At 42.6% G+C, this 576,716-nt stretch overlaps 3 protein-coding genes and 1 long non-coding RNA gene across 4 annotated transcripts; 2 read left to right on the top strand and 2 right to left on the bottom strand.

Moving 5' to 3' along the window:
• Window positions 1–200,875: 200,875 nt before the first annotated feature.
• On the bottom strand, window positions 200,876–559,983 carry IPO11 (importin 11). The gene is made up of 30 exons (XM_069962715.1): window positions 559,959–559,983; window positions 552,449–552,593; window positions 540,290–540,390; window positions 516,230–516,302; window positions 513,532–513,735; window positions 485,226–485,358; window positions 481,659–481,717; window positions 476,323–476,371; window positions 472,307–472,377; window positions 466,343–466,535; window positions 465,258–465,410; window positions 459,112–459,155; window positions 453,970–454,060; window positions 449,319–449,366; window positions 448,443–448,548; window positions 447,915–448,041; window positions 435,229–435,262; window positions 434,345–434,385; window positions 429,149–429,265; window positions 424,126–424,239; window positions 421,666–421,781; window positions 414,215–414,291; window positions 392,398–392,477; window positions 388,454–388,534; window positions 369,815–369,910; window positions 368,007–368,120; window positions 366,074–366,195; window positions 308,160–308,255; window positions 279,218–279,308; window positions 200,876–201,113 (listed from the first exon to the last, which is right to left on the bottom strand). The coding sequence occupies exons 2-30, from the start codon at window positions 552,584–552,586 to the stop codon at window positions 200,949–200,951; spliced, it is 2,934 nt and encodes a 977-aa protein (XP_069818816.1). The 5' UTR covers window positions 552,587–552,593; window positions 559,959–559,983; the 3' UTR covers window positions 200,876–200,948.
• LRRC70 (leucine rich repeat containing 70) lies at window positions 332,891–337,552 on the bottom strand. Its single transcript, XM_069962716.1, has 2 exons — window positions 337,471–337,552; window positions 332,891–334,963 (listed from the first exon to the last, which is right to left on the bottom strand). Exon 2 carries the CDS (start codon window positions 334,950–334,952, stop codon window positions 333,090–333,092), a length of 1,863 nt encoding a protein of 620 aa, XP_069818817.1. The 5' UTR covers window positions 334,953–334,963; window positions 337,471–337,552; the 3' UTR covers window positions 332,891–333,089.
• Window positions 462,617–478,940, top strand: LOC138786058 (uncharacterized). Its single transcript, XR_011362183.1, has 4 exons — window positions 462,617–463,015; window positions 467,142–467,250; window positions 478,557–478,773; window positions 478,861–478,940. It is a non-coding gene; the product is annotated as an uncharacterized lncRNA (long non-coding RNA).
• A 222-nt stretch (window positions 559,984–560,205) lies between the features above and the next one.
• On the top strand, window positions 560,206–575,377 carry DIMT1 (DIM1 rRNA methyltransferase and ribosome maturation factor). Its single transcript, XM_069964595.1, has 12 exons — window positions 560,206–560,357; window positions 563,510–563,583; window positions 563,708–563,794; window positions 566,549–566,610; window positions 568,158–568,251; window positions 568,870–568,919; window positions 569,837–569,960; window positions 570,341–570,433; window positions 571,364–571,428; window positions 571,982–572,045; window positions 574,914–575,020; window positions 575,121–575,377. Exons 1-12 carry the CDS (start codon window positions 560,300–560,302, stop codon window positions 575,161–575,163), a joined length of 921 nt encoding a protein of 306 aa, XP_069820696.1. The 5' UTR covers window positions 560,206–560,299; the 3' UTR covers window positions 575,164–575,377.
• The last annotated feature ends 1,339 nt before the right edge of the window (window positions 575,378–576,716 follow it).

Raw genomic sequence — 576,716 nt, 5'->3', positions numbered from 1 at the left:
TCTTGGATGATAACTTCTAGAGAGGGGCAGGAACATGTTGCATGCTTTGCAGGGGGGTGAACCATGCCTGCACGCAATGTCCATGTCACAATAAGATCAGTAACATCAGACAGCTATTGAAAATCAGCCATCTGTTTCTCTTATGGCTATACTAGGCATTGCTCCCACCTAGCCAGAATACTGCTCCACACTGATGAGGGGCAACACCCTGAAACAGCTGTCTGTGGATGGATACCTAACCTTGGTTTTTCCCTTGTCATTACATTGACTTATAGGGCCACTTAATATGGTGGTTTTGGTGGTTTCCCTACAGGAACCACCCCTCGGCTGGGTCCTTCCTAGAGGGATATCTGGCTAGTCCTGTGTTTTAAATGAGGCTCCACAGACTCCCTTTTTTGCATATTTGTATTTTTTCTGGGAGCAATGCACCTAGGATTTCACTGTACCAGAAGCCGACAGTGTTATCTTCTGCTGGTCTCCTTGAGATCAGTGATCTGTTTCCTGTATGGAAAATTTTCCTCTGTTCAAAATTGCCTACAACATAAATCAACCCCCCTCTTGTCTTGAAAGTTATCATCAAAGCGCAGCCCTGGAGAACAGAACAGGTAGGATTTTTTCTGCTCTCATAATAACCCCTAAAAAGTTTTTATAATTTCAAAAAAGTTTCTTCCTCACAAGTTACTGATCTCACTGCTGAGATAATTATATGACAATGCTCTCCACTCAATGGACATTCACCTTGCTTGCGCCTAAGGGTCGGAATACACAGAAAGATTATATGACAGATTATCTGCCAAAGATTTGAAGCCAAAGCCAGAAATGGATTTGAAAAGAGGAGAATTCTCAGTCTATTTTCGTGTCTGCCATAGCAACTTGCTCTTGCCTAGTGTGAATAGTGTTCTAGGAGAGCTGACCAAATTTGTCTTTTTTTTTTTTTTTCTGTGTTCCAGATGGGGGAGTGGCTGCTTCTACTTGGTCGTGCACTCAACCTATCCCACCCAGGTGGTGTAATTACTTTTGCTGGTATTAGACAGATCTTGCATGCCCAGAGCATAGGCGGATTTCATGCCATGGAGAGGCCATAGTACAGTGTAGGACTGCCCCGGTTCGAGGCCACCATAACATGGTGGGTTAGTTTACACCATTTTCAAACGGTAACCAAGAGCCTCATTATTTTTGTGGAGTTTTTTTTGGCAGTTGGGGGGGGGGGATGCTTTTAACTATTTTCATGTCTGTAGTGGGTCTGTATCTTGCCATTGTGGTGAGCTGTTGCATTTTTCTGTGTTTTTGTGAGTTTGCTTTATGACCTGTTCTCTGTTCCATTCCTGGCTTTGGCTTCAAATCTTTGGCAGATAAAATTGGTCAACAAATTTTCAAAAGTTGTTTGGTTCAGAAATAAAATTAGCCATTTCTTAATGATTTTTATGTGCTGAATTTAAATATCACAAGGAAAAATGTTAATTGGCTCTAGTTTCTATGATATTAAAGAGTTCTCATGTTACTGTTTTGTGAATTGTATAGAATACAGTATAATAGCCTACATATTTATTACTTCTGCAATCATAAGAAACTCTTTATAAACTTTTAGAATATATTCATAGGAAACTTAGTTCTATCTGAAATCAACTACAATTTACAGGTATATCTAAGAATTTTTACAAATTAATTATGTTTATTGAACTCTGGCAAGTATGGCATCTAGTGGAAATCCTTAAACATTGATGACCATTTTGTTTTCCATCTAAAGCCCCCAGTAACCATCCCAGTGTAATCATGTGCAGAGCTGCTTTACCCCCATGCAGAATCACATCTCAGACAGCCAGGCTCCCAAAAACAATTACATGGATAGTTGCTTCATCCTTCTAGTACAGTACAATCACAGGCAGAGCCTGATCACCCCCACAATATAATCATATACAGAGCTGAATCACCCCCACAGTATAATCATATACAAAGCTGAATCACGCCCACAATATATTATACAGAGCCAAATCACCCCCACAATATAATCATATACTAAGCTGAATCACGCCCACAATATAATCATATACAGAGCCGAATCACGCCCAAAATATATTATACAGAGCCAAATCACCCCCACGATATAATCATATACAGAGCTGAATCACCCCCACAATATAATCAAATACAGAGCTGAATCACCCCCACAATATAATCAAATACAGAGCTGAATCACCCCCACAATATAATCATATACAGAGCCGAATCACGCCCAAAATATATTATACAGAGCCAAATCACCCCCACGATATAATCATATACAGAGCTGAATCACCCCCACAATATAATCATATACAGAGCTGAATTACCCCCACAATATAATCACATACAGAGCCAAATCACCCCCACAATATAATCATATACAGAGCTTAATCACCCACACAATATAATGAAATACAGAGCCGAATCATCCCCACAATATAATCATATACAGAGCCGAATCACCCCCACAATATAATTATATACAGAGCCGAATTACCCCCACAATATAATCATATACAGAGCTGAATCACCCCCACAATATAATCATATATAGAGCTGAATCACCCCCACAATATAATCATATACAGAGCTGAGTCACCCCCACAGTATAGTCATAAACAGAGCTGAATCACCCCCACAATATAATCATATACAGAGCTGAATCACCCCCACAGTATAGTCATATACAGAGCCGAATCACCCCCACAGTATAGTCATATACAGAGCCGAATCACCCCCACAGTATAGTCATAACAGAGCTGAATCACCCCCATAATATAATCATATACAGAGCTGAATCACCCCCACAGTATAGTCATATACAGAGCCAAATCAAACTTTTCCCAGTATTGTATCACAGGCTGTGAAAAATATAGAAAGTACTTCTATATCTTGAAAATTAGAGCCAATTTCAAAATTTTAATATCATTTTCAATCTCAGCATCCCAAAATTAGTTAAGTTTAACAGTTTTCATGTCGGAATCTTTTTGGCTGTTGACCAGTGAATTATGTCAGATAATCTTTCTGTGTAAATGGACCCATAGATTTTAATTGAATGAGTGAATATGAGTTGGATATGATTGACAGCCAGCTAGTGAAGCACTCTGCCGTGATCACAACAGGTCTGTCTCAGGGGATCTAATGTTATCAGTAACTTTTAACATGTCTAAGGATATTTGTCTAATTGCAGAAGACTGCAGTAATGTGAAAAGAAAACTTAGGATGGGTTCACACTACGATTTTTTTTTTCATGTTTTTTCATCCATTTTTGTAAATAGCGGTTGAAAAAAACAGATGGAAAAATGGATGCACTTGTGTGCATCCGTTTTGATCCATTGATCCATTCTATTGACTTCTATCATTAAAAAAAAAAAACAGATCAAAACGCATCTGTTTTTTTTTTAACATATACAAAAACGTGGCCCCAATGCCAGCCGGAGTGTGGACTGAAAATGTATATTCTGCTGTGGGTTAAAGGGAGGGGGCAGCGTTTACATACTCGTAATGGGATAAAAATTCTGCTGGAAGTACGTAATCCTATTTAGAATAACAGTAACGAGTTTACAGCTGATTTTACTGAGAACTCGCAGCATTAAATCGGCTGCGGATCCGCTACGTGTGAACCCACCCTTACTCTTATTTTTACACTGTTTGGATATGTTCACACTGAGTAAAAGCGACGTTATTCCAGAATCCCGCCTGCCTTAGTGTCCCACAGTGCCTCTATGGGTCGCTTCGCGCACTTCCGCTCCCATCGCTCTCTGCACAGAGAATTGACATGCTGCTTTTACTCAGTGTGAACATACCCTTATATTTAAATGTCAAGAACCAGAATTCCGTTTGTTACAACAATACTAACATTTGTGTTTGCTACAACATTTTTTTTTAAATAATTGCTCAGAACTTTCCATCAACCATATCACGTTATATAGTGGTACGATGACCATATAGTTTGCTGCTTTAAAAGCATTTTTTATTTACTGCTCATTTTATGACCTTTTTTTTCATCTGTTGAAAATGGAGTCTTGAACAACATAGTCCTTTTCTATTTTTTTTGCATTTCTGTCTGAGAAAAACACCCTGCCACTATTCAGCAGTTTGATTGTCCAGAGTTTTACTCATTTTGGGCTGATGAAATGTAATTTACCTTGTCACTTGTTGAAATATTTTGATATATGATGGTGATTTTTCCACTTCCTTAGGTTCCCGAAATACCTACCAGTAGTGTAATTTTACAACTATCCCCTACATTACTCAATGTCAGAAATCCCATCCATTACAATTATTGTGGTTACCCAAAACACAAACAAAAACAGAATGTTGATTCACCCTGACTACGTAAGCGACATCTAATTGTCTTTTCCATTTAAGAATCCCTTTCATGGCCACAGAGAACACAAAGTGAGTAATTTGGTTTAAATGAAAATGTATTTTCTCATTTATTGAAAAAAGAGACTGGCACTGTGCTGGGGGGTGATATACACAGTACACCACTATAGATAGCATGGGGGGGGGGGGGGAGAAGAGATTGCTGATGCACCTGCTCTTCTAGGTGCTATGTAAGCAGAGCTTGAAGAAAAGAGCAATAGCACAGCAAGCGCTGACCCACCGTTGCTGCTACCGATAATGATGATGATAGACTAAAGGGTGAGGGGATCACACTGCAGCACTGTGGACATACAACAAGAGGAACGCTGGTATTTATACAAGGGACAGCGGCCTTGAACTTCATAGTTGGTAAGAGATAATCCGGAAGCCTTGATTTACCTTTCAGGAATATTGCAGACTGACTTAGCTTGCAGGTAAAACACAACAATTACTGAGCTCAAGTTGATCAGCAAAAAAATTTAATGGAGTACTCAGTCAAGATTCTCCATTGATACATTGCCCCCTAAAAAACTTGAATATGCAAAAAAGGAGTCCATGCAGCCTCGGTCACGAGTGTCAAAACAGCCAGATATCCCTCTTGGGAAGTAAACCTATTGCTAAGGCGTGCCAGTGGGGAGATAACTAAACCACCCTGATATGTAGCCTCTTAAGTCCCACACGGTTGCGAGTATCAGGACACAAATCGGGAAATACCAGGGTGGCCCCATTTGCATCGAAGTCTAACCCAGTGTGGTACAGAGACATAACAAGGGTTTACCAAAGCCAGGCATCAATGCACAGACAGCTGTTTTGGGGTATTAAACCTCATTAGTGAAGAGTTGTATTCTGGTTAACATGGGCAATGAACAATAGAGCAGCAAAACACAGCAATCACTCATCTCAGGAACGTCAAGAAAAAAATTCTATAGAGTACTGATTCAAGAGTCTCCATTGATACATTGGAGACTCTATTAGAATATGCATATTCAGCTTCCAGGTACATGGCCGAGGCTTGCTTTTTTTTTTAACCTTTTTCTCCTGCCCAGTGGTGTAGCTACCATGAAGGCAGGGAAGGTGACTGCTATGGGGCCCCTGCAGGAAGGGGGCCCGAGGAAGCATGCTCTGCCTTCATGGTAGGTACTGTATGCCACTGACAGCCAACCACTGTACCCCGCTCTCCCACGGGTCCAGAGAGGAAGAGGGACCCGCCACTGCACTGTTCAGCCCCCTCACTGTAGTGCCGGGTGAGCGGGCTGAACATGAAAAGGAGAGGAACAGAGGGACAGGAGAGGGATGAAGGACCTTATGATCACATGACCCAAAGGTCCTCAATACTTCTATGTGAAGATCAGCCCGGACTACAGGAGGAGGAGGGGGGAAGCCTGGGAGCTGTAAGTGCTGTGTATGTGTGTCAGTGAGTGTATCTATGGGTATATATGTATATATTAGTATGTGTATGTATCTGTGTGTATATATATATATATACAAAAAAGGGGTCCGTGGAGCCTCAGTTACGAGTCTTAAAACACGGGAATAGCCAGATATCCCTCTCTCCAGAGAAGGAAGCCCATTGCCAAGGGGTGCCTCCCAGTGGGGAGAGCACCAAACCACCCTGATACGTAGTCCCTCAGGTCCTCACTCTGTTGCGAGCTTTGGGACCTAAATAGGGAAACACCAGGGTGGCCCCTGTGAGTCAAAGTCTAACTCTGTGGCGAGTATAACGACATAAGACAAGGGTTACCAAGGCTAGGCATCCATCCACAGACTGCAGTTTCGGGGTATTTGCCCCTCGTCAGTGTGGAGCAGGATTCTGGCTACTGGGGCAATGTTAAATAGACCAACAAAACCCAATATATATATAGTCTGTAACACTGGTGTATATGTGTGAGTGTATGTCAGTAGTGTCTGTAACACAGGTGTATATGTGTGTGTATGTGTATGTCAGTAGTGTCGCAAGTGATTGACAGGTTTGCTCCCAAAGATGTTCTGCAACAGCTTCTATTAATGCTGGGCTCTAATAAAAGAACCCACCATTAACCCCTTAGTGACCGCCATGCTGCCTTTTTTTACGGCGGTCACTAATGGGCTTTATTCCGATGCGTACGCCTTTTAACGGCGTAAGCATCGGAACAAATAGCCACGCGGCTGCAGAGCGGGTGATCAGCGGTCAGTGTGACCGCTGACATCCTCCTGTAACTGCCCGGAGCAGAGGATTCTCCACTCCGGGCAGTTTAACCTGTTAAATGCCGCTGTCAAACCATGACAGCGGCATCTAACGGGTCCCGGTGGATCCTGGATGGCGCCGTGGGTCACTTACGTGATCGCGATGTCCCGACGCACCGTCCGGTCCTCCGATGTCTCCATGGTGATCCCAGGGTCCTAATGAAGGTCCCCGGGGTCACCATGGAGATGCCTCATGCTGACAGGGGTGGCTGTGGCTATTGCCTGTCAGCATGAGGCATGATACAATACATTGCAGTACATCAGGTACTGCAATGTATTGTATCAGTGATCTAAGTATTTTACACTAGTGTACAGTAATGTACACTAGTGTAAAAGTAAAAAAAAAGTGAAAAAAGTGTGCACCAAACACAACACAGCCCCCCCCAGCCCCCCCCCCAATAATAAAGATGCATTACATTCCCTATACCCAATAAAACGTGACATAAAAGTGATCAAAAACACAAAACCTATACATATTTGGTATTGTTACGTCCGTAACGACCCAATCTATAAAACGATATCAATAATTATACCGCACGACACACGCTGTAAAAAAAATAATTAAAAAAAACTGTACCAGAATAGCTGTATTTTATCAATCCACTTTAGAAAATACATCATAAAAGAGATCAAAAAGTCATATACATATACATTTTTATATATATAAAACTTGGTATCAATAGAAACTACAGATCTTCCCGCAAAAAATAAGCCCAAAAGCAGCTCTGTCGCGCAAAAGATGAGAACGCTATGGATCTTGCAATGCGGCGACAGTTTTTGTGGGTTTTTGCTAGGAAGATAGTTTCTATTGCGCCAAAGTGATAATAGTTAAAAAAAAACCTATACAAATGTGGTATCACCGTTACCGTAGTGACCCAGAGAATACATGTATTATGTTATTAGTGACCGCCGATACGGATTTTTACGGCGATCACTGATGGGCTCTATTCTGCTGCCATCAGCTCTTTATGGCGATGGTGCAGAATAGTGCGGCAGCGTCGGTAATGCCCAAAGCCCCCTCCTCTCAGTTACCGGAGGTAGCTGAGGGGTTGGGGCAGAGTGTGGGGTCAGTCCCGGCAAGTCCCCTCACCAGCGATCGCCGTTATTATCAGTATAACGGCAGCCACCGGTAACAGACATTGCCAGTGTAGCTGAACGCTTTCATCTCTTCTCACCGTGAATCCACAGTGAGAGGAGATGAGAACATGTCCCCCCCTCCCTGTCCCCAGAATTAACCCTAGTGACCTGGTCACTGACCCTTCCCTCCCAGGGCGGCCATCTGATCCAAGATGGCCGCCGCCATCTCTGTGAACAGACTCTCTTCACAGTGATGGATTCCTAAAAATGATCAAAGCTTCATTCTCTCCACCACCGGAGGTGGCGGAGAGCATGGGGCAATGATCAGTGACCACCCGGTGTGGTCCCAGTACAAGTGATCAGCGGTATATACTATATACCACTGATCGCTTGTTCCAAATGGTGCCCGCACTTTTTTACGCCAGTCACCAAAGTCAAGTGCCCTGGATTACCCGTAACCACCCTGGATTACTTGTAACCACCCCGGATTACTTGTAACCACCCCAGATTACCTGTAACCACCCCAGATTGTCCGTCACCACCCTAGATTGCCTGTAATCTCCCCAGATTGCCCTTCACCACCCCAGATTGCCCGTAACCACCCTAGATTGCCTGTAATCTCCCCAGATTGTCCGTAATCTCCGCAGATTGCCCGTATCCACCCCAGATTGCCCATATCCACCCCAGACAGCCCATAACCATCCCAGACAGCCCATAACCACCCCAGATTGCCCGTCACCCCCCAGATTGCCCGTCACCACCCCAGATTGCCCGTAATCTCCCCAGATTGCCCGTATCCCCCCCAGATAGCCCAAAGCCATTCCAGAAAGCTCGTAACCACCACAGATTGCCCGTAACCACCCCAGATTGCCACAGACTGCCTGTAACTACGCCAAATTGCCTGTAACCACCCCAGATTGCCCGTCACCACTCCAGATTTCCCGTCACCACCCCAGATTGCCCGTTGCACCCCCAGATAGTCAGTGAACACCACCAGATTGCCCATCACCACCCCAGATAGCCAGTGGACACCCCCAGATTGCCCATCACCACCCCAGATAGCCAATAAACACCCCAAGATTGCCCATAACCACCCCATATAGCCAGTAAACACCCCAAGATTGCCCATAACCACCCCATACAGCCAGTAAACACCCCCAGATTGCCCGTAACTTTACTGTCTTCTTTTGAATACTTTCCTCTAATATCTGTGGGGTCAAAATGGTCACCACACCTCAAAATGTATTCTTTGAGGGGTGCACTTTCCTAAAAGGGGTGACTTTTGGAGGGGGGTTATTCTGCTGACACTACAGGGGCACTGCAAACGCACCTGGCGCTCAGAAACTTCTTCAGCAAAATCTTAACTGGAAATGCTAATTGGCGCTCCTTCCCTTCTGAGCCCTGCTGTGTGCCCACACAGTTGTTCACGCCCACATATGGGGTACCATTCTACTCAGGAGAACCTGCGTTACATATATTGGGGTCAGTTTTCTCCCCTGTTCCTCGTGAAATTGAGAAATTTCAAACTAAACAAACATATTATTGGAAAAAAATCTATTTTTATATTTTTACTGTCTTCTTTTGAATACTTTCCTCTAATACCTGTGGGGTCAAAATGGTCACCACACCCCAAGATGTATTCTTTGAGGGGTGTACTTTCCAAAATGGGGTGAGTTTTGGGGGGGTTCTATTCTGCTGACACTACAGAGGCTCTGCAAACGCACCTGGCGCTCAGAAACTTCTTCAGCAAAATCTGAACTGGAAATGCTAATAGGCACTCCCTTCCTTCTGAGCCCCGCTGTGTGCCTATACAGTGGTTTATGCCCACATATGGGGTACCGTTCTACTCAGGAGAATCTGCATTACAAAATTTGGGGTGCATTTTCTCTCATGTTTATTATGAAAATAAGATACTTTAATCTTAACAAATATATTATCGGAAAATTTCTATTTTCCATTTTTTTCCGGCCTAATTGTGAATACTTTCCTCCAGCCCCTGTAGTGTTAAAATGCTCATTATACCCCTAGATTAATTCTTTAAGGTGTCTAGTTTCCAAAATGGGGTCACTTATGGGGGTTTCCAGTATACAAGCCTCCTAAATCAACTTAAAAAAAGAACTGGTCCCTAAAAAAATCAGTTTTGGAAATTTCATGAAAATTTCATAATTTGCTGATACACTTCTAAGCCCCGTAACACCCTAAAAAAGTGAAATATGTTTACGAAATGAAGTCAGAATAAAGAGGACATATTGATAATGTGACTTACTAACTAATTTTTGTCATGTGACTTTATTTTTTTAGAAGCAAAGAATTTCAAAGTTCGTAAAGTGCAAAATTTTCAAATTTTTCATTATATTTTGATGTTTTTCACAAAAAACACACAAGACAGTGACCAAATTTTGCCACTAACATAAAGTACTATATGTTACGAAAAAACAATCTCAGAATCGCTAGCATATGTTAAAGCATCACTGAGCTATAAGCGCATAAAGTGAGACAGGTCAGATTTTGAAAAATGAGCCTGGTCATTAAGGCCCAAACAGGCTTGGTCCCTAAGGGGTTAATATCTGCTGCATTTTCTTTTATTTCTGGTTGAGTATTTCTTATTACACTGAGATGATTTCCCTGTGTACAGTCTACTCATGGTGTACACATCAGCACTAGTGTAATCCCATTACGGTGTATACATGTGTGTATTTCAGTGGCGTGTCTGTATATTTGTTAATGGTGCCTCTGTGTGTGTATATATGTGCGTCATTGTGTGTGTTTGGCAGTGGGGGGGGGGGGGTTAGGGGACCGTACAGGATTCATGGGGCCTTGTACAGTTTTCTGCTATGGGGCCCCATGAATCCTAGCTACACGCTTGCTCCTGCCTATAGCACATACTAAGCTTCATCCCCAGTTTTTGTGAGAGATGGAATTCCCCTAAAAACGGGCAGTGAACTGCAGATTTCTGAAAAAATATAGCCACTTAGTGGCCAAGATTTAAGAGCTGTTTTACTCTAGGTTATGGGGGCATCTTTAGTAAAGGAAGTAATATACAAATAAGTTATAGGTCACATAGGCTCACACAGAACACAGCCCACTGGAGGTAACCACTGATCCCTGTACCTAAAAACACTACCCTATATGCTTACACAATAGGATACATCAAAATAGTTCAATCTTACTTAATATTTATTAATTCATCTATATAAAAAGTGCATAAAACATTAGGGTTATGTTCAAAACAAGGCAGTTTTTATTGCGCACTGGCAGAGTTTTCCTTTTTTTGGCATTCAGTTACTCATGTAAACTTTTAGTACCTTTTTTTAGCACTCAGTACCCCCACCTTCTTTCTGTCTTGTGAATTTTTAATGAGATCACGTAGGATCAAATGTGAGAGGTGTTTAAAGACGGGGAGATTTATCAATATGGTGTAAAGTGAAACTGGCTCAGTTGCCCCTAGCAACCAATCAGATTCCACCTTTCATTTTTTAAACAATCTGTGAGGAATGGAAGTTGGAATCTGATTGGTTGCTAGGGGCAACTGAGCCAGTTTCACTTTCCACCATGTTTGATAAATCTATAGTGACTTTATTAAATAGATAATTAGCTGTCTAAACCTCTAACTTAAATAGCAACTTGGTACAGATAAGTTCTATGTAATTGCAAATTAAAAATGTAGAGCACAAAGGGTTAAAAATGTCATCCTATTGGCAACTAATATTACTAGCTGTGTCCACCTGCACCATTTACCATTTGCGGCATGTGTACTGTCTTAGACTATTGTTTCCTCTATCTTACCACTAAAAATCATGCAGCGATCCCTCGATATAACTACTGTTTATAAATGCTGGTAAAAGAATGTCAGGAAAAAACATAAGCTAAGTTCCGATATGGTACAGTGTTCTTGTAGCATTGTTATGCAGTGGGTGATGAGTTTTAGTTCTGAATAAATCCATTCTGGTGGAAATGTAATACTAGGACATTGTGTTTTTACGTTACTCTTTAGTAATAGGACAAATAGATTATGGATTTGTTTAAGAGGACTGCAAGTTTCTAGCCATACTTCCTCAATTCCTCTTTCGTTCTAGTTGTGATAAATGTGTAGCAGCAAACGCTGTTAGGGCTATCTCAGTGGCATACTGATACTTCAAACCCCTGAACTAAATCTCCCTCCCATCACGTCTAATTGAGACTATAGTCACACACTGTCAAAATGATGTCCGTTTTTATTAGACAGTGTGAACTCTGTTACTGTAGACTTGCCAAATATCAGTAATTGGGGTGCTCCTCCCAAATAGCAGAAGATACAATCATAATGCAAAATAAGAAAGAAGATGATCGGAGGGCACTCACCATTAAAACTTGACTTTATTTCCAATATCTTAAAATCATTAAATTTTTTCCGGCGATGCAGATGCCAGCACCATGCAGTATAGCGTACGTGACAGCTGTTTCGCGTAAGCACGCTTCTCCAGACATAGGACACTCCCCCACATCCCAGGTTAAATCACCCATCGTGGGCATGCGTGGTGTGTCCCATAGCCAAACATAAACCAGTTATATCAACCAGTTATATCAAAACTTAAAAACAAGGCGTTATACCTAATATAGGGCAATAAATTATTACATTAGTGTATAAGTACCAGCTTAATTAAACATGTTAAGTTCAATACGGTCATTGTGACCTAATGGTCCTTGTGCGTTCGTAGCCAGTATAATGCGGGCTTCATTTTGTAACAGGCATTTATTGCTGTCCATTTCTGAAGTCACCTTTATCTTTTTAAGTCCCTGAAAGCACAGCACATTTATGTCTCCTCCATGTACCCTATTCACATGATCGATTAGTCTAGAGGCGCCTGTTCTAAGGGATCTTATATGTTCATAAAATCACCTATGAAGGGGGCGTGTTGTTTTGCCTACATAAAAGGCTCTGCATTCACAAGTGATGGCATACGAAACATTAGATGATCAACAACATATCAGTTCTTTTATATTGTAGGTTACTCCACCGATACATACGGATTTTCCAGGAACAAAAAAACGGCACAATGAACAGTTGGAAATTCCCTTTAGGGGCTGGGTTTTCTAACCAGGTAAGTTGCTTCTTTTTGTTAGTATATTTACTCCTTACTAGCTTGTCCTTTATATTGCAGCATCTCTTAAATGTTACCAGCGGTTTTCCCTTGTAGTGTGTTAGGGTGGTCTTCAGGTAAGACCTTCAGGTATATTGGATGGTAGCCAGATTGAAGGGGCATCTTGGCCAAGAAGGATGCAGACAACTCGAGATGGTTCTGAGTAGCAGCATGTTTATTGCAACAAAGTCATCTTCTTTTATACCCCTTGCGGGGTGTACACTTCATTAAACATTAACACAGAATCTTTAGGTATTTTCCATAGATGAAGTCATGTGATTATATCCGGTCATGCGCAGTGTGATCAATATGAGTAAACATCCTACTTGCAGAGTAAGGGAAATTTGTAAGAATAACATCCAATGTGGTTGGTTAAAGGTTGGTATCGATCGATTCCCCGCTAATCAGTTTATTACTGCTTATTTAGCTAAGTTATCTCCAATTATTATGTCTCTGTAGCTCTCTATCAATGTTCTGTAGACCAGAACATAGATAAGTGTCCTGAGGATGGGTCAGAGTGACCCAACCTGATAAGCAACATCAGCATTTTGTCATTCATGTGTTATTGAGAATCATATTAACACTATCCTCTCTGTGTCCTAGAATTATATTAAAGCCCCTCATCCCTGACAAGTGTTTTCACAATGTTTCTGTCAGGATGGTATCTTTGCGGAGCGTTATGCGTCCCTCTGCTCGTGCTGTGCGGCCGAGAAGGCGCTGATATTCTCTTATTCTGTTCGGTGTTTTGTTTTGCTGTGTCTAAACACTGGTTTATTTGCTGTCTTTGGGAGACACAACCGAGTTCACCTGCTGAGTTCTGTCTGGCCATGTCAGGGTTAATCTGTGTTCTGGTTCTGCTGTGACTGACAGGTCATCCTGCCAGTGGATCTGTTTTGTTCTCAGCTGTCTGTGCTTGAAGATCAGGGGGATGGTCCAATTACGTTCTGGACCAGAGCCCTGGTCTCCTATATAACAAACCTCAGTCTGTGCAATTATTGACTTAGTCTCTGCCTGCTTGTGGATTCTGTTTCTTTGCATCTCCTGACTACTGCTTTGTATCTCTGACCTCCCTTGCTTGCTGCCTGCCCCTGATCATATTGCCTGTTTTCTGATTACGCCTTTGGATCCTGATTTTGTACTTTTTCTGGCCGACTGTTGTGACCCGGATTGTGGACTATTCTTCATTGTGTTTGTCTGTCTGTTTTGTATTTGTGTTCCACCTAGCCAGTGCAGGGACTGCTGCCCAGTTGCTCGCCGCCATCTTAGGGCGGACAGTGGCAAGTAGGTAGAGGACAGTGGGCGGGGCTGAGCTTAGGGCTCACTGTCTTGTATTGTCCTGCTGTCCGGTTCCTGCTGTCCGGTTCCTAACAGAATAACCAGCCCTACTTTTTTTTTTTTTTCTTCTCTCTCCCCACCTGGCTATGGACCCCATGAAAGCTCTTGTGGAGCAAATGCAAAGTCTCAACCAGCTTGTTCTGGACCTTACGCAACGGGTGCAGCAGGTAGAGTCTTTCCTGGGCCAAAATGCTATGCTATCTGCTGCTGTTCCCCCAGAACCTCCAGTGCAGCTTCCTGATAGGTTCAAAGGTGAGAGAAAGGCCTTTCGAATCTTCAGAGAGGGATGTAAGTTGTTTTTCAGACTTTGTCCCCAGTCCTCTGGGGATGAGAGCCAGAGAGTGGGCATAGTTATGTCACTCTTACAAGGACCTCCGCAGGAGTGGGCCTTTTCTTTGCCTCCAGATGCAACTGAATTATCTTCTGTGGATCAGTTTTTCTCTGCATTGGAGTTACTCTATGATGACCCTGACAGGGCAGCAGCAGCTGAGAGGCAGTTGACTAATTTAAGACAGGGCAAGCGACCGGTGGAGGAGTATTGTGCAGAGTTCCGCCAGTGGTGCGTTCCATCCGGATGGAATGATCCTGCGCTTAGGTGCAAGTTTAAGCAGGGGTTGTCTGATGGCATTAAGGATGCCTGGACAGGACACCCAGATCCTTCCACCCTTAAGCAGGCCATGAATTTGGCTATTCGCATAGACCGCAGGCTCCGTGACAGACATAGGGAGAAAGTAGGCTCTGACTCTTCTAAACAATCTGTCTCCTATTCTGTCAAAAACCCTCTTGTTACCCCTACTATTCCTGAGGACGAGCCCATGCAGCTGGGACTATTGGACGCCAGGACCAGGCGAGAACACCGGAGACACAACGGTCTATGTCACTACTGTGGTGACAGTGGCCATTACATCAGTTTCTGCCACAAGAGTCCCAAGCGGCAGGAAAACCTGCACCCAGATCATCAGCGTTCAGGTGACTCCCAGGAAGGTCACTTGGGCGCACAGGTACCCTCCAGCGAAATTAATATTTCTAGTTCTGTTGTACCTGATTTGCCCATATCTGATGTGAATTTAACATGTTGTTCTGCTCGTCCTGTCAGTAAGCCTGTTCTCCATGCCATGGACTCTTCTTCTGATGAATGGGAGTCAGATGGCAATCTTCTAAGTGAAGTTGAGTCCTGTGAGGGTCCTGAGGCCCCTCATAAAAGGGGGGGTACTGTCAGGATGGTATCTTTGCGGAGCGTTATGCGCCCCTCTGCTCGTGCTGTGCGGCCGAGAAGGCGCTGATATTCTCTTATTCTGTTCGGTGTTTTGTTTTGCTGTGTCTGAACACTGGTTTATTTGCTGTCTTTGGGAGACACACCCGACTTCACCTGCTGAGTTCTGTCTGGCCATGTCAGGGTTAATCTGTGTTCTGGTTCTGCTGTGACTGACAGGTCATCCTGCCAGTGGATCTGTTTTGTTCTCAGCTGTCTGTGCTTGGAGATCAGGGGGATGGTCCAATTACGTTCTGGACCAGAGCCCTGGTCTCCTATATAACAAACCTCAGTCTGTGCACTTATTGCTGGTTATTGACTTAGTCTCTGCCTGCTTGTGGATTCTGTTTCTTTGCATCTCCTGACTACTGCTTTGTATCTCTGACCTCCCTTGCTTGCTGCCTGCCCCTGATCATATTGCCTGTTTTCTGATTACGCCTTTGGATCCTGATTTTGTACTTTTTCTGACCGACTGTTGTGACCCGGATTGTGGACTATTCTTCATTGTGTTTGTCTGTCTGTTTTGTATTTGTGTTCCACCTAGCCAGTGCAGGGACTGCCGCCCAGTTGCTCGCCGCCATCTTAGGGCGGACAGTGGCAAGTAGGTAGAGGACAGTGGGCGGGGCTGAGCTTAGGGCTCACTGTCTTGTCTTGTCCTGCTGTCCGGTTCCTAACAGTTTCATAATAGTCCGCTTGATTCTATCAGCTATTGGGCTATACTTAAATGAAAATTCAAAACGTTTTGTGTCAGAATCCTCACTAAATGGTGTTTTCTTTTTCTTTTGTACGTTTTTATATAGTAAATCGTGTCGTACCTGTCTGAAGGCTCTCTCATTAGCACGCTCCAGTGCATCCAACGGGTAACCCCGGCTGAGGAGTCTCGTGGTAAGTTCTTTGACTTGTAGCCTGTAATTCTCATCTGAACTGTTTATGCAACGTAGACGAAGATATTGACCATAAGGCACAGCTGCTTTCGTGTGTTCTGGATGATAACTTGAAAAATGAAGAAGGGCATTAGTAGCTGTCGGTTTGCGATATGTTTTAGTTTCTAAATTACTATTTTCTACTGTAACCAAAACATCTAAGAATTCCATCTGATTTTTATTAGTTTTACTAGTGAACCTCATATTCTTGTCGTTATTGTTTAGGTACTCTGCAAAATCGGTAAACTCAAACTTGCTACTGTCCCATAAAATAAAAATGTCATCCACAAATCGCAGATATAGTTGGTTAGCAGACATGAATGGATTTGGTAAAAGCTAGTTCACTTTTTAATACCCCAAGATATAGGTTTGCAAAAGTGCATGCAATAGGCGTACCCATCGCAGTGCCTTCGCATTGGATGTACCATTGGTCATCAAAAATAAAAGCATTGTTTTGAAAAATAAAAAACAATGCATCACTTACAGTTGGTAAAGTCCTGGCTGTGATCTGTCTTCAGTAGTACAGTAGATAGCTGATCGCTTCCACACCCTTGGAATGGGGAATATGGGATTAAAGGCTCTCCACATCTATAGTACAAAGAAAAGTATTTTCATTGCAACCAAAATTAGCCAATACCCTTAAAAACTCATTCATATCCTTGACTATAGCAGGAACTTGCTGTAATAGTGGCCGAAGTAGCCAGTCAAGATACTTGGACAATGGCTCTAAAATAGAGCCTATTGTAGACACAATGGGTCGTCCTGGAGGGGGTATTAACCCTTTATGGAGTTTTGGAATGTGATACCACGTCGTTTTTTTTTTACAAAATTAGGAAGTAGTTTATCTGCCCTGTTTTTAGACATCACTCTCGTTTCTACAGCATGCTTTAAAGGGGTGACCAGTTTGTATCTGATTTTGGGGGTGGGGTTAGTACTAACTTTTAGGTATGTTCTTTTATCGCTGAATTGTTTCATAGCTTCATTATAATACTGTAATTTTGAAAAAAGAGGACTATTTCCCCCCTTATCAGCTTTCTTAATTATTATGTCATAATTTGTTGTAACCATACTAGAGCATTGCATTCTTTTTCAGTGAGATTTAGGCTGATGGTGGGATAGATTAATGCCTTGATATCTTCCATTACCTTATTTCTGAACACATCTAAATTACTTCCTTTACGTATGGGAGGAGAAAAATTTGTTTTAACCCCACCTGTGAAAGCTGAAAACTTGTCATCCACGTTCTCTGTATACTGCTCCGTTTCTCCAGTCGCCTGGTCCATGAGTGTGGATAGTGTTGTAACATCCGTGTCGGACTCCGCAACTGCCAGGAAAAAACCTAATCAACCAGGATGTAGGTACATCCCCCTCTGGGAGCTCCGCTAGTGGCTTAGAGGGTAGAGTAAAAAAATAAAAAAACTTTTTCAGTTGTAGTTTCCTTAACCCCTTAAAAAAGTCTATCTCAAAGTCCACAGCATCAAATTGTTCCGGTATGCAAAAATTTTATATATATATATATATATATATATATATATATATATATATACATAAAACAGTATTCTTGCCATCAAAAATGTGATAAAAGAATGATTCAATTAATTTAATAATTTTAGAAAAAGAAGTGTGTTCAGTTCTCCTGCAATTGCACTACAGGAGAAATAAAGCATTACGCTATAACATTTAAAATCAATGGCTATCTGTGTAATGCACAGACACTTCAGGTCCTCCAAAGTAAGAAAGACTCTACTCAAAAAAAAATAGATGATGGTCCAAATAGTATGGAGATAGGCTTTGTAATTCAGACAACCCTATTAATGATATTACAAAATACTTGAAAAAGTTTGAGTTTCAGTCAGATCATCTAGTACTGTACAACTGTACAAATACTAAATGAGTTGAAGTCTGATGTCTGACACCCTTACAGATTAGCCATTTGTAGGGGCTGTGACACTCCAGTGGGCACTTAGGGCTGTATTATACAGCCTGATTAGTGATGTAAATGAGAGCCGATCTGCTAGATCGGTACTTGTTTACTAAGCCTATTGCACGACTCCATAATTATGCAGCAAGGGCTGCACAGGGATCATTAATGATGTCCATGCAGCCCTTACTTTAAAAGTGTAAAATAATAAAGTATATATGTTACTTCTCCCCATGTCTTTGGCGGTCCCTATCCAGCCAGTGATTCGCTGAGCAGCCTGTCACTTTAGAGACAAGCTCTGAAGTTGTACCAGTGGTTGCGGGGAGTGAGGAGAAGCCAAGAGGACACGGGAAGCGTGGAGAGGTAACATATACACTTTATTACACAGTGTTTATGTTACACAGTCATCAGCCCCACAGCACTATAACACACAGCAATGCATGGTACGCAGTCAATGGTTTTAGGTCAGGACCTAAAGTCATGATCAGCCGATGATCATTGTCATTAGTCAGCTGATGTTGTTGGCTGATCATTATGTTTATTACACGGATTTGATTGTGTTTATTACACGGATATGTAATAGGGCCCTTAGTCCTATTTGGTGTTCACCAGGCACAACTCTGTACTGTCTCTGATAAAACAGCTCAGTCCTATTTACACGAATAGGATAAAGCTGTAGAGAATTGCAATACCAGGCACAGCCACTATTTTAATATTCATTGCAAAAAAAACGTTATCCTGTGTAAACAGTCCTTAACATGCAGAGCACATTGGGACTCTAAGGATAATGACTGATGGCTTAGAGTATACATATGTATTCAAAAACTTTTCAGGGACATGTTAAAAGGTGACTGCATTGTTACAGATTCAATTGCCTGAAGAGAAATGTTTGTGTTAAGATTTCACCTAATGTTTTATCCATGAGAAATGGCAACATTTCTCCAGTGATCAAAGAACATCTCTGCTCACATTGATGTACGGGACAGAGGATACGTCGGCTTTTCATGACATAAGTCAATTATATTACAAAGAAGCAAACTTGTGAAATGTCATAGAATCGGTTGATTAAAGCTTGGGCTCGTTCTCTTGGGAATTTATAAGTAAGAATAATTAATCACAGATAACAGAGGATCTTACTGTATAGATATTCAAAACAACCAGAGACGACAACAAAGCCTTAGAAATGTCATTATTCTAAGCTGCTCAATAATACAAATGATTACTGTAACTGTCAGTATAGAGTATTGTTATAAGGAAGACAATTACAGTCTCTATTAAGAAAGCAGCTTTATCTAGATGTTTATTTCCCAAGGCTATAGTGTCTTAGGCCGTATTACACAGCACGATTTTCCGGGGGATGGAACGCCAACTTTTAGTCCTAATAGCCAGAATATACTTTAAAGTAATTCTGGAATCTTGCAGTTATAAGACAATCAAATGCAAATTTAAAAAAAATTACAACATTTAAAAAAAAATAATTTAACACAAAAATCTAAATTTAAATAAATCATTTGGTATTAACAGCTATGAAGCTCATTAAATGAGTACTCTGGGTATTCATATTTTTTTATATTGCTGGAAAAAAAATAATAAACAACCTATTTTCACCGACCATGCAACCTCAGGGGGTGCATCTGGTCCCCCACAAAATGCTATGGACTTGGCGGTCACTGCCAATACATAGAACATTCAGTGGGGGACTTGAAGACATGAAAGGAGGACCCTGGGAGAGCATCATTGGTGAGAATAGGCTGTTTATTATTATTTTTTTCTGCAACCCCAGCAATATATAAAAAATTATATGAATGCCTAGAGTACCTTGTTAAGCATTACTGTAAAGTGTTGGGTTCTGAGAGCCCCATCAATTATTAGAACAAATAGAGAGAAGCACTCAGCTATGAGTTTCTCTCTCGATCATTTTATCAGTTGGTGGGGGTCTCAGCACAAAGACCCAGAACAATGAAAACTTTAGACATGTCTCAATGTTTATAGTCCACGTTTTATATGTTATCGCACTTGGGGAGCCACGCTCAGGAACTGTTTATACTGTAGCAAATGTTTAATTTTGTTTTGCACAGAACTAAAGGACTCCAACTCAATACACATCATATAATAATAATAATAATAATAATAATATCCAATGTCTTTGACATGCCGAGTATTTTTAAGGTGGTGTTAATTGGTGGTGTTGATAACCTTCAATGTATGGGTTTTGCTTGGAGATCAAATGCACTTGCCCAGGAAAGGTGTGGGGATGATGTCCAAAATAAAGATGTAAAAAGGCAAGATAAAGTAATTCTGCCCACTGTAGATAAATGGAAAAGATAAAGATGGTGTTATACTAAGATAAAAAGTCGGAAAACTCTTCCTACTGTGCGTTATTTGTTTTTTACTATTCATCCAAAATTGTTTCTAAAATAATTCCCTCTAAACCTGTTACTCACTGTCTCAGATATTTTGTGTCTACATTTTCAAGGTTTTCTTTTGCTCACTGAATTTATATTGCAGTATTAAAGTGTGCCTGTCTTACAGAATAAAAAACACCAGCAAATGTATAGTTAATGCTTGCATTATGCATGCTATACATTTTTATTTTTATTTAGCCACCCAGCAGCCTGTTTAGTGGCCCCTTGTGCTCTATATACATCTACATTTTACCTTAACCTGGTGAGTGGGCATTTTTTATCAGTTGGTTGCTGGCCAAACAGCATTCATCTTCACTGGGAAAACTGACATCACTTCCTGCATTTGGTCTCTTTTTTGGCTGTTACTAAACACCAAATGCTCTTAAAGTTCGAGCCTCAACTGCAGTTTTCCAGTAAGCGAGACCCCTAATGGTCCAATGTATAGCATGGTATTTCATAGAAAACAGCCAAAAAAATAAATGAAGGAAATTGCAAAGATGTGGTATATCATCTCACACTGCCCATTTAAGGAGAAGTACAGTAACAACCTCTATTCTCTTCTTGTATTTTCATAGGATGAAAAGGTCAGGGCATCCTAACCTGGAGATGAACCTAAGAAAGGATTTTACATGGAGGTTCCTGGTACCCTTAATGTGGCATATCAATGCACCATTTTAAAGGGGTTGTCCAGCGAAAATCTTTTTCTTTCAAATCCACTGATGTCATAAAGTTATACAGAGTTTACTTCTATTGAAAAAGCCCATGTCTTCTCATACTTAGCAGCTGCTGTATGTCCTGCACGAAATGTGGTTTTCTTTTCAGTCTGACACAATGCTCTCTGCTGACATCTCTGTCCGAGACAGGAACTGTTCAAAGTGGCAGCAAATCCTCATAGAAAACCCCTCCTGCTCTGGACAGTTCTTGTCTCGGACAGAGCTGACAGCACTGTGTCAGACTGAAAAGAGAACATTTCCTGCATTACATACAGCAGCTGACAAGTGTGGGAAGGCTTGAGATTTTTAAACAGAAGTAAACTACAAATCTGTATAACTTTCTGAAACCAGTAGATCTGAAAGAAAAAGATTTTCGCTCGATAACCCCTTTAGTGTTTTAAACATTAATGTTTGTTTTATTAATATGCTAATGAGGTTACTTGGTGCACTGTGGTGGTACATTACCCCTCTATGCACTTATATGGTTGCGCTTACGCCATTTACTGTGCGAGATCAGGAATATGATAAATTAAAAGTATCGGCGATTATGCACGCGGCGATACCAAACATGTTTAAGTACACTGATCTCTCATTGAGATCTATGCTGCATAGATATGCAGCATAGATCGATGAGATAGGCACATTGATTGCTTTCAGCTGCTGCAGCCGGAAGCAATCAAGTGCCGAGCCAGGATCAGCGCCATAATGGAAGGAGTAAGATGTGTGGATCGCTCCTCCGTGACGTCCCGAAGGAGCGATCTACCCCACTAGACACCAGGGATGGCTGCATTCAAGTAATCGGATGCAGCTGTCAACTTTGACAGCTGCATCCGATTACTTTATTAGCGGGCACGGCGATCGGACCATGCCCGCTAATAGCCGCAGTCCCGGGCTATGAGCAGCACCCGGGACCGCTTCGGCTCAGAGCCCGGCTGCCGCGCGGCCCCGCTCTGAACACATGGAGGCGGCCTTGGACGTACGGGTACGTCCAGGGTCGCTTAAGGGTTAAGTCTTAAATGTTAGATACACCTTTCAATGCAAGAATCTTTATAGTATTATAATGCTTATTTTGGGCTAAGACCTTTTTTGATGTTACAAGACATCTGATCTGCTGAACTGCAAGAGAAGAAGCTTTAAACCAACATTGTACATTTACAAGGGCACAGTTACAAAGCCCTGGACCAGACAACATGCCCATATGGTCATAAGGGGTTAATAACATAAGTACAATGCCATGGTGCCCTACTAAATAATGATGCAGAGAATTTGCCAACATACAATATAATGAACAGGAAAAGAGTTCATGTATATTGCAATGACACACGTTAAAGATTACAATGTAATGTATGCATAATGTATAGTTGCAAATATATAATATATGCAGCTATTATAGCGCAAGATACTGCAGGTTGCCTAAGGGACACTACTGATCTACATGGAATCCATGCCTTCAGCATGATACATGCAAATAGTAGAACTCCTATTCAGAAGTGATATTATAAGCAGGGCCGTATTTACCATTAGGCACCCGTGGTCCGGTGCCTAGGGCAGCAGCAACTGTTAATACAGCCCTAATTATAAGCAGCTTATTATTATGATAGAAGTAGTAAGACCCAGTAAACATCATAGACATTCAGGGCAGCGGCTGCTCTCAGGTATTAGTCCTCTAACCTGTTTCTTCTTTTTATCTACCACATTTGAGATTATGGATTGTAGGACATGTCGATGTGGTCTTGCAACCTGATTTATGCTTATTATCACAAGGGGTCTGGTCTGATAGATATTAATAGAAGGGATCTGAACCCACTTAAAACATTAGTTTCACCTTTGACATGTTAAGCAGACAACTTTCGCTGGTTGGGGTCTCAGCTTTTAGCATGGGAGTGAAGCATACAGCTGAGTTTTTCTCCTGGCCATATCTAATGTTCAGTGGATGTCTGAACACCCTGTCACTTGCTCCTGCCGCAGGAGACAGAAATCATGTGACAACTGTCTTACATTCAGTTTGCTGAGCACAGACTGAGCATTCAGATGTGACAGCAGATAGGGGTAGGTTGTAGGTGGAGAGGGGGTGGGTTGTGGGTGGAGAAAGGGTGGAGCGTGGGTAAAGAGGGGGTGGGGCATGAGCAGGAAGAAAGGTAGGGGTCAGGCCATAGACAGGAGGGGGACGGTTACAGAGGTAAGAGAAACAGGAGCGTGCACTGCAGGGACTATTCATGCTGATAGCAGTGCACGAGAAGAGGATCAGCAAAAGAGAGACAGAGCAAAATTGCAGGAGCAGGACTACTGTAAAACTAGAAGAAGGGTGTCAGAGGGGAACATAGGTAAGGAACCTTGCATTGTTTGGAAGTTTTCTTTTTTTTTTACAAGGCTGCCCAGAGTTCCCCTTTAAATCTGACCATGACCCTCAGAAATGGCACTCCTATTTTTGACATTTGTCTGTGAAGAGCTCTACCAAGCTGACATCCCTGTAAGCATTAGCAGTGCAGTTGCATGTAGGAGTTATAGGAGTAGCAGAGGATGGGGATACCTTAACTAGAAACTAATCTGAGAGGATACACACTATGAAATATAAAAGGGGGCGCTCTTTGGCAGTCAGGGGACTGTATAGGATGAAGTTTTAGTGTCATAGTAATGTTCTATTGTAATAGTAGCAACCACATAGCCTTAATTCTAATTGCCTGTCTAAATACAGGAATACCACTAAGATTTCTTATGAAAGCACTAAACTCCCCCAATTGCCCATTACCACACCCCAACCATGACCTTCCACTTATACTTGTCAAGTGATTGGATTATCCAGAAATTTTGATAATGCAAAGCTTTGTGGATTTGAATGGATGTGTGAGGTTTTTAAAATGTTTGTAATCCCAGTATGCCAAATTGCTGAAAACAGCTAATTTAAATGTGCACTCTAATGTGCACTCCTATTCCAGAGGAACGATAATCGGTCAAATCGGCCCCATTTGGCCCGATTCGGGCGATTATCGCTCGGTGGAACAGAGGGAACGATCAGCTGATGATCGTGTCATCGGCTGATCGTTCATTTAGGGCCAGACCTAAAATCATCGTTCTCCCCACCGCGCATCGCTACGGTGGAATAGCAGTGCGGGGCGGGTGACCAACGATTTGAGAAGCGCAGCATACATTACCTGCAGGGCTTCTCCTCCGCTCTGTCTTCCTCCCCGGGTCCCGGGCGCTCTAGCTTCTAGCTCTAGCTTGACGAAGCGCTCAGCCAATCATAGACCGGGACCGCCGTGGCCTGTGATTGGCTGAGCGGCCTGTCAGCCGACAGGCCATTCTGACGCCAGAGCGCACGGGACCCGGGGAGGAAGACAGAGCGGAGGAGAAGACCTGACAGGTAATGTATGCTGCAAGGGCTGCTCCGATCACCGCCGCCGCCGCTCCGATCGCCACCCCCATCCGCCGCCGCTCCGATCGCCACCCCCATCCGCCGCCGCTCTGATTGGCTGAAGAGATGAGACGGGAATTTCAATCGGCTCCTCTTCAGCCAATCAGTGCTCCTCTTCAGCACTGATCGGCTGATGGGGAGCCGTTTGAAATTCCCAGCTCATCTCTTCAGCCAATCAATACACGGCAGCATTGATGAAGAGATGAGCCGGGAATTTCAAACGGCTCCCCTTCAGCCAATCAGTGCTGAAGAGGAGCACTGATTGGCTGAAGAGGAGCCGTTTGAAATTCCCGGCTCATCTCTTCAGCCAATCAGTGCGCTGAAGAGGGGAGCCGGGGATGTCCGAAGACCTGCTGCGTGGAGCAGGTAACGTATGTTCTTGGCCGCGGCAGTGGGGGCGATCGGAGCGGCGGCGGGGGTGACGATCGGAGCAGCGGCGGGGGAGGCGGGGGTGTCGATCAGAGCAGCGGGGGTGGCGATCGAGTCGGCGCAGGGGGCTGCGGATGAGCGGGGGACCGGGCTGCGAGCGGGGGGCCGGGCGGCCGGACTATCGTGCGACGACTGTTTACACGGAACAATCGGCGAATTTTTTGTGATCGGCGAACGACGATTTATGAACCTGTTAAAAGATCAAAATGAACGATTTTTTGATAGTTCGCCGCGTTTACACGTATGAATCGTACAAATTATCGTTCGAATTCGATCGTTATCGCGAAAATTCGCCCGATAATCGCTCCGTGTAAACCCAGCATTAGAATGCACCAGATTTATCATATTGGCTCAGGCCGCTTGAGAAATGTAGCTCATCTGTAGATCGCCTAATCTAATGCTACGTTTACACGAAACGATAATTCGCCCGATCGTACAATTAACGATGTTGGAGTAACGATTTTTTTTCATAGCGATCAGCGTTTAGATGGTACGCTATATCGTATGGAAAATTCGTTTTTGCGATCGCTTAAGCCTATCTCACACATTGGATAAATCGCCAAATGACTGTTCACATGGAACGATCTGCAAATTTTTTGCGAACGATCAACGACGATTTGAGAAGTTGTTAAAAGATCAAAATGAACGATTTCTCGCTCGTCGTTTGATCGTTCACTGCGTTTACACGTATGATTAAAAGCGTTATGGCTCTTAGAAGGCCTGTCATGAACCGTTTTGGGCTCTTTCTCCTGACTTACCCCCTCTCAAAACAAAAAAGAAGATAAATACAAAAAAGAAGATAAATGGAGTCCTTTCCATCTTGTGCCTTCCTTCTGGCCCCCACCTTCCGAGACGTGTATCACATGTCCTCTGTCTCTTCAAAAAGCTTGGTTAGCCATTATAATGCTGCCTACTGAAGAGACGGCGGACATGTGACCCACTGACATCACCTTAAGTGGGCCATACCTTATCCTTCCCCTGCTGTCATCCCCCCCCCACACATTATACCCAAAGATGTAGCAGAGCTGATAAGGGTCAGAATAAACAGAGAGATAGAGATAGTAACAGAGGCAGAAGCAGGCTGAGAGAAGCTCAATAACGGGCACTAGAATGAGCCTCAGCCAAACACATATAGGGAACAAGGAGAAACTCCCAGCCCCTATTGGACAAGGCTACTGGTTCCAAACAAAATCACCAGTGCACAGAACTGGCAGCAGTGTAACTCCTTAATAGCCAGAGCACAAAGCAAATGGGTGGGGCTAAACATCATGATAGAAACAGGCCAGTGTTCAGACAGGGTTCAGGTTACAGCACTAGACATACAAAACACTAAATAGCAGCGCCATCTCAGCCGCGCAGCACGAGCCGAGGGGGGTGCGGAGTTCGGCAAAGGCACATTTATGACAGATAGGTTTTGAGAAACATTCATAAGTCAGGAACGGCTGGAGCTAGAAAAATGGGAAATGGCTCAAAATACTCAGTGGGACTTGGTAAGACCAGTAAGGTTTAGGGACATTTTATTTTTTTTGCTCTTGGGTGGAATACCCCTTAAAGGAGTGAAAAGTAAGGATATGGGTGTTAAAAAAAATTGTAAATAATGAAGGGGTACAGAAACAGAGAAGTTCCCCAAATTCTTATTGAAGTATGAATGACCTATAAGTCTACACAATACTTAAAGGGAATGTGTCACCTACATTTTCTTTTACTTATTAGAATCAGATAGTAAAATTTGTTGTTTTATTCTAATTTGTTTCTATTTTCTCACGGTCATTTTTTGTACTTGGGGGCTGTCATTTTGAGCTGTTTTTAACAGCATTTAGTGACATGCTTTAAAGCAAGACTCATGGACATAGACAACAATAGACAGAGTCTGACTCCTTGAGATCAATGTTAAACATTGGGAAAATCCCTGCTGTCATCTCATCCAAGTTATGATATGTTCTATTATTTCACGGAACGGATTGCGGATCTGTGAAAAACATGGAACATGTGAATAACTCAATAGAAAGCAATGGCCTATAAAATTGTCCACAATCACGGATCCATGATCATGGACAACTTCACTGAACATGTGAATAAGGCCTTACTGAGAATACTCTGTGAACTTTGAAAAGGTCATTCCACAGGGAGCTGCTACTGACTTATACTGATGCTGGTGTCACCTGTAACTGTAATGCTGTACAGACCACTTTATAGCAGCCTCCCCTTTTCACCACAGACAAAACAGGAAGTCTTGGGTTAGTTTTAGCCCAGTGGTGAGAATGAAAACTGTAAGATTTCAGGATTTTTTTTTTATAATATAGATAGTAAAATGGAAAATTAGAAAAAATGTCCCCAAAAATTCTTACAAAATATGTTTAACATAAGAAAATTGTTTAAAAAGTAGTAAATTTTCTGATTACATATCCCCTTTAAGGAGAAACAATACTTATTCAGTCCCAAGACACACGCCCCTTTGCCGCCAACCTACTGTATTGCCCTGCTCCATATTGATGTGGCGCAAGAAGCCAGAAGCTACTTTTGATGGATAACTTCTCCTTCTGGGTAAATTGTGGTTTTTCTTATTCTTGGATTTTTGGACATGTACTTCAAGGGACTGTGTCCCCTCCAAACCACCCCCATATACCCCTAAACCAAAGTTATCTGTAAGAAGAATAAAAGGTGCTGATTCCAATTCTTAAATTTTTAGCTTTCCATGCTTTACATGTTGATGCATAGAGAGGACTACTTAAGACTACATTGTTTGTGAGCTTATAGCAAAGCAATGCAAGAACATATAAAGATAAAACTTGCAGAATCATTGTTTAGTCTATCTGCTAACTCACGTTTAGTTTTTTTTTTTTTTTTTTTTTAAGAAGTTCCTTTAACCCTTTGAGGACCAGGCCCAAAATGACCCAGTGGACCGCGCAAATTTTGATCTTAGTGTTTTGGTTTTTCCCTCGCCCCTTTCTAAGAGCTCCAGCACTTTCAGTTTTCTATCTACAAGCCATGTAAGTGCTTGTTTTTTACAGGAATAGTTGTACTTTGTAATGGCGTCATTCATTTTACCATAACATGTATGATGGAATTCCAAATATATTATTTATGAAGATATAAATAGGTGAAATTGTAAAAAAGAATGCAATATGGTAACGTTTGGGGGGTTCCTGTGTCTACGTAATACAATATATGGTAACAGCGACATGATACTATTATTCTATAAGTCAGCCCGAACACAACCATATGCAGGTTACACAGATTCTCTAATGTTATATATGTATTTTTTTTATTAAATCCTTTTTTTTGGCAATTAAATATTAATAAAATGGGCTTATTGTGACGCTTATAACGGTTTTATTTTTTCACCTACGGGGCTGTATGGGGTGTCATTTTTTCCGCCATGATCTCTAGTTTTTGCTTATACCATATTTGTGAAGATCGGACGTTTTGATCACTTTTTATTGATTTTTTTTTAACCCCTTCAAGACTAAGCCTATTTGGGCCTTAATGACCAGGCTCATTTTTCAAAATCTGACCTGTCTCACTTTATGCGCTCATAGCTCAGTGATGCTTTAACGTATGCTAGCGATTCTGAGATTGTTTTTTCGTCACATATGCCACTTTATATTAGTGGCAAAATTTGGTCACTACTTTGTGTGTTTTTTGTGAAAAACATCAAAATATCCTGAAAAATTTAAAAAATTTGCATTTTATGAACTTTGAAATTCTCTGCTTCTAAAAAAAGAAAGTCGTAGCACATAAATTAGTTACTAAGTCACATTATCAATATGTCCTCTTTATTCTGGCTTCATTTCATAAACATATTTTACTTTTTTAGGGTGTTACAGGGCTTAGAAATTTATCAGCAAATTACCACATTTTCGTGAAAGTTTCCAAAACCGTTTTTTTTTTAGGACCAGTTCTTTTTTTAAGTTGATTTAGGAGGCTTGTATACTGGAAACCCCCATAAGTGACCCCATTTTGGAAACTACACACCTTAAAGAATTAATCTAGGGGTATAATGAGCATTTTAACCCTACAGGGGCTGGAGCAAAGTATTCACCATTAGGCCGTAAAAAAATGGAAAATTAAAATTTTCCAATAATATATACATTTAGATTAAAGTTTCTCATTTTAAAAAGGAGCATGATAGAAAAAGCACCCCAAAATTTGTAACGCAGGTTCTCATGAGTACAACGGTACCCCATATGTGGGCATAAACCACTGCATGGGCACACAGCAGGGCTCAGAAGGAAGGGAGCGCCAATTAGCTTTTTTTTAATGCAGATTTTGCTGTAGAAGTTTCTGAGCGCCAGGTGCGTTTGCAGAGCCCCTGTAGTGTCAGCGGAGTAAAATCTATCCATAAGTCACCCCATTTTGGAAAGAAAACCCCTCAGAGAATTCATCTTGGGGTAAGATGAGCATTTTGACCCCACAGGTATTAGAGGAAAGTATTCAAAATTAGACAGTAAAAATGAAAAACTCGAATTTTTCCAATAATATGTTCGTTTAGTTTGAAATTTCTCAATTTCACAAGGAACAAGAAAAAAAAAGTACCCCAAAATCTGTAACGCAGGTTCTCATGAGTAGAACGGTACCCCATATGTGGGCATAAACCACTGTATGGGCACACAGCCGGGCTCAGAAGGAAGGGAGCGCCAATTAGCCTTTTCAATGCAGATTTTGCTAAAAAAGTTTCTGAGTGCCAGGTGCGTTTGCAGAGCCCCTGTAGTGTCCGCGGAGTAAAATCTCCCCATAAGTCATCCCATTTTGGAAAGTGCACCCCTCAGAGAATTTATCTTGGGGTGTAATGACCATTTTGACCCCATAGGTATTAGAGGAAAGTATTTAAAAGTAGACAGTAAAAATGAAAAACTCGAATTTTTCCAATAATATGTTCGTTTAGTTTGAAATTTCTCAATTTTACGAGAAACAAGAGAAAAATATTACCCCAATATTTATAACGCAGGTTCTCCTGAGTAGAACGGTACCCCATATGTGGGCATAAACCACTGTATGGGCACACAGCAGGGCTCAGAAGGGAAGGAGCGCCAATTAGCTTTTTCAATGCAGATTTTGCTGTAGAAGTTTCTGAGCGCCAGGTGCGTTTGCAGAGCCCCTGTAGTGCCAGCGGAGTAAAATCTCCCCATAAGTCACCCCATTTTGGAAAGTGCACCCCTCAGAGAATTCATTTTGGGGTGCGGTGACCATTTTGACCCCACAGCTATTAGAGGAAAGTATTCAAAAGTAGACAGTAAAAATAAAAAACACAATTTTTTTCAATAATATATTCCTTTAGTTTGAAATTTCTCAATTTATTGAGGAGCAGGAGAGAAAGTTCACCCCAAAATCTGTATCACAGGTTCTCCTGAGTACAACGGTACCCCATATGTGGGCATAAACCCCTGTATGGGCACACAGCCGGGCTCAGAAGGAAAGGAGCGCCAATTAGCATTTTCAGTGCAGATTTTTCTGAAGAGGTTTCTGAGAGCCAGGTGCGTTTGCAGAGCCCCTGTAGTGCCAGCGGAGTGAACCCCCCCCATAAGACACCCCATTTTGGAAAGTGCACCCCTCAAAGAATTCATCTTGGGGTAGGATGAGCATTTTGACCCCACAGGTATTGGAGGAAAGTATTCAAAACTGGCCAGTAAAAATGAAAAACTCGAATTTTTCCAATAATATGTTCATTTAGTTTGAAATTTCAAAATTTCACAAGGAACAGGAGAAAAAATGTACCCCGAAATCTGTAACGCAGGTTCTCCTGAGTAGAACAGTACCCCATATGTGGGCATAAACCACTGTATGGGCACACAGCGGGGCTCAGAAGGGAAGGAGCGCCAATTTGCTGGAGCAAAACCGCAGCTAGTAATAGTTATTAGAATAGCGCAGTTACTAAAATACAATAAAGAAAATGAGATTACAGGTAACGTGGGGTGGTTACGGACAGTCTGGGGTGGTTCCGGGTAATCTGGAGGTGGTTACGGGCAACCTGGGGTGGTTACGGGTAATCTGGGGTGGTTACGGTGAACATGGGGTGGTTACGGGTAATCTGGGGTGGATACGGACAACCTGGGGTGGTTACGGTGAACATGGGGTGGTCACAGGCAACCTGGGATGGTTACGGGCAACGTGGCTTGCATACGGACAACCTGCTGTGGTTACAGACAACCTGCTGTGTTTACAGACAACCTGCTGTGGTTACAGAAAATCTGGGGTGGATATGGTCAACATAGGGTGGTCACAGGCAACCTGGGGTGGTTACGGGCAACATGGGGTGGATACGGACAACCTGCTGTGGTTACAGACAACCTGGGGTGGTTACAGGCAACGTGGCATGGATACGGACAACCTGCTGTGGTTACAGACAACCTGGGGTGGTTACAGGCAACCTGGGGTGGTTACAGGCAACCTGACGTGGATACGGACAACCTGGGGTGGTTACAGGCAACCTGGGGTGGTTACAGGCAACCTGACAAGGATACGGACAACCGGCTGTGGTTACAGACAACCTGGGGTGGTTACAGACAACCTGCTGTGGTTACAGACAACCTGGGGTGGTTACAGGCAACCTGACGTGGATACGGACAACCTGGGGTGGTTACAGGCAACCTGGGGTGGTTACAGGCAACGTGGCGTGGATACGGACAACCTGCTATGGTTACAGGCAACCTGGGGTGGTTACAGGCAACCTGACGTGGATACGGACAACCTGGGGTGGTTACAGGCAACCTGGGGTGGTTACAGGCAACCTGACAAGGATACAGACAACCGGCTGTGGTTACAGACAACCTGCTGTGGTTACAGGCAATCTAGGGTGGTTACAGGCAACCTGCTGTAGTTATGGTAAACATGAGGTGGTTACGGGCAAAGTGGGGTGGTTACGGACAATCTGGGGTGGTTACGGGCAATCTGGGGTGGTTACGGATAAACTGAAATGCTCATAGGTAATCTGAGGTGGGTACCTGTAATCTGGCGTGGTTACGGGCAATCTGGAGGGGGTCATTGGCAATTTGGGGTGGTCAGTGGCAAGGTGCGGTGGTCAGAGGCAAGGTGCGGTGGTCAGAGGCAACCTGCGGTGGTTGCGTGCAATCTGGGGGGGTTACATGTAATCTGGCATGATTACGGCAACCTGCGGTGGTTACGGCAACCTAAGGGGGGGGTTACAGACAATCTAGATTTGTAACGGATAAACTGAAGTGTTTATAGGTAATCTGGGGTGGGTACATGTAATTTGGGGTGATTACGGACAATCTGGAGGGAGTCACGGGCAACGTGCGGTGGTTACGGGCAATGTGCCGTGGTTACGGGCAACGTGCGGTGGTTACGTGTAATCTGGGGGGTTACGTGCAATCTGACGTGATTACGGACAACCTGGGGGGGTTACGGGCAACCTGCGGTAGTTACGGGTAATCTGGGGGGGGTTAGGGGTAATTTAGGAGTAAACTGCAATTATTACTATAATAAAAAGTGTGTGTTTTATTTTTTTGTATGTTTGTCACTTTTTGTACTTTACACATTCATTTTCACTGTATTACTATGATTACTGTGATATTTTCTATCACAGTAATCATAGTTCAGTGACAGAGACCAAATTGGTCTCTGTCACTTTAAATTTTCAGAGTTGGCTGGTTATGTAGCGCATGCGCACTTCATAACCAGCCAGGACGTTGAGGAGGAAGGAGCTCCAGGATCAGGTAACGCATAAGGGGTAGGGGGGTGACTGGGGGACGGGGGGTTACTGGGGGGGTGGGGGGCGACTTGGGGGATGGACCCTGACACTTTTTATCCCCTGTCACCAATCATTGATGGTGACAGGGGATAAAAAGTGCATCCCTGCACTGTGAACAGGCGATCGGCGGTATATAGTATATACCGCCGATCGCCTGTTCCGGGACCCCACAGGGGGGTCCCCGATCACTGCCCCATGCTCTCCGCTACCTCCGGTGGCGGAGAGCATGAGGTTTTAATTCATTTTTACATTTCCATCGCTGTGAACAGATATACTCATGTTCACAGCGATGGCGGCGGCCATCTTGGATCCGATGGCCGCCGGGGGAGGGGGGTTAGTGACTGGCTACTAGGGGGGGGGGCTGATCTGGGGTCTGATTCACTTATTTCATCTCCCCCCACCGTGGATTCACGGTGGGGGGAGATGAAAAGCACTGCAGCGCCGGCCCATTAGTGACCGCCGTATCGTCGGTCACTAAGGGGTTAACTGTCGGGATCCGGGCTCGGCGCGGATCTCAGCAGTTGCGGCGGGTGCCCGGCTATCACTGACAGCCGGGCCCCGCCGGGGATTACAGGAGTGCAGCTCCTGCGCCCCTGTCATCCCGTGGACGTACCGGCACGTCCATCTGCAGGAACTGTATGTAGATTTGGACATGCCGGTACGTCCATATGCGGCAAGGAGTTAAATATATAATGTAACATAAAATCGGTAATCCGCGCACTTTTTTCCCTCTTTTCGTGTACACCGTTCACCGATCACAATGACGCTTGTTATATTTTAATAGATAGGACAATTACGTACGCTACAGTATATTATATGTTTATCTATTTATTTATTTTTATATGTTTTATTTATATAATAGGATAGGGGGGTTACTTCAACTTTTATTGGGGGAGGGGTTTTGGGGTAGTGTAATAGTGTTTTGAACTTTTTTTTTTTTTTACACATTTGAAGTCCCTTTGGGGGACTTGTACATACACTAGTTTGATTTCTACACTGACCATTGCTTTGCCATAGGCATAGCATTGATCAGTGTTATCGGCGATCTGCTCATTGAGCCTGCCTGTGCAGGCTCAGTGTAGCAGATCGCCAATCGGACCGCATGGAGGCAGGTGAGAGACCTCCGGCGGTCCGTTTCAACGATCGGGACCCCCCCAGTCACACTGCGGGGGTCCCGATCGGTAAGTGACAGGGGACTCCCCCTGTCACTTACACTTAAACGCCGCGGTCGCGCCGCGATTGCGGCGTTTAAGGGGTGTCATTACCGGTGAGGTCCCGGCTGCTCACTGCAGCCGGCCCCCACCTCCTATGTGGCGTGCTCCGGAGCGGGAGAAACACCCAGGACGTAGAGTTATGTCATGGGTTGTCTGGCGACAGACTTCCATGACGTAACCCTACGTCCGGGGTCGTCTAGGGGTTAAGCTTCTTAGAGGAAAATAAACAATGGGAAAGTTACCTCTCAAAGGTTTCACCAAGGAGCTGCTTTACATATCCATCTTCCCAAAAAAGGAAGTTTCATCATTCAGAATGAAGGGCAAATGGGCTTCTGTTTTTTTGTTTTAAAGAAGACCCTGGCTTCTTACAACCCAAAGACGTCCACATGCTGAAAAATGTATCTGAAGTGTCACACTACACTAGTATATAATCGTGGCTGACATCTTGGCTGACATAATTTTTATGTAAAATAACCATAACAATGTACAATAACAAAAGAAAAAAGAAGAAATGATAAAGGTTATCCAAAAGAATGGTAAATAACTAATATAGTTACAACATGAATAGATGATATTGAAATATATGAGCTGACCTTTACAATTAAATATCACTCTGAATAGTCTTCTACTTAATCCAGTATGCGCATGATATCGATTGATGAATGTATTATAAATGTTTGTCTTAACTTTTCTCAAGAAGGCTAAAAATACCTTACGGGTTTAGAGAGTAAAGTATTTCATTGTATATAACCTGAAAATGTGCAAATATAAAGCCAGAAAATTCACCAGGAGATATGGAAATAAAAGCTAAAATATGTATCCTAACATTCTCATTTTCCTTAGCAAAATAAAATATAGTCTGCCGTCTATAACAAACATAAAGTGTGCATAACCAAGTCTGGTAGGTGCAAGCAGACATCATCCGTGACCTGAGGCAGCTAAATAAGGAGATATGTTGGTGCCATCTCTTTCTAGACATTTAAAGGGGTACCATGGAGAAAAAAATTTTTTAAAATTAACTGGTGTCAGAAAGTTATACAGATTTGTAAGAGGTCCCAGGGTGCTGATCACCTGGCAACGCGCTCCTCTCTAAGAGATGATGGGAGGTGTAGTAATACTTAAAATGACAGGTTTTATTGTGGATAACACATTTCAAGGTCACCCTCTTCGTCAGAGAGTTAGCTACCTCATTCATTCTGTTGGCCTAAACTAAGACTAGACAGATTTTCCAAGATCAGAAAAGTTTAAGGGTACCCTACTAGTTTAGGAGTTTAAGGGTACCCTACTAGTGCATAAGGGTCTATTGGGACTCCACTTCAAGAGCTAGAATAGAGAGGCAACCAATGGTCAGTCAGTCATTTGACTAGCCACCATGTAATTCTTCATTTCCCCAGTGACCACTATACACCTAGACATGTTTTTTCCAGCTGTTTGCTAATGCATGGAGATGCTGGACCCACAGGGTCAAGCTGATGGCCCTGCCAGCCTCTATCTAAACAGTGATTGTTTAACTTCATTATGTTGTAATTTAGATTTTTACCGCAATGAGCAAAAAGCATCACTTTGCATTAGTAAGAACAATCTTTTTTTTGCTATGTATAGTGATTAATCTAGTATAATTATCTTAGTAATTCCCGGCTTATTTATTATCATTTCCAGCTTTGATTACCCAGCATGACTGCTTAACGTAGCGGAAATGAAAAGGCTGTGAGTTTTATGAATGTCTTCATAAATTATTAAGAAATTCCAACAATCTTTAATTAGTGATGGTGTTAAGAATTAGCTTTTAAAATGACTTCTAACATAATCTTCCCCAATCACACTCACTCTTTCATAGTCAGTGCGTCTTATTATGACTTCTAATTATAGCATCAAATAAAAGATAACAAGACATAGATGAACTTCAAACCTTAAGTCCAGAAGACTTGTATACATTATAAAATGTTTCTTAATGGTGCGTTCACACCTACAGGATCTGCAGCTGATTTTCTGCAGCAGATTTCATTTAAATAACTGAACACAGCATCAAATCTGCTGCAGATCTGCTGCAGATCCTGTAAATGTGAACGCACCCTTATGGTGCGTTCACACCTACAGGATCTGCAGCTGATTTTCTGCAGCAGATTTCACTTAAATAACTGAACACAGCATCAAATCTGCTGCTGATCTGCTGCAGATCCTTTAGGTGTGAACGCACCTACAGGATCTGCAGCAGATTTGATGCTGTGTTCAGTTATTTAAATGAAATCTGCTGCAGAAAATCAGCTGCAGATCCTGTAGGTGTGAACGCACCATAAAGGAGTTATCCAGGATTAGAAAAAAAAAATGCAGATACAATCCCACCCCTATCCTCAGGTTGTGTGTGGTATAACAATTCAGCTCTATTTACTTCAATGGATCTGAGCTGCAAAACCAGACCCAAACTAAGGACAAGATTGATGCTGTTTCTGTTACAAAAGCAGCCAAATGTTTTCAAGGGTTTATTCACATCTCAGTATATTTCACTCCACTATTTTTCAATCCACAAATTTCAAACCGTATTGCATCCATATTTTTTGCTGATGGTTATTATTATTCTATTCATTATTTGTGGATTTTGGATCCGCATATTTGTGGATCGCATTTTCAAAAATATGGATTCCATAGGGTTCCATTGGTGTGTCCGTGGTGGAATTTCGGTCTGCACTAGGGTCTGTTCTTTTAATTTTTTTTTTCATTTTGCAGTGTGGATCACAGCCCTGTACACATGGATGTGTAAATAGGGACTTTGAAATATATTGACCCTATTTTCTGTCCGCAATTGTGAAAATGTGAATAAGGCCTAAGTCTGAACAACCCCTTCAATGTTTCTTTCTGGTCTATAGTTGAAGAGATGATTGGTATTTCTAAAGAAAACTTCTCTGTTATTTTCAGTAGCTTAACTTCCTGTCTAGAGCACATCCTGTAACAAAATTCCTTTTTCTGCTGTACACTCTAGCTGGGAATTCATCCAACCCCATCTCCCCCTTATTACACCTTTTTGACTGTACCTCTGCCCACTACACCCACAGTAGTGTCCAACAAAGGCTAGAGTGCCCAGCAGAAGCAGGAAATTTGTCACAGGATCAGTACCATAGTGGGGCATTGAAGACAATAATTTCCATTAAACAATAAATAATAAAGAAGGAAAGCATGAAAGACCCCAGAAATAGTAAAATAACTTTGCTTACCAATATATGTTTAGTGGAAAATAGGTTTCACCATTGAAAAACTATTTTTATCTTAATCTTGACAAGACAAATGCACTAATTGCCAACAATTGTAATATATATATGTATTTCAAAATTACATATGTGTCTACATATACGTCTAAGGTCCCCATACTTAATACTTTCATTGGCTATACCTGATGCCACCATTTCTACAATGTGTCTGCCGACTGGTCACTGACAGATGAAGTAGATAGAGATAGGAGTCAAGTGATGAAAAATAACTGCCCAACTACATTGCTCACAGAGAGGTAAGCCGCATGTGGCTTGTCCGTCCCCACCCCCTAGAGAACATAGGAATGCTCTGCCATGCCAACCATTCCTGTGTATGGGGAGGATAGGGAGAGGACAGAAGAGATAGCTGCCAATTGCTATTGAAGGTGTATGGGGACCTTTGAGGTTGGATGCAAGTTTCATATATAGTTTTGCACGTATATAGGCATGATCTCCTAAGGCCTTATTCACACAACCCGTAATCTACAGATCTGTATTTCCGTATTCGAGTTAGTGCACATTGCTGTCTATTGGGCCATTCACACGATCATTTGATTACAAGGACGCAAACCAATGCTAAAAAGAAAAGTCTGTGAGGAATGAAAGGTGGAATCTGATTGGTTGCTAGGGGCAACTGAGCCAGTTTCACTTTACACCATGTTTGATAAATCTAACCCCTAGATTTTTTTCAGATCCTCTCATAAAAATCAATGGGATCTGATATTCTTTTACGGATTGTGACCTGTTTGGCATTTGTATTACCGTAAAAAAAAAATATGGGTGAGTTATAATTAAAATGTTGGGGAAAAAAAGGATTTACAGAGATACAGATGCACTACAGACAAACTACATATGCCTAATCCGTAATTTTTACCGGATTGTACGGTTGGATAGCGGGAGCAATCTACAGGCTTGAATAAAAAACTGAACGTGTGCATAAAGTGTAACAGGGAGCACATGAGAAATGTAGAGCTAATTCTTTGCATTCTACTCCTCTACATTGATGATCTTTATATCAAATATACATATCAAATATACATATATATCCCTCATCGACAGAACCTGACAGAGTAGGGTTTTACATTAATCCTGTAAATTTCAATGGATATGTAACCATAACCATGCATGAGCAGTAATCTGTCCAATAAAATCAGAGTCATGACCCTTATATTCACAACCCTGGCGAGGGTCCTGGCATCAGCACCCTATTGATGTCCGACCCTTTTATGACTCTGTAAAAACATTAAAAAAAAAAAAAAGATTTTTAAAAATTCCAATACGTTTGAAGACACAACAAAGTAATAGTAAGAAATCCGCACAGCAACGAGGCCATTATATTCCTTGAAAACAACGTATTATTTCATTTGCAAACAATAGTTTATGACCTGATGGATAAAAATCACGGAGCACGCACTCAAGGTCTACAATGTAGTTCAGAAGGATTCCCCGTTGTGGAACAAGTTTGCATGCATCCAGTCACATCGTGTCCACTGAAGCAGATAAATGTGGAGGAGCTGAAAGTAATACTAGCAGATGGTTTCAGGCAAAAGAAAATTTCCACCCCATGCTGACAAAATTAAATGTATCACATCTCCTTTCACATGACCACCCGTAAACAAGCCGCATAAAAAGGAGTCCCTTAATAACACACAAAATATATGTATCTGCCAAAGCTGTCAAGGCTGCCATGTGCGTCTCACTGTCACTGCAGGTACAATAAGAATTATTAGAGCTCTGCGGATACATAGAATAATGATAAGGAGAAATGTAGCAGGGCTCAGTTGGCTCACTTAGAGTGTTTGTTATTTGGCAGATCTAATTGTAGTTTCATGTTGTTGTATCTAGACAGGTTATCCAAAGTCTACTGAGTTACCATAACTGAAAAGAATGAATGTGCAAAAAATATTACTGTGACTCTGTTACTAAGAAGGTCAACTCTGCTACATCTGCACCAGCCCCTGGTTAATACATCAGTCAATATGTATCACCGCAAGAACACTACAGTCTTCATTCATTCACTATTCTTGCCATAAAAATATTGGAAAACAAACAAAAAAAGCCTAATGGATCACATTGTAGCTATTGAGATGGGTTTGTGATCTGTTAGAAAACGAATTCTTCATGCCTACAGCATCATGGTTGTGGTGTAAATGGAAACTTTGATGCTAGTGTAAATAATATTTCAATATAATAAAAGTTGATGTTAAAGAAAACATGTTTTAAATCAGCTGGTGTCAAAAAGTTATACAGATTTGTAAATTACTTACATGAAAAATGTTACGTTTTCCAGTACTTATTAACTGCTGCATGTTCTGCAGGAAGTGGTGTATTCTTTCCGGTCTGACACAGTGGTCTGCTGCCATCCCTGTCTGTGTTAGGAACTGTCCAGAGCAATAGCAAATCCCCATAGAAAACATTTCCTGCTTTGGAAAGGCCCTTTGATGGACAGTGGGGACAGCAAAGAGCACGGTGTCAGATTGAATAGAATGTTCAGTGTGACAATGTGATTTTAGTGCTCTCACTGCTGTTATTGAGCCTCTGAGAGGTGTCTCCCATACTACTTGGCTATTTCTCAATCACTCAATTTCATGGTGCGGGATCAGATCGGGGTTGTTTGCCAGGCAACATTAATACCTAGACTCCTTTTCCCTGACTTTTTTGGCCAATCACAGGTCAACATCTGCCCCTTTTTGTTATGCAATGGCATAGCACTGTCAAAAGTGCACTGTATTGTCTAGTAATTGCTGGAGGATGAGTTATACAGTACACTAGTATATATGATATATTGGTCTATTGACTTTGTAAGGTGCTATGTGAGCAGAAAGCCACAGGATCACAATGAGGAAGGAGTTACATCAAAAGCTGACCTGGTCTAAGCAGTGGAGCACTGCTGCTGCCAATGATGACACAAAATGGAGAGGGAAGAGGGTATAACATTAGGGAGGAAGTTCTTTGTGATTAGTAAGAACACAAATGTTTACACAAGGCACAGCTGCTCTGAACATTAGTGGTGTCAGAGAAAAGGGAAGCCTTGATTTACCTTTAGGTACAGAATGGAACCTCTTGAGAAAAAAAGACAGGCTCAGATTGCATTCCACAGTCTTGGGTTTCTCCCCTGTACAAGACTGTCTAAGCCCTGTAATCACCTTCTGTTTTTTTACAGCATTTTATTCTGAATCTCCTAAATTCTAAATGATACATTTTGAGGGTACAGATATTTTTTGGGGTGAGCATTTTATTCTGTCATAGAGTTATTATAAGAGGCTGCATCCATTTTCTCTGGCCACCAGGAATCAAGCTGCAATCATTTGAGGTTTGCGAAACTGAACTCACTGTTTCACTTCTACCTAGTTTTATTAAATGGATTTATGGTATGGGAAAAGTCCTATAGTGCATTCTGTCTAAATAACGGTACTGTGCTAAATGTATTAATTCCATGAGTTGTGCTTTGTGAAACATCTATTTTATTTCATATTTGTGGCTGTGTAAATGTAATGTTCTCATATGCTAATTGTGCCTTGAAAGAAGCCGAAAGCAACTGAAACCCAGGGTCAAACCAATTTCAGCATGCCATGTAGTTTTATACTTATGATAATAAGAATGTATAAATTTCCTTTAATTGAGAAACAGAAGCTATCTGCATCACATTCCCCTTTGTTTAAGGCAGCATAATGGTGGAAGCAGAGTAACTATGGGTTATAGGCTAGAGATGAGCGAAACGGGTTCGAATCCATCCGAACCCGAACGATCAGCATTTGATTAGTGGCGGCTGCTGAACTTGGATAAAGCTCTATGGTTGTCTGGAAAACATGGATACAGCCAATGACTATATCCATGTTTTCCACATAGCCTTAGGGCTTTATACAACTTCAGCAGCCACCGCTAATCAAATGCCCAAAGTTCGGGTTCGGATGGACTCGAGCATGCTTGAGGTTCGCTCATCTCTAGTTGTAGGATTTCTGGAAGAGATGGGTTTCAGGTTGCTTTAGAAGGACAGTTCCCGCTCTCACTAGGAGCCCAATGGCACACATGTGAATGATCTTTAAATAATAATCACAGTTAGGATCCTATTAAAATATAACCTTTATTAATAAATAAGGATAATAAATAAGGTTCTTGGTAAGGATCCAACTATAGCCTTCTTGAAAGAACTTAAGGGATTGGTGGATAGAGCTTTTGAGAAGGGGCTAGTAGGGGAAGAGGAGAGATCCTTTCTGATCCCTAAATTTCCAGTAAAAGCAACTTTTTATGCCATGCCTAAACTGCATAAAGGTACCCATCCTCTTAAGGGTCGCCCCATTGTGTCGGGCATCAACAGTATATCCCAGAATGCCGGCATATACATTGACAAAGTGTTGCGGTCTTTTGTAACTGGTTTAGCCTCATATACTCGTGACTCTATGGATTTATTACTAAAAATAGAGGACATTACATTGGACGAACATGCATGGTTGGCATCCATTGACGTTGAGGCACTGTATTCGTCCATACCACACGGACCAGGTCTATGAGCCGTTGAATTTTTTCTTAGATCACGTGGGTGCCAGTTTCAGGCACACAACCAATTTATTTTGGAGTTAACCGAATATGTCCTTGCCCATAATTTCTTCCTCTTTGATCACAAGATGTACCACCAGCTCAGGGGGGTGGCGATGGGGAGCCCATGCGCCCCCACTTTCGCTAACCTCTACCTGGGCTGGTGGGAGGAAGAGCTTGTCTTTGGTGAACTACAATCCCATCTTGTACAGTACGTGGGATTATGGGCAAGGTACATAGACGACATATTTCTGATATGGAATGGTCGTCGAGAGGAATTTGTACAGTTTGTGGATCTACTTAATAGTAATGCAATTGGACTAAAGTTTACTTTTGAAATCGAGAAAACACAGCTACCATTTCTAGACCTACTCATACAGAGGGGAGGAAATGGAAAGATTGAAACCACCATATTTAGGAAACCTACTGCCACCAATGCATTGCTTACTTGGGATAGTCATCATCCCAAACCTCTGAAACTAGGGATACCACGGGGACAATACTTAAGAGTTAAACGTAATTGTTCCAACCCCATTGAATATCAGAGACAGGCAACGGCCCTAAGGGAAAGATTTAAGGAAAGAGGATACCCGGATCAAGTTCTTAGAAAAGCGTATCGGGAGGCTGATAACTCTAGGAGGGAAGAACTACTGATACCTAAGAAAAAGCAAGAATCTAAAGGTATCACCAGAGTTATTGGCACATTTGATGCTGCATCCAGTGAGGTCCGTAAGGTGCGGAGTCTACGTGACAGACTGGTTAAAAGTCATTATATTCCCCCCAAATCCCAAGGTACTTGGTTAGAAAGGAAAATAGTGGGTACTTTCAAATGCAGTGGATGTGTAGCCTGCACTCACATAGAGGTTAGTAAAGTGGTAAAGAGCAATGTGACTGGTAAAGAATATCTAATGCGGGATTAGATTAACTGCAGAACCAAAGGGATTGTTTATAAGGCCACATGTGTTTGCGGTCTGGAATATATCGGCAAAACAACCCGGGAGTTTCGTCGACGCATTGGTGAGCATATATGTGACATCAGAAACCAGGCTGATAAACCCATTGCGCGACATGTAAATATGGTTCATGCAGGATACACTGACTGTATCAAGTTTCAAGGTTTGGAACTGGTGAAACCCCCAGTTCGTGGTGGCAACTGGGACAGACTTATACTTCAACGCGAAACGGAGTGGATATTCCGGATGCGTACAGTCTGTCCCGGTGGTCTAAATGAGCAACTCACCTATGCTTGTTTTTTATAATAAGCTAATTGGCTGATGTGTATATATAATATATATTGTTTATCTCTGATCAAATATTCCGGACTTTTGTGGGACTGTTTGCTGTTTGATATACTGTGCCCCCTCTCTCCTCCCCGTTTGGTTTCCTTTTTTGGTTTCCTTTATTTTTTGTTACCTCTGTAAATATGTAAATATCACCTGAGACTATGTAGTACGCTGTGGAGTTGTAAATATTAGTTACTGTATATAGTTTAGCTCAGAAGTTAGTCGGTGTCTGCAACACGCGGTGGGTTACTCTTCCGTTAAATCTCCAGATGTTATATCTTTAGAACGACTGTTTGTATGGTCGCCTAGTTACAGCGGTCACATGACTATTGAGCTGACGGCATTCCGGAAGTGACGGCTTGGAGCGCATTTTGCGTTCCACAGGACCGGAAGTAGGAAGTGACGCAGTGGATGCATGTAGGACCGCAAGGTATTTGAATCTCCATACTGTTGTAAGGTGGACAGGAGCCGCACATTCATCGCCGCCCGTTACCTGAGGCCATTGGGCCACGTGAGTGCAGTGATCCTAACTTATTTGGATCAACTGCGTTAGCCACATTACGTTGTTTTTCGTTATATTGCCCACCCTATCCGTATAATGAATGACCCCCCTGATGAGTATCATTACGAAACACTGGTGTCGGGAGTGTATCTAGGAAGGGATACTATAGGGTAAGTGGCGTTAGGGGTAGTACGGGGCAGGGGCCGCCCTTTCTAGGGCGATCACCCTGCTACACCCTGAGCGAGCAGGGATAGTGTGGTGCACCTATAGGGAGCTATAGGGACTGTCACTCCCACCACCTATCCATATACAAGGATCTGCTCCTGCTGTTAGATAGCCTATGTATGGACGCATGCACTCTAGTAAGATGGTTCACATGACATTTTTTTTAGATTTATTTATATAGTGTCTAGGAACTGTATTTGATGTGTTGACCGACGTCTATATAGGCTACTACTTATTATTTATAGGCGTGTGGACTTCGGGTCCGTTAATATTATGGTGGAGGTTGTCGTTATGCACATTTTGGTGTGAGTATTTTTTATATCTATTTATTAATAAAGGTTATATTTTAATAGGATCCTAACTGTGATTAGTATTTATCTCTGAGGGTTCCTGATATAGTCAGATCATATTGTCTGAACTACTCTGTGATTATATGATCTTTAAATAAGTCAAGTAAAAAATTTATTAAAATTAGACTTGATCGAACAGCGGAAAAAGCTAGGTTTGATTGAACTCGAACCTAGCCGGAGAAGACATCCAGGGGACTGCTTGCAATTCCGGGATATAGGCGGTCCCCAGGATGTCTCCTCCTTCCGCACGGACAGGCAATCAAATGCGGAAGGTCCGGCTAGGTTCGAGTTCGATCAAACCTAGCTTTTTCCGCTGTTCGATCAAGCCTAATTAAAATCAATTTGGTTGACCCACTTTATTTACAATGACTATAGCTAAAAGGCTTGCAATGTAGGTAGAAAAGGGAACAGTACATATAAAAAAAAGTCCCTACTGATATAATTCTGCTTTTCTTTCTCTCCAGGGTCTGTGACAAGCAATTCCATGAAACACCTACTTAGTGCATGAATACCTCCTGGAAATTAGATTGGACTAAAATTACTCCATGGAGATATAGACACTATATCTAGGAAGTTTTTATAGGAAGCATTTATTACTGCAAAGGCTATGTTCACACACAATCAAATGAGCCATCTTTTGTAAAACGAACATAAAATTGAAGATTAGCCAAATACATGCCATTTTTTTTCTCCTAAAGGCTATGTTTCCATATACTGTAGTATTTTTGTCAGTCTTTTTTTCAGTCTTTTTTCAACAAAAACAGTAGTGGAACTGACAGGGCAAAATTCTAATAGAAAGATTTGCACAGCTTCTGAGTGTTCAATCTACTCCTGGTTTTAGTTTAAAAATTATATATGCGTGCGCGTGTGTGTGTGTGTGTGTGTGTGTGTGTGTGTGTGCGTGTTAAAGATGAGCGAACTTTTCAAAAGTTCGGTCCGACCGGACTTTCGGATTTTTGCGGAAAGTTCGGTCCGACCAAATTTCGGATTTCTTCGGATTTCATAGTTTAAAGCATCTATATGATATGGGGGTAGTGTATTTGGTTTAATTTAGGGCTCTACATGTCAGTAACATCATTATCTTTTCTATATCTCAAAGTCAATTTTTTTTTTTTAAGACTTCAATATTCACCTTTACAGGGTCTATGCAGGAAAGTCACCATTACAGGGTCTATGCAGGAAATTCACCATTACAGGGTCTATGCAGGTAAAAGGTCACAAATGCAGTGAAGGAGCAACAGTAGTCATTGGAGGCCAGTGGAGGTCCAGCAATAGTCATTTGAGGCCAGTATAGGAGCAGCAATAGTCAACATGGAGGCCAGACAGGAGCAACAGTAGCCAACATGGAGGACAGGCAGGAGCAGCAGAAGCCAACATGGAGGCCAGGCAGGATCAGCAGTAGCCAACATGGAGGCCAGGCAGGAGCAACAGTAGTCAACATGGAGGGCAGGCAGGATCAGCAGTAGCCAACATGGAGGCCAGGCAGGATCAGCAGTAGCCAACATGGAGGACAGGCAGGAGCAACAGTAGTCAACATGGAGGGCAGGCAGGATCAGCAGTAGCCAACATGGAGTCCAGGCAGGATCAGCAGTAGCCAACATGGAGGCCAGACAGGAGCAGCAGTAGCCAACATGGAGGTCAGGCAAGAGCAGCAGTAGTCAGCAAGGAGGCAAAGGCAGGCACACCAGTAGTCAACCTAGATGCCAGTTAAGGCCCATCAGTAGCCAACATTGAGGCAAGGGCAGGCACAGCAGTAGTCAACCTAGATGCCAGTCAAGGCCCAGCAGTAGCTAACATTGAGGCAAGGGCAGGCACAGCAGTAGTCAACCTAGATGCCAGTTAAGGCCCAGCAGTAGCCAATATTGAGGCAAGGGCAGGCACAGCAGTAGTCAACTTAGATGCCAGTCAAGGCACAGCAGTAGCCAACATTGAGGCAAGGGAGGCACAGCAGTAGTCAACCTAGATGCCAGTCAAGGCCCAGCAGTAGCCAACATTGAGGCAAGGGCAGGCACAGCAGTAGTCAACCTAGATGCCAGTTAAGGCCCAGCAGTAGCCAACATTGAGGCAAGGGCAGGCACAGCAGTAGTCAGCCAAGATGCCAGTCAAGGCCCAGCAGTAGCCAACATTGAGGCAAGGGCAGGCACAGCAGTAGTCAGATGCCAGTCAAGGCCCAGCAGTAGCCAACATTGAAGCAAGGGCAGGCACAGCAGTAGTCAACCTTGATGCCAGTTAAGGCCCAGCAGTAGCCAACATGGAGCCAAGGGCAGGAGCAACAGTAGCCAACATGGAGGCCAGGCAGGAGCAGCAGTAGCCAACAAGGAGGCCAGTACAGGAGCAGCAGTAGCCAACATGGAGGCCAGGCAGGAGCAACAGTAGCCAACAGGTAGACCAGGGCAGGAGCAGCAGTAGCCAACATGGAGGCCAGTGAAGGCCCAGCAGTAGTCTACATGGAGGCCAGGGCAGGAGCAGAAGTAGCCAACATGGAGGCCAGCCAGGAGCAACAAAAGCCAACATGGAGGCCAGGCAGGAGCAACAAAAGCCAACAGGGAGGCCAGGGCAGGAGCGGCAGTAGCCAACATGTAGGCCAGGGCAGGAGCAGAAGTAGTCAACATGGAGGCCAGTGAAGGCCCAGCAGTAGCCTATATGGGGGCCGGGGCAGGAGTGGCAGTAGCCAACATGGAGGCCAGGGCAGGAGTAGCAGTTGTAATGGGGTGACATGAGCAGCGGAAGCAGAATAAAGAGGTCCATGGACAGGTGAGGGTAGCAGGGCGGCAGTAGCAGCAGCAGGAATGGTGGAATGACCAGTACGGTCTAGTTCACATATTGTTAGGACTCGGGCTATGCGTTTGGCTCGGCGTTCATAGCAGCCAGACTGTATGTCAGGTTTTCTCTGCTCTGCTATTCATGGTTGTAGTAGTGGTCAGTATTCACTCCCTGACAGATCAGCATAGGTGTAGTGAGTTCACTAATCATGGACTGAAGGCTGACACACTAGTCAGCTGTCAGTATCTGGGCAGGACCTGACGCCTCAACCCCAATCACGCCTGGGGGGCTGTGACTACAGGTCTCATAAGTATAATCCCCTGTCTCAGTATCTTGCCTGCGATAGAGCCTCAGTAGTGAGTGTTGTCTTGACCTAGCATTTGTTCTGACTGTTTCTCTTGGCAAACTGATTTCTGGCTTGAATTTTGACTATTCTCTGGATTATGTTTCTGTACTTCGGTGACTGGCTGTTTTGTGACTTGGACCTCTGACCACCCCCTTATTGTGTTGTTTGTTTGTTTGTTTGTCTAGTCTTTGTTTTGTGTCACACTTTGATTAAGTTAGGGAACGCCGCCCAGTTGTCCGCTGCTGCCTAGGGCAGTCAGGGCAAGTAGGTAGGGGCAGCTGGGGTGGGTGCCAGTATCAGGACTGCACTTGTCTGGCGTCTTCCATTCCTCACCTTACAGTCTTTTTTTAATATACCGATTCACCCAAGGAGCGCCTATTTGTGTTTTCAGCTTCCCCTTTCTCACCTTACAGTCCGTGACACATACTGTATAGGTTATAATAGAAGCAGAAAAGGTCCTACATCTTGTTGACAACACGACCAAATCCTACTGTGTGGTATCAGGAGCAGGTGTCAAAAAGTCCTTATCTAACCATGTGGCCTTCATTTTGATGAAAGTCAGACGCTCCACACTACCACAGGACAATCTGGTTCTCCTGGGACTGACCATATGACCTGCTGCGCTGAAAACGCGTTAGAATGACACACTGCTGGCCGGACAGGAGAGTATGTCCAAAGCAAATTCAGCTAGTTGTGGCCAGACATCTAATTTTCCCACCCAGTAGTCCAGGGGTTCAGGGATGTTAGGTGGCAAAGTAGAGTCCAAAAAACACCTGCACTTGCTGTTTGAGGTGTGCCGCCATGTCCTGCTGCTGTGCGGGTGCCCTTGTTACCCCGGCCTGTGGCTGCATAAAAGCGTTCATCATGGACATCAGGCTTAGACTTGTGCCGCTGCTCATGCCACCCAAGCTGCTAGAGCAGGATGTGGAGGAGGAAGCGCTGCTGGTGTGGCCCTGGGGGGAATGGCGTGAATGAGAGCGTCGTGTTCCAAATGCTGCCACTAACTGTGCACCCAGCTCCTCTCTATAATACTTAATTTTTTCCTCCCATTGGGAAGGGTGAATGAATTTACACAGCTTGTTGCGATACCGTGGGTCCAGTAGAGTGGCCAGCCAGAACTCGTCCCATTGACGAATCCTTTGCAAGCGCGGGTCGGCCCGAAAGCATATCAACATGCGCTTAGCCATTTCCACCAGGGAGGGGGAAGGATTCCTCGTCTCCGTCTCCACAGCATACTGCCAATGGGTACTGCCTCCATCCTCCTTATAGCCCTGCATATCCTCATCTGGCCCCCCTCTGGTCTGGCAGGAAGGCTCATCTCCTTCTCCTCCACCCATCTCCCCTAAGAGTTCCTGTGCGTTCAGGTCCTCCTCCTCCTTCTCAACTTCCTCTCCCTCCTCTTCCGCCAAGCCTTCCTCTAGCGACCCAGGCTGTGACAGTGGCAAGACCTTTTCACCCTTGCCACTAAGTTGCATCAGCATCAGCTCCAGTACATGAAGCATGGGTATGATGGCGCTTAGACCTGTGTCTTGCCCACTGACCAGAAAGGTAGCCTCCTCAAAGGGTCGTAGTAAGCGGCAGGTGTCACGCATAAGCTGCCACTGGCCGAGCTCCAGGTTACACAGGGGAGTCGCTGTGTCCGCCTGCATCAAGAGGAAATCAGTCAAGGCCTTCCTCTGCTCATAGAGCCGATCCAGCATGTGGAGGGTGGAGTTCCACCGCGTGGCTACATCGCAAATGAGACGATAGTTGGGAAGACCATTCCTCCGCTGCGGGTCGAGGAGGATGTGGTGAGAGTGACTTGAATGGCTGAAATGGTTACAGAGCTTTTGAGCCATTGACAGCACAGTCTGTAAATGGGATGAAGACTTTAGAAAGTGTGTAACTATTAGGTTTAAAACATGTGCCATACAAGGGCGTGCCTCATACCTCCTCGATGCAGCGTGGAGAGAATGTTGCTCCCATTGTCACTCACCACCGTCCTAGCTTTAAGATGGCCTGGAGTCAGCCACGAGAGGATTTCCGTCTCGAGCAGGCGGTGCAGCTCTTCCTCTGTGTGTCTCCTTTCACCCAGGCAGGCTAGGTGCAGCACAGCGTGACACCTCCGTGCTACACCCAAGTGGTACAAGGGAGGAACACTTGCGGTTGAAGAGGTTTTGGACCTACTGGAGGAGGTGGAGGAGGACCGCGACACAGGAACCCTGCTGTGACAATGGGTTGGTGTCATCGCCCTTCCCTGGCCAAGTTGCTGGGGGTCCGCTGGCCATATTACATTTACCAACTGAAAACACAGAAAAATGCAACAGCTCACCCCAACAGCAAGATACAGACCCACCATAGACATGAAAATAGTAACCAAGAGACTCATTATTTTTGTGGGAATTTTTTGGGCAGTTGGGGGGGCTGCTTTTAATTATTTTCATGTCTATGGTGGGTCTGTATCTTGCTGTTGCGGTGAGCTGTTGCATTTTTCTGTGTTTTTGTGTGTTTGCAATTTCAGCCATGGCAACGTGCTCCTGCCTAGTGTGAACAGTGTTCTAGGAGAGCTGACCAATTTTTTCCTTTTTTTTCTGTATTCCAGTTGGGGGAGTGGCTGCCTCTATTTGGTCGTGCACTCCACCTGTCTCACCCAGGTGATGCAATTATTTTTGCAGGTATTAGACGGATCTTGCATGCCCAGAGCATAGGCGTATTATACGCCATGGAGAGGCCATAGTGTACATACAGTGTAGGGTCTGCCTCGATATGAGTCCACCTTATCGTGGGGAGGCAGTTTACGCTGTTTGCAAATAGTAACCAAGAGACTCATTATTTTTGTGGGAATTTTTTGGGCAGTTGGGGGGGCTGCTTTTAATTATTTTCATGTCTATGGTGGGTCTGTATCTTGCTGTTGCGGTGAGCTGTTGCATTTTTCTGTGTTTTTGTGTGTTTGCAATTTCAGCCATGGCAACGTGCTCCTGCCTAGTGTGAACAGTGTTCTAGGAGAGCTGACCAATTTTTCCCTTTTTTCCTTTTTTTTTTCTATTTACCCACTGAGCAGTAATGGACATATACTGCCTTTGCCTGTAATTACAGCTCTAGATGTCTGTGGTTAAATGTACATGTCTGCTCAACTGAATGGCTCAGCGAGCATAGCTATACATGGCCGGGATAGCTGTGTTGGAAAAGTAGTGTCGACAACTTTAAACGGCAGAGCCTCGAGCACCAGCAACTTGGCCAGGTGGGCGTTCAGCTTGACTGCTGCGGGATTGCTGGGTGCATATGTCTGCCTCCGGTATAGGAACTCCATGATGACAGGCTGCCTACTGCTAGCAACACAGGGGCCACCAGCCGAAGAAAGGAGTGAAGCCACACTCCCTTCCACAGAGGAGGTTTGACTCTGTGAAAGGCCCCCCTGACTACTGCTGCTTCCTGTTGCTGTTGACCGCGGCTCTGCCTGGGCCTGCTGTGACCCACTATCACGCCGTTTCTTCCAGGTGGAAAGGTGGTGGCGCTTCATATGGGCAGCCATGGCGCTGGTGCCAGGATGGCAACTCTTGCCTCTTTTAATGCGCCTGTCGCACAGGCAACAGATGACCACATAAGTATCCTGCTATGCCCTGCACTTGATTGTCCCCTGTCTCTTCCTCCACGTGCTCATCATCATCATCAAAAAGCAGTTCGATGCTCATAGACGCCAACAGTTCCCTTGCAGGCGGCGGGTCAAAAGTTATCGGGATGTTGCTGAGGATGTCAGATGGAGGACGTTAGGGAATTGCTGCGTGCCCGTGCCAAGTCAGGGTCGTGTCAGAGGTACCCACAGATACCTGGCTAGCTGTCTCACTACTCATCCTTGTGGAAGTCGAAGTGTGAGCCACTCCCGGACTGTGGATATATATATATATATATCTATATATATATATATATATATATATATATATATATATATATAGGACTTGTAATATATAGGACAACTATAGAAATTGTCTATATATAGCAATTTTTTAAGATATAATGCTGTACACCTGAACCAGGTATTTTAGTCTGTCAGTATAAGACGGATGTGATATACACAGTTTCAATCAGAAGGGTCCAAGTATAGAAATTGGGTATATAGCACTTTTTTTAAGATACAATGCTATACACCTGAACCAGGTATTTTAGTCTCTCAGGATAAGACAGATGTGATATACACAGTTTCAATCAGAAGGGTCCAAGTATGGAAATTGGGTATATATATATATATATTTATATCATAAAAATGAAAGTCTGTCTGTCTGTCCTTCTGTCTGTCTGTCTGTTTGTCTGTCGTTCTGTCCCATATAGACTTCCAAACGCCTGAACTGTTTGTCCCCAAATTTGGCACACAGATACATTGGGTGCCCGGGAAGGTTTTAGCGAAGGTCCCGTCCCTGCCAGATGTACAGGAGAGGAGGGGGAATAGCGGCGCCCCATAGAGATGAAATGGAAAATCTCCACACTGCACATACAGGTGATATAATAAGCTGCAGCTGCCCAGAGAAAACGGCAGTTGGGAGCCTTAGCAACCAATAGGATTACTGCTTTCATTTTCACAGGGAGTTGTGGTTGCTAGGGAATATCCTCACAATATCCAAAGAAATAACTGGTAGACCCCCTACTCCATCTATACAGTACATGTATACAGGACCCCCTACTCCATCTATACAGTACATGTATACAGGACCCCCTAATCCATCTATACAGTACATGTATACAGCACCCCCTACTCCTACTATACAGTACATGTATACAGGGCAGTATTACCAGATGCTGCTGCCCTAAGCACTAAACCTGAGGATGCCCCATCCTTACTCACCAATTAGCATCAGGACTGGTAGGTAATAGCTCCAGACATCACATTTAAGACCGCCACACCAGGCCTGAACAATACCGTAACACTGTGACTGGATAACACCGCCATACCAGACCTGACCAATACCGCCACACTGTGACTGGATAACACTGCCACACCAGACCTGACCAATACCGCCATACTGTGACAGAATAACACCGATATACCAGACCTGACCAATACCGCCATACTGTGACTGGATAACACTGCCATACCAGACCTGACCAATACCGCCACACTGTGACTGGATAACACCGCCACACCAGACCTGACCAATACCACCATACTGTGACTGGATTATACTGCCACACCAGACCTGACCAATACCACCACACTGTGACTGGATAACACCGCCACACCAGACCTGACCAATACCGGCTTACTGTGACTGGATAACACCTCCATACCAGACCTGACCAATACCGCCATACTGTGACTGGATAACACTGCCACACCAGACCTGACCAATACCGCCACACTCTGACTGGATAACACCTCCATACCAGACCTGACCAATACCACCATACTCTGACTGGATAACACCGTCATACCACACCAAATAACACCGTTACACCAGACCTGACCAATACCGCCACATTGTGACTGGATAACACTGCCATACCAGAACTGACCAATACCGCCACACTGTGACTGGATAACACCGCCATACCAGACCTCACCAATAGCGCCATACTGTGACTGGATAAAACTGCCATACCACACCTGACCAATACGGCCACACTGTGACTGGATAACACTGCTATACCAGACCTGACCAATACCGCCATACTGTGACTGGATAACACCACCACACCAGACCTGATCAATACCACCATACTATGACTGGATAACACCGCCATACCAGACCTGACCAATACCGACACACTGTGACTGGATAACACGACCATACCAGACCTGACCAATACCGCCATACTGTGACTGGATAACACTGCTATAGCAGACCTTACCAATACCGCCATACTGTGACTGGATGAATCTGCCATACCAGACCTTACCAATACCGCCATACTGTGACTGGATAACACCGCCATACCAGACCTGACCAATACCACCACACTGTGACTGGATAACACCGCCACACCAGACCTGACCAATACCGCCTTACTGTGACTGGATAACACCTCCATACCAGACCTGACCAATACCGCCCTACTGTTACTGGATAACACTGCCACACCAGACCTGACCAATACCGCCTTACTGTGACTGGATAACACTGTCATATCAGACCTGACCAATACCGCCATATTGTGACTGGATAACACTGCCACACCAGACTTGACCAATACCACCATACTGTGATTGGATAACACTGCCATCCCAGACCTGACCAATACCGCCATACTCTGACTGGATAACACTGTCATACCACACCAAATAACACCGTTACACCAGACCTGACCAATACCGCCACATTGTGACTGGATAACACTGCCATACTAGAACTGACCAATACCGCCACACTGTGACTGGATAACACCACCATACCAGACCTCACCAATACCGCCATACTGTGACTGGATAAAACTGTCATACCACACCTGACCAATACGGCCACACTGTGACTGGATAACACTGCTATACCAGATCTGACCAATACCGCCATACTGTGACTGGATAACACCACCACACCAGACCTGATCAATACCACCATACTGTGACTGGATAACACTGCCATACCAGACCTGACCAATACCGACACACTGTGACTGGATAACACCGCCATACCAGACCTGACCAATACCGCCATACTGTGACTGGATAACACTGCTATAGCAGACCTTACTAATACCGCCATACTGTGACTGGATAAATCTGCCATACCAGACCTTACCAAAACCGCCATACTCTGACTGGATAACACCGCTATGCCAGACCTTACCAATACCGCCATACTGTGACTGGATGAATCTGCCATAACACACCTGACCAATACCACCATACTGTGACTGGATAACACTGCCATACCAGACCTGACCAATACCGTCATACTGTGACTGGATAACACTGCCATACCAGACCAGACCAATACCACCATACTGTGACTGGATAACACTGCCACAGCACCTCCACCAACTCTATACTACAGTTATACAGAACCCCAAACTATACACTACAGGTATACAGGACCTCCACCAACTATATACTACAGGTATACAGGACCCTCAAACTTTACACTACAGGTATACAGGACCCCCGAACTATATACTTCAGGTATACAAGACCTCGACCAACTCTATACTACAGGTATACAGCACCTCCACCAACTCTATACAACAGGAATACAGGACCCCCTATACACATTGACACTTTATACCTGGGCAGCACCGGGTATGTGATATGCACACTTTCAATCAGAAGGGTCCAAGTATGTAAATTGTGTATATATATATATATATATATATATATATATATATATATATATATACACACACACATATGTAGCACTTTTTTTAAGATACAATGCTATACACCTGAACCAGGTATTTTTGTCTCTCAGGATAAGACAGATGTGATATACACACTATCAGAAGTATAGGACTTGTATATCTGTACTGCACATTTTGGTTCCGTGCACCCTTTACCAATGCCTAATCTATCTATTTTTCGTCCTCTCTATATTTCTCTCTCAATCACTAGATGTTTCTCCTCTCCGCTTTCCTAATCTTTCCTTTCCTTTCCCACAATATCTTCTCAGTAGTCTGTAGTACACCACAACAACATTTTCCTGCTGCCATTTTAGAAAGCAAGAAAAAAAAATCGGAGTGGATTTCCAAAAATCGGAATCCGATCGGACTCGGATTTTTGGGAAAATCCGAACCGGATCCCATACCGGGCGAACATCTCTCTTGTGTGTGTGTGTGTGTGTGTGCGTGCATGCGTGCGTGCGTGTACTTAGCCATAATGTCAAAAGTTTTAATCACTCAGGGACTAAAAGCTAAGACCTCCTCCCACATTCAGTTTGAGATGGTGCAATAAAAATGTCTGAAAGAGGTGGAAATTTTTTGTTGCTGTATTATTTAATTTTTTTAACATGTTTTTATTATTTTCTCACAGAAGAAAGAAACAGTGTGTGATGAGGAAGCGAGTATACAAGGGTTTTCACAATGTTCACATAAGACACTTCACAATTTATCTCATAGTTCAACAAGAAGTGTCCTTGATGGGTCAAGCACCATGAACATCATAAGAAGTTCGTATCTTGACCCCGATTCCATAGTATGGCTGAGAATCATTAACAGAGGAGTCCCATCCCTTAATCACAGAAATAGTGTACGCCTTCCAAGATTCTATATCTCGTTGTCTCAGAAAAGGAAAAAGAGTAACTGAAACAAACCTCCCCTGAACACCCGAACCCCCCTACCCCCCTACCCTCCCCCCTTTTTAGGTTAAAAATGCAGCTTGTGGGGTTGTTCAGGATTCTTTATATTAAATATATAAATTCAAATAATTTAGTGTCATAAAGTTTTACAGATTTTTACGTTATTTCAATTTTTTTTTAATAAGTCTTCCAGTACTTTTCAGCTTCAGTAAGTGGTTTATTCTTTCTAGTCTGACACAGTGCTCTCTGCTGCCACCTCTGTCTGTGATAGAGCTAATACTACTGTTTTGGACAGTTCCTGTTACGGATAGAGGTGGCAGCAGAGAACACTGTGTCAGGTTATGTTCACACTATGTAAAACTACAGCCGTAGTTCTCGCTGCAGAACTACGGCCGTAGTTCTGAAGGGTGGAACGATGCCTTTTTTTCAATGGCATCCCAGCCGGAGCATAATCCCGGCCGGGATCCCATGCGGCGCCGGAAAAAACTGACATGTCAGTTTTCTGCGTCCGGAATTCAGTGAATTCCGGCCGCAGAAAGACCTGTCAGTTCACACAGTGAAGCAAGCTGCTCCGGGGCTATGGGAAGCTCTGATGCGAGGGCGCGCTGATGCACCCGCATGAGAGCTCCGCGGCCGGAAAGATCACCCGGCCGGGGTCGCGGAACAGCCGGATGTTCACAGCGCGTGAACATAGCCTCAGACTGGAAAGAATATGCCACATTCTGCAGGACATGCAGTAGCTGATAAGTATTGAAAGACTTGATTTTTCTTTAAATAGAAGTAACTTACAAATCTGACTTTCTGACACTAATTAATTTTTTTTTTTAAATCTCCGGAGGAAGCCTTTGAGTGTTACAATTTGCTAAAATTTTTAAATATAAAAATTGCGTCACAAAAGCTGATACTAAACTGTCAGAATGGGAAGAGTAAATCTGGTCTACTGTGATAGCATTTTAATTTACATCTAATTTTCCTGCATTCATTACAGAATAAACTTGCAAAGTTTTGTAAACTTTTCCAGACTGTAAATAAAAGCTCATCCCAATCTTCTGTTGACTTGTTATTATAATTTTATATGTTGAGTCATTTAATTTGCTTTCATTTATATCTGCCACTCCACAGTTAAAAGATGTTCATTCAACTTTATCAGCCTAACTGGCACAAGACTCCTGTGACATCTTTCATATTCCTTCTCAGAGAGACCCTCAAGGGAAATCTTCTCCCAGAAGGCCTGCCTTGGTTTTCTATGAAGAAAATACTTCTTAAAGTTGATAAAAAAAAATGTACAAAAATGAATTATCCGCCAAGGAATCCTGTCTTATAATTTTTGAAACCACTCTGAAACTCACATAACATTATGGTTTTCAGTATTAAAGGACAAGTGCCATGAAAAACTTTTTCCCAGTAATTGAAGCACATTACAAAGTTATATAACTCTGTAATATGCTTCAATCACCTATCTGCCTCCCTTCCCTGTCTTTTCCCCCCTCCACCCCTCACCAGGAAGTGTAAGAAACTCACACAGACCTAATTACTGTCGTCACCGTCACCAAGCTCTTCTCTCAGCTCCTTCTCCTGTTAAAGCAGCCCCCCCCCCCCTCCCCTGCCTTGTCAGGTGACTCGGCTTGCTCAGCTCCCATTGGCTGAACAACTGCAAGCCATCACTTGGACTGGGGAGGGGGGGCTGCTGTAACAGGACATACGACAGTAATTAGGTCTGTGTGCGTTAGGACACTTCCTGGTGGGGGGTGGAGGGGGGAAAAGACAGGGAAGGGAGGCAGATAGGTATTTGAATCATATTACAGAGTTATATAACTTTGTAATGTGCTTCAATTACTGGGAAAAAGTTTTTCATGGCACTTGTCCTTTAACCCCTAAGCGACCCATGACGTATCTGATACGTCATGGCGCCGCGGGGGGTGTTCAGAGCGGGGTCCCGCCGGGACCCCGCTCTGAACGGCGCTGATCCCGGCTGACAGCCGGGCAGTGCCTCTGTTAGCCGGCGCGGGGCCCATTGCCGCGCCGGCTAATTAAGCACTTCAATGCAGCTGTCAAACCTGACAGCTGCATTGAAGTGCTTTATGCACAACATCCCTGGTGTCTAGTGGGTCGGATCTCCCCCCCGCGATGCGATCGCGGGGGGGAGATCCGTTCTTCTGCCCGTGCCGGGCCTCAGCGTCGGAATGATGCTGATCCCGGCTCGGCAGTAGATTGCTATGGCCTGCAGCAGGCCATAGCAATCTATGACCGATCTCATGGATCTTTGCTGTGTATATACACAGCATTGATCTCTATGAGAGATCAGTGCTATGTATATACAAGCCCCCCAGGGGGGCTTCTAGTCCATGTAAAAAAAAAAAGTAAAAAAGTGTTTTTATTAATAAAAAAATCCCCTCCCCTAATAAAAGTCCAAATCACCCTCCTTTTCCCATTTTATAAATATAAATTAACCCCTTAAGGACAGAGCCTGAAATGGCCTTAATGACAGAGACAAATTTTATGAATATGACCAGTGTCACTTTAGTCATTAATAACTTCGGGATGCTTTTACCTATCCGGCTGATTCTGAGATTGTTTTCTCGTGACATATTGTACTTTACATTTCTGGTAAATTGGAGTCGATAATCATAACAAATCTTTATGAAAAAAACCCAAATAATGTGAAAAAATGTGAAAAACTGCATTTTTCCAACTTTGAAACTTTTTTGCGTATACAGAAAGCGGTTATACCACATAAATTATATATTAAATAGCATTAGCAACATGTCTACTTTATGTTGGCGGCATTTATTAAACGATCTTTAATTTTTTTTAGACAATAGGAAGCTTAAAACATTAGCAGCAAATTTCCAAATTTTCAGTAAAATTTCAAAATCAGATATTTTTAGGGACCTGTTCAGGTTTAAAGTGTATTTGAGGGGCCTGTATGTTAGAAAGCCCCACAAAGCACCCCATTTCAGAAACTGCACCCCCCACACTCTGCAAAAGCATATCCATAAAGTGTTTTAACCCTTTAGGGGAGTCACAGAAATAAAAGCTAAGTGTGTAAGAAATTTGAAAATTTTAATTTTCTGTGCAGAGATTTTATTGTAATCCAATATTTTTCATAATTATAAACCTATTACCAGAGAAATGCACCCAAATAATTATTGCCCCGTTTCTGCAGTTTATAGAAATACCCCATATGTGGCCCTATTGCGCTATTTGACGCAACCACAAGCCTCAGATATAAGGGAGCGCCTAGTGAATTTCAACGCCTCCGTTATATTTGGTCATTTCTGACTGTACCACTTCAGGTTGGCAGAGGCTCTGGGGTGCCAAAACCTAAAAAACACCCCTAAAGGGACACCATTTAGAAAACTACACCCCTCAAGGAATGTAACAAGGGGTGCGGTGAGCATTTGGACCCCACAGGTGCTTCACAGATTTTCCGAACAATATGGCGTGAAAAAAGAAAAATTTATTTTTTACACTAAAACGTTGTTCTAGCCTTCAATTTTTCATTTTCTTAAAGGGATAAGAGGAAAAAAAAGACACAAAATGTGTAGCGCAGTTTCTCCCGAGTACGGAAATACCCCACATGTGGCGATAAAGTGCCAAGGGGGCGCAGGACGAGCCTCCAAAGGGAAGGAGCGCCAATTGGCTTTTGGAAGCTGAATTTCACTGGAAAGGATTTCAAGGGCCATGTCGCATTTACAGAGCCCTCGTGCTGCCAAGACACTGGAAACCCCCCACAAGTGACCCCATTCTGGAAACTACACCCCTCAAGGAATCTAACAAGGGGCACAGTGAGCATATGGACCCCACTGGTGACGGGCACAAATGTGGAACAATGTGACGTAAAAGTAAAAAATTTCATTTTTTCACTTTCATGGCACAAATGTGCCCGTCATCAAGGGGTCCATATCCTCACTGCACCCCTTGTTAGATTCCTTGAGGGGTGCAGTTTCCAGAATGGGGTCACTTGTGGGGGGTTTCCAGTGTTTTGGCAGCACGAGGGCTCTGTAAATGCGACATGGCGTTCATCATCCATTCTAGCCAAATCCAACCTCCAAAATCCAAATGGCGCTCCTTCCCTTTGGAGGCTTGCCCTGCGCCCACATGGCGCTTTATGTCCACATGTGGGGTATTTACGGACTCGGGGGAAATTGCTCTACACATATTGTGTGTTTTTTTCTCTTTTAACCCCTTGTGAAAATGATAAATTCAAGGCTAAACCAACATTATAGTGTAAAAAATGTAATATTTCATTTTCACGCCACATTGTTCCACATTTGTGCCCGTCACCAGTGGGGTCCATATGCTCACTACACCCCTTGTTACATTCCTTGAGGGGTGTAATTTCCATAATGGGGTCACTTGTGGGGGGGTTCAACTGTCTTGGCAACACAGAGGCCTTTTGAATGCAACATGGCCCCTTAAAATCCATTCCATCCAAATCCAGCCTTCAAAAACGAAATGGCGCTCCTTCCCTTCGGAGGCTTACCCTGCACCCGAATGGCGCTTTATGTACACAAGTGGGGTATTTCCGTACTCAGGGGAAATTGCTCTACACATTTAGTGTTTTTTTTTATCTTTTAGCCCCTTGTGAAAATGAAAAAATCATGACAAGATTAATGATTTAGAGTAAAAATTTTACAAAAATTACACTAAATGTTGGTCTAGCCTTGATTTTTTCCATTTCCACAAGGGGTTAAAAAAGAAAACTAACACAAAACGTGTAGGGTAGTTTCCCCTGATTACGAAAATACCCCATATGTGGGCATAATGTGCCATATGGGCACAGGGCAAGCCACCAAAGGGACAGAGCGCCATTTAGAGGCTGGAATGGAGGATGGAGGCCATGTCGCAATTACAAAGCTCCTGTGCTGCCAGGTCAGTAGATACCCCCGACAAGTGACCCCATTCTGGAAACTACACCCCATAAGGAATCTAACAAGGGGTGCAGTGAGCATATGGACCCCACTGGTGACAGGCACTTACGTAGAACATGTGCCGAGAAAATAAAAAATACCATTTTTTTCATTTTCACGTCCCAAATGTGGCCGTCACTTGGGGGCCATATCCCCGCTGCCCCCCTTGTTAGATTCCTTATCGGGTGTAGTTTTCAGAATGGGGTCACTTGTGGGGGGTTTCTACTGTCCTGGCCGCACAGAGGCTTTGTAATTGCATCATGGCATCCTCTAATGGGAATGGCGGCCATACTTATTTAGCTGGGAAAAAGGGACAATTCTAATTTATTTGGGGGTATTAGGCCAATTATTAGTTTATAAGGTTGGAAATGACAGGTGTCCATCAAACTCAACCTGTGTTGATCCAGAGGAAGGCAAAAACCCCTCGTGAGGCACACGACAGTAGCCTCATCAATGGGAAAAATTCCTTCCCGACTCCATAATGGCGATCAGAATAATCCCCGGACCAACGTGACCCCTGAAATAGGAATAAGGGACAGAATTTAGATAATGTAGAACCCCAGTGACGTGTGGTGCGCCTTGAAGCGATCCAGTATGCAGAGGCCGGGGTGATCAGGACAGGTGTCACACTGGAAAATGGTGTCCTTCCTGATCCCCCTGTTACGCCACACTCTGCACTTCTTCTGGGGTCTCCCGTTCTCCTGTGTGGGGGACGTCACCTGGAAAATGTTGCCCTGGTGCGATACGGGGTCCTTCATATCCAGAAGCGCTGGGTCCGCTCCATGGCTGCTAAATATTAGGGCGCTATTACTACTTCTGATATGTTCGGATCGTGCCGCAAGCTACAGTAGCTCGGGTAGCGACGGACCGGAAGAGGGGGTGCTGGTATAAAAGTTATCCCGTACAGGTGGTGGTAACCTTTATCCAGCAGTGGGTAGATCAGTTCCCGGACGATCTTCCCACTTGTTCCGAGGATGGGAGGGGAGGGGGCATCTGGGGCTGGATTCGGGTGTTCCTTCCTACATACACTCTAAGGGTACATGCACACTGCGGAATCGCGACAGATAATCCTTCGTGCATTCCGCAGTTGGCACCCGCCGGCGGACTGATGCAGGCGCACGTCTCCACACGTGTCATAGACTCCATTCTATGCACGGGCGGATTCCGCTCTCCGTCCAACGTGTTCATTCTTTGGATGGACGACGGAATCCGCCCGTGCATAACATGGAGTCTATGACACGGATGGAGACGCGTGCCTCCATCAGTCCGCCGGCGGGTGCCAGCTGCGGAATGCACAAAGGGTTATCTGTCGCGATTCCGCAGTGTGCACGTACCCTAAATCTGTAAGTGTACCCAGAGGTACTCTCACAGAGTTTGTAGAATTTCACACCATACCGTCATCTCTTATTGGGACGGTACTGGCGGAAAAGACGTGTCTGGGGGGCAGCGTACGCTACGCTACCCCCAGACACGTCACTGGATGATGAGGATGAATGGAGGAAAGAAGGATCCCCCCCATTCATCCTCACTGGCTGTTTCGGTGTCGGAGGCAATAATAACGTATTCCTCTGACACCGAAAACACCCTGGGGGCCATCTTTATATGGGGACTAGTATATGGGGTATGTAGTGGTGTAGTGTCAAACTTTATTCAATGTAGTGTGGTGTAATGTAGTGTTTTTTACGTGTTTTTTTTACAGTAAGTATAAAAAAAATCTACGCCAACAAAGGAGTTGCTGATAAATGCCGCACTTATGTGCGGCACTTATAAGCAGACCGTGGCAGTAGAATATAGAAAAAAAACACCCTACGCCAAAAAGGAGGAGTTGCTGATTAGCAGCGCACTTTCGTGCGATGCTGATCAACACTCAGCGGCGATAGGGTGCGGAAAATAGAAAAAAAAAATTGGGGGAAAAAAAAAACACTTTTTCTATATTCTGAATATCCCTGTAGCTGCTGCTAAGTGTATTACACATATCAGCCGCTAGGGGGCAGCAGAGCGCAAAATCCGGAAAATGACGAGGCTGGAGCCGAAAATAGCCGAAAGAAGACGACGAGGACCGCCGGAAAGACCCGAAGACCGAACGGAATGACGGAGGACGCCGCGAACCCGGAAGCCGCCGATCAGGAGCCCGGGACAGGTGAGTAATGTACAAATACCTGCTCTGGACCCCTCGGCTACCTAGCTGAGGGGTCCAGGGCAGGTATTTACTATTTTGTGGGACTCTGATCACCGTGCCACCGGCCCGATCGCCGTGAACGGCCGGCCGGCCGTTCACGGCGATCGGGCCGGTGGCACGGCGATCAACATTACTTTATACAGTAATGGCGGTCGGTGCCGTCCTCGGACAGCACCGACCGCCATTTTTTTCCGGGTCATCGGGTCACCGATGACCCGGAAAGGTTCCGATCGCCGCTATTGGCTGATCTGAATTGATCAGCCTATAGCAGCGATCGTAAGCACGGGGGGTGTTAACCACCCCCCGTGCCGAGAAGCTATGATGGCCTGCTATGATTTATAGCAGGCCATCTTCCCCGACCGCTGTGTGTGAACACGCAGCGATCGGGGAAACATCGGGCGTAAATTTACGCCCTGATGCGCTAAGTACCAGGGCGCCAGGGCGTAAGTTTACGCCCGATGTCGTTAAGGGGTTAATAAATAAATAAATAAATAAACATATTTAGTATCGCCGCGCGCGTAATCGCCCGAACTATTAATTAATCACATTCCTGATCTCGCACGGTAAACGGCGTCAGCGCAAAAAAATTCCAAAGTGCAAAATTGCGCATTTTTGGTCGCATCAAATCCAGAAAAAATGTAATAAAAAACGATCAAAAAGTCGTATATGCGCAATCAAGGTACCGATAGAAAGAAAACATCATGGCGCAAAAACTGACACCTGACACAGCCCCATAGACCAAAGGATAAAAGCGCTATAAGCCTGGGAATGGAGCGATTTTAAGGAACGTATATTTGTTAACAACGGTTTGAATTTTTTACAGGCCATCAGATACAATATAAGTTATACATGTTACATATCATAGTAATCGTAACAACTTGAGGAACATGCATAACAAGTCAGTTTTACCATACCATACCGTAAATGCAAAACTCCCCGAAATCAAAACAAATTCGTTTTTTTTTTCAATTTGACAGCGCAAATGATTTTTTTCCAGTTTCGCAGCATATGTTATGGAAAAATAATGCCGGTCATTGCAAAGTACAATTGGTTTAGCAAAAAATAAGCGCTCATATACGTCTCTAGTTGAAAAAATGCAAGCGCTATGGACTTTTAAACTTAAAATGGAATAAGCAAAAGCGCAAAAACGAAAATAGGCTTTGACCTTAAGGGGTTAAGGATGAGTGTACACATTAGAATATCAATTATTAGTAAAAAGGGGGTCATTTTTGTAAAGATTATTTTCTCTGTATCATTGACCTGGTGTATTTTTACTAAATTAGGAATTACATTCTGCACATAAGCAGTCAATACAACAAAATCAGAGACCTGTGATTAAGTTCTCTTTAACCCCTTAACACATATTCACGGACATGTACGTCTGTAGTTTATGCCGTCAAGATATGTTCACTGAGTAAATGTGGCGGATGTGTCAATTGTTTGCATGGAGAGCGGCAGGAGTGGAGGCGCACCAGCTCTCCCATAGACAAACTATAGAAGAAAAGGGAAAAAAAGGGCGAGAGGCGGCGCCTCGTGTGATACCGTTGATGATAGTGATAAGGGTGAGGACAAGTGATTCAAGGCTCACCTTTTAGCCACTTGGGCTTGATGCATATCGCCCCTTGTATGGGGTACTCGATGGTTTCCAATGGTGATGCTGTATTGTATGCTGGAGCTGCAGGCTAGTCCTAGGGTAGGCTCTCCGGGATGCTCCCAAATTGGGGCCCGTGGGAAGAATGCATAGAGGAAAAACAAAAGAGGTGCCAAGAAGTCCTTCTGGGGACCAGCGCTGCTCCAGAGAATTCACAGCCACGAAGTAGATGAAAGAAATATTTGAGTTTATTGTAAAGGCACAGGTATAAATGTGCACAATTTCTGATGAAGGAAGCTGCTGCTTCTGAAACGCGTTATACCTGTGCCTTTACAATAAACTCAAACGTTTCTTTCATCTACTTCGTGGCTGTGAATTCTCTGGAGCAGCGCTGGTTCCCAGAAGGACTTCTTGGCACCTCTTTTGTTTTTCCTTTATGCATAGACAAACTATGGGACACTGAGGCAGGCGGGATTCTGAGGTGGAGAGTTCCACCGCAGAATTCCACCAAATGTACTCAGTGTGAACATATCCTTATTGCAACCCTGCATACATGTATGTGTATGTGAGTTAAACTGTTGCTGTGCAAAATTAAGTGGCAACAGTTTAACTTGAAGTGACATCAAAGTGATGACAGGTAGTGTTGATCAAGCACACACGGTAGAGTATAGTGCTAGATCGAGCATTTGGGCGCTCAATCGAGCTTAATGCTTGACTGAGTAGCTTGTGATGCTTGGATAAAGGTGGCCACCTGGCCATGCACCTTCAAGAACTGAAAGCCCAACGATCATGCAGCTGTCAGTTACCGTATATATCCCCCTCAGAAACCTGTTATATTTTTTCATGCTAAGTTTTGTATATTTGAAGGGATGTTTAAATGAAATATACAAAAATGAGAGGAAAAAAATTTAATGGGTTTCTGCAAAGCACATTATGGTGCGTTTAGACGAAGCGATCATCGTTGAAAGATTCATGATAACAATCGCATTTGAGCGATAATCGGCTTATGTAAACAGAGCAAATGATCAAGCGACGAGCGAGAAATCATTCATTCTGATCTTTCAACATGTTCTCAAATCATTTGGTCGCTCACTGATAATTCGCCAGTTGCTTTGTCTAAACAGTCTCACAGAATCACCCTATGTGTGAGATGAGCCTGAGCGATCTTAAAGTGATCGCAATAACGATTTTGTTAATCGACTTATCTCTCTGTCATAACGCTGATCGTTATAAAAACCAATCGTTGCCTCAAAATCGTTAAATGATCGATTGGGCGAATTATCGCTCCGTGTAAAAGGACTATTAGAAAACTGATGAAAAAATATGGTGTTAAAGGGTTAAAGGGTAAGTATGCTAAATTCTTGAAACAAGTAAAATTAAACATATTATGATTCCCTATGTGATTCTCCACTTTGGGTATTCACTGAGATGGTCAAGCATGCTTAGTTCAACTTCATGGTGCTTGTTAGTCTGTGTGCAAGGAGGGTTGTGGGTTCTCTTAAACCAAAGAGAGGGCCCCCCCCCACCCCCCCCACCCCCCCCACACACACACACACAAAAAAAAATGCAAGACCGGATATAATCAATTGTTGTTCTTTATTAGATATATATTAAATGTCTAAAAACATTGCACATGATAGTAACATACACATAATAGAGGCTGGAGCATATACAAATCCCCAACAAAAAGGTGGATGGAAGTAAATTATGCTACTTAGTAAAACCATACATATTGGAAAAACAAAGTATATCCAGATTACAAAAGGTAATGGTAAAAGGTATCAGGTGCAATGTTTTTAGACATTTGATATATATCTAATAAAGATCAACAATTGATTATATCCGGTCTTGCATTTGTTTTTGTTTGTTTTTTTTGGGGGGGAGGGGGGTCCTTTTCCCCCCTTTCTTTGGTTTATTTTTGTGAAATAGGTGTGCATATGGAGCAAGCATATTAGAGCCCTTTATAGGAGTATGACAGGAGCAGGTTCAGAAAGGAAATCAGAAAGTTATCGGATACATAGATGAGAAGAACAATACAGTGATGTAGGTCATTTTACTTGAAAAACTGCACCTTTACACCCATGTATGTGATATATGTCTGATATTATTAACCTTACTTTGTGGAAACCCCCTTTATAGACAAAAATAGTAAAATAATTTCTTTCTACTAAAGCTCAACAAAGAGGAAACATTTCTTGTCCAGAAGCCCTTTGAGTTGGTAGGTGAAATTGGGACGGTTCTTTATTTGTGATCAAAGGGGTAGCGGGGTTATTCTGGTGGTTATGATCCTACAAGGGTCATTTTCAGAGGATATTAATAACATTAAACAATACCTTTCAGTTTGTATAAATCCATTCTCTGAACACAATGATGCTATTGATTCTTTACTGGACATGATCCCATTTTACTTTAACTATCTTCATTTCAAAGAGAATTTTAGAACGCTGTGGTTAAGTCTACGGAGGGCAATTGTGCAAGAGTCATTGATATCTGAGCCTTTCCCATTTGAAAAAATAAAAAAGCAAGAAAATGTTAGATGTACAGTGGCAGATAGATAGATAGATAGATAGATAGATAGATAACCACAGCTTTTAGTTTGTCACATAGCCAGAATTTCTAAACCCGACCACTTGTGGGTTTATCAGCAGACAGCTTGCTCCATATATCTGTACCCGACATTTAACATAAATTTTAAGTCCTGTAGTGTCCCACTGCAATCCCAAGATACAGCCAGGGTAAAGCATGGTTCCACGTTTCACTGCCCTGTTGTCAATTAAATGCCACTTGTTTGTTCCATTGAAGTTTATGCACTTTCCCCAGGATCTCAGGATTGCAGTGGCTTTCAGGAGTGAGACCTGGTGCTATCAGTAACGCTTTAACGCTATATTCACATTGTCTTTTTTTGGCTGGTTTACGGCCATCTTTTAGTACTATCACCATTTTGAGCTTAAGTAACAACTGCCAAAACAAAGCATAGTCTATTAGTTTTTAATCAATGAATTTAGAAATGCCTTTATTTTAGTTTTTTCCTCCTTGTGTTTAAAAGGCCATAGCACTTACATTTTTCTACCTAGAAACGCACATGAGCCCTTATATTTTGCGTCACTAATTGTACTTTGCAATGACAGGCTGAATATATGACTTATATATATATATATATATATATAGCATATATGACTTTTTGATTACTTTTTATTACATTTTTTCTCGATTTGATGTGACCAAAAATGCTCAATTTTGCACTTTGGGATTTTATTGCACTTACGCAGTTTACGCTTTTTACTAATAATAACACTTTTTTTTTTACACTCATACTAGAAGCCCCCATGGGGGACTTCTAGTATAAGTATACTGATCTCTCATTGAGATCTTTGCTGTATAGTTATACAGCAAAGATCAATGAGATTGGCACTCGGATGCTTTCGGCTGCTGCAGCTGAAAGCATCCGAGTGCCGAGCCGGGATCAGCGCCATTTTGGCGGACACCCCGGCCGGCACTAGTCACGGAGATCGCTCCTCCGGGACGTTGTCCACCACTAGACACCAGGGAAGTGCTGCGTCCGGTAATCAGATGCAGCTGTCATCCTTGACCGTGCCCGCTTATACCCGTGGTCCCGGGCTACAAGCGGCACCCGGGACCGCGGCGGTTCAGAGCGGGATCGCCGCGCGGCCCCACTCTGAACACCTCTTGCGGGCGCATGACGTACGGGTTCGTCATGCGTCCTTAAGAGGTTAAAGGGATATTCCGCTCAAAAATAACTTCATATGTTGCTGGCCATGGAGAGACTAACAATTCATTCCATACTTGTTATTAGCTATTCAGTCTCCTTCCCTCAGTTCTGAGCTGCTGCTTTCTGCTGAAGACAAAAAAAAACTGTGTTTGAGCTTTTCTTTCTGTCTCCCCCTCCCCCCCCACCCCCACCCCTTCCTTTATGAAACGGCCCTATTGGCAAATATGCAGCAACTTTGTAATGCTGGGAGGGATAATCACAGTGACTTCATTAGCAACTTGACCTCAGTTTAACCCTGCCAGCATTACAAAGGGCTACAAAGTTCGGCATTATTCACACGATCCGTGCCACAATCCGGCCCTTTTCCATGCCCCAATAATTATTTTACAAGCAAAGAACAAAAGAAACTAAATAAATAGGCAATAATTAAAGCTCTTAGTAACCTCATCGATAATAACCATTGGAGCTCATTAGGCTCTGTTTATGGAAAAATAACTGTTCTGACTTTAAGAACCCAAGAAGGAATTAACAAAGACATTAAAAATAAATTCCTTCTTGAAGAAGTTTAACCTGCAGGTAGTGTAAAGTGTAAGTTTAAAATATGTTTGTTTGTTTGTTTGTGTAAGTGATTCACTTATATTAGCAATTATTTAGCAATTTTAACAATCATGTATGCATGCTAAATCCAGCCATAACAATCAGTGGCCAAGCACTCAGTGCAGCTATATGCAGGCTATGTTCACACTCCAAAATATGAGCATATTTTGGTATAATAATTTGCTCCATTGAAGTCAATGAAGTCAAAGAAAACCTGTCAGTGCACACAATGGAGCATGCCGCTCCGGCCACACGTTCCATTGTGTGCAGCGGGGAACTCGGATGTGGGCACACACTGTTGCGCCCACATCCGAATTCTGCGGCAGTGAAGATCATCTGGCCACTACTGCAGTACCAGCCAGGATGATCTTTTCTGACACCAGCCATTCCATGACCAGGCCGGGTCACGTAATGGCCGGTGTCTTACGCAGTGAGAACATGGCCTAAGACCGTCCAAATAATGAACATGCTCATGATCATTTACCACCTGCTTTGGCAAAAAAAAAAAGTTTTTGTCTACCTGTTCACACATTGTTCTATTTTCATTCAAAATCACAGCCATTTATTGGTATTATTTTACTCTGTGTGAATATAGCCTTATAGTAAAAATTACTCTCTTGATTGTTAGAAACACAGAAGTTCAGAAACATCAAAAACTACAAGTTATGTATGAACCATCATTTCCACCTGCACTCCTTTTATACTGCTAACAAGTATCCATCTCACTTTACTCCACCACACAGACTATGCAAGGTATGAATTCAGCTACCTGAGATGTCAAGCAGATCACTGATAAAGAAAAGTGCAGGTTCACTATCTGAGAATCCTGTGACATTCATTCCCTCCTCACATACATTAGCCTTTACTCTATACAATGTTGACTTTAATGAGATAGATTCTTTTGTTTGCCCACAGCCATATGTGCACGTTCTACATTGTTTCTAAGGATTGCAAATGATTGATTTTTTGACATGTAGGCAGGTGGGTAAGAGAGCAATTAAACTGGATGTCGAATCGCTTTTGTGTCCTTTGTCATCACTGGGAAAAGAATCTTTATACAACTGCAGTATTCTACAAGAGTCTTACACAGAAAGCAGCAAGAGATTTTTCCTGCAGAGCAGATCTTCAGGATAATTTCCTTCAAGATGTAATAATCAGAACTTTAGAAGAGGGTGTGTTTATTTGTTCAGGTTTTTGAAGTCAGGTCAGTATGAGAGGTCTATGGCAAGCTTCACATTGACATCAAATTAACAGGACATGTACACATGTAGACATTAACAATGTATTCAGTAGGGTCAAGAGCTAAACCTTCTCCATACCACCAGGCAGTTAGAAAAATGTTCGAGAATGTTCGTAACCAGATGTCTGAAATTACTGACAGCAGCAGAGAGCGGGTAGCCAGGACGCTGGAAGAGCGCTGTACTTGGCTCTTTCCGTCAACTCCACAGGATTGAATAGAGACGCGGGTCACGGGCCATACCCGAAACTCTATTCATTACTAGTGATGAGCGAAAATGCTCGGGTGCTCGTTACTTAAGACGAATATCTCCCGATACTCGAGTGCTCGTGTCGAGTAATGAACCCCATTGAAGTCAATAAGAAACTCAAGCATTTTTGCAGGGGACCCAAGTTCAGTAGAGGGAAGGTCGTGTGAAAACCTCAGAAAATGATGGAAACACCACGGAAATGGACAGACAACAGCAGGGGAAGCATGTATGGATGCTTCTGAGGCTGCCTAATCGCACCATTATGCCAAATTCTGGGCAACAACCTGGTTAAAACAGAGGTAGGCATATGAACCACCCAAAAACTCAGCCTGACACAGCATGGCAGTGAGAACACAGGGAACCATTAAAACAGAGGTAGCATATGATGAACCACCCAAAAACTTTGCCTGAGACAGCATGGCAGTGAGGACACAGAGAACCATTAAAAACAGAGGTAGCATAGGAACCACCCCAAAATTTAGCCTGACATAGCTTGGCGGTGAGGACACAGAGAACCATTAAAAACAGAGGTAGCATATGAACCACCCCAAAATTTAGCCTGACACAGCTTGGTCGTGAGGACAGAGTGACCAAGGTAGCCAGTGAGCCTCCAAAAAATTAGGCATTTTTAGGCAGAAACAGCATGGCAGTGTGCACACAGAGAGCCATTAAAAGCGAGGAAGCAAGTGAGCCTCCCAAAAAATTGGAGTGAGGCCAGGGGCTGGGATTTATAGTGAACACGAACCTAGGTGCTGACAGCTAACTGGCTAGGCCAGCTTTCAGTCACCAACAAGGGTACACCTGATGCCGATCGACAGGGTGGTGGTGAGGCCATGGCCACGGCTACACAAAAAAAAGATAACACAGCTTGCTGGTTGCCGGGGATGCAATCGGCGGGCTCCCGGCAACCAGCCCCGCTCCTCCGCAGACGGAATGACATCAGAGCATGGAAGTGAGCACACAGAGAACCATTAAAAATGAGTGAGGTAGCAAGTGAGCCTCCCAAGAATTAGGCCAGACACAGCATGGCAGTGAGGACAAAGAGAACCATTAAAAGTGAGTGAGGAAGCAGGTGAGCCTCCCAAAAACTAGGTCAGACACAGCATGGCAGTGAGCACACAGAGAACTATTAAAAGTGAGTGAGGAAGCAAGTGAGCCCCCCCAAAAGATTGGAGTGATGCCAGGGGCTGGGATTTATAGTGGACACGAACCTAGGTGCTGACAACTAACTGGCTAGGTCAGCTGTCAGTCACCATCAAGGGTACACCTGAGGCTGATCGACCTGGGGTGGTGAGGCCCTGGCTGCGGCTACACAAAAAAAAAGATAACACAGCTGGCTGGTTGCCGGGGACGCGATCGGCGGGCCCCCGGCAACCAGCCCCGCTCCTTTGTAGATGTAGTGACGTCAGAGCATGGCAGTGAGGACACATAGAACCATCAAAATTGAGTGAGGTAGCAAGTGAGCCTCCCAAAAATTAGGCCAGACACAGCATGGCGGAAGAAGACTTGGCTGTTGGCTGAGAATTGGAGGACGAGGAGGAGGAGAAGAGGGGATACCAAGAATCTTCATGTTGAGCTGCTTTCAATTGAATTCAGATGAATTCAGGTGAAATCCAGGCTTTGTTCATTTTTATAAACGTCAGACCGTCAGCGCTGTCAGTTGACAGGCGGGTGCGCTTATCAGTGATGATGGCACCAGCTGCACTGAATACCCACTCTTACAACACGCTAGCGGCAGCCCAGCACTTCCAAGGCTTAAAGCGCCAGTTTGGGCCACGTAACCAGTTTTGCAACCCAGTAGTTGTATGTAGCAGAGTGATCAGGAAGGACGTTGGTATGGTCAGCAAGGTACTCCCTCACCATCTTTCTGAAGCCTCCCCCCTACTCTGTCTAGACTGGGGACGGTTTACATAGTCTTGCTGGGGTGCCCTGAAACTGTCAAAGGCCTTGGAGAGTGTTCCTCAGCACCTTGCCTGCTCCACCCCTCCTCTCCCCCGCTCTTTGGACCACAGAACTATGTCCCCTGGCGCTAGTGGTGTCAGATGGGAAGTACATTTTCAGCTTCTGCACCAGGGCCTGTTGATATTGATTCACTCTCATACTGCGTTCCTTGGCAGGAATGAGAGTGGAAAAGTTCTGTTTGTACCGAGGGTCCAGGAGGGTAAACACCCAGTAATTGCTGTTGCCTAAAAAAAATTTTAACCTGAGGGTCACGGGAAAGACAGCCTAACATAAAGTCAGCCTTGTGCGCCAGGGTCCCAACACGCAAGAACTCCTTCTCCTGACTAGCCTTTATTTGGACAAAATTAGTAAGTTAGGGAATGCAGGGAGGCTATATGGATTAGGGATTCAGAAAGTTGGTGATATTGTAGGGGGGATGAAGTTAAAAGCTGGGTAAGGGTAAAGAAGGAATTTAATATTGACCCTGGGCTATGGTTAAAGTATGAGGGTTTGAGAACAGCATTGAAGGCAGATCTAAAACAGAAGTCGCTGCAAGTGGTGGAGCAAGACTGGATGGTGGGGAAATTAATTGGAACATATTGGAATATAAATTAAACATATTAGGAAGAAAGAAATATCGTTTTTGTATAAACACTTGAGTAATGAAGTAATAGACTCCTCTCTTCGACTTAGAACTGGTCATAAATGGCAAACAGAAATTGAAGAAGAGGTTAACTGGAATTGGTCCCTAATTTTTAAGAACATAAAAAGGGTCTCCAGGTCAGGTAATCACCAGCTTGTACAGTTTAACCTGGTTCATCGTCTTTATTATACTCCGGTTTTTCTGTGCAAAATTGGGTGTAAACCCCACGATAAGTGTCCTAGATGTGAAGTGAGGGTCTTCTGAGAGTTGAGAATGAGTTAGGTGTTAAAATACCGAGGAAGGTTCAGTTTGTTCTTTTGGATGATACTGGCGGCATAAAAATGCAAAGGGAAAATAGGAGAACCATAGTGAGATAATTTTTTTACGCCAGGCTGGTGTTAGTGCGGAACTGGTTATCAAAGGAAGCGCCAAATCTGAGAGACTGGGAAAGATGTGTTACTATGTATGAAAAATATTATTGTTGAAGGTTTTTTTTTGTTTTGTTTTGTTTGTTTTTTTTGTTTTTGTTTTCGTTTTTCTTCTTCCCTCTTTTCTCAGCGGACAGGGGTTGGGGGTGGGTTTGAGAAGATTTAGATATATAGGTGTTTTGTTTTGTTTTGTTTTCCTTTTTTCAATTGGTATGATTTGTACTTATGTATTTGAAGTCTGTTTACGTTTCTTCTTTGTTATTTATTTATTTATTGTTGGAAAGAAAAAAAAAGTTAAAAAGGTAAAATAAAGTTTAATAAAAAAAAAGGATTGAGCATGGGTACCTCCTTCAGTTGCGGCAGAAGTCTGCTTCTCTTCCTCCTCTTCTTCATTCTCCTCATCCTCTACTCCGTAGTGAGAAACTGACGTCAGGGTGGTCTGGTTATCTAGCGGCGGATGTTCTTCACCCGTCTCCTGGGTGAAGAACAGGGAGATTTGAAGCAGAAACAGCAGCGGGATGGTGAGGTTGATGATGGCGGCATCGCCGCTGACCATCTGTGTTGATTCCTCAAAGGGGCCCAGTACCTGACAGATAGCAGACATCCACGTCCACTCCTCATTGTAGGGGTGACATCTGGCATTCCACAATGGCTCTGTGTTGCTACTAAACCCTGGCTACCATCTGGAAGATGGAACGCCACCGTGTGAGCACGTCGCACAGCAGTCTGTGAGACAGCAGTTGCAAGCGCTTTTGCATTGCCCTAAGGGTGGCAGAATCCGTGGTTGACTTGCCGAAATGCGCACAGATGCGCCGCCACCCTGGTGAGAAAGTCAGCCAAATTGGGGTAGGTTCTTAAGGAACCGCTGCACCACTAGGTTGAACACGTGGGCCATTCATGGTACATGTGTGAGGTTGCCAAGTTGCAGACCCACTACCAGGTTCCGCCCGTTGTCACACACATTCCTGGTTTGAGGCTTCTGGGCCGTGTGCCTCTTGTCACCTAAGCTAAGCAGTTTCAACACTGCCTGTTGGTGCTTACCCACCGCAGTGCTGATGCGGCTAGCGTTAAGAAATGGAGGCGACGTGCTCGTGGAGGGTAATAGAAAGGAGGAGGAAGAAGAGGAGGAGAAAGAGGTATACAAATCATGAGAGACTAGCGACCGAGGTAGGCCCCGCAATCCTCGGTGTGGGCAGCACATGAGCGGAACCAGGGTCAGACTCTGTCTAAGCCTCCACCAAGTTGACCCAATGTGCCGTCAGGGAGATATAGTGTCCCTCCCCGCCAGCACTTGTCCACGTGTCTGTGGTTAGGTGGACCTTGTCACTGACCACGTTGGTCAGGGCACGGATGATGTTATCTGACACATGCTGGTGTAGGGCTGGGACGGCACACAATATAAAGTAGTGGTGGCTGGGGACAGAGTACAGAGGGACAGCCACCACCATGAGGTTCCTAAAAGCCTCTGTTTCTACCAGCCGATAGGGCTGCATCTCCAGGCTCAGCAGTTTGCATATGTGCACATTTAAGGCTTGTGCATGCGGGTGAGTGGCAGTGTATTTGCGCTTCCATTCAAAGGTCTGCTGCAGGGACAGTTGAATGCTGCACTTGGACACCTTGCTGGAGGGTGTGGAGCAGAGTGGAGGTGAAAGGGTATGTGTAGGGCGGGAGGCACTTGTGCCCGGGGCCTGGGCAGGGGGACTGACAGAGCCAGCACTTGACACAGGAGAAGGAGCAGGGGTGCGACTTGCACTGACTGAACAGCCTTGGTTTCACTAAGTGGGGTGTTTAGCACTCATATGCCTGCGCATGCTGGTAGTGGTTAGGCAGGTAGTGGTGGCTCCCCTGTTGATCCTGGCGTGGCACACGTTGCACACTACAGTCCGTCGGTCATCCATACTTTCTTTAAAAAAAAAAACAGACTTGGGAACATCTAGGCCTGGCCACGGAAGTTTGACTCCATGAAACAGTTACTGATCTACTCACTTTGCCCCTGCTTCTCCCTCTGCCCACCCCTCTTTCTCTTCCAATCGGTCCTGCGGGTGAACTTGCCTCCCCCTTAAAAGCAATGTCTTCACTAGCCTTATTCACCCAGCTCGGGTCAGTCACCTCGTCCTCATGCACCAGCTCTTCCTCCAATTCCTCACTCTGCTCCCTACTTTGAGTTACATCCATGACAACAACCTCACTGTCTGACAACCGGGTCTCATCGTCATCATCAGACATCTTTTCAAACCCCGCTTGCAAGTCCCCACTCTCATCACCCACTGACTGCATGAGCTGCATAGTTTGGGCATCGGGACTGATCGACTGCTCAGGTTGCTCAGACTCAGCGAAGGGTCCAGAAAAGAGTTTCTGGGAGCATGGTGGTGGTGGTGGGTCTGAATCCCTTCTCTCCCTGGATTGGCCAGGCTAAGGGGAAGAAGGCTGAGCTGCTGGAGCAAGGATTCCACTCCCTTGGGTAGCGTGGGTGGACTGCATGGAACACTGCGTGGTGGATAAGTTACTGGACACATTATCCGCTATCCACGTGATCACCTGTTCACGCTGCTGCAGTTTCAATATTGGTGTACCCTGAGACCCCGTAAGTTGCAAGAAGAAGCTAGGGAGTGAACATCTGCAGTGTGCCACTGCTCCCTCCTCAACGGGTGTGGCTGTGTCACCCTGCCCTGAACCACGGCCTGTGCCAACTGCATCGCTTGGAACCCCACGCCCTCGTCCTTGACCCTTACCCCTGGGGTACACCATTTTATGGACACTGCACAGTATAGAGCTTAGATATGCCTTGAGTAAGAAATACAGAAATCATAAAATATACTAGTGGTCCCACTAGTTTTTGGGGGGCTGTGGGATACAATCTGTTGGTGGCTCTACCTATACACTCTGTGACACCCCCTTTATACTGTGCAAGCAGTAGTGAACTTAGATATGCTTTGCATAAGAAATACAGAAATCAGAAAATATAGTAGAGGGCCCACTAGTTTTTAGGGGGCTGTGGGATACAATCTGTTGGTGGCTGCACCTATACACACTCTGTGATACCCCCTTTACACTGAACAAGCAGTAGTGAACTTAGATATGCCTTGTGTAAGAAATACAGAAATCAGGAAATATAGTAGCGGGCCCACTAGTTTTTAGGGGGCTGTGGGATACAATCTGTTGGTGGCTGCACCTATATACACTCTGTGATACCCCCTTTACATCGTGGAAGCAGTAGTGAACTTAGATATGCCTTGTATAAGAAATACAAAAATCAGAAAATATAGTATAGGTCCCAATAAAATAGTACTGAGCACTTCTTAGGGCTCTGTATGCAACACCTAATGTCCCTTTCTGCCAGCAGATGATCACCACAGTGTGCTGCTGAAATCGTGGTAGCTGCACTGCAAGTCCCAGCCAGCAGTCTGTAGCAATACAATTTAAGGCTGCGTTCACACTACGTATATTTCAGTCAGTATATGTATATTTCAGTCGGTATATTTCAGTCAGTATTGCAACCAAAACCAGGAGTGGATTAAAAACACAGAAAGGATCTGTTCACACAATGTTGAAATTGAGTGGATGGCCGCCATTTAATGGCAAATATTTGCTGTTATTTTAGAACAACGGCTGTTGTATTGAAATAATGGCCATTATTTACTGTTATATGGCAGCGATCCACTCAATTTCAACATTGTGTGAACAGATCCTTTCTGTGTTTTTAATACACTCCTGGTTTTGGTTGCAATACTTACAAGGGCTGTTTGGTTGTTTTGCTAGTATTCCCTGCCTACTGGAACGCTAATTCCCTCCCTAAAGCTCTCCCTGACCAGCAGAAGCTCTATCTCTAATCTCAAAGAGATTCCTGCAAAGAGTGTCCTGCATGTTTATTGGCTGAGAAAAAGCCAAACTTACAGGAAACGGATGATGAGATTTTCTCGAGTATCGCGAGATGCTCGTCTGAGTAACGAGTACCATCAAGTACCCTAATATTCGAACGAGTACCAAGCTCGGACGAGCATGCTCGCTCATCACTAATCATTACACATTAGCTGGGGCTGATACAGGGATCACCGGGGGTTACAGAGGACGGAACCCCTGTGATCCTGTGGATAGGGAAAATGTTGTTTTTTCCTGGAATGTCCCTTTAGGGTGGGTTCAGCCATACAGGATCCGCAGCAGATCTGCAGCAGATTCGATGATGCAGACTTGATGCTGTGTTCAGTTTTTTTAGTTACATTGATATCAAATGTGCTGCAGATCCCGTACATGTGAATGCACTCTTAATCTCTTAACTGACTCAAAAAATTACATTTACTCCAATGTTTTTGGTACAGTTAAAGAAAATCAGATTTTTACAGTCATTATTTTATTTTTATTTTTTTAAATACAGTATTTTCAAAGAGCCCACCAGCTTTCCGTATCATGGCTACTTCTTGAGATGTATCATTCTCTACCATTATGGGAATACCCCTTTAACTGAATACATTGCTCACTGAACATTTCAGCCATTTATCAGCAAGCATCTCTTTCAGTTATTCCAATATTATTTAATTATTTCATTAGTTTTAATTATTTAGAACAACTTCCCTTAGCGGTTTTCTTGTCACTTGCGATCTCAACAATGAGACATAATGAACCCGCCATTGAACGGCATTTCATTAGCAATGGTACAATATCGCTGTGATAGAAAAAAAGTGAAGAAAAGAGACATTAACATTTTTCTAATAGCACTAAAAAGGCATGTGCGCTGTTTGCTGGTTCATCAGAGCTGTTCCTCTGCTTTGGTAAATGTCATTTATCTCTTCCATCAAGAAGATAGAATAATTGATCACAGTAAACACATGCTTATGAAATATACATATGGCAGAGTGCGCCTTGTGCCTCCGTATAACATTGTAGACTATGTGAATGCGTCATTTCTTCTTTTATTAGTTCATATTGTGGATTGATATTGTAGTTACATGTTCAGCTATTAGCAGCTATTGTAATTCGGTAACTGATTACATTCCAGATTGGACGGTATAAAAATCTCAATACATGAATCATGCAATTATTTCTATTGTAGTGGCAATTTTTTAGCCGAGAATGATAGCAGATTGCAGAGGATTTTTACAAAAATGGCTGAAATCAAGTCTTATTTCTGTTTCCTATAAAGACCTTGCAGGTACTTGTTTGGACTGTAAAGGTTTTCCATCTAGAAGTTCACACAACTTAATATTTCTATTAATCACAGCTGTTGTTGCTGATTTGCAACAATGGCCGTGATTAATAGAAAATTTATGTTGCACTGCAGTCAATGGAATCCCGGCTGGAGTGTATACACATAGGGAGGCATTTATTAAGTCCGGCGTTTTTTACGCCGGACGTAAAAATGCCCCCGCAGCTCCGGCGCTACGGAGATTTATGTAGAGGCGGACTGCCTCTACATAAATCCCGTGCGCGCCTTTGCGCACCGCCGAAAACCTACGCCAGCTGAGGACTGGAGTAGGTTTTCGGCGTACATTTTGGTGGAACGGATGATAAATGGCGCGGACTCTGAGTCCGCGCCCTCCGTTCCGCCCACTCTCCGCCCCTTTTCCGCCCCCTTTCCGCCCCCTGGCGTACTCGGCGGAAAGTGCCGATTTGCGAATATTTTATTCGCAAATCCGCCATTTTTGCTTAAAAAAAGACGCAAATCGGCACTTTCCGCCGAAAATCATCCATTCGCCGGATGATACATGTGGCTCATAGTATAGACTCCGGCCAGAATTCCTAGCAGCCGCACGAAAAACTGACATGTCCGGTTTTTGCGGCCGCTATTCATTGAATATCGGCCGCACAACGCTGACAGCTCACATAATGGAAAGTGCGGCTCTGGGCGCAGTTTCCATTGTGTGCTATGGTGAGTTGTGCACCCGTTGTGCGCCGGAATCCCAATTCAGTACAAATAAAGTTCATCCGGCCAGAACTGCAGTACCGACCAGGATGATCTTCACTGACACAGGCCGTTCTGTGATCCGGACGGGTCACAGAATGGCCAGTGTCATACAGCAAGTGAACCCGGCCTAACTTTGTGACACCTAAACTTATGCAAATGATTTAGGCATTGTTTACTCGTGACAAAAGGTACATCATGTTAGCGGTAAATCCTGGTCAAAACATCACCCTTTCTTTGTGAAAAACTCTAAAATGTCATAAAAATTTGCATTTCTCTAAGTTTAAATTCAGCGGACAGGAACAAATATCAACTACAGTAACGGGCGACTATGGGTACAGTAATGGAGGAAAATGGGGACTTGAACAGAATAGCAAAAGGGGACAGGGTGGGGCAAGAGATAAAGCAGCCACAGCAAGAGACACTATTAGTACTGCAACAGGAGACAGGGATGACTGTTAAGTAAAGCAAAGGGGGCAGGGGGAAGATACTGTCACAGGGGTCAGAGGGCAATTTTAAGATACAGCTGGGGCAAGGGCAACTATCTGAGCTGGAAAGGTTTAATCTATGTGTAATACTTCAAATGACTATACCTCTGCTGCTTTTCTCTTCCAGCTCTGAATTCCTCCCACATACAGAGGAGATCAGGGCTCGGTGAGCTGTTGGATGCCAATCCCTTCTGTCATTCTTGCTGTGAATGGTCCGCCTGTAAAGACGAATCAATGGCAGTAAGACTTCGGTTAGATGTCAGGAGTCAGGACCTACTATCAAGAGTTAAACAGTTTTAAGTACATGTACATGGGGTTGTGCTAATGGACACCAATTGCAGATGTACATGTATGTGAATATCCGTTGAGGGGTTAAAGGAGCTATCCAGCGCTACAAAAACATGGCCACTTTTGCACCACTCTTGTCTTCAGTTCAGGAGTGGTTTGCAATTAAGCTCAGTTTACTTCAATGGAACCCCAACCCCAGTTTCAAACCCCACCCAATCTGGAGATAAGAGTGGGGTAAAAGTGGCCATGTTTTTAACCCCTTTAAAGAGGACCTGTCACCCCGGCTGCCGGGGCAGAGCCTGTCCGACCCACCGGTGTAGCCCCGAATACTTACTCCTTCCTGGAAGTCCCGGTCCTGGCCAGGAGAAATCTCAGCCCCAAGCTGTGCATGTGCGTTATGAAAATCACTAGAGATGAGTCCAACGTCCGTAGAAAATGACTGGCCGGGGGACAGCGAAACATGGCAAACCATAGAATGAAGCCTATGGGAGCAGCGGAGATGCATACGGCCTCCAGCTGATTCCTTTGTACCCCCCATAGCTATGTCCTTGAAATCAGCTATGGAACATTGATGGTCCCAAAAGTGCTTTATTGTAATGTTAAACTCTTTTTTTCTTTCACTTTCAAAAGCATAATTGATCATGGAAAACTGAGGTACTGCTCCTCCAAGTTTATTAACATGTACAAAAGGTCACATGTACTATATCAAAATTTTATTAAAATATGTTTAGTTTATGAGTCCCAATGAAGACACAAGTGTATATTTGCTAATATATATATATATATATATATATATTTTTTTTTTTTTTTTTTAATGATCCCAGGACAACCAATTAAATCAATACTCTAAATTACTTCAGTATCTCTTATGAAATATTGTATAATATATTGCCTGACGCAAACAACCCCCTATACTATAACAATGCCAATCTTTCTAGTTACTAGTAGAATACCAAAAGTTTATACTGTTGGGTATTCTCTTGTTTATTAAACCATTTGCACTATAGATGCACTGCAGACAAGGGCAAATAGTTTATACAGAGATAAAACTGATGAATTCCTGTCTAACAGCAAAGTTACAAAATTATGTTTTCCTTCCAAGCTTAAAGGGAATCTGGCACTAGGTTTATGCTGCCTTAAATGAGAGCAGCATAAACTAGTGACAGAAATGCTAAACAGATCGGTGTATTACTTACATCATTCTGTTCAGCCGTTCTCCTAATATGCAGGATAATAGGATTTTTGCCACACCCCTCCCCCCACCCTCCAGCTTCTGGTTGACAGTTGACTGCCTATACACAGCATATGTAACTGCCAATCAGCAAATGGTGGATGGAGTTTTCTGCTTCTCATGAATACTGAGGACTGCTGGGCCCATGCACATAATGGAGAGGACTACTTATTGTCCATGTTATTCAGGAGGATATCTCTGGATCAGCTGCACAGAACAATGTAAGTGATACAACATTTTGTTCAGCTTCTTTGTCACTAGTTTATGCTACCCTTAGATAGGACAGCAAAACCTACTTACAGAGTCTCTTTAAGTGTCATTGTTAGGACTCGGGCCTTGCGTTCGGCTCGGCGGCCATAATAACCAGAATGTTTACGTTTTTCACATACTCTGCTCTGCTGCTCCTGGTTGCAGTAATTTTCAGTGTTGCACTCCACTTGCTGATCAGCACTAGGTGTGTGCAGTCACAGTGATTTGACTGACAGCTGACTTGCCCAGTTAGCTGTGAGTACTATAAGTTTCAGCCCCTGGTGTTCATTTCTTGTGATAGTGCCTTGTGCCTTGACCTAGCGTTTCTCTGACTGTGTATTATAGTGACTCTGACCTATTGGATTTCGTGACCCCGGCTTTGCTTCCTTAATTCTGATTTTGTACCTTCTCTGCCTGTGTGGTGCCGACTCTGTTATCTTACCATTCCTCTGTTTTGTGAGTTTGTCTTGTCTTGTTTTGTGTTGCACCTATATCAGTATAGGGATCGACGACCAGTAGTCCGCAGTAACCCTTAGTACTGTGTGTGGCAAGTAGGAAGGGACAGCTGGGGCGGGTGCCAGTCTAAGGCTGCACTCGTCTACTCGTCTTTCCAGAAACCTACCTGACAGTCATTGACTTACAGCTGAGCTTCAACAAGCACGTATTGAGCCTCCATGGTCTTATGACGCTCCAGTGCTTTATGATACATAGTAAGAACTACAGAATTTATTACTCACAAGACAACTAGAGAGAGACAGTGAGTGACGTTTTTGGCAGTCATGGATTGGTTAGCTGCACATCTTACTGGTTGCACACAGTCCAACCATGTCTCTGACTTTGCCACAGTGTTGCCACCATGATGCAGCTGTGGCCAAGACACAAACATCTGGGCCTATTAGTGAAGAGATCACTAATACTCACAGAGTATCAATGCAAGGATGATTGATTCTTTGGTACAATGTAGAATACAACACTCACAGGCTGTTACATTTTCCCAAACATCCAACTAAGCTGTTGTCCTACGACCAAGGTACAGATGTATGACGTGTATATTAACACTATTTCTAACCACACCTTATTGTACCGATGATTGCCTAGTTGGATAAAGTGGAAATCCATTTGTGTGGGGTACTTGTAAAAGTATTAAGTGCAGCCTTGATACTGAAGTTTTTGGCTTAAGTCTTAACATGTTAGCAGTTTTTTGGAGCAAAATTTGTTGATGGCTTATAGCTGAACAACAGAAGGATGAACCCAGATTTTAACACTTTTTTTTAATACCCAGTGAAGAACAATAGAGGAGGCACAGAGAGGCCAAGCAATATATAGGGGAGCTGATACTATACAGGTGGGAGAGGGAACCAAATACTTAATAGGTGGCAAAGGGGGCTAATACTATACAGAAGGCACAGAGGAGGCCTAATACAATGAAGGGTCATAGAGGGTGGTCTAATACTATACAGGGGGCACAGAAGGGGTCTAATGCCATACAGCTGACACAGAGAGGGTCAAATTTTATATAGGGAACGCAGATACGGCCAAATATACAGTGGGCACAGAAAGAATAATTTTCTCTGGTGGGCTCAAGGTACTTCAGTCCAACACTGTATACACCTGAAATTTTTGGAACAGCCAGCACACAATGTTTGAAGCCAAGGCTTTTGGCTCCATTCAGTGTGTTTACATCAAGGTGCTGCTGTTCACCTAAAAAGCTCATTGGTAGGGGTGCTGGTTATCAGCACCTCACCAATCAACTATTGATGGGCCATCAATCAGTACTGCCAGGAGAACTCTTTTAAATAAGAAGTAATAGAAAATACAGGAAATGTTATTCAATACACAATGTCAGGTGTTGACTACAAAGTCCTGTTATTTCAATCAAGCTACAGTGAAAGGGTTAATATTTACATTAATCTTTCTAAAATCTCAGATACAGTCAGCCATATCATATTATTCAAAGAGAACTCTTCCTGCCTGAACTAGGTGTACTATTAAGGAAGTGTAATTTTCGCCACCCCAGGGATGACTTTGAAAATATGTACGAAGCCATTACAGTTACACAAATGTAATCAGTTTTAATGAGTTAATTACAGAAATTATTTGCAGTTCCAGAGATCTTTCAGTTACCTTCTAGAAGTTATCATTCCAAGTAATTATTTAGATATTGAAGGTAATTAAATGTAATTTATTTTTTGAAATATTCATTTAGTGGGAAAAACCCATGCAATTTTATAGGTGCTAACAGAATCAAAATGCATGATATGATAGTAAAGAGGAAGCGACATATTTTACACCAATGAATAAATATCTCTTTTTTTTATTTTATTTTTTATTTTCAATCATGCACATAATTATAGGTATGTTTGCAATGTTTTAATATTTAATGTACAAACTGATTCTGAAGGTTTTCCAAATCCTATTTATAATGTAAAAGGTAATGTGAATATATACACATCCACATAGTTAAATTTGTAGAGAGAATAAAACCCTTTCAACTGGTTAAGGGCTCTTGTTGCATGTTAGACCATGAGGGTAGCCAGAAACAGATTTTATTGGGGTATCTTTTGGAGATTAAATCCAGCTCCAGAGGATAGGAAGATGGACAGCCAAACTGAACATTCCCATATCCAATAGTGAGAAGAATAAAAAGACCAATTTATTATTCTTGGTACTCCACTTTGACCCACTGTCAAGTCAGAAACCCCACATTTGCCTAAAAAACTGAGCACTTCTAGACACATGAATCAGAGAATTTAAATATAAAATATGGCCTATGTCATAGAAAAAGGAAAGAAAAGGAGCAATGGAGTGGACAAGATGGCACTAAATGATTTGATGTATTGGGTTTGCAGGGTGCTATGTGAGCTGAGTAATGTGAATTACAGCAAGGATCGAGTTACATCACAAAGACAGCCCTGGTCCAAACAGTGAATTGCTGATAAGGATGACGATAAGTTGCCAGACTAAAATAGGGTTGATCGAACCTTGGAAAATCCTAGGTTCGATCTAATTTGAACATTCACGAAGCTGCCGCATTTGATTGCTGATGCCTTCCCGATCCGTGGGAAAGGAGGAGAGTGCTCGGGCACCACCTGGAATTCCGGGATTGAGCCTAGGTAATAGGCTAAATCCTGGAATTCCAGGCGGTACCCGGGCAGTCTTTTCCTTCCCCACGGACTGGGAAGGCTTCAGCAATCAAATGCGGCAGCTTCGTGAATGTTCGAGTTCAATCGAACCTAGGATTTCCCAAGGTTCGATCAACTGTAGGCTAAAGCCCCTATTACACAGGGCGATACAGAGGAGCAAACGAGCACTGTCAGCGCTCGTTTGCTCCTTGTTCCTCTTTCACTTCCGGTTGTATAACATATATGGTAAGGATTTGGGGTAAATGAAGTGATTTTCAAATGTGCTAGAAACCTCATAGGCTATCAAATAGAAGGAACTTGTTTGAAAAAAAAACAGTGTTTTGGCTAGGCTGCCACTGAGCGACCAGAAATGGAACTGGGAAGAGACAAACAGTGAACCCTGTGCCTGGCTCCACCCAGCTATCCCTGCCTTCTTGCCTCAAGAAAACCTCTCCTGCTCTGGACAGTTCCCGTCTCAGACAGAGATGTCAGCAGAGAGCGCCACTTCCTGCAGGACATACAGCAGGTGATAAGTATGGGACGATTTTTAAATAAAAGTAAATTACAAATCTATATAACTTTCTGAAACCAGTTGATTTGAAGAAGAAGAAGAAAAAGAAGATTGTTGCTGGATAAACCCTTTAAGGAGTCCAGTGGACAGTGTCACTTTTTAGCATGGAAACTTCTGATTTTTTTAATCAATAAATTACAAGTTAAACTAAATCTTTTCCCATAAAGTTATATATCAATTCACTCAGCTCCTTCTGCTCTATAAAATGTTGCCAATAGCATTTTAGATAGCATTTTCATTGTGATGGGTTCCTTTTAAACCCAGTATATAAAGAAACTCAATACGATCTACAGCGCAACAAGAAATAATTACAATATTGGGGTGAGCATAGTTATTATTTTTCTAAAAATATAAAGATAGATAGAGTAACAATAACACGTTGCGGCTCTCCAACAATGAATATTCAATTTATGTGTTTGTTTAACCCATAAGTTTTTGTCCACCTGTGGTTCAATAAAAGCCTTGTAAGCAACTGCCATGCTGCTCCTCTTCATTACGGGCGACACAGATTATTCTGTATACTTCTATTGTGAACATAGATTGATTCTGCATTGGGCTAGTTGGTTGAATTCTGGTTAACGCCTTTCCTTTTCTGGAGTGATTTCTACCAGCACCTAAATGGTTAACTCCTTGCCTTGCAGTGATTGACAGCCCTATCCTCCTTTCTTATGCCTGCTATAGCGTATACTTAGTTTGCCTATACTCGCTTCCTACCCTGTGATTAGCTTTCCTGATTTATTGGTTTCCTGACTTTGGCTTGTGTCCCTGACTACATGTTTGCCTCCTGGCTTGGTCTGTATTTTTGTCCTCTGTTTTTTTGGCTGAGGTTTACCTCACTGGCTCTGTTTATAGTCTAGCGACTTTGTACTAGTATCTGGCTCTCCTGGTTTTAACATAGCTTGCTGACCACCCACCATTGTGTATATTTTTCCTTGTCTCATATTTTTTCTCAAGTTTGTCTTGTATTTGTCTCGTGTCCTGTTGCACCTATATTACAGTAGGTAACAGCTCCAAGTTGTCCTGTGTTGTTTAAGACACGCTGAGGCAAGGACTGTGGGCATGGGACAGCGTCAGGGTTGCACTTGTCTCTGCATCACCTGTATAGACTGTTTACAGTCATCCAGACAGTTCGCTATGAATACCGATCTATCGGTTACTGACCGCCTGGATGACATGGCTAACAGTTTTAAGAGTATGGCTGGCCTCATAGACCAAATATACCCAGCCTACTGACACAGCTACTACTTTAGCTGCCTTCACGACACCTTTTTTCCCCATCTACACATGCTTTTGGTGGATCGCTTTGAACGGAATCCTGACCATTTTCACACCTTTAGCGAATGCTGTTACCTGTTTCTTTAAGTCGGAGTGATAGTGTCCCTTCCTAGGGGATATCCGCAGGATTGGGAACTATCATTCTCACCAGAATCTTGTTTCTTGAATTTTGTTTTCAGTGGACAGATTTTTTTTGGCCTTAGGCCATGTCTATGGTTATCTGAACAGTGTATGTCTTGCGGAAGCACACAACCTCTCTATACAGCAGGGCTGTGGCTTCTGGCAAGTTCCACCAGTGGTGCACGATTACTGGATGGGATAATCAACCCATGTTCACACTAGAAATATATAGAATCATCCCAACTGTGTTGCCCGTAACAAAGGACGCCGCTGGGGTGCTTCCCAAAGAGTAGCAGTGCGGCACCAGCTTACACACCTGAATTACATTTTCATTGTTGGAGGGCAGCATCCTGTTTTTGTGATTTTAGCTGTCTACACCTCTGTCCATGGCCGTGGAGCAGCTGCTGGCATCTGCCTTCATAGTCTGTGTGTTGTGACTTTGTTACTTACAAAGATAGATAGATAGATAGATAGATAGATAGATAGATAGATAGATAGATCTTATTGACAATATCTTTTTTTGTCATGTTTAAGGAACTTCAAAAAAATATTTTAAATTGAAACCACATCTTACTTTTTGAAAATTGAAGGTAATTTTTCTCCACCTACATAGCTCCTGACATGCTATTGCTTGCTGGTGACAGTGACAGTGATTTCTCTCTGATTCATAGGTGTCTAAGGCATTTCTGAGAACTATTATTTGTAATGTGAATCAGAGAGATTTATTTTTATTAATTCAGCAATTTATCCCATTTCAGCTGTGCTCTGCACTTACAGCGGCAAAGGGTTACTTGCTGCGAATCTTATATTTCCAATGCAAATATTTTATTATACCCAAATGAAAAAAAAATGAAATTAGCAAACCTTGAAAGACCTTTTAATTTAGTTCCTTATTGGTGGTACTTTTTTTTAAATTATATATTCTTTCTAGACAATATACAGCATTTAAAATATCATACTATAATGATGTGAATAACATTGGTCTGAAAGCCAAAAAGTATTCAACCCAAGTGGAACACTAGAATAAAAAATGCCTAGCTGGGTATATAATCTTAAAACCTTGTTCTGGAGTTAGTGTTACAGATTATGACAGTGCCTGCTTTGGAAACTAGAAAATATTGCTTAAAACAGGCTGAATTAAGTAAGTTATACATTGCACTAGGTGACTAGTGCAGTGTATTACATTAGTAATCTGGTGATCACTGAAAAAGTCCCATTGAAAAATAAATGTACAGTATAAATAAATGTAAATATATATATATATATATATATATATATATATATATATATATGTATACACACACACATGTATACATACACACACGAACCCATGACCATGGCCATTCCCACTCCCCTCCTGCTTTGGCTGGAGCGGACGTTGATGCCAGGATGAGGGTCCACCTGCACTCCCCCCCACCCCCCACCCCCGGTGTTCCCTTATCCCCCCACACTCCTGCACGTCGCTGTGCATGTGCCTGCATTCTACGGTGCACCCATCGGCTCAGTAAAAATTAGAGGGCCAGTATGCCTCTAATTGGCTGCTTGCTAACGTTAGCATTGTGGTCCCAACTCTCCTGCCTGTGACTCCTGCCCATGACAGCTACCGCTAGCAAGCCAAATCAGGGGTAGCAACCTAGGGGGTGCCTGCCACAGCAAGTTCACCCTGCCTTACAGTGGTTCCCTGTGCAGCTTACATTATTGCTAGCAGCAGCTTAGTGGATCCACAACTCCAGTCGTTACATTAGGCTCCAACCATGGATCCCAGGAAGGTGCCTGATATCTTCAAGAAAGGTATTTTCAGTCTAGTGAAGGATGTGCTTTCCAGCCAAGACCTTCCCTACTCCTTGAGTGACTAGATCCCTCTGGCTACTCGGATTGCTGTTCATTTCTCTGAGAGCAACAGTCTGCTGCTTGAGAAAGGCTGTTACGCTATCTGAAACGTTGCATTTGCCAGGTGCAATAAAGTACCCACGTGTGGATTGATAACTTGAAGCTGTCTCTACACCTGTATTTTTGGATTACTAATAGGGATGGTCCGAACCGAGTTCAGTTCAGGTTCATACGAACCCGAACCCTCGGTAATCATTTCCCGCTGTCTGCCCGCTCCGTGCAGCGGGCGGATCCAGAGGGAGGACCGCCTGGAAAACTGGGATACAGCCATAGCCAAAGGCTGTATCCCAGTTTTCCAGGCGGTCCTCCCGCTGTATCCGCCCGCTGCACGGAGCAGGCAGACAGCGGGAATCCGATGCCGAGCATTCGGGTTCATCCAAACCCGAACCTCGGCGGGTTCGGACCATCCCTAATTACTAACAGACGGGGATCCAGTCTGGTGAGGTGTGCATCGTTTGTTTCATGTGAACATTAGTTTGGTGCTTTTGGTTACTGTAATTAAAGGTACATTATGACCGACTGGGGTCTACAAATAGATCCAGCAAAGCTGTTGGTGACTCTTCAGTGGCCATGCCAGTTGGCCTTCAAACTATACAGCATTTTCCAGGTTTTGCCAACTATTATTGACAGTTAATCCAACACTTTTTCACCCTGGTCTTGCCAGTCGTGGCTCTTACTCTTAACTCAAACCCCAAGCAGTGTCCAAAGCTGAGCAAGCCTTCTCCAGATTGAAGTCTGGCTTCACTTCTGCACCTCTTTTATGTCTCATTCAGACTCTTCCAAGCCCTTCTCCATGTAGGTGGATGCCTTTTCAGTGGGAACCCCATTGGTTCTCACCCACAAGGATTTTTGGGAAAGACTAGAACCTGTGGTTTCTTATTAGTATATTATACTATAGAAGATCATGAGCTACAGACAATCAAGTTAGCTCTGGAAGAGAGGCACCATCTCTTGCAAGGGGTTGAATCATCTCATTAACATCTTTACGGACCATAAAGACCTTCTTTATCTTCAGACAGCTCAACGCTTAATCCCAGGCAAGCCAGTCTCTCTTTTTCTCCAGATTTAACTTCTTCACATCACACTTTTGACCAGCAGAGAAAAACTGGCTGATGCTCTCTCACATGCCTCTCATGTTATTGGTTAAAAGGACACCCCTCGCCACATCACTCTTCCTGAACGCTTAACTCCTGCGGCCACCTTGGTTCTACAGGATATCCCTCCTGGCAAGACCTATGTGCGCCCAGTGCTTAGAGAATTCTCATATTTGGTTATGCTTCCTTGGTTGCTAGGCCTCCTGATCTCACATTACTGGTGGCCTAGCCTTTTCAAGGACGTCAAGGTCTATGTGTCCTTCTGCACCACCTGTGCCCAAAACAAGGCTTCCCGATTATAACCAGCTGGCCTGCTCCAGCCTTTGCCTATTCCAGATCGCCCAGATAGACTCTGCTCCCTGGTCTGGCCTACAGTACATAATCGCTAGCGATGGTTCAGTGAATCTACGACTCCCGTCTTTACAGTAGGCTATGGTAGTGAGGTAGTGCCAACTCGAGCAGTGCAGAAATTCACTATAACATCTCAAAATGTTTTTTCATGTTTGGTTATTTTTTTTATATTTTGTCCATTTATTCTAAAACCTTTCTAGAAATTTACAATTAACATGTATATATACAGCACAGATTATTTTATTATTAAACAACAATTGAACTGAGAGATCTTCTTTCCTTGGATACTTCCTCTACCTATGTTTTCAGATTCCTCTTTCCCTTGTTGCTTTTTGTATGAGGCAAGAACCAAACTGCTCTTAACATCAACTTAACACAGTTTATCACATTTTAGCCAGATCCTTACCCTTAGGGAGTGTAAGGCCACATTCACATTATGTTTTGTTTGCTGTGTCGGGATGTATGTTTGCATCCTGTCAAAAAAGCAATGTCTCACATGTTGTAAGGCCCACAAATTTTAACCCCTCAACGCTGCAGCAAATTTTTATTTTTGGACTTTTGTTTTCTCCTGGTTACCCTTCAAAAGTATTGCCTTTTGCAGAAACACCTGAGGGCTTATTTTTCGCAGGACCAGTACTAACCAATACTTTGTAATTACTTTTTTTACATATTCAGCAAAAAAATATACATATTTATCTGTGAGGTAGGGGGTTCACACGGTTCAATTTGTGGTAAAACTGCTGTTTTAATATTTGAACTATATTCTTCAGGTCAGTACTAGAAATGACTGAGTATCAAAACAATTTTATTTTTCTGCTTTTTAGAAAATCCTATTGCTGTTGCAACTCCTATAACTTTTGTATCTTTCAATCTGCAGGGCTGTGAGTGTTCATTTTTGCACCATAATCTGTAGCTTTTATCAGTATTGCTTTTGCATATATGTGGCTTTTTTTTTTTTTTTTTACTTTTTGTTGTATTTTTTTCTGGGATGTAACAAGTAACTTTTTTTTTCCCCGCTTATGTTGTTTACCATAAGAATGTGATCATTTAATAGCCCAAGCAAGTCCACAAGCGGTGATACCAAATAGCTAAAGCTTTGGCTGTCCAGGCATGATGGAAGTTGTAGTTCTGCAACAGCAGGAGAGCCAAGGTTCCCTACCCCTGCCCTAGGGGAAGTCTATGAGCAATAACCTGGTTGCTCATAGAGTTCAGTGCAGTAACTATGCACAACATAGATCCAATATCTCTGGGCTCTATTGGTTCAACCTGCTGTAGTCTGCTGTTCATTCATTAAGTCAGACAGCCACGAGAGGCCATGGGCTGCACTGGACAATGAAACAGCTGTTTTGATCCGAACCACTGCATCACCAATGATGCGCAGCAATGCCATTTACTATATTTTTATAACTATTTTTTTTATGAAAGAAGAAAAAGAAGAAGAACATACAGATAGTGTACAATGTAATAATTAATGTCAGAGCTTCTCTACTATAGAGGGGGGGGGGGGGCTCTAACAATATAACATGATGATCATTGAACTAGATTCAATTAAGGCCCATAACTTACAAAGGTTTTATAGAAAAGAAAAAGGAAATGAGACAGACAGGCAGTGACATTTAAATTCTACTGTCATTTGCTCAGTGCTGGCCATTTGGGGTGGCCTTGAGCTACTCGTAGCAGCCAGGAGTTGTCGTGTATGAATTTGCCTCGAGTCCAGGGGAACCAGTGTGGACTTTATTTCCTAATCTACCTAAAACTTCTGAATCTTATATCAACACAGCTGGAGCAACAAATTGATATAAACATTATACTGTATATGCTGATTTAAAAAATCTTTACTTTGGGCAGCAACAAGCTGAAATGCCCACTTTAAGGCTATGTTCACACTGCGTACGATTCCGGCCGCAGTTCGTACGCCGCCGTACATGTGCGGCTGAAACTGTTATGCTTCCCTAGCTTTTTTTGAAGCGATCTGAAACAGGTCATTTACTTGGAAATCTTCGCCCAGCCCAATAAAACTCACAGAACCTTTTGGATCGAAAAATCAAGATCAATTTGGCTGAAATAAGCACTCCGTACAGGACCGCATGGAAATCCATGGCCGTGAGTTCGAACATTTCCGCCCTCAAACGATGGTCTTGTTCATTTTTGACGGCGCCGTATACGATCCGGTCGTAAGTTCATACGTAGTGTGCATTGTGCGGCCGTATATCGTATACTTTCAAGCGAACGCATCAACCTCAAAACTACGTGCATATATTCGCGGTTCGCACTACGGACGGATTCATACACAGTGTGAACATAGCCTAAATCTGACAGTCAGAGAATATATATATCTGACTGGCAAAGAAGTTGAGAAGATAAAAGTTTGTCTACATCTCTCCATTTGCAATTGCGCAGGGAGCTTCCAGCAGCAGATCTCGATGATTTGCATGCCCAAGTGCAGAACGTTCCTTAAACAATCATTAATAACCTGATAGCACAACAAGGCATGTGTATTTCTGTGCATTGGGCCCATGCTTGATACTGAATAAATATTTTGTTTCCATTTTTTTCATCATTTGCATGTCATTAAAGGGTTTTTCAAGGCAAAATAGACTGATGCGCTATCCCAGGGTAGTTTATCAGTTACTGATCAACAGGGTGCCGACAACAGTGCATGGAGACAACTGCTTCCAGCATTAGCTCAATTCTATTTATCATTGTGGTTAAATTCATTTATGCTGTACCTATAATTATCATGTTAATTTTTTACACACCACTGTTCATTAGACAAAATTTTTACTAAAATGTTTTATTAATATTATTATTATTATTATTATTATTATTATTATTATTATTATTATTATTATTATTATTATTATCTTAAATATATACAAACTATTATGGGGTGAACAATTCCAAATCACTCAAAATCATGACTGCCTACTCATCATTAAACTGGCTTTTCAGTCTATTGTATAGCAGCATTTAAAAGCCAGCATTAATCTTTATGATCTCACCCATAAAGTATTTAAACTTATTGGGGAGATTTATCAAACGGTGTAAAATTTTGACTGGTGCAAGCTGCCCACAGCAACCAATTACAGTTCCTATTTCATTTTACCAGAGCTGAAAGCTGAGCTGTGATTGGTTGCTGTGGCCAGTTTGCACCAGTCTAAATTTTACACCCTTTGATAAATCTCCCCCATTATGTGTAACCACTACAGACTGTACTCCATTGACTGTGAAAGGGTTAAAGAGGATGTCTTATTAAGAAACTCCATTTTAACATACCTTAATAAAGTACCTTGTGTCAGTGTAGAAAAGTGCTCTGTTCAGGGTCTGCATTAATTGGCCATCTTTTTGCAGTTTGCACAACTTCTATAAGTTATTCAATAAGAATGTGGTATAAAATGGAATGGCTCCCCATAAAAAATACAGTATACAGCAATCTGCAATGAAACTTGCCAGCAAGAGTTTAGTTCCCATTTACTACAACCACAGGTGAAATAAAGCATTACAATTTCCATTAAAAGTGCACAGGAAGCTGTATCCTATAGAGGGAGGCCAAGCTGATGGAGGTCCTAAATACGGAAAATACTTCTATCAAACCAGAATACACAAAAAAGTAATAATGTTTCATCTTACTAAACACTTTCACATGCTTTTTTCGGATTATGACTACCATCACGGTCTCCCATACAGTTATACAGAAATGCCAGGTTGCCACAGTCACTGGCATCCTAGGGCCTTTGCCTAGTTATTTGTGTTCATTCCAACCCTTGCTCAAGTTCCTATGTGTTCCTGTATACTGAGTTTTGATGCTGATCTTGACCTTAGCTGTGTCCCTGACTATCCTGTCTTGTCCTTTGGTTTGTTTGTCAGATGCCTGTTGTCTGACCCTGGGTTCTGCTTTCTGACTTTCGCCTAGTTTATCCTCCTGAAGCTGGAAACACACATGGCAGCCTTTTGGAAAACTGCCACTGCAAATTTTGTTGCAAAGTCAAGCTGGGTTCACACACTGTATACTTCAGGCAGTATTTGGTCCTCAAGTCAGGTCCTCATAGCAACCAAAACCAGGAGTGGATTGAAAACACAGAAAGGCTCTGTTCACACAATGTTGAAATTGAGTGGATGGCCGTCATATAACGGTAAATAACTGCCATTATTTCAATATAACAGCCGTTGTTTTAAAATAACAGCAAAAATTTGCCATTAAATGACGGCCATCCCCTCAATTACAACATTATGTGAACAGATCCTTTCTGTGTTTTCAATCCACTCCTGGTTTTGGTTGCTATACAGCCTCACAAATACAGCCTCAAATATACATAGTGTGAACCCAGTGAGTCAAAGTGGATTCAATAGGGGTGTAAAATATAAAGGGAGGACTTGTACTTCTCTTCCCTGTTGGATCCACTTCTGGTTTTGGCACAAAAATTGCAGTGGCAGACACCCCCCCCCCCCCCCCCCCCCCCCCCACACACACACACACACACACACAACAAAAAAAACCTGCTATGTGTAAACCCAGCATAACTGTTAATTTCTTGATAAACTTTCTGTGACTATCCGTAGCTCTGTTTATGACCATGCCAGAGCTGCACCAGCACTACTCCTGGAACCTTAGGACCTTCACAAGTCAATAAAACCAGGGTTCACTCAAATTCCCATTTGTTCATTCCCAGCCCCAACATTTTCTATATACATTGGTGGAGAGGTGGCTGCATTTGAATGTGTCCCACTTCACTGAAGTCTGTAAATGTGTTGGCGAGAGTTGAGCACTGTATTAAGACTTCCATCTATAAGGCTTTTACATATGCTGGTCAAAGGGGAATGTGCTTTCGATCATACAAAGCCATTACTTTGGCTAATTATGTAATGAAATTTATTAGAAACCACTAACCATATTGGACCCTAAAAATCCTGGGGGAAAAACAATATTTAGGCATCCTGGATGCCAGTGAGTGTAAAGGATTGTGGGAAGAATTGTGGGTTAACTACATTATAACTTGCTTTGAGTGACATTTAGCTTTCCAGAATGATCCTCTTGTAATATGTGCTCCGAATGAATATTTACAATTTAACATGATGCAACATTAGAAATAAAATATTCCACATATTCTCTACCCGATTATCTGAGCCTGGAACATAGAAATCCTTGACTGCTTTTGACGTCAGCTTCCTATTCGATAATTCCTCCATTCTTCTTCACATCGATAACTATTCCTAGTTAAATGAGGGTATATAAAATATGAATACTCCATAAAATAAATGGTAAATTATAACATGTAATAACATAGCCATTATTTTACAAAGTTCTAATAATAATAAATATACATACAAAATACATTTCTGGTAAGTCTTAAGCATCATGAATATTCAATGGCTGATATTGGCTGATGGTTCTATGCAGTTGAAAGCAATACAATCTGCAAAGTGGTAAAATATTCATTGGATTTATAAATAGGGTTCCTGACAGACAGCTACAAGAAGCACTTCACAGATCAGTCCTTGATATTGCTAGCAAAAAAGAAAATGTGTTCGAAAACTTATGAAGTCTCAAAGACCCTTAACATGCATTGCTTTGTGCCGAGCTGGTCAGTGACTCACTGGGTCAAAATCTTTTGTTCTATGCTGATTATCAGGAATCTGAGCACAACATGTCAATTTGATATGTCCCAGGGTATGCATAAAGCTGCTGCATTAGTTCTTGGAAACATTAAATTCATTTCCATGAAGGAGGAGCCTGCACCCAGCTCGCAGGGAAGAAAATGTTTGAAGAGTAACTTGTTCAAACACTTTAGCAAATCCATCAACCAGGTCAGCATGGCTTTTACGTGCAAAACAAGGTGGTTGAGCATCATCACTACAGTAAGCTGTGGATCACTGCTTACTATATGGCCGAAGAAGTGGCAAAGCTACACATCTGCGCCTAAAGGGGAACTATCAGCAGATTCTTGCAAACAAACCTGTTGATATCCCCCTGCAGCTGCGTACCTCTTGTTTATGGCGCGTGTCTTCTTTTTCCTATAGGTCCCGTCATTTTTGAGAAGTTTGAGAGCAAATAGACAAATCAGCTAGTTAGGAGCACTGGAGGCATTTCTTGGCCTCATAGAGCATCCTCTTGGCCTGCCTTTGCGCCTCCTCAGTGACACCTCATGTGAGGTAATCAGGCCATTTTTTGACATGTATGTGCAGGAAAAGCAGCCCGTCTCCGTACAGACTCTCTTCCTGCACATGCGCGCCAGCGACTGGCCTGATTATGCATACAGTGTCGGACTGTATGCATAATCAGCCAGAAACAGACTATAAATAGAGAACAGGTCATAAAGGAAAGACTGAGATTTCTCCTATTTTCAAATGTATTCCTGGTAGGGATGGTCCGAACCTGGTTCGGTTCGGGTTCGTACGAACCCGGACTCTCGGAAATGTTTCCCGCTGTCTGCCCGCTCCGTGGAGAGGGTGGATACAGCGGGAAGACCGCCTGGAAAACTGGGATACAGCCATAGCCATAGGCTGTATCCCAGTTTTCCAGGCGGTCCTCCCGCTGTATCCACCCTCTGCACGGAGCGGGCAGAAAGCGGGAATCTGATGCCGAGTGTTCAGGTTCATACGAACCCGAACCTCGGCAAGTTCGGACCATCCCTAATTCCTGGCTTTGGCTTAAAAAAAATCTGTCAGATAAATCTGTCTGTGTAGACACACCCTTACTGCTCGGTGAAGATTTGTAACAGTGTTTTAGAATTGTTTCGGGGAACGTTTTGGGGGAGATTTATTGAAGGGTGTAAAATATACACTGGTATAAACTGCCCACACCAACCAATCACAGCTCAGCTTTCAGCTCCTGTAAAATAAAAGAGAAGCTATGATTGGTTGCTGTGGGCACACCAGGGTATATTTTAACCTGGCTGGACGTACCGGTACGCCATGGGTTCCTGTCCCCAGATGACCCTGGGCTTACCAGTACGTCCTGTGCTATGAAGCGTGCTCCGGAGCAGAGCGCACTTCATAGGATGTGGGGGTCGGCTGCATTGAGCAGTCTGGCCCTCACCGTTAATGACAGGCTGCAGTGATCACAATGCAGCCTGTCTTTAACCCCCTGCATGACTGCGGCGTTTAAGTGTAAGTGACAGGGGCAGTCCCCTGTCACTTGTCACTTACGATCATTTAAACGGACTACCGGAGGTCTCTCACCTTCCTCCGTGCGATGATCAGTGTGTATAATCTAATAAATATATGTAAAAGTCCCCCAAGGGGACTTAAAATGTGTTAAAAAAAAAAAAAAAGTAAAAATGTCTTTATAAATACCCCAAAGCCCCTACCCCAATAAAAGTTAAAATCAACCCCCTTTCCCATTATATAAATAAAACATATAAATATAAATAAATAAATAAACATATAATATACCGTAACATGCGTAATTGTTGGATCTATTAACCCTTTGAGGACCAGGCCCAAAATGACCCAGTGGACCGTGCAAATTTTGATCTTAGTGTTTTCGTTTTTCCCTCCTCCCCTTCTAAGAGCTCTAGCACTTTCAGTTTTCTATCTACAAGCCATGTAAGTGCTTGTTTTTTTACAGTAATAGTTGTACTTTGTAATGGCGTCATTCATTTTACCATAACATGTATGATGGAATTCCAAATATATTATTTATGAAGATATAAATAGGTGAAATCGTAAATAAGAATGCAATATGGTAACGTTTGGGGGGTTCCTGTGTCTACGTAATGCACTATATGGTAAAAGCGACATGATACAATTATTCTATAGGTCGGTCCGAACACTACCATATGCAGGTTTACACAGATTCTCTAATGTTATATATTTTTTTTTAAATGAAATCCTTTTTTTTGGCAATTAATTATAAATAAAATAGCCCTATTGTGACGCTTATAACAGTTTTATTTTTTCACCTATGGGGCTGTATGGAGTGTCATTTTTTCCGCCATGATCTCTAGTTTTTATTAATATCATATTTGTGAAGATCGCATGTTTTGATCACTTTTTATAAAAAAAATTTATATATAATGTAACATTAAATCGGTAATCCGCGCACTTTTTTCCCTCTTTTAGTCTACGCCGTTTACCGTTCGCAATGACGCTTGTTATATTTAAATAGATCGGACAATTACGCACGCTACGGTATATTATATGTTTATTTGTTTATTTATTTTTATATGTTTTATTTATATAATGGGAAAGGGGGGTGATTTCAACTTTTATTGGGGGAGGGGTTTTGGGCTAGTGTAATAGTGTTTTTAACTTTTTTTTTTTTTTTTTACACATTTGATCAGTGTTATCGGCAATCTGCTCATTGAGCCTTAGTGCTGCAGATCGCCGATCGGACCGCACGGAGGAAGGTGAGAGACCTCCGGCGGTTCGTTTTACTGATCGGGACCCGATCGGTAAGTGACAGGGGACTCCCCCTGTCACACTTAAACGCCGCAGTCGCGCCTTCGGCGTTTAAGGAGTTATTGGCACGCGGCAGCGCGATCGCTGCAGCGTGTCATTACCGGTGAGGTCCCGGCTGCTGATTGCAGCCGGCCCCCACCTGCTATGAAGTGCGCTCCGCTGCAGAGCATGCTTCATAGCTGGAGAAACACCCAGGACGTACAGTTACGCCCTAGGTCGTCTGGGGACAGACTTCCATGGCGTAACTATACGCCCTGGGTCGTCTAAGGGTTAAAATATAAAAATTGTCATCACGAACGGCGAATGGCGTAGACGAAAAGAGGAAAAAAAGTGCCAGGATTACCGATTTTTGTTACATTATATATAAAAAGAAATTAATAAAAAGTGATCAAAACGTCCAATCTTCACAAATATGGTATTAATAAAAATTAGAGATCATGATGGAAAAAATGACACCCCATACAGCCCCATAGGTGAAAAAATAAAACCGTTATAAGTGTCACAATAGGCCCATTTTATTAATAATTAATTGCAAAAAAAGGATTTCATTAAAAAATATGTATAACATTAGAGAATCTGTGTAAACCTGCATATGGTTGTGTTTGGACTAACCTATAGAATAATGGTATTATATCACTTTTACCATATAGTGCAAATACTAGACACAGGAACCCCCAAAAGTTACCATATTGCTTTTTTTTTTTTACGATTTCACCAATTTATATCTTCATAAATAATAATTTTGGAGTTCCATTATACATGTTATGGTAGAATAAAAGATGCAATTACAAAGTAAAAAAACAAGCCCTTCCATGGCCCTGTAGATAGAAAAATGAAAGTGCTAGAGCTCTTAGAAGGGGAGGAGGAAAAAACAAAAACACAAAAATGAAAATTTGTGCGGTCCACTGGGTCATTTTGGGCTTGGTCCTCTAAGCGGTGAAACCTTTTCATTAATCTGGGCCATAACAGCTAGGCCCAGAAGAGGTTATAGAGCTAAATCCATAATGAGCCATAATGATGTATGGGACAAATCAGTGAACCATACCCGATGGCAGCATATTTTCTCTCTTATTCTCTCAGTCTTGAAACTCTTGGATTCTTGTAGGGGTGCGCAAGTGCCACTTTTATGTCATTTGAAAGTCTACAACTTAACAATCTCTAGGACTAGCCTCAAAAATGTAAAATTTACATGTGGAACCTCCAGTTTGTTTTGAAACATCAAAAAATATTATAGATTACGAAAAGATCTTTTAAAACTTTTGTCCAGTAGTCTGCTTATAAAAGACCAGATTTTGCATTCACCTTTATACTCTCTACTGTGAGGGTGACTACATCTGCCAGCTCTCTACTCTTTCTACCACTAATAGCAAGTAATGTTCAATGACAAATCAAAGACAGTAATCAAGAAATGATAGATCCATCAATGATCCTCTCAGAAGAGACTGAGGATTACAGTAATCCCTCTGGGCAAAAAATGCTAAAACACAAAACTTCTTTTAAAATTACTGTATGTTAATAAGAGCCACAATTTCAAATGAATGCTTTGAAAGGCAGTGCCGGGCATCTGGGAATATCTATCGGGACAAAAATAGCTGGAGGGTAGCATAAAATGCAAATTTGTACATTAGAGCAGAAATTGTTGTTTTTATGTATGTTTGGCCTTCTCAAACTTGAACTTCATGTTTACAAACACATTCCACTCAGCCGCTAACTTCAAACCTTCTTTTGAATATCTGCCCCCAAACAAAAACTTAATTATTCCTTTTTGGAGATGTTATTCTACGGTGAAGGCATGGGGATTCCATATGTTTACATTGTGTTTACTCATCTAATCAGAAGTTTAGAACTAACTTAATTGACTGAAATATTTTTGCTCGAAAAAGAGAATCAGCTATGGGCTATAAATCTCATATGAACCCTCATATCTTGTAATTTCTGCTGAATTAACACAACTTGTCAAATTTGTCATTTTGGCATGTAATACAGATTAATTCTCTTAAGAAAAACTAAGCTAAAACTGATATATTTGCCCTGGATGGAGGGAATTAAAGTACCTTGAAATATTGGGTACTAGAAAATGTACCCGGCGTTGCCCAGGTATAAAGTGTCAGTGTGTTAATTAGATTTGTTCCAAGGTCGCCCAGGAGGCAAATCTATGCCCTTGTGTTTTTAAGGGGAAATTGCCAGGAGCCCTACAGTATATACCCCTACATACAATATATACCCCGACAGTTCTGCACTGTTTATGTAAATTGTAGGTTAGAAATAAACTAAAAACTTTAAACATCCTAAATACCTAATAGCCAAACTGAGATGTCATCATGTGATCAGACTGTATACAGAGCCTGGTTATATACAACATTGTCAGTTTTATATACAGAGCCTGGTTATATACAACATTGTCAGTTTTATATACAGAGCCTGGTTATATACAACATTGTCAGTGTTGTATACAGCTTGGTTATATGCAACATTGTCCGTGTAATAGCCTGGTTATATGCAACATTGGCAGTGTTATACAGTATACAGCCTAGTATACAACATTAACAGTGTTATACTGAGCCTGGTTATATACAACATTGGCAGTGTTATATACAGCCTGGTTATATACAACATTGGCAGTCTTATATACAGCCTTGTTATGTACAATATCAGCAGTGTTATATACAACATTGGTAGTGTTATGCTGAGCCTGGTTATATACAACATTGACAGTGTTAGTAGAGGTCCTGTATACCTGTAGTATATAGTTGGTGGAGGTCCTGTATATCTGTAGTGTATAGTTGGTGGAGGTCCTGCATACCTGTAGTGTGTAGTTTAGGGTCCCCCACCACCACCACCGACTGAAGACCATAAGTAAGGTGTGTGTGCAGAAAACCTGCAGCTTATAATAATAAGTGCATACACAATCCTGCATCATCATAATCTGGCCCTCTTCAGCCCCACCTTTCATCCTTGGTGAGGACAACACAGAAGAGGTTTCAAAGTTTCTTATACTGTATACACTCCCCCCCCCCTTGCAGGTAGCCCCCGTACTGTATACACTCCCTCCCTGTAGGTAGCCACCATGTTGTATACACTCCCCCCGAAGGTAGCCCCTATACTGTATACACCCCCACCTCTGTGGGGGGCCCCCATACTCTATACATTCCCCCATTTGCAGGTAGCCCCATACTCAATATACCTCCTCCTTGCAGGTAGTCCCCATACTGTATACACTCCACCCTGGCAGGTAGCCCCCATACTGTATACACTCCCCCCCTTGCAGGTAGTCCCCATACTGTATACACTCCCCCCCTTACAGGTAGCCCCCATACTGTATACACTTCCCCCTTCTTGCAGGTTGCCCCCATACTGTATACACTCCCCCCCTACAGGTAGCCCCCGTACTGTATAAACTCCCCCCTGCAGGTATCCCCCATACTGTATACACTGCCCCCCTTGAAGATATAACCCATACTGTATACACTTCCCCCTTCAGGTAGCCCCCATGCTGTACAAACTCCCCTCTGCATGTAGCCCCCATGCTGTATACACTCACCCCTGCAGGTAGCCCTCATGCTGTATACATTCCCCTCTGCAGGTAGCCACCATGCTGTATACACTTCCCCCTTCAGGTAGCCCCCCATGCTGTATACACTCCCCCCTTCAAGTAGCCCCCATGCTGTATACCCCCCCCCAGGTAGCCCCCATGCTGTATACATTCCCTAACACCCCCTTACTGTATACACACTGTACACTGTTAGGGTGCCTTCACACCTACCGGATCCACAGCGGATTTCACGCTGCGAATTCGTAGCGAAATCCACTGTGGATCCAGTGTCATTCAACCCTATTACACTACATACTCGCAGTGGGTTTGACATCTCGCTGTGAGTATGTAAATTAACCCCCTTGGCGGCCGGAGTGTAACTTACACTAACAGAGGCCCCCATCATCCCGCCCACACAGACCGCTGTTAGATGATGCAGGCTCCCCTCCAGTGTTATCAGTGCTGTGCTGCTGCTGCCAGGCACGGCTCTCTCCTTACGGCTCTGGACATCCCCCCCAAAGCAAGCTGGAGCGGTGTGTGCAGCGTCCAGAGCCGTGAGGAGAGAGCTGTGCCCGGCAGCAGCAGCACACCGCTGAACACACTGGAGGGGAACCTGCACCACCTAACAGCGGTCTGTGCGGACGGGATGATGGGGGCCTCTGTCAGTGTAAGTTACGGCCGCCGAGGGGGTTAATTTACAAACTTGCAGCGGGATGTCAATCCCCCTGTGAGTATGTAGTGTCATAAGGTTGAACGACACTGGATCCGCAGTTGATTTTGCTGTAAATGATAAGGTGAATTTTACCTTTTCATCCACCTTATTCCCAAGTGACTATCCCTGTCCAAATTGAATAAAGCTGAGTGCTAGCGACGAGGAGAAAACACCAGACACAAATAGTCGGTATTGCCTTCTCTCTCAGCGGAGATAGAAGTATACTCTTCCCCTTTATTTAGTTTCACATTGATTATATCCTCCTTCATTATAGGCGGAGTTTCAAGTCACAAAGAGTATACATGTAATACTTTGATTGGTTATTCCATAAATGGTTAGCTATATCCTGTTCGGCGCAGTGAGCTGGTTAGTGGTTATTTATTAGACATCATCTTCTTCTTTTGTGAGTTCAAGGTGGTGTCCTCTCGGGAGGGCTGCCAACATTTCAACATGTCTCGTAGACCAGTCTTGTCCAGCTAGAAGTGGTTCCAAAGCTGAAGGCATTTCAAGGAATACAATGTTTTTTCCAAAAAGTATTAACCCTTCATGGTCACCTTCACAGGCCCCCCTAAAAACATTGTAATCTAACTATCCCTAAAGGTTTCCTAAGGACCTATGAATATCTGAGGCCTCTGAGCGGGAAGGGAGTATAGGAGACTTCACCAGTTTGAGACAAGTTCCTCCTAATGAGTAACCCCCCTTTGTACCTGGACTTCTCAGTACCCTCAGATATTCTTACTAATTGTCCCTATGCCCTTAATTTGAGCCTTGGTAGTGCACTGTAGTCTTCAAGAGCAAGTGCTCTTCTTTGTTCGTTGGCTTCTTTGGAATCTTCTTAGACTGGAACTCGGCATACATAGTTGGAGTTACTACTTTAACATCCAGATGTTCCTCGAAGGCGCATGGTTCTTTCTCCTGGAAAAATATCTATAGCCATCAAGTTAGTTTCATCCCCTGATTTACCTCCAGCCTTTGATACAGCTCTTACAATAAATAGTTTACAGAGAAGTTAGTAAGAATTGGACCCAATATCCGGTTGGTGTTAGTGGTTGGCTCATGGATGTCTATCAAAGGGTTGTTGTGCCTGGAAGTGTCTGTGACATGGAGAACTTTACTAGATAGGTGTCCAAACAATGTGTCATCTCGGCAGTTCTGTGTCTGAAAAGTAAAGGATCTGACAGTCTCTGACAATCTTAGAATGGGTCATCACTGTAACCAGGTGGTAGATAAAGCTAATTGTACGTATAACCAGTAGAAAGAGGGAAAGCGTGTTAATAAAAACTGAACACGAACAAGGGAGGTAAGTTGGAGAAAGGCCAGAAACAACACAAGGAAATACTTTTTATTAAAGGAGAAGCAGATGCTTGAAACAACAGTTTTTCTATGTTTCTACCTTTTAAAAGGAATAGAACATGTAAGACTAAAAGAAGTGGATATGTGCACATTGGGTGTACAGTATACATTAATATACAGCTTAATTACACCAAAACAAATCAAAGCTATTATCAATACCCAAACTAACATATATATGTATATATATATATAACAAACACCTCTCCGGATTTTATGAAAATAACGAAACCTTATTGTCTCATCACTCCTGTCCCTAAGACTTGTCCCTAATCTTGACTACAGATGTAGCCCCCTTCTCTAGGTCCCTTTACAGTGGGAAGGCTTTAAAGGCAGGAACACCCTCCGTCCCGAAGCTAACCTAGTCTCCTGTCACTCCTACGTCTGCCTGTGACACTGAGTGATCGGACAATAAGCTATCCACTGCATATAACAGACGTGACTCTATCACAAGGACTCTACCACTTCGGCATCATGTGAGTGTTGGAAAGTCACAAGAACTAACTTTAAAAAGTTTTTTAAAAAGGGAAAGTTTAGATGTGAGCAAATCTTATCTCATGGCAAAAGCAAAATAAAAAGTTGATTGATACATAAACTAAAAACAGCACAACAGATAAATGCAATAAAATCTCTACAATGTGACCTACTATGTAACCATTAGATTCACTTATAATAACCAATCAGTGAAGCTTCATAATCTTTAGTATTGGATTCCCTTATAGTCATTACATATGTCCCATTATAAGTTACTGTACAATTTAGAAATCAGCATGTGAAGTATAATGTATAGTAAATGCATAAACCTGAAAACAGCAGCAGTTTGTAGATACCAGTAAGTGAGAATCACAGAGCTGTGCAGGAGGACAGTGAGAGAAACTTTTCTATACAGCAGTGTGAATGGCTGAGTGTAAGTGCAGGCAGATTATAGCAGGAATAGAGAGGATGGGAAAAAGGGCTGACAGACAGGGAGCATGAAGGAATGAGAAGATGTGGGCACAGATTGAATGGATATGAATTAACTGGGCGCTTACTACCAATATAATATTTGGATCTTACTGAATTGTTTCTTGTATCACTGAGATCATCACATATTATACATAAAATAACCAGGAATAAAACCTAAGTATAAACTATACATCATTCAAGGTTCTAAAAAAGTTTCTTATAATGAAAATAATATATCACATGATCCTTTTTTGTAATGGTTAATAACATTGGTATGGAACCTTAAACCTATCTTTTGACTGACAGGCCTCTTTACAGACGCTTGGACTCTTGGCCTCAGTTATAGAGCTTCTTTTAAGGCCACTAGTATCACCTCAGACATTGGCTTTGTTCTCTCCCATAGCTTTAGCTGACCTGTAAAGAAGACACCAGTACAGACAAGGACATACCTATATAGGCCACCTGTGGCAGATGGATGACGTCCACTTACATTCCCTGAAACAGGCAGGAAGATGACAGACTATGCAGACAGGCACTTTACGGTGTTACTTACAGTTAGTTATGACAGGTGTAGATAATACAGCCGTACACAACCCTCTCTGCTATATTTGTTGACCCCTGGACCGCCCAATGTGAGGATACTATACATCACATTACACATGGCTTCCTTCTGCTGGTTTTGTCAGATAACTTACAGTGAGATACAAGGCAGGCGGCAAACACAGTTACTTACTGTCTGATGCCATCTTCACCCTGTACCTCCTCTCCATCCGCTGGTCTCACGGCTTCTCACTGCTCTTCTCTGGAAAAGACTTAAAAACAAACGAATCCATATCTCCCCCTCCACCTGTACACTATGTACGGCTACCTCAGGAAGAGACTGGAAACATCTCCCCCTACACCTGTACACTATATGTACGGTTACCTCAGGAAGAGACCGGAAACATCTCCCCATCCACCTGTACACTATGTACGGTTATCTCAGGAAGAGAACGGACACCACAGCATCGCCAGCATCGTTCGTCATCCATCACCCTTTTTGGCCTCAGGGTTTGTCTGCGTGAATGTTGCATCAGCCCCTCTATGGCAGCTTTTCTTCTTTGAACAGGGTTTTTTTATTGGTAAGCCCAGGGACCAAACAAATCTCTCACTTGCCAATTAACCCATAATTGTGGGCTTCATATAGACATCTGCACAGTTACCTCCAACATCTTACATGTCTCAGTGATTGTCCTCACCTCCAGCTTATGGCAGGAGCGGTTTCTGCAGTGGAACGTCACGCTGCATGGCGGTCACCATATATCCTTGCGTCTTGTGTCATCCATCTTTGTAAAGTCTGAGATTATCTATAAAGAAAGCTTTTAAACTCTCATTAATATTTGGGCTTTCAATTACATTTTCATTTTTCACAATAAATAACAAAAACACAATAAACATATTTAGTCCACAATAAAGTTTGTGCAGTTTTTTTTTTTTCCATTCATTACTTCCTCCTTGCCCCCTTCTCTATACTTGGCCTATAGGCATATAATAGCATAGCCAAGTATAAAACTATACACCTTTAGTAACAACATTGGGAAACAGTAATAAAACCACTTCACAATATGAAGGTGTTTTTGGTAGACTATTTTATAAACTCTGTTTCTAAACGTAAAAGTTTCCTTTAGCAAGTAATAACTTTTTCCTCATGGGCTTAGTGTATTATAATAGTTTGTTATAATCATCACAAAACTGTCATCCTTAAAAAAATAAAAATAATAAAACATGTTACACTCGGCTAGTCTCATATTAACCCTTTCCCCAGTGAAGTAACCTTGAAGTTTTGAAAAAGATAACAAATGCTGTGCTCTTCTCGTACCAGAGTGTAACCCGTGCAGGGTCGCTCCCCCCGCAGTCTCCCTACCAGCTAACTGATAAGAATGAAGGCTTCATAGCAGAATTAAAGAAAGGGAAAAAGAAAAAGCAGAAACTGGGAAAATACTTATAACTCAGTAGGGAAAAAACAAACCAATGTGCTTAGAACTTATTAGGATCGATATCTCTGGAAATAAACTTCTGCGCTTGATCTTTACCAATTATCACTTTCCTCTTGACATTCCTAGTAAAACTTGCTATGTCTCTCTGACTTCTACTGACACTTCAGTACAACAATCTCATAAACTAATAGGCCTAAAAGACCCTGCTCTTACAGACAGTGCATAAACCTTTGTCTAACTTTCCTAACCATCACGTAATAACATTCATTAGCCGAAGTAAAAAACAGTTGTTACTCTCTATCGGAGAGTCCTGTGCTCGCCCCCTCAGTGACACTAAGCAGTATGGGCATGGGGGTTGGTAGGTGGATGAAAGAAATGCCAGGAGTTAAAATGGCCACCGGACCAGAAGCAATAGCCGGATATGGGGGGTGTTGGCTTAGGGCGTGGTAATAGGTGGTGTCATCTTAGGGGCTGTTTCTAAAGACACCTTTGTTCTCTAGAGGCGGGGGAACAGGGGTAATGGAATGTGATCTACAATTGTAACAGACATGATGGGAGTTAGAATCCTTTTTTTTTTCCCCACCACAAGTCCAGTAATCGACGCCATCTTAGGGTGGTGGCCCCCCACCTGCTAGCATTGTCTTATACACATACATTATATACTTATTATAAACACTTTTCCCCCCTCTGCTTGTGTGTAGCAGCTTTTATAGTCCCCTGAGTGTCATGCATCTATACACTAAGGATGACCAACACTCCAGCAAGGCCCTTAGCCCCCCCTGTACTTTGGGCAAGTGTAGATCAGCATCATGTTCTCATTGGGGGAGAATGTGAAGAGTCTCACAAATACAGTTATAAAACATCCAGCTGACAGGCAGCTCAGATTAGGAGTCTCCATAAACACTAGGCCAAGAACAATGGTGAATTGAAGGAATTCACACTTAATCCATGATGACTGTCTCAAGTTCCTATATACTACACTATTTACTACACTATACATAGAGATTCACTGTGCTAATCATTTAACTGATAAAACCACACACAGATAGTACACAATCCACCCCTGGTTTTATCCATTGAACTATCTTTTATCTAACACACCATGTATAGTACAGTATAGTGTTCAGCATACCCCTATATACCTGCAGTTATCTTCTCAATGTATTAACATTACTACCACAAACACTACAACTTCTATTCTCTTCTAACTTGCAACAAGTGTTTTCCTTCTCTCCAGGCTTACCAGCTCGACTGGGCTTCCATTCCTTTTCAGACCAACTTTTGGCTTGAACAAGGACCGTAGGCTTTCCATTACACTATGGGTTTCTGCTTCCCGTCTGGGGCGAATGCAACCGGGTTCCCTATCTGCGTTTGTGAAATCAGAAACGCTAAGCCGTTCCAGGCGTCAGACTTCTCCTACGTGATTCAACTAGAGCTAACCTGTGAGCGGTTTATCAACCCAGAGGGTCCCGCAGACTGTACAGGAAGCTTCCGACATCCAGGAAAAATACGGCAAAAATAAAAATCAACAGTGTTTAAAATCCGGTCACAATCGTCCCATCAGAGATTGGAGTACAGTAAGCTCCCTCAGAAGCTGAGCGACTGCAAAAAAGACCCCCCCCCTACTTCCGCATCACAACACCTGACGCTCGGTCATCCCTGCGTCAATCTTTTCCTCGTGACGTGATCGTAGCTAATCTAGCGATCGCACTCAGGAGGCGGATACCCTGTGCAGTCCGACTAGCGAACTTTTCACAGTAAAGGGCCCATACAGAGCCCAAATATCGAACACAGCAAAAAAAACCTTACGACAACCGTAAAACCGAGCTCAATACACAACACCAAAAAGAAAAATGGAAAACAGTCGCACAACTTCAGAGGAAGAAAACTGCAAGCAGTCACAGGCGATAGTCAGTCGGTTACGGCTGTGTATATATATATATATATATATATATATATATATATATATATATATATATACTAAAGGTTCTTAGGACAGTACAGCGGAGACACCCACTGGCCGTTCAGTGAGCTCCAGAGATCAACACATACACCCCCAGCCTCAATCAGAACAGTCTGACACACGGATAAGCCACAGATTCAAAGAATCAGTAGACTTACCATGTTTCAATGGAGGTGATCAGTCTCCTTCGTCAGACGGTCCTGTTTCCTCTGGTGAGTGGCAGGCGGTTGGTCTCTAGAGCTCAGTGTCCCCTGGAGTACTTATCTCAGCAGTGCCTCCAACTGATAAGGTGAATTTTACCTTTTCATCCACCTTATTCCCAAGTGACTATCCCTGTCCAAATTGAATAAAGCTGAGTGCTAGCGACGAGGAGAAAACACCAGACACAAATAGTCGGTATTGCCTTCTCTCTCAGCGGAGATAGAAGTATACTCTTCCCCTTTATTTAGTTTCACATTAATTATATCCTCCTTCATTATGGCCGCTCTTACCCCGCCCCCCCCCCCCCCCTGTACATCTGGCGGGGACGGGACCTTTGCTCTAACCTTCCGGGCACCCAATGTATCTGTGTGCCAAATTTGGGGCCAAACGGTTCAGGCGTTTGGAAGTCTATAGGGAACAGACAGACAGACTTTCATTTTTATGATATAGATTGACTTGCTAAAAAAAAAAATTGTAGATGAATGCTTTCCAGCAATAATGGGAACTTGTGCAAGGTTCTCTAGGTAAATCCCGGAAATCTGAGGCTGCCGTAAAGTTTATTACTGTTAAAGTATTCCTGTCATTTAAAATATTTTTGCAGAAATCAATAGTACGAGCGATTTAAAGAAACTCTACATTAGGTTTTATTAGGCAAAGAAGCCTTTTTCTGAACTCAAAAAGCTGTTTTGCAGCCTCCCCCCTCACTTCTTATCTGCTTATTATCAGGCAAAGTCATCTTCATTACAGAGGAGCAAAGTGAAGATGGGTTCTGATGAGTCCATTATAACCTATGGAGAGGGGAGGGGCTGAGGGTAGATGGGTGATCAGGAAGAGGAGACAAGCAGCTGTGTAGTTTGCAGACTGTCTGGGCACATAAAATTCTGGATTCACAGGTCAGAAACATCAGTGCAGGTCTGGGAACTCGTTGAGAGAAGATTGCAGGATGATATGCTGTGCAAGGTTGCCTTTTCACTTTTCCATGTTCACTCATCCCCCTTGGCCCCTCCATAGAGCATTATGGACACAAGGAAACTGCTTCTTCTGAAGTGAGGGGGGAGGCTGCAAAACAGCATTTTGAGTACACAAAGAGGCTCTTTTACTTAATAAAACCTATTACAGAGTTTGTTTAAATAGCTTGTACTGTTGTTATTTATTGATTTCTGAATAGTTACATTTAAAGGTAGCTTCACAAGTACCGTATCGCTGCGTTTTTATTGCTGCGTTTTTGGTGCGATTTTTACATGCGAGTTTTGATTTTCATGTGAAAATCAAAACTCGCATGTAAAAATCGCACCAAAAACGCAGTGATAAAAACGCAGTGATACGGTACGTGTGAAGCTACCCTAAATGACAGTTACGCTTTAAGGTGACAAGACACATATTTATATTAGCCAAACACAATGATTTCTGCAAGATTGATTAGCCAATGTGTATGGAGGTGTCTCACTTTTCCCCAATTACAGATGTCAGAGGAAAACAGAGCAGGTTGTTGGAGTTTATCATGCCTGATCCTTTTAGAGAAGATAAGATACCTCTAAGGTTGTTTAATAGCTGTTTACTTTCCTCCCCCCTTTCAGATCACAAACACACTCAAACACACTCAAACAATTTCTAGTATGTGTTTTCTGTTTTATCCTGTCAGTTATGTACCGTATTTTTCGCTTTATAAGACGCACTTTTTTTCCTCCCAAAGTAGGAGGAAAAACCAAGTGCGTCCTATAAAGCGAAGACGGCTCCCAAGCAGTGCTGAGCACCGCAAGGAAGCCGTCCCGCCCGCCCCCTGTATTGCCGCTCACTATGCATATGCATAGTGAGCGGCCCTGAGTGATCCTCTCCGCCCGCCCAGCCCGCCCCTTCTATCGCCGCTCAGCTGAGCCGATCAGAAGCCCGGGAAAGTGCAATGAGCAGCACTTTCCTGGGCTCCTGATCGGCTAAGCGGCGATAGAAGGGGCGGGCTGGGCGAGCGGAGGGGATCGCTGTCCTACTCACCTGTCCGCCAGCACCAGCAGCTCCTCTCCCGACACGCGGGTCTCCCGTCATCCTCCGGCACAGGCAGCGGGGTACAGAGATGCTGCCTGTGTCCCGGAAGTGTTCTGCAGCGGCTGCAGGACACTTCTGGCACAGGCAGTCTCTCTGTACCCCACTGCCTGTGCCGGAGGATGACGGGAGACCCGAGTGTCGGGAGAGGAGCTGCTGGTGTCGGCGGACAGGTGAGTAACCTGTTTGTTGTTTTTCTGGTCGCAGGGGGCATTGGCTACTGTATGGCGGCATTGGCTACTATGGGGGCACTGTATGGGGGCATTGGCTACTATGGGGGCACTGTATGGGGACATTGGCTACTGTATGGGGGCATTTGCTACTATGGGGGGCACTGGCTACAATGGGGGCACTGTATGGGGGCATTGGCTACTATGGGGGCACTGTATGGGGGCATTGGCTATTATGGGGGCACTGTATGGGGGCATTGGCTACTGTATGGGGGCATTGGCTACTATGGGGGGCACTGGCTACAATGGGGGCACTGTATGGGGGCATTGGCTACTATGTGGGGCATTGGCTACTATATAGGGGCATTGGCTACTATATGAGGGCATTGGCTACTATGGGGGGCACTATATGGGGGCATTGGCTACTATGTGGGCACTATATGGGGGCATTGGCTACTATGTGGGGCACTATATGGGGGCATTGGCTACTATGTGAGGCACTATATGGGGGGATTGGCACCAATCACACTGCTGCTATCTCCAAACTGTGACAATGAGCAAAATATTTTTTTTTCTATTTTTCCCCCCTAAAATCAGGGGTGCGTCTTATCAAAAGGCGCGTCCTATAAAGCGAAAAATACGGTAACTGGCAGACACATTGTTTATAATTTTTAGTTTTTTAACCCCTTAACGACTGCGGGCGTACATTTACGCCCCCGAAGTCCGTGCCTTAACGCAAATGGACGTAAATGTACGCCCGCGGTTTCCCCAATCTCTGTGTGTACACACACAGCGATCGGGGAAGATGGCCTGCTATAATGTATAGCAGGCCATCCTAGCTTATCGGCACGGGGGGTGGTTAACCCCCCCCCCCCCCCCCCCGTGCTGACGTTTGCCGCTATTGGCTGATCAATTCAGATCAGGCAATAGCGGCGATCTGCAGCTTTCCGGGTCATCGGTTACCCGATGACCCGGAATAAAATGGCGGTCGTGCTGTCCGAGGACGGCACCGACCGCCATTACTGATAAAAGTAATGGTGGCCCGCTGCCACGGTCCCGATCGCTGTGATCCGCCGGCCGGGACCGACCGGCCAATCACGGCGATATAAGTGCCCCCAAAGTGTAAAATACCTGCTCTGGACCCCTCAGGGGTCCAGAGCAGGTATTTGGGCCATACTCACCGGATCTGGGGTCCCGATCGGCGTCTTCCGGGTCCACGGCGTCCTCTTCTCGCGTCGTCCTCTTCGGCTATTTCCAGCGGTCCCCTTCGGCTTTTTCCTGGTCCCTCGTCGTCTAACTTCGGCTTTTTCCGGAATACTGCCCCCTAGCCACTAATATGTGTATACACTTATCAGTAGCTACAGGGATGTTCAGCATGTAGAAAATGTTTTGTTTTTTTTCTCCCAATTTTTTTTTTTTTATTATTTTCCGCACCCTACCGCCGCTGAGTGCTGATCAGCATCGCACGTAAGTGCGCTGCTAACCAGCGACTCCTCCTTTTTGGCGTAGGGTGTTTTTTTCCATATCCTACCGCCACGGTCTGCTGATAAGTACCGCACATATGTGCGGCATTTATCAGCAACACCTTTTTTGGCATAGGTTTTTTTTTATATTTAATGTTAAAAAAAACGTAAAAAAACACTACATTACACAAAATAAAGTTTTACACTACACCACTACACATTTACATACCCCATATACCAATCCCCGTATAAAAATGGCCCCCAGGGTGTTTTCAGCGTCAGACGCATACCTTATTGTTGCCTCCGACACCGAAACAGCCAGTGAGGATGAATGGGGGGATCATTTTTCCTCCATTCATCCTCATCATCCAGTGACGTGTCTGGGGCTAGGGTAGCGTACGCTGCCCCCCAGACACGTCTTTTCCGCCAGTACCGTCCCAATAAGAGATGACGGTATGGCGTGAAATTCTACAAACTCTGTGAGAGTACCTCAGGGTACACTTACAGATTTAGGGTACGTGCACACTGCGGAATGGCGAAGGATAACCATTTGTGCATTCCGCAGATGGCACCCGCCGGAGGACTGATGCGGGCGCACGGGTCTCCACCCGTGTCATAGACTCCATCCTATGCACGGGCGGATTCCGTCATCTGTATAAAGTTTTTTAGTCCTCAAAACCACAACAGACCTATCTTACCAGTTGAACTGGTTACATGTGCAGGTCGTAGTCATATACTAATCTGGCCAAGATTTGGACAGTAATAAATTAATTTAATATAATCATAAAGAGCGCATGATATAAATATTCATCAACAGAAGATAAAAACATATATACGCATTCCTATAGTTATAAAAAAAATGGGAATGCACAAAGGGTTATCCTTCATTCCGCAGTGTACATGTACCATTACAGTGTATGAAGGAAGGGACACCCAAATCCACCCCCAGATGCCCCCAGATGAACCCCCCCGTTCTCAGAGTTAGTGGGAAGATCGTCCAGGAACTGATCTTCCCACTGCTGGATAAAGGTTACCACCTGTAAGGGAATAACTTTTATACCAGCACCCCCTCTCCCGGCCCCTCGCTGCCCGAGCTACTGTAGCTTGCGGCACGATCCGGACATATCAGAAGCAGTAATAAAGCCCTAATATTTAGCAGCCATGGAGCGGACCCAGCGCTTCTGGATATGAGGGACCCCGTATCGCACCAGGGCCACATTTTCCAGGTGACGTCCCCCACATTGGAAAACAGGAGACCCCAGAAGAAGTGCAGAGTGTGGCGTAACAGGGGGATCAGGAAGGACACCATTTTCCAGTGTGACACCTGTCCTGATCCCCCCGGCCTCTGCATACTAAATCATTTCAAGGCGTACCACACGTCATTGGAGATCTACATTTTCTTAATTCTGTCTCCCTATTTCAGGGGTCACGTTGATTCGGGGATTATTCTGATTGCCATTATGGAGTCGGGAAGGAATTTTTTCCCTATGATGAGGCTACTGTCGTCTGCCTTATGAGGGTTTTTTTTTGCCTTCCTCTGAATCAACACAGGTTGAATTTGATAGACACCTGTCATTTTCAACCTTATAAACTAATAATTGGCTTAATACCCCCAAATAAATTAATAATTGTCCCTTTTCCCCAGCTAAGTAGGTATGGCCGCCATTCCCATTAGAGGATGCCATGATGCAATTACAAAGCCTCTGTGCTGCCAGGACAGTAGAAACCCCCCACAAGTGACCCCATTCTGGAAACTACACCCCATAAGGAATCTAACAAGGGGGGCAGCGGGGATATGGGCCCCTGGTGACCGGCACATTTGTGCTGTGAAAATAAAAAAAAAAATTATTTTTTATTTTCACAGCACATGTTCTACACATGTGCCCATCACCAGTGGGGTCCATATGCTCACTGCACCCCTTGTTAGATTCCTTATGGGGTGTAGTTTCCATAATGAGGTCACTTGTGGGGGGTTTCTACTGTCCTGGCAGCACAGGAGCTTTGAAATTGCAACATGGCCTCCATCCTCCATTCCAACCTCTAAATGGCGCTCTGTCCCTTTCATGGCTTGCCCTGTGCCCATATGGCACATTATGTCCACATGTGGGGTATTTTCGTACTCAGGGGAAATTACCCTACACGTTTTGCATTAATTTTTTTTAACCCCTTGTGGAAATGGAAAATATCAAGCCTAGACCAACATTTAGTGTATTTTTTTTAACATTTTTACACTAAATCATTGATCTTGTCTTCATTTTTTCATTCTCACAAGGGGTTAAAAGATACAAAACGCGTAGAGCAATTTCTCCTGAGTACACAAATACCCCACATGTGGACATAAAGCGCCATGCGGGTGCAGGGTAAGCCTCCAAAGGGAAGGAGCGCCATTTCGTTTGGAATAGATTTCGAAGGCCATGTTGCATTTAAAAGGCCTCTGTGTTGCCAAAACAGTTGCAACCCCCCACAAGTGACCCCATTATGGAAACTACACCCCTCAGGGAATGTAACAAGGGTGTAGTGAGCATATAGACCCCACTGGTGACGGGCACAAATGTGGAACAATGTGGCGTGAAAATAAAATATTAAATTTTTTACACTATAATGTTGGTTTAGCCTTGAATTTTTCATTTTCACAAGGGGTTAAAAGAGAAAAAAACACACAAAATGTGTAGAGCAATTTCCCCCGAGTCCATAAATACCCCACATGTGGACATAAAGCGCCATGTGGGTGCAGGGCAAGCCTCCGAAGGGAAGGAGCGCCATTTGGATTTTGGAGGCTGGATTTGGCCAGAATGGATTATGAACGCCATGTCGCATTTACAGAGCCCTCGTACTGCCAAAACACTGGAAACCCCCCACAAGTGACCACATTCTGGAAACTACACCCCACAAGGAATCTATCAAGCGGTGCAATGAGGATATGGACCCCTTGATGATGGGCACATTTGTGCCGTGAAAGTGAAAAAAATGAAAATTTTCACTTTCACGTCACATTGTTCGACATTTGTGCCCGTTACCAGTGGGGTCCATATGCTCACTGCACCCCTTGTTAGATTCCTTGAGGGGTGAAGTTTCCAGAATGGGGTCACTTGTTGGGGGTTTCCAGTGTCTTGGCAGCACGAGGGCTCTGTAAATGCGAAATGGCCCTTGAAATCCATTCCAGTGAAATTCAGCTTCAAAAAGCCAATTGCCGCTCCTTCCCTTTGGAGGCTCGTCCTGCGCCCACTTGGCTCTTTATGTCCACATGTGGGGTATTTCCGTACTCGGAAGAAACTGCACTACACTCTTTGTGTTTTTTTTTCCTTTTATCTCTTTAAGAAAATGAAAAAAAGGCTAGAACAACATTTTAGTGTAAAAAATATTTTTTTCTTTTTCACGCCACATTGTTCTGAAAATCTGTGAAGCACCTGTGGGGTCCAAGTGCTCACTGCACCCCTTGTTACATTCCTTGAGGGGTGTAGTTTTCTAAATGGTGTCCCTTTAGGGGTGTTTTTTAGGTTTTGGCACCCCAGAGCCTCTGCCAACCTGAAGTGGTACAGTCAAAAATGACCAAATATGACAGAGGCGTTTAAATTCACTAGGCGCTCCTATATATCTGAGGCTTGTGGTTGCGTCAAATAGAGCATTAGGGCCACATATGGGGTATTTCTATAAACTGCAGAAACGGGGCAATCAATATTGGGGTGCATTTCTCTGGTAATAGGTTTATAATTATGAAAAATATTGGATTACAATAAAATCTCTGCACAGAAAATGTAAATTTTCAAATTTCTTACACACTTAGCTTTTATTTCTGTGCCTTCCCTAAAGGGTTAAAAAACTTTCTGGGTATGCTTTTGCAGAGTTTGGGGGGTGCAGTTTCTGAAATGGGGTGCTTTCTGGGGCTTTCTAACACAAAGTCCCCTCAAATACACTTTGAACCTGAACAGGTCCCTAAAAATATCTAATTTTGAAATTTTACTGAAAATTTGGAAATTTGCTGCTAATGTTTTAAGCTTTCAATTGTCTAAAAAAAATGAAAGATAGTTTAATAAATGCCGCCACCATAAAGTAAACATGTTGCTAATGCTATTTAATATATAATTTATGTGGCATAACCATTTTCTGTATAAGCAGAAAAGTTTCAATTTTTCACATTATTTTGGATTTTTTTCATAAAGATTCGTTATAAGTATCCACTCCAATTTACCAGAAATGTAAAGTACAATATGTCACGAGAAAACAATCTCAGAATCAGCCGGATAGGTAAAAGCATCCCGAAGTTATTAATGACTAAAGTGACACAGGTCATATTCATAAAATTTGCCTCGGTCCTTAAGGCCATTTTAGGCCCGGCCCTTAAGGGGTTAAAATGGAAAAATATTTTAATAAAAATGTTAAAAAAAAATGTTTTAAAAAAATTATTTGGCTAACAGATACCTACAGTGTAAAGCCATCTTTATAATATGACTAGAGTGAAGAGAAAACACCAAGGGCGCACATTGTGCATTACCACAAGCTAGACATAAACATGAAACTTGTGGCTAAGAAGCCGCTCACCTGGTGTGGTCATGCTACGAGCGCGACACCGCCAATAGCTTGATCAATAAAAATGCCACTTGCAGCCAGTCCACGGAGTAGTATCCGAAGCAGATGATGCAAACTGGAGGCACAGTATTGCAGAGGTCCAGGAATTTTTAGGCGCTGTACGGCATCAGTGAAGATACACTACTTGGACCGATGAGAGTCGTAGTGGAAATCTATATCTTTATTGCAGTGATTACGCGTTTCGAGGCTCCGCCTCTTCATCAGATCAATATAACAAACAGTACTGACCACAGGATATTTATGCAGTAAAAAAAAACGGGAACTCAGTGTTTGAATTGCCCAGGGGGTGTTCTGATTGGTCCATTTATTTATTTTTTCAATTGAAACACCATTATATGGATAAACATAATAAAAATACAAATACAATAAAAGATAATAAAAAACAATTAAAATCATCAGCTTTAGTAAAACTGACTATATCTCGAGGTAAACATTGATGCATATTGGTAAAACTGTGCAGTACAAAGAAATGGGCGTTTCAGAATGTATTAAAAGGGATGCTGGATAGTGTTTTTAGTAGTTGACAGCAATTATGATTAAAAATATGAATGAATGACTTCTCTTAGTATAGTTGTTTAGTAGGGATATCCACAACATTAAGTACCGGCAATACTTTGGAACAAGTGAAGGTTATGGAGCAGAGGTAGACGTCCAGGCTGCAAGGCCAAGGGGGCTGGGCTCAAACCCCACACATGTCAGATGAGAAGGAAAAACAGACTAATTAGAACTCTCTTATGTTATAGTACACTTATGTTAATGCTGACAACTTGAATCAAAGAAGAAACTGAATAATGTTTTTTTTTTTTTTTTTTTTTTTTTTTTATGTGATCATTTCCGTGGCTTCATTTAGGCCATTGGGTTGTAAAGTGTCTAAACAATAGATCCAGAACATTTCTTTCCGGACTAGATTACCAAAATGATTCACTGTGTTCTCGGGAACATGGTCTATGGGGTACATCTGAAGTTCTTTGTAGTTGCACTTATGTTTTTCAAAAAAATGCTTGGAAAGGCTGTGTTTGAGAAAACCTCTTCTGATGTTAGCACGATGGTTATTCAACCTCAGATGCAATGGTTGTGTACTTCTTCCAACATATTTTAGTTTGCATGGGCACTCAATGACATAAATGACATATTTGGATGCACATGTTAGTCGATGTTTTATTTTATAGCTTTTGCCTTTATTGTCAGTTAAGTTGGTCATTCCAGTTCTCAAAGATTCACAGCAAAGACATCTTTTTGCATTACATTTGAATATCCCTTTTTCATAGCCTGTGGCATTTTCATGGTTAGTATTGTGTTTTTGCAGGCGACTAGGCGCTAATATGCCTTTCAAAGTTGGAGCACGTCTGTAAGTTATTCTTGGTTTTTTGGGTAATGTTTTTTCGAGGAAAGGATCTAGTTTTAGGATATGCTAGTGTTTTTGAAGTATGTTCTGTAGATGGTTATGATCCGTGGAATATGTTGTGATGAAGTTGGAGGAGAAATCTGTTTTCTTTGTTCCCTCTATTGCATTTGCTCCTTTGTTGGATTTTCCCTGGAGGCATTGTTCCTGTGTCAAACTAGCAGCTTTTTCGGCTGCATTATTAACTAATTCTTTAGGGTAGCCCTTAGCTAGAAATCGGTTCTTAATTGTTACTGCTTGTTCATGATATTTCCTGGTTGTAGTGCAGTTTTTCCGAATTCGCCTGAACTGCCCAAATGGGATGTTAAGTTTCCATTTTTTTGAGTGATTGCTATTGAAGGGCAAATAACAGTTTGAATCCACGGGTTTAAAGTATGTTGCTGTTACTCATCTCCCATGAAGACCAGGAAATAGTAAGTCCAAAAATTCTACTTTTTCTTTGGAGTAGTGTGGTACTAGGGTAATAACCCAGTCATTTTTATTAATATCCTTTAGGAATGTATGTATTTCTTCTATGTCTCCATGTTCTATGTTATCCATATAATGGTGTTTCAATTGGGAAAAAAAAAGGAAAAAAAATAAATAAAATGGACCAATCAGAACACCCCCTGGGCAATTCAAACACTGAGTTCCCGTTTTTTTTTACTGCATAAATATCCTGTGGTCAGTACTGTTTGTTATATTGATCTGATGAAGAGGCGGAGCCTCGAAACGCGTAATCACTGCAATAAAGATATAGATTTCCACTACGACTCTCATCGGTCCAAGTAGTGTATCTTCACTGATGCCGTACAGCGCCTAAAAAGTCCTGGACCTCTGCAATACTGTGCCTCCAGTTTGCATCATCTGCTGCACATCTTTAGAATATAACACATTAAAGAGATATACATCTACCATGGTGATTACTGTAAATGATTTTTCCATTACTTACAATTTAACAACACAACTGGTATAAGACTATAACCACAAAGAAGATTTGAATTGCTTAAATAACTGATTTCCAGCTTGCAAGTATCCTAAAATTACCTTGGAAGTTATATGTATAGACGGCATTGTAGAAAGCACCCTATGCAATTCTAACTACAATGCAACAAAGGTTATCTGTCTATTAATTAGTTGTAATAGCACCACTGCTATCTATTTGTTCATGACACTGGCTAACAATTTCTTCAAGGCAATGTTCACAGTAAGTAAAAAAAAAAAAAGAGAGAAAAGGTGTTCGCTTTTTCCTTTTAAAATAACACCAAATGATTATTGGCCATACTTGGTCAATTACCAGACATTCCAGCCAATAATTCTTCTACTGCCCATCGCTCTGTGCAACAGGAGTGGCAGCAGCAGACCGTCGCGCTATTCAATCGGCCAGTCCCTCCCACAGATCCTCCTGTTCATAATAGCACAGACAGCGAGTAGGGAACGAGGATGAAGCAAGCGCTGAATTGACAGGTTGGTGCTCGCTTCTTACTCACATCATGCCGCATAATATGGCCTTAAAGCGACTCTGTACCCACAGTCTGACTTCCCACCCCACCCCCACCCCCAAACCACTTGTACCTTTGGATAGCTGCTTTTAATCCAAAATCTGTCCTGGGGTCTGTTCGCCAGGTGGTGCAATCCTAGAGCACACACTTTAGACCACACTGATTTGACACAGGGCAGCATGTTTAAAAGTTGTCTTTTAAATAACTGGATCACTTGCCGAACGAACCCCAAGACAGATCTTGGATTAAAAGCAGATTTCTGAAGGTACAAGCAGTTTGGGGGGTCAGATTGTGGGTATAGAGTTGCTTTACTGTTCTTTATTACCACATTTTAATTGACACCAATGGAATGCATTGAAGGTAATGCAATGACGGCCGCCCAATGCCCATAGTGTATTAAATAATGGACATTGTTACAACAGATGTTTTTAGCAAACGAAAGATATTCCTTTTAGTTGTTCAGAAACATTTTCTTCTCACCGTCCTTTCACTGTTGTTATTATAAATTCAATGGACCTTCAAAAAAGAACCACACCTAAAAGGGCCTGAACTATGTACCAATTGCCATCATTGTAATGATGCCCAAAACGCAAAATGACGGACATCATTTGGAACTCAAAATAACAAACGCTATTTTAAAAAATAAAAAAAAAATGGAAAGAAAAACGTTGTGAACACAGTCCAGAACATATACTAGTCTTCAAAGTTTTCCTCAGTGCAGTACCATCAAAGATTTATTTCCTCATGTCTGTATATTTACCTACACGTGCCCAAAGCTTAATTCCTTCTAATATTTCCACTATAGTAACCTGACAATTTTGGACTTTATTGACCAAGTAATTCTTTAAAAAAAAATTACAGTTGCATTCCAGGAGTCATAACTTTTTATTTTTCTATTATCCTACATAATTACATTTAGGGGGGACATTTATTAAAGGCTTTGTGCCTATTTTTCAGTTAATATCTTTTGGTTGCACCCATTTTTTTGGTCTAAACGATATTTTTGAATCAGTATTTGATGAGAGAATTGTCAGGATGGGGAGGTAGAGAGAAGACAAGACAGTGGACCCTAAGGCTGAACCCACCCATTGTCCCTACCTACTTGCCTCAGTCGGCCCTAGGTGGCCGCAGACAACCACAAAGACGTGCCCTATGCTTAATAAGTGTAACAAGAAAAACAGACAAACACAACAAAGGAGAGTCGACAAGCCAAGTCAGAACCAAACGGACAATGCAGTACAAAATCAGGGATCAAACGGATGGTCAAAAAGGTCTAGCGGGTGGTCAGGTAACAAGGCAAGCAAACCAAGGAATTAGGAACGGGAAACGCAGGAGTAGACAGGGGGAGCTGAGATCAGGGTATGAACTTTAATTGCCAGCAGGGAATAACTGGCTCTGCTTTTATTCATGAGGATCAAGAGCCAGGTCCGGATCCCCATTGGACCTGCGCTCTGATCCTCAAGGTTCCGGACAGGTAGAGGCATCTGTTAATCAAAAACACTACTAAGCTGCAGCAATCAAGGCTAGCAGTGAGCAGTGCAACTCCTGCATTGCCAGGAGGCTGAAAGAAAAGCGGGGTTGTCAGACAAAAAGTAAAAAGAGGCCAAGTTCCCGCCAGGCTCACTGCACATTCCTAACAAGAATAATAATAAAAAATTATAAACGGACAAGAAAAGAACGTTGTGGAAAAATAGCCTTAGGGTACAAACCCACTTGCCGGATCCTGTAAACAACCACCTTTTTTTCTATACATTACAGGTAATGCCGAGGTGCTTGTATAAACCATGTAAGCAGTTTAAATGCTGACGAAATGATTAAAAAGAGTTTCCAACTTAAAGTCTTGATTTATTCTACAGTTGTTAAACTAATGAGCTGAACTGAAAATATGCCCCAGCGCACCTGATGCAGCTCTGAATGACACAACCTGTTATCTACATAATTTACATGGCTAAATATAAAACTTAATAGAGGCAAATTCTGTGATTACGTTGCATGATTCTCTGTGAAATTTCAGGAAGGAAGTGCAAGCCATTTACTTGTAAATTTCATTCCTTTTGGCATTAAGAAGTTTATTATAAACAACAATTTTTGTAGTGACTCTTTTAGAGAATGTAGAAGAAATAAAAAAAACTTTTGGTACAATTGCCTAGAATCCATTATTATAGCAAAGGCAGGGGCAAAGCTACCTTAGAGGCAGGGTAGGCAGCTGTTATGGGGCCCGTGCAGCAGGGGAGCCCAGGGGGAGAAGGTAAGAGCCATCCTGTGTCCTTCTGCCTAACCCCTTATGTACTGCAGTGTGTAAGTGACCTAATGTTTACTTACATGCTGCAACACAAAAAAGGGTAAACAAGATTAACAGAAGAAAAAGAGATCTCTGCTTCACTGCACTGATAACCCATGACCTCTGTTCTCCGCTGCCTGCCACAATCAAGTAGGAAAATGTGCAGAGCTCTGCGCAGAGGTCAGGGGTTATCAGTGCACCAGCAGTAAAGCAGATATCTCCTTGTCTTTTGAACTTTTGGTGACTGCAGTACATAAGGGGTTAAGCAAAAGTTAGTCTGCTCCTGCACCTACATATTTAACCATAAGGGCTCCTAATGAGCCCTTATATTTAAAAGCAGTGGACTAACAGAGCAAAAAGCTATTGTCTCTCTGCTCTGTCAGTCACTCTTGTGGCTGCAGGCATGGTTCGGCCTCTGGCCACAAGAGATAACATTTTTTTGCCACATCACAGAGCCTTGTGCACATATGCACAGTGCTTTCTGTCATGCGTAGGGGAGGGGGGGCCCTTACAGTTTTTTGCTATGGGGCCCTGTGAATCCTAGCTACGCCCCTGAGCAAAGGTTATAAATATAGTGTTAACCAAATATTTCAGTATCACCAGAGGCACAACATAAAGCCCCTGAGCTTCAAAATCTGTAGTACATGCCCTCATCCAATACATCTTATTTACTATATTGGTTTCTTTGACGTCTTTGTGGTGTCCCAGCACTGGTGGGTTTTTTTCTCTTTTCTGCACAAGTCAAAAAGTTCTCCGGTGGATGTGGTGGATGAAGTATTTTACAGTTTCCCCACTAGGTGTAAGTGTATCTTATGTATGTATATGTCTTTCTATGCACAGCTGAGAGGAGCAATGGGTTAATGTTTATGTGTACCATGTGTTGTGTGTTGACCACTAGGAGGTGCTCTTTTCTACTATCCTATCCTCTTCTTCCTTTCTTCTGCACACATTCATCCCCACCACACACAGACAGGCACACAAAGGCCCCTGTATGAGAAGTTACTGGTGGAGGAAGTGCGGTTCAGTCCTACTATGATTCTCAGTGAGAGAGGAAACAAAACAAAACCGTTCTTGCAGAAGCTAAGCCAGGGCCTGGCTTAGGCCAAGACTGAGTCTAGCTACCAGAGTGAGCAGATGCAGCTAAAGTCAATGACTCTGTCTATCTCTACCTGCGCCTGCACTTATACACACACCACCGCACACCTTGGGTTATTTTTCCCCATTCTGTGGGTGGCAGTACCAACAATCCGCGTGGTAAGTTGCCCCTCCAGGTTGCCATGACAAGAGCTCAAGGGACCCACAACAACCCAGAAGGTTACCAACCATTTTGGGGAATACAGGCGGCCATACAAAAAGCAGGTACCAACATCACACCTGTGTGCTGGACTAGTACTGGCGTCATGACAACTAACATCACGGGCTATATCAACTACTGGTCGAGTACCACATCTCTCATTAGTTTTATTTTTTTTGAGCAACTTGGTAGTGCTCAAGGTAGGATTAAAAAAAAAAAACAACTCTGTACTTACCAATCCTTTGAACTGTACCGGTCCCTACTGTTAAGCAGTTCCAGCGCTCTCCTTGACACTTATTAAAGGCCAATTTAGCCAATTGCTGGCCACAGTTGTGACCCATCTAAGCCAGCGATTGGTTGCAGGGTTATTCCCTATGTGTTGAAACAAGTACAAGAAGCATTTGTGCATCAGGGACCAACACCATTGCAATGGCACAGGCAGGGGTTCAGGTGGAGATGAATACAGGTTGAATCATTGGCAGGTCAGGATACACAAACAATCGCTAAATCATTTGTGAAAGCCTTTTCATCAAACATTCTAGTTCATTGGCTAATCGCTAGCCTTTGCACAGGCTAATTATGGACACTAAGCATTCCCACAAAAGCTAATTTGACAAGGCCCTTGGACTTTGAGTGTCATAAAGTGAGATGACACCCAGCAATGGCAATGTTGAGGAATTGCAGCTTAATAACTGGGCCACAGAGCTACCAATCTGTAATTATGAACCACGGCATCAGCACTTATTGTATGTCTGTAATGTTCCTAAAAGGCAGCAATCAACATCCAAGAATTTGCAAAGGGGAATAAAACATTTACGAAAATAGTTAATGATTAGAATTGTAACTTGAAATTAATTTAAAAAGGTGACATGAACTGTGCCCCCGATCTCATAAGCATTTGTTATGTTGGCGGAGGAAGTGCGCTGTAAGTAGCGGTACCTGACCCTTAGAATATTGATGCTGACAGAAGTATTCTCTAACAAATGTTGGGCACAATAATGTCTTCATTCTGTGCAGTAATGATGCTGATAAGCTTTCTGCTCTAGAAAGTTAATATGTGTTAATCAAGTCACTGAATCTAAAGTAGCTGTCAACTTTGTGTCTGTTGATATAGAGTTGCTCTAGTTATTAGCTAAAAGGTTGACAGTGACTTTTGGGAAAGGACGATATTGCAAAGCATCTGTTATTACTGCCTAAAGCTACACATACACATTTAACTAATATCTGCCAAATCTGTCGATTTTGGTGAGAGCGGATGATCTAACGTACTAGGTGCTTTGCTGAGATTTTTGTGTCAGAGGTCAGGGGAAAAGGATTGGGTATGTTATGTGCAAATTGAATGGAACAGCTGTCGGTCAAGCACTCATTTAGCTGACATCTGTTAATGGGTTAGTCCAATGTCAATATTTATGGCATATCCACAGGATAGATGCATATAATATTTGGGATTTTACCTCTGTCCTAACTGCTTGTGGCAACCAGAGGAGGCTGGGGTGCCATAATCAGCCAAGTAGGCTCTTTTCTGCAGTTTGTATAATTGATGGGATCTGGGTAACAGCATAGCACCACTATAATTCCTGAATTACAGACACAGCTTAATTTAAGGTGTGTTATAAAGTAGAGAACTAGTATAGGAAAATTTAAGATAAACTCCCCAAGATCTCCTAACCCAGCCCACACTGTAAAAGAGATCTACTTCTTTCCATGCCACCTGTAACTTACTTTTTAGTAACGTAATTCTGCCCAGGGGCATTCCAAATGGCAAGAAGGGGAGGAAGAACGGAGAGGCCTAACGGACCCCAGGACAGACCTTGGATTAAAGGTGGCCATCTGACGATACCAGCGGTTTGGGGAAGATGGATTGTGGGTAAAGATTCACTTTAAGGTCAAGTATATCCCAAATCATCAGTATACCAGTGTTTCTAATCTCCAGTCCTCCAGTACACCCAACAGGTCATGTTTTCCTTAGGTGTTTTCAAGATTTCCTTAGTATCAGATATCACCACAGGTATGGTGTTTTAATGGGGTGTCCTCGAATCATAATCTGTTGGGGGTACTTGAGGACTGAAGTTATGAAATATTGGTGTGTATTACATATCTGATTGGAATTTGTGTCCCTGACATTACTGTGAGTCATCAATCTCTATTTTCCACTATGAAGCCTTAAATACTTTTAAAAGTTTTCCCGTTTTCTGCACATTTCAGGCACTAGATATATCCGTGAACATCTTGTCCTTCCATTTAGTCTCAGGTTTTTTTTTTTAATATTAGGTTTGTTTTTAATAAAATCCTTAGATATGACTTTCAGCTATAATATTTCGTTTTTGCCAGCAATGTGTTGTTTCATAATTTATCAATGTGGTGATCGCACTGAAGTGATATATTACTTACTTTTAATGCAGTCCTGTCTTGAAGGCTTTTTAGGTCAAGTAATAACTCCAGGTGTCACTTTTAAAAGGTATTTCAAAAGATTCTAAGGAAGGCATGAAGTAATGGCATTTGATGGTTTGTTGAATAATATTAGCCAAAAAAAAACAACTTCATACACTGTATAATAAAATATAACTCACACAATTTAGTTATTTTATGACCCAGGTTGAGCACAATCTTCTAAGTTACAGTATATTTGTGCGTGTCTAAGAAGTTATCTATGCCAAAATTTGTGTGATCCTTCCACGGAAAAAATAATTGTTTTTTTGTGATTATCATGTAATCTGTTTTTGTTATTCTGAAAGTGAACAATATACTGTACAATATTCCCCTGACTTCTTTTGTTTCTCTTCTTGTGACAGATACACACAGACATATGGTGCTGGGATGAGGGGTAGGCATAAGTAGACAGCTTCCAAGACACAACCTCGCAACTGCAGGGGCCTCTTCTTTAACACAGTAATGATGGTCACAAATAATAATCGTGATTATCATTATTTTCAGCCATCATTATCAAAAGATATCCGCCCTTCCCTGCTAAATGACGGCACATTCCCATAGCGGGAACATAGACTTACACTTTGTATGCTGTATCATCATATCATCAAAAGTTGCAATGTCTGACTGCTATAAAGGGCACTATACAAAGGTGTTATTGAGCACATTGGTGTTTGTGTAGTATTAGCATACACCTGTACCTGACTGAAAGAGAGAGGAGCACATTTCCTAAAGATGCGCCCCTGGTTTACGCCACAAAGAAGGTGGTGATTGTTACATTCTCCCTGGTGTATGCCTACCATAACCCTGCTCACCTGATGAGCGGGCAAGGGCAGAGCAGCAAGGTGGCACCTCATTTTTAAAGGTTTATACCTGAAAACACTTCAAAGCAGGTGTAAATCTTTGCACAATTTCTACGCCAAATGCAGGTCCCACCAGAATTACTAAGAAACGTGGACCTTAAAGTGAACCCGGCAGGATAACTGGGGGTGAGGCCTAATTTAAGACCGGTGTACAAGAACGCCAGTCTTAATAAATTTCCCCCACAGTGTGCACCTGTCCAGACTGAGGGAATTATTTAGAAGTAAGGAAGTTTGAATTGATTGAAAGTAGGGGGAAACACTAATCTAATTACATAAAAGTGTAGTGTCCTAGTCCAGGAGTGCCACTACGTTTGTATTCTACCGAGGATCTTCTAGCATTCTGTTAGTTGGAGTTGTAGGGAGAAGATATTGTGAGAGAAAGTATGTAGTGCTAAACCCAGAGGTGGGGTAACTGTCTCCTAGGAACACCTTAGCGGAGATTTCTGAAAGGGTGTAGATAAACGCCTTGTATAAACTGCCCACAGCAACCACTCACAGCTCAGCTTTTAGCTCTGGTAAAATATAAGAGGGGCTGTGATCGGTTGCTGTGGGCAGTTTACACCAGGTGTATATTTACACCCTTTCATAAATCCCCACCCCCTCTTGTCTATGCCAGGGGTAACCATCCTATACCCAGTCAGGATAATCCAGGAAAAGGATTTGTTGCAGTGGAGCAAAGTGCCTGTAAAATGACGAATGCCATTGATTCTCGCTCATCCTACTTAGGGAACCTTGAGGGGTTAGCTACACCCAGTCATTCAACTCTGGGACTCGTACTACCAGACCTAACATTGCGTGGGCTCTTCGGGCATAAGATTCTTTAGGAGATTCTTTAATAAATCAAACATAGTACAATTGGCCCTGCCCCAAGACAGCCCACTAACTTTACTTAACATAAGTAACACCTACTACCAACACTACCAGTACCCAGCCCTCTGACATTTTCAATTTTTTTTTTACTATCTTTTGCACATTTCAATCTGTAGGCCAGGTTCACACTATGTAAAACAACGGCCATATTTCATTACAACGCCCGTAGTTGTGAAAACAACGACCGTTATTTTACACAACAAAAGACGTTAGTTTACACAACTACAGCCAGTGTTTTGTAATACAGCCGTTGTTGTTACATAGTGTGAACCTGGTCTTAAGCTGTATTGCACTGAAGATTTGCACATCCACATGCTATACCAGTGATGGCTAACCTTGACACTCCTACTACAATTCCCATCATACCTGGGCAGCCAAATCCATATCTTTGGTTGTTCAGGCATGATGGGAATTGTAGTTTTCCCACAGCTGGAATGTCAAGGTTAGCCATCACTGTGATATACACTGATTTACTGCTTCTCAGCACAAGTCTAACATCAGGAGTTAGTATATATTTTGATCAAAGAGTATAAACCCACACACCACTTCAAGGTTTCTGATTCAACCAGGTCTCTAACCTAAATGGCATAAAGGTTGGTGGCGGCTACCATCGCCAGTACACCAGCGCCTATGGAGGGAGTGACCGAGGGGTCCAACAATACCACTTCTTGCAGACCTGGGCTACCCTACACCACAGAAACTGCATTGCAGCAACAATGGTCGTCACACAGCACCACACCAGTGTGACCAGATGGAAACTGAGGCCCATTACCTGTATCCATGGTTTCCAGGACTCCCTAGGGTTGCATCCAACTTCTTTAGCCTAATCTTCTTTAGACAAAAAAATCTGACTCAAGTTGCATTCATCTCTAGCAAATGACTAGCTTCCAAATACTCCATGTTAGAGCAAGAATATAGGGAGAAAGCACACTTTGTTTCAAAATGTCTGACTTCTACTGTATGTGTCTACTATTAGAAACGATGGTATAAGTTATTTATTACAGCACCTGCTACAACCCCCAATGATCTTCAGAATGAAAAGATGCAGAGTTTTAATAGCCTTACAATTTTACCCCATACAGTGCTGCTCCCATCTAAACCCTGTGAATGGAAATGCGGCAAAATTCTATTCACAGAAACAGTGGGTGGACACGAGCACCACTGTGCAGAGAAAAAGCTCCAGTGACCTTGGCTCCTTTGTTCTCAGGAGCAGTGGGGGGCCTAAAAGGCAGACCCCCCCCCCCCCCAATCATAATGTTATGTGATATCCTAGTAATATGTGATTAATATTTTTAGTTTCAATAGTTTTTATTGGAGAAAGGTATTTGTTTTAAACAGTTTGAAAAACATGTAGGCCGTAAACAGTTTGGCCATAAACAGGTGAGGAACATTTACATAGATATGTTATTACAATATACAGATATGATTTATATATCTATTCATGAGAGGAAGGTTAGATATGTAAAGATATGAATAGAGAATATATGTAACATAACTATAAATCTACGGAGTTCTAATTAGGAAAGAAGAAACAGAGGCTATATAGCCAACAAAGGTATGCAAACAGACAACTGTTGGTGTTTGTCAATGTGATCTAGGATCTATATTAGAGTATTTGTAAGGTTATCATATCGCATCTAAAAGCGGCTAATTTCTGATATATTTATACATTTGTCTATGTAGGGGGTTTGTACAATGAGTGGAGCTCATCCATATGTACCATTCTTCTTCAAATTTGGAGTAGCGCATTGAACCCAGGGCAATAATATGCTCATACACAAAGGTGTTGTTGATAGATTCGATAACTTCAGTTATTTTAGGGGGTTCTGGGGATTTCCAGTATCTAACCAGAACAATTTTTGATATGATTAAATATTTGCAGCAAAAGGACCTGAAACGATATGGTAACCTCTCCATACCTATAAACAGTAGTACAAATTGGGGAGACCAGTTGAGTGGAAAGGGTATCACAAATTGTAGAAGGTCTCTACACTTTTGCCAATATGAAGAAATAATTGGACATGACCATAGAGTATGTAGGAGGGAACCTTTGCCTGAGCATAGTCTCCAGCAACGATCATCTGTATTGGGATGTATAGTTGCTAATCTGGCTGGGGTGAAATACCAGGGGAGGATTGTTTTAATTGCTGATTCTACGTGTGAGCTACATTTAAGATGTTTATGGATAGAGCGAAAAGAATTATTCCATTCGGAGTCTAAGAAGGTTATGTTTAATTCACGTTCCCATGACTTCAGTGGATGCGTTTTATTGAATTGGCCTGTTGAGTCTAGTTTAGCGTATATATGTTTCAGGCCTTTTCCGTCTGAGGAATAATATGAAAGGATTCCCGAGTCGAAGTGTAGGCCAGAGGGAGACAAATTCGTTATTGTGTGGCGAATTTGTAAGAACTTAAAGAAATCTGTTCTTGGGAGTTCATATTCTTCTATTAGTTGTGTGAATAGTTTAATATGTTCATCTACGTATAGATAGGTTACTTGTGTTATTCCCTTCTTACACCAATTTTTTAGATCTATATCTGGATTAAGTTTTGAATGAATTGCATGGGGAGGTCAGTTTTTGCTAGAGGTGAGGAATTGTTGCTTGATTTATGAAACAAGCGCCAAGCATTTATGGAGGCTTTTACTACTGGAGATCTGAGGGTGGGTGGGGTAACAGACCAGAAGGGTGTTAACAGAAGGGATTTCAGTGAGAAGGGTTGGCCATAATAGGTTTCTATAGCAACCCATGGAAAAGTAGTGTCACGTGTCCACCACTTTCGTAGCATGGAAACCAGCGTGGAGATATAATAGTTTTTCAGGTTGGGAACTCCTAGGCCTCCCACGAATCTAAAGGGCTTTAGGTAAGATAAACATTTTAAAGCCAGCTATTCTACCTACCCACGAGAGATCGTGTTTGAGGAGAGCTGGTGATTCGGTGGTGATTTGCCGGAGCAATGGTTCATAGTTAGCTCTATATAAGGTTTTAGAAGAAGGTGTAATAGATAAGCCAAGGTATGTTATGTTTTTTGGGCACCACTCTAAATTGAAACGAGACTGTATTTGTGTTTCAGAGGAGGAGTGGATGTTCAGGGGGAGAAGTTGGGATTTTTGTGTGTTTAGGTGGTAGTAAGAAATAAAGCTGAAACGTTCTATGACTTCCATTGTTCTAGTCAGGGAAGGGATCGGGTTGGTTAGTGTTAGGATGATATCATCCGCATAGAGTGAGATTGTGTGAGATGATGAACCAATGGGAACTCCAGAGATGGTTGGGTCGCTGCGTAGTGCTTGGGCTAGAGGTTCTATTGAGAGAACAAATATTAGTGGGGAAAGGGGACATCCCTGACGTGTTCCATAGGTTATTTTAAAGGATTCAGAGAGAGAACCGTTTGTATAAACCCGTGCAGATGGGGATAAATATATAGGGCCGAGATAGCCAAGAAAATTGGGCCTATGAAACCGAACCCTTTTAGAGCCGAGAAGGCGTAAGACCAGTTAATGCGGTCAAACGCCTTCTCGGCATCGAGGGAAACTGTGACAGCCGGGGTTTTGGAATTCTCTATATGGGAAATTATATTTAGAATTCTTCTGGAGTTATCATATGCCTGTCTACCTTGAATGAAACCTACTTCATCAGGATTTATTAATGTTGGGAGGATAGGGGCTAGACGGGAGGCTATTAGTTTTGCGTATATCTTAAGATCTGAATTCAGAAGGGAGATGGGTCTAAAATTTTGTGGGACATCTGGGGATTTTCCTGCTTTTGGGATGGTTACTATTAAGGCATTTAGATTTTCTTCTGGGAATGTCCCTAGTTGTATTATCTGTTGGAAAAAATTATTTAGATAGGGGGTTAGGAAGATACTGAATTTTTTGTAATAATTGTTGCTAAACCCGTCAGGGCCTGGTGCTTTGTCCTGGGGGAGGGAATGTATGATTTTTAGGATTTCTGAGGAGGTGATAGGAGCGTTTAAGATTTGAAGTTGTTGTTTGTTAAGTGAGGGAAGATGTAGGTTAGTAAGGAATTGTTGTATTGTTGATTCAGTAGGAAGGGGTAAAGTGGGATCTTGTTTAAGATTATATAGTGAAGAGTAGTAATCTTTAAAGCTGTTCGCAATATCTAGGGGTGAGTAGAGAAGAGCATTGGAGTGTGGGTGTTTGATATATGGGATGCGTGATTTGATATGGCGAGCCTTAACTCTTGCCGCCATAAGTTTGCCGGATTTATCACTTTGTGAGTAATAAGTAGCTTTTAGTTTTCGTAGTCGTTTTTCATATGATAACAACATGGTATTTCTAAGTTCTGTTCTTAATGTTCTAATTTTTACAGCTAGTTCTAGGGTGGGTAGGGATTTGTTCTCATTCTCTAATATTTCTATATCTTGTAAAAGTTTAGTGATTGCAGCTTCTCTCGCTTTTTTGCTTGTGCTCCATACTTAATAAATGATCCTCTAATGTACGCTTTGTGGGTGTTCCACAATAAAGCTGGATCATTTGTAGAGGGACAGTTAGTTTTGAAAAATTCTTCTAAATCCTTCTGCAGTACAGAATGATAACGGGGATGAGAGAGTAGAAATGGACTGCAACGTCAAAGAAATGTTTGGTCATTAGTAGGGGTTTCAGCTATAGTAAGTGAGATAGGGGCGTGATCTGACCATTTTATCACTTCTATAGAGGTAGCTTTGGAAAGCGAGAGGAGCCGCCTATCAACTATGAACATATCAACTCTAGAATAAGAGTTATGAACCACTGAGTGATTGGAGAAATCTTTTTCGGTTGAGTGGTGTATTCTCCATACATCGAAGAGTTCTTCTTTGTGCCATATTTCACCTAAAGAAGGGATATGAGATCGTGCTGAGGAGGTGGTATCCACCTCGGGGTTAGAGGTCAGGTTGAAATCTCCACACATAAGCAGGCTACCATATGTTAATTTCTTGGCTTTCTTAATGATTTTATTTACGAAGCAGGTTTGTCTTTGGTTTGGAGCGTATAGTGTTACTAGTGTAAATTTAATTTCATTTAATAAACAAAGTAGAATAATATAGCGGCCATTGGGGTCTGTAATTACTCTATGTTGTTCAAATGTGATAGATTTTTTTATTGCAATCAACACTCCTCTAGTTTTATTAGTGTTAATGGAGTGAAAGATATTAGGGTATGAGTGGTGGTGTATTCTGGAAGTGTCTCTTTCTAGTAGATGTGTTTCCTGTGCACACAATATATCGCATGCCAATTGTTTGGCTTCGTCCCACAGATATGTCCTTTTGTGTGGACTATTGAGGCCTCTTACATTAATGCTAACAAGCTTAATAACCATTACGTTTTGGGGGTGTAGATGAGAGAGCATAGTAGATTATTTGAATTATTGTAATTGGTTGGGAATGCCTCCCAGCAAGGGCCTACCAACCTTCTTTGGCACCATAACTTGTTGCAAACATAGCTTTGTGCATACCTGTCAAACAAAAAATATAATAACCAAAAAACAAAGGTTAACACAAATGTGTTAGTCAGTGGAAATTAGAAGGAAAGATACGTTGGCGAGATACATCAGATGCCAACTAAGTGAGGTGGGGGGAATGTTCATGCCCAAAACCTGTTAGAGGAATTGGTAGGTGAGTCAGGGCTAACACCGTGTTATTCATGGTTTCTTGGAGACTCTCTCCCATTCTGTGAGACTGGAGTTGGGCGGGGAGAAGAAGATGTTGCTGAAGCTGTCGGTGGGAGTTGAATGTTCTACTTTTGCAGCAGGCGATATCCGTCTTCCAGATTTGCAATCAGGTGGGTAGAGTTGTTACGTCATTTTACAGGGAAACCCCATCTGTATAGAATTTTATTTTGTCTCAGAGCTGCAGTAATAGGCGTTAGTTGTCTGCGTAGTTGCAGAGTTGCTGCAGAAAGGTCTGTGAAGAGTTAAATTTTGTGAAATGGGGATGGCAGAGTAGCATTTTTTCTTGAGAAGTCCATGAGACGTTCTTTGATAGAATAGAAATGTATTCTGACTAATACATCCCTTGGTATTTCTTCTCCCAGATTTGGTGGCTTTGGCACATGATGTGCTCTGTCTATTTCCATGTCTCTAGTGGAGCAACTAGGAAGGACAGCCTTTATCAGGGACTGAACATATGTAGTTAACTCGGCAGGGGGGACTTATTCGGGTATTCCCCGTATTTTAACATTGTTCCTTGTATTGTGGTCTTCCATGTCCGCCATCTTGGAACGGAGGGTTTTAACTTCATTCTCAAGTTCATAGTGTGCATCTATGAGGGAGTTGTGAGACTTAGAGAGAGTGTCCATTTTAGTCTCGCAATGATCCATTTTTTCACCCAGATCATCTACTGCAGCTTGCACTGGGGCTATATAGGAAGCCATGTCAGCGTGCCAGGATTGGCGTAAGGCCAATAACATTTCTTTCATAGTGGCCTCAGATAGTGATTTCTGTGTAGTGGGCAGTGCTGCAAATATATCTGGTTGCGGAAAGTTAGCAGTATTATTTGATTTTTCCCCCTGCTCTTCATTATCCCCTGTGTGAGAGGAGAGCTTTTGCTTCTGTTTAAGTGGGCTATTTGAGGGAGAAGAGGAGCTGGGTGATGATGACCGCATATGTAAAATGGCCGCCTTTTGATTGCAGCGTGTGGCTGCAGACAGAAGGGAGAAGGAAGACATACCTCCGGTAAGCTCTGTAGCTACCGGTGTGACTCTGTGTAGCGCCGGATCGGAGCAGGAGCGGCGCAGCAAGCCGGGTGAGAGTGGGGAGAGGGAGCTGTGCGGAGGAGACAGTGAGGTCTCCTTCATTAGATCAGCGTCGGCGCCATCTTGCAAGACCGGCGCCTCTCCGGGGAAATGCAGCTCTACCAGCTTCTCTGTTTTTTCGGTGTGTCTCCTTCTCCTCGTCCTCATTAAAGTGCTTTTGGGTCCCGGTGGAGTGCGGGAGAGGGTCCAGAAGTTGCTCTAATTGCCTCTATAACGGTGTTCAGGCGGGAGCTCCGAGATTATGCGACCATACCAGCAGGCAGCCAGGCCACGCCCGTGATTAATATTTTAATATTGTAACGTGGGAATATGGTGACTATATGATCCTATGGAGTCCATTAGAGCTCTGATGTTTATAACGGTATATTATTGATATTATATGCTGTTTGTATCCTATTCTAACTATGCATGGCTCCATCAATTCTTAGCCTGTTTTCCTATTAATAATAATGTGAAAACCATTAAGTTTTTATAGTGCATTTTATTAATAAAAATGAAATAGAGATGAGCGAACCTCGAGCATGCTCGAGTCCATCCGAACCTGACCGTTCTGCATTTGATTAGCGGTCGCTGCTGAAGTTGGATATGAAGTTGCATATGTTTTCTACATAGCCCTAGGGCTTTATCCAACTTCAGCAGCCACCGCTAATCATATGCCGAACAGTCGGGTTCGGATGGACTCGAGCATGCTCGATATTCGCCCATCTCTAATAAGAAACTATTTATTATTTTTGCATTCATTCCTCATTTTACATTGAACACAGGCCACTGAGTGTTATCATTACCAGATGGATAGATACTGTATATATTGACTATTTCAGTATAATCGATAAGAAAATGCATGGTATCTACAGGACAATGTACACGTATATGCAAAGGCATAGATAGCAGGGGGGAAGAGGAGGCGATGGGGGGTCCATTTGCTTGCACAAGGGTTAAATGGGTTACATGGTCAAAACTGCTCTCTTAAAGCGACTCTGTATCCACCAACCCACCCCATCAAATCGCTAGTACCATCTGTTTGATAAGAGTAAATCCTTAGGGGATGTGTCTTTTAAAATGTGCCCGGGGCCTTGGTTAGAGCAAAAAATTATCTTTCAAACTTGCATCACTGTGTCATACTGGTGTGGCCTAGAGTGTCTGTGCCTCAAGTCCGAGACGCCTCTCCTTTCTTCCTTATCATTAGGAACATTCCCAGGCAGGATTTCTATTCATCACTTTTCTAAACAGTGCACATGTGCTGTTTAGATGAGTTACACAGGTGTACTGTTTATATGAGAGACTAGAAAATGTACCCGGCGCTGCCCGGGTATAAAGTGTCAGTGTCCTGTATACCTGCAGGGTCGTATTTACCATTAGGCACCCATGGTCTGGTGTGTAGGGTAGCACCTTGCAGAGGGGCAGTACCCTCCTGTTCAGACTTGCCAGAAAATCTGGTGTCTTTTCTAGGGGGGTATGGCGGTATTGGTCTGGTATAGCGGTGTTTTCCAGTCACAGTATGGCGGTATTGGTCAGGTCTGGTGTGGCTGTGTTATCCAGTCACAGTATGGCGGTATTGGTCAGGTCTGGTATGGCAGTGTTATTCAGTAAAGTGTGTCGGTATTGGTCAGGTCTGGTATGACCGTGTTATCCAGCACAGTATGGCGGTATTGGTCAGGTCTGGTGTGGCAGTGTTACCCAGTCACAGTATGGCGGTATTGGTCAGGTCTGGTATGGCAGTGTTATCCAGTCACAGTGTGGCGGTATTGGTCAGGTCTAGTATGGCAGTGTTCTCCAGTCACAGTGTGGTGGTATTGGTCAGGTCTGGTATGGCAGTGTTATCCAGTCACAGTATGGCGGTATTGATCAGGTCTGGTATGGAGGTGTTACCCAGTCACAGTGTGGCAATATTGGTCAGGTGTGTTATGACAGTGTTATCCAGCACAGTATGGCGGTATTGGTCAGGTCTGGTATGGCAGTGTTATCCAGTCACAGTATGGTTGTATTGGTCAGGTCTGGTATGGCAGTGTTATCCAGTCACAGTATGGTTGTATTGGTCAGGTCTGGTATGGCAGTGTTATCCAGTCACAGTGTGGCGGTATTGGTCAGGTCTGGTATGGCAGTGTTATCCAGTCACAGTGTGGCGGTATTGGTCAGGTCTGGTGTGGCGGTGTTACCCAGTCACAGTTTGGTATACCTCTCCTGTAGTGCCCTGTATATACATGTACTGTATAGATGGAGTAGGGGGTCCTGTATACATGTACAGTATTGATGGAGTAGGAGGTCCTGTATATACATGTACAGTATAGATGGAGTAGGGGGTCCTGTATATACATGTACTGTAAAGATGCAGTAGGGGGTCCTGTATATACATGTACTGTATAGATGGAGTAGGGGGTCCTGTATATACATGTACTGTATAGATGGAGTAGGGGGCCCTGTATATACATGTACTGTATAGATGGAGTAGGGGGTCCTGTATATACATGTAATGTATAGATGGAGTAGGGGGTCCTGTATATACATGTACTGTATAGATGGAGTAGGGGGCCCTGTATATACATGTACTGTATAGATGGAGTAGGGGGTCCTGTATATACATGTACTGTATAGATGGAGTAGGGGGTCCTGTATATACATGTACTGTATAGATGGAGTAGGGGGTCCTGTATATACATGTACTGTATAGATGGAGTAGGGGGTCCTGTATATATATGTACTGTATAGATGGAGTAGGGGGTCCTGTATATACATGTACTGTATAGATGGAGTAGGGGGCCCTGTATATACATGTACTGTATAGATGGAGTAGGGGGTCCTGTATATACATGTACTGTATAGATGGAGTAGGGGGTCTACCAGTTATTACTGTGGATGTTGTGAGGCAGCTGCCCTAGCAACCATTGCTCCCTGTGAAAATGAAAGCAGTAATCCTATTGGTTGCTAAGGCTCCAACTGCCGTGTCTGCTGCAGCTAATTATATCACCTGTGTTTGCAGTGAGGAGATTTTCCCATTCATCTCTATGGGGCGCCTCTCTTTCCCCCCCCCCCCCCTCCCCTCCTGTACATCTGGCGGGGACGGGACCTTCGCAATAACCTTCCCGGGCACCCAATGTATCTGTGTGCCAAATTTGGGGTCAAACGGTTCAGGCGTTTGGAAGTCTATAGAGGACAGACAGACAGACAGAAGGACAGACAGACTTTGATTTTTATGATATAGATGATGACAACAAAGAGCATGTTATTGGCTATGTTCACACAACGGTTTTTCAGCTCCGTTTATTTTGAGTGTAAAATAACTGACGTGATTTATCTGTCTGGCTTTCCCTTAGAGCAATGACTGGTGTTTGCACATTATTTTAGTTTGGGGTTACTAATGGGCCTTTGGGTGTGGCTTAATTGAAAAGTGCATCGAGTTTAAGGCTATGTTCACGCTACGTAAAACAACGGCCGTAGTCCTCGCCGCAAAACTACGGCCGTTGTTTTGAGGTTCCTTATTATGAATGCAATGCAATGTAACTACGGCCGTTGAATGCACACCACGTATCAGATATCGGCCGTTGTACATACATCCCCGTGAAAAATGAACATGTCAATTATTTCCGGACGGTAATACTGCAACAACGGCTGTGGATTTCAATGCGGCCGCGAACGTAAAACATATATCTGCCGAATTGAACTTGATTTTGATATAAAAAATTTTCGGAGTGGTTTCTCGGGCTGGGCGCAATATTTAAAGTAAATGACCCGTTTCAGCCCGCTTAAAAACATGCTAGGAAGCAAAATAAAACAACGGCCATAGTTTCACGACTAGCCCGTACGCTCGTAATTCCACGGCCTAATAGTAAAAAGGAGAAAAAACGGTGGAAAATGAAAAACTGTGTGTGAACTACTAACAAAAACTTCCGCTGTTTGCAGAAGACGTCCGTAAATAATGATCATGTTCATTATTTTGACGCCCGCGGCACAAAACGTCCGTTATTCAATGCATTGTGTGCATTGGACGTCTGTCTTCCCATTGACTTCAATGCATTGACATTGCAGTCAGTTAAATCGCGGCAAAAACTGATGTTTTTTTAAATATCAAAATTAGCCGCCTTTTCATTAATTTTGACATTGTGTGAACATAGCCTTTTAGTGATGTCCCTGCATTATGCCACATACAGTGCAAGCCGAAGGCCAAAAGTGGCCTATGGCCTGAACTGCTCTGTTTATTGTAAGGGGGGGGGGGATTTTTCTCTGGGTGGGAGTGCGTTTTTTTTGTGTGTGGGTGCTAAAGTGTCTCTATTACTTTGAGGAAGACACTGAGGAATTATTAATCTGACATAGTGATCCAAATTTATTAATGTAAGATAAAAATGGGTTTTATTTCTCCATAGCAACTAATCACAGTTTAGCTTTCACACCTTAGCATGCTCTAGTAGAATAAAAGCTGAGCTGTGATTGGTATGCTATGGGCCCTGACTATTTTTCACAAGAAAATTGTATGGATATCGGCCAAAATTTACTACTAACTTAAAGTACGATATGTCATGAAAAATAATCTCAAAATTGCATGGATAAGTTAAAGCATCACAGAGATATAACAAAATAAAGTGAAACAGGTAAGATTTGATAAATGGGCTCTGGTCTTTGAGACCTAAATAAGCCCGCTCCTTAAAGGGTTAAAGGGGTACTCTGGAGACAAAAGAAAATTTAAATCAGTTGGAGTCAGAACATTTTACAGATTCCTAAATAAAATAAAAAAACACTCAAGCCATTTAGTACTTATCAGCTGCTGTATGTCCTACAGGAAGTGGTGTATTCTTTCCAGTTTGTCAAAGTACTCTCTGTTGACACCTCTGTTCATGACAGGAACTTTCCAGAGCAGTAATAAATCCCCATAGATAAACATGGACAGAGGTGGCAGCAGAGAGCACCTTGTCAGATTGGAAAGAATACACCACTTCCTGCAGGACATAAAGGAGCTCATAAGTACTGGAAGGCTTTTTAAATAAAAGTAATTTACAAATTTGTATAACATGGGCAACAATGGCAGATGGTTTTGTTTACAAAAGATCATAATAATGTAGCATATGTCAGGCAAGGATAATAAATTACATATAAAAGTGTAATATGTCATATATTATGTTTATAAGATGATAGCCTTCCCACAATGTCCGACCATATTTTGGACGGTTAAAGTCAATATAGTAGAAGCTAAGATGCTCTTTTCCACAGAATCCTATGCACAGGGGCGTAGCTAATGTCCCTTGGGCCCTGGTGCAAGAGTTCAACTTGGGCCCCCCCCAATTCCTTGACCACGCTATATAGATAGATAGATAGATAGATAGATAGATAGATAGATAGATAGATAGATCAAGACTGATATTACCAATAATACCAGTATATAGGAAGGAAATATAATCACTAAACATATTACCGCTATACTGTTACTGACCAAATCCTGTATACTGAGACCAATATTACCAAGGCGCAAATATTACCGCCACACCACCACCACTACCATCACCACCATATTGTTACTGACCAAATCCAGTATACTAAATCCAATACTGACTAATACCACCACATACTACCACCACTGCTGCTACTGACTAACACCACCACATACTGACTAATACCACCACCACTGCTACTGACTAACACCACCACATACTGACTAATACCACCGCTGGTACTGAATAACATCCACTGTACACAGATCACGATCACCTCATCCAGAAGAGGCAGACCCAGCTCTACACAGGTTGTATACACCATATACATTACAGTGCTGTTACATCAGGTGACTCACAGGGGACATCTTCTTTGATCGGAGTTCTTCCCTTTTCATCATCTTCTCCATCTGGGCCATTATGAGAGCTTCTCCGAGCCACGAATCCACAGAATCTGCCAGACAGACATATTAGGCTCCTCACTCTGGCACCATCCTCATCTCTTAACAAACTGCAAATCTGTATTGTCCCCTTTACACCCTCAGTTAGTGGGTAGGCTAACTCTATATAACCCCCTTATAGTATATGCCCCCCTCTGTGTAGAGATGGCCCCTTGTTCAGTCTTCCATATATATGGCCCCATGTGCATCTCCTTGACAGCCCCTCTCAGTGTAGTCCCCCCTTTTAGATGGTCCCCTCTGTGTTGTCCCCCTTATCTTTTCCCCCATATAGATACCTCCCTTATGTTTCCCCCCTTGTAGATGCCCCCACTGTGTTGTCTTCCTATACATTCCCCCCATGTATATGCCCCCACTGTGTTGTCTTCTTATACATTCCCCCCTATGTTACCCTCCATGTATATGCCCCCCACTGTGTTGTCTTCTTATACATACCCCCCATGTTGTCTTCTTATACATCCCCCCATGTATATGCCCCCACTGTGTTGTCTTCTTATACATACCCCCCTATGTTACCCCCCATGTATATGCCCCCACTGTGTTGTCTTCTTATACATTCCCCCCATGTATATGCCCCCACTGTGTTGTCTTCTTATACATTCCCCCCATGTATATGCCCCACTGTGTTGTCTTCTTATACATTCCCTCCCATGTATATGCCCCCACTGTGTTGTCTTCTTATAAATACCCCCCATGTTACCCCCCATGTATATGCCCCCACTGTGTTGTCTTCTTATACATACCCGCCCTATGTTACCCCCCATGTATATGCCCCCACTGTGTTGTCTTCTTATACATCCCCCCTATGTTACCCCCCCATGTATATGCCCCCACTATGTTGCCCCCCATGCATATGCCCCCACTGTGTTGTCTTCGTATACATCCCCCCCATGTTACCCCCCCATGTAGATGCCCCCACCATGTTGCCCCCATGTATATGCCCCCACTGTATTGTCTTCTTATACATAGCCGCCACCCCATGTTGCCTACCCTTGTAAATTGCCCCATGTTGTCCTCTTATCTTGTCCCCCTTGTCAAGTAGATAAAAACAAAAGGGGAGAAAAAACAACAACAACAACTCACCTTTAACCTCGTTCCCCCGTCGCAGCTCCCTTCTCATCTGCGGTGTTGGATGGCCCCCGGCTGACGCTGGCTCCCTCCTTTCATCCCCTGTGCCCGCCGCTCCGCACTCCCGAACCCCCGGCCGATGCTCCACTACCTGGCGGTGTCCCCGGGATTCCCCTGCAGCACACGCACCAGGAAGGTCAGTGTGCGCGGGGGCTTTTACTTCCGGGTCAGGGAGCGCTCCCTGACCCGGAAGTAACAGCCCCGGCGTACACAGCTCCCTGGTGCGTGTGCTGCAGGGGAATCCCGGGGACACCGCCAGGTAGTGGAGCATCGGCCGGGGGTTCGGGAGTGCGGAGCGGCGGGCACAGGGGATGAAAGGAGGGAGCCAGCATCAGCCGGGGGCCCGTCCGGGAGAGCGGAGCAGCGGCCGCAGAGGATACAGGGAGAGGGGCCGCGGGCCCCTCTCCGTGGTGGGCCGGGTCGCAGCAGCGACCGCTGCGACCACGGTCGCTACGCCACTGCCTATGCATATACCATGGTTGCTTATACATGGAACTCTTACTGCTTACAAATAAAAGCAAGAATTGTATATAATTTTTTTTTTTCCGTTTCTCAAGTCAACATCCCAATAATACACGTTTTGTAATTAAGCAAAATACATATTGGCACAGTAGAAAAGTAAAATTGCCTATCGCTGAAATTCAATTACAGTAAATCCCTTTGTAGTATGGCATCTCTATACTGTGTCTTTCCACATGGAGTAACTAAATAAGGCTGAGACAAAACCTGTATACTGAAGCAATAAAATTATTACCGAGACATTTTCCAAGGGAATATAAAATCCCATAAAATCCTCATCTTTTGATCTAACAATAGTATAACTAAGTTACGGCTCCGAAACACATCAAAATCCCTTGATAGGCAGGAAAGCAGAAAAGGTAAACATAATAAGATGATATTTATTTATAATACATATACATGTGTTTAACGCATAAAGATTAATTACATTTAGTATTACAGAATCCCCAGAGGCACTTCTGTATATTATATATGACTGATGTGAGATCTGGGTAAAGGCTCTTGGATGCAAATAAAACGAAACCCTTTCTTATATAATATACAATAATATAATGAAATAAATAGGTCTTAGTGTTAAGACCCCCTTATCATTCGTGGGGGAGAAGCTCTTGGCCAAGTGCTCACTCCCAGTTCACTGTGATTTTTATTTGACTACCATACAGTGGTATCTAACAGTCAGTGGAGGTCTAAATATTAAGACCCGGATTGAACTTGTACTTTAGTACATGTCAAAGGTTATTTAAAGTGACAGTGACCATTAATTTCGTACCCACAATCCGTCCCCCCCCCCAACCGCTTTTACTGTTGGATAACTGCTTTTAATCCAAGATCTTGTACTAAAAAGCAACTTTTAACTTGCAGCCCTGTATCAAATTAGCATGAACTAGAGTACTCATGCCCTAGGATTGTGAAACCACTCCGTCCCTTGCATTGCGTTGCAATCCTAGGGCACACACACTCTAGGCCACACCAATTTGACACAGGGCTGCAAGTTTAAAAGTTGCTTTTTAGGACAATAACTGCATAACCTGCTGAATGGACCCCAGGACAGATCTTGGATTAAAAGCAGCTATCCGAAGGTACAAGTGGTTTGGGGGGGGAGTGTCAGAATGTGGGTACAGAGTTGCTTTAAATATTTTAACAAATACATTTATTTAGCAAACTTGCCTCCTTCAGCTGGTGTGTCACTCTTTCCCTCCTATTATTGACAGCTCCTTGTCTAGCTTACAGACCATTACTCTGCTCTAAAAGCAGTGGTCTGGCTGGTATATACATAGCTATGGTCGGTAACCAAGACAATAAGCTCTAAACCGTGGGAGGATACAAGCAGCATATCAGGAGAAGGCGATAAGTTGGACAAATAAACTTAACTTGATGATCCCTACTCGTTTAACTTTGTTAGCTGAAATGGGAATACCTCTTTAAGAGTCCATTGGTAAATCCTAATCAATGATTGACAGTTACCTCTGTTTTTATGCTCACATAGGAAAAGCTGTCAATAACTGACTTGGACTTCCCACTGGACACCTAAGGCCAGAAAGAGCAGCCATTTCATTATTATATTATGTATATTATTGCAAGTTATACTGAATCTGTTCCCACAAAACAATCAACAAATAAATGTATTATCCGTTCTTGCCTATAATGTCAGGTATACTAGAGAAACACTGGAATTTTGCATCCTATTCAAATGTAGTGTTTATTTGTTTGTTTGTTTTTCTATTGGGCCAAATGACTATGAAAACAGGGTCTAAAACAATAAATATGCAACAAGTCAACAGTAACAGAATAGACATCGGGGGAGATTTATCAAACATGGTGTAAAATAAAACTGGCTCAGTTGCCCCTAGAAACCAATCAGATTCCACCTTTCATTCCTAACAGACTCTTTGGAAAATGAAAGGTGGAATATGATTGGTTGCTAGGGGCAACTGAGCCAGTTTCACTTTATACCAGGTTTGATAAATCCCCCCCAATTGTGTATTAAAGGTACCCTTTTAAATCTTGAAAAAATACAGTGAAGCAAAAACATCATGTAAATGGGGCCTAATAGACCAAAAAAAGGGGTTGTGTTTTTAAGCCAACTCTTTCTCATATGCCTGTAGGGCAGGGTCATGTGTATGTTCCTCTATAGGAAATCATATATGGGTGGTGGAGCTGTCTGCTGTGACACAAGGAAGAGGGATCAGTGGGTCCAACGCCGGCCCAAAAGAATTTTCTGGCTGGGAGTGGGGGGAACATGAAAAAGAAATCATATTCACCTGTTCCGGTGCCCGCACAGCACTGCCTCCCAGTCATGGACTCCACCATTTTTCTTCTTAGCTCCCCTCCGGCCGCATCACTGCTCGGTTGATGAATGCCCCACTGCAGTCAGTGACTGGGGCAGGACACTGCTGCAGTCACTGATTGGCTGAGTGAGCTAAATCCCACTCGTTTGTGACGTTGAATGCAAGTCGTGACGTACCCAGAACCCGGGAGAAGATGACAGCCGGCAGCTCTGTGATGTAGCACAGCGATATTAGCTTTTTTATTTTCCCTCCACCCCCGCCTGTAGTAATATTTTCTAGTCTACAAATTTGTAAAGGTGGCCAACCCCTTTAAATTAACTATAAAATGGCTTGCCACAGCTTTATCGAGTGACAGCTGATGACCAGTAGATCTATTACTGTCAATAAGCAAATACAAAAAAGTTTTGTTGCACCTTATTCATGCCATCACATTCATCTCCAACATTTACCTTGGTTTTAGTTAAACTGAAGTGTAGGCAACACCCACGAACTTGCTGAGCTTCACGACCAATACATGCAATGCAATGCATTTTGACTATACATCTTTTTCTTACATGGTTTTTAAATACTTTGTGGACAGACACAGCAGGTGCCACAATGCCATCCGGTTCCCAATTGTGATGCGCATGCTCCAGTGTTAGTTCGTATTCTCTATCATCATGACAGACTCACTGGAGCAGGTAACGGCATCTAGTGGTTAGGATATAAATGACATGGCAGAGTTTATAATGTGGAATACAAAGGTACATCCGAATTTTATCTATCTACATATATATATATATATATATATATATATATATATATATATATACTGTATATTTGTTCTGAAATTCAGACTGCAGGGAAATCTGACATCCAGATTCAATATTAAAAAGCATCACGATTGTGCAGTTTATTTTCCCAATTGCCACCTCTAGGATTCTTTTGAACCTTTTATATTACATAAAAAGTAAAGTGATTTAAATCTCCCCAATGACAGTCTATAAGGTGTCTCACCGCACCGGACACATTAGTTCCTTTGCGATTAATGTTGTATATGTGTTCCGCTATCCTGTTTCTTTAGCTTCCTAGAGGTAAATCTGACTTATGTTTTATTACAAGCAGTACACTGAATACAGTAAACCGCATGGCTGCTGTCACAATTCATAAAGGTATTAATCTTATATACTTTATCCCCTTCTGCATTCACAAACTCTGTTTGCTTTTTTATAAGCTTACATACTGTGCATCTGGTACCCCCAGAGCAGAAAAACACATTTATGACATCTATACCTTTTCTCTAGAACATTTTTAGGGACTGTTGGAGATATAATATTACCAATCCTGATGCCCCTTTTAGCAACCACATTTACACCTTCCTAAAGCAGAGTGCTCAATTTGTCGCCCTGATATAAAACGGACAATTTTTTATTGAATATCTTCTTTATCTCATTGAATTGTCTGCTGAACAAGGTAAAAAAAAAACAATCTAATTTTTAGAATCATTCTCCCTTGTTCCCATCTTCTCTCTTGTTCATAGATGAAAATAATAAAGAAGTGTATGTCTATCTCTATTCCCTGTGGCTTTCCTAGCTTGATCAAGAAGCCATGGGGTATCATTACGTTGTTTCAACCTTTTGTCCATTTTTGCCACCTCTCTAATAGTCCTCTTCTCTAGAACAGGCCTTCTTTGCTTTGTTTTCAAATATTTCCCCCTAGGTAATGCCATTACGGTATGTCTTTGGTGACAACTTGTAGTTTCTAAAATATTATTGACCACTATTGATTTTCTATATAGTGAAGTAATGACTCTGCTCTGTTCTATGTCACCCATTAGCTTCAGATCTAGGAAAGTCAATAGCTATGTTAGACCTTGTGTTGGTAAATTGTAGATTGAAGCCATTGTTGTTAATATATATATATTAGAAAATCTTGTGTGAACAGCACATTGAGACCACAAATAAAAAGGAGGTCATCAATATTCTGACCATACTAGATAATATCATGTCGAAATGGGTTGTCCTCAGTTAAGAGAAAAAGATCTTCCCACCAGGACTTGTTTAATTTGTTGAGAGTAAATAAAAAGTAAGAACCCATAGGGTCACCCATAGCTTGAAGGTATTCTTCTCCTTCAATCATGAAATGATTGTGCCTTAAGAATTAATCAACCCCCAAGTAAAATAAATTAATTATCAGAATAGAGAATGGATTTTTAAGAGAATATTTAAGCGCGCGCAACAATTGCCAAGCCATTTGGGATATTGGCGTATAAACTGACAACATCACAAGAAAGTTACTCATATCCTACACACCACTTGAAGTCTGATAGAGATTTTAGCACTCCTTGCTATCTTTAAAATAGGATGAACAGCCTGTCACAACAACTTGTAGCAAACTAACACTAGAGCTTGCCCATTCCGATTAGTTGGAAACCGGATCTCGAAGCAGGTAAGCGGCACAAATTGGAAAGTGGAACTCAGAGCAGGTAAGCGGCACATGTGGTGTCTGTCCACAAAGTATTTATAAAACAGCAGTACTGTATTGTTTTTATGCTTTGTCTAAATATGTTGCATTGTGTGTGTTCACATGTGAACAGGTTTTTTACCTATAAACATGGAATAAAGTATGTGTTTTATGGCTTAATGTGCTGCAACGAACTTGTTTGGTATAGGGTCCATTACCGTACCCATTGTGATCAAAGGCTGTATTCGCAATACACTATATATTTGACATCCATAATCCTATTAGTTGAAGATTATGGTCAAAATATGTCCTCCTTATATCAATGCGTTTACTTTTCAACTTTACTGAAGTCTGAGGTATCCCTTCTGCTGTTCTATATTATTCTGATCTCTCTACCATAAGTAACAGCTTTTATAAAATATATCCAGGTAACTTTAGTCTTGTAGAAAATTTTAACATCATCTTGTAGTGCTGGAAAATGCTTATTGTAATTCACTCAGTGGTCTGTCTGGAAATACATGATTCATACAAATTATATAAGGCTTTCAATAAAACATCACCAATGAAAGATAACTGATGAAGAGTCTATTAAGTGATATGAATTCACATTGGTTTCCACATCCTATAAAATAAATGGCTTTGCATGTAAAAAGTCTTGCAGTTTAAAAGAGACATCAAGTCCATTTGATTTTCATGTAAAAAGTTGGTGCTAGACTAAAAATATTCACTTATAGGGCACAAACTAAAAGGGAAACTTTGCTTACAGGGAAATATATGAAATGGAATATTCCATAGGAATTAAGGTTGTCTCCAGATCTTCTTGCCCTTCACAACACTTGTATATATTCTATCACCAACTAAGCAGTAATGACCTGCTTCACTGAGAGCTGAAAAAACTTATGAAAGTCACTTCTTATGGTAATATCAAGGGCAAGCTGGCAATGTCAAGACAATAGCAGTAATGTAGTGCTATGGAATGCCTAGCCATGTAGTAATAGCATAAATAAGATCTTAAAGAAAAGCATACCTCCAGCATCAAGCAGCAGACAACCTTTTTATTTTAAAGGTATGGGATAGATAGATAGATAGATAGATAGATAGATAGATAGATATGATAGACATTTGGTCTGTACCATTCAGGGGTTTGTAATCCTTTATGTCTTCCTGAATCGTTCAGATTGTTAACATTAGTTATATATTTTTTAGCATAACGCAGTATTTTTTCCTATTGGTGATCTATTATTATTATTAGAGGCGTGTATTTGGCTGCTATGTGTAACAGCGGTCGGGCATCCATTCACTCACCGTTGTGGCTATTGTCCCCATTCTCTGCCGCCATCCTGCTCTCCAAGACAAGTAATTCAGGCCTTCAGGCCTAACTGCATGAAACAGCATATGTCCTCTCTTCATGCAGTTTAGATCCGGCCACTAGAGGGGGTCCAAGCGCACACAGATTTAAAGGCTCAGTGCCCAAAGGTTTTCTGCACATGTGCCCTGCCTGAGTGTCAAGGTCCTTTGGTCCTGCTAAGGTCTGTTATTGCTGTTTTTGCAAGAGCCTCCTGTATCTGTATTACCCAGCTACAGCGTTCCTGTACTCTCCGTTCTGATTCCGGTGTTCCCGCTGTGGTGTTTCCATATCCTGGATTTCCTGCTGTCTGGCCCTGCACTCCCACTTGGTTCCTGTATTCCTGTGTGTTCCCATCCTAAGTGTGAATCTGACCCAACCTGTGTTTGTACCAGCTACCTTCATTGTGACCTGCATTGTGAAAGCCGCACCATGTGACCTGCACCTGTGCTTTTGTCTCCTGCATCTGGTGTGTCCAGTGTCTATATATTTGCCTGTACTTTTTGTATGGCAACTTAGGTGGTTACCAATCTTGCCATCTGGTCTGCCTGGACCAACTGCCATGTGTTTGTCTCAAGCGGTAGTGTGTCCTCCAGGAAAGCCTATCTTCACCATCAGGAGTATCTTGTAAAGAACAGAGGATACACTTAGACAACACCCTTAGGGGTAGACAGACACATGGCACAGTGGGCTCACATCTGCTGATCCTGGTGCTATGTATTTGTTATATGTTTACAGAGGTACTCCCCATCCCCATGTTTTATGGATTTTTGCGTACATTTGTGCCATTAATAAAGATTACATTATATCAATATATGCTATTTAGTGTGTATTTTTTGGGTGGCGATATATTGGTGTTCTCTTTTTCACTTATTTATTCCATATGCAACATACTAGGAGTTGTGATTAACTAAGCACTTGTAGATAAAGACAATTACATGTAGGTCACATTCTATTACAGTATACTGATGGTAAATGTAGATAAAGTATTTTGTTGTCCATGTAGAAGCTTATTAAGTATGTGGCTGTCTACGCCCTAACTGACTGGTTGAATACTTCCAGCTAATTACCTGTCAGATCTAATGGCCAGAAATAAACTAACACAGAAATACTATTATCTGACTTGTAAAATATTAAAATAATGATTCAAGTCAAGACAGTACAAATGATGCTTGACGGATGGATGTAGACTCTGTACTTGTCTAATTTTCTGATAAATACATATTCCTGCTTTTATCTGACACTGTAATATGAATACTTTGTACTTAATGGCCATTGTCATTAAGTGGTCTTACCATTGATTGTTCACTTAAAGAAAAAAGTAGTTTGCATGAGATAGATGAATCAATCTAGAACAACTCCGATTTGACTTTCTAATCCTGCATAACCCCTTTAATACAGAGGTTTACTTACTATTTCTCTCTGCACTGTGGATGTTTACTCATAACCACCAGACTACATGTAATTAGTAATCAGTGCAGAACAAGGTAATTCCACATGGTTTACTTCATTTTCCTTACAAATGTATACAGTAAATCTGTCTTACATGCATATAGCAACTAAACACATTATATTCAATTCTTTTACAATATGTCAGGCACAGAAACATCCCTTACAGATAAATACATAATATATAATCAGAAAGCTGCAGGGTAAGAAATGCAATTCAAATAGAGTTTAGCTCCCCAGGCAAAAAATAAAAAAGGTTGTAATATATGTGAAAATATAGTGAAAAGGTATATAAACCTTATAAGACATGATGCAAAATGCAGATAAGTTCACTTCCCCAGAAATAGAAATTTACTGGTAAATCTATTCATGAAGTGAAAAAGGATGTACACTAATGACAATTTTTTTTTAAGGTTGTCCTGACAATTTTATCACAGGTTGTCCTATGCCTGGACTATCATCTAAGCCCAGCAGAAAGTGTTCCTATCAAATTCATTTATCATACTATGGAGTAATAAGTGACACTAATATCTTAAAACCTCTGGAAATACAGGTTTTATGTGTAAAACTTCACCATGAACACTGTCATTTTACTTAGTGTTCTTACTTTTCCATGTAGTTACTGTCTTTGTCATTATCCTAAAGCTTACATTCAAAGAGATGTACAGTGGGTGAATTTATATTGTCTTTTCTTGTTTATGCGCCATTATACCAGGACTTAGGGGAGTAACTACTACTGTAGCAGCCATAGCAGCCGCTATGGGGCCCACCACATCAGGGGGCCCATCCCTGCAATACACTGGGCCTTCTGAGCTTCATGATACCAGCAAGGGAGATGCCTACCAAGGGAGACACTATGTATTTGGAGGGGTAGGATAATAGGGGAGATGTCTATTTTGGGGCACACTATGTATGGGGGAGACATAAGGTGACATGCCTACCACGGGGGAGGAGATGCCAACTAAGGGGGGCCACTATCTACTGGGGGGATACCGTGGGAGTTGCCTAACATATGCTATCTTCTAAGTGGAGGGCTAACATACAGGGGTATTAACTACAGTGAAAAGGGTAGAGGAGGGGGGTCCAATCAAAAGTTTGCTATTGGGCCCAGCCCTTTCTAGTTACGCCCCTGCCAGGAATGGGGAACCCTGTCCCTCCAACTGTTGCAAAACTACAATTCCCATCATGCGTAAACTAGTTTCTGTTTTACAGATTGCTAAATCAGGGCGAAAATCTTTTTACTTAGATGTTGAGATACAGTGGCCTACCAGCATACTGCGGTTTACTAAAATTATCACTGACCACAAAAACATCATAAACCTAAATGGGGTTTATGCAGAAATGTTGCTATTTGATACAGAGCCCCCCAAAAAATCTGGTGCAGTGTCAGGGGTTGAAGTGGTCCCAATGCTAGGCACCCAGACACTGTCTCTTCACCTCTTTGGTCGTTGCTGATCATTGCAGATCGTTGCTGTACGAGTCGTTTATCTTTCAACATCTTGAAAGACAAAAGACTGCAGCGATCAGCCAACATTGTTCATATCGGCTGATCGTTGCATTCTATTACACAAAACGATTATCAGCCGATAATTGTTCCGTGTAATAGGGCCTTAACTCTTCCTTTTATACTGTTTGTGAGAAGACTAGAACCTTCTAGTGGATAGAGTGGAGTGGAAAAGCACAGCCTTAACAGATATAATGTTTTAACTTTAGTCTCCCATAGATTTGTATTGAGTTTCTATACAAGTCTATGGGAATGACACAGCACTTTTTTTCCAGACATAAACAACATTTAAAAGGTCAACATGTCTGGGGGGGGGGGGGGGGGGTTCCCTCCAAAAACTTTGCTCTGCACACTATCTCACAACAACAGTGGAAAACTGCCAGCTTCCAAGCTTCTTGTGTCATAGCTTGGCTTTGTATTAACTCCTTCAGAGTATGGTGCAGGTAGAGTGCAATTACAGTGAATGGAACAAAGACACATTACATACAAAACAAAGTTCAATACTACAAAACAGTGCAGGTGTGCATAACAGAACAACACAGTTAACCCTTAAAAGTACTGTAAAGTGAGATGGCATTGGCCTTCCATTATACTGAATGCACGCAAATGTCTTTGATCAAAGGTTCCTATTCAAGGGCACTGCATATGCACTGCAAAATGCATATCAGAACAGTTTTATTAAAAGGGTTATCCAGACAATAAAAACAAGTCCGCATTTTTCCTGAAAGAGCACCTCTCCTGTCTTCAGTTTGGGTGGGGTTTTGCAGCTCAGTTCCATTAAAGTGAATGGAGCAAAATTGTAATACCATACACACCCAGAGGACAGGGGTGGTGCTGTCTTTGCAAGAAAGTAGCTAGTAGAAAGTTTTTCCTAACCCTGGATAACCCCTTTAACTATATTCTCCTGTTATTAATTTCTCATGTTTTACTAGAAATTAAAAAAAAAAAAAAATCAGACATGTATATCCAAATGTTTGCTTAATAAAATGAAGACAAGCAAAGATGATTACTTTAAAAAATTCTTCACTTTATTGCTCTATAGCAGGTAAGATGACAGAAGAGATAAAGAGAAAATTATCATGCCCCTTGTGTGATACCCTAGGAGATGAGAATGACTTAGCAAATGATGTAGAACTGCTCACCTATTGACACTTGAGCTTGATGCATATCACCGCTCACAAACTGTGGGGGACAGCAGCCAGTGTGGTTTGCAGGATGTAAACCAGATCAGAGGACTGCTAAAGCTGGTAGTACCTGTGGATGGGATACTTCCAGCAGGGGCTTAAAGTGACACTGTCACCTCCTTTGTGCATTTTGACATTTAGCGCTTTTTATACCTTATTTTATATCATACGTCATGGTGCTTGTTCAAGTAAAAAGTCATCTTTTATCAACTGCCCCCAATGCCACAGTTGGCCCCGCCCCCCTTGCCGGCCATTGGAACAGGCTGGCCGAAAGGTCTAGACTCCACTCCCTTTACAGTGGCCAACCAATGGGTGTCAAGGGGTGGGGCCAACGGTGCCGTTGTGGGCAGGGCTAAGTGGCGCTAATGCGGGTCACGAGGTCACGCACACCTAATACAATCTGCAGTTCATAAAAGGACACTTTTTACTTGAACAAACACCATGACGTATGATATGAAAAACACTAAATTTACCCTTTACACCTGTGTAGAGATGTCAGAATGCACAAAGGGGGTGACAGTGTCACTTAAAGACAAAATATGAAAGTTTAATATAGTACTTGTATAAACCAACGCTGTCCAAAGGATATCCACAATAGCCAAAGTATATGGCTTTGGGCCACACCAGAGAGTGAATACTAAGAGCCCTCTACGTATTCGCCCTTTTTTCCACTCCAGGATGCAGAAGCTGGACTTCTGTGGCTAGAGGACACCAGGCCGCTCCACAAGTGCGGTGTTGACCAGACAGAGTTGGTGAAAGGCACCAGGGAGAAGGCCAAGTATACAAGGCCTGCAAGCCTGGTTGTCAGAGAGGAGAGTCAGTGCAGTACCAGAGATGAGGTGAGTATCGTAGTCAGACAAGACATAGGTCAGGCTTGGTCAGGACTGGCGGCTTCAGAGTAAGGCAAAGTAATCTGTGTCAGCAACTGGAGAGGCAAACAGTACAGACAGTGGTGAGGCAGAAACCGTAATCTGAAGAAAAGTCACAGGTCAGGATACAAAGGACAGACACCTTTGCTACATATGAAGAAATGTAACAATGCTCAGACAGGGAAGGACAGACAGAGCTATTTTAAATGGGTGCAGGTGGCTCTGGAATGGCAGGTGGAGACAATTGCCCCTATAAATCCAGGGCAGTTGACCAAATGCTTACCCTAGTGGAAGAAGACACGAGCAGCACTAGAACAAACATAGAGCACAGGAGAGGAGCAGACAGAAGTCAATGAGTCTTACCCGGCAGCTACACTCATTTTATGGATCAGTGAGGGTCTGCGTAATAAGTCAAGTACAATTCATCTCTGTGTGTGCAGATTCAATTTAACCACTAATTTTAGGTGCCATTGACCTAAGGGTTTGTTCAGTTTTGAGTTTGGCCCCTGAACATGGAAATTTTGTACAACTCAATTACTGGTAATATTTTTTGTTGCCTGAATTAAAGATTATTGTTGACTACACATTAAAAGGTTTTCGTTTATTCTATATTCCTTTCAATAAGCTCTTTGTACAGAATAAAATTCTGGAAAATGTATGGAAAATTAACTTGAATATGTCATAAAGAGTTTATGATTTAACTAAAATCCATGGAGGGCTATGAAATTTCTCTATGATGCCATATCACATTATGCATCGGGGCCGATGCAGACATGGAAGGGTGAAAACATAGGGCAGCTGAGTGTTCTGGAAGAAACAAAAAGGGCTTTCAATATGACAGTATCATTAAGAGACATTTTAGAGCGGAAACCGGGCATTTCATTTTATCCTCTTAGAATTAGGAAGAAATATTATAAAAGTTGCTTTGTAGCCTCCTGGACAGAATATATCACATTTACAATTTAACATTAAGTCCAACTTTATCTTGGTTTTTGTCATCTTAGATTATGGAGATGATTCCCCACTGACAAGTAATACAAATGCAACAAATGTGAAGATATGCTGCGCTCCCTACTGATGTCATTTTCTTGCTTGCTGTAATCACATTAATAATAATTGAAAACTTTAAGACTACCTGTAATCCAAATGCAAGTACTAATGCCATGGGGCATGAAAAGGATTATGGAAAGCACTTGCCGTTTACTAGAAATAACAGGCCCAATAAATATTTACATATTCACGTTGGCGCCTGGCTTATGATAATACATGTCAGATTCATTTTAATTAGTTCTACGGGTTCATAAGAAGCATGCAGAAAACGGGCCATGTAAGAGCTGACAAATTTCTATATGGTTCATTGCTCCTAGAAAAAGTTAATTGAGGAATGTATATTGTTAAAGTAAATGCGGGCTTCAATTAAAGTGAAAGAGACTATGTGTTATAGGAGTGAAGAAACATTTTTAAGTTAGCAAACCTTACACAGGGTAAACATTCACCTGATAGAAATACAGTGGTGCCTTGGATTACGAGCATAATTCGTTCCAGGACCCTGCTTGTATTCCAAATCACTGTTAGGCTACAAACACACTTGCCGAATCCGCAGCGAGTTATCTCGCTGCGTATTTGCAGCGAGACTCGCTGCGGATCCCAGCCCTATTCTTTCAATGGCAGACAAAATCGCAGCAGAGATGTACATCCCTGCTGAGATTTTGTCTGCAGCCCGCCCCATTAACCCCCCGGCCACCGGAGATTATACATTACCAGGTCCCTGCTCCTGCTTGCTTTGTATTTATGTATGACGTAGCAGCACGTAGCATTAGATGAACACACGTACTACTCTTTTTTTAGATCTAGTAGTCTAGCACGTATCAGGAGCACAAAGCACTTGGTGAGCAGAGTGCTTGCACCACCATTTGTATTTATGTATGATGTAGCAGCACGTAGCACTGGATGAACACAGGTATATATGTTATTGGGTCATGTGACTATGCCATCCAGATAAAAGTAGGATACAAGCTGGGTCAGGAATAGCATGAACAGGTCTGATAAGCAGTTTTGAAAAAAACAGAAACCTTATTGCTCTGGTAAGAGTCAGTAGGAGACAGATCTTTAATTAGTTTGGGGTAAAAGGCATTGGGCGAGGTAGAAAAGCTTCAGAGCGCATTAACCATTTAATATGTAAGAAATGAGCAGTCATGCTCAATGGAACAAATGGGGAACCCAGAGGGGGTCAATGCCAAGGGCACGGACAAGGATCACATACAAGCTGCAATGCCACTTTAACCAGTTCACCTTTAATACGTGCCTTGAAAGTCCTGCACTAAAATGTATGACCATAATGAGAGGTATTGACATGCAAGGTATGCTCCTGATCTATTCACAGGGTGAATAACCTTTCCAATATAAATTACCCAGTTTACCAATATGCATTTTCATTTCCTGAAAATTATGCTCCCATATTCCTACACTATAAATAGGAAATTCTTATTTGGAATCAGGCAGACATCGCTGTTTTCACAACACGTCTTATGCATGAGTTAAAGATGTAGTGACTTCCCTTGGGACCATGATTGGAAGACACAGATGCTAACAATTCCTATCCCCTGCTTGCTTCTAGTGTGCCCACTAGAGCAACACATCTCCTGAGAGCTGAATCAGCCCAAGTACAAGCAATGTGAGTCGTTTTTAGCAGGGCTGCACACAGAGAGGATTGTTAAGAATGTAAGTGGATTTTGCTGAAGCATGCAATGCTTGATGGGAACTTGGACATCTCTATTACTCAGCTTCAATGACTGCTTTGGCAAAACTCATGGGATGAATAAGCCATAGCTTTGTGTTCTATGGGGATGCAGCAGCTTTCATAGTGATAAAGGGGGGCTATTGGCGAATGACTCATTAAGCTGCTATGGGACCAATCAGATCTCTGCTGGACATGTATGTTGATGCACTATTAGCAGTGTAATGAGCAATTGCTTATGCCATTGTGAAATGGTGCTCCTCTTATGGGCCCTATATATTTCCATTTCTGTATAAGCATCACATATTTAAAAATTTTCTGAATTTTACTACAGTAAAACATATACTAAATATAAGAAAACATATAATACATACTTCTGATACATAAATAAGCATGATAGCTCACCTTTCTCACCCAATCTCAACAAAGACTTAAAGGGGTATTTCCCCAAGTGCTAAAGAAAAAAACAAAATTCTCCCAAACCTAGCTAGTTGTAATCACCAAATTCCCCTGAGTATTTTGAGCCATCTTCCATGTTTGTAGCTGCTTCCGTTTTATAGTTACAAGTTTTTTAAAAAGCCAATCTAAATCCAACATGGCGGCGGACAGAAAACTACATCTTCCATCATGCAATGCTTATGCCTGATTGGTCCAAGATGTAGCGGAGCCGATATCCACAAGATATAGCAGAGTTGAGATGAGGAACTGACAAAGCAGAGTTGAGTTGAGGTAGTGACATAGCAGAGTGGAGGCAGTGATATAGCAGAGCTGAGGTAGTGACATAGCAGAGTTGAGGTAGGTACATAGCTGAATTGAGTCAGTGATATAGCAGAGCTCAGGTTGTTGCAGGGAGTCGCCGTGGAGGGGCCTTGGGGGGCCATTGGTGAGCCGCAGGGGGGCGCAGGTAAGCCGCAGGGGGACACAGGTGAGCTGGGGGGTGCGGGTGAGCACGGGGGCCCACGGATGACACAATGTGGGGGGGCTGCAGGTGAGCTCAGGGGCAGAGGGGGGCACACAGTGCTGGTGACCTGGCGGGAGGGAGACAGTGGTCAGCAGCAGCTGTCACTGTCTCAGTGTCCTCCCTCACTTCATTGGGCTGGGTTAGAAGTGCTAACTCTGGGGCTGGGACTTCAGCCTCCATATGTATCCTACCTTGTGTGTCATTCCTTGCCTGCGATAGAGCCTCAGTACCTGAATGTCCCTTGACCTAGCTTTTATCCTGATTGAATTCCTGGTTTCTTGATTCTGTTTTTTTGCTTCCAACTTTCCCTTTTGACTCACGACTTTATACCACACTGATCGTCTGTTACCAACCTTGTTTCCTGACCCCGATTTATTGCATTTGCTAGTCACGTTCTGTGTTTACACCTGTTCAAGCTAGGGACCATCGCTCAGTTATCCGTTGCCACTTAGGGCAGTTGCAGTAAGCAGACAGGGACAGCAAGGCGGGTGTCAGTGCTAGACCCTACCTGTCTCGTGACCTCCAATTCTGTATCTGACCACAACTTAATGAAGCCTGAAAAACCTGAAATGAAGCAGAAGAAAAATTAGGAGGAGACGGCACCCTAAAAGGATATGGGCTTAAATGGCCAAGAGTTGTTTGCAGCCTTAATTGTGTCAATGATTATGTGACTGGTCAGGTGATAACGAGTCCTAAGAATGTCATGCTAGATTTAAAGAGGTTTTTGGATGATAAAACCTTTTCTCACTACCTTCTGTGGTCATTCATGCTTTCCATTGCCCAACTTCTTGGCTGGTGTACTCAGAACTCTATTGCCTGGTCAGCTTCTATTCTGAAAGGAGCAAAGCTCGCCAGTTGTGAATTCTTCAGGCTTGCCATAAAACCCAGGGAGATATTCTGCTAGAAGCTTCTGGAGTGACAGGTATACAATCATTCTGGGCGGGTGTAACATGGCCAATAGGATGGTAAGGAGGCCGCAACAATCAGCCAGCACTCTATTTAACCCCTTAAAGACAGTGGGCGTATATTTACGTCCTGCGGTTGTTAAGGGTGTTCAGAGCCTTCAGGTGTTCTGAACCACCACGGTCCCGGGTGCTGCATGTAGCCCGGGACCGCGGCTATTAGCGGGCACGGTCCGATAGCCGGGACCGCTAATAAGGTAATCAGATGCAGCTGTCAAAGATGACAGCTGCATCTGATTACCTGATGCAGCCGTTCCCTGGTGTCTAGTGGTGGAGATCGCCCCCCTGGGACGTTGTCCCGGAGGAGCGATCCCCGTCTCTGCTGCCGGCCGGGGTCTGCGCCGTAATGGCGCTGATCCAGACTCGGCATTCGGTTGCTTCCGGCTGCAGCAGCCGGAAGCAATCGAGTGCCTATCTCATCGATCTATGCTGTATAACTATATACAGCATAGATCAATGAGAGATCAGAGTGCTTATACCAGAAGTCCCCTATGGGGGCTTCTAGTAGAAGTGTAAAAAAAAAAAAAAAAAAAGTGTTGTTATTAATAAAAAAGCCCCCTCCCCTAATAAAAGTTTGAATCACCCCCCTTTTTTGATGTTATAAATAAAAATAAATAAACAAACATGTTTGGTATTTCCGTGTGTGTAATCGCCCGAACTATTAATTTATCACATTGCTGATCTCGCACGGTAAACGGCGTAAGCGAAAAAAAAATTCCAAAGTGCAAAATTGCGCATTTTCGGTCGCATCGAATCCAGAAAAATTGTAATAAATAGCGATCAAAAAGTTGCATATGCGCAATCAAGGTACCGATAAAAAGAACACATCATAGAGCAATAGCCTGGGAATAGGGCATAAGCCTGGGAATGGAGCCATTTTAAGAAACATATTTTTGTTAACAATGGTTTGAATTTTTTACAAGCCATCACATACATGAAAACTTATACATGTTACATATCATTTTATTTGTAACGACTTGAAGGACATATATATACATATATAAGTCAGTTTTACCCCAGGGCGAATGGCATAAAAACAAATACCCCCCCAAATAAACAAAATGCTTTTTTTTTTTCAATTTCACCACACTGTACACCACAGTGTACTTTATGAAAAAAAATCAGCCTGTCATTGCAAAGTACAATTAGTGGCGCAAAAAAAAAAGGGCTCATGTGGGTTTCTAGGTGAAAAATTGCAAGTGCTATGGCCTTTTAAGCACAAGGAGGAAAAAACGAAAATGCAAAAAAGAAAATTGGCCCCGTCCTTAAGGGGTTTAACACCCTTGGATCATTTAACTATGCCTTTGATAGTTTTTTATTTTCTGCCCAGCTACACTAGCATTCTTTATTGGTTCCTTAGTTTTACCTGTGTTTCCCTGACCTCGGCTTTGTTTTGTGATTTTGTACTTCGTTACTGTCTGTGTTACTGACCTTGGCTCGGCTTATGGTATTCCCTCTGTTTACTAATTCTGTACTGTGCTGCTATCTCTGTATTGACCCGTGGCTTGTTTTCTGGTTTTCCTATCATATTATGATTTCTAGCCTGACATATCTGTTCTGTGTTTGACCCAGACCCACCATCCAGTTGTCGATGGCAGCCTAGCGCAAGACCTGCAAGTAGGCAGAGACAGAGGTTGTGATTCTGATAAGGACTAACTCCTTCACCTTAACGTGACATGAACATCCTGCAACAGACTTCCTGTTAATGCTGTACACTTTAGCTAGTATTCCAGCCAACTATATCTCCTTTCAACTATGTATGGGGCTCCTGTGGAGCAGTGGGTGGGATTATAGTCAAGAAGATTTAGTGGAAAGAAAATCATGTGCAGCAGAAACAGGAAGTTCATCACAGGATGTACATCAGACAGAATGTGGGGCAATTAAGAGAACAGCAAAAATGCATTAAAGACCACAGAAAGGTAGTAAAATAACTGTATTTATTATTATATGCTCATGTATTAGACAGTCCTTCTAGACTACAACAATTCTAGCTCTTATACAGGCCTGTATTTACAGCTCATGCTGCCCTAGGCACTCAGACTGAATACATCCTATTAGGGTGATTCCACAAGCCCCAGAATGTTTTGTCACAAATATGCAGCAAAAGTTACATTCACTAAGTCACAACACAATGAGTGGCTGCAAAGCAGCACGGAAATTTAACATCACTGCTGACCCATGTGAATTTAAAGAGGTAGTGCGGCGTTTAACATTTATTCAGTAAATAACACACAGTACAAAGTTATACAACTTTGTAATGTGTGTTATTTAAATGAATGGCCCTCTTCCCCGTGTCCCCCCCACCCCGAAAGTGTGGTGCATTATACTCAACGAGACAGCAATTCAGTAAGTATAATGCACCACACTTTTGGGGTGGGGGGAACACGGGGTAGGGGGGCCATTACCTTACATAACACACATTACAAAGTTGTATAACTTTGTAATGTGTGTTATTTAGTGAATAAATGTTAAAGTGTTTTTTGTGTTTTTTTGCAGAGATCAATAGTCCAGGCGATTTTAAGAAACTTTGTCATTGGGTTTATTAGCCGAAAAATGCATTTTTAACATGAAAAAGCAGTTTGAAGCTCTCCCCCCTGTCTTCATTGTTCTTCTATGGAGAGAGCTAAATAAGAGACCAAAACAGGACAACAAAGAGTTAATCTACAAATACCTCACCCTTTATCTCCTCTGACAGTCACCACTGACCTCTCTGAGCTCTGATTACAGCTGTCACTCAGCTCCTTGCCTGTAATCCTCTGTTATCTGCTTTCTGCTGTCGGCTAACTCCCTCCTCCCCCTTCCTATTTCTATAGAACAGACTGGGTACATCTGATGCAACAAGTCACAATTTCCTGATTTTTTGCAGTGGATGGAAAAGAGGAGGGAGGGGCGGACCTGGGAAAAGGCTTTTTAAATGCAGATATTGGCATATTTGTCTAATAACCCCAATTACAAAGTTTCTTAAAATCGCGTGGGCTATTGATTTCTGTAAAAGCCCCCACTGTAACAGCAGCGTTCACACCAAAAATATTCATCTTTTTTATTTTTTTTTTTAACTCACTGAAGTTCTGCCCCCTCAATACTGCTGCCCTAGACACAGGACCACGGGTGCCTAATGGCAAATACAGCTCTGCTCTTATAGGGTCAAATGCAATCTGTATAAGGGTCCATTTACACAGAAAGATTATCTGACAGATTATCTGCCAAAGATTTGAAGCCAAAGCCAGGAACAGACTATAAACAGAGATCAAGTCATAAAGGAAAGTCTGAGAGTTTTCCTCTTTCCAAATCCATTCCTGGCTTTGGCTTCAAATCTTTTGCAGATAATCTGTCAGATAATCTTTCTGTGTAAATGGACCCTTAGTGCTTTACATACAGTACAATACATATAACAAACAGACTGATCTGATCTGCAAAGCATTTATTGTCCCTCTGATTTGACGCCTAGTGATAGACTGATACTAAAAATAAGATGGATGAGAAAAAGAATAATAATACATCAAAAAGCTTACTCAGAACAGAGAATAGAGCCAGATAAAAGATACAAGCCTTTATCTGTCAAATTACAACCTCCTGCATCCAATCTCCACACTCCATGATGGCTTCTCTTTGGACTCCTTGTTGGTTTGATCTTAGTAGTGTTTTTCTACGTATAGATCCAATTTAGATGATTTATAGATGATTGCCTATTTTCTTTTAAAAACATTGACTCCTCCTTTTTCCCATTGCTTTCTCATTCGTTTTGTTGTGCATTTTTTATTTTTTAAGGCATATTGCTTTGAGTTTTGGATCGTGGCTATGTGGCATCTTCCTTATTCTACTCTTTCTAACCTATCCTATTTTGTTTACACTTGCCCCAAAGTTTACAAACAGCTGACCGAGAACAACCAGCATCTTATGGCTAGTTAGGGCTATGCTTTCCTTCAACTTACAAAGTAGTCATATGCCAGGTAGCCAAGTAATTGCTACAGTCAGCATACCATGCACTTCTTAGTGGCCATTGTTGTGTAAACGGGCCCTGTACTATTACAGCCAGCACAAAGGATAGGGGACAAGTAAGAGATTGTGTGTGGTCCGACCTCTATGCCCCACAGCAATCTACAGATAGGCCCCCAGATCCTTTGCTTTGAATAGAGCAGTGGGTTAGTAGTGATCCACAGCTCTATCTATTCTCTATGGAGCCGCGAGAGAGAGAGCAGAGTACAGCACTAGGCTCTTTCCGGCAGCTTCGTAGAGAATAAATAGATATGACCCATGGCTCTAATCAAAAGAAGGAGCAAGGGGGATACAAAGGTCAGACCCCTTACAATTTCTTATATATTCCCTATCTTGTGGATGAAATGTGTTGTAGGTATGTTTTTGGTGTGAATATGGCCTTGGGTAAGGGATAACATGGGGTAGGTGTTGTCCTTAAAAGGGTTGCTGGATGCCATATGTGTAATAGGGACTAGATAATCCCAACTGAGAGATAATTGATCCCCAAACCTTTAGAGGGAGCAAACATGTATGGTAAGGCTGTTTTATATAATTCTAGTTGACCACTATGAATACAGCCACAGCTCCCTGAGAAATTGGTTGGCTATGACATTGCTATGACATTGGAGGACACATGCACCACTATGTGAGTAGACATGTCATAGCTAGGCTTTATTTCATGTGAGACAAAAAAAAAAAAAATTGATATTTCATATGCTATATCTAAATAAAGTTATTGTACCTGGCATGAGTCATGTGACATTTTAGTGTAACTATTACTCACCACTTCGTGTGTATGCAACTATTTTTTTTATCTGTTATTATTAGAGATGAGTAAACTTCAAGTATGTTCGGATTTGTCCAGCCCTAAACTCTTTGCATTTGATTACCGATGCCTGAAGACATTAGATGCGGCCCTAGGAAGTTCTGGAAAACATGGTACAACCTATGGCTGTATCCATGATTTCCAGTCAGCTTTAGTTAGTTGCATCTAACTTTTTCAGGCAATAGTATTCAAATGCTGAGAGTTTGGATTCTGACGAACCTTAAAGTACTTGAAGTGTGTTCATCTCTAGTTATTATACATAACATATACTGAATGTGCTAATATTGTTACAAATTATGGTCATGAAAAAAATTCAATCTTTATATATCAGGGTCAAAGAAACCAATAATGAATTTATGGATCAAGAGAGAACTGTTTCACTGGCATATATATATATGAGTACATCGACATCGTTCAAGCAAAACATGCCAGTTTCTTATTAAAATTCTCAGTTCTGCATCTATGGAAAGAAGAATATTTTTAAAGCACTTGTGCTACTAAAATGTCAAGAGATGGTAAAAGATAAAGTAACAAGGTATGGTCTGCTGTGTATGGTCTTCAGCTAGAGGCACTGCAGGAAATGCTTGTGAGTGTATGACATCCAGCTGAGGCTAGGCCTGAAGTATTTATACACTTGACTCTCTCCAGTATAACCTTCCTGTTCTGCTATTGCATTGAACATAGTGCTCTGTACTGCACATTTGTCACTTGGGTAACCTCACTGGCACATATTAATTTAATAACTTACAAGGGCCCAAATTATTAAGTTATGTTACCCTTTTCTGGTTTAGAAAACTCATTTTCACACACTTGCTATAGAGAGTGAATAAAGAGGAGTTTAGGACCTTAATGTGATTCATTGCTACAAACATGTGATTCATGGCTCCAATCTGAGAGTATGTGCGGATTCCGTCGCTCACTTGACATGTCAGTTCTTTGGACAGTGGAATCTAACTGAGCATAGAATGGAGCCTATGGGACGGGTGGGACTTTAAGCGGGAGTGCACACAGAATCAGCTGGAAGTTATCCTCGCGAATTCCATAGTGTGCACATACCCTGATACAGTGCTTTCTGCTGCCAGCTCTGTCCCTGACATAGATAGAGGTGGCAAGAGGGAGCTCCATGTAAGATTGTGAAAAAAAAAAAGATCGTTATTGGAAGGCAAGAAATGTTTAAATAGAAGTAAATTAGAAATGTGCATAGTTTTCTGGCACTGGATGATATAATCATTTATTTTCCAGAATGCCAAATTAGTTTCACCATCTGGCCATTTGCCCATGTCTCTAGCTGAAAATTTGTGCAAGCAAAAAAGATTTAGAGAGAAAAAAATATCACATATAAATGGGGTTATCAGGTTTATGTAATTATGTCTGTTATAATTTTCTAACATCAGAAAAAGCTTATATAGAAGAAACAATGACATAAATGGTCATTGATCTCACCAGATGATGGCTTGTGTTCACTGATTAAAAGAAGTCTTCATGACTGGTATGCCACAAGTGGTCATACGTAACCTAATCAGCTCCTCTAGATATAGACCAAACCTATGAAAATGTGTGGGGTTTTATATAATTTAATGAGACTATTTTCAATTGGTGATACAGGTTACCACTAGGCAATATAAGAAATTAATATGCCTCTCTAATATAACACATTTATATTATATACTCCCTGCAATGTTCCCCCACCCTGAAATGCGTTGGCATGCTGGTGTTTTATAGAGGTCAATATAATTTTATTATGAACCAATAAAGAGTTATCCATTTCAGCCTGTCTAATTGTAAGAAAGCTAAAGTTTTGAACAGTTGGGATCCAAATGTTCAGAAGCAGTCAGTAAAGAATCCATTAACTACAGCGTGGTGCACCATCCTATCGTCAGCCCTGAGAGAATTCATGGTTAATGGGAGGAAGATGTGGAATTCAGTACTCCTTTGCCAGAAAGGAAGGGTATGGTAGGGTGATCATTAGCAAAAAGGGGACTCATTTTAATCTTTGCTTATCTTCTATGTATGACGCTGAAGCAAAGGGGGGGGGGGGCGGTATGGGGGTTTTGCCATTAGCAAAGAGCTTTTTTTATGTTTGTTTTGTACGAGAGCTGAACAATTTTTTTTTTTATGTTTGCTGTGTTGCAGATGGGGGAGTGTCTTCCTCTACTTAGTTGTGAACTCCACCTCTTCCACCTGGGGGAGTTATTTTGCCCCTGGACCCTGCACACCCCAAAATATAGGCTTATTATTAGCCCAGGAGAGGCCATAGTTAGTGTAGATTAAATCCTGTGTATGAGTCCATCATTCTTTTTATGACAATTTTCTTTAGCAGTTGCATATTTCTATGTTGGTCTGTATGAGCTGTTGCATATTTCTATGTTGGTCTGTATGAGCTGTTGCATATTTCTATGTTGGTCTGTATGAGCTGTTGCATATTTCTATGTTGGTCTGTATGAGCTGTTGCATATTTCTATGTTGGTCTATATCTTTTTTAAATAATTTTCATATCTGTATTAGGTTTATGTTATGCTATTAGCAGCGAGCTGTTGTAATTTTTTATTCTGGGATGTATTGTCAATGTATTGGCTATGTAATAGCCAATATCACTCAGCTTCCAGGGAAGGAGCATGTGAGGCAGGAACTCGAGCCGACTTCTGATTGTAAGAACTGCCACTGAAGAAATGGTAGCCTCCAGCTCCAAACGATTTAATGAAGAAATCTTTATTGAATTGTATTAAAATGATGTCAACATCCATAAATGCCATAAATTCCAACACGTTTAAGGGTGGTGACAATGATTAAGGAGTTATCCCCCCTGAAATGCATTGGTATACTGGTACATTATGGATGTCAATATAATTTTATTATGATCAATAAAGAATTCTTTGTTTAATCATTTGGAGTTGGAGGCTATCCTTTGTTCACTGGCATAATCTCCTGACACTCTGTTACAAGGTGTATATACTGTGTTCCTCTATTGATTGTGGTGTAAATGAAGCCTTCTGGGTGTTCCCAAAGCATGAGATGAAAAAGGTGATTGTGATGATGATGAATACAAGCTATAAGCATATTCCAGTACACATCTAAATATCTATAGTAAAATAAATCCTAAAATTTCTTGTTTTGTTAAAAGCCAAAATGTGGTATTTTTTAATGTTCATATACTCATATCTAATTAAATCATTAGGAGACTTTCAAAAAGTTATTACTACAGTCGTGGGGCAACCAAAGATGCTTAAATATTATAAAGCTCAAGAGAGGTATAGAGTATAATTTCTACCCTTTCTATCCTCAACTACTCATCTCTATGATTAGAACAGTGACACACATACCAATACCTTATTTTCTTAAATATTACGCCATACACTGGAGATAATGCCTAAATCCACTGGGGGCCTATGATACACATTATTGTATCATTATATTCTCACACTATAATAGCCTGTCAGAAAGCTGAGCCCTGGAGGACCTGTTGCCTTCTAAATAATTAACATCGACTTATAGGAATGAAAGCTGCGGGAAGGATTATCCTCATGTATACTGAGCAGATAAAGAAGCATGAAGGATAAACAATGTGCCTTCCTCCATTGTTGATATAAGGTAGATTTAATGAGAATTCTGACGTATTTACTTTTAATCTACATAATTCGATTTTAAAGAGAAATAACTTTTAATTTGTGTAGCCATTTACAGTATTTTATATTTTTAGAAACTTTTCTGGTGACAGCCATATTGGAGAAAGACTTCCTTCCTGTGTTGTCTGTATAGAAAGTGCAGCAGGGTGGGTATGCTTCATTCATTGCGAAATGAATCGGACTAGATTAACAAAGAAATGTCATGGATTATTCAAAGGGGTTAGCGTAAGAGTAAGCACAGCTATTTTCTTGCAGAAAAGGTGCCACCCAGGTCCTCTAGGTTGTATGTGGTATTACAGTTTAGCTTCATTCACTTTAAAGAGGTTATCCAGCAATACAAAAACATGGCCACTTTCCCCCCTACTGTTGTCTCCAGTTCAGGTGTGGTTTGCAATTAAGCTCCATTTACTTCAACCCCACCCAAACTGGAGACAACAGTAGGGGGAAAGTGGCCATGTTTTTGTAGCGCTGGATAACCCCTTTAATGGAGCTGAGCTGCAACACCATGCCACAACTGAGGATAATAGAGGTGCTGCTTTTATACCTCTTGAGGAGCAATACAGAGTCTTATCTGTGCACATATTGTACCATACTGTATGCAAACAAAACTAGCAGGGTATTATATATGCCAGTGTAGTGATACAATTCACATATATATGAATGGTGGTTAAAGGGTTTATTCATGATTAGAAAACATGGCAGCTTTCTACCAGACACAGCACCTCTCTTGTCCTCAGTATGGGAGTGGATTTTACAGCTCAGTTCCATGGAAGTAGATGGGACAGTATTGCAATATCACAAACAACCTAAGGACAGGGGGTGGTGCTGTTTGTGCAAGAAAGTATCTGTGCATTTTCTTATCCTGGAAAACCCCGTTAAAAGATGACAGTGTAAAGAATATGGAACCATATAGCAACAAGTGATATTGTCACCCCTCCTTACTCTATGTGCAGTTCTTCACACAATACACAAGCTTTGATGCGACACATTTGATATATACCTGTATACAGTAAAATGTCTCTGCGTCTTCTTTCTGCTCTAAAAGCAATTCTTTTTATTGGTGGACAGTGTCACCTTGGCAGGTGACAGTATCACTTTAAAATAAACGTCTAAATGCTTTAAAGTGCTCATGTCATTTTAAATATTTTTGCAGAAACCAATAGTACAAGTGATTATAAGAAACTCTGTAATAGGTTTTATTAGGCAAAAGAGTTTCCTTCTGTACTCAAAAAGCTGTTTTGCAGCCTTCCCCCCTCACTTTATTATCTGTTCATTATCAAAGCAAACTCATCTACATTATGGAGGTTCTCAGTGAAAGCAAAAAGACAGCGCTCCATTGCATGGGTCATCATAAGCAGGGTGAGGTGCAAATAACAAGGGAACTCTCACATGAGAGAGTTTTGTAAATGGGTGAGGCACAACTCTCAATAGCACATAGAACAGACTGGAGCCACTGCTGAAAATTCACTGGGGATTACAATATAAACAAAAACCTTCTTCCAATATCAGGGCGCAGGTCAAGAGGAGTATGTGAAGGACATTAATGCTGTTAAGATTTTACTGTAGGGCTTTTGTTTTTTTATCTTTATGTTTTTATTCTGTTTATTATTATTATTATTATTAATATATATTGATATTGGGAGGTGTTGGGAAATACAGGGTTACCAGTGCTCTTACTTTTGGTCCTGCCCGACGTTCTGAGACACTTAAGAAAGAAGCCAGTCTGGCTTTGAAATGAAAAATTTTAACAATATCCTGCACCAACCATCTCCTTTTTTTTTTTTTTTCCCCAATATAGTAACCCCTTTAAATGTTAACTGGTTCAACTCACTGGCTGTACCTTCAAGTTCCTCTATGTGCAATGACAAGTAGAGAAGACATAGTGGGACATTTATTAAGTCCGGCGTTTTCTGCACCAAGGGTAAAAATGTCCCCGCAGCGCAGACAGTACGTAGATTTATGTAGAGGCACACTGCCTCTACATAAATCCTGCGCGCACCAGTGTGTGCGCCAGGAAGCCTACGCTCAGAGCTGGCGTGGGTTTCCTTATCATTTTTCGGTGAAAAAAATGATAAATGAAGCGGACCCCGTTCCGCCCCTCCACACGCCCTCACTGCCCCCCTGGTGAAGCTGGCATAAAATAGCCAGCTGCAAATATTTATTCACATCTGGCTATTTTACGCCAAAAGATACAACTTTTTTCTATAATAAATTTCCCCCATAGAGTATATCATGAAAATTATGTTCCCACTTCAAAAAAATATCAAGGAAGGCGGCCGTCTTGTAACATTGACGGCCATTAATAATGATCATGATCATTATTTGCCGCCATCTATTTAACAAGACAGCCGCCTTCTGCCAATATTATTATGCAGTGGGATCATATCATACTGAGAAAATCTTTATGTGACAGGACTAACTAGCGAACCTGTTAAAATATTTGGGTTTGGCAAACGTTAGCCGAACTCAAACGCTCTGAATTATATTGCCTGCGGCTGCATAACTTGGTTATAGCCCTAAGAAGTCCTGGAAAACTTGGATACAGTCACAGACTGAATCTATGTTTTCCTGGCAGCCCCAGGCAGGGGTGATTCTAGCCTCTCTGCTGCCCGAGGCGAACTATAGAATGACGCCCCCCCCCCCCCCCCCCGTCAATCCGCCCACATTATAATCCACTACTGCCCCCCCACCCCCCACTGCTGTCCCCAATAAACATAATGTTTGGTCCCTTGCTGCACAGAGGATGTCAGGAGAGGAAGCGGCTGATCTTATAGGAGAGGTCCCAGCAGCACAGAGGATGTCAGGAGAGGAGGGAGCTAATCCTATAGGAGAGGTCCCAGCAGCACAGAGGATGTCAGGAGAGGAGGGGGCTAATCCTATAGGAAAAGTCCCAGCAGCACAGAGGATGTCAGGAGAGGAGGGTGCTGATCTTTTAGGAGAGGTCACAGCAGCACAGAGGATGTCAGGAGAGGAGGGTGCTGATCTTTTAGGAGATGGTCCCCCTCTTCCCCCCTTATAGATGGTCCCCTCTCCCTTATAGATGGTCCTCCTCTCCCCCCTCCCTTTATAGATGGTTCACCTCTCCCCCCTCCCTTATAGATGGTCCCCCTCTTTCCCCTTCCTTATAGATGGTCCCCCTCTCCCCCCTCCCTTATAGATGGTCCCCATCTCCCCCCTCCCTTATAGATGGTCCCCCTCTTCCCCCTCCCTTATAGATGGTCCCCCTCTTTCCTCTCCCTTATAGATGGTCCCCCTCTCCCCCCTCCCTTATCGATTGTCCCCCTCTCCCCCCTCCCTTATAGATGGTCCCTCTCTCCCCCCTCCCTTATAGATGGTCCCCCTCTTTCCCCCTTATAGATGGCCCCCCTCTTCCCCCCCCCCTTATAGATGGTCCCCCTCTTCCCTCTCCCCCCTCCCTTATAGATGGTCCCCCTCTCCCCCCTTATAGATGGTCCCCCTCTCCCCCCCCCTTATAGATGGTCCCCCTCTCCCCCCCCCTTATAGATGGTCCCCTCTCCCTTATAGATGGTCCCCCTCTTTCCCCCTTATAGATGGTCCCCCTATTTCCTCTCCCTTATAGATGGTCCCCCTCTCCCCCCTCCCTTATAGATTCCCCCTCCTTATAGATGGTCCCCCTCTCCCCCCTCCCTTATAGATGGTCCCCCTCTCCCCCCTCCCTTATAGATGGTCCCCCTCCCTTATAGATGGCCCCCCTCTTTCCCCCCCCCCTTATAGATGGTCCCCCTCTTCCCTCTCCCCCCTCCCTTATAGATGGTCCCCCTCTCCCCCCTTATAGATGGTCCCCCTCTTTCCCCCCCCCTTATAGATGGTCCCCCTCTTCCCCCCCTTATAGATGGTCCCCTCTCCCTTATAGATGGTCCCCCTCTCCCCCTCCCTTATAGATGGTTCCCCTCTTTCCCCCCTCCCTTATAGATAGTCCCACTCTACCCCCCCTTATAGATGGTCCCCCTCTCCCCCCCCTATAGATGGTCCCCCTCTCCCCCCTCCCTTATAGATGGTCCCCCCCTTTCCCCCCTCCCTTATAGATGGTCCCCTTCCCCCCCCCTTTATAGATGGTCCCCCTCTTTCCTCCACCCCCCCTGCACAGCAGACAAAACAAAAACAGCACATAACTCACCTACCCTCCGTTCCCCCATCGAGCCTCTCTGGTCTGGTCCCCGGCTGATGTGCGGCTGCCCGGGGTGTCCCATACGGCGCACGGGGAGCTCTCTGATGCGCGCGCTGCCGGGGACAGAACGGGACACCCCCGGCAGCCGCACATCACCCGGGGGACTAAGGCTGGAGCCCAATGTACTGGAGCCCCCCCGCACCCGGACAGCATCTGTAATTAGATGCTGGGAGCGGGGGAGACTGTATTCATAAGCGCCACGCTGTAGTAACAGCACCGCGCGGCTGATTCATTACAGCGCAGCGCTTATGAATACAGTCTCTTCCGCTCCCAGCATCTAATTACAGATGCTGTCCGGGCGCGAGGGTCTCCGGTACATGGTACAATCAGTGGCGGATTATAATGTGGGCGGCCGCCCGAACCGCCCATATTATAATCTGCCACTGAATGCCGCCCCCATGAAGACAGCTGGTGGCGCCGCCTGAGGCAGACGACTCAGGTCCCCTCATCATTGCGGCGCCACTGGCCCCAGGGCAGCATCCAAATTATGCAACTGTGGGGATTTAAAGGCAGAACCTTTGGGTTCGGCTAACGTTTGCCAAACCCAAATACTTTAACAAATTCGCTCAACACTAGACATAATAAGGGTTTAAGGGATGCTCAGTAGCAATATAAATTATTTTTCTGTGTGTGAAATTTTATTAGTTTTGGAAGAAAATAACAGTTATGTGGATACAGGATCTCATGACTTACATCTTTTGTAGCAATACAGAATATGGACGAGAAAACAAAGACACTAAATTGCGTTCACCGTGACATCATAAAAGTTCATCCTTAGTTTCTCAGCTTCATCACGCACTGATTAAAGTAGAAAGTGTGTTTTGTTCTCCTTCAGTGACAGCTGACATTCTCATTGTCAAGGAACAGGCGAAGGAGTGGGAGATGGGTGCCAAGTTACTTATTTCCTGTTAGGTTAAAACATCTCAGTAATAAAAGCATTACAGTTGGTGACAGGAATACAAATTGAGGGTCATTGATGCCTTGTCCAGCTACTAGGTAGGATAAAGTAACATTTAATAAGTGACTATCAGAAAAATAATGAAAATACTTAAACTTAAAATAAGGGACATATGCATGGGAGTCTTCCTCTTAGGCTAGACACCATCATTTTACTGGATGAACTTTAAAACTCCATAGATACTACATTGATCTAAGTTCAGCATAACCATAATATGATTGCATGAAACTGGTTTTGTAATATAAAATTATAAGGGTCACCATAAAGGGGATATACAACAGACAACTTCTTAAGGCCCTATTCCACGGGCCGACTTTGAGCTGTCAGCACTTGTTTGCTCCTTGTTCCCCGCTCACTGACGCTGCTATTCCACATGTCGGCAGTGAGCAGGTGAGCTGGGGTGGCACGAGGAGCTGTGGGGGGGGGCAGCCCATAGCATATAGCGGCAGTCTGCTTCAGCAGCTCCTATTCAACGAAGTGACGGCAGCAGATCGCTGCTATATGAGTCGTTTGTTTTTCAACATGTTTAAAAACAAACGACTGCAACGATCAGCCGACATGAATGATGTCAGCTGATCATTGCCTGCTATTCCACGGGGGCGATTATCGGCCGTAACGGTCGATATCGGCCGAATAGGACCAATAATCATTCCGTGGAATAGGGCCTTTAGATAGAAGCTCAACAGCCATAGTTCGGAATCTTGCTGACATGACAACTAGAGATATTACTACTTTAATCCCATTATAAAAAGCCTTTCTGAAGCCAGTCCCCACCCTGCTATGTACTGATAAAGAACAACACAGCAAATCAGCATTCAGCTCTTTGTTATCAGTGGCAGGATTACAATGAAGAGTGACTCTGATGGAGGATAATATCATGTTTTCTTCTGCTAAGCATCTGGCAATGATCTAAGCAGGGGAGTATAATAGGGTCATGTTCACATGCTGTATTAGTTAGTAAAACACCGGCCATTGTTGCACCAGGTGACAGAACAGCCGGAACCTGGCCTTAAACTGTTTAAGCTGGTGTTTTTTGTTAATCAAGGATTTCCTAATAGTCAAAATGTTATCCTATTCTTCCGCTACAATGGGCCCTGTCTTCCTCCTAAGTCACCTTTTCTCTATAACTCAAATTAAATTCCATGTAAATATCTATTTACACTGTGCATAATTTTTTAAAATTCCCCTTTCTTATTTACTTCCGTCTTATTACGTGTTTGAATTAGTTCAAATTGTTGAAGGAGGAAATACCCACAATAACAATTGAGAAAAAAAGAAAAAAATATTTTTTTTTTCCTGCTATTTTTTGTATTTCTTATATTTGGTTATTTGGTGTGCCCATCGTTTTTTTCTTTTCTTAATTGTTAGCGTCAGTATGACATATAGGGAATGAGCACCAAGTACTTTACTTTCTTGGGCTGTGCATATTATTCTTTGTTGCTTTTTTGAAGGTGGAAATACTGTACATCCATAATACTTTATATTGCATGTGATACCTGTCTATATAAAAGCCAATGTGCTGCATCAAGTGAAGTTCCCTAAGTTGGCTTTTTATTTTATTCAATTGCTCCTAGTGAAGAATCCCCCACAGAGGTGAATAATTAGAGACATTTGTGATACCCAACATTCCCTTTGTTTCATATCTTTTATCACATGATAGCTGTAATATAGGATCCATACTGAGCCATTGACAACCTAGCTGATTCCAGGAATTTACACTGGGAGTTGTACTTAAGACCTTTTTATCTGAAAAACTGCCTAAGTCCCTGAAATTGTTTTTAAGGACCCGCCACCTACCTCTAACCTTATCATTGGTGCCAATGTGCACCATGACTGCTGGGTCATCACCAGCTACTCCCATTAATCTGTCAACCCGACCCACAAAGTGACGAACTTGAGCATCATGTAGGCAAGACACTGTTTGACAATCCCGCTCTTTGTGACAGATTGCCTTGTCTGTCCCCCTAATAATTGAGTCCCCAACTACCAGTACCTGCCTGGCCTGTCCTGCTCTCCTATTCCCCACCTTACCGGAGCAGACACCCCCTGGCTTTCAGAGGCAGTGTCCTGCTGCAGCGATGCCACTCCTGAACTAACATACCCCTCATCTGCCAACTTGGCAAACTGTTGGGGTGTGCCAGATCAAGAATAACCTCCCTTCCGTCTACCTTGCTTTCTGTCACCCAACTACTGTAGCTGCCTCATTATCCTTCACCTCCATACTATAACTCTCTCCCCCATCTTCACCTGCGAGTGTTTACTCAGAGAGTAGCAGACTCCTTTCCAGTTTGCCAATGTATCTCTCAATCTTAGCAGTAGCTCATTTAGATCCAGAATCTGGGCGTCCAAACCAGCAACATGCACACATCTCATACAATGGTATGCATCCTTAATCGGGTGATCAGAAATTGCATACATCCCAAGATGAAGTCCCACACTAAAGACAAAAACACACTTCAGATCAAAAACTTGAATGCTTCAAAACACGCTTACCAGTTAGCAACATAGAGAACTTGCTCTTATTGCTGCAAAAGGACATACTGTGTTGTCTTGTAAAAAGCTCTGTCACAGATTGAGGATCCTAAATCCAATGCTGTCATTAAAAATGGTAGAGCTTACAACATCTAGGCTCCCCTGACACTTTATTTTTGCCATAGCAATCTCACCAGGGCATCTGGTGACCACAGTATCACATGTCTGCTTACCCCCTCCAGCGGCTCACATTACCTAGCTGGTAGACAAGTGACCGCATCCACGTGGGATGACGTCACCTTTTTGACTGTCCTGCATACCTGCAAATAGCACCAGATCTTAAATCTGTAGTTGCATAGATCTCTTCATGGTTGGAAGGCCCCACAGCTCCCTGCAAGTAGTCCCAGACTGGCCTGCACCATCTGCCCGAGGGCACCCCCGAGTCCTTGCATACCTTTCTATACAACATTTGGTCTGCCATGCTGACTCCAGTCTTGGTCTCCCCATCCGGTATCCTGCTCACCTGCAGGCAGGTATAGAACAAGTCAGCCACTCAAAGAACAAGCAGGGATCCAGCCGCCCAGGTTTGGAAACTCTGACTCCTCTCCTCCAGGGGAGAGTCAAGAAATCCCAACTTGGTAAAGGCCAATGGGTCACGCATGCGGTTAGGTCCCAAAGAGGGAAGGGAAAGCACAGGCCCGCCTACTAGCTCCTGCCACCCTGTGGCCACACACATCATATTTGAATATTTACAGTTACTAATGTCTTTCCAAGAGTAATAAAATGCAGTTGAATGGATTCAATTTTTTTAGCTTGTGTTAAGAATTCCCCAGCAGAATTGCCTCCATCTAAGAGCTTGTGACATGTGCTTCTATGCACTGTGTTCTTATAACCATAATTGCTTGTATAACCGAAATTCAGAATGACATATATGTTGCACAATCAATATCACTCAATGCTTTCCTTAGAAAATCTGTCTAAGTTCTTTACTTAACCAATGACACAATTCTGAAAATGAGCCTGTCTATCAGGAAGGTAGTGTATGATAAATAGGGTTTTCTCACCTTATTATGTTGCTGCAGTATACTGGATTAAAAAAAACGTGTGTGTGTGTGTGTGTGTGTGCCCCCCCAGGGAGGGAGGTTACACATTGTAAACCTCAGGCTGTGAACTTGCTGCATTTATATACATTGTTTAATACTTGTCACCATTAAGCTTTGACCTTGTTAAGATGCTATTCCCGTATAGAGAGATTTGTCAGATGTAAGTAACTGCAAGATGTACAGAGTTTTCTCCTAATTACACCAATAGTGTCTTCCTTCTCTGGTTTACCTTCAGTCCCATCATCTCTAATCAGTTTCAGGCAGACGGATGCAGGAAACCTTATAAGAGGAGGGAAAAAGAAGCACTAGGAAAGTGTGTGGTGTATAATAGACCGTTACTCACCCAGCATGCAATGCTTATCACTCGGTTATAATAACTCTTGATAAATATCCACCCTCGATACTTTATTCACACAACATTTTACCCACATAAGGTCACCCTGAGTCCAGAAGAATAGTTACCTGATTGCCTAGAAAATTTAGAAAGTTTATCTATTGCTCCAACCAAATAATTACATGTACCGTAGCATATGTACAAGTAGTGCATACACTGGCTAAAATGGCACCTATTGCCTAATATTCACTTTATTTTAAGTAGTCCGTCTAGACCAAAACCAGGCTGGCTGAGTACAATAGCCAACCAATTACATACAATTCACTGTATTAAAATGCATTCATATATTTTTTTGTTCAGTTATATATCATCTCAGTTATAGTGCCCACACATACTGTCAGCAAACGGGCAAAAGGTTCTAGAGTAGTATTGAGCAGTATCAGCTGTAACACAAGCACTGGGGTGAAATTAACATTTACTAGAGCTATTAGCAGCTTCTCATTGTGAATATTTCTCTTTTCTTCTTCTGCTTTGTCATCCTTTCTCCCTGGACTGGTAAGGACAGCATGTAATCTGATCCCTAGTCAACTGCTGGTTTTCGTGATGGGCTTTTAACCCTTAAACGACCAAGGACGTACCGGTACATCCTTGAAGTCTGTGCCCAGACGACCCTGCGTGTACCGGTATGTCCTGAGCTATGAAGTTTCATAGCAGGTGGGGGCCGGCTGCAGTGAGCAGCCGGCGCCTCACCATTATTGACAGGCTGCAGTGATCGTGCTGCAGCATGTCATTAACTCCTTAAACGCAGTGGCATTTAAGTGTAAGTGACAGGGGGATTCCCCTGTCACTTACCGATCGGGACCACCCCAGTGTGACTGCGGGGGTCCCGATCGTTAACGGACCATCGGAGGTCTCTCATCTGCCTCCGTGTGGTCCAAACGGCGATCTACTCACTGAGCCTGCACAGGCAGGCTCAATGAGCAAATCGCCTATCACACTGATCAATGCTATGCCTATGGCATAGCAGTGATCAGTGTGTACAATCAAACAAATGTATGTAAAAGTCCCCCAAAGGGACTTAAAATATGTTAAAAAAAAACTAAAAAACATCAATACACTACCCCAAAGCCCCTTCCCCAATAAATATACCCCCTCCCCCAATATAATATACCGTAGCGTGTGTAACTGTCCGATCTATTATAATTAGAGATGAGCGAACCGGGTTCGGGTTCGAGTCGATCCGAACCCGAATGTTCGGTATTTGATTAGCTGGGGCTGCTGAACTTGGATAAAGCTCTAAGGTTGTCTGGAAAACATGGATACAGCCAATGACTATATACTTGATTTCCACATAGCCTTAGAGCTTTATCCAACTTCAGCAGCCACTTCAGCAGCCACCAAATGCCGAAAGTTCGGCTTCGGATTGACTCAAGCATGCTCGAGGTTCGCTCCTCTCTAATTATAATATAACAAGCGTCATTGTGAACGGTGTAGACGAAAAGAGGAAAAAAAAAGTGTCAAGATTACCGATTTTATGTTACATTATATATTTTAAAAAAATTAATAAGTGATCAAAACGTCCGATCTTCACAAATATGGTATTAATAAAAACTAGAGATCATGGGGGAAAAAATGACATCTCATACAGCCCCGTAGGTGAAAAAATAAAACGGTTATAAGCGTCACAATAGGCCAATTTTATTTTATTTTTTTTCCAAACAAATTTTTATTGTGGAAAAGAGAATAGCAGGAATGTCATTAATCGATTACAGTGAACTTAAGCACATCAATCTCCAAAATATAAACAGAGAAAAAGAGGACATTCTATCTGATTACAACAATTTACAGATTATAACAATTTCCACATTTTTTAACATTTATGTGATGAAGACTTAATAATGACAAGAGTCATGCCATAAACAGAGATCCAGGACCGAATTAGAAGTTGTAAGTTCAATAATACTTATACACTCACCGGCCACTTTATTAGGTACACCATGCTAGTAACGGGTGGTCTTCTACTGCTGTAGCCCATCTGCCTCAAAGTTCGACGTACTGTGCGTTCAGAGATGCTCTTCTGCCTACCTTAGTTGTAACGGTTGGCTATTTGAGTCACTGTTGCCTTTCTATCAGCTCGAACCAGTCTGCCCATTCTCCTCTGACCTCTGGCATCAACAAGGCATTTCCGCCCACAGAACTGCAGCTCACTGGATGTTTTTTCTTTTTCGGACCATTCTCTGTAAACCCTAGAGATGGTTGTGCGTGAAAATCCCAGTAGATCAGCAGTTTCTGAAATACTCAGACCAGCCCTTCTGGCACCAACAACCATGCCACGTTCAAAGGCACTCAAATCACCTTTCTTCCCCATACTGATGCTCGGTTTGAACTGCAGGAGATTGTCTTGATCATGTCTACATGCCTAAATGCACTAAAAGCCATGTGATTGGCTGATTAGAAATTAAGTGGTAACGTGCAGTTGGACAGGTGTACCTAATAAAGTGGCCGGTGAGTGTAAATCCTTGGATAAAACTTAAACTTAACTAGTAACAATAATAAGAATATGGTGCCAATTTTATTAATAATTAATTGCGAGTTTGCCTTCCGCCGAGGTTGCTTAAGGCCATTGGCTCAAAGGCACCATATTGTACCACCTGCATCACCATATTGACACCGGGGCCTATGACCCCACCATTCCACAGGGCTACCAAACCACACCAAAGGGGGTCCGGAACCCCTCTTTCCAATGGTGTTCACAATCTGATTTCGCCTTTTGTCATAAACACATACATTAAATAGTTTGAGAATGTACCATATTGTACCATCTGCATCACCATATTCACACCAGGGCCTACGACCCCACCTTTCCACAGGGCTACCATACCCCGCCAGTACCTTAATTAACCACACCAAAGGGGGTCCAGAAACTATTCCATTAGCCCCCCTTCTCTATTTTTAGCACTAATACAATTTCCGTCTTACTTCATGGACACCCCCCACCACCACAACGTGAATGCTTGAGCCCCATAAGCATTTGTGCTCTGCCAAACTCGCAGCGCAACATCCATGCATCCTTTAGTGCCAAACTCCATGCCCAAACCCACAATAAATCTAATTGGATATCCTTAATCAGGCCTGACCCCCAAATCATTACCCCCTCCAATGATAACTAATAACTAATCAGTCTCTCTGTCCAAACAAAAAAACCTTGTAAACATGTAAAAAATTGATCCCAACCAGTGCACCACTGCCTCCTCTAGCTGAAATCCCAGCTGCTTTCTATCTGGCCCAAATGCAGCCCTAAGCGCTCGCCAAGCCACAAAGGAGTGCCCAATGATACATATGACACTAGGCACTCACACATTCAGTGACAAACACAACAGAACCAGCCGCTGCAACAACTGAGCTACGCACCCACGCACACCACCTGTCACCTGAGCTAGCCTCCGACAAAAGATCCTCCCCATTGGCATGATGCGACAGGTGAAGTTCAATTTTCCGAAAAGGGATTGCAAATCCCTCAGGGAAATTTTTTTAGCTAAACTCACCACCCCCCTCTCCCTCACACCCCCTGTGCGAAGATCCATCAATTTGTCTTCTGTGTCCAAGACACTAATGGACGTCGCCGGCCTCTCTGTCTTGCCCCCAGTCAACGGAACCCCAAAATGCTCAGCCACGCTCTCTAACATATGCAACAAAACCATCCCTCACCACCCATTCCAAGAAATGATTAAATGTTTCGAAGTAGGCAAAAGAAATAGAGCAGCCCATAGGCAAACTTCTCTCAACAAAATAATTCCCCTCCTAAAAAAAACAACACCCCAACAGATGCATACAATAAGGAAGCAACAGAGATAACCAAAAAGCTGACTCCATATCTGTCTTAGCCATAAGGGGTGAATCTGCTAACTCCCGGAATGACCCATCTTCCAATACAAACCCCAATAAAACACAGACAACATTCTTGCCAGAAAATTTGGCAGCATAAGCTGCCTTTTATTAACTGAAAGGATACAACACAAGGCCTGACACAAATCACGACTCTTCATCCAAAAACTAGAAAGTGAGTTCTAACTAAAAAGTCCATTCTCAGGGGTGTCTGCCTAGACATGCCCTCCCCCTTGACAGCGGGCTGCCGCCTAGTAGAACCATCCCTGTCAAGGGGCCCCTAACCCTAACGCCGTATCCCTGGATGAAGGATCATGATTTCTGCCTCACAAAGTGATTGAACATTAAAAACATTTCAAACAACATTACAAACAAGAGCACACATTATAAATATTATATACATTATAAGTCCATACATTATAAACATACATTATAAGTACATGCATCACAAAAACATACATTATACAAACATTGCCAACAAAAACCCACTTTACAAAAACACACGGTGGGTGGGTGTAATCTGGAAACCTTTTGTGTCTGACCAGGCTGTCCCCTTTTATACCTATGAGCCCTGTCCCCTCTGGTCCCCTTATACCTCCCCCAGGTATTCCCTCCGCATAGCTAATCCCTTTGTTCCAATGCAAAGCCCCCAGCTACATTCCCTCCCCCTGTCTACCCTCTGGCGGCCATCTTAAACCATAAGACAGTGTCTCTGTATATCACATTGCTGGACCCATTTCCTACCCTCCCGCAGCCATTTTAATCATAGCTCATTAACTCATATCACCATGCTGGACCCATTTCCTACCCTAGTAATCCCCTAAGAATGCAGAGACACCCTGTGAGGCCCCTTCACCCCAACTCGTCGCTCTTAAGGGCACCCAACCATACCGCCAGACCTAACCCACAGCCACATCAAATGACATGTAGACCACCAAACAAAATTCAGTCATATACTGTCATTAACTGAAGCCCACCTTCGGGAATCACAGGTGGTGAAAAAGCTAAAATTTATTTGGCTCCTTCTTGGTTAGGACTCCCAGAGGAGAAACCCGCAAATTCGCCACAGGTGGCTCAACACGCCCCAGCAGCACCTGCTTGCCCAGTTTATCCCTAACATCAACTGGATGCAACACAGGCTGTAGTCCCCTCAGTGGATGTTACTACTGCTACAGCTGAGCTCAACAACTCTGAGAAATCCTATGCCAACTGCCACATAAGGGGAACTCATTACAATAGCTCCACCCTCTTTCTGGACCTTTCTCCTAGCTAATGTAGTACACTAAAGAGACAGTTGGTGTTGCTATGGTAACTCCCAGAGAGTGATGTGTGTGAATAACAACGATGACCCCAGGGCTGCTTCTGCCATGAGGCGGAATGAGGATTCCGCCTCAGGCGACAGATTCTGGGGTCCCTTTAGGGGCGACAACTTCTGCCCTGTCATCTGACTCACTGCACAGGGGCCCGCTGCCGGCTCAGTTGCCCCCCTTTCCGCATCCCTAGAAGCTGCGGTACTGCAGCTTCTAGGGGTGCACTGCCGTCAGACTCGGGGCCCTCGGTGACAGGAGAAGACGCCCCCACTCACACTGTAATCCTCTCCCCTGTACTGTACGGCATTCGCTGGGTTGACAGGCCCCGCCCTCAGGCCAGGTCACAATGCTGTACAACAGAGAGCGTGTACGGCGCTGAGACCTGGCCTGGGGAAGGGGCCTGTTATCCAGCGGATGCCGTACAGTACAGGGGAGAGGATTACAGTGTGGCGTCTTCTCCTGTCACCGAGGGAAAGGAGAAGCGGTGGATCCCGGTCCGGATGGTAAGGAAGGGAGCAGGTGGGGGCCCTCAGGTTTTGCCGGGACTGTCCTGATTCTGACGAGACAGCCCCGGCAAAACAATATCCCGGAGGCTCCGCCCCTCCCGTGGAAAGCCCCGCCCCCTGTCGAGTGCGAGTTATGTCACCCATGCAGAGCAGGGAGAGAAGTCCCTGGAAGACTAGAGGGTCCATACTGGTGAGGTGAGTATGGCTTTTTTTGTTTTAAATACAAATGAAGGGGCTAGTGGTATGATGATGAAGGGACAGGAGGAGGATGAAGGGAGAAGTAGTATGATGATGGAAGCAGGGCCGTCTTACCCATTGGGCATGGTAGGCCGCTGCCCAGGGGCCCTTGCATCCTAGGGGCCCCTGCCCTCTGGGACATACCTGTATTTTTTGCTTTATAAGATGCACTTATAAAACTAAGTGCCTCCTATAAAGCGGAGATGGCTTCCAAGCAGTGCTGAGCACCGCAAGGAAGCCGTCCCGCTCCCTGTATTGCCGCTCACTATGCATATGCATAGTGAGTGGCCCTGAGCGACCCCTTCTGCCCAGCCCGCCCCTTCTATCGCTTCTCAGCTGAGCCGATCAGAAGTCCAGGAAAGTGCAATGAGCAGCACTTTCCTGGGCTTATGATCGGCTTAGCTAAGTGGCGATAGAAGGGGCGGGCAGTGCAGGAACTCACCCGTCCGCCGGCCCCAGCAGCTGATGTCTCCCGGCAGTGCGCTCCCATCATCCTCCAGGAACAGGCAGCGGGGTACAGAGACGCTGTCTGTGTCCTGGATGTGTCATGCAGCCGAACACTTCCGGCACAGGCAGTCTCTCTGTACCCCGCTGCCTGTGCCGGAGGATGTCGGGAGTGGCGTGCTGATGGGAGTGGAGCTGCTGGGGCCGGCGGACAGGTGAGTAACTGGTTTGTTGTTTTGGGGGACACTGGCTATTATAGGGGTACTGGCTACTATGGGGGGCACTGGCTACTATGGGGGCACTGGCTACTATGGGGGGAACTGGCTACTATGGGGGCACTGGCTACTATGGGGGCCACTGGCTACTATGGGGGCACTGGCTACTATGGAGGCCACTAGCTACTATGGGGCACTGGCTACTATGGGGGCACTGGCTACTATGGGGGGCACTGGCTACTATGGGTGGCACTGGCTACTATGTGGGCACTGGCTACTATGGGGCACTGGCTACTATGGGGGCACTGGCTACTATGGGGCACTGGCTATTATGGGGAGCACTGGCTACTATGGGGGCACTGGCTACTATTGAGGGCACTGGCTACTATTGGGGCACTGGCTACTATGGGGGGCACTGGCTACTATGGGGGATTGGCTACTATGGGGGTACTGGCTACTATGGGGGGCACTGGCTACTATGGGGGACACTATATGGGGGGCACTATATGGGGGGATTGGCTACTATGGGGGGCACTATATGCAAAGATGTGGGGGATTTGATGGCGGCGGTTGGGGGGGCCCAATTCGCACCTCTGCCCAGGGGCCCATAATGCTGTTAAGACGGCCCTGGATGGAAGGGCAGAAGGATGAGAGGGGTAGTAGTTGGATGATGGAGGGACAGGAGGATGAGAGGGGTTGTCCTATGATGATGGAAGGGCAGAAGGATGAGAGGGGTAGTACTATGATGATGGAGGGACAGGAGGATGAGAGGGATTGTCCTATGATAATGGAGGGACAGGAGGATGAGAGGGGTTGTACTATGATGATGGAAGGGCAGGAGGATGATGAAGTGGGTCGTAGTATGATGATGGAGGGTCTGGAGGATCAAGGTGGGGTAGTAGTATGATGATAGGGCAGGAGGCTGAAGGGGGGAGTAGTATGATGATGGAGGGGGAAGGAGGATGAAGGGGGGAGTAGTATGATGATGAAGGGGGAAGGAGGATGAAGAGGGGAGTAGTATGATGATGGAGAGGGAAGGAGGATGAAGGGGGGAGTGGTATGATGATGGAGAGGGAAGGAGGATGAAGGGGGGAGTAGTATGATGATGGAGAGGGAAGGAGGATGAAGGGGGGAGTAGTATGATGATGGAGAGGGAAGGAGGATGAAGGGGGGAGTAGTATGATGATGGAGGGGGAAGGAGGATGAAGGGGGGAGTAGTATGATGATGGAGAGGAAAGGAGGATGAAGGGGGGAGTAGTATGATGATGGAGAGGGAAGGAGGATGGAGGGGGGAGTAGTATGATGATGGAGAGGGAAGGAGGATGAAGGGGGCAATAGTTTGATGGTGGAGGGGGAAGGAGGATGAAGGGGGGAGTAGTATGATGATGTGGGTAAGGTGGTCTCTGAGGTTAACAGTATTATTGAGTGTCTGAAGCTGGCAGTATTAGGCAGTCTGAGACCTATACTATTAGGGGGTCTCTAACACTTGGCTCCCCATATGTTCACACTGAGTAAAATAGATGGAATTCAGCGGTGGAACTATCCGCCGCAGATTCCCGCCTGTCTCACTGTCCCATAGCCCGTCTATGGGAGAGCGCGCAATCCTCCGCAGTCGCCGCTCTCCGCTCAAAGAAGTGACGTTACTTCTTCAAGCGGAGAGCCTTGGCTGCAAAGGAGCGCGCGCTCTCCCATAGACGGGCTATGGGACAGTGAGACAGGCGGGATTCTGCGGCGGAGAGTTCCACCGCGGAATTCCGCCTGTTTTACTCAGTGTGAACATACCCTTAGTGTATGCACTTCTGTTATATAGTTCTGTATGCACTGTTGGTATGTAGTCATATATGCAATGTTTACTGCTGGTATATAGTTGTATTTGCGGGGGAAGGGGAGCAGTTTCAATTTTCGCCTCAGGCAGCATAGAACCCAGAATCGGCCCTGGATGACCCATCTCCAGCATGGCTCCTCTCTCTAACACAATAAAGAATAACCAATATATTAATAAATCTGTGTCAATATAATACCTGTCCACCCTTATGGTGCCTTCACACACACCGGATCCGCTCAGTGTTCAGTTATTTAGATCAAATCTGCTGATCCGCAGCAGAAAATCCGCTGTGATGCGGTGTGTGGGAAGCTACCCTCAGGGAAATCCTCAACTCCTGCATACAAACATATACACATATATCTACTGCTGTGCTGCTTAGCAATACATAAAACTACACCAACATATTCATAAATAGCACTGCTACACCTATGTACAGTAAGCTTTTTTTTCATAATTGAAGTCAATGGAAAACAGATCCGGATGACACACAACGGACGGATGACACATAATTGCATCTATTTTTACATCAGTTTTTTTTCCATAAAATGTATATTGGATGGATTGCAAAAACGCAGTGTGAACCCAGCCTAACACACACACACACAATGATTTTATTATTGTTTATTTAGATGGAAGTCGCTCTGTAAATTGATCACATGTCATCATGGACCTTTATCTCCCATTGAGAGTAAGCTGCTTCTTGGCAGGGCCGTCTTACCCATTGGGCATGGTAGGCGGCTGCCCGGGGGCCCTTGTGTCCTAGGGGGCCCCTACCCGCTGTCACAGCGGGCAGGGGCCCCCTAGGACACAAGGGTCCCCGGGCAGCCGCCTCCCATGCCCAATGGGTAAGACAGCCCTGCGCGCCCCCCCTTCCCCTTCTCTTGCGACCGCAAGCACTTTCTTGCTTGCGGTCGCAAGAGGAAATCCGGCCCCAGCTGATGCGTCGCTCCCCGGGGATTCTCCGGGAGCGCACGCATCAGGAACCTCAGTGCGCGTCGCTGGGGCTTCCTGTACCGGAAGTCCCGGCCTGGGCGCACACTGAGCTTCCGGATGTGTGCGCTCCCGGAGAATCCCCAGGGAGCGACGCATCAGCCGGGGGCAGAAGAGGAGAGAAAGCAGCGACTGGGGAGCGCTGGTAGGTGAGTTGGGTGTTTGTTTTTTTATCTGCTGTGCAGGGGGGAACCATCTATAAGGGGGGAATACGGGGGAGCCATCTATAAGGGGGAATACGGGGGAGCCATCTATAGGGGGGGATACAGGGGGGAGCCATCTATAGGGGGGGATACAGGGGGGAGCCATCTATAGGGGGGGGATACAGGGGGAGCCATCTATAGGGGGGATACAGGGGGAGCCATCTATAGGGGGGATACAGGGGGGAGCCATCTATAGGGGGGGGGGGATACAGGGGGGAGCCATCTATAGGGGGGATACAGGGGGGAGCCATCTATAGGGGGGATACAGGGGGAAGCCATCTATAGGGGGGATACAGGGGGGAGCCATCTATAGGGGGGATACAGGGGGAGCCATCTATAGGGGGGATACAGGGGGAGCCATCTATAGGGGGGGATACAGGGGGGAGCCATCTATAGGGGGGGATACAGGGGGGAGCCATCTATACGAGAGGGTGGGGTACAGGGGGGAGCCATCTATAGGGAGGGATACAGGGGGGAGCCATCTATACGAGGGGGGGGATACAGGGGGGAGCCATCTATACGAGAGGGGGGGATACAGGGGGGATACAGGGGGGGAGACATCTATGGGGGGGGATACAGGGGGGAGACATCTATATGAGAGGGGGGGTACAGGGGAAGCCATCTATAGGGGGTAATACAGGGGGGAGCCGTCTATAAGGGGGTAATACAGGGGGGAGCCATCTATACGGGGGGGATACAGGGGGAGCCATCTATAAGGGGCGGATACAGGGGGGAGCCATCTATAAGGGGGGGGATACAGGGGGGAGCCATCTATAAGGGGGTAATACAGGGGGAGCTATCTATAAGGGGCCAATACAGATGTGCAGTGTGTAGAGAGATGAGGATGGTGACAGAGTGTGGAGCCTAATATGTCTGTCTGGCAGATTCTGTGGATTCGTAGCTCGGAGAAGTTCTCATAACGGCACAGGGCAAATGGAAAAGAAGATGAAAAGGGAAGAACTCCGATCAGAGAAGACGTCCCATGTGAGTCACTTGATGTATCTGCACTGTAATGTATATGGTGCACAGAACCTGTGTAGAGCTGGGTACCTCTATATGACTGGATGAGGTGATAGTGATCTGTGTACAGTGGATTAGTCAGTAGCACAGCGGTGGTGTAAGTCAGTATGCGGTGGTAATATTTGTTGCTTGTTATCTGGCATATATATAGAGAAGGGCAAAACAACATGTCTCATATAGACAGAGGAGCAACAACATGACTATTATATTATATATGAACCATGTTGTTTCCCTGTATTCTGTATACAGGGAAACAACATGGTTCATATATAATATAATAGTCATGTTGTTGCCCCTCTGTATATATGAGACATGTTGTTTTGCCCTTCTCTATATATAAGCCATGTTGTTTCCCTGTATATTGTATTATACAGTATACATACAGGGAGACAACAGGGTTCTCATATATAATAGTCATGTTGTTGCCCCTCTGTATATATGAGACATGTTGCACTGGTGTGACAATAAACCCTGCAGATTGCTGTTGGAAGTGCTGTCTCCATTGCGTTTTTTGGATACTTTGAAGCCAACCTGGTCTGGTTTGGTGCGGCACGCACGGTTATTTTTTGTTTTTGCGCTGCTGAAAGCCTGTGTTGTGAATTAAAGTTTATGTTAACAATAATTTGTATTTTTTATTGTACGTAATTGTACTGGCTAGGGGCGGGGTTGCAAAGATGGGGGGTTTTGATGGCGGCGGCCGCGGGGGGTGGGGCCCAATTCGCACCTCTGCCCAGGGGCCCATAATGCTGTTAAGACGGCCCTGCTTCTTGGGACCTTGTTATAGGTAGCTGAGTGTGATTTGGATACTGAATCCAGGCAAGCAGATACTAAGTGCTGGACAGGAGGGAGAAGAAGACTCTGCAGATATAAATGCCCAGCTCTGAGTTACTGAGCACAGAGCTGTACCAGCAAGCTGCCCCGTCATTGTGAAATCAATATGGGACTGCTGGGCACTCTGATTGTGGACTATAAGATGCAGGAGTAAGATGCTTTCTTGCTCAAAATATCATCTTATAGCCCAAACAATTCTATAATATATTGACTTTTATGTAGAAGCAGACCTATAACCAAAATGAGAGTCTCTTATATGAAGACATCTCACTGATCCTATATGAGAAATTCTGTATAGGTTTAGAAATAGTAATACTGCTTACAATATTCTCACGGTTCCTAGATATATGTTGGCTTAGCTCTTCACAGCTTAGACAATTATTTATATTGTTATATACTGTACTCCGCATTGTCCTAAATGTATTTGCATCTATTTTTTCACATAATAATTTCACCAGATATTTGTGAGTGGAAGAAGACTGTATCACTGCAGACTTATTAGTATCAATCATATGAATAATGATATGGCTTCAATATTAATCATGTTAGCTTATATAGTGTCAACATTATCCACAGGTCTTTAGAATGCAGAGGATTCATATACAAACATAAGCAGATGTTACAAAGTGACAAGTGAATAACAATTCCAGTGAATACTGACAGCTATGAATGCAAAAACTTACAATCTAGGAGGAAATTATGGTGATGTGCTAATTTATGATGCACATATAGCATCAACATGCAGTATCTTGCAGTGCTGTATAGGTTGCTGCTATTCACATCAGTCTAGTTTGTTACCATGTAGTTTGTGTTTTTGTCCGTATATGTACCATAAAGGTTGAACTTGAAAACTTTTTTTTAACCTTATTAACTATGTTACTCTTTGTATTCTAAAGTGATGCAGGATAGGTTGCCGCTGTATTAAGGTTATCATCATCAAGAAATCAGAATACCTTGAGGAAACCCACACAAACCTGCCGCTGACCAAAGCATACTGTACCTGGTCCGCCCTCTGGCTGCATCTGAGGCTCCCGATCCCCATAGGTCCCGCTCAGCTAATCGGTGCACAGTACACGGCCCCACGGCTGCGAATCCGTTGTGTGTGAATTTAGCCTTACGCTATGTTTATACAGCAATTTTTAATGTCCTTTATTTGATACTCAAAATAACAGCCACTGTTTATAGTACCAAGCAACGGCTGTGGCTTAGCATGTTCCAAAGTCCGTCACTGTAATAACAGTCGTTGGAACATTTATTCTAGTTCAAAGTCAAAGATGGCCCTTTTGGGTGTGTCTTTAGTTAAAAGGTCCATTAATTTTAAGGCACAGTATGCAGAAAGGACATAAAAAAAGTACTATGGGGGAGATTTATAAAAGGGTGTAAAATTTAGACTGGTGCAAACAGGCCACAGCAACCAATCACAGCTCAGCTTCCAGCTCTGGTGGAAGGAAATAGGAGCTGTGATTGGTTGCTGGGGGAAGTTTGCACCAGTCTGAATTTTACACCCTTTGATAAATCTCCCCCTATGTGTGAACAACTTAAAATAACAGTCAACATTATTTATACATTGTGTGGACAATTGTGCAGTGATTTCGAAGCAATTTTTAATTCAACAACGAGTGTTCAACAAAACAGCTGTTGTTTTTGAGTGCCAAACAATAACCTTTGTCTGTACACTGTGTGAACATAGGCTTACAAAAAATAATAATAATATATATATATATATATATATATATATTGGCAGCACCTCTATGCCTCTGTTCACACTGCAGGTTGCACGCTCCATGTGGCTTGACTACAGACAAAAGAACAGAAAGTGCAACAGCAACTAGGGATGAGCGAACCAGCTGAGGTTCGGGTTCTTATGAACCTGAACTATCGGCTTCTGATTGCTGCTGTCTGCCCGCTCCGTGGAGAGTGAGGATACAACCTTGAGGACCACCTGGAAAACTGGGATACAGCCATAGCCATAGGCTGTATCCCAGTTTTCTAGGCGGTCCTCAGGCTGTATCTACCCTCCCTAACAGCAACAAACAGTTGCAAGTGCTTACCGTATATATATTCCCCCATCCACCCGTGTACACACGATAAAAACCTGCTCTGTAGATATTAAAAAATGAGGATCTTAGCAAACTATTTGATCAAATAGTGTCAGTAATTAACCAAACTAAAATGCCACACTATCTGTTATAGTAACAGAAAAAATAATCCTATTATTGTTTTTTGGTCTTCTTTCTGCCCTGTTTCTTCACAGTCATGATGTGTCCCTTCTCTGTCTGGCACTGTCAGCATTCTTTGGACAGTGTCGAACTCAAAACAGACACTACTTTGACAGAAGGAATGGTAACACCCATTTGTCAATTTATCCTAAATTTCCAGGAGGAACAAGAGGAATGGGCCGATATGGTTCTAAGAAGAGATGCTCCAGAATTGTGACCTTTTGAGTACTCAAACATTGAGTAAATCAGACGTATCCAGAGAGCTGTTGGGTCCTCTTTCACTTAAACTTCTAGGACATAATTGTACAGACACTGTACAAGATCCCATGTAACAAGATAGGGCTATGTTCACACAATTTTTCTGACGGACGTTATTTTGAGGCTACAATAACGGAAGTTATTTAGCAGCCTGGCCTCCCCTTAGTGCAATGACTGGTGTTTGCACAATATTTTAGTTTGGGATTACTAACTGAACTTTGGGTGTGTCTTAATTGAAAAGTCCATTGAATTTAATAGTAAAGGAGAAAGAATGGTGGAAAAAGGAAAACTGTGTGTGAACTACTAATGAAAAACGTCCGCTGTTTGCAAAAGACATCCAAAAATAGTGATCATGTTCATTATTTTGACGTCCGCAGCAATTAAATACGTCCGTTATTCAATACACTGTGTGCATTGGACGTCCGTCTTCCCATTGACTTCAATGCATTGCCATTGCAGTCAGTTAAATCGCGGCAAAAACGGACGTTATTTTAAATATACCCGATAGTGTGTAAGCTCATGCATGCAAGCAGGGACCTCACTCCTCTTGTATAGATAACTATATGTATATCTCTTTAATGTCTGATTTCTGTCTATGTATGTACCCCCAGAATTGTAAAGTGCTGCGGAATCTGTTGGCGCTATATAAATAAAATTTTTTTTCAAAATTATTAGATTATTATATGAAAATCGGCCTCTTTTTCTCTATTTTTGACGTTGTGTGAACATAGCCTAACACTGATAAAAGACCATTTGCTATGTGAATTGTGGTTTATGCTGTTTCTTGTATAGTAGGTTATGTTGACTAAGTGAGAAGTTTTTATAGGAGCAATGATGGCTGTGTAGACAGCTCAGCAAGGGCAGCCATCATTCCACCTTTACCAGGTCACCTACTGGTTGCATTATTTCTTTTCAAATTGTTGGTTTTGAGATTATTTCAGTACAGAGCAAGAATTACATTATATGAAATATTGATTGGGTTCACATTTGACCAGAAATCCATTATTGTGATTTGTCCTGTAACACTTGGGTCACCCGGGCCGCTGCCATGTTCAGCTTTAAATTAAATATCATCTTTGTTTCAGACACTAAGAATTAAGATTTTTCGATTAGAGGTTGGTTGCAAATAGTTCAATCAGTAATTCCAGCAGTCATGTCAAATGTTTTCATTTCACCCACCATACAAGTGCCTTTAATTCTCCTCTTTCCTCTTGGCTTTGTTTTCTTGTTTCATCCAAATTGATTTTTCCAGTTAGAGGAAATTCTCCTTGTATAAGTGTTTCGGTCATATGGCTATTAGACATGTTGCTTATTTCTACAAGTTTTACAATTACTTCTATGTTATAAGGTTAGGTTTACACTGCCACCTCTCTCCATGACTCTCCAAACTGTCCAGAGTAGTAGCAAATCCCCATAGAAAACCTCTACTGCTAAAAACAGTTCCTGACATGGACAGAGGTAGTAGCAAAGAGCACTTTGTCAGACTAGAAAGAATACACCACTTCCTGCAGTGCATAAAGTAGTGTCACGGCTGCAACTGTCACGGCTGTAACTCCTCCTCCCCGCGGGCAGCCGCTGGGGTCCCAGTACCGGGACTCGGCGCTGCTGCTAGTTCGGCGCCTGGGGGCGTCTCACCTTCCTCCGCTCCTGTCTCTCGCTGTGCCGGCCGGCGCTTACGTCCCCGCCTCCTAGGGCGCGCGTGCGCCGGATGTCTCCGATTTAAAGGGCCAGTCTGCCCCTAATTGGAAGTTACACTAAATCACTCCCTATAAATCCCAGCATGCCCTGTTCCTCGTGTTGGAGCCTCTACATGCTTCCCATAGCGTTTGGCCCAGCTCCCTGTTGCTCCTGACCTCAGTCCTTGTTCCTTGTTCCTGTTCGCTACCCGGTCCCCAGTCCATGTCCGCTGCCTTCCTATTGTTCCTGAGTAGCCAGCCGCAACAAGTCCATCCCGCCTTGCGGCAGGCTCTGGTGAAAACCAGCGGCCCCTTAGACTCCGCTCCCTGGTAAGGGGCCAACGCTAGTGACGGCTCCAGGCGTTACAGTAGGCTCCAACCATGGATCCCGGCGAGGTGCCTGATATCCGTGACGTAGCCCGAGAGGTCGCCCAACAGGCGCAACAGATCCAACAACTGACTGCCGCCTTACAGCAACATACTACAGCCCAGCGCTCACCACCTCATGCAGCCTCTTCGCGACTTTGACTGGCTCTCCCGAGTAAATTCGGAGGCGATCCCAAGTTGTGCAGAGGATTCCTGACTCAATGCACCATGCATATTAAACTCTTGAGTAGTCAGTTTCCCACCAAGCGCTCTAAAGTGGCTTTCATCATCAGCTTATTGGAGGGTAGAGCTCTGGCTTGGGCCACGCCGCTGTGGGACCGAGATGACCCTGCTGCTGCCAATCTTCGAACCTCCCTGGCCGAGTTTCGCTCCGTCTTTGAGGAACCTGCCCGTGCGTCTTCGGCTGAGACTGCTCTCCTCAATCTCTCTCAAGGGAGTTCTTCTGTTGGCGACTACGCCATCCAGTTCCGCACCCTGGCAGCAGAATTAGACTGGAATGAGGCCGCTCTAATAGTTACCTTCAAGAAGGGTCTGTCCAGTCGGGTGAAAGACGTGCTCTCCACCCGAAACCTTCCTACCTCCTTGAGTCGACAACCGGTTTTCCGAGAGGAGGAGGAGGTCCGGCAAGAACGGCGACTGTTTGCCCCGATGCCATCACCAACTGGCACCGGTTTTCCAGAATCCAGTCACGCCAGTACCCCACTCAACTCCTGAAGTTCCCATGCAGGTAGAACGAGCTTGCCTGACCTCAGATGAGAGAGCTCGTCGATTGGAGCTGAATCTCTGTCTCTATTGCGGTGGCTCTGATCACTTCCGGCAGAGATGTCCCCAACATCCTCAGCGTCTGGGAATTGCTCGCACCTAGGCCCGGTGGGAGAGGCCTCCCTAGGTGTGAATGCCACCTCTACAAGATTATCTATGCCAGTTTCCATCCAGACACCCTCAGGACAAACTCACCAGACTACTGCTTTCATCGACTCTGGGTCTGCAGGCAGTTTCATTGCAGCTACATTGGTCCAAAGATGGCAGGTACCCGTGACCCAGCTAGCCCGATCCCTTTCTATCTCCTTGGTCACGGGCGAGACTCTTACCGAAGCTGTGCACTACCAGATGGCACCTCTAGTCCTCCAGGTGGGCGCTTTACATCAGGAGAAGATCTCCTTCTACGTCTTGCGCCATTCCTCTTCCGACATCCTGCTGGGTCTCCCTTGGCTGCAATTACATACCCCTAAGCTAGACTGGAGAACCGGGGAGATTATCCGTTGGGGCCTGAACTGTCCAAACTGGTGTCTGAAGTCTCCTCAGCCCAAGTGCTCTATGACATCACCTGACTCCGTCAAGCCTACCGGCCTACCGGCGGAATATCAAGAGTTGGCTGATGTCTTTTCTGCCAAAGAGGCGGACTCTCTACCTCCACACCGGACGTACGATTGTCCCTTAGACCTCCTTCCTGGAACTTCTCCTCCACAAGGTCGTGTGTACCCTCTCTCCGTAGCCGAGACTGAGGCCATGTCCTCCTACATTCAGGAGAACTTACAGAAGGGTTTCATCCGCAAATCCACGTCCCCTGCTGGCGCAGGATTCTTCTTTGTGCAGAAGGACGGTTTTCTCCGCCCATGCATAGACTACCGGGGCCTAAATAAGGTGACTGTCAAGAACCGATATCTTCTTCCGCTCATCCCTGAACTATTCGACAGTCTCCGTGGAGCCAGGATCTTCTCCAAGCTGGATCTCAGGGGAGCGTACAATTTGATCTGTATTCGTGAAGGAGACAAATGGAAGACCGCCTTTAACACCAGAGATGGGCACTACGAATACCTGGTCATGCCATTCGGCCTATGCAATGCCCCAGCGGTCTTTTCTAGGAATTCGTCAACAACATTTTCCGTGACCTCCTCTATGTCTGCGTCATCGTGTATCTTGACGACATTCTGGTCTTCTCCCCTGACCAGCAGAATCACGTGACACAAGTACGTCAGGTCCTACGAAGACTACGGTCCAATCATTTGTACGCCAAGCTGGAGAAGTGCGTTTTCCATCAGCGCAGCTTTCCGTTTCTTGGGTATATTGTTTCCAATCGGGGTCTACAAATGGATCCAGCCAAACTCTCAGCTGTTCTCCAGTGTCCACGTCCTGTGCTATCCAACGCCTCCTAGGATTTGCCAACTACTATCGGCAATTCATCCCACATTTCTCTACCCTGGTCGCACCCATCGTGGCTCTCACTAAAAAGAAGGCGGATCCCAGGCATTGGCCGAGCAAGCCTTCACTAGCCTAAAGTCTGCCTTTGCCTCTGCTCCTGCTCTAGTCTGCCCGGATGCTACCAAGCCGTTTTCACTTGAGGTCAACGCATCTTCTGTGGGCACTGGAGCCGTCCTCTCGCAAAGGGACGCATTAGGCAAGACCAGAACCTGTGGGTTCTTCTCAAAGACTTTCTCCCCTGCCGAGAGGAACTATACTACTGGTGACCGAGAAGTCTTGGCGATTAAGTTGGCACTGGAGGAGTGGCGTCATCTCCTAGAAGGGGCTAGGCATCTGCCTGCACTATCTCCTGCCTACTGCTCCTGCCACGCCTCGCCTGCCGTCACTAGCAACCAAGCCAGGGGTAGCAACCTGGGGGTCGCCTGCCGCAGCAAGCCCATCCCGCCTTGCGGCGGGCTCTGGTGAAAACCAGCGGCCCCTTAGACTCCGCTCCCTGGTGAGGTTTGTGCCATCGCAAGTAACGATTCAGTGGATCCACGACTCCAGGCGTTACAAGTAGCTGATAAGTACCGGAAGACTTTAGTTTTTTAAAACATAAATAATTTACAACCTATCACTTTTATACTGCCCGAACCATCAGCTATTGGCCTTTCCCCATACCATCTGCCTTGGCTCATTGGTTTCTCCTGTTGAACAATAAATTTAAAGATAGAAATGTTGTATCCTCATAAAATAGGGCAGGATAAGCATAGTGTATGAGAATTATAATGTAGGACATGCAATTATATAGTAGACGTGACCTCTTTTTGTTTTCTGACTTAAAATGTGTGCCTTCAAAGTGACGCCAAGTAGAAACTGCCAAGTGTGCACAGGTCATTAGAATACAGGAGCCGGAAATAATTAGCACATTAACCAAATGGTTAGTTAGGAGATAATTTAAAAAAAAAAATCTACATCCAGTACTGTAGAGGAGAATAAAGGGATCTCATCAGCATCAAAACAGACCAGAATCAGCGGGAAGACGACGGAAGTGGCTTTTTTCTAAACCAGCGTAGACGATCCAACCCAACACCCATCACTGGATGAAATCTTGGCATCTGATATAAATTAATTTGCATTTCTTTTATACCCATGTCAAAATCTCTTTTATAATGTAATTTATCATCACATCTTACACATTCAAGAAACTTAAGTGAAGAAGCACAAAAGACTCCCATTGCTTTATAAAGAGGACCTTTGACATGACATTGATCAATGCTCAGGATGTGCAGATATCAGGTGTCATGAAAGATTTACTTAGAACCTTTTGTAAAAGTTTTCTAAATGCTTTGCTCTATACTGCACTACATACACCAGTTATTGGCTACCCCGGTTTTTTTAACGACTGGACCTCCCATGAAAGGAAACTAGTGAAGTGACCCCAGGGTGCAATATGAAATTAAGTTTTCTGTGCATCAGTTTCAGTGCAAATCCACATTAGAATGGGAAAATCTTAGCAATGTCTAATGCAGCCTTGCCAATGATACTAGATTAGCCAGAGGAAGTATCTCAAAATGTTTTGGGTCTATCTGTCGACTAACCTGACCTTCTAACAGTCTATCTTTATGAACTTCACCTGACCTGACCTCAGCCTGTCTGACTATACCTCTCATCCTTTCTTCTGTACCTTGCTTTGAAATTTTCAATCATCAGCTACTGCGGAGACTACTACTGAGGACAGTGACCCTCGGATTTCCTGCACCAAAGCCTGTATCCCTGTAAGGGTACAAACACACACACCATATATGCAGCAGATAAGCAGCAGATTTGATGGTGAAGACTTGATGCTGTGTTCAGTTATTTAGATCTAATCTGCTGCTTATCGCAGCAGTAAATATGCTGTGTATACGGTGTGTGTGTTTGTACCCTAAAGAGGATAAACATTGAATAGTTAAAGGACAACTCTGGCCAAAATCAATTTTAATATGTTATTTCATAAAATTCCTAATATCCACTAATTATGGGAAATACACATATAATGCTATTTCCCACAATTTGGTAGATCAGGCAGGCTTTAATTTCTCTAAAATGTCACGTCACAACTCCCCCTCTATACCTGCAGGGTTCAGCAGGGGGTGCAGTATATGTAGGCATTACATGTAAAAAATAACAAGGCCATTCCTGTGCTTTCTGCACAAAATTCAGCTACCCAACCCCCCTCTGCCCTGACAGAAACTTGTAGTGCAATCATCCCCAAAGCCCCCCAAACACCGCCCATCCTGGCCGCCAAATCCTTTTAGAAAACCTGTGCAATGTATTGATCACCCCCCCCCCCCCCGCCCTGACAGGAGCCAATAGTGCTATGTACTAGCCCCCCCCCCCCCTCCCATCCCAATTGCTATTGCACTACAGGCTTCTGTCAGGGCGGGGAGGGGGGGAATAGCTGAATTCTGTGAAGAAAGCACAGGAGTGGCCCTGTTATTTTTTTACATGTAATGTCTACATATACTGAGCCCCCTGCTGGACCCTGCAGGTATAGATTGGGAGTCGTTACGTCATTTTGTTATTTTTTTTTATAGAAATTGAAGCCTGTCAATTGAGGGAAATACCACTGTATGTGCATTTCCCATAATTAGTGTATATTAGGAATCTGTCTAACTTTGCTTATGAACTAACATATTAAAAAATAGATTTTGGCTTCATTTCTCCTTTAAGTTAAGCCCCTAACCAGATTTTTTGCAACCCATGGAAATTCAGATATGTCGAGGTAGGCATTTTCTCAGGACCCCTTATAAAGGTCTTCATAAATGATCATAGGTTGAAAGCTTCACCTCCTATTTGCATTTTGACTGCTCTCCACAGGGTAAATGTTACAGCTTTTATTACTTATTTTATATCACACCTCATGGTGCTTGTTCTGGTAAAAAGTAGTTTTTATCACCTGTGGATTTGTATATGTGGGCGGGGCCTCGCGGCCTATGTGGCACATCACTCTGCCCCTAGCGCCACCTAGCCCCGCCCCCATCAGTGATGTCACCGCCGCATAGGCCCCACCCCCTCAGCAGCCATTGGAAGGCCCAGTCTAAAGCTCCAGGCCCCACCCCCTAGATTGTCCCACACCAATGGCGCTGAGAGGGCGGGGCCTATGTGACGGTGACATCACAGATGGGGCGTGGCTAAGTTGCGCTAGGGGCGGAGCGACGTGGCACAAAGGCCACAAGGCCCCGCCCATATATACCAATCCACAGGTGATAAAAACGACTTTTTAAAAGAACAAGCACCATGAGGTGTGATATAAAATAAGTAATGAAAGCTGTAACATTTACCCTTTACACCTGTGGAGAGCAGTCAAAATGCAAATAGGGGGTGACAGTGTTACTTTAAATGAAAGACATTTTCTTTGGTTATTAAAGGGAAACTAAAAGCAGGTTAGAAGACTTGAGCACAGAATGCTGAGAATGAAGGTCATCCTCTTACCTTCATTCTCAGCTGCATTTTTTGGAAATCTTTACTTTATTCAATATGGAAATGAGGCAGTTTGGTGCACTGGTTACAGGACTACAATCCTCACTGCACCTGTCCACCCTGCCCCTTCTCTTGAACATCACCTGGCATTCTGCAGTGGTGAGTGCTGGAGTGATGTCACAGCAGGGCTCTGCCTCTATATTTATGAAGAGGAACTAAGGGCGATAGTACCCCCCCCCCCCCCAAACTGCCTCATTCTCATATTAAATTAGGTAAAGATTTCCCAACAATGGCGCTGAGGATGAAGATAAGAAAATCCTCTGGGACATACCAGAAGGTTTGAGTCTTCCAATTGCTGTTAGTAATACATCTCTGTAGAGTGTAAATGACATATAAAGATAAATATATATGATCAATATATGACGCTGCTGGTAAGTGGTTTTTGCCAGCTGACATGAAACAAATCAATAGCATGTAGCTTCATTATATTAAACTCTATGAGGGCCCAGTGTGATTTGTAAGTTACTGATGTATGTAATAATATTAATAGGAGAAGCACATTAGCCTCTAATAGTGAGTCATGTTAGTTGGTTAGAAATCCTTCTGGAAGAGTCTTGTGAATAAGGATAAAAAGCAACACAGTAATAACCTGCTTGACATTTCTGTGAAAATTACACAGTAGGCAACAAAAAAGCAATTTACCAACGCGAATGTACACTTTATTTTTATTGGTTCAGTGCATATAAAAAAAAAATAAAAAATTAAGCTAACCATTTTGATGACGATCTCCTGCCATTCTGTATATATATATAGCACCTTATGAAAACATAGTAGCCTGACTCCTATGGAGCCTTATAGCTTTTAATTTCCTTACCTATACAGCTTCAGGCTATGTTCACACTGCGTATGAGTCCGGACGCATTTCGTACGCCGCCGTACATGTGCGGCTAAAACTAAGGGGCGTGGGAAAAATCGACATGCGGCCGGATGCGTACGAATAGCGAACATACGCCCATAGTACAGTTATGCTTCCTTAGCTTGTTTCGAAGCGATCTGAAACAGGTCATTTATCCGGCCGTAAGCTCATACGTAGTGTGCACTGTGCGGGCGTATATCGTATACTTTCAAGCGATATACGTGCGTATATCCTTTCAACCTCAAAACTACGTGCGTATATTCGTGGTTCGCACTACGGCCGGACTCATACACAGAGTGAACATAGCCTCAACCAGTGGCACCTAAGGCTGCATTCCCACGTTCCGTGATCCGACGTGGAATGCATGTACCGGAGTCCCCCCGCGCCTGGACAGCATCTGTAATTAGATGCTGGGAGCGGGGGAGACTGTATTCATAAGCGCTGCGCTGTAGTAACAGCACCGCGCGGCTGATTCATTACAGTGCGGCGCTTATGAATACAGTCTCCCCCTCTCCCAGCATCTAATTACAGATGCTGTCCGGGCGCGGGGGGACTCCGGTACATGCATTCCAAGTCCGTGATCCGTCAGGATCACGAAACGTGGAAATGCAGCCTTAGGCTGTCACGAGAGAGAATTTCCCATTTTCAGTAATTGTTTCTTTATGCTACACAATTCCTTCCAGTCTTATAATCATTTTCATCTTAAAGAGTCACTATCGTTAGAAAAAAACCTTTGACATCTCACAGAGACATGTCAAAAGTTTTGATCGGTCTTTTTCTGAATGGTCAATCGAAAGAAAAGGATCGGTCAGGGTCTATACATTCAAACCTTAACCAATATAAATTTTTGAAATGTCTCTCTGACATGTCAACAGGTTTTTTTTTTCGTGACAAGTACATTTTAAGGCTACTTTTCGTGACAAGTACATTTTAAGGCTGCAAATAATGACCATGAATATTATTTACGGCCCTCAATATTACAAGACGGCTGTCTTTGCCTGCTATGATCCCATGGTGGGAACATAGCATTAATCTGAACCTGTGGATTCTTTGATGGTCAAAGTTTTTGTGCTCTACTACTTGGCCAAACATTTATTAGACCAACTGGTATTCCTCCTGACCCCCCGCCCCCCCATACATGTGCCCGCTTGGCTCAGAACACCACCATTCACAATAACCATTTCTGGCAGTAGCCTATTTCCCATTAGTAAATATACTAAACCCACAGGCCCACAGGATGTTAGCAAGGCTCAGTCCGTGCTGTGGACTTGTTTCGGGAGGAGCTATTACGTATTTATTGATAGAAACATATAAAAGTCGGCCAAGAGAGAGGGTCAGTGATTGCCCGTATCTCCTGATGAAGCTGCTTAGACAGTGAAACGTGTAGAGTGGGGCTTTATCAATGTTATATTATTAGCAATACATTCAGTGTGATAATAACATACCCACTAGGGGAATTACCTTACACTAGCAGTCAGCACTGGATGTGTTGTGGTTTTAACCATTTTGCATCCATTGATTTGTTATTTTAAAGATCAAATATAAAAGTTATGTTTTAATAATATAAGGTAGGGTTTTTGTTCAAAGGGGCATTGTACACCAGGCCTTTTATGGCATGTGGGTTTAGTATATTTATATAGTTGTGGAACCCCGTATCCACCGGTGAGAGGGGTGTGTGGTGTTCTAATGTATATGGGAACCTCGAAGGGGTTGTGCGAAGAAGCAAAGTAGGTAAAATCAAATGTGTATCACATACATATACATAAATCAGTACAAATGTGCTACTTTTAGTAGAGTACCCTATATTACAGTACTGTTTTTCTTCACCATGGATCTAATAACTTTTTCCTATTTTCCCTCTGAAATGTGACTGTAAGCATACTTTCTCACAACCCCCTTTAGTGCAGGCTTAGTACTTCATGGAGATTGTAGTTGAATTGAGACTGCGTGGCCTTTGGATCATAACCAAGGGTAACAGGTTATCAAAACAATGCAGGCACATGGGGGATTAGTAAGTCCATATTCCTCCAACAGGAATATTTCAAAAATACTTGTACATTTAAAAATTTATTTCATTTGACATAATGCCTCCATCTAGCCCTAGTTATTTTTAATGATACAACCCTTTACATGGGGTTTCCTGGGAAGCAAAGTTGGTAACAAATAATGTAATGAAGAGACAGCAGCATTCACCCATTAGAGTGTCGCTGTCTCGCCATTACATTATGGGACTATCTGTACCACATCTGGCCACCCCTGGGATTTCCACTTATAACCTGTATAAGCTGTTGTAGACTCTCTATAGTGAAAGTTGGTAGGAAAGTTGGTCATATTATGTGAATCATATGCGTGAATAACTACAAGTGTGCTGATGTGTTGATATTTAGGTAAGGTGACCTACATCACTGTACTGTTGTTCTCCCTCATTGAACCTGGCTTCCTCTCTAAAGTAAGACCCTGCAGTTGCCATGTAACAGTGTACACACATTCCTGTAATCCTCCTACTTGCATATACAGTAGAGACTAATGAGCAATATGCAGCTGAACTAAGCATGCTTGACCATCTCAGTGTATGCCCCAAGGTGGTCATAACCAAGGACAAAATAATGAACGCACATGGGGATTGGTAAATCTACCTATCTATCTATCTATCTATCTATCTATCTATCTATCTATCTATCTAATTTCACTGTAGATTTTCAGAATTGCTTATACATTTCAAATATGGTATGTCAAACTTCACATAATACATCAGTTCAGTCCCATTTATCTTCTTGGTATAACCCCTTTACATAAGATTTTTATTAGCAAAGGAGATATACAGTACACACACATACGCCAGTGATATCGCATCAAATGTACAGTAGTTCCAATGTATGCTCACCATATCTATGTTCTACAGTGAGGTTCATATATGACAAATATATGCATAGTGGGTACACTAAACATGGTAGGATGTTTCCTTGACTGAAACAAGAACCCTCTTTCTTTCTTTCTTTTATAAGCTGTCAATCAAATCTTTAAAGTTAAAAGTGTGGAGGATCCTTATATCCCATTCTCAGCTGGAGAACAAGACCAGCATGTGCTGTACCTCTCCAAAGACATAAATGGGGCTGTGAAATAGTAGTGATCATGCCCAGTTTTCTCTTTCTGATGACCTCATTACAGTGAACAGTCCTGGTAAATGTATCATTGTTTTCCCTAAATGAATGCAATGAAAAAAAAAACAACAACTTTGCAAAATGTTGTCTTTATTAAACTGATCCGCTGTCATTGGAATTTTATAACAAATTCTTTTGGTATATTTTTAGAATCCCTGTAAAAACTCCTGCAGCTGCTTCACTATTTCGGTATCTACGGTTTCCATCAGTGACCGGAATCCTTCGGCTCCCAGTAATTCCTGCTGTGCCTTCAGTTTCTCATAGACAAACTGCTGGAGAGATACAGCATGGACAGGGTCTCTCAAAGCAATCTAGGAATGGACAAAAGAGAGAAAGCTACATTATTATAGAGTGATGGCAAAATATTTACACATATTTTTCTTCTTCGCTGATAAATGCTTGAAACACTATAGGAAAACCAATCAATGGATTTAGCTGTTAGCAAGCATAGAAGAGCTTAAGAGAAAAAATATACATAAATACAGAACATGCCCTTCAAATGGGTTTTCTGGGTAAAAGAAAAAAAAGTACTTAAAATAACAAAGTTTGCAATTTAGTTAATGAATTTGCCCTTTCCCCTGCCGCCAGTGTAACCATCTGTGTTGTCCATCGTATACACTGACAATAGGTCATGTATTATGATGACAATCCTTCAATGCTATAGCCTGACATATCATCACTAGGAACACTATTTAGTTCATGAAGATTGACGCCTGCAGCTAAACTCTCTCAGGGACAAAAGGAGGACAAGGTGGAATCAGTACGTTGACTGTAAAAATGGTTATTTAAAAAAATTGAGCTCATAATAAATCCCCTTCCCGAATAAAGCAGTGGTCACAAGTGTGCCTTGCCACACCTTTCACTGTCTATGGGTCTAGCTTAGAAGGCCAAGTGCTGTGTTTGGCTCTCTGTATGTCCTATAGATATGGAATGGAGTGGCATTGTGCATGTGTGGCCACTGCTACAGTCCACAAAACCCCTTTACTTGAGGACACACATGCTTAATGCTATCTATCACACTTTTCTTTTTAACTAAGGTAACAAGATACGGCCACATGGGCATTCTCAATCTTTAGTGACCATGGTACATAGCTCTACCGACTGACTAACGTGATAGAAAATCACCCTATGTTCTGGGAGACAAAAGGCGTGCCAAAAGCGCTCTGACTGTGGCTTAACACTCAGTCGTGCTGAATGTTCCTGTGTATGGGGAGGATGGGGCGAGGATAGAAGAGATAACTGATGTCTGAATGATAGTTCGCTCCTCAGTTATTAAAGGGGTATATATTGCATTGTGCTTTAAATGCACATTAATGCTCTTTCATTTTCTGAAAAATAAGTAAAGCCAGAACTAGTAAACTCCACCCATGAGGAACTAGGAAGGTATGGTTTTGTAGCCATTTATAAGTTCTTTAAAGGGAGTATGATAGCAGTTTTGGGCTAACAAACTTTTAGTAATTCCCCCCCAGCCTGGATGTTTTGTAGAATTTTTGGGTCCCTTTGTTTTAAAATGCAGCATGTTCTAGGTATGGTGTATTATTCTGCAGTTTTTTTCCCATAGGCTTCTCTATTGAACTTCAAAAAGGGGCCAGAAAAAAAAACACCTAAAATGTCCTAAAAAAACTTATGCCTTTTAAATGGCCAGAAAAAAACCCCCAAATGTTTAAAAGGGGCCTTGAAAACTAAGGGGGAAAAATACATTTTAGTTTCCTGTTACAAAGCCAAAATCCAATGGACATCAAGAAATACAGGCAATGCAATTCATGGTCTTACAAAAAGACACTATGGTGGACCCTTCTCTCTACAACCTGATACTGACCAAGGGGTAATTTGTGCTACACATAAATCTGTTTCCTTCAACCCTGCCTTTATGTCACTGCAGAGAAAAAAAGATGAATAGGGTCCCTCAGCCCTTGAAGTGCACTTGGATGTGACAATGAGGCTTTAATGCTTTGAAGTTATATGTGAAGCCCCTGTACAGAACCACATATACTGCATTTCAATGTCCATAACATTCATAGCTATAACATAAAAATAAGAAGTCTATTATGTATGTCTGAACTTTACTGTTATGCAGCAATATCCAATGGTAGTAAATCTTATTAAAAATAGTATTGATATTTTACAACCTTGGCCTGCTTCTACAAGACAGGTAAGGGTTTACCATGGTTGCGGGTCATAAGTTTCAGGAAGATGGAAATATTTTCTTCATTTCTAATAACAACATACTTTTCTTAAATCTACTTTCTCAAATCAACCTAATATAAATATTAATTGACACATGCTGTAGTTGGAAAAAATGTTTCCACCTATAAGACAGGTAAATTGTGGTAACGACATTATAAGGTGCTCATAAATTAGGTATCGCTGTAATTCTGCACATACATATGAATGTTTGGCTCAGATTAACATCTGTGTTCTCAACAGGCAGAGATGGTAAACTACTGCCTGACTCCTCAGATGTTGGCTGATCTCTCTGAAAAAAAAAAAAGTGTTGGGCAGATAAAATCCAACATACCCCGACATCATCTGTACAAATTAGACTGCTGGTTAGTCCTGCCTTTAGTCAAAAGTTTAGATGGGACAAACGAACTCATGAAACTTCCACAGATCACCGCATAGCCCATAATTATATGCCACAAATATGGCTATTAGCAAGACCTCGTGTAAAACCTTCTGCTGGGTCCTACTCCAGTCAAGACAAATAGTCATTTACCAACCAATAACATAAAATAATACAGGGAAGATATCAATGGACATCAATGGAACACAGAGATGGTCAAATGCTGTTATCAAGGCTCCGTGACGAAATGCGTCTAGAATGGATGGGCAACCATCATGTTTGTCATTTCACAGGATTTTTGCTAAATAAAGGAAGGCTTTTATGGACATGGAGTTAGATCAACTTTTTCTTTTACTCCATTTGGCTCCTGCTGGTGCTCGGACGGATCCTTTGCACCTATACTTATAGCCACCAACCAAGCAGCTCAGGTACAGATTCACTCAGCACTTTAGGGTACAATTATGGTCACAGCGGTAAAACTTCTTTTTTGCACTATAATAGAAAGGGGTTTAAGATGGCAGTTTTACTTGTAGTCCTATATATACTGTATTTTCCTGTGTATAAGAGTACTTTTTAACTTAGGAAAATCATCTTAAAATTTTCTTCGTCTAATAGGGCAGGTGCTTTAAAAACTTAGGAACCGGGCTGCAGAAGCTGCGGTCACCGCATACAGTGGGGAGCTAAAAAGTGGGGGTAAGCCACTTACCTCCATCCTGTCAGATGGGCAATCTGTGCATAGAGTCTGCTCTCAGGCAGACTCTATGTTCAGATTGCCAATAGTACTGATCTATGCTATGGCATAGCATAGATTAGTATATGAAATCCAATGATTGCATGTTTAACAGTAAAATAAAAGTGTAAAAAAAGTAATTTAAAAAAAAATTTTTTTAAAAGTATTAAAACCCCCCAAAATCTAATAATATTGTTCCCAAACTGTAAACGGTGTAAAAGAAAATGTAAAAAAAAAAAACAACTAAAAACAAATAAGGATTACTATTTTTTAATATATTTGTATATTATGAACTATATATCAGAAAATAAAAAATAAAAAAAATTCTTTTACACCAATATAATACTAATAAAAATGAGAGATTATAGTGCAAAAAAATGACACCCCAACCAGCTCTGTAGGTGGAAAAATTAAAAAGCCCTAGGGCTCTTAGAAGACGAGGAACATTGCATTAATTTGACCTGGACATGTAATCACACTTCAATAGGGTCTGTTGAGTTTTTGGATTTCAGGGGACAAAAAATTAAGCAGAACTTGTGGCGGAGTTTCCCCAAACAGAAGTGTAAAGCTAGCCTAATACTATTACGTGATGATGATGATGTGATTGTATTTCTTTTATTACAAGAGTATGTGCATCTGATAATTACAGCACATCAACATGTTTTAGTTTATTTTTTTTCCAAATTACCAAGATTCCTTAAAAAATAAACATTTAGGAAAACCATTTCCACATGAGATAGTATATTATTGTGATTGTCAACAAAATGAAAAATGTAAAAAAAAAAAGAAGTTAAATGTAAAAAAAAAGCTGTAGTAAAATTTGTGTATGCAGCATGAATAACAATCATAAAATTTGTATTTAAGCCTGGGAATTTGCTTCATGACCCATATTTTACTTTTTTAATTAATAATGCATTTTAATGATTTCAGCATTGTCTTCTGGATAAGTGTTTACAAAGTTGTTAAACCTCTGAATAATTTCCAATTAGACATAAAATCAGGAAAACACAAAGCATCAAATGATGGGTACCATATGGTAGTAAATTATGCCAAAGTATGGAAAAATCCAGGAAGAAAAAAAGAGGGGAATGCCTTTGGCAAAAAAAAAAAAATGCTTTCTCTGAAGTTCCACATTACACTTTTTTTGTAAAGCTCTGGAATTATGAAATGTTGCCTTTGGTGCAAAGAAAAACTGGAAGGGTTGCACGTTTCAACCAGATTGTGTTTGATCTACATTTTTATTTATAGTAGTTCATCTACAGTTACATGAGCTCTGGTAACCATATTTTGTTACAAAGTATCTAAAAGATACATAATAGATGAGGAAAAGAATCCTACTGTTTTGGGCATAAAACTCCTGTACAAACTTGTTTGTCTCCATAGTTACAGACTACAAACAAACCTTGCATGTAGTCTGACCCTGTAGTCCTGTGCTTTTATCTGACATCCATAAGACATACTCCAAAAATAAGGCATAGTGGAAGATTTACAGGATAGCTTAAAATAAGGCATCTCCCAGAAATTAAGGCATCCACTGAACATAAGACCCCCCACCACCACCACCACCAGGGCTATGTCTGGTTATGCAGGTTTGTGATGACAACTACTGTACAGTATACAACTACTGTACAGTATATAATAAATGTTCATTTTTTTTTTGTTCAACAATTAGGGTCAATTCTTCATGGAAAAATAACTTAAAAGGGGTACTCCGGCCCAGGGGGTATTTTTGAGGAAAATTGAAAGCCTACCTACCCCGTTCCAGCGCCGATGCCTGGATCGCGCCGCCAGGTACTCCCGTCCCGTGGCCGCTTCCTGGTCAAAGCTGCCGCATGAGATGTGATGTTTTAAGGCAGCTCTGCCATTCAGCAGCCAAGGCGGGACCCCGCTATGGCTGCTGATTGGCAGAGCTGCCTTGAGACATCACATCTCAAGCGGCAGCTCTGACCAGGAAATGGCCGCGGGATGGGAGTACCGTGCAGCGTGATCCAGGCATCGGCGCTGGAACGGGGGAGTTACTGTACAGTCAGAGGTCTGTGTGGTCACATGACAGTAAATGGGGAAGGGTTGTGTATTCAGCATGGACCAATCAGGATGAGAGAATCACAGAGCTGTGCAGGAGGACTGAGACAGAGACTTTAAATACGGTAGTGTCAATGGCTGAGTTTAAGTGCAGGCACATTTTAGTAGTAGTGTGTATAGTTGAGTGTGAGTGCAGGCACATTATAGCAGGAAGAGGATGAAGGGGTTAACTTAAAATTTTGATTTAAACAATAGGTCATATTCTGATGAAACATTCCCTGTAAGTAAAGTAAAAATTTTAACCTATTCTTTGCTTCTTTTCTAATGCACCTAGACCCAATGCTGTCTTGAACTATACCGTGTTTCTTTTTTTTACTGATGTTTCCCTTATGACTGCAATGGTCTCTATACCAAAGAGGACTTGACGTCTGCTTTATTTTTATTCTATATGCACCAAATACTAATAGAAAGAGAGTTTGCAAAAAACACATGGTTGGTGCCCCTTTTCAGAATATGTTTGCTTGTTTTGACTTTTGTACAAGGCAACCAAACAAGGCCTCCCAGGTGGCCGGGGGGCACCCTGTTTTTTACCAATGAGGAAGACAGAACCCAGCAACAGCTTTTACAGATGGGTTACTCTTCCAAATGCCATTTTATTAGCTTCCTCAAGAAGAAGCTTTACCCCTTTAGTTCTACCCCCTACAAATCTTAGATCTTTTAAGGAATATATTGACAGACAGCCTTCCACCAGCTTAGTCCAGAATTAGCTGATTAGTATAATAAAAAGTTGTTTAATCATATAATGAGCAGGACACAATCCTGACCTTAGGTGAGGTTAGCAGATTTACTACTGCATACAGCCCCGCAGTCATGCAGCTTTCTCATTACTTTAAGTCATTGTCTCATGGCAATTAGTCCAATCAATGTTATCGATCGCTGGCAGTCTACTGAAGGCTCATTGCTCCAATCTACACACGACAGATCAACACCTCTGCTCACTATTTAATGCGGGGTCATGTCAAACATCTTTAGTATTTGGCAGAGCATATGGCTGTATTCCCTTAGGTAATACAGGTCACTAATATACTGCATAGTCTACAATTAATGTACAGTAAGTCTCTATAAAACAGAGCAATGTGTACCCTTTAAACTATATGTAATAATACAGCAGTAGATCTTAGCACCCTACACCTGAAGTAAGGTCAGACAATGTCACCTACATGGCAAGTATTTGTTGATCAATTGCATAGTCATAAAAACCTATGTCAGGAACCTCCTGATGGAATACAGTATCTGCACATTCATATAAGTACTGAAGCTCTGGGGACTATGATTGATGGCAATGAGGACCTTTGATTTTCTACCCCATTTGTTTTTTACTTGCAGGTGGAATTGCTGTACAACCTTCAACAATCCACATAATTTATAGATTTATCAATTTATTGTTTAACAATAACAGCAAGGTCTGCTTATGCTGAATAATCCCATAAAACGTGTGCATTCAAAAAGAATATTTCTTAATTTGTTTTGTTATCTTTATTTTGTTTACCGTAACTGCTATTGTTTAAAGTGTACCTGTCGTTGTAACTTTAAATATCTAAATCAGCAGGGGATGTAATATAAAGCAAGTTTACAATTTTCTTTTTTTTTTTTTTTTTTTGTAATCCTACTTTAAAACGAAGCTATACTTACCTGTATCCAGATCCAGTAACCTAAAGACAGCTTTTTAGTCTTGTGTTGGTTTGAAAAAAAAAAAAAAAAGACCAAATGCAGGAAGGCCCAGCCATCTGCGCTCACAGAGAAGGCAGTCATTTGATTGATGAACACATTGAGCCGTGACACTCTGTACTGGCCGGGACTTCCTGCGTTTAGGCATTTAACCTCAGTAGTTGATATCTACTAAGGTCGAATGAACTCTCTGCCTGTGTGAGGTATATGGCTGCTTCCTGACTCTCCACCCACAGATGATGTTGGTGAAGAAAAGTGCTAGGTGTGTTAGATTTTTGCCAGCTACCCATTTGATCTCGAAGGAATAAGCCACGGTAACAGTTGTGTGCCTGTGGCTTACCCCTCATCATAGAGAACAAATGAATGGTCAACTGTGCCAAACTTTTATGGGGAAGCTGGGACAATGTTCGGACAATAATAATTGAAGGTGATTGGCCAGATTTAGACTCCACTCAATTGTATTCCAACAATTTAGACTGGCAAGAGATCAGAAACATGTCGGCTTCATTTTTTGACATTTTGTAAACATACTCCCAAAAGAAGCCCTGAAATATAGAGATGAGCGAACCTAAAGCACCAATATACTACCAGTAATGCTCTGGGCATAAGAGTTATAATCTATTAGTAAAAACTTGGCAGCAAAAGGAAGAGGTAAAAGATGGCCCTAGGGAAAGGTAACTTCATGCGATTAGACGTAGGAAAGCATCAGCACTAAGGCTCACTTTGGCCAAGGCAATGTAATTTTAAGGGTATGTTCACACTGAGTAAATCAGCCGGAATTAAGCGGCGGTACTCTCAACGGTGGAATCCCGTCTTACTCAGTGTGCCATAGCCTGTCCATGGGAGAGCCTGTGCGCCTCTGCTCTTTGCTCAAAGAATTGACATGACAAATCTGTGTACGCAGAGCGGCGGCAAGCGAGATCTCCTATAGACAGGCTATGGCACACTGAGGCAGGCGGGATTCCACGGTGGAGAGTTCCGCCGCTTAATTCCGTCTGATTTACTCAGTGTGAACATACCCTTAGAAAGAGAAGATGCTACTCTCCAGCAATGATCCTTTTATTAGATTCCTATTGACAACCGCTAACTAGTGACTATGGTAAAAATAAATGAATAAATGAGACACTTGTCCTCACATTCTAATTTATATGGCTCATTTCCTTCCCTCTCTTCACACAAGGAAAGCCATTTATAAGCTTCTGTAATTGGAATTAATAAAACACTCCACTCACATTATCATGAGAGGATTGAATTTAATTAAAATAATTAAGCGCCGTTTAATCAATTGTTTTTTGTCAACTTAATAATTCCTCAAAAGAATGGCAAGAGCAAGACGACATTGCATGTGACATGCAGATTATCCCCTAGAAAGTGCAAAGAGGCATCTGCATTCGGCACACACCTATAATAGGCACACAGGGCTCACTCATGAGATACACCATCCTCAGGCCATGAATGACCTTCAGCTTCCTGTTGCTAATAAAATTAAAAGTCATACAAGTTTTACTGATGCGTCTTTGTTTACCTGTGTCATGATTCAGTAACAAGACTGCAGTATTGGCGGCTGGTCTTCACTATATTCTCCCTGCACCCATCTATCCTCAATGCAGCAGCCAGGCTCATCTTTTTGCCCAGCCACTCAGGGGCGGATTAACTTTACCATAGGCCCCGGGCTGTTCACCAAGCCTGGGCCCCCCCACCCCACTGTAACTATGGCAGCACTAGCCTGGCGTTCACAGTACAGAACAGATAATGTCCTGATTTGTGCAAAATTGCCATTAAAAAAACAGTGATTTTTTGCAAATCATGGCGGAAGAGTAGCCAGGAGACAGTACACCACTGAAAGTATAAGTCTTTTTGGGTGGTCATGGGCCCCCCAGGAGCTCAGGGCCCCGGGCTACCGCCCGAAACGCCCCTATTATGATCCACTACTGCAGCCACTACACCAATGCCTCTACCTTGCACCAGTCACTGCGCTCTAAATTACAGAATACAATTTAGGGTTATTGCTCTCTACCAGAAAGCTCTCCCCATTGCTGCATTTCCCTATACACCCCCTCACCTTTGTCAATATCCGTACCTTGTTTTAGCCTTCTGCAAGCTAACAATATAATCCCCCATAATCGGAACCTTCTATTTCTATGGGTAGCTTCACACACATATCGCAGAGGATTTTCTGCTATGGATCCACAGCAGATTTGATCTAAATAACTGAACACAGCATCAAATCTCACCATCAAATCTGCTGCGGATCCTGTACGTGTGAACGCACCCTAAATAGAAGTCCTCTTTTGTGCTGCACCCTCTCTCAGGTATTAACCCCTTGAGGACCAAACCCAAAATGACCCAGTGGACCGTGCAAAATTTCATTTTTGTGTTTTCGTGTTTCTCTCCTCCCCTTCTAAGAGCTCTAGCACTTTCAGTTTTCTATCTACAGGCCATGTAAGGGCTTGTTGTTTACAGGAGTAGTTGCGTCTTTCATTTTACCATAACATGTATGATGGAATTCCAAAATTATTATTTATGAAGATATAAATTGGTGAAATTGTAAAAAAGAATGCAATATGGTAACTTTTGGGGGGTTCCTGTGTCTACGTAATGCAATATATGGTAAAAGCGACATGATACCATTATTCTATAGGTCAGTCCGAACACAACCACATGCAGGTTTACACAGATTCTGTAATGTTATATTTTTTTATGAAATCCTTTTTTTTTTTAATTAATTATTAATAAAGTGGCCCTATTGTGACACTTATAATGGTTTTAGTTTTTTAATAGAGGTGAGCAAACCTGGAGCATGCTCGAGTCGATCCGAACCCGAACTATCTGCATTTGATTATCGGTGGCTGCTGAACTTGGATAAAGCCCTAAGGCTGTGTGGAAAACATGGATATAGTCATTGGCTGTATCCATGTTTTCCAGACAACCTTAGAGCTTTATCTAAGTTCAGCAGCCACCGCTAATCAAATACCGAACGTTCGGGTGGACTCGAGCATGCTCGAGGTTTGCTCACCTCTATTTTTTTAACTAAAGGGCTGTATGGGATGTCATTTTTTGCGCCATGATCTCTAGTTTTTACTAATACCATATTTGTGTAGGTCGGACATTTTGATCACTTTTTATTTTTTTTATATAATGTAACAAAAAAATCGGTAATCCTGTCGCTTTTTTCCCTTTTTTCGTTTAAAGCATTTGCGATGACAATTGTTATATTTTAATAGATCGGACAATTACGCACGCTTCGGTATATAATATGTTTATTTATTCATTTTTATATGTTTCATTTATATAATGGGAAAGGGGGGTGATCTTAACTTTTATTGAGGGAGGGGCTTTGGGGTATTTATAAAAACATTTTTACTTTTTTTTTTACACATTTTAAGTCCCATAGGCATAGCATTGATCAGTGTTCTAGGCGCTCTGCTGGTGGCAGACTCAAGCAACAGAGTGCCTATCGGACCGCACGGAAGAAGGTAAGAGACTTCCGACGGTCCGGTAAACGGATCGGTAAGTGACAGGGGACGGCCCCTGTCACTTACACTTAAACGCAGCGACCACACGGGGTTAATGACACGCAAGGGGTTAATGACACGCTGCATCACGATCGCTGCAGCCTGTCATTAACGCTGAGGGCCCGGCTGCTCCTATGAAGCGCACTACGCTCCAGAGCGCGCTTCATAACACAGGGCGTACAGGTACGCTCAGGGTTGTCTAGGGGTTAAAGAGGTATTCCAGGAAAAATCAACCTCCCCCGATGACCTACTGCTGTTCTAAAGGCTTACAGCACTTCCTGTTCTTGGCTAGAACAATGACCTGTCTCAGCCACTTAATTAATAAATATTCACTTCATTGTGCGGAGACTGAGACCAGGAAGTGCTGTAAGTTTGGACTATGATCTGAATGGGGGTCTGGGTACTGTACATATTTTTATTGATTCTGTTCCAGTCAGGACCCCATTTAACTTTAACACTTAACCTAACTAAAAATTTCCCTGGACAACCCTTCACTGTATTGTACAAGTTACTGGCTAGAAGCCTCAATTACTTTCTACTATGAATTAATCATGCTCTGCGTAAAGCAAAACACAGAAGAATACTGTAACTGGCAGATAGCTTTCAATGTATAGACCGAACAGTAAAATGCTGTTTTTTGTCTTATCCTTGCTTATACTTTCAATGGAGTTAAAATTCCCATGTTCAAGGTAGGTACTGTATGAAAGTCAATCTCTTGTAAGCAACAAAAGTGTGCTGTGAGCCTTTGGTTAGAGATCACAGTTGTTTTATACAGACCACATCAGAGTTAAATGTCTTGCAAGCAAGAATAAAACTCCTGTTCTACTTCCCTAAACACATGGGGAAAACACACTGAAATGCAGTACCCAACTACTTTGGTTGGCATAGTGGTATGCTAAGCTGTATCCTATTAAAGAACACAAGTAGAAAAAGTATGGTGGGCTATGGTGTATAGCTAGAATTCTTCTCTTGTAATTTACTTCTCTTAAATAATCTCAAGTCTTCTAGTACTTATCAGCTGCTGTGTGTCCTGCAGGAAGTGGTGTATTCTCTCCAGTCTGATACAGGGCTTTATGCTGCCACCTCTGTCCATGTCAGGAACTGCCCAGAGTAGTAGAAAATCATCATAGAAAACATCTCCTGCTCTTTAGACTGGAAAGAATATATCACTTCCTGCAGGACATACAGCAGCTGATAAGTAATAGAACTCTTGAGATTTTATTTAATAGAAGTAAATTACAAATCTCTGGCACTTTCTGGCACCAGTTCATTAAAAAGCCTTTAATATAACGAGTAAAACTTATGTCATAGTTCTGATTTATACTAACCCCAACTTAAAGTGATCATGTTAAAGAGGAGGAATGCTTTCTCTAGTGATGACAGTCAATCCTTGGGAGTTCTAGAAGTCCAACCCGTAGTGATCAGTTGATTTAAAAATCTCTATGAGGCAGGCCTTTTAGAGATGTCACACCATCAGCGTCATCTGTCTGGTATCACAGCTCTTCCATGTTAAGCTGCTATGCTATACCAGACATTGGTAATGGATAAATAAAAGCTGCAGGGGAAATGGGAAGAATTGTTTTCTAATCCTGGACAACCCCTTGAAGGAGACACATTCAACCGCTTTATAATCTATACTGATGTCCTAACACAGTTCTATATGTGGCCACTACTTTTATCAAACTCCAACTCTAGATTCAAGGTCCATTGAAAGCTCAGATTAGCCAATGTCCACGGGTAAGGAAACATTCCTGGGACTGAAATAATAATAATGATAAAAAAAAAAAATTAAAAGAACTGCCCTATCAGTTTAATACCACTACAAAGTACAAATTTGCCTCTTCCATCATGGCTGTATCTGGTAAAACCTTCGGTGTATGACCTATGTAGTAGATCGCTTCTAGGGGAACATGGAAATGGCAACTTCCAAAGAAATAATATGCCTGTGTGGATAACCTGATCAACCAAGTTTAGGTTGGACCAATGTACGATACCTATTGGGCAAACCCTCATTCAACAGCTTTACATCTTCAAGTACATATTCAACATAAGCGATATAAAAGATAATATTCCCAGCTCATTTTCTATGACTCACAGCAGCAAAAAGCATTTTTCCTAGTATTAAACGATTTCATAACTAGACAATGGTTTGAGGTTCTTGAGAGCGATGAGATTTGGTTTTGTAATTAATGTAAAAAAAATGTCATGTAGGAGCAGACCAAAGAGAGATGAAGTAATTAAGATGAGTACAACGTGAAAATTGGATTACAGACAGATGGGTGGATGGTGCTGAAGAGTACGAAGATGGGATGGGAGGAAGAAAAAAAACTGAGAATTAAGAGATGGGAGTTGAAGCAAGATGCCATGGAACAAAGTTACCGAAACTGTCAATGAAGAAAAGAGAACAGTACAACAAAGAGACGGGAGATGGAGGTGATAATTGAGAAGGTTTTTAAGGAAAATAAATTATCATAAATCTGATAATGTAAGAGGATGAGTAATGTAATAAAAAAAAACCTGTCCTGCCAAGTTCAAGCTTAAAGTCACTCTGTACCCACAATCTGCCCTCCTCCCAAACCACTGTCGGATAGCTTAATTAAATCCAAGATTTGTTCTGGGGTCCATTCGGCAGGTGATGCAGTTATTATCCTAAAAAACAACTTTTAAACTTGCAGCCCTTGTGTCAAATTGGTGTCGCCTAGAGTACCCATTCCCTAGGCCTCCACCGCTTCTCTGTCCCTCCTCATCATTAGGAATGGCCCAGGCAGGATTTCTCCTATTCATCACTTGTCTGAACACTGCACAGGTGCTGGTTTGTTAAGGCACATGTGAAGTGTTCAGACAAGTGATGAATAGAAGAAATTCTGCCCCGGGCATTCCTAATGATGAGGAGGGCAGGGAGAAGGGACAGAGAGGCGGTGCAAGCCTAGGGCACAGACACTCTAGGCCACACCAATTTGACACAGGGCTGCAAGTTTAAAAGTTGTTTTCTAGGACAATAACTGCAACACTTGCCGAATGGACCTCGCGACAAATTTTGGATTAAACAAAGCTATCCTACGGTACAAGTGGTTTGGGGTGGGAGATTGTGGGTACAGAATTGCTTAAACTAAAGCATTTAAAGGATACCCACTATTAGGCTATGTTCACACAACATACATTTTGTATTATTAACGTCCGTTGTTGCAGATTTGCAACAATGGCTGTGATTAATAGAAAATTTACATTGTGCTTCAGTCTATGGAATCACAGCTGAAGTGTATACACATAGAATACGCTCCGGCAGTGATCCCTAGCAGCGGCCCCAACATAAACTGACATATCAGTTTTGTGCGGCTGCTATTCATTAAATAGCGGCCGCACAACCCTGACAGTGCACACTAATGGAGAGAGCGGTTCCGGCCACACTTTCCATTCATACTGTACGTTGTGTGAACGTGGCCTTAGCTGAAAAGGGGGCAGACTCACTTATACAAATAGCATGTACTTGTCTACACGGGCACATGTTATCATCAGTATTTCTCAGCTGGGCAGCCTCAGGCTTCAGGCCTGTAACCTCCAGCAATTTTAGCATAGATGTAAGAAATCAAACGTTTTTCAAATATTAATGTATACTAAAAGGCCTTATGTAACACTCCTCACGGAGGTCTCTCATTCTCATATAACGTCAGCAGCAATTTTGCTTGTGGCGTGTACACATTGAACACGTGTGCACTTTCATTATTCAGCGTATTTTAATATTCTCACATGCCGTGACATCCAATTTGTTAAGAGGATGCATATACTATACTCTGGATCTCGGAAGAGTTTTTATTTATTTCACCCATCTGCCCTAGTTATTTTGATAGTAAAGGTCTGGTCAGACTTGTTACAGAAAAAATTAATGTTGTAATGCATTAACCTAGAGAATGAAACAGGCAAATTTATTAATAGGAATGGAAAGTATGCACAACACTATTAATCATCTAACGTAAAGAGGAGGAAATGGTAAATTGTACATGTTTCTAAAGATAAAAGTATATAAAAAACCATGGTAATAAAGTAAATGCTCCACAGACTGCTGAATTCCAAAATGAGGAAATAGAGATGGGGCCTACATTTAGTGAAAAGAATAAGAAACTGCATTATGTTTGTTCTGCTCAATGACCAATGGCTCCAAATCATATTCTCTTACCAAATTATTACAAAGAGATACCAGAATAAGAATGAAAGACTATACTGTTTCACAGTATGGGTCCAAGATTTTTGTACTGTCCATTTTGACTGCATTACTTTACAGGGAATCTGCACCAGGTACAGAGCTGCAGACACGGGCAGACATGTTATATGGAGATAAAAAATAAAATTATGCTTTGTTTATAATCATTTATAATTTTAAAATAGCATCTGAAGTGCCACAGAAGTGATGCTGAACCCAGGGGCGGATTAACTTTACCATAGACCCCGGGCTGTTCACCAAGCCTGGGCCCCCCCACCCTACTGTAACTATGGCAGCACTAGCCTGGCGTTCATAGTACAGTATAGATAATGTCATGATGTCCTGATTTGTGCAAAATTGTCATAAAAAAAACAGTGATTTTTTGCAAATCATGGCGGAAGTGTAGCCAGGAGACAGTATACCACTGAAAGTATAAGTCTTTTTGGGTGGTCATGGGCCCCCCAGGAGCTTAGGGCCCCGGGCTGCCGCCCGAAACGCCCCTATTGTAATCCACTACTGGCTGAACCACAGCATGCACGCCTTGTTCTCCACCTCTCCCTTCCTTGACTAATTGACATATGGCTGGAGGCAGTCAAGACAGTAAGGGCGGGAGAGGACGTGTTGTGGCTCAGCATCACTTCTGTGCACTTAAGCTTCCAAGGAAAAATGCTATTTTATAACTCAGACAAAGACATCATTTGTTTTAACACATATCTTTCTGTGTCTGCTGTTCTGTACCTGTTACAGACCTGACAAATTCTCTTTAAAGGGGTTATCGAGCGCTACAAAAACATGTCCGCTTTCCCCCTACTGTTGTCTCCAGTTTGGGTGGGGTTTTGAAACTCAATTCCATTAAAGTAAATGAAGCTTAATTGCAAACCACACCTGAACTGGAGACAACAGTAGCGGGAAAAGTGGCCATGTTTTTGTAGCGCTCGATAACCCCTTTAATTCCTTATCCCTTTTATCATCAGAAAATTACCTATTGTGTAAAAAGTTCTTGTGTTCAACATATATTAAATATGTGTGGGTCCATGGCTCCCCCAATGCCCTACTCTCCCAATATGTGTATAAGATCTGCTGTTCCCTCTGGGCATTGAGGGCACTTGGCCGCATCTCTAGGCTATGGTTACACTACGTATATTTGAGGCTGTATGTTTGAGGCTGTATAGCAACCAAAACAAGGAGTGGATTGAAAACACAGAAAGGCTATGTTCACATAATGTTGTAATTGAGTGGATGGCCGTCATTTAATGGCAAATATTTGCTGTTATTTTCAAACAACGGCTGTTGTATTGAAATAATGGAAGTTATTTACTGTTATATGGCGGCCATCCACTCAATTTCAACATTGTGTGGACAGAGCCTTTCTGTGTTTTCAATCCACTCCTGGTTTTGGTTGCTATGAGCACCTGACATGAGGACCAAATACAGCCTCAAATATACATAGTGTGAACCCAGCCATAAAATGCATGCTCCGCAACACCTTGGGCATGGATGAGGAATAGTTGAGACTGCCTATGAGCGATATTAAGCGATAAGACGTGTATAGAAATGAGCATTTCCCGCAATTCCTCCTTAGCGATAGGCCCCACATCTGCCTCCCCCATTGGATCTCCCAATCAGAAAAGGATTAGCAACAAAGAATATGTTTTAGTATCTGGTTGTATTCGTAAAAAAAATATATTTAGCCGACATATTCCCTTTAAGAGCCACCAGCTGTATGCTGTATACAGAGAAGATGACACTTTTTGGCCAGTTTCTAATATGGCCTTTTCAATTGCAGTTACAATACAATTGTCCATAAAGCTGCATAGTGACTGACCTATCATTTGCACCTTTAGGGTATAAACCCACACACCGTATATGCAGCGTATTTACTGCTGCGATACGCAGCAAACTCGCAGCAAACTCGCAGCAAAATCGCAGCAGATTAGATCTAAATAACTGAACACAGCATCAAATCTGTACCAACAAATCTGCTGCGTATTTGTTGCATATCTGCTGCATATACGGTGTGTGGGTTTATACCCTTAGGGTATAAACCCACACGCCGTATATGCAGCAGATATGCAACAAATACGCAGCAGATTTGTTGGTACAGATTTGATGCTGTGTTCAGTTATTTAGATCTAATCTGCTGCGATTTTGCTGCGAGTTTGCTGCGTATCGCAGCAGTAAATACGCTGCATATATGGTGTGTGGGTTTATACCCTTAAAGACTCGAAAGGGCTCCACCGTTCCATTTTATTGACATGATGAACACTAATTTAAATAGATTTTTTTTTAAGTTATAAGAATGTTATTATTAGAGATGAGCAAATCTACAGCAGGAACGAAATGAATTGCTTCACTGTTATCTGCATTCTGCTCATCAGGCTGTGGGCTTTGAAGTCTGCTCTGCTCCATGCCGCTCCTTCCTGGGTGCTGGAAAAAGATGGATCCAGTCCTGGGAAACAGGGAGAAGTTTCCCAGGACTGGATCCATGTTTTCCCTGAGCGGCATAGAGCTCAGCAGACTTCACAGCCTGATGAGCAGAATCTCACAAACTGCTTTGCTTCGTTCTTACTATGGATTCGCTGATCTCTAGTTATTATGTAACAATGAGAATAGCTGTAACTATTATAATATACCATGTCTGGTGTACGCTCTTATCACAATATACTTGATGGAATACAAAGGAAAATCACCATAAATGCACAAAAACCTAACAGAAGCCTTATAAATAGGAGAAATATATCAATTATTGTATATGTGTTGTTCATTTTAAATTCTCAAGACTCATACAAAGACAAAGCCAATAAACTGCCTGAAATAATTGAAATTTCCTCCTGACAAAAGCGCCAATATGATCCCAACACTCCAGCTGTTCAGAATGTACCTGAGCTGATACCCTCTCCCACTGTAATTGGTTTTCCTCTTCACACACTGCTTCGTCTTCCAACACAGTAATACTCATTTCGTCATTCGACAACATTGATCCCAATATTCTTGAGATTAAAGTGCCCTTACCATCAGCTTTTCATTTAAGACTCCAATCTTAGCCGCCATCTTCAGCTTTATCACGGTAAATATCAACAATTATCCAACGCTCTGGTTTCTGCAAATGGAATTCTCCTTTTATAGCTAGCCTTCCAGGTTCCCAAATGCTCCATGTGAAAATGCCCACATTAGTTAATACCATGTCAATCTTCATCCGACACTCCAGCTATTCACTATATGCCAAGCAGACGCTCAATCTAACTTTCCCAGTAGCATAAAGTGTCTTGTAGCCTTAAATAAAAGCCCAGTAGTGTGAACAACTAATGCCCAATGCTTTCACTGAACACATTCTAGAAATTAGGTTTATTGTATTCCTATGAAATTGATCCTTTGTGTATATGTGTGTATTAGAACAGAAATGTAATCATGAGTAGGATGACTAGCTTTGTACAGCACTGCAGATTAGGTTGCCACTATACACCATAGGTAAATAAAAATAATCAAATTAGTGTGTCCCTGTCACATAGACATATCCTTTAAGTGCTTACTCAACTTTGGACAAGTCTGGCCAAAATGTTTATTAAAGTATTGTCTTAACCGCCAAAAGTTATACAAATCACCAATATACACTTATTACTGGAAATGCACATAAAATGCACTTACTACTGCCCAAACTACAAGTATTGTAGTCTTGTAGTGTGGTCTGTGCATTGATTGATTGGTCCCGGAACGAATTCTGCTCGTAATCCAAGGCACCACTGTACATTATTTCAATCAATTTTTAAGGGACAAATATACAAGAATTAGAACGGAAAACTGTAATAAGAGTCTTCCACAGCTGTGAGATATAACTGATGGCCAAACGTATGTTAAGCCGTCAGTTATTGAAGGTGTATGGCCACCTTTACTCAAGCACCATGCTCGCTCAACACTAGTGCATAGTTATGATTAGTTGGACCTGGGTGTTTAGACCCCCATCGATCATTGGAATAAGCTGGAAGAAGCTCATGGCTGTTTGCTTCACTCCCTGGCTAAACTGCAAGAGTCTTCTGTACCAATAATAGGTGTCACTTTCCTCACACTGCCTAAATAACCTGCATAGGCTATTATATATACAATGTTTGCTACATGGCATCTGAAGACCCTCCCCCAGTTGTTACTATGCCTCTTGAGTGACAAGGATATGTGTAGGACTCCGCCCCCCAGATGAACTGCACTACTAGTAAACAAAGGGTAGAGGAACTGGCCTAATGGACAATGGAAGAACCTGGAGCATTACGCAGCCCTTAACAGAGAGCATTTTGGTGTCCAGTTTATTTCACGGCCCATTACTTTCTAAATACTTTAGGCCACTTTTTTCTTCCATTTATGTAAGCACCTTCTCTATGAAGGTTATTTTTTTCACATGAGACTTAGTACTTCATTTCATCTTCATTATAATAGACTGACAGGGTCTCACAGTAGGCAAGCCCGACACATGGGGCACCTGTCTCCCTAAACAAAACACATTACTGCAAGATAAGTAGCCAGCAAGTGGTCAGACATCTTCTATTATAGAGGCATTCTGAAGAGAAATATTTCTACATACAAGTCCTCATGATGGTGGAGGGGATAAAGAATCCTGTACTTACCTAATGTCCGCCCCCACTGTAAGCTCTTAGATACACATGCAAAAAAAAACATGCTGAGAACTTGCCACAAATATTTGAATGTGTAACATGTTTTTTTACCTACACTAAAATACTAAAGGTGAAATCCACAGGGAAAATCCACATTAGAAATTGACATTTTCAGAAGAAAATCTTAAGCATGCAAATAAATCTGAATCTGTAAAATCTCATCCACGTGCATGCTACTTTACGCCGCTGCTTAGTGTCCATGGGGAAATCCACTAAGTGTGATCAGAGAAATGTCTGATCTCCTTCATTTAACCCCTTGCTGCTGTGAAAGCTTACTGGGGCATGCAGGGAGAAATACAAATTTAGGATCCACCTCTGATGACATCATAAGGATGTCTAGGTAGAAAGAAAGGATTGCACCATGTACTGTACAACAAAGTTTTTACCACCTCCCTGCTCAGTGATTTCTGCACATTTCACTTAGCATGTCCACAATAGTTTCCAACAAAAGTGAACTTGATATCATGGCAACAAATCATAGCGGTTTATTATGTTCACATGGTTTCTGTTAAAGGGAATGTGTCATCAGAAAATAATGTATTCCGCTATGTGTAAGGAGGGGGTCAGCGGCGGCTCTGCTAGCTTGAGCAGCTAGAGTCGACCCGCTCCGCACCTTACCGCCCACCCTGCACTTCATCGCGTCCGTCCTCCACCTCGCCGTGCTGTCCGCCCTCAGTGATTTTTTGAGAAAATTGAATTTTACGATTTTCACAAGAAAATCAAAACGATTCTCAAATTCTGGGTGAATTAATCGAATCGCTAGCTAGCTCAGCGTCTGCCTGCCTGTAGAATGAGCTTTTCAAAATTCACACAATATGCCCAGAAATGTTTCCGATTCATGTCAATGGGTCAGGTCCTGCCCATCGTTGTTTATGTCCATGGGGCTTGCTGTAAAGTATATCTCTATGTTTTGCATAAGAGAGAGATAAGCGTCAGTTAGAACGGTATATCAGAGCACCATGAAACCATCTCTGACTACATATCCCCATACCTATACTGTAACTTGTGGATGTTGTTCATTGTGTGAACTCCCAATGTTACAGAAAGTGACTTTAATAATCATGTTGTTTACCAAGAATCATTCCCTTGTTAATCTAGAAGGAAATTTAAAAGAGAAGACGGGAGCTGTAAATATTGTGAGACGGTTAAACAGTATTCATTTCCTGGTTTTCATATCAAAGTAATAAACTCTCGAGCTGACACCTGCATCTCAAGCACCAATATACTGTAACAACATACGGCAAGTAAAACTGAGGAAGAAGAAACAAATCAACAGGAATAGAAACGCTATCATCGTGAAGGGTTTAATTTCAGCTTTGTATAATATACTGCCGATAATTACTCAGGTTTATCTTCAATGCCTGAAGCTGACAACAATTTTCCTTGGAGATCTTAAGGCATTACTGTCATTTGTCAAATTTTGAAATGTTATTAGACACCTCAAAAATCTCTCCAATGAGACCCAATGAGATCCTGAAATACAGTAAGGGGGAGAGTGCGGCAGGGCGAGTCTCTCTCTGGCTGTCAATCGAATTAGACACTTTGGCTTTATAAGGGTATGTGCACACTGAGGAATTCTCGAGGAAGTGTAGAGGAAAGTTTTCTGCTTGAAATTCCTCGCTTAGGGCGGGTTCACACTACGGAATTCTCGTGGACAATGTTCGCAGAATTCCGTCAGCTGTCCGCCCGCACATCTGGGCGCCTTTCCGCCGGCCCCATAGACACCATTCTATGGGCCGGCGTATTCCGCTATACGCTGAAAGAAGTGTCATGTCACTTCTTTCAGCGGATCGCGGAGCCGGCGGAAAAGCACGTGCCCGTGCGGGCGGACAGCTGACGGTATTCCGCGGACATTGCCTGCGAGAATTCCGTAGTGTGAACCCGCCCTTAATCAGCTCTGGCAGAATAGGAGCAGAATTTGAGTAGAATTTAAGCGGAATTCAAGCAGAATTTAAGTTTCCCTTGACTTCCATAGGATTCCTCTGGCAGAATCCGCCCAAACAATTGACATGCCATTTCTTTGGCCCCATTAACACTGAGCAAGAACTCCACTCCGCCACTCTCCGCTCAAGGAAGTGACATGTCATTTCTTTGGCCCGATTCACACTGAGCAAGAAGTCCACTCCGCCACTCTCCGCTCAAGGAAGTGACATGTCATTTCTTTGAGTGACGAGCGGCAGCAGCAGAGGAGCGCGCGCCCTCTCATTCACTCATAGCCACTGAGCACGGCGGGATTCCATGGCGCAGAGCCATTCTTGCTCAGTGTGATAGGGGCCTTTGGGCGGAAAGCAGTTCTGCGGCAGAAAATTCTGCTCTAAAATTCTGCAGTGTGAACAATAGATTGGTAATCCCATTGAACACAATGGGACATTGCTCTGTTCATATTTTACAGGAGGAATTTCAAGCTGAAATAAGAGTGGATTCCTCTTCAACTCCTCACCTAATTCCTCACCTTTTCCTCAGTGTGTACATACCCTTAAAGAGTTGGATGTTCGTCTGGCCAGGGGCTAAAGTGCACTGCCACACTTTCCCCCAGCTGTATGTCAGGAGCAAAGTGGGTCTTAGTAGTGAGAACGGCTGCAATCAATAACTTGACATGTCAGATGACATGTCAAAAGTTATTACAATTAAAAGTAACATTTTGGGGGGCGTGGTTTGCCGCTGAAGAGAGCAGTCGCATGCCGCCGGAGCTCCTGCACAATGGGCCACTAATTAGCTTTTCCACAGCTATTTCGGACTGAGAATAAGCATCGGGGAACTCCTGCTTTCTTTGGCTACCTTCCTGCACCGATGGCCACCTCTAAGAAAGCCTCAGCAGCTGCAAGAAGGAAGATTCTTTCTTACATGCCATCGGCTCGAGATCGACAAGATGGCGCCGGCACGCACATGAACAGGCAAGGAGACCGGCCCTCTTCAGGTGACATGACAGCGTGGTGGGCTCCTCCAGCACCAGATTCAGCGGCCTGCCGACAGACAGCTCAGTCGGGTGAGCAACTAATCCCTACTCATCCAAAAAAGAAAAAACGGAGGAGGAAAAGAGCTGGCTCTGGCGTCAACCAGAAAGATGCACATCCAGTGCCACAAAGACAGCGGCAGCAGCAGCCGCATGCATTATCACCATATGCAGCTCCCTTCCCGATGCCACCCTTTTCACCTGTTGGAGATGATAGCTGTCAAAGATCCCTCTCAGACTTATGTTTGCCTGCTCTATTCTCTGAGGATTTGGCTGGTTCTTCAGATCTTGCATCAGCTTTTCCATCCGCTGCTAGCTCACAGGAAGCTAATGCAGGGACCACCATCTGTCAATCACCTTCGCCACCAGGGGTGAAGCCAACAATACTACGGGATCCTTTAGATGATATGCTCAATGACCCGGACCCTTCCATAGCGCCCTTAATGATGCAGTTATTGCTGGCTCTTCGAAACTCTATAAGATTCGATCTGGACCGTGCGATGTCAGCAATGGCAGACTCTGTCCGGGTAGCCACTAAAAGGATTCAATGCTTGGAGGATACGCTATCCTCAGTTATAACTGAGCATAATTCACTGCTCGCTTCCCATCAGATGCTGGAATCTGAACTGTTGGCTGTCAAACAAACGTTAGCTAATGTAGATAATCGCACTAGAGACCACAATGTGAAATTGAGAGGGGTCCCTGAATCGATCCCAACTTCTGATTTATCTGACTTTACCCGTGGATTTATTGGACATATGATACCTTCCCTTAAGAAGGACGAAATGTATGTTGAATGGGCACACCGTGTACCCAAGCCGGAACACATTCCGCCGGAGGCTCCACGAGACGTCATTGTAAAACTGCGCCATCTTTATGTTAAACACCAGTTTCTAGCGATCACCAGGAAACAAGCAGCGACGTCTCCTAAGTTTGCCCACATTTCAGTCTTCCCGGACTTATCCGCTTTTACCTTGGCCACACGAAGGAAATTTACCCCGGTTACTACTGCTTTGCGGAAGCATGGAATAGTGTACAGATGGGGGAAGTCTGGTGGACTGGTGATCCAACGTGAAACGGGCTCATCTCTGCTACCCGATGTGGACGCCGGTATTCGATTTCTAAAAGATTATCATATCCCTTGCTGACTGTAGTGGTCGCAGCGACATCTCCCCGTGGAACTATTGCAACTCACTAAGAACTTATTCAACGAATGGACCTGAGCCTTGTCCCGTCCCTTGTGCAGGACCCACTATGGCGAATTTTTGTAATAACTTTTAGCATGTGTCTCTTTAGTTTAAACCGGACTACTTGCCCTTCCAGGTTTATTGCTGCGGAACCCCATTCCGTCGGATTAGCCGCAGCATTATGTTCTTTTTGTGCTCTGCTCACTTGCATGGTTATTGCCTATTACTGCATTGAATTTGTTGATTGTTTGCAAAGTTGTATTGGTTTACTAGCTACACATTTGCTTATAACGACTGAGGGTTCAGCAGACACATCTTGAATAAGCACCTTCACCTGCACGAACTCTAGGCAATGAAGCATATTGTTAGGTAATATTCTCAACTTAGCTACACTATATGTTAAATTTAGCAAATCAACATTGCACTTCATTCCTCATCCTTTTAAGCATTTTCACTCTGGACTACAACGCATTGCACCTTTCACGCTAGTTGCATCAACTCGCGTTGCTCATCGTTTATCTTGCAACCTTGATATTTGTATGTCTTTGCAACTGTGCTTATGCTATTTCTTTAAATTGTCGCAACTTATCTGCATGTGTTAAAAATTTATGTGTAAAAAACCTTAATAAAAAAGTATTGAAACATTAAAAAAAAAAAAAAAAAAAAAAAAAAAAAGTAACATTTTAACATTCAACAGCAGCATACAGGTTTATGGGAAAAGGGGGGTGATTAAAATTTTTATTAGGGGAGGGGATTTTTTATTAATAAACACAGAAACAGTCCCCCTGAGGGGGGGCACATTGCAGCTGGTAGCGGCGGGATTCAGAGCTGAGTTGTGGAGCGACTCCTCTCTGAATCCTGGGAGCGGACACATGCCATACAGGCACGGCATGTGCCCTTAAGGGGTTAAAGGTTTCGATCATATCCCCCCTTTCCTCCAGACTATACAGGTTAGATCCTTAAGTCTTTCCTGATATGTTTTATGCTTCCTCTCTCCACCATTTTTGTAGCCCGTCTTTGGACCCATTCTATTTTATCAATACATTTTTGTAGGCGAGGTCTCCAGAACTGGACACAGTATTCTAGATGTGGTCTCACTAGAGCTCTATACAGCGGGATCATAATCTTAGGCTGCAATCCCACGTTTCGTGATCCTGACGGATCACGGACGTGAAATGCATGTACCGGAGTCCCCCCGCGCCCGGACAGCATCTGTAATTAGATGCTGGGAGCGGGGAAGACTGTATTCATAAGCGCCGCACTGTAATGAATCAGCCGCGCGGTGCTGTTACTACAGCGCAGCGCTTATGAATACAGTCTCCCCCGCTCCCAGCATCTAATTACAGATGCTGTCCGGGTGCGGGGGGAGTCCGGTACATGCATTCCACATCACGGAACGTGGGAATGCAGCCTTATACTCAGTGAGATTAGTGCTCTTCTAGTATGGTCTGCAGTATCTGAGTATGGCCACTATACAATGTATGGAGCTGTCTGCTTCTGTGTTTCTCATCTACGCTTAGGCTGCGTTCACACTACGTATATTTCAGTTTTGCATATGTATATTTCTGTCAGTATTGCAACCAAAACCAGGAGTGGATTAAAAACACAGAAAGGATCTGTTCACACAAGGATGAAATTGAGTGGATGGCCGCCATATAACAGTAAATAACTGCCATTATTTCAATATAACAGCCGTTGTTCTAAAATAACAGCAAATATTTGCTATTAAATGGCGGCCATCCACTCAATTTCATCATTGTGTGAACAGATCCTTTCTGTGTTTTCAATCCACTCCTGGTTTTGGTTGCAATACTGACTGAAATATACATATACTGACTGAAATATACGTAGTATGAACGCAGCCACAAAGTGTATATGTGGTGCCACAGCTGGTTGTGAGGTTACTGTGTGTCAGATCTGTTTTAACGACCCATTCTATGTATAGGCTATGCCTGTTGTTTTCCTCAATGGGAAAAAAAAGTCATAATAGACAGGGGCAAATCATCATTAACTAACCATAATATAAGCACAAATTTTGAGTGTAGTGTTTTGCCCTAAAATTTTTATTATAAAAATGTTATTTTCATTTAATTTTAGTTTTTTTATTCAGTCACAAGTAACTAGACGTTACTATATTTTGCCTCCTTGAAGATTAAACAATTACTCTGCAGAATAATGGTTTACGACGGTGGAGACCTACGCCATCATCACATAGTATGGCTATGTTCACACTACGTATATTTGAGGCTGTATTTGGTCCTCAAGTCAGATCCTCATAGCAACCAAAACCAGGAGTGGATTGAAAACACAGAAAGGCTCTGTTCACATAATGTGGAAATTGAGTGGATGGCCGTCATTTAATGGCAAATATTTGCTGTTATTTTAAAACAACGGCTGTTATATTGAAATAATGGCAGTTATTTACCGTTATATGACGGCCATCCACTCAGTTTCAACATTGTGTGAACAGATCCTTTCTGTGTTTTCAATCCACTCCTGGTTTTGGTTGCTATGAGGCCTGAAATATACAGCCTCAAATATACGTAGTGTGAACCCAGCCTATAGGTGTATAACCCTTTGCACTTCAAGTCCAAAGCTATATTCATAGTCCCAGTGTTGCCAGCTATACCGGCTGTGGGAATTGACTACCTGACTACAAAGTAGGTTTTAGTCTATATATATTTCCAGAGCTAACATCACATCCTGAATCTAAGCTTAAAGAAAAAAAGCCCTAATTCTCAGTTTCAGTCTTTGGACAGAGATGCTTATCATACAGTTCTGTGTTTCATTTATATGATATTAGGAACCTGACCTAAAGGTCACACAGAACAAAGGATCAGTGAGTAGAAATGCTCAGCATTTAGCATTCGTTACTATTACTGATATAGAGCAGTGCATATCAGGTACACACCATGATAGTATTGCACATATTCCACCAGTTTTGTCAAATGTGGTTTATGTTCATACACCTCGGCTGAGAGCGATAGAGAACGTGTTCAGACGTCACTTGTGAATCTTTACTGGCAGGAACAGCAGCTGAGGTTTTAATACTATATATTAAGGGCAGGGAGATCAAAAGAGCAACAAATACTCCCAGAAGCCTAATCCTTTTGTGTGTTTAGGTTACAGAGCTAAACATATAGTAGCAGAACTGGTTTCTATATGAGAAAAATAAGAGTGGCTTTTTCCCCTCGCTATTATTGGAGTGTGAGATTTATATATTTAAAGCGGCACTCTCCCCAATGAACCTGCTGATATGCCGCAGATGTTCTTTACCTGATGACTGCAGTGGGGTTAACCATTCTTCTCTTCTCCTCCGCATTATCTTCATATTCCTTAATTATCCCTATGCTATGCTAATGAGGGGCTTAGTAGCATTTGGGGCGTCACCCAACGGCCCCGAGCACCAGCTTGGCCTGCCCGGTCTGCCCCCTTCTGTGCCGCACATGCATATATGAATATGTACAATAGGCGGCCCGGAGCAACCCCCTTTGCCCATCCACGTTGCTCTGGGCCGCCAACTATGCATATTCATATGCAGAAGGGGGCGGACCGGGCGGGCCAAGCTGGTGCTCGGGGCCGTTGGGTGGCGCCCCAAATGCTACTAAGCCCCTCATTAGCATAGCATAGGGATAATTAAGGAATATCAAGGTAATGCGGAGAAGAGAAGAATGGTTAACCGCACTGCAGTCATCAGGTAAAGAACATGTGCGGCATATCAGTAGGTTCATTGGGCCGCTTTAAGATGTATTCGGTAAAACTGTCAAAAAAATTTAATTGTCACCTTACTAATAAAGACAGTGTGTGAACATTGTCTATGGAGCCATCGGAGTGACAAGTACAGCACTCAGCTCTTTCTGGTGGCAACACAGGAACGAATAAAACCATGGGTCACATGACGTACCTGCTGCTTTATTCATAACCAGAATAGAGCCAGGGGCTCATCTGGAGATCAGTGGTGGGTGGACCTCTTTAAGTAATAGAAGATTGGGGATCTGAAAGTTGGTCAGTTGGTCTGAAATTATTATTTTTTTTTTTGCTGGAGTACCCCTGTAAGCAATATTAGCCTATTACTACATTAGGTGTGACGCACACTCTCATTGTCTTACTTGCCAGCCTTTGTATTCTGAGGACAGAGGTGGAAATTCTTACCTCTGCCTTCCCCTTGTACATTAAAGCAACTCTGTACTCACAATCTGTCCCCCCCCCAAACCACTTGTACCTTCGGATAGTTGCTTTTAATCCAAGATCTGTCCTGGGGTCCGTTCGGCAGGGGATGCAGTTATTGTCATAAAAACAACTTTTAATCCTGCAGCGCTGTGTCTAACAGCCGGGGTTTACATTTGTATATGCATTAGACTGGCACCACCTCTCCGTCCTTCCTCCCCACCCTCCTCATCATTAGGAATGATCCAGGAACATTTACTGCTGTTTGAGCTTTGCACAGGTGTATTAACGATCCAGCCCATGTTCATTATACACACAGGTGGGGAATAGGAAGCAATCTGCCTGGAGCATTCCTAATAATGAGGAGGGTGGGGAGAAAGGACGGAGAGGTGGTGCCAGTCTAATGCATATACAAATGTAAGCCCCGGCCGTTAGACACAGCGCTGCAGGATTAAAAGTTGTTTTTATGACAATAACTGCATCACCTGCCAAACGGACCCCAGGACAGATCTTGGATTAAAAGCAGCTATCCGAAGGTACAAGTGGTTTGGGGGGGGTCAGATTGTGGGTACGGAGTCGCTTTAATCCCCTCCAGCAAGGGGTAGTAAGGAAAAGGAAGTTCCCCTAGGTAATGACTCAAACTGTAATTCTGTAAGACTGGAATATATCATATGAGATGGCTCCAAAGCTGGAACTTCATGTTATTAATATTGACTCTAAATTGCTTTTCAAGGTTAGTGGTTCAAATAATATGTTTAAGCAACATAAAACTGCTCCCATTATACCTCGCCGACTTGTGTGGCAGATAACACTGGAGTACAGTAATGCACTTGTAACTGTGCTTTATTAGGATTTAAGTGGTTCTGTATACAAGCCTCCCAGAGCATCATTATTGTAACATTTACATGGCATATTAGGACTTTTATTAGGCTCTTTATTCCTATGGAAACTCATAACTAAAATCAAAATTATAATAGTTGCAAAAACATGTGGAAAAGGTTTCATGGTACTTTGCTTTCATGGAGGGAGCACAAAGTAACCACTGCAAGAAATGTCAACTGGAGCGAATGAAAGGCAACAGGCAAAAGATTAAAAAAAGTGATCAGAAAGCTACGTAATATACAGTACACACGACTGTACCTAAGGTTATTGGAAAACGTTTATTTTTTTCATACAATGAGTATTATCCTCTCAGTAAAACCAGACTTCTCATTATTCACTAGCGAATTATAAAGCCCATTATTACTTGGAAACAGAGTAAAGTTATGAGCAAAGACTAATAAAACATAACATGGCAACTAGTAAAAATTATATAGGAAAGCTGAACTGGTGATGTTAACCACTGTGTTACAGAGAGGGGTGGCATGTAAGAGTCTTGTAAGATTCCAAGGAGAGGTCAGATGTCCGGGACTTTCTATTCTTATGTTTTGCTTTCATTGAAGGGGAAATCCACCTTAAGAAAATCTTCTGATATGTCATTCTGACATGTCAGGTAATAAAAGTGCTGTGCGCCTGTGATCTAGGAATCCCACTGACTATTAAAGGTATTTTGGAGTCAAAGCTTTAGTTTTCATCCCTATCGTACAAGCCTTTTTAAATATAGCTTTTATAAGGATCTTTTTTTTTCTTTTTGCTATTTAAAGGGCCACATAAAGAGGTGTCAGAAAGGTACACAGATTTGTAAATTACTTCTATTATCTCAAGCCTCAAGTACTTATCAACTGCAGTATGCCCTACAGGATGTGCTGTATTCTACCTATGACATAGCTGTGTCAGTACAGTAGTGTGGAGATATAGATTTTTTGGAGCTTACGGCATCATAATGAATGATGATGCCAGGAGTTCCAAGGTTCTGTCTGTAGCATACAGTGTGTGCACCGGCCGTATCTTTGGAACATATGAATCTGGTCTAATTTACCAGCAGGTCTTCATGCAAGTAGAGTTTAGCGATCCAAACCTGCTTGTTTTATACTTTCCTGATCCTAAGCCCTAGACTCACAACCCTGCCCTATGGTACAACTGCATTGTGCTGCTTGAGACAAGAAAAATACACCTTTATTTCTATACGAGTGATACAAGCAGTTTTGAAACACTAAACTCTGACTGCCTGAAAATGTAGTGGTGTTTTAGGGTGCCTCCACATGTAACGACTCACAGCGGAAATCTTGCTGCGAGCCGCTACGAGGTAAGGTCCTGGCAGGCCCCTGTGACTACATACTGAAAGACCGCTGCCAGTATGTAATTCAGCTGCCCCCTTAACTGCATCATCAGCTTCCGCGCTGTCTGTATACATTACCTGTCTCCTCGCTGCGCAGGGTCCCGGGTTCCTGCTCTCCTGCCCAGCCAATCAGTGGCTGCGGCTGGGCGGCAACACACTGATTGGCTGGGCGGCTGAGCAGGAAGCCTGGACACCGTGCAGCGAGGAGACAGGTAATGTATACACAAAGAGCAAAAGCAGATGAAGGGGTTAAATGGGCGGCCTAATTACATACTCGCAGCAGTCTGAAAGAGTATGTAGTCACAAGGGCCTGCAAGGACCTTACCTCATAGCGGATCTCGCTGCAAAACTCGCTGCAAGATTTCCGCTGCAAGTTGTTACGTGCGAAGGCACCCTTAGGGTTCTAAAACCAGGTGACCATGTGATGCGCTCCAGCCAATGGAAAGGCTGCCAGTGCGCAAGCGCACCAGCAGCCTTTAATCTACCATGGACCCGGAAGTAAGGGAGATCGCAGGACGGCGGCTGGTGGCAATCGTCACAGGAGGGATAGTGAGTATGGTGTGTGTGTCTGTGTTTTTTTTTTGCAGGTCACGCGGGAGTTGACCTTTAAGAAGTCACAATATTTTAGGCAAATAAGGAATTGCTCAAAAAAGTCAGTCAATTTAACACTAAAACTTACAAAGAAACGATCCCCCCATGTTTTGGGGTGTAACAGTACAAACCACACTATTTCCCAGTTTGTTCATAAATAAAATCAAATAAGAAAGATACAAACTATCACATCACAAAGTAATTATATTCATCATTTTGGAGGACAGGTGTTCACTGGAGAACATCTGTGAAGCACAGAAACCATGAAATAGGTCTAATTAAGAAGCAAAACATATACAAAAGACAAATGAGGGTATTCTAAACTCTGAATTGTATGAAAAATATGATTTTTAGCACTTATTTCAGAGTCACAAAAAACCTGAGATGTTTTCACCTCAACCAATGATAATTTACAGCGATTAAGGCTGCATTACATTACTGTGGTGGAGATATGGATAACACGTTACAGCTTCAAAACATGCCTGTCTTCTTTTCTGTGCTTTAAATGAACAAGAAGAATAAAAGGATTTAAGTATTGATTTAAAGGGGTTGATTAGAACCAAATCTAAGGATCTGTTTGTTTTCCTGAGAAACAGCACCACTCCTGGAAGTGTCTGGTACTGCAGCTAATGCTCATTGAAATTGTTGGAGATGACCTGCAATAGCAGTCCTTGAACAAGATTAGTCCCACAAGTCACATTAGCATTGCCGAAGCAATAAGGGAATAAGAAACAGGGACACATCCAGGGAAGACAATGGCATAGCCAATGTCAAGCCCTACTCAATCTATGGCATACCGTAATATATGGTGCTGCTGTGCCCACTGTTTTCTTCCTTACCCAGTAGAATGTATAGTTTCAGTTTCAGAATTTCAGTTCAGGAAGAGATCACAGAGTCTCCTGAAGTGAATGTCTCTCACTTTTGAGTATATGGTGCATTTCAGCTAGAATTGGGCCTCCTTGTCACATTATTGGCTTAAAGAGGCTCTGAACCCACAATCTGCCCACCCCAAATCGCTTGTACCTTCTTATAGCTGCATTTAATCCAAGATCTGTCCTGGGGTCCGTTCAGCAGTGATGCAGTTATTGTCCTAAAAAACTACTTTTAAACTTGAAGCCCTGTGTCAAACTGGCGTGGCCTAGAGTGTGTATGCATTAGGCCTGCAACACCCCTCCTTCCCGCCCTCCCGCTGGCTGTCTCTGGGATTTGCTCATTCTTCCAGATATGGGGCCACTTTGGACTCTCTGTAGAGAACTATTTCTAGTTTCTGTGAAGTTCTTTGAGAATCTCTCAGCTCTATATCATGCTCAACACTTAACTGTCAAGAGCCAAGCTGTATGATGTGTTCTTCTCTTTCCTCCAATCCTCCCTACCTGATTGACTTACAGGACTGGAATCCAAACCCTTTATGTCAATCAGTCAATGGGGGGAGGGTGCATTTTGTAGCTTGGCATCACCTACAAAGCATTTGCATTCTGAGCTAACAGATTCCCTTCAAGACATTCCTGCACACACAGAAATATTCTTCTTGGCTCTTATTTACTGTCTTTTATTTTTTGTCTTTTTACTTTTTCAGTAGGTTTTGATGGGACTGTTCCAGGATCCTTAGTATGTCTGGGGCTTTATAATGTTAGGTACCTTGACTGCTATTATATAGGTAGGCCACAAATGATAGCACCCTCTTCTGGGTTGTAGTGTATAATAGAAAGCTGTCCAGGTCAGCTTTTTGACCAGCTCCCTTAAAGAAGGTGCTGATTCCAGGTGGAACCTGGCAATGAGTGACATTAGTGAGGAGCAAGCTTACCAAATGACCGAACATGAACACTTGGCATTAGTTGAAAAAGTTGGATGCAGCCCTAGGGAGAACTCCAGACTACAATGCTATATAGGATGCCTGGGACAATTACGGAAAATATTTCAAGCCAGGTCATCACTACGGCTTGAGATGGTACTGTTTTCTGATGGCACTAAAGATGTCTTGTAATTCATTTCTGGTATAAAACGCCTGTCTCTCCTTCTGTTTATAAAAATCTTTTACAATGATAGAACGTTCAAGACTGCTAGACAATTAATTTTACTAAAAAAAAAAAAAAAATACAGCACGCAAAGATTTGTCATAGAAGTCTTTGGAACAACATCAAGGACCCCCTGGACAGCATACAATGCAGTAAGAGAACAATTAATGTATGTTGAATCACAATATAGAAATAGACACGAAAACATGAGGTAAGTAAAAGAATAAAAGGCCAATGTTAATTGGCAGTGCACAGTTATGTGGAGAAGCTTCTTACATAAACGATAACAAGTGACAAACATTTTTTAGGCTGTATCTTGTGCATTGAATGCTACCAACTGGCTGCAAAGAGGAACTGCACAAATAGAGAAATCCATGATTGTCTGGAAACTTAGAAGAGACTTTCTCTGAAGAGTAACTGGGGAACACAAGCACATGTATTGACTCACCCAGACCTTGGAATAAAGGTTTACATACTTCTGTGCATGCATCTCTCTGGTGAGAGACGGAAGTCTTTAATGACCTAGAAATGGAAGCACGCAGCATTTGGGCAGAAGCAATATGTTTTCTCACAGACAGAGAATCCGACTTCTCACAGGACTAAGCATTAGTTATACCTGTGAATTTTTCAACTAAAGCCAGAGACAGATTCATAGCTCAGAATATGATCATAACAGCGAAAGGGATTGAAAATAGAAGAAAGGATGAACTCCTTCTATTGTTTTAGTAAATCTATGATCAGCAGAGAAAAAATAAGGGAGAATCACACTGCACTCCTTTTAGGTTTCTTGCCATCGCTACATATAATACACTGTGTTTGCAGTATGTTGAAATACATACAAACACAAAATGCAAATCTATGACCTGTGGGGACATCAGAGGACCATTCAGAGAAAGAACTGCCTCTAAGACCATCCTTGTCAGCCAATAAATTCAGTTTCTATCAGGAATTGTACAGGGTTATGGTGCATTTACACAGAGATTTATCTGAAAGATTTTTGAAGCCAAAGCCAGGAATGGAAAAGAGGAGAAATCCCAGTCTTTCCTTTATGACCTGTTCCCTGTTTAAAGTCTGTTCCTGGCTTTGGCTTCAAAAATCTTTAAGATAAATCTCTCTGTGTAAACGTACCCAAAGAGTGACTGGTGATGAACAATGTTAACCATGATTCCAAGCACCTGTACGATGGAAACAGGACAGCCTAATGCTGCGTTTACACGTAACGATTATCGTGCGAATTTGCGCGATAATGGTCGAATTGGAACGATAATCGTACGTGTAAACGCAGCGAACGATCGAACGACGCACGATAAATCGTACATCATGATCTTTCATCGGGTCAGCAAATCGTCGTTCATCGTACGCAAAAAATTCGCAAATCGTTCCGTGTGAACAGTCGTTCGACGATTTAACTAATGTGTGAGATAGGCAAAACGATCGCAGTGTGAATTTTCGTACGATATATCGTACCGTCTAAACGCTGATCGTTAGAAAAAAAAATCGTATATCCGACATCGCTAATCGTACGATCGGGCCAATAATCGTTACGTGTAAACGCAGCATAACTATCCCCTCATCTAGTTGTTTATCTAATGACTCTTGCTACCACTCCAAATATTCTGTGTAGCTGCCAAAGCTGTAAAAAGTAGCCGAACATTGTACTCAGTTATCTCCAGCAACTCTATAGACAATGAATGGAAATGTCCTGATCCACCACTGTATGCAGGACAAAGGAGTTGAGGCTCTTTGAGGTCTGACCCCAATGGGATTTCACATTTTTACCCTATCCCGTGGTTAAGGGATAAGTTAAAGGGGTTATTAAATCAACTAGTGCCAGACATTTATACAGATTTGTAAACTACTTATCAGCTGCTGTATGACCTGCAGGAAGTGGTGTATTATTTCAAGTCTGAAATGGAGATCTCTGCTGCCACCTCTGTCCATGACAGGAATTGTCAAGAGTAGTAGCAAATCCCCACAGAAGGCCTCTCCTACTTTACACCACTTCCTGCAGGGCATACAGCAACTGATAAGTGATTTGTATACAAATCTGTATAACTTTCTGGCACCAGTTAGTTTAAATGTTTTTTCCCCCTCTGAGTACGCCTTTAATTTATTTAAATTAGGATACTCCTATTATATTACACATTATGTTGCCTAAAATCATTTATTACATACCTTCTCTAATAAATATAATACAGTGCATCCTGAAATTGATTGTTATACATACCAAACCACTGAAATGCATAATAATACACTGCGTGCCCCATGAAATGAATGACATTACACACCATGCTCCTGAAATAAATTACAGTACATGCTGTGCTTCTAATCTGCATTACAGTACACTCCGTACTCCCATAAACATAAAACACATCGTAGCCCTGAAATTAATTACAAAGTTAACCCCGCACTGGACTGTGGAAAAAAATTGCAGCGTATCTACACAAAAAACTGTGCACATCTTGGTGCCATTTCCTGCGGAAATGTTGCAGATTTGGTGCAGATTTTAACTTTTTCCCTGATTTCAATGAGGAAATTTACGACAAATCAGCAACATAAATTGACATGCTGCGGATGTTAGAAATTTAAGTCAGCAAAATGTATACTGTGTAGATTTCAAAAGTCACATCTACTATACTGGAACTGTAATCTGGTAAGGATGTGCCCTGCTAATTTATGTCTTGTGTGCATCTACCCTATTACAGATTGTGCCACCTGAAAAAATCAGGCTCATGCATGCGAGCAGGGACCTCACTCCTCATGTATGGATAATTATATTTATCTCTGTAATGTCTATTTTATGTCTATGTATGTACCCCAAAATTGTAAAGTGCTGCGGAATCTGTTGGCGCTATATAAATAAAAATTATTATTATTATTATTATCAGGCACTTAATGAGGCGATGATCCTATTAAAACTTCTGTCATTTGGGGGTTTTTTTCAAGGGAAATTTTCAATACAATTCTTGCACTACCATCTTATATAATGATGGATGCCTCTGTTGAAAATAAGACCTTCCCCAAAAATAAGACCTAGTGTCATTTTTTTTCAGGCTTTTTGGAGTAGGCTTAAAGTGTTTCTTTTGTTATAAAAACTTTTGACATGTCAAAAGTTTTGATTAGTTTGCATCTGAGTGCTCAGATCCTCATCGATTGGGAGATAATAGAGGGGGGAGAAGACTCCACTTTCCGCACTGAATAAAAAAAAGAGGCAAGTCTTATAATGGGCTATAGAGCAGGTAAAGAATGTGATGCAGCTGTGGTCCTCTCTCCGCTCTATCTCCTGATCGGTACAGGTCTGAACACTGTGGCATGTCAAAAGTTTTTTAGAACGGCGGGTACAATTTACTCCAAAAATAAGTGTTATAGTCAGCTGCCCAGATTCCTGACACTGGGTGGCTGAGCATCAGCCAATCAGTGGCAAACATGTTATGCTCCGCCCCCACCTGCTCAATACAAGCTGCAGGGGAGGCAGGAGGGGTAAGAAGATGCCCCGTAGGGGACATTAAATATGGAGGGATGGAGGGTACAAGGGTCAACTATGAGGGGGGTTATAAAGTCTACAAAGCGGGATGTACACAGTATGGGGGAAAAACTAAAGAGTGACGGGGGAGGTATACAGTATGGAGGCCTAACTACAGTAGGAGGTGTATACAGTATGGAGGAATAACTACAGAGGGTGTAGGGAGCGATACAGTATGGGGGGCCTTACTGCAGAGGGGGTGTATACAGCATGAAGGAATAATTACAGAGGAGAGAGGAAGTGATACAGTATGGGGGGCCTTACTGCACAGGGGGGATGTATACAGTATAGGGGAACAACTAAGGAGGGGGTAGAGAGGTATACAGTATGGGAGGCCTTACTGCAGAGGGGGTGTATACAGTATGGAGGAAGAACTGAAGTATGGGGACTACCTGCAGAGGGGGGAGAGAGGTATACAGTATGGCGGCCTAACTACAGGGGAACTGTCTTATAAGAGCCTAACAACAGTGGGACATACAGTATCGAGACTAGCTACTATATAGAGTGGGGTTATAGTGTAGGGGCATACTGTGTTTCTCCTAAAATAAGCCCTAGCCCTTTTTTCAAAGACCCGGTAGTATTCTCAGGGAAACACGGTAACACATCTCATATCAGACTCCCGTATTTCTGCCAGATCATGATAGACGTACATAGAAAACAGCTTTTCATTCATAGAAGATTTATAGATTTGCAGGCAACGTTTTTCTTTTTTTACCCAAATGCACTCAGTTCTCTACTCCTCTCAATAGAGACATTAATTAAGGATACATTGTGCGGACGGCCCTTACAAATCCAAAATAATTCACCCAAATGCTGCCCGGCATACCTGGGGACCTCTACATTGGCTAATTGTACACTGAGTCATTATCCATTCCACGGAGCGTCTCTTTCGGCATAGATGTATATACCATTCCAGCTATATTAATTTGAAACAAGAAGCATCTAGGAAAATAGCCTATTGCAAAAAAACATAATGATCATTTATGTTAAATTGCAAGACTTATAATGTGCTGTACCTACGGGACATGAGTGATAATGCGGCACCAAGCTTAGCAATTCCATAACAAGATACCAGACGGGGCCATAAATCCTGCAGATGATCTGCTCATTATATTTCTAGAAAATGAATAAGCTAAGGTGTCACTCTGGAATAACTAAAATCATAGCACATTAAAATAATAAGTGGCTATAACTAATACTACAAAAGGTCCATTAAAGTGCATGATCACAACTGAGAAACCAGTTAACATTTGATATACAGATAAAACATTGTGTGATTTGTATATACTATGGGACATTACTGCAAAGAGCAGAAAAGTTAGTCATCCAACACATCACTAACAGTGTCTGGTATAAAGATGGCAAATCTGCGCAGACACTGAGCCAGCGGGGAAGTCCATGTGTGATTGTGCGTGATTGTGAATGCAACTCAAAGCAATGGCACAGGTGTAGGGGTCTCAAAGGTCAAAATTGTGACTGGGCCTCTAACCACATTAGCATGGGCTTTGAATAATCAGGCAAAGCAGTCCTGAATCGCACTGCACAATCAGTACTATGTGACCGAACTGTTACAGTATTGGTACTGCACAGTTCTCTCTATTCCCTCCCTGCATTCATCTCTATAATCAGTGCACACAAAAAACATAAAATTACATCCAGGGTCTTGAGAGGAGTCACCATTGGAGCCAATATCAGGGATACTTTTAATAAAACATAACTGTCACCACGTCCGCTGACCAGATCGGCGGTGAATTCTACACGGTGGCCAGAAGTTTGTGTATCCATGAAGATGACCATACCTTAACAGTAATGTGCGCGACCCTAATTGGATCAGAATAATAGTCTTGCGTAGAGATGAGCGCACCTGGAGCATGCTTGAGTTCATCCGAACCCGAGCGTTCGGCATTTGTTTAGCGGGGACTGCTGAAGTTGGATAAAGCCCTAAGGCTATGTGGAAATCATGGATATAGTCATTGGCTGTATGCATGTTTTCCAGACAACCTTAGAGCTTTATCCAACTTCAGCAGCCACCGCTAATCAAATGCCGAACGCTCTAGTCATGCGCATTACCGTCATGGTATGGTAGTCTCCATGTGTAACTGAAGTTCTGGGCACCAAGTGAAATTCACAGATTGGGTCAGTGGACATAGTGACAATTATGCTTTAAACATTTCACTGCCTAGACAACCATGGATCATCAATCAATCCCTAAACCAGTCAGTTATACACCTTTCCCTGTGATATCACTCCTCTACCCCAACAAAACACCAGCAAGGCTGTTTCAAACATTCTACCTATACATACCTGATATTTTAATCTTTGAGGCACTACCTTATCTTCAAAGTTTTAGATAAATATTATACTTAGATCTAATAAAGAGGGCCTGTGGTGAGTCCCCCAAAAATATTTTCTATCAATTTGTAGCCTCTTATGCCCTGATTTCAACTGTTTTTTTTACATTTAGATTACACCACCATGTCTCCAGTTCCCAAGGTCTCAGTGACAGTCTCTCTCCTCGACCAAGATGGACCTGAACTGTTTTTCATATTGAACAATGAATTTAGGAGGGGGCAGCAAAACTAAGGAATAAGAGGTGAAATAGACATTTTCTCTGATAAGATATGTTGTAATACAAAGTTTCTTATTCACTTGTATTATTGATTTATACAAACTCTGTTGAAACAAGAGTGACTATTCAAGCATCTTTATCTTTACTTTCGTCTATATTTCCAATTCACAATGGAATAAAAACAGAAACATATATAAAATGAAAAGATGCTGTTATGCATGACATTATCTATCTTTACTCCTCCACATTGCACTTCAGTTTACTTCTGCGATAATTGTCACCCGACACTTTCACCTTTATGCACGGATCCGCCTTTGGTCATGCATTATATAGTCCACAGAAGAAAGAGAAATGCAATCCAGCAAAATAGATAAAACTTTTCTGTAATTTTATTCCAATGAAGTAAAAACAGGACAATTCACACCAATGTGCAGCACACCTTTAGGCTCTGATGACGCATTTTGGACGCATTCACCCTTTCTCACAGAGCAAGGGCACATGCGCCCGGAACGTGTCATCAGAGTCTAGAGGTGTGCTGCACGTTGGTGTGAATTGTCCTGTTTTTACTTCATTGGAATAAAATTACAGACAGGTTTTACCGATTTTGCTGGATCGATTTGCTGGATGGATTCTTCTGTATACTTCTGCGATAAAGGGGGTTGGTTCCATATTCCTATCGTGAATGAGGTAAAACTATGCTCACATGTGGTGTTAAACAGCCGCATGATGTTGCTTCAGCATTGGGCGCTGGTCCAAGTGGGCCTGGTTTTGTCCACATGTATCGATCACAAAATAGCACTTGTTCCCCTCATCTTGGAAGTATACCTTCCCAGACAACAGGTAGGTTGCAGGGGGGACACTGCAGGGGAACAAGGATAAAATATATTTCTCCAGCCTCCTGAAAAACCCAGTCAAATGACCAAAGCAGGAAATATTTAACAGCTGTGATTACTATGGGGTTAATGTCTTTCATCTTCGCTATTAATTAGCAAAGTTTCAGCTGCCATGGTAGAGGAGGAGAACAGGAAATTCACGTCTAGTAAAATCGCAGACGAATCCTCTCTAGCGTCACTCTCACACTTCACTCTAATGTCATGACAACTTGTTCCTTCCTACTTGTTAATGGAATCTGCAGAACACAGAAAGCTTCTTGAGGAACAGAATGAGGGACATGTGTATGGCCCAGGGTAGTGAAGGAGTTCCAGCCTTTAACTTGTAGCACAACTGAAGAGTAAATAATGCACATCTCTAATACATTTACATAAGAATGCATAATTTGAGAAGGGTGACTTCTCTTAATAAGCTTCTAGCAACCAATTCTACACAGCTATACCGGGACAAAAATCCTACACACTAATTTATTCTCTTCACCAGTACCCAATTACAAAATCTCATTGAATATCTAGTACACCCTTGGATTCAACTGTTTTCCACTCTGTATGCTTCATCCCTAATTTTCAGATGTCTATGAGCTAGAGGATGTAGCCTAGGTTTAATGTCTCTCGTACACTGCAAGCAAACAGAAGAGGCATCCTGCTCCCCTATCTCTCTATAGCCCACCCTTAGAAGCAGCAGCAAAATGGAGGACAATAGAGCAGTACCAGTTTATGTGATCTGTGAATCAGCTCTATGACTTTCTAAAGCTTTTAGAAGTGTCTCTTTCTCTGCCTCTGTCTTTCTCCAGCCACTTAACTCTCCCCTTCCCATGAATTTTAATTGGAAGCTCAAAGTTTAAGACTTCATATTAGGATCTTAAGTAATTTTCCACCAGGGCAAGAATGCACAGGATTTACCAGGAGCACCTCCTGATAAATTAAGGTGCTTATGAAAATGGTGCACCAGAATTTACTGAAATTTACACCAGTTTGGAGCTGACATAGATTTCCGCTGCAAAATATACCCGCTGGGAGGTGTAAATTTTAATAAGATTAGCACAGGGTGTTTACGCATCATTCATATGTAATCATGCCCCCTTCATTGCAAGCCAATCTTCTCCCCTCTGCATACCTTAAAAAAATAATATACTGTATATATATATATATATATATATATATATATATATATATATATACACACACACACACATATATATTTTATGTATACTGTGGTGCCTTGGATTACAAGCATAATTCGTTTCGGGACCGTGCTTGGAATCCAAATTCACTCTTAAACCAAAGCAGAACTTCCCATAAGAAATCACTGAAATAGAGACAATTGGTTCCACACCCGAAAAATAATGATTTTTTATTCTGAACAACACGTAAAACAAATTAAACAAAGATTTAGAAACAGCTGGATATGTTATATTATAGGTTACTGTAGAGTACAGCAATCAGCATGTGGTGTATAATGTATACTACGTGCATAAACCTGAAAAACATCAGTAATGCTGGATAACCCCTTCAATAAACTCCAACCTGCCCACTGCAAGTGCATCATGATATACTTTGGCATACCTTCTTACCTATATTCTTATATACTTTAGTCATTCTTCAATAACATAATGTAAACATGGGTTAGATGAAACATGGCACATTTTTTCCTCTTAAAGGGAAACAATCAGCCAGTTAATCTGATATGTCCCTGTAGCACACAGGTGCTGAGGATGGAGGTCAGTTTCAGAGTAGTTTGTAGTGGATCAGTGCACTGAGGGCGGTAGTCCCACCTCCAGAGCACCAAACCACCGTATTAGTAAAAAGATTTAACTACAAACTGCACTGAAGTGGTGCAGAAGATAATGACAATTAACTTACCTTCATCCTCAGCGCCCTATGTGCTATAGGGACATATCAGCAGGTCAGATATCTTTAATTTGTTATTCCTTATAAAATCAAAAGAGTAAAGGTTTACAGTAGGCCCCCATACCTTACTTGTGATGGTGTATTATAACAATCTGGAGCATGTACACACATTGCTGTGTGCGTGAAGTCTTAAACACTTCCTAAACACCTATAAAAATCACACAGTGTATTTAAGAAGAAAATGAAGGGAAAATAATTCAGCCTAGCAAAAAGCTTCAGATTCTCTCCTTGAAAGGTAAGTTCACATTCTTGGAAAATTACCAATTTTCCAAAACCGGAAACAGGTAGTTTTTTAATTTCCAAAATGCAATTATTAAATGAAATTTCAGAGCGTAACAAAATCACCTGTCTGCGTTTTCCTGCAGACCTAAGAAACATTTATCCCAGTGCCGGTGATTTTCTTATAATTGCAATCAAAGAAAGTACACGCATCACCTACGAGACATCGGGTCCTGTATCATTATGGAGATTAATTAACATAAAATTTTCATAGCATTACATGAAGGTAGGACCACAGGGGGAAAAACTGCTTAGACATTACTTCAGGTAATTAATGTTATTACTCAGTTCAGTGGCACACGAGGAGACGGCTGTCACTGGATTAGTACATGTAGGAGGACCAAGGCATGTTATTAAAAGTCCAAGTAAAAAGGTTTGCAAGTCTTAATGTGAAGTTCTACATAAACAAGTCAGAGATATAAATTGTGTTTAATAAAACAATTTAACAACGGAACATTTTCTTTAGATATTTCACTTACACTGACACTACTAAACTATAAATTATGGCCCCAAAAAGGTGGTCTACAGAGCACATAATGACCCTACAGTGTCACTGTCGTTATAACTTTCAAAATTTAAATCAACAGTAGATATAAAGCAAGTTGGCAATTTACATTAATTGTTGTTTTTTTTTTAGTTATCATGGAAAACACGGCACTTACTGTTTGACTTTTTTTTTTCTAAAAAAAAAATAAATCAATCAGAGAACAGGAAGTCCTGTGAATCCCAGGTCATCGGAGCATTCACAGAGAGAAGGCAGTCATGTGACTGATGGATACATTGAGCCGTTACTCTCTGTACTGGCCGGAATTCCTGGGTTTCGTCTGTTTTCTACAACCAGAAAATCTGCCTTCAGGAGACTGGACCTGGATTTCTGGTAAGTTCAGCTTTGTTTTATGATAACATGATAACAATAACAATATGATAGCATGATAACAAAAAAATAATGACTGTATATGGAAAACTTGCTGAAGTCTACTATTGATTTAGATTTTGAAAGTTATAATGACAGTGACACTTTAATGTATTAGTGAACCCAGTAATCAAATATACTCTATTAGTAGACCATGCTGGACACCCCTTGTACACTTTCAAGAGATACACTCTATCTCCAATGCTCTCATGCCCATGGGTCTTTGCTAAATGCTAAGCAGATGAGACCTCTAAGTGGATGATGGTGTATACTCAGAAATCAAATCAGCAGCTAATAAAGTTAAAGGGGTTGAGCTGCAATATCCCACTGTGAACAGGAGTGTCACTATGTTTAGCAGGAACCTGCCATTTTCTTAATATTCTATATACATCTTTAAATTGGGTTAATGTGAAGATTGAAAATGAATCTGCATTCACAAAATATGTGACAATTAGCTGATCGAAGAAACTCTGACTACTGGGATCCCCTCTTATGAGAATAAATGGCGCAGCAGGGCATATGCTTAGCCATCACTCTATTCACTCTCTATGGGACTCCCAAACATAGCCATTCATCTATCAAGATACTGTAGTTAGACTAGGATAGAGGATAACTAACCGATCTGTGGCAGTCTGAACACTGAGACCAACAAATCATGATATTGAAAGTCAAATACAGTGGTACCTCGGTTCTCGAACTTAATTGGTTCCAGAAGGTAGTTTGAGAACTGAGCAGTGTCTTCCCATAGAAAATAATGTAACTGTGTTTAATTGGTACCAGCACCCACCAATAATTACCTACAGTACCCATATATTACACTGTATAGTGCCCAGTGTGATCTCTACAGTTCAGAAGAGAACAGCACTATACTGTACAGGACATTATACACAAGAAACATTCAACAAAACCAGCAATTATAGTACAGTAGTCACTAACTTCTCACTCAAACTTTACTGTATAGAGTCTCCCCCACCCCAGCACTGTAACGGATGGAAGATGGTGGTGCACTGACTGTACTATTGCTGTACTGTATATGCACTCCAACAGTCTTATATAATACTGTACTGTATGTGAAACCTCACTAGTGCTAAACTCACCACGTACAGTACAACCCACCATTGACACTTCAAGACTGGGGGCCCGAAAAGTGTTTGAGAACCGAGCAGAGTTTGAGAACCAAAGCAAACTTTTCTTGAATACAGTTTGAGTTCCAAGCAGTTTGAGAACCGAGCAGTTCAAGAACCAAGGTACCACTGTATCCCTTGAGTAGATGTAGCCTCAACGTGTATACTTGGCCACCACTGCATTACTCTTTATGGGCCCTGCATTTAACAAGATATTGTAATTTGATGGGGTCTGTTCTGCTCAATCATTTTCCTTAACACTTTGTATCTAGTCAACAGGTAGAATCTAAGTAGAGATAAGCGAACCTCCAGCATGCTCGAGTCCATCTGAACCCGAACTTTCGGCATTTGATTAGCGGTGGCTGCTGAAGTTGGATAAAGCCCTAAGGCTATGTGGAAAACATGGATATAGTCATTGGCTGTATCCATGTTTTCCAGACAACCTTAGAGCTTTATCCAAGTTCAGCAGCCACAGCTAATCAAATGCCGAACGATCGGGTTCGGATCGACTCGAACCTGAACCTGGTTCGCTCATCTCTAAATCTAAGAGGCCCGGTTCTTTCTGCTTATGGCTATGTTCCGAATACAGGATTGGCCCCCCGTCATTTAGCAGGAAAAGGCAGCAGTCAATTAATAATGACGATCGCAAAAAATGATCATTACTTGCGGCCATTATTAATAGAAGCCCGCCCTTTCCTGCTAAAATCCCATAGTGGAAACATAGCCTATACCTGTATTCTTGTGCTAAGAATGTGCACAGTTAACCCACCAAACCCTGTATTGGAGGTAGATTTCCAATAGTATGACATAGATTTTTTTGGAGTTGCTCCCCAGTTCTCTCTAAGGCATCTCTTATATGACAATTGGGGGGTGCAGTTGTTGAGAATTCAAATTCAATAGGTTTTAAATAGTTTTCTCATATAAATCTAAAAAAGTGCAAAAATTGAAAATTGGAAAAAACAAGCAGAGTGAAAGAAACTTCTCAATAGACCAAATAAATCACTTGTGACCAGAAATCCCAATATACTGTACAAGTTTCTGATCTTCAAATAAAACCTCTAAGAAGAGGCCCATAACAAGGAAAGGAGAGACAATTTAATGATAATATAGACAAATAGAAAATGTCAGAGCAACCTCCAATTCCTGCAATGAAAGTTTTACATGCTACAGTAAGTGCCCTCTGGGAAGAAATGCTGTGGGGTTATTGGTCTCACAAGAACTGACACCAAAATCATGTGTGAAGTGATCAGATGTACAGGCGGCACGACAATTATTCATGACATCATTAAGAAGCACTGTGGTGATGCCAGCAAGGGAATACACAGCCGGAGAAGAAATTGGAAACTCCTAAAGAAAAGAGAGGACTTCTTAGTGAAACACTGGGTGGGAATATGATGAAATGCTTTATCATCTGTTCCTATGAGACCTGCCGCACACTCCCTTATGGGAAAAACTGAAGAAAAAGAGAAAATTATAACAAGTCACAGAGGAAAAGCATTGTGAAGAAATGGAAGGAAGCCGAACAGAAGTATAAGAAGTAGACTGGTAAGAAGGTAATGGGCATCAAGTGATACAGTAAATACTGCATAAAAGCATTTTCTACTGCTGGTGCTACTACTGTACCAATATGGGCAAAGGTTTTCGATAACAGAAATAATAATAGTAAAAGTGTATTCGACATCTGTTTTCAGGTCCAAACTATGCGGAAATGTCCAAATTATTAAAATCTAATGTTAATGATCCCACAAGGTAAAAACTATATATGAAAAAAGGAAAAAAAAAAAAACAATTGTTTTTTTTTGTAACATAAAATCAGAAAATGTAACATAAAATGTTAAATAAAAGTGATCAAAAAGTTCTGTCTACCTCAAAATGGTGCCAAAGTACATCTTACACAGCTCAAAAGATGGGGAAAAAAAACTGTTGTAGGGTTTATAAAACGTCCATGCACAATTCTTTTTGGCTCAAATTTTTAATAGTAAAAAAGAAAAAACATATGACACTGTAATTATACAGAATAAAGCTATCATGTTAACTTAACAGCTTCCCCAGCAAAAAAAAAAAAAAAAGGTTTCAGAGGGTTTTTTATTTTAATTTTAACTGGCAACTTTTGAAGGCCCTAGTACACAAAAAGATTATTATGCGAAAAATCTAATTGTGCGAGGGCAATGATAAAATAAAACATTGTTCATATGTCATTGAATGTTTCTTTTCAGCTGACCATAAAATCATAGTTAATTATTCGCTAATCGTTCATTCGTTAACTAGAGTATATGAGTGTTCCGTGTATTATAATAAATGATTTCAGGTTGTCCGCCAAATTGCTCATTTGCAATAGTTTATCGTTAATCAGAGAAAACAATAGTCTAATAGTGCATTTAGACAGAGAGATTTATCTGACAGATTTTTTTAAGGCAAAGCCAGGAATGGATTTGAGAGGATGAGAAATCTCAGTCTTTCCTTTATGACCTGTTCTCTGTTTATAGTCTATTCCTGGCTTTGGCTTCAAAGATCTGTCAGATAAATCTCTCTGTGTAAACACACCATAATAGTGCCCTACCCTACCATGTTGACAGCTCATTTTCTAGGTTACTGACCTCCACTTTGCTCTAAAAGCCGTGATCTGGCTGGAATATTATTATTGTATAGTATAGGAGATTTATTAAACATGGTGTAAAGTGACACTGGCTCAGTTGCCCCTAGCAACCAATCAGATTCCACTTTCTATTCCTCACAGACTCTTTGGAAAATGAAAGGTGGAATCTGATTGGTTGCTAGGGGCAACTGAGCCAGTGTCACTTTACACCAATTTTTTTTATAAATCTCCCCCATATATGGCTATGTTTACACTTCGGGATCTTACGGCTGTCATTCCCAATTGCCGTCAATAATGACAGCAATTAATGATCATGATCGCTATTTGCGGCCGTCATGGACAATGCACATATTATATATATATATATATATATATATATATATATATATATATATATATATCTTTAATCATGGTTATTGTATTTTGCAATGGTAGAAAGATGTTATTTCTCTTGAATTAAAGTTGCAGATTTTTATCTACTTAGCTGGAGCCATCTTTTTTTTTTCACATACAGCATGTCCATACACTAGGATGAACTGTTGCAGTGTGTGAAATTTTTGGTGGTTTTTATAGTAACTTAAAAACGTTTTTGTCGCCCTGCATTTCCATAATACAGATTAATGGCTTAATACATAAATTAAAGTACAGACTATAGTCATTCTGTACACATGGACTTTAACTGCTTGGTTTTTTTTAGATGAAAATCGTTGTAATTTTACAACAGGATTGATGTTTATGGGAACTATGACAATTTTCTCAAATACATTCTTCAGTTTATGAAGCTCCTTAGTAACTTTTGTACAGGTGTTATTTTAAGTCATAGCACTTCTCTGCCATAAGTCCTACTGTCACTGCAAGTGATTCCAACACTAGTGCCTTATGGTTCTCAGCATAGTCCCATATGTGACTGGCAAGGTGGAACTGCATGGATGCCAGATGCTATTACCTTTCAGAAACTACTGGCCAAACACAACATTTCTACTAAAGAACAGTGTACAGGGTTTATTGCCTGCTGTTATTCTCTGTTGTTTGTAATTTAAAAGGAAATCATCCTTAAAAAAAAAATTATATATATATATATATATATATATATATATTTCTTGTCTTTCTAAGCACCCCCCCCATCCTCTAGTACCCAGTTCCATGTGAGAGGTTGAGGCTAAGCTTGGCTTTCTCTAGGGCAAACATTTATTTTTCGAGTCTTTCTAAGTACCCCTTCCCCTATCACCCAGATTACTCCAGCTACACCCCTGAGAATTGAGTCCTGAATAGAGATGAGCGAACCTCGAGCATGCTCGAGTCCATCCGAACCCGAGCGTTCGGCATTTGATTAGCGGTGGCTACTGAAGTTGGATAAAGCCCTAAGGCTATGTGGAAAACATGGATATAGTCCTTGGCTGTATCCATGATTTCCAGACAACCTTAGAGCTTTATCCAACTTCAGCAGCCACCGCTAATCAAATGCCGAACAATCGGGTTCGGATGGACTCGAGCATGCTCGAGTATTATGCATACAGCATTATGTGACAGATCTTTATAACCAGTAGTATGGCTTTCCTCTGAGCTGCCCTAGTTCTAAATCTATCCCCAACAGTCAGAGCTTTTCAAAGAATTGAGGACTATGGCTGAGAAATGTAAGGCAGAATTTTGGCTACATGTATACTGTATGCACAACTTGAGCATGCTCAAGTCTGATTGTTTGCCCTTTGAATACTGGTGGCTGAAGAAGTTGGATGCAGACCTAGGCAGTCTAGGCCTATGGCTGTATTCATGTTTTCCAGGGCTCCCTAGGGCTGCATTCAACTTCTTTAGCCACTGGTATTCAAATGCCAAACGACTGGACTCAAGTTGTGTTCATCTCTAGTTTTGGCCCTACATGGTCCACTTTGAAGGAGGTATGAATGAGAGGCTGACTTAAGGGCAACTGCCAAAAACTCAAATACTTTGCACAGTTACAGTGCTTCTGTTCCTTGATATATTGTCTAGCTTACACTTGTTCCTAGTTCACAGGACTATGTTTAGCATGCCCCCCTTAGTTTTTAAGGGGTTATCAAGAAATAGAAAAGCATGGCCACTTTGCAATTAAAGGGGTAGTGCAGCGCTAAGAAATTATTCACAGAATAACACACATTACAAAATTATTCAACTTTGTAATGTATGTTATGTCTGTGAATCGCCCCCTTCCCTGTGTCTCCCCACCCCCGCACATGTACCCGGAAGTGTGGTGCATTATACATACCTGTCACGTGCCGACCCCCTTCCCTGATCTTCCGTGCCACGACGTCATCTTCGGCCGGCCGGCCGAAGCTCTCCGATCGTCCCGAGTGCCAACCGCCCTCTGCTGCGTCATCAGATGCTCAGCCGCGATTGCTGAGCGGCTGATGACACGGGTACACGTACAGGGGTGGGGGGACACAGGGAAGGGGGCGATTCACAGACATAACATACATTACAAAGTTGTATAACTTTGTAATGTGTGTTATTCTGTAAATAATTTCTTAGCGCCGCACTACCCCTTTAAGCACTATTCACTTTAATGGAACGGAGTAGCAAATCCCCACCCAACTGGACAAAAAAGTGGTACTGCTTCTGTAATAGAACGGACATATTTTTCTAAGCCTGGATAACCCCTTTAAACATGACAGTAAGGGGTAGTGCGGCGCTAAAAAATTATTCACAAAATAACACACATTACAAAGTTATACAACTTTGTAATGTATGTTATATATGTGAATGGCCCCCTTCCACGTGTTTCCCGACCCCCGCCCGTGGACCCGAAAGTGTAGTGCATTATACATACCTAATTCGTGTCGACCCCCGTCCGCATATCTTCTGACAGTGATGTAATCTTCGGGAGGTCGGCCGACCCACTCCTGCCGTCCCTCATGCCGGCCCCCCTCTGCTGCGTCATAACAATGCTCAGCCGCGATTGGATGAGCACAGTTATGCTCAGCCAACCGCGGCTGAGCAGCTGATGATGCGACACACGTCATCAGCTGCTCAGCCGCGATTGGCTGAGCACAGTTATGACGCAGCAGAGGGGGGCCGGCAGGAGCGGGTCAGCCGGCCTCCTGAAGATTACATCACTGTCAGAAGAAATGCGGACGGGGGTCGACACAAATCAGGTATGTATAATGCACTACACTTCCGGGTCCACGGGCGGGGGTCGGGGAACACGGGGAAGGGGGCCATTCACAAACATAACATACATTACAAAGTTATGTTCACACGTCGTATGAGACCGGCCGTTCCGTGACTCTGGCCGGATCATCCCGGCCGGTATTTAAGTACCGGCCGGGTGATCTTTCCGGCCTTGGAGCTCTGATGCGGGCGAATCCGCGCGCCCGCATCAGAGCTTCCCATAGCCCACAGTGAAGCGAGCGGCCGGAGACGCTGGCTTGACTGTGTGCACTGACAGGTCTTTCTGCGGCCGGAATTCACTGAATTCCGGCTGCAGAAAACTGACATGTCAGTATTTTCTGGCGCCGCACGGGATCCCGGCCGGAGCGCATACGATGTGTGTACGCTCCGGCCAGGATCACATTAAAAATAAAGCTATGTTCCACCCCGCAAAACTACGGCCATAGTTCTGCGGCGAGAACTACGGCCATAGTTTTACATAGTGTGAACATAGCCCAAAGTTGTATAACTCTGTAATGTGTGTTATTTTGTGAATAATTTCTTAGCGCCGGACTACCCCTTCAAATACACAAAACAAATGAATGGATTATGGAAATATAATCATTTATAACCTGCTCCTAAACCATGATCTGATAATATTATATCTCTATGGTCAATCTAGCTTGTAACTGAACGCCACCCTGAGACAATATGAGAAAGATTAGATAAATATCACACTTCTAGAGATGCCTATGGGAAATGTTCATCGCATGTGAAGTGAAGATGTTCTAATGCATGGGGGAAAACAAACTAAATTGTGGCAATCCATCCTCAAGGTGGCCTAAGGCAGGATTAATATATTGACGTTAATGGATAAGAAGGATAATGCTCTGCTTGCCACCATTGGTATTCCTAATGCTCATGGCAAAACACCCCCCCACACACACCACCACAAATATGAATCACAACAGGATTGAACACTAAATCTGATTTTATGCTTTGCTTAGGTCCTTTTCTATTGTTTTTCTGCATATTTCTGTTAATGGAACCTTTGTATCTATCTAGCATGATAGATTACAGTGTGAGCTTCCAGTAAGCTAGAACATGTGCCCCTTTCAAATGGGTGAAAAAAAGTGTAAGAGCCATGGGCCATGGCAGCGGGAGCCTCTGAACCATTCATCTTAGCATGCTGTTTGTGTGACTTCCACGTTAAGTGTTTGCTGCTATTTTCTATGAACATAAATCTACTCGCCCTGCTCCATTTTCATAGCTTATTTTCCGAGAATGAAACTTGAATCAGCTTGGAGAGGCTGTGCGCTAGGAAACGCTATTAGAAGATGTGTCCATCTAACAAAGCATTTGAGTGCAGAGCGGGGTTGGTAAAGACAGGGCTTCAATGCAAATATCCACTGCACTACCATGAGTTTCATTCATTACTCGGATTATGCATGCATTTTATATCAGAATGGGTACTCGAGATTAGCAAATCGATTCTCCTGCTTCGTTCCTATAATACAATGGGAGAATTGATTTGCCTATTATTTTCATAAATATGCAACAAGAGAATATTTAAACTGGTGAATTGATGCTTCATTGTGTCCTAGAGGTCGGCAAATCAGGCGGAAAAATGTAATCTCTAATGAGTATGTTCTGAAGGAAAGTATAGGTCAGAAGAGATTATGAAAAAGGCCTCCCCCCAAAAAACAGTGTTAGTCCAGCACATGGGCTATGCCTGGTAATGCAACTCTAGAATCCTTAAAAGGGGTTGGCTACTTTATAGTAAAATTGTTCAGTGTTCAGAATTAGTACTCATAGAGCTAAAATCAGACTCCCCTCCTCCAGACTGTGCTGCCCCTAGCAACCAATCAGATTCAACCTTTCATTTTACAGAGAGTCTGTGAGGAATGAAAGGTGGAATATGATTGGTTGCTAGGGGCAACTGAGCCAGTTTCACTTTACACAAGTGGGGTGATTTATCAAACATGGTGTAAAGTGAAACTGGCTCAGTTGCCCCTAGCAACCAATCAGATCCCTCCTTTCATTTTCCAAAGAGTCTGTGAGAAATGAAAAGTGGAATCTGATTGGTTGCCAATTTCACTTTACACCATGTTTGAAAAATCTCCCCCCCTGTTCCTACTAAGTAGAGGTCAGAATAAGTAAATCTTCTCCATTATATATAACCCAATATGATGGCATTAAAAAATACAATCAATTCTTCAAACAACAAGTTCTCATATGGGCATATCAGAACTGAAAAATGGAAAAAAGAAAATGGCTTTCAGAACCTGTAGATAAAAACTGCCTGCATACAAGCATTGAAAATATATTATGCATGGCGTAATAAATAGAGAAGTGCTGAAACCCCATAGTGAGCCATCATACAGATATGTATGCTGAGCAATGTACAATAGCTCAGTGAGGCTATTAATGGTGCAGGTAGCCATAGGGAAAGGGTGGAAAAAAGATAAAATACAACTTTTACCAACTTTCTTTTGTAGCCTTTGTGGCACATACCTAGATTTTTTTTGTCTACATCAGTGGATTTGCGCCTTCAGTCATTACTTTCATTGATTTGGGTTTTATTTTAGTATTCCTTTGCCGTCGGGGCTTCTTTTATTTGGTACAGTGCAGTAAGATAAGGTCACAGTAATCACCATCAGGAACTGTCATCATGCCTGCATTTCACAGTGTCCACAAAATATATATCACAAAGACTTGACCTTTGAGAGCAAGTAAAGAAACCTGTCTGTTTTCTAAAGAGTAGACCAAAGTCCTCTGGGAATAAAGCAATTTCATTGCTACTCGCTAAGTACTTTAATTCAACATGAACCTGATGCAGGCTCTTCTGATTATTTATTTCCCCTGCTCCATCATGACCTCTAAAGCGGGAAAGAAAAGCTATAATTAGCCAATTCGGAATTTTACTAAAGGGCTGCTAAATGAAAAAATTGTATTTATGACTACTGGAAAATGTTCTTGCAGCTTGTATTTCTCCTCTTAATTGGCTTGCAAAACTTTTACAGAATACTTTTCTAGTTTCACTCTTACCTGCTGTGTTGGTCATAGGCTACAGACAAGGTTGACCTTGGATATGGCACGGAATTGTGTATTTTGTTAAAGTATCAAAGCCCAACAAATATAAACAGCTTTGAGTGGAAGGCTAGATTAGTTGAGCTGTCAGGAAGCAGATTAGTAAGTGCGGGATTCACAAGGAGAGGAAAATAAAACATTTTTACCAGTCGAGAAGCTTCTCCAGCAGGCTGAGCATCATATAAATCTATCTTTTGATCACAATTTCCAAGTGTCGGTGCACATAATACACACCTGTCCCTCGTTCCACTTGTCGGACAATTCCTTTGTTCTTTTATCAGCTACACTCTGCTGCTGGGTCCTAGTGTGCATGCTCTGACTTATGGTTATTCGGTTATTCTTCTGTCTGCCCTGACATGTGTATCTGTATCTGCACAAACTCTGCCAGTCCTTACCTATTACCTGATGGACTTTGTCTCTGCTACAGCCTCCAGTAGCTATAGTAGTTATATCCATAACAGCAGTTGCCAACAGTGAACACGCAGGGGGTAGTGACCTGAGGGTTTCTTGTTGCAAATGTCCTCACCCCCTAGCGGGTGTTAAGGGTTGAGAACCAAGGTTTCCTTAGGCTCTGTGCCCTGAAGTGATTCCAAACTACATGACAGCAGGTAGGCCTGTTACACTAGGTATCTAATAGTGGTCTCTTTTTCATACCTCTATCTATCTACCAGCTTTTATACCATGTATTCAGAAAGTCTTCAGAAGCTTATACCTTTATAACATTTTGTTATGTTGTGGTCTCATGCTTAAAGTGTACCTGTCGTTATAACTTTCAAAATCTAAACCAAAAGTAGATGTGATATAAAGCAAGTTTGCAATTTACATTCATCATTTTTTGTTTAGTTATCATAGAGAACATGGCACTTCCTGTGTGCTGGGTCTTTTTTTCTCAAAGAGTCCGAAAACAGGAAGTCCAGTGTTTCCCTGGCCATCTGAGCGCTCACAGAGAGAAGGCAGTCATGTGATTGATGGACACATTGAGCCGTCACTCTCTGTTCTGGCCGGAATTCCTGTGTTTAGTTTGTTTTTTACAACTAGCACAAGTCAGAAAATCTGCCTTCAGGAGACTGGACCTGGGTTTCTGGTAAGTTCAGCTTAGTTTACAGCATGATAACTAAAAAAATAATGCATATATATTGCAAACTTGCTTTATTTTACATCTACTGTTGATTTAGAATTTTAAAGTTATAACAACAGTGACACTTCAAGGAAAAAAATCATTTTGCACTTAATCCCTTCTAATAACAAAGGCAGAACAGAATTTTGAAACCTTAGCTAACTTATTGAAAAAGAAAAACTACAATCTTGCACTGACATGAGTGTTTAGATCCTATACTCAGTACTTAAAAGGGTTATCCAGCGCTACAAAAACATAGCCACTTTTCCCCCTCTCTTTTCTCCAGTTCAGGAGTGGTTTGCAATTAAGCTCCATTTACTTCAATGTAACTGAGTTTGAAACCCCACCTAATCTGGAGACAAGAGATGGGGAAAAGTGGCCATGTTTTTGTAGCACTGGATAACCCCTTTAACTGAGGCACTTGTATCGGTGATTCCAGCCTACAGACTTCTAAGGTTTGCACACCTGCATTTGGGGAATTTTTTTTTACCATTCCTTTATGCAGATCTGCAGTGAAAAGGTATACAGGCTTTACAAATAATATATAACAACTATTCACCACACTAAACAGAGAGAAGTTGCAACACTCCAATTAGTATAAATTAACCCTTTGTTTTATTCATTCATTCATTTATTCATGTGCAAGCCAGACAATGTTTCAGCTCAGTCCAGATCTTCTTTTCACTTGAAATCATCTGTTATACTGAGTGCTGCTGTCTCTTTATCTATCATAGGGAAATGAAAGCAGCAGTATATAGCAGGTTATCATGCGCTGCCAGCAGACCAACGTCTCAACCTCAGACCGCAGTATATCATGTAGAAAATCCATGTCACTCCAAGTTGTTGCAAATTCAAACATGAAATATATTCAATGTAACATGGTGCAGCAATTATAAAGACGCAACGTTTCAGCGGCTTCTCACCACCATTTTCATGCTTTAAAATGGCAGTGTCAAGCCGCTAATACGTTGCGTCTTTTTAATTGCTGCACCATGTTACATTGAATATATTTCATGTTTGAATTGCGAACTACTACTACTGTAAAACTCTTAAAGTCTAGGATACAACTTATCAATTTAAGAGAAAGCCATGATATGATATAGTGTCACTTCTAGAGAGTTGAGAAGCTAATTACAGATTTAAAGGGGTACTCCAGCAAAAAAACAAAAACAACTGGTGCCCGAAATCTCAAGTTTTCCAGTACTTATCAGTTGCTGTATGTCCTTCAGGAAGTGGTGTTTGGACTGCAGGAAGTCCAAAAAGAAGGGATAAGTGCTAAACACAGTTCCCAGTATTCACAGCAGGCCCCCACTTAGCATATACAGTACACTCTTTACCTCTAACCTGCCCCTTTTATTTTAGTCACTATAGGACATTCTACTTTCCCAGTAATCACAGCAGCCTACTCTATGCATTCCGTGCTGGCTGACATGCATGAATTGCACACATGAAAATCAGTCCAGCCCCGATTTAGTGTATGATTTTTATCTACACCCTCACAGTAACTCATCTAGATGGTGTCAATTCCAGACTTGCAAAGTCTATTGATATCATTTCTAAATCTCAACACGAGTGTAGCAAACCGTAATTCATAAAACAAAGTATCCTGATCAATTTCAGCTGATAAACAATATGATGTGACAGCTGAATCACAGAATAGAGAATGGGGCTTGTGCAGTCCTGTGCTGCAAGGGAAGCTGCTTACAAAATTTCCTTACAAGAGAAAAAAAAATCTCTGATGAACGATTCTTATTGAGTTGGCAAAGCCTGGGAGAAAATGGAGCTGTGAAAAAGAAAGTTACATGCTTGTATTTTGCATGACTTGCGTCTTACACAGCAGTCAAAAATATTTACGCTATTGTGCCTCTGTTAGATGGCGTCGAAGAAGATGTCAGTCTGGGCAAAGAATGGAGCACAATTCTTCCATGGGTCATGGACTGCCGAGAACACAGTTTATTTTGGGAGGTTATGCGGAGCTGCGAGGCAGAGTTTACACCTTCCAGCTTGTGCTACGTTTAGAAGAGAATTAAAAGCATGGACGACTGTTGTGCTTAATTAACTCTAAAACTGGGTCGTTGCTCTTACTAATGCTCAGCGCAGAAAGACTTCCTATAAAATACAATGTGAACGGCGCTTAGGGGCACACAGTCTTATGATGGGTAATTCAACCACTGCATTGGATCTATAACATATATATATATTATACATAGTGGAGCTCATTTTGTCAATTTGCACAATGCACTGTAATAGTACAATGTGTCATCTGTCAGAAAAGTCACATTGTAGGAAAACATAACCATTGCAGAGGGTAACAAGGTAAGCCCGGATACATCTTCCCCGGCAATAACAACTGTACTCTCTTTTAATGGGATTATATTGTGAGACAAAGTCTTTTAAGGGTGCGTTCACACGTACCGGATCTGCAGCAGATTTGATGGTGCAGATGTAAAGTGGCAGATTCAGATCAAATCTGGGCCAACAAATCTGCTGCAGATCCTGTACATGTGAACACACCCTAAGAAAGATACAGAGCTTCATCACCCATTGCTCCATTTAACATTAACACATTGGTATGCAATCCTCTTATTAACAGATCATCCCTCCTTACCTTTTCATCTATATATGTAGCATAGGATGACTAGCAGAGAAAAAAACAAGATACTGTAAATTCTACAATACTCTGTTCAGAGATATGTATGTATCTAGGCGTGGCCACCTACTGGTTGTGAAGTGAATTGCAGCCTGTCAAGGGTCTTGCTAGCAAGTTGAAATACTGTATTCAGTGGCGGATTATAATATGGGTGGTTTGGGCGGCCACCCGGGGCCCGAGGCTCCAGGGGGGACCACGCCATGCCGCCCACATTATAATCCGCCACTGTTAACTGTCCCCCGGCTGATGCGCGGCTGCCGAGGGTGTCCCGTCCTATCCCCAACAGCACGCGCATCAGAGAGCTCCCCGTGCCCCTGTGGCTGTGACTTCCAGCGCACGGGGAGCTCTCTGATGCGCGCGCTGCCGGGGATAGGACGGGACACCCCCGGCAGCCGCACATCAGCCGGAGGCTGCAAAAGGAGAGAGGCTTGACGGGGGAAAGGACGGCAGGTGAGTTGTGTTGTTTTTTGGGTTTTTTTGTGTTATCTGCTGGGGGGGAAGGGGGACCATCTATAAGGGGGGGAAGAGGGGGGGGACCATCTATAAGGGGGGGAAGAGGGGGGGGACCATCTATAAGGGGGGGGAGAGGGGGGGACCAGCTATAAGGGGGGGGAAGGGGGGCCATCTATAAGGGGGGAAAGGGGGACCATCTATAAGGGGGGGGGGAGGGGGACCAGCTATAAAGGGGGGGGGGAAAGGGGGACCAGCTATAAGGGGGGGAAGGGGGACCAGCTATAAAGGGGGGGGAAGGGGGACCAGCTATAAGGGGGGGGGGAAGGGGGACCAGCTATAAGGGGGGGAAGGGGGACCAGCTATAAGGAGGGGGGGGAAGGGGGACCAGCTATAAGGGGGGGAAAGGGGGACCATCTATAGGGGGGGGGAAGGGGGACCAGCTATAAAAGGGGGGGAAAGGGGGACCAGTTATAAGGGGGGGGAGGGGGACCAGTTATAAGGGGGGGGAGGGGGACCAGCTATAAGGGGGAAAGAGGGGGACCAGCTATAAGGGGGAAAGAGGGGGACCATCTTTAAGGGGGGAAGAGGGAAAAGGGGGACCATCTATAAGGGGGGAAGAGGGGGACCATCTCCTTTGGGATTAGCACCCTCCTCTCCTGACATCCTCTGTGCTGCTGTGACCTCCCCTATAAGATCAGCACCCTCCTCTCCTGACATCCTCTGTGCTGCTGTGACCTCCCCTATAAGATCAGCACCCTCCTCTCCTGACATCCTCTGTGCTGCTGGGACGCTGGGACCTCCCCTATAAGATCAGCACCCTCCTCTCCTGACATCCTCTGTGCAGCAAGGGACCAAACATTATCTTTATTGGGGCCAGCAGGGAGGGGAGGCAGGCAGTGTTTATTGGGGATAGCATTGGCAGGGGCAGTAGTGGATTATAATGTGGGCGGATTGACCGGGGGGGGGGGGCAGGTTGGGTGGACAGCCCGGGGCCCAGGGTACATTTAATTCGCCACTGACTGTATTACATTTGTATGACAAGAAATTGGTATACTTAAGTAAATTGAGAGAAAGAGAAGGATGGACACACCCATATAATAAAATATACTTTTTTTAAATGTTTATGCTTATATTCTGAACCCTGTGGTGATATTTTTACCATCATCATCTTCAGGAATCAGAGTGGCATACAGTGCTTAGAGCTGAAAAGGTAAAAGGAAGCATAGAGCAAGTGCTATTTGTAACTATATCGTTATGCTAACAGAGAGATACTGCTCCACTACCCAGGTGACTACCACACTGCCCCTGCCACATAAGCTGACTATGTCACCCAGCTTTAGTAAGAACATACTGTAGAATAAGCTGCACTATGCATCTGTATTGGTCTTACGGCTTCTACAGGTACTGCCATGTCAATATGGTATATATTCCTATTTTTGACTACTGGTTTACTCCTCATTTTATAATTTCACTCAATTCTGGTTGTAAAATTACCATGTAACTCTGTATACAAGCCAGTACGGTATCTTCAAACATTCTTCATAATAGAATATTTGTCAGATTGTACCTGCACCTGTTAATAACAGTCTATTCATGCAGAGACATTATGATGTGTACGATCTACTGCAGTAAATGACAGACCCTCAGGGGTGTTTCCTAGAATTGTATACCTACATTCATGTAAACTCCCTCCCTGCTGCAGAGGATCTTTACCCAGGGCCGTATTTCCACTAAGCACCCATGGTCTGGGTCCTAGGGCAGCACTTTTTTTTTTTTTTCTAGTCTTCCACCTCCCATTCAGACTTGCCTGTAAATGTGTTGTCTTTTATTGGGGGGAGGTGTTATTAGTTAGGTCTAGTGTGGTGGTGTTATCCAGTCACAGTATGGCGGCAGTGGCGGATTAAATGTACCCTGGGCCCCGGGCTGTCCGCCCTACCTGGGCCCCCCTCCTTCCGCTTCGTACATAACCGACCCCAACTAGAAAAAAAATACACTAATTTCTTTATAGTAAACTATAAACTTTTATTGTATGTATAATGCACCTAGGACCCAAGTACAACAGCTGCAGGCACTACAACTCCCAGCATGTACTGACAGTCTGCAGCCCTCAGGATATGCTGGGAGTTGTAGTGCCTGCAGCTGTTGTAGTTGGGTTCTAGTTTAAAAGTTTGTGCTAGTGTACTGTGACCGCGGGGCTGTGTCAGCACACTTCCGCAAACAATACACTGACCCATTTAGACACCAATGGTACACAGGCTCTGCACACTATAGAAGTGATTACAGTGCAGTTACTAATGAATCACAGGTGACGTCTTCTCAAATTGCCGTCACTCACTTTTTGCTTTCTTCTCCATCTGGCGCAGCATCATGAAGACTTCTCCGTGCAGGGGGAGAAGCTGGGGGGTGCACGGAGAGAAGCTGGGGGGTGCAGGGGGAGAGGATGGGGGGTGCAGGGGGAGAGGATGGGGGGTGCAGGGGAAGTAGGGGGCAGGGGAAGTAGGGTAGCAAGGGGAGCAGCAGGGGGTCAGGGGTGAAGCTGGGGGGCAGGGGGAGCAGCAGGGGGGCAGGGGTGAAGCTGGGGGGCAGGGGGAGCAGCAGGGGAGAAGTTGGGGGTGCAGGGGGAGACGCTGGGGGGCAGGGGAAGTAGGGTGGCAGGGGGAGAAGCTGGGGGTGCAGGGGGAGAGGCTGGGGGGCAGGGGGAGCAGCAGGGGGAGACGCTGGGGGGCAGGGGGAGACGCTGGGTGGCAGGGGAAGTAGGGGGGCAGGGGAGAAGCTGGGGGTGCAGGGGGAGAAGCTGGGGGGCAGGGGGAGCATCAGGGGAGAAGCTGGGGGTGCAGGGGGAGATGCTGGGGGGCAGGGGAAGTAGGGTGGCAGGGGGAGAGGTTGGGGGGCAGGGGAGAAGCTGGAGGTGCAGGGAGAGAGGCTGGGGGCAGGGGGAGCAGCAGGGGAGAAGCTGGGGGTTCAGGGGGAGACGCTGGAGGGCAGGGGAAGTAGGGTGGCAGGGGGAGAAGTTGAGGGGCAGGGGAGAAGCTGGGGGTGCAGGGGGAGAGGCTGGGGGGCAGGGGGAGCAGCAGGGGAGAAGCTGGGGGTGCAGGGGGAGACGCTGGAGGGCAGGGGAAGTAGGGTGGCAGGTCTTCAGACAATATGCAGACGGCTCTAATCATTAATTAATCATTAATTCAATGTGGAAATTTGTTTATGTTTTAAGCAGTTAAAAACCATGAAATACGTGATTCAGACAATGTTTCTACATGTAGAGAAATGCATATGGCCAAAACTATGCTCCTATTTCTTCCTCAATTGTCATGTGCTGTTACCAGGATTATTGGCCATAGGCCTATTGGTTACCGCATGAGGATCTGGTTTCCGCTGCATGTGGTGACGTACAGTAAATGTGGGAACGCGGTCTAAGACTGATCAGATATTAATATGATGTTCAGAAACTAGAAAATCCTGATGCTAATAGGTGAGTGAAGATGGGGCATCTACAGGTTTAGTGCCTAGGGCAGCAGCGGCTGGTAATACGGCCCTGTCTTTACCCACATATTGTACTTTATTTTTTATTTGTATAGCGCACACAGATTACACAGCACTTTACATAATTTTGCCAATTATTGCTCCCTGTCCCCAATAGGGCTCACAATCTAAATTTACCTATCCATATATTTTGGGTCTGGTAAGAAACCGGAGTACCCGGAGCACCCGCATCGCTACGTGTAAAAGCGGTGCGCGGCCGGCGAATGACGATATACATTACCTATCCACGCTCTGGGGCTGCTCCTGCTGTCCGCTTCTCCTCGGGTCCCGCACGCTCTAGCTTCAGAGTGGCCTGTCAGCTGACAGGCCGCTCTGAAGCTAGAACGCGCGGGACTCAGGGAGAAGCGGACCGCAGGAGCAGCCCTGGAGCGTGAATCGGCAAAGTATATAGTTAAAGCAAGGGCTGCAAGGCCATCGATAAGATCGGCGATTCTTTACAGGTATTATCGGGCCCCTATAGGCCTGTGTAATACCACCCTTAGATAGCCCTGAAGTTCCCTACAAACATAAGTGGCAGCATGTCACCCCTTTCTGCTGCCAGTAAATGGAAGTGAATATGTCAATAAAAAAAACAATACATTTTCTACAGTTATATTACAAAGTTATAAAACTTTAAAAAAGTAAAATTTTTAGTCTCTGGCATACCCCTTTAAATTTTATCTGTCCTTAAAAACCAGTTTGCTAAACCTTAATAGTCGTCTGGCCCAACAAAATCCCCTGAATAGACAGAGCTAAATGATGGCTCACTAGTTCCATGCAGCCTCCGCTAGAGGAGCTAGTGATCTGAATGCAGTGTGTTTCATGTATAACAGTATACAGTAAGCTCCTAAACTCTGGCACCAGTGGCGACTGTGACAGCCATCCTGTTGTGCTGTGTGACTGTAATAGTAACCAAGTGCTGCCTGTGCAAGACAGTGACAGTAAGCAAGTGTGACGGAGGCTGCTTCTCATTATCCACTTAGACTTACATCCTGAAAATTACACATTAGCTGTGCATTATATGTGGAGTCCCCTTCAGACAGAATCGTGTATTTCATGCTTTGTTAGCAATGATAAAGTTTGAGATGTCTGCAGATTAAAAATAATTTCTATATGACAGATCGGAGGAAAGAGAGGATAGTCGTTATGTAAACAGATTTATGGATGTTGCATTAAGTCAACGTCACATTAATTTCAGAAAATAGATTAATAGGAATAGGAACAGACAAATAGGAATAATGTCCTACTAGGACAGTAGGGCTAAGATGGAAGTGTGTGCAGAGCTACCTGGTATAGGACCCCTAACAATGGCTAAGGGGCTCTATGCTCCCTCTGTGCATCTGTGAAGTCTCATGTTAAAAAAAATGTTGAACGCCATAGTTAGCATAGCTGTCCCTCAGGGATTAGGCCGATTCTGGATGACACTATCAGTTAATAAGCTAGTTACCAAGTAACAAACCCGTCCTAGTCAGTGACTGGCTGAACGGGCTACAGATCACCTGGGCATGTAACATTGCCATTGGAAGAGCTGCAGGAGGCCAGTGGCTGTCACCAGGACCCAAGAGAGGCACTACAGGATGCAAGGATAGGTAAGTTTACTTTGTTTTCTTTCAGTTTCTTGAGACTTCTCCTTTAGGGTGCCTTCACACATACCGACTCGCCGCAAAAAACTCGCTGTGAGTTTCTGCTATGAGCCGAGGTCCTGGAAGGCCCCTATCACTACATACAAGCAGTGGTCTGAAAGATCGCTGCATGTATGTAATGCAGCCGCCCCCTTCGGCTCCCGCACTGCTGTCTCCCGAGTTCCTGCTCTGCCGCCCAGCCAACCAGTGGCTGCGGCTGGGCAACACACTGATTGGCTGGGCGGCAGAGCAAGACGCCGGGACCCCGTGCAGCCAGAGCCAGGTAATGTATGGAGACAGCGGTGTGGGACCGATGCGTGAGCCAAAGGGGTTAAGGGGGCGGCTGCATTACATACACGCAGCGGTCTTTCAGACCACTGCTTGTATGTAGTGATAGGGGCCTTTCAGGACCTCAGCTCATAGCAGAAACTCGGTATGTCGGTATGTGTGAAGGCACCCTTAAGGTTAGTTTCTTACCTTCATCCTTGACACCAATTTCGTGTACTTTGTAGTTTGCAGAGCACCCGGCCCACAGAGTGCAAAAACACTCCACATCCCCCGCAACAGTGAGAGGCAGGAGCGGGCGGCTATTTAAACTTGCCACCGTGCTCCTGCTCCAATCAGCTGCGGGGGACACCCTGTAAAGAAGTGGGGAATCCCATCATTATGATGGGATTCCCCACTTCTTTACAGGGTGTCCCCGGCAGCTGAGAGGAGCAGGAGCACAGCGGCAAGTTTAAATAGCCGCTCACTCCTGCCTCTCACTGCGGGGACAGGCTGTAAAGAAGCCGGCTCCCAGCGCTGTCCTCCTGTCTCTCCCCACCAGCCCCCGTCGGCCCGGAGCGCTTCTGATAAACTTACCCAGCCTGTACATCCCTATAGACTGCGGCGCGCCCGTGCTGTTGCGCCCGCAGCCCCGACACCAGCTTCTTGCTCCCGCTGCTCCCCGCTACCTCTGCAGACTCTCCCTTACCCTGCAGAGGCGGCGGGGAGCAGCGGGAGCAAGAAGCTGGTGAGCGGGGCTGCGGGCGCAACAGCACGGGCGCGCCGCAGTCTATAGGGATGTACAGGCTGGGTAAGTTTATCAGAAGCGCTCCTGGCCGGCGGGGGCTGGTGGGGAGACACAGGAGGACAGCGCTGGGAGCCGGCTTCTTTACAGCCTGTGCCCGCAGTGAAAGGCAGGAGCGGGCGGCTATTTAAACTTGCCGCCGTGCTCCTGCTCCTCTCAGCTGCGGGGGACACCCTGTAAAGAAGTGGGGAATCCCATCATTATGATGGGATTCCCCACTTCTTTACAGGGTGTCCCCCGCAGCTGATTGGAACAGGAGCACGGCGGCAAGTTTATATAGCCGCCCGCTCCTGCCTCTTACTGTTCCCGAACACCTCTAACTGTCAGCTGAACATCAGTTCAGCTGACAGTTATCACCCTGGTTTTGTTCGGATACTGAGCAAAAGTTCAGGGGGAAATTTAGTTCGAAAACCGAATTGTTCGAACTCCAAGGAGTTCGGGAACCGAGGTTTTACTGTATGTTGATTTGGTGCACTGGGGGCGAAGCTATCAACAAAAACAGGCCAACCCTTCTAATAAATATTCATCCGGGGCTCTGCAGTGCAGGGGGTGTATGTGGAGGAATTACAGGCAGAGTGTAACAAATATAGAAGGTGCTAGATACTCTAGTAACTCACCACAATGCTGGATTAACATTTTACACTGCTCAGTACTACTCTATAATGTTCTCCCTTTTGCTGTTTCTGAAGCTGTGCTATGGGGATACAGAGGATCAGGATCCCTCATCTATGTGTGTGGTTAGACATTATGGTGGTTAGGCTCCACTTACTAACTGAACTGAAAGTTATAAACATGTAGAGGGTAAATCTGATTAAAAATGACATATAAACATTATCCCCTTAAGGACAGAGCCCAAAATGGTCTTAAGGACCTCCTTGCCTTCTAAAAACTATAACTCTTTTAATTTTCTATCTACAGAGCCATGTGAGGTCTTTTTTTTTTTTTTAGGAACAAGTGTACTTTGTAATGCAACCTTTCAATGTACCATAAAATTAAGAACGGAACTTCCAAAATATCATTTATGAGGTAAATTAGGGACAAATAATGCAAAGTTTGTGGGGGGGGGGGGTCGTGTTTACATAATGCACTTTAAGGTAAAACTGACATGCTATCTTTATTCTATAGGTCAATCTGAATACAGCAATAATCATGTTTATATAGCTTTTCTAGTGTTTTACTGTTGTTTTTAACAGTAAAACTTTTTTTTTTGCTAAGGTATATTTAAAATGGCCCTATTGTAACTCCTATAGCGCATTTATTTTTTACAGCTTTTTGTTCACAGCCGTTTACTAAGCAGTAATAATATTATTTTATTTTAAAAGCGCAGACGATTACGCACGTTATGACATATAATATGTTTATTTATTACTTTTATGTTTTTTATTTATAAAATGGGAAGGGGTGATTTAGACTTTTATTGGGGAAGGGGATTTGGGGCATAGCAGGGATCAGTGTAATCTGCCATTTTCTGATAGAGCCTGCCTGTGGCAGACTCTATCAGAAGATCAGACTGCACGGAGGTAAGCAGTATACCTCTGGCAGTCAGGCAGAGCGATCGGGACCCCCACAGCGTGTCCCAATTGGTAAGTGACAGGAGATGCTCCTATCACAGACACTTAAGCGCTGTGGTCGCAGCATTTAAGGGGTTAATGGCGGGAGGGAGGGAGGGCGCGCGATCACGGCGGCCTGCAATAGAGAGTGTGAGGGCCTTGGTGCTGGTCGCAGCCGATCCTCACCCGCTATGAAGCAAACTCAGCTCCTGAGCTCGCACCACAGTGAAGCCCCCCCCCCCCCCCGGCAAGGTGTACACCCTTGGTTGTTAAGGGGTTATATAATGGCCAGAAGTAGTGCTTCTCCCTATATACACACACTGTAGCTAAAACAGTTTTAACATAAAAACAGTGGAAAGTAATAGAAATATAACTGAATATTAGGCAAGGGGTTTTGGCAGCCACTTATAGTTTAGCCTAGTTGTGGCTATGCTGCTTATTCTATTATCTAATGTTTGTTTCTACTGTATTGGGGACTGCTTGTCCTTTTTGGTTTACTCATTTTTTACCTTGTTTTTCTTTACCCTCCTTTAATATATTTAGAAAATAGACTAAAGATAAAAATATAATTGACAGGCTGCATTCTCAGCACTGGTTGTAAGGTATCCGACCCATCTGTAGGTAATTGAGGCCTATGAATGCTCTTTAGAAGCTGAACTAGTTGGCACAAGTGTGGAAATTGAAATGTCAGTAAGGGAGTATGTGTCGGGTAACATATTCCGGATTTCTTAAATAGCCCAAAGTCTTATGTGGTCAGCACTATGAAATGCCACTTTATTACAGAGTGAATATAAAAACCAGGGGTGCCAATTCTGACTACTCATTGTCATCCAAATGCATACGCACAGATTTTCTGAAAATCGTTTACTAGTTGAAACCAAACATTAAATGAATTAATTTTTTTTTTTTCTTGCCCCATTGTCATTACTTTATTGTTCTCTGCTATGCATGGTGCAGTTATGTCACTAACCATACACTGGTCATAAGACACTGCAGCTAATCATTGGCGATGTTCTTATGCCACACATCCAGTGATTGGCTGTCACAGTATCACATAATTACATTACAATACATGTAATCTCACATAATAGACTTTGTACACCAGTGCTTAGCTCTCCAAGGAAAACTGATATGAAACAAGGGAGGAATTCACACAGATGAGCGTCTCTGCCCCTTTGTTTTAGTGATCAGTGGGATCTCTAGTGATCAAAACTTCTGATGGGTCACGATGCAATGTCAGAAGTTTTTAAACATGCTAGATATTCTTTAATGTTGGCCAAACATGCCACCATCAGCTGGACCAGCTGTCAAACTTAATGTGTATGGAGGATGATCTTTGCAGAGACCGGCCGTTCCGTGACCTGGCCCAGTCACGGAACGGACGGTCTCTGACGTAGTGGGAACATAGCCTCAGACTGAAAAGAATACATCACTTCCTGCAGGACATACAGCAGCTGATAAGTACTGGAAGACTTGAGATTTTTAAATAGAAGTAAATACATCTTTATAACTTTCTGACACCAGTTGATTTAAAAGAAAAAAAAAAAGAATTTAGCTGCAGTATCCCTTTAAGCTTTATACATAGGACACATTATATTCTTGATCAAATTTTAAAAGATACATGTAATAACTCATTCCTTCATTTTTTCATACATGATAATTATATTAATTGTAAAGAAATTTACATTTTCCGTCACATCTTTAGGGTTTTTAAATAAACCTAATAAAAACGGTTTGGCCTTGAGCGACCACAGAATAACGCCAGAGGTCTGCATCAGAGCAAGGTACATTTTGCTCTTTTCTTTGTGCCGTTCCACTGATGCTCGGCAGTAGCGGAAATCAAAATACAGGGGGAAATAAATGCAGATCCCATATCAAACAATCATTGAGAAAGCTACTGCAAGGTTCTCATTAAACTTCACAAGTCAAAACGTCACTTAGGGATTGACAGGAACCATTATTAGGAAGAAGCTGGTTGACATATTTTACAATGATCACCCTAACTTATGATTTAATTGCAATTTACTTTAATTAAAGAACCACCTCAGCGGGGAAGACACAAAACCCTTCCAAGTCTTTCTCTCTCTCAATGTGAGCGCTCGTAGAGGATTTAATTACAAGGTAAACTCTTTATGACAAATTCATTTAATTACCTGCCTATATGTAAGAAACCCAAAACAGCAAGGATTGCATTACAAAGCTTAGATGGGAGTAAAACCACTGCTAATATTGATGCCAATAGTTGTTACTGGCAAGCTGCAAGTAAAGATTAACCCATTACCGACTCATCAGCTTAGATTTACAGTATGTATTGGAAGGCAAATGGAAAAAACAAAGAACTTGTCTCCGCTGAACACACAGTTTTAAGGACACGCTTCAGCCAGGATCTTATTTTGCCCAGAGTTGCAGCATGGGGGCTGCGTTCACACTACGTATATTTCAGTCAGTATATGTATATTTCAGTCAGTATATTTCAGTCAGTATTGCAACCAAAACCAGGAGTGGATTAAAAACACAGAAAGGCTCTGTTCACACAATGTTGAAATTGAGTGGATGGCCGCCATTTAATGGCAAATATGTGCTGTTATTTTAGAACAACGGCTGTTATATTGAAATAATGGCAGTTATTTACTGTTATATGGCGGCCATCCACTCAATTTCACCATTGTGTGAACAGATCCTTTCTGTGTTTTTAATCCACTCCTGGTTTTGGTTGCAATACTGACTGAAATATACGGACTGAAATATACGTAGTGTGAACCCAGCCTAGAACTGCACATGGTATTTTACACCAGGGGGTTGTCTGGAATACTTCTAATAAATCTTTTTTTTTTATAGTATTCAACAAAAAGAAGGTGGAGAGGGCATGGTGTGCTTCTGGTCCTTGTGCTTTTGGAATTTCATTGGTTATTGTTATTGCAGGATATACTATAGTTTTATTTGTTAAGGGTATATTCACACAAACGGGCTCGCAGCGAGATTCTCGCTGCGAGCCCGGCAGGTCCTGGCAGTTCCCATACACTACATACTTGCTGCGGTCTAAACGACCGCAGCGAGTATGTATTTATACCGCCCTTAACCCCTTCTGCCCCCGCCGGCTCCCCCGCTGTATGCATACATTACCTGTCCTTGCTGCACGGGTCCGGCGTCCTGCTCTCCTGTCCGGCCAATTAGTGTGTTGCCCAGCCGCAGCCACTGATTGGCCGGACGGGAGAGCAGGACGCCGGACCCGTGCAGCAAGGACAGGTAAAGCATGTTTACAGCGGGGGAGCCGGGCGGGAGCAGAAGGGGTTAAGGGCGGTATAAGTACATACTCGCTGCGGTCGTTTAGACCGCAGCAAGTATGTAGTGTATGGGAACTGCCAGAATCTCGCTGCGAGCCCGTCCGTGTGAATATACCCTAAAGGCGTTAGCCAGCGAAAATCTTTCAAGTCAACTGGTTTCAGAAAGTTACATTTGTAATTTAATTCTATTTAAAAATCTCACGTTTTCCCATATTTATCAGCTGTTGTATGTCCTGCAGGAAATGTTTTCTTTTCTCCAGTCTGACACAGTGCTCTCTGCTGCCATCTCTATCCAAGACAGGAACTGTCCAGAGCAAGAGAGGTTTTCTATAGGGATTCATAGAAAACTGAGACAGCGTTCCTGTCTCGGCCAGAGATGTCAGCAGAGAGCACTGTGTCATACTGAAAATAATACGCCACTTCCTTCAGGACATAAAGCAGGTGATAAGTATGGGAAGACTTGAGATTAATAAATTAAAGTAAATTACAAATCTAAATAACTTTCTAACACCTTCTGGAAAAAAAAAGATTTTTGCTGGATAACTCCTTTAAGGGAGAGGATAAAATTTCCTCCCTAAAGGAAGCAGCTTCCCTAGATGTGGCCATATGCCTTAGATCAGGGGTGGGGAACCTCCGGCCCGCGGGCCGCATCCGGCCCCTGAGACCTCCCGATGCGGCCCGCGGCTCCCCTGTGACACGCGCTGCTCTGGAGGAAGGAAAGAGCCGGCGCACACAGCATCCTCTGTGACAGCTGCCGTGCTGTCTGTGTCGGCTCCTTCCTCCTCCAAAGCGGCGCGTGTCTTCAGTCTCCTGCGGGCCGCGCGCGATGACGTCATTTCATCGCGCGCCGCCTGCAGGAGAAGACCGGCACAGAGGACCTGGGAGAGAAGAGGACCTGGACAGCGTGGGAACGGAGGAAAGGTGAGAGGGATGTTTATTTTTTTTTATTTGGGGGTTAAATAGGCTACCAGGGACATGCCTGATGGGGGGGGGGGGGATAACTAGGCTACCAGGGACATGACTGATGGGGGGGGATAACTAGGCTACCAGGGACATGACTGATGGGGGGGGGGGGATAACTAGGCTACCAGGGACATGACTGATGGGGGTTAACTAGTCCACCAGGGACATGAGTGATGGGGGGGGGGGGGGGGGGGGGATAACTAGGCTACTAGGGACAAGACTGTTGGGGGTTAACTGGTCCACCAGGGACATGACTGTTGGGTGTTTACTGGTCCACCAGGCATATGACTGTTGGGGGTTAACTGGTCCACCAGGGACATGACTGTTGGGGGGGGGGGATAACTAGGCCACCAGGGACAAGACTGTTGGGGGTTAACTGGTCCACCAGGGACATGACTGTTGGGGGTTAACTGGTCCACCAGGGACATGACTGTTGGGTGTTTACTGGTCCACCAGGCATATGACTGTTGGGGGTTAACTGGTCCACCAGGGACATGACTGTTGGGGGTTAACTAGGCTACCAGGGACATGACTGTTGGGGGTTAACTAGGCCACCAGGGACATGACTAATGGGGGTTAACTAGGCTACCAGGGACAGGCCTGATGGGGGGTTAACTAGGCTACCAGGGACATGACTGATGTGGGTTAATTAGGCTACCAGGGACATGCCTGATGGGGGTTAACTAGGCCACCAGGGACATGCCTGATGGGGGTTAACTAGGCTACCAGGGACATGCCTGATGGGGGGTAACTAGGCTACCAGGGACAAGACTGATGGGAGTTAACTAGGCTACCAGGGACATGCCTGATGGGGGTTAACTAGGCTACCAGGGACATGCCTGATGGGGGTTAACTAGTCCACCAGGGACAAGACTGATGCGGGTTAACTAGGCTACCAGGGACATGACTGATGTGGGTTAACTAGGCTACCAGGGACATGCCTGATGGGGGTTAACTGGTCCACCAGGGACAGGCCTGATGGGGGTTAGCTAGGCCACCAGGGACATGACTGTTGGGGGTTAACTAGGCCACCAGGGACATGACTAATGGGGGTTAACTAGGCTACCAGGGACAGGCCTGATGGGGGGTTAACTAGGCTACCAGGGACATGACTGATGTGGGTTAATTAGGCTACCAGGGACATGCCTGATGGGGGTTAACTAGGCCACCAGGGACATGGCTGGGGGGGTTAACTAGGCTACCAGGGACATGGCTGGGGGTTAACTACAATAGCAGGGGCACTAGGCGAACAATACCTTGCCTTGCCCTGGGTGCTGCAAACCCCCGCTACTAACTGCCACGCACGGTATGCGGCCCTCGAATGATTTTATTAATGCCCGACCGGCCCTCGACATGGAAAAGGTTCCCCACCCCTGCCTTAGATGATGTAGCTATCAACTGAACCATGTTTGCCCGACAGTATTTTCTTCCTATTATTGGTGATCGTTTTTTAATGAAGCCTCAACTTAAGATAAACAGAACACCTTCAATATTGTGTTGTTTTTGTTTAAAGCGTAACTGTCATGTTTTTTTTTTATTGCAGAAATCAGTAGTATAAGCGATTTTAAGAAACTCTGTAATAGGTTTCATCAGCCAAAAAAGCCTCCTTCTGTACTCAAGAAGCAATCTCCCAGCCTCCCCCCCTGACTTCTTATCTGTGCATTATCAGGCAAACACGTCTTCATTACAGAGAAGCCAGTGAAGAAGGGCTCTGCTCTCTCCATTGTAAGCCTATGAAGGGGGGAGGGGCTGAGGGAGATGAGGGAGCAGGAAGAGGTGACATGAAGGTCAGCTGCTTGTAGACTCTCTGGGCACCTAAAACGCTAAATTCAGGTGTCAGAAAGGTCAGTGCTTATCTATGAACTTACTGAGAGAAGATTGCAGGGTGTTGTGCTGTGTAGGACTGCTCCGTGCTCAGTCACTCCTAACAGCCCCTCCCCTCTCCATAGCCACATAATGGAGACAGAAATCCTGCTTCATTTGATGTGAGGGGGGAGGCTGGGAGATTGCTTTTTCAGTCCAGAAGGAAACTCTTTTAGTACATAAAACCTATTACAGAGTTTCTTAAAATCGCTTGAACTGTTGATATTTCATGTTTTCAGAAAAATGACCCTGAAATGACAGTTACGCTTTAAGCCTTGAATATAATGCCTTATTTTATATAGAAAGCACTAACCTTGAATGTGGTCATTAGAAATGAGTGTAAGTTGAGCATGCTCAAAGCTAATTGTTTAGCATTTAAATACAACCATCAGTATTCAAATGCCGATTGATAAGACTTGAGCATGCTTGAGTAGTCATACAAAGTTGTTGTCAACTGAACCCTTGTATAGCAATTCCTCCCGATAGCCCCATACATATGTTCAGCTCAATGTGCAAATAATGTCAATAGGGAGAGTGGTGGAGAAAGCTGCTGCCAGACTTCTTTTCCAGTGGCTTCTATTTTTCAATCATCATTTTGCCTAACATCTGCCAGAATACCTCCAATACACACGAGACTGTCCCCTAATGGTACAACCAAATGGGAAGAAACAGCTCATTTATTCCAGGGCTGCTGCTCCCTCCCCTGTAGACATGTACACTCGGTTGAGCGGAATAAGCTGCCAGACTATTAGGTATGGACAACACACACAGGCCCATACTGTAGAATGTAGAGGCAGTATGAAGCCTTCCTGTGCATGTTTCCTATGAGGAAGTTTGCATCGATATTATATATTTAGATCTGCTAGATTACTAGCAAAATGTATATTATACTGATCCAGAATATATCATACAGTATATAACTCAATTCAGAAAAGCAAAAGGAGACTGGAACATTTTTCTGAAAGTCAGAAACTGAAAAAAAACACATCAGACAAAGTGCAACATGTCCTAAAAATCCTGCAGCATATTGACTGTTTTCCATGCACAAGATGCAGTTACTACCAACAAGAAAGTCATGATCATGCCTTATGGGACTATCGATTCCCCTGTGACACTGATGCATGCCTCTGCATGGCTATATTGATTTCCCATCCAGTCCTTCTGAACTAAGGCAGTTTCCTGCCACAAATATGGTCAAAAATGACAATATCATAATATGCTCACATTAAAGTACGTATATGACCTGGTCATATTGGTGATAAGATTTTCTGGATTACCAAATAACCATATAAAATCAATATGTAATAAAATAATAATAATAATAATAATAATAATAATAATAATAATAATAATAATAATTGGCCAATGCACTGCCATGCTATCCAGGTGAAGTGGTGTACACTTGAACTTTTGAAAATGTATAATATAAAACGCTAACGTGGATCAGATGTACATGAAGTAACAGCGGCACGGATGAAGGAATCTTGCTTTAATTCTTTTAATAACAGTAGTGTTATTCTTGCCAAGTATACATAAGAGAAAAAAAAAGCTGAAATCCCCAGGACAAGACAACTGTCCACCTTACGAAACAAACAGCGGATTAGCACTGGGCAAATTCAGTGCAGCCAATATGGGGCAAGGTATTATATCTAAGACCCTTGCGCCCAAAAGCAGCACAATAATGGGGTATTCCTGTCCCTGTCTACTAGATAACAGATGGAGTTCTTAATTAATTCAATTAACTAGGGCCCCCTGGCCCTATGAGAAGACATTATCCCCTTCCTGTAAGTGTTTTTTACTGTCCTTTATGGATAAGCACAGATGGTTTGCTAAGCATGTTTGCCTACTGTTATGCTCTATATCATTTTCTGGACATCCGGAATTGAACTAAGGAGTTACATGAGTGTTTCTTTAACTCTCAATCTGTAAAGCTGCTTTTTTACTGTCTGTCATTATGTATTTTGGCTTGTTGTTGAACCAATGCACTTTACTTTGTCCCATGTAGGCAATCCAAGTCAGATTCCTTGGGGATTTTCCATGTGACAGGGTGGAGATTTTGACTTATTTCTCGAGCAAGCGTTTTCCCTCAGAAAATGAATAATTCCAAGAAAGGGAAGTGTACTTCTGGTTACATCTTCACTGGTATAAATACTTGTTAGGAGGTAGACTTGCCTATTTCAGGTAGATGTTCTCTATAACCTAATACCTGGGCATCGTAATGCTTACAAGTACAAGCTCTAAGGATTAGGGGTCATTCACAAATCCATAGATTTGTGTGTGCGGTCTTCTGCGGACTGGACTTGGGAGCTTCATGATTGATGGCGCGAGCTAGTTCGAGCTACTGTACTGACACAGACACGCAGCTCATAGACCATAAATCTGTTAACGTGATGTGAATACAATTTGCCTAATGCAAGTTTCAAACTGGTAAAATGTCACTTTTGTCCACAAAAAAATTCACAAAATGTTGGATTGGTTGGGATCTGGTTGTCAAGATCCCCACCGATCATTAGAATGAGCATTCCTGTCTCTCTCTGCAGGAGATAAAGTAAGTCTATGGAACCCCTCTTTTTGAGATGGGTAAAGCAGCAAGCCGGAAAGAGAAGCGAGAGAGCCTCTAAAACATGTCTCTTTAACGTGTCAAAAGTATCATACTGTGCCACTGATGAAGGAGTGAACCTGACACTCTGAAACGCGTATGACTAAACATTATGCTCCCACGCATGTGTAAGAGCAAGTCCCGTACACCATTTTAACTATTGGGGCCCCATTCAACATATGCCATTTTCTCCAAACAAACTGCTGGTCATACCTGAATATTGCTGCATCAGAAACTGACAAAAAGAGGACGGTGAGAACATCCAGAGCGCGGCCGCGCAGAGTGTGTGAACTGCTCCTGCCACTACACAAGGACGCATTGCCACAGGCTGGCCCTGATCGCTTCTGCTGCTGTATCTCCATCGGGACGGGTGAGAGGTGTCACAGACACCAGACGCTTTCTTTACTACTACACAACCTCCACCCTAGACAAATAAGCATGTGTCTGTAGAATGTACTTGGACTGGCACTGTAGTACTACAGATCCCAGCAATCCCAGTCATTCCAGTACTGGTATACTGACAAACACACTACAGATCCCAGCAATCCCAGCCATTTCAGTACCAGTATACTGACATACCACAGATACTCACCAACTCATGTCTCCAGAGCAGTTTTTGGCAACAGCATATGACTAAGAATCCTGCTAAAAATCTACAGTTTGTGATTTTCTACTGTTGGACATCACCCATTACAGACTTAACCCGCAGTGCTGGTATCCAAATATTCATTTATTTATTTTCCCGCCAGAGCCCAACGGCATTTTTACTAGTATCTTTTATTGTACTTTATTGTTTCCATGATCATTATATGTGATTTTATATATTCTAATTAAATCAGCATTTTATATTGTTATTTTATTATGTTTCAATACTATATCACATAGGGCTGCTGTGACTTAGAGGACTATATAATTTTTGTTTACACTTCTTGGCACTCATATGCCACTATAGGTAGGGGCAGACTATATATTTTAACCTCAGTCATTTGCACTTAGACCTGTGAGCTGCACCACTTCTCCCCTTTCGTTTTAGATTGTAAAAGTTAATGACTACATGACGTTTAGAATTTAGGTTGCGAAATCCCACAATCAGCAAGTTATCTATCTAATTCACGGTGTTCGAGGTACCCACGCAACCTAACGCCCTAGGATGGTGTATTTCCCAGCAGCAGCTGACTGTCACATCTTATTTAGGGGGCTCTGGCATTAATAACACTATATGGTTTGCAGCAATGCTTACGTCAGATAAATTTACAGCCTTGGTAGCTTAGGAAAACAGCTCAAAGCTACAAGTTACATTGCTCTTATCTACGAATGCTTTTCCAGTATTAAACTCATTAAAAACTATTCATTTTCACATTTGCCCTAATTAAACGGTTCGCTAGCAGCCTTGACGTCTTCCTACACAAACACCCCACAGGTCGGGGGGTGCCTCCTGCAAACAGAGCACAAGAATGGCGCGGCTGCCGCTTGCAGTACAAGCCTCTCAGCAGTGCATTACTTACGGCCCCCCAAATGGTTTTCTTGGAAATCATTCTAATTAACATAAAGAAGATGGAGTCAGAAAGTAACGATTAACAAACTTCAGCTTGTGAGTGTAATTGCAGTGGTGTTCGATATACAGCTGGATTCTTTAGCGCAGGAATTATAAGAACCGCGTGCAGTTATTCGACTGAAGAAGATGATTGACGATAGAAAATTAGAACGCAGGTTAAAGACGCTATTAAGGCACAGACGTGAGTGGAAAATTACTTGCTCTGGGGGTTTCCTGCTGCTCCTTCGGGGGAGTGAAGAAATGTTTAGTAGGTTAAATGTTCTGCATCTGAACATTGAAGCTGCTAGTGTTATCAATTTTAGATCAATGATAGGCAACCTATAATAATCTACTGAAGCATCTTCTGAAGCCTGTGGTGTTCAGCCAGACAGCAGGAAGGCCAAGAGGTAGAGAACATTAGAAAATCACATTACAGAAATCTCTAGGAGTCGGTGTGGTCAGGAAACACGTTCAACTAATAAACTAAAAAGAAAATCGAATGGTAGATGTAAGCAATAAAAGAGTAGTAAGGTTTTTAATTCTACCAACCCACCCTTTTCTATATATTCCTTATGCTAAGTTGTGTATTCTCCATGAAGTCATCACTTCAGCCATGATATACCCAAGAAAAAAACAATGCCATGGCTGGCACAGATAAGCCAAGGTCATGTAACGTCATCATGGACAACATGTCTGTATGCACAGATAGAAAACCCAGAGACATCAGTGGGGGATACTTTATAGCAGTGTAATCCACATACCCTTACCCCCTTTAGGGTTCAAACCCACTTGCCGAATCTGCAGCGAGTCAACATGCTGCGTTTTTGCAGCGAGACTCGCTGCAGATCCCAGCCCTATACTTTCATTAGCAGAGAAACTCGCAGCAGGGATGTACATCCCTGCTGCAATATTGTCTGCAACCCTCCCCATTAACCCCCTAGCCGCCGGACATTATACATTACCGGGTCCCCGTTCCTGCTTGCTTCGGGGCTCGGGTCTTCACGGCCCGCCCGGCCAATCAGTGCGCTGCGGCAGGGCAGCGCACTGATTGGCCGGGCAGAACGTGTCGGGAGCCGCCGAAGCAAGCAGGAGCGGGGACCTGGTAATGTATATCCTGCCCGCCTCCCCTGCAGCCCCGATCGCCCCCCGGCCGCATGATCGCCCCCTGCACCCTCCGGCCACATGATCGCCAAAATATGCAAATATGCAAAAAGAGTCTGTGGAGCCTTATGCTGCGTTTACACGGAACAATTATAGCTCGAATTTTCGCAATAACGATCGCATTTGAGCGATAATCGTTCCGTGTAAACACAGCAAACGATCAAGCGATGAGCGAAAAATCGTTCATTTTGATCTTTCAACATGTTTTCAAATCGTCGTTCGTCGTTCGCTAAAAATTAATCGTTCGATTGGACGAATTATCGTTCCGTGTAAACCCAGCATTAATTTACAAGTCTATGGGTATGACAAGGGAAACTATTCATTTCAATGGCAACATTTTCCTAACCAATTTCTCCGTAAAAGTTACTCATCTAATTACTCAGTGTGAACATACACTTTTGGTCACCCTTACCGAATTCATTCAACATTAAGCTAAAACTGCACTAATGCCTGTAAACTAATAATACAAAAGAATAGAAACAACAAAGTTGCAACACACATTTTTTTTTGTATGTAAACACTTAGCCTGGTGAGTACTTTACTATTCTGCGCTCCGGCTTGCTTCTGGGGCTCCTGGCTCCCTGACATACCACTCAGCCAATCAGTGGCTGCGAGGGACAGGGCACTGATTGGCTGAGAGGGACGTCAGAGAGTTGGAAGCCACAGAAGCAGCCGGGGCGCATACCGGTAAAGTATTCACCAGGCCGCAGCGGATTGAGGGGGCAAGATTTACATACTCGCAGCAGGACGAAAATTCTGCTGCAAATATGTAAACCGATTGAAACTGACAGTACGGGAATCTCAGTGTAAACCCACTCTTAAAGAGGAAAAACCCCTGTAACAAATTTGTCTTTACTAAAATACACAGGTTTGCCAGCACAATAGAAAAGTGTTAATGCACCAAAACATGCCGAGGGATAATAAAGGCAAATCATTTCCTGGGAATTATTTGTCTACAAACAGAACATCACGTACGTTTGATCTACTGAATACAGACAGGAAATAGGCTGCTCTATTGAGATTAAAAAAAATGTATTCTTGGTCTAAAAGAGAAAAATTCTTTACATTTATAACAAATGTGCCATTAATACAGCAAGACAATATGTTGCCAGTGAACATTAATGAACCAAACAAGCATTGCTGAAAATATTATAAGCAAGTTATTATCAGGGAATTATCCATGCACTGACAGAACATTATCAACATTTTGTTTACTGAATACAGAGAAGAAACTCTGGTTTATGCACATACAATCTGTTCTCACCCTGGGATCCCTTGGGCCCTCCACAGGAAATGGTTCTGAGGGCCACTATATTGTGCTCTTTGTTACCAATGTATACACAGGACAGAACATCAGTAAGATATTATAGGCTATGTGTAAATCAACCCATAAGAACAAGATCCTAATGGCAAGTGATTGGCTACTAAGTCAGCTTCAAATGCAGGGGTCTTCTGCTGGATCCTCAGGGCCCTGTTACTGTGCCAGAGGCCACCATAGGATCCTTTGGCAGGCCGGTCTGATACTCGTGGAGACACTGCATTGCAACACAGGTCAATCACACATGTCATTGTTACTTTTAATTGTGTCCATGTAAACATAAAAAGTGTATAACACTCATCCCCTATCCAAAGGGTACGTGTGGGGAACACAACTGCTGGAACCCATTGCGTTCTCGCAATCTGGCTCCCCAGTTTCCTGGAGAAATCGGTGTTAGTTGTGTGTTGACTATGAATCTGCTGAATTCATAGTCTAAGGGAGATAATAGCGCCTTTAAGACTTTACCCAAGCTGCAACTTTTCTATGGAACGCACTACCTAAGAATGTCAGACTCATCTCCAATACCCAAAGCTTCAAATGTGCCCTCAAAACTCATTTTTCCAAGCAGGCTAATCATTCTCTCTAATTTGGTCCTCCCCCTCTCTACTCCAAGCAAGTAGACCTTGACACGTAGGAATTGTTTGGTGACTGGGTAATTGCATCTGCATCTTATCTATAAAAGATGGCCGGATCATTTCAGCAATGTAAGCAGACTGTAGAATGCAGAATGCAGACTGTAAGCTCTTGCGAGCAGGGCACCCTCTCCTCAAGTACTAACTGTACTTACTGTTGAATTACATGTGTAGCGCTGTAATGTCTAATTTTGCCCATATATATACTGTATATATATATATATAGGCGCTAAAAATTATTATTACTACTACTACTACTACATGACTCTCTCTCCAGCAATCTTAAAGACAATGAATAGCACTTTTCTATACAGCAAAAAAAAAAAAAAAAAAAAAAAAAAAACAACCCTGATGTATGCTAACCAAACAGACATTTGACATTTGACAAAGTGACATTTTTCTGGCTTTTGTGGGGCGTGAGAGACCTAGACACACATTAAATGTATACAACGACCACACAATGAATACACACTGTAAAATGTTGTATGAAATAAGTCTTTTTTTTTTTTTAAATGACATACCATTCTTTTCCTCTTGTCCTGCTCAGTTGGAGGTTCCTTCTCTTCATTCACCTGAATGTCTTGGGGTTCATTATGTGACATTAATAGACAACTGAAAACAAAATAGCAAAGATTAGATCACTGTAACCATATGCTGACAACAATAACATACATAATATATTACTAATACAAAACAATGTATTAATATCATTTCTAGCCACCTATTACCTAAGTATCCACCCTCGGAAGTTAACTTATTGCGAAAGAACAGAGGAATTACAGATGTAACAGAGTTAATGTCACAGTTTCAGGGTTATATTTTCAGAAAATCAGGCAGCTTCAGTTGCATGGTACGTCATATCATCAGGATTTCACCCCATGACTGTTGTTATTACCTTTGCTGTATCTGTATATTGAATATTTTGCAGATTTTTTTTTTATTTTCCCCCCTACTTCCTAAGCAGAAAATGAATGGAATTAACGAAACACCCTCTGTCACTGTTTGAACGTACTGCCCAAGTGTATAGACCCTGTCTTCTGCAATGAAATGGGTATCCCAGAAAACCAGGGAATGAAGCGCTCAGCTGCATGCTTCTTCTGGCTCTATCTGAACATCTGACATTGAACTTTGAAAACTTTTGGCATGTTTTTGTGACATGTCAAATTTTTTTCCACACGACAGGGACACTTTAAAACAGAACTCGTCATACTATGCTGCCCTCTCCGATGCACCATATACCCACATGGCACAAATAAAAAAAAAGTGTTTTGGTTAAAGTGAATTTACCTCTAGTACATCGCTTTGTTGCTTTTTTGTTGTTTACATGAACAGACCAGCACCTGCGTGGGGGGATGCCAGTGGCGAAGTTCTTTTTTTGAACCACTGCCCGGTTCCTGCACACAGTGCTGGTCTGTTACCGAGCACCAGCCAGGCATGAAGGGCTGGAGGTGGGCCCACCGGCCCGCAGTGTGACGATCTCTGCTCCTGTGCCAATCCATTCATGTATAAAACAAAAAAACAGTGTACTAGTGGTACATTCGCTTTATTACATTGGGCATATACTTATGGGTCCACTGTACACATGAGGTGAGCACTACCCGTGACTCCTTTTCCCCTCACTCACCAGTGATTGTTACTGTGTATACATACAGAAACTTTATAAGCCAGTCCACAACAGGATTTTTATAATGGTTTTAAATTTTCAATTGCACTTGTAATGGAGACAAAGAAAATCCATTGAGGACTGACATGTTGCTTCAAAGATTTATTACAGTCCATAGAACCACGTGTTTTTATAACTACACATTTTATCTGTGGCTGTCTTTCATGTGAATAAGGTATTTTTTGTATTTCCTGTTATATTATCACATGAGGTGCAGGTTATTAATTGCATGACATTTTTTTTTTTATTTGGTGTAGTGTCTAAGACTATGTATAGACAAAACCTGTGATCGTGTGTAATGCTGCAATGAGGCTCTCTCTAAACCGTGGTCAGTACTGGGAAGATCCCATTGATTCAGAGCATAACACATCGTCGACTGAAGACATCAGCGACATTTATCAAGACTAGGGTACTCGTATGCAAGTGTTGAGGCCCTGCCCCCTTTTCCCCAGCTGGATTTAGTACGCTGTTCACACCTCTCAATAAAGTCGGCCGGCGCAGCCATCGCGTAAAAATCTACACCTGCTCAGATAGATGTAGATGTTTTGCCTCGTTTATGTCTGTTTCCAGACGTAACCTAAATAAATCATGCCTCCTCCTTGCCGCACCCCTCTGCCTGCCTATCAGGTAAAAGAGGGATACAGCTGGCGTACACCATGGGGAAAGGGGCGAATATGCTCCGTTTCTGTGCCATACACCAGGGGCGCATGTTAGTAAACAAGCTCCTGAAGTGCAGCTAGATGTAACACCTCCTTACTCCCCATACCTGACCCTGCTTGGGGCTCAGCTTCCAGGTATCAATCAAGCAGGAAGGGGGGAGGGGAGGAAGTTCTAAGTTGCAGCAGATGAATAGCTTGGAAAAATCATCTTTGACCCTTTGTACCAGAGAATAAAAGCATGTATATACATTCTGGAAGCACAGGTAGATATATGAAAGGTACCTTGTGTCTCCTTGATCTAACAGCTATCTAACAGTGTCAGCAGTTTGAAGCATTACTTACAGCTTACAGATTCCCTTGAAGGGCAGACAGTCTTAAAAGCGACTCTATACCCACAATCCGCTTGTACCTTCAGATAGCTGCTTTTAATCCAAGATCTGTCCTGGGGTCCGTTCGGCAGGTGATGCAGTTATTGTCCTAAAAAAAACACTTTTAAACTTGCAGCCCCGTGCCCAACGGGCGTGGCCTAGATTGTGTATGCATTAGGCTGGCACACCCTCTCTGTCCCTCCTCCCCACCCTCCTTATCATTAGGAATAGGGATGAGCGAACTTTTGAAAAGTTCGGTTTGGTTCGATCCGGCGATATTTCGTGAATTTCGGATCGGTCCGAACCGAACCAAATATGAACCTTGCTCTAACGGCTGAATAATTGCAGCTACAATAGTGGGAGTGTGACAGGGTATAGTTTCGTTTAGTTGCAGTTGCTATTACAATGAAAAAAGTGGGGGAAAAAATTTCCAAAAATAATGAGAAAAAAAGAATAATAATAATAGGAATAAAATTAATAAAATATAGTGAATAAAAGTGCCAAAATAGTGAAAAAAAATATTGGAAAAAAAGTTAACAAGGAGGATGCGGCAGCACTTGATTGCACCCAGGCCAGTATTGTTGAGAAGAGACAAGTTGAGCAGCAGGAGGAGGCAGCAGTTGATTGATTCCAGTCCAGTATTATTGAGGAGAGGCTACTTGAGGAGGAGGCAGCAGTTGATCGATTACAGGCCAGTATAATTAAAAACAGACTACTAGTGTGATGATTATATTTCTATTTTTGTTCCTCGGCTTACAAAGTTCTGACAAACTAAATCTACTTACTCCTACGAAGCAGGTTCACTGGCCATGATACAATTGCATCTAGGGGGTCACGTGATTGTTTTGAGAAACAAAATAACAAATGTATAATTTTTCTGTTCCTGTGTGTATATGCCAAGGTTATTTCGCCATTTTCTGTATTTTCACATCTGAAGAGTGAAAGCAATTCACTCAATTAGCTTATTTAGAACTGTGAAGGCAAATCGATGGAGGCAGATATGGTTATCGATAAATCACTCATCGACGTTTATGGACTAATCTTACAAGTAAGTATTTGATAACGCCTTGCCATTAATGAGTTAATAAATGTTGACATAGGTGGAGTTCTAACAGCTTACCGCTTTTTTGGCTTATCATTGTGAGTCTGAGAAGCGATGTGTGTGACAGTCACTTGATGTATTTTTTAGAGTTAGTGTCAAAAATAAATGTACAGGTCTGGTCTTCGAATATATCTGTTCTCAATAATGCTTACATTCTGTCCCGGTACTTTACATTGCTTCATTTTATATATATGTTGTTAAAGGCTCTTTCCTTCCTAATTTCTCAATTACAAGTTAGTCTTGAATGATCTTTATTTATGACGAAGCTAAATGTTTATTATGGATTTTTGCCCCCACCTATTGCCCTGTGTGACTACTTTGGTCACCATACATTGCTGATAGTAGTTCACGTCCCTACGAATGTGTGTAATTCCTATGGCTTGCCCATAAGGGTTAGCTCTAAATCGCACTATACATTTATATTTGTTAGGGTACAAACACACACACAGTATACACAGCAAATACGCAGCAGATCTGCAGCAGATCTGCAGCAGATTTGGTGGTGCAGATTTGATGCTGTGTTCAGTTATTTAGATCTAATCTGCTGCGTATTTTCTGTGTATTTCTTGCGTATTTGCTGCGTATCGCAGCAGTAAATAGGCTGTGTATACGGTGTGTGTGTTTGTACCCTTAGGCTATGTGTCTGTGTGAAACATAATGCAATGTATTTCCAATTGTAGCCAATGTGCCGCTAATTATGTTTGATTCGCTATGTTTGTGTAATATCTCTTCCAGGAATTTTCTTTGTTTGATCACATGTTGCTGAGAAACGAGGGTGTGACTTATGGTTTGTGTTAGCGAGCTGCCCATGCAGCTAACTCACCCCCCCCCTCCGGATTGTGGTGTCGAATTCACTATTACGTTATGTTTGAAATATTTGAGGCTTACACTATGACCACATGATGGGAGTAGTTGTGTACTGTGTATAAGATATGGGCCGGCAGCAGACATCATGGAAGGAGAGGGAGGAGGGAGGGAGTTAGCAGCACGGGAAGCTCCATAACCCACCCACATAAGTGACGTCATATTTAGTCAGCAACATTGCCGCTAACAAGGAAAAAACCGCGACTAGCTATTACCTTACCAAGCGAGCATTGTTTGCAAGAGGTTTATATTATTTATCTTTTTATTAAGGTCCATGCTCGGCCACTGCTATGGGACGGCCCTGCGCCTGGGTACACAAGCCGGCTAAGGTGGAGTGCCGCATGGAGGGAGGTTGCCCGGATTGTGTACCCAGGTTGGGACAAGCATATTGACAAGTTATTTACCCACTATGTCAAACAAGAAACTCTACTGTTATGGTCACCTGACGCTCATAAATTACTAATGTCTGTACGTTTTTTGCTTTCAGCCAAACATGTGGAGACCAGGTGGTCCAGTGTGAGGGACAGATTCATCAGGGAGCGACGGCAGCTGATGAGGCGTGGGGCCTCACAAGAAGAACTCGGCTCTTTGCGTTTTGCCCCAATGCTGCGTTTCATTTTGAATGCCAGCAGACCGCGCCAGTAAGTGTGTGTCTTAATTGCATCTGTCCATGCTAGGATCAGATGATGTCAGTATTAGTTCAGTCTGCTATGTGTGCAGACATATAGACATGTGTTACGTAGACAGAGATTATATACATCAAGCTTCCTGCAGGGGGACCTATATATTTCTGGAACTGGATAATAATAAAGTTACTAACAATAATGCTCCCCCTGCTGTACACTCAATATTCTTTATAAATGCAGCATGCCCTAACTGGATACTAAAAATTGTTTAATAAGTCGATGATGTAAGACCTAACTTGAGTTCGATTTAGCTACAAAGCACGGACAGGATAAATGGCGACAAATGTGCCCCAATGATTACATATGACCTAAAAATGTCCCACTCATTTCTCAAGTGAGATTTTTAGGGAGCCAAGGGCTGATTAGCGCAAGATGTGAGAATAAATTACTATTTCTTTGCAGACATATTATTTTCCCTGAGCAACATTTTTGGGGAGCAGTGTGAGAATGTTGATCAATAGTCTAGATTAGGCACAAAGGTAAGGCTAACACCAGGGGCGTAACTAGAAATGGCTGGGCCCCATAGCAAACTTTTGCCCCTCCGACTGACCACTAAACGGTGAAGTGAAGTCATAACTACATAACTGCTAGCTCTGGTCAGGAGTGCTTGCAGTTAAAGGGACATTTGCAAAACCCAGGAGACCAGCAGGGCCACCCGATGCTGCAAATGATGACGGCTCAGGGGGCCTAGTGTATTGAAGGTAAAATCCTGCATTGGATGCATATTGGTTCTTGAGAATTGTTACAATGTTGCTAACATGTTTGTAATAACAGATTTTGTCCACTGTTCATTTGTCAGCAGAGATGAAGAAGCTCAACAAACAGCAGAGGCCTCATCGGATGAAGAGAATAAAGAACCTCATCTGACGGAGGCATGCACCATGACTCCACCACCAAGAGGCCAAGAGGGCCCTGTTGAGCCTGGGCAGGGAGACGAACATCTGGCTTGACGTTAAAGAATAAATTGTGGACGTCCTGCCTGCACTCCCTCTTATACTAAGGTTGTTGTTGGCATAAATGATTGTGATTAGTGGTCACACAGCCTCTGCCCCCCCCCCCCCCAACCACTATCCTGTGCTTTATACTATTTCGAGCATGTAATAAAGATATTTTGTGATATATCAGTGTTTGACTATTTTCTGGATATCACAAGTTTTTTACTTCCTATCTCTGCCTATCTCTCCCTCTCTCTACCTCCCTGTAAATATCTACTTGTTTGCCTATCTATCTATGTGCTTTCCCTCCCTAACTAGCACAGAGCTCCTCTCTCTCTGCAGTCTAGACACATAATGAGAAAGAGCATGGACGCTCATGCACTTCGTGTTCCTGTAGTGACGTCACACACCTTAATATTCACATAATAAAAGGACAAAAGGGATTATAGAATGTAGGGATCTTCCCGGGGGATGGTGTGTTTGGACACAGTTCAGGCAGCAAACTTGGGCTCATAAAACAGCTTTGGGTGTTTATTTGTAGCATAAACAGTCCAGTAACATAAATACAGCAACACTGTGCAGTGAGAATAAACAAAACAAAAAGTCCTGCCCGTCTGGGCGCTTACTAATACAGCAGGTTACCTCTCTGGCACTTCAGTGATCAGTATTGCGGGGTGTGAACAGGCCCCAGCAGCGGCTGTCTTCCCAGCTCTCACCAAACAGCATGCAGGCTGTTCACTCCTGGCTGAGAGAGAGACCTGTACACTGAGCACAGCTTTTGCCTTCTCAGGCTGATTGGGATCAGAGCTCACCTGATCCCAAAACCCACACTGGATCGAGGGGGAGGGAATGGCAAGTCCCACTACCAAAACCTACCTGCCATTCCATGTAAGTCCAGGCCCGGCAATAATAAATAATAGCTCAGCAGCATAACACTGCTGAGCACAGATGCCTCCTGGACTCACCATCTCACACTGTGTATCAACCTGGGTGAGATGTACATCCCCTCGAGCACTTTACCAGTGACATGTCCACATATCCCCCCCCTCTTCTTCAGACCGGAGGGCTGAGCGTATTGTCCCCACAGGCAGTGTACCCTTGATAGGGCGTCAGCATTTGCCTGTAATTTCCCTGGCCGGTGTTCCACAGTGAAATTAAAGTTTTGTAGGGACAGAAACCACCTAGTCACCCTTGCATTCTTCTCCTTGTTTATTTTCATCCATGTTAGGGGGGCATGGTCTGTCACTAACTTAAACCTCCTGCCTAGTAGGTAGTACCTCAGGGATTCTAGGGCCCACTTCACTGCCAGACATTCTCGCTCAACTATGGCGTAGTTTTTCTCGGCCGGGGATAGTTTCCTGCTTAAGTACATCACCGGGTGCTCCTCGCCATTCACGACCTGTGAGAGGACGGCACCTAACCCTGTGTTAGAGGCGTCTGTCTGTACCAAAAACTCTCGCCTAAAGTCAGGGGTAACTAGCACAGGCTGTTGGCACAGGGCAGACTTGAGGCTTTGAAAAGCCTTCTCGGCCTCTGGAGTCCATGTCACCATTGCGGACTTCGCACCCTTTGTCAGGTCAGTTAGCGGGGCTGCAACTGAGGCAAAATTTTGCACAAACCTACGGTAATAGCCCGTAATACCCAGGAAAGCTCTGACCTGTTTCTTTGTGAGGGGTTGAGGCCAATTCTGTATTGCCTCGATTTTATTTAGTTGTGGTTTCACTAACCCCCTCCCAATAATGTAGCCCAAGTATTTGGCCTCCTCTAAGGCTAGTGCACACTTCTCTGCATTGATGGTTAAACCCGCATCACTTATGGCATCTAACACCGCCTGGACCTTACAGAGGTGACTTTCCCAATCCGTGCTAAAAATGACCACATCATCGAGGTAGGCAGCGGAGTAATCACGATGTGGTCGCAGAATCAAGTCCATCAACCTCTGAAAAGTGGCAGGGGCTCCATGTAACCCGAATGGCATCACTACATATTGGAAGAGCCCATCAGGGGTGGAGAATGCAGTCTTCTCTCTAGCCTTAGGAGTGAGTGGGATCTGCCAGTAGCCCTTAGTGAGATCGAGGGTAGTTATGTACCTGGCATTACCCATCCTTTCTATCAACTCATCTACCCTGGGCATGGGGTAGGCATCGAACTTGGAGATCTCATTTAACTTTCTAAAATCATTACAGAACCTCCAAGTTCCATTGGGCTTTGGGATTAACACAATCGGGCTGGACCACTCGCTCTGGGACACCTCAATGACTCCTAGGTCAAGCATACGTTTTACCTCGGATGATACCGCCTCCCTCCGGGCTTCTGGTATCCTATAGGGCTTCAGGTTTACTCTGCTTCTAGGCTCAGTTTCAATATGATGACTAATGAGATGCGTACGCCCTGGAAGGTCAGAAAACTTGTTTTTATTTTTCTGCAGGAACTCCTTAGCTTCCTGCTTCTGGGATACTGATAGGGTGTCACCAATCCTGACCGGAGGGATTGGTGGTGACAGATGACCAACAGGCTTTGTCGCCACCAAGGATTCCCTGTCTTTCCAGGGCTTGATCAAGTTTATGTGATAAACTTGGAAAGGCTTCCTTCTACCTGGTTGGTGTACCTTGTAGTTGACCTCACTGATCTTCTCTACAATTTCATAGGGACCCTGCCACTTTGCTAAGAATTTGCTTTCTACCGTGGGAACAAGTATGAGTACCCGGTCACCTGGGCTAAATGTCCTGATTCTTGCAGAACGATTGTAAATTCTGCTTTGGCCCTCTTGCGCCCTCTGGAGGTGTTCCCTTACTAGGGGCATTACAGTGGCTATACGGTCCTGCATTTGTGCTACATGCTCTATAACACTCTTGTATGGGGTGGACTCACTTTCCCATGTCTCTTTCGCTATATCCAATAAACCCCTAGGGTGACGACCATAGACTAATTCGAAGGGAGAGAACCCTGTGGACGCTTGGGGTACTTCCCTAATAGAAAACATCAGATAAGGTAGTAAGTGATCCCAATCACGACCATCCTTTTCCACCACTTTTTTTAACATATGTTTCAGGGTTTTATTAAACCTCTCCACTAACCCGTCTGTCTGTGGGTGATATACAGAGGTACGTAGGTGTGAGATTTTAAACAGTTTGCATAGCTCTTTCATCACCTTTGACACAAATGGTGTACCTTGGTCAGTCAAGATTTCCTTGGGGATCCCCACCCTGGAAAACATATAAAACAATTCCCGTGCAATTGTTTTAGAGGTAGTGTTTCTTAGGGGTACAGCCTCAGGATAGCGGGTCGCGTAGTCCAACACCACTAGAATGTACTGGTGTCCCCTAGCCGACTTTACAATGGGACCCACCAAGTCCATTGCGATCCGGTCAAAAGGTACCTCTATGATGGGGAGTGGGACCAAAGGACTGCGAAAATGCGACACTGGAGCGCTAAGCTGACATGTGGGGCACGACTCACAGTATTTTTTTATGTCAGCATAAATCGCAGGCCAATAAAACCTCTGGAGGACTCTCTCCTGTGTTTTATCTGTCCCCAAGTGTCCCCCAAGGACATGATTATGGGCCATGTCGAGTACCTGACGCCGGTACGACTTAGGCACCAGAAGCTGTTCCACCACCTCATCATTAATTTTAGTGACTCTGTAGTAGAGATCATTAGTCATAGAAAAATGTGGAAATTTTTTCTCAGCTTCTGGTTCCTGAGGTACCCCATTCATAACAGTGACCTGCTCTCTCGCATTTTTGAGAGTGGGGTCCTGTAATTGTGCAGTACCAAAATTATCCCTAGACACCTCTAAGTCTGGAACATTTTGCGCAGTGGGAGGAGCCTCTTCCTCACCAGCCAGGACCTGCAAAGGAAAAGCATCATATTCCTCCTGTACATTTTTATCATTTACCGTGGGTAATGCAATAGGCTTAGGGGTCTCCTCACTCCTTTCAGGGGATTGTTGTTTTCCCCATAGAGCCCAGAACAAAGGAAAATCACGCCCCAATATAACATTATGCATAAGGTTTTTAACCACACCCACTTCATATTGTACAGCACCTAGTTCAGTCCCGACATTAGCCCGTACTATAGGGTAAACCTTTGTATCGCCATGTATGCATACCACACTCATATGTCTTGCTGGCACAAAGTCCCCAGTCACCAGGCTGGCATGCACCAGGGTGACAAGGCTTCCTGAGTCCAGCAACGCCTTAACAGGAAAGTCATTTACAGTAATGTTGCAGACTTGTGGTTCAGTCTCTAGTCCAGTGACTGCAACAAAAGACGGCTCCGCAAATAGCGACTGACGCCGGCTAGCGTCACACTCCATGGGCTCAGAGGTAAGAGGGCAATGGGCAGACATATGTCCCGTCTCGTGGCATCTCCAGCACTGGATAGGGCCTGGTCTCCTTGGCAGGGAGTCCTTTTTAGGGCCACTTAGCCACCGGGGTCCCCCACCAGTCTTTTGCCCCTGAGACACCTCCTGAGCGCTCTTCCCTCTATCAGCACCCCTCCACACTCCCCCAATAGATGGAAGTCTCTTACCAGATGATGGCACAGATCTGGCACTCCGGGGAGGTGACGGTGCTGCAGGAACATCACGGAGGTAGTCCTCGGTCGCCTGGAACCTCTCCACAAGGCTGACGAGTTCGTCGGCACTCCTAGGGTCGCCTTGTCCCACCCAGCGTTGTAGATCAGCAGGAAGGGCACGGAGGTAGCGATCCATCACGACCCTCTCTAGGATCTGGGCAGGAGTAGAGGTGTCTGGCTCCAACCATTTTCTTGCCAGATGAATCAGGTCGTACATCTGGGACCTCGCTGACTTGTCCAGACTGTAGCTCCAGTTGCGGACCCTCCGGGCACGGACAGCAGCAGTAACTCCTAGTCGGGCGAGTATCTCTGCTCTTAGCCGAGGATAGTCCTTGACCTCTTGCTCACTGAGGTCATAATAGGCCTTTTGAGGTTCGCCTGTTAAATAGGGAGCAATGACCTCTGCCCACTCAGTGGAGGGTAACTTTTCTCGCTCAGCCACACGCTCAAAGACAGTTAAGTAGGCCTCAACATCGTCATCAGCAGTCATCTTTTGCAGCGCACGCTGCACAGCTCTTCTCACAGACAAAGTCTCTGGCGCGGCTGCTGCCACCAGCTGGGGATTAGCACCTGCAGACGCCTCTTGCTTTGCTATCAGGTGCTCAATAAGTCTCTGTTGTTGAGCCATTGCTTGCTGATGTGCAGCCATTGTCTGTTCATGGCGCAGATTAGCGGCTGCCTGATCCTGTTTAGCGGCTGCCTGAGCCTGTTGTTGTGCGGCCAATGCCTGTTGTTGTGCGGCCAATGCTTGCTCATGGCGTAGGTTAGCGTCTGTCAGAGCCTGTTGTTGCTGCATATTCACTTGTATTAACTGCTTCATCATCTCCTCCATGTTGCTCGACTGTTTTTGGAGTGAAGCCGCAGCCTTCACCCAGGACATAAGCAGCTGTAGCCAAGTTGATGCACACCGTTGCCCCTAGCAACCGTTTTGCCCGCTCCGCAGCACCAATTGTAGGGATCTTCCCGGGGGATGGTGTGTTTGGACACAGTTCAGGCAGCAAACTTGGGCTCATAAAACAGCTTTGGGTGTTTATTTGTAGCATAAACAGTCCAGTAACATAAATACAGCAACACTGTGCAGTGAGAATAAACAAAACAAAAAGTCCTGCCCGTCTGGGCGCTTACTAATACAGCAGGTTACCTCTCTGGCACTTCAGTGATCAGTATTGCGGGGTGTGAACAGGCCCCAGCAGCGGCTGTCTTCCCAGCTCTCACCAAACAGCATGCAGGCTGTTCACTCCTGGCTGAGAGAGAGACCTGTACACTGAGCACAGCTTTTGCCTTCTCAGGCTGATTGGGATCAGAGCTCACCTGATCCCAAAACCCACACTGGATCGAGGGGGAGGGAATGGCAAGTCCCACTACCAAAACCTACCTGCCATTCCATGTAAGTCCAGGCCCGGCAATAATAAATAATAGCTCAGCAGCATAACACTGCTGAGCACAGATGCCTCCTGGACTCACCATCTCACACTGTGTATCAACCTGGGTGAGATGTACATCCCCTCGAGCACTTTACCAGTGACATGTCCACAAGAAGTAATAATTCCTTATATCCTCTTCCATTCTGTGAAAACAATACAGTTTTGCGACGCCGTTGCGGTTTTAACGAACTTCGTCACAAACCTTTTGAAAGTTCGGTTCGGTACCGAACCGAACCTTTTGCAAAGTTCTTAACAAATCTGGTTCGTAACAGTTTGGTTCGCTCATCCCTAATTAGGAATGCTCCAGGTAGATAGTCTCCTATTCCTCACCTGTGTCAGGCCAGCACATGGGCTGGATCGTTAAGACACCCGTGCAATGTTCAGACAGGAGAAAATGTTTCAGTGGCATTCCTAATGATGAAGAGGGTGGGGAGGAGGGACAGAAGGGTGGTACAAAGTTAGGGCACAGATACTTCCGTTGGGCACGGGGCTGCAAGTTTAAAAGTTGTTTTTTAGGACAATAACTGCATCACCTGCCGAACGGACAGGACAGATCTTGGATTAAAAGCAGCTATCCGAAGGTACAAGTGGTTTGGGGAGGGACAGACTGTGGGTACAGAGTCGCTTTAAAGAAAGAAACTGCATGGATAGACACAACTGATAAATCTGTGTGTTGCATCTGTGACTTGTATGCAGCACAAACACTGGATAAACATGTTTTAAGTGTGGTGCTTCCCTATTTCGCCAGGGGTTGTACATGGTCAGCCACTAATTTAGTGCCTGGTGTATAATACTGCAAAATCCTCTGCAAAATAAATGTATGACTGCAGTTTTTTTTAATTGTATTTAGCAAATAGATAATTCCCATCTTATAATTATAATTCCACAGTCCCCTGTCAATGAATCTGGGGTAAAGCCCATTAAAATCCTATCTGAACAGTCAAACGTTAGAGTTTGGAAGTAATAAATATAAAGGAAAAAGACTAGTCAGGACTGGCACATGGTATTACATTCATTGTCAATTTGCTGAACTGAATAACATCTCCCTAATCAGCTTTATGTATAATTGGCTAGTAAAGAAAAATAATGTAAAGCAGCCTCTATAAATATACGGCAGACATGACATCCATTCCGGACGCTATAATGAAGTCTTCAGGGATAAATGAGAACACTGAGCAAAATCCATCTGCAGTGAAACATCTCCTAATACACTGACAGGGCCATAGCGGAAGACGCTTCTATGCACTTAACACTTTGCATCACTTGATTTGTAGAGCGAAGGTTGGAGGCACAACTCGTATTAACCCTTAATACCCAGAGAAATAAAGTCTGCTTCTCAGATCAAAAAATCCTTCAAATGTAGCCAGGTGCACAAACACTACTGCAGACATTGAGAAGTCAAACCAGAATAAATGGAAGCGTCCCTTGTGGGGAAAGAACAATTCATCTTTATTCAGTAACAATGAAAAACAAAGGTGTCTAAAACACCATTCACATGATGCAATTTAAAGGGGTTATCTAGGATTAGAAATTAGATTATTTGACAGATTATCTGCCAAGGATTTGAAGCCAAAGCAAGAAACAGACTATAAACAGAGATCAGGTCATAAAGGAAAGCCTGAGATTTCTCCTCTTTTCAAATCCATTCCTGGCTTTGGCTTCAAATCTTTGGCAGATAATCTGTCAGATAATCTTTCTGTGTAAATGGACCCTTATTCACGTCAATTAAACTGAGTTCGAAAACCCCACCAAAACTTGAGACGAGTGGTGCTGTCTCTGGAAGAAAGTGTCAATGTTTTCTAAAGGCAGCAGACTGTCATTGACATGGTCAGGATTTTTTAGCATGTTGAAAGAACACGATCAGTCGACATTGTGCATGTCAGCTGATCGTGGTCTTTTAACATGTCCTATTACACTAAACGATTATCGCCCGCAATTTAGCCAAGTATGGCCAATAATAGTTTTCTGTTATAAGACCTTAAGCCTGAATAACCCATTTTGAATATAATCCTTAATCATATCATGACAACTACAATAAGGCTATGTTCACACTACGTATGAGACCGGCCGTTCCATGACCCAGCCGGGTCACGGAATGGCCGGTCTCTGAAAATATCATCACGGCCGGTTGCAGTATCGGCCTGATGATCTTTAGTGCTGCTAAGTTCTGATGCGGGCGCATCCGTGCGTGCCCACATCAGAACTCCCCACTGCACACAATGGAGCAAGCAGCCGGAGCCGCTCGCTCCACTGTGTGCACTGACAGTGTTTTCTGCCTAAAAGTAGGTGTTTGTTTTTTCGCTTGACTTTTTTTTCTTACTTTTTGAACAGTAATTTTTTTTGAATGTATAGATAAATGTAGTAGATATTTGGAAGAAACTTCGAGCAGATGTGGTTGATGAACTCACAGTAACACAAGGTAAAAGTGCGTGGGATAAACATATATCTATCATTAGGCTGCATTCACACGTCCGCAAATTTTGCAGACTTACAGACGGTGAATGCCTATCCTGGATGGTTTCCCTGCCCGGCATAATGTATCAATATCATGCTGGCAGCATGGAAACCGTTTGAATCTTCGCCAGCTTTTTTTAATTATTTGAAACGCTACCCAGTTCCTGTGGTTGGTGCCGTTCTTTTTCCATGTGCACCAGTCCAGCTCGGAGCACCTGGAGCAGAATCGCCAACCCCCACCCCCCCCAAGTGTGACCGTATCCGCTTCCCTCTTTGACACGGCTTCATTGATTGTAATACAGCTGTGTCACAGAGGGAAGGCGATATAGTTTCACCAGGGGGTGGCGGGCCTGCCCCAAGTGCTCCGAGCCAGTGCATGGGAAAAGAACTTGGCCAGTATTTCAGAAAAAGGACTGCGCCGTTGTGATCCCCACGCCAGCACTGATCAGCTAATGTAAGGGAGAGAAAAAAAACAAACTATCTGCGTGATGGTACATTCACTTTAAAGCTTGCCAGACATACTAGATACAACCAACTAATGTGCAGGGGGATATTGCAACCACCATCAGCAGATGTTGGGAGGACACAAATATAGATCAACCTGCATTTCAGCTACACAATTGGTTTGTCTCAGGGGTAGAAGCCACTGCCAGATATGTTATGCAGAGGCTTAAAGGGGTATTTCCATCTCAACTAACACAGTTAAACTTGTAAAGCTCATCATGTTTGAAAATAGATTAATTTTTAATTCTTCCACCGTGATATTCCCACTGCTTTGCTACCATTGTTGACAGCTCATTGTCTAAGTTACAGCTTAGATAGAGATATACAAAAGAATAGTTAATGCAGCACTCTGTTCTAGTGTGAATGGTGCCCAGCGGTATACACCTCCATGACCACAGATGCAGTCAGCTATCCAAATGAAGAAAATCTCTGCAGCGGACCAAAAAGTCTGAAAAAGTTTGGTTTATTTCACCCAAACAATAAGTCAACTTAACTCCTCTATAGTCTTTTGCAGGCAGTGCAATACATTTGTCTCTCAGTGAGATTAAAGTGAGAGACACATATATTGCACTGCTTGCAAAAGACTCCATAGAGGAGTTATGTTGAGTTGCTTGGGTAAAATAAACACCAACTTTTTCAGACTTTTTGAAATGCTGCAGAGATTTTCTTCATTTGGATAGATAAATAAATGTAGAGGTATAGAGATGTGGGGGAAATTTGTACACCTGTTCTACGTAAATTACATCCCCCCATCCTTCCCCCATGCTGGATTTACTAAGAGGCGCACACTTCTCTGTAAAACCAGGCAATCTGTGGTCAGGGCCATATTTACCACTAGGCACCGGTGGTCCGGTGTCTAGGCAGCACCTTGCCGGGGGGCAGCACCAGGGAGCAGGGGGGGGAAGAAACTACTTATTTTTTTCTTCTTTTTTTAGTCTCCCACCTCCCGGTCAGACTTGCCAGTAAATCTGGTGACTTTTTTAGAGGGGTGGGGAGGTAGGTATGATCAGGTCTGAATATGATCAGGATATTGGTCAGGTCTGTTATGGTTGTGATGCCTGGAGCTATTACCTACCAATAATGCTATTATCTACCAATCCTGTAGGTGAGAATTCCTTCAGACAATATGCAGACAGCTCTAATCATTCATTTAATGTGGAAATTTATGTTTTAAGCAGTTTAAAACCACTAAAATTCCATTCACACAATATTTCTACATGTAGAGAAATGCATGTGGCCTTTCTCAATGGCTGCAGATCGGGAGTGACGGCTGACGTCAAACTATAATGGCCATCTTTCAACCTGTTCACACCACATTTCTCTGTTTTGTATGCATTTTTATGCATACAAGTTCCACAGGTGAATGTACTGTATGTACTGTATATGGATTCCAAAGTACTGTACTGTATATTATACATTTTATCTGTGTTGGTTTGTGCATTCTAGCTTTGGATATGCATGGATACAAGTATATATATATATATATATATATATATATATATATACATACAATCACTGAACTCAGGGAGAACAGTGAAAAATTCCCGTGTTTTGAGACTCGTAACTGAGGCTCCACGGACCCCTTTTTTGCATATTTAAATTTTGTATGGGACAATCAATGGAGACTCGTAAATGAGTACTCCATTGGAATTTTTCACTGTTCTCCCTGAGTTCAGTGATTGTTGTGTTTTGTTGGTCTATTTATCATTGCCCCAGTAGCCAGAATCCTGCTCCACACTGACGAGGGGCAAATACCCCGAAACTGCAGTCTGTGGATGGATGCCTAGCCTTGGTAACCCTTGTCTTATGTCGTTATACTCGCCACAGAGTTAGACTTTGACTCACAGGGGCCACCCTGGTGTTTCCCTATTTAGGTCCTAAAGCTCGCAACAGAGTGAGGACCTGAGGGACTACGTATCAGGGTGGTTTGGTGCTCTTTCCACACTAGGAGGCACCCCTTGGCAATGGGCTTCCTTCTCTGGAGAGAGGGATATCTGGCTATTCCCGTGTTTTGAGACTCGTAACTGAGGCTCCACGGACCCCTTTTTTGCATATTTAAATTTTGTATGGGACAATCAATGGAGACTCGTAAATGAGTACTCCATTGGAATTTTTCACTGTTCTCCCTGAGTTCAGTGATTGTTGTGTTTTGTTGGTCTATTTATCATTGCCCCAGTAGCCAGAATCCTGCTCCACACTGACGAGGGGCAAATACCCCGAAACTGCAGTCTGTGGATGGATGCCTAGCCTTGGTAACCCTTGTCTTATGTCGTTATACTCGCCACAGAGTTAGACTTTGACTCACAGGGGCCACCCTGGTGTTTCCCTATTTAGGTCCTAAAGCTCGCAACAGAGTGAGGACCTGAGGGACTACGTATCAGGGTGGTTTGGTGCTCTCCCCACTAGGAGGCACCCCTTGGCAATGGGCTTCCTTCTCTGGAGAGAGGGATATCTGGCTATTCCCGTGTTTTGAGACTCGTAACTGAGGCTCCACGGACCCCTTTTTTGCATATATATATATATATGTATACTACACATATAATTTAAAAACACTAAAAGAAAAAAAAACAGGTTTCTTACAATATATAGTCAGAAATGCACTCTGTAATACAGATACAGATGTTCTTGCAAATGGGGTGTGAAGCTGATGGATGAACCCTACATCAACCTAAACCAGCAGCATTAGCAGCACTCCATATGGTCCCTTCACCTGGCAGACTTCGAGAAATTGCTTGTTTTACAAGATTTGTAACTACTAACCTTCCGCCAGCATCTTACAAGAAAAGACAAGATATGTGTAACAGCAAAAAATATTATAGAGGATTACAAACCACTAATTATGTATATACAATCACTGACATGTTTCTATTCCCCAGACGTCAGATTAAGAGATCCATGTGGAATTAGAAAAAGCTTCATTATGGAAAAGCAAACTATGTAAAATATATCAGTACGGATAAGTGCCATTTCTGCCTATAGTAAAGGACATAAGCCTTGTACACATGGCACAGCATCTCTGCTCCATACTACAAAGCTGTAGGCAATCTGTATGCCACCTTTTGGCATGCTGTACAGGTTTGTAGTCCCGTATGGAAATGTTTTCTGCTAGAAGCAACACTTCCATGGAAGAATACAGCCATACTATAGTAACTGATGAAACATGCCATGATTATTTTTATTGTTGGAGTAAATTAATGTACAAGTAAATTAAACTAATGTACAAAAGTGGAAATATATGAAGGTGCAGAATTTTCTCTGTATGTTGCAGTACAGCCAGTAAGCGCATGTAAAGCATTCATTTTAAAAGGGGTAACAACTTAGAACACTGCTGTAAAGTTTACCTGTCACAACGACCCACTTCCGGATTACAAGTGGGATCCTCTGTTAATCCAGAACTTTGGGTCTCCGTTGATATGGAGATGTAATGAGACCATAAAGCACTATCCCCATTGGATTCAATGGGGGTCACTTTCTGGAATAACAGACAATCTCATTGTTGATGCAGAAGTGGGCCATCATGACATGTACACTTTTAGTGTAACTTTTAAAAAAATGAAGTTCCTATAAATACAAATGTGCTATAACGAAAAATTCAAGGGTCTCATCCAGTGGGGAATCTTTCCGCAAAGATATGGAATACTTTTGGTTTGTAGACCCTTATAGAAGAACTCCGCGAATAATGTAAAAATCCTGATAAAGGCAGGGGGTGGAGGGAATGTAATAAAGAAGCTATACTTACCTATCCCTCATCCCCACAGTGCAGCGTCACCCCTCAGGGACCCCTCCCTGCTGGTCTCCTGCAGCTTGTCACATCCCATCTGAGAAATGCCCACTCCGCCAGTCAGTGACTGGGGTGGGACACCAGCTGCAGTCACTGACTGGCTGAGCAGGTATTTCCTGCTGGGATGTGACAATGCAGGAAGCTGGGAGAAACAGGAGAACAGCATCTGCCAGTGAGATAGTGACACTGTGCTTGCAGGGGCATGGGGCTGGGTAAGTATAGATTCTTTATAAAGTAAGCCCATACCCTGCCTGCTCTGGATTTTTACAGTTCCACAGAGTTCTCCTTTAAAAAGAAAATAAATGCAACGGCACCCCCCTAGTGGGGCACTGTACCTAATAAGGATGATCCCAATGCCTGCAGCTTGGTTGACGACAGAGCCCTTTAGATATCTTCCACAGGAACTGCGTCCCACCATATTGGCACAGGCATGGTGAGAGAGAGGACTTTGGCTGCAATTTTAAAGCCTTTGCTATGGGATACCATACTCTGGGACGTGACTCCTATTCAAGAAGTGTAAAAGGCTCACTGATTTTAGACTTGGGCATTGCTGGGAGTGAAAAGGGCAGGGGTAAAGTAAAGGGAGGCATAGCTGGCCTTGGGCACAGGAACCCTAGGCCCACCTCTTTGACCCTGTAACAGAAGAATATAAAAGCATTTTTTTTTTACTAAATAAAATGTACAAATGCATAATTCTTAGTTATAGAAGCACCGCTTTTAACACCACCAAAACAACCCTACCACTTGCTTGACATGCCTTGGGGGGGGGGGGGGGGGTCTGATTTTGTAATACATCTGTGCACAGAACATAGTGTTAGTCCCTATATCCCAGGTTGATCCCTGCTGTGCTAACTTCTAGTTTCTCTGTATTTAATTTTCCACATGTTTCCTCCAACCTAATTAGCTTTTAGTTTATACTTCACTATCACGGATGAACAAATCAACTTTCTACGTATTGTAGTCCTTGGCTTAATTTCAGTACAAAACTAAGGAGGCCAAAGTTTGAAAAAATCAATTTAATCCCACAATGCACCTGAATTTGTATGCATTAAGCAGAAAACTGCCTGCAGTCAAACAGCTGTGTGACATATGATAGAGAAAAACTTATACCAAGCATACAAATAACATTGATATCTCCCTGAACTGCACCTTTCTAGACTTTATCATTAGATTACATATGGTAATGTGCATACATGCATATTTCTTGTCACACATTGTTCGGCAATTACCAGTACAACAAAACAGAGGGGTAACGTTAAGATGACAGTGACGATCAAGGTGCCTTGAGAGGAACATATGGCAGGAAAGCTCATTAAAAGTTGTACCCATCACCCAGATAAAAGAGGATTTATTGGATGTCTTAGCTGGAGCAGTGACTGGTATCAAAGAGCGTCTCTTTCCTAGGAAGACCCTGATGTCAACTGGCAACATATTGTATATTGCTTCATTTGTCCTGTGATGTCATTGTAGGGGAACTGAACTGTTCGGATCCCAGCAGTAAGCTCGTAGACGCTGATAAGCAGTATATTTTTGGAGGGAGCTTTCTAACAGCAAGAGATTCTTAAAGGTGGACAACACTTAAAGGCTATGAGCACTTATGAAAAGCAATCTTGTTCATTCCTTTTTTTATACTTATTATACAAGAAACATTTTCTCCATAAGTTTTATGAGATATTTTGTTTATTTTTACCTCTCTAGCCTCTGTATTGTGCTGTATAAGCTCTATTTTATCTCTATACTTGTACACAGCCTATATAATTGTCCCTTGCAGGCTCCTTTGTGTTTTCTCACCTTTCTCCAGCATGTGTGAGCTGCCCTCCAAGGTATCTCTCCCCCCTTCCACGATTTGAGTCAATGTGTAACTCACTGCCCCTCCATGCCGCTCTCCCTAACAGTGAGAAAGCAGAAAGTCTGTTTGATTGACTTATCTTATTTCAGGTTAGAAGTAGAGATGAGCGAACCCGCCGGATTTCTGGTTCGTAAGAACCATAACTCTCGGCGTCTGATTCCTGCTGTCTGCAGGCTCTGTGCAGTGGGTGGATACAGCCTAAGGACTGCCTGGAAAACTGGGATACAGTCTATCTCATAGGCTGTATCCCAGTTTTCCAGACGGCCCTCCGGCTGTATTCACCTGCTGCACGGAGCCTGCAGACAGCGGGAATCAGACGCCGAGAGTTCTGGTTCATACGAAACCAGAAATACGGCGGGTTCGCTCATCTCTAGTTAGAAGCTAAATGTTAGGCGATGTTTAATAAAGACTATTTTGGCATTGCTTCATTTTGCATTTAGGGAACAAACAATAAAAAGACTCTATATTGTTTATTAATTGATAATAATTGTTACCACATAATATTGTGAAAATAGTGAGATAAGTGTTTTCTTTATTTAATCGCCTCCTTTTTGATTAATTAGGGGATGTAAACAGTTGTGAATTAGTCCACTGATTTTTCAATAATGTGTATAGGGGCCTTTAGTTTAAACTAGAAAGCCATCAAAATGCTGACATGGAAATAGTAAAATCTACTTAAAAAAAACCTATTGGTAAGCTAATCTCATTTATTTCGCTTTTCTACTGTAAAATAAATATTCCTGGTTCCTGCTGCCATGGAGAGTGACTTTCAATCCTGTTGATTTCACTGACAGACCTGTCGACATGAGTCAGCGATACAGAACTCTCAGAGTTATGACAAAGGGTCATAGAGATCACCAGAGTGCCAAGGCCCATTCCTTGGTGTCAGGCAGTGAGCCAAGACAGATGTCTGAGAGCCATGACATCTTTTGACATGTCCCAAAGACATGTCATAAGATGTTTAAAGATGACCCTTCACTTGAGTACTTCTATTGTTTATCAGTTAGTCCACCAATTGTATTATGACTCCATTAAGGACAAACTCTAGCCAGGAATAACTGGACAACATTTTATTTTTTTTAATTTTTTTTTTTATCACAATTTCTTTTGTAGTCTTTAAAATCCTATAATCCCAATTCCTTGCCTTTAGTGGATTTGGATTTCTGCATTTTCAGTTTCTTAATTTTACATTTCTATTGAGATGTAGATAAGCTATATTATTCCACTCAGAGATTCAAATGGCACTAACGTTCTAGAGAACATCTGCAACTCAGCAACAATGTATATATCTTTATAGAAGGGGATGTGGAAAGCATGGAAATACTAAAATGCTGTCAAATTTATATTTTGCAAATGCCACCCCTGGTACAGCACTTCAGGGGTAAAAAACTGAAATTCTCAGCAGAATTCAATAAAGAGGGCACTGTATTAGGACATCTATCATTCACTGCATAGGAACATAAATTCTGCCTTAAAGGGATTTTCCAAGCTAACAGAAATTAGAGGAAAATCCCTATATGTGAATGCTGACCAGATGATGCCTACATCGCTCAAGTGAGCCTTTTTCAGTTTCAATATCTTAACCAGCTTTGTGCAGCTCAGTTGTGTTCATGCTGCTGGGGCTGCCTGTGGACAGCATTACCAATGTAAATGACAATAGTCTTATGATCTCTCTCCCTTCTCGCACGTTGCTTCTACATACTATGTAGCAGCCTGCATGCCCCTCCAAGAATGTAAAATAACACTGTAATTACTCATGGTCAACAAAAACGACAAATATACTACTGATCAACACTGCACAAAATTACCCACTATTTAACACTACTATCAACACACATCCAGATTCTCTTCTACCTGCACTTTAATGTACTATGCTTCAAGCTGCCTCTCTTATGTATGGTGTATGTGCCGGGATGAACACAGTTCTTAAACATGATGTAAGCAATGCTATATTAGCTGTAAACTAATACTGGCTGACTTTCTGAATACACCAAAGCATTTCTATCTTTTCTTCCCTGTACCATATATACTTGCTCTTTTCTCATCCCTGTGTTATACTGCTTGGTTGGCTAATTTCCCTGTACTCTCTTCTGGCTCTCTTCTCTTGAATGTTTTGTAATGCTTGGCTCCCTTCCCTGTGCTCTATAGTCTGTCTCTCTTCCCTTCCCTCCATAGCCTTGCTCTCTTCTCTTCCTTTTGCTCTACAGCCTGGCTCTTGACCCTGTGCTCTATTATAAAGCTCTCTTTGTTCCCTCTACTCAATCGCTTAACTTTCCCCCTTTACCCCATCCTTTACACCTTGTCCATCTTCCCTCTTCCCAATGCTTTATAGTCACACTACGTTCCTTGTTTTTCTTCCTGCTATTCTACAGCTTGGCTTTCTTCCTTTCCCTATCCTTTACAACCAGGTTCCCCTCTCTTTCCTATGCTATAATATATTGTATTGTGTAAGCATCCATGGGATGGTAAATACTTTTGTGTCAAAAAGGACCAGAGTATTTCCGGAGTGATACTTTCATTGGCTTCCCTTTGCACTATAGTCCGGGCTTCTTTCTTTCCCCCTCCCTGTGCCTTCTTCCCTTTCTTATTTTCTAGTTGGTCTCTCTTCCTTTCCCAGTGATTTTTAGCCTGTCTCTCTTCTCCTACAGCCTGATGCTCTTCCCTTCCCTAAGCTCCCTAAGCAGGCACTCTTTCAAATCTTTTCTTTTCTATAGGCTGGGTCTCTTCGGTACCCCAACTTCTATTACTTTAGGTCTCTTCCATGTTATTCAATTATATTTCTTGTCCTTTCCACTAATATTCTTAATGCTCCATGCTTTATATAGAAGAAGCTTACATGGTAACAAATGTGAAATACTATTTAAGTCCTGTAAGGCAAATGCAATAATAATAAAAATAATAATAGTAAAAATAACACCAATAAATTTAAAAATGTCTTCTATTCATTGCTGCTAACTCAACACTATAAGACATATCAAGCTGAGCAGCAGCGGCCCTTAAAATAAACCTTCTGAAACCATGTAAGGCATGTTGTGACATTAATGATTTAACGCGCCGTTGACGTAAAAGGTGCACTTATGATACTGTAATTGTGTGTTTCCACTATCATTTTTTATTATAAATATGATCCAGCGCTCATCAAGTCCCACACTTTTACTCCTGGAAGCATTATAAATGAAGCATTCCTTAAAGCCATCATTGCTCCTCACAGGAAATTCTTGATGATGAAGTGATGGCTATTTTTATACCCTGGAAAACACAGATTGATATTCCTGTCCATTCAGTGTGCAAAGGACTGCATTGCTAAAACCGCAGCAATATTCCTGACATGGAGTCTCACATCAAAGCAGTGTGTGTTTATGTTTCATAGTTATAGATTGGAACATTTCTGGACATTTTTCAAATGAAGGAGACATTTTCTGCACCCACAACAAGAGAAAAGACCTCTTGTGCAGAAAACATAGCAGTAAGCTAGTCCGAATATTGAGAAAGTCAGGAGGATGTCCATCTTCTAATACTGGCAAAACAAGTTATTTTTGCATTAAGTTGTGCCTGCTATTGCTGCTGGAGAGGATGATGGCAGAGGGATGCTTAGTGTCCCTCCAGTGCCCTGTGTCCCTCAGTTTCCCCCTGCCATCATCCTCTCCAGCAGCCACAGCCCGCACAGCTCTGGGAGTCGGGTCGTGACCTCACCATTTTATCCACGAAGTGAATTCTTGATGCAGTAGTAAGTGCAGGGAAAAAGCCCTTTATAAGCATTTCCTGTAATAATTGTATATTGGTGATTTGTATAACTTTAGAGGGGCAATACAATACTTAAATAAAAAATTTTGCCAGACTTCTCCTTTAAATCAAATAAAAAGTATTAATCCTTAAACCATGTATTTTTTAAATACCTTTATTTTTTACACTACTTAAATATTGTGATAGAAAATATATCTTTACCATCTGTTTTACTTTCTGTCATTCTGTACGTAGCTAAGTTCCATCTGTTCATGATCAGTTTTTTTTCCTCGTAATACAATTACTAACTCACTACAATGTTCACTAAACTATAGGAACTATATCTAGAATTTCTTACCATGAGTCTCTGTTAGTCTAATCTACTTCTTCCCAGTTAAACCTCAAAAGATCAAGAGTTCAGCTTTACAGCCTAGTGCACATGTTTTATACATGAACTACATTCTTATATAGGAAACCATTCTATCATCTCACACATCATCGACCGCAAAAAATAGTCACCAAAATGTTTATTTCACGTTGCTGCACACATCAGTAGCAGCCTGGCATTCTGTTAACGTTGTGTAAAATTAAATGTTAGAAAAGGCTGTTTGGGTTTCAGCAAATAAAGGTTATTCTTTCCATACTGAAAAGTTATACTTTCTGCATTGATTGTTCGCAGTCTAAAAAGATCTCTGTTAGTTAATAGGAATTAATAGTTAATAGGAATTCTTACTCATTGTTCCCTGGAGACACAAACCTGCCCTGGTCATGTGATGGACGCGCAGATATACAGCTTATTAGCGCCGCCTGTGTGGTGGTGGTCTCTGTCTCCCCCTACCTCCCATTCCGCCCCCTGTCCACCCCCACAGTGTTAGATGTCAGTGCGCAGGCCCTGTTCTTTTAACCCCCCAGCGCTGCTGCAGTGACGTTGTCGGGTCCTCTCCACCTCTGTGGTGTGTCACTGAACTTGCGCGGGATCGGCGCGCAACGGCGCATATGCAAAGAATTGAAGATGACGACTCAGGCAGCGGGCGGCACCATGGTATGCGGGGAGGTGGGGGGGTGGTCAGTGACAGGCAGGAGAGGCCATGCAGGCCCAGGCTCATCACTACCATAGGGTGGGCATGACGAGAAGAGGACACACCACAGAGGCGCCAGGGGGTTAAAACAACGGCGCATGCGCACTGACATCTAACACAGTGTTTTGGGTGCTATGTGTGCACTTAAGTCAGTTTCCTATAGACTTCAATGGAGCATAATATTACAACGAAAATCGTGCTGTATTTTTTGCTCAAAATTACAGCTGTATTATTATGTGTGTAAACAAAGCCTCGTACCTTTTCACAGTATTCTTTAAGAGTCTTTATTCTAGGCCACTGGCTTTTTATGCCAGGCCTAGAATAACGCACTGTAGGTCCTCAGAACCTTAGCAGAAGCTTAGTTTGTATAACAAATTTGTGCATTATTTTCAATCAACTTTTTTTTTGTGGTTTTCACCCATAAACTTCAACATAAAACAAAAAGAAATATATCCTATGTGGCTTAAATTACAGTTTAAGGGTGCCTTCACACCTACCGGATCCACAGCAGATCTCACTTCTGCGGATTCCAAGCGAGAACCGCTGCGGATCCGGTATCAATTCACCCCTATGATAGCACATATTCGCAGCGGGATTGACATCCAGCTGTGAATATGTGCTTTAACTCCCTGGTGCCCGCAGCCCCGCCGTCGCATCCCCCATTCCCGGCGGCGGCACATCCCCCCCCATCCCGGCCACATCCCCCCATCAGCCCATCTCCGGCCCGCCGACGCGAGCATACATTACCTGCTCTGCGGCGCGGCTGCAGTGAGCCGGCAGCCTCACTGCAGCCGCCGAGCAGGTACTGTATGCTCTCGGCGGCAGGAATGCGGGTGGCGGCGGGATGGGGGGGATGTGGCGGCGGCGGGCTGGGCTGATGGGGGGATGTGGCCAGGATGGGGGGATGCGGCGGTGGGCTGATGGGGGGATGTGCCGGGATGGGGGGATGCGACGGCGGGGCTGCGGGCACCAGGGAGTTAAAGCACATATTCACAGCGGGATGTTAAAGGGGTTGTCCGCCGATAAAAAATTATTCACAGAATAACACACATTACAAAGTTATACAACTTTGTAATGTATGTTATGTCTGTGAATGGCCCCCTTCCCCGTGTCCCACCACCCCCACCCGTGTACCCGGAAGTGTGGTGCGCTATACATTACCTGTCACGTGCCGACCACGGTCTCCGATCCTCAGCAGTGACGTCTTCTTCGGGAGGCCGGCGGATCTTCGGATGACGCTGCAGAGGGCGGCCGGCACTCGGGAAGATCCGCTGGCCTCCCGAAGAAGACGTCACTGCTGACGATCGGAGACCGTGGACGACACGAGATGCGGTGAGTATAATGCACCACACTTCCGGGTCTAGCGTGGGTGGGGGGAAACACGGGGAAGGGGGCCATTCACAGACATAACATACATTACAAAGTTGTATAACTTTGTAATGTGTGTTATTCTGTGAATAATTTTTTATCGCCGGACAACCCCTTTAATCCCGCTGCGAATATGTGCTGTCATAGGGGTGAATTGATACCGGATCCGCAGCGGTTCTCGCTTCGAATCCGCAGAAGTGAGATCCGCTGTGGATCCGGTAGGTGTGAAGGCACCCTTACCCTTAGGGTACGTTCACACATACCGGATCCGCAGCGGATTTTCTGCTGCGGATCCGCAGCAGATTTCATTTAAATAACTGAACACAGCATCAAATCTGTACGTGTGAACGCACCCTAAGGGCTATTATCACACAGAGTTTTTGGGGCTAATATATGGCCGTATTTTAATAATTACAATAATTAATAATAATTACAGCCATAAATAATGATCATGATTATTATTTATGGCTTTATTTTCACCCCAAAAAACATTGTGTGAACATACACTTTAAGTGTTAAGCTTTAAGATGGGAATAATTTAAAGGGATAACCTAGAGATTTATTTATTTTTTTCATTCAAATCAACTGTTGTCAGAAAGTAATAAAGATTTGAAATTTACTTCTATTTAAAAATCTTAAGTCTTTCAGTACTGTATGTACAGCTGCTGCATACCCTGCAGGAAGCGTTCTCAAGCCAGTCTGACACAGTACTCTCTGCTGACATCTCTGTCCATGACAGGAACTGTCCAAAGCAGGAGAGGTTTTCTAGGAGGATTTGCTCTGGACAGTTTCTGACATGGACAGAGGTGGCAGCAGAGGGCACCGAGCCAGACTGGAAAGAATACACCACTTGACAAACAGCAGCTGTTAAGTACTGCCCCTTTAATGTATTTGCTTGTGTTTCTCTTTAAGTAGTAATGCACTTTTTAAACCTTTATTGTTATTCCAGTAAAATAAAATAAAAAGTAGTGCTTTAAGTAAAGCCATACTATCACATAAATAGAAAGTCAAGTATATTTCACAAGAGGTAAGCCTTATTTTCTAAGGCATGATCTTTACTTGTTAGGTTAGCTAGGTAACATTGTCAGATAAAAGAGAAGATATATAAGCCTCTGATTACATGGTTCACAGATCTCTGTATTAAATCTACATGGGTGACTGAATCACGGAAACTATATTAGACACCAGGTCACGATTTAGAATACATATTCTTCCTTGCAATGTTATACTTCTACATTTCCACTCACAGCAATTCCTTTATATTTTATCTGTTATCCACTTAACCCTATAGATAATAGTCTTATTTCTTGCTTTTCATGACACAGGTGGCAAATTAAATGTAATTTAACCCTTCACGTCAGCAATCTGTATATATACGTTCCGGACTGTGATTGGTTTGATGGGTGCGGGACCACTGCCTGTCATTAACCCCTTAAATGCTGTGATCTATAGCTATCGCAGCGTTTAAAGTACTCAGTGACAGGACATGCTCCTGTTGCTGAGTGATCGGGACCCCCGCAGCCATGCTCCTGATAGCCTATACCGATGTGCAGGGGTAAGGCACCTACCTCTATCCTGTCGTATCGGCGTTCTATGCATAGAGTCTGCTCAGATGCTATGCTCAGATCAGTATATGCAATCTATGGATTGCATGGTTTAAAGTGAAAAAAAGTTTTTAAAAAAATGTAACATTTTTTTCAAAGTATTTAAAAAAAAACTCCTTATAAAAGTTTAATATACCTCTTTGCCCATTATAAAAATAAATAAAAAATAAACATATTGTACTGTGCGGAATTGTCCGATCTATTAAAATATAACATTATTGTTCCCGCACGGTGAACCGAGTAAGCGAGAAAAAAAAAACACCAGGATTGCTGATTTTTTACAATTACATAGCAGAAAAAAAATAATAAAAAGCAATCAAAATTTTTCTGTTACACCAATATGAAACTAATAAAAACTAGAGATAATGGCGCAAAAAATGAAACCCCAACCTACCCTTAAGGTGGAAAAATAGGAGGAGGAACATTGCATTAATTTGACCCAGACATACGTGCATCAATGGGCTTGGTCTGAAAGGGGTTAATAACAACTGTCAGGCACCTAAAGTTAACAAGATCCAGGGACACATCAAACGATACACATGATCAGGACATAGTAACACTTTTATAGAAATAAGTGGCGTTGCACAAGAAATATTGTGTACAGTTTTAGGCCCCCAAACTCAACAAAGTAGAATTTAAGACATAAGTATTGTTATAGTTCAGTCCAACAATGGATCTTCATCAGGCCCTCTAAAATTCAATTTTTTTTACACTATTAAGCAAATGGTGTAATAAATGTCCATATAATTATGGCCATACACCTTATCAGAGGGTCCTTCCACAATTCCTATGACTAACAATTCTAGTCAGTGTAACACTTACTCCTTGTATGAATTTGTTTCCGGATCTTCAGTCATGACATCATGAAGACTTTCCACGCAGATATTAATAATCCCACAGAACTTATCCTGAATAATACTGTAAGGAAAAAAAAACACAACATTAAGTGTCAGGCATCAGCAGGATACTAGTAAAAAATGAAAGAATACAGTAAAACAGTATGTTTAACGTACAAATGTCTTGACTATGAATTTTACTTATTCCTGGTATAGATGAACAGGAGAATGTAAAACACTCAACCCTGAGTAAACAAGGGCAATGCGTCCTATACATTTATAGATACAGAAAATGACGATAAGAGAGATCATAAGAGACTGTACAATAAACTACAGAGATTACTCCATAGCATAATCTGTCAATCAGATCTAAGGCTTTCTGCCAGGATCAGAAATTAAGGTAGAAAACATACTGCCCAGAGCTATATGTAGTACTGCATGTAGACATATGAGGAGATGACTGCTGAGGTTCATGAGGAATGGATGTCTGTGAGCGACAATATATTATGAAGGACACAATGAATAGGATTGTGGTAGCACAGGTACAGGGCCTACATAAAGCATGTATGGTAAAGTAAGGCAAGTCATATATTCTGTGAGTGTTTATAAATGTCCCTGCTCTCTTACACTAGAACGACTGGAAAAAAACATCCATGAACGATGTGCAATAGGAATAAAATAGAACCTTTTTGTGTTACGATTCTATAAATATATTAAAAAAAAACACAGATAATTTATACTACTATTAAATTACTTCAACTATTTTCCCCTGCCTATATCTAGTTCTGGAGTTGGTATTTCATCAAGAGCCTGGAGTAGGCAGTGAAAGGGCAGAACCGATTAGTCAAGAGAAGTTGTCGGACAGCAGCAGTACACTAAAGAATAAAGATGTGTAGAATATATTACCCTGGAAAGCATGGAGAAGGCTGTTCATAAGGTAGTGAAAAGAAAAGGGACCAACTGGGCTGAAGACTTTTTGGAGGACATGGCCTGTCATTGAGTAAGAGCAAAAGTTCTTGCAGGAAAGTGGAACTGCTTTCAGCCTCTCCTCTTCGTCCTCAATCAGAAGAACTGATTTAATTATCATGACAGACACTGGGGCTCTACAACTGGTTGTGTCGAAAATGTTCATATGTTAAGGATGTTATGATTATATTTTATATATTTTGTGAAGCCATTACAATATGGTGACTCATTTTAAGGCTGTCACAAATCACTACCCCTAAATCCTTCTCTTCTGAAGTCTTTGCGCACACAAAACTTCTGATATAAAATAGAGGTTTTTAGTAAAAAAACTAAACTTAAGAACAAAAGGATTCAGTGAAAAATTAGTTGTGGGAAAGATCTGTGCGAAGCGGTAGTCAGGTCAGTCAGCTACCTCAAATCTACAATGAGGAGTGGACGTGGATGTCTGCTATCTGTACTGGGCAGGTACTGGGCGCCTTTGAGGAGTCAACACAGATGGTCAGCGGCGATGCCGCCATCATCAGCCTCACCATCCTGCTGCTGAGTCTGCTTAAATCCTCCCTGCTCAGCCTTAAGTCTGACACTTTGCCTTCGTCTCAGGAGACAGGTGAAGAACAGCCGCTGCTAGATGGCCAGACCACCCTGTCCCTGACGTCAGTTTCTCACCACGGAGTAGAGGATGAGGAGGATGAAGAAGAGGAGGAAGAGGAGCAGACTGCTGCCGCCACTGAAGAGGGTACCCTTGCTCAATCCTTAGTTGTTGAGCGTGTATGGCCTGAAGAGGAGCATTTGGTGGAGGAGGAGGAAATTGAGGCTAGTGAGGAGAGGGAGTTCTTGCGTTTTTGGGACCCTGGCGCATATGGCTGACTTTATGTTAGGCTATCTTTCCCGTGACCCTCGGGTTAAAAAATTTTTTGACAACACAGATTACTGGGTGTTCACCCTTCTGAACCCTCGGTACAAACAGAACTTTTCCACTCTCATTCCTTCCGAGGAACGCAGTATGAGAGTGAATCAATATCAACAGGCCCTGGTGCAGAAGCTGAAAATGACTGGTGACTGGTGCAGAAGCTGAATCTGATACCACTAGCGCCATAGGACGTAGTTCTGTGGAGCAGGCAGCTTGTCAAGGGGCAGGGGAACACCCTCCAAGGCCTTTGACAGTTTCATGGCACCCCAGCAAGACTATGTCAACCGTCCCCAGTCTAGACAGAGTAGGGGGGAAGCCTTTAGGAAGATGGTGAGGGAGTACCTTGCTGACCATACCACCAGCCTTCCCAATCACTCTTCTACCTACAACTACTGGGTTTCAAAGCTGGATACGTGGCCTGACCTGGTGCTTTACGCCTTGGAGGTGCTGGCCTGCCCTGCCCTGCCTTGCCGCTAGCGTATTGTCAGAGCTGGTCTTCAGTGCAGCTGGTGCCATCATCACTGATAAGCTTACCCGCCTGTCAACTGACAGTACTGACAGGCTGACGTTTATAAAAATGAACAAAGCCTGGATTTCACCTGAATTCAACTGTCCACCCGCGGAAAGCAACTCAACATTAATTCTTGGTATCTCCTCTCCTCCTCTTCCTTCAATTCTCAGCCTTCTTCCGCCATGCAGGGTCTGGCCCAATTATTGGGAGGCTCAATTGCTTTTTCACTCAATTCTAATGGTTCCCTGTGCGCTCACTGCCATGCTCTGACGTCACACTACGTCTGCAGAGGAGCGGGACTGGTTGCCGTGGGCCCGTCGATCGCGCCCCCGCCAACCAGCCAGCTGTTTTATTTTATTTTTTTGGGGTCTAGCCGTGGCCTCACCACCGCCGGTTGAGAGGCATCAGGTGTACCCTTGATGGTGACTGACAGTTGGCCTAGCCAGTTAGCTGTCAGCACCCGGGTTCGTGTCCACTAAATATCCCAACCCCTCACTCACTCCAACTTTTGGGTGGGCTCACTTGCTTCCTCACTCACTTTCAATGGTTCTCTGTGTGCTCACTGCCATGCTAGGTCTGGTATAATTTTTGGAAGGATGACTGGCTACCGCTTCTACCTTGTTCACTCTCGCCCTCACCGCCATGCTGTGTCAGGCTGAATTATTGGCTGGTTCATGATATGCTACCTCTGTTTTAATGGTTCCCTGTGTTCTCACTGCCATGCTGTATCAGGCTGAGTTTTTGGGTGGTCCATATGCCTACCTCTGTTTTAACCAGGCTGTTGCACAGAATCAGCCATAATGGTGCCATTAGGCAGCCTCAGATGCATGCATACATGCTGCCCCTGCTGTTTCCTGTCCATTTCTGTTGTGTTTCCATCAATTTCTGAGGTTGACAGGACCTTCCCTCTACCAAACTTGAGTCTCCTGCAAAAATGCTCGAGTCTCGAGCACTCGAGTATCGGAAGATATTCGTCTCGAGTAACAAGCACCCGAGCATTTTAGTACTCGCTCATCAAGAATCAGAAGCAATGTGAGTAAATATTACTTTACTGAATGAGTAGTAGATGCTTGGAATAAACTTCCAGGGGATGGAGTTGGTAAATCTACAGAATCTACAGAAATAACTGAATTTAAACATGTCTAGAATATATATCTATGCTAAGACAATAAGAACCAAAATACTAAAAGGTCAGACTAGATGGACCCAGTGGTCTTTTTCTGCCAACAACCTTAAATGTTTCTATATGACACTCAGATAGAGGATTCGTCCTCCACAAGTGCATTACTTTACCTTGTTTGGACCAAGTATATAGCAAAGCTAAGGCCTTTTTGATATAACTGACAACTCCAAGAATATCAACCTTATTGCACACTTTTGTGTCATCAGCAAACAGACAAACCTTCCCCATATGTAACTTAGAGCTATGCTACATAGATCTCAATAAGAGATCAGATTAGTAATACTAGAAGTCCCCCGGGGGGACTTCTAGTATGTGTGTAAAAAAAATAAATAAATATATATATATATATATATATATATATATCCCCTCGCCTAACAAAAGTCCAAATGACCCCCCTTTCCCTATTTATAAATAAAATAAATAAATAATAAACATATTTGGTATGGCTGCGTGCGTAATTGCCCGAACTTTTAATTTATTTCATTCACTCACGGTAAATTGTGCATTTTTGGTTGCATCAAATCCAGACAAATTGTAATAAAAAGTGATCAAAAAGTGGTATATGTGCAATCAAGGTACTGATAGAAAGTACAGATCATGGCGCAAAAAATTACACCTCACACAGCCCCATAGACCAAAAGATAAAAGCCCTATAAGCATGGTAAAAAAGCGATTTCAAGGAACATTTTTTTTTTTTAAGTTTTAATTTTTTAAAAGCCATCAAATAAAATAAAAGTTGCACAAGTTACATATCGTTGTAATCGTAACAACTTGAGAAACATGCGTAATAAGTCAGTTTTACCCTAGGGCAAACGGCGTAACCACGAAACCTCCTCAAATAAGAAAAAATGTGTTGTTGTTTTTTTTATTTTACCACACATTAAATTTTTTTTCTGGTTTTGCAGTGTACTTTATGCCTGTCATTGCAAAATTAAGCCTGTCATTGCAAAGTACAATTAGTGGCACAAAAATAAGGGCTCATGTGGGTCTCTAGGTGAAAAAAAAAGCAAAGTGCCATGGCTTTTTAAGCACAAGGAGGAAAAAAACGAAAGCACAAAACTAAAAATTGGCCTGGTGCTCTAAGGGGATATACAGTGGGGAAAATAGGTATGTGATACACTGCCCATTTTGCAAGTTTTCCCACCTTGGATTAAGAGCGTTTTGCAAGAAGAGCTCACGTTTTTATTAAAATTGTAACTTGGTTTAAGAGCATTGCATTGCCTGTACTGGGTGAGAGGGGGCGAGGGGTTGATGCATGGTCTGCATAGCGTGGTCTACAGTACTGTACTCCCTGTTTTGTTTTGTTTTTACATACTTTATTAAATTTTATAAAAACAGCCAACAATGTTAGAGGAATGAATGATAGGAAGAAGAGACTGGCAGTGATGAATTATGTGAAGAGTTACCTACCTGAAGTGGTGTGTTTGTGTGAAACGCACCTAGTAAGGGAAAGTTTACACAAATTAAATAAACTGTGGTGGTCAGAGCAATATCACTCCTGCTACTCGAATTACTCCCGAGGCATCTCGGTTTTTGGTTCACAAGAAATTTAATTGGGCAGTTTTACATGATAGGATTGATCAGGGGGGCCGTTATGTGTTCTTGCATTGTAAAATTGAAGCCATTATTTGTATCCTGGCTTTTGTTTATGTCCCTCCTCCTTTTGATCCCACAGTGTTGGAGTCCTTGTTTAGGTTTGCTAAGGATTTTTAAGACTGCCCAGTTTTAGTGGCTGGGGACTTCAACGCTGTGGTTGATGAAGGGCTGGACAGACTTAGGTTAAGGGTTCCTACGAAAGTGCCCTCTGGGTCTCCTTTGCCTCGTTTGATGGGGGAAATGGGCCTGTATGATTACTGGAGAGAGAAGAACCCAGAGAAAAAAAAGAATTTTCATGCTGGAATAAGTCCAATAGTGTAATGTCCAGAATTGATTTATGTTTAGTTAATGAACACATGGCACACAAGATTAAGTTGGTTAAGTATTTGAGTCGTAGTTTTTCAGATCATTCACCTTTATTAATTAAGATAAGCACATGGAAAGTTCAGCAAGCACGTTTAATCAAAATTAACCCGCACTGGTTAAACCTTATTCAAAATAAAGAGAAGATAAGAGAAGAGATTAAAGAGGTATGGGAGATTAATAGGGGCACTTCTAGTCCACAAGTGGTGTGGGATAGTTTAAAAGCATATATAAGGGGGGTTTATTTTGGGGCCATATCGAGCACAAAAAAAGAGTTGAGACAGAAAGAATTAGAATTAAGGAAGAAGGTGGGGGAATTAGAGGAAGAGTATATTAGATCTCCTTCACTACATGCACAGGAAAAATTAAATAAGGGACAGGATTTGCTGGACAGATATTTGTTGGAAAAGGTTAAGAACCAAGCAGCCTTTCTGGGGGAGAATAAATATAAGGGTTCTGGTGCTCCAAATAAAGGGTTAATGGCTATATTGAAACATCAAGTAAGTAAAAGGGCGATTGAGGCCATTAGATCAGAGAAAGGACAGATTATAAATTGTGAGGCAGAGATTGGGAGGGAATTTAGGAATTTCTTTGTCGGGATATATAAGTCAGAAGTGGATCAGGATATAGAGAAACTTTATAAATTCTTTGAGGGAGTTAGTATGCCAAAAATTAGTGACGGCCAGAGGGAGATGTTGGAGGGCCCCATCACTTTGGTGGAACTGTCTGACGCTTTGGATGTCTCGAGGGGGAGCTCCTCACCCGGGAGTGATGGGATCCCGTTCGGGATTTATAAAGCGCATAGAGAGACTTTATTGCCTGCACTACACGGGGTGTTGGAGCACTCTATTGAGGAGGGAATTCTCCCTACTTCAATGGGAGAAGCCTCGATAGTATTAATTCCTAAACCAGGTAAGGACAATGTGGAATTTGACGCGTACAGGCCCATCTCTATCATAAATACAGACGCAAAATTGTTTGCGAAAATTTTAGCAGGGAGGCTCAGCGAAACACAACTTGAGAAGGCTCTGGGAGAATATTGATTTGACTGGGGAGCCCTGCTCCCACTCCATCCTGTCGTTGGATGCCACCAAGGCGTTTGACAGGGTGGAGTGGGAGTATTTGTGGGAGGTGTTGAGACGATTTGGTTTTGTGGAAAATTTTGTGGGTATGATCAAGTTGTTGTATAGGCAGGCGAGGACCTCCCTGTGTATAAACGGCAGTAGTACTGAGGCGTTTCCCCTTGGTAGGGGTACGCGTCAAGGGTGCCCCCTTTCCCCTTTACTCTTCGCCCTCAGCATCGAACCATTAGCTATAAAACTTAGAGAGGATCCAGAAGTGGTGGGTTTTGGGGCGGAGGGTGAAGGGGACAGGGTGTCACTATACGCAGATGACATCTTGCTGTTTTTAAAGGACCCAAAAGTTTCCATCCCAAAAATAATGGAATTGATGACGGATATGGGGGAAGTGTCCGGATTGGCCATTAACTGGGCGAAGTCTATACTGATGCCCTTAGATCCCAGTGTTAATTTTGCTTTCCCTCCCTTGCAACAACTAGGACCGATGGAAAGCTTTAGGTATCTGGGAATAAAGGTTTCAAGGAAGATCAGGGATTTTGGCCGTCTTAATGCTGGTTCTATTATAGAGGAGTTGTTTGGGAAGGCCAAAATATGGCTTAAACTCCCATTATCTAGGGTTGATAGGGTAGTATTAATAAAATCTATCATTCTTCCCAAATTACTGTTTCTGTTGGGTGCTGCACCGGTTTTCTGGAAGAGAGTTATTTTAAAAGGATTAAAACGTTGTTTAATTTCTTGATATGGGGGAAAAGGAGGGTGCGAATGAAACTTGAACTCCTCTGTGCTCCAAGGGAGAAGGGAGGTCTGGGACTACCGGATATGACAGGCTTAATTTTATAAAAACAGCCAACAATTACAATATTCCATTAGCATCAAATCTTCCAAAAAAAGAAGAAAATCATCCCATTTCCCCAATAGTCTTCTTACCCACTAAAACCATGGATCAGTATAAAAGACCTGTTGTTCCCATGGAGTCATCTCCGCGGGGCACCCGCTAACCCCGGTAACAATCTCGGGAGAACTCACCACTACCTCCACACCACGTCCCTCTTACTACTAATAGCTACAGTCACTAGCCCCGCGTAGGGGAACACCCCGCCCGCCCGCGCGAGAACCACCCCCCGGCCCGGGACCCGCCGGACCTTCGTCCATCCAATATAAGTACATATCATCCAAAATTATATAAAGTAACTTAGTGATACGGATCTCAGCTCCCTTCCCGGCGACACAGAAACAGATCCAGCCCCAGCATCCCTACACAGCCACTCAACAACCTGTGATGGTCACACACCTTCACCAGATGAGAATTCAGTCACAGGTCTGCACACCGAGTCCATTAATAGTCTAGCACGAAACCTCTCCAGACTCACAGGAGAAGTCTCGTACCGGCTCAATCTCAACTTTGTATTTATTTATTTATTTTTTCTTTCTTTTTTTTTTTTCTTTCCTCTCTTGTAGTTATATATGCACTGTACTCCCTTACCTTCCAAATAAGCAGATCCACTTCAGGCTGGGGCCTACATGAGGGGACAGCACTGTGGAGGTAATCTCTTTATAGCTGTAACCCCTCTCCCCGGTCAGAGAGCAGTGCATTTATGTGCCTACATCTGCCCTGCTCATTCCTTCATGCTCCCTGCAGTCTCTGTCAGCCCTTGTGTTTCCCATCTTGTCCATTCCTGCTATAATGTGCCTGCACTTACACTCAGCCATACACACTGCTATTATAATGTGCGTGCACTTACACTAAGCTATACACACTGCTGCTATAATGTGCCTGCACTCACACTCAGTCACTCACATTGCTGTATAGAGAAGTTCCTGTCTCTGTCCTCCTGCACAGCTCTGTGATATTCACTTCCGGATTGGTCCATGCTGAACACACCCCTTCCCCATTACTGTCATGTGATCACACAGACCTCACAGCAGCCCTGCTTCTCTGTTTTAGCCTGTTGTACTATACTACTGCATTGTAGGGATCTGAATCTCCGTCTGCTGTTGTTTTTTTTTTAGGTTTATACACTTACTATACATTATACTCCAAATGCTGTACAATAACTTATAATATGACATATTCTTCTGTTTCTTATAGTTTGTTTCATCTGTTCTACATGTTATTCAGAATAGACATACCAGTGATTTCTTATAGGAAAATTTGCTTTGGTTTAAGAGTGGATTTGGATTACAAGCAGGGTCGCGGAACGAATTATGCTCGTAATCCAAGGCACCACTGTATTTGGTACAGAAACCTTTATCTACAGTTACTGAGGTCAGATGTTCCTTAAATTTGCAGGAATTTTGTCCCTATCCTCCCTACAGACCTTCTCAAGATCTTTCAGGGTTTGGGGCTGTCACTGGGCAACAGTGAGCTTCAACCCCATCCCTCCTCCCTTTAAAGAGATGCAGCCATCCTATGCTCTTTGCGAAAAAGAAGCCCCAAAGTATGATGTTTCCACCCCCATGCTTCACAGTTGGGACAGAGTTCTTGAGGTTGTACTCATCCTTCTTCCTCCAAACACACAAAAGTGGAATTGATACCAAAAAGTTTTATTTTGATCTCATCTGAGCACATTACCTTCTCCTATGTATCCTTTGGATCATCCAGATGGTCACTTAAAATGGGCCTGGCCATGTCATGGCGTGAGCAGGGGACCTTGCGTGTCCTGTAGGATTCTAATCCATTATGGCGTAGTGTACTACTAATGTTAAACTTTGAGATTCAGGTCCCCTCAGGTCATTGACCATGTCTTCCTGTGTAGTTCTCAGCTGATTTCTGGCATCTTTCAGAATCATTGTTACTCCCAGACCCGAGACCAAGAATGGCTGATAGTAAGCTTATGTTTCTTTCATTTTCTAATAACTGTGCCAACGGTTGTTGCCTTCTCACCAAGCTGTTTGTCTATTCTCCTGTCACCCATCCCAGCCTTGTGGAGGTCTACAATTTTGCCCTGATGCCAGTCTTAGGCCATGGCAGAGAGGTTGGAGTGTGATTGATTGTATGGACAGATGTTTTTTATACAGTTCAAACAGGTGCAATCAATACAGGTAATGAGTGCAGTGTAGGAGGAGATTCTTAATGTTGTCTGTTTTGCATAAATGATGTGATTTTGACGCAAATTGCAGTTAAAGTGCAACAAAAAGGAATTCTTAATGCAAAATAAATGCCATGTGTGAACAAAGCCTAAAGAAAAACAAACAAGTCTGTGAGAGAGAGAATTCTTGCTGGCTGGTATGTGATCAAATATTTATTTATTGTAATAAAATGCTAATTAGTCATTTAAAAATCATACATGTGATTTTCTTTCCATTTTTTAATAGATTTTGTCTCTCACGGGTGAAGTGTACCTACAATAAAAAAGACAGACCTCCCCATTCTTTGTAGGTGGGAAAACTTTTAAAATTGTGTCATATAGCTTTAACCCCTTAGTGCCTTTTCACGGTGGCCACTAATGGGCTTTATTCGGATGCGTACGCTTTTTAATGGCGGGCGTACCGGAATAAATTACCGCCCGGCGGCGGCTGCAGGACAGGTGATCAGCGGTCAGTGTGACCGCTGACACCCTGCTGTAACTGCCTGGAGCGGAGGATTCTCCGCTCCGGGCAGTTTAACCCGTTAAATGCCGCTGTCAAACCATGACAGCGGCATCTAACGGGTCCCGGTGGATCCCGGACGGCGCCGTGGGTCACTTACGTGATTGCGATGTCCCGCTGCGCCGTCCGGTCCTCCGATGTCTCCATGGTGATCCCGGGGTCCTAATGAAGGTCCCCGGGGTCTTCATGGAAATGCCTCATGCTGACAGGGGTGGCTGTGGCTATTGCCTGTCAGCCTGAGGCATGATAAAATACATTGCAGTACATTAGGTACTGCAATGTATTGTATCAGTGATCAAAGAATTTTACACTAGTGTACAGTATCGTAAAAAAAAAAAACTTGGTATCAATAGAAACTACAGATCTTCCCGCAAAAAATAACCCCAAAACCAGCTCTGTCGCGCAAAAGATGAGAACGCTATGGATCTTGCAATGCGGCGACAGTTTTTGTGGGTTTTTGCTAGGAACCTACACAAATGTGGTATCGCCGTAACCGTAATGACCCAGAGAATACATGTATTTTGTTATTAGTGACCGCCGATACGGATTTTTACGGCGATCACTAATGGGCTCTATTCTGCTGCCATCAGCTCTTTATGGTAATGCCCGCAGCCCCCTCCTCTCTGCTACCGGAGGTAGCTGAGTGGTTGGGGCAGAGTGTGGGGTCAGTCCCGGCAAGTCCCCTCACCGGCGATCGCCGTTATTATCAGTATAACGGCGGCCACCGGTAACAGACATTGCCAGCACAGCTGAACGCTTTCATCTCTTCTCACCGTGAACCCACAGTGAGAGGAGATGAGAACATGTCCCCCCCTGTCCCCAGAATTAACCCTAGTGACCCGGTCACTGACCCTCCCCTCCCAGGACGGCCATCTGATCCAAGATGGCCGCCGCCATCTCTGTGAACAGACTCTGTTCACAGTGATGGATTCCTAAAAATGATCAAAGCTTTATTCTTTCCACCATCGGAGGTGGCGGAGAGCATGGGACAATGATCGGTGACCACCCAGTGTGGTCCCAGTACAAGTGATCAGCGGTATATACTATATACCACTGATCGCTTGTTCCAAATGGTGCTGGCACTTTTTTACGCCTGTCACCAAATTCAAGTGCCCTGGATTACCCGTAACCACCCTGAATTACTTGTAACCATCCCAGATTACCTGTAACCACCCCAGATTGCCCGTCACCACCCCAGATTGCCCGTAACCACCCCAGATTGCCCGTAACCACCCCAGATTGCCCGTAACCACCCCAGATTGCCAGTAACCACCCCAAATTTCCTGTAATCACCCCAGATTGCCTGTAATCTCCCCAGATTGACCGTATCCACCCCAGATTGCCCGTATCTACCCTAGATAGCCCATAACCATCCCAGACAGCCCATAACCACCCCAGATTGCCTGTCACCACCCCCGATTGCCTGTCACCACCCCAGATTGCCCGTCACCACCCCAGATTGCCCGTCACCACCCCAGATTGCCAGTCACCACCCCAGATTGCCTGTCACTACCCCAGATTGCCCGTAATCTCCCCAGATTGCCCGTAATCTCCCCAAATTGCCGTATCCCCCCCAGATAGCCCATAACCCTTCCAGACAGCCCGTAACCACCACAGATTGCCCGTAACCACCCCAGATTGCCAGACTGCCTGTAACTACCCCAAATTGCTTGTAACCACCCCAGATTGCTCGCAACCACCCCAGATTGCTCGCAACCACCCCAGATTGCCCGTCACCACCCCAGATTTCCCATCACCACCCCAGATTGCCCGTTGCAACCCCAGATCGTCAGTGAACACCACCAGATTGCCCGTCACCACCCCTAGATAGCCAGTAAACACCCCAAGATTGGCCATAACCACCCCATATAGCCCATAACCATCCCAGACAGCCCATAACCATCCCAGACAGCCCATAACCACCCCAGATTGCTCGTCACTACCCCAGATTGCCTGTCACTACCCAAGATTGCCTGTCACTACCCCAGATTGCCCGTAATCTCCCCAGATTGCCCGTATCCCCCCCAGATAGCCCATAACCATTCCAGACAGCCCGTATCCACCACAGATTGCCCGTAACCACCACAGATTGTAACCACCCCCTGACTGTAACTAAAATGACACTCCTCTTCTGAGCCCTGCTGTGTGCCCATACAGTGGTTTATGCCCACATATGGGGTACCATTGTACTCAGGAGAACCTCCGTTACAAATTTTGGGGTGCTTTTTCTCCCCTGTTCCTAGTGAAATTGAGAAATTTCAAACCAAACAAACATGTTATTGGAAAAATTCAATTTTTTTCATTTTTACGGTCTAGTTTTGAATACTTTCCTCCAATACCTGTGGGGTCAAAATGGTCACCAAACCCCAAGATGAATTCTTTAAGGGGTGCACTTTTCAAAATGGGGTGACTTTTGGGGGGTTCTATTCTGCTGACACTACAAGGGCTCTGCAAACGCACCTGGCGCTCAGAAACTTCTTCAGAAAAATCATGTACTGAAAATGCTAATTGTCGCTCCCTTGTTTCCGAGGCCCGCTATGTGCCCACACAGTGGTTTATACCCATGTATGGGGTACCGTTCTACTCAGGAGAACCTGCGTTACATATATTGAGGTGAGTTTTCTCCCCTGTTCCTCGTGAAATTGAGAAATTTCAAACTAAACAAACATGGTATTGGAAAAATTCTATTTTTTCCTTTTTACTGTCTTCTTTTGAATACTTTCCTCTAATACCTGTGGGGTCAAAATGGTCACCACACCCCAAGATGTATTCTTTGAGGGGTTCACTTTCCTAAATGGGGTGAATTTTGGAGGGGGGTTATTCTGCTGACACTACAGGGGCACTGCAAACGCACCTGGCGCTCAGAAACTTCTTCAGCAAAATCTGAACTGGAAATGCTAATTGGCGCTCCTTCCCTTCTGAGCCCCGCTGTGTGCCCACACAGTGGTTTATGCCCACATATGGGGTACCGTTCTACTCAGGAGAACCTGCGTTACATATATTGGGGTGAATTTTCTCCCCTGTTCCTCGTGAAATTGAGAAATTTCAAACTAAACAAACATATTATTGGAAAAATTAAATTTTTTTCGTTTTTACTGTCTTCTTTTGAATACTTTCCTCTAATACCTGTGGGGTCAAAATGGTCACCACACCCCAAGATGTATTCTTTGAGGGGTGTACTTTCCAAAATGGGGTGACTTTGGGGGGGGGTTCTATTCTGCTGACACTACAGGGGCTCTGCAAACGCACCTGGCGCTCAGAAACTTCTTCAGCAAAATCTGAACTGGAAATGCTAATAGGCGCTCCTTCCCTTCTGAGCCCCGCTGTGTGCCCATACAGTGGTTTACGCCCACATATGGGGTACCATTGTACTCAGGAGAACATGCGTTACAAAATTTGGGGTGCATTTTCTCTCATGTTTATTATGAAAATGAGATACTTTAATCTTAACAAATATATTATTGGAAAATTTCTATTTTCCATTTTTTTCCGGCCTAATTGTGAATACTTTCCTCCAGCCCCTGTAGGGTTAAAATGCTCATTATACCCCTAGATTAATTCTTTCAGGTGTCTAGTTTCCAGAATGGGGTCACTTTTGGGGGTTTCCAGTATACAAGCCTCCTAAATCAACTTAAAAAAAGAACTGGTCCCTAAAAAAAAAAATCAGTTTTGGAAATTTCATGAAAATTTGATAATTTGCTGATACATTTCTAAGCCCAGTAACACCCTAAAAAAGTGAAATATGTTTACGAAATTAAGCCAGAATAAAGAGAACATATTGATAATGTGACTTACTAACTAATTTTTGTCATGTGCCTTTTTTTTTTTAGAAGCAAAGAATTTCAAAGTTCGTAAAGTGCAAAATTTTCAAATTTTTCATTATATTTTGATGTTTTTCACAAAAAACACGCAAGACAGTGACCAAATTTTGCCGCTAACATAAAGTACCATATGTTACGAAAAAACAATCTCAGAATCGCTAGCATACGTTAAAGCATCACTGAGCTATAAGCGCATAAAGTGAGACAGGTCAGATTTTGAAAAATGAGCCTGGTCATTAAGGCCCAAACAGGCTTGGTCCCTAAGGGGTTAAAAATAATACTACTGTGTCATAGAATCCACCCAATCATGGTCTTCTTACACCTAAGTATCAAGCAGTCTTTAAGCGTCCATTCACACAGAAAGATTATCTGACAGATTATCTGCCAAAGATTTTAAGCCAAAGCCAGAAACAGACTATAAGCAGAGATCAGGTCATAAAGGAAAGCCTGAGATTTCTCCTCTTTTCAAATCCATTCCTGACTTTAGCTTCAAATCTTTGGCAGATAATCTGTCAGATAATCTTTCTGTGTAAAGGGAGCAATGTTACAGAAGATTCCCATCTCAATAAAGATGCTATCCCTTATACATCCCAGCCTTTTAATGGCTTTTACATTTACTGTATAAAATATGATTTCCCCCCTATTGCTTCCTTCTTTAGGCTCTGTGGTACATGGCTAATGACTCAGCAGGTTATAACAAAAAGCATATCTATAACTGAGTAGAAAGGGCACAGTTCACTACTTCCAGGCCTCATTACAGTCCATGTCATATTTTATGGTTATCCTTTTTAACACCTTCTACAATAAACTGAAATTAACAATATGATATCAAAATGTAAGTTAAATAAAATGTATAAGTTAGGTGGGCAGATTAATGTTAGTTTTGGTAAATTCTCATAGGTTTTCCCTGCATGAGCTCATTCTGGAAATACAGCTCAGCCAAATTCTCTCAAATGCAGTACAAGGTACAACCTATATACCTAGAATGACGCTGGAAAAAAACAGGCCTTTTTTCTTTATTTTTTTTTTTATTTATTTACTATTCCTATTCACAGTTACTTTGAAGTCTATGGACACCCTTTCTGATTTTTTTTTTCTTTTGTACTGATGACTTTCTTTTGTCCTGAATGTAAAATAAGGTAACTGTCTAAATAATCTACACAAAAAGGGGGAGATTTATGAAAGGGTGTAAACATACACCTGGTATAAACTGCCCATAGCAACCAATTACAGCTCAAATTTTATGTTACGAGTTGAAAGCTGAGCTGTGATTGGCTGCTGTGGGCAGTTTACACCAGGTGTATATTTACACCGTTTCATAAATCTCCCCCAAAATGTCCAAAAATTTTGCTGCTACTCATGTAATGGCAAAATTAATTTTTAAGGAGGACTTTCTGCTCTATCATCAGGAAGGGTGAGGGGGTAAACACCAGCTTAAAAAGTGGACAGGGGGAAGAGAAACCTTGGAGGGCAGCTCACACATACTGGAGATAGGTAAGAGTCCCACAAAGGGCCAAACAACAATATTCCACAGCATTTACAGAAGGATTTCTTTGGCTGATAATCACTTTCTGTATCATGCTCAAAGCTGCAGATATGGACATAGCTGATATGAAGATAAAAAAAATGTCTGTAATACTCGCCAACCTGGTGATCTCCTCAGGGAGAAACATTACCTCCTTAGTCCAAAAGTAGTTATTTTTTATAGGAAAATGTTTACTACAGCTACAACTCTTCTTTTACTCTGTAAAAACATTGAATTACAGTGGATTTAGTAAGGCTTATTTATACTGACCAACAGAAAATGGCTTACACTAAAGCACCAGCTCACTGTCACCCTCCAGACCCTTGAATCAACCAGGTTCCTGTATCATCACAACACCACAGGAACTAACTGCTCAGCTAGTCAGTGACTGCAGAGGAGTCCTGACTTCTTCGCTCTAGATTTTTACCTTTGTCTGGAGTTCCCTTTTAAAGTGCTCTATACTATGAAGACACATAAATATAATGCATTATTACTTAGCTACTAAAACTTATTATTTGAACAGGAACTTTTTATTCAATCTCCATATGATTTTCCAGGTAAATATTCCAGGTAAAAATTTGCCCCACTGTTCTTTTGAAATTTTTTTTTCTAAGTTTAGCAACAGCTTAACTTAAGATTTTAGATCTGACCTCTCCAGGGCTCTGTAATTTTCCAGCTATTTTTGCTTCTGTTTGACTTGCGTAAGGCTATGGAGCTGTAATATGCCATCGTATTCATATTGCTCTGTCTTATATAACATAACATAAAAAGAAATTAGGGAATGCTCCAACGGGCCTCGTATGACGGTACTGTATAAAGCATCCATTTGTAGGCAAAGCATATGGAGCCATAGGGATCCCATATGCTATTATTGTCTTACAGGCCTCGCTTGGTCACTCAGTTATGCATCTTTACCCCATTATCCTTTAAGGTTTTAATGACAATAATATTATCCAAATTGTTCAGTGACCAGAAATTTTCTTGCACTCTTCCACTGACTATATTGCCACCTATATATCCAAACATGAAGTGAATAGAGCCCAAGGGTATATTCACATATTGCCATTGTGGCTTTACAGCAACTATTGCAGCAAACACTGAGGTTTTGCAAAAATAAAACCATAATTCAACTGTCTTACAGTAACGGTGGTGAACAGCTGTGGTTTCATTCTTTTCTTTTTAATTCTTATGAGGAATATATATTCAGTGCCCCAACGGGGAATAGCACTCACCATTGTGATCCAGACAGAGTTGCTGTTTCTTATAGGGACATGTCTATTTAGAGGTAGAGATTCTATTCAGGCTATGTTCACACAGCATAGTATTTTTCAAAAGAAAGGTTGCTGTTCTCAATAAAAAAACAGCAGCTGTACTTTTCAGCCCGGGCGGCATTGCATTAAAATCAGTGCAATGCCACTTGTTCCATGCACACGCCGCACTGACAGAAGCCGTTGTTCGGTATGGCCATGTAAAAAATGTCAATTAATAACAGCCAATGTTCAACAAACAGAGGCCATTATGTCTGTTCTATGCACACAAGGATGCACTCTATTCATTCGAGGTGTCTATGAAAAACCATGCTTAATTGATAACCATACACACCCCGAATGGGCCATATGGAAATAAATGTTCCTGCGGTAGTGATTTCCTCTGGACACCGGACTCATCTTACTCATTAGTATAATGAGTGCGAAAACAGGCGGCTGTGATTTCACGGCAATGGAACCGGCATCCAGAGTCTCATCGGGAGGAGAGGGTAAGTATCCAAAGCTTTATTAAGATATCGGTTGGGTTCTGCCACCCTCTCCTGAGTGACAGGTTCCCTTTAATTCTTAAGGCCATATTACACAGGCCACAATTACCCCATATAATAAGGCCAGCAGCCAGTGAATGGGCTCACTATATGTGTGCTAATCAATGAGATCAGCACTTATTTGCTACACAGTTTGAGTCATCTAATACACCTTTAGGCTATGTTCACACAACGTGAACACCCGGCCGTTCCGTGACCCTGGCCGGGTCATGGAACGGCCGGTCTCAGCCCGGATCATCCCGGCCGATACTTAAGTACCGGCCAGGTGATCTTCACTGTGTGAACTGACAGGGCCGCAGAAAACTGACGTCATTTTTTTCCGGCGCCGCATGGGATCCCGGCTGGAGCGCATACGATGTGTGTACGCTCCGGCCGGGATCCCATTGAAAATAAGGCTATGTTCCACCCCTCAAAACTACGGCCGTAGTTCTGCGGCGAGAACAACGGCCGTAGTTTTACGTAGTGTGAACGTAGCCTTAAACAGTGTAAACTGCACCAGCTTTAGCAATGAGACGCATACAGTTTGGCAAATCTGACACGTATGTGTCCACACCTACTATAAAGGTGGCCTTTTTTAAGTCAAAATAATCAGAATTATGACACAATTGTAGCAAACAATGTCAAATTTAGGCTGTGCCCCCTTCTCAGCAAATCCTTTTTAGATTAGAGGAAAGGTGTAAGAGTGTCTAAAACACATAATAAACATAGCACAAGTCATGTAAGGCATTTTCATTCTGTATTCAAAGCTAATAGCTGAGAGAAACCATTATTTTAAGTTTTAACCTTCCAGTCCACCCAGTGTGTTTTTGTTTGCTGTGGGTGGCAAAAGGCAAAGAAAAAAGTTTATTTAATCAAAAAGTATGATGGCGAATTTCTGTTCAGGACTGCAGGAAGCAAATCATGAAATTATGTTCATAGAAAGCTGTAGGGTAAAACACACAAAGAAAGACAAAAGAAGAATGAAATGTAATACAATGAAGAAAATAACGACAGAGCACATCAGAAAAAAAACCAACAAATTTATTTGTAAAAGTTTATGCCAATATTACACAACAGAGACGTACACAGGCATATTGGGCTCCGCTGCTGTATAAGAAAAAAAGATACCCGACAAAATATATACGGTATTTAGTGTTATTCTCTGCAGCATGTACAGTATTGGGTCCATACCTACACCCGTCATCATGCTCAGATACTGTGCATGCACAGACATTCACTCACTACTGTGTGGGAAGTAAAGACAAACACTGATCACTGCTACCATGAATGAACCTTGGGTAATAAAAGGGGAAGTCTATCCATGAAAAGTTGACCCTTTTTCTGGGTGTCCAATACATTATGGAAGTTAATTATTATTTAACTCAAGCATCAAATCAACCTTCTCTTAAAGGCATTAACAATGATTAGAAAAGATTGCAAAAACAGCACTATGCATGTTATGTATGAAAGTACAATTCATCTCTATTCAGTTCTATGGAAACTTAAAACAAGAGTTGTGCAGTTTTTAGAAGAAAACAGCCATGATTCTTTTAAGCATGGACAACCCCTTCAACTCTTATAAACAGCTCATTGTATGCATCTTACTATGACTAGTATATCCCTGCATATGTTAAAGGGAACCAATCACCTCAAAAATGCATATATAGCTTTTTAAATGTGCTGTTAGAGCCCACAGCACACTTTCCATACATGTTTCTATATACTCCCTGCCTCCCCCATGTAATCCATAAAGTAACTTTATAAAATTGGCGCCCGTTATGCAAATTACATCAGGTAGTCACCTGGGCGGTGTTCGGCTAGATGGTAGTCACAGTCAGTCCGGGTCCCCTGGGCGTTCTTCGGCGGTAATCACGCCCCTTTGGGCGTGATTCAAATCACCCAGTAGCTCCGACGTCACTCGGGAGCGCGCCGTGCACAACGTCGGCACACCTATGTTCTTAAGCCGCCGCACATGCGCAGTACAGCCGCTCCCATTCAGGCTGTACTGCGCCTGTGCAGAATAGCCTCAAACTCAGTGCGCTCCCAAGTGATGTCAGAGCTACTGGGTGATTTGAATTATGCCCAAAGGGGCGTGATTACCGCCAAGGAACGCCCAGGGGACCCGGACTGACTGTGACTACCATCTAGCCGAACACCGCCCAGGTGACTACCTGATGTAATTTGCATACCGGGCGCCAGTTTTATAAAGTTACTTTATGGATTACACGGGGGAGGCAGGGAGTATATAGAAACATGTATGGAAAGTGTGCTGTGTGCTCTAACAGCACATTTAAAAAGCTATATATGCATTTTTGAGGTGATTGGTTCCCTTTAAGTACAGTGTCATGAAGCAAAAATAGTAAGAACAGATGTGCAGCACTAATAATTTGTATATATATATATATATATATATATATATTAGTGTAAAGGAGCACAAATGTGCTGTTTTTAGTACGGAAGCTTACATCACTGTGCCATATTTCTTCCCTATTTATCTGATGTCTTCCTGGTTTCCTATCTGAACTGCGACACTGCTGTTGCCATGCAACAGAGTAGACACTTTCCCACACTCACCCTTGCCGCATGTTAGGGACAGTTCATACAGAGTAAAACTGGCGGAATTCCATGGCCAATCACAATCACATGATCTGTCTGATTAGTACTGGCAATTGGTTTTCACTTTAGGGCCAGTTCACATGGAGTAAAACTGCCAGAACTCCACAACGGAACTCTCCACCGCAGAATTCCACCACATTCAGTGTAATATTAACTGGCTGTCGATGAGAGGGCTTGCGGGCCTCCACTCTCCGCTTGGAAGAATTGACATGTCAACTCTTGCGAGCAGAGAGAGGAGTCGCACGAGCACTCCTATAGAAAGCCAGTATTAGGCTATGTTCACACTACGTAAAAGTACGGCCGATGTTACCATCAGCAACAAAGGCCGTACTTTGTGCGGTGTGTAACATAGCCTATTTTCTATTGGATCCCGGCCGAAGCATACACACATCGTATACGCTCCGGACGGGATCCTGTAAGGGGCTGCAAATAACTGACATGCCAGTTTTCTGCGCCCGCAATTCACTGAATTGTGGCCGCAGAAAGACCTGTCAGTTCACACAATGAAGCTGTGGGAGGTTCTGATGCGGGCGCACGCTGATGCGCCCGCATCAGAACCCTGCAGCCAAAAGATCATCCGGCCGATACTGCAGTACCGGCCATTCCGTGACCCGGCCGGTCTCTTCACGTAGTGTGAACATAGCCTTACACTGAGTTTGTCAGGATTCTCAGTGAGAAAGTTCCATTGCAGAACTCTGCCAGTTTTACTCCGTGTGAACTGGCCCTTAAGTAAAAACCAATTGCCAGTACTAATTAGACAGATCATGTGATTGTGATTGAACTGAGCATTAGTGTCCAATGAAGGTGGATGCCTGGCGGACCGTTACCAAGGGCAACAGGTTATGAAACTAAGCAACACATGGGGGATTAGTGAGTCTATAGCTCTCAAACAATACCGTACATTTAAAAAAATGCTTGTAAATGTGGAATATGTAACATAATGCATCACTACAGACCTAGTTTTTTTTGTGACACAACCCCTTTAAGAACTCACTGCATAGGTCTAGAAACTTCAGGAGCCTCACAGTGCTCATCCACTAATTGTGCTTTGCAATAAAAAGTTCCCACGCTTGTCACTGTCTGACTGAGCACAGCATCACCTACAGATAAAGTATTTTTGTACTCGAATCTGAAGAGCCTCGTAAACCTTTCAAGCTGTACTGAGCAGGTCTTTGGCTTTTCCAGTTTCACTTTTAAGCTAAATGTCAATCTTGTGACAGCTGCCACTTTAATGCATCTCAATTTCTATTATAGTTTGACGTAAAAGAGATTTTCCTGGAAAGGCATGCCATTCAGACTGATGCCAAGCAAGTAAAACATGAATTGAATAAAGCAATGCTTCAAGGGTACAGATTCTGTGGTCAACACTACTGGCACCCCTGAATATTATATACACCATGGGGGAGATTTATGAAACATGGTGTAAAGTAAACTGGCTCAGTTGCCCCTAGCAACCAATCAGATTCCACCTTTAATTTTCCAAAGAGTCTGTGAGGAATGAAAGGTGGAATCTGAATGGTTGCTAGGGGCAACTGAGCCAGTTTCACTTTACATCATGTTGGATAAATCTCTCCCATATATCTAGTATTGAGTGAACTTGACAAACAATCGGCATCTGGAGGAGTTAGATGAAGCCCTAGGGACTCTCTGGAAAACATTGATAAAGCCACAAGCAGGTTTACTTATCTCTTGTGTCAGCCTAGTAGGTGGATGTGGATCTGAACACTAACTGGTGAAGGAAAAAAAAATCTTTTAATGCTCAAGGGGGTACTTTGTGGAAAAAAATTTAATCAACTTGTGACAGAAAGTTATATAGAAACATAGAAGATTGTCGGCAGAAAAAGACCACTGGGTCCATCTAGTCTGCCCTTTTAGTATTTTCTTTCTTATTATCTTAGGATAGATGTATGTCTATCCCAGGCGTGTTTAAATTCTGTTATTGTAGATTTACCAACCACCTCTGCTGGAAGTTTGTTCCAGGTATCTACTACTCTTTCAGTAAAATAATATTTTCTCACATTGCTTCTGATCTTTCCCCCAACTAACCTCTCACTGTGTCCTCTTGTTCTTGAGCTCAGTTTTTTACTAAAAACACTTCCCTCCTGAACCTTATTTAGTCCTTTAACATACTTAAAGGTTTCAATCATGTCCCCCCTTTCTCTTCTTTCCTCCAGACTATACAGATTCAAATCTTTAAAGCGTAACTGTCATTTCAGGGCCATTTTTCTGAAAACATTAAATATCAGTAGTACAAGCGATTTTAAGAAACTCTGTAATAGGTTTTATGTACTAAAAGAGTTTCCTTCTGTACTGAAAAAGCAATCTCCCAGCCTCCCCCCTCACATCAAATGAAGCAGGATTTCTGTCTCCATTATGTGGCTATGGAGAGGGGAGGGGCTGTTAGGAGTGACTGAGCACGGAGCAGTCCTACACAGCACAATACCCTGCAATCTTCTCTCAGTAAGTTCATAGATAAGCACTGACCTTTCTGACACCTGAATTTAGCGTTTTAGGTGTCCAGAGAGTCTACAAACAGCTGACCTTCATGTCACCTCTTCCTGCTCCCTCATCTCCCTCGGCCCCTCCCCCCTTCATAGGCTTACAATGGAGAGAGCAGAGCCCGTCTTCACTGGCTTCTCTGTAATGAAGACGTGTTTGCCTAATAATGCACAGATAAGAAGTCAGGGGGGGGAGGCTGGGAGATTGCTTCTTGAGTACAGAAGGAGGCTTTTTTGGCTGATGAAACCTACTACAGAGTTTCTTAAAATCGCTTATACTACTGATTTCTGCAATAAAAAAAACATGACAGTTACGCTTTAAGTCTTTCCTGATATGGTTTATGCCTTACACCCTCCACCATTTTTGTAGCCCGTCTTTGGACCCGTTCAATTTTATCAATGTCCTTTTTTAGGTGAGGTCTCCAGAACTGGACACAGTATTCCAGATGTGGCCTCACCAGAGCTCTATACAGCAGGATCCCAATCTCTCTTCCTACTGGTTATACCTCTAGCTATACACCCCAGCATACGATTAGCTTTCCCCACCGCCTGGTTGCACTGGTGATTTTAAGGCTGTCTGATATCACTACCCCTAAATCCTTCTCTTCTGAAGTCTTTTCCAACACAGTACTGCCGATGTGATACACTCGGATAGAGGATTCCTCTTCCCCAAGTGCATTATTTTACATTTGGAAACGTTGGACTTCAATTTCCACTGTTTGGACCACTTATCTAGCAAAGCTAAATCGTTTTCCATATTACTGACACCTCCAGGAATATCAACCCTATTGCACACTTTTGTGTTGTCAGCAAACAGACAAACTTTACCTACCAACCCTTCTCCTATGTCACTTACAAACATATTAAAAAGAATAGGACCCAGAAGGCTTGTATATTAATTCTATTTAAAAAATCTTGTCTTCCAGTACTTACCAGCTGCTGTATGTCCTGCATAAAGTGGTGTATTCCTTCCACTCTGAGTGCTCTCTGTTGCCACTGCTGTCCGTGGCAGGAAGTGTCAAGTGCAGTAGCAAATCCCCATAAAAAAACTCTACTGTTTTGGACAATTCCTGTCAGCAAAGAGCACTGCGTCAGACTGAAAAGAATATATCACTTCCTGCAGGACATACAGCAGCTGATAAGTACTGGAAGACTTAAGATTATTAAATAGAAGTAAGAACTCACCAGAGTTCCCCTTTAACACAAAGAATATAATATTTAATGGTGGGACAAACTCTTCTGTTGAAATGGAACAAACACAACCCTTTCATTAAGTGTTAAAGGGAATTTATGAGTAGGTTAGGCCACCCTTAAAGAGGACCTTGCAGAGAAGCACATGGTGACTTTAATATGGCACTCCTGTGCACCATTTTCTAATAACAAAGCAATTTAATTTATTATTATGCTAATTAGCACATTCAGTGTACCAGATGTTGGACTTTACCACTTATACAGCTACCAATTTGTCTTACACACCAGGTAGCCTATAAGTACGCTGAAGGGTAAAGTACCTTCCCTGGTACACCAACTGGCCTTATATGTGAAACAATAAAACGCTTAGTTAAGGAAAATGGCGCACCAGAGTGTCATAGTAAATACACTGTGTGCTTCTATGTAAGGTCCTCTATACGGATCTATCAGCAGGTTGGGATGACCTAACCTGCTCATAGATTCCCTTTAATAACAGATGTTGCAGCCACAGTGCAGCAGCATATACAATGAGCTCCTGCTTTGCAGGTAAAATTGCTGTCTGGCTGCTAGAAATGCCCATACACCTTATATTAAAGTAGCTATTAAAGTTGACTGAATCCACCACCAATGGTAGGTTCAGCGGACAGTCTAAGGTATTCTGTATGGGGACCTCCCGACTCTCTACCACCACAATGTCTGTGGACAGAAGGGTTGATCATAGGTTGGATAAAGGTTTGTTTGTGCAGAACTTGTATGTATGGAGAGGATGGGAAAGATTCAAACATTTCAAGCAGTTATTGAAGGTGTATGTTCCCCTTACAGCTGTACCCTTGAACTACTTGATAAATGTTGGTTAATATCATGTGGTGAAATGTACTCATTAAGGTTTTCACCGCACAAGTGTTCAGTTCAGATGTCTAATGTCTAACCTGATGAAGAATCGTTCCATGTATGACTAGTTTCTACATGTGATTACACCAATCAATCAAAAGTCAAACCTGTAAAATAACTGAATAGAAGGGAAATACAAAAAAGGTAATGATCAAAAAAAAATACATTAATAGAATTTTCGTCTTTCCTTTCTAAACAAACAACAAACTATTGGAACTTAAAACCACATTGATTATTACTGGAAGATGGAAGTGTCAGGCATCGCACACGTGTCAGAGCCCGTAGCCCCTAGGGAGGCACATACAATCCCTGTGCATGTTAACGATATTATATAACAACATGCTTGCATTGTTTTGCAGTAAATGTTCCTGTTCTGAGGAGATCTGTTAGAGAGCAGAATGCTCAAACAAGATGACCTGTGTCTGGGAATCTGAGGGAGTGCGCTTCAAAGGTCTTATTAAGTCAATATCAGGACTTGGCAAAGGATTCGGTGGTGGGATGTGCACAGGATCTGTCGTCTGGTACCTGCCAGTCTGATAGCAGCTATAATACTCCAGCACACTGTCACCTTGGTGTTCTGGAGTCCTAAATTTCTTTTTCAATTGAATAACTTTGTATACTAAAAAACACGTGACAATACAAGACAGTAGAAAAAATGAGAGCAAAATGTAGAAAGACTGGTTTAAGTCTTCTGCCGTCGACTGGCAAATGACAACCGGTTTAAGGGACACTGTAATAATGTCTAGGGGTGTCTGGCTTACACCATTACTGGTTAAATTCACAGGTGGAAAATCAACTGCTATCTCTTCATACAACAGGCCACTAGTATTCCTTCCTGAACTGCTCCTCACAATGTTAATGGAGTCTGTAGACAGTGAATGCGCAGATGATGTTTTATGGGTACTCGGAGAGCTTAGAAGAGGTTTGTAGGTGACACTTTTCATGTTGCTGTGCATTATTTGAGTAGTTGTTGGTAACACTTGAGATGACACTTGTGTTGTATTATCAATACAGTTCCTAAATTCAGCCAATTTTACATTACGGAGTGGCCTGTTCTGGAGCTGTGGTGGACTGTGACAATGCAAACTGGATTTAGAGGATGAAGATAGAAGGAAGTTTCTAAGTGGCAACAAATTGCATCCACAATGCCAAGGATTATAACTCGCCTGGAAATGACTTAAAGAGACAAGGGGTTCAAGTACTCGTGGCTGCAGAGATGTCATGTTATTAAATGATAAGTTGAGCACTTTTAGTGATGGCCCCATTTCTTCAAAGGTGTCATCTGATATGGTCACTATTCCATTCCTGTCCAACTGTAGGTAAACTAATTGATTCAGGGAGGTAAAAGTCTTTGAATCAAGAATATGCAGCTCATTCCGGCTCAGGATCAACTGCTTGAGATTACTCAGTCCATTAAAAGACTTGTCCCTGATTGCCTGAATATTTGCATTTTCTAAAAACAGATACTGCAAAGAGTTAAGTCCTAGGAAGGCAAAACTGTGTATTGATTTAATCTGGTTATTTGACAGGGAAAGTCTTTTGAGACCTTTTAGTAATCCCAGAGCATTGGATGGGACTTGCATTAAATGGTTACCTTCGAGGTATAGATTTTCCAAGTTTTCTAGATGACGCCATGCAGAGTCAGATATCCATGATATATTGTTGTTGGCTAAATTTAGAGTATGAAGGTTAAACATTCCAAAAAATAGATTGCTGTCGAGAACACTGATTTTATTCTTCTGAAGGTCTAAACGTCGGACGGATTTAAGGTGGCCAAACAACCCTTGAGGAAGGAGATCAATTTGATTTTGTTGAAGGTACAAATAATGAAGGTTGTAAAGTCCATCAAATATTGATGTATCTAAACGCTGGATGTCATTGTCATTGAGGAACAGAGAGTAAAGTTTCTTTAAGGAGGCAAAAGCTTTGGGATGTATGTAGGAAATTTTTGAATTGTCCAAAAAGAGCACAGCTAGATTCTTCAGGTCCGACAGCTCATTGGGGCTTATATTGGTAATATTATTGCCGCTCAGATATATGAGAGTAGTGGTTTTAGGAAAGTTCCTTGGAATAGTGGTTAGACCCAGTCTTTGGCAATTGACCTGTTTTTCTAAACAGATGTGGCAAGTGGCTGGGCAGCAAAGGACCCTTTCTTGGAGAAGCAATATAAAGATGAAGCCATACAAACACAAGCGGAGTGGGATGAGAACGCTCTCACATCTGTGCACGTCCCTTTGTTTGCTGCTCATAATTGTTCTGGCTAGCAAAACGAAAACAAACAGTCAGGAATCAAGAATACATTTTGCTGAACAAGGTCCATAATTTACTAAAACAAAACAAACTGTCATGCTCCACTGCCTTAGAAAATGAATATTCTGCCACTGCTTGATACGTTACACTCCTGGTTAATTGACTTTAGTGTTTAATGAAATACTAGCCAAGGACATATATTGGATAAACAGGTGTAGTAACAGAAATTACATGTTAAGTGATGTACGGTATGCCATGTATCATGATGTACTTTGTTCTGAAATTGACACTGGGTATTCCAAGGTAAAATATTTTTTTCTAAGAAAAGTTGCAATAATGTAGTATTAAATTAATCTACAGACATGCACGTATAAGAGTAGATATGTTATGTTTATTGGAGATATCTAGTTGATCACTGGTTGGCAATGTTCTCCGAAGCCTATGGCTGTATCCATGTTTTCCAGAACTCCCTAGGGATACCCAATCCTTCTTTTTCCAGACATCTGCAAACATGGGACAATCATAAGGTCCCCATATACATTAGATGGTATTTGACCTATTTAACTTGTTTTCCTGACTCTCACCTGGTGCCCACTGATATCAACTTCCTGGTCCCTTCCTCATACACAAAAAATGTCTTGTAATTCCTGCCCAATCACTAGCTGAAGTGGTCACTGCTGTGGCCAATGATTGGCTAAGCAAGCATCTCCTGTGTGTTGATAGAGTACCAGGAGTTGAACCCTTTTTAAAACCTTAAACTTGAATATACAATATATATGTTTCTTTAATTTATCTGCATATCACTACAAAGAAAGGAAAGGGAAGGAAAGAAAGAAAGAGCGAGAGAAAGAAAGAAAGAAAGAAAGAAAGAAAGAAAGAAAGAAAGAAAGAAAGAAAGAAAGAAAGAAAGAAAGAAATGGCAGTTATCCAATACTAAAGGATATGGGATAACTGTCATCAAAAATGGTCCATCCTCTAGGCCCCTCGACGAACTCAAGAATGGGGACATAAGACTTCTGTCAGAACAGAGAAGCAGTGGATAGAGATCATTTTAATCATGGAATTCATTCCCAATGCCACAGGTGTATTAAAAAAGCACTATTAATGGGTTCTTCTAATGGCCTTTAGAAGTACTGTAATAGGACGCCGATGTTGCAAGTCATTAAAGGGGTTGGCCAATCTATAGTAAAATTGTTCAGTATACAGTATTCGTAACTGTAATCACTGCACTTACAGACAGCAGCTCCCTGTGTATCTCATAGAGATAAAATCAGGCTCCTCTCCACCAGGCTGTGCTGTCCTGCTCTGTGATGAGTCTGTCCATAATACGGCTGAAATGGAGGAGCATGTGACCATGCCCCACCTTTAAGTGTCCAACACTGAGCCTGTATATGGCTATGCTTTCAGTAAATGCTGTGAGTACACTTAGTAATACTGTACACTGGGCAATTTTACCATAAAGTGGCCAACACCTTGAACTATGAGTGGTATTATTGAAAATTGAATTAGAGAAATAGTTCACTAGTTCACTAAGTAATGAGGTGAATTGTGCATAAAGGTTACTACTGTTCTGCTGACTCAATAACTACTTAATATCTTGCAATTAAATCAGCACCAATACTGTGCCCAGCTGGGAGACCTATGGCTGCAACTGTATACAAGCTGTACACTTAGTCATGTCAATCATTAGATGGAGTGGTATAAAGCACATCACTACTGGACTTGGAGCATTGAAATGTGTCCTGTGGCGTGATAAATCAAACTTCTCAATCTGGAAGTGTAAGTTTGTCTAGGAAAACAGTACCTCTCTTAATTCACTGTGTAAATTGCATGGTATGGTGGTTCAGCATAAAAAGATATCGAGGACAGTTACTGTATATGCTTTCAACTTTGTGGAAACAGTTTGGTTCTAGCATGCCTGTGCCCCAGAGCACCCATCAAGGTCCATAAAGGCATAGAGGGTAAGTCTGATGTGAATAAACATACAGTATCTGGCTGCACAGATCCCTGACCTCAACCTCATGCAACACCTTTGGGATAAATTAGAGTGCAAAGGTTGTCTAACTCTATATTAATGCCATATAATGGATATGAAATAGGATGACCTAACTCCTGTGGGTGAAATAGTTTTGTCAGGATAGATAGATAGATAGATAGATAGATAGATAGATAGATAGATAGATAGATAGATAGATAGAGAACCCAGATGGACAAAGAGGAAGACCATATCTACTTTCTTGGCTATCCCTCTATATTGTAAACATTTCTATGTGCTCTATAAAGCATAAGATTAATACCTAACATAAAACATAAGATTTATCAGAGTCCATATAAAAGACTAATTTTCACAGGAGTCAATCACAGAAAAGGTACGTTTAGTGAACTAAGTCCAAAGAGGTGTAACTATTCCAAGCTGCATACTACAACATAGGAACAACTGCTACTAAGTCAGAATTACATCTGCAGACTCCTTCTCATACTATATATATAATATTCCGCAAAAAATTATTTTCTTACCCCGAGAATGTTTTTCATTTTAGAAATAATCTTCATTGTTTTATAGATGCATTCTACTAGCCAGATGACTCTCCAACAAAAGTGTGTTACTTGTGATTTTTTTTTAAGACTGAACAGGAAATGTTTTCCTCCCTATTGGATCACAGATCCCCGACAGGATACAAAGAGTTACTATGGAAACAGGAAACTGTATGCAGGAAGTCATTTCATCCTTGCAAGTGAACTATTGTCCAGACCAAAAAAAAAAAAAAAAAACACTTAAGTCTAATATAGGAGTTATATATTTCTACAATGTTACTGTCAAACTATGGAGTATCTAGTTGTCTAGTATTGGAAGATATGATATACAATGTAATATGCAAGATTACAGAAGGCAAAAGTAAAAAGGATAACTAAAGAACTATAATTAATTAAAAATACAGTCCTAAAAGATAGTCCCACATAGTCCTTAACCCCTTCAAGACCAAGCCTATTTGCACCTAAAAGACCAGGCTCATTTTTCAAAATCTGACCTGTCTCACTTTATGCGCTTATAGCTCAGTGATGCTTTAACGTATGCTAGCGATTCTGAGATTGTTTTTTCGTCACATATGGCACTTTATATTAGTGGCAAAATTTGGTCACTACTTTGTGTGTTTTTTGTGAAAAACATCAAAATATCATGAAAAACTTGGAAAAATTAGCATTTTATGAACTTTGAAATTCTCTGCTTCTAAAAAAAGAAAGTCGTATCACATAAATTAGTTACTAAGTCACATTACCGATATGTCCTCTTTATTCTGGCTTCATTTCATAAACATATTTTACTTTTTTAGGGTGTTACGGGGCTTAAAAATTTATCAGCAAATTACCACATTTTCGTGAAAGTTTCCAAAACTGATTTTTTTTTAGGGACCAGTTCTTTTTTTAAGTTGATTTAGGAGGTTTGTATACTGGAAACCCCCATAAAAGACCCCATTTTGGAAACTAGACACCTTAAAGAATTAATCTAGGGGTATAATGAGCATTTTAACCCTACAGGGGCTGGAGGAAAGTATTCACCATTAGGCCGTAAAAATTGAAAAATTAAAATTTTCCAATAATATATACACTCACCGGACACTTTATTAGGTACACCTGTCCAACTGCACGTTACCACTTAATTTCTAATCAGCCAATCACATGGCGGCAACTCAGTGCATTTAGGCATGTAGACATGGTCAAGACAATCTCCTGCAGTTCAAACCGAGCATCAGTATGGGGAAGAAAGGTGATTTGAGTGCCTTTGAACGTGGCATGGTTGTTGGTGCCAGAAGGGCTGGTCTGAGTATTTCAGAAACTGCTGATCTACTGGGATTTTCACGCACAACCATCTCTAGGGTTTACAGAGAATGGTCCGAAAAAGAAAAAACATCCAGTGAGCTGCAGTTCTGTGGGCGGAAATGCCTTGTTGATGCCAGAGGTCAGAGGAGAATGGGCAGACTGGTTCGAGCTGATAGAAAGGCAACAGTGACTCAAATAGCCAACCGTTACAACCAAGGTAGGCAGAAGAGCATCTCTGAACGCACAGTACGTCGAACTTTGAGGCAGATGGGCTACAGCAGCAGAAGACCACACCGGGTGCCACTCCTTTCAGCTAAAAACAGGAAACTGAGGCTACAATTTGCACAAGCTCATCGAAATTGGACAGTAGAAGATTGGAAAAACGTTGCCTGGTCTGATGAGTCTCGATTTCTGCAGCGACATTCGGATGGTAGGGTCAGAATTTGGCGTCAACAACATGAAATCATGGATCTATCCTGCCTTGTATCAACGGTTCAGGCTGGTGGTGGTGGTGTCATGGTGTGGGGAATATTTTCTTGGCACTCTTTGGGCCCCTTGGTACCAATTGAGCATCGTTGCATCGCCACAGCCTACCTAATTGTTGCTGACCATGTCCATCCCTTTATGACCACAATGTACCCAACATCTGATGGCTACTTTCAGCCATGTCATAAAGCTAGAATCATCTCAGACTGGTTTCTTGAACATGACAATGAGTTCACTGTACTCAAATGGCCTCCACAGTCACCAGATATCAATCCAATAGAGCATCTTTGGGATGTGGTGGAATGGGAGATTCGCATGGATGTGCAGCCGACAAATCTGCGGCAACCATCATGTCAATATGGACCAAAATCTCTGAGAAATGCTTCCAGCACCTTGTTGAATCTATGCCACGAAGAATTGAGGCAGTTCTGAAGGCAAAAGGGGGTCCAACCCGTTACTAGCATGGTGTGCCTAATAAAGTGGCCAGTGAGTGTACGTTTAGATTAAAGTTTCTCATTTTCAAAAGGAACATGAGAGAAAAAGCACCCCAAAATTTGTAACACAGGTTCTCTTGAGTACTACAATACCCCATATGTGGGCGTAAACCACTGTATGGGCATACAGCGGGCCTCGGAAGGGAGCGCCAATTAGCTTTTCCATTGCAGATTTTGCTGAAGAAGTTTCCGAGCGCCAGGTGCATTTGCAGAGCCCCTGTAGTGTCAGCAGAGAGAAAAACCCCCATAAGTCACCCCATTTTCTTGGCACTCTTTTGGAAAGTACACCCCTCAAAGAATTCATCTTGGGGTAGGATGAGCATTTTGACCCCACAGGTGTTAGAGGAAAGTATTCAAAATTAGACAGTAAAAATGAAAAACTCTAATTTTTCCAATAATATGTTCGTTTAGTTTAAAATTATTCAATTTCACGAGGAACAAAAGAAAAAAAGTACCCCAAAATTTGTAACGCAGGTTCTCCTGAGTAAAAAGGTACCTCATATGTAGGTATAAACCACTGTATGGGCACACAGCCGGGCTCAGAAGGGAAGGAGCGCCAATTAGCTTTTTCAATGCAGATTTTGCTGAAGAAGTTTCTGAGCGCCAGGAGCGTTTGCAGTGCCCCTATAGTGCCAGCGGAGTAAAATCTCGCCATAAGTCACCCCATTTTGGAAAGTGCACCCCTCAAAGAATTCATCTTGGTGTGTGGTGAGCATTTTGACCCCACAGGTATTAGAGGAAAGTATTCAAAAGTAGACAGTAAAAATGAAAAACTCGAATTTTTCCAATAATATGTTCCTTTAGTTTGAAATTTCTCAATTTCACGAGGAACAAGAGAAAAAAGTACCCCAAAATTTGTAACGCAGGTTCTCCTGAGTAAAAAGGTACCTCATATGTCGGTATAAACCACTGTATGGGCACACAGCCGGGCTCAGAAGGGAAGGAGGGCCAATTAGCATTTTCTGTGCAGATTTTTCCGAAGAAGTTTCTGAGCACCAGGTGCGTTTGCAGAGCCCCTGTAATGTCTACAGAATAGAAACCCCCAAAGGTCACCCCATTTCGGAAAGTACACCCCTCAAAGAATTCATCTTGGGGTAGGATGAGCATTTTGGCCCCACAGGTATTAGAGGAAAGTATTCAAAATTGGCCAGTAAAAATGAAAAACTTGAATTTTTCCAATAATATGTTGGTTTAGTTTGAAATTTCTAAATTTCACAAGGAACAGGAGAAAAAATGTACCCCAAAATCTGTAACGCAGGTTCTCCTGAGTACAACGGTTTTCCATATGTGGGCATAAACCACTGTATGGGCACACAGCAGGGCTCAGAAGGGAAGGAGCGCCAATTTGCTGGAGCAAAACCGCAGCTAGTAATAGTTATTAAAATAGTGCAGTTACTAAAATAAAATAAAAAAAATTAGATTACAGGTAATGTGGGGTGGTTATGGACAGTCTGGGGTGTTTACGGACAGTCTGGGGTGGTTCCGGGTAATCTAGAGGTGGTTACAGGCAGTCTAAGGTGGTTACGGGCAATCTGGGAAGGTTACGGGTAATCTGGGGTGGATACGGTCAACGTGGGGTGGTCACGGGCAACCTGCTGTGGTTACGGCAACCTGGGGTGGTTACGGGCAACGTGGGGTGGATACGGACAACATGCTGTGGTTACAGACAATCTGGTGTGGTTACAGGCAACCTGCTGTGGTTAGAGGCAACGTGGGGTGGTTACGGGCAACGTGGGGTGGTTACGGACAATCTGGGGTGGTTACGGACAATCTGGGGTGGTTACAGACAATCTGGGGTGGTTACAGACAATCTGGGGTGGTTACAGGCAACCTGGGGTTGTTACAGGCAACCTGGGGTGGTTACAGGCAACGTGGGCTGAATACGGACAACCTGCTGTGGTTACAGACAATCTAGGGTGGTTACAGGCAACCTGCTGTGGTTACGGGCAACGTGGGGTGGTTACGGGCAACGTGGGGTGGTTACGGGCAACGTGGGGTGGTTACGGACAATCTGGGGTGGTTACGGACAATCTGGGGTGGTTGCGGACAATCTGGGGTGGTTGCGGACAATCTGGGGTGGTTGCGGACAATCTGGGGTGGTTACGGACAATTTGGGGTGGTTACAGACAATCTGGGGTGGTTAAAGACAATCTGGGGTGGTTACAGACAATCTGGGGTGGTTACAGACAATCTGGGGTGGTTACAGACAATCTGGTAACCTGCTGTGGTTACGGATAAACTGAAGTGCTAATAGGTAATCTGAGGTGGGTACCTGTAATCTGGCGTGGTTACGGGCAATTTGGGGGGGTCACTGGCAATTTGGGGTGGTTAGAGGCAAGGTGCAGTGGTCAGAGGCAAGGTGCAGTGGTCAGAGGCGACGTGCGGTGGTCAGAGGCAACCTGCGGTGGTTGCGTGCAACCTGGGGGGTTACGTGTAATCTGGCATGATTACGGGCAACCTGGGGTGGTTATGAGCAACCTGCGGTGGTTATGGGCAACCTGGGGGGGGGTTACAGACAACCTAGAATTATTACGGATAGACTGAAGTGCTTATAGGTAATCTGGGGTGGGTACATGTAATTTGGGGTGGTTACAGGCAATCTGGGGTGATTACGGACAATCTGGAGGGGGTCACTGGCAACGCGCGGTGGTTACGGGCAACGTGCGGCGGTTACGGGCAACCTGCGGTGGTTACGGGTAATCTGGGGGGGGGGGTAATTTGGGAGTAAACTGCAATTATTACTATGATAAAAAGTGTGTGTTTTATTTTTTTGTGTGTTTGTCACTTTTTGTACTTTATACATTCATTTTCACTGTATTACTATGATTACTGTGATATTTTCTATCACAGTAATCATAGTTCAGTGACAGAGACCAAAAAAAAGCGATCAGCGGAATATAGTATATACGGGGCATGTGCAATAGGAACGTATATATACAGATTGCTGACGTGAAGGGGTTAAAGATGCCCGTCAAACAGCCAGGAAAGACAATGTACAACAAAAACCTAAAAGTCATCACATTTGTCTTATTGTTAAAGTGACTCTGTCCCCACAATCTGCCCCCCCAAACCGCTTGTATTATGAGATAGCTACTTCTAGTCCAAGATCCGTCCTGGGGTTTGTTCGGCAGGTGATACAGTTGTTGTCCTAAAAAACAACTTACAGTTAAAATTGGTGTGGCCTAGAATACCCATGCCCTAGGCCACCACCGCCTCTCCTTCCCTCCTCCCCGCCCTCCTCACCATTAGGAATGCCCAAGGCAGGATTTCTCCTGTTCATTACTTATCTGAACACTGCACATGGGTCTTAACAATCAAGCACCTGTCCAGTGTTCAGACAAGTGATGAATATGAGAAATCCTGCCGGGGGCATTCCTCATGGTAAAGAAAGCGAGGAGGAGGGACCCAGGACAGATCTTGGAAAGTGTAGGTACAGAGTCGCTTTAAAAGGGTTTTCCAAGATAAGGAAACAAAAAAGCTACTTTCCTGCAAAAACAGCACCAACCCTGTCCTCAGGGTGTGTGTTATACTACAATTTAGCACAATTCACATAAATGGAACTGATCTGCAAAATTACACCCACACTGAGGACAGTAGTTGTGTTGTTTCTGGTGGAAAATTTACATGTTTTTCCTTGTCATGCAAACCACTTGGAGGGGGGGGGGGGGGGGTTTATCGAAGCAATACAATCAAGTTTCTTGATTGCGCAAAACATTGTGATTTTTGGCATCAATACAGCTTGACAGCTGTCTGCCTATACACAAAATATATACACAGTAAAGATAACAACTGCAAACAGCGGCTGGTGGGCAGAGGGAGCTGATGCCAGTGAATATTGAGGACCCCTTAGCACATGCAGATAATAGAGAGGACTACAGTCCTTAATATTCAGGAGGATATCTGTAGGATTTAATTGAAACATCTAAGCAAGATTTATTTGCTACATTTCTACACACACATTTTTGTGCAAGCTGACTGCAGCCTGAAGCAAAAGTATCCACTAAAAAGTTTCTGTTTTAGATGGATATATATGTGACAAATTTATTAAACAACAAACAACAATCTAATCTTAATCAAAGCAGCTACAAAAGAGCCACTTTAAGATATTAAAAATGTGCTGTAAATGTTGCAAATGCTAATCCCTACTAATAGCAAACAATGGGGTCTAAGGAGGAGGATACAATCCTAGGGCCTTAAAGGACAACTCCGGCAGTAAGGAAAAAACACTGAGAAACACAGATCTTATACTCACCATCCCTCGATCGGCATTCTAAATTCTGTCTAGTTGCGGTCCCCGTCAGCCCCATCCACGTCTTAGGTTCTTCTGCACTTCGGGGGTTCCTCTGGCATGAATGGGAGAGATCGCATCACATGGCTTCCAGCTTGCTTAGCCAATCAGAGCTGAGCAAGCTGAAAGCCGTGTGATGCATTTCACCAATGAAAATGCTGCAGGGGCGCACGCGTACCAGTAGCCTTTTCTCTCTTATTCATTTCAGAGGAAGAAGCAAAATGACACAAAATGGCAGCGGGAGAAGAGGAAGTGGTCAACAATGAATGTGTAAGTACAGTTTTTTTTTGTTTTTTTTACTTCCGAGGGGGAGGCGGTGAAGAGGCGGAACGGCTCCAGGCAGCTGATTAACACACATTACAAATTTATATAACTCTGTAATGTGTGTTAATTAAGAGAGGGAAAGCGCCAAAGATGTCCTTTAATCACTTGCCCTGATAATCCTAATGACCCAAAAACAAATCAACAACTTTTTTGGAGTACAGTCATTTCATCCACAAAAAAAAATCAAACATGCAACCATGCATATCTTATAAGTTTCCATGAAAGAACTTGAATGTCCTGTTTGATGTCAACCCAAGCAAAGATCAATGGGTTGAATTTGAATGCTGGGCACAATTTGCTGTGGTAGGCCTTAGAAACCCCAGTCTTACACTGCTGATTTTACAATTTATGTTAGGTGCAACTGAATAGACTAGAGACCCTCAAAGTCTCAGATGAAATACGAGCAATACAGAATTAGATTTAGCCCAGTACAAAGATTGTTAAGAGAAATACTAGTTTGGAGTAACTTTCGTGAGAATATTTATGAATTGTTTGAATATAAAACCAGCAATATAAAGTTATTACTAACATTGCTCTTATTGACTTCACTTTCTAATGCATCTAGTTTTATGAGCCTTTCCCTTTAAGGCTATGTTAAATATTAATTTGCTTTGATTTACTCTTTGGGCTTGTTTGATGAAGATAGCGTTGAGGTGATTTGCTTAGAGATATTGTTATATAAAACACATTCTGTAGAATGCTGTAAGTACTTATTGACTGAGCCCCACGGAGAATAAATCAGTAAATTACTGAGCAAGATGCAAGCTAAGTAAATGAATTTCTTATTATGCTACATTATGCTAGGATTTAAGAATACATTTTTGCCAAACTCAACAATGAGCAAAGAATACTCTGTAACAAGAGCTCATCAAATATTTGTCTCTGCTACGGTAACAATTGCCGAGGGAGCATATAAAATAATGCAAATTACATTATGGAAGCGGCAGCTTAATGCAAAAAGACGAATAACTACAATCAATGAGCTTGAGAAATTCTGCACCAATGTCTACACTGAACAGTAGAACCACAAAAAACTTTGAGGACCGTTTCCTTTGCTGAAATTCACCTTCATGTTCACATAAATACAGATCCCTGTTCTCTAGCTATCAGTGCCGTTAGTTTCAGCATTTAACATGCCTAGATAATCAGTAGGGTGATCGCCACTGCACCATTTTTGCACATACTTTTTCGTATTTCTACGGCCACATCAGAAAGCTGCGGGCCGAAAGATCATCTGGCTGGTACTACAGTACCGGCCGGGATGATCTTTTAAGAGACCGGCTGCTCTGTGAACATGGGCTAAAACAGAAGCAGATTGAGAAAGTGATGGGCAGATACTACAAGATGAGGCAGATACTTGGCAGTTAGCTCTGAGGTGAAATGCATGCTGGAAAATGTAGTTTCCTGGATGGCAGCATCTTGGATATAGACCAGTTTTTAGAAAAACTTGTAGCTCAGGAATGGAGGCAGCTAGAAAGAAGAGAGATGGCTCAAAATACTCTGAGGGACTTGATCAGTAAGCTAGGTTTGGGAGCATTTCATTTTTTAGCTCTTGGGTGGAATGCCCCTTTAATTCAGTGGTGAGTGTCGCCAGGGCCGGTCTTTGGGGTGTGCGATGTGTGCAATTGCACAGGGTGCATCACTCCTCGCCAGTTAGGGGGCGCTCTGGCAGAGAGCTGCACATATAACTTAGACATGGGAATCTCTAAGTTACATGTGCTGTCTGCGGAAGCGCCCCCTCTAGCTGTCCGCCTCCCCTCCTCCCATGCTGGTTGCTTTGGGGCTCTCCTGCAGGCACTCAGCACATCTAGCTTAGAGATTCCTATGTCTAAGCTAGATGTGCAGCCAGTAGGGACGCGCTCCCGCCCACCGAGTTTACTGGGGACCCGGTAAATTACTGTTCCTTGTATGTCCGGTAAGCTCCGCCCCCTGTATACAAGCCCCGCCCCCGGCGCCGACCGCGAGTGGGACACTGGGTGCAGAGTCTTCATTATCCTGCTGAGAAGCAGCAGGTTAGGAGAGGTAGATAAAGGAGGGAGTGGGCCTAAAGTGAGAATAACCTAGGGACATAGCAGCAGCCACATCCCTCAGTGTGCTGGGACATATCATTGTCCATGCTATGAACCAGAGCCAGCAGCAGCAGCCTGTGCTCAGCACTGATACTACTGCCATATGCTGCTCGCTGGAAGGAGTCTTTCCTGGGCTAGTAAAATTATATAGCATTTGTGATTGGCAATGATTTATCGTAGTCAGTATTATGGCAGTCACCCAGCTTTCCCAGCATCCTGTATGTCAGTGTAATGGAGGTCACCCAGCTTTCCCAGCATCCTGTATGTCAGTATAATGGAGGTCACACAGCTTTCCCAGCATCCTGTATGTCAGTGTAATGGAGGTCACCCAGCTTTCCCAACATCCTGTATAGTAGTCAGTATGATGGGGTTACCCAGCTTTCCCAGCATCTTGTATAGTAGTCAGTATAATGGCGGTCACCCAGCTTTCCAGCATCTTGTATAGTAGTCAGTATAATGGAGGTCACCCACCTTTCCCAACATCCTGTATAGTAGTCAGTATGATGGGGTTACCCAGCTTTCCCAGCATCTTGTATAGTAGTCAGTATAATGGCGGTCACCCAGCTTTCCAGCATCTTGTATAGTAGTCAGTATAATGGAGGTCACCCAGCTTTACCAACATCTTGTATAGTAGTCAGTATGATTGGGTTACCCAGCTTTCCCAGCAACTTGTATAGTAGTATGACGGTCATCCAGCTTTCCAGCATCTTGTATAGTAGTCAGTATAATGACGGTCAACCATCTTCCCAGCATCTTGTATAGTAGTCAGTATAATGACGGTCACCCAGCTTTCCAGCATCTTGTATAGTAGTCAGTATGATGGTGGTCACCCAGCTTTCCTGGCATCTTGTACTCAGTATGATGGAGGTCACCCAGCTTTCCCAGCATCTTGTACTCAGTATGATGGAGGTCACCCAGCTTTCACAGCATCTTGTACTCAGTATGATGGAGGTCACCCAGCTTTCCCAGCATCTTGTACTCAGTATAATGGAGGTTACCCAGATTTCACAGCATCTTGTAGTCAGTATGATGGAGGTCACCCAACTAGATAGATAGATAGATAGATAGGCATGGTAACCTGCTTATGTTCCCTATGGGTAACATAATCGGTTGGGGGCCCACTCAGACTCGCTCGCCCCTCCCTAGACTGAAAAACTAGCTACGCCCCTGTGTACAATTGTCTGCAGGAGCGCCAATCAGGAAAGCCATGGAAGGCCGTGGAGGCACCTGTCCTCCTGTGTGCTGGTAAGTACCTTTATCGGGGGTCGGGTGGTTTAGAGGGCTTGGCTTTAGAGGTGGCGCTCATTGTAGTAGGATTTAGTCTACCATATCTAAATCCTTCAGCCTCCCACTACATTTGTGGTTTGATTGTGGGGGTTGTCTGGAGGGGTGGGAGGCTGTGGGATTTAGTCTATGTCACTATTATGGGGTATCGGGGGGGGGCGCCGAAAGAAAGTTTTGCACAGGGCGCCATCTACCCTAAGGCCGGCCCTGAGTGTCGCAAGTTTTTTACAGTGTTTTACTTTTTATTGTTGTGGTTTCACACTTCACTTGCTAAGCAACACCAGGAAAGAAATCATGGAGCCTAGATGCGGTGCCACTCTTCCGAAGAGTCCCACCAATTGATTCCTAGACAAGCCCCTTAGTTTCATCTATACAATTCAACCTAAGAAGTCTTTAACCTCCTTCTGGCAGCAGAAGGGATAACCTTTCAGACAAACTGCCAATATTTTCTATAGTGTTCTCAAAAGCTTGGTTATCAGAAACTCCAGAAAAAACATATTGGTCTGGTACAGGTGCACTTAGCGGCCTGCAATTGCTGCATCAATATTCATTTTTCCAAGCCACCTGTATCTTGTCTGTACCCGCCAGCTTCTATTAGATTAAAGCTAATATAATCCCCACTATGAATATTAACAAGTGCAGAGTAGCCATCCAGCGTGATTTATGCAGTGCAGAAAATATGCCCAAAGTTCATGACAATAAATAAATAGATCAGATTCAGAATTGTTCTGGAAACACAAAGATTAAATATATTCAGCAGTGTTTTTAAGTGGCAATGCAAAGCACAAAGCCTGTAATTATGGTAAATTGCCTGAAATTAGACACAATAGAAAATAAATGACTCCTATTGACACAATCTGCTTTTGAACTTTTTTGATCAATACAGTCTTTTTTGCTCTGGAAACCGCTGTTAAGATGAAGGAATAGTTTATAAATGCATGTGCACCTAAATAATACAATTTAGATCTTCGTAAGCTGTGTGCACATAAGCTGAATTTGGTGGCACATGTCGTCCCTACAATTTCATATAGTGTACTGACATTAATACCTGTATGCAGTTCTCTTTTAGAAGCACTTTTTAATATGCCAAGCAAAGCCCTCATTTCATATCTGTATGGTTATCCCCCATGCATAAAGATAGATTTGGGAGGGCTGGGAAGGGATTTTTGGAAGGACCTTGCTTACTTAATGTTTTTTTTTTTTTGTGGTGAAACCATGAGGATTAGGTGTTAGGGCCAGTTTACACGTAAAAGTGTAACTTACGAGTAAAACTGGGGAATTCTGTAGTGGAACTCTCTCCCGCAGAATCCCACCAGCCTCCGTGTTATACTGGCAGTCTATGGGAGGGCTTGCGTGCCTCTTCTCTTGCGCCTCTCCGCTCGGAAGAATTGACATGTCAATTCTTACCCGTGAAGAGAGGAGATGGAAGCCCTCCCATAGACTGCCATTATGACACAGAGGCTGGCGGGATTCCAATGTGGAGAGTTCTGCCGCAGAATACCACCAATTTTACTCCGTGTGAACTAGCCCTTACAGACAAACAGTAAAGTATTTATCAGGCAGATGTAGTAGGTGGGGAGCATAGAGTTAACAGTTGCATTTGCCTGTAAAACATAAAGAGATTAAAAATATCTAGTCTTATAAAACTTATGTCTAATACTAATGATATTTATTAATCAATAGTAGATTAGTGGGGTCTGACAACTGGCGCCGTTTAAAAGGGACCCTCCATCACCATACTTTTAGCAGTGGTAGTGCAAAATACTGCAGCATTGAAGAGAGCAATACAATACCTTTCACCACAGTTACTAATGCTGGTACAGGTCCTGGTAAACAGTGAAGTGGTGTTGCTCAAACAAGCACTTTGGCCCCCCTATAGAGACTGACAGGGAAAGGGGGAGTAGGACCCCTGCTGATCAAATACTGATGGCCTATCCTGAAGACAGGACAGCTGTTCTATATGACTGGATAAGCCCTTTAACGTTGGTCAAGTCTTATGTTGTATTCTATTCTCCTGCTTTCCTTCATGAGTTTTGCTCACAGACTATTGAATGTGTGCACAGTCTTAAATTATTTTTATACAGTATGTTCTCTATTGCATGCTCCAGAGCTGCTCATCTTTTTCAACCACTGTCAACCATTCAGCCCTTTTCTCTGGGTCTGTCTTTGCTTTGTGTATGGTATACACCCAGGGATGGCTCTGTTACTAACTGTATAAATAAAGAGAAACATGGCCCAACTACAATGAGGAAGGAACGTCCGTATTCACATTGGGAGGTATGAATACACAGTTCCCCTCCTAGTTTTGTGTTAGTTCCAAAGACGTGAACAGTAAGCCATAAAGCATTGATAATAATATGGTAAAACAGACAAATTGCATATAAAAATACACATAAAATCTGAACAAATAAATGATGTTTCAAGAGCTGAAACTCATTTCCAGACAGTCATTACAAGGCATTTATGTTTAGGAAATACATGTTGTACCAAATAGTGAAATGACGGCTGTGCACTTATCTCAGGGTCAGAGCTATGCTCTCTGGAATGGAACAGTGCGTGCAGGGAAAATGCTAATCTTCAGCATTTTAGGAAAGTGAAAGATGAGCTTTTCAATGGCTCCCACCTTGCATCCATCTTGGGCAATTAAAATATGACTTTATGAAATTGAATAAAACATGTGACCTTCAGCAACAAGTCTTAAAAATACCTGAACGTGAAAGAGATACATTGATTTTCATCTGTGAAGACACACTGATTTCTATCGGTGAACTTTAAAGGTAACATGATTTACAGCACGTCAGGATAATATACATGTAAAAGTATTTTCATGTTTAAAGAGAGTCTGCCAGGTCATTGTATCCTATTAAACCATGACCATTGCTGCAAAGGGTCACATAAGACAAATTCCATCATACCTATATGCCATCACACCAATGTTCTTCAATGTCCTTGAGAAGTGGCACAACTCCTGACATTAAAGCCTGATACACATTTTCTTTATTATAGTCAGTTAGGATGACTACTACAGGGCCAGTCAAGAGTCTCAGGACACCCTTTTTTTAAGAAATTAAAGGAAACATTACATATCGTAATACCCTAGCACGTAATGGGTGAGGGGACCTACTTTTTTAGGCTATGAACATGGCTGCCAACTTGGCTCATCTCTCCCAAATCTACTGTATAAAAGTTATTAACATCGAAAATTGCAACAACAACCAGGATCATTGCCTGTGATGCACAGCTATTTGACATGTTCAATGTGTTCTCCCTGATGCTAAACACAAAGCTGAAGGCACTGTTGTATACAGTGTTGAATACATTGTTATACAGTTATTATTGCAACTTTCAGGTGCCCTGTAAACCTTTTCCCTGCATATATCTTTCTTTACAGCAATTTCAAAGTGCTTATTTGTGCACCACTTTTGCACCAAAAAATGCCGGCTTTACTTAAAAATTTGGGGTTTTTTTTTCAAAAGAAAAGTTGAGTTTTTGATTATTTTTCTGCCCACATTCCCCTCCCCCCCCCCCCAAAAAAAAAAGAGTGATCAGCTTAACAGCAATTACTTGTTAAGTCAATATTTGCCTAGAAAATGAACTTCATTCCCCAAAACACATTTCAACATCATTGCAGCCCTGCCTTAAAAGGACCAGCTAACATCGTTTCAGTGATTGCTCCATTAACACAGGTGTGGGTGTTGATGAGGACAGGGCTGGAGATCAATCTGTAAGTAAGAATGACACCACTGGTAATTTTAAAAGAAGGTTGGTGCTTGGCATCATTGTTTCTCTTCTGTTAACCATGGTTATCAATAAAGAAACACATGCAGTCATCATTGCACTGCAAAAAAATGGCCTAACAGGGAAGAGTATCTCAGCTATAAAAGATTGCACCTCAGTCAACAATCTATCGCATCATCAAGAACTTCAAGGAGGTTCCATTGTTGCCAAAAAGGCTCCAGGGTGCCCAAGAAAGATCAGCAAGCGCCAGGAGCATCTCTTAAAAGTGTTTCAGCTGTGGGATCGGGCTACCAGCAGTGCAGAGCTTGCTCAGGAATGGCAGCAGGCTGGTGTGAGTGCATCTGCACGCACTGTGAGGCGGAGACTTTTGGAGCAACGTCTGATCTTAAGGAGGGCAGGAAAGAAGCCACTTCTCTCCAGAAAAAATATCAGGGACAGACTGATATTCTGCAAAAGGTACAGGGAGTGGACTGCTGAGGACTGGGGTAAAGTCATTTTCTCTGATGAATCCCCTTTCCGATTGTTTGGGACATCTGGAAAACAGCTTATTCGGAGAAGACGAGGTGAGCGCTACCACCAGTCTTGTCTCATGCCAACTGTAAAGCATCCTGAAACCATTCATGTGTGGGGTTGCTTCTCAGCCAAGGGAATCGGCTCTCTCACAGTCTTGCCTAAAAACACAGTCATGAATAAAGAATGGTACCAGAATGTCCTCCAAGAGCAACTTCTCCCAACCGTCCAAGAGCAGTTTTGCGATCAATAATGCCTTTTCCAGCATGATGGAGCACGTTGCCATAAAGCAAAGGTGATAACTAAATGGCTCAGGGAACAAAACAGAGATTTTGGGTCCATGGCCTGGAAACTCCCCAGATCTTAATCCCATTGAGAACTTGTGGTCAATCATCAAGAAATGGGCGGACAAACAAAAACCAACAAATTCTGACAAAATGCATTGATTGTGCAAGAATGGACTGCTATCAGTCAGGATTTGGTCCAGAAGTTGATTGAGAGCATGCCAAGGAGAAATGCAGAGGTCCTGAAGAAGAAGGGTCAACACTGCAAATATTGACTTGCTGCATTAACTCATTCTAACTGTCAATATAAGCTTTTGTTACTCATAATATGATTGCAATTATATTTCTGTATGTGATAAAAACATCTGACAAAATAAATAAAATACACATATTTGGTATCACCGCGTCTGTAATAACCTGTTACATTAATTATCATGCCCAATCAACGCTGTAAAAAAATAAATAAAAAACTAACCAAAATTACATTTTTTTTGTTAATCCTGTCCCCTAAAAAATATAGAAAAAATCTATTAAAATGTCACATGTACCCAAAAGGTGTACCACTAAAAACGTCAGCTTATACCATAAAAAAAACCTCTCACATAATTCCATTGGCAAAAAAATAAAAATATTAAAATATGAAGACACAAACTGTATTTATAGTATAAATGCCATAAACTATAACAAAAGCCATATAAAATAAATATCACTGTAATCGTACTGACCTGATAAATAACGATAACATGTCATATGTGATGTATAGTACACAGAGTACAAAAAATTATGAAAAATGGCTGTGAAATTGTGTTTTTTATTCATATCACCCCATAAAAAATTTAATAAATAATGGTCAGGGTGTCACATGTCCCCCAGAATGGTACAGATGAAAACGCCAACTTGTCTTACAAAAACATTTTGGCACCACAAGACCTCTGTGACATGGTATAATGGCTAAAAAACTGAAATAAAAAAAGGCCCCAAAATTCACCAGGCCTCTGTCATTTGCGAGGCCTGTGGTTGAAAGAGGTGACCCACTGCGGCCACATATGAGAGATTTCTAGAAACATTGGAATAAGGGGAATAAATATTGAGTTGCATCTGCTTAAAGAGAACCAATCACCTAAATATAACTGTCCCTATTATGACAGTACATCTCTCCCTAAGTCTATTCATGAAGATACAGACTGCCTTTGCAGTCTGTATCTTTATACTTTACCTGATCCTCTGTTCCCTGGCTGTTCCGGTGAGCGCCGCCATCTTGATGACGTCACTCGCGTTCCAGCTGTGCGTTCCAGCGTGACGTCATCAAGATGGCGGCGCCGCCGGAACAGCCAGGGAACAGAGGATCTGGTAAAGTATAAAGATACAGACTGCAAAGGCAGTCTGTATCTTCATAGATAGACTTCATGAGGATACAGACTGCATTTGCAGTCTGTAGCTTTATACTTTACCTATCCTCTGCTTCAGTGCCGCAAGGCCGGGCACCGCCATCTTGATTACGGGCCTTGCGTTCCACCGCTGGAACGCAAGTGACGTAATCAAGATGGCGCCGCCGGCCTTGCTGCACCGAAGAAGAGGATTAGGTAAAGTATAAAGATACAGACTGCAGAGGCAGTCTGTATCTTCATAAATAGATTAGAGAAGAGGGATTTTAGATAATACACAGCGATCTTGCGCTGTATAGCGCAAGATCACTGTGTGTTAACAGAGCGGCAGGCAAAGGATCATGGGAACCTTTCCTGCCACTCTGCATGACGGGAGTTTCCTGTCTCGCGCCGACTCTTTTGAAAAGAGCCGGCTCGAGACAGGAAAGTAAAAAGGGAATAATTCAAAAACGTGACAATAAAAATAATTAATTATATTTGCAAATGTCAATTAAATTATGATTTGCATCTAATTAAGGAATAAAAAATTTTTAACTTTCGTCCATGATTGGTTCTCTTTAAATTTCTATGAAACCCCTACAGGGTTAATAAACGTATGAAATGCTTTGAGTGGTGCAGTTTTGACAGTGGAGAGATTTAAGGGGGTACCTAACATACAGGCCCTACAAATCCACTTCAGAACAGAGATGGTTCCTAATGAAATCAGAATTAGAAATTTTCCAAAAAATTTGAAAAATTGCTGCAAAATTTCGAAGCCCTGTAACATCCTAACAAGTAAAAGGACGTTCAAGAAATGACGTCACCATAAAGTTGACATGTTGTAGATGTTGCAGTATTAATTAGTTTATGTGGCATGACTATTTTTCTTAGAACAAGATCATTTTGAATATAAAGAAACAAATTTTTTCACGTTTTTGCGCAAATGTTTTTTGAAATATAAAAAAAATATATATATACCACAAACATAAAGAGGAATATGTCACGTGAAAAACAATCTCAAAATAAGCGTGATAATTAAAACCATTTTAGAGTTATCAAAGAGAGAGGGGTCAGATTTGAAAAATAGGCCCTGGGCATTAAGGCCAAAACAGGCTGCGGAGGCAAGGTGTTAAAATGGAAGAAAACGACAAATCTTTTTCATTTTCTGAAACCAGTTCATTAAAAAGAAAAAAACATTTCGCCGGAGTACTACTTTAAATGGAAACTGCCAAATGAGCATGATCTAGAGCTGACAGTTTCCATTTAAAACTTTCAGTAATTTAAATGGAGAAATCATGCTCTCAAGATAGGTGGGGGTCCCAGAAAAGAAAATCAGCAACTAGATTGCATATAATATGGATATGTGTCCAAGGTTGTGAACCCCATTTAAAAATCAGTTTTCGCTTATTAATCTATGAAAAAGGATATTATATATATATATATATATATATATATATATATATATATATAGCTGTAAAAGGCAGAAATTTGAATTGAAAATTAAATTCTAAGCATCCTGCAAATGGTATGAGGATGGCAGAAGGCCATCCCTTATAACTCCCTTGTAGCTGATGCATACATTATATTAGCAACTACAATGTTCTGATGAAAACTGCTGGACCAGAACTTTTTTTTTCCTAACCCTTGCAAATGAACAGTCTATTTTAGAGGAAGGGGAAAATAACTCTTTTGTCCAGGTTAACACATGAAGGAAACTGTTGTCTGCAGAAATTATTTTATGTTACACGGTGTACTTTAGATTTATACTACAAAACCGCAAAATGCAATTTAACACTGTTTTGCGTCTGAAAAACTTGATGGTTGAGTCACTCAAAGTGCCAAAGTATTTTGCTTCCTGTTGCTTGCAATGCTATTAGTAACAAAAAGGGGATTTACAAACCAGCGCTTAGTCCAAATACCTGTAGGACCTCTGTACATTTAACAAGTAGAGGGGAGATGGGGGGCATACTACTTATGCTCTGGAACAGAACATTCTTCTGAAAAGCTCTAAGAAAATCTATATAGTAAACTAAGGTAACTGCAATGCTAGGACCAGCTCCTTGTCAAAGTTAAAAAATGAAGGTGAAAATGACTTATTATAGGAGTTATAGGGGTTATGTCTCAAGGTAGGCACGGGTGGTATAACGCAAGGATATGTTATCAATGTCTGATCGGCAAAGACTAGAAAATAGGATCCAGATGCAGGTAGACAATGAGCTTGTATATTTTTTCAGTCTCCTTTCTTTATAACCATGCATCCCTTGAAAGATTAAGAAATGATTTCATTCTACAGTTATGAACAGCCCTTAGCTGTGACATTTGTGACATGTGAATCTAGGAGACGCAGCTCTGATCACATGACTACTACCAAAAAGCAGCTGCTGCTTCAGACAATATATAGCTTTATTTATACAGACAACTGTCTGCCTATAATCAGTGTAAATACACAGAGTAAACAGACAACTTCCAATGAGCGACTAGTGGGCAGAGGGAGCTAGTGCTCATGAATATTGAGGACTACTGAGCACACAAACATAATGACAAGGACTAGTGTACGATGCTCTGGGTTTTCAGGAGGATATCTCTGAATTAGCTGCACAGAGCAATGCAAGTGATACATCATTCTGTTCAGCTTTTCATCACTAATTGATACTATGCTTAGATAGGACAGCATAAACCTACTGATAAAGTCTCTTTATGTTGTACTCAAAAAAATCAGTTTGACCACCAATTTTAGCATAGCTTCTTAGTGTCATTTATCATTAGATATAATGTAACTCTAAAATAAATAACTTTAAGTTATAAGGTGTCGGTGAGGCACAGCTGATGAGCAGCATGGACAGAGGGGAATATATATGTGCATATATCTTTTTCTGGTTGCACTAATCTTTGGTTAATTAACAATTGTAACTTATACTTCACACATATTTTAAAGCGACTCTGTACCCACAATCTGACAGCCCCCCCCCCCCAAACCGCATGTACCTTTGGATAGCTGCTTGATGAAGAGGGTGGGGAGGAGGGACAGTGGGGAGGAGGGACAGAGGGGTGGTGGGACAGAGGGGTGGTGCAAAGTTAGGGGAACAGATACTCTAAGCCCCGGCCGTTGGGCACGGGGCTGCCAGTTTAAAAGTTGTTTTTTAGGACAATAAATGCATCACCTGCCAACCGGACCCCAGGACAGATCTTGGATTAAAATCAGCTATCCGAATGTACAAGTGGTTTGAGGGGGTAGTCAGATTGTTGGTACAGAGTCACTTTAACTTTAACTTCTGGCTAGTAAGGCCCCAGTAGAAAAAGGTTAAAAAGACTTGATTTAGTTCAACATACATGACACACTTAAAGCATTAGTATCATTTCCACTTTAAACATGTCCTCAGACTCACTCCTGAGACCTGCTGTGACCTTGCTGTCAATGAAAGGGGAACTATCAGCAGGTTAGACGAATGTAACCTGCTGATAGCGCCCTATAGCACCCAGGACACTGAGGAGGAAGGTATGTGTGTTACCTTCTTTCTCAGAAACGTTCCCACACTGTTAGCGTAATCTTCAGAAACATTGTTAGGAGCACTGCCCTGTCTCCACAGCTTCATCCGGCCCACTCACTCCATTGATTCAATGGAGTGAGAGGCCGGATGACACTGTGAGGGCGGGGCAGTGCTCCTAACAGTGCTCCCGGCTCAAGATTTTGCCAGCAAACAGCGCAGGAACGGCACTGAGGGGGAAGGTAAGACACATACCTTCCTCCTTAGTGTCCCGGGCACTAAAGGGGCTATCAGTAGGTTAGATTCATCTACCCTGCTGATAGTTCCCTTTTAAATTCTACTTCCTTAGAGTCTATGTGCACTCCCCCAACTATATCTCTTCATCACAGCGAGTCTCAGGAGTGAGACTCGATGCGATCAGTAATTTTTCACATGTCTGAGAAACACGTTTTTAAGCTATTCCAACATGTCATGTTGCCCTATTAAGCCCTCCAATAAGATACAGCATCCGCAGTGGTGTTTCAGGCTGTCCTGCCAGCAAGTGTTGGATGTAGTCATCTATTCCATACAGTACATTAAAACATCTCATCTACGGCTACGTGACACCTTATCATGGAGTCAGACAGAAGCCAAAATAACATTCCACTAATGTATTCTGAAAAGGTAACGGATGGAATTAGTAAACTTTACACACGATGGTAAACACCTAGGAGGGAAATGATTTACAGCTTGAAATGATTAGGGCAATCATCGCTACAATAAAGTGCCCCACAATGAGCTAAATAATGGGATCCATACTGTGAATTCTTCCAAGACGACAAGATTGCAGAAAAATAACAGAAAAGGCATAAAAAATGTTTCACGAAAGCAGAATAAGGCTTCACGCATAGGGCACAGCAATGTACAGGGGGCTATATGGCAGCACATGAAGCCCCTGTAGACACCACCATATGCTGCTCTAGGTGGCTTTGTATACCAGGGGTATTCTTCTCTACAAACAGTACCTTTAGGGCGTAAACCCTCTGTACAGCCATCATCTTATCAACTCATGGATTTTTTTTTTTTTGCTGGAGTTATACTGAATCCAACTAAAAAACAATCTGTATGTCTCTGTATGAAATAGCAGTCACACTAAGATACTGTTAGACATAGCTGTGTCTATGCTGGACCACAAAAGGTGACAAAAAGGCCAGAAAAAAACCCTAAGCACAGCAATGACAACCAGAACAATCCCACTGAAGTCTATGGTAGAAAAGGAAAAAAAAAAGCCACACTGAGTATGCTGCATTTTGGAAAAACTGCAGTACCGGCCGGGATGATCTTTTCAGAGACCAGCCATTCCATGACCAGGCGGGGTCACAGAACGGCCATTCTCTTGAGCAGTCTGAACATAGCCTTATTCTGTATATGGCTTCCAAACCTTACCAGACATTGAACTCCAACACCTGCTCCCACCTGGCAGATATCTTGTCAAAAACAGTCAAAAAAAAGTTAAAAGAAGTTAAAGTGCAAAACTTGACCATATTATATTTAATTTTTAACGATAACACCAAATATCTTTGGTTTAGAGTTTGCACCAACATTTACAGGTATAACCTTAGAGTTGTTAGCAAGATAGAGGATAGTCAGTAGACACAACCCAAATTAAGGACAATGGCCAGGTAAAAACTAAGAGAGTCTCAACTTACTTAACTGGCTCTCTATGTTTCACTAACATATGCACTTTTGCATATCCAGTAGTGCTGGGGGGGATGTCCAGAGATCAGGGCCTGGGGGATGAATCGGTTATTGTGAAAAAAATTACTGTTACTATAAGTCTCCAGTTTATCCATGGGCACTGGCTGAAGGTGGCTGTAACAGGATTAGGTTAAACTTTTTACATGAATAAGCAGTAATAAATGGATTGGGCAAGAGAAATTTCAGCTATAGAATGTTAAATAATAAATGTGTCCTGTCCATCACAGTAAAAGTAAAAATAGGAATTTGCTAAAGTACTTTAAAAAGTTGCGTAGCTTTCTATACAATGAGAAGGACCTGCAAGTAGCAGACATACTCGGGACCCAGAGAGGATTAGAGGCCCACTGCTGTAATGTTTAGTCCGCTCACTGTCGTGCAGGCTGAGCAGACTGAACATAAAAGGTGACAAAATAGAGAAGCAGCAACTGTCAGCGTCCTGCTCCTCTTCAGGGCCTCATCCATCAGGCAATGAAGTCTGAAAGACCTGAATCACATGACCTGCAGGTCCTCAATTTTACCATGTGGAGAGATCAGCCCAACTACAGATAGGAAAATATCTGTATATTTGTGTGTATATATGTATGTGTCAGTGTGTGTATCTATTGTATCTGTGTGTGTCAGCCAGTGTGTGTGTGTATGCTTCTATGTATCTTTTTGTGTGTTAATAGTGTCTGTGATAGTGGGGTGGAGATATCAGTTAAAACACCACAGCCACTGACATATATACATATATATATATATATATATATATATATATATATATATGTCAGTGGTGTTTTAACTGATTAACAGGTTTTAACTGATTATCGGGTCTCCTTCCAACAATCTGATGATTGACAGATCTGCTTATAAAGATGTTCTGCAGCAGATGATATTATATCTGGTTCAATAGTAATACTTGGGAGATGATTTCTCTGTGTACAGTCTATTCATGAAGTATATGTCTGCACTAGTGTAATCACATTCCAATGTAAATGTGTGGGTGTCAGTAGTGTAGCTATATATATATTATGGTGCCTCTGTGGGTGCCAGGTGTGTGTGTGTGTGTGTGTGTCTGCATACTGTATGTGTGTCATTGTGTGTGCCCAGGAATTGGTAAACATTTAGAGCACTTTGATATTAGAGTATCTAAGCTGTGCTGTGTGGTACTAGTGCAGATAACCAGTGTTAAAAAGTTGGAAATTGTTGCAAAGTACTCTCAGATGTTTGCACAAAACACATTAAAAGGTGGATTTTTTCCAGCACATATAGATGTGCATTTTTTATGTGCCTTGGTGCGTAAGGAGTGTGGTGGCAAAGTTTTCTTATGGGGGCCAAAACACATTTTTTGCAGAGGACCCTATGCAGCCAGTGTCCGTCCCTGAGGACCTGCCCACTCAGCAATCACTGGCCCCAGCAGTGTCTCCTCTCAGGTTGGGCTGGTCCTGCTCTGAACTCTGCTCTCAGAAGAAGGTAGAAAAGAGAAGCACATGGAGAACCGAAGCAGTCAAGACATGAGCTAAACTGGGAGGAAAATATAATGTTTTCTTTTTATTTTACCATCCTAGCAATAAATCAATAACTTTAGAACACAGTAATAAATTCTTTAATGCCATCTATCAATCAATGCAGGTGGGAGAAAATATGCCCTAGTGAAACGTTATATGGTGCATATATAAATATTGAAGAATTGAAATTGTTCTGCAGAAATATTTCCCCCACATAGAAAGTATTGTTTCTTGCAGTTGCCACAGAATAGTAGCAGGTCCTGACATACTCTGAACAGCCCGTTCTTTCTTACTTCCACCAAAGGATAAACAGCTGTCATTAAGGTATGAACTCAGTCGACCACAATGGTCAGATACTGTCCAAACCACAAAGCTTCTCCACTCCAAAGGAAGGGTAACTGGGCACAGGTCCACATACAGGCAGCATAGGTAACTGGGCACAGGTCTACATACAGGCAGCATAGGTAACTGGGCACAGGTCTACATACAGGCAGCATAGGTAACTGGGCACAGGTCTACATACAGGCAGCATAGGTAACTGGGCACAGGTCTACATACAGGCAGCATAGGTAACTGGGCACAGGTCCACATACAGGCAGCATAGGGACCTACACTATGTTACTCCTGCTTTGGAGTGGAGGAGCTTTGTCTGTTACGGATCCCATAGTAGAGTACTTGGAAATGGCTGTGGTCCACACTATTTGCCCTTACTAAGTGTTGTGCCTCCTGTTTGCCAAACACACCCAGCCGAGAACTTCCCCTGTTGTTTCTCACCCGTACCTATAATTTGCCCTCTGCTGGTGCAGAGGAGGGCAACAAAGGTCATTAAGGTAATGGGTGGGTTACAGTACCAAGAAAGATTATCAAGCTCTAGAAAAAAAAACATCTTAGGGGCGATCTGATTACAATGTACAAATATATGAATGGACAGTACAGAGATCTTTCTAGTGGTCTTTTTACTCCTAGGTCTGTAACCATGACAAGGGGGCATCCTCTACGTCTAGAGGAAAGAAGATTTTATCATCAGCATCGACGCGGGTTCTTTACTGTACAAGCGGTAAGACTGTGGAACTCTCTGCCACATGATGTTGTCATGGCCGATTCATTAAATAAGTTCAAGGGAGGCCTGGGTGCTTTTCTTGAAAAATATAATATTACAAGTTATGGGCATTAGATTTCTGGTGATACAGCACGTTGATCCAGGGATTATTCTGATTGCCATTGAAGTCAGGAAGCAATTTTCTCCCAGTGATGGGGCAATTGTCATCTGCCTCATAGGGGTTTTGCCTTTCCCTGGATCAACACAGTAGGGTTTCGCTAGGTTGAACCTGATGGACTCTTCTTTCAACCTTATTAACTATGTTACTACAGAGTGCCATTTTCTCTTCTACTATTGTCCAACCGTCCATGCACAGGTATCAGAGGATCCATGGTGTGTAAACACAATTATGCTACCTCAATAAGCTTGGACCTTTTCCACCTGACTGTTCATCAATTCATGTTTCTTGAACCAGATTCTGACCCTTCCAGCAGCATGGTGCAACAGAGATCTGGATTCATCTGACCAGGTAATGATTTTCCACTGCTCAGGGATCCATTTTTTGCATTCTTTTGCCCACAGCTATGTGCTATGTAAGCAATAATCCTTTTAATCAACAGGTAGTTCACATCCAGTGGATCTGCTTTTGCTGGATGGTCATCTTCTTAATCACACTACCAGGGCCGGACTGGGACTGAAAATCAGCCCTGGCATTTCCGAGCATACAGGCCCATTTGCCGCACGGTGATAAGTTATGAGACTATGTTGTGAGTGCAGCACGGCTACATGTTGTATCATCACGGCCATGACAGGAATTACAGATAATAACACAGTAAATGGGCTCAGAAGCTTCTGTCTCTGTACTATGTTGCGGTGCTGCAGTTACAGGTCCTCACCACTACACAGTGTACAGAGACAGACTGCTTCCGGCCCCGGTCACTGTGTTGAGTTTAACACCACCACCACATACTGACTAATACCACCACATACTGACTAATTTTACTGCATACTGACTAATACCATTACATATACTGACTAATACAACCACATACTGACTAATACAACCACATACTGACTAATACAACCATACTGACTAATACAACCACATACTGACTAATACCATTACATATACTGACTAATACCACCGCATACTGACTAATACAACCACATACTGACTAACACCATTACATATACTGACTAATACCACCGCATACTGACTAATACAACCACATACTGACTAATACCATTACATATACTGACTAATACCATCACATATACTGACTAATACCTCTGCATACTGACTAATACCACCACATACTGACTTATACCATATACTGCATACTGACTTCTACCATCACATATACTGACTAATACCACCACATACTGACCAATGTCACCGCATACTGACTAATACCACCGCATACTGACAAATGTCACCGCATACTGACTAATACCACCACATACTGACTAATACCACCGCTTGCTGACTAATACCACAGAATACTGACTAATACCACCACATGCTGACTAACACCACCACATGCTGACTAATACCACCACATGCTGACTAATGTTGCCACTGCTACTGAATAAAATCAACTTTAAAAAGACCAATATCACTTCATACAGTTCTATAGAGGTAGACCCAGTTCCACACAGGTTCTGTACACCATATACAATACAGTGCAGTTACATCAGGTGACTCACAGGGGACGTCTTCTCTGATCGGAGTTCTTCCCTTTCCATTTTCTTCTCCATCTGCCCTGGGCCATTATAAGAACTTCTCCGAGCCACGAATCCACAGAACCTTCCAGACAGACATATTAGGCTCCTCACTCTGGCACCATCCTCATCTCTCTACAAACTGCACATCTGTATTGGCCCCTTTACACCATCATTTAGTGGGTAGGCTGACTCTATGTGACCCCATTATAGTATATGCCCCCCTCTATGAAGCCACCTTATAGATGGTCCCCCTCTTGTTCAGCATTCGATATAGATGGCTCCATGTGCATCTACTTGAGAGCCCCCCTCTGTGTAATCCCCCTATAGTAGATGTGCATCTGTATATACTTCTGTGCATCCCCTATAGTATATGGCCCTCCTCTCTGTAGCCCCTCCTTATAGATGGCCCCTCTGTGTAGTCCACTATAGTATATGCCCCTCTCTGTGCATGCCCTATTATCTACTCCCCCCCTTGTAGTCCCCCTTATAGATGGCCCCTTTGTTTTCCCACTTATACATGGCCCCTGTGTTATCTCCCTTATAGACGGCCCCCCTGTGTTGTCCCCCTTATAGATGGCCACCTATGTTGTCCCCCATGTTGTCCACTTATAGATGCCCCCCATGTTGTCCCCTTATGCATACCCCCCATAGAAGGCCCCCCTGTGTTGTCCCACTTATAAATGCCCCCCCTATGCTGCCCCCCCCACCTTATAGGCCCTCTCCCCCTATGTTGTCCCCTTATAGATTGCCCCCTTGCCCCCTCTCCCACATGTTGTCCCCTTATAGACCCCCTCTCCCCATATGTTGCCCCCCCCTTATAGATGACCCCCTCTCCCCCTATGTTGTCCCCCCCCTTATAGATGGCCCCCCTTATAGATAGCCCCCTCCCCCGCCTTTGTAGATGGCCCCCTCTCTCTCGCCTCCCCTTTATAGATGGCCCCCTCTCCCCCCTCCCCTTTATAGATGGTCCCCTCTCTTCCTCCCCCCCTTATAGATGACCCCCTCTCCCTCCCTCTTATAAATGGCCCCCCTCTCCTCCTTTATAGATGGCCCCCTCTCCCCCTTATACATGGCCCCTTCTCTCCCCCCTTATAGATGGCCCCTTCTTCCCTCCCTTATACATGGCCCCTTCTCTCTCCCCCTTATACATGGCCCCTTCTCCCCCCCCTTATACATGGACCCCCTCTCCCCCTCCCTTAATAAATGGCCCCCCTCTCCCCCCTTATAGATGGCCCCCTCTCCCCACCTTATACATGGCCCCTTCTCTCCCCCCTTTATAGATGGCCCCTCTTCCCCCCCTTTATAGATGGTCCCCTCTTCCACCCTTTATAGATGGCCCCCCTCTCTTCCCACCTTTATAAATGATCCCCCGTTCCCCTCCTTTATAGATGGCCCCCCCTCTCTCTCCCCCCCCCCCCCCCGCAAAGCAAATAGGAGGAAAAAAAAGAAACCAACTCACCTAACATCAGGCTCCTCCCTCCTCCTGGTCTGGCCCCTGTATGATGCGTGCACTGCCGGGGTTGTGGCGTCCTATCCCCGGGCAGGGCGCGCATCATAGAGCTCCCTGGGATTCCCGGAACAGGAGGGTCTCTAATGTGCGCTCCTGTACTGGAAGTTACAGGCGCACAGGGAGCTCTATAATGCGTGCACTGCCGGGGATAGGACGCCACAATCCCGGCAGTGCGCGCATCATACAGGGGCCGGACGGAGCGCTGTGGGCTGGTCACGTCTTCCTCCTGGCCCGGTGACTCCTTTTCCCTACGGTAGGGGAAAGGAGTCGCCGGGTCAGGAGGAGCACGGGACCGGCCCCCGAGGCCATTGGCCCTCCTGGCATTTGCCAGAAGTGCCCTATGGCCAGTCCGGCCCTGCACACCACCATCTGTATATTCCTGACATTACTGCATGAGAAAATACTATAAGGTTTGCAGTTCTTCAAATGTCATTCCTGGCTAATCTAGTATTGTTGACCAGGAAAGCTCCAGTCATAAAAAAGAGCACAGACCTCTAATAGTGTTTCTTTAGTGTATGTAGCATTGAACAGTTTATGACTAAATGTCTTCAAACTCCAACTAATTGCTGGAACAAGTGGGGAGAGAAGTGCACAGCTGAGCATTCTTTCACTGCATGTGACATAGACTTGGGGCCCTATTACACCAACAGATTATATGACAGATTTTTGTAAGCCAAAGCCAGAAGTGGATTTGGAAAGACGAGGAATCTCAGTCTTTCCATTGTTACCTGTTCTCTGTTTATAATCCATTCCTGGCTTTGGCTCAAAATATCTGTCAAATAATCTGTTGGGATAATAGGACCCTTACAATTGGAGTCTATCTTGATTATGTGGCACAGAGCTGAGAGAGAACACACTTGGGGTCCTGTCCCCATTCACCTGACCAGACTTACTAAAAGGAGCATGCCTTTATTTATTGAACATTCGCCATTATTTTGGCCCGCTTTTAGGTGTAAATGATGATAAATTAGGTGCGGGAGGAGGCACAGCCTTTACCCCGGCCACCCATGAGGCGGAAAGGGGCGTAGTTTATATAGTGTGCACTTCTCTATATTCCATTTTGGGATGTGAACATCCAGACACCAACGGATAAAAACTTTTGACATATCTCTTCGTTGCAGGTATTTAGCTTGTAGTTTATCAATAAGTACAGCAAAAGTATTTTATGAGCTTCACACCAAAACTTTTCATTCAGTCCAAAGGTCGATATTTAAATAAAAAATTCATGCTACAATAACAAAGGTAGAGAGAAAGCCACCTTTGCACCAATGCCCAGTGCTGATACATTGATTTATACATAGGGATCAGGTCAAAGAAGGCATGGCAGCCTGAAAATCTATTCCCAGCTTTTCAATATTTATTATGCCTCTTGTGATACTTTCCTACATACATACATAATGCTACATACATAGGGTGCTTGACATCTCTGTAATGCAACAGCAATCTAGAGGAGCAAGAACACACAGGAAACTCTTACCTGTTGCTGGTGGGCAGTAAAGAAGCCAAAGCAAGTGCAGACAGCTTCCTCCTTTCTGGCTGTGTAATGTTGTCCATCCTGTCCACCCACATCTCAATCACATTTCCAAGTATCAGGTCAGCCTACAAAGAGAACTAGCTGATCTCAGACGTGTTTTTCTAAATAATACACAAAACAACCAAAGTCCTGACCAGTATAGCTTATTAAAAAGCAAGAAGAAATTGCGTTACCAGATCAGCCACTGTTATATGGAGGGCTGTGAGTGTAATAACACTGGCAGTAATTCCTGGTAAAATAGGTACAAGCGTGTTCTATCACAGCCTAGGGGGCTTTCTCCTAGTAATTGCTTCATCTTAACTAAATGCAAACAGAACTCATTTCCCTGAATGCTACATTGCACTTATAGGACTCTTCTTAAGGCGCAAATGAAACCTGAACCTGATAGTTTGTCATGTAAACTAGAATATGTAACCTTATTACTTGCATGTCTTTGCAGAAGTACAGAAATTATAACAGGCTCCTTCTAAATAGACATAAAGGTAAGGTACAAGCAAATTTCATTGGAGTATATACAGTACATTTTCTACACACTGAATTGAATTCAAGAGACAATAGACAGATGAGCGAATCTCAAGCATGCTCAGGTTCGTCCGAACCCAAGCTTGCGGAATTTCATTACCAGTGGCGCCCTGGGGAGTTCTGCAAATCATGGATACAGCCTATGGCTGTATCCATGCTTTTCAGGCAGCCTTAGGGCTGCATCCAACATCTGAAGTCCGCGGGGAATTAAATGCCACAAGCTTGGGTTTGGATAAACCCAAGGGTGCGTGAGATTCGCTCATATCTAATGGGCAGTACAATTTAATCAAGAGACATGGACAATACATCTAAAACTACAAGTCTCTTGATTAGACCAAGGTGCCGTTCAGAGGCTCAACAGGTGTTCAGTGTGGGATCGTTTTAAGGTTAAAAGGTTTATTTTTTTGATAAATAACCCCTTTAGGGTTACGTTTGCGTCTTAAATGAGAGTGTGGAGCATGTAAATGCATATTGGCATTTTTCTCCCAATAATTCAATAGAAATCCTGGAATCGTATAATGGAAAAAAAATTACAAAGCATAAAATGTCAGACAGAAAAATGCCTGTACTAATTTGCACTAAGATGACAAAACACCATAAAAACTGCCAAAAAAATGTGAATTAGTCATCAACAGCTGGACTTTTTTTGAGAAGCAAAAGGCCCCTGTGTGAAATACGTGTCTAAGGAAGTCACTAGCACATGACTGTATTACAGATTCAAAATCTATGGCCACATACTTGACCTTCATACAAAAGTATAAGGGTTGTCTCACAATTTTGCATATCCTATTTCCCAGAATTCTCAGTGGAGCAGCAATGGTCTGTAAGTCTCCACACGTCTTTATGACGAGCTCTACTTAAGGAGAATCACTACCCCTATGACCCACGTCGATGGACCTCTCACTAGCCAGCCAACACCTTGCTCTGCACTGATGAGGGGCAAAACCCCTGAAATAGCTATCTGCAGATGGGAAATCTTTCCTTTTGGAGAGATAGTTTGGCTTGGCATAAAATCCCCAGTCAATGTTCTAAGGCTCCTTGATTGAGCGAGACTTGACTTGAAGGGACATCTCTTTGCTAAAGAGGTGTGAGAGCTATTTTGCATATCCTTTCTACGGCATATGCAAAAAGAAACTAAAAGTGGGAAAAAGGCGTATATCAAAGCATTATTGGAAAAAAAAACAAAAAAAACACAACCTTCCCTAGAAATGTTTTATTTGGTAGACATCTTGAAATAGTTATATTTTTGTCACACCTCAGTAACATCACAGGTTCCAAGAATTATCTACATATTCATAGCAATTCGCTGAACCACGTTTTTATTAGATGCTTTATACGTATATCCAGAACTAACCTCCTGACTGCATTCCTGTGCCATCTGATTTAATAATGAAGAAAAGCAGGCTTGGTTTTGCAGAAGGACACGTCCAAGGACGCCAAGGTATGTAGACATGACAATCGGATATCTCTAAAAGTTTAACAAAAAAAAAATTTTTTAATTCTAAACATATGTTATGTATATTAATACACACAAAGATCTGTTATTTAAAAAAAAAAGTCAAGAAACAGTAGGATTAAAAAATGAACTTTGCTGCATTCTAGTTGGTCCAGTTGGAATATTAACAGAAGTCACAGAGTGGCAATTGTTTTTGCTGTCTGGTGGCAGTGGAGTTGGCGTTATTGGACCGATTCTCCACATATCTGTAACATAACAAAATTCTTTTTCTGCAGTTCCCTGAAAACCCTGCAAATTATTTAGCAGGGGAAACGTATTGGAACAATTTTTTTCTTTCTGGCATAGTATCTACCTTCATGCTGTGTGTTTCTGTATAAGTGTCCTCCCAATGTATTTGTCCCTGCACTTTTTTGTATTCTCCTGTGTACCAAGACTAGGGTCTGCCATTGTGCTAAGGAGGTGGACACTACAAAAGGCAGGACAAGACAGCACGTACCATATATATATATATATATATATATATATATATATATGTTGTACATATTTTATGTACAAGATGTGTACAACACTTGTTAATGGTCTGTGTGTCCTAATTTCTTCTTTTATGTAACAAAATTAACAGTTAATTTTGATTTGCTCAAATGTGATCAAAAGTTGGTAAGACCTTGGATTTAGTAGATCACACATATAGTCCTAGAAGGGGTACAGACTCTTATCCATTCCCTTGAAGTCTTGTTTAAGTATTTGCTTATATATAAAGACCTATCAATCAAAGCTGGTGGTGTAGGAAGAAGCTGCTGGGGACAACTCTAGTGACTTGAAGACCAAACCCCAGAAGATTCTTCTGAAACAACATACCTTAAAGAGGTAGTGCGGCGCTAAACAATTATTCACAAAATAACACACATTACAAAGTTATACAACTTTGTAATGTATGTTATGTATGTGAATAGCCCCCTTCCCCGTGTTTCCCCCCACCAACGCCAGAACCGGAAGTGTGATGCACTATACTCACCTGATTCATGTGGACCCCCGTCCTCCATCTTGGGACAATGAGGTCATCTTCAGGCGGCGGGCCGAACCGCTCCATCCGTCCTTAGTGCCGGTCCCCCTCTGCCGCGTCATCAGCAGCTCAGCCGCGATTGGCTGAGAATAACTGTGCTCAGCCAATCGCGGCTGAGCACAGTTATGACACGGCAAAGGACGGCCGGCACTAGGGACGGATGGAGCGGTTCAGCCAGCCGCCTGAAGATGACCTCATTGTCCCAAGATGGAGGACGGGGGTCGACACGAATCAGGTGAGTATAGTGCATCACACTTCCGGGTCTGGCGTGGGTAGGGGGAAACACGGGGAAGGGGGCCATTCACATACATAACATACATTACAAAGTTGTAGAACTTTGTAATGTGTGTTATTTTGTGAATAATTGTTTAGCGCCGCACTACCCCTTTAACAGATGGTATCATACAGCACTGTAATAAGAGAGCCTGTTATTGTTTCATGCTGCCTGTGGTTCAGGCAGAATAAAACTAATAACAGGTTTGATGACCTATTCTATGGGGCTGTTTTGTTTAACAAGAGACTCTGCATTAAATTGCATTTTTATTGGTACTGTATACAAGTATCATTCCATAACCATAGAGTAGTATTATACAATCACTTCACATTAGTTGCAGAATAGTGGAGAATTCCTTTATTGGATTACCTCTCCATCCAGAATGCCTCTGAAGACTGGAGGAAGTAAGGCAAGGAATATTTGTGGGCCAACATCTGGATTCACCATGAGAACATTCTCCACAACCTAAAAAAAAAAAAAAAAAAAAAACCATAAAAAAGAGTCACCACATTGTGAAAAATGACTAGAGATGTGCGTGATTTGATCATGCTTTAGTCTGATCGCTCTGCATTTAAATACTGGAGGCTGACAAAGTTAGGTGCAGCCCTAGGGAGTCCTGGAAAACATTACTTATATGGCTTATGGCTGCATCCAACTTCATCAGCCACCAGTATTCAAAAACACAGTGATCCAACTTGAGCATACTCGTGTTTTGCTCATCCCTAAACACGACATTTATATTCTCTTAAAACACAAAGTACAGTAAACTAACAAGCAAAGCCAACTACAATTGTTGCAGTTCTCTGAACAGCATGTGGTTGGAGATGGCATGTTGAAAAGATTAAAGGTGAACTATCAGCATGTCAGATTAATCTAACCTGCTGATGGTCCCCTAATGCACATTGGGCGCCGAGGAGGGAGGTATGCTTCTTACCTTCCTCCTCTGCGCTGTTCTCATGCAGTTAGTAGTTGAATCCATGGCCAGGAGCACCATTAGGATCACTGTTCCGCCCCCATCGCGCCGAGCTACCTATTTATCTAACCTGCTGATAGTTCTCCTTTAAAAACTACAACAAAATAGCAATGGTCACTTCATTCTAGGGGGTATATCGACAGTCATTCTATGGATCTGCAACGATTCAACAGTAATTTCTCCAACTATTGTACTGAAGAAGTGTCCCACTGTGCCAAAGCTCAAAACATTCTTCTGAATGATGGACAACCCAGTTTTCATTGTCATGTGCTGCTTAATTTTCCATGCGGTGGAGTTAAAGGTTAAATGGGTTAAAGGGGTTATCCAGCGCTACAAAAACATGGCCACTTTCCCCCTACTGTTGTCTCCAGTTTGGGTGGGGTTTTGAAACTCAGTTCCATTGAAGTAAATGGAGCTTAATTGCAAACTGCACCTGAACTGGAGACAACAGTAGGGGGAAAAGTGGCTATGTTTTTGTAGCGCTGGATAACCCCTTTAAAGCTGAGGCTTTCTCATTTATAACTGATATCGTGGTGGTCCTCATCATCAGTTAGGGGACATACTATTGTAAAAATGATAGTCCAATCTGAACAAACCCAGAGTGAGAAAGAAGTAAATTAAATTTTTATTTTTCTGTCCAGTGAATAGTATAAGCAACAGGAAAGCACATCTATAATAAACCACCTTCAAAACATACTAAATAAATAACAATAAACCTTTCACCTTGGGACTGGGTTTACTCCTGGAAGAAATTGTTTAAATTCACACATAAGTAGGTTTAACTTATGGAGCTCAGGAAAGCATTTATATCATAGATTAATAGAAATTCCTTTGGTCGAAAAAATTCAATTTGAGTGCATCCAGCAGCTTATACATTAAAAAATTGAGTGCGTTCATGTCTGAAAACAATAGCAATGAAATAATGCAGTATTCGTAGAGCGATGTTTTGTTCCTATGAGCAGAAAAAGCACGTCAGGTTAAGTGTTTTCTTCCTGTGTTTTCCTTCTTCCAAGGGAAGAAATAAGAAAAGCCATGTTTTTTTTTTATTGCATAGGTGGAAATGCACTAAAGGAATCCATGACATCTGTAACATACACAAATCAGAGGCATGTCATCAACCCCATATACAGTAAATGCTGACAATTTTTTTTTTTTTCCTGTGGACGTGTCATAAATGTCAAAGAAGTGAATGTTCCTTTAAAGGGGTTATCAAGCCTCGGGGGAAAAATACAATTAACATTAAAAAAAAATAATGAAGTCACATTCGCCTGCCCTGATCCCCCTCAGCTCAAAGGTCTGTGGCACATCAACATCTCAGTTCCCATGGGGCTGATGTGTTTTAGGAACCAGGGGTGAGCAGTGGAGACTGAGAGATGTTAGACCCTGAGCTGAGGGGAATCAGTGCAAAATATGTCTTTTTTTCTGTCACCCTGAGCCGACTGTAAATTTTTTTCTGTATAACCAATTTAAATTATATACTTGCCTACATCTTCCCACGTCAGTCTTCATTGTCATTCGATTACACTGGAAAGCCAGGATAAAGAGACCCCCCCCCCCCCCCCAACATTACACTGTAGGGATAAATGCTATCTATTCCATTATACAGGAATAAATGCTATCTGGCCCATTATACAGCTCTAATATAGTATATTATGCAAAGTCAATGTATACTGTACATTTAGAGATGGGCTTTAAAATGTTGGCACCTTACACTACATATCACCAGGCAGGAAAACGTATTTATTGTTATTTTCAACAAACTGGGACTTATTTTTGCAGATGGCCATGGTGCTGTGTACACCTAGAATACTCCAGAAGCTTCCAGCCAATATAATATTCAGAACACAACAATTACCATTACAACAAAAGATTGGTAACAAGTGATGCAAAAATACAATGAGAATTAGTAATCCATCAGAGTTTATATTTAGTGCGTGATTGTTCCAATTCATATAATCTCCTAACTCAAAGCCCACAAAACATCTGTGCTTTGTTCCCAAGGCTGGATCTTCAATGATGGCAGCTTCAGAAGAAAACTATATGATTAGCAAACTGTGTGACTAGGAACAGATGTCCCTTTCCAATAAGCATTCTGCAATGCTGCATGATAGGAAAATCCCATATCACAGTGCATGATGAGAAAATGGTTATACACTAAATATTACATGAAGGAAGTAAAAATTTTAAATAGTTAAATATTTTGTGGTTTAGGATTTAAGATGCTGTTTATTTTGCTATATCCCATACATGCACTGTAGATTAAACCTTTATTTTCTTTTTCTTTTTATTGAGAACCTATCTTCAGGATCGACCATTCATATCTGATCAGTGGGATTGCACCTGGTATTCTAACCAATTGAATGAATTGCAATACAACATACTCCCTATGGTGCCATTTCTGGGGCAAATAAGCCAGCCCTTTTTTCAATGCTCAAGTACAGAAGCAGAGTTGTCACCTGCACATTTAAAGGTTGTTCACATCACACTTACCTATTGATTTAAAGATGTTTAAAGATGTTGGCCACCTTTATTACACAAGTAAATAAGGCACTTGCATATATACACTGTACTGACTGTGGCCACACTCTCTATATCACTGCCCCTTGTCAATGCCCTAGGCTATGTGCCATCTGGATGGTTTCCCTGTCCATGTCCGGTGTGGAGCTACATTAGTACAGATAACAGAGCAGCAGTCAGCACAGTTTATATGTGTAAGTGTCTCATTTACCTGTATAATAAAAAGTAAAAGGAAACTAACTGCTGCAATTAACGTTCCAAATAGGGATGGTCCGAACCCGCCGAGGTCATCGGATTCCCGCTGTCTGCCCGCTCCGTGCAGCGGGCGGATACAGCGGGAGGACCGCCTGGAAAACTGGGATACAGCCTATGGCTATGGCTGTATCCCAGTTTTCCAGGCGTTCCTCCCGCTGGATCCGCCCGCTGCACGGAGCGGGCAGACAGTGGTAATCATTGCGGAGGGTTCGTTTTCGTACAAACCCCGTCCGAACCAGGTTTGGACCATCCCTAGTACCTAGTACTGTTAGATGTTTTCTTCTCCCATAATGTAGAAGAATACTTTTATTCTCCAGTATAAAGGGACAATAGGGTGTTCCCAAGCTCCTGAAGTACAGCAAGCTGTAATATATCCTTGCCCGACCCTCCCCCCCCCCCCATCCCTGCCTGAAGCTCATTGCCAAACAGGGTCAGGTATGGAAAGGAGTGTCAGGAGGTGTTGCAATCCTCACCACTTTAAGATCTTGAGAACTCCTTTGCACTAGAGAATCGCAGTAATTTTTCAACACTATGGAAGCAAAGGGCAAATATATGAACGGCACCATGTTTCTTTTTGACCCAACAGCAATCTTAAAGTCCCCTCACACCTTAGAATCTAAGTCCAATATAAAATGATGTTGGTGGAGATAGGGGTCATGTGTGAGAGAAAGTCTCTTGCTGCACCTTAAGCCTCTCCATAGAGAACATAGAAACATAGAAGATTGTCGGCAGAAAAAGACCACTGGGTCCATCTAGTCTGCCCTTTTAGTATTTTCTTTCTTATTATCTTAGGATAGATGTATGTTTATCCCAGGAGTGTTTAAATTCTGTTATTGTAGATTTACCAACCACCTCTGCTTGAAGTTTGTTCCAGGTATCTACTACTCTTTCAGTAAAATAATATTTTCTCACATTGCTTCTGATCTTTCCCCCAACTAACAGCTCACTGTGTCCTCTTGTTCTTGAGCTCAGTTTTTTACTAAAAACACTTCCCTCCTGAACCTTATTTAGTCCTTTAACATACTTAAAGGTTTCAATCATGTCCCCCATTTCCCTTCTTTCCTCCAGACCAGTGATTTTCAACCTTTTTTGAGCCGCTGCACACTAATAATATAGATTCTAAATGTATTTATACTCACTCAGTGTGAAACCTGGGCCTGTTTTCTTCTCCCCCCTGTGCTTCTCTCCACCATACTTCTCCCACCTTCTTCTCTCCTGTGCTTCTCTCCACGATACTTCTCCCCCCTGCTTCTCTCCTGTGCTTCTTTCCCCCATGCTTCTCTCCCCCATGCTTCTCTCCTGTGCTTTTCTCCACCATACTTCTCCCCCCTGCTTCTCTCCCCCATGCTTCTCCCCCCTGCTTCTCTCTACCATACTTCTCCCCCTTGCTTCTCTCCTGTGCTTCTCTCCACCATACTTCTCTCCACCAAACTTCTCTCCCCCCTGCTTCTCTCCGCTGTTTGTCTCCCCCATCCCCAGGTTTCTCTCCCCCCCTTCCTCCTCACCTCCTCAGAGATGGTCGCCGCTGCTGTCCGCCTCAACTACTGGCCGCCCGTAGGGCCCGGACTCTCTCCTCCAATCAGCGGAGACCGGGAGCGTGGTAAGCTGCAGCGGGCCGTAGTGCACACGTTGATTGGATGCGTGCATCACGGCCCGCCGCAGCGCACCACGCAACCGCCCATATTATAATCCGCCACTGATTGCTGCGCATTGCCGGGGAACAAAACACAGGGGCACCATAGTTTGGGGAACTTCCCCGCAGCACACTGGTTGAAAATCACTGGCACACTTGGCACACTGGTTGAAAATCACTGCTCCAGACTATATAGATTCAAATCTTTAAGTCTTTCCTGATATGGTTTATGCCTCACACCCTCCACCATTTTTGTGGCCCGTCTTTGGACCCGTTCAATTTTATCAATGTCCTTTTTTAGATGAGGTCTCCAGAACTGGACACAGTATTCCAGATGTGGCCTCACCAGAGCTCTATACAGCGGGATCATAATCTCTCTCTTCCTACTGGTTATACCTCTAGCTATACACCCCAGCATACGATTAGCTTTCCCCACCGCCTGGTTGCACTGGTGACTCATTTTAAGGCTGTCTGATATCACTACCCCTAAATGCTTCTCTTCTGAAGTCTTTTCCAACACAGTACTGCCGATGTGATACTCGGATAGAGGATTCCTCCTCCCCAAGTGCATTATTTTACATTTGGAAACATTTGGACCACTTATTTAGCAAAGCTAAATCATTTCCCATTTTGCTGACACCTCCAGGAATATCAACCCTATTGCACACTTTTGTGTCGTCAGCAAACAGACAAACTTTACCCACCAACCCTTCTCCTATGTCACTTACAAACATATTAAAAAGAATAGGAGCCAGAACAGACCCTTGTGGCACACCACTTGAAAGCAGTCTCTGCTCGGAATATACACCATTAACAACAACCCTCTGATATCTATCCTTCAGCCAACCACAAATCCACTGAACTATCCAGGGATTAAGTCCAATTTTCTCCAACTTCTCTATCAGCTCTTTATGGGGAACTGTATCAAAAGCTTTGCTGAAGTCCAGATAGGCGATATCCACAGCACCACCTTCATCCAGCACTTTTGTGGCATAATCAAAGACACCAATGAGATTAGTCTGACATGATCAGCCCCTTAGTAAAGCCATGCTGGTTTGGATCCATCAAATTGTTGATTCTTAGGTGATCCATTATTTTCTTTTTTACAAGAGTTTCCATCATTTTCACTACTACAGATGTCAGGCTCACTGGCCTGTAGTTACTGGGCTCTTCTCTATTCCCCTTCTTGTGGATTTGTATAACATTGGCTGTTCTCCAATCATCGGGGACATCTCCTGTTAGCAGGGATTGGTTATACAGATCTGTCAGGGGGGCAGCAATCACAGATCTGAGTTCTTTAAGAACCCTGGGATGGATCCCATCTGGACCCATCGCCTTATTCAGCTTTAAACAGGCAAGTTCCTCTGCAACTTCAGTCTCTGAAAATACTGGAGCTGAACCCATATAGCTGGAGGCAATGCTGTGTCCAACCATCCTGTGATTGTGAAGGTCGCCTTCTGAAAACACTGAGCAGAAGTAACTATTCAAATAGTCAGCGACCGCCTTATCTCCATCAATAAACGTATTCTCCCCATTACTTATTTTAGTAATGCTGCAGCCATTCTTCTTCTTCTTCCTGTCACTTATATATCTGAAGAAGGTTTTATTCCCCGCAGTAACAGATTTTGCCATTTCTTCTTCTTTTGAGGCTTTAGCAGCATTTATAATCTGCTTTGCCTCCTTCTGTATACTTTTATATGTCTCTCTGTCAGCTTCATTCCCAGTCTCCTTATACTTCCTATACGCTGCCTTTTTTCCTTTTACAATGGCCTTAACCTCTCTAGTAAACCATAATGGATTCTTCTTCCTTTTACTTTTGCTAACTTCTCGTACATGTAGTCTAGTTGCCTTTAATATGGCTTTTTTTTTTAATTCTGCCCACTGAGTGCTCGCTCCCTATGTTTTATCCCACCCTCTTAATTCTTTATATAAATACTCCCCCATTTTATTAAAATCTGTCTTCCTAAAATCCAATACTCTTGTTGTAGTATGGGATTGGACGCAGTCAGTTTGTATGTCAAACCATAAACACTGGTGGTCACTGGAACCTAAATTTTCTTCCACTCTAACTTCAGACACCCGATCCCCATTAGTAAATACTAAATCTAGAATGTTCTCTCCTCTGGTTGGTGACTTCACAAGCTGTTTTAGAGATGCCCCTGTAAGGGCCTCCATTACATTCTTGCTTTTACATGTAAGCATGTTGAAGTCACCCATAACTACAATGTCCCCCTTTAATGACATTTTAGTAATTTCCTCCATCAGCATGTTATCATAGTCCTCACTTTGCCCCGAAAGCCTATAGATAACACCTATTCTAATAACAGATCCCTCTTTGGACTGCATACAAACCCAGAGAGTCTCCAGCTCTTTATATGTATTTTGGATAACTGACGATTTAAGACTATCCCTGACATAAATGGCTACCCCGACTCCCCTTCTCTCTGCTCTGTCTTTCCTGTACAAAATATATCCCGGTATAACTATGTCCCAATCATTAGACTCTTTGAACCAGGTCTCTGTTACAGCAACAATGTCCAAATCATCTCTAGACATAATGGCCGTCAGCTCACAGATCTTGTTTCCTAAGCTGCGAGCATTCGTACACATTGCCCGAAGATTACTAAGCTTCATAATACCTTTATTCCCAACTTCATCTACCGCACCAACAGCATCTTCCTTACCACCAATAACCGCACCAACCATTGCATTTACAGCACCAACAACTGCATCAACAGCACCAACCACTGCGCTTTCACCAATCCGGATACACTAATTTGTCTTTACTGGTCGGGGACAGAAATCCTCCTCCTCTATTATACTTGTGTCCCCTTCATCTAGTTTAAAAGGAACGCTCACACAACTTGTGTATTGGGAGGGTGGGGGCCCATTGGAAGCGATAACATAAAATAATGGTGGCCACCCACTTAAAGTGTAGCTGTCCTTAAAATTTTTAAAATCTATATCAACAGTAGATGTGATATAAAGGAAGTTTGCAATTTACATTCAGTATTTAGTTTTTTTTAGCTATCATGGAAAACATGGCACTTCTTGTTTTCTGACTTGTATTCTAACAAAAAAAAACAGGAAACAGTCAGAAAACAGGAAATCCTGTGTATCCCCTGCCATTTGAGTGCTCACAGAGAAGGCAATTATGTAACTGATGGACCCATTGAGCCATGACCCTCTGTGCTAGCCGGAATTCCTGTGTTTAGTCTGTGTTTTTTTTTTTTCAACCAGCAAAATCTGCCTTTGGTAGTCCAGCTTTGTTTTACAGCATGATAACAACAACAAAATACTGAATGTATATGGAAAACTTGCTTTATATCACATCTACTGTTGATTTAGATTTTGAAAGTTATAACGACATTGACACTTTAAAGTGACATTCTGACATCTCTACACAGGTGTAAAGGGTAAATTTAGCGGTTTTCATACCTTATTTTATATCATACGTCATGGTGCTTGTTCAAGTAAAAAGTCATCTTTTATCAACTGCAGATTGTGTTTAGTGGGCGGGGCCTCGCAGCATTAGCGCCACTTTGCCCAGCCCACACCACCACATTTGGCCCCGCCCCCTCACCGGCTATTGGAACAGGCTGGCCGAAAGGTCTAGACCCCACCCCCTTTACGTTGGCCAACCAATGGACATCAAGGGCGCGGGGCCAATAGTACCATTGTGGGCGGGGCTAAGTGGCACTAGTGCTGCATGGCCACGCCCACTTAATACAATCTGCAGTTGATAAAAGGACACTATCTAAAGTGTCACTTTAATCCTCCTCTACTACATACAGGCAGTTTTGCTAATCCAAGGGGTCAACGCCCAACAGAAATAAATTTGCATACGCTATATAATGTCAAAGGCATAGGAAGGTCCAGTATGGCCCCCCGTATACTTCTATGGGCCCAATATACTTCTATTGGTGCCACATTCTAAATAATACCAAAGCTGTGTGCATTTTATTTCAAACAGATAAAAGTCAAAGTAGTCATATATTTACAAAAAAAGGAAGAAAACAAGAGTGAGCTCTTAAACTAGGGAGCACAAAATGGGACAAATAAATTCCCAGAGGAAAAAGTCCCTTTTGAATAAATACATAATTGAAGTATTCTGACCTATTTAGGTTTATTGCCAATAGTTTGCTTTGCTACAGAGAGATTATCACTTTAATGGATCAAAGGTAGCTTTTACAGAGAGAAAACATTTCTCAGAATCTTTCTGGGTCTCCGGGCGGCCGCTTTTGCAGCACTTCACACAAAGCGCTAGAACTGAGCACATGAAGAGGAAGCCAGAGGAAAAACACAGATCTGAGAGCATCAGTGAAAAAATACACAGACAAGAAATTATGTATATGAAGTCCTCTCCCCATGATCTAATAGATACAGCGAAGGCCTAGGGCGGCTATAAAATAATGCTGCGCTTACTAAAAACCCCAAAATGCCCTAAAATTGGAAGCATGCAGAGTATAATAGTGCACTGTGTAAGGTAATTACACTGGTAACTGTGCCTGGTGGTATCATGTGGACAGGAACATCTTGAGATTGTACTAGAAAATAGTTTAGAACATACAATAAGGATTTTTTCCCCCCAATATATTCTTTGGTGACATAAACTATAAGCCTCTGAATGAAATGATGTCCAGGTGATCTATGCAACCACAATTTTGCCTAAAGTCCTACCTTTATATTTTCCATCCCATTTGAATCCACTTTTGGCTTTGTCACAACAACTGCAGTGGCAGTTTAAAAAATAAAAAACTTGTGTGTGTGAAACCAGCATGTGCACACTGAGGAATAGGCGAGGAATTGAAGAGGAATCCACTCTTAAATTCTGCTTGAAATTCCTCAGATAAATATGAACAGAGCCATGTCCATTGTGTTCAATGGAATTTCTGCTCTGTTGTTCACACTGCGGAATTTCCAAGCAGAGTTTTCTGCTGCAGAACCGCTTTTTGCCCAAAGAATTGACATGTCAATTGTTTGGGTGGATTCTGCTAGAGGAATCCCATAGAAGTTCAGCTTAAATTCCGCTCTAAGGATATGTGCACACTACGTAATCAATGCGGACTTGTCAATTCTTGGGCAGACTGCGGAATCCGCCTGTGCATAGAATGGAGTGTATGGCACGGGCGAAGATGTCAAGCGCACTGAATCTGCCGAAGCTCATTCGCACGATTTCCGTAGTGTGGAAGGGCCCTCACCCCTAAACATAGCCTGATTATTTGAATGTTTCTATCTCTGCCCTCCATAATGCTTAGGGTAATCTCAATGGTCTCCCACAGCAAGAATTTGGGTTCTAGGAATAGTTACTTGGCACCTACTTGCAGATAGGAGACAATAAATCAGCCTGGGAAATCTCATAGTAAAGCCCTATTCACACATCTAAATGGATTTTCACATAGATTCCATGCCAAATCTGCTATAAAACCATTACCAATCAGCATCCCATATATGTTAGTGGGGACCCTGTTTACATGCTACAGAATTCTTTTAATAATTATATACTAATTAATACTTATTTTATGTGGAAACACTTAGGATTATCCCCAAAATTATTCACTAAAACTGGAAAAATCTTTATGCAAATAATCATACCAATGGTAGAACTCCAAATGTAAGCCTCACATTTCTTCCATGGACCTTACAGTAAAATTTGTGGAAGATATGATACTGTCATACTGACAGAATGATAGTCACCCAAACTGGTTGTAAGCGAACACAGACAATTAATTGGTCCTCTCTCTATCATAATAAGTAAACAATAGGAACAATATATGCACAATATGAGAATTAGGCTATATAACATTAATAGAATGCACCACAAGCCAAAAACTATACAAGAAATTCTGAGTAAATAACAGGAAATAACCTTCATCTGATACTACCTACACCAAAGCAACACAGGCTACACTTCAATCCCCTGCATTAGTCTTTTTCATCTTATTTTCAGAAGTAGATTTTCATTCCAGGCATGAAGCTGTCAGCAATAGGCATACTGCTTTCCTATTGTAAAAAAAATCCAGTCTTGATAAACATGAGATTTATAGATTTTTGTGTAATAAAGAAACCTAGTCCCTTACTGTCTCATACCTCTGTGTGATGACAGTGGCCTGGTGATTTCTGCCACAATGCAAGCTTTGATCAAGATATCTTTGAAGGGCTAAAGCTCCATTCAACAGGCAAAGCAAAATATATCACACGTACAATGGTAGGAAAACAATGAGCTTGGTACTGGCAGCAACATTATTTTGTCATGAGCCCGATATCCCTTACAGTTTGCTGTGAGATCCATATTTATATCACATTCTGCCAGACAGCTACAAAAACGCCCAATAAAAATACATATATGGATGAGCTTGGCATTTGTCAATCTCGATATGGGGTGGTAAGCAGATATGAGCGCATGCATGCTGGCGACACTACTTTGCATAATAAGCAAAGTGCGGGGACTCGGTAGACATCACCCAGCCATGCAGAACACTCTCATCGTGTCATCCAGAACAGGTGCAGTGAAGGTTTTAAATCTACAGGCTAATTTGTCAGTATCACCACATCTGTGACAACAGATTGATGAAAGCTTGGTGGTGTGGATCCCCCAACCTTGCTTGGTGACGTCAGAGGAGCCCTACCCAATGGAGACCAAAAGAGTGTCATTTTGGCTTCTGTTACCATCGGAAGGTCCGCCTTTTTGTTGTATAGAATAATGCACAGGTATATAACATAAACAAGTAAAATAGAGGGTCCTGTGACTATCACTGTATTCGAGGATACTTTGTACTGTTTCAGGAGTCCTGTGTTGTCACTGTTATGGGCACACTATGGCAGGCACTGTATTTGGGGGGTCCTCTTGCAGTCACTGTTATGGTGACCATGTGGTAGTCATTTTTTTTGTCTCTATATTGCATTGTAACTATAATAATGTAAAGTCATAATAAAATAATGGAATTTACAGTAAATTAATATTACCATGTTGTCCCTGCATTATTGGTATTCTAGCATTTTGCAAAATAATTTCCAGAAAAAATGGTATGGTATGATCTGCACAAATGATGCAGTCACAAGGAGTTTTATCACTTATTAGGCTTTGGAAAAAGCTGTGCACCAAAGACAACATTAACCTCAAGGCTGCATGTTAACAGAGCTGTTTGGAATAAAAGAAAAATGTAAATTATACTTATTAAAGGCAAAGTAGAACTCCATGAGTCAGTCTTGTGAAAGCAAAAAAGAAAGACCAGAAGAGAATGAAACATTAGGGAATTGCTGTTATATCTTATTTTGGTCAGAAACAAATAACCTGCAGGTATTTTATTCATATCCTGGTAGGAGACGCCAGTGCGCTATAGCTGGGCAGCCTAGTGACATGAATGCTAAAAACCAACAGGCTTATTGAGCATTATAAACAAGAACTTAGATGTATTTTATAAACCCACACACAACATAAGTGCTGATCATGTGTATCACACACACAGAGAGCAAGATAGGTATAAAACTAATTTAAAGTAAAGCTCAATTTTAAAGAGCTTCTCTCTATTAGTTAGAGTGGGGAACGACTACAAAGAGAACCTTTAACTCTGGAGGGCCCGACGCATCAAGGTATTACAAAGACCAACTTATGTAATCATCCCCAGAAAGGAGACTGTTTGGGGAGAGCCAACACCCTGCCCTGTATTAATGAGGGGCAAGAACCACTCTATATTGCAGGTTTTGAGAGATGTGGCAATCATAGGACCATCTCCAAGAAGGCTTAAATAGCTTCCTCTGGGTGGTACCTGGCAGTGTCCTGTTACTGACCACTAGAGAAGAGCGAATTTACAGTAATAACGAAGTGAAGAACTTCATTATCTCTGAAATCTGCTCATTCGCCGGATGCATTTTAACTCACTGCCGCTCCGTGCCGCTGTTCCCCAGGTGGTGAGAAAAGCTATATCCAGTCCAGAGAAACTTCTCCCAATTTGCCAGGAATGGCAAAACTGGATCCAGTTTTTTCCAGTACCTGAGGAGAAGCGGCATGGAGTCAGTTAGAAGGCAGCCGGCTGATGCACGGATTTCAGAGATAATGAAGCGCTTTGCTTCATTATTAGAGATGAGCGAACCGGGTTCGAGTCGATCCGAACCCGAACGTTCGGTATTTGATTAGCTGGGGCTGCTGAACTTGGATAAAGCTCTAAGGTTGTCTGGAAAACATGGATACTGCCAATGACTATATCCATGTTTTGCACATAGCCTTAGGGCTTTATCCAAGTTCAGCAGCCACTGCTAATCAAATGCCGAAAGTTCGGGTTCGGATCGACTTGAGCATGCTCGAGGTTCGCTCATCTCTATTCATTATCATTGTAATTTCGCTCATCTCTACTTACCTAAAATTATATCCTGGTCCTGGCCGTGCTGTTCACCACCTCAAGCTTGGTCCCACCAGCTCCTCTGCCCTACTCCTCGCTTGGTCCACTGGCATCTGTGCCCTTCCCAGTTTCTGCAAAGCCACCTCTTTCCACTAAGGTGAACATGTGGCAGCTTGCGTGGAATTAAAGGGCCAGTGTGTTTTTTAGTATTTCTCCTCCACCAATCCTGTTTCTCCTGCATCTGTATTTAAAGATGTTAAGCCCACCTTTTTCTTCTTTATTAAGCATTATTGCATTCCTTAGCGAAAGTGTGTTACTGTGTCTACTTTTTGTGTCCTGACCTGAAACTTTTCCTCGGATTATGTTTGCTTGCCTGCCCCTTTCTGTACCAGTTGCCTGAAGCCGCATGTCCTGATCCTTGACTATGCTGCAGTCTCATCCCTGGTACCATGCTGATTCTCTTGTTGACAACTTGGCTTGATAAGTAAACTTATACAGCCTGTTCTCTAGTGCCTGTCTGTTTCTTTGGACTAGCTGCTACCCACACCTAGATCTTACATGAGGAGCCACCTGGTATCCTCTAGCCACAGAAGTCCAGTTTCTTCATCCTGGTGCAGGATAAAGGGTGGAGACCCATAGGACACTTAGGCTTATTTTACGTATTCTGGGTACTGTTTCCGCATTTGCAGACATGCAAATGTGAACAGTATAAGTACCCATTCATTTCTATGGCCCCATACACACTCCCATATGTCTTACGGGTCCGCATTGGTACTATAATGGTACTACATTGTTTCAACTACGGCATGCTCTCTTCAAAAAAGGTAAAACACATCAATAATGGACAGATAAGACCTTACATGACATTTTTACTTTAACCACAGGAGTATATAACTCAGCAATGTTCCTACGCACATTGACTCAATGCCGAAATCCACGTAATAGGCCATCTGTACTGCTGACATTGCCGAGCGCACTCATCCTGTGTGACAGTGAGAACGGGATGTTTTGATGGGAACGTGCCCAGGTGTCATTTATGAGAAGTTGCAAGGACAATCTAGGTTACAGCGAGCGACAAAGCCTTTATTAGACGATTAGAGGTCGCGTTCAAGAAGTTGCGCACATATTTTCAGTTGAGTCACAGGCACATTGGTTGTGCAAAATCGGCCACAACCTTTGAAGTATTGGAAGTGTCTTTGATCTCCGAGCTACTTAAATACATCAAAAGAATAGCAAATATGATCTTAAAGAATAAAATTAAAGGAAAAATACTAGATACCATTTTATGACAATACACTTTGTAGGATTTAGTATTTCATAAAGGAACTATCTAACTTTACTATAAAGTTTGGAAACTTTCAAAGCAGGATGGATTAGTTCTTCTATGGAAGAATTATAAGGCTGATTAGGATTGGTTATGTACATTAATAAGGATACAAAAAATCTCAAATTCTGTCTTCCATTTTGGGCATCACACAATGGTAAAGATTTAACAGAGCTAAAGAGGGTTCATGGGCAAACTATACCGATAAGTGACTTAAAAACTACAGAAGCTGATCTTACTTTGGACACTATGGGGGGGGGGAGGTTTACAAAACTCTGCAAATGTGTGTAGTCCAGTAATGGGCCTTCAACTCCAGACTACTACTGGTAAAAGACTTTCTACCATAATGATTATGGAGGTTGGCTCCAAGGTGGAGTCTCTCTAGCAGCAGATCATAATGCAAAAAAATCACAACTCCTACACACATCTGAGTTTCCCAATGAAAAGCTGTTATCACTAGGAAATGTCAGGAGCAGTATAAAATGACAATGGTTGTTTGGGGTTGGTGTAAACATAACAAACAGGTTACACTATACATAACCATCCTGGTCCCCCACAGCTGCCACACTTAGTCCCTCACTGGTCTCTAATATTGCCTGGTCCCTGTAATGTCAGGGCACCAGCACTGGGCTAACTGGTTACTGATGTGGTATTGATGTTCACATGGCGCTATGATGTCACAGGAACTGGAAGATAGAGGTACTGGGAGCAGAAACTGCAGGCACTGGGCATGGTTGAGTATAGCTTGTTTATTATGTTTACATCATCCCATGCTGTCCATGAACTTTTTTATCTTGTCCAGACAACACCTTTAGATTATTAAAAATACAGAATTCATGTTAGGCCCCTTTGACTATACAGAGAGATGGCAGATATACATAAACATTAGCATGCTCGAGTCGATCCGAACTTGAACTTTCGGCATTTGATTAGCGGTGGCTGCTGAACTTGGATAAAGCCCTAAGGCTATGTGGAAAACATGGATATAGTCATTGGCTGTATCCATGTTTTCCAGACAACCTTAGAGCTTTATCCAAGTTCAGCAGCCCCAGCTAATCAAATACCGAACGTTCGGGTTTGGATGGACTTGAACCCGAACCCGATTCGCTCATCTCTAATAAACATATGTCAGTGCAACAACATTACATCTCAAATATCCTATCAAATCCAGCCACGATACATTGTGACTTACAGGATCACTTCTGTAACCAAATGCAAAGCTATAAGATCGAAACTGAAACTGATGAAAATCGTGAGACTAATAAAAACAAAAAAATAAAAATAATCCATCTTACTTAAGGAAGTGAAGATACTTCTCCAAGCTAAAACACATTTGTTTGCTTATATACTTTTATTATCTTGAAGAAAAGTTGAAAGTAAGTGTAGAACCTTTCCTCCAAGTAGAGATCAAAGCGTTACAGAAGGGAAAAATCTATCCGATTAAAACTACAAGCCGGAGTTGTGTAATGTTCCAGAATGAAGATCCCTGCTGTTCTCAACAAATGCTCCTGCCTTTAAAATTATAATCTAAGAAGCAGCCGGCACATTTTAGACTCCCAGTGTTCCTTTCTTGTAATTCACTTGCTAACTTCTCATTCATCAATGTGGCTGAATGCTGCATCTTCAAAAGGATATCTGGCTTCTTGTAAATAAAGTTTACCGGCAATGAAAAAATCACTGTCCTAATACATTGTGTACTGGATCTTCACAGCTTCTTTAGAGAAATAGCATCTAATGGAAATGTCCATGTCTGTCCATGGACAGGTTGCAGATTGCGTTATTTCACTATATTCCATTATATATTTGAAAGGGGTATTCCATGAAAAATGTTTTCTTTCAAATCAAATGGTTATACAGATTTGTAATTTACTTCTATTTAAGAATCTCGTCTTCTAGTTCTCACAGCTGCTGTATGTTCTGCAGGAAGTGGTGCTTTCTTTCCAGCCTGACACCCTTTTTTCTTTAAACAGTTCCTGTCACATTCAGAAGTGGTAGCAGAGAGCACTGTGTCTGACCAAAAATAAAATGCCACTTCCTGTAGGGCAAATAGCATCATTTCATATTTAGGATGACTATAAAAGATATCAATCTTTGCTTTTTCTTCATAAATGAAGCTTCGGTACGTAAGCTTATATGATAAACTCATGACTGCTTCATAACAGAGTTTGCCACCTAAAAGCCTAAATAAGACATATTTTTGTATGTTTTTTTATGGCAGTAGCTAACATGTTAAAAATCTGTGAAAATGCTCAATTTTTTGGCAATTTGTTGGAAAAAGTGTAATAATGTGGAAGAGAAACCCCATGAATGGGAGGCCAGAATTTTATTATAAATAGATTCTTTTTAAAGAGTACCTGTCTTCTCATGATAGGCTTCTCGTGTGTGTGTGTGTGTGTGTGTGTGTATGTAAGTAGCACTGTTTATAAATATTGGATTTGTTATGGCATTTTACTCCAGATTTCTGCTCTGCAAACTTCATCTGGGTAAAGACTAGCTGCTATGATGCTTTCATACAGTGCACACAAAACAGGAGATCTTGCTTCCCTATGTGGCTGTAGTACATCCTCAGAAGCAGCAGCATGGACGACATTACAGAGCAGTACTTAGCAGTGTAATTCAGACACTAAAGATGTAACACTCAGGAGAAGAGGATCCTGTAGTATTGATTTATGCAAAGTTTATTAAAATGGTAATAGAGAAGCCATTTGTTAAATACTGTAGTGGGGACATGGGCCTGCCCAGGAGTGTAGACCACCTGAACAGACAGCTCATACTATAGTGGAGCATTACATGCAAAAACTATTTATTTTAACTGTTTTCATTTTTTATGCAACAGCAGGTAAGGAAATAGAGCACTCGTTTCCAGGTTCTCCCACTGCTACTTGTTTTCTTAGCAGGATAGTGAGCCACTTAAAGATGGAGATAAAAAGGCATTGTCCAAAGCTGACATTTCCTTTACTTTACAGTTTTACTACAGTTCCCATCTGCCACTAAATTACTACTGCACAATGATTAGAGGTGGGATTTAGAGATGAGCGAACCTTGAGCACGCTCAGGTTTGGCCTGACTTGAGTGCATGGCATTTGATTATTGGTGGCTGAAGAGGTTTGATGTAGCCCTAGAGAGTCATAGAGAGAATGGTTTTCCAGGCAGCCTTAAAGTGTACCTGTCGTTATAAAAAAACTTTTGACATGTAATAGAGATAAGTCAAAAGTTTTGATCAGTCCAGGTCTGAGTGTTCAGACCTGTACCAATCAGGAGATTGGTCCAGTGCGTCCACTCTCAGCTCTGAATTTAAAAAAAAATTGTCAGAGTTATACAGGGTTAATATGGAACCTGACTCTTTTTTTCTTTTTCAACTCAGAGGGGGAGGGAAGATTCACTGCGGCTGTGGTCCTCTCCCTGTTTTATCTTCCGATACGGCCGATCAAAACTTTTGACATGTTTCTATCAAAAGGTTTTTTTTTATACACTTTAAGGCTATGTTTACACTACGTAAAAGTACGGCCGTAGTTGCGTTGTACGGTGTGGAACACTACCTTTACTGCTATGGAATCCCAGACGGAGTGTATACACATAGTAAACGCTCCGGCTGGGATCCCATATGGCGACGCAAAGAACTGACATGTCAGTTTTCTGCGGCCACAATTTAGTGAATTGTGGCCGCAGAAAGACCTGTCAATTCTCACAATGAAGCGAGTGGTGCGCCGGCATCAGAACACTGTGGCCGGAAAGATCATCCGGCAGCTACTTAAGTACCAGCCGAAATGATATTTTCAGGGACCGGTCAGGTCACGGAACGGCCGGTCTCTTACGTAGTGGGAACATAGCCTAAGGCTGCATTCACCTTTTTCAGCCATTGCTAAACAAATGCTGCACACGAGTTTGGACGAATCAGAGCTCCATGCTTGAGGTTCGCACATCTCTAGTGGGAATCTAATGTCTTTTATAGCAAATATGACATTACCTTCAATACTTGAACTTGACCTTCCATGGTTATATCTTTTAGGACCTCGAGGAAAGACTTGCACAGACTGGCTCCATATATCTGACAATAAAATACAAATTATGTAAAAATCATTCCTTTAATTTTTTTTTTGTTTAATAATAAAAGCTTCAAAACATCATGCATCCATGAGATATAAGCAGTCCGGTTGACAGATGAGATCACATTAATGAAGAACTTTATGAAATCAATGACTATGCAGAGAAATTGTTCACATGCATTAGTTATATTTTGCGTTGTGCCTGTATAGATCTGCATTTATTTCCTTATCAATTGTCTCATTTATTTCTATTTTCAGAGCACATACAGAGGAATAAACAAAATTACTCAAAATGAAGCATTTTAATTAAATTGCAATTATATTTTAATAGAATTTTTGAGTAAAAGGAGCCATTAAGGGACGTACGACGTGGCTGTGCAAAACGCTTTACTCTGTTAATTATTGGGCTTCCACCGTAAACACAATCCTAATGCATCTCTATTGAAGGAGCTGTTTACATTTAGAAATGAAATTCCTATGTGGGGGTGGAAAGCGACAATCGTCTACAATAACTAACGCACATAACAACAACAACAACAAGCAGGATCGTAATAGAATTAAGAAATAGGATATACAGTAAACACGTCAGGGAACAGTTCAATGAGTTTGCAGATTATTATTTATTCAGGAGGGATACAATTATGTATAATTCAGTTTAGAGAAATTTTGACGGCATAGTGCGATCCCCAGGACAAAACAATAAAATCTAATAAAATGCAGATTTTAGTGATTAAAAACAAGCCCAGACTGGGGCTTAATGCATATGTTCAGTAGTACAACTTTCAATTTTCATTTCAGCTATGGTCCAGAGCAATATTTTTCAGTTGAATACAAGTACGTATCTCCTGAATAAGGGCTCATGTACACAGAATCGCCTCCGGCCTTGTACTATAAAGCTGCAAGGTCTTGGTTTGCCACAATGTGATGATTCAGAAGGAGTTATATGTAAGAGGTTTTCTCCTCTACAGACAGTATCTCTGATGACGTGCACCTCCTGCCGTCAAAAGTGTGTGGTTGACAAAGGGTTAAAGGGAATGTAGTCTCTATTTTTTACTAAATTTTCCTAATTGAAACCAGATTCTAGCAAATATTATTTTTAGAGATAAGCAAAACTACAGACTGTTAGAAAAAATAGTATGTGCCTGGTCCTCAAGGCAGTGCATGTATATGAGGCTTTAGGGTAACTTCACACACAACGTTTCACAGCGAATTTTATGCTGCAGATACTGTACATGTGAATGCACCCATAAAGGATTATTAAAAATGTATCTGTACTGTATAATAATGACACAGATGACATTAATTATAAGTTTACATTTATTATATGTCATAAAATACACAAGTAATGTCTAATAAAATCATAGGGCCTTTATGGTCAATGCTGGAAAAACACAATGAGAAATCATGAAATATAAAAATCATTAAAATTGGAATAATCACAAAGAATAAAAAAACATTGGTTGATATGCCACCCTATAGAGAATACAGTCCAGAGAGGGCTATTGCAGTCTCTACAGGTGTGGCACTACAAGGTGTGGATGCATCCCAATGATATATGAATATTTCTAAATGAGAGATTGACGATACTACTCGTGACTAGGGAAGAAATGAAAGAAAGCATATAGTCGCAACAGGTACCTCTAACCCATCCTGATGGGAGTCGACACTGGAGCAGTCTGCAGTTTTTAGTGCGTAAGGCAATAGCACAGGGATTTCATCACTGGCTTCTGTGTAGCGCACTACTAACCCTTCTGCTGGAAGACAGTGCGGGGGCCCGGTCGATGATACAAGGTTTGCAGTCTATTATAAGAACATGTCCTCTGTGGTCTGTGTATATACAATAATTGTCACACGTGTTTCTGGGTTCTCTTAGACCCTTTCTCAGTGGCTATAAATGGCAATTTTTTTATTATCCTTTAAAGCCTCATATACATGCACTGCCTTGAGGACCAGGCGCACTCTATTTTTTCCGATTTGGATAAATTCTAGTGACCAGCTGTAGTCAGAGCCCAGTTTACCTCAGCACCTTCAGGAAGCAGTGAGCCACACTGAATTTGCTTATTTAAATTTTTTGAATTACAGAATGTTAGAGTTCGCAAAACGCCGAATGCTCAGCATCTGGCACCTGATGTCTGGAGAAGATGGATGCATCCATCTTCTCCAGCCACCAGGAGTCAAATGCAAAGCACTCAGGGTTTCACAAATCAAAACTTACTGTAGCTTTGCTCATCTCTAATTATTTACTTCTCATTAATTTTTAGTCTATTTTCTGCATGTAATTTTTGGGGCAGCCATCTTGTCAAAGCTGCAAATAAGCCTGCGTTCACACTGCATTTTTGCAATCCTTTCAACGTATCCATTTTTAATTGGTTACTTTTAATGTACAGAAAAATGTAGGTAACACGACTTTTGTGTCCGTTAAAAAAATGCATCCGTTTCAATGGTTTTTTTTGTTGTTTTTTTTATAATGGAAGTCAATGGAAAAACAGATCTAAACGAATGACACACAACTGCATCCGTTTTTTGCATCCGTTTTTTCCATAAAACGTATATGTTCAATGGATTGCAAAAAAGCAGTGTGAATCCAGCCTAAAATCATTTAGACCAGCTGCATGGACATGCAGTCAGGAGCTGACCCACTGTTTTCTATATATATATAACCTATATAGTGCAAGCAAGCAATATATAGGCGTCACCTATCACTGCAATCTTCCCTGTGATGAGAATGAGAAGAATGCTGAGGTTATGTTCTTTTGAAGTTCCATTGCAATACTGCAGTGTCTTTACAAATATGATGCAGTACTGCAATGGAATGATGCAAAAGCGAATTGAAATGATGCAGTACTGCAATGAAATAATAAGGTGCTACAAAGAAATTATGCAGTAATGCAATGAAACTGCAATGTTTGAACGGCCAAAAAAGTGATCTCTGTAGAGCATAAAGAAAATAAATAACAATAGTTAAATGATAATAGTTAATAATTAAATTACGACAAAAACTTGATTTACACAATAGGTTCTCTCCTGCTAGCCCATGTCTAATAATGGAAAGCTTCTTTAAATAAGATATCGGGGCCTGTGACATCAGATAGTTATTCTTCAATTGACAGTTTACTTATGCACATTCTCCAGTACGAGGATTTAAAGTCTGTGCTGTTGCCTATTTTTTTTTTAGAAATACATTCTCACACAATGCAGGCGGTGAAAAGATAACAGAAATACAGCTCATGAATAAGGTTGGGGCCAGCCGTCTAATGCTTCCAGACAGCAGTCTGTAGCTCAGATTCAATGTAATGCATTCCCTGCTCTGACGTCCAAGGAATCTCATTTATTACTTGTCATAGATTTTATACTCCAGTATGTATTTTCTGTAATGGTTTCTATTTCTTAAGACTACAAAGCAAAGAGTAAAGTAGCACAAAAACTAATGGTAGCATTAAATACAGTTTCCTATAGTGGGGTTCATGCTGCATGAGGAGAAATAGATACTTAAGAAAGCCTTTAAATTCATGAGCAATATCCGACATAATAATTCCCTAGTGTGCGGTGCCCCTTCTGGCACAGACATTGTTGTAGAAATGTCAAATGACAAAATGTAAGCGCTCATCAATCATTGTAAAGCAGCAAGAAGTGTTATGTGGTTGGCAAATAATTTGAAAATTATAAGGAAACCATGTTTACAGCGATCACCTGTGGCCTCTATTTTATTCTCCATATTCCTGCGTCATTTTTATAGGTTTCCAACTCGTCTCTCCAACTCAGTATGAAGGTTTATTAAAAGCGTTGCCTTTACTGATAGGCAATATAGATTGTGGACAGAACAAGCAAACAAACCAAGTTACAGGACATTCGAGATACAACGTACCTGCAGAAACTCAGAGGAAACAAAGAAAATGTAAGCATTGATGATCTTAAAGCAGATGCGAAGGTTTTCTGAACTTAACTCTACGAGAGAAAAACAGATATCCGTGATTAAAAAAGAAATGTACATAACATATAAAACTAACATGTTCTACCTATAAGCTAGCAAAAAACTTGACAAGCAGGGTTAACAAGCAGAAGACCAAGATCTTTGCTTCACTGCACTGATAACCTCTGACCTTTGTTCTCCAGCTGGCAATCAAGTAGGAAAATGTGGAGAGATCAGTGCAAAGGTCAAGGGTTATGCTTTGTGTTGTGCATAGGAGAGGGGGGCCCCTTAAAAATTTTTGCTATGGGGCCCCGTGAATCCTAGCTACGCCCCTGAGCAGACCTGTTAAAACTGTTTGGCTTCAGCAATGTTCTCCGAACCCGGTCGCTTGGTATTTGATTCTCTGCGACCACAGAAGTTCGATGCCGCCCTAGGGAGTTCTGGAAAACATAAATACAGCCATAGGCTATATGCATGTTTTCCTGGAATCCCTAGGGCAGCATCCAACTTCTGCAGTCGCAGGGAATCAAATGCCAAGTGCCCGGGTTTGGACAACATTGCTGAAGCCAAACAGTTTGACAGCTCTGCTCAACATTACTTTTAAGGAATCTATAAACTCAAGCATTAAACCTTCCTCTAAGATACATTTATGGAAGGAACTGAACCAATCCTATACTTAAAGAGGTTTTCCAGACAAAACTGACTGATGGCCTTTCCACAGAATAAGTCATCATTCACTAATTGACAAGTTGCCGACACTCATCTGTCCAGCATCCACACTACACAGTGAAGGGGGCAGGAGGCAGTTCCACCCACAGTGCATCATTGGTGATAAATACAGCACAGCACCCATTCAAATGGATGGGAGTTAAACAACAGTAACCAGGTCCAGCCACTACACAACAGACAGAGAAAACTGCTTCCAGCCCTATTCACTGTGTGGTTCTGAACAGATGATAATTGGGGGTGCACTCGTCGATCAGTGATTGATTAATTATCATGAGTTTTATTATTTATTTGTAATTACAATGGTGCAAAAAAAAATTAATAATAATAATAATAATTTTTCATAAACATTTAGGGAGTCATTAAGCCCGGCAATCTTTAAAGACAAATGTTTAAAGAGGATGTACCAGCAGGTACATCCTCTTTAACCTGAACCCACTGATCGAACGGCGCCGGCACGGGGAAGCCGGAGCCGCGGTCCGTTTTTTCGGACCGAGGCCCGGTTCCCGTAAACAGCGCCATTCTATGCACCGGAACCAGCCGGTGCCCAAGCACTGGAGGCCGGCCGGGCCGCCCCCAGTGGGAGGGAATTCCCTCCTCTCTATGACGCGGCTCCCTTAGAATGAATGGAAAACAGACCGCGGCACCGGCTTACCTGTTCCGGTGCCGTTCGATCAGTGGGTTCAGGTTAAAGAGGATGTACCTGGTGGTACATCCTCTTTAATGACTGCATTAGAAGATATCCAATAAAAGCCATCGGGAAAAAAAAAAAGCTGAAGATCAGGAAATGAAGGTATTTTATTTTTAGTTGACTGAGCAATACCTGGCTATAAAATAGTCACTTATTAGAAATAGGTAAAACTATACAGACATAGAAACAAATAAAGCTGGGAAAGCTCCCCCTCTCCACTAATGGGAGTCTAGCTGTTACTTCTACAGCCAGGAGCAGTATTTTACACAAAGCTTTGATTCTCCAATGCTTAAGATCTATATTACGTATTTCTTTGCCCCATATTGGTGTCCGCATTAATCAAACTCTCCTACTAAAAATAGAAAAAGCATGTTTGGGGCATCCCAGGGTTAGCTAACAGAATCAACTGCAAATATCAAGAATCAATCTACATTGCCTTTTCATCATGCCTCGCTGCTGTAGGGCTTAGAGGAGTTCAATAGTTCTGGGAACACTCTACTGTATGCTGTATTCCCGATATAAACTTAATATTTTCTATGCTTTCATTATACAATGAATGACACAGCTGAATGTGGATACACTAATGATTAAAAGGCTTTATGGAAAGTAGGAAGAGTAACAAGTGGCTTATTCTGTAATAACATTCATAGTCTACCATAGTCTAAAGCTATAAGACAACCTGTAATCAATAATTTACGCCTGGATAAAAAGTACAGGGGTATTGTTGTTCTGCTTAAAGAGGGACAGTCATTGACTTCATTCTACCTGAACCACAGGCAGCATGAAACATAGACAGAGTAACTTTTAGTATTAAAATTGGCAGGGAAATCATTGGGCTGATCCCTGGCAGCCCTGATTGATAGAAGTCTGGTTATACAGAGATTTCTGTCAATCAAGGCTGGCAGAATGGGGAGAAGCTTCCATGGATCGCACTAATGAGGCAATATAAATTTCATATTTCATTTGTGTATAATTTCTGCTATTGACCTACATTTCCCCTCTGCTTCCTGGAATTTTGGTACAGTTCATGTGAACTCCACTTGCCGGTGATCTGTGCATTTTTTTATGATGTCCCTTTCATGCAATAAAGGCTGTAACTTCCTGAGCTCGGCATAAATAGAACATACTAGAACATAATATATTAATTCATCAAGTTGGTGGGGCGGGATCTTTATATGTGGTAATGCTGAGAATACATGAGCAGTAGAGATGTGCAAGCACCAAAATACCCAAGTGCTTGGGTGCACGACTCAAGTAACGAGCCCCATTAAAAAACAATGGGAGACCAGTCTTCTATCTGTCTTATCTATTGGCGCTTAGCTAATCAAAGGTTGAGGCCACTGATTGGCTGAACTACAATAGTGAAGACAGATAGTAGACTGGAGAGGTAAGTAACCCCCCCCCCCCCAATGTGGTTTAAAGCAAATGTACCATCAGGTACATCACTTCAATATTTTTAAATTTATAAACTAACGTTGGGCTTCTTTTTTGAAACACAGCCCGGTTCCCGTGCACATCACTAGTCTGTTCCCGGGCACTGGCCCGGCCTGAAGCACTGCAGGCGGGCCCACTGCACCTCAGTGTGACAAACCTCTCCACCTCTGTGACACGGCTCTATTGATTCTAATGGAGCCGTGTCACAGAAGGGAGGGCAGAATGTCACACTAGGACAGTCTTGCCTCCAGTGCTTCAGGCCGGGTCAATGCCGGGGAACAGACCAGCGACATGCTTGAGAACCAGGCCGCAAAAAGAGGACTACAGCACTGGCAACAGGCAACGGAAAGATCTTTAAGCGATGTACCTAATGGTACATTTGCTTTAAAATGTACCTGTCACGATCGGACCTTCTAGATTAGCAATGAAATCTTCTGCTAAACTGGAAGGTCAGGTCTTCATGGATACGGAGACGCAAACAGGTGATAACACATTATCATCTGATCTCTATATCTATGGACCCAACTTTCCGGATTAGCAAAGGATCACATCGCTGATCCGGAAGGTCCAATCATAACAGGTACACTTTGCTATGGCAATGGTCATTATGCTATAAAGCTTTTTGTTAACAAGCAGCACACAGTACTCGCTCGAGCATTGAGTACTTTGGGGTAGCCCTATACTTGTGAATACTATACGTGACAGAACATGCTTGCTCATATCTTGTGGGCAGTGATTTCTTCTGCCCTACATGTTAACAGCATCATCTCTGATGTTACAAACATGCAGGATAGAGGTAGGCAGAGGACAGTATAAAGACACAGAGCATACTGGGTGAAATGGGAAAAAGTACAGAGGACATTGAGAAAACATTTACAGAGGAGAGAGAAGAACTAAAGTGAACTCCAGAATTTAATAACTTGTAGAGCCACTTTAGCAGCAGTCACCTTCACCAAATATTTCCTGTAGTTGCAAATAAGATTTGCTCTTCTAATATCCAAAGCGTTCGCTTACTTTTCCTTGCAACCTTTTAAAGTAAGTCAACTCGAGGATTATTTGTCATCATTGTTATGTAAAGCTGTACTTCAACCTTTGGATCTTCACATATTGTTGAACCACAACGGCCCAAAATTAATAGTCCTTTTTCTGACAAGTCATAGGACTATGAAGTCAAAGTCTACAAAGAGACTGTTCTAGAATCTCTTAAGCAGTCTTTCCCACCCTGCACTCTTCATCAGTTAGGCAATAATAGCAAAGTCACATTTCAGGCAAAGAAAAAGGAGGACAGAAAATGAATAATTTCCACAACACAGAATTTTAATTGAGAAATAATTACTCATTTGAAATGGTGTCAGCTTCCAAGATAATCTCCATATTACTGCAAGGTTCCACGGCTATTACTTCTGCTTTACCTTATAAAGGAAATTGATGGTATCGGGAAATAGAATTCTTTCCTTTTAAAGTGAGTTTTACCTTAGAAGCTGTCAATCAATCGCGGCAGGTAATATGAAGGCAATTTTACATCAAGCTTGCCTATAATTATTTCTTACCAGCTTGGTCTTTCATGAATGCCCTCCATCATTACTGACATAATCTAAACAAGATAGCGGTAAAAACCATGTAATTAACGTAGGTGATAGCAGCCAGCTAAAACAATACAGGCAGCATTTCCTATTTAACAACAGAGATTGGAAGTGATCAAACTTAGATGACATTGGGTTTCTGTTCTGTCATGGCCGCCTAATTGGACAATTTACTAAACTACATATTCACAACTTGCAATGTCACACAAAGGAACTTCTTAATTTTTAACTTCTTATTAACTTCTTAATTAATTATTCCTAATATACTTGTATAACTTTGTAATATAACTTTTTTTTTACATTTATACATTCAATGGCAGCAGTAAGGGGGCGACATGGCCCCTCTGCTGCCACCAATAGCAACCTGTGACCTGCAAGATTGCTCAAGCCCTAAACCTGAAACAGTTACCTTTCACTAGTGGTGCAGCTTTAGCATTACTGATGTCTATTTAAATGCATAATAGCACCAGAATACACAATATAATTGGAGAGTATCCACAGGACTTTAGCCGCAGCCCAATGTAGCAAAACTGTCAATCATCATTTGCTCTGCTTCACTGTGCAAGGGCTGCAGTGCTAGTGACACAGGTTGCTTCTCCAAGTCTAATGTCTATTAGAATAGACAATGAGGAAGGTCAGTGTTGCTCGTGCTGCATGCAGCAGCACTAGTGATGTGTAACTGGTTCAGGATCAGGGCTTGTGCAGCCCTGACGTTTCTGACACAGCCATCAATGGTATTACAAACAAAGTTATAAAATCCTTATGAAAGTAAAACGTATTTTTAATTCCTGGAATACCCCTTCAAAGGGGTACACCAGAGGGAAAAAATAAATCAACTGGTGTTAGAAAGTTATATAGTTTTTTAAGTGACTTCTATTTAAAAATCTCTAGTCTTTCAGTACTTTTTCAGCTGCTGTATGCCCTACAGGAAGTAATGTGTTATTTCCTGTCTGACACAGTGCTCTCTGCTGCCACCTCTGTCTGTGACAAGGACTGTCCAAAACAGGAAAGGTTTTCTATGGAAAGTTGCTACTGCTCTGGACAGTGCTCAACACAGACAAGAATGGCAGCAGAGAGCAACATGTTAGGGTGGGTTCACACTACCGAATTGTCGCGGATAAACTCCGCGGAATTCCGTCGGCTGTCCACGCACCTTTCCGCTGGTTACATAGACACCATTCTATGGGCCGGCGTATTCCGCTATCCGCTGAAAGAAGTGACTTCTTTCGGCGGATAGCTGAACACTTCCTGCAGAACATCCAGCAGCTGTTAAGTACCGGAAACTTTCGTTTTTTTGAACTAGAAGTCATAACATTCTGACAACAGCTGATTTAAAAAAATAAAATCTCCAGTTTTCCCCTTCTGTCAGACTAAGGTTCCTTGGGTGCAGCAAAAGAAAAGATTTCTAACAGCAAAACTTCCATCTACACAGAACCTAAACATGTCCACTCATACTATCTAATTCTAAACAAAGGCAGTGGCTCCAAACAGGGTTGTCTTTTGCTTGTGCCAGAGCTTGGCCAAACTGGGGGTCCCTATTAAAGCGACTCGGTACCCACAATCTGACCCCCCCCCCCCAAACCACTTGTACCTTCGGATAGCTGCTTTTAAGCCAAGATCTGTCCTGTGGTCCGTTCGGCAGGTGATGCAGTTATTGACATAAAAAAATACTTTTAAACTTAAAGCCCTATGCCAAAGGTGAGTATCTGTGCTCTAACTTTGCACAACCTCTCTGTCCCTCCTCCCCACCCTCTTCATCATTAGGAATGCTCCGGGCAGATTGCCTCCTATTCCCCACCTGTGGCAGCCCGGCACATGGGCTGGATCATTAAGGACCTGTGCAGTGTTCAGAATGGAGAAAATGTTCCAGTGGCATTCCTAATGCTGAAGAGGGTGGGGAGGAGGGACGGAGGGGTGGTGCAAAGTTAGGGCACAGATACTCCCGTTTGGCACGGGTCTCAAATTTAAAAGTATTTTTTTTTGGACAATAACTGCATCACCTGCCAAACGGACCACAAGACAGATCTTGGATTAAAAGCAGCTATCCGAAGGTACAAGTGATTTGGGGGGGGTCAGATTGTGGGTACAGAATCGCTTTAAAGAGGTTTAACTCCATATAAAAACTATTCCGTAGCAAATGTTTGTGTTTTCTTGACCATCTATAACTGTCTCTATTATTTACTATATATCCTCATGTAATCTAATAATTATACTGAAAAATTAAAAAAAACGTTTTTCAGTTATCCAAAAGAAAGGTAACTATAAACAACATGGATGCCAGGAAACCTATCCACTGTGATCAGCCTTTCAAGATAATATTATCACCAGCCCAGTGTGTTGGGACAAAGCGACACACCATACCGACTATGGGGAGAAACAGAAGGACACATGGCTACATACTGCGGCAGGTAGTAAAAGGTTGACTTGCATGTAGAAAGAGGTGACATATATTTTAGGTTGCTGTATGCCATAATTTCAGGGGTTCCTGACTCAAGCTACAGGGGTCTCAAACAGTCAAATATGTGATTGCACAGATTCTAATGAAATGTAAAAATTAGGCACAGCTTGAAATTATTACTGTAACATTTTTTTTCTCATTTTAGATCCAAAAAGACATATAAACCTACGATTTAAACTATCAATACAAATAATATTCTCCAGTTAAAGAGGTTATCCAGGATTAGAAAACGCACAGCCACATTCTTGCAAAAACAGCATGATCCCTGTCCCCATGTTGTGTGTGTGGTGTGTGTGTGCAGTAGCAGTTCACAAAATTTGTGTTAATTTTTTATTTGTCCCCCCCCCCCCGCTGCAATCTGGTGTGCATACTCACCAGCGATGATCAGTGTCCCGCGGTGCGGCTTCATTCGGTCCTGCGGCGCCGTTCAAATTAGAACGCATTGGAGAGCAAAACTTCCAGCCTTCAATCGACATAGGAGATAGAATAGGGGTCACAGGAGCGGTGACTTGAAAGCACGCCACAGGAACGGAACAAAGCCATGCCATGGGACACTGTTGCTGATAAGTATACGCGCCAGCGCGCAGCGGGTAGTCACATAAAAAATTTGGTGAACTGCTTCTTTTTTGCTCCATGCACTTCAAGTTTAACTGTTATGATGGGCCGTTTTCTGGATCAGCCATAAGATGGTATGCTAATCCAGAACTTTAGATTTCCAAAGATACAGTGACGCAATGAGCCCCCCAACCCCCCCCCCCCCCCCCCCCCCCCCCCCCGCCATTAGATCCATGGAGACCCGAGGTTCCGGATTAGCAGAGGATCTCAGCGCTGATTCTGAAGTGGCCCATTGTGACAGGTACACTTTCAATGGAACAGAGTTGAAGTCATGCACTATTCTAGGCATGGATAACCCCTTTACATGCAATCATATAAAACTGTTGATTTAAAGGGGTAGTGCGGTGCTACACATTTATTCACTAAATAACACACATTACAAAGTTATACAACTTTGTAATGTGTGTTATTTAAGTGAATGGCCCCCCTCACCGTGTTCCCCCCACCCACGGAAGTGTGGTGCATTATACTCACAGCATTACTGGGGGTGGGGGGAACAGGGGGAAGGAGGCCATTCACTTAAATAACACACATTACACTAACTTTGTAGTGTGTGTTATTTAGTGAATACATGTGTAGCACAGCACTACCCTTTTAATTGTAATACTATTTTCAAATAATCATGATAAAAAAATATGTTCTACTTATTATTTTGAGTCAAACCACTTTGGGCTGCAGGTCAACACAATGTTACGATTTTTCACCCCAACAGTCAGGAACTAATAACCTTGTCTTATTTATTGGGGGAGGGGGGGGGGGTAGAGGTAAGAATAAACTTGAAAATGCACCATGTGAAAGCTCTATTTGAAATGCTTTCAGCTTGTGAACCATAAAAGGTCCGAGCTATTAGGTGACTCATTGCAAGCTGCTATACTATTTTGAATATCTATCTAGAAATTGATCTCTATTTATATACTTAAATAATGCTAGTTCTTAGATATTGCAGTCATAGAGAACTCAGCGTGGTGGAATTTTATTTTATATTCTTGGTTTTAGTTTAACATAACTTTTACATTGCAGATTTTATTTATTTATTTATTTATTTATTTCATTTTAAGGATTTTTCAAGGGACTTCAGCATGTATAATACAATATGTGCAGCTTGAACCTAAAAATGGAAATAGCATACTGAAGGAAACTTCTGTAGATGCTTGCTACTCCCTTAAGGGCTCATCAATGCTACTTCAATGACTAAGCACTCGAGTGCTAGAGGCAGGTTGCAGACCAGATCCCATAAAGATATGGTGAGTAAAACACTGAACCGTGTAAAGCACAGTGCTGAATAAATATTACATTACTTGTTCATGTGTCCCATACAGCAAAGCTCTGGTGTCTGCAGCCAAATGCCTGATCAGGTTGGAGAATGACAAACTAAATAACCCCTTTCTAGAAAAAAATTAGAAAAACAATAGGAGCAAAAAAACAATAACAAAAACACATTGTTTCAGAATTTTCAACAAGTAGCAAGCTGGTAAAAAGCGGGTTGTGAAAGTTGTCAGTGCTGCTATTATGAAACAGGAGGCATACAAGAGGAGGGGGTTTACAAAAATAGAGTAGACCTGTTTCCACTATTTAATTCATTGCCAAAACCAGGAAAAACTGGGTTGCGTGAACAAGGCCTTACTGTACGCTAGGTCTGACATAATACAGAGTGTATGCATATTTATGTATCCACCATTAACTTTCCATTATTTTTTTTTTTTTTAAAGCATTGTCTTTAGACATAAGAAAGACTTTCTATGCTAATTTCTGGGAAGCAAATTCTGTTTCTTATCTTGCCAATTACAAGTTGTAGGCTGTGCCGCCAGGGCTGATCTTATGACTGACACATGTGCGGTAAACCATGTTTGTATGCGGTGATCAATGGCTTCATAATGTGGTCACCGTTTAAAGCGACTCTGTACCCACAATCTGTCCCCCCCAAACCACTTTGGATAGCTGCTATTAAACCAAGATTTGTCCTGGGGTCCGTTCGGCAGGGGATGCAGTTATTGTCTTAAAAAAATACTTTTAATCCTGCAGCGCTGTGTCTAACGGCCGGGGGCTTACATTTGTATATGCATTAGGCTGGCACCACCTCTCCGTCCTTTCTCCCCACCCTCCTCATGATTAGGAATGATCCAGGAACATTTACTGCTGTTTGAGCTTTGCACAGGTGTATTAACGATCCAGCCCATGTTCATTATGCACACAGGTGGGAAACAGGAAGCAATCTGCCTGGAGCATTCCTAATGATGAGGAGGGTGGGGAGGAAGGACAGAGAGGGTGTGCCAGCCTAAAGCATATACAAATGTAAGCCTCGGCCGTTAGACACAGCACTGCAGGATTAAAAGTTGTTTTTTTTTTTTTACAATAACTGTATCCCCTGCCAAACGGACCACAGGACAAATCTTGGATTAAAAGCAGCTATCTGAAGATACAAGTGGTTTGGGGGGGTTCAGATTGTGGGTACAGAGTCGCTTTAACACAATACAAATTCAATACACTATTGCAACATTGTAGAAATGTAGCAATAGCTTACATCACAACAAATGGATGGCCACATATAGCATAACCAACTTTCGACAGAGTATCTCAGACTTGTGGTCATCTAGAACTACATATCTCTGGATATGTCAGGACAGGCAAGGAATAACACTGTATAAAAGTTTGTGCTAAACCATATACCAATGTAAATCACGCTAAATATAGTAAAAACTTGACCACACATGGTTAACTGAAGCCTATGGGTATGCCATCATATACATTTTAATAACTATCTGTTATTAAATAATAGCTATCATGGAGAAGGGGGGGGGTGTTACGACCTCTCACCTGTATGCTGGTCTGAAATAAAGCCCTGGTCCCACTCCCTACCACAGATTTTCTCAGAGATAAATCTGGTGGGGCCTGTGCCTGCCACATGGTGTGCACAGAATCTACACCTGCTCCAGAGCTGTTGCAGATTTTTGCCACAGTTTACATGGTTACAGGCATAACCCATTTTAACCCAAATTAGGCTTATGCCTGATGTACACCATGGAAAAGGCAAAAATCTGCACCTCTTCTGTGGCGTATGCCAGGGGCACAAATTGATAAATGTGGCCCATGGAGTACTGCAAATTTAGATGCAAACAAGCTATAATACTGTAATTTCCTTAGCAGCTTTTCATAGGAACTTCATCAGGTGTCACGTGGATCTTGTATTATGAAGATGACTAATGCCCACTTGCCCTAGTAGGGAATATGAAGGTTATAAAAAAGGGGCCTCCTCTCTCAGACCCAATTAGAAAAAGCAGTTTTAGCTCTGATAATCTTGGCCTGACCATTTATTTTGCCAGTCCATGAGTTAGCCATTCAGTTTTTAAGTGGCACATCAGACGTAACAAAGCAAAAAAGATGACAAGAGAGACAAAAACGAATAAAAAAATGCAAATATTGGCCCATTTCACTCACACTGCAGTCCCATCATTGTTAAGTAGGCGCAATCTTACGAAAACACTCCGTATAATTTGGATCCTGTCAAACAAATGTTTTGATTACTGACAACTAATATATTAGAAAATTAATGGGTTGACTGATTTGGCTAATTCTACGTGAGACTTTTTTGCAGCTGCCTTGGCAAGCAGTGTTGTTCTTTTATAGCTGTTTTACAAGAAAACATTCATTATTAACTGGAAAGGAAAATAAGGCATAGCTCTTCTCAGCAAGGCTGGCAATTTATTTTTTACTTAAAAGTCCTTCTTGGCACATTTGTATTGCAGATGTGTTGAGCCAGTCAAAGCATGGCATGCAATTACGTTAGGTGAACTTGTTGAAAAATTAGGACAGGGAAAATTTATAAATTGAAAGAAATTTGTCTCAAGAAGCTTCAGACAGCACACGATGAATAACTTTCTTCAAATGCAAACTTTCCAACCAAAGTTATCAAGATATGTTTGGACAAAAAAAAGTTACTCGGGAAGACAAGCAAGACGACAGCAGTTTTGCACAATATGGCACAGTTCTGAGCCTCTTGCTTTCTGCTAAAGACAAAGAAAACTGTGCGTGAGCTGCTCACTCCATCTCCCCCTCCTCCCTGCTGAGATGCTCCTGTAAACAGTGTCCCTGGCCGGTTGTCTCTGTGTTCTGTAATGCCAGGAGGGCTAAGCTGATGTGATTAACCCTCCCGACATTACACAGTGCACAGACTACCGGCCAGGGACACTGTTTACATGAGCATCTCAGAAAGGGGGAGACTGAGACGGAGTGAGCAGCTCACCCACAGTATTATGTGGCTTCAGCATAAAGCAGCAGCTCAGAACTGGGGGAAGTGGTGTGAAAAGATAACAACAAGTGAGGAACAAATTGTTAGTCTCTGGGAGGGGGGATGATTAAACATGTATTTTACCTGAGCAAAATACCCCTTAAAAATTATTATTCTGGTGTTGTCTTGGGTTTGAACTAAATATACTTTTCCATTACGTCTGGCCATAAATGTAACAATCATCATTAATAAATCAAGCCGTTTACTACAACTACTTTGGCTGTGGTACTAAAAGAAACTCTTCAATAGAAATCACTAGAAATAAAAGTGCAATATATGAAGTTTAATGCAAGTTTTTACAGCTGCTGCATTTTCAGAGGGTAAATACAAGCCAAAAAGACAGAAATGGCTGCACATCGCACCCATGGCTGACACGAAAGCTTATTCAGCTACATTTAAAACCAACATCAGAAGTTAGTATATAATTTGGCCAAACCATATTGCCTCATGTACCACGTGCAGGTCTTCTGATACACATGAGTCCCTAACCAGGGCCATTCCGTGGCCCCCCTTCTCTGCTTGCACACGCTTTGCGGGGATTGTGGTCGCTGACCGGCACAGTGATGTTTTTTGGTTAGGGACTCGTGTGTATCAGAAGACCTGCACGTGGTACATGAGGCAATATGGTTTGGTCAAATTATATACTAACTTCTGATGTTGGTTTTAAATGTAGCTGAATAAGCTTTCATGTCAGCCATGGGTGCGATGTGCAGCCATTTCTGTCTTTTTAGCTTGTGCATATCTTATGTATTCTGTCCCTTTTTTCATTGTGGCTAGCACTCGTGCTTTGTAAGACCCATGTGATCCAAATTAGCAGGAAGCACCTGTGTACATAAGGGGAGGATCTCCTAGTATTCTCCCATTCTACCTGCAGAGGAATGGAGAGAGGTAAGAGCTTGTTCACACTTGTGTTGCTTGGCGTCCACTTTTTCCACCGGTGGCGCCTGGGGGGGCCCTATAGGGTCTGGTCCTGTGACAATGGGGTTGCAGGGCCATTCCGTGGCCCCCCTTCTCTGCTTGCGCACGCTTTGCGAGGATTGTGGTCGCTGACCGGCACAGTGATGTTTTTTTGTTAGGGACTCGTGTGTATCAGAAGACCTGCACGTGGTACATGAGGCAATATGGTTTGGCCAAATTATATACTAACTTTTGATGTTGGTTTTAAATGTAGCTGAATAAGCTTTTGTGTCAGCCATGGGTGCGATGTGCAGCCATTTCTGTCTTTTTGGCTTGTTCAGAGGGTAAACGATTGCATTATTGACAGAGAAGAAGAACGCATGATAACGCATGGTCATGTGGGAAAAATTTGGGATAGAGAATTTAAGGACCATAGAAAGTTTAAAGAAAAATATATAAAACACAACAGTACAAAAAAAATTGAATTTAAATTAAAATACAAACTTGAATATGCAAAAAAAAAGGGGTCAGTGGAGCCTCAGTTACAAGACTCTGTCTGCAGACTCCGTGCTGAATCCCTCCAGGTATGTCTTTGAATAGGAGGGCTAGCGAGCCTCCGCTCAAAGAATTAACATGTCAATTCTTCAAGTGGAGAGGCACAGAGAATAAAGGCACACAAGCCATTCCATTCAAAGACATAGCAGGAGGGATTCGGCATGGAGTGTGCAGACGGAAGTTCCCGGCGGAATCCATAGCGTAATATCCAGATATCCCTGGGAAGGAAACCCGTTCCTAAGGTGTGCCTCCCAGTGGGGAGATCACCAAAGCACCCTGGTATGTAGCCCTTAAAGTCCCACTCAATTGCAAGTATTAGGACACAAGTACAGTGCTGGCCAAAAGTATTGGCAGTATCTTCTTCCAGAATATGATTGCAATCAAAAATGCTTTGGTAATAATATCTTCATTTATTTTGCTTACAATGAAAAAATATAAAAGAGAATTTAAAAAAGGGCAAATCATTGATCATTTTACACAAAACTCCAAAAATGGGCACCCTCAGCCGAATACTTGGTAGCACAACCTTTAGACAAAATAACTGTGAACAACTGCTTCCGGTAACCATCAATGAGTTTCTTACTATGCTCTGCTGGAATTTTAGACCATTCTTCTTTGGCAAATTGCTCCAGTTCCCTGAGATTTGAAGGGTGCCTTGTCTAAACTGCCATTTTTAGATCTCTCCACAGGTGTTCTATGGGATTCAGGTCTGGACTCATTTCTGGCCACTTTAGCCACTTTAACCATTTTCTAGTGCTTTTTTGAAGTGCGTTTTGGGTCATTGTCCTGCTTGAAGACTCATGACCTCTGAGGGAGACCCAGCTTTCTCACACTGGGCCCTACATTATTCTGCAAAATTTGTTCGTAGTTTTCAGACTTCATAATGCCATGCAGATGGTCAAGCAGTCCAGTGCCAGAGGCAGCAAAGCAACCCCAAAACATCAGGGAACCTCCGCCATGTTTGACTGTAGGGACCGTGTTCTTTTCTTTGAAGGCCTCTTTTTTTCCTGTAAACTCTATGTTGATGCCTTTTCCCAAAAAGCTCTACTTTTGTCTCATCTGACCAGAGAACATCCTTCTAAAAAGTTTTTGGCTTTCTCAGGTAAGTTTTGGCAAACTCCAGCCTGGCTTTTTTATGTCTCTGGGTCAGAAGTGGGGTCTTCCTGGGTATCCTACCATAGAGTCCTTTTTCATTCAGACGCCGACGGATAGCACGGGTTGACACTGTTGTACCCTCGGACTGCAGGGCAGCTAGAACTTGTTTGGATGTTAGTCGAGGTTCTTTAGCCACCATCCGCAGGTTGAAATCTGTTGTCTTCTTTCTTTTCTCCATGCTCAATGTGGTACAAACAAGGACACAGGACAGAGGATGAATGAACTTTAATCCATTTAAACTGGCTGCAATTGTGATTTAGTTATTGCCACCACCTGTTATGTGGCACAGGTAAGTAACAGGTGCTGTTAATTACACAAATTAGAGAAGCATCACATGATTTTTCTAAGGGTGCCAATACTTTTGTCTGCCCTCTTTTTTATGTTTGGTGTGGAATTATATCAAACTTGACTTTTTGACAATTCTTTTTGTGGTTTTCCATTGAAGACAAATTAAATGAAGAGATTAATACCAAAGCATTTGTGATTGCAATCAATTTCTAGAAGAGATTGAGTATTATCTGAGAGAATTGCAGGGGTGACAATACTTTTGGCCAGCACTGTAGGTAAATACTAGGGTGGCCACTTTTGCGTCAAAGTCTAACTCAGTTGTAAACTCAGAATGTGGTGTACAAATGAACAAAACTGCAAAAATGTTACATAATGCTTAGAAATATGGTTATTCCTAGTGTCTTATAAAGTCACCTCAAACAGCAAATATACTTTCTATACCAATTTCACTAGAATAAAATGATTTCATGTCAAACAATGTAAATGTGAGCGATCCCTTATCTTTTCATCGTAGATCCCCCACCATGTTATTTATCTCTTGCATATTGCTTTGACATTCCTCATCCATATTACATGGCTTGGGGAGACATGATGTCAGCAGGCTCATAAAAGTGAATGAAGGGTCACGTTTTCTCTACAATACTACTCCAGTCACTGAAGAGATATATAAATTACAGCCTTCATCTGACATCTCATGTGAAGCTGCAATATTTCTTGGATTCTATGGAGTGCAATGCATTCTGTAAATCCACTCCTGCCACTATCTCTTCACAGGTATAAAAGTGGATATAGAAGTAGCTGCCTGCACACAATAGTGTATGATAATTATTTCAGACCAGATGCAACGCAAGTTCTTCAAGAAAAATAACCATGTAAATATATAGTATAACATATGATCGCATTATAGAAGGTTGAACCCTATAAATATTGATTATTAAATGAGCAGCCAAGTAAAGGGGATAAAGCTTATAACTGTGATAGCAAGATAGAAGCACAATCAATGACAACAACAAAACACAATATAAATAATGCATACAAAGGGAAAAAAAATATTAAAAAGTGTTTTATTTTTATTTGTTACAATAGAAACATTGAAGATTGTTGGTAGAAAAGACCACTTGGTCCATCTAGTCTGTCCTTATAGTATCTGCCTTCTTTTTTTCTTAGGATAGATATGTGTTTATCCCAGGCAGGTTAACATTCAAAGGCTATGTTCACACGCTGTGAACATCCGGCCGCTCTGTGACCCGGTACCAGCCGAATGATGTGTCCGGCCGCAAAGCTCTGATGCGGGCGCATCAGAGCTTCCCATAGCACACACTGTAAGAACTGACAGGGTTTCCTACGGCCGCAATTCATTAAATTGCGGCCGCAGAAAACTGACATGGCAGTTTTTTCCGGCCCCGCGCGGGGAGCGCATACGATGTGTATACACTCCGGCTGGGATCCCATAGCTGAATAGGCTATGTTGCACTACGCACAAAGTACTTATACGTAGTGTGAACATAGCCAAATACTGCAGATTTAACAACCAGATCTGCTGGAAGTTTGTTCCAAGCATCTACTAATTTCAGTAAAAGGAAAGGTCTTGAAGGAGAAGTACAGCAAAAAATCCCCCCCACCCCCACGTTCTGGACCAAATCTAAAGTTATAAAACATTTAAATGTAACCTAACAGGCAAATACTTGGCCTTAAAATGACTCTGTACCCACAATCTGCCCACTCCAAACCGCTTGTACCGTCAGATAGCTGCTTTTAATCCAAGATCTATCCTGGGGTCCGTTTGGCAGGGGATGCAGTTTTTGTCCTAAAAAACAACATTTAAACTTGAAGCCCTGTGTCAAACTGGCATGGTTTTGAGTGTCTGTGCATTAGGCAGGCACAACCTCTCTGTCCCTCCTCCCAGCCCTCTTCATCATTAGAAATGCCCCAGGCAGGTATTCTCCTATTCATCAGCTGTGTGAATATTGCACATGGACTGGATTGTTAAGGCCCCTGTGCAGTGTTCACTGCAGAGGAATAGGAAAAATCCTGTTAGTGGCATTCCTAATGATGAAGAGGGTGGGGAGGAGGGACAGAGGGGTGGTGCAAGGTTAGGGCACAGATACACTAGGCCACGGAGGTTTGACACAGGGCTGCAAGTTTAAAAGTTGTTTTTTAGGACAATAACTTCATTACTTGCCGAATGGACCCCAGGACAGATCTTAGATTAAAAGCAGCTATCCGAAGGTACAAGTGGTTTGGTGGGGACAGATTGTGGGTACAGAGTCGCTTTAAGGTCCCCATACACCTTAGACTTTTAACAGCCGAATTTGCTGCTCGAGCTATGGCCATTGGAAGTGCTATAGTCCATAGGCTGCTGCATTAGTCACAACCTATGGACAGGTCCTCGGTGCCATCTTGGGAGATAACGTTGCTGATAAGCATCACTGTTTTGGGCGTTCCTACTTCTGGGACAGCACCTCCCTCCATTCTTCACTCTACACCTCCTTGAACTTTTTTGCAGGGGGCGCTTACATAGATGAAAAGGAGATGGACTGTTGGAGAGTGGGATCTTGGCAAATGTAGGCACAGAGCGGTCCACAGCTAGAACAGGAAGTTCACCAGCCAGCAGTGTTCCATAAATGTAATTTGGAGCTACAAAGATCTGCAGGGTTGAGGTAAGTATAATCTCTTGCATAAACTGCAATTTATGTTTTTAGGCTTTGCTCGGATTTCTCCTTTAAATCCTACCTGCTGTGTCAGGACTCTCTACAATAAAAATATATTGTAACCGTGAGATGTTTTTCTAGCAAAAATGTTGCTACTTTAATAAAATAGTCTTGCTATGTTAAGAGCAGTACACAGTATGACTTTCCTGAACTATCATGACTTAACATAACATCAACCTAATCTATGCTATTTGCAGATATATGCTGTCTGCTAAAAATCCAGCACTGGTGTGTCAAGGATAAAACTGCTAAACTGGAGTGTGATGTTCAAGGGGGTCTTCACCTTCATAGTGTACCTGTCACTACTAAAAACTTTTGACACATTGAACAGACATATACAATGGAGGAGTCCTGCAGCATTCGTAGCATAATCATTGAAGATTTATTCACATGATCTAGTACCGATAAAGATGGATCATGTGATTGAATCTTCATTTAATATACTACGGATGCTGCAGGACTCCACTGTGTGTGTCTAGTGCTCACACCTGGGATTGTGGGCCTTCCAGCATGCATCTTCTCTCTACACCAGCTGTTTTGGACAAAGATCTCTGGTGCTGTTGGAATCTTCTCTATATTGTACAGGCATAGCAAAAGTTTTGATAAGTAGGGGTGAGTAGACCAAGATCAAGACAGGTGGAGTTGGGTCATCACTCTTAACAGACTGTAGGTGCCGGTGTAGAACAACAGGTACCAAGAAAACATTCCAATGCAACAACAGGAGGCCAGAAACAAAGCTTAGGTGACGTATTGGCAATCAATATCAGGGTATGAGGATATAGCAGATTAGGGGCTAATAACTGAAAATGCTAAAAAGTAAGTGAACTAGCTAGCTTAAAGGGTTAGAGTTTTATTTGTTAAAATTATAGTGCTGCTTCACTACCTGGCCGGTCGCCCAATCCATGTCATTCCAGAAGATGGGCTCCTATGAAGGCTAGTCTATGGAATCTCAGGGTCTTATTATACGAACCGATTTTCGTGTTCTCAGATCAACGATAAACGATCGCAAAATGAGAATGTTTTCGAGAATTATCTAAAAATTGCTATCCAAAGTACAGGAAACTATGTGTATATACACCAAAAGATTTGCAAATGATTAAAGGGAACCTGTCACCCCCGTGCCAGGGTGAAGGCTGCCCGACCCCAGCTAGAGCCCCTTATACTTACCCCACCTGGCCAAGTCCCGCTCTTTGAGCCCGTTGCGCGCGCTGCTGAGATGAGTCCAACGCCCATAGAGAATGACGGCTCCATTTATTCTCTATGGGCGTTGGACCCATCTCAGCAGCGCACGCCGGGCTTCTGACAAGGATATCTCCGTCCCGGGAACGGCTCCAGGAGCGGGACTTGGCCAGATGGGGTAAATATAAGGGGCTCTAGCTCGGGGTCGGGCAGCCTTCACCCCGATATGGGGGTGACAGGTTCCCTTTAAGGACGACTTTATAGACTTGTCGTTGGATCGTTGCCTGCATACACACAGAAAGATTATCGCTGAAATGTGAACTATTTAACAATTTATCTCACAATAATCTTTCTGAATAATTGGGCCCTAACTCCTGTAACCAGACAGATCATGTGGCTGCTCCCTTCAACAGCGTATAACTTATGACAGGAGTAAGTGTCAGGACTGAGACCTAATGTGGTCTAAACTTTTAAAAGGTCTGGACAACATGTTGAACATTTTTACAAATGCCAATAGCGTTTTAAAAGAAACCTGAGATAACTTTACATAGAAAGAAGTAGATGGAATTGAGACTGCAAGGTAACAGTCCAGCAAGAGTTAACAATTCCAACTAGAGGTGCGTCCATCACAAAGTGAGAGAATAGTACCATGGGGAGATGTGGTGAGTATAAGCAACATTTGTGACTGGGTGTACTACACAAGAACATGAAGAAGCACCTGTCTTCTATATATATTGGAATTTGCAGCCTCCAGCACCTCTTCCTTCCTTATCAGGTAATTTTTTTTTCTCTTTTTGCTTTGGTTATTAGTTACAAGATAGTTAACTTAGAATAGTTGTCTCAGAACAAAATGTAATATTGTTTTAAATTACTTAAGGCTGAGTTCACACTGCATTTTTGCAGTCTATTTTTTTTATCCCTTCTATTCAAAAAACTGATGAAAAACGGATACCTGTTTCTCCATTGACTTACATGATAAAAAAGGGTTTAAAAATGCATGAAAACATATTAGTTTTTTTTTTTTACACATACACAAAAAAGGTCAACCACATTTTTGTGTAGGTCAACATGCGTTTTTATCTTTTTTTTTTTTTTTTAAATGGAAGTCAATGGAAACACGGGTCAAAATCAAAGCACACGAATGCATTAGTTTTTTCAGCCATTTTTTCCACATATAATGAATATAGGAAATAGACTGCAAAAACACGGTGTGATGCTAGCTTAACAATTCTATAAGTTGTCTGAAATAAAAAGTTACATTTTATAGGACGTGTGTGTGTATATATGTATGGGGTGGTTCAAAAGTAGGTGGACAGTACATGTAATAGGGTTGGGGGAGATTTATCAAGCATGGTGTGAAGTGAAACTGGCTCAGTTGCCCCTAGCAACCAATCAGATTCCACCTTTCATTTTCCAAAGAGAATGATAAGTGGAATCTGATTGGTTGCTAGGGGCAACTGAGCCAGTTTCACTTTACACCATGTTTGAAAAATTTCCCCCTTCATAACCCTATGACACATACTGTCCACCTACTGAACTCAAAAAAAAAAATTATTATTTTTCCAAACATGAGACAAATCAGATGTAGATATACACACCTGAATGCTGCATTTCTTCTTTTATAAGCCAAATCACTAGTCAGCATCTACATTAGGTATGGATTGATACAGTATGGAGAGCATTAGGATGCAAGGAGCATGGGACTAGTGATGAATGACAGGATAAGATTCGGAGAAATAATGGTTATGAAAGGACAGGATTCAGTCTATGAAATGTGGCACATCTATTTAAAAAGATTTGTATTAGGGGCAAGCTGAGAAATTTGGATATTAGGAACAAATCTGATTGTCTGAGCCAGTACATTATAAAGAATTGGTGCAGCACAAGAGAGGACCTACAGACAGGAGGATAAGGACACAGAGCACCTGCATGCTTAAACATGAACATATTTTTAGTCTCCAACATTTCATTTGAATTCCCAATTCAAATAAAAACAAAAAAAAAATCTATAAGCTATTTCAATGGGAACCAACACACTAAAGATTAATGGCAGAACAGTAGGACGATTCATAAAGGTGCTTCCGAAGCCATGAATTCTGCCGACAGCTGACAGGAAAATTAGCTATGAATGATTGAGGCTGACAGAAACTTAATGAACTAATAATTCATTTGAGATGTGCCAGTAACTAATAGGATTTGAAGCAATATCAATTAATATAAATTGTGCTTTAAAAGTCAGGAAATAGGTGATGTAAGGAAAGGTCCGTCTGATTGCTAAAAACACATTAACAGACTACGTCAAGCCACCTCATAAACATATAATATGTGCACATTTCTAGATTATAAAAAGAACTTGCAGAGGCTATTAATGTGTGATCGATTGAGATCCAACCCATGGGACCCTGATGATCTTCAGTAATAATGGAAGAGTTCCATGGCTTATCATTTTTCCAGTCACAGTAGCTGGTTCCTACATGCAGCTGGGCCATTTTTTAATCATTTTTTTCAGAGGTTTTTTTTGAGCATTTAACGCCTCAATGATAGTACAAAATACTTTATGTAAATGTAGCCTAAAACTCATCTCTTCCCATTGTTTCCCATTGACAAAGGTAAAATTAGATTGCAATGTGAGACAGAAAATAGTACGTGCAGGAGATGGTACTTTAGTGTCCCTACACATAACGTATATATTTTTTTACACTCTGAGCTTATTCTTTGTTGGAAAATAAGATTTGTATATAAAGCCCAGGAAAACTAACTACTTTTCTAGAGTCTATTTTTTTTCCATATCACAGGTTTTTTATTTTACTCAGCTTTGACATTTTTGAGCAGACTACATACTTTTGAGACTTATCATGGAGCTGTGAAATAACACCAATGATCTGAATAAAGGCATAACAATGCAATTTTTTTTTCTCTTCTGCAGATTCCATTATTCAGATGGTACGAACTTGAGGTTTTCTAGCATAAAAGGTTTGTCTCTAAATTGGAGCAATATCCGTACTACACCTGGCATTTCCCTCATTAAATGCAGAAGCTCTTAGTTAGCAGAAGCTAAAATACTTAACAGCTAGGAAGGTGGGTATCAAAAGTCACTAAGCAGCAGAAATCCTGTACTTTTTTTTTTCCTGACCGATCCAGGATAGCAACACATATACTGAAGAGATGACAAGGAAAAAAATATAAATCACATACCTAGGAGAGCGGACATGTTCTGAAATATCCTCAGCAGCTCAGGAGTAATGGATGGACAATTTTCCAATGTCACTAACCTGGAAATGATAATAAGTGTAAGATCATTCTGTCTTCTTACATATGCATGATTAGTGACAGGGCTGATTTTATCTCCTGCATACATCAGCCTAACCTAAATATTCTGTAGTCAGAGCAGACACATTGATATAAGCAAATTAGAAAATGAATCTGAAACGTCAAGAAAATTTATAAAATATAAATAAATAAATAAAAACATATACATATAATGAGTACTAAGCGCTCGCCCTTGAGTTGTCCTCTTCTGTCAAGTTGATCTTTTCTAAAGAAAGCTAGATGACAACCAATACTGGTGGCATCACAACTCCCAGAGGGGTTGTCAGCCTGTTCTCGTATATTTCTGAATGGCAGGTCTGCAGTGTTATAATGATATAACCTGGTTTGGTACCATCTGAATAGGTCACATTATCTTTGCTATTGCCATTGACATCGTTGTTACGCATGGAACATTGTCAATGAACTAGTTTTTTTTTTTTTTCATTTTCCCTCCCAATCTTTGCCCTATAGTAATGTCTTGTCAAACTTAAAATTTAAAACATTAGGATATTAAAGGGGTATTCCACTGAAATTAAACTTTTAATATGTTGCTTCCCTGGCCCAGAACATAACAAACAGGCTATTCTTACCTTTCCCTGCTCCTCTGGTGTCCTCCTGCGTCATCTTCAGATCCGGGATGAATGATCTTGTCTCTACTTCTGAGATGGACTCATCTTAGCAGTGACAGCCTGTTTAGCCAACCACTGGCGGCTGTGCTGTCCCATCTCAGAAGTGGAGAGGATTATTCAGACGGGACCAGAAGAAAGGTAAGAATAGCCTGCTTCTTATGTTCTGGGCCAGGGCAGCAACATATTTAAGCAGCATTTTTGTGCCTCAGCTTTCCATATTAATATAAATGAAACAATGCAAAACACATGTAAAAACCATAACATCAAGGTTTTGCATACATCCAGTTTTAGGAAAATTCTCCCTGATCCCTGGACAAGCATGCTTGTAGTGCATGTTAACAACAATGGTTGCAAGCTGCATACACTACATTGCAAACACAGAGCACTTCATGTACTCTTATTATGAAATTTTTATAGTGGGGGCCCTTTAAATGGTCAATATCTTATGGCACAGGTTTCCTTCTATCCATCGGTAACAGAGAAGACATCAGTCAAACGTGACCTCTGTTCTGTCTTCTGGATGTCAGTAAACCTTGTTCACAAAGTGAATGAAGAGATGGACTCTGCAAGATGCCACCTATCAGCTATCAATGTCAAATGCCTGCAGAGGCATCAAGCAGGAAAAGTATTTTTTTTTTTCCTCAACAGAAGTCGGCTTAAGAATCCACAGTTAGAGCCTTCATTTCAGATTCACTGTAGCCGCATTATACATTATTATGTATAATCACACTATTATATGGATGAAATTGTGTATATTGAAACGCTACAGTATTTACTGTACACAAAAATTCTATCTGGACTGAGATCCAGCAATCCCAACATCAATGCCAGCTACTGGCACAATAAGCATGCTTGTGCTGCCCTCCTCAGCTCCTTGCCAGTACTACTTAGCATAAAACAGCTACATGTTCAAATAAAAATCTAAAACAAACACAGTAAATAAAAATAGTCCAAAACATAAAATTCACACAATATCTTCAGCCTGAACCGAAGCAATGTGAGAAATGAGATCCAGAGAGAAAAATGCATGTTTTTTTGGTTTAAAGCTATAGTTGTTTAATTCACAAAAAACAGGGAGTAAAGCCATGTGACCCTAATTGGCCAATCAGTTCTAAGACAAATACTATTTGTAACAATTGAAAGACAACTCCATAGGAGCTAGCTCGATATGTTATGTTTCACTGAATGAGTAAACTTTACTATCATCTAATGAAAAGATAAACCACCTTACCTCTACCTTTTTATACATTATATGCAGCCCTTTAAATGGTCATAGTCATTCTAAACAACCCTCATTTTCAAACATAGCATATTTGTAAATTACTTTATTTAAAAAAGTAAATGAATAAATATTCTTTACCCAGAGAAACATCTCTATTGTCCTGGTCACTAGGTGTCCCTCTGATCTCCACTATCTGTTGTCTTCTGCCTTTTGTAAGGGGGGGGGGGGATTCATTCTTTAGTAACAGGTATGGATTCTAGTAACAGGTAGGGACTCCTGTAAGAGACAGGAAATCAGGGCAGGGCTCAGCATGTACTATTTGCAGGAGAGAGAGCCCAAGAAAGCATGGGCTGTGCACTTGTGCCTGGTGAAAGTGTTCCTGAAAGGTAAATCTAGGCTTCCCTCTCCTCTTTTACCACCCATGAAGCTCTGTTTAGTCTTCTGTCACCAAGCTTTCAGAAATCCCTACCCCAAAATCCTTCTCTTGTGAAGTCAGATAAAGGTTCCCTTTTCCCCAATTGCATTATTTCACATTTGGAAACACTAAACTACAGTTTCAATTTTGACCACCTATCTAGTAAAGCTAAATTATTTTCCATTTTTCAACACTATTGCACACTTATGTTATATCACCAAAGAGACAAACCTTACCTATCAAACCTTCTCCTATGTAACTAACCACTTCTCCCTCCACTTTAGGGGCGTAACTAGAAATGGCTGGGCCAGAAAGCAAAGTTTTGATTGCCGCCTCCCCTCCCCCGCCCCCCAGACAAGGAATTTGCAGAACCCAGGAGGCCCACTCAGTCAATGGGTTCTGCAAATGATGACAGCTCAGGGGGCCCAGTGTACTGCAGGAGTGGCCACTGGGCCCCATAGCAGCCGCTACGGTGGTAGTTCTGCCTCTGCTCCACATGCCATCTCTAGTACTGAACTATAAACCATCAGCCTACCACAGACCTAGCTTGTTTAGTGCAGACTAGCACAATGTTATGGCACAGCAGAGAAAAATATGTGCTCTATTGTGATTGTCCAGAGAAGTAAGGGAAAGGATGCCCATTGTGTGTACTAGGGCAAACAACCCACTCCCAATAAATTTACAGAATAAGAAATAGCTGTACGTCATGGAGGGGAATTTCAGGGCTCAATAACAGCAGTGAGACCCCAAAAATAACTTGTGACCACCATGCAGATTTCAAATAAAATATTTTGAAATGACAGATAGCCTTTTAAGCATTCTGAGTTAGTAAAAGGACATCCCTAATTTATAACCCTCGCAACAACCCTGCACTCTGGAAATACCAAAATGACAGTGTTTACATACAGTATTTTGGGCTGTTTTTTTTTTATTACTGAGTTACACTGAACACAATTAAAAAACATCTGTCAATTCACATTCAGTAAAACTTTTTCAGCTCAGATGTCGGTTGACTGGGCAAATCTGTAACATCACAACCTGAACACAGTAACTTGGAAATAGGGACCAAAGCAGTGTAATATAGGTATCGTAGCTGATCTTGCTGCAAAACTCGCAGCGAGATTTCAGCTGCGAGGCTATATGTGTGAACTGGCCCTTAAAGAGATTTTCTGAGCAGGAAATTTTTTATATCACTGCCACTGGAAAGGGTGGATAGAAAAAAAAAACATTTCGCCTTTCTGGCACCCATGCTACCCATATTACACTGCTTTGGTCCCTATTTCCAAGTTTATGTGTTCAGGTTGTGATGTTACAGATTTGCCCAGTCAACCGACATCTGAGCTGAAAAAGTTTTACTGAATGTGAATTGACAGATGTTTTTTCATTGTGTTCAGAGTAACTCAGTAATAAAAATAAAAAAACAGCCCAAAATACTGTATGTAAACACTGTCTTTTTGGTATCTCCAGAGTGCAGGGTTGTTGCGAGGTTTATAAATTAGGGATGTCCTTTTACTAACTCAGAATGCTTAAAAGGCTACCTGTCATTTCAAAATATTTTATTTGAAATCTACATGGTGGTCACAAGTTATTTTTGGGGTCTCACTGCTGTTATTGAGCCCTGAAATTCCACTCCATGACATACAGCTATTTCTTATTCTGTAAATTTAATGGGAGTGGATTGTTTGCCCTAGTACACACAATGGGCATCCTTTCCCTTACTTCTCTGGACAATCACAATAGAGCACATATTTTTCTCTGCTGTGCCATAACATTGTGCTAGTCTGCACTAAACAAGCTAGGTCTGTGTGTAGTGTGAACTGGCCCTAAAGAGCATGTACCATGAGGTACACTCTCTTTAAAATTACACATGAATCGAATGGCACCGTCACGGGGAAACTTGTGCCGCGGTCCTTTTTTCGAATCGCGGCCTGGTTCCCGCGTACGGTGTTTTTCTATTCATGGTTACTTGGCCGGGTTGAAGCACTGAAGGCGGGCCAGCTTGCCTTCAAAGGGAGGAAACCCCCGCCGCCTCCTGTGCTTCAACCCGGCCCATGAATAGAACGGCGGGTACGCAGGAACCCAGTCGCAGATTTTTTTAAAAAAGGACCCCGGTACCGGCGCCATTCGATTCATGTGTACTTAAAGGAATATCCTCTTTAAGTGCCATGAACTTTTTTCAGCTGTATTCAGCTGAAGCATGTTTTTCAGTCCAAAAAATGGTATGTAAATTGTATAACAGCATTTGCGGTTGCAACAGACACAGGAAAAGTTCTAAAAATGCCCCCCCAGAATGCCCTTCTTTATCTCAATTAACAAACCTCTGACAAACAAACCTCAAAGACTTGAATATAACTTATTTTATCTGGATCCCTTTGGTGTTTTATATACAGTTGTTTTATGTGGGATTTCAATGAAGGTTTTCTCTTTATTATGTATTTGGGATGTGCAGTTCTTGGTTTCTCCTTTGACTTTTCCTTTTGGTGTATATGTAATTTATATGTAAGGTTTAGCTATGCACTCCAATAATGATTACGTTATTAGGAAGTGCCCACTTACATGTTTTTTGGAACATTTTTACTATATGCAAATATTTTAAGGCACTCCTTATGCCATTGCACAATCCACTGTGTTTGGCTGCTGTCTGACTGTCTTCTTACTAGATAAAGTGCTGGATAACAAGGATTGATGGAATATTTTGGATTTTAAAGGGCTACACGGGTGGAAAAATATTATTTTCAAATCAACTGGTGTCAGAAAGTTATACAAATTTGTAAATGACTTCTCTTTTAAAAAAAATATCAATATTTCATGTAGTTATCAGCTGCTGTATGTCTTGCAGGTGTATTCTTTTCAGTCTGACACAGTGCTCTCTGCTGCCACCTCTGTCCATGACAGAAACTGTCCAAAATAGTGTCAAATCCCCATAAAAAAACCTCCCCTGCTCTAGACAGTTCCTGTCATGGAGAAAGGCGGCAGCACTGTGCCAGACTGAAAAGAAAACACCACTTCCTACAGGACATACAGCAGCTAATAAGTACTGTAAGGCTTGAGAATTTTTAATAGATATAATTTACAAATTCATATAGCTTTCTAAGTCCAGTTGATATGATTTTTTTTTTTACCAGAGTACCCCTTTGATGTAATTTTTTTCCCTCTTTCTCCAAAGCCTGTGTGCATATGGAAGGCCCATTAGCTATTTTATATTTATGTCCAGCTTCAGAGAGGTATTCTACCTTGGACTGCAAAAACTTCATAGATTAAAACAGTATGCCTTCTCTCTCATGAGACTAATGGGAGTTGAAGGGTTATGTTAGTGTATTTATATTGCTTATATGTCATATACACTAACCCCCATGATGACCTGGACCTTTCTAGGTCATTGAAATGACACATTGTAAATGTTGTATGAAGATGCATGAAATGAAGGAAACAGGCCAAGGGCAGACCACACATTCATTTGACAGAGGGGTACATTACAAAAGAACACATGGTGATATGAAAAAAGAACCTGACACAGATGAATGATCAATACATCTATTGAGCACACTGTCTATTGCACAAAACCACACAATGCCAGGAAAGCAAGCCAGTGCCACAAGTCAATGTTGCTTAGGAAACTGGAGAAAATTAATATATATTAGTCTTTAAAGAGTATCTCCCTCTAAGATTAAATAAGTCGCTAGTCTTTGAGTAAAATGACTGACAGCAGATTTAGTTCTCAATATGACAAACTGCACATATTGGATGGGCAGCTGCTAGTATAGCTAAAAATAGTGGCATTAACAGAATATTGCTCATTGGTCATTCTCATACAAAGTGAACGCTATTCTATAGAGAAAAAATATTAAGATTTAAATATCTTTCTTGTACCAACATCTATCAGCAGAGAACCGATCCATCAGCCATATGGTGGAAAACCAATTGCAGAAGATGAGCACATAACTCACAGATAGAAAATGACAAGTCAATAGCTATCAGAGGGCTGCAAAATAACGGTAAATACAGGGCTTGTAGACCTGTAGAGATTAAGGCATTTATAAGAAGTTGTACAAAAAGCGCTGCAGAATCTGTTGGCGCTATACAAATAAATATTATTATTGTTATAATAGTTATTATTATAAGTCCTCGTTTGCAAAACCCCAAATGTTTGTCATTTGACTCCTGGTGGCTGGTGAAGATGGAGGCAGCCCTAGGGCTGGAAAAAAGAGACACATCTTTGCATAACACGTCCTGATTTAAACAGAAATTACGTAATGCTTTATTTCATCTGTGCTAGCACTGCAGGGAAATGAACACTTGCGGTATTACCCATATCTGACCAATGGTGGATGCCGTTTATCCCAGGAAAGTCCTTCTATAAAAGGGTCCTGGACCTACTGTAACAAAAGCAAAATATCTCTTATGTTTTTTAAAGGAGTGTTCCTATCCCAACTAATATAGTTATACTTGTGGAAGTGGTTATTCTTTCCAGCTCGACACTGTGCTCTCTGCTGCCACCTCTGTCAATGTCAGAGGTGGCAGCAGAGAGCACTGAAATTTTTAAATAAAAGTAATTTACAAATCTGTATCTGACACCAGTTCATCTAATTTTTTTTTTACCAGAGTAGCCCTTTACATATTTTTTTTAATGTATTCATTTACCAAATTTGCCTCCTTTTCCTGATATACTGCTCTTTTATTCCCATTGTTGACAACTTGTCTAGAATACTGGCTAGCACTATCGCTATATTTACACACCAGTCAGACCACTGCTTTTAGAGCATAGTGGTGGTTGGTAACCTAAACAACCAGCTGTCAAAAAAGGGAGGAAAAGAGCAGCATATCAGGAGAAGGGAGCAAGTTTGCTAAATGAATGTATGTGCAAAAACACTTAGTTTGACAAGCCCTATAGGTATAATAACTATGTAGCTGAAATGGGAATACCCCTTCAAGTCTCTAGTCTAGGCAAGATTAGGACATGACGGCATTACAAAAATCATTACACGACAAGACAAGACAAAAAGCAATGGCATCCCCTCATATTAACCTATTCTTAGGGCAGGGGATAGCATCTATATTTAAACTATTTTACCATAATTCCAGGCCATCTTCCAGGAGGTATATGTGGGGTGGCTGTGAAACGTCTGTGCTCAGCTGAATTACAGGAAGCAGGAATGGATATAAATTCTGACTGTCTTCACCTAAGCCCTAGATTCAAAATCAAATAAAAGAAATATTAGTATATCCTATTTACAATTGATATAACATAACTTGATGACCTTTATACCTTACTTTCACTGTACGAATTGCAGATTCCTCCTCTGCATGTTGTCCTCCATTACTGAACATTTATTTTACATGAACTTTACATTTGCTCATCCCCTGCATTCATTCAAGTGGCAAGTGAAGTGCAATGCAGATGATAAATGTAAGGCTATGTATTTGGGGTGAGAAAACCCCTGTTTTATTAAGGAATAAAACACTAACTAAAACAGACACTGGAAACATTTTGAGGGCATTGATGAACAGTAAAACGTAAGTAACCAATGCCTGACCCCTGCTGCCCCTATAAAAATCACTAGGGAGATGATATATAGAATATTTTGTACAATGTTAGGCATCTGTTCATGGGGGAGGATATGGCTGAGCAGGTGCAGAGAAGCAGAAACAAAGGGAAAGATGCACTGTAGTACTAAGAAATATGGTGTCATACTGAGAAAAAAAATAAAAACCTATACTCATCTTCTCCATTACCCTATTGTAGCCATGTTCAAGACGCCTGGTCCTGCTGCCCAGCACTTTTTGGAGCAAGCAAAAGGAACTGCCCTCTCAGCCAATAACTTGTGGGGCAAGACACTACTGTGGCAAATTTATATATAAGAAAAAAATACTGTATGAGCAGTGAGTTCCCATACACCTTATTCATTTATCAGCCATACCTGGAGTTATGAGTGTAATGTATATTGTATGGGGCTTTCACAACCTTTCACTGACAGATGATGTCAGTGGAAATGTGATGTCAGTTAGGCCTGATGGAAAATCAGAGCCCGACCCCTTTGTTCTCGAACAGATAAGCTGCAGCCAAGAGCGGTCTCTATAGAGAACACAGGAACTTTAGCAGGAGTTCTAAACTTGTATTAAGGGGAAGATAACATAGTTGAACTGGAAGGACTTGTAGGTCACTATATTCCTAATACTCACTCCTGCAGAAAAGATATTACCACTTGCAATTGATATGAAAAAAGATGGAGCAAATTTGTGAACAGCTTTTAAGCAATTTATAAATATGCTGCACACTTCTATGTCTGCAGGATACACAGCAATTTGTTCCAACAATTCAAAGGAAGCAAGGAAAAATCTTTGTTTCCTAATCCAATACAAAATCCTGCACAGCAGTCGGACAGGCACCACTGAACAGATGTGAATAAATATGACTTCTAGAAACCCACCATGTAAATGACTCCACACTTCTTAACAGTTTACTTTGTGCACATGAGCACAGCATGGCATCTTTTATTTATAAGAACACGAACACCATAAACCAGAACTGTTTAACTTTTATAAGAATCAGTAACATATAGTTGTGGCAGGATTAAAAGTCTCAGTTTTTTATGCGCTCGTGCAAGGAAGGACACCTGTTAATCATGCAGGTTGTATATCAACTGAGGGCAATTAACTTAAGCTAATTATATTACAAACTTTTTCTAATTATATCATCAACTCTGCATGATTACCAGGAGACAATGCTTTCTGTTATGCAACAATTCAGTCAGTCACTGTGTGGTCACAAAGGTTTTGGTGCTGTGTGACAGCAGAGCTGACCATACTGAGCAAGCACCCCCAGGATTTTCTGCTACTGGATATGGACGAACACAAGCTGTAGACATGCACAGTAAAGCCTGGTCCTGCTTCGTGTGCGCTCAGGGATAGGTGTCAATACCAAATCATGCGTGAGAGCATGCAAACGACTGGAAAAAAAAGACCAAATACCATCACAAAGGGAGCATGGACCTCAGTATAACAGGAAGGGAGACATCTAGTGGCCATATGTATAGTGTTGAATTAAACACCATAAAAGTTAAAAAATATATATATATATATATATATTGCAAAACTGCAATCACAACACCTTTGCAACAGCGCCACTTTTATAGCTTTTCTTATTGTTGTATGCTTAATATTTAATGGTAACTTTTTTGCAGCTGAAAGCACTGTCTGTCCAGAGGAGAGTAATATCCTGCAGGGAATATTTAGGAAAATGCAGTTCAGAGGAAATCTAGAATTTGGTCCTTTACATATATATAGTATTATGTGTACAAAGCAAGTTTTTTGTTTGCACCTCCACTTCATTATCAGTTGCTTTTTAGCATTTTAACCTACTATATTCAATCCACAATAGAGGCCAAAAATGGAAGGCTAAAAATCCTTAAAAAAAAATATAGGGGTTGGTAAGGATCGATTATAAGGGATGCCAACACTTGGCTGAAAACAGAAGCCATAAGACTAGAGTGAATAGAGCTTTAACTTGTTAAAATGGGAAATGACTATTTACCTTAACCAGATGAATGAGTGTAGTCAGGATAGCGCATCGTAACATATTGTGTTCTTCGCTCTGCTTCCACAGCAGTGGTAAATACTGTACCAGACAGCCAACAAAAGGCCGAATCTAAGAAGAGAAAACATATCACAACATGTCAATATAACTGAGGAGATGAAAAGAAAACCTCAAAAGACAACCTGCACTTATATATATATAAGCAGTGTGCTCCATACATGTGTGAATAGAAAATGATGCATTATAAACGGAAACAAAGGAGATTCCCAGCTGGCAATAATGGCCATATATGAGTTACTTATACACTTTACATTTTGGTTACAATGATAACATCACAATGGTCTCTAAAAAGCAGCAACAATCATCAAGAAGCATTTCCCCCTCCTTACAAGGCGAATGGCAACAGAAAGGAGAATGTTCCCTTGTAACATAATATAATATAATATAATAATATAATATAATGGCTGCCAATAATTGATGGTGATGGCTGATTCCTTGTAAACTCACACATGCCAAAAAGATGTACTTCGGAGAAATAAAAAAATTATATGCTATACAGAGGATAGGCTATTGTGGTGACCATCAGGTGCGATGTAGGTACTGGTGTTTTTCAGCTCAGCCGGAGGTGTTAGTTGTCGTGACGCCAGTGCTAGTCCAGGACACAGGTATAATGTTGATACCTGCTTGTTCGTATGGATGTCTGTGTTTCCCAAATGGTCGGTGACCTGCCGGGTTGTTGCAGGTCCCTTGGGCTGGTCACGGTAGTCCTGAGTGCCTGAATGGCAACTAACCCACCCGGACTGTCGGTACCGCCACTGACAGAAGGAAGAAAAATAACCTAAGGTGTGCGGTGGTGTGTGTATAGGTGCAGGTGCAGACAGAAGATGACAGAGTCCCGTGCTTAGTATAAAAATATACCAGCTTTACTGTAGAACTTTGCAGGTTTTAGTACATGGTTCACAAGTAATAAATCTTGACACACTTGAATGCTTGACCTTAGTTATTGAGGGAGCTGCTTGAGAGAAGCAAAAGAGGTAGTTGTAATGGTGCATGTACAGTGAAGAGTAGAGCAGGAGAGAGAAGTTTTCCAGAGGAGCTCTAACCCAGTGTAGCTTTGTACTCTGCCGGAACTTTTAGTAGATATCTTGAGTGAAGTGATACTCGTACTCACATTTAGACACTGTCTGACCGCCTTCGTCCCTCTGGTAGCGTAGAACCCGTCCCAGTAGGGCAGTATGAGCCCCAGCCGTGGTTATCTGAGTGTCTGAGCCTTCCCAGTTACCTGCACTGCACAGTAGGATACGTAAACCTTTATATACTGGTTGCCTTGTCCTACTGAAGTCAGTTCCTATTTCTTTAGGATATTGCCCTGCACTTTTGAGACATGTTCCTGGCATGGGCTAGGGTTTTCCTTGGTTACTATTCTCCCTTGTTGGTTCTTTGCACTGCATAGTGAATATAGTAATTTCTATAGAGTAGTCATTGGCTTTATCGGCATCTGCTCACTCTGGTGGCTAGACTTAACTGACTGTAGTCCCTGACAAGGGTCCTGGCATAAGCCAGGTCCTGGCTTGGCTTCTGCAAGAACTTGTTTTTTTGTGTGTCCTCTCTCACACTGAGGATCAGACTAGAACTAACTACACTTCCTCCACCAGTAACTCCTCCTACAGGGGCCTTTTCATGTGCCTGCCTGTGAGTGGTGGGAATAAGTGTGTGCAGGAGAAAGGTAGAAGGGGATAGGTAGAGAAAAAAAGAGCACCTCCCAGTGGTCAGCACAAAACACATGGCAAACATATAAACATTAACACATTACCTTCTTCAGCTGTGCATAGCAATACATACAAAGATATAAAACTGTAAATACCTCATTCACCACTTAACCTGAAGCGTGAACTTTTTAACAGGTGCATAGAACACTAACAGTGGGACACCAAACTATCAATAGCTGATCAGTGGGGTATGACACCTGGCACCCCTACCAATCAAACATTTATTGCCCGCACAACAGGGAGAACAGAGCTGGAAACAGTTGTCTCTGTTTCCTGTGTAGCGGTGTACTGCAGCCTCAGCTCCTACTGAAGTGAATTGAAGCCGAGGTTTCACTAACCAGTCATGTAATAACAAATTGGTGCAAATCAGACGATGAGACATGTCTTTGAAGGATTTTTTCACAGCACTCAATTTTTTTAGTAAATATTTAAAATAAACATTCGTAGCGTAAGGCCGGGTTTACATATGTCCGGCGGTGCAGCGGCGTTTCCCTCCGGCGCAGGAGAAAAGCACCAGAGGGAAACGCATCATTGAACTGATCCCATTGTTTTCAATGGGATCGTTCAAAATGTGCGGCGGTGAACTAGTGGCCGCCGCATCGCCGGACCGTCGGTGCGTTAGGACACATCTTGCAGCGTCCTGGTGGACCGCCGCTCCGGTGATGCGGCGCCGCACCAATTCAATCTAATGGAGCGCCGGATGCCTCGCTGGGCAGGACGCATGCCGTTCGGCTCTGGCATCCGGCGTTCAGGCAAATAGTAGCACAAAATAAACACATCTCTCCCCCTGTGTGCTCTCCCCCTCCCCTATAGTCCCCCCTTGGTCCCCCAGTAGTATATAGCCCCCCCTGTTTCTCCTCCAGTAGTATATAACCCCCCTGTTGCCCCCCCAGTAATATTTAGCTTCCCTGTGTGCTCTCCCCAAATTAGTATACAGCCTCCCTGTGCGCTCTCCCCCAATAGTATATAGCCCCCATGTGCGCTCTCCCCCTCCCATATAGCCCCCCTGTGCGCTCTCCCCCTCCCATATAGCCCCCCTGTGTGCTCTCCCCTTGTAGTATATAGCCCCCCTGTGAGCTCCCCCAATTAGTATATAGCCCCCGTGCGCTCCCCCGCAAGTCCCATTGAAAATGACAGGAAAACATACTTGGAAAAAAAAATTTCAACTGATGAGAGCAACTTGTGACAACTGATGGGAACTGATGACAACTGATGGAAACTGATGGTTTTTAATGAAAAGAAGGATAGAAAAACTGATCACAACTGATGCATTTTTGGCATCAGTTGTGACATCAGTTGTGGTCAGTTTATAGGCAACAAACGCAACTGATGCCAACTTATAAATGTAAACCCAGCCTAAAGATATAAACTGTTTAATGAATCATGATGCCAGAAGTTCCGAGATTTTGGTCTGTAGAACATCTGTGCACGGACCACTACCACGAAACACGTAAATACGAACTTTGCAAAAAAAAAATCTATTCTTGGATTGTAAATCACATGCAACTTTGCTACCATTCAATTTAAAGGGAATATGTCAGCTGTAATTTACATCCAGAATGCTTATACTGTTAGATGCTATTAGGGCAAGGAGACACATGGTACCTTTCATATATCCAATTGTGCTTCCGAAATATAGAAAAATGCTTTTATTCTCAGACTAAAGAAGTCAACGTCTTTTTCAAGCTCCTGAAAAGCTACAAGTTGGAATGATTCCTTTCCCCGTCTGTGACTGATTGACACCTGGAAGCTGAGTCCCAAGCAGGGTCAGGTATGGGAGGGGGGAGTAAGGAGGTGTTACAGCTTGCTGCACTTCAGGAGCTCAGGAAAGTCTATTTGACTCTTTTTACTATACAGTAGAATAAAAGCATTTTTCTATGTTTTGGAATCACAGACATATATGAAAGGTGCCATGTCTCCTGGTCCAAACAGCTATTTAACAATGGTGAAACTACTACTAGCTTGCGTCCTGCAGGAAGTGGTGTATTCTTTCCAGAATAACACAGTTTGCTCTGCTGCCACCGCTGTCCATGTTAGGAACTGTACGATGCAGAAAAGGTTTTCTATGGGGATTTGTTATTGCTCTGGACAGTTTCTGACATGGACAGAAGTGGCAGCAGAGGGCACTGTGTAAGACTGGAAATAATGCATCACTTCCTGCAGGACATACAGCAGCTGATAAGTACTGGAAGGCTTGAGATTTGTTACTAGAAAACTACAAATCTAAATAACTTCCTAAAACCAGTTGATTTGAAAGAAAAAAATATTGCCTGAATTCTCCTTAAACTGTATTGCATGGTGCTACTCTACTACTGTAGATTTAGAGTTGAGATATCCTAATAAAGAAGTTGTCCAGTTAAGAAAGAAGTCTCCTCTGTTCAGGATCCTCATGTAATGGCATAGCTACACTGCACATCCCTCTCCCTGAAGGATCTGTTCTGCTACTTGTATTCATTACACAGTAAAACCAGTTGATTTGAATGAGCACTCTGTAATGCTTGTTTTTCTGTTGCGGTACTGCAGAGAAAGAAAACATTTGCTTTCAAGTTGTTCCTACAGGTTATTGCTGATTGTTAAAGGGAATCTGTGTGGTCAACAGATTGGCCAAAGTGAAGGGCACCTTTAAGTGCATATATACACAAATCCCTGGACACGGCCAAGTATGAAGACATATTTACAGTATGTAATTTACATTGTCAACAAAATTAAGAGAACAGGGAAACCGTGTACAATCAGATCTGTAAATTGTTCATAACTTCCTTAACAGTAAAAACAGGTGACATCTTACAACATCAGTGGAAAAAATAGAGGCGTCCATTTTAGGTTTTTTTTAGGCTCACAGTGAATAAAAATATTACAATGATCACAGTAAATAACGCTAATGTGTTCATATCAGTATTCTGGGTCGTAGACATAAATCACTTATAAGCTTTCAGTATGGTTTGCAAATTGGATGTTGTTCAGGTGGGAAAAAATACATTCTGGTGAACTAGTGTTATACAATGTATTTAAAATTTTTTTGCTATTTCATGACTAAATAGGTTTATAAGTACAAGGTTTACAGCCCTTTAAAGAAAAACCTTATGAGAACCTACCCCACTTATTCCGATAAACGTACTTTCACTGAAAGATTAGATGCCAGGATAAATAGGTATTAACATACTGGATGAAAACCAAAGCACTGTCCTTTAGAAAAGCAGGACACTTAGGAATTGAATATATACAAATATCCCACTATTACAAATAGTTACCTGCATATTAACCCTTTCAATAACACATGATAGAACATGGAGGATCTGCATCTTTGAGTCACATTCTGTAACTTGCTGAAGCAGCTGGAAAATCAGACTGAAGATGGACTCCAGGTACTGAAAATGAGAAAATAAAAAGAAGGTTATGTTAAATAAAAATAGCCATACCATCAGCCTGAGTATGTACAGTGTTTCTATTTCAATAGGTAGAGGGAAATTAAAAGAAACCAGTCAACATTTTCAAGCTGCCTAAACAAGGAGTCATGAGGGTGGTCCCTGGTGACTTCTGCCAAAGAGCAGCAGCTAAGGACTGCAAAAAAAATGTACCAACTCCAGCTTTAAAAAAATCTTTAGAAAATGTAGAATTGAATTTTGATATGAATTTAACAAGTTTTGCTCATGAATATATATTATGAGCAACATTCTAATAGGACACTGTCCCTATTAGATAAGGGTGGTCGGGGAATATATCAGTAATAGGACACTGGCCCTTTTAGATAAGGGTGGTCGGGGGAAAGCTGTCGGTCACTATTTGGCAGTTTGTTTCTGAGCTGGAAGAGTCCATTGTGTGGGGGGGAGATCTGTGCTGGTCTCTTCCTGGATGCTGGATGACTGTATATGAGCAGCAGTGTAATATGAAGATATCCTGTGTAATATAGAGGAGGAGGAGAAGACATGAGTAATGTAGCAGTAACCTCAGTCCTCAGTGTGGTGTTTTCTCTCTGGGAGAAGATTGTGTGTTTTTCTTGTGTTCTATGGCTGCAGCTGTGTGAGTGTGTGTGTGTGTGTGTGTGTGTGTGTGTGAGCACGCGTGTGAGTGCTATGGCTGCAGTAGGCTGTGTGTGTGCTATGATTGCAGCAGGCTGTGTGTGTATGCTATGGTCGCAGCAGGCTGTGTGTGTGCGCTATGGCTGCAGCAGGCTGTGTGTGCTATAACTACAGCAGCCTGTGTGTATGCGTGCTATGGCTGCAGCAAGCTGTGTGTGTGTGTGTGTGTGTGCGCACTATAGCTGCAGCAGGCTATGTGTATGTGTGCTATGGCCGCAGCAAGCCGAGTGTGTGTGTGTGTGTATGTGTGTGTGTATGTGTGTGGTGTACGCTATGGCTGCAGCAAGCTGTGTGTGTGTGTGTGTGTGCGCGCGCTATGGCTGCAGCAGGCTATGTGGGTGTGTGTGTGCTATGGCTGCAGCAGGGTGTGTGTGTGGTGTGCGCTATGGCTGCAGCAGGCTGTGTGTGTGTGTGTGTGTGTGTGCTATAGCTGCAGCAAGCTATGTGGGTGTGTGTGTACGCTATGGCCGCAGCAGACTGTGTGTGTATGCTATGGCTGCAGCAGGCTGTGTGACCCCTCTCTAAATCACTATGTGTGACCCCCCTGTATATCACTATGGTTGACCTCTATATTCTAGGTATCTGGCATTGTTAGCAGTGTTTCTATAAGTATGGTGAATATTTAGTTAGAAACATAGAAGACAGCAGGAAAAGACCACCTGCTCCTTCTAGTCTAGTTGTGAGTAGTTCAGGACATGGAGGCTGGAGACTGGCTGTATCCACTGCACACACAGGAGAATCTGCTGTATATACAGTATTTCTTTATTCCCTCAGAAGTTGCACCAAGATCATGTAGGACATTAGGGAGAAGCTGCTGAGCCAGTGTGATAAATAACTCCCCTGGTATATGACTGGCCATTTATGAAGGAGCAGGAGTCTGAGTTGGAGTCAGTCCTGATAAAATTCGGAGCTGTGGCTTATCCACTCCACAGCCCTGGTGGTTCCCAGTAACTTTAGCCTGCACCAACAGGCTTACTTGATAGATCTATACCTATTTGAATACAGCCTGTGCTACTTTTCGTGTTATCCAAGGGCAACATTTGCAACCTGTTCCCTTTGAGTTAGAGGTAGTTTGGGTGTTTTTTTGCAGCTCAGTTCCATAGAAACGAATTGAACTGAATTGTAATAACACACAACCTGAAGACCCCTTTTAATCCTCCTGATAGGCTCCCTATAGACTACGTTCATACAACAATTTTCAATGGCCATTATTTGATACTCAAAATAAAAGCCATTGTTTTGAGTACCAAATAATGGCAGATGTTTAATATAACGCCAAACTATGTTAAACAACAGCCGTTGTTGGTATATTACTTAAGTTTGGATGTTCAACACCCTTTTGGGTGTGGCTATTTTCAAAGGACTATTGAATTTTGAGAAAAAAATCTGTGTGTGAACAGCTTAAATGTCAACGACCATTATTCTATGCATTGTGTGAATTAACAACGGTTGTTTCCATAGACTTCAATGGATTTCATTGAAGACTGAAAGCAAAGGCTGTTGTTTTGTGTATCAAATAACAGCAGTTATTTTGATAAAAGTCTTGTCTGTGTGAACATGGTCTAAAAGTGCCCCACTAATAATGACTGCAGCCACATCTCTCATCAGAGAAGCCTTCTGGCGTTGGCCAGGTGCCTAAGTAGATGGCACTACTGGCTGCACACCCTTTGAGAAATGTTGACATATTTATAACTGCAATACCGTTGACAAGCACACAGGGTATGATATCAGAGGTGTTGGAGATCCACATTATCATTCAACAATATCTAAAAAGTCGCACAAACAGGTGCGGGCCTACGTCTAGTCAGTACCAGGTGAAAATACTTGGGCAATTTTTGTGACTTTTTACTTAGAGAAATTCACTATGGCAGTGCTACATGGTAATAAATCAGTCATAAAATACATCTCTCTACAGACGTTGGTTATATTACTTGCAAGTATGTTATAAAACAAGCAATGGTCGATATTTCCATCATGCAAATGCATCTCCATGACTGTAGCTATTAATGTTCAGCAAGCTCGGACAGTGTTTCAGACAAGATATGTAATTGCTACTTTTAACATCATAAATTAGTATAAATGAATTATCAATCTCATAAATTTGAGGTTACAGAGTTAAAATGGATGTGCCCAGTGCTCGTATAAATCCCATCTCCTTTAAACACTAGAATGAATGTCATACGGTCTGCTCACGTCAATAATGGAAAATAGAACAAAGGGTCCTTCATTCGGTCAATTTTTAAAATGTAGGACTGGCTATACACTAAGGACTTCACTCCAAATCTAATTGCTGACCTACCTAAGAGTGTGACAGCTAGCTAAGAGAGAAGAATAGAAGACATTCACTGGGAGCTAGAGTATACGGGAATGCTAATCCTAAAGTGATGGTGCGCTGACAATTGAGACTAAAGTATAACAGCACAGAGATACCTATGATATAGTAACAAAAAAAATCTCCTGGCTCAGTCCAAATGATAGACGAACCAGTGCCTCTGACAGTAGCCAGCTGACTGGTGGTAGTGGTGGGGACTGTTTATAGTAATAGCCTTCTGACATGTAAACCATTGCCTTCTTCCACTGCTTCATGGTCCAGTGCTGGTGCTTTCAGCAGACAGGGCAGTGGCACTATCATTGGTTTACAGCTACACAGCAAACTGACATGCACTGTGTATTCTAACAACTTCTATAATAGCATGTATTACCAATTTGAGCTACAGTGGCTATTCTTTAGAATCGGACCAAGCGGGCTGGCCTGCAAGACTGAAAAGGGTATTACTAGGCTTGAGACTTTCACGGTCAAGTTAACTGGTCGACATTTCTTTGACTACTTTTGGTAGATACTAGAAATGTGTGTGCTTTATTTAAACAACATGACAAAAATGGCAAAGAAAAACAAATAACCTTACCGCTTAAACCAATTAAAAACCCTCAAACAGGAGTTGAAAAAAGAGATGGCAACACTCACACTGTCCTGTATCAATGTGTGCAGACTATCCCTGCCCAGATATATAGCTATACAATATGCAGTATGAAAGCTGTCCCCCTAGACGGCACTAAAGTTAAAAAAAAAATATATATATAACAACAATAAAGTGCTTTAAGGGATAAGTCTGGCCATTTCTAAAATACGCTAGCCTGCAGGGGGGAATTGATTACAAGTATTAACTTACCTCTCGCCATGCCCGCTATGAGCGTCAGGACAGGCCTCAGGACCCCCACCTGGCTCCGGGATCTCCGACACTGACATGTCATGACCCAGCTGATGGACTGGTCTCTCAGTCAGTAAGTGACTGGGAGCGGACGCCGCTCCAGTCACTGATTGGCTGAGTGACCAGTCCATCAGCCGGGACAGGCATTTTCCCTTAAAGAGGATGTACCACCAGGTACATCCTCTTTAAGCTAAACCCACGGATCGAACGGTGCGGTCACGGGGAAGCCGGTGGCGCGGTCCGTTTTCCGGACCGGTTCCCCTGCACGGCGCCGTTCTATGCACAGGAACCGGTCGGTGCTCAAGCACTGGAGGTAGGCTGGGCCGCCCCCAGTGGGGGGGAATTCCCTCCCCTGTATGACGCGGCTCCGTTAGAATGAATGATGACACTGGCTTCACCGTGACGACGCCGTTCAATCTGTGGGTTCAAATTAAAGAGGATGTACCTGGTGGTACATCCTCTTTAAGTCGTGACTGCTGAGAAGGCACCCCAAAAGACCTGCCATTCTAGAGGTGGTATGCTCCAGTCATCTAGCCATTGTAATTTGGCTCTTGTCTAAGTAGCGCAAATGCTTTTCTCCAGCTCTGTACACATCATCTTCAAGAACTGAATGTTTGATTGCTGTCTAATTTCCCACCCCTGGAGAGGTGCCACTGTAAGAACAATAATGTTATGGCAGATCCCTGTTTTTTTTTTTGTTTTTTTTATGCGAAATCCCCAACCCCCTGTTACATTAGAATCAATAGAGACACACCACAGAGGGGAGGGGATATATTTGTATAGCGCACACAGATTCCGCAGCACTTCAGATATCTGTATGTTTTTTGGGTGTGGGAGGAAACCAGAGTACCCGGAGGAAACCCACGCAAACACGGAGAGAACATACAAGCTCTTTGCAGATGTTGCCCTTGGTGGGATTTGAAACTAGGACTCCAGCGCTGCAAGGCTACAGTGCTAACCACTGAGCCACCGTGCTGCCCAGTGCTCTGAAGTGGTGCTCAGGAAAGGACCGGCTCTAAGCGTTGGAATCGGGCAGCGTTTCAAGAAAGGTACCGAGCCACTGGCATCCATGCGCCAGCGCCACTTGATTAAGTTAAAAAAAAGCAGCAATGTACCTGATGGTACATTTGCTGTAATAACTAAGATTAAAGGCACCTACCGGCAAAAACGGCTCCGTTCTGAACTCAAAATCATCGACTGGTATATTAACAAATTAAGGAAAAAGTCATTCATACCAGCTTAATAAATAAAGACCAATCCTTATTATTGCCTACACATTAATCATTTCAATACAAACAGAACAGGACACTAATAGTAAGTCTATGGAGTTGTATAGGGCGGCCAGCTGGGGTGAGACCCAGGCCAATCTTAACTTTTGATATTTAGGTTTCTATCCTCTAAACAGGCCATTAATGTCTGATCGGTGGAGTGCTGATGCCTGTCACCCCTCCAATCAGCTGTTCAAGTGTACTCTGCTCGGCTATGTGTGGACGGCCACTAAACCCTTAGAGCTGATGGGGCGCTGAAATATACCCCTGCACAGAGTGTCCTGCTATGCTCCACTGACCGGCGCTGAACCCTCTGTGACCCGGTTCAGGTATGCAGACCATTGGTTGGGCACCCCTGTGCTAACAAGCATCTAGCAGATGTGGTAAGTGAATGTAAACATGACACATATATCTATCCTGAGATAAAGAATAAAAGGAAATAATATGAGGGCAGACTAGGTTGACTAGGTGTTTCTATCATCAATCTTTTATACTTCTAATAATAATAATTTTCCTACAGAACTGACCCTTGCCATTCATCATATTGGGACTTATGCATAGTTGGAAATTGTGAGCACATGCAATAAACCAATGTTGTGTTGTCATTGTCACCACTCCTATTTGGTAATCAATTATTTCTATTTTCAGCAGCTTAGCACAGTTTTAAGGGCAGAGTGGTACCGCGGTGCTCAGCGGGTGCAAAAAAGATTTAATTAGAATGGCATTTATGAATAGAGCAAAGTATTTCCATGTGCAAATAATAGCCAAAGGATATCCAACTTCAAGGTTGTGGCTGTCTCAATGCGCACCTGGAAGACAAAATCACAAAAGAGAAAAAAAATGGCATTAAAAATAATAGTCATTATGTAAAACGTTATAAAAGTGTTAGCACAGAGATCTATAAAGGGTTATTCTGGTTCTAGCAGATAACGCTCAATGATTGAATAAAGAGTAATGCAATCTTCTAATAAAATCTAAGCATCAATTCATCACAGATATCTGCTTGTTGTCACTCAATGGGAACACTGAAAGGCTATCAATCTTTCCTGGTCCTGCTGCTCACCTAGGTACATGGCTTGTGAGACCAGGACTGATTAACAGTGAGTAAAATGCTTCCATTCAAGTCCAGTTGAGATCTTAAAAAGGGTTTGAGGGATTTAAAGGGAAAGTTCTGGAGTAAATTGTTGACCTTCTTCATTAAACAATCTGTGAATAAAGAGTTATGGCATTCCAATTTATAACCCTTTTTCCCTATCTATGTCAATCTCAAGTCTTCCATTACTTATCAGCTGCTGTATGTCCTGCACTAAGTGGTATATTCTTTCCAGTCTGACACAGAGCTTTTTGCTGCCACCTCTGTCCATTTATTAGGGTTTAGACAGAGGTGGCAGCAGAGAGCACAGTGATAGACTTGAAAGAATACACCTCTTCCTGCGGTGCATAAGGCAGCTGATGAGTACTGGAAGGTTTGAAATTTTTAAATAGAAATTACTTACAAATCTGTATAACTTTCTGACACCAGTTGATCTAAAAATAAGGAATGAGCAGAGATTCAATGGAATACATTAATAGTTATCCAGATTTTTTCTCCACAAATAGGTATACCAGTCTGCAGAGCTCCTCCTGCTCTATATCCTGCTGTCTAAAGACTGGACTGCATTTTCAATTACATGGGTTCCCTTTAAGTTGCTGTTTCTGATATAGTTAATCATTGGGTTTTCCAGTACAATGTGTACAGAGGATATATAGGTGTTCTGTGCATTCAATATTGTGAATCTGGTTGCAGGAATGTATGACAGGTAGACATTAGCTAATAAGACTGCTGATAATTAGCACATAGGGAAGAATAGAGAACTGTCTGCACAATGACTACCTCTAAGCTGAAAGCTGTGCTGTTCATAAATGTATTGATGAAATATAGCTCCATGCTTATCAGCCTCCAGGTGACGCTTATCTCAAATGCTGAAACTAATGGCACAATTAATTGTCTGTACCAGCACACAGATTGTCCTAGCACACACTATCTGTGCGTCTCTACACAGCTAAACCCCTGCCTTTCAATTCTAAATTAGCCACACAAATGCAATGACATTTTAGCGGCACAAGGATATTTTTCTTATCAGATTGTGATTTAATATCAGCCTAGAAGGGACACAGGATTTCGGACTACAACAAATTTACATATCCCATCCTGTCAGAGTTAAATGAGCATTCTGATTAAGGGGAGAAACAGATGGGACACTGCAAAATATGCAAATGATCAGTAATGACATAAAATGCCAAAACTTGACTACTGCTGAAATACAATCTATCAAGTCCCAGTGTATTGTTGTGTGTGGTGCTTATTTACTCTAAAAATGATATGCACATGCAGAGAGAATTACATCAACCATAATCCAAATCTAAAAATAGCTAAATTTCACTAAGGTTTAGAGATGAGCGAACCTCAAGCACACTGGTTCATCTGAACACGAGCGTGCAGTATTTGATTACCGGTGGCTAAAGAAGTTGGATGCAGCCCTAGGGAGTCTTTAAAAACTGTCTGCATCCAACTTCTTCAGTCACCGGTAATCAAATGCCACACACTCAGGTTCAGACGAACCCTAGCGTGCTCAAAGTTTACTTATCTCTACCAAAAGGTACAGTTTAGGGCCTATGTAGAATCTACTTAAAAGGAATCTGTCAGCACCCAGGCTCTACCACTGGTGCTGACAGTATGCTGTAGCTGGCAGTGCCCTTGTGGGCATGGTACCTTTTGTCAATTTGTCTGTGGAGTGGATTGTGTGCAATCTGGGGTCTCCTACTGTAATGAAGAGTCAATGAGGAGTTGTGACTCATCTGTAACCAGATATAGCTGAATCTACTAGCCTGTGTTGGAGCTGTGGAGGTCTAGAGACCTGTAACAGTTTTTTTCTTTGGTTCGATTCCCCTGTTGGAAATAAAATTCAGTTTCTTTTCTCTTATTATTGTATAATTTATTTGTATCAAAACCAAATTATTCCCAATCAGGTCCAATTTAGTTTAGTTTTTTTAATACAATAATGAGAAAAAATTAAAAAATAAATAACTATATATTTTTTTTATTTTTCTCATCACTTTATTTTAAAAAAATTAGTTGCACTATTAAAAATGATACAATAATGAGAAAAAAAAAGAAAAAAGAAATAACTATATTTCACTTCCATCAGGGGAATTGAACCACAGAACCCCCTAAACCACAGCTCCAACACAGGCTAGGAGATAAATCACTATCCAGAATGAACAGTATGGCTCTCACCATAATATAATAATTTCTCAATAGCAGATCACATGAGGTCCAAAAGATGAAACACACATATGCAATGTAATGGCCAAAAGACGTTTAGCATAATCTAATACCTATTAAAGAGAAGATTTTTTTTTTTTTACTGGACCACCCTCAGCTTACCATATCCTGAAATATCCTGCAAGTTCATTATTATCAACACCAGCTGCTTGGCCATATCACTATGGTGTGTTCTCTAAGGCATACAACTGTATGCAACAAGTGTTGAACTTTAGTGATATACAGGTTCTCCTCTGTCTACTTATTCATTCAATACTTCTGGTTGACCAGTGCGGACTGGACTGTGATGAAGGATGGGAGGTTATGGTGGGCCTTTTATTCATTAGACACATTGCCGCATACAGGCAGCACACTCACTAACTCCAGCTATAATTCAGGAACATCTGATCCATACACATACATTACATATACGTCTAAAATGTCACTACACTATCTCAATGTACTGTTCATTAGAAAAAGAGATTTGCAGCCAGGAGTCAGCGGTGCTGTTTCTTTAAGAACCTATAGTATATCTCTTGCCCTTAGCAGTGACCAAGCTCGCATTGGTCAAGAGTGTGGCCACTGCTACCCTGAATAATTCAATATACATATTTCTCTATAGACATATTCCACAGCAAGCCTGGATTAGCAAAAAGCAGACAAACAGCTGAGGTCTGAAGAGCAAACCTAGACAAGTCTATCATGAAATCTTCGGCTTTCAGCTTTATTCACATAATCCAAATTTAGTCAAACCAGACAGATCATCCATCCAATAAGATGAGCGATCAGGAAATACTCTCTACGAAATACATCTGTTTAAAAAGTGTGATAAAGTGTCAATAAAAAAGAGCGTTAAACATTATTACAGGGTCTTTACAGATTTTTAATACTCAAATTACATACAGCAAACTGAATCTTTATTGACAGATCCTCAAACATATCTCTGAGCAAAAAACAAGAACTTTATTGTGTTTTTGCAAAAAATTACACATCAAAGACCCCTTATACTTAGCAAAGCAGACCTTGTAGTCCATATATTGCCAGACGACCCTCATTATATAATACACTCCTCTGTTCAATCAAATGATTTATATAATAAAAAAAAAAAACATATACACATTTCACTGGAGGGTAACAAACTAGCGGAAATATTAACCCAAAGATGTGCCACTATACCAAAAAGACCTAAAACTCTTGGCGATATTTTATCTTCCAGCTTGATACTCCCTGATAGGACATCACCAAGCTGGTTACAATGAAATGGCTTTTTAAAATGGGGAACTCCTTGCCTTTGCTGTACCTGCAGATATGCTAGCACATGCAAAACTTTCTAAAAACAATTCTAACACTAAAGAATTTATTGTTGAACAACATAAGTGTAATTCAACAAACATTATTTATGTCATTGAGTGCACACAGTGCTGTTGTAATCCAGGTATAAATACACAATTAGTGGTAACCATTAGTCAAATGCACATAGACCCTGCATATAACTAAAACCAATTGCAGTGTGTATCACACAACCCTTGGCCTGGTGCTTTACTGCACAGTACACGTGCTGTAAAACACCTTTACGTTCACTTGTTCTGAGAGGTCTGATCATCCCTGTGCTGCCCGTCCATTAGGGTATAAACCCACACACCATATACGCAGCAGATATGCAAAAAATACGCAGCAGATTTGTTGGTACAGATTTGATGCTGTGTTCAGTTATTTAGATCTAATCTGCTGCGAGTTTGCTGCGAGTTTGCTGCGAGTTTGCTGCGTATCGCAGCAGTAAATACGCTGCATATACGGTGTGTGGGTTTATACCCTTATAAATGTTCTATTAGAGGGCGTTCACACTGAGTAATCCGCGCGGAGAACATACTGCGGATTCCGCTGCTCGCCCCCTATGCTTCCACTTGACTCTCATAGTTATTGCAAGTTAACTGTGCAATACTGGTATTTATTTATATATTGCCATTGCGTCCGTCAACATGTGTTATAACATCAAGTGCTATGGTACATACATTAGTTCATTTAAACACATGGGTTTGTTCCACACATTTGTGGTAATTGTTATTTAAGAGGAGTGGGTGGTGTTAGTGGGAGTATCAGTGACAAAGAGTGCGCATACGTTAAAAACGCGTCTGCTCACCTGTGGGGTCCCTGCACTATGGAGTATGCATGTTTTACCTTTGCTGGATCGAGCATCATTTTGGAGGATTACAAGTGTGCACTGGCCGGGTGCTGATCGGAGTAAAGAAGGATTACATCAAACCAGTGAGTTGGCTTAAACTATCCTTTGTTTCATTTGATTTTGCAACTGGACATGGGTCCGACACCGTTGCTATAAATAGTTTTATAGGTGAACAGAGAATTAGGGCCCTATTACATGGCACAATAATTGGCCCGATTCGGCTGATCACTCTCTGTAATAGAGACAACGATCAGCCAATAAAATGATCATTGGCTGATGGTTTCTTTAGGTCCAGATCTAAAATCATTGGCCGCCAACCGCGCATCGCTACATGTAATAGCGATGCACAGCCGACAGCTGATAATTGAACAAATAGTTACTACATTAGCTGTCCACATTCCTGGCGTCCTCCTGCAATGTGCATGAATCTCAGAGGTGGTGGTGATTGGCTGAGTGGCCTGTTAGCTCAGAGAGGCAGTTCTGAAGATGTGGCAGTGGAACTGAAAGGCATGCAGAGCGCAGAAGAAGACCGGGAGCGCGACGAGGTAATGTATTAACTGTTTGGGCAACAGCTGCACAGACATCACTAACGATGTCTGTGCAGCCCTTGCTAAACAATTATCATGCCTTGTAATAGGCAGATTGGCGCTCTTTTGCAATATTAATTGGGCCGTGTAATAGTACCCTTAGAGTTGCTATTTGTATTATGTTGCATATGCTGTAAGTGAAAACATAAACATGAAATAAACTATATAGTTTTAGGTGAACAAATCCAAACTGCAAGTAGAGGAAAGCCATCTTTTCAAAGGGACATATGCTAGACATCATCATCATGTGCGGTGTGAACACAAAGATGCCAGCCAGGACATGAAGAGTTCTCCCGCTCAGAAGCAGATAACTATTTAATTCCAATTTCCTTGCGAATATGGCAATTTATTTTCCAATTACCAAGTCAACAAAAACATTACAGCACCCTTGGGGATGGTATTTGTGGCACTTTCTAAAGAGTGTAGTGATAAGCAGAATACATTGTTAGCAGCAATAAAGACAGAATGCTTCAGAAGAGAACAAAGCTAGACGACTGCACAAACTGTGAGGAGAGAATAAAGGCAAAATAAAGACAAAGCGTCAGCCGCTGAACAGTGGGGCAATAATAGGATGGCGGCGCACACACACACACACACATTGCCGCTATACATCTGGAAGTCATTGAAAAGGTTCTGTCATTGCCGAATTCAAAGTGAACTGCTTACATCCGAGGTGCTTTATCAGTTTTGCAGTCACAGTGTATTTTATTAAAGGCAAAGAAAAAAAAACACATTAACTTGCGCCTGTCCATCACCTGTCCTGAACCCCAGTAAGTTTCCCTTCTCTCTGTCTCTGACACAGGGTTGTAGTGCTAATACTGGCAAGCCTGAAATATGTGAACATGAAAGACAAGGAAAAAATTAACAAAAGAACTGGCAACTTTTTTTTTTCCAGAGACAGGTTTCCTAATCCGTGTAGTGTATGAACTGTCTTTGAAGAAATGTTTTTGTATAGTCTTATTGATCTCTGAGACGTGGAAGATTTGTCTCTGTACTGCTCCTGAGCATTAAGCCATAATTTAAAATCTATCTCCTTTTCCTATGCAATGTCTCTCCCAAGCATCTCTCCCTTTACAATATTCCTGCTCCAGCAATTTTTTTCCTTTTCTTCTTTGTTTTTACACTGAAACAGGAAGACATCTTGTGCTGTATTTTCAGGCAAGTAGGAGAAACATAAATAAACTTGTGTAGACTGAAGAGGAAGTGTATTGTATGGCAGACTGAGCTGGCTACCTATAGGGAGTGGTCTTAAAGGGGTACTCCGGAGAAAAAAATGTTTTCATATCAACTGGTGTCAGAAAGTTATTTAGATTTGTAAATTACTTATTTTATAAAATCTCAAGCCTTCTAGTATTTATCAGCTGCTGTATGTCCTGCAGGAATTGGTGTATTCTTTACAGTCTGCCACCTCTGTCCATGAACTGTCCAGAGGGAGGGATTTGCTATTGCTCTGGATCGTTCCTGACATGGACAAAGGCATGGTGCACAAGTACCTGGCCACTCACTATACAAGGCTATGGAGTAATGACCGGTATTTACTTCAGCAAGGAAGTTTTCTTACTTATTCAAAGTAACATATAGTAACAAAACGTGTTTAGGCTCCACCTGAGCTAAAACATGCCACTGTGTTACTTGTATCACCTTAAAGAAAGAAGAAACTTCCTTGCAAAAGGGAGTGTCGGTCATTACTCCATAGCCTTGTATATCGGAGAAAACTGGGAAGTGTCCTGTACATGTAGCCGCACTTACAGTTACAGTAAGTAGTAGTCCACTAGATAGAATACAAGTTGGTTGGTGCTATGTGTCTAGATGTAATCTACTATAGCATGGACAATGGACAATCACTGACCTCGATGGTGTACAGCACAGAACCATAATGCCGGTGATTAAGAGTCACTATCACTTAGGTATATAGGCACAGTAAGAAAGACAATGGGGGCTACTGATGCAGTGGCCCTAGAATTGGGGAAAATCTTTACCAATTTTACCTTGCTTAAATTTTTACCAATCTCAAAAAACCTCTTTTGGTGCTGCACCAAATCTCCCATCGTAGCACAGGTTGTAGGCCTAGAGGATCTCTAGGAAGAACTTAGGGCTGGGCGATATTGGCCTAAATCAATATCGCGGTTTATCGCACATGTAGCTGCGGTAACGATAACTATGACACACCCCTTTTACAAGCCACACCCACTTGTCTGTACCAAACTCGGGATATTTTGTTCAAAAAAAGAAAAGTAACTCACTGAGCAGCAACACAAGGATATGAATTTAGTCTATTGTCATTATTATTTGTCATTATTAGGGGGTCTTAGAACAGTTATACAGCTACGTACACACAGGAGGGGGACAGGTCTTGCTATATACACACAGGAGGGGGACAGGTCTCTATATACACACAAAGGAGGGGGACAGGTCTCTATATACACACACAGGAGGGGGACAGGTCTCTATATACACACACAGGAGGGGGACAGGTCTCTATATACACACACAGGAGGGGGACATTTCTCTATATACACACACAGGAGGGGGACAGGTCTCTATATACACACACAGGAGGGGGACAGGTCTGTATATACACACACAGGAGGGGGACAGGTCTGTATATACACACACAGGAGGGGGACAGGTCTCTATATACACACACAGGAGGGGGACAGGTCTCTATATATAGATACAGGAGGGGGACAGGTCTCTTTATACACACACAGGAGGGGGACAGGTCTCTATATATACACACAGGAGGGGGACAGGTCTCTATATACACACACAGGAGGGGGACAGGTCTCTATATATACATACAGGAGGTGGACAGGTCTCTGTATACACACACAGGAGGGGGGCAGTTCTCTATATACACACACAGGAGGGGGACAGGTCTCTATATACACACAGCAGACAACTGAGACAGCTCTGCTATTGTAGTGTTCATGAACTGTGACAGCTCTGCTCTGCATGTACATACAGAATTGAGAAACCCTTTCCTCCTTTAGCCTATGCCTCGGGTGTCAATGATAAGAGGAGAGCATGTCAGCTAAACAAGACAGCGGCTCCTATATGCAGTAACCTGCTGCTACACACTGTCCCTTCGATCGTTATCTGGCCTGGGGGGAGATGATCTACAACCCTGCGGCTGGAGAGTGTACCTCCCGGAGACTGGTGACGGGGGGAGGGCTGTGTGGACGGCAGCGGCACATATTAGGAAGAGGTTACCTCATTAGAGCTGCTGTTAGTTACACAGAGGGGGAGAGTTGTGGCAGCGCACAGTGACTGGAGCCTCTGGACAGGACCCGACAGTGACAGGAGGGGGAGGGGCAGAGCGGCCACCCGGTCCTCGGCGCTGACCGGGGAGAAAGGCCCAGTCGGGGAGCGCGGGACACTTAGAGGCTGTACTCCGTCGATGTTCTCCATAGGCTCAGTGTCCGCATCCCTGCTCAGCACACCACAAACATGTGAAATACCGCAGATACCGTCCTGGCAAAGTTGAGGTCGGTTAACCGACGCCACAGACGGTATCGGTATTTTCACGGTGTACCGCCCAGCCCTAGAAGAACTACTACGCAGGTAGTACCCTAAAAGGAACCCCAAGTTGTAGCTCAGCTCCAGCCTAGCAGGAAACGTTCAATTCCTACTATTTCATTATAACCTCATTATTATCAAATTTCCAGGTCTCCACATGCCTCTATTTGCCACGGCCAAATGCATTCTCCGACAATGTATACAAGCCTTGCCACCCTCACTCTCAGACATTATATCTACAACCAAACATGTCAAATATCTAGAGGCCCCTACACACTGGCACAGGAATGTTTCTGTAGGTGGAAATGTTTCATCGAACATGTCTGCAACAGGTCTGAAAAACGAACACTATTGAAACAGTTCAAATAAGCATCCCATATATCTTATGTGGTCTACTCAAACATTATCTCTGGCAACATATAGTCAAAGATAAGCGATAGACACCTAAATGATAGACGCAGAGCCTATCTACAAACAATCTGGCCCTTCTTTAGGAACAAGGTCATTACACACGAAATGTCTACTATACCCTGGTATGATATATGACTAGGTTATTGTTCTAATGAATACAAGGGCATGCTGCTGCATACAGGAGATTACAAGAATAATTTACATAATGACTTTGTTGCCTTGACACATATCTGTATATGATTACTGTTCCAACAACAGGCCATTGCACGACCATAAATTATAATCAGCATCTCATGTAGCACAATGCAGATCGCAGCAATGCACATAGGTTAATGTGCTGCATTTATCAACTTTTGTTTTATTCTTTTGCATTTGTATTATGTTTAAAACATCTACCAACTCAGCACTGGTATGTTAACACCCAGTTGTTAATCTATTCATATATTTCCAGGAGGAATAACAGAGGAACAACGATTGTAATTCCACGCATCTGAGTATAGCGTTAAATAGACATGACAGGAGAGCTAACCGGTCCTATTTAAAGGGGTAATCCAGCGAAAAGCTTTTTCCCAGTAATTGAAATATATTACAAAGTTATATAACTTTGTAATATGCATCAATCACCTATCTGCCCCCCTCAATCCCCCACCAGGCAGTAAAGTAAACTCATTCTTACCCCAGGCTGCTCTGTGAAAGCCATTTAGTGACAATGACATCAAGAGGAAGGCGGGTCTAAGCCCTGTTAAGCCAGCCTCTCTTTGTCAGATGACACAGGTTGCTAAGCTCTGATTGGCTGAACAAGATGTAAGTCATCTAACAATTTTACAGAGTCAGTTAGACATCACAGGAGACAAAGTGCATCATGGGAAAGCCCAAACCAGGAAGTGAAGAAAAAATTTAGACACCAACTGGAGCTTCAGGGACCTGCAAACAACGGGAAATTTAAACGGAGACAGACTCCAGAGGGATGGTAAATGTAAAAACTATGTTTATGATTGATTGTTGTTTTTTTTGTTTTTTTGTTTTTTTATATCAAACCGGAGTACCCCTTTAAGGGTTATCCAAATGAGAATATTGTTTATAGTTAAATCTAGCTCCACATCCTGAACATGTTCTGTACTTAAAAGGTAGTAGGGCACCTTTTTTTTTTCAATAGGTTTACCATGTCCACCATCATAAATGTCAGAAGAGATGGGAAGCAGGCACCATTCGTGGCCTCAGAGCCATCTAGTACATCACAGCAAGGACCCAGTGGAGAAGAAAAAGAAGCAAGGCTAAGCATGTGTGTCCACCTCTACACATCTACTGAGATGGACATAATAAAGCTATGAAACAGCAGGTGGTTCTGTACTGGTGCTTCTTTGTACCATGCTTGCCTCTCCTTTGTATATCAGGTTTATCGAGTACAAACCTTTGCTGCACACCCCGACCTGGGCTTTGCACCCACATTGCTGGCCCCGGACCTTGGCCAGCAACCAGACTAGTCTCTTCTCATTATGATAATATTATAATAACACGATGGTGAATAAAACAATTTCATTGCCTGTCCCCTAGCTAAAGATTAACAAATACAGAAATGCTCTACATTTCCAAAAAAAAGGTAACCAACTTGTAACATCACCACTATGTGAAAAGGCAATCTACTCATGAATATTCACTTTTATAAACAGCAATTAACATTTAGTACCTATAACTTTAATTACTGTCATTATAAATAATAAAATTATTACCGCAAAAAGCTAAAAAAAAAAAAAAAAAAAGAACGCAAACCTTAAGGAATTGCTTGATAGATGTGTAATGAGGAGAAGCTCACTGCCGTGAAATGTATTCATTATGCTGCCTGTCAGGAACAATGCTGACAAAACGATACAACATTTAGCCAATTAAACAAATTACTAATGCGATTTTTGTCATCCACTTCTCTGAGTCTTGGTGACTGAAGGAGAAAAGAATATCGCCTGATACATATTAACAATTAGATACTTGTCCTTTGTTAAAGTTCTGTTAAATCACACTTAAATTGGACTTCAAGATCATTTAAGGTAAAGCCACAAGGAGAAGCTTCCGGGCGGCTGAGACGTGCCAACATGCTGTTCAGCAGGATTTCCAAACTGATTGTTAATGGCCGCACAGATTTGTAGGTAAATCTGTTAGCTGCCTGCCAAATCATGCGCCTATTAGTGAAGAGAGGCTAAATGGTGTCCATCTTTTCTTCTTTTGCCATCAAAGGATGCTTGTTTTCACAAGAAAACTGCACTTATGGTGTTCTGATCAGGTTTTGTGAAGCAGTTTTGAAGCTAAAACTAGGTGTGGAACATACTGAAGGGAAAAGTATAAAAGATGGGCACCATTTATATTCAAAAACTGGATACAAAATGAATAGGTAAGAGCACCCTTACATGTAAAACTGGGCTGTGTTGCTGTGCTGTGATTGGCCAGAGAGGCAAGGGAAAGGAAGTATCTGTGTGTGAACTACTAATAGACAGTCCAGCTCTGGACAACCCTTAAAGGGTAAAGCCTTAATCTACCTTTTACACACAGAATGGACCATCTAGAGGCACCAGACAAACTTAGCCTATAGTAGTCCAAGTTGTCTTCTTCCAGTGCACAGCACTGTTCTGTCTTAGTCCCTTTGCTGCTAGGAATGGAATCCCCTTAACAACAAGCAAGGAAAAGCAGTTTGCTGGGAGGTGAGATACTTAGTGGCTAATACTTAATAGATTTTTCCTCTAGGGTAAGGAGACTTTTTGGTAAATAACAGGTATGTTATGAATCACATAAGCTATTAAATGGAGGAGGTTGTCTGAAACAACAGTGACCATTACAATGAAACAGTAGAGCTACTAAAAGTTTCAGAGAAGCCCATGTTACAAAAGATAATAGTAGTTGTTCACAATATGTAAATCACAAATCGATAAACATTTTTTCACCAAAGTAACCCAAAAACAGGCCTGTACTATTCAATGAATGATTCAAGTATGGATAGACAGTAATTATAGACTAAAAGGGCCTCTAAGACAAGCACAAATGAGACCTCATTGCCAGGCAGGTAGTGAAGAGCCCTGGTGCTCATTATAGACACATCTAGTTTCATTCCAGCCTCTGGTTTATCCCAGTTTACTGCCAATTACTTTATTCACGAAAACCTTTGACATCTGATTTCTAATTTCAGTAGATACAAAGGCTTGACTGCTACTCACTGTAATGGACAGCATCACACTTACAGCCCATCCCACATTAATTCTCCTAATTTTATACACTCACTAACAATATCCTTGAAAATCCAAAGCTGGACAAAGGAGGGAAAAAAAGCTAAAGGAGGATCATTCAAAGTCATTCAAAGCTAGTGCATAAATCTCATACATCTTGCACACTTATCTTTAATGCAAAAGGGTTTTTAATACTTTTCAATAAGGAACGTACGGACTATAATGGCCTACAGCAGTAACTTTACTTACAACCAAATCCTGGTCTTGCAGCAAGTTGAGAATTGCTTGATACAGTGATGGTCTCAAATCAGCCTTGAATTTTACAGAAACCCATTGTCCGATCAACCAGATTACTTTCCGCCGCAACAACTTATACCTTTAGGAAACATAATACACAAAAGTAAACAGGTTAAATAGAAGGAAGTGTCAGCCTAATGTGTGTGATCTTCTGGCCAGTGGGGAAATAGCAATATTGTCTACTTAGCAGAAACGGCTTCTACTGTCTCATACGGAAGGAGATTCCGAACAGAAAATATTCCTGGCTATAAAGATACAAAAATGTCCCCAGTATGAAGAAGATGAGAAAGCAACCTTAGAACTGTGCGACCACTCTATGTTAAATATATGAGAGACATGAAATATTTCCTTTTACTGCTGCAGAAGTGTCATAAAGGGACTTACCTGGGCAACATAAATCATACATCACAAGAGAAATATCACTGGCACACAAAATAATAAAAGTGATTTCAACGTCGGAGATGGATGAAATGTTCTTACCGATCGTGGGTAATTTGCAGTTCTCCTAGCAGCTGACTTTTGAACCATTCATCGAAGTCCACGCTATCAAATAATTCATATGCAGCCAGTCCTACAGCATTGTAAACTGAGGGAAGATGAATGAAATGTGAACTGTCAAAACTTACAGAAAGAAAAATACTGATTTTTTTTTTATCATCGACTCTTCAACTAAGCCTAGTTTTTTTGCCAGTTTTACAGGATGTAAAACAGGTCCGTTTTTCTTTTACTTCTGAGTTCTACTGTTGGCTGTAAAAAAAGTCTGTCTGTCAAAATGTATTGTTTTCTTATATCTTTAACCTCCTAAAGCAAATGTACTATCAGGTACATGCCTTTTTTTTGCTTTTTTTTTAAACATTAGTCAAAACCCTGCTCAGTTCCAGCACTTGGTGCTGTTCTTTTGCTGTGCACCAGCCTAACTCTATGCACTATGGACGGGCCCGCCAACCCTAAGTGTGACCATATCCCCCTTCCCTCTGTGATGCGGCTCCAGAAACAATGGAGCAGCAACAGACCCAGCCTCAGTGCATAGAACCAAGCCGCTGAGCACAGAAACCGATTGGCTAATGTAAAAAATATATAAATAAAACTAAATAAAATAAGATGTACCTGATGATGCATTTGCTTTAAGGACACAGCGGATTTTGGCCTGACTATTACAAGCAATCACTAGAAAATTCATGAAAATCTATGACTGCTGAATTTAATAAATCCTACAGTGAACTAACATTTATAACCCTTACTTATAAATAGAAAGACCACATATATGTCTTACTTTTCAATGATCAATAAGATAAGGCAGTTTGATTGAAAAGATTTCTATGATCACCTAATTTGTTCTTATTACATGTTACCTACCAGTTTCTTTAATAAGTATCGCATTTAAGTCTTCTAAAGGAGTGGGACCTGGAAACAAAAATGTGAATTATTGCCAAAAAACTGCGAAATAGAAAATAATATAATAATATTTACATAATATTAAAGGGACATGAGAGAGAAAAGTTTACAGAATGAAAACCATTGTCTTTCTAACTATGTATCTGATAGAGATAACAGGATGTTCTATGCTTGGTTTTTCCAATATTCGGACGGTATTTAATTGGTGCAAGGTTTCTGCTGCAGTATGCTACCACCCAAAGATTTAAAGGGAATGTCACCTAAATGTACTTTTATTACTTAGAGTAAGATACAAAAACTTGTTCTTTTATTGTAACCAGGGCTGTGGAGTCGGAGTCGTGGAGTCGGAGTTGGAGCTAGTTTTGGCTGGAGTCAGAGTTGGAGTTAGTTTTGGCTGGAGTCGGAGTTGGAGCTAGCTTTTGCTGGAGTCGGAGTTGGAGTCGGGAAAAAAATGTACTGACTCAGACTCCAGCTTTAAAAAAATCTTTAAACAATTTAGAATTGAGTTTTGATATAAATTTTAATTTTAAGTTTTGCTCATCAATATATTTTATGAGCAACATTCTAATAGATCCCTGGCTCTATTACATAAAAGTGGTCAGGGAAAAGTTGTCGGTCACTATTTGGCAGTTTGTTTCTGAGCTGGAAGAGTCCATTGTGTGGGGGGGGGGAGATCTGTGCTGTTCTCTTCCTGGATGCTGGATGATTGTATTTGAGCAGCAGTGTAATATGAAGATATCCTGTGTAATATAGAGGAGGAGAAGACATAAGTAGTGTAGCAGTAACCTCAGTCCTCAGTGTGGTGTTTTTTCTCTGAGAGAACATTGTGTGTTTTTCTTCAGTGTTCTATGGCAGCAGCTGTGTGTGTGTGCGCTATGGCTGCAGCAGGCTCTGTGTGTGTGTGTGTGTGTGTGTGTGTGTGTGTATGTATGTATGTGTGCTAAGGCTGCAGCAGGCTGTATGTGTGTGTTTGTGTGTGTATGTATGTATGTATGTATGTTTGTAAGTATGTGAGCTATGGCTGCAGCAGGCTGTGTGTATGTGTGTGTATGTATGTATGTATGTGTGCTATGGCTGCAGCAGGCTGTGGGTGTGTGTGTGTATGTGTGCTATGGCTGCAGCATGCTGTGTGTGTATGCTATGACTGCAGCAGGCTGTGTGTGCGCTATGGCTGCAGCAGGCTGTGTGTATGTGTGTGTGTATGTATGTATGTATGTGTGCTTTGGCTGCAGCAGGCTGTGTGTATGCTATGGCTGCAATAGGCTGTGTGTGTGTATGTGTGCTATGGCTGCAGCATGCTGTGTGTGTATGCTATGGCTGCAGCAGGCTGTGTGTGCGCTATGGCTGCAGCAGGCTGTGTGTGTGTGTGTGTGTGTGTGCTAGGGCTGCAGCAGGCTGTGTTTGTGCTATGGCTGCAGCAGGCTGTGTGTGTGCTATGGCTGCAGCAGGCTCTGTGTGTTTGTGCTATGGCTGCAGCAGGCTGTGTGTGTGCTTTGGCTGCAGCAGGCTGGGTGTGTGGATGCTATGGCTGCAGCAGGCTGTGTGTGTGGATGCTATGGCTGCAGCAGGCTGTGTGTGTGTGTGTGTGTGTGTGTGCTATTGCTTGCCCCAACAGTGACCCTCAACATCACTATGTGTGACTCTATCAGTATGGCTGACCCCTCTGTGTCACAGGGATTTGGCAGTGTTAGCAGTGTTTCTTTGTGTATGTTGAATATTAGTTAGAAACATTGAAGATTGTCAGCAGGAAAAACCACCTGCTCCATCTAGTCTAGTCCTGAGTTATTCAGGACATGGAGGCGGGAGACTGGCTGAATCCTCTGCACACTTAGCCCCCCCCCCCCCCCCATCAATTCATCAATTGTGTACTATTGGTAAAGGACCTCACCATACACACCTCAGCTTCTCAGGTGATATATAGCAGCACAAGTGGATATACATGTACACTATGCCCCAGTCTGTACATATACAGTATATATCACATGTGCTGCTATATACCACCACCTCCAGCACTATGCCCCAGAGTACATATACAGTATATATCACATGTGCTGCTATATACCACCACCTCCAGCACTATGCCCCAGTGTACATATACAGTATATATCACATGTGCTGCTATATACCACCACCTCCAGCACTATGCCCCAGTGTACATATACAGTATATATCACATGTGCTGCTATATACCACCTCCTCCAGCACTATGCCCCAGTCTGTACATATACAGTATATATCACATGTGCTGCTATATACCACCACCTCCAGCACTATGCCCCAGTGTACATATACAGTATATATCACATGTGCTGCTATATACCACCACCTCCAGCACTATGCCCCAGTGTACATATACAGTATATATCACATGTGCTGCTATATACCACCACCTCCAGCACTATGCCCCAGTCTGTACATATACAGTATATATCACATGTGCTGCTATATACCACCACCTCCAGCACTATGCCCCAGTGTACATATACAGTATATATCACATGTGCTGCTATATACTACCACCTCCAGCACTATGCCCCAGTGTACATATACAGTATATACCACCACCTCCAGCACTATGCCCCAGAGTACATATACAGTATATATCACATGTGCTGCTATATACTACCACCTCCAGCACTATGCCCCAGTGTACATATACAGTATATATCACATGTGCTGCTATATACCACCTCCTCCAGCACTATGCCCCAGTCTGTACATATACAGAATATATCACATGTGCTGCTATATACCACCACCTTCAGCACTATGCCCCAGTGTACATATACAGTATATATCACATGTGCTGCTATATACCACCACCTCCAGCACTATGCCCCAGTGTACATATACAGTATATACCACCACCTCCAGCACTATGCCCCAGAGTACATATACAGTATATATCACATGTGCTGCTATATACCACCTCCTCCAGCACTATGCCCCAGTCTGTACATATACAGTATATATCACATGTGCTGCTATATACCACCACCTCCAGCACTATGCCCCAGTGTACATATACAGTATATATCACATGTGCTGCTATATACTACCACCTCCAGCACTATGCCCCAGTGTACATATACAGTATATACCACCACCTCCAGCACTATGCCCCAGTGTACATATACAGTATATATCACATGTGCTGCTATATACTACCACCTCCAGCACTATGCCCCAGTGTACATATACAGTATATACCACCACCTCCAGCACTATGCCCCAGAGTACATATACAGTATATATCACATGTGCTGCTATATACCACCACCTCCAGCACTATGCCCCAGTCTGTACACTATAGTAATGAAGGGGCTGGAGTCCAGCACAGGCAGGAGGAGGGGGAGCACACACTGACAGGATACAACTTGCTGGAGGAGCCGAATCTTGTGTTTGCTGCTATTATCAGTCTGTTGTCACAAAGACGGATTATGTGCTTTCTTCAGTGTGCACACTCTCCTATAAGCACACTGCACTGCCTGTAGCTCACACATCCACACAGAGCACCACACAGTTGTAATCCCAGAGCTACAGACCTGGCACATGGCTCCCTCCTGGGTCTGAGACCTGCTCCCCCACCCCCAATTGTCGGGACCCCCCCCTCCAGACCCTCCCCCTTCCCCCTTACAAACAATCATGACCCTCAGCCACCAGCCTCCCCCCTTTCCCTCCTTGTTATACTCACTAGTACTGGGGAGGAGGAGGAGGGATCAGCATGTGGAGCCGCTGTGGCCGGCTGTGCAGGCTCCTACCCAATCCTCAGGAAGACTGCCAGGTGACGTCACACATCAGAGAGACGTAGCCCGGCAGTTCCTGGGGAGGGCGGCAGGGGGCGGCCAGGCACTCAGCACTGATAGGGGTCGGGACTGCTGTCATTTTAGTGAAGTTAAACTTCACTAAAATGACAGTGGCAGAGAAGATTGTGCCGCCCCCTGCAGGAACACAGGAGCTGCCGCCTGAGGCTGAAGCCTCAGTCTGCCTCATGGCAGGAGCGGGCCTGGGTCTGCCATTACCAGGAGGTAGTTAAGTTAAGTAAAAACTTTTAAAGAGCCACTGTCATTATAACTTTCAAAATCTAAATCAACAGTAGATATAAAGCAAGTTTGCAATTTACTTTCATTATTTTTTTTTTGTTATAATGGAAAACATAGCACTTCCTCATTTCTGACTCTTTGTTTCTCAAAAAACAAGAAACAGTCAGAAAACCAGAAGTCCTGTGTATCCCAGGCCATCTGAGCGTTCACAGAGAATGTAGTCATGTGATTGATGGACACATTGAGCCATGTGTTAAAGAGGACCTGTCACCCCCGGTGCCGGAGTGACAGGCTCTCGACCCCCCGCTTGAGCCCCTCATGCTTACTTGATCGTGGCGGGTCCTGCTTCTTCGGCCGGTCCCGGGGCGGAGATATCCCGGCGCGCGCCGCTGAGTTGAGTCAGACGCTCATAGAGAATGAATGGTGAATCGTTTCATGTGATAGGACCCTTAATGCAAATCCAGTAATTTCCCCTCATATCTGGGATCTGTACAAGGTGCCTGACACCATCATAATTACTGATAGATACAAAGATAGCATAAACTAACCTTTCACTAAAAGGCACTTACCTTGAAGGGTATGAACCATGTCTAGGAGCACGGGTGTAAGCGTCTGGCTGTACTCATGGAAAATGTCAATGAACAGCACTTCTGAGCAAGGCTAAAAGAGAAAAAAATATATTTAAGAAAAAGAAAAACAAATATATACAAGGACCAAAAGAAAATTAAAGTCTTTTTGTGAAGAATTCGGCAAGTCCCTGCATTTAACAAATGGCTATTGACTATAATGGTAACTATTAGAGATGAGTGAACCTCAAGCATGCTAGAGTCCATCCGAACCCGAACGTTCGGCATTTGATTAGCTGGGGCTGCTGAAGTTGGATAAAGCTCTAAGGTTGTCTGGAAAACATGTATACAGCCAATGACTATACCCATGTTTTCCACATAGCATTAGGGCTTTATCCAACTTCAGCAGCCACCGCTAATCAAATGCCGAACGATCGGGTTCGGATGGACTCAAGCATGCTCGAGGTTCGCTCATCTCTAGTAACTATGTAATGCTTTATTTCCCCTGCAGGGGCACTGTAGGAAAGTTGAATCATCGGCACACAGCAGGCATTCCAGGATTTTTGCCCTGCCGAGGAAATAAATTAATTTCCTTATGTTGGCCCACAGGACATTGCAGTGGATTATAATATGGGTAGCCCGGATGGCCCATTATATAATCATCTAGATTGCAGACATTTGCAGGCCTACAATTTCTAAGGGTGTGACTTATGTTCGGGCGCAGACAGCGTGGTGACACCATCAGCAAGTCTTGTGCCGAACGCATCCATATAACCACTATATGGAGAACTATTGGGTGAATTAAATACTATACAGGGAACTATTATTGGTGCACTGTGATATTGGGTTATACAGTTGTATATGTATGTATTTGTGCAGCGTGGTGTTATGTAATACAGGTGGAGCAGTATGTATTTCTGCACTGTGGTGTTAGCTTACAAAAGGTGAAGCAATATTTCTTACTGCACTGTGATGGTAGTTTGCTTGCATTACTTTTTGATTCAATGTGGTGTTGGATTACTACAGGTAGAGCGCTACATGGTGGTTACTGCCACAGCGTAGTAGTATGGGTTTGTTGGTGAGGCCCCAGCCTCAACATGGATTGCCGTGTGAGGCCTGAGAACAAAGAGTTTGAGAAGCACTGCATTATATCATATATACCCACCCTCTATATCAGTGCTTCTCAAACTTTTTCTTCTGGAGCCTCACCGGACATACAAAATGATGCCTGGGCCTCACCAGACTGACTAAGAGGATGCCAGGGCCTCAACATCTATGACTGAAGCTGAAACTATTGCTTAGTCTACCCTTCATTTGTCTTCTAAACTCTGTATAAAATTAAATAAGTGCAGAATGAACCAACTATGTTCCATAACCAGAGATTGATGCAGTCAGGAAAAGGATTGTGCAGCTTATAGTCACTTTTGTGAAAGCTCCCACCTCAGCTGCGCCTCACCAACAACTAGGGGGCGCCTCACTGGCGAGGCCCGCCTCACAGTTTGAGAAGCACTGATCTATATTGTATACATCCACCCTCTATATCACATGCTGTGCTTAGCATTCACCACTGATTTTTTTCTATATATTTATAGAATATGGACCCACACTGTGTATTTATTTGCTGATTTTTATTACAACATATGATAAAACTGCATTTGTCACGTCGCGTATGGTATGCTTTTCCTTGGTAAGATTTTTTCGTCACTCTGGCGTGTTTGTGTCTCCTTGAGGTGCACAATCTAAGCTTTGATAGACAGGTCTGTTTCCATGAGAGCAAATAAATAGTCGTGTAGCTTTCAATTTACATAATATTTACATAAGATCCCTGCACGTAAAGCAACACAAGGATACAGGTATGTATAAAATCCGACAAGCACGAATAATCCCACAGAAAATTATGATGATAATAGTTCCGATTTCCTGCCTTATAAATCATTAGTCAATTTCCATAAGTTCCAACAATAATTTTATAACCTCAGATGCTGAGAATTTCAATCCCACCGCTAGTTACCAGAGAGAATGGCCCAATTAAGGTTAGTTCTATGCTGAAAACATCATTTTCTATGGGGATTTTTTAATAATTGATGTCAATTTTCTAACAGTAGGTAATGTTGTGTTAGTCAGTGTAATGTCTTTAAAGGGGATGTGTCATCAGAAAATGATCTCATGCCTAAATCAAGTTGGGCTGAATTTTTTAAAAAAAAATATTCCCCCCCCCCCCATTTTCTATGCATCTACAGATGTATCAGTCACCAACATGACCGGTGATACATTACTCTGTTCAATACTGTATACATTACAATTAACTTGCAACTAGCCCTGTGAATATATATAGAATAAATGAAAAGGGGTACCACATACCATAACAGGGGTACCAGTGAGGACATTTTCCTTGTCTGAACCACCACCATAGTTTTATACAGTAAAGCAGTGGACCCCAACCAGAGGATCCAGAGCCACATGTGGTTCATGACCCCTTTCTCTGTGGCTGGCCATAGAGGTCTTGAGATACCACCATCTACACTTAAAAATAACATTACTGTTGACTACCGATGAGCTTGATTTAAGCATGCTATCCAAGTTCATCAAGCACCAGTATTCAAATGCTGAAGGATCACACTCATCTCTACTGTAGAAATGTCCTCGCAACAGAAAATTTGCCAATGGCATAACGTCTCTCCGATTGTAAAGCTGTATTCTTATCCCCAATAGTTAACCCTATCCACGTGCTGATCAGTGGGAATCCAACTACAACCGTCGAGACCTCCATCAGCCATGAGAATGGAGAAAAAATTGCAACCCCACATCTGTGTCAGAGGCTTCATTTAGGATCTCCATAACAGATTCCATCCAAAAGGAGTAAATGCAACTGGCCACTATGCTGAATGGATAGACACCAACAAAAGACCCCAATAACTTTATTAGGGTTCACCAAGCTGCTGTTTGTCATTTAACTGGATTTTACCACACAAAAAAACTGAATCTGCAACAGAAGCCCTGAATGGAGCCTCTAAGATTAAGAAGTGTGCCTCCCATACAGAATGTGTATAATAATGCCATTGACAATAGTCAGTGTTCTTTGTATTAGAGCCAAAAAAGGGAATATGCCTATAGCAGGCACCACTCTTTAAAGCAAAGAGAGAAGTGTTTAAAACAAAGTCAGTGTGCTCTATCACACAATATGCAGACACTATTTGACAGGTCCTGCTGTTCTCAACTAAGGATGTTTAATACATAAAGAACAGATCTGTTTTACATACAATAGACAAAATAGTTTATAACAAGGAAAACAAAGACAAGTCTGTCAGCCTACAAGAACACGTGTGAATGCTAAACAAATTGCTTGACTAGTTTTGTGCACTAAATAAAAAACTGATGCAAAAACAGTTATACTATTTAGGGTTTCCGTCATCTTACTGGCATACAGGACATTTGGTAGGAATGCACAAACTAGGGAAGAAATAGAAGAGAGAAGGACGACATAGTGGTTTTCATAGTATGTTACCATGCAGATGGGTAGGTCTGCATTGGACCTGTAAACAAAAAAAGATTTTTTTGTATACAGTTGCCCCTTCCTATGACTTTATGATAAAGTCACCACTTTTTACAGAGCCCCTATCACCTTTCCTAAATACAAATAGCTAACCCAACTTCTGTGCTCCTCTTCCTTTTCCTCATGGAGCCCCAGTTGCCATCTGTGCCTTCCCCACTCATATAGCCTCCCTGCCACCTTCTGCCCCTCAGTCCCCTTATCCCCAAAGAGCTGTTTTTACCACCATTCTTCAGGAGAGCCTCCAGAGACCCTTGGAGGCAGCAAAGGAACTTTTGGTCATATATTATCATCTTCTGGGAAAATATATGCATGAAAACCCTTTTAGGGTAGCTTCACACGTACCGTATTGCTGCCTTTTTATCGCTGCATTTTTAACGGTGCGTTTTATCGCTGCGTTTTTGGTGCGATTTTTACATGCGAGTTTTGATTTTCACATGAAAATCATGTGAAAATTAAAATGCGCATGTAAAAATTGCACCAAATACGCAGCGTTAAAAACACAGCGATACGGTATGTGTGAAGGCACCCTTAGAGGTTATGTTGGATTTCCTCACATATATCTCCACCAGAATGTATGTAACACTATGTAATGTTTTCCACTGTAAGGCTATGTTCACACTACTTAAGAGACCGGCCGTTCCGTGACCCCGGCTGGGTCACGGAACGGCTGGTCTCTGGACGAATCATCTCGGCCGGTACTTAAGTACCGTCCGGATGATCCGTCCAGCTGCAGAGCTCTGATGCGGGCGCATCAGCGTGCGCTCCGCATCAGAGCTTCCCATAGCCCACAGTGAAGCAAGCGTCCGGAGCCGCCCGCTCCACTGTGTGCACTGACAGGTCTTTCGGCCACAGAAAACTGACATGTCGGTTGTTTGCGGCGGCGTATGGGATCCCGGCCGGAGCGCACACGATGTGTGTACGCTCCGGCCGGGATCCCATAGAACAACAGGCATTGTTCCACCGCGGTAAAAGTACGGCCGTTGTTGCCATCATCAGGGGTCGTAGACTTTCCATTCTTTACAATGTAAAAAAAAAAAACATACGCCCATGCATGTCTCCATACCCTAATGTCTGGCAACAGGGCACAGTTGGCATATGCCATAGGTATACAGTGGGGAACCTTCTTAACCTATACCCTTGATGGGTATAAAAATGAGATGTGAATAGAGCCTTAAAAGCATGCATGAACTTTGTACCTCTTGAATATAAACCGCAATTCCCAAATACAATAAATCGTAATGGCACAGACATCCTTTATCAATTCTTATTGTACACATAATAATATGCTCACATGTATGTGTATACAGATGTATCGATCTGCTACTAAATTTATAAGCAAGGGGCTCACTGTAATAATACATAGTAAAAAATTTAAGATGAAAATCCATAAAGAAAATTAAAGAAAGTGTAATGAAAAAATCATTTTACCAGAGAACAGATGGGGGATTAGGAAAGATGACATTTTGAAGAAAGACCCTTAGGATCCAGAGGATGTAAATCTATAACATTTTCCTATTTAAGTGCATAAGCAGCGATGATACCTATTTCAGAATTGTAAGAAAGGGCAAGGCTGAATAATTCAGACAACATACCCTCAGACTGTATTTCCACGAGTCTCCACCGCTCTCCTCCACAGCTACAACAAAAGTAAGAATGATTATTATGACAATATTAGTTTGTATTCCAAGTTTAACAAATTATCAGCTGAATTTAAAGGATTTTTTTAGGATTATAGGAGTATATTGATAGCTTTCTCTCAATGTCTCATCGGTGGAGGTGTACATCAACAATTGTGATCAGATGCTTGCTGCAACTACAGCACCTCTAACACATAGTGAATAAAGCCAGATGCAGACAGCTCTGTATATTGTGTAGTGGCCGTAATTAGTTACTGCAGCTTAGCTCACATTAAAGTGAATAGGAGCTGTGCTGCGGTTACCCAGCACTGCTACTACACAATGTACAGAGCTGTCTGCTTCCATCTCTATTCCCTGTGTTGCAACTGTAGTGAACAGGTGCCAGGTGCTGGACCCTCACCAATTTGCGGTGTATCCTTCTTGTGTGAAGATACCTTAAGTTTGGATACAGTTAGATATGTCAATAAATTGTGGGAAGGGAAAGAGGTAGTGATGAGAGAACTTAACAAAAGTTCAGGTTTGGTAAAGTTTGTCCGAACCCGAAAACTTGACATTTGACTCCCGGCATCTGGAAAAGAATTCTGGAAAACATGCGCACGGCCATAGGCTGTATCCATGTTTTCCTGGCAGTCCTAGGGCTGCACCCAACTTCTTTAGATGCCGGGAGTCAAATTCCGAAACCAAAATGTCAGTATGTTCACTCAACACTACTCACAGGCTCTCTCTCTCTCTCTCTCTCTCTCTCTCTCTCTCTGGCAGCGATTAGACAGCCTTCTACATGAAAATACTGAATGAAATAAGTGAAAAGTATACATCTGAGAGCAATCTCTATCTGAGGCTACCCTCTGACATGATAACATAGGAGACATGACAGATGCGCTTAATACTAAGGGCTAAAATGCCACTGAAAATGCATGTTGAATATGCCTGCTATTATTACCTGTGGGGTAAAGAATTGCATGTGACTCTCAGTTATAACAGAATGCTGCAATATATGTGGGTTTTCTAGTCACATGCACCTTTTTTCCCCCAGGGAATAATAGAAGTCACATTCGCCAGGGAAGTTTAATCCATCTCGCACGTTACTCTGAGTCACTGCCTCAATAAAAATCCATGCAGTGGTCCACTCGATATTTCACAGAAAAGGGTTTCAATATAGAATATAAAGCACAGTCTATTATAAATTGTACTAAGCAGGAGTATAGGATTCGTCAGCTTCGATCAGGAAAAATCAGTGAGCAGCACTGCCCACATGAAGGCAGGCCCCAGAGAAATCGTCATAAACAATTTATCACACACTGAAAGCAATTAACTGCTGGCCAGGAAACATGATAGTGAAAATGTATAAACTCATTCCTCCCGAGAGCAGAGTCTGTAACTTGGAAATCCAATACAACTCTCTCGGCAGAGTGGAGCGGGTTTGCGTGCAGTGATCATACTTCGTAACTAGGTGGCGGGGCTATGATTAATGAATTGGTGATTCACTGAATTGAGTTTCCCTCCGCTCATTCCTAAGAGAACTCCTGCCCTGCTACACTCTTTACAACTTCTACAAATGTAGCATGGGCACAGATGGCACCAGCAGCAGATCTTATTAATGGCACAGTCAAGTGGATGCAGACTGAAAGTGATGACACTGATACAGGAATTGTCCCAAGACAGAAAAAAAAGTTATGAGTTATCCATGATTGGAAAAACAAAAGATCATTCCTGCTTTTTTATCTTTATAATATGTAACAACAACATAAGAGGCAAATATGTAAATGTTGTCCATGTCCAGTCAGGTGAAGTCTTGTCATTGAACAACAATCTAAACCCCTTCCATCTTAATGCGTCCAAAATCATGTTATAATAACATCAGAAGTCAAGACAAGACTGACACAGTATTTATGAATGTCACCCAATTTCTGCTTTTTGTAGACCAGTTTCATTATTTGTGGCAGTGAGCAGAGTAGAGCCAATCTACAGATTCAGCAAAGCTAAATCTAATTAATCAGCCGTCCGTTCATTTAGTCTTGTAAAAGTCGTTCTGTTCTGAAAGCTTCAGATTCCCTAGTGAAATCTGCAATGAGACTTCTCTAGGGAATCAGAACACCTGGAGAGCAGAACCGCATTTACAACACTAATGCTACGTTTACACGTTTAAGCGATAATTCGCCCAAGCTATCGTTTAACGATTTTGAAGCAACGATTAGGTTTTTATAATGATCAGCGTTTAGACGAATAAATCGTTATTGCGATTGTTTTTAAGATCGCTTAAGCCCATCTCACACATAGGGTAAATCTTTGAAAGACTGTTTACACGAATCGATCTGCGAATTTTTAACGAACAACCAACAATGATTTGAGAACATGTTGAAAGATCAAAATGAATGATTTCTTGCTCATTGCTTGATCGTTCGCTGTGTTTACACGAGACGATTATGGCTCAAATGCGATCGCAAAAATCCAAACGATAATCATTCTGTGTAAATGCACCATCAAAAAACGGCCGGCTGATTCATTAAAGTTGGCTTTGGCGACTATAGGAACACAAATCCCCAGACACATACATTATACTGTATTTTCTGAAGAATCCAAACCAAAAACCTAAATAAAAAAGACACGTAACCATCTCTCAATACACAAATCACTAGTGTGGGCCATGTATAGTTACTGTAACAGCAAGAATAGCTTAGAGAATAGCTAAGCCAAGAGAATTATTAACGTATGCGCACATCTTGGTGAGGACTAGTGTGTGGTGCTTAGTGTCCTTGCCATTCAGGAGGATATGTCCAAAATATCTTACAATTGAACATTGTGATACATCATTCTGTTCAGCTTTACTGTCACTAGTCATGCAGCCCTTAGATAGGAGTATCTTTAACCTTTACTTGCAGACCAGAACCACCCACTGTATCCAATTTCTGCCACTGCTTACACTTCTGTCCCACAATGGACTGTGATAGTACCACCATGATACTGACATGTTGCGCTGGCCCCACCTTTGGCTATGTTGCTGGGCACAGCCTGTCTGATCATCCTGTCTGATGCCCCCACACCACTCTTGGGGTAGAGACCTGGTACCCCTCTAGAAGCAGATTCCTACCTTGATCTCTTTGTCATGTTTTTTATAATTCCTGAATATTGAGTGTGGCTGGAGTATTACCATGCCGGAGGAGGACACTGTCATTAGTGAACACCACTGCCTTAAAGGGAACTAATCACATGAAAATCGCTTATGCAACTATAAACCCTGTGTTATATAGCCCCCAGCACTGTTTCCAATCATACAAGTAATCGTTATCAGCATTAGTCATATGGGCCAAAAAGCACTTTGTAAATGTGATGTGTCATATGTACATGTACATGTAGTATATGTAGTCATGGGGGTTGGTCCTCAGGAGCTAACTGGTAACAACTGTCATGAAAATTCTTCGGTAACCACGCCTCCCTGGTAGAGTCGGCCTATAAAAGTTAGTTGCGTCACTCTGGGGCCGTCTCTGAGCACCAGGGTTTCCAGGGAGGTGTGATTACTGAAGATGTTTCCCACCAGTCGTGACTAGTTAGCTCCTGAGAACCACCCCATGCCTACATAGACATATGACACATCACATTTACAAACTGCCTTTTCGGACCATATGAGTAATGCCAATATGGCTAGAAACAGTGCTGGGGGCTATATAACACCTTTTTAATAGCTGCATAGACAATTTTCATGTGATTGGTTCTCTTTAAAAGAATGTGTTCAGCCAGCAATAATATTGAGGTAGGCACTATGTGTCACTGTGACATCCACATGAATGCCAGGACCCAAGGCTTCCCAGCAGAATCTTGCCTCCACTGGCCTGTCTCCTTTTGTCACCATCTTTCCCCCTAAGTAAGTTACATAAACACAAAGACCTCCATGTGAAGTAAAGGGAAAGTTGATTCTTCTTCCTTAGTTCTAGTGGCCAATAAAAGTATTACAGTGGTGTAAAGAACCAGCATGGGCTCTCTGATGAGTCTACGGCTACAATGCGGGATATGATGAATTACGTATTTTGCCATCTGCTAGCAAGCATTAAATTGTACCAGCAACAAGGGCTACAATATCTCTTCTGCTCCCCTTGCACATTAAAGGAGAAGCCCAGCGAAAAATTTTCATAAAGTATTGTATTGCCCCCAAAAAGTTATACAAATCCCCAATATACATTTATTACAGGAAATGCTTGTAAAGTGATTTTTTCCCTGCACTTACTACTGCATCAAGGCTTTACTTACTGGATAAAATGGTGATGTCACGACCCGACTCCCAGAGCTGTGCAGGCTGTGGCTGCTGGAGAGGAAGATGGCAGAGGGACACTGAGGGACACAGGGCACTGGAGGGACACTAAGCATCCCTCTGCCATCATCCTCTTTAACAGCCACAGCCCATATAGCTCTGGGAGTCGGGTCGTGACGTCAACATTTTATCCAGGAAGTGAAGCCTTGATGCAGTAGTAAGTGCAGGGGAAAAAACACTTTATAAGCATTTCCCATAAGTGTATATTGGGGATTTGTATAACTTTTAGAGGCCAGTACAATACTTTAATAAAAATTTTCGCCAGACTTCTCATTTAACCTCTTAAGGACGCATGACGTACCCGTACGTCATGCGCCCGTAAGAGGTGTTTAGAGCGGGGCCGCGCGGCGACCCCGCTCTGAACCGCCGCGGTTCCGGGTGCCCCTTGTAGCCCGGGACCGCTGGTATTAGCGGGCACGGTCCGATCGCCGTGCCCGCTAATACAGTAATCAGATGCAGCTGTCAAACATGACAGCTGCATCCGATTACCGGATGCAGCACTTCCCTGGTGTCTACTGGGGGGAGATCGCTCCTACGGGACGTTGTCCCGGAGGAGCGATCTCAGTTACTGCTGCATTTTTGGTCGCATCAAATCCAGAAAAATGTAATAAAAAGCGACAAAAAGTCGTATAAGCGCAATCAAGGTACCAATAGAAAGTAAACATCATGGCGCAAAAAATGACACCTCACACAGCCCCATAGACCAAAGGATAAAAGCGTTATAAGCCTGGGAATAAATTTTAAGGAACGTATATTTGTTAACAATGGTTTGAATTTTTTACCGGCCATCAGATAAAAGAAAAGTTATATGTGTTATATATCATTTTAATTGTAACGACTTGAGGAACATGAATAACAAGTCATTTTTACCCCAGGGCGAATGGCGTAAAAACACAGTCCCCCCAAATAAAAGAAATGCGTTGTTTTTTTTTGTTCAATTTCACCACACATTCATTTTTTTTCTGGTTTCGCAGTATAATTTATGCAAAAATTCTGCCTGTCCTTGCAAAGTACACTTAGTGATGCAAAAAATAAGGGCTCATGTGGGTTTCTAGGTGGAAAAATGCAAGTGCTATGGCCTTTTAAACACAAGGAGGAAAAACCTTGATGATATGACCCAGTCATCTAGCCATTACTATTTGAACCTTGTCAAAGTCACTCAAATACTTACGAGGCCATGTTTCCTGCTTCCAGCAAATCAACATCAAGAACTGATCGTCCACTTAATGCCTAATATATCCCAGCCCTTGACAGTGTATTACACTAAAATGAGGTGTACCTATCACTACAGAACTGCTACCCAGGGGTGTGATCCTGAAGTGATAGTTACCCATTAATTGTGGCACTTTACTGGGATGTAGATAATTCTGGTTGAGATAGATAGATAGATAGATAGATAGATAGATAGATAGATAGATAGATAGATAGATGTCCAAAATTAGGGTACCGGCACTCCAAATGAAAAATAAGTGTTTTATTTCAGCTCACAGGAACAAATTAGCAACGTTTCAGTGCCACCATAAGCACCGTTTTCAAGCTATGAAAAAGGTGCTTATGGTGGCACTGAAACGTTGCTAATTTGTTCCTGTGAGCTGAAATAATTCATTTGGAGTGCCGGTACCCTAATTTTGGACGTCTATATTCTGCACTTGAGGATCCACAGTGCAGGGGTGACACCCACTTTCCTTACTTACTGCCCGGGTGCCGTGGACTTTTGTTGTTTAGATAGATAGATAGATAGATAGATAGATAGTAGCTGACGATGACCATTAAATAGATCTTTGCTGTCCATTCTTACCAAATCCTTCGGGATCCTCTTCCCACATTGTCCGTTCCTCTTCACTGAGGAGGAAGTAATGTGTAACTAGCCTGCGACATATCTCCATCAGCGTGGGGTACGTGAAGAAGGACATTTTTATTTGGTGAGCATTGATGGTTTCTGGTTTGCTGTCTGAAAAACATTCTTATGTTAGACATTTTAAAATATTGTAAGTAATTTTGCTTGTTTGGTTTGATTTTCCCTTTCCACTAGATTTATTGAAGCCAATTCAATGCAGAAAGTGGTATATTCTTTCCACTCTGAAGGCCCTTGCATGAGTAAGAGAGGCAGAATTTATGAGTGGAGTCCGTGCAGCGGATTCCGCTTGTCATCCTGCCTTTCCTATTGCTTCAATGGGATTTTTCTTGCGCGTCTGCGCTCCGCTCAAAGTATGAACATGTTCATTCTTTGAGCAGAGGCCTACGACAAATCCCATTGGAGCAAAAGGACAGGCAGAATGACGCACGAACTCCACTCATAAATTCCGCCTCTTTTACTAGTGTGCAAAGGCCCTTACACAATGCTCTCTGCTTCCATCTCTATGACAGGAACTGTCCAGAGCAGGAGAGGTTTTCTATGGGGATTTGTTACTGCTCTGGACAGTTACTGTCACGAACAGAGGTGGCAGCAGAGAGCTGTGTCAGACTGGAAAGAATACATTTAATCCTGCAGAACATGCAGCAGATATGTACTGGAAAGCTACAGACTTCAAATACAAGTCATTTAAAAATCTGTATAACTGATTTAATAAACTATTTAATTTCTCCGGAGTACCCTTTAAACAGGTTTGTTTCACCACACGGTAAACAGCATGAAGAAACAATAGGTCTACATAGGAGCGGTTTTAAAACATTTGCGAAAAAAAACATTTGCATCATTTTTTATTTTATTTTAAATGTAATAGTGGAATAAAGAATAGTTTATAAAAATGTGTTAACAAGATTTTTAGTAAACTGGAAGCGTGTAAGATAGCTAAAATAAAACATAACAGTAAAAAAGGAGAAAGTAGAAAAAGTCAATAACCACGGACTTCATTTGTTGAAGTGAAGAAAATAAATGCCTACCTTCAAAGTTTTTGGATGGCTTGAAGGAATCATTCTTTACAATCATCTTGATGAGACTCATGCACTGAACTATGAAACGTTCAAACACTATTCCGTCCCCCGCCTCTGTGAATACATAGCTGACTGCAAACTCCAATGCTCTCTGGATTAACGGAATGAATGCAAATGGATGCTGGTCCAGAAAATCTAAAAGCTTGGGAAAAAATGAATATATATAAAGGGCTATTCTTACATTAGCTAAACTTTACCAATCCTGTATTTCAATTAAGAAAAAAAGAAGGTCAGTAGGCAGAACAAATTTTAGTGAATTGTTTGTACAGTACTGTATGTGAGTGTCATAACTGGCTAATTTACAAAGACTGCATGGGGGACATGAAACAAAAGTTGTGTCCTTTCGGAGGAATAATCATTATAAGTTTGGCCATAAACAGGGCTTCAAGATATCAGAAGGGCCCTGGTGGCTTGATAGAAAGATCTATCCCTATTGCTGTATGTATAATCACCATGATGACTCTAGGCTGCCACCTCTGTTTATGCTTGGAACTTTCCAGAACAGGAGAGGTTAGCTATGGGGATTTGTTACTGTTCTAGACAGTTCCTGACATGGACAGAGGTGGCAGCAGAGAGCACTGGGTCAGACTGGAAAGAATACACCACTTCCTGCAGGACATACAGCAGCTCATAAGTACTAAAAGGCTTGAGTTTTTTTAAACAGTAATCTACAAATCTGTATAACTTTCTGACACTGAAAGCGTTTTTTTTGTTAAGGTGTACAAATAAAATTATCCCCTGTCTGCAGGAAAAGGGATGAGTTCAAGTCCAACCAATAGGACCCTCACCGATCACAAGAACAGGTTTTCTTTGTCCCCTGAGTGATTAAAGCAGCACATTTCTATGAGACTCTAAAGGTAACTGAGCCTGTCCTGTAGTAAGTGAATGGGAATATAGCTGAGCATGCACACTGCCACATAAAGGACACCTATTCTGTCCCCTCCTGTCTGCATCTTCTATAAGCTTCTGTCAAGCTTAGGTTTAGGTAGACATCCAGTCTTTCCCATTCTCTGTGATGACCTTTTCACAACAAGCAGTTTAACGACACCTATTGGTACAAGACGGTTTTCTACTAAATAAATACAATGTTTGAACACTGGAACGCCATAGAGAACAGACACTGAAAAACAGCCAGAAGCCACAGTATAACAGCACTGAAGGGGTGCGTCCATGCACAGGCTTCATAATGCACAGGCCTCTTCCAATCTACAAGTATAGTAATAATTTATCATTTATTTATCCATTATTTAAATAGAGCTTACAAATTCCTAAGCACAGAATAAAATACAGAAATACAGAGCATGCCCACACACTGCCATTATTCATTAGCATTACAGGTTTACACTGGATCTTTTAAAAAAAATATATATTTTTATTTTAACCTTGTAACCATACACAGAGTATAATGTTAGACTAGAATGAAAAGTCATACACAAGACGATTCAAATAACATAAGATATTGTCGGACGATAGAGACGGAATGCTCCAGTTGGGTACAGAACAGATGGAATTTCATTTCTGTCCAATCCTGTCTACTACCTCTGTATATGGTATGGAAAAAATGCATTACTGAAAGGACACTGTCTCATAAATGTGGATAAAAACAAAGGCAAAAATGATGGTCCTTAGTAGAGTTGAGAAAACTTTGAGCACACTTGGATTCGTATGGCATTTGATTACTGGTAGCTAAAGAAGTTGAATGCAGCCCTATGGAGTCATGGAAAACACAAATATAGCCATAGGATGTATCCATGTTTTCCAGGCAACCCTAAGGATGCATCTAACTTCTTCAGTGACCGTTATTCAAATGCCACACTTCAGAAGTAAGCTCAAAGCCTAGTCCTGCAGTGGTTCCTAAACGAAGTGCCGCAGTAGCCGTGAGAACCCACCAGGGGTGCCACGACATTCTGGTGGGAATGTTCAGGTTAGGTAACTCTACAAGCTGCTGTGGTGCAGCACTCACTATAATGTCAGCCCACCCACTGTATTGGCATTACAGTGAGCGGGCTGACATGATGCTGCATTTATAACAGCAAGCACGATGATATGACATTATCACGCCTGCTGGAGGATCCATCCCCGCGGCTCACAGGCTAGAGGGCAGAAGGAAGGAAGACTCGCTCCTTGGCCAGATTAGGTGATTGAAATTATTTTTTGTGTTGGGGCAATGCAGGGGGGGGGGGGGGGGTATTATTACTAAAAGGGCACAGCAGTGCAGTGGGCCATCATTACTATAAGGGCACAGCAGTGCAGGGGCCCATTATTACTATGGGACACAGAAGGGCAAGAGGAATTATCACCTCTGCCCAGCAGACAGCAGACAGAGGGCATTACCTCTATATGGGGGGGTGCACAGCAGGATGCATTATTACTATGTGGGGGGCACATCACGGTGCACTCCAATGTTACCAGCTGGGGTTATGTCCTTTATAAATGGGGAGAAATTTGAAAAAAAGGATTGCTTGGCACTATACACGTGCAGCTGTGTATTGATGGCTAGTTATCAAAGTAGTCATGCATCTGTAGGAACAGCAATAGAGACCTAGACCAACATTTAAATAATCCACAATTATTATTTTCTTGTAAGGAGAGCTGATGAGACCTGTGTAAAGTGAATATCCGGAATCTACCTTTAAGCGGGTAATATTACTGAATCAGGGTAACGCTATAGGGTCACTTTTTTTTTTTTTTTTTTTTTTCCATTCCACTTTTCCATTTAAACATCATTGATTTACTGTGACGCTGGAATGGAAACTGTTAAAGCAGAATGTCATACGAGTGCAAACTACTTCAAATATCAGCCATTTGCTTGGACTTTGCTAATGGTTCTGATTATGCTAGCAGACACTCCTGAATGACATGCTGATGACAATTTCTGAAGTCTCTATTGCTTGCCCCATCTCTCGCTGTTCAGATCTGCAGGAAATAAATGGCAGTGTTCAGATAAGCTGCTGTAATTAAGGCTAAAGTCACGCAGAGTGACCAAACCCCGAGGATTGCCTCTATGGAATATCGCTGGCTATCCCTCCTATTAAGTTCTATAAAGTGGCTGCCTTCCATTTGCTATACAGCTTAAAAGCGCCACCATAGGGTTTTGAAGATCTACATTTACAGAGAGAAAGGAGAAAAGGAAGAAGGTGTTTAGAGGGGTTTCTACTGGATTTAGTGAACAGGACTGAAATATCTAGATATGTGGCTCAAACTTACTAAAGCACACAGCAATAGATACACAGCGATCAGCTAAAGCATTAAAACCACTGACAGGGTGAATGACAGTGATAATCCATAGACAATGGCTCCTATCAGGTACCAAGTAAACAGTCAATTTTAAAGGGGTACTCTAGAGATTTTTTTCCCCTGTAAATCAACTAGTGTTAGAAAGTTACACAGTGCTCTCTGTTGCCACCTCTGTCCATGTCAGGAAATGTCAAAAGCAGGAGCGGTTTTCTATGGGGATTTGATAGTGCTCTTGAAAGTTCCTGTAACAGACAGATATGGCAGCAGAGAGCACTGTGCCATTCTGGAAAGAATACACCACTTCCTGTGGGACATAGAGCAGCTGATAAGTATTGGATACTTGAGATTTTTAAATAGAAGCTTCTGACACCAGTTGATTTAAAAGAAAAAAAAATCACAGAAGTGTTCTTTACGTGAGCTCTGTTGGAAGTAGGAGAAATGGGCAAGCATAGGGATCACAGCCACCCTGATAAGAGCCAAACTGCAATAACTGGGCAAGTGTGTCAGAGCACTTACAAAACAGATCTTGCAGAGTGCTTCCACTATGTAGCGGTTAGTGCCTACCAAAAGTCATCCAAGGGATGACAACTTGCAAGAGGGTCATCAAAGGCTCAGATAGTTCATCTGGTCTAATCTCACAAATTACTAACATGTCAAATAGGGTATCACAGTCTTCTGCATATAGGTCTGTGAATCTGCAGACTAGTTATCATATCCATGCTGACCCCTGTCCATCACGATAGTCCCTACAATAAGCTTTAAAACTGGACCACAGAGCAATAAAAAGAGGGGGCAAGGTCTAATGATTCACAGTTTCTTTCAGATTATGTTGGTGGCTGAGGGTGTGTGAATCACCTACTAAAATGAGAAGGCTGGTGCAGGCAATGTAAAGCTCCTTCAGCCACCTTCTTGATGAGTCTGTGCTGTGCCATAGTACAAGAAAGACCAACACAATATACAGCACGTACATTTAAAGAGGTATTCCCATCTCAAAATGTTATCTTTCATCCCTATGCAAAAAAAAGAGGCCTGTAAAGCCTCATTTAAGAGTTTCGAAGCACAGGACTAGCCAGATATCTCTCTGGGAAGGACCCAGCCAAGGGTCAGCTCCTGTAAGGAAACCACCAAAACCACCAGATTAAGTGGCCCTATTAGTCAATGTAATGACAAGGGAAAAACCAAGGCCAGGCACCTAGAATTTGAGCGCTTGAGTAACCAGCAGACAGCAGTGATATCTTTGGCTGGTCTCCCTGAGATTAGCGTTCTGCTTCCTTAATGGCTCTACTAGGCATTGCTCTTACCTAGCCAGAATCCTGCTCCACACTGATGAGGGGCAACACCCCGAAACAGCTGTCTGTGGATAGACTTGATTTTTCCCTTGTCATTACATTGACTTATAGGGCCACTTAATATGGTGGTTTCCCTACAGGAGCCACCCCTTGGCTGGGTCCTTCCCGGAGGGATATCTGGCTAGTCTTGTTTTTCGAGACTCTTAAATGAGGTTCCGCAGGCTCTTTTTTTTGCATATTCATGTTTCCCAGGAAGCAATGCACCTAGGATTTCACTGCATTGAGTGCTAACCAGCAGCCGGCAATGTTATCTTTGGCTGGTCTCCCTGAGATCAGTGATCTGTTTCTCTTATATCCTTCATCCATAGGATAAAAAGTAAAATAATCAGATAGTACAATCCACCACTGATCCTGAGAACGAGGACAAAATTGTCCCCAGAATGAATGAAGCACACCACACATAGACATCTGCACTCTATTCATTCTCTATGGGTGGCCTCACAGAGAATGATTGGAGGGCTGGCTGTTCATATGACATTCATTTAAAGGACAATTTTCCCCTGCTCTCAAGATTGTTTGGGGGCCAGCAGTGAGACCCGACTGATCAGTTTCCTACATCTCGAGATGGAATTAACCCTTTAATGCTATGGCTCCACAGTGTATATTACTTTAACCCAATATTTCCATTGCTTGCACTGCATAGTGCATACAATTCCCCCATACTTCTGCAGTCGTGGGGACTTGGGTTCAGAGAACATTGCTCTTCAGAGGCCACTGTACTCATATACAATATTTGTGCCTATTATAAAACACAGATGTGAAAACAAGGTGAAGTTAAGGGTATAAAGCCCTCTATAGTTAACTGCATATTTATGTAAAGACTATGTAACTGCAGACAAGGGCAAATTCAGTAAAGGCAACCTTCACACGAGCAGTGACGATGGTAGAGAGCTGAAGTATGAATTATGTGACAACAGAAAAAGGGAATTTCTAGTGGTAATTGTCACTCTCCCACTCCATACTGCTGTCTATTATATGTGCCATGTAATTGAGATGAAGCGCAGGCCATGAACACTGGAATATCAAAGTGAAAGGTATTTCTCGCAGTGTGCGAGCCTCCCCCAACCTCTTCAAGCCATGGGCCATTTTATTTCAAATTGAATGTTAAAAATATATTTCTAAAGGCAAGCGCAGGTGCCAGCTGTAAAGGCTTTACTCCGCACTTCAGCTAAAGTGGACTAAGTGACAATCGGAAAAAAGGAATTAGCGCAGCAACAAGATCCAGCAGTTTAAACACATACAGATCAATCATGACTTGGATACAGATCAAGCAATAGCATCAACGGGAAGACCAAAGTTTCCCTGGCAGCGTTTACTGACGTCTTACCACTTTAGTGAATAATATGATAACCTTTTCCAGCCTCTCTCTGCATGGATGTTCCGTTCTGACACCTCGGCCTGGAAAATTGAATGAGAAATAATAGAAGTTTTATTTCTGACGAATAAATATATATTTTACATATAAGAAATTCTTACATGTTTTACATTTATGCGCTGGGAAACTCCCAGTGTAATGCATATGCCCATAGACCGTAACCAACCGAGGGTAAAAAAAAAAAAAAAAAAAAAGTGTGATTTTGGCCTCTATTAACTAGAGCCATAAACAGCATTAAAATAATAATAATAATAATAATAATAATAAAAAGGAACCCTCTTCTCAAGCAGATGAGATTCAGTGAAATTAAGGTGCTCATACACTTTAGATAGTGGTCAGCTAAAAATTAATTCAGCCAAAAGCTATCTCCCCTGATCCCCCAATACACATAATGGCCGAGATCTGAATGGATAGAGGAGGGGTAAGCTGCCACCAATGTCAGCATACCTCTTTGAGAACAAAAGGATCATGCTGCTGAAGTCTAAAGTGCCTGATCCTTGCCTCCCCAAATCACTGTGTGTTAGGCAAGAGTCGGGGTGACCCTTATAAAAAATAAACGCTAGGCCAGCTCCTCTGAAATCGTAGATATTGGTAGGGCTGTCAACCTGTGTATGGGGGTCTTTAGTCAGATAGGCGGCACAAAATGAATCTGAACTTAAAGGAGAAGTCCGGCCAAAATTAATTTTTGATATGTTGTTACTTATGAAAAGTTATACAAGTTTCTAATGTACATTAATTATGGGAAATGCACATATAGGGCTATTTCCCTTAATTTAGTAGATCAGGAAGTGTTAGTATTCTCTCAGATCCAGTGACGCCACGACCAATGGTGTAATTCCTATGGAGTGTCCAGCAGGGGGCGCTCTCTATATAGAAGTCTATGGGACTTTATTGTTTCTATGAATTTCTATGTAATGTAATGTAATGTAATGTAGTGTAGTGTACAGTGCTTTATTGAATGAATACATCTATGGAATACTTTAGGGAGCAAGTGTCCCTGCTCCCCAAAGTATTGCATAAATGTATTCATTCAATACATTCGGATATCACAGTAAGCGCGCCGATCCGCCGCATTCCCGCAGCATATACACTGAACTACAGCTCCCATCATCTGCTTATAGTATGAACAGGTGATGGGAGCTGTAGCTGGGTAATGGATATCACTTGCCTGCGATGCCACTGCTTATGCCGCCGGGCGCAGGGGGGAGCCGCTCAGTACACAGGAGCGCTCCCCCCTCCTCCTCCTCCCAGGAAATCTTCCCCCTATAGCACTGCTGACTCCCTGCCTGGCCGCCGCTCTCCGCTCTCATATACTGGCTCCCGATGCATCCTGGTGTCCACACTGCTGCATCGGGAGCCGGTATATGAGAGCGGAGAGAGGCGGCCAGGCGGGGAGTCAGCAGTGCTATAGGTAAAAGGTATCCCGGAATAAGGAGGAGGAGGGGGGAGCGCTCCTGTGTACTGAGCGGCTCCCCCCTGCGCCCGGCGGCATAAGCAGTGGCATCGCAGGCAAGTCATATCCATTACCCAGCTACAGCTCCCATCACCTGTTCATACTATAAGAAGATGATGGGAGCTGTAGTTCAGTGTATATGCGGCGGATCGGCGGGAGTGCGGTGGGAATGCGGCGGATCAGCATGCGGCGGGAATGCGGCGGATCGGCGGGCTTACTGTGATATCCGAATGTATTGAATGAATACATTTATGCAATACTTTGGGGAGCAGGGACACTTGCTCCCCAAAGTATTCCATAGATGTATTCATTCAATAAAGCACTGTACACTACACTACATTACATTACATAGAAATCCATAGAAACAATAAAGTCCCATAGACTTCTATATAGAGAGCGCCCCATGCTGGACACTCCATAGGAATTACACCGTTGGTCGTGACGTCACTGGATCTGAGAGAATTCTAACACTTCCTGATCTACTAAATTAAGGGAAATAGCCTTATATGTGCATTTCCCATAATTAATGTACGTTAGAAATTTGTATAACTTTTCATAAGTAACAACATATCAAAAATTAATTTTGGCCGGACTTCTCCTTTAACCACTGCAGCTCTCTACTGTGCAGTTCCTCTGTTAATTCTCCTGGTAATTAATAAAATGACAGCTGAGCATTACTATTCCACTAGTTGACTGGATAAGTCTCTTTACACTGTTCGTACTGATTAAACAGCATGAGTCTGTACTCTGCAATATGACGTTTTAAGTTTTTTATATGGACAGACTAGCGTCAGCACAAGGATGCCAGTGCCACAGTCCTTTTTTTGAAACACAGCCTGGTTCCCGCACACAGTGACGGTATATTCCTGGGCATTAGCCCAGCCTGAAACACTGGAGGTGGGCCAGCCGACTCGCAGTGTGACGATACCTCTCCCCTCTGTGAGGTGGCTCCATTGATTGTAATGAAGCCGCATCACAGAAGGGAGGGGGTTTCGTCACACCGGGGGGTGGGGAGGCAGCTGGCCTGTCTGTGCGTGAGAACCAAGCCACGGTTCAAAAAAAGGAACGCGGCATCGGCATACCTGCGCTGGTCTATTCATAAAAAAATCTTAAAGCAATGTTCCTAATGGCTTTAAGGGAAATGGCAATTTAGGGTGAATGGTAACACCTAGCTGACAATTAATTCAAACATTTTCAAAAGGACTAACAGAGAAATGGCACAATCCAGAGATATAAGAAAAGTTCCTTCATCATTGTTATTTTATACAGTATTTGATGAAATGGACACCAGGAGATAGTCTGTAAATGTCACATACAAGTGCATCCTCCATTCTCCTCCACATTATTGCCAAGTGTTTACATCTTTGTATACACTTCTGTAACTGAGTGCTCATAAGAATTATATGAGTCACAGGGTTTCACAGATACTTAGAACACACAAGGCACTTTCGTGAAATTATGTATGTTTTTCCTATATAACACAATTGTTCCTAAAAAGATGCCTCATTGATGCAGTGTAATCTGGGTGGACATTATGGACATTGACTATTATGCTGTGTAAAATGGGGCACGATGAGTTGATGACTGATACACAGCTGGAGGCCTAGTTATACATAATATACATATTAGGGTTTGGAGAACAGCTATGTCCATCTGACTACCCTCCTCTATACACATGCAGTCCAGTTGAATATACAGGTGTCAGACTCCTCTCCAAATGGATTAACAGGATTGTGCATGTTGAGATTTAACCACCCAATGTCTACTTCCTACAGGGTGAGAGTTTGGAGGCCACCATACACATTAGATGTTCAGCCAAACCTGCTGAAATACTCAGGTTTGAAGCCCCATGCACATATCTGGAAAATCTATCCAGATTTCTTAAAAGGAATTCTAAACAGAGTTTCTGACCTATAGGGTTGTATTTGGTACAGATACCATTCAGGATTTTTCCTCAAGGGTGTCCGTGCCAGAAAATAGTTTTGGAAATTAGAGGACATGTCCTATTTTTCCTGTAATGGGAGCATCCGGAATTCAGGACAGTTTCGGATTCACATCTGAAATCTGTCTAGAATTCTGTTTGGGCTGCTTGCCAGACTGGGCCAGCATCAGCACCCAGGGCAAGTGCTGCCAAGTGCTGTGCCTGGCCCTTTAACATTTCGCTTTCGAACCAGAAGCGCATACAATTAAATACAGTGCTGTGTTTGATAGGGCAAGGAGCCATTGATTCCCAGCCCTGTCAATCACCTTTCTGGCCAGATTCATCCCATCCAGCACTGTGACATGTGGGTGACATATGGGCAACATATGGGTGCGCTTACAGAGCAGGGAGGGAAAGGAAGGAGGAGGGAGGGAGGAAGAATTTCCCAAAAAAGTCCCAGTCTTTCAGCTGAAACAGCACAAAATTTCCTATAATTTGGAAAATGATGAACAATGAAACATAATCAAATGAATTATACCCAATCATACATACTTATTTATATCACCTAAGGTTATTGCTATGCTAGATACTTACTGCATTCTAAAAACTGCCTTATGCGATCAAATATGGCATGGAGAAATCCCTAAAGAAGAAGAAAAAACACAGTCAATTACACTGCCATATACTTCTGATCACTGTATCCAGGTTACAAGAGACACAGTGTGACGTCAGTTTATCTGGGACTAGCAGTATCTATCATCTTTCATAAAAGCATCATTTTCCTGGCCTCAGAATTTCTCTGAAAACTTCTATTCCAAGAGTCGGTGGATGAATGGATGGCTGATGACATCTATAATAGATCTAGTGAACAGTTCAGTTCCTGGACTGCTTTAGGTGTTTTTGGAAATGTTAGAAGACATTTTCACATGTTCAAGAAAACATACTTAATAATTGACAGGCATTTTTGCATATGTTCAAGTGCATTCTGTTTAGGGCAGAGCATCTTGGATGCTAAGGGTAATGATGTGAAGGAGGAGTGTGAGATAAAAGCAATGAGGGCCCAGCAACCATCTGTAACTACACAACAGCTAATAGTTCACATAAGGCTGTATTGACTCTAGCAGTTTATGTTTCGTATGTGGGCAGGGAAAGCTCCTGGTATATACATTAAAAATATCACAGCCACATGACCAAAAGCTTGTAACTTTTTTTTTTTTTTTTAACATTGTTTTTCATGTGGTCCTGAGAATTTTCATGGCGACTGAATAAAGACATTTTTAAACTGCTACTGGGCCCTCGTGGAGTTGGTTTATTCTTTCTTAGGGCCTATTAGACATAGGGGCCTAATCCACAGGAGAATAATCGGCCGAATCAGTCCCATTCGGCCGATTTTTGCTCCGTGGAATAGAGAATGATCAGCCGATGATCGTGTCATCGGCTGATTGTTCATTTAGGTTCAGACCTAAAATCGCCCTTCGCCACCAGTGCATCGATACGGTTGAATAGCGGTGAACGATCGTGAACGATTAACAATTATTTTATGTCAGCAAAAAAGATGCAAACATTGGCATACAAACAAATTTCTTTAGTCGTTCGATCATTGCCTGCTTACACATGGAAAGATTATCGCTATAACAATTTTGCACACAATAATCTTTCAATATAATAGGGTCCTTACTATGAAGAAGAGTTAAGTGTTCCTGTCGTTATAACTTTTAAAATAAAAACCAAGAGTAGAAAGTTTGCAGTTTACATTCATATTTTTTTTTGGGGGGGGGGCTGTCATGGAGAACACTGGACTTCCTTTTTTATGACTCTTTTTTTCACAAAGAATCAGAAAACGGGAAGTCCAGTGTATGCCAGGCCATCTGAGCGCTCACAGAGAGAAGGCAGCCATGTGACTTATGGACACATTGAGCCATGACTCTCTGTACTGGCCGGAATTCCTGTGTTTAGTCTGTTTTTTTTCAACCAGCACAAGTCAGAACATCTGCCTTCATGGACCTGGATTTCTGGTAAGTTCGGCTTTGTTTAACGGCATGATAACAACAAAAAAATAATGAATGTATATGGAAAACTTGCTTTATGTCACATCTATTTTTGATTTAGATTTTGAAAGTTATAACGACAGGTACACTTTAAGTATAAAGAGTGTCAGTAAGAAGTCAACACCTTTAGGCTATGTTCACACAACGTATGAGACCGGCCGTTTCCTAACCCCGGTCGGGTCACGGAACGGCCGGCCTCTGGCCGGATCATCTTGGCCGGTACTTAAGTACTGGCCGGGTGATCTTTCCGGCCGCAGAGCTCTGATGCGGGTGCATTAGAGCGTGCTCGCATCAGAGCTTACCATAGCCCACAGTTAAGCGAGCGTCCGGAGCCGCTCACTTCACTGTGTGCACTGACATGTCTTTCTGCGGCCGGAATTCACTGAATTCCGTCCGCAGAAAAATTACATGTCAGTTTTTTGCGGCCCCGTACGGGATCCCGGGCGGAGCATATACGATGTGTGTACGCTCCGGCCGGGATCCCATAGCTTAATAGGCTGTGTTCCGCTGCACAAAAACTACGGCCGTTGTTGCCTTAAACGGGTTTGTCCATAAAAGACCGACCTGTAAAACAGTAAGTACATTACCAGCCCTCAGAGTTGAATGGAGGCACACAAGTCCGACCAACGCTCCAGATGGGAACAGAGAACCCTATTTCACATGATCAATTGGGGCCTTGTCGCTTCCGCCGATCAGAGACTCTTGAAGATAGAGGCTGAGTGTCTTTCGAGGCGAAACCACTTTAACTTAATTCTATTAATTTCTGTCTTGTCATTTCAGATGCCGGTAGCTTCAAGTGATGTTACAATATACAAAATAGCAGAAGGCCGTGAATGTGTATGCAGACAGATGCTAGTGAAAGCACCATCTCTCAGCCCTTCATAAAAGCCGGATTGTTCCCTGTCAGTGATACTCGCTGCTCTGTAAGGAAGGTTTTGCATTCAGTGAGCGGTGTCTGTTAACAGGAGCTAATCACCCATAATAACATTTTGATCATGTAGGTAGAGCTCTAATAGACAATTAGTGTGCTGTCACTCAGCTCTAAATTGATTGACAAAAATAATCACATTCCCTTTTCCATCAGGAGCGCGGCGGAAGACGAAAGATGGCTGAGGAGACCGTGGATGAAACACTAGAGACACGAGTAATAAATAATACAGCAGATATGAATGGTACTTGTGAATGGTTACTATGGGACACTGCCTTTATAGCTGGAGATAGTCAAACAATGACATCTGCTTTACAGGGGTCAGATAGTTAATCTAACACTGTATAGACTTCAAAGACGATATCCACTGGGAGCTCGAAGGAGAGATTCACTAGATAGAATAAAAGAGAGAATAAAGGTGAGCAAGAAAGAAAGAGGTACAGAGAGATATAGACGGGCAGATATGAGAAGGACAGAAGACTGGGCCAGCGATTTATAAGACAGTATTTTGAGAAGTAAACTTCAAATTACTGAATAATTTTGTTAATAGGCATCTGAACCTGCTGTTTTATGCTATGGATTTGTGGGCAGAAAATAGAAAGAAATTCCATTACCACCACTGACACCCTAGTGCACAATGGCAGCATCACCATGCTAGTGCTAACTTGTAATGACTAGAGGTGGGCCAAACCCTGAAGTCTTGGTATTTGATTACCAGTGGCTGAAGAAGTTTGATGCTGCCCTAGGGAGTCCTGGAAAATATGGATACAGCCTATCGCTGTAACCATGCTTTCCAGGTCTTCCTAGGGCTGCATCAAACTCAGATCTTAGTGTATGGGAGTCAAAAGTGGATTGTTCGGCGACTGGATTGCGTAAGTCTTCAGTCTACATTCACATGACTGGCGAGGTACATACCAAACATGTTATAAATGTAGTTTCAAGGTTATGCAGCAATTGAGCAGATTATACAGAAGTATCTTTACCAGACGTGGAGTCAGTAGGGTGTACCAATTCTGACTTCAAAATAAAAATTTTAATATATTAAGGTGTACAACTCGGGATGATTTCCTGCTCCATGCTCTCCTAAACACACCACCCATTGTAAAAACAGCTAAAGTCCATTTTGTTAACAAAACGGACTACGAGATCACTGAGGGATCACTTTAAACGCTGCCCAAACACGTCTATGCAGACAGAGAGACTGCAGAGAGAGAACAAAAGCTTACTGTGAGTTTTAGATCTCACATCAGTGCTTGATCCACAACTTACGTTGCTTAGAACTACTCCCTATGCGTGTGTGTGCGCACACGATTAGGCTTCACCTATTACCACATGGCATGAATATTAGGGATGAAACAGAACAGAAACATAGTTTAAAAAAATAGCATATACATATACAATAGCCACATCTCCTCATGTACAAAGATTCAGCTTACCCTTCAAAGTTATCTGAAACAATGTATAAGCTTTAAATACATGCTTCGGCCATGCTGTCTACCTCAGATAACCATGTGGGCACTATAAGGCTAAGTTTACACAACATATATTTTCATTTAATAATGGCTGTTGCTGCAGATTGCAACACCGAACGTTATTAAATGAAAAAATACATTGCACTGATTTTAATGGAACCGCGGCCGGAGTGTATGAACTTTGGGCGGGATTCCTTGCGGCCACATAAAAAACTGACATGTCAATTTTGTTTGGCTGCTATTCATTGAATAGTGGCTGCACAAAACTGAAAGTGCAGACATGTCGGCTATGGTGAATTGGAACGTGGGCACACCCCTATGATCCCGCATTCCAATTCAAAAGAAATGAAGTTAATCCGGACGGTATTGCAGTACTGGCCGGGATGAACTTCAGTGACAGCGGCCATTCTGTGACATACACAGCCTAAAAGTGAAATAACTAAATATACAGTGGTGCCTTGGATTACGAGCATAATTCATTCCGGGACTGTGCTTGTAATCCAAATCCACTCTTAAACCAAATCAAATTTTCCCATAAGAAATCATAGAAATGCAGACAATTGGTTCCACACCCCAAAAATAATGATTTATTATTCTGAATAACATGTAAAACAGATAAAACAAACATTCAGAAACAGCAGAATCTGTAATATTATAAGTTACTGTACAGTAGTGGAGAGGATGGGAAACACAAGGGCTGAGAGAGACTGCAGGGAGCATGAAGGAATGGGCAGGACAGATGTGGGCACAGTATAGCAGCACTCTCTGTCCGGGGAGAGAGGGGTTACAGCTATGGAGAGATTACCTCCACAGTCCTGTCCCCTGATGCAAGTCCCAGCATGAAGTGGATCTGCTATGATTTTGAAGGTGAGGCAGACTCCCTGGGTCAGAATACAGTGCTGTAAACCACCTTGTGCAGACCATGCCCCTCCTGCATGTGCTCCCACCCAGTACAGGGAGCTCTTAAACCAAGTCACAATTTTGAAAATCTGTGAGCTCTTAAACCCAAACGCTCTTAAACCAAGTTACTCTTAAACCAAGGTACCTATATATATATATATATATATATATATATATATATATATATATAAGAATATTGTCCCTTCCTCTCAGGTGGCAATAAACACAACCAACATTCTCTTTAATCTCTTTCCTGTGTGTGTAATCTTACCTAGTCTAAATAGTGCCCCCCTCCACCTTATCAAGACCTTTCTATTACACCTGCATTGAATTGTGTAAGAAGTTCCATTGTGATTGTGTTATAACAAGTTCTATTCACCTCCAGATTCCAAGTTCCATCAGCCACAAATAAATTCAGTTTTTCAAAACGCTCATTAAACGTTGCAGGTTGAATAGCTTTTCAGCTTCACCGTGACCTACCATGTGACCCTGCCTTGAAGAATACAGCTCTTACAACACAGTCTTCCCATATTGAACATTTTTGACATGTACAGGCTTGACAATAACAATGTGTGCTCTTACCATGGCTTCTGCATTCTGGAGAGGATCGGCAAACCCATGGACAGTCAATTTACGCAGAACTAAGAAAAAGAAAAGAAAGTGCAGAAGAAGACACAAGCGATTATAATCAACTTCTATAAACAAATATTAAGGACAATAAAGAGGGCGGAAAGAAGATGACAGAAATGAAGACAAGATGACGGGAAAGGTTCCCAGAGTCACTGGCCTCCCTGAATAACAACATACTGATGGAACACAAAATGATGATTTTATCCACTTTGTGGTTGTCATTTGCAAACTCGACATTCATTGATGGAATTTGTTGTTCTTTCATGTGTATTTCACTGTTTTCCGCAGAGGTTAACATTCATTATGACTTTTTTTTTTTACTTTCTTTTTTGCTTCCCACTTCATAAAAAACTCAAAAAGTGACATTGTGCATTATCATAACACATGGGCAGAATCTTTCAAATCCCCGCAAATCCCCTGAGTGTGCTGGGAACATGTCTGGCACTGTCATCTTTGACTGGATTGTGTCATACAGAGTAGGGACACATGACCAGTCGGTTATTCAGTCATAGTTTTGTAGTAACAATTACAGAGAAACTGCACATCACAGAGCTGTAAGAAAAGATGTTCATGAATTTATATTTTATGGGTATTGGATGTACAGTATTTGCTCAAACAGTCAAGCAGGGAGTGGTGACAGGTCCTCTTAAAGGGAACCAATCAGCCCAATCAGGCTGGTTATGGTTCCCTGAACCGCTGTATGCAGCTCCAGCAGCAGCCACGGCACATACCGGCCACGGCTGCAGCAGTAGCTGTATAACCGAAAAAAGGACTTTAATCTGCCAGGTGCGTGACAGGCAGCAGCGGGGAAGTAGTCATCTAGGCAGCTCCCCGCCCGTACCTAGTCACCGCTCTCTGCCTATCACCGCGCTCTGAGGAATGATTGACAGGCAGAGAGGCCAGTAAAGGACCTCTCTGCCTATCATTCATCCTCTCCGAGCGCTCTGAAAGGCAGAGAGCTGTGACTAGATACAGGCGGGGAGGCACCCAGATGACTACTTCCCCGCCGCTGTCTGTCCTTTTTGTTGGGCATACAGCTACTGCTGCTGCAGGAGCTGTATACAGCCGTTCAGGGAACCATATCAGCCCAATTGGGCTGATTGGTTTCCTTTAAGAAACTAGTTCTCTGCTTAGTCGTCTGCTTATATCCTTGTTAAATTTCATAAAATATTGAAGGTCATTGCTAGAAAGAGACTTCAGATTATCAAACTCTTTAAAGAAGTCCAGAAAAAATTTTTATTAAAATATTGTATGTCACCCAAAAAGTTATACAAATCGCAATATAGACCTATTACGGGAAATACTTATAATGTGCTTTTTTTCACGGGACTTACTACTACATCAAGGCTTCACTTCCTGGATAAAATGGTGATGTCACGACCCGACCCCCAGAGCTGTGAAGGCTGTAGCTGCTGGAGAGGATGATGGCAGAGGGATGTTCAGTGTCCCTCCAGTGCCCTGTGTCCCTCAGTGTCCCCCTGCCATCATCCTCTTTAGCCGCCACAGCCAGCACAGCTCTGGAAGTCGGGTCATGACATCACCATTTTATCCAGGAAGTGATGCCTTGATGCAGTAGTAAGTGCAGGGGAAAAAGCCCTTTATAAGCATTTTCTGTAATAAGTGTACATTGGTGATTTGCATAACTTTTAAGGGGCAATACAATACTCCTTTAAGTATTATTTAATGCCACTTAGTAAAAGAAGATCAGTCACCTCCCCTGTAATGTCTGTTATGGTAATTATTTGCATTCCTTATGAACTAGAAATTCTAGACGATGTTCTTTGCCATTCCTCTGTTATTCCTTCTGAATACTTACAAATAAAATGTCAGCTGGGTGTTACTGTTACCTGTGCAAAGTGGTATGTTCTTACATAGTCTGATACAGTCAGCACTGACTGCATAGTGTACAAAGGGATAGGAACACATCCCGGACTGGTAACTCCCAGCTGTCAATTTATTCTTGCATTTAAGGAGAAAAGTGTTCTAGAATTGTTATTTCATTTATAAGTATTTACTAAAAAGAGATGGTTCAAAAGAGGTGACAGGTCCTGAGAGGAGAATTTTCTTCTCTTTAACAAAGACCATGCCACAGAGTGACAATTGTTCCCCACAGCAATTCTTTATTTAGTTGTTCTTTTATGTGATCTTACTTTCCTCAAGAGGTGTCCAAGTTGCCTTGGCCTTCTAAATAGGTTAGGAAGTAAAGGCCAGTAACAGGAGTTACTGCGGTGCCCTCAGGGGTCATGGCTGATATATACAACTACTGTAGAAGAATGTAACCTTGCATAGCAATAACAGTGGAATTCCAGGCTGGTGGGAAGCTGTGGGACAACACAATTGCAGGGATCTACAACCTTGTAACCACCACATTGTCCAATTTAAGGTAATGTTGAAAATTAAAGAAATATTACCATCTGCAAAATGTATGGAATATTAAAAGTATATGCCATAAATATCTAGTGCTGGTTACACTTCAATCTATCTGAAAAATGGGAGTCCCCATCTTCCTTACATTCCAGTAAGGAACATCCATGCTCCCATGTGGCTCTTTCTATTGTTGTTAATGTGAGTTGCTAAAATAATCATGTTTCACTACTTCCATAAATTATATTGAAGATGATTGCATTCAATCATGATAATCTCTCCCCCTGATGTACACCTTTCTACAGAGCAACACATATTTTGCTAGGGTAGTGGAGGGAAAAAAAAAGGTCATTACCTACCACCCCTGCTTTGTTAACACCTTGTCCTGCTTACAAGTGAATTGCCTCAGCCAATCACTGGCCAAAGTGATGTTCCCCCTCTGTCATACTGGGAGCAGGGCTTTATTAACAGCTGCTGCTGCCCTAGGGACTAAACCTGAAGACGCCCCATCTTCACGCACCTATTGGCGATACCAGACCTGACCAATACCACAATAACCCCCACCCCCCTGGAAAAGACACCAGATTTACTGGCAAGTCTGAACGGGAGGAGGGAAACTAAAAAAAATAAAAACAAAAAGATTTGTTTTTTCTGTCCCCCTGCAAGGTGCCTAGTGGTAAATACGGCCCTGACTGGGAGCAGTGGAAGATCAGGGTAGGTAAGTATGACTTTTTTATGGCATGCCCAGAAAAAAAGGATATGTGCTCTTTAATGTGATATCCATTGTTTTCAGTGAGTGCTTGTGAGTAAATAGAGAAAACCTACACTAAGCTGCAAAATAAATTCACATGGTCTTAGCTTTTGTGCAGCGTGTGATTTATATAAATCCCATCCACTTTGCTGCTACTGTAATACACTGCAGATTATTCACCTGCAGCCGTGTGTGAACATATACTATATAACTCCCAGTTGTGGAAACCCACAACTGTTAGAGAGTGATGGGAGCTGTAGACTGAACACAGCTGGAGAACTGCATGTTGGAGACCACTAAGCAAGACCGATTCTGGATGAGGGACTTTCAGCTTCGCAAGTCCAAGCAGGAATACTGCAAAAACGTAATTCTTCTGATTTGCAAAAATACACTTTAGCGCTCACCTTTCAGCGACAGTGAGGCTCTCTCTAAAGAACTGATGGCTGCCACATCCCCTTCAGAGCAGATCTGTTGCAGGAATGTGTCAGCGTGATGATTCCAAAGGCAGCATGCAAAGCTGTAGACCTCGGCAGCCAGCTGGAAAGCAAACACAAAATAAGATCAGAGGCGGAAATTATCAATCCGCGTGTGAAGCCGAAAAACACAAGTTAAGAGTGAAGAAAATGCCAGCAGAGCTAAGTGCTTCTTAGGACTTCACTAAATCAAAGCTAAATTGGTATTCAGCATCCAGTCACCTTACATTTGCTGAAAGATTAATCTACAGGAAACTCCAGTCAGTTGCTTCTTTAAGTGACTGACAATGATATATTCTATGCAGTTCAAAGAATTATCTTGAAAAATTACTCTGTCTTTTAAGTCCAGCAGAGTCAGTACAATCTCTTATGACTTTAGGGTAAAAAAAAAACCAATTGGGTAGAATGTCATACATGTTACGACCAACATAAATGAATTTAGAAAATGTATCCATGCCTAAGATCCACATATCCCTAGAAACCTGGGAGTAGGTCACCTTCTGAACACCAGTTTGCTGCTTAAATATAGAACTAACCTATTTAAAAGAAGAATAAAATCATACATATGACACATTACTCACCTCATAGTAATCTTAGGTTACAGTCTATATTTTGGGGCCTTATTACATAGGATAATTACCGTGCGAAAAATAATTTCATCATTCGAATTTAAAGCGGCACTATGAGCAGGTTCTGCAGAGAGAACCTGCTGATATGCCACAGAAGTCCTCTACCTTAGGTGTTGATTGCTGTTATAAACGCTGCTCTCCGCCTCTGCATTCTTCTGAAATTTGCTAATTGCCCCTATGTAATTTAGAGCATTTAAGGCGTTGCCTGGGTCCGGTAGCACCGCTCAGTCCGGCCCCATCTGTACTGCCCCCCACCCCCTCTCCTCCCGTCCAGCTTGCCCAGCACAGCCTCCTCCCATCCTGCCCAGTACGGCACACTATGCATATTCATATATGCATAGTGGCCTCTTCCCAGCGCATCTGCCACAAAGCTGTCCCCTCGGCCAAATCGCGTATGCGCAGGAAGCAGGCCGTCGGAAGACGAGACAGCTTCCTGGCAGATGCACTGGGAGGAGGCCACTATATGCATAGTGTGCCGAACTGTGCGGGGCGGGCTGGTCGACGGGACAGCTTCCTGGCAGATGCGCTGGGAAGAGGAGGCTGTGCTGGGCAAGCTGGACTGGAGAAGAGGGGGCGGGGGCGGTACAGATGGGGGCGGACTGGGCGGGACGCAGTGGTACTCCAGGACCCAGGCGACGCCCCAAATACTCTTCAGCCCCTAATTTACATAGGAGCAATTAGCAAATTTCAGAAGAATGCAGAGGCGGAGAGCAGCGTTTATAACAGCAATCAACACCTAAGGTAGAGGACTTCTGTGGTATATCAGCAGGTTTTCTCTGCAGAACCTGCTGATAGTGCCGCTTTAAACAAATGTTTTTTGTAAATGCAGGCAACGATCAAACGACCAACGAGAAATTGTATATGGGTCACTGATCATTGATTTTGTGCTGACACCAAAATCATTGTTAGTCGTTTGCTAATCATTCAGTGTAATGCCACATGGTTCTGTAATGTCAGCAGGGGTAGAGGGTGAGTGCAGCCCTGGAACTAACCCCCCCCCCCCCACACACACACACACACACCGCTGTCCCTACCTACTTTACGACCACCCTAAACATTGGCCCCCAACTGGGGGGGGGGGGATAAGGAAAAGGACAGAACTAACAAAGTCAGACTAGCCATGTCAAACCCGGAGAACACGCCAGGAACAAAATCACAAAACAGAGACAAAGTCAGATATCAAGCCGAGGTCAGAAAGTCCAGGAGAAGCACGTAAAAACCAAATCACAGAGACACAGGGAATTCCAAGGTACAGGCAGAGGTCAGTAGAACAACAGGTATCAGCAGGTAGATAAATGCTAGTGAGGCTTTAACCCATAGCTGCACCAGGACGTTACTGAACGTCCTCGTGCCGCTATGGGAGTTCAGAGGGGGGTCGCGCGGCGACCCCCCTCTGAACTGCCGCGATCCCGGGTGCCGCATGTAGCCCGGGATTGCGGCTATTAGCGGGCACGGTCCGTTTGCCGTGCCCGCTAATTAAGTACTTAGAAGCAGCTGTCAAAGTTGACAGCTGCTTCTAAATACTTGCTAATCTCCATACCTGGTGGTCTAGTGGGGGGATCGCCCCCCCTGCGGCGCGATTGCGGGGGGGCCATCCCGCATCCATCCCGGGCCGGGGTCTGCGCCGTAATGGCGCTGATCACGGCTCGGCATTCTATTGCTTTTGGCTGCAGCAGCGATCTCATGGATTCATGCAGTATAACTATACTGCATGGATCTCTATGAGAGATCAGAGTGCATATACTAGAAGTCCCCCAAGGGGGCTTCTAGTATATGTGTAAAGTAAAAGAAAAATGTATTTTTAATAACACAAAATCCCCCTCCCCTAATAAAAGTCTGAATCACCCCCCTTTCCCCATTTTATAAATAAAAATAAATAAATAAACAAACATGTTTGCTATCGCCGCGTGCGTAATCACCCGAACTATTAATTTATCACATTCCTGATCTCACACGTTAAACGGCGTCAGCGCAAAAAAATCCCAAAGTGCAAAGTTGCGCCTTTTTGGTCGCATCAAATCCAGAATAATTGTAATAAAAAGCGATCAAAAAGTCGTATATGCGCAATCAAGGTACCAATAGAAAGATCACATCATGGCGCAAAAAATGACACCTCACACAGACCCATAGACCAAAGGATAAAAGCGCTATAAGCCTGGGAATGGAGCGATTTTAAGGAACATATATTTTCTTTAAAAGGTTTTTTAATTTTTTACAAGCCATCAAATCAAATAAAAGTTATACATGTTACATATCGTTGTAATTGTAACAACTTAAGGAACATATATAACAAGCCACTTTTACCCTAGGGTGAACGGAGTAAAAACAAACCCCCTCAAATTAAAAAAAAAAAACATTTTTTTTTTCAATTTCACCACACATATAATTTTTTTCTGGTTTCCCGGCACATTTTAGGCAAAAATTACATCTGCCATAGCAAAGTACAATTAGTTGCGCAAAAAATAAGGGCTCATTTGGGTCTCTAGGTGGAAAAATGCAGGTGCTATGGCCTTATAGACACGAGGAGGGAGAAACGAAAACGCAAAAATGAAAACTGGCTGTGTCCCCTAAGGGTTAAAACCAATTCACAGGCAACTCCCATAAGCAGCTGAAGCCTTATATAGAGCTTCTCAGGGAGACCAGATGAATGAGATCTGGAAGACTGGAACCGTATTTGACTGACCCGGGGCCTCAATCTCCTGATAGCATGTACACGCTGCACAGCATGTGGATAAATGGACAGGCGTTTCCCTATGGCCACTACCCTCGCAGCCCGGGGAAGCTGCGCTGATATGTCAGGCGAGGGTGGCGCTGCCACGGGCGAAGGCAAGTTTGTTACAGATTCGCTCTTTTGCTGGGTTCAGACGCAGTAAACAATGATAGTAATCTTAACTAACGACTATCTTTCTGTGTAACACAGTGAAAATTGCACGTAACTCTCATCCCGATCGTTTATTGTTTATCGTTAAAAATCACTTCTTCTAATAGGACCCTAAGGGTGCCTTTAAACAGAGAGATTTATCTGGCACATTTTTTAAGCCAAAGCCAGGAATGGATTTGAGAAGAGGAGAAATCTCAGTCTTTTCTTTATAACCTGTTCACCTGCTATCTCCCCCACCTGCTATCTCTAAAGGTGTCCATACATTTCCAATAGCCCTTATCCCCAATACATATAAATGTTGGGTTTGGCCAAATGGAGAAAAGTAAGATGCTGCCACTCAGCTCTAGCAGCGGGGACTGCCCAAAAACAAAGGGGATCGGCAAACTGTCTAATGTGTATCTAGACTTCCTGACTTTTGGAGAGAAGGGTCAGGCAGGTTACACGTTTAGATGGTCGACTCATCCACTGAAAATGGAAGTTTTGCCCAACATTTCACTAATATGTATGGGAAACTATACACTATGAGGAGAGTGAGAAAGAGCAGGGGCAGCTGTCAGTGACTGTAGGTACACTTGAGAGACAGAATCTTAAAAAAAGAAAAAAAGGATTTGCTCACCTATCAACCATCAAGAATTCTGACTCACACAAACCTGTTAGTTTTTCTATAACAAGCTCCTCCTACTTTGCAGTCATCACCTGTAATAACTGAACTAGTTTGAACTGTATACAATTTGATCTGTATAAAAAAAAAACCTCAAAAACAATCAATCGTCCTTCAACCTCTCCACCATCGCCAAGACCAAAGATCTGTCTAAGGACACCGGGGACAAAATTGTAGACCTGCACAAGGCTGGGATAGGCTACAGGGCAATATGCAAACAACTTGATGAGAAGGCAATAACTGTTGGTGCAATTATTAGAAAATGGAAGAAACACAAGATGACTGTCAATCTTGGTCTGGGGCTCCATGCAAGATCTCGCCTCATGGGGTAAGGATAATTCTCTAAAACTACAAGAAGGGACCTGGTCAATAACCTGAAGTGAGATGGGACCACAATATCAAAGATTACAGTTAGTAACACACTACAACATCATGGATTAAAAATCTTGCAGGGTATCCAAGGTCCCCATGCCCCCACCAGCACATGTCCACGCACAGTTGAAGGTGAATGCAGTTGAGTTGCTATACCAGACACAACGTATATATAAAGCTGATGTGGTTTCTGGGGGGGGAAAAAAGTCTAACCTTATGTAATTTATTGAATTTAATTGCAACAAGAAATTTTCCTTCATATCTAAAATAAATACATTTTAAAAACAATATCAATCCCCATGGAATTTTTGAGCTTTGACATCTATGGCACCTAAATCTAGTGCAAGAAAAGACACATAAGCACATACAGTGAACAGCATTGGAATGGCAAGCATCTAGTGCATAATATGAGAACTTTTTATCACTAAAATGAAAAGCAAGGTCTCATGAGGACAGATGTACCATGCTCAGTTTTCTCCAGCGTATCCAGTAAAACACGTATAACCTATTCACATTTCCTGCAGCCAATCTCATTTATGGACATTACTGATCTACTTATCTTCAATGCAAAAACAAACTGCACAGTTAAAGTGTGTACCAGAGGAGCACAAGCATTTCTCCTGAACCTGCCATATAGCATGCTATCAGAGGGGACATTTCTCATCATAACCCAAACTGCGTGGGTGTCTCTTCTTTATTCCCGGCTCTAGACTCTGAGCAGTATAAAGGATAAACACTCCTCAAGCACTCAGAAGACAGGCTGGATTTCTGCAATAATAAACTCTAAGCACTTCATACATGGGAGCTGGAAAAAGAACAACAATGTGAGTGGAATCTGGGAAAGGCGCTCAACCCTCCACCGTAGTGTTTTCTTAATGCTAACTCAAGGGTGAATCTTTGACCTCGCTTTACATAGCCAATGCCAGTGGCTCAAGTAAGCAAGAACTAGACAAGAAAGGCTTTTTATGAATGTGGATTTTAATGGCACTATACCTAAAATGCGAACTGTCCCACAGCAACAAAACTTCTGAAACTCTCTACTTTTTATACGTTGGAGGCTTTTTGAGCACACAGTCACAAAGGACCCAATGCCAACAGATAGGAGGATGGTTAGAAGGGATAATGGACTGCTGTACGTGTTATGATTTTTAAGTGTGAATTGTACACTATGGATTTTATCTGCTTGTCATTTCAGCTGGCCATCTAGGATGTTTTATTAAGGGGAAATTAGCAGCAGGTTAAATAAACCTCAAGGGGTTTTATGCTCAAAATTAACTTTTAATATGTTGGTGCCCTAGGTCAGAACCTAACAAACAGCCTTTTCCTACCAGTCATCTTCAGGTCCCAACTGGGAGAACCTGCCTTTCGAGACAAACTTTTAATCAATGGCCACGGCACTTTCCTGTCTCCGTCCGTCAGCTTTGGCTAATCGGGTTGTCACTGCCGGGACCTCAAGATGACTTAGAAGGACACCAGGGAAACACAGAAAGGTAAAAATGTTCTCACCAACAGCAGCAACATATTTAAAGGTTATTTTGAGAGGAATACCCCTTTAACCTAATGATACATTCTAATAGAGCAGGAGACAGGGACAGCAGCCATACCTATATGTAGAAGGTTCATTTTCCTAATATGTAGATGACAGGGTTTGGTGCACTGGGGGTGGTCATGTAGCGCACCTGCTAGCTTCTGCAGCATGCCTCTGTATGAATACAATTAGTGCTTTCAGTAGCTTTTTCCTCTTCTCCTCCTTCATAGATTTCTATGGGATACATGTAACTAGATGCCTTTGTCAGTTTATCAGTCTCAAGGCAGATTTTAGCAGTTTGTAAGAGTGAATAATGAGGTATATCTCTATTAAGGTTTAGGAAGTAACGCAACTCTCAGACCACCTTGGGAAGGTGGCGTTCCCTTTAAGCCAGTGTTTAAAACATTAACACGGATATATGTCAAGCCATAAATCTCTCGAAAGGGAAAGACTACCCTTCTGCAGACAATAGTTTGGGGTTATTGCCCCTCTTTATGACGCTCTCCTCAAGGAGAATTAGTATCCCTTTGGTCCCATGACAATAGGCCTCTCAATAGTCAGCCACCACCCTGCTCTGTCCTGATGAGAGGTAATAACCCTAAGACAGATTTTTGGCTTGGTACATATTCCTATTCATGTTGTAAGACTCCTAGTTGAAGTAAAACTCTGACTTGAAGAGAAAGCTACAATTTTAAGATAGTGTGAGAGCTATTTTGCATATCCTTTCTTCCCAGAATTCCCAGTGGAGCGGGAATGACCTTTAAGCCTTCACACAGCTTTATGACGTTCTGCTCGAGGAGAATCAGTAAGATCCATTACAGTCTTTCTTCTATTCGCTTGTACTACAGTGTTCTTCTATTCGCTTGAACTACAGTGTTTCTCCATTTTTTCCCCTGAAAAAAAGGGATTATTTTAGGGCTAGGTCTTATTTACTATAAGTTCCCCTTCAGTTATGCCTCCATACTGTATACCTCCTTTCCCTCTCTGTGGTTCTTCCCCCTTACTGTATACATACCCCTCTGCAGGTAATCCCCATACTTTATACCTCCACCCTCTATAGTTGCTCCCCCATACTGGTATACAGGATGTATAATCCCCCCTCTGCAGGTAGTCCCCATACTTTATACCTCCCTTCCCTCTCTGTAGTCTCTCCTCCACACCGTAAACATCACTCCCCCTCGGTAGTTGTTCCCCCATACTGTATACATCACCCTCTGCAGGTAGTCCCAGTACTGTATACCTACCCCCTTCCTCTGTATATTTGAAGTCTACTCCAAACAATAAAAAAGCAAAATGAAGCTGGGTCTTATTTTCAGGGTAGGTCTTATTTTCAGAAAAGGACGGTACGTGGCCCTCAATCTCGGGTGGCAACCACATCTATCAGACATTTCTGTGGATTAGCAATAAATGATGACATGGTAGAACATTCAGTAGGATTTTAGCAGCGACCTCTGGCGCTTTGTAAAAATATTTAATCTAACATACTACACAATCAGCAACCTCAAACATAGAGCTAAATTCCCTGGCTATAACGTTTTCTAAGAAGTTGATCCTGGCTTTTGCAGGTGTTTCCCTTTAAAACTGGTCTCATTTCTGGCTTTCTCCAAAAATTCACTTTGCATCCACAAATGTATTTAGCAAATTCCTATTACCACCCTCTAAAATCACAGCAGGTGTAAGGCTCGGAGTGAAATGTTTCATTGATGAGGATTTCAATTACTGAAGTAAAATAATTATCTCTGTACTCTCAAGAAGAGATGTATGATTATACGCTTTCTACTTTATCTACAAATGTAGGGCCGCAAAATATCAATAAGGATGTTGCACTGCCACTTCTCAAAAATCGTCTTTTTTTTTTTTTTCCCCCGTCAACTGTAAAAAGTGTTCATCAATAGACATCAATTATCACCGCGTGATAGCAAACTGCATGAAAACCTGATTGGGCTAATGGGCCACTTAAATGTAATGTAAGCAGGTAGCACAGCATCTGCTCTCGTTTCATTATTCCATCGCTGCACAGTAAAAAGGAAGCAAGTTAAGCGCCCATACATGTGTGCTGGGGATGCCGGCTCATAACATGCTTATTCCCTTAGGAAAGGACAAAATATGAGATTTCTTTGACAGCAAGTGGACAACTAATCCATATCTAATTCCAATATAATATTTGCACAGTCTAGAAATATACAGAGAGTCATTACCTGTGCAATATTCAGAGAGCTCCTGTATGTCAGGTTCGTGCCATTTCATAAAATTGATTTGGTAACCGTATACTGACATTGTATCTCTGGACAAATCTCAGGGGCCATGTAACTTATGCACCTAGAGATGTGCTGCTGGGCTTTTAATTTTTCTATATTGAACCTATAATGGATCATCCCAAGAAATCAAAACAGCCTGAAAATTCAGCACTAGCTTGCCTGTCTCTTGTATTATCATCAGCAGGAATATTCCTGTTGTATTCATGGTGTGGAGACTTTCCAGTTTGTATGTTAAAGGGAATGTGTCATCTACGAGCCACAGCAAAAAATACATACAGGTTCTTCTATACAATAATGTATGATGCACTCTGAAGTGCGAATCATGGTAATAAAACATGAACGGAGCTCCGAGCCGTCAAAGTGGTCCCTGTTGACTTCTCCAGGTCCGCTTGAATAATAGATATCTCCCCGCTTGCTTATCCCCTATAACAACTTTTAATCAAAGCCAACAGGGCACGGAGAAGCTCAATTTCTGGCAGGCTTTAAAATACTCTAAAAGGGTTTCCCATCTTGGAACTTAGTAGTATATGTTCAGGTGGGTGGTCTCACCCTGTTTGCTTGGCGATTTTCCTTCCTCTCATTGATCTGAATGGAAAGAGCCATGATTATGAGAGATCTGTACCTTTAGCAAAAAAAAAAAAAACACCTCTTTTCTTACCTAGCCATAAAGCCTGGGAGGCCAGTGTGAGAAGGAAGTGTGCTCTCCCACCCTCAATGAGTTCATGCAACCCATAGCCACCACTTCTCCGGAACTTGGACACTTTGGATACTCTGCCGCCATTGCTTTACTCAAGAGACCTGGGTTGCCTACAGGGCCAACATGTATACACTCAATTTATACACCCATCTATTACCAATGGCCCCAGGACTACCACCAATAAGACAGTACAGACACTACACTTGATCTTTGCCAAAGGCTGAGAGAAAGCATAATAGGCTTGTTACTGGAATCCAGTCTATACCAAAGGGTTGCCCAAAACAGTGGCTCATATGATGTACTGGGCACTAGAGGATATAGCAGCAGGGACCGTCACTAATGATGCATTTCTGTTATCCTGTATATTAGCAGAATTGGGGTCTCTGAACTCCTTTATGGCATTCAAAAAAGGTTTAGTATGAATGTGGCAACTCCAACTACAACAGAGAGAGATGCATGCGTTCATGGCCACCTCTTCACCTCATGTGCTCCAATCTAATGTGGGAAGGGCAGAAAAAAGGACCCTTATACTCCTGACAGGTGGGAGTCCTAGAAGGGTAACTGTCACCTATCAGACATTTATGTCTCACATGGTAATACTCCTTTAGGCTATGTGTAATTTTTATTACGAGAATGGCCGTTGTTTTCAAATAAAACAACGGACATCCTTGTCATAAAAAATGTGCTGCATTGAAATCCATGCAAACAGCAGCAGTTGTTCACACAGTGTCAATTATTTCCGGCTGTTGTTTCCAAACAGCGGCCGCAAATAACCGACAGTTCACACACTGTGTGTCTGTCATGCCGGCTGTATTGTACATGGAAATTAATGGTTAATTGATTTCCAGACACACCCAGGGCCGTTTTAATACATTGGTGGGCCCAGTGCACAGCCCTCAAGAGTGGGCCCCCCCTTCCCTTTCGGCACATTGTATAATGTACTGAATTTGCCCCCACACTGTATCAAGAGCCCCAATACATACAGTAGTTACCTTATAACACTATTTCCACCATACAGTGATTATATATTACATAAAAACTGCACTAAACAAAACAGAAAGATATCACCAATGATACCATTACATAATACCGCCACATCATGACCCCTAACACTACAATCCTATAACAGAGTGCAGTTACATCCAGTGACTCACCGGGGGCGTCTTCTCCGATCAGAGTCTGTCACCTTTTCTTTTTCTCTCCATCCAGCCTGGGCCACCTTGAAGTCTTCTCCTGGCTGTGAATCTTCTCTCCAGAATCTGCCAGACAAATATTTTAGGCTCCAACACATACAGTAGTTAGGTCCCTTGTACCTCTATACAGTAGTTACACCCCTCTGTGCCTCCATAGTTTTAAGGTGTCCCTGTAGTATATAGCCCCTCATGTGCTCCTCCAGTTATATACAGCCCTCCTGTGCGCTCCCCCATTAGTATATAGCCCCCCTGTGCACTCTCCCCAGTAGTATATAGCCCCCCCTGTGCTCTCCCACAATAGTATATAGCTCCCCTGTGCTCCCCCATAGTATATAGCCCCCTGTGCTCCCCCATAGTATATAGCCCCCTGTGCTCCCCCATAGTATATAGCCCCCTGTGCTCCCCCATAGTATATAGCTCCCCTGTGCTCCCCAGTAGTATATAGCCCCCTGTGCTCCCCAGTAGTATATAGCTCCCCTGTGCTCCCCAGTAATATATAGCTCCCCTGTGCTCCCCCATAGTATATAGCTTCCCTGTGCTCCCCATAGTATATAGACCCCTGTGCTCCCCAGTAGTATATAGTCCCCTGTGCTCCCCCATAGTATATAGCTCCCCTGTGCTCCCCCATAGTATATAGCCCCCTGTGCTCCCCCATAGTATATAGCCCCCTGTGCTCCCCAGTAGTATATAGCCCCCTGTGCTCCCCAGTAGTATATAGCTCCCCTGTGCTCCCCAGTAGTATATAGCTCCCCTGTGCTCCCCCATAGTATATAGCTTCCCTGTGCTCCCCATAGTATATAGACCCCTGTGCTCCCCAGTAGTATATAGTCCCCTGTGCTCCCAAGTAGTATATAGCTCCCCTGTGCTCCCCCATAGTATATAGCTCCCCTGTGCTCCCCAGTAGTATATAGCTCCCCTGTGCTCCCCCATAGTATATAGCTTCCCTGTGCTCCCCATAGTATATAGACCCCTGTGCTCCCCAGTAGTATATAGTCCCCTGTGCTCCCAAGTAGTATATAGCTCCCCTGTGCTCCCCCATAGTATATAGACCCCCTGTGCTCCCCATAGTATATAGACCCCTGTGCTCCCCAGTAGTATATAGTCCCCTGTGCTCCCCCATAGTATATAGCTCCCCTGTGCTCCCCAATAGTATATAGCCCCCTGTCCTCCCCCATAGTATATAGCCCCCTGTGCTCCCCCATAGTATATAGCTCCCCTGTGCTCCCCCATAGTATATAGCCCCCTGTCCTCCCCCATTAGTATATAGCCCCCTGTGCTCCCCCATAGTATATAGCTCCCCTGTGCTCCCCCATAGTATATAGCCCCCTATCCTCCCCCATAGTATATAGCTCCCTGTGCTCCCCCATAGTATATAGCCCCCTGTTCTCCCCCATAGTATATAGCCCCCTGTGCTCCCCCATAGTATATAGCTTCCCTGTGCTCCCCATAGTATATAGACCCCTGTGCTCCCCAGTAGTATATAGCCCCCTGTGCTCCCCAGTAGTATATAGCTCCCCTGTGCTCCCCAGTAGCATATAGCTCCCCTGTGCTCCCCCATAGTATATAGCTTCCCTGTGCTCCCCAGTAGTATATAGCCCCCTGTTCTCCCCCATAGTATATAGCTTCCCTGTGCTCCCCAGTAGTATATAGCTCCCCTGTGCTCCCCAGTACTATATAGCCCCCTGTGCTCCCCCATAGTATATAGCTTCCCTGTGCTCCCCATAGTATATAGACCCCTGTGCTCCCCAGTAGTATATAGTCCCCTATGCTCCCCCATAGTATATAGCCCCCTGTGCTCCCCAATAGTATATAGCCCCCGTTCTCCCCCATAGTATATAGCCCCCGTTCTCCCCCATAGTATATAGCCCCCTCTGCCCCCCATAGTATATAGCCCCCTGTGCTCCCCAATAGTATATAGCTCCTCCTCCCATATAACATTGAAAAAAACAAACACTGTTACTCACCTGGGTCCACGCGTTCCTCTTCTCTTCCCTCTTGTGGCCGCACTTCCTCCGGTCACAAGAGGCTGCACTCCCCTTATCCTCGCGCCGACGCTCCAGTGACGTCGGCCGCTAGAGGGAGAGCGCGGCCTCTTGTGACCGCAGGAAGTGCGGCCACAAGAGTGAGTGACTGACAGGGAGGGAGCCAATGGCTCTCTCTCTGTCAGTGTCGCTGCTGCTGCAGCGCTGACGCGCCGCAGCAGCAGCGGGCGGGCGGGGGCAGCGGCGGACGGGGGGGCCCTGCAGGGGGCGCCATGGAGGGGTAAGTAGATTACCCATCCATGGCGCTCCCCCCTGACAGGCTGGTGGCCGAAGCCCTGTGCGACCGCATTGGTCGCACATAGCAACGGCCGGCCTGCTCGGGGGGGCCCCTTTAACCAGTGGGCCCGGTGCACGTGCACCATGTGCCCTCTGGTTAAAGCGGCCCTGGACACACCCATATGGCCAACAGTTTTCAATGGGTTTTAAATAATGTTAAACCGCTGAGCACAGTGAATGAAGACAGATTTTTAATAACAATTCATATATAGTGTAGGGGGCATTTCAGGAGGTTATATGACACTAAAGGAAGCAAGAAACATTAAAGGGGTACTTTGCAAAAAAAAAAATCAGATCAACTGGGGTCTGATTTGTAAATTACTACTATTTAAAGCATCAAGTGTTCCAGTACTTATGAGCTGCTATTTGTCCTGCAGGAAATGCCGTATTCTTTCCAGTCTGATATGGTGATCCCTGATGCCACCTCTGTCTGTGACAAGAACTGTCCAGAGCAGCAGCATATCCCTATAGAAAACCTTTTCCGCTCTGGACAGTTTCTGACACAGACAGAGGTGGCAGCAGAGAGCACTGTGTCAGACTGGAAAGAATACACCCCTTCCTGCAGGACATACAGCGGCTGATAAGTACTTGAAGACTTTGAGTTTCTAAATAGAAGTCATTAACAGACACTAGTAGGTTTAAAACATTTTTTCCCTGAGTATCCCTTTCCCAGAGTGTTAAAAAGTGGTTTTAAATCACTTACAATAACAAATAAGAATAAAAAAAAAGTGTATATAACTCACTTCAAATGTTATTGCGTCCCACACTGGTCGGAAGAGATCTGTCACCACAGACGTGGGGGAGTAGCACAAAGAATAAACAATGTTTTCCTAATAAAAGCTCTGTGCTCTTTACCTGTACTACACATATTGATTAATTCTTATGTACATGTTCCAGTGTTACTCTTACTGCACCCACACCCCACAATCTATATGTATTGTCTACAATATTACCTAATACATATTATACCTAATACATAACCTACATAATTTATAACACAGGGATATACAATACCTAGAAACACTAAAATCTTTTATATATGAGAACATATTCTCGTTCCTTGCCATAGACACAAGGTTGGAACAGCTACAGATTTTCTATCTATAATATATGATTAGTTACATCACTCTTCCCTCTTTTTCGTAAGGTTATGTAAATGTCAGTATTAGTCAATAAACTGTATTAATCCTGTTGGGGTGCATTTACCCACTAACTTAAATCCTAGTTTTTGTATCACAGGGACGTCAAAGTACTGTATACATTTTATTTTAGATGAAACTTGTTACACAGCTCCCCCATCAGGCTAAACCTGGTAACTACAACTCTAATAGAAAAAATCCTACAGCGCTGTTTTATTAGGTTTATTAAAAAAAACAAAAACTTTCAATAGCAGAAGGCATAAATCTGGTGTAATCCCTGTCCTGTTTCTATTGTGATAGGTCACCATTAGGTGAAAAACTGAGCTCCATCTTTTTTTATAAGCAACCTAAAGGGTCTTTTTACTGCTTAAATCAAGTAAGTTCCTTGTGTCACAGCCGTTGCAGCACCTTGTTCTAACCACTGCTTCTCATTCATGTAACTTTTTAGCCTAAACTTCAATTACCTAAGTCTTACGGGTGGATATATTGCAAATTGTCGGGACCTAGTGAGCGGTAGGTGACACCTTAAGAACACACTGCATTTGATTCATCATAGCAACTAATTCCATAGGGAAGAAATATATTCATTACATGAGAAATTGATTCTGTACTCTAAACTAGCTTGGGACCATCACCGCAGGACTGGAAAATAACTTACTGGCTAGGAAAAAAAAAAAAAAGTAAAACCAATTACTTAATAGTGAGATATTAGGAAAATCAAGGACGGCTGGTGCCGGCGTTACTTTGCTTCGTTCTTCATCCAATATAATGGCTGGGTTTTACGCAATTCTTCAATTAACTGTCAGGTCACGGAAAACAATTTCAGAAGTCATTTAAAGCAGCTGAATAGAATATTTAATATGCGGTAAAAGTTTATCCTGCCCCGCACTCTGTTTCAATTATTTAAGCAAGTGACATATTAATGAATGATGCCGCTCTCCTCTTGTCAGGCCACATATTACACTTTTTCCTATATAATGGATGCTTTTACCTGACAAGCAATGTATTACGCTAACACAAGGCAAAGGAGTCTTATAAAAATAAATGGTTCTTAGTCCTTCAACTAAAGAAAGCTGGTTTGATTGTCACTCATAAAGTGCGGACGAAGGAAGACACCTGGGTTGGCTGAACAGTCACTAGGAACCACAGGTGTCATAGATCAAAACCACTAGTCCAAACAGAAGACTGAAACTCAAATAGTCAATAGCCCTTAACTAGAGATGAGCGAACCTGGAGCATGCTCGAGTCGATCCGAACCCGAACTTTCGGCATTTGATTAGTGGTGGCTGCTGAACTTGGATAAAGCCCTAATGCTATGTGGATATCATGGATATAGTCATTGGCTGTATCCCTGTTTCCCAGACAACCTTAGAGCTTTATCCAAGTTCAGCAGCCCCTGCTAATCAAATACCGAATGTTCGGGTTCGGATCGACTCGGCCCGAATATTCCTAAAAAGTTCCAGTCTTGTTTTCATGGTTTTCAGTGTATTGTGCTTTTGGGTCTGTAGAGATGCGTGTCGTAGTGTAGTATTACATGGGCCAATGAAAGCCCGATAATAACTATAATGAGCGCCGATCTGCTAGTTGGGCGCTCGTTTACTGGGCCTATTACACGGCCCGATTATCGTTTAACAAGGGCTGCAGGGACATTGTTACCAATGTCCTTGCAGCCCTTGCTTTTACTTTATACATTACCTGTCCAGGCTGCAGGGCTCCTCTTGTGGTCTTCCTCCCTGGTCCTGCGCGCTCCTGCTTCATAGCGGCCTGTCTCAGCTGACAGGCTGCTCAGCCAATCACTGGCCACGGCAAGAGGAGCTCTGCAACCTGGATAGGTAATGTAAATCATCAGTCGCCGGCCACACACCGCTATTACATGTAGCGATGCGCGGTTGGCGCCAGACAATTATGGTTTCAAACCTATATCAACGATCAGCCGATGACAACGATCATCGGCTGATTGTTGTATTTATTATACAGAACGATAATCCACCGAATCGGGAAGATTATCGTTCCGTGTAATAGTACCCTTAGAGTCTAGGAATGAAGATCTTCGGCTTTTCCTATGCACCTTACAGGACAAATGGAAACCTCAGTGCCTCCTCACCTACTGTATGCTTCCAAATATATATATCTATAGGAACAGTCTTTGACTTTGATTTTTTTACATGGGTAAGGCCCCATGTCAGAAAAATCTATCCGGATTTCATATCAGATTTCCTGAGCCCTAGGGTTAGGGCACAGACACCTTTCAGGGTTTTTCATAAAGTTGAAGGGTGCCCATTCCGGAAAACAGGTCAGGAAATTATAGAACTTGATGTATTTACAGAATTCTGGTGCAGATGACCCTATAAAAGTCTATGGGAGTGTGCAAAATTACAGACAATACATTTTTTATTCCCTGATCAGGAAATACAGAAAGCACTCAGCCCCTTCACACTTCAGGAAAACCTGTCTGGATTTACCCGGATGGATTTCCTGACCGATATGGTTGTATTGTACACTGACAACCTTCAGGATTTTTCCTGAAGGGTATGCATTTAGGAAAATCGGTCAGGAAATAATAGAACCTGTCCTATTAAAATCTTTGGGAGTCTCAGGGAATTACTGAGACTTTCCTGGAAAGCGTCCAGAAATACTGACACTGCAATATATATATATTTTTTTCTGAAGGCACTCCAGATGGTTTCCTGATCAAAAATATTGATAACTGTCAGGAAATACTGATGATTTCCTGGAAGCCTCCTGATCAGTATTTCCAGGCAGTAAAAACTGACACAGATATAGTACCAAAATATTAAGTATAAAATAGGTGTATATTCTTCCCTCTAACACTATAGGAAAAACAGTCATACTTCTATCAGCATTGTAATGCTTTTCAATGCAACTTATATATCTAAAGTTTTTTGCAAATTTGACAGAAACCTGTTACAGCTTCTGCCTCTGTCAACAATCTCTCTCTCCCACGTGGCATTCTCATATGTTGTTGCTTTGTTATTTAAGATTTGCATACTTTTATGTTATGTCAGGTTTTTTTACTGGTTATGTAGTTATTGCATTTTGGAAAAAATGCCAATTGTTGTGGGAAAGCGCTGCAGTCACTGGCTGTGCGGGCTAAATACCAACCTTTAGTGACGTGGTAGCCAGGTTGTGATGTACCTCACAGCCGGGAGAAAATGGCATCCAGTGGGGTACGGAAGCCCGGCAATGTAGTGCAGCGCGGGCACGAGGTTCGGTAAGCATGTCTTCTTTGTTATTTTCCCCCCATCCCCCGCCCAATATCAATTTTCTTCCCCCACCGCCGGACCTCTCCTTTAACATTTGTAAATGCTGTAAGTAAACCAAATTGGCAATGAGCTTTAAATAATTTTAATTGCAACAATAAAACTCTAGATGGCATTTTTCATCAGTTTTACCCTCCTTAACCCTTTAAGGACGTAGCCAGTTTTCATTTTTGCGCATTCGTTTTTTCCTCCTCATGTTTAAAAGGCCACTTTAAGGCTGGGTTCACACTACGTATATTTGAGGCTGAAAAAATAAAACAGGTGTAGACGGCACTGTGTGGCAGATAGCTCCGGTGGGTGCACGGCCCTCAGGAGTGAGACCCAAACTCCTTAAGAATCCAAGCAGTAGATAGGAAGGCGGCACTCCAAAAATAGTGAAAAAACAGTGGTTTTATTCACCCATAATGTGCAATACAACGTTTCAGTTTCTCGATGAAACCTTTTTCAAGCAACACATATATTTGAGGCTGTATATTTGAGGCTGTATAGCAACCAAAACCAGGAGTGGATTGAAAACACAGAAAGGATCTGTTTACATAATGTTGTAATTGAGTGGATGGCCGCCATTTAATGGCAAACATTTGCTGTTATTTTAAAACAACGGCTGTTATATTGAAATAATGGCAGATATTTACCATTATATAGCGGCCATCCACTCAATTTCAACATTATGTGAACAGATCCTTTCTGTGTTATCAATCCACTCCTGGTTTTGGTTGCTATGAGGAACTGACAAGAGGACCAAATACAGCCTCAAATATACATAGTGTGAACCCAGCCTAAAAGGCTATTTTCCCTTACAGACCCACATAAGCCCTTATTTTTTGCGACACCAATTATACTTTGCAAATACAAACTTAATTTTTCTATAAAATATGCTGAAAAAAAAAGAAAAACAATTATATGTGCAGTGAATTTGGAAAAAAGGTGCAATTGCTTTTATTTCGAGGGGTTTCATATTTACGCCGTTCGCCCTATGGTAAAGTACTATTACAACGATATGTAACTTGTATAACTTTGATATTATTTGAAGGCTTTAAAAAAATTAAAACCTTTTGAGAAAAAATAAATGTGTTTAAAATTGCTCTATTCCCATCCTTATTACACTTTTATTGTTTGATCTATGGGGCTATGTGAAGTGTAATTTTTTGCGTAAAAGTTTGCATATATGCGACTTTTTGATCACTTTTTATTATATTTTTTTCTGGATTTAATGTAAACAAAAATGCACAATTTTGCACTTTGGCGGGTTTTTGCGTTTACGCCGTTTACCGTGCGCAATCAGGAAAGTAATCATTTAATTGTTCGGGCAATTGCGCACGCAGCGATACCAAATATGTTTATTTTTTTATTTATTTATTTCTTTTTATTTATAAAATGAGAAAAGGGGGGTGATTTAAACTTTTATTAGGGGAGAGGATTTTTTTGTAATAAAACAGTTTTTTTTTTCACTAACAGTAATTAGAAGCCCCCTGGGGGACTTCTACATACACAGCACTGATCTCCTATTGAGATCAATGGTGTATATATATTAGAACACTAATCCATCAGATCGGTGCTCTATTATAATGGTCTGCTGCAGACCACATATATGGAATGCCGAGCCGAGATCAGCGTCATTCCGACGCTGAGCCCCAGCCGACTCAGTACAAGGGATTTCCCCTCCGCGATCCCCCACTAGACACCAGGGACAGGGGGCACCACCACTATTCAAATGCATTTGAATAGTTAATTAGCCGGCAGCGGCTACACATAGCAACCGAGGACTGCGGGCTGCAGAGGGGGCTCAAGCCGGGAGCCCTCTCTGATCACCCTTAACGGACGCATGACGGGTATAGCCGTTAAGGGGTTAAAGGGGTTATTTAGTGCTACAAAAACATGCCCACTTTTCCCCCTCTCATGTCTCCAGTTCAGTTGTGGTTTGCAATTAAGTTCCATTTACTTCAATGGAACTGAGATTCCCACCCAATCTGGAGACAAAAGAGGGGAAACAGTGGCCATGTTTTTGTAGGGCTGGATAACCCCTTTAATATTCAGTTGGATGAATACTACCTGTTACGATGTCTCCCATATAATGCACACATCTAGAAAAGTGAATTCTGTTCCCCTATATGTAATTTTAGGTAATATTTCATTTTTTTTTTTACTTTTTTAGATATTGGACATGCAGTCAGTGGGACAAGACATTAGCACAGTTTTTTCCTTTCTTCGTCCGACAGGGAAATTCATGGTAGAACTACACTAAGCAAACATTGCAAACTTTTCTAAGGCAGGAAAAAGACGGCAGATGCTAAACAAGTAGGTGGCAAAGCAAGCAAATAATGTTGCTGCTTATGGGAATCTTGGGAGCAATGTCTTCAGTAGAAGTGTGCACAAAATGAGTAAATCGGAATATGCCCAAAGCCTGTAAAGCAAGTCAAGAGCACTGTATACCTCACATAGAGTTGAATATACAGAAAGCATGACGTCATGTGCAGCGGGATTCTCAGCAGCCCACAGTGTTTACCCGACTCCTTAATGACATGCAAATGAGGACAATTAAAACGGGAACGAGCGAAGTTGTTATATAACATTCCTGAAAAGGATTAAACCATATGCGAGATAAGGAAATGGGACTTTAAAGAGGTTTCTTTACTTTATCACTGATCCCAAGTGTGCAGTGTGCTACTCAGTAGAAGATAATAGAAAAAAATGTTATCATATTTTTAGACTATAAGACACATTGGAGGATAAAACATAAAAAGAAAGAAAAAATTCTGGCTTTTAGATAAAATGTTCAAGTACTTTTTTTCAGCTAAAAACTAGCTTCTAAATTGAATAACTATATAACTATGAGAGCAAAAAAAGATGGAGAACTATAAGACGAGGTTTACATGTGCTGGACTTGACAGTGTTTTTATATCATCCCAATGGTGAGAACTTTCTTCAGATGGAATTTTTAGCATGCTGTAAATTCTTAAAGCCTACATAATGCATCTTTTGTGAATTTGTTTCAGATTTCTCCTGTCAATGTACTGTAACAAGTATGACAGCCACATTAAACCTGCAGCCAAATTCAGATGTAACACATGATTGCAATGTCATAAACCTGGCTTGGATTTTAACCAATCAGAGCACAGCACTGGCAGATTGTTTTCGGCATTCTTAGATACTCACATTGTAGCATCTCTGTTTCTTATGATCAGAGAGACCAAAAAGGCTAAAGCAGAGCCAAAGCTAGGATGAGCAGAAGATCCAGGATCCGCCATTTAAAGGGGTAGTGCGGCGGTAAACAATTATTCACAGAATAACACACATTACAAAGTTATACAACTTTGTAATGTATGTTATGTCTGTGAATGGCCCCCTTCCCCGTGTCCCACCACCCCCACCCGTGTACCCGGAAGTGTGGTGCGCTATACATACCTGTCACCTGCCGACTCGTCTCCGATCTTCAGTCAGCGGTGTCGTCTTCGGCCGAATCCCTCCGAGCGTCCTGATTGCAGGCCGCCCTCTGCTGCGTCATCGGCATAACTGTGCTCAGCCAATCGCGGCTGAGCATCTGATGACGCTGAAGAGGGCGGCCGGCACTCAGGACGCTCGGAGGGATTCGGCCGGGCCATCCGAAGACGACATCGCAGACTGAAGATCGGAGACGAGTCGGCACGTGACAGGTATGTATAGCGCACCACACTTCCGGGTACACGAGTGGGGGTGGTGGGACACGTGGAAGGGGGCCATTCATAGACATAACTTTGTAATGTGTGTTATTCTGTGAATAATTGTTTACCGCCGCACTACCCCTTTAACTCCTCGTGTCTGGAAAAGTTGGTTGCCACCATTTGGAGTCCTGATAAACATTGATACAGCCATAGCCTATCTCCATGTTTTTCTGGCAGCCCTAAAGCAGAAATCAACTTTTCCAGATGCAAGGAGTTAAATGCTGAGTGTTCCGGTTCAGTGTTCTGTGCCTTTACACAGAGACATTTATCTGAAAGAATGTTGAAGCTAAAGCCAGGAACAGACTATAAACAGAGAACAGGTCATAAAGGAAAGACTCAGATTGCTCCTCTTTTTAAATCCATTCCTGGCTTTGGCTTCAAAAATCTGTCAGATAAATCTCTCTGTGTAAAAGGACCCTTAAACTTGAAGTTCGTTCATCTCTATCCAGGATCAGTCTAAGTTTTCCAGTAGGAAATTATGACAATCACTTCAGTGATAATGCCCAGATGTTTCTGACAGGTGTGATGGAGTTTATCAGACTATCAACTAGTGATGTCACGATACCAAAATTTTGAGTTCGATACCGATACTAACTTTTTTATTTCGATACTCAATACCGGTTCGATACTTAGTAAAGTATAAAAAAAAACACAGGGGTAAAAATATAGTCACTAGTCATTATCACTAATACAATTCTGCTCTTCCAAATAGCCTGATCACTAAAACAGCTCTGCTATACCAAGCAATAAGACAGCTCTGCTGCACCACCCATCACTAAAACAGCTCTGCTATACCAAGCGATAAGACAGCTTTGCTGCACCACCCATCACTAAGACAGCTCTGCTGCACCACCCATCACTGAGACAGCTCTGCTATACCAAGCGATAAGACAGCTCTGCTGCACCACCCATCACTAAGACAGCTCTGCTGCACCACCCATCACTAAGACAGCTCTGCTGCACCACCCATCACTAAGACAGCTCTGCTGCACCACCCATCACTGAGACAGCTCTGCTGCACCACCCATCACTAAGACAGCTCTGCTGCACCACCCATCACTAAGACAGCTCTGCTGCACCACCCATCACTAAGATAGCTCTGCTGCACCAGTTACCAAGATTGTGGAGGAAGAGAAGAGGAGGTTACACAGGATCCCACACACTACAGCCGATCTTATCTGCTCCTCTCAGCCCTGGCCACCTCCCCCACCTGCCAGCCGGCTGGATCCTCACATGTGCTGCACTTCCCCCGGCCTCCTCTCCCGGATCTCACAGTCCCCGCTCTCCCTCTTCATCCTCCCCACCTCCAGCCTTCTCCGTCCTCCTCTCTCTGTGACCTCCCGCTCTCCCTCTCCAGCTCCGGCTCCTCTCCCGGACCTCCCGCTCTCCCTCTCCGTACTCCTCTCTCCCGGACCTCCTGCTCACCCTCCAGCCTTCTCCTCCGTCCTCCTCTCCCGCTCTCCCTCTCCAGCCGCTCTCCTCCGTGCAGCTCCGGCTCCTGCATAAATCATCTCTCTGATAACAGAGTCTGGCATAGCCGGACTCTGTTATCAGAGAGACACCAGCAGCGGGGGTCTGTTACACACAGTAGCCGACCCCCGCTGTATATGGAGCGGGCTCAGGAGGGGTCAGATGCCGCTGTCAGTGTGACAGCGGCATCTATATACTTAAATAGCCGGCACTAGCAATAGCTAAGTGACGGCTATTTGAAATTGGCGCCAATGGGAGCGGAGGAAGGGAGAGCAGAGGAGGAGACTGCAGGGGGCAGCGCTCAGCTAGCCGCCCACCGTGTTCTCAGCTTAACTTAAAGTTTCGATACCAGGAAATCCTGGTATCGAACCGTTTTTTTGCCCGAAATATCGATAGTAGTATCGATATTTCGGTGCATCGTGCATCCCTACTATCAACATGGAAGTCTTATTCTATGGTGGGTGTTAAACCCAGTCTTGGAACTGCTGCCACATACACACCATCACCTAAAGCTTAGAAGAGGAAGGGGACGCTTTGATACTCCCATCAGGGAAGTATACCTATTTCATCCACATTCTGTCATTACCAAATTTCCAAAAATCTCACTTACTAATTTTACTTACTACTAACTTTCTAACCCGCTGAGGTGACAAGTGCCATGCCATGCCCCAATACAACCCCTACAAGGCGCAACACATGCACCTATCCAGGAGGTCTCTGGTTACTTGGACATATGTGAACAAATATGTTGAGTTAGGATCAGACAACCCGTTGAACAATATAGGGTTATCGGGTCACTTTATCTGCTCTTACAAGCTTTTTCTCGCAAATTCAATAAATGGATATTCCAGGGAGCAATGAGGATTATTTATTTTTTTCTTTCTTATTAAGCTTAGGTAAATGGTAGGACTTACTAGAGAGAAGCACAACTCGAGCATGCTTAAAGGGCAACTCCAGCGGGGTTTTTTTTAGCTTATTTAACACACATTACAAAGTTATATAACTTTGTAATGTGTCTAAAAAACCTATCTGGCTCCGATCCCCCCTTTCCGACCCCCGAACAATCCCTCGTAAGTGTCGTGCAGCGGGTCTTTTTTGTTTTCTTCTCTAACCAGCTGCCTATACACAATAAGAAAAAAAAATAGGCATCCATACAGACAGGCTCATCACACAAATTATTGTAGAACATGGTGATAATGTAGAAAGGTCCACTTCTAAAAATTATATTCTACTTAAGAAAGAGGGGACAACATATCTATTTTGTGTGAAGAGATTTCTGTCCAGAGACTCTGGAGAACATGTTCATTACTTTATCGCACTTCCACACATGTTGAGAACGCTGACCTGTGAAATCCCCAAGCAACTGAGCTGTTTTCCACAAATAAATCGGAAGCCATTCCACCTCCTTGAGGACCTCTTCAAATAGAGCTTAAAGCAATGAGTGGAAACAGCCCGTTCACAGTCATTTTTATGTGATAAACTGTAAATAGTTTTAAGCAAATTAAAGGGAAAACGTGCAAAATGCTATTCTGCTAAGAGTGGTGGTGACCGCAAGGAATACGCAGGTTTACACCAATTTACACCAATTGAGAACTACAATAAATATAAATCTGTATCTGAAAGACAGCATATTGGTCATGTTCGTGGACATGTAAGCAATCCCTGCAGCATTACTAACAAACTTTAATGGTATTACATCCTACAGAACTGCTGGGCCTACAGACTTTCACTGCCATGGGCATAAATAACCATAAGATCATTATAACTCCTAGCTGGTATTCTGGCAGACAACATTTGTATAAAACAAGAAGGAATCAAATGAAATATGTGTGTGAATGCAACAATGATATATGCAACTGGCTACAATTTTAGAGGAAAAACATAGGTGTACTGGTTAAAACTACAATTAAAAAAAAAAACCTCCTGTGACCTGCTGGATGCTTCTTGCCTTGATGCCAGTTGAAATACGGCTGGGCGTGGAATAAAAGTTGCATATGGCATCCTGCACCTCATTTGCCCACAGCTGGGTCTATACTTTCTCCACACTTGTAGGTAGGGCTGGACGATTAATAAAATTAGGTTGCCTTTAGGAACGCTGGAGATTTGATTTGTTTAAAAAAAAAAAAAAAATGCCGCATACCCCTTTAAAGTGGGGCTACAATATAAAGAGTATGTAATGTCCCTGTCCCTGTCTTATTTCTTTGGAGAAACACAGTATTACATCAAGTTTGGGCTATAACAGTGCCAGCTGGAGTGCCCACCATAATGACAGCCAGTATTTCCATAACACTATATTGGGGCGCAGAGTGGCACTGTTACTAGTTGCTGCCTCAAACACCGATAAAATAGTATCTGAGGTGCCTGCAAGGAAAAAATTTTCTGTTTAATTAGAAAAAATAAAAGTTGAGAATCATCCATAATGTTAAAAAAATAAATAAATAAATAAATAAATCGAGATTTTATTTTTTGGGCAGATGGCCCAGCCCTACTTGTAGGTTACCGAGAGCCAGCCAGGACAATGAAGTTTTACAATCTGGTGGTGACATTTCTGGAAAACCCCTTGCTGTATGGCGAGCATTATCTTGCTAAGCGATGCCAGTTTGTAGTCCTGCCATGAGAGACAACCCATGTGGCTGCAGGATGTCCTACACATATCACTGAGCTGTTAGGGCCCTATTCCACCAAACGATTATCGTTTGCATAATCGTTAACAATTAACGATCTCAAACGACCGCTATTGCGAAAGACCTGAAAACGTTCACCCATTTCCATGGAACGATATTCGTTACTTATGATCGTATTTGCGATCGTTTTTACTTCACTATCTCTTCGCAATTGCGTTCGTATCTACTGCGAATGACCGAACGACATCTTATTCAATGCGAACGATTTGCGAACGTTTTGCGAACGAGCAACGATAAAAATAGGTCCAGGTCTTATAAAGCGATAAACGTCCGTTGGAATGGGGCCCTTAGTGTCAATCATATAACTACTAGCAGAGACCGACTGTCTTATGTGATGGCTCCCCAGAACATCACACCAGCAGGGGGCAGTGTGTCGCTCCACAGCAAAGTCTGGGTTGAAGCGAGACCTACTAACAGCTGGGTCAGAAAGCCTAGATGGCCATCAATTTCTCAAGATTACCATTCTGCTTCTCTCAGTCCAATGATGTGTCCCCTCCCTAAAAGCACATCACAGAGGTTTGTCAATGATCTTCCATCAAGAGGTACACTACTCAAAAGTGTGTGTGTTTGTGTGTATGTATATGTAGTGTGTGTGTATATAACACGTTATTCATATTACATTGTTATACGTGACAGAGAAGACGACAATAAAAAACTTTTTCAATCATATATACATGTCTCTTATGGGTTTTGCTTCTGTTCTCCCATATTCTGCTGATCCTAGGGTTGCTGGTGATCCATGGCCAGACAAAATTATGCAATGCATTTAGGGGTCGCTCTAACACGTTCTTACTGTATGTATCTCACATTGATAGATCAACCTAGATAAGTTCTACACTGCGACAGTAAACCTCTGTATTGATTTGGTCACTGTTTAGCAGCGCACATTGAAGCCTCTGTTTTCGCCTTTTCTCTATATTACCTTGGAGACACAGAGGTGATAATGCAGCTGTGACTTCCATCGTGGGGAGAAATCTCACCGTGATGCAAGTGTCAGATATGTTACTATTCATTGTACAATTATCTAGGTGAACACAGACCTGGACGTATTGCCAGTTTTCCCCAACAACTTGTCTCACACATTTTAGACTGACATGTCTTGTGTTATTCTGAAGAAATGACCTACCATCATATGGCATCATCATTGTGCAAAATGCATTCAGGTCCAAATTCTACATACATACATCGGCAAATTCTAATAAGCCATTAGTTGATAAAAGTAATAGAAATTGGAAAAAGAATTGTCCCTTAGTGCAAGTGTTCAATGTTGTATGTCTTCCAGAAACAATGCCACATCTTCCTTTGGTTGTGTCTGATATTACCGCTAAGCTCTATTTAAGTGAATGGGACTAAGCTGAAATACCACATACAACCTTTGTACATCTGTTTGCAGAAGAAATGTGCAGCTATGTTTTTCTAATCCTATACAACTCCTTCAAATGAAGTTGTCTTCTGCTGGACCTTCTGAGCCCACCTGACCCTGCATGACTTTTTGTAGTTGAGTTTGGGTACAAGATTACAAGCATAAAGGAAGCCATGCTACATCCACAGCTTGACAGATCTTTAAAGATGCAGATCCATTTGATTTTAATGGGTTAGGCTAGTTGAGATTCAGGTATTTCTGATTACATCATGAAAACAACTAATTGAATCTTCTATTCTGCAATCATGTCACCTGCTTCATGACTTCTGTATAAAGTTCTCATAATGGAACTTATCAGTGGGGTGCAGCTGCTGGGACCCCAACCAATCAGAACAACGAAGGTCAATTGTCCCCTGAGTGAATGGAATAGCAGTAGTATGCAAGGCCGCCACACCTACTGTACATTTAATCTCTATGGGACTTCCAAACATTAATGTGCACTGTGCTCAACTATAATGATCAGAAGTCCCAGCAGCGACAGAACATTTACACTGCTACGCTGATGACTCAGAGCACAACTGACCTCTGTTTTAATAACTGTGGGGGACTCTAGCATGCTTAAAGTAACAATGTCACCCACTTTTTGCATTATGACTTCTCTACACAGGTGTAAATTTATCAGTTTTCACACCTCATTTTTTATATTGTTCCAGGAAAAAGTGATCTTTTATCTTCTGTGAATTTTGCCATCTGGGCGGGGCTTTACAGCCCAAGCGCCACTTAGCCCCGGCCACAACGGCACTTTTGGCCCCGCCCTGTGACAGCATCGCTGCATAGGCTCAGCAGCCATTGGTATGGGCCGACCTAGAAGGGGTGGGGCCTAGACCTTTAGGCTGGCGTTGATGTCATGGGGGCGGGCCAACTGTCGTGTTGTGGGCAGGGCTAAGTGGTGCTTTGACCGTGAAGGCCCGTCCAGATACCACAATCCACAGATGATACAAAAATCACTTTTTACTGGAACTAACACCATGACACATGATATAAAAGAAAGTATGAAAACTGCTAAATTTACCCTTTATACTTGTGTAGAGATGTTATAATGCAAAAAGGGGGTGACAGTGTCACTTTAAGTTCTGCTGATCTCTAGTGATAACTTTACAGTCACCTTGCAGTTCTGTAATTTGTGTAAAAGGACCAGGTCACATTTTATAGTGGATTACTACACAGTGAATCCTTTAACAGTAAAACTTCACATAAATCTATTATGATGCTAGCACAGAAAAATGATGTCTGCATAGGATATATTCATCTTAGTCATACCAAAAGTCATACCACTAGTCATTCTTACATAAAAAAGAGAAAGTATGACTGGACACAGTACATATGAACACAAGTTTCTACTTGCATTACTAGAGATTAGTGCAATGCGTACATGCTCAAGTCTGTTCGTTTATTCAGCATTTGATTACCAGTGGCTGCAGAAGTTGGATGCAGCCCTAGGGAGTCCCGGAAAACATCGATACAGCCTATGGTGCTCATCTTTAATGAAGACAACTGTCCATAAACTCTGTTAGGGCGTATGCATGACAAAGAATAAGGTCCTAGGCTCAGTACAACTTTACATGAGCCAGAATGGAAAGTCAGTATGTAAAAAATGATCCTTTGTGGCTAATCTGGCCTGTCCATGTATTACAAAGATAGCCATTAATCTGAAAAGCCAATGAGAAGCTATGTTTCTCTCATGCACTTCTTAGCATTACACATTCCAGAGTTTTCCGTTAAAGTGGGAGGACAGGACAGAATTTTACTGCCTCTCATCCATCCACCCCTGAGATAAGCCTTTAATCAATGATCTTTAGTTTGTATCTGTCTCCTCACAGTCCCTTTGTCACGAGAGGGAACAGAGTGAGAACAAATGAGAAGCCGAGGTGTGCAGACTCGTATAGATTTTAACTCTCATTATACTTGAGAAGTGAAATAGATGTAACGCAACACTTTAACGAAACAAGTAAGACTATTGCCTGTCGGAATGAAAGCCATTGCTCACACTGCAGATACTTACATCTTGGAACAGTTTTCTGTCTGCGGCAAGCCTTTTAGAAGATAAGGTCTTGGTCACGTGATAGAAAGTGAGCAGCGCCCGATGCTGTCTCAGATCATCTTGAACCTTAACTGATTCAATCAGGGTAGGGATCAGCTCCGGCCACTGCTTGGGGCAGTCAAGTCGTGCAACTTTAGCAATCAGAACAGCAATCTGGGTGGCGATCTAGAAGTCAGACAGAAATGATGGTCAATGCAAAAAGGTTGAAATGGGTCAAAAACATGTGTTCCTTATACCTTCATTTTTTTTTTACTAGTATTGTACTTTGCATTCATACATAGTCATTGTATAGTGAGGTATATCATCATCAATCTGAAATCTGTTAACGTTAGGTCACCATCAGGTACATCGCTTTAAGATTTTTAAATCAATAGACTGGCGCCGCCACGGGGATGCCGATGCCGCAGTCCTTTTTTTGAACCGTGGGCTGGTTCTCGCGCACAGCAAATTGTTTAGCGAATTGTCTCCCTCTCTGTCCACTCTTTACCTCCCATAGACAGCTCGGTTACTGATCACCACTCTGCTCAAAAATCAGTGGTCTGGCATAATATATATATATATATATATATATATATATATATATATATATTTATACCGACCACTGCTTTTAGAGCAGAGTGGTGATCAGTAACCTAGAAAACGAGCTGTCTATGGGAAGGTAAAGAGCGGACGGAGAGGGACACAATTCGCTAAATTAATGCATTTGCAAAAATATATATCTTGACGAACCCTACAAATTATACCTATATAATTTAACATGGAAATAGCCCTTTAGGGCGCGTTCACACGTACAGGATCTGCAGCAGATCTGCAGCAGATTTGATGGTGCAGATTTGAAGCTGCACATTCAAAGCAAATCAATTCTGGGCCATCAAATCTACTGCGGATCTGCTGCGGACCTGCTGCAGATTCAAATCTGTGCCATCAAATCTACTGCAGATCTGCTGTAGATCCTGTACGTGTGAACGCACCCTAAGGTTGGGTTCACACTATGTATATTTGAGGCTGTATTTGGTCCTCATGTCAGGTCCTCATAGCAACCAAAACAAGGAGTGGATTGAAAACACAGAAAGGATCTGTTCACATAATGTTGTTATTGAGTGGATGGCCGTCATATAACGGTAAATAACTTCCATTATTTCAATATAACAGCCGTTGTTTTAAAATAACAGCAAATATTTGCCATTAAATGACGGCCATCCACTCAATTACAACATTATGTGAACAGAGCCTTTCTGTGTTTTTAATCCACTCCTTGTTTTGGTTTTTATACAGCCTCAAATATACAGCCTCAAATATACGTAGTGTGAACATAGCCTTAGGCTGGGTTCACACTACGTATATTTCAGTCAGTATTGTGGTCCTCATATTGCAACCAAAACCAGGAGTGGATTAAAAACACAGAAAGGCTCTGTTCATACAATGTTGAAATTGAGTGGATGGCCGCCATATAACAGTAAATAACTGCCATTATTTCAATATAACAGCCGTTGTTTTAAAATAACAGCAAATATTTGCCATTAAATGGCGGCCATCCACTCAATTTCACCATTGTGTGAACAGAGCCTTTCTGTGTTTTCAATCCACTCCTGGTTTTGGTTGCAATATGAGGACCACAGTACTGACTGAAATATACGTAGTGTGAACCCAGCCTTAAGCTGTATATGATTAGAACTGTTTGTTTTTCAGTTGACGAAGTTATTTAAAATGCAATTATGTAGATTTGAAAGAAAGAGACCAGATGGTAAGAGAGAAAAACGGAGGTTATGATCATTAAATGTATCTTCAGCTTCCGTTTGTTTAGACATTTCATATAATAACTAATTAGTATTTTGTCAATGGACTTTTCATGCATAATTGTTTTTTTACCTGTACTAAAGGTTATATTAAAATTGAAGAACATATCGCTAAGCTGATAACCCCCAAATGAATGCCCATCCAGGAACATCATTATATCTTTAAGTAGAAACGCAAATCACTTTGTGTTTCCATAATAGATCTTCGGATCATTCAAAGATTTTATTTCCCCAATTCAGAGCTCCAAACCCCCTCTATAGACATAGATTTTAAAAAAGCATTCCAGCAACCATGATATTTTACCATCCCTGCCTAAGGCTAGTGATGGTAAATGGCTCCCCTGCTCCCCCCACTTACCGGGCACTCTGTTTGCCTAATACATCACTACTGGAAGTCCCTGCTAAGTGTGACTAAAGGATTCACACCGGATAGAATGGTAATTACTTTTCTCATGTACCTACATAGGGAAAGGTACTTCCAGTTCACACAACATGCAATGTAAGAATTGGCACTGCAGGGCGGACTGGAGCTGGCACCAAAATGGGGAAGTGCAACACTCCGTTGAGTCTTGTGGAGTTTATGCCTGGATGGGTCACAGCTGTTTTCACAGCACAAGTGCTACCTGCACAATACTAGGCAGGTAGTATTAACAGTATGGCTGATTAATATATATGTCAGTGGATGAGCAACATAAAGGAACAACATTGGATTCAGATTAAAAAGCAAAGTTTTACTGTATTTGAAATAGGTTCCGTAATGATATACAGCAATGACCAAAAGAATTCCTACTAACAATATCCCTGTTCCATAGGGATCCTGAAACAATGTGTGAGCTATTCATCAGTATTAAATATACACTAACCTGATTTATGGGCTCATTGAAGTTGGTGATGAGTCCTGCACGCAATGTCGATTTCTCAGCCTCTGAGAGTGCACTGGTAAAAGAATAAAAGTTGTAGATCAAGAGGTTTTATCTAGTAATCGGCTGTAGTCTCAACACTGACAATGACCTATAAGGATAACATAACAAACACTGTATTCTTAACTTTCTATGCTCCACTGCCATCCTCCTATGTCATCATCAGTCCCTAGCTGAGCAATCCCATCTCCATTTCTTAAAATGACTCGTCTGGGGGTCACAGCCTGCTCAGCCAATCACTGACTGCAGCACAGCCCTGTCTCAGCTAGTGATTGGCTGAGCGGGCTGTCACACTGAGACGAGTCCATCTCGGAAGTGGAGGTGGGATCACTCAGCTAGGGACTGAACATTTTATTCATTAAAACCCCTTCAAGTAATTGGGAGCAAACAAAATGAAATAAAAACATAAAAAAAGAAACATTTTATTAAACAATGGCCTCAATGCAGCAGCTGCTTTATTATTATAGACGTGTATGGTACTTTGTCTAAAGGACCCTGAAAGGCACCAAGTGAGCTGGCACCAGGGGCACTGAACTAATGAGAATGCTATGTAAAAGCCAGAGTGCAGAATGGATGAGGAATGGCGCTGCGTCCGTGGCATTGTTATGGAGTAATGTGGCTCCTAGTTAGAACTGATGAATACATTCCGCCACAAAGTCTCCAAGCAAAAAAGCTGAAGAAAAATGTTTACAAAACGCCAATCCTCTGCTGAATAACTCGACTGAATGGCAAAATAAGGTTCTCACTAAATTAAATATTTTAGCATGAAAAATGAAGCGCAATTTGACCGTGACAGTAAAATGGATATTATCTGTACAGGTCCAATTTAGCATAAGAGCAACGCGGCAAATTTATGGCTGTAATTATAAAGTTTGCCTGAGAGTGAATTCTAATGTTAAAGGTTTAAAGTAATAGGAAGACTTTATTTAGAGGTACAGGGTCATGAGTACTGAGAAAAGAATATGAGTAACAAGACCTCATAATACTGAAATCAGACAGCCATAGTTACAGATACAAGGGCGAGTTACAGGGAATATTCCACCCTGTGGATAGGCCATCAATATTACATCTGTAATGGTCTGACACTAGAGGAGGAGGCTGCAGCATTTCTGGAAGTGCTGCCATCTCTTATCTTGGCAGCAATCCTATTGATACTTGCAAACACACTATTACTTATGACGACGGGTGCAAGGTACTGTAGGTTTGTCCCATTCCAGTAAACAGGTCAATGGATGAGACATGAGAGAGTAGCTATCAGAGCTTAGAGGGCCCTGCTGTACCTGATATGAATGTTGGTGGCAGCAGAGGGGCCTGTGTGGCCCCTTACTGCTGCCACTCAATGTAATATGATGTATAAATAAAATGATTTATATTAATGATATTACTGAGGTTATATTACAAAGTAATATCATTTTATTAAATCAATGTGCTAAAAAAAGTTAAGAGGGAAGAGCATCAAGCTGGGTAGTGAAGCACTCGGCTGCATGCTTTTCCTGCAGTGGGCGTCTGAACACTAATCAAAACTTTTAATGTGTTTGAGTAACATGTCAAAGTTTTTTAAAGTGACAGTAACACTTTAAGTGAATTGAAACTGTGGAAAAAGTACATCATTACCATCCAGCAGTTAAGTATATGTATTCCTCTTTAATGGTGAGCCGGCTTTCTGAACTGTTTGGGTTCGGCAACATTCTCCCAACCAAAATGCTCAGCCTTTGACTCCTGGTGGCTGGAGAAGTTGGATACCTGTATCTATCTTTCCCAGGACTCCCTAGAGCACGATTCAACTTGTCAAACTTTTGTAAAGTGCGCTCTACACTATTCCTCCTTATATTATTACAGTAGTCAGCAGCAACACTGCATATACATAAGTGGGGGTTGTGCCACACCTGTAATGGAGTGAATATTTGGCAGACATTTATAGCTCTCTACTGCCTTAATACAGATCTGTTCGCATATACCCTTAAAAGATTATAGGATGCTTAATGTAATGCCTTATGTATATTTTAAGACTCCGGCGCCATAATGTAATGCATTTTGTGCATGCCCTTCTTACACATCAGTTTTTCTTAAGAAATAAAGAAGAAAGTCAGGCAGTCTTTGAGAAAAAGCAAAAACCAGCTTTTTAATATACTAGCCTTCCTTTTCAGTTGCGCTATAAAAAGATACTCTTATCTAAATATATCTAATATATATATATATATATATATATATAGATATTTTCTTCCCACAAATGTATATGTAAGACAATGATATTTTATATATATATATATATATATATATATATATATATATATAGTCACTATATCCCCCACTCTGTGTTTTTAATTAGTCAATAGCTGCAAGAAACCATGATGAAGTTACACAACATCAAAAAGTATTCTTCTACCGCCAGAACACATGGGACGGAAACACAACACAACAAATCTATTGTTTGAACTGCAGATACTAGACAAGGTAGGCATAAGAACAAGGCAGGACTGACAGAACATCAGAAGAGAGGCAGGGGGACGCTAAAAATCCAGGGAGGGAAGCCTGTCTCACGTCTGTTCACATGCATCTTGTTCACTTTCCTCTAGTTTGTGAAGTATCAGAAGAACAAGGATTGACAACTACATCAAATGGCTTTTAGAGCCATTTCTTTCTTCCCTTCTTATCTTAACATCTAATGACTTGCTAACTTTCTTCAATAGACGTCTTGACATTAAATGTGGGTCACTGTCAATCTGAAAGAAGCTAGCGGCTTAATAAATAATGCTACCACGATGTACCTATCAAGAGAGCCGTCGCAGAACAATGTGCCGAGAAAATAAACCTCTTCTAGTTATTTTCCTTTCCATTAGGATTTTTGCACTTTCCTGCGCACATAAGAGAGGGTCGTAGACTCCATTATTGTGCAGACACAGTTGACAAGATTGAGGCTGCATATTAACTTGAACTGTACAATAATACTGTATAATAACTTTGCAGTTGTAAAATGACTATACAGATGATAGAGACACACAGAGAACCACATAAATTGGTTCTAAAATGATGCTAAAGGGGAACTCGGGCAAAAAAAAAAATATCTTTCAAATCAACTGGTGTCAGAAAGTTACATAGGAGTTAACTTCCTGCTTAACCACCTGCTGTCTCTCTCTATCCTTCTGCTTCTGGCTGCTGGTGACATCTCTCCTAATCCTGGTCCTCCTTTCTCTACTGCTAATCCTTCTCTTTCACTTCCATCCAAAAACTGTTTTAAGCTGACTAAGAACCACTGTCTGCCATCCTCCCTTTCCTCTGTCTCTCCAGCATCCTTCACCTGCGCCCTCCTGAACTCTCGCTCAGTGTGTAATAAATCCTTCACCCTTCTGGCCCTCACTGAAACCTGGCTGCAACCATCGGACACTGCTTCTCCTGCTGCTCTATCCTATGGTGGTTTTGATCTCTCTCACACCCCCAGACCTGAGGGTAGGCATGGTGGAGGAGTTGGTGTTCTTCTCTCCCCACAGTGCACCTTCCAGGTAATCTCACCTGAGCCCTCACTCTCATTCCCCTCCTTTGAGGTTCACACCCTCAGACTCTTCCGCCCACTTCCCCTCAGAGTTGCTGTTATCTACCGCCCCCCCCCCCCCCCCCCCCCCCCCGCATCTCCTCGACAATTCCCTGACCACTTTACCACCTGACTCCCTCATTTCCTATCTACAGAAGTTCCCACACTTATTCTGGGTGACTTCAACATCCCTATTGATACTCCCATCTCCTCTGCTGCCTCTCAGCTTCTCTCCTTAACCTCCTCCTTCGGCCTTTCACAACTAACCAACTCTCCTACACACAATGGTGGGAATTCCCTGGATCTGATCTTCTTCCGCCACTGTTCTGTTTCTAACTTTTCTAAAGATCCATCTGACCACAACCTTCTCTCTTTCTCAATTACTAACATCTCCCCCCCTCCTGACACTCATACCCCATACATATACAGGAATCTACGTGGTATTAACACTCCTCAACTCATAAACTCCCTTCAATCCTCATTTTCCCCAATCTCTTCCCTCACCTGCCCAAACATGGCCACACAACACTACCACAACACCCTGAAAACGACCCTAGACTCTCTAGCCCCCCCTACTCTCCGCACACCCCACCACAGATGCCGGCAGCCCTGGCACACCCCAGAAACTCGCTTTCTTCGGCAGTGCTCTAGGACGGCTGAACGTCTGTGGAGGAAATCTAGAACCTCAGCAGATTTAATTCACTACAAATTCTCTCTCAAATCTTACTACTCTGCCCTTCACCTCGCCAAACAATATTATTTCACCTCCCTCATCTCTTCATTGTCAAACAATCCAAAACGCCTCTTCAACACCTTTAACTCTCTTCTTAAGCCCAAAGTCCAGACACCCACCACTGACCTTTGCGCTGAAGATTTAACCTCCTACTTCAAAACCAAAAGTGACACTCTCCGCTCCGATATCACCTCCCAGCCCCAAAGTCCCATAGCTCCTATTACTTCTCTCATAGATACCCTTCCCTCTCCCACTCCCTCGTCGCTCTCAGCTTTTGACCCAGTGACAGAGGAAGAAGTTGCCAAGCTCCTCTCGTCCCACTACCTGCCCTAGTGCCCTATTCCCTCACACCTCCTCCAGTTCCTCTCTCCTGCTGTCACTACTCACCTCACTAAAATATTCAACCTCTCCCTCTCCTCTGGTATCTTTCCCTCCTCATTCAAACACTCTATTATAACCCCAATGCTGAAAAAACCATCTCTAGACCCCTCCTGTGCAGCCAACTATCGGCCTGTTTCTAATCTCCCCTTCATCTCTAAACTCCTGGAACGTCTTGTCTACTCTCGCCTAACCTGCTACCTCTCTGATAACTCTTTTCTTGACCCTCTACAGTCCGGCTTCCGACCCCTTCACTCCACTGAAACTGCTCTTACCAAGGTGTCAAACGACCTCCTGAAGGCCAAGTCACAAGGAAACTACTCCTTGCTGATTCTTCTGGATCTTTCAGCAGCGTTTGACACCGTGGATCACCAGCTCCTCCTCTCCATGCTCAGCTCTCTTGGCCTCAAGGACTCTGTTCTCTCTTGGTTCTATTCCTACCTCTCTGACCGCTCCTTCAGCGTATCCTTCTCGGGCTCTACTTCTTCTCTCTTACCTCTCTCTGTTGGGGTTCCCCAGGGGTAAGTCCTGGGTCCCCTCCTCTTCTCCCTCTATACAGCCCCCATCGGACAGACCATCAGCAGGTTTGGTTTCCAATACCACCTTTATGCTGATGAAACCCAGTTATACACTTCTTCCCGTGACATCTCCCCTGTAAAATACTAGTGACTGCCTATCTGCGGTCTCTAACACTATGACCTCTCTGTTTCTCAAACTCAATCTCTCTAAAACTGAACTTCTGGTATTTCCTCCCTCTAACAAACCTAAACCCGACATCTTACTCTCAGTCTGTGGTTCTAGCATAACTCCTGTGCATCAAGCTCGATGTCTGGGGGATATGCTAGACTCTGATCTCTCCTTCACTCCTCATATCCAAGCTCTTACACGCTCCTGTTATTTTCATCTCAAAAACATCTCCAGAATCCGCCCATTTCTCACCACTGACACCGCTCAGACTCTGACTGTCGCCCTGATCCACTCCCATCTTGACTACTGTAACTCCCTTCTAATCGGTCTTCCCTTCTCTAAGCTCTCCCCTCTCCAGTCTATCCTGAACGCAGGAGCCAGACTCATCTTCCTCTCCAGCCGCTATACCGACGTCTCCCCTCTGTGCCAGTCACTGCACTGGTTACCCATTAAATCCAGAATCCACTTCAAGCTCCTCACCCTCACCCATAAAGCTCTCCAAAACTCTGCCCCTCCATACATCTCCTCCCTCATCTCCACCTACCGTCCTTCCCGTGCTCTGCGCTCTGCAAATGATCTAACCTTAACATCTTCCATTATCAGAACCTCTCACTACCGCCTCCAAGACTTCTCTCATGCTGCACCAGTTCTCTGGAACTCCCTACCCAAACACATCAGACTAATACCCAATACCCAGAGTTTCAAGCATGCCCTGAAGACTCATCTCTTCAGGCTGGCCTATAACGTTCCCTAAACTTGTTTCCTCCTTCTGTTGTTTCCCTTGCTCTATATCTGACGGTTCCTGCACTTTATATGTTTACTTGCAATCAGATTTTGGCGTTGTTACTGGCTCTTCCTGTATTTCTAACTATGTAAAATGGCTGGACCATGGACAAATAAAGCACTTATGCCTGGTGCCAACCTATGCCTGGTGCCAACTCAAATTATAGTCTGTAAGCTCCAATGAGCAGGTCTCGTTTATACTTTGTATTCTATGTTATTTTTATCTATTATGATGTTTTTATTTATTCTAATTTAACTGTGTATTATGTACCTCTGTACTGTATGCATAGGGGGAAAAAAAGCGCTGCGGAATCTGTTGGCGCTATACAAATAAATGTATTATTATTATTAAAGATTTGTAATTTACTTTTATTTTAAAATCCTCTCATTTCAGAACTTATCTGCTGCTGTATGCTGCAGGAAGTGGTGTATTCTTTCCAGTCTGACACATTGCTCTCTGCTGTTACCTCTATCCATGACAAGAACAGTCCAGAGCAGGAGAGGTTTTCTATGGGGATTTGCTACTGCTCTGGACAGTTCCTATCATGGACAGAGGTGGCAGCAGAGAGCACTGTGTCAGACTGGAAAGAATACACAACTTCCTGCAAGACATACAGAAACTGATAAGTACCGGAAGACTGGAAGAATGTAAAATAGAAGTAAATTACAAATCTGTATGTCTTTCTGATACCATTTAATTTCAAATAAAGGAAATTCGCGGGGGTCCAATGGGAACTGCAAGAAAATTGTAGGCATAATTTATGTTGGTGCCACTACAACCAATGGTTGAATGCCTACTATTACAATTACACTATATAGCATATAGGGATGTCAAACTCGTAGCCCACCAGCTGTTGCAAAACTACAATTCCTATCAGGCTTGGACAACCAAAGATAAAGCTTTGGCTGTCCAGACATAATGGGAATTGTAGTTTTGCAGCAGCTGTAGGGGCGCAAGTTTGACACCTGTGCTATATACGGCAATGAACTAATACTGTGCACAAAAACTCTTAATACTTAGGATTTTCCCAACTCCAGCAAAGCCCATCACTCTTTGTGCCTGAGAACTGTCAAATGCCAACAAGTCTTCATTAAAGCAGTACATGAGCAATGTGTGATGCATTCACATTATAGTTACTCTATCTCCATCCAGATGTATTTCAGCAGTCAAATTATTTCCAGATAATATTTGCCTTTGTACTCCGCAACAATGGACGTGAAATAAACCTGTGAATATGTGACTATTGGTTTGACAGTTTAGGAATTATGACTATTTTCACATAATCTCTGTTTTTCCAAAAGTTTAAAAATAACTAGACAAAATAACGCACATCAATACATATATGGATCAACGTCGGCCTTAAAGGGGTACTCCAGCGAAAATATTTTTCTTTCAAATCAGCTGGTGTCAGAAAGTTATAAAGATTTGTAATTTCATTTTATTTAAAAATCTCAAGTCTTCTAGTAGCTGCTGTATGTTCTGCAGGAAGTGGTGTTTTCTTTCTAGTCTGACAGAGTGCTTTCTGCTGCCACCTCTGTCCTGGTCAGGTACTCTCTAGAGAAGGAAAGGTTTTCTATGGGTTTTTGCTGCTGCTCTGGACAGTTCCTGTCACGGACAGGGGTGGCAACAGAGAGCACTATGTCAGACTGAAAAGAATACTTCCTGCAGGACATACAGCAGCTGAGAAGTACTGGAAGACTTGAGATTTTTAAACAAAAGTAAATTACAAATCTATATAACTTTCTGAAACCAGCTGATTTGTAAGAAAAAAGATTACCCCAGAGTACCCCTTTAAGTCTGGAAAACCATCATTAATCTCCCCTGAAGGTATCTGTAGGCCTTAGGGTGTCTTTTCATAGATACATTTATCTGACAGATTTTAAAGCCAAAATCGGCACTTCCTGTGTTCTGATCCCCCCCCCCCCCCCCCCCCCAAAGAAGCTAAACACAGGAACTTGTCCTATGTTTCCCTGGTTATCTGAGCGCTCACAGAGAAGGCAGCCTCTCTGTACAGGTCAGACTTCATGTGTTTAGTTTCTATTTTTCAACCAGCATAAGACTAAAAATCTGCCTTCAGGAGACTGGATCTGGATACAGGTAAGAATAGCTTTCTTTTACCGCATGATACCAAACTAAATAAATAAATAAATAAATAAATAAATAAATAAATAATGAATGAATGAAAGAATGAATGAATGAATGAATGAATGCATGCATATTGCAAACATGTTTTATATCACATATACTGTTGATTTACATTTTAAAAGTTATAACAACAGTGACACTTTAAGTGTTTTGTCTAACAGCCCATCAGGCTCTGTGCCAGAGAACTGTCAATGACATGTTTTCCAATAAAACGGTATATATGCATCCATAAGTAAAAAAAAGTGTTTAAACAAAGAATCTGCAGAGTCATTATTGTATATGTAATGTAACATAATCTATTTAACTAAGCTACAATTAGAAGATGAGAACCAATATCACTGTGCCCAACAAGGCTTCCGACAGTATTTGACAAAAAGCGGCCCCCATGTACACAGCCAAACTCCTTCCTACTCTATGCTGTCTCCAATCTGCACATTATAATAAAACTATACCCTGAAAGCAATATTTCAAAAGACAATACATCTTAAAAACAGCTGCTGATGGACCACGTCTATACACCTATATCATACAGGGTCAAAAACACACTACATCATCTCTACCGAGTCACAGTATTGATCATATAGTTTCAAGAGCACACCACAAAATCTCTAGTGATGGATGGTATAGCTCATATAGTGTCAAGATTACTCTACCTTGACTATATAGACTCATGGTATCTATCATATTGCATCAAGCGTATATAGCCAGGGCCGGTGTCAGCACAGGGCTTATCTGGGCAAGTGCCAGGGCCCACAGCACCTCTAGGGGCCCGGTGTTCTGATGTTCAGCCCGCTCACTGTAGTGCAGGGTGAGTGCTAAACATCAGAAGACACAGGAGACAAGAGCAGGACCTGCACAGAGAGAGAAAAGGGGGAAGGACCTGATCACATGACCAGCAGGTCCTCAACCTTACAGTGTGGAGATCAGCCTGAAAGAGAGGAGGAGGGAGAAGACTGAGCTGTAAGTGCTGTGTGTCAGCCAGTCAGTCTGTGTCAGTAAGTGTCAGAGTCAGTCCGAGTCAGTCTGTCTGTCAGTCAGTCAGTGTATGTGTCAATAATGTGTGTTTATGTATGTTAGTGGCGTCATTGAGGATAATGGATGGATGAGGGGCCCGCTGAGGCTCTGTTGCCCAAGGGCCCACAAAAACCTGGAGCCGGCCCTCTATATAGCTATCAAGAGCATTCTACCTGAAGTGAATGTGTCAGCCCCCGACTGCCTACTGAGCTGGTGGCACCATTAAATAGATATGAATATCGGTCAAAGCATTCCGCATAATCAGCAATGTATACTGTGTACACAGCACAGTGAGTTGTAGTGGTGCTAGGGCCCAATGAACAATAGGCTCTGCCTCCTTGACAATATTCTTCGTCCGAATAAAGATGTTTTTTAAGAAAATAAAATCACAGACAGAGGCAACAAAATGGTGTGCAGTAACTACTTTCATTGATGCTGCCAGCTTGGTAGTTGGGTCAGAAGGTGACAGATTTGCTAAAATTGAGAAAGACTCATGGTAGCCCCAATCCTATAGTGTCAGGAGCCCAGCACACAATCTTTTCTGACTCGCACATGATAGTGATCACATGGCGTCAAGAGCACATAACACTATCATTACTGACTCACTGTACCAGTCTTCTAGTGTTGATGATTTTCGACACGCTGCAATGTGCTTTCTGGCAGCTAATTTGCTGCAGTAAATACAATGAACATGATTAAAAAGAAAACTCAGCAGCAAAGAAACAAAATGCTTAGACAACTCAAAATGAGCGCACAACAGACGACCAGCGTGAAGTGACAGAACTTTTGTGCTTTTGAACACAGCGACTGTCTCGTGAAATAAATGATCTATTTAGTGGCTTCTGCTAAACGCTATCTCTTTAAAGCTCAGCTTGACACATCCTTAATACAGAAATTACTATGTGAGGAATTTAGGGAAGTTGGGATCATTTCTGACTGAGTCAGCGGGATACGCGGCTCATGATTAATGCCCTGTATCAGCAAGGATTATTGAAAGTCTTTGATGACAGGCCTGCACTGCTACGCTGGCTTCAGATGGTATAAAGTTCAACAGCTCAAATGTAAAATAATGCCATTGTGTCACTTCACATTACAAGTGCTGAAGACGCAAAAGAGAGACAAAGAACCTGAACGCAGGCAGAAGAAAGGAACAAGATAAATATGATGAACTGGCTTTAAGAAGTTTTACCGTAAAGGCGAAAATCATTTCTGTCTTTAATAACTGTTTTGATCTCTCTTATAAATTGCTCAAAATTTCTGTGCAGTTTAGTTTTATATTATATACTGTATATGAACTAGAGCTCTATTTGCTCCAAATGATCAAATTCTGTCTGGCCTACAGCCACCATTAGGTGGAGCTTCGTGAAGACTGAGTGCCCTGAAAGCTGTGTAAATCAATGATAAATGCATAAGCAATATGCTCATCTTCTCTCCTGGTGGTTGCTGCAGGCAGCCAGACTTCTAAGGATTAATTCTATGTAGAATAAAGAGGAAGCAGGGGATTCGGAGCACTGTAAAAAGGAAACCAGAGCTCTATCAAAAATAAAGAGGGAAGCACTAGACAGGCAGTTTTGTTCTCTATGGAAGAGACCTAACTAAGACAAGATCACATTTTTAATACAACTTCTGCACTGTCTACTGCTTAAATGTGTTGTCCAGGAACAAATATATATATGGCTATATATGGCTATACTCCAATCCCCTGTAGGAACTGACTGCTTAGCCAATCACTGGCCACAATGTTGGCCTGACCCAGCCGGAGATTGTGGATATAGACACATATATATATATATATATATATATATATATATATATATATAAATATATATATATATATATATATATAAATATATATATATATATATATATATATATATATATATATATATACACATACACACACACACACACACACACACACACACATTGGATTAAGAGCGTTTGGCAAGAAGAGCTCACAGTTTTTCAAAATTGTAACTTGGATTAAGAGCATTGCTTTGGTTTAAGAGCTCCCTGTACTGGGTGGGAGTGATGGCCTGCAAGGGTGGTCTACAGCACTGTACTACTTTCACAGTCCTCCTGCACAGACCTCTGGCAGCAGCCCTGCTTCTCTATTCTAGCCTGTTGTACTACGCTACTGCATTATGGGGATCTGCAGTTCCATCCTGTATTTACAAACTGCTGCTCCTTTTTTATACCACATGCTAATTGCTTTACTATACAGTAACGTATAATATGACATATTCAGCTGTTTATTTCATCTGTTCTACATGTTATTTAGAATTTAAAAAAAACAAAATTTTTGGGGTGTGGAACCAATTGTCTGCATTTCAGTGATTTCTTATGGGAAATTTTGCTTTGGTTTAAGAGTGGATTTAGATTACAAACATGGTCCCGAAACTAAGGCACCACTGTAGTCAATAAAGAGAAAAAGAAAGACATGGCCGCACATCCGAACAGCATATGAATGACCATCTGCTTCTCAGCAACATTGACTAATAACAATGAGGAGTTAGTTACATTTTGAACAAAAGGCATAAGCCTGCACACCACGTCAAGGTTCCTGATAAAGTGTGGGTCCATAACCTAAAAATGGCGCAGCCCTAATGCAGCAAACTACACCGCAACAACAACTGCGCCACGGGAGGGAGCAGCCCAGTTACCAAGCAGCCCCAACGCTGCCAGACATAAGCAGTTTGGATGTGCGGCCATGTCTACTTTTTCTCTCCATTGAGTATACATATATAAATATACAGTGGTACCTCGGCTCTCAAACTGCTCAGAACTCAAACTGTATTTTTTTTAAGGAAACTTTGCTTTGGTTCTCAAACTCTTGCTCGGTTCTCAAACACTTTTCGGGCCCCCAGTCTTGAACTACTCGGTATCTGAACGTTTTTGTGAGCGTGGATGGTGGGTTGTACGTGGTGAGTTTAGCACTGGTGAGACTTCACATATAGTACAGTTCTGTACAAGACTGCTGGAGTGTATATACAGTACAGTAGTAGTACAGTCAGTGCACCATCATCTCCCATCCTGTACTGTATAAGATTGCTGGAGTGCATATACAGTACAGTAGTAGTACAGTCAGTGCACCACCATCTCCCATCCTGTGCAGCACTGTATAAGACTGCTGGAGTGCATATACAGTACAGTAGTAGTACAGTCAGTGCACCACCATCTCCCATCCTGTACTGTATAAGATTGCTGGAGTGCATATACAGTACAGTAGTAGTACAGTCAGTGCACCACCATCTCCCATCCTGTGCAGCACTGTATAAGACTGCTGGAGTGCATATACAGTACAGTAGTAGTACAGTCAGTGCACCACCATCTCCCATCCTGTACTGTATAAGATTGCTGGAGTGCATATACAGTACAGTAGTAGTACAGTCAGTGCACGCACCACCATCTCCCATCCTGTGCAGCACTGTATCATACCTCCCAACCGTCCCGGATTTCGCGGGACAGTCCCGTTTTCGGGGTGCTGTCCCGCGGTCCCGGAACGGCCCCCAGTGTCCCGCATTATATGTGGCCCCAGCGAAAAAAACAATAAACCAGTACCTCACCTGTCCGCCGGTCCCAGCAGCTCCTCTCCCGGCAGAGCGCGCACTTCCGTCATCCTCCGGGGCGGGCAGCGGGGTATACAGACACTGACTGTGTCGGAAGTAATTCATAATGGAGGCTGCAGGTCACTTCCGGCACAGTCAGTGTCTGTATACCCCGCTGCCCACCCCGGAGGATGACGGAAGTGCGCGCTCTGCCGGGAGAGGAGCTGCTGGGACCGGCGGACAGGTGAGGTACTGGTTTATTGCTTTTTCCGCTGGGGCCACATTAATGGGGGGGGTTGGCTACTCTGTGGGGCGCTATATGGGGGGATTGGATAATATGTGGGCACTATATGGGGGATTGGCTACTATGAGGGGCACTATATGGGGGATTGGCTACTATGTGGGGCATATATGGGGGATTGGCTACTATATGGGGGGATTGGCTACTATGTGGGGCACTATATGGGGGATTGGATACTATGTGGGGCACTATATGGGGGGATTGGCTACTATGTGGGGCATATATGGAGGATTGGCTACTATGTGGGGCACTATATGGGGATTGGCTACTATGTGGGGCACTATATGGGGATTGGCTAATATATGGGGGATTGGCTACTATGTGGGGCATATATGGGGGGATTGGCTACTATGTGGGGCACTATATGGGGGCATTGGCTACTATGTGGGGCACTATATGGGGGGATTGGCTACTATGTGGGCATATATGGGGGATTGGCTACTATGTGGGGCACTATATGGGGGCATTGGCTACTATGTGGGGCACTATATGGGGATTGGCTACTATGTAAGGCACTATATGGGGATTGGATACTATGTATGGCACTATATGGGGGATTGGATAATATGTGGGGCACTATATGGGGGCATTGGCTACTATGTGGGGCACTATATGGGGGCATTGGCTACTATGTGGGGCACTATATGGGGGCGTTGGCTACTATGTGGGGCATATATGAGGGGATTGGCTACTATGTGGGGCACTATATGGGGATTGGCTACTATGTGGGGCACTATATGGGGGCATTGGCTACTATGTGGGGCACTATATGGGGGCGTTGGCTACTATGTGGGGCATATATGAGGGGATTGGCTACTATGTGGGGCACTATATGGGGGATTGGCTACTATGTGGGGCACTATATGGGGATTGGCTACTATGTGGGGCACTATATGGGGATTGGCTACTATGTGGGGCACTATATGGGGGATTGGCTACTATGTGGGGCACTATATGGGGATTGGCTACTATGTGGGGCACTATAATGGGGGATTGGATACTATGTGGGGTACTATATGGGGGGATTGGCTACTATGTGGGGCACTATATGGGGGATTGGATACTATGTGGGGCACTATATGGGGGATTGGATACTATGTGGGGCACTATATGGGGGATTGGATACTATGTGGGGCACTCTATGGGGGCATTGGCTACTATGTGGGGCACTATAATGGGGGATTGGATACTATGTGGGGCACTATAATGGGGGATTGGATACTGTATAGGGCACTATTCAGTCAGCAGCATGTGGTGACTGTAGGGGAGTGGCTATGGAGGGTTGCTATGGGGGCGTGGCTATGGAGGGTTGCTATGGGGGCGTGGCTATGGGGGCGTGGCTATGGGGACCGAGGCGCACATGTCCCTCTTTGCTCTTTGCAAAAGTTGGGAGGTATGCTGTATAAGACTGCTGGAGTGCATATACAGTACAGTAGTAGTACAGTCAGTGCACCACCATTTCCCATCCTGTACTGTATAAGATTGCTGGAGTGCATATACAGTACAGTAGTAGTACAGTCAGTGCACCACCATCTCCCATCCTGTGCAGCACTGTATAAGACTGCTGGAGTGCATATACAGTACAGTAGTAGTACAGTCAGTGCACCACCATCTCCCATCCTGTACTGTATAAGATTGCTGGAGTGTATATACAGTACAGTAGTAGTACAGTCAGTGCACCACCATCTCCCATCCTGTGCAGCACTGTATAAGATTGCTGGAGTGCTTATACAGTACAGTAGTAGTACAGTCAGTGCGCCACCATCTCCCATCCTGTACTGTATAAGATTGCTGGAGTGCATATACAGTACAGTAGTAGTACAGTCAGTGCACCACCATCTCCCATCCTGTACTGTATAAGACTGCTGGAGTGCATATACAGTACAGTAGTAGTTCAGTCAGTGCACCATCATCTCCCATCCTGTACAGTACTGTATAAGACTGCTGGAGTGCATATAGAGTACAGTAGTAGTACAGTCAGTGTGCCACCATCTCCCATCCTGTACTGTATAAGATTGCTGGAGTGCATATACAGTACAGTAGTAGTACAGTCAGTGCACCACCTTCTCCCATGCTGTACTGTATAAGACTTCTGGAGTGCATATACAGTCCAGTAGTAGTTCAGTCAGTGCACCATCATCACCCATACTTTACAGTGCTGGGATGGGGGGAGGGAGCTCTATACAGAAAAGGATGAGTGAGGAGTTAGCGACTACTGTACTATAATTGCTGGTTTTGTTGAATGTTTCTTGTGTATAATTTACTGTACAGTATAGTACTGCTCTATACTGGACTGTAGTGATTAAACTGGGCACTTTTCAATGCAATATATGGGTACTGTAGGTAATTATTGGTGGCTGCTGGAACAAATTAAACACATTTACATTACTTCCTGCTCGGTTCTTAAACTGCCTTCCGGAACCAATTAAGTTTGAGAACCGAGGTACCACTGCACATATATGAGTTTGTTTTTAACATTTTTACATTGAGTGACAGCAATAATTGGCAACCCTGTAGAAGGCCAAGCAGGGATAACTGTCAATCACTGTTGCCTTTGCTACGGGGTGCCACAGCTGCAGCACTGGTGACACAGGACATCTCAAAATCAAGATTAAAATTGAAAATAGTCTACATCGAAAGAAAAAAAAGAGATTATATTTTAGGCCATATGACCAGTCCTAATATATATTCTTTAATTACATTATATTACAAAGTTATACAATTTGCAGACTGGTTAAAAAGTTGCCTGATTTAGAAACTCCTTTTTGTAAGCCACTATCCGCTCTTGCCAATAAATGGAGCTCCACATGGATTTAGACACCCCTTTTTAAGGGCCTTGTAAAAAAAAAAAATACATATATTAACATGGGCACTGTCCTTTCATACAACTAAACTCCATTTGATAATCAATGTGATTCCTCACATATTTGTAAATTTACAAAAAATGACTCTAAAGTCACTAGGTGGCTCTCTTCTTTGCAAACTGTTGTCCACTGCATGTTTTCAGGAGATTTCTGTCTCTAGTAACAGAGACACTCAAGAAAAAAAAACAAATGAGGTGAGGACAGGGTTTATTCTCTGCTATATGCAAGAATTGGAGGCACCTTGAGTAAGCCTGGGCTTTGTTCTTGAGCCTGTCTACCTGTTGAACATGACCCACACTGTTCCTAGAAGGTCAACCAAGGCTTGCCCATCATCTTTCATCACCCAGAAAGCGCTGCTGTATTGTGTTCTGTGTACATAAACCTCAGCACAGAAGGTAAAAATAATTACCTTCATTCTATGTGACTTCTATTCTGCTGTTAGTTGCTCTTTAAGAAACCAAAATGTACTGAATTTGGATAGAAAAAGCAGGTCATAGTGCATATCATATGGCAAAATCAGACAATAAAGAACATTTTCTGTGTATTTCAGGACTGACATTACGAAGTTATGAGCACTTTTTATACCAAAGAAAAATAGAGAAATATAGTAGTCACTCCTGTAAATGAAGTAAGAGCAGAGGAACTATTGGCAGTAAAACTATTGATCAAACACTTGAGATATTAATGGTGCCGTCTCTCCTGGCAGCACTTTGGTAATGCAATAAAGATCAAATGCTAATGTAAAATCATCACTTCAATCACTTTCATGGTATCTTCCTTCTTTGGACCAACTTGGATTTACGGGTTTTCATCTGCTCTCTATTGCTACTGCAAAGCAGGCATTTTTATTTAATCTAAAGAGAGGAATACAGCCAGCATTATTTACTGACATGAATCTCTTCCTGACAGGCTGCTATAAACTACAGACATTTACAAGCAGGGGCCAATTGCTCTGATTAAAGACCCCCTAAAGATGTATGTGAATTGTGAACAAGCATTTCCAGCATTCAAAGGGGTTTTCTTTGACTTTTGCCATTTATAGTTTATCCCCGAGTCATCAATGTCTGATTTGTGGGGATCTGACAATCCCTGCCAATCTGCGCCAGAAGCAGACAGTACTGAACTTTGTGAAGCAGTCTTGCTGAATTACTGTTAACCTGCCCATTCAGCCAATCACTGGTTGCAGCAGTGTCCCTCCTCAGTCAGTGATTAGCTAAGCTGTCTCATATGAGAAGTAGGAACAAATGAGGGGCCAGGCGCTAGAGCTGCAGGGGATCAGGGCAGGTAAGTATAACCTCATTTATATTTTTACAGTGGCCCTAACAAAAAAAAATTGAAACCTGAAAAACCTCTTTAAAGCGTAACTGTCATTTCAGGGTCATTTTTCTGAAAACATTAAATATCAACAGTACAAGCGATTTTAAGAAACTCTGTAATAGGTTTTATGTACTAAAAGAGTTTCCTTCTGTACTGAAAAAGCAATCTCCCAGCCTCCCCCCTCACATCAAATGAAGCAGGATTTCGGTCTCCATTATGTGGCTATGGAGAGGGGAGGGGCTGTTAGGAGTGACTGAGCACGGAGGATTTCTGCACAGCACAACACCCTGCAATCTTCTCTCAGTAAGCTCATAGATAAGCACTGACCTTTCTGACACCTGAATTTAGCGTTTTAGGTGCCCAGAGAGTCTACAAACAGCTGACCTTCATGTCACCTCTTCCTGCTCGCTCATCTCGCTCAGCCCCTCCCCCCTTCATAGGCTTACAATGGAGAGAGCAGAACCCGTCTTCACTGGCTTCTCTGTAATTAAAGGGAACCATTCACCCCGTGGCCCCCGTTAGAAACAGACAAACAGTTACATAAAGGTCAATATACTTACCATATCGCTCCCGGTCCCGTCCCGGATCTCGTTGTTGACACGGAGAAATCGCCGATTCTTCTTCTCGCGCCCATTATGGTAATGAGCGCCGCCGGCCCGAAGTCCAGCCTTCTCCCCGCCTCCGACACTTGATTGACGCAGGGTCTTCTTCCTCCTCGTCTTCTTTCTTCTCGCCGGATCCCGCGCAGGCGCCGTGACGGTCGTTTTCGGCGCATGCGCAGTTCACAATTGAAGCCGCTCCACAGCTTCAATGTTTACTGCGCGTGCGCCGATTGTCAGAGCTGAAGTGACGTGTTGGACTTCGCGCATGCGCGGTACACAGGAACGTCACAAGCACGTATCCTGTTTACCGCGCAGGCGCAGAAGAGATGACGAGACCTTCGCAACGGCGCCTGCGCGGGAATTCGTGAGGAGACTGAAGACTGAAGACGTCAATCAAGTTCCAGGAGGCGTGGATGGGCGGCGACGAGAAGAGGACCTCATGAATAAGTTGGACTCGTCCGTCGTTTCTTATGGACGTTGGACTCATCTCAGCTCATTACCATAATGGGCGGGAGAAGAAGAATCGGTGATTTCTCCGTGTCAACAACGAGATCCGGGACGGGACCGGGAGCGATATGGTAAGTATATTGACCTTTATGTAACTGTTTGTCTGTTTCTAACGGGGGCCACGGGGTGAATGGTTCCCTTTAAGACGTGTTTGCCTGATAATGCACAGATAAGAAGTCAGGGGGGGAGGCTGAGAGATTGCTTCTTGAGTGCAGTAGGAGGCTTTTTTGGCTGATGAAACCTATTACAGAGTTTCTTAAAATCGCTTATACTACTGATTTCTGCAATAAAAAAAAAAACATGACAGTTATGCTTTAAGCATAGTTCACTTATTCCTTTTTCTTTCCCTAAAGACTCCCATTTCTCAGTAAATCCATTCCCTTTCCAACTGCCTAAGACAAAGCCTCTTCTTTTACTCATTGACCTCCTATATTGATCACAGTCTGATTTGCCACAGTACAAGGGACAAGACTAGTTCATCCAGGGACTTGGAACAACATAAATTATGCCACTAAATTACCTCAGTTTGTCATGCAACTAGTTTCAATGTCATTCCAAAAGAGTGTGAAAGAAATGAATGCCCCGATGTGTCCGGGATATATAACGGCAAATCTACAGTGACATCTACTGGTTCCAAATGTGTCACTCTACATAGAGAGGAGCTCAAAAATAATAACCCTTTCCTTTATATCAGCAAGTTTAGCAGCCTGCCTATACATTGCTTGTCTTCATCACCTCATGTCTAGGATATTTTATGTCTATTGTTATCTATTAAGGATAAATACATATTGCTTTTAATTCAGTCACATAAAGCTTTCCTACAATACAGTGTTAAAACATATTGTTGGATAATGTGATTTTATATATTAGAGCTATGGCTATAGTTTGGATTAGTAAAGGAAAAGTAGAGGACCTGTCCATAGCTTCCTTCCCTGCCGCTGTCAGTGAACATGCACACTCCCTTGAACTAAGCATGCATGTTTAGGAGGAATACATACACTTGTATGTGCATGCATGTTGCAGTATGGACATGTATATATTAACCCCTGGCCTCCGCAGCCTGTTTTGGCCTTAATGACCAGGGCCTATTTTTCAATTCTGACCTGTGTCACTTTATGTAGTGATAACTCTGCGATGCTTTTACTTATCATGGTTATTCTGAGATTGTTTTATCGTGACATATTCCTCTTTATGTTTGTGGTATACTTTGGTTGATACACTCAGTAGTTTTTTGTAAAAAACACAACATTTGGGCACAAATTAGAAAAAATTATGTTTCTTTATATTCAAAATTCTCTTTTCCTAAGAAAGATAGTCATGCCACATGAACTAATTATTACTGCAACATCTACAACATGTCTACTTTATGGTGACGTCATTTGGTGAACGTCCTTTTACTTGTTAGGATGTTAGAGGGCTTTGAAATTTTGCATCGATTTTTCTAATTTTCATGAAAATTTCAATTCTGATTTTTTGGGGGGACTGATTCAGTTCTGAAGTGGATTTGTGGGGCCTGTATGTTAGTTACCCCCATAAATCCCTCCACTGTAAAAACTGCACCCCTCAAAGTATTCAAAGTGACATTTCATAAGTGTATTAACCCTTTAGGTGTTTTGCAGAAATTTAAGCAAGTTGGAGGGGAAATTTAAAATTTTCATTTTTTTTTGGAAGATATTACATTTTAATCCATTTTTTCCTCTAACAAAGCAAATAATAACTGGGAAATGGAACTCAATATTTATTCCCCTTATTCCAATGTTTCTAGAAATCCCCCATATGTGGCCGCAGTGCGTCACCTGACTCAACCACAAGCCGCAGACATGACAGAAGCCTTGTGTATTTTTGGGGTTTTATGTTATTTCAGGTTTTTTATAGCCATTATATGTCATGGAGGCCCTGCGGTGCCAAAATATTTGTGTAAGACAAGTTGGCGTTTCCATCTGTACCATACTGGGGGACATGTGACACCCTGATCAATATTTATTTAATTTTTTTTGAGGTGGTACAAATAAAAAACACAATTTATCACCTGTTTTTCATCATTTTTTTGTGCGCCGTTTACTATACATCACATATGACATGTTATTGTTATTCATCAGGTCGGTACGATTACAGGGATATCCATTTTATATAGCTTTTTTATAGTTCATGGCATTTATACTATATATACGGTTTGTGTGTTGCATATTGTAAGAGCAGTAATATTTTAATTTTTTCACCAACGGAGTTATGTGAGGGCTTTGATTTGCAGCATAAGCTGACGTTTTTAGTGGTACACCTTTTGGGTACATGTGACGTTTTGATAGCTTTTATCTATACTTTTTAGGGGGCGGGATTAACAAAAATTTGGCATTTTGGTTAGTTTTTTATTTAATTTTTGAATGGCGTTAATCTGGCGGTATAATTAATTTAACGTGTTAATAGACGGGGTTAATATGGACGCAGCGATACCAAATATGTGTACTTTATTTATAGGGGATCATTTATAAAGGGGGGATGGGGAATGTGTATATTTATTTTAATTAATTATTTATTTATGTATTTATTTAATTTATTTATGTATTTATTTATGTATTTGTGTGTGGGTGTTTTTTTACTTTTGCAGGTACATCTCCAATACATTACAGCACATAAGCTGTGCCGTAATGCATTATAGAGTGAATGAGTGTCAGTGTCACACACACTGACAGTCATTCAAACTATCAGGTCCCTGCAGCTGATTCAAACGATCAGTGCAGGGACCTAATCGTATAGTACGGGGGGGAGCCTGAACTGGGGATAAGGGGAGGGAGAGGGACCGGACCGGACCACGAGCGCGAGCAGGAGCACTGGGGGAGCGCACAAAGGGGAGCGTGAGCGCGAGCACGGGGGGGGGGGGGGGGGGGGGGAGCAGAAAGGTTTGCACGGGGGGGGGGGGGGAGGGGAGGCCAAAGAGACGAGTACGGGGAGGGAGAGAGAGGAGAACGGGGAAAAGAGAAGAGGACGGGGGAACACTGGGGGGAGCTGGATCGGGGCCGGGGGATCTGGACCTGGGGCTGGGGGGAGCCCGGACATTATAGGGGAAATGAAGGGGGGCCTGGGGGAGGATGACAGCAGTGGCTGCAGGGGGAGGCAACGTGCTGCAGCCTCCTCCTGCCGCCCGATCAACCTGCAGCACAAAATCTTCCCATAGACACTGCGGTCGCACTGACCGCGTTGTTTATGGGGTTAACTGCCCGGTGGGGAGCATGGCTCCCCTCCGGGCAGTGGCAGTAGGAGGAGGCTGTGTGACACAGCCTCCTCCTGCTTCCCGATCTCAAATAGGGACAGTGGGGGGAGGCAGAGAAGGCATGACGTCCAGGGACGTCATGATGCGTTCTGCCACTGCTTTTCATGACATCCCTGGACGTCATATTGGGGGAAGGGGTTAATGGGGCTATCCTTTAGACCTAAACTAAATTTGATAAAATCTGATAAAGTAGAATGGGTCCAAAGACGGGCTACAAAAATGGTAGAGGGTGTCAGGCATAAAACATATCAGGAAAGATTAAAAAAATTTGAATCTGTATATTCTGGAGGAAAGAAGAGAAAGGGGGGGGGGCATGATCAAACCTTTAAAGGGGAACTCCGGATAAAACTTGTGTTCTATTAAAAGTATATAGATGTGTCTATACAATGTATTACCATATCTGTGCGGTTCTGCCACACTGGTAGCTGATAGAAATCCAGAAAGTGAAAAAAAATGACCCCTGTGCCAATTCACATTGTCTCCTGCTCCCACTGCTCTGTCACCTTAGGAGACAAATTTTCCATGCCTCTGTCTCACATTGTGTGTGTTTGCTGATGATGCAGACAGGGGGCAGGGCGTGATGTCACAGGAGGCTGGATCCCCCAATCCCCTGAGTGATTCACCATCTCTAAATGGCCAGAAGCAGGTGCTGCACTAATTTTACTGATTGTGATGGTTGGGGGACTGTGATGATCAGCTGAGGGAAAGCATTGCATTCTGGGAACTGCTCAACCAGGAAGGACAGAAACACAAAACAGAACAACCCCCCCTCCCCCCAAACAAATGGATTTTTGGTAGTTTCAAAACTTGGATAGACAGGTAAGTAATGCTATATGCAGAAGTTTCATTTTTTTTAACCTCTACCTGGAGTTCCCCTTAAGTATGCTAGGGTTTAGTAAGGAAGGGTTTTTAGTAAAAAACTTAACTCAATAAGAAGAGGACACAGTGAGAGGTTAGTTGGGGGAAAGATCAGAAGCAACGTGAAAAAATATTACTTTACTGTAAAAATATTAGATGTTTGGAACAAACTTCCAGCAGATGTGGTTGGTAAACCTACAATAACAGAATTTAAACCTGTCTGGGATAAACATATATCTATCCTAATATATTAAGAAGGGAAATACTAAAAGGGCAGACTAGATGGACCCAGTAGTCTTCTTCTGCCAACAATCTTCTATATTTCTATTTATACTGCAAGGTCCCAATGGTCTTGATCGAAATCCAGACTGCTATGTCACAGTGTCCTTATTCTGACATCAACTGCAACAATTCATAGGATTTATGCAAAATCCAAGATCCGTCCTGGGGTCCGTTCGGCAGGTGATGCAGTTATTGTCATAAAAAATTACTTTTAAAATTGCAGCTCCGTGCCCTACGGGCGTATCTGTGCCCTAACTTTGCACCACCCCTCCGTCCATCCTCCATGCACACCTCATCATTAGGAATGCTCCAGGCAGATTGCCTATTATTCACCACCTGTGTTACCACAGCACATGGGCTGGATCATTAAGACACCTGTGCAATGTTCAAACAGAAGTAACTGTTCCAGTGGCATTCCTAATGATGAAGAGGGTGGAGAGGAGGGGAGAAGAGGAGGAGGAGGTGGTGCAAAGTTAGGGCACAGATACGCCCGTAGGGCACGGGGCTGCAATTTTAAAATTATTTTTTTTATGACAATAACTGAATAAATCGACAACTGGGTGTTACCATTCCACTTGTCAATATGTATTTCAGACTGAATACAGCCATACAAAAAAAACATTATTATTCAGAAATCCATACACAGAACAAAATCGTTACTCTAAGAGCAGGGTTTCTGATCGCACTGCGGTTCAAACCTGACTGAGTTGCTGGACACTATACACATTGGGGTAACAGTGGTTAGTGGCCAAATTATTGACCTTTTATTATCGTGCATCATGACCCCCCCCCTAATATTTTCTTAAGGGTTGTACTCCTACAAAACCGGTTACATATTTATGTAACATCATATTGTGGCATTACTCCAAATCAGTCATCTATGTACAAGAATGTGTGTTCCCACTACAAAATTGGCGGAGATAAATAAATCAGAGCCTGCATTATGTATGAGGCAGTGAGAATGAGGACAGGCTTTGGTCTTTGCACTAACACATACTAAAACACATCAAAATGAATAATTGATATTGGGTTTGTATCCAGTAAGTAAAAGATAAAATTCTGCTATGATCAGAGGGGTGTAACATAAAAGCTACAACAGGGAACAAAGCAGACCCTTACGGACTAATGAAAATGAAAGGACATGGATGGTTCCATCATCTTATGTGAAACAGAAAATGTCACTTACTTCGGAGCCACCCTTCTCCAATAGCGATCGATCCCATTTTTAAAGTAGAGAACAGCCAGCCATCGCACATTCACGTCCAGGGAATGATTTGTGAAAATGTTCTGCAAATGAAAACATGGAGCAAGTTATTTTATGTAAGTTACAAGTTAGAAAAAGTAAGAACAGTGGCCTAGATTTGCTAATATTAAATCCTAGACAGTACAAGCTTAGACTAGACAGTCTCGATCACAGTGCTTCAGGCTGTTTGATAAACCTGGCACATCTGTACACTGTCTGGTCTTAGTTTGGACCAACTATTATCTATACACAAGTCTATGTTCATGTCTATGAGCACAGAGCCACTACTACCTGAATGGTCATCATGTAATACTATGCAGCCAGTTCTGTTCCCATTGACATTAAAGCTAGTAAATATGTAAACCTTGTATTACTGATGGAAAGAGCAGAATAGGGAGTAGCTTTATTGATGTTATTTAAAATATCAAAACCTATTGGCAGATCCCTGTTATAAGTTAATGAAGACTATCAGGGTTATCCAAATGTATTTAAAAAGTATGAGGTGTAAACAGATGCCATGATACTAGTGTAGTAGAGAGAAGAAAAAAAAGTACCTGGGTAGGTATCCTGGCACTGCCAAAAATTCCTTCACAACGAGTAGAGTATAAAACATAAAATGGCTGATTTATTGGATAAAATCAGTAAAAATGTACATAAAATAAGCAATTACGCGTTTCGGGAGTTGCATCTCCCTTCATCAGATTGCATGTATGATAATAGTGTGACACTAGTATAATGGGCCGGCTCGACAAATTTGCACAAGAAATTGTTGAAAATTATTACAGCTTAAAGCTAATGTAGATTTCAGGTTATGCTGACATTTTGATGTACCCCATTCCAAATTTTGATGTAGTAGAGATATGTAGCAGGCTCAGGAGTTGAGCGTGCTCCATATGTGGCAGGTGCCAGCTGAATTTTACAGCTGACACTTGCCAGCAGCAATACACTTTGACAGCACACTGCAATACACATGTATTGCAGTGTACTCTCAAACTACCCATCTCGTGTTGAGATGAGTGATTAAAGGGAATAATCTGTCAGCTCCCGGGCCCTACCTAAGGTGCTGACAGTGTGCTGTAGCTAGCAGTGCCCTAGTAAGCATGGTACCTTTTGGTAATTTCCTGTGCAGTAGATTATGTACAATCTCAGGTCTCCTACTGTAATGTGTCAAAGAGGAGTTGTTTGTGCCACACTCTGGCCACCTCACCACTCCTTCCCCTCCCTCCTCTTCATATCAATAATAATCAATGCTGCCTGGCCTACTGCTCGCTCAGCTGTCAGCCAGTGTCTCTGCTTGCAGATCAGTCCTCTGTAGGCAGTTTATGTCTGATAGAAACATTCAGATATAGGGTGCCTTCACACGTACCGGTTTGCAGCGAAATCCGCTGCAGATCCTGGTATAATGAAGGCCTATGGGGTCACATACCCGCAGCATAATTTTCATTCCACTGCAGATATGTGACCCGGCCCCTTTAACCCCTGGCCGCCCGCAGCCCCGGCCCAAAGCATACATTACCTGCTTGGCGCCGCAGCTGTGTGAAGCTCCCGGCTCCCCATTAGCAAATCAGTGCTGCCGCATAACTATGCTAAGCCAATCACAGCTGAGCAGCTGATGACGCACCAGAGGGGGGCCGGCAAGAGGGAGGTCTGGAGTGGTCCGTCCGGCCTCCTTAAGATGACGTGTTTGACCCAATATGGCGGTCGGGGTCGACAGTAATTATGTGAGTATAATGCACCACACTTCCGGGGGTGGGGGAAACACGGGGAAGGGGGCCATTCACTTAAATAACACACATTATAAAGTTGTATAACTTTGTAATGTGTGTTATTTAGTGAATAAATTTGTAGCACCACACTTCCCCTTTACCGACAGCCCTGGTGTCAAATAGCCTTAAAAATGATACAATAATGAGGAGGGAAAAAAATACCTCATTTTGTTTTCATCAACCAGAGAATGAACTACTGGCAGGTTTCTAGACAGGTGAGTTACCCCTAGACCACAGCTCTAACACATTTGGGCTAAGAGATTCAACTATATCTGAGTGATTCCTTAAGACATAAACTGTCTACAGAGGACTGATCAGCAATCAGAGACACTGGTTGACAGCTGAGCGAGCAGAAGGCCGGGCAGCATTGATTATTCATGAAGAAGAGGGAGGAGGAAGGAATGGAGTGGTGTGCCAGAGTGTGGCACAAACAACTTCTCTTTGACTCTTCAGTACAGTAGAGGATGTGAGATTGAGCATAATCCACTGCACGAAAAATTATCAAAAGTCACCTTGCTCACTAGGAGACACTGTCAGAACCTTCGGTAGGGTCCGGGCGCTGACAGATTCCCTTTAAGTGGTTCAATGTTCAAGACCTCAAATAAGAAAAACATCAAAGCTTTACTAAAATAATATAAATCCCCTAACTAAATAATTATATAAAAAAGTCTCATTTAATTTAAAATGACACCAATAAAGACTGTAGATCACTGTGAAAAATAAAAAGCAGTCACAAAATTAAGTTTAAAGTGAATCTGTATCCCCCAAGCCTACCCTCACAGCACTGATAGCGTTCATTTTACTAAAAAGTATAAGTATAATAAAATACATGGTGTGGAGGAAATAAGGAAAAAAACTAAATAACAAAAATTGCATGCCTGTGCGCCCCTTAATAAGTTGATCAACCTCAATGATCTTTGGTGGATGACATGCCAGTTTTCATAAATCTGCCCTGTAAAGAACAGGCATCTAAAAGATCAGACATAGAGGAGGCATCAGATCATCCATACTCACTGCAAAATGACTGTTTAAAATGAGCAGCAAAATAAGTTTCCATTTACAAGGTACAATTTCACATATCTTAGAAATTGCCAGTGCAGTGATTGTATGGTGGGATTTCCAGTCTAGAGAAAGAGAAGGGCCCGACAACCGCTATAATCAAAACTAACAGTCAGGCTATTTGCATTTTAAGTGAATGTTCCCAGATGAGCACTGAGAATAACGGAGGCGCGGCGTCCAACGTACACTTGTCTGTTAACAGAAATTGTATTCATCTTTTGTGTTTAAAGCCGAATATTAAATCCCAGCCCGAATTTTTATTCCCTACATTAGCCGCACACAGACACAATAAACTTGTCTAGGCGGTGATATCGGCGTTATTATATCAGCCACAAGACAATTTTATGGAGGACATTAACAAAGTATCGGGAAACGGAGTTTCAATGTTGAATGCCCCAATGTACACATTAATCTACAAGGTCCACAATGGATGATTTCATTTTGTGAGAAGCGCATAATGCCAATTCTGAGGTCCCCAACTGATATGTGAGGAGTGTCGCTCAGAGCTGTGGCACCAAGAAATTGTGTTCAACGTGGCAAAGGAGAGCCCAGCACCGCATGGAGTTTGCACACTTACTTGCTTAGGCTGGCCTCTTCCAATTGCCGTCGAGGGACTATGCGCCAATGATGTCACGAGGGGCGGGGCCAACTGTGGAATTGTTGGCAGGGCTAAGTGGTGCTTCACCTGTGAAGCCTCGCCCATATAGCACAATCCGAGGATGATAAAAGATCACTTTTTACTGGAACAAGCACCATGACGTCAGATATAAATAAGGTATGAAAACAGCTAAATTTACCCTTTACATCTATGTAGAGAAGTCAGAATGCAAAAAGGGGGTGACAGTGTCACTTTAAGCCTCATTTACATACTAACAAAAAGGATATCTCCGTGCTGGAAAGGACTAAGGAGAAAAAAAGGTAGACCCAGAATCTCCATGAGAAACCCTATGTAAACTCATATTCACCCATCCTTAGCTCTTGAAAGATCCCAAGCATAAAAATAACCCCTTACCCCAGTAAGTCCTATAAAAATAAAGTGGTAGTGCTGCAGTTCCATTGACTTAAAGGGGTTTGCTAATTTAAACTTACTTATCTTCTATCCACAGGATAGAGGACAGGTATGAGATCCCGAGCACAGCACTCGCCTCTTTCCAGCGGTTCTATAGAAAATGAATAGAGTTGCCGGTCATGTGCTGACCTGTTGTGCTATTCAAACAAAACGAACCTGGGCACCGATCTAGAGATCCCCAGGGGGGCACGGAGGTTGGACCATTTGCGATTTCATACTTAACCCCCATCTTGTGGATAGGGGACAAGTAAGTTTAAATCAGAAAACCCCTTTCGGGGAAAATTAACCTCCTATTTCACGATTGGTTGGGGTCAGCGGTAGGACCTCACCCATCAGCTAGTTATCATTTATCTCTGTGGATATGAATTAACCCTTTAAGGTGGGCATACCAACTGATTTTGGACATAGCTGAGCTGTAGTGAGTGCACAGTGAAAAACTGCACTCATGTTATTGCGATTTGCTTCATGTAACGTGTTTCATGTATGCCTACTCTCCCTCTCCGTCACATGACCTAGCACTGGAGATGATGAGTGTAACTAGGGCTTATTTGTTTGAGTAGGGCTTATATTTAAAGCCTTCTCCAAAAACCACGCAAAATGAAGATAGGGCTCATTTCTGGAGAAATCCCACCTTAATAAATAATTTCATTTATAATTCATGTTTTAAGTTTTTCTATGAGTAAGATATGTCCAAATTTTTGGCTGTTCCTGTATATATATAGAAGGGTCATCGAAGCGTAATTGGTGAGTTTCAACTTCTTCAAGTTCGTAAGGCTGCAGTCACACTAATATGGAGGTCACAGAACGGCTGTGAAGGCACCACTAAGACTTTCTGTTACTGATTATACATCTATCGTCTATCCTAATGATATACCACCGACTGATACTACTAGAAAACTTTTCTAACAAAGTTTGACAGTATTTAAAACAGCAGCACATGGCAGTTACTGGTCCATAGCCATTAACATCAAGCGTTCACAGGCAGAATGGAAAGCAAAACATGAACAAAGAATAAAATAAAATATATGTGAAGTATAAAAGAAAAGAACAATCGGGGAGCCGGGAACACTGAATGCGTGAAAACATTAAAAAATGCCACTTGGACATAGATAAAGTGTGACAATGCCGCTGACAGCACAAGAAAGGCCTGTCAATTCAAAATAAGATAAATGAACCAAACGCGGCTCCCTGAAAGTCAAGTGAAAGGCGGAAATCTCAGCGGATGAGGCGGACATAAAGAAATGCACAGGAGATACAAAAATCCATAAACAGGAGACTTTATTAACCCATTTAGTGTAACAGGAAAAGACCTGTCATGCCGTGCCTTCTAGTTTGTGACAGCAGAGCGGCCATTAAAAAGACGAATAGAAAGCTGAAGCCTCCATATATGTCCTGGAAATGAAGATTAGACTGTCGCTTTGTGGCACTATAAAACTATTTTCCAATGTCAGATCTCTAGGTCTTTGGAAAACAACATATTATAGTACCAGTCATATTAAGGAAGGGGCTCCTGGTGTACTTTCCATCTAAAAGAAATCCATCTAAAAGATACTATAGTCAAGAATCGCACTGTTGCCAAATGCCTTATACATATACTATGTGTTATACTATCAGAACTGATGTCATATCTAAGGATGTGTTTTTAGGCTTTTAAAGGGAACCTGTCACATTGACAATGCAGTCTGACCTGAGGGCATTATATTATAGAATAGGAGGAACTGTGCAGGTTGAGGTATAGTTTTGGGTAAAAACTTCCTCAGCACTTATATATGTAGATCATTGCCCATTCCCTATTTGATGACAGTCAGTTATATCTGTATGCAATGCGGGTTAGTCAGAATTAGAAAAAAACACAGCTATTTGTGCACAAAAACAGCGCCACCCCTGTCCTCAGGTTCTGTATGGTATTACAATTCAGCTCCATTCACTTCAATAGAACTGAGCTACAAAACCAACACCCAAACTAAGGTCAGGAGAGGTGGTGTTTCTTGTAGAAAATGGCCATGTGTTTATAAGCCTGGATAACCTCTTTCATCATAGTCTATGGTTAGGAAACCCCTTTAAGGCATGTTTCACACTTTCTTTATCTGCTGCCAATTTAAAGGAGAAGTCCAGCAAAAAAATGTATAAAAGTATTGTATTGCCCCCAAAAAGTTATACAAATCACCAATATACATTTATTACGGGAAATGCTTATAAAGTGTTTTTTTCCCTGCACTTACTACTGCATCAAGGCTTCACTTCCTGGATAAAATGGTGATGTCACGACCCGACTCCCAGAGCTGTGCGGGCTGAGGCTGCTGGGGAGGATGATGGCAGAGGGATGCCCAGTGTCCCTCCAGTGCCCTGTGTCCCTCAGTGTCCCCCTGCCATCATCCTCTCCAGCAGCCACAGCCCGCACAGCTCTGGGAGTTGGGTCGTGACATTACCATTTTATCCAGGTAGTGAAGCCAACACATGATTGCAGAAAAGAGGTTCATTCCAGCCGCACATCTGGTGGAGATCGTCGCTTGTTTACAGACGGGTCATCTAATAGAGCCATTGGGCTAGGGCTAGATGGCAACACTGGTTTCTGAAATAGCATCTAAGTCACGAGACTAAAATATTTGCGCAAAAAAACCCCTTCACGCTTTACTTGATTCTATTGCAAAGCTATTGAGAGGAGTGTTAACAAGTAAGTAAACAGAAGATGGTGCTTCTGTGCTTAATGGGAAGCGATCTTTACATACACATGTATATAGCTGTACCTCCATGCCAATACAGCATATAGCTGGCCCGGGCAAACAGATGAACTACTATATATCTTAGGACTGTGAGCAAGAAGCTTTATTAGCATGGAGGTACAGCTATATACACGTATACGTGGTGATTGGTTCCCTTTAAATTAACATCTCCTCCCTCCCCAAACCAAAAGAGAACAGAAACTAAGGTGGCCATTACAACAGAAGACCACTTAAATGCACCAAGCTGAGAGGACTTATTTTGGAAACAGCACAAGAGTTATATGTAAAATTGTCTTTTAACCCCTTGCGTTTTCGTTTTTTTCCTCCTGTATATAAGGCCATAGCAATTGCATTTTTACACCTATGGACCCACATAAGCCCTTATTTTTTGCATCACCAATTGTACTTTGCAAGGACACGCTGAATTTTTGCATAAAATATGCTGCAAAACCAGAAAAAAATTATATGCGCGGGGAAATTGAAAAAAACAAACAACTGACATGTTATATATGTTCCTCAAGTTGGTACGATTAAAACGATATGCAAATTGTATAACTTTTATATTAATTGATGGCTCGTAAAAAAATTAAAACCTTTTACAGAAAATAAACGTTCCTTAAAATCGCTCTATTCCCATGCTTATAGCGCTTTTATCCTTTGGTCTATGGGGCTGTGTGATGTGCCATTTTTTGCGCCACGATCTGTACTTTCTATCGGTACCTTGACTGCGCATATTCGACTTTGTGATGGATTTGATGCGACAAAAAATGAGCAATTTTGCACTTTAGAATTTTTTTGCGCTTACGTCATTTACCGTGAGGGATCATGAATTAAATAAATTAATATTTCGGGAGATTACGCACACAGCGATACTAAACATGTTTGTTTATTATTATTTTTTTATTTATAAAATGGGAAAGGGGGGTGATTTGGACTTTCATTAGGGGAGGGGGTATTTATTAATAAAAACACTTTATTCTTTTTTTACATACAGTAATTAGAAGCCCCCTGGGGGACTTCTAAATACACAGCACTGATCTCCCATTGAGATCCATCAGATCGGTGCTCTATTATAATGGTCTGCAGCAGACCATCTACATAGATTGCAGAGCCAGGATCAGGATCACTCCGACGCTGAGCCCCAGCCGGCTCATTTTAACGGATCTCCCCTACGCGATCGCATCGCGGGGGGAGATCCCCCACTAGACACCAGGGAGAGGGGCCACATACACTATTCAAATGCAGCTGTCAGCTTTGACAGCTGCGTTTGAATAGTTAATTAGCCGGCCGCGGCTAATACCCGCGGTCCGTGGCTGCACATAGCAACCGGGGACCGCGGGCTGCAGAGAGGGCTGCAGAGAAGCCTCTCTGCTTCCCCTTAACGGCCGCATGACGGGTATACCCGTCATGCGTCGTTAAGGGGTTAAAGTGGTACACCAGAGAAAAAAACATTTTTTTCAACACAACTGGTGGCAAAAAGTTATACAGATTTGTAAATTACTTCTATTTAAAAAAAAACAACTCAAGTATTCTAGTACTTATCAGCTGCAGAAAGTGGGTGTATTCTTTGCAGTCTAACACATTGCTCTCTGCTGCCACATGTGTTTGTAAGGAACTGTACAGAGCTGGAGTGACTGGAGCTATTGAGAACGACTTAGCTTTACTAGAAAAGTGCTAAAAAAATGGAAACTGCAATTCAATGTTTCCAAATGTTAAGTAATACCCTTGGTAAACAGGAATCCTCTATCCGGGTGTCATATCGGCAATTCAGTATTAGCAAAGAATTCAAAAGAAAATGCTTTAGGGGCAGTGATTTCTGACAGCCTTAGGGTGCGTTTACACATACAGGATCCACAGCAGATCTGCAGCAGATCCGCAGCAGATTTGATGGTGCAGATTTGATGCTGTGTTCAGTTATTTAGATGAAATCTGCTGCAGATCTGGTACGTGTAAGCGTACCCTTAGGGTAAATTCACACGGGCGGATCCACCGGGAGTCTCACGCACGAAATTCGCAGCTAATCCGCAATACATGTATTATTTTTATTATTATTAATACGTGTATTGCGAATTAGCTGCGGATTTCGTGCGTGAGACTCCCGGTGGATCCGCTTGTGTGAATTTACCCTTAATGGGAAACTATTCGCAGATTAGATAATTTTAACCTGCTGATAAGCCCCTTTTTGTATGGTGCCCTGAGGATGAAGGTATGTTTCTTTTTATTATTTTTTTTATTAAGTCTCTTTATTAAACATATAGCATATAACAAAACACTTTAAAATTTCCATCAGGGTTTTCCTCACAATTATTATCATTTTCCCCAAAATCTTAACACCTAGGGTAGAAGATAAGGCTTCAGCTCTATTGAACACCCAACATGAACCATACCCTGTCCCATTCCTCTATTTTCCACACTTACCCACTGCAAGAGGGCAGACCTGACTAAGCATAGCTTAACGCCCTCAATGATTTTAACTAATATAGATATAGATCCCACTCTCTCCTTCCCTCGCCCTCTATCCTCTCTTAACACCTCGGAACGCCAACTCACTCCCCCTACCCCCACTACTTCATTCCAAACTGTCCCATAACCCCCTCCCCCTCCTATTTTTACCCTCTCCAAAGACAAGGCATCCTGTCCGAGGCAGTTAGGAAAGCAGGCACAAGCAGGTCCCATCTTACTCGTAACAACTTGCAGACAAAACCCCTTTCATATTTACATTAACCCCTTTTTATATTTCATAGACCCGATGGGGCTCCCTCCCCTACTTGGCTCCCCCTTCTCAGGAGGACACCCTCAGGGATATTGCCCCTCCAGGTCTTATGACCACTACAGGAGACACTAAGACCGCCCCTAGGCAAGCAATAACCATAAATAAAGGTCACTCGTCCCCATATGGCAGCCCCTGGCCATCCCATTCTCTCATTACAGTATGTAGGGGTTTTTTTTCCCTTTTAAAAACAATTCTTAAACCCCTCTATGGGGTTTGCATTAGTTGTCAGCCACTCTTTATTCAACTCATTCACAACCTTGACCTGCTGTTCCTACTCCCCACCCCTGCTCCCAACATATCCCTGTCCCTCTTAAACCTTCTTTCTGTGGAGGGGGAAGACGTCCCAACCCATTTACTTACTCCAACATCTCAACCTACCCTAATACCGGCTTTACCAGGTCTAACCTACATTTACATACATGTGTTCGGGGAGCCAGGCAACCAACCCTTTCGCCTTTCTCTTTCCAACTATATTCAATATACCCTTTTCCCTATTCATCCCCACCTTACCCTCATACCCCAAAGCTTATACCCTAATTTTGTCCCCTTTTTATATGAGCTATTTCAGTGTAGTTTGTAGTTATATCCTTAGGCTAATTGATTAGCTTAAAAATATAGCTACAAACTACAATGAAAGGGTACTGAGAATGAATAAGAGGACATATACAGCAGATGTGGTAGGTAAATATACAATAATTAGATTTAAACCCGGGATAAACATACAGTATATCTATCCTAAGATAATAAGAAAACACTAAAAGGGCAGACTAGACAGACCAGGTGTTTTTTTTTTCTGCAAACAGTCTTATACGTTTTTATGGGAATTTGCTACACCTCTGGACAGGTCCTGTTATAGACAGAGATGGCAGCAGAGAACACTGTGTCAGACTGGAAAGTCTACACCACTTCCTGCAGGACATACAGGGCATACATACAGCTGATAAGTGCTGGAAAGATTTAGTTTTCTTTTTTTTTTAATTAACATATCTGAAAAACTTTCTGCCACCAGTTGATCTGAAAACATTTTTTTTCAGGGTACTCCTTTAAAGAACTAGATGCCCAAGTTGAGCTGGGTTCACATTGTGTATTTATAAATGATATGTTTTATACTGTTGAAAGCAGATGTGTTGAACAGATGCTATATATACAGTGTGAACAAATCCTTAGTTAAGGCTGGGTTCACACTACGTTTTTGCAATCCATTTTTTTGCATGTGTGTGCATCCGTTTTTCCATTAAATTCCATTATAAAAAAAAAGGATCAAAATGGATGCCTTTCTTTTTACCTCTTGAGGACCAGACCCAAAATGACCCAGTGGACCATGCAAATTTTTATTTTTGCGTTTTCGTTTTATCCTTCTCCCCTTCTAAGAGCTCTAGCACTTTCAGTTTTCTATCTACAAGGCCATGTAAGGGGATGTTTTTTACAGGAATAGTTGTACTTTGTAATGGCGTCTTTCATTTTACCATAACATGTATGATGGAACCCCAAAATATTATTTATGAAAATATAAATTGGTGTAATCATAAAAAAAGAATGCAATATGGTAACGTTTGGGGGGTTCCTGTGTCTACGTAATGCACTATATGGTAACAGTGACATGATACTATTATTCTATAGGTCAGTCCGAACACAACCACATGCAGGTTTACACAGACTTTTTAATGGTATAAATTTTTTTAATGAAATCCTTTTTTTTGCAATTAATTCCCTTTCGTGACACTTATAAAGGTTTTATTTTTTCACCTATGGTGCTGTATGGGGTGTAATTTTTTCCACCATGATCTCTAGTTTTTATTTATACCATATCTGTGAAGATCAGATGTTTTGATCACTTTTTATATATATATATATATATATATATATATAATATAACAAAAAAAATTGGTAATCCTGGCACTTTTTACCCTCTTTTCGTGTACGCTGTTCGCCGTTAGTGATGGCGATTGTTATATTTTAATAGATCGGACAATTACGCACGCTACGTTATAATATATGTTTATTTTTATATGTTTTATTTTTATAATGGGATGGGGGGGTGATTTAAAATTTTATTGGGTGAGGGGCTTTGGGGTGTTTGTAAAGACATTTTTTTTTAACACATTTGAAGTTCCTTTGGGGGACTTTTACATACATTTGTTTGATTATGCACACTGATCAATGCTATGCCTTGGCATAGCATTGATCAGTTTGATAGGCCTTATGCTCATTGAACCTGCCTGTGGCAGACTCAGTGACCAGAAAGCCGATCGGACCGCACAGAGGCAGGTGAGAGGCCTCCAGTCACACTGTGGGGGTCCCTATTGGTGACAGGGGACTCCCTCTGTCACTTACACTTAAGGGGTTAATGACACGCTGCAGCCTGTCATTAACGGTAAAGGCCGGGCTGCTCATTGCAGCTGGCCCCCACCTGCTATGAATCGCGATCCTGGGGACAGACTTCCAGGGAGTACCGGTGCGTCCTAGGTCGTCTAGGGGTTAAAGGACACAAAAATGAGGTTGCCTACGTTTTTGTGTTCGTTAAGAAAAACTGATTGTTTTTTTTATTTTTTTATAATGGTATTCAATGGAAAAACGGATCAAAATGGATGAACACACGCATCCGTTTTTTCCATCCGTTTTCTTCCTTTTTTTTGCAAAAATGGATTGCAAAAAGGTAGTGTGAACCCAGCCTTACTGCAGCCAATTCTTTTGTTACTCAGCATCACCTACCAAGAGGACAGTGTAAAAGCCGGTCTGGGTCTCCCACTGCTTCAGCTGCTCCTCTGCCGGCTTCAGAACTGATGAATCCTGGCTGCTCGCCTGTGTCAGCACCTGAAGCACAACGCTGCTGGCACTGTTCAGATCCATCAGGAACCTGCACCAGAAGACGCAAATATATCAGCAGACATCCCAGCTCTAGCAGTACAGAACAATTATTACTAAGTGATATCTATAAAATCCCAGCCATCCTAGCTTCACCTCCTGCCGTTAGACAATCTCTTCATTACAGATCGGAGAGAGAGAGATGTTATTCTGGATGAAGTCAGTGAAATCTTCTTGCAGGTGCAGGAAGCCCTGGTGTGCAGACAGTCATGGTTTATAGTCTCACTTGTTAATGCAAAAAGAAGTATAAAACTGTACAAAATAACTACGTCTAGGAAAATAATAGAAGGTGAAACGTTCTATATTGTGAACTGCAAAGGGCTTGTCTGGTCTGACCTCCTCCACTGTTATCTATTACAAAGCATAGAAAGCAGCACCACCACCCCATGAGAATCAGCTCATCCACCGCCCCAGGGACTGGCTGAGCAGGCAATCGATCTATGTTGTTGCAGCTGGAGGAGCCGGGTGGATGACGTACCCGGATTTCAGCCGAAAATGACAGCCAGGGGCCATCAGTGAGACCTGGGAGCAGCGCAATAGAGGCACGGGGACGGACAGGTAGGTATACTTTGTTAATTATGTTCCCGCACTCCCCTGCCTTCCTGTCATTTTTTAGTTTCATGGGACTTCTCTTTTAAACAATTTTTTCATTCTGTATCTTTGTTATATCTAGTTTGATTCTTTATATATTGGTGGGATTGATGCAGATTCTCATCTTCCTGACTGGATACTATATGTAGCGCTGACAATTGGCCCGCATGAAAGGCGCAGTGATTGGCTAACAAATGGCCAACCACCAGATATGAGCGAACCTCAAGCATGGATGGCATTTGAGTATCGGTGGCTGAAGAAGCTGGTTGCTCCCCTAAGGGGTCCTGGAATATATGGATACAGCCTATGGCCTACAGCTGTATCCTAGTTTTCCAGGCAACCTTAGGGCTGCATCCAACTTCTTCAGCCACCGGTACTCAAATGCCGAGCCATATCGCTTCAAAGAGTTTCCCACTGCCGTCATGATATTAAGACATCATGCCGGACGGGGAACAAATCCATTACATACCTTCCCTGAACATAAGGTCCTATCTAACAGTGTCAGCAGCTTGGAACGTGGATTGCAGCTGACAATTTCAGACCAAAAACATAATAGGAGGCTGCAGGGACATCACACCAAGCAGTCAGACACAGCTTTTGCACAGTATTTTGGGGGCTAAAAAAACATCACAAAAAGCTACCATCAGTTTTTCCTGCTTTTTGGATTTTTTTCTGGCAGTTTTTCCGGTGTGTTCTCATTTTAGTGTAAATTACTATAGCTGTTTTTATCACTGGCAATTTTTTTTTCAGTACAAGTCATGTGATTTTATCACGTGATTACAGGTTTTCTATTGAAGATCTGGGGGAAAATATGCATATAGACATGACTTTTTTTCTGGTGATTTTACCACCTTATAGAAGTCTATGGAGGGGGGGAGGAAGGCCATTAGGATTAAAAAAACAAAAAACATAACTGCAAACGCTTTTAAAAATGCCATAGGAAAGAACGTCATTTTATGTTCCGAGCTGAACGAGCCCACCTCCACTTATGAGATTAACTTATCTTGGGGGTAACAGCCCGCTCAGCCAGTCATTAACTTATGGCCCTATTTCACGGGTCGTTTAGAGGAGCAAACAAGCGCTCTCAGCACTCGTTTGCGCCTCGTTCCCCGCTCGCTGCCGCCGCTATTCAACGCAGCTGCAGCGAGTGGGTGAGTGCGGGAGGGGCGGCGGGGAGCTGTGGGGGGGCTGCCGGGGTGATCGCTGATCGTCCGGGCAGCCCATAGGATACAGCAGCGTCTGCTGCCGATGCTCCTATTCAACGGAGCGACGGCAGCAGATCGTTGCTGTATCAGTCACTTGTTTTTCAACATGTTGAAAAACAAGCGACTGCAACGATCAGCCGACATGAACAATGTCGGCTGATCGTTGCACTCTATTCCACGGGACGATTATCGTCCGTAGCGGTCGATATCGGCTGAATACGGACGATTATCGTTCCGTGGAATAGGGCCTTTAGACGGGACATTGCTGTGGCTGAGCCGGCTGTCACCCCCAGACGAGTCCGACTCACAAGTGGAGGCAGGATTATGCAGCCGGGACCCAAAGATGAAGTACAAGGACACAGGGGAGGCAAAGAAAGGTTAGAATAGTCTGTTTTCTGTTTCTTACCAAGGGCAGCAACATATTGAAAATTTTATTTGGGCAGAATACCCCATTAAGGAAAGCTAGCAGCGGGTTAGAAGACCATGCTGCTGATATGGTCCCGTAGAGCAGAAAACACTGGGTAGTTTTCTTACCTCAGCGCCATTTTGCTGAAATCCTGCATTTTATTAATGTATGAATAAGGCAGTTTGGTGTGCCGTGCACTAGGGCAGTACTACCTGCTGCTTCTTCATGAATATTGAAGAGGTGCTCTGCAGTCAGGTCACTTATCTCTACAGAGCGCTAGATAAATATTCATAAGGAGGGATGGGCAAGCAGCCGGGGGGATCAGTGCTGTAGCCCCACCCAAAGTGCACCAAACCGCCTAACTAACATAATAACAGCACTGAGGATGAAGGTAACCAAACTACCTTCTTCCTCTCCGTCTCCTGGCTTATGAAAATTTAAAGGGGTAGTGCGGCGATAAAAAATTATTCACAGAATAACACACATTACAAAGTTACACATTACAACTTTGTAATGTATGTTATGTCTGTGAATCGCCCCCTTCCCACCCGTGTACCTGGAAGTGTTGGTGCATTATACATCGCTGCCGCCGCCCCCCTCCGCCGCGTCATAACTGTGCTCAGCCGCGATTGGCTGAGCACAGTTATGCTCAGCCAATCGCGGCTGAGCAGCTGATGACGCGGCGGAGGGGGGACGGCAGCAGCGACTCGGCCGTCCGTCCGAAGATGACGTTTGGCACAAGATGGCGGACGGCCTTGACACGGATCAGGTAATGTATAATGCACCACACACTTCCTGGTACACGGGCAGGGGTGGTGGGACACGGGGAAGGGGGCGATTCACAGACATAACCAGGAACAAAGCCAGGAACAGACTATAAACAGGGAACTGGTCATGAAGGAAAGACTGAGATTTCTCCACCTTTCAAATCCATTCCTGGCTTTTGCTTTAAAAATCTGTCAGATAAATCTCTCTGTGTAAAGGCAACCTTAGGGTATGTCCACAATACGGAATCCTGTCAGATAGCCCACAGTGGATTCTGCAGCTTGCCCCCCCTTGCGGCCACGCACATCTCCGCAGGTCCCATAGGCCTTATTCTCTGCCAAACCATAGAATGAAGCCTATGGGGCCAGCAGAAATGTGCGCAGCCACAAGCGGGGGCGAGCTGTGGAATCTGCAGCAGGTGATCCAACAGGATTCCGTAGTGTGGACATACCCAAAGAATGGAGATCTGTTCTCCAGCTGCTATCAATAAGGCAGACTCAATTAGTTTTTTTTGTTATTAGGCTAGGTGCACACAGAACACAGCTGTTCAAGTTTAAAGTAGACTTTTTCCCACTGACTTACAGTATGTATGGATATATATATATTTATTTTTATTTATATATTTTTTGCTGTATACAATAGTGTACTCAACTGCACTGGATGTAGATGGAATGGAAACAGTAACACAGTGTGAGCCTCACTACAGTATACCTAAAAGGCCGCTTACCATACCTCACTGCTCCGGCAGCCACACCATGGGGGATCCTGTATCCTACGGATCTATTCTAATAGTTTAAGGTTCAACAATAGCATTCCCCAAGAATTTGGGATACACAATATTATCAAATATATCAGGGAACAGAGGCGAAACTATAAGCCAACTAGCCGCAATGCAAAATCTATCACAGATCCCTCGACTATATTGCTTCATTTATAGCACTGGTCTCCTCATATGGGAAGGAGTGACTTTATGAGCCCCCCAGGCATCCTGTGCACCCCCTATAGCTGCACCCCTGCCAAAGGATAATAACATCTACTTATCACAGGCCACACTGTGTATGACATAGCACCAGCCATATGATTCTGCCCTGTGCGTGTAAATATGATCATACAACTGTGTGTATAGTAAATGCAGCCATCTGTGTAGTATATAGTGTGATGTGTGCAGAAGTGGCTCAGTGCAGTTGTATGAATGCATTGACATGTCCATATAGACATGTATATACTAGTACTGACCCTGACTCCTCTTTGGATGTCTCCATTGTGATCATGGCTCTCTGTAGGGGCAGGGCCTATTGACTTTTCCCACCTTCCCCTGCTATCCTCAAGCCTCAAACAATTACAGCTTGCTCCTGAGCATGCTCACTAGATCCAGGGTCACAGAGGAGGCGTAATAACCAGCACTGCGGCTAGTGGGCAGCAGGACGACTCGGTAAGTAACCCCACTTTCTTATATCACCAAGACCCCGAGGTCAGATTCAACCATTTATAGCAAACTGTGCCCAATATAGTGGTGTGGGATATTTATACAAATACAAATATACATATGTTTGACCTGGATATGTTTGATTTTTCCATAGACACCAGACATCATTTGTCAGAGGTCTTTTTATTAAATGAAAGAAGCAACCTAATTGGTTGCTATGGGCAACTGTTCCAAACACCCCCGAGAGACAAGGATACTGTAACATAATGGACGTAATGAACCTGTCATTGTTATTGGATACTGTGATGGGCAATGACACACTGAAACTGGCACTCACTGATATAGGGACACAATAACTGGCACTGTTGTGGGGGCACTGAGTACTGAATCTGGCAATGTTATATGGGGCACTGAGTACTGAATCTGGCAATGTTATGGGGGCACTGAGTACTGAATCTGGCAATGTTATGGGGGCACTGAGTACTGAATCTACCACTGTTATGGGGGCACTGAGTACTGAATCTACCACTGTTATGGGGGCACTGAGTACTGAATCTGGCAATGTTATGGGGGCACTGAGTACTGAATCTGGCAATGTTATGGGGGCACTGAGTACTGAATCTGGCAATGTTATGGGGGCACTGAGTACTGAATCTACCACTGTTATGGGGGCACTGAGTACTGAATCTACCACTGTTATGGGGGCACTGAGTACTGAATCTGACAATGTTATGGGGGCACTGAGCACTGAATCTGGCAATGTTATGGGGGCACTGAGTACTGAATCTGGCAATGTTATGGGGGCACTGAGTACTGAATCTGGCAATGTTATGGGGGCACTGAGTACTGAATCTACCACTGTTATGGGGGCACTGAGTACTGAATCTACCACTGTTATGGGGGCACTGAGTACTGAATCTGACAATGTTATGGGGGCACTGAGCACTGAATCTGGCAATGTTATGGGGGCACTGAGTACTGAATCTGGCAATGTTATGGGGGCACTGAGTACTGAATCTGGCAATGTTATGGGGGCACTGAGTACTGAATCTACCACTGTTATGGGGGAACTGAGTACTGAATCTGGCAATGTTATAGTGGCTCCTGCGAACAGGAGGAAATAAGCCTGGTATTGTTATGGGGCGCTATGTCTGAAGTGTTATGTAGGTAATATGCCTGGTACTGTTAGATAGGTAATAAGTCTTGTACTGTTAAGGCCCTATTACACCAAAAGATGTCTGACAGATTATTTTACAGATTTTTCCAGCCAAATTTAGGAATGGATTTAAAAAGAGGAGAAATCTCAGTCTTATCTTTACGACCTGTTCTCTGTTTATAGTTCGTTCCTGACTTTGGCTGAAAAAAATCATTACCTCCATGAGTCTGTTACTGTTATGGAGGTAAAGTGTCTGGAGTGTTATGGAGGTAATGAGCCTGGTATTGTTATTGGAGCGCTATGTCTGGAGTGTTATGGAGGTAATGAGCCTGGTACTGTTATGGGGGCGCTATGTCTGGAGTGTTATGGAGGTAATGAGCCTGGTATTGTTATGGGTGCACTATGTCTGGAGTGTTATGGAGGTAATGAGCCTGGTATTGTTATGGGGGCGCTATGTCTGGAGTGTTATGGAGGTAATGAGCCTGGTACTGTTATGGGGGCGCTATGTCTGTAGTGTTATGGAGGTAATGAGCCTGGTACTGTTATGGGGGCGCTATGTCTGGAGTGTTATGGAGATAACGAGCCTGGTATTGTTATGGGGGCGCTATGTCTGGAGTGTTATGGAGGTAATGAGCCTGTTATTGTTATGGGGGCGCTATGTCTGGAGTGTTATGGAGATAACGAGCCTGGTATTGTTATGGGGGCGCTATGTCTGGAGTGTTATGGAGGTAATGAGCCTGTTATTGTTATGGGGGCGCTATGTCTGGATTGTTATGGAGGTAATGAGCCTGTTATTGTTATGGAGGCGCTATGTCTGGAGTGTTATGGAGGTAATGAGCCTGGTACTGTTATGGAGGTAATGAGCCTGGTATTGTTATGGGGGCGCTATGTCTGGAGTGTTATGGAGGTAATGAGCCTGTTATTGTTATGGGGGCGCTATGTCTGGAGTGTTATGGAGGTAATGAGCCTGGTACTGTTATGGGGGTGCTATGTCTGGAGTGTTATGGAGGTAATGAGCCTGGTACTGTTTTGGGGGCCCTATGTCTGGATTGTTATGGAGGTAATGAGCCTGTTATTGTTATGGGGGCGCTATGTCTGGAGTGTTATGGAGGTAATGAGCCTGGTACTGTTATGGGGGTGCTATGTCTGGAGTGTTATGGAGGTAATGAGCCTGTTATTGTTATGGGGGCGCTATGTCTGGAGTGTTATGGAGGTAATGAGCCTGGTACTGTTATGGGGGTGCTATGTCTGGAGTGTTATGGAGGTAATGAGCCTGGTACTGTTTTGGGGGCCCTATGTCTGGATTGTTATGGAGGTAATGAGCCTGTTATTGTTATGGGGGCGCTATGTCTGGAGTGTTATGGAGGTTATGAGCCTGGTACTGTTATGGGGGCGCTATGTCTGTAGTGTTATGGAGGTTATGAGCCTGGTACTGTTATGGGGGTCACTATATGGAGTAATCAACCAGTCACTGTACAGGGATGTTGTGCCACCTACAGAACTTGTTGGTTCTTCTCCATCATCCCTGTTTTGGGCCACAATGTGGAATCCTGTGCTCTATAGCAGGCCATGATGGCAGTATAGGGGTATACTGCCATCAGTGCCCTGCTATGCCAGGGGTGGTATAGAGCTGCCGCACAGCTGGTACCAGCTCTCCGGGCCACACACCCAGAGGCTGCGGGCAGCAGAGCGCCGCTGTCCATCGCACGGATGAGGGCGGTACTACAGCAGACTCTCCCGGGACATGCTGCCGGGATAAGCACTATACAACACTCAACAGCCGCTTACTGATCACAGGTTGCACTCACCTCACTGTTCCCAGCGTGCGCCAGTTTAGCAACGCGAGAACAGTGAGTATCGCGAGAGTGAGGTCCTCCCTCACAGCTGATGGCTGGTATTATACACTATAGGGCTTTACATCTCCATTATTCCGGGCAGGGCTGTACAGTTCGGTGTTTTCTATGACCGCGGTTCAGTGCGCTATGTATTTATTGCAATATTCGTCTACTGGAAAAGTTATTCCAGGAGGTCAGAACTACACTTCCCGGCATGCTTCTGGACATAGTAGGCGTCTCTGGTGACGTCATTGTTCCGCGCCGGCTAGAAGTCCAGCACGTTGTAGCTGTGGAATCAGGGAAGAGAGATCAAGATGCCAAAAGTCAAAGCTGAGAGGAAGAGTCGTAAGCACCAGGAGATCCGGAGCCAAGGTGAGGGCCCACCGCCTGGGGAGGGAGATGGCCGGCCGCGGGGTGTGTGCTGACAGCTCTTCTGCAGCACATCTCACTGTGAGCAGCCAAGGTGTCATCTAGCAGGTCAGATTTAGCAGGCAAATCTGTGGCTTTCTAGCTAGTGTAAAACTAAAGATTCCAATATGCCTAATCTGTAGCTTCATGTTCTGGTGAAATGCTGTTAAGAGCCACGGAGTGGGGGGGGGGAGGAGAGCCACAGAGTGGGGGGGGAGGAGAGCCACAGAGTGGGGGGGGAGGAGAGCCACAGAGTGTGGGGGGGGGGAGGAGAGCCACAGAGTGTGGGGGGGGGGGGGGAGAGCCACAGAGTGTGGGGGGGGGGAGGAGAGCCACAGAGTGTGGGGGGGGGGGGGAGAGCCACAGAGTGTGGGGGGGGGGGGGAGGAGAGCCACAGAGTGTGGGGGGGGGGGGGAGGAGAGCCACAGAGTGTGGGGGGGGGGGGGAGGAGAGCCACAGAGTGTGGGGGGGGGGGGAGGAGAGCCACAGAGTGTGGGGGGGGGGAGGAGAGCCACAGAGTGTGGGGGGGGGGAGGAGAGCCACAGAGTGTGGGGGGGGGAGGAGAGCCACAGAGTGTGGGGGGGGGGGGGGAGGAGAGCCACAGAGTGTGGGGGGGGGGGGAGGAGAGCCACAGAGTGTGGGGGGGGGGGGGAGGAGAGCCACAGAGTGGGTGGGGGGGGGAGGAGAGCCACAGAGTGGGGGGGGGGAGGAGAGCCACAGAGTGGGGGGGGGGGAGGAGAGCCACAGAGTGGGTGGGGGGGGGGAGGAGAGCCACAGAGTGGGGGGGGGGAGGAGAGCCACAGAGTGGGTGGGGGGGGGGAGGAGAGCCACAGAGTGGGTGGGGGGGGGGAGGAGAGCCACAGAGTGGGTGGGGGGGGGGAGGAGAGCCACAGAGTGGGTGGGGGGGGGGAGGAGAGCCACAGAGTGGGGGGGGGGGGGAGGAGAGCCACAGAGTGGGGGGGGGGGGGAGGAGAGCCACGGACTAGTCTCTGTCTCTGTGGTTGACAGGCAAACAAACCTGTTAGAGGCCATTTTGCCTGTCATTCACCCCCACAGAGCGCACTGACAGGCAGAGAGCCGTGACTAGTCAGCCCGCTCGGACAACACCCAGATGTAGGCAGTTAGTTTTTACATATAGGCCACCTCCTGCTCCCACACATTATTTTGCTGTACTTGGTAGCCTAGTCTATTAAACAGCTGCTGGACCATTGCTGAGCACATCAGTATACATAAACATCCCTTTAAGTTGGTGTTTACATACAGAAATAACACTGTTAGTCTGGCCTTACTGACTGGGCTTTGGATTGCCAGCCCTTGGCACCCACTTGTGATTACTAGAGTGTCGAAAGTTTTAACTGTTCTTCCACCAATTTCTAGTTATAGCCAGGAGAAGTGCACTGCCAGACGCTTCTCCCGGTATGTCTAGTGATAGGTGGGGTTGTCAGCACTGAGACTCCAAATGATCAAAACTGTTGACGTGTGTTCACCCCCCTATGTGCACAGCTTACAACCCTCCAGAAATGGAGGACACATGATCCATATCTCGGAAGGTGGGAACCAGGAGGCAGGAGCAAGATAGAAAGGACTCTTTTCTAACTGATTTTTCGGATCCAGAGAAGTATATAATGCTATGGGTGGGCTATTTATTAAAGGGGAACTATTAGCAGGTTAGACTAATCTAACTTGCTGATAGTGCCCGGGACACTGAGGAGAAAGGTATGTGTGTTACCTTCCTCTTCAACACCGGTCCCACGCTGTTTGCCAGAGTAATTTGGACTCTGGTGCACTGTTAGGAGCACTGCTGCGTCATCCGGCCCACCAGCTCCATTGAATATCATTGGACAGAGCAAAAATTACTCCGACTAACAGTGCGCCGAGGTGGAAGATAACAGACACACCTTCCTCCCCAGCATCCTTGGCACTATATTGGGCTGTCAGCAGGTTACATTTATCTAACCTGCTGATAGTTTCCCTTATATGTAAAGATTTTTTTTGGTGGAAAACCCCTTTAACTCCCATCTATCTTGTTTATTTAAAGGATACCTGATGCCATGGATATGTGCACCCTGTTAGTTAGCGAGTTTTGTGCACCCTGTTAGTTTGCGTAGGCTTCATACACAGAACTTGTCCACTGTGGGACATATCCGCAGCAACCTGTTCTTCTGGCATTAGCTGTGAATGCATGCCGATCCGGGGATAGAATTATAGTGACAGGTACCCTTTAACTTGGGGAGTTACATAAAGTGTTGGTTGTGTAGGTCGCACAAGACATCCTGGTGGGCTGTCTTTGGCTTCTCAGCCACCTCCGGCAGCCAGAGGGGGCCAGGAAGACATCTTTTGCCAACATGGAAATACCCCTTTAACTATAAGCATTTGTTAACACAAATTTGCCTGGTTTTTTTGATGGTTGTTATTGTCCACATGTTTTTTTGGAAGTAAATAGCAACAATTGGACAAATGGTGTGCAGAAAACCATATTGGGGTGCAAGAGAATCCAAGGGTCCTATTAGAAATGGTTAGCCATATTATACAGAAGGATAGTCATTACTTACAGTCGTTATAACGATTGTACTACGATCGTTTACTCTATCTGATCCCAGCAAAAGAATGACCGTTGTGCAATTACACTGAGCGATTAGTGAATGTGGAATTACAGAGACGAATGTGGAATTACAGCGAACGATTAGTGAACTATAATCAATGATTCAATCAGATCTTAATCAACGTTCAATGACACAAACAATTTTTCGAAATTTTTTATTTTTATATTTTTTCCCACTGCATTTACACAGGACGATTATCGTTTGTTCATATGCAGTGGGACATAGTAAAATGAGGTACACCTTTGGTATATGTTTTTCCAGTGGGAGCCCATGTGTGCTGTATCCTTTTCTATAATGATATACGTCAGAGCCTTCCAGCAGGGGCATATAACATTTTGACACCTATGTAGGTTAAAATGTTAACACCCCAATTCACCTGTAGGAAGTATTTGGTCAGTACAGTACAGCAAGAAAAGATCTTAAAAAAAAAAAAAGCAGAAATGCCATGTATAACAGAAACCCAGGACTCAATAAAACATTAACACTTTCTGTAACTTATTTTCCTTCTCTTAGGGGTTATGTTTAACACTGGCATTGGCCAGCACATCCTGAAAAACCCTCTCATTGTGAACAGCATCATTGATAAGGTTAGTAAGATGGTTCAATGCAGATATTCTTTTTGCGTGATGATGATGATGCATGACTGAAAAGATGCCTATGGTGCAACAGTAAAGCATTCTACATGACTCTTGTACCTGACATGTTTTGTAGGCTGCTATACGACCCACCGATGTGGTGCTGGAAGTTGGTCCTGGCACAGGAAACATGACAGTCAAGTTATTGGAGAAAGCAAAAAGGGTAAGATTCCTGCCCTTCACATACAGATGTATGTGTGGGGTCATAGAAAATAGTGGTCCTTATTCTGTCCACAAATACAGATGTACAGAATAAACAGAGTTATGAAAGGGACCTTATTGACATATTTCCACTTTTTTAAGTACCATATGCTCTTAAAACTGACATAAGATGCTGTAGCCATTGTACACTATACCTACAAGTACCTGTGGTCCACAAAAATACAATACATACTCCAAATAATTTAAAGGAATCTGTCAGTACCCGGACTCGACCTGAGGTAGTATATCAGTTAGCAGGTTCTATTCTGTCATTGAAGGGGATGCCTTACAATATCAATTTTTAAACTAACCAAAAGTCAAAGAGGAGTCGTGGTAATGCACTCCTGCGTTACTCTGACACATCTCACCACTAATTTCTTCTCCATGAATATTTTGACGTTCACGCCCTCCTGCATAATTGACCAACTTCCTGGTCAGCGCATGCACTGCTGATGTCAACAGTGACGGGAGAACGTAGAAGGCACAGGGCCTGTGAAGACCAGGAAAATGGTGCAATCATGCAGGAGGTCAGGCAGTACAGAATATATATTGAGGAGAGGAACGAATGGTGAGGCGTGCGTCACAAGCACTTTACCTTGACTCCTTTGACTCTTGGTTACAGTAGTAAAATCTATATTCTACAGTATGCCCTCCACCGACAGAATATCCACAGGTAACCTGTTAACTGATGTAATACCACTTACAGCACACTGTCATCAGGTCGGGCCCGGGTGCTGACAACTTCCCTTTAAGGGTGCGTTCAAACGTACAGGATCTGCAGTAGATTTGATGGCACGGATTTGAAGCTGCAGATTTGCTTTGAATCTGCAACTTCAAATCTGCTGCAGATCCTGTACGTGTGAATGCAACCTAAGGGAAATTTGTCAACTGTAATTCACGTTCTAAACTGCTAACCCTGTTAGGACTAGAAAACACATTGGAGGGGAGTTATCAAACATGGTGTAAAGTAGAATTGTCTTAGTTGCCTCTAGCAACCAATCATTCCACCTTTCATTTTTCAAAGAATCTGTGAGGAATGAAAGGTGGAATCTGGTTGCTAGGGGCAACTAAGACAATTCTACTTTACACCAGTTTGATAAATCTCCCCCATGGTGTCTTTTATATCCCCTGCTTTCCTTCAGGATGTAGAAAAATGCTTTTATTCACCGGTACAGAAAGTCAGAGACTTTTCCAAGTTCCTTATCTGCTGCAAGCTGTAATGTCTTCTCTCTCCCCCTCCCTGTCTGATTGACACCTGGAAGCTAAGCCCCACGCAGGGTCAGGTACGGCAGGAGAAGCAGGTGTTACAGCCTGGTGCACTGCAGGAGCTCGGAAAAGCCTCTTTGACTTTGCTTACTATGTAAGAAAATCATTTTCTACGTTCTGGGATCACAGACAAATATATGAAAGGTACCATGTGTCTCCTTGACCTAACAACTATCTAACAGTGTCAGCAGTTCAGAATGAGAAACACAGCTGAGCGATTCCCTTTAACAAAATAAGCTTTATTTGGCAATTTTAGCATTTAAAAACATTCGACTGTGGAAGGAGGAGGCAGCATAGTATTTCAGACATGACAGTGGTCCAAAAATATAACATGGGCAAAAAATGGGCAGTAATTCGCTGGTAAATAAAATAACAATGATGTTATCAAGTTGTATGCACACTTCTAAAACAATATATCTATACAGTAGCAGCTGTGTAGTACAAAAGTGTATAGTGCCATTGTAAACAGCTACCAAATGAAGAGTGCAAAATACTCAGTAATGTGCCCTAGTCACAAGCTCACCCGTCTGGTCCCAGTACCGTGCGCCACCTCACGTCAGGAGTTATATTGTTCTACTACTGCCATGTCTGAAATACTTTGCTGCCTCCTCCCTCCACATTAGGTTGTTTTTAATTGTTTGTAGTGCTGAAATTGCCAAATAATAATATTTAATTTACTTTGGCCTTAATATGGTGGTTATTGAATAGCTTTGTCCCATGGGATTCTCCAGTCTTGTAGTACTTATCAGCTGCTGTATGTCGTGCAGGAAGTGGTGTATTCTTTCCAGTCTGACACAGTGCTCTCTGCTGCCATCTGTGTCCATGTTAGTTAACTGTCCAGAGCAGTAGCAAATCCCCCAAAGAAAACCTTTCCTGCTCTTGACAGTTCCTGACTATAGAGAGCACTGTGTCAGACTAAGAGAGAATACACCACTCCCTGCAGTGCATACAGCAGCTGGTAAGTACTGGACGACCTGTTATTATGAAATAGAAGTAATTTACAAATCTGTGGAACTTTCTCACACTAGTTAATTTGAAGAACAAAAGAAAAAAAAAATTACCCATATTGGTTGGCACCAACTTTTAACTTCCAAGAAACTGAAGATTTATTCTCTTGTTATGATGTGTTGTGAGAAATCGTATACTATATAGTGACTTGGCAAACACATTTAGTCTATGCTGAATGCCTCATGCTCTAGATTTTCTGTCATCCACGCTCTTGTGTGTTAATGGTGTTATATGTAATGTAACCTTAGAAGTAAGTTTATGCTAGATGTTAATGAATGGAGACTAAGAAATGAACCATTTCTCTCATACCACCAATACGGTAAGGGGCTGAATGGTCAAAACACTTGCGTCCTCAGGCTTTTAAACATTCACTTAGTAAAGCTGTTGTCACTAGTTGTCTTGCATTGTATAGTATAGATTCTAAATATCTTACTACTTCTAGGTTGTCGCTTGTGAACTTGATACACGACTTGTTGCTGAGCTTCAAAAGAGAGTCCAGGGAACGTAAGTATATGTACACATAGCCCAAAGCCCATAAAACAGGGCTGAGACTAGGTTGCAGTGCTTCTACATCAGTCCTGAATCCTTTCCTGTTGGACCTCATCAGTGGGTCTTTTAGGGTAGCTTCACACGGGCGGGCTCGCAGCGAGATTCTCGCTGCGCGCCCGGCAGGTCCTGGCAGTTCCCATAAACTACATACTTGCTGCGGACCGCAGCGAGTATGTAATTGTACCGCGCTTAACCCCTTCTACTCCCGCCGGCTCCCCCGCTGTAAGCAGCATACATTACCTGTCCTTGCTGCTCGGGTCCGGCGTCCTGCTCTCCCGTCCGGCCAATTAGTGTGTTGCCCAGCCGCAGCCACTGATTGGCCGGGCGGGAGAGCAGGACGCCGGACCCGTGCAGCAAGGACAGGTAATGTATGCTGCTTACAGCGGGGGAGCCGGCGGGAGTAGAAGGGGTTAAGCGCGGTACAATTACATACTCGCTGCGGTCCGCAGCAAGTATGTAGTTTATGGAAACTGACAGGACCTGCCGGGCTCGCAGCGAGAATCTCGCTGCGAGCCCGCCCGTGTGAAGCTACCCTTAACCAGTTTAATCGATCCATTATACAGTAAAAAAAAAAAAAAAAAACACCTTTAAAATTGGCTTGATCATTAAAGAGTTGTCTTTACCTTTTAAAATCTGTTTTATCCTACAAATGGGCTATGAATGTTAGATTGGTGGGATCAGGCTCCTGGCACTTCTACTGATCAGCTGTTTGCACGGCCAGGATGCAAGCACTGGAACAAGTTTATTATTTACATTGTTTTTGTCTGCACCATACATACTTTTCATAGAGGCTGTGCTTGGTATCATAGCTGTATTCTAATCAAGGTTGGCTCCTTATTATCCTTCTATGTTTACTATGCAGAACACTGACTGACAAAACAATTTTTTTATTTATGCAAAACAATGCTAGTGGAGTGTACTCTCTTAGCCTGCAGCTCCTGAGCCCGTGCCATACATGTACAACAAATTACAATAACCACCTGGCATGAGAACAGATGTCTCTATAAGGGTCTAATCTCTATTTTAAGTAACAATTTTTAAAATCAAAATATATGGGAAACATACACTACATATGGAAGTGAATAATTATATAACTGTGCCACTAGATGGCGCTTTCTGCCAGTCCTAATAGTTTCTTTTATTTACAGTCCCTGTTCTAGAAACCAAAAACATTATGTATTTTTATGTAATGGTTATATCAGCTAGTAAGCTACGCTTGTGGATTACATAGGCAGTAAGCAAAAAAAGTAGTGCTGGCTCCACCATCATAATACTGTCCAGTAATTTATGTTATGTTGTTAGTATATTCCCAACTGTTGTCATACTCCACTTCTACTAGTAACAAACTATTTGTTCTCTGTCTTGTTTGGAAATTGTCATCTTATTTGGTCCTGTGTACTCTAGAATCATAGCTTTTTCCAGCCAAAGTTTTACATGTAATGTGTCTATGGTCGATGCAGAACATTTGGCAGTGACTTATTGTCTGTATTCCTATCTTCCAGACCCATGGCAAGTAAACTTCAGGTCCTAGTTGGTGATGTGCTAAAGACTGATCTGCCATTTTTTGATTTGTGTGTGGCCAATTTACCTTATCAGGTATTGCAACGTCTCTTCTCCTCTGTACACATATAGGGCCTTTCATGGCTTTAAAGCATTCCTGTCACATAAACACACACTTCATATGTCATGCAGACTTGCCAAAAGTTTTGATCAGTGGGGTCTCATCACTAATCTCTATATGTAGCAGGAAGAAGCATGAGGCTTACAATCAATCGACTCCCTGCAATAACTCAGATTGGTGTGTCAATATTTGGAATTTTGCTCTGATTTCCTGATCAATCAAAACTTTTGACATGGCTGTGTTACTGAAGTGTTTTGTTTTTTTTTTCTTTTGTGTAAATGACATAACACTTCAGTAGTGTTGAGCGGATCTGTCAAAGTGTTTGGGTTCGGCAGCATTATCCAAACCCGAATGCTCTGCATTTGATTCCCGCCAGCAGCAGAAGCTGGATGCTGCCCTAAGGAGTTGTGGAAAACATATATACAGCCATAGACTGTATCCATGTTGTTCAGAACTCCTAAGGGCACCAAGTTTTGCAGCTATGGGAAATCAAACGCCAAGCATTCGGGTTTGGCAACATTATCCAGACCTGTACATTACATACTTCAGTCTTTATCATTTTCTATTTAACTTATAATTATCTTATTTTGTAGATCTCGTCTCCCTTTGTTTTCAAACTGCTTCTTCACAGACCATTCTTCAGGTGAGTTCTTTACTTTATGAATAGATATAGCCTGATCTTTGGCTGATCCAACAGATGTGTTGGGTGTTATACAGGACAACATGGTAGCTTCCATGCCTGTATGATCTACGTCAGTTTGCAGGCTGTTTTGTGTTATGTGTTCAGTTCCAATGTTAAAGGATATGTGATGGAAGTGTTTTTTTTCCCTTTACTCATAAAGTGAATATTTGTGCTACAGGGTTGTCATATGAAGACATTCCTTGCTGGTTTCCTGCTCTCATGGACCTGTCTCATCCATGCATTACTCTTGGATGGACAATGCTTTGAATGTCAGTCGTGTAATCTTAAAGGGGTTGTTGGAGTTGTATGAGATCACGGGTGTCCACAGGGGCTCTTGCCCCCGGGCATCTCTAGAACAGAGCCCCAACACTATTGTTTTGAATGGAGCACGACTTGCTGCTGTATTTATTGTCCATGGAGTCGCTGGCGTTCAGCACTCCAAGTTGGACACCACCCACCCGCTACTGGTACAAAGGGGAACAACTATGGGGGTATATTGGTATTTTTACATTATTGTGGCTGTGCAGTTCATACATACCTGTTTTCTTTTTCCTTTTGGTTGGTTGTCTCCATGAGGCAGTGCACACACAGTTACAGTCCAAGAGTCTTGGCCAATGGGCGGAATAAAAATCTGCACACTATAAATGTGAATTATTATAGTACATGGGGTGATACTAAGTAGCCTCATAAGATGAGCTCATAATACTAGGGCAGTATTGGCTGCAACACATCACACTGTCAAAAATTGATATAACAGATGATATGATGAGAAAGCAGTCATGTTGTGACATGCAAGTTGTCTCGACCGAATAGTCACAGACATGTTTCTATTCCTGAAACCTTAGTTGCTAACTTAATTTTCTTCACTCCTGTTATAGATGTGCAGTGCTGATGTTTCAGAGAGAGTTTGCAATGCGGCTGGTGGCCAAACCAGGAGACAAGCTGTACTGCCGCCTTTCCATTAACACCCAGCTGCTGGCTCGTGTAGACCACCTCATGAAGGTAAAGTGACCCTGTCACCTCTGGTCAATTGTTCAGGGGTCATCATTGCTGAAAGCAAGGCTTTAGTGCACCGCTACCATGACGGCTCTAACACTGACATAGTATAGTATACCTTGTATACATAAACCTGAATTGAATTTTAAGGATTTTCAGAGCCCTATTTAGGTATCAGTCTTTATTTGTCTTATTGTGTTTCAGAAACCAATGAGTTTCTTTGAGAATATCCGTCCTTTCAGAGTGTCTGTCTGTGGGGGCCGTAATCCGTGAACTGCACCAATGTATAAATGGTGTATGAATATGTTCAGTTTGCCTGGTGGAGGTTGCATTCTATAAGGAGGCCAGTGACCTTTTTACTGATATTTTATTTTACGCTGTTACAGGTTGGAAAAAACAACTTCAGACCTCCTCCAAAAGTGGAATCCAGTGTTGTTCGAATAGAGCCCAAAAACCCTCCTCCTCCCATAAATTTTCAGGTAAGGTGAATAAACGTACATGATGATCTAGTGGAATGAGTTGCTGAGGTTACCCACATCATATGTATGGAAGTGACGGTGGTGGAGGATACCAATCTAAATGACCAGTTCAATCATACCTGAATTACCTGGTTGCAATTTCATGACAGCCTAGATATAGTTGCCCGGCTTACTGCAGTTGAGTGTGTGTATAGTCTGTCCTGTCTCATTCTCTCTACTCACCCCTAGCCTTTTCTTTTTTTTCCCCCTACGCTTTTTTTTTTTTTTTTTTTTTTATCGTTCATTTTCTTCTCCCTTTTCGCTGCCTTGCTTTTTTTTTTTTTTTTTTTTTTTTTTTTTTTTGCTACTATTTCTTTTCTTTCTGACAAGACTTACACATTTTTTTTTCTCTTGATTTATTGAATGGCGCTGTATGTGCACTGGGATTAGGCAGCCATTGGATGTTCATAATTCTGTTTGTTTCTGTTTCTATCAACAAAAAGATTTAATGTAGAAAAATGATAAATATCCAGTTTAAATTATGATGTCTATAAAATCGATAAAATATATATTTCATGGGATAATTGCATATTTGAGGGTGATCCAAGGCTAAAGCTTGTACACCTGTAGTAGCATGTATACTGGGATACTTCAGAGGGTGGTGTTATGTTAACACAAGGCTTCAATAGAAGAATGAATTTATAGAGGACCTGTCACAGCTCCTGGCCCATCTGTTTTAGAAAATACATGTAATGCCCATTACATAACAATTCTGGATCACCTATTTGCTACAACAGACAGGCCAGGAGTGGGGACAGATTCTATTTAAGGTTAGACATTATGGCGGCCCTGGAAGTAAGTCTATCCCATGTTTGTTTCACATAATCTTTTCCTTCATCTCTTGCTTTGGCTGACATATTAAAAATAACAATTATTCACAAATCTTTCCAGGAATGGGACGGTTTGGTGCGAATTGCATTTGTAAGGAAAAACAAAACCCTTTCAGCAGCATTTAAGTAAGTATTGTACAGTGAAGCTGTGAAAGCATCTAGTACATCTGACTGGCTAGATGCCTAATACATCACAGTGCAGAAGACGGGACACCTAGTCTTATAATGGAGCCTGTCTCCTTCATTGAGCACTAGATTTGGAAGTGAAGTGCACAGCCACAGGCTTCACCATGATTCATCCAGACATTAGATTTTTATTTTTTTTTATTTTTTTTGTAAATGACAATGCAACTTTCTAAATGGTCTTTAAACAATTAAAAGTTTCCTATAATTTTTCTACAGTTTGAGACATAGATCCATATTACTGCTGGCTGTGTGCTCTCCCCCTCTCTTGTTTCATAAAAACATCATCACATTAGATCACTCTTTCCCCACCATGATGTCCTAAATAGACAATTTTGTTTTATTAGACAGAATTGCTAATAAAATTCCATGGTATATGGCTGTAGGCCATATATATGTGCCCCATATACATGCACGCTGTCACATTTGTGGGTTCATGCTCTGTATAGTATATCGCTGTAATATATATGCTATTTTTTTTTTTTTTTTTTTGTAGATCCAGTGCAGTCCAAGAACTGTTGGAGAAGAATTATAGGATACACTGCTCCCTCCACAACATTGTAAGTGGTAGCATGCAGAATGTTGTCCCTGTGTGGTTGCTATCATGCGGTGTGACAATCTCGCTTTGTATGTTTAATGTTTTTGTTTTTTTATTGGTCCTGTAACTCCTCACTTAATGCCAAGAACTAAATATTATACTGTAGCCTGTGTATAGGGCTGGGTGATTAATCATGAAAAAAAAAAATAATCCAAATATTGTCTCAATTAACTAACCTCCTCTCCTGCAGGTTGTTTTTGTTTGTTTGTTTGTTTGTTTGTTTTTTCATGCAGTGTCCTTCATTATTTTTACTGGCATGGCAGCTAAATAGTTAAACAAGGCAGTCACTACGTTCTCGCAGCAGAGTGAAAATCCGCTGTGATAATGTAGTGACGGCCTTGTTTAACTATTTAGCTGGTATGCTGGTAAAAAAAAATTAACATTCCATGCTTACCTGCCTGCGCTCCTGTTTCAGTCTCTGGGTCCCTCCTCACTGACAGTCCCTTCAGCCCATCGGTGTGCTGCCCTACTGCAGCCAGCTGTCAGTGAGCAGGGACCCAGACACTTAAACAGAAAAGCTTCTCAGCACTTACATGAAGCAGCAGCAGCCGAGTCAGCCAGGGCCGCAGCGTGTGACATCGTGAGAGAAGGAGGCACCTGACAGGGGAGGGGAGTGCACCCTCAGTGCAGGTGAGGAGAAGAGTGCCCCTATTGTGTGGGGGGCAAGGGGGACACATGGCCAGAGGCAGCAGGTGGCATGTTCTGTACCGGAGCACTGATGCTGTATGCAGGAGATCAGCATGTGTGCATTGTAGGTTATGTGGCCGTATATTGTGTATGAGAGGTATGGGGGTCTGTCAAATCAGTATCGTCATTATATGACCCTCATAGCTGCAGCTTGATATGTAACATCTACAGCCCAAAGTGACAGTTTGCCCATTGTGCGTCCTCTTCATATACACAACCCATAGTGGCTGTGTGTGTGTGTGTGTGTGTGTGTGTGTGTGTGTGTGTAATATATATATATATAATCGATTTTTATAAAAAGCTTTTAGGAGTTTTAGTGTGATTTAACCAGAAAAAATAAATGAAACAAAAAATCTTCAGTTTGACATGGCCAAATTAGTGTTGCTTATAAAAGGTAAAATCGAGGTTACATATTCAATTAATCGTGATATTGATTTAGGCCATAATCGCCCAGCCTTAGCTGTGTAATAACTTTTGATATATTGAAGATGACACATTCATTCTGGGCTTGTTTCTTATTGGCTTCAAACATGGTGTAAAGTGAAACTGGCTCAGTTGCCCCTAGCAAACTCAGACTCTTTGGAAAATGAAAGGTGGAATCTGATTGGTTCCTAGCGGCAACCGAGACAGTTTCACTTTATACCATGTTGGATAAATCTCCCCCTAAGTGTATAGCTAAAATACGAAAGGATTTGCATCACATGTGCACTTGAGCAAAGAGCATCAAGGTTCACTCTCCATGCTTGTGAGTAAGTACATAAGCTATATATGCGCTGGGCACTCCGCTGAGAGTAGTGGTAGATGGTAGTACCCGGTAGGAACCCGGTTAGCCACTTGCCTGATGGTATATCACGGTATGGGCACGAGGGATAGCAGCTGTAGACTGGGAACCTGACCAAGCGGAGCCCGAGCAATTCTTCGTTGTCCTTCTGTGTCAGGGCACCAATAATTACACCAATGCCAAGGTTTAGAAACAACGGTAGTTGTGTATTTATTATAACTGGTAACTAGTAGCAACAGTCTCTCCGGATGCAACCGGGAACAAGTCAGACTTGGATAAGGCAGAGTAATGTGTGATGCTGCAATAGGCTGTGATGATAGCGTACAGAATGATGGGAGTAGTAGTGATACTGAGGATAAGATGCTGGGCGGAATGGAACTGAGATGAATACTTGCTGTTGATGATTTAGAGAAGTTGATGAGAGGACTGACTGAAGAACGGCACCCAGATCTTGTGGTTAGGATGGGAATCTTGAGAACTTGAGAATAGAACACAGCCAGGAACACTTCTGGTAAGTGCAGCAGCAGGTACCGCAAGGTTGCGGCCTTGTGGCACAGGAGCAGCAGCAACACACACCCTTTCCCCCTGAAGGTGGAAGACAGGACTGAGGTAGGACAGGAAGTCACATGGTATTCCCAGCCAAAGCTTGATGGCCATTGGGGTTACCATGGAAGCTGGGCAGTCACGTGACATCCAGCCATTGCATCATCACACCATTAGGCATATAGGACTGAATATACATGAGAAGTACCGTACTTGAACACTGGGGGGCGACATAATACCCTTAGGCACTGATAACTGAATATGCATACAAGAAATGAATGGAATAGCAGACCTGAACACTGAGAGGGGTGACACAATACACACAGTTTGCAGTGGACCATAGCTTTCCAGAACAGAACTGGTCATAATAAAGGTGCAGAGATAAAGTGACAAATACTCTGTTCTGGGACACTGCAAGTACATGGTGTCTAGCCTTGGTGGTCAGTTTTTTATGGTCACCTTCATATACTCTTCAATCACCAGAATATTGACACATTTGATATGTCACAGAAACATGTCAAAAGTCCAGGGTCCTAGGGTTAAGACCCTCACTGATCAGGAGAATGCTGTCAATGATTTCTGTCCAGTGGCCCCATAAACTTATAATTGGAGCCACCTGGATGGAGATCATTGCGAGCTTGAAAGTGAAATGCCCCACCAGGTGCTTCTCCTGACTCATCCCCCAGCAGCAGGTGTCAGAGTAGAGAATGGTGGCTGTATTTATTGCTGGCTTTAGTGCACATGTCGGAAGCTGGAGAGGCTGGATACCTGACTTCTGCAGAGGATCTTATTCCGCTTACACTATGCTTTCTGACACAGGCAATTCAAGAAAACTTCAGCATAGCTGAGAAAATTGAAAAGATCCTCACAGACACCGGATTTAGTGAAAAGCGAGCCCGCTCTATGGACATAGATGACTTTATCAGGTGATTTCACTTTCAATGTTTCAAAGAACTAGAGCTGAAAAAAAGATAATTTTTACTAAACTTTTTTTTTCTAAACTTTTTTTTTTTTTTTTGTTCACAGGTTACTTCACGGATTTAATGCTGATGGAATCCACTTCTCCTAAATGATCGGGAAAAACTTTGACTTTTAATATGAACTGTAAATGTGATATTGTGTTTTATATATCAAGTACAGAGGCAGTAACTGGGTGGACATGTATGTTGGACAGAATCATCAGCCAGTCTGACCTCAGATGTGTACATAGGCGAGAAGAACTGCCATTGCATTGACTGCACATAGAGCTTATATTCTATAGCTACAGTAAAAAAAATTATATATTTTAGTGTAATGTCCTGATTTGTATACTGGCAACAGTGTCATACGGCAGGATTACCCCCAAGCCACCAGTGAGAGCCAAAAGAAAAACAAGTGACATCGATCCATGTCACCACCAAACTCCAACAACGGGGATCCAGGCGCAGGTCCGACTAATGCTGACTAGATGAATAATGTAAAAGTTTATTAAATAGACCCGGTTCGGAACCGGTAAACCGGAAACGTGTTGGATCTTTTTAATAAACTTTTATAGTTTTACATTATTTATCTGGTCACCATTAGTCGGACCCGCACCTGGATCCCCGCTGTTGGAGTTTGGTGGTGTTTTCCTCAGCAGTGAGAGCTGTCTCTAATGTATCCACTAATCTGGAGACCGGGATGTTCGTAGAATCATTGCAGCCACACCGATGTTATGGCCAGCCCTAGGTGTCCCTTTTTTGTCTGTCAGTTCAGTGATGTTTCTCATGTCATCTTATATTTCCAGATCAGTGGCAAGCACTTTGCTTACAGGTCAGTGAATATTGTCATACTGACCACTAAGGCTGGGCGATTTAATCAAATTTGATTTGATTATTTTATTTTATTTTTTTAAATCGAAAATGGATTAAAAAAAAAATCATTGGATGCAAGCTGGTGAGAGGGAGGTGCGTTGTTGGTGGCCTCAAGCTGCTAAAGCAGAGCCTGTGGAGGGAGAGTGCCCAGCGCATCCTCTGTCCCCAACGCTGACCCGCCCCCATAGTGGGATGAATACAGGCGCTCCCCTCCTGGCCTCACATGAAGGCCCCCAGTGTCTGGAGGAGGAGGCCGCAGGGATTGCAGGATAGGGTGACTGGGGCAGAGATGGTAGTGTTTCTGTCCTCTACAGCAGGATCGTGGTTTGCACTGCGCCCCCTGATCCAGCTGTATGCCTCCAGTAACTGCAGCAACACTACCATCTCTGCCCCAGTCACCCTATCCAGCTCTCCCTGCTCCATCCTCCAGAGACTGGGGACCTACATATTTGCCCAGGAGGGGAACGTGTGTGCCCGGGGTGAGAGGAGGGGTATACCAGGTGTGTGCCCTCCTCCCCCAGTCTGGTTTTCAAGGTTTCATGGGTCCCCATGCAGTTGTTTGCTATGGGACCCCATGACTCCTAGCTATGCCCCTACCTGTACTACTACTGCTACACCCCTCATCTGTACCTGTACTACTACAACACCCTTATTTGTTCCTGTACTACTACAACCCTTATCCACTATACCTCCACTACTACAACCTACCTTGATGGAGGAATAAATAAGGTCTCCTATACTATATAGGGGCACAGAGTGGCACATATTTGGCAAAACTACTTATAGGGTA

Source organism: Dendropsophus ebraccatus, chromosome 3, assembly GCF_027789765.1.
Source record: "Dendropsophus ebraccatus isolate aDenEbr1 chromosome 3, aDenEbr1.pat, whole genome shotgun sequence".
Taxonomy (NCBI): domain Eukaryota; kingdom Metazoa; phylum Chordata; class Amphibia; order Anura; family Hylidae; genus Dendropsophus; species Dendropsophus ebraccatus.
The sequence above is the reverse complement of the archived record's forward strand: the minus strand, read 5'-3'. Positions and strand labels throughout refer to the sequence as shown.

What these genes read in the sequence shown, in the direction of transcription:
- LRRC70 (XM_069962716.1), bottom strand. Translation starts at nt 334,952, where the DNA reads ATGAGCAGCAAACAAAGGGACGTGCACAGATGTGAGAGCGTTCTCATC.
- IPO11 (XM_069962715.1), bottom strand. Translation starts at nt 552,586, where the DNA reads ATGGATCTGAACAGTGCCAGCAGCGTTGTGCTTCAGGTGCTGACACAG. An exon ending in CGTGGAAATACAGTCTGAGG is followed by an intron (nt 454,061 to 459,111) that starts GTATGTTGTCTG and finishes TTTCTCTTTTAG; the next exon opens with CCTTGCTCAGAAGTGCTGTT. An exon ending in GAACATGTCCGCTCTCCTAG is followed by an intron (nt 392,478 to 414,214) that starts GTATGTGATTTA and finishes TTTCTCTCGTAG; the next exon opens with AGTTAAGTTCAGAAAACCTT.
- DIMT1 (XM_069964595.1), top strand. Translation starts at nt 560,300, where the DNA reads ATGCCAAAAGTCAAAGCTGAGAGGAAGAGTCGTAAGCACCAGGAGATC. An exon ending in CTTCACAGACCATTCTTCAG is followed by an intron (nt 568,920 to 569,836) that starts GTGAGTTCTTTA and finishes CTCCTGTTATAG; the next exon opens with ATGTGCAGTGCTGATGTTTC. An exon ending in ACTGCTCCCTCCACAACATT is followed by an intron (nt 572,046 to 574,913) that starts GTAAGTGGTAGC and finishes TTTCTGACACAG; the next exon opens with GCAATTCAAGAAAACTTCAG.